This window comes from Drosophila guanche, unplaced genomic scaffold (genome assembly GCF_900245975.1).
Source record: "Drosophila guanche unplaced genomic scaffold, DGUA_6, whole genome shotgun sequence".
Taxonomy (NCBI): domain Eukaryota; kingdom Metazoa; phylum Arthropoda; class Insecta; order Diptera; family Drosophilidae; genus Drosophila; species Drosophila guanche.
Genome location: NW_022995744.1, coordinates 2,413,017 through 2,966,159, shown reverse-complemented (window position 1 = coordinate 2,966,159; position 553,143 = coordinate 2,413,017). Strand labels below are relative to the sequence as shown.

General features: G+C 44.6%; 59 protein-coding genes and 1 long non-coding RNA gene across 104 annotated transcripts in view; 31 read left to right on the top strand and 29 right to left on the bottom strand.

The window, feature by feature from the left end:
• Positions 1-18,658, top strand: part of LOC117579943 (calcium-transporting ATPase type 2C member 1) — a 47,583-nt gene extending 28,925 nt beyond the window's left edge. For 2 of the 5 annotated variants that reach the window (XM_034266099.1, XM_034266100.1), the window contains exons 2-4: positions 9,501-11,214; positions 17,513-17,828; positions 17,896-18,658. In XM_034266099.1, the coding sequence (XP_034121990.1) occupies positions 9,501-11,214; positions 17,513-17,828; positions 17,896-18,595 (2,730 nt within the window). In that variant the 3' untranslated portion in view covers positions 18,596-18,658. Of the gene's footprint in view, positions 1-5,824; positions 5,963-6,858; positions 7,155-7,376; positions 7,439-9,500; positions 11,215-17,512; positions 17,829-17,895 lie in introns of those variants that run through there. The other 3 variants (XM_034266103.1, XM_034266102.1, XM_034266101.1) reach the window with 3 other exon arrangements.
• A 6,327-nt stretch (positions 18,659-24,985) lies between these two features.
• Positions 24,986-31,586, bottom strand: LOC117579947 (LIM homeobox transcription factor 1-beta). Its single transcript, XM_034266106.1, has 3 exons — positions 30,650-31,586; positions 25,901-26,779; positions 24,986-25,841 (listed from the first exon to the last, which is right to left on the bottom strand). The coding sequence occupies exons 1-3, from the start codon at positions 31,341-31,343 to the stop codon at positions 25,588-25,590; spliced, it is 1,827 nt and encodes a 608-aa protein (XP_034121997.1). The 5' UTR covers positions 31,344-31,586; the 3' UTR covers positions 24,986-25,587.
• A 23,417-nt stretch (positions 31,587-55,003) lies between these two features.
• Positions 55,004-55,660, bottom strand: LOC117580422. The gene is given in 3 exon segments (XM_034266974.1): positions 55,004-55,059; positions 55,485-55,593; positions 55,595-55,660. Coding segments are annotated over 3 exon segments (231 nt in total).
• A 14,136-nt stretch (positions 55,661-69,796) lies between these two features.
• Positions 69,797-76,462, top strand: LOC117580056 (LIM homeobox transcription factor 1-beta). The gene is made up of 6 exons (XM_034266295.1): positions 69,797-70,088; positions 74,483-75,212; positions 75,319-75,533; positions 75,590-75,777; positions 75,842-76,109; positions 76,180-76,462. Exons 1-6 carry the CDS (start codon positions 69,962-69,964, stop codon positions 76,383-76,385), a joined length of 1,734 nt encoding a protein of 577 aa, XP_034122186.1. The 5' UTR covers positions 69,797-69,961; the 3' UTR covers positions 76,386-76,462.
• Positions 76,463-91,714: 15,252 nt separating this feature from the next.
• On the bottom strand, positions 91,715-95,597 carry LOC117579650 (inositol polyphosphate 5-phosphatase E). The gene is made up of 5 exons (XM_034265631.1): positions 95,460-95,597; positions 94,969-95,016; positions 93,094-94,877; positions 92,105-93,019; positions 91,715-92,040 (listed from the first exon to the last, which is right to left on the bottom strand). The coding sequence occupies exons 3-5, from the start codon at positions 94,365-94,367 to the stop codon at positions 91,932-91,934; spliced, it is 2,298 nt and encodes a 765-aa protein (XP_034121522.1). The 5' UTR covers positions 94,368-94,877; positions 94,969-95,016; positions 95,460-95,597; the 3' UTR covers positions 91,715-91,931.
• Positions 95,598-96,312: 715 nt separating this feature from the next.
• On the top strand, positions 96,313-100,799 carry LOC117579111 (spermine synthase). 2 transcript variants are annotated; one of them, XM_034264838.1, is made up of 4 exons: positions 96,313-96,670; positions 97,698-97,809; positions 99,135-99,257; positions 99,319-100,799. In XM_034264838.1, the coding sequence occupies exons 1-4, from the start codon at positions 96,386-96,388 to the stop codon at positions 99,900-99,902; spliced, it is 1,104 nt and encodes a 367-aa protein (XP_034120729.1). In that variant the 5' UTR covers positions 96,313-96,385; the 3' UTR covers positions 99,903-100,799. The 2 variants fall into 2 exon arrangements, with proteins under 2 accessions (XP_034120729.1, XP_034120727.1); XM_034264836.1 differs by lacking the exon at positions 97,698-97,809 and adding an exon at positions 98,592-98,709 and having other exon boundaries at positions 96,314-96,670.
• Positions 100,800-101,024: 225 nt separating this feature from the next.
• LOC117579112 (delta-aminolevulinic acid dehydratase) lies at positions 101,025-102,413 on the top strand. The gene has a single exon (XM_034264839.1). It carries the CDS (start codon positions 101,234-101,236, stop codon positions 102,215-102,217), a length of 984 nt encoding a protein of 327 aa, XP_034120730.1. The 5' UTR covers positions 101,025-101,233; the 3' UTR covers positions 102,218-102,413.
• A 196-nt stretch (positions 102,414-102,609) lies between these two features.
• Positions 102,610-104,754, bottom strand: LOC117579110. The gene is made up of 2 exons (XM_034264835.1): positions 104,614-104,754; positions 102,610-104,542 (listed from the first exon to the last, which is right to left on the bottom strand). Exons 1-2 carry the CDS (start codon positions 104,632-104,634, stop codon positions 102,998-103,000), a joined length of 1,566 nt encoding a protein of 521 aa, XP_034120726.1. The 5' UTR covers positions 104,635-104,754; the 3' UTR covers positions 102,610-102,997.
• Positions 104,755-107,820: 3,066 nt separating this feature from the next.
• LOC117580143 (palmitoyltransferase app) lies at positions 107,821-171,225 on the top strand. Of its 4 annotated transcripts, XM_034266447.1 has the most exons (12): positions 107,851-107,953; positions 109,123-109,427; positions 138,733-138,766; positions 156,098-157,466; positions 160,963-161,123; positions 161,852-162,036; positions 163,550-163,661; positions 163,732-163,886; positions 163,953-164,074; positions 164,125-164,326; positions 164,675-164,843; positions 169,716-171,225. In XM_034266447.1, exons 4-12 carry the CDS (start codon positions 157,276-157,278, stop codon positions 170,621-170,623), a joined length of 2,205 nt encoding a protein of 734 aa, XP_034122338.1. In that variant the 5' UTR covers positions 107,851-107,953; positions 109,123-109,427; positions 138,733-138,766; positions 156,098-157,275; the 3' UTR covers positions 170,624-171,225. The 4 variants fall into 4 exon arrangements, with proteins under 4 accessions (XP_034122336.1, XP_034122335.1, XP_034122337.1 ...); XM_034266445.1 differs by lacking the exon at positions 169,716-171,225 and having other exon boundaries at positions 107,821-107,953; positions 109,176-109,427; positions 164,675-166,676; XM_034266444.1 differs by lacking the exon at positions 169,716-171,225 and having other exon boundaries at positions 107,838-107,953; positions 164,675-166,676.
• A 3,286-nt stretch (positions 171,226-174,511) lies between these two features.
• On the top strand, positions 174,512-176,252 carry LOC117580144 (tRNA-splicing endonuclease subunit Sen54). Of its 5 annotated transcripts, XM_034266450.1 has the most exons (5): positions 174,516-174,779; positions 174,832-174,947; positions 175,000-175,187; positions 175,242-176,068; positions 176,162-176,252. In XM_034266450.1, the coding sequence occupies exons 1-4, from the start codon at positions 174,595-174,597 to the stop codon at positions 176,028-176,030; spliced, it is 1,278 nt and encodes a 425-aa protein (XP_034122341.1). In that variant the 5' UTR covers positions 174,516-174,594; the 3' UTR covers positions 176,031-176,068; positions 176,162-176,252. The 5 variants fall into 5 exon arrangements, with proteins under 5 accessions (XP_034122344.1, XP_034122341.1, XP_034122340.1 ...); XM_034266453.1 differs by lacking the exon at positions 176,162-176,252 and having other exon boundaries at positions 174,512-174,779; positions 175,000-175,183; positions 175,242-175,322; XM_034266449.1 differs by having other exon boundaries at positions 175,242-176,241.
• Positions 176,166-177,227, top strand: LOC117580149 (adenylate kinase isoenzyme 1-like). The gene is made up of 4 exons (XM_034266459.1): positions 176,166-176,254; positions 176,325-176,444; positions 176,505-176,647; positions 176,710-177,227. The coding sequence occupies exons 1-4, from the start codon at positions 176,252-176,254 to the stop codon at positions 176,954-176,956; spliced, it is 513 nt and encodes a 170-aa protein (XP_034122350.1). The 5' UTR covers positions 176,166-176,251; the 3' UTR covers positions 176,957-177,227.
• Positions 177,038-180,502, top strand: LOC117580147 (adenylate kinase isoenzyme 1). Of its 2 annotated transcripts, XM_034266456.1 has the most exons (5): positions 177,038-177,366; positions 179,237-179,320; positions 179,554-179,676; positions 179,747-180,124; positions 180,183-180,502. In XM_034266456.1, the coding sequence occupies exons 1-5, from the start codon at positions 177,364-177,366 to the stop codon at positions 180,279-180,281; spliced, it is 687 nt and encodes a 228-aa protein (XP_034122347.1). In that variant the 5' UTR covers positions 177,038-177,363; the 3' UTR covers positions 180,282-180,502. The 2 variants fall into 2 exon arrangements, with proteins under 2 accessions (XP_034122347.1, XP_034122348.1); XM_034266457.1 differs by lacking the exon at positions 179,237-179,320 and having other exon boundaries at positions 177,047-177,366.
• Positions 180,503-181,823: 1,321 nt separating this feature from the next.
• On the bottom strand, positions 181,824-183,221 carry LOC117580145 (brachyurin). Its single transcript, XM_034266454.1, has one exon. It carries the CDS (start codon positions 183,069-183,071, stop codon positions 182,139-182,141), a length of 933 nt encoding a protein of 310 aa, XP_034122345.1. The 5' UTR covers positions 183,072-183,221; the 3' UTR covers positions 181,824-182,138.
• Positions 183,222-188,522: 5,301 nt separating this feature from the next.
• Positions 188,523-189,543, top strand: LOC117580146 (THO complex subunit 6). Its single transcript, XM_034266455.1, has 2 exons — positions 188,523-188,697; positions 188,751-189,543. The coding sequence occupies exons 1-2, from the start codon at positions 188,585-188,587 to the stop codon at positions 189,541-189,543; spliced, it is 906 nt and encodes a 301-aa protein (XP_034122346.1). The 5' UTR covers positions 188,523-188,584.
• A 278-nt stretch (positions 189,544-189,821) lies between these two features.
• On the bottom strand, positions 189,822-191,511 carry LOC117580415 (esterase-5A). The gene is made up of 2 exons (XM_034266963.1): positions 190,084-191,511; positions 189,822-190,027 (listed from the first exon to the last, which is right to left on the bottom strand). The coding sequence occupies exons 1-2, from the start codon at positions 191,480-191,482 to the stop codon at positions 189,822-189,824; spliced, it is 1,605 nt and encodes a 534-aa protein (XP_034122854.1). The 5' UTR covers positions 191,483-191,511.
• A 1,426-nt stretch (positions 191,512-192,937) lies between these two features.
• LOC117580414 (esterase-5B-like) lies at positions 192,938-195,188 on the bottom strand. Its single transcript, XM_034266962.1, has 3 exons — positions 195,135-195,188; positions 193,316-194,417; positions 192,938-193,252 (listed from the first exon to the last, which is right to left on the bottom strand). Exons 1-3 carry the CDS (start codon positions 195,186-195,188, stop codon positions 193,023-193,025), a joined length of 1,386 nt encoding a protein of 461 aa, XP_034122853.1. The 3' UTR covers positions 192,938-193,022.
• A 236-nt stretch (positions 195,189-195,424) lies between these two features.
• LOC117580413 (esterase-5C) lies at positions 195,425-197,122 on the bottom strand. The gene is made up of 2 exons (XM_034266961.1): positions 195,724-197,122; positions 195,425-195,666 (listed from the first exon to the last, which is right to left on the bottom strand). The coding sequence occupies exons 1-2, from the start codon at positions 197,111-197,113 to the stop codon at positions 195,425-195,427; spliced, it is 1,632 nt and encodes a 543-aa protein (XP_034122852.1). The 5' UTR covers positions 197,114-197,122.
• Positions 197,123-198,211: 1,089 nt separating this feature from the next.
• On the bottom strand, positions 198,212-199,565 carry LOC117579827 (inositol oxygenase). The gene is made up of 4 exons (XM_034265921.1): positions 199,451-199,565; positions 199,208-199,382; positions 198,572-199,148; positions 198,212-198,507 (listed from the first exon to the last, which is right to left on the bottom strand). The coding sequence occupies exons 1-4, from the start codon at positions 199,466-199,468 to the stop codon at positions 198,399-198,401; spliced, it is 879 nt and encodes a 292-aa protein (XP_034121812.1). The 5' UTR covers positions 199,469-199,565; the 3' UTR covers positions 198,212-198,398.
• Positions 199,566-202,238: 2,673 nt separating this feature from the next.
• Positions 202,239-226,808, bottom strand: LOC117580331. The gene is made up of 3 exons (XR_004573560.1): positions 226,799-226,808; positions 223,936-223,943; positions 202,239-202,376 (listed from the first exon to the last, which is right to left on the bottom strand). It is a non-coding gene; the product is annotated as an uncharacterized LOC117580331 (long non-coding RNA).
• LOC117580328 (carbonic anhydrase 2) lies at positions 202,246-205,448 on the bottom strand. Its single transcript, XM_034266826.1, has 4 exons — positions 205,082-205,448; positions 203,299-203,774; positions 203,010-203,237; positions 202,246-202,945 (listed from the first exon to the last, which is right to left on the bottom strand). Exons 1-4 carry the CDS (start codon positions 205,137-205,139, stop codon positions 202,694-202,696), a joined length of 1,014 nt encoding a protein of 337 aa, XP_034122717.1. The 5' UTR covers positions 205,140-205,448; the 3' UTR covers positions 202,246-202,693.
• On the top strand, positions 220,356-223,671 carry LOC117580327 (opsin, ultraviolet-sensitive). The gene is made up of 3 exons (XM_034266825.1): positions 220,356-220,920; positions 221,001-221,317; positions 221,373-223,671. Exons 1-3 carry the CDS (start codon positions 220,664-220,666, stop codon positions 222,248-222,250), a joined length of 1,452 nt encoding a protein of 483 aa, XP_034122716.1. The 5' UTR covers positions 220,356-220,663; the 3' UTR covers positions 222,251-223,671.
• On the top strand, positions 224,557-230,251 carry LOC117580330. The gene is made up of 3 exons (XM_034266828.1): positions 224,557-226,145; positions 227,709-228,291; positions 229,023-230,251. Exons 2-3 carry the CDS (start codon positions 227,857-227,859, stop codon positions 229,380-229,382), a joined length of 795 nt encoding a protein of 264 aa, XP_034122719.1. The 5' UTR covers positions 224,557-226,145; positions 227,709-227,856; the 3' UTR covers positions 229,383-230,251.
• A 738-nt stretch (positions 230,252-230,989) lies between these two features.
• LOC117580326 (neurexin-4) lies at positions 230,990-240,181 on the bottom strand. 3 transcript variants are annotated; one of them, XM_034266821.1, is made up of 12 exons: positions 239,788-240,181; positions 238,038-238,154; positions 235,672-235,868; positions 234,921-235,062; positions 233,673-234,851; positions 233,478-233,603; positions 233,207-233,410; positions 232,203-233,132; positions 231,964-232,143; positions 231,548-231,892; positions 231,341-231,478; positions 230,990-231,273 (listed from the first exon to the last, which is right to left on the bottom strand). In XM_034266821.1, the coding sequence occupies exons 1-12, from the start codon at positions 239,876-239,878 to the stop codon at positions 231,083-231,085; spliced, it is 3,840 nt and encodes a 1,279-aa protein (XP_034122712.1). In that variant the 5' UTR covers positions 239,879-240,181; the 3' UTR covers positions 230,990-231,082. The 3 variants fall into 3 exon arrangements, with proteins under 3 accessions (XP_034122712.1, XP_034122713.1, XP_034122714.1); XM_034266822.1 differs by lacking the exon at positions 235,672-235,868 and adding an exon at positions 235,197-235,393; XM_034266823.1 differs by lacking the exons at positions 238,038-238,154; positions 239,788-240,181 and adding an exon at positions 235,197-235,393 and having other exon boundaries at positions 235,672-235,789.
• Positions 236,749-237,861, bottom strand: LOC117580329 (L-aminoadipate-semialdehyde dehydrogenase-phosphopantetheinyl transferase). Its single transcript, XM_034266827.1, has one exon. The coding sequence runs from the start codon at positions 237,706-237,708 to the stop codon at positions 236,800-236,802; it is 909 nt and encodes a 302-aa protein (XP_034122718.1). The 5' UTR covers positions 237,709-237,861; the 3' UTR covers positions 236,749-236,799.
• Positions 240,182-242,823: 2,642 nt separating the features above from the next.
• LOC117579167 (eukaryotic translation initiation factor 3 subunit L) lies at positions 242,824-244,931 on the top strand. The gene is made up of 4 exons (XM_034264928.1): positions 242,824-242,981; positions 243,115-243,593; positions 243,653-244,625; positions 244,687-244,931. Exons 1-4 carry the CDS (start codon positions 242,943-242,945, stop codon positions 244,819-244,821), a joined length of 1,626 nt encoding a protein of 541 aa, XP_034120819.1. The 5' UTR covers positions 242,824-242,942; the 3' UTR covers positions 244,822-244,931.
• Positions 244,932-245,559: 628 nt separating this feature from the next.
• LOC117579168 (rho GTPase-activating protein 68F) lies at positions 245,560-249,419 on the bottom strand. 2 transcript variants are annotated; one of them, XM_034264930.1, is made up of 6 exons: positions 249,374-249,419; positions 248,351-248,490; positions 247,403-247,528; positions 247,290-247,325; positions 247,036-247,231; positions 245,560-246,963 (listed from the first exon to the last, which is right to left on the bottom strand). In XM_034264930.1, the coding sequence occupies exons 2-6, from the start codon at positions 248,385-248,387 to the stop codon at positions 245,931-245,933; spliced, it is 1,428 nt and encodes a 475-aa protein (XP_034120821.1). In that variant the 5' UTR covers positions 248,388-248,490; positions 249,374-249,419; the 3' UTR covers positions 245,560-245,930. The 2 variants fall into 2 exon arrangements, with proteins under 2 accessions (XP_034120821.1, XP_034120822.1); XM_034264931.1 differs by lacking the exon at positions 249,374-249,419 and adding an exon at positions 247,609-247,651 and having other exon boundaries at positions 248,351-248,484.
• Positions 249,420-250,056: 637 nt separating this feature from the next.
• Positions 250,057-251,026, top strand: LOC117579171 (NADH dehydrogenase [ubiquinone] 1 beta subcomplex subunit 5, mitochondrial). Its single transcript, XM_034264934.1, has 4 exons — positions 250,057-250,214; positions 250,308-250,537; positions 250,601-250,707; positions 250,772-251,026. Exons 1-4 carry the CDS (start codon positions 250,130-250,132, stop codon positions 250,908-250,910), a joined length of 561 nt encoding a protein of 186 aa, XP_034120825.1. The 5' UTR covers positions 250,057-250,129; the 3' UTR covers positions 250,911-251,026.
• On the bottom strand, positions 251,009-251,629 carry LOC117579172 (autophagy protein 12-like). The gene is made up of 3 exons (XM_034264935.1): positions 251,480-251,629; positions 251,282-251,418; positions 251,009-251,214 (listed from the first exon to the last, which is right to left on the bottom strand). Exons 1-3 carry the CDS (start codon positions 251,547-251,549, stop codon positions 251,092-251,094), a joined length of 330 nt encoding a protein of 109 aa, XP_034120826.1. The 5' UTR covers positions 251,550-251,629; the 3' UTR covers positions 251,009-251,091.
• A 230-nt stretch (positions 251,630-251,859) lies between these two features.
• LOC117579169 (protein KRI1 homolog) lies at positions 251,860-254,978 on the top strand. Its single transcript, XM_034264932.1, has 5 exons — positions 251,860-251,912; positions 252,093-252,244; positions 252,304-253,805; positions 253,869-254,035; positions 254,093-254,978. The coding sequence occupies exons 2-5, from the start codon at positions 252,127-252,129 to the stop codon at positions 254,865-254,867; spliced, it is 2,562 nt and encodes an 853-aa protein (XP_034120823.1). The 5' UTR covers positions 251,860-251,912; positions 252,093-252,126; the 3' UTR covers positions 254,868-254,978.
• LOC117579170 (differentially expressed in FDCP 8 homolog) lies at positions 254,883-256,578 on the bottom strand. Its single transcript, XM_034264933.1, has 2 exons — positions 255,770-256,578; positions 254,883-255,704 (listed from the first exon to the last, which is right to left on the bottom strand). The coding sequence occupies exons 1-2, from the start codon at positions 256,491-256,493 to the stop codon at positions 254,983-254,985; spliced, it is 1,446 nt and encodes a 481-aa protein (XP_034120824.1). The 5' UTR covers positions 256,494-256,578; the 3' UTR covers positions 254,883-254,982.
• A 7,825-nt stretch (positions 256,579-264,403) lies between these two features.
• Positions 264,404-316,728, top strand: LOC117579432 (collagen alpha-1(XVIII) chain). Of its 6 annotated transcripts, none has more exons than XM_034265314.1 (25): positions 264,404-264,525; positions 264,821-265,080; positions 277,300-277,409; positions 278,077-278,615; positions 299,197-299,292; positions 299,912-299,947; positions 300,044-300,112; positions 300,496-300,562; positions 300,649-300,794; positions 300,888-301,025; positions 302,957-303,103; positions 305,702-305,815; positions 308,329-308,580; positions 309,640-309,717; positions 309,794-310,037; positions 310,222-310,299; positions 310,904-311,058; positions 311,150-311,242; positions 313,348-313,470; positions 314,015-314,041; positions 314,698-314,712; positions 315,055-315,185; positions 315,719-315,898; positions 315,957-316,187; positions 316,290-316,728. In XM_034265314.1, the coding sequence occupies exons 3-25, from the start codon at positions 277,319-277,321 to the stop codon at positions 316,381-316,383; spliced, it is 3,144 nt and encodes a 1,047-aa protein (XP_034121205.1). In that variant the 5' UTR covers positions 264,404-264,525; positions 264,821-265,080; positions 277,300-277,318; the 3' UTR covers positions 316,384-316,728. The 6 variants fall into 6 exon arrangements, with proteins under 6 accessions (XP_034121205.1, XP_034121206.1, XP_034121207.1 ...); XM_034265315.1 differs by having other exon boundaries at positions 264,410-264,525; positions 264,826-265,080; XM_034265316.1 differs by lacking the exons at positions 264,404-264,525; positions 264,821-265,080; positions 277,300-277,409; ... (2 more) ...; positions 299,912-299,947; positions 300,044-300,112 and adding exons at positions 279,208-280,544; positions 285,342-285,640 and having other exon boundaries at positions 316,290-316,726.
• A 6,992-nt stretch (positions 316,729-323,720) lies between these two features.
• On the bottom strand, positions 323,721-340,446 carry LOC117579625 (GTP-binding protein Rhes). Its single transcript, XM_034265578.1, has 6 exons — positions 340,115-340,446; positions 327,301-327,395; positions 326,483-327,229; positions 326,174-326,367; positions 325,299-325,482; positions 323,721-325,230 (listed from the first exon to the last, which is right to left on the bottom strand). Exons 3-6 carry the CDS (start codon positions 327,049-327,051, stop codon positions 324,822-324,824), a joined length of 1,356 nt encoding a protein of 451 aa, XP_034121469.1. The 5' UTR covers positions 327,052-327,229; positions 327,301-327,395; positions 340,115-340,446; the 3' UTR covers positions 323,721-324,821.
• On the top strand, positions 329,526-330,786 carry LOC117579627. 2 transcript variants are annotated; one of them, XM_034265582.1, is made up of 3 exons: positions 329,526-329,917; positions 330,294-330,488; positions 330,560-330,786. In XM_034265582.1, exons 1-3 carry the CDS (start codon positions 329,575-329,577, stop codon positions 330,778-330,780), a joined length of 759 nt encoding a protein of 252 aa, XP_034121473.1. In that variant the 5' UTR covers positions 329,526-329,574; the 3' UTR covers positions 330,781-330,786. The 2 variants fall into 2 exon arrangements, with proteins under 2 accessions (XP_034121473.1, XP_034121472.1); XM_034265581.1 differs by having other exon boundaries at positions 330,557-330,786.
• LOC117579626 lies at positions 330,819-331,887 on the bottom strand. The gene is made up of 5 exons (XM_034265579.1): positions 331,695-331,887; positions 331,495-331,639; positions 331,313-331,438; positions 331,097-331,246; positions 330,819-331,034 (listed from the first exon to the last, which is right to left on the bottom strand). The coding sequence occupies exons 1-5, from the start codon at positions 331,862-331,864 to the stop codon at positions 330,834-330,836; spliced, it is 792 nt and encodes a 263-aa protein (XP_034121470.1). The 5' UTR covers positions 331,865-331,887; the 3' UTR covers positions 330,819-330,833.
• Positions 340,447-349,440: 8,994 nt separating the features above from the next.
• LOC117579456 (pupal cuticle protein Edg-78E) lies at positions 349,441-350,092 on the bottom strand. The gene is made up of 2 exons (XM_034265343.1): positions 350,008-350,092; positions 349,441-349,936 (listed from the first exon to the last, which is right to left on the bottom strand). The coding sequence occupies exons 1-2, from the start codon at positions 350,017-350,019 to the stop codon at positions 349,565-349,567; spliced, it is 384 nt and encodes a 127-aa protein (XP_034121234.1). The 5' UTR covers positions 350,020-350,092; the 3' UTR covers positions 349,441-349,564.
• A 917-nt stretch (positions 350,093-351,009) lies between these two features.
• Positions 351,010-352,000, bottom strand: LOC117579463 (pupal cuticle protein Edg-78E). Its single transcript, XM_034265351.1, has 2 exons — positions 351,938-352,000; positions 351,010-351,864 (listed from the first exon to the last, which is right to left on the bottom strand). The coding sequence occupies exons 1-2, from the start codon at positions 351,947-351,949 to the stop codon at positions 351,313-351,315; spliced, it is 564 nt and encodes a 187-aa protein (XP_034121242.1). The 5' UTR covers positions 351,950-352,000; the 3' UTR covers positions 351,010-351,312.
• Positions 352,001-356,364: 4,364 nt separating this feature from the next.
• On the top strand, positions 356,365-356,981 carry LOC117579473 (pupal cuticle protein Edg-78E). Its single transcript, XM_034265364.1, has 2 exons — positions 356,365-356,431; positions 356,495-356,981. Exons 1-2 carry the CDS (start codon positions 356,420-356,422, stop codon positions 356,876-356,878), a joined length of 396 nt encoding a protein of 131 aa, XP_034121255.1. The 5' UTR covers positions 356,365-356,419; the 3' UTR covers positions 356,879-356,981.
• A 1,795-nt stretch (positions 356,982-358,776) lies between these two features.
• LOC117579040 (FH2 domain-containing protein 1) lies at positions 358,777-388,669 on the top strand. Of its 2 annotated transcripts, XM_034264735.1 has the most exons (12): positions 358,777-359,417; positions 374,748-375,133; positions 375,189-375,363; positions 379,043-379,076; positions 381,255-381,458; positions 381,822-381,969; positions 382,132-383,132; positions 383,192-383,542; positions 383,616-383,995; positions 384,068-384,623; positions 385,884-386,017; positions 386,086-388,669. In XM_034264735.1, exons 2-12 carry the CDS (start codon positions 374,951-374,953, stop codon positions 388,053-388,055), a joined length of 5,136 nt encoding a protein of 1,711 aa, XP_034120626.1. In that variant the 5' UTR covers positions 358,777-359,417; positions 374,748-374,950; the 3' UTR covers positions 388,056-388,669. The 2 variants fall into 2 exon arrangements, with proteins under 2 accessions (XP_034120626.1, XP_034120625.1); XM_034264734.1 differs by lacking the exon at positions 381,255-381,458 and having other exon boundaries at positions 358,778-359,417.
• On the bottom strand, positions 388,512-390,810 carry LOC117579041 (protein male-specific lethal-3). 2 transcript variants are annotated; one of them, XM_034264736.1, is made up of 6 exons: positions 390,614-390,810; positions 390,295-390,473; positions 389,657-390,229; positions 389,087-389,586; positions 388,940-389,024; positions 388,512-388,873 (listed from the first exon to the last, which is right to left on the bottom strand). In XM_034264736.1, exons 1-6 carry the CDS (start codon positions 390,713-390,715, stop codon positions 388,759-388,761), a joined length of 1,554 nt encoding a protein of 517 aa, XP_034120627.1. In that variant the 5' UTR covers positions 390,716-390,810; the 3' UTR covers positions 388,512-388,758. The 2 variants fall into 2 exon arrangements, with proteins under 2 accessions (XP_034120627.1, XP_034120628.1); XM_034264737.1 differs by having other exon boundaries at positions 389,657-390,226.
• Positions 390,811-391,276: 466 nt separating this feature from the next.
• LOC117579901 (Bardet-Biedl syndrome 1 protein homolog) lies at positions 391,277-393,673 on the top strand. Its single transcript, XM_034266036.1, has 4 exons — positions 391,277-391,813; positions 391,872-392,107; positions 392,166-393,000; positions 393,060-393,673. Exons 1-4 carry the CDS (start codon positions 391,537-391,539, stop codon positions 393,527-393,529), a joined length of 1,818 nt encoding a protein of 605 aa, XP_034121927.1. The 5' UTR covers positions 391,277-391,536; the 3' UTR covers positions 393,530-393,673.
• On the bottom strand, positions 393,559-393,928 carry LOC117579902 (acyl-CoA-binding protein). Its single transcript, XM_034266037.1, has one exon. The coding sequence runs from the start codon at positions 393,882-393,884 to the stop codon at positions 393,630-393,632; it is 255 nt and encodes an 84-aa protein (XP_034121928.1). The 5' UTR covers positions 393,885-393,928; the 3' UTR covers positions 393,559-393,629.
• Positions 393,929-394,531: 603 nt separating this feature from the next.
• On the top strand, positions 394,532-395,136 carry LOC117579903 (acyl-CoA-binding protein). The gene is made up of 2 exons (XM_034266038.1): positions 394,532-394,675; positions 394,746-395,136. Exons 1-2 carry the CDS (start codon positions 394,667-394,669, stop codon positions 394,983-394,985), a joined length of 249 nt encoding a protein of 82 aa, XP_034121929.1. The 5' UTR covers positions 394,532-394,666; the 3' UTR covers positions 394,986-395,136.
• Positions 395,137-397,567: 2,431 nt separating this feature from the next.
• On the top strand, positions 397,568-398,137 carry LOC117579779 (acyl-CoA-binding protein-like). Its single transcript, XM_034265838.1, has 3 exons — positions 397,568-397,634; positions 397,705-397,744; positions 397,816-398,137. The coding sequence occupies exons 2-3, from the start codon at positions 397,736-397,738 to the stop codon at positions 398,059-398,061; spliced, it is 255 nt and encodes an 84-aa protein (XP_034121729.1). The 5' UTR covers positions 397,568-397,634; positions 397,705-397,735; the 3' UTR covers positions 398,062-398,137.
• Positions 398,138-398,526: 389 nt separating this feature from the next.
• On the top strand, positions 398,527-399,767 carry LOC117579778 (acyl-CoA-binding protein homolog). The gene is made up of 3 exons (XM_034265837.1): positions 398,527-398,619; positions 399,211-399,242; positions 399,390-399,767. The coding sequence occupies exons 2-3, from the start codon at positions 399,228-399,230 to the stop codon at positions 399,636-399,638; spliced, it is 264 nt and encodes an 87-aa protein (XP_034121728.1). The 5' UTR covers positions 398,527-398,619; positions 399,211-399,227; the 3' UTR covers positions 399,639-399,767.
• Positions 399,768-403,546: 3,779 nt separating this feature from the next.
• LOC117580584 (protein melted) lies at positions 403,547-411,888 on the top strand. 3 transcript variants are annotated; one of them, XM_034267191.1, is made up of 9 exons: positions 403,547-403,661; positions 407,887-408,092; positions 408,166-408,417; positions 408,486-410,051; positions 410,127-410,364; positions 410,462-410,631; positions 410,712-410,840; positions 410,906-411,187; positions 411,261-411,888. In XM_034267191.1, exons 2-9 carry the CDS (start codon positions 407,988-407,990, stop codon positions 411,516-411,518), a joined length of 3,000 nt encoding a protein of 999 aa, XP_034123082.1. In that variant the 5' UTR covers positions 403,547-403,661; positions 407,887-407,987; the 3' UTR covers positions 411,519-411,888. The 3 variants fall into 3 exon arrangements, with proteins under 3 accessions (XP_034123082.1, XP_034123084.1, XP_034123081.1); XM_034267193.1 differs by having other exon boundaries at positions 407,884-408,092; positions 410,480-410,631; XM_034267190.1 differs by having other exon boundaries at positions 407,884-408,092.
• LOC117580582 lies at positions 411,796-425,228 on the bottom strand. Of its 3 annotated transcripts, none has more exons than XM_034267187.1 (7): positions 424,395-425,228; positions 414,705-416,671; positions 414,023-414,642; positions 413,755-413,955; positions 413,525-413,696; positions 412,838-413,062; positions 411,796-412,767 (listed from the first exon to the last, which is right to left on the bottom strand). In XM_034267187.1, the coding sequence occupies exons 2-7, from the start codon at positions 416,652-416,654 to the stop codon at positions 412,525-412,527; spliced, it is 3,411 nt and encodes a 1,136-aa protein (XP_034123078.1). In that variant the 5' UTR covers positions 416,655-416,671; positions 424,395-425,228; the 3' UTR covers positions 411,796-412,524. The 3 variants fall into 3 exon arrangements, with proteins under 3 accessions (XP_034123078.1, XP_034123079.1, XP_034123080.1); XM_034267188.1 differs by having other exon boundaries at positions 412,853-413,062; XM_034267189.1 differs by lacking the exons at positions 411,796-412,767; positions 412,838-413,062 and adding an exon at positions 413,085-413,182 and having other exon boundaries at positions 424,395-425,227.
• Positions 425,229-427,944: 2,716 nt separating this feature from the next.
• LOC117579207 (RNA-binding motif protein, X-linked 2) lies at positions 427,945-428,602 on the top strand. The gene has a single exon (XM_034264976.1). The coding sequence runs from the start codon at positions 428,003-428,005 to the stop codon at positions 428,549-428,551; it is 549 nt and encodes a 182-aa protein (XP_034120867.1). The 5' UTR covers positions 427,945-428,002; the 3' UTR covers positions 428,552-428,602.
• An 874-nt stretch (positions 428,603-429,476) lies between these two features.
• On the bottom strand, positions 429,477-457,326 carry LOC117579146 (Down syndrome cell adhesion molecule-like protein Dscam2). Of its 16 annotated transcripts, none has more exons than XM_034264892.1 (22): positions 456,632-457,326; positions 452,023-452,355; positions 451,763-451,924; positions 451,079-451,225; positions 450,811-450,928; positions 449,064-449,512; positions 448,835-448,979; positions 444,627-444,778; positions 442,650-442,922; positions 441,750-442,037; positions 437,799-437,918; positions 437,564-437,737; positions 437,338-437,488; positions 436,998-437,278; positions 436,449-436,937; positions 435,076-436,392; positions 434,717-435,004; positions 434,514-434,663; positions 434,181-434,437; positions 433,662-433,788; positions 432,903-432,993; positions 431,120-431,868 (listed from the first exon to the last, which is right to left on the bottom strand). In XM_034264892.1, the coding sequence occupies exons 1-22, from the start codon at positions 456,678-456,680 to the stop codon at positions 431,460-431,462; spliced, it is 5,970 nt and encodes a 1,989-aa protein (XP_034120783.1). In that variant the 5' UTR covers positions 456,681-457,326; the 3' UTR covers positions 431,120-431,459. The 16 variants fall into 16 exon arrangements, with proteins under 16 accessions (XP_034120792.1, XP_034120783.1, XP_034120784.1 ...); XM_034264893.1 differs by having other exon boundaries at positions 434,277-434,437; positions 436,449-436,934; XM_034264894.1 differs by lacking the exon at positions 441,750-442,037 and adding an exon at positions 440,939-441,223 and having other exon boundaries at positions 434,277-434,437; positions 436,449-436,934.
• Positions 457,327-508,811: 51,485 nt separating this feature from the next.
• On the top strand, positions 508,812-509,625 carry LOC117579414. Its single transcript, XM_034265293.1, has 2 exons — positions 508,812-509,372; positions 509,428-509,625. The coding sequence occupies exons 1-2, from the start codon at positions 508,849-508,851 to the stop codon at positions 509,567-509,569; spliced, it is 666 nt and encodes a 221-aa protein (XP_034121184.1). The 5' UTR covers positions 508,812-508,848; the 3' UTR covers positions 509,570-509,625.
• A 4,017-nt stretch (positions 509,626-513,642) lies between these two features.
• Positions 513,643-515,396, top strand: LOC117579519 (folliculin). The gene is made up of 4 exons (XM_034265426.1): positions 513,643-513,663; positions 513,748-514,933; positions 515,005-515,107; positions 515,173-515,396. The coding sequence occupies exons 2-4, from the start codon at positions 513,754-513,756 to the stop codon at positions 515,291-515,293; spliced, it is 1,404 nt and encodes a 467-aa protein (XP_034121317.1). The 5' UTR covers positions 513,643-513,663; positions 513,748-513,753; the 3' UTR covers positions 515,294-515,396.
• On the bottom strand, positions 515,346-516,313 carry LOC117579520 (60S ribosomal protein L18). The gene is made up of 3 exons (XM_034265427.1): positions 516,238-516,313; positions 516,012-516,098; positions 515,346-515,942 (listed from the first exon to the last, which is right to left on the bottom strand). The coding sequence occupies exons 1-3, from the start codon at positions 516,238-516,240 to the stop codon at positions 515,466-515,468; spliced, it is 567 nt and encodes a 188-aa protein (XP_034121318.1). The 5' UTR covers positions 516,241-516,313; the 3' UTR covers positions 515,346-515,465.
• A 573-nt stretch (positions 516,314-516,886) lies between these two features.
• On the top strand, positions 516,887-517,773 carry LOC117579732 (39S ribosomal protein L50, mitochondrial). Its single transcript, XM_034265730.1, has 3 exons — positions 516,887-517,034; positions 517,095-517,204; positions 517,265-517,773. Exons 1-3 carry the CDS (start codon positions 517,005-517,007, stop codon positions 517,698-517,700), a joined length of 576 nt encoding a protein of 191 aa, XP_034121621.1. The 5' UTR covers positions 516,887-517,004; the 3' UTR covers positions 517,701-517,773.
• Positions 517,719-519,006, bottom strand: LOC117579731. The gene is made up of 2 exons (XM_034265728.1): positions 518,525-519,006; positions 517,719-518,460 (listed from the first exon to the last, which is right to left on the bottom strand). The coding sequence occupies exons 1-2, from the start codon at positions 518,947-518,949 to the stop codon at positions 517,761-517,763; spliced, it is 1,125 nt and encodes a 374-aa protein (XP_034121619.1). The 5' UTR covers positions 518,950-519,006; the 3' UTR covers positions 517,719-517,760.
• A 173-nt stretch (positions 519,007-519,179) lies between these two features.
• LOC117580412 (meiotic recombination protein P22) lies at positions 519,180-520,564 on the top strand. Its single transcript, XM_034266960.1, has 2 exons — positions 519,180-519,613; positions 519,911-520,564. Exons 1-2 carry the CDS (start codon positions 519,196-519,198, stop codon positions 520,495-520,497), a joined length of 1,005 nt encoding a protein of 334 aa, XP_034122851.1. The 5' UTR covers positions 519,180-519,195; the 3' UTR covers positions 520,498-520,564.
• Positions 520,565-520,714: 150 nt separating this feature from the next.
• On the bottom strand, positions 520,715-524,359 carry LOC117579317 (cell division cycle protein 27 homolog). Its single transcript, XM_034265130.1, has 4 exons — positions 524,168-524,359; positions 523,954-524,024; positions 523,766-523,841; positions 520,715-523,669 (listed from the first exon to the last, which is right to left on the bottom strand). Exons 2-4 carry the CDS (start codon positions 523,975-523,977, stop codon positions 520,986-520,988), a joined length of 2,784 nt encoding a protein of 927 aa, XP_034121021.1. The 5' UTR covers positions 523,978-524,024; positions 524,168-524,359; the 3' UTR covers positions 520,715-520,985.
• A 3,771-nt stretch (positions 524,360-528,130) lies between these two features.
• On the bottom strand, positions 528,131-529,166 carry LOC117579709 (mediator of RNA polymerase II transcription subunit 4). The gene is made up of 2 exons (XM_034265702.1): positions 528,855-529,166; positions 528,131-528,774 (listed from the first exon to the last, which is right to left on the bottom strand). Exons 1-2 carry the CDS (start codon positions 529,089-529,091, stop codon positions 528,241-528,243), a joined length of 771 nt encoding a protein of 256 aa, XP_034121593.1. The 5' UTR covers positions 529,092-529,166; the 3' UTR covers positions 528,131-528,240.
• A 173-nt stretch (positions 529,167-529,339) lies between these two features.
• The window catches only part of LOC117579702 (protein KIAA0100), a 26,469-nt gene continuing 2,665 nt past the window's right edge, over positions 529,340-553,143 (top strand). Inside the window, exons 1-11 of one of the 2 annotated variants that reach the window (XR_004573510.1) lie at positions 529,340-529,499; positions 529,569-529,695; positions 529,762-530,295; positions 530,361-530,639; positions 530,706-530,849; positions 530,918-533,004; positions 533,069-533,549; positions 533,616-534,654; positions 534,708-536,815; positions 536,894-537,047; positions 547,701-547,705. Coding sequence is in view for 1 of the 2 variants with exons in the window: in XM_034265693.1 (XP_034121584.1) it covers positions 529,447-529,499; positions 529,569-529,695; positions 529,762-530,295; positions 530,361-530,639; positions 530,706-530,849; positions 530,918-533,004; positions 533,069-533,549; positions 533,616-534,654; positions 534,708-536,815; positions 536,894-536,956 (6,915 nt within the window). In the remaining variant the exon portion in view is untranslated. Of the gene's footprint in view, positions 529,500-529,568; positions 529,696-529,761; positions 530,296-530,360; positions 530,640-530,705; positions 530,850-530,917; positions 533,005-533,068; positions 533,550-533,615; positions 534,655-534,707; positions 536,816-536,893; positions 537,183-547,700; positions 547,706-553,143 lie in introns of those variants that run through there. The other variant, XM_034265693.1, reaches the window with a different exon arrangement.
• LOC117579704 (trafficking protein particle complex subunit 11) overlaps positions 541,394-553,143 on the bottom strand; it is a 17,905-nt gene continuing 6,155 nt past the window's right edge. The window contains exons 7-10 of the mRNA XM_034265694.1: positions 542,708-543,222; positions 541,864-542,634; positions 541,608-541,802; positions 541,394-541,528 (exon numbers count right to left, since the gene is read on the bottom strand). Coding sequence (XP_034121585.1) covers positions 541,499-541,528; positions 541,608-541,802; positions 541,864-542,634; positions 542,708-543,222 — 1,511 coding nt within the window. The 3' untranslated portion in view covers positions 541,394-541,498. The remainder of the gene's footprint in view (positions 541,529-541,607; positions 541,803-541,863; positions 542,635-542,707; positions 543,223-553,143) is intronic.
• Positions 545,850-546,674, top strand: LOC117579706 (trypsin alpha). The gene has a single exon (XM_034265699.1). It carries the CDS (start codon positions 545,886-545,888, stop codon positions 546,672-546,674), a length of 789 nt encoding a protein of 262 aa, XP_034121590.1. The 5' UTR covers positions 545,850-545,885.
• Positions 550,917-551,855, top strand: LOC117579707 (trypsin alpha-3). Its single transcript, XM_034265700.1, has one exon. It carries the CDS (start codon positions 551,009-551,011, stop codon positions 551,792-551,794), a length of 786 nt encoding a protein of 261 aa, XP_034121591.1. The 5' UTR covers positions 550,917-551,008; the 3' UTR covers positions 551,795-551,855.

The following is a 553,143-nucleotide window of genomic DNA, read 5'->3' as shown; positions in this document are numbered from 1 at the left end:
ACAACAAGAAAAAGCACAAACACACAACTAACCGACGCACAAATTAATACGATTTTAATTTTAAACAAAGTAATAGGCATGCACTCGCGTATTAAGATAGTTAAGAGAAGCGGCAAGCTATTAAATAATTATAGAAGAATTATTTCGAAATAAAACCCGGTGTTTATTCAAAATATAAAGGAAAATACGGAGCGCAAAACAAAAACACGTCTGGTCACTACAAAAGAGAACGAACGAACGCTTGCTTTAACCTTTCAACATTGCGACGTCAACTCGAGTTACATTTAATAGTGCAGAAAATGTTAAAGATCCCACGGCCAGGCCACAGCCAGCCTGCACTCAAAGCCTGGGGCATAAACAACGCGTCCAGGGGAAGCCATTAGGGTAAGCAGCTTACAAGCCATAAACTAGGCTCTCAAGTGGCAAGAGGAATGTGGGGGCAGGGGCGCCCACTGAACACTGAATACTGTTGTCATTCGGCTCGGCAAATTCCTAAAGTTCTTAAAGACATTTGATTATTACCGATTTCCGTTGATAGTCTGGCGTTATTGGCTTCCAGATCGAATATGACCTTGGTTTTTGTGCCTTGTGTGATGATGTGTATCCAAGCTCTGGCTGGGGAAGGTTATTCGGTTTAAATTTAAGTACAATTACCTACGATGTATGAACTCTCCCTCGCTAGGGCTTCTGTTAGAAGGCTTGAAGACAAGAACTCCCAGAAGAACTTTTCAGGTTCCCTTAATGGAAGTGCAGCCAAGCCTTTGGCGAATTTCTGTGATGAAAATCGTGTTTGATTGGCGGCGGAATCGATGGCAAGTCATTAATGGAACCTTTGGGTAGAAGTCCTTTTAGCAAGCTGGCAGATTCTGAATTTTTTGGAGCTCCCTCTTTTTAAGAGGAATGTCATACCTCATTTGCATATTTTGATGGTTTGACATCTTTAACGAGACTATTTGCTCATCATTAGCGGCTCCGCTTGTGCCTCGTTCTATAGTATTGAATGGCGAATAAAAATTCACGATTTTTTCGCACCTCTTCATTCTCTTTCCCCCAACTCCTACTCCTCTGACGCTGTGAGTGCCCTCTTGAGCTAGTCAATTCCTTTCTCTTCCCCTCTACACATCCGGCCAGCTCGTTAGTATTTTCCTTTTCCGTGGTAGTTGGTTTTTCCAGCTCTGGCTTCAGTTTCAGCTCCATGAGACATTTGCTACGCAAACATAATAATGCTCTCCACAGGCCCCTCCACGCGGGCTAACGGCAAGAATAATGGCTGCACTTGCTCTCCATTTTTGATGGCTGTGGAGACCACCCGACATGCCCGTTAAGTAACGCAGTATTTACGTGGCACGAAAACGCCCTGAAACCCAGCTCCGCCAGCTTTGCATCGCCATCTGCGTCGTCTGCCCCAGCTTGAGCGATGGCATTTGGATGATGAATGCGTCTCGTCTAGTGGTCAGAATTATATTTGTAGCTCTACACTCGAGCGAGGGGGATGCGAAAGCCACAGTTTAGCCAACCATAGCAATAGCATGCGAAATAATAGCTGCGTTGTACCCTACTCAATTGCCTAAAATGTTTAAAAATAATGGTTGGCCATTTTTTCAGTCCGTTGACCATAAATTGGACAAAACGTGACTGATTTAAGCGAACGAGTCAGATCTCGAGCTATTTTTTTGGGCTTCCGAAAGGTAGATTATTCATATAATGAAACCGATTCCACCTGGCCAATCTGTAAAGACGGTTCCACCTACCTATCCGGAAACTTTGTTTAATCACATCATTGGTGTATACTTGACTCCAATTTTTGTGAATAATTTTTAACCGGGCTAAAGGTTTATTATATGGTTTTAGATGCTTTGCAGCTGAATCGTTCCTCAATTGTTATTCAAATCACGTTATCTGAGGTGCTGTGTCCTGATACCTAGTGGTTGTACGGGCGTAAAGACAATCGGAGCAGTGTCCAAGCAACAGATTGCGGGGGGAACGGCTGACTGGTCACAACTGGGCACCATGCAAACCGAACCGCACTAATGCGACAGATTCGAAATTGAATGAAGCTTCTAAGCAGCCAGTCCTGGTCGAAAGCCCCAAATCGTTGCCTGTCACTCGTTCGGCTGTGCAAAGGGGCAACCAAGTGTGATTTTTGGGATAACAGAACGAATTTCAGCAATTCCTGTCCAGCAAAACGGACCCTAGACTCTGCACCCTGCTGCCTGACCCTGGCCCAGCAGCAAATAAACAATTGGAATTTGAGTACTCGCCTGATTGCAATTACTGTGCTAGAAAATGCATGACAATTGTCGATGCGCATTGACAGAGGACCGACCCCACGAAACAGGATGCAGGACAGACGCGCTATGTGGCCATGTGGGCTTAGCGTTGGCGTCAGCTTAAAGCTTCAATTGCTTTAATGGAGAGCTTATTCATCCTGCTCAGATCATTATGGCCATGAAATATTCATGCCAATTTGACGCCATTCACACCGCAAGATGTGCCTACGTCTGCAAAGTGTCGCAGATTCAAAGTGGCGGCACTTCGAATCGAAACAGTTGCACGAGGTAGCGGAAGTGAGCAGAACGGGGAAGTGCCTTGGCCCAAATCGAACGCTAATTTCGAATTTCTTGAACGACCTGAAAACTTGTTAAGTTTCATATTCTTTGCTGACCCGAAATATACTGAGAACGTAAGCGTCTTACGTAAACTTTCCATTAAGGTTTTCTCTACTATTAAGCACAATTCTGCCAGCACAATCTGCTCCCATCCCTGCGATGACCAGGTAATTGATGCCGGAAATTGTTGCAGCTATCTTTTGAAAGCATCCTTTTTTGGCTGCAACTGTTCATTCCAAGAAAACAGCGTAAATTAATAATAACTCGAAGTGAATGCCAATTGTTTTTGTGCGGTGCAAGTGCCACCCACGGCACTGTGTACACGGCATTGTTGCCTCTAGAGAGCCACAAATGCGGAGGGGAGGGTACTGTCAAGACAATAGATGTCAGGGTGGCGTCATTAGTCAACGTTGTTTTCCACCAAAGTACAAACGCTGAAAGCGAAACCAAAGCGGAAAAGGTTCGCCGCCAAAAGCTTACCCGAAACACAGACGCTCAGACAACAAGGCACCAATGTAGCAGGCGACTAGAAGGCAGAGAAGAGTAAGAGCTGCCAACGTTGAAGGTGAAGTAAAAGACTTGATTAGCGTAATTAAAATTTTCTTAAACGATTTTCGCGCTCAACGAAGTCCGTCACAGCCGCAAAGACTCCTTTCACTTGGCCTGGCCCATGTCTTGTGGCATCCATTAGCGAAACTGATTCTTTCTTTGGCTGATTCGTATATTGTTACAACCCTCCTCCAGTCGCCTTTAGATAATCTCATGGTTACGTAATCGTGAACTTAGTCACGAGATTTAGTCTGAGGCGATTAAAAAACGACAAGAAACGAATGCGAGCTTTGGGGGCTTCAAACCCAAAGCAAATCGTTTCTGAATCAGCTATCGGCATTTGTAAACGGAGGCTATACAATGTATAGTATACAATATAGTATACAGTATATAAATAAAAACGAGAAGGGACGTGTGAGACGCATCTTACGCGTCACAACTTGTATACCCGGCACTCAGTACTACATCTGCACCTTTTCGGTTATTTGTCAAATTCTACAGTTTTTGTCAAATTCTACATTTTTTCTTCATCTGTCATCTACATCAACAACACTTCTCACACCAACACGCTCCTTAAGCTCGCCGCCCTTCCCTAGACGCACACACTGCAGACTCGCGGCAGAGGCAGAGGCAGCGCTCGCACACAAAAAAAACAAATATAAGCTGCGGTACGGGGTGGGTTAAAAGTCGGAAGAGTCAGGAAGCAGAAGCAGAGTGTGAATGAGAGAATGTGAAAAGAACAACAAAAGCTGCGGGACAGGGTGGGTTTAGCCACTGGAAATTAATTTCTTTATTGTGGAATTTCTTCATTCTTAATCCAATCGGATCCCAATTTGGTGATCTGATAGATATGGCCATTGTATACGCAATGGAGTTTTTAGTTCTCTTTTATCTTCAAAACTGTAGATTTGGGTTTTCGCCCTTTTGCGGGGGCGGGGCTCATTTTTGAAATACACTGGTTTCAGTGTGAGCATACAGCAGTCCGAATCCAACATTTGGTGGCTCTAGCTCTTATAGTCTCTGAGAACTAGCCGAAAAACAAGACGGACAGACGGACAGACAGACACGACTCTATCGACTCGGCTATTGATGCTGATCAAGAATATAAGTACTTTATTAGGTCGGAAATGTTTCCTTCTGTGCTTTACATACAACCGCTCTTCACACAAATACAATATACCCTATGTACTCTTCGAGTACAGGGTATAAAAAAATTGTTTTAGATTCAGAATCTATATATTTCATTTACCAGATTTTTCCCAACTCTGCCTTGAAAACATCTAATCATAATCACAATTCCCTCAACTACTAGTTAATAATTGTTAACGATCATTTGTGTTGTTCGGTAATGTTCCCAAACATATCTAAGGGGTGATAATGGAGAGTCGAATAGGGAAAATCTCACACATTTTTACCGCACATACTATGCGCCTCCGATTAGACTGAACTCGGCTCATTTGCATATGCTAATTGAAGATCAGCGATTGGCGATACAATGAACAACAGCACTTTCCCAAAAATAATGGAGGGCCAATTAAAGATTCGTTACGATCGCCGAAGATCGGGATAGATAGTTGTGCAGCAATGTAATTGAGTAATTAGTGGTGGCGAAACAATTGTAAATGAAATAAGTCCACACCGAGCCCCTACTTTTGGGTGTGTTACAAACATATATGTATATGTACATGCATTCATTCATAGGCATGTGCATTATCTTCTGAACTTGACCCATACACACACCCGCATGCACAAAATGCAAGGAAGGTAATTCAATATAAAGGCACGTCCGTCTCTCCTCCAGTGCAGCCAACTCTTCGAGTCATATTAACTAGCTTAAAAAAATAGTGGTAGCTTAAAAGAACGCTGGAGTAGACATTGAATGCGGTGTCTTGCATCCGGGCATGACTCGGTTTTTGCTTATACTTATATCCTTAGGCATTCTCACCTGACACTCGCGATCGATTCATAAATTGTAAAATATTTCATCAATGACAGTGTCAAACTAGATTCAGTTAAGACTTCTTTTGAATTATCGATCTTGTTTTTACCATTCAAATGGAAAAAATGGTACAAAGTCTTTCATCGGAAAGCAAATAAATACTTAAAATTGTCAGATATTTTTAAAAAGTTAAAATTACGTCAATATGCTTGAAAAAGAGCTAAAAATAGCTCCCGCTAGCCGCTATATTACAATTAATCCCACGTTCGGCCATTTAAAAACGCTAGATCGAGTGGGAAAATAGCTAAATTGGCAACACTGCTCTCCTCTCTGTATTTGTTACTCTCTTGCTCTGAGAACCAAAGAAGCTTTTGCGCGCAACAGCACATTTTGTGCTGTCCAATACCCCTCTCTCTGACAGTCAGTGCTGCCACACAAGAATTGTTTTGATACTTTTTGTGCAGCATAAAAAATAAATGAACATGCAAAGCTAAAAGAAGCTAAACAAATTAACAAAACATGCTTTATGTATAAAACATAAACATTTTTTAAAAATTGTACGAGTACTTGCACTTGACAAAATTTCAGATATAGCCCTAAATAAGCTTAAATAGCACCACTGATGTCTCTCACTGTTGACTGTTGATCGGAATTTCGCTCTCTGCCGCTGTACACGTTGCCACCGATCAACATTCGTCATTGTTTTCTGTTTTCTGCCCGCTTGTACAGAACAAATTATTGAGGAATTAATAAGGAAAAGTAATCAAAAGAACAATAAAGTAAAAAGTCTGTGTAAAGTCAGGCCCATGTGATATCATACAATTGAATCTCCTACCCGTTCCGCTTCGAAAATAACAATTGTCGCGTGAGTTTGAAAGAAAGTGCTGGCAGCGCGTCTCTCTCTGTCTCACGGGAACTGTTTTTGTTACTATGTATTTGTTGTTGTTGCTGCTGTGCCGTGATTGTCGATTCTCGCAGTTTCATTTATCTTTGCCTCTGTTTTTCTACCTGTGTACAGCCAGCCGTCTGCGATTGAGTTTCTGTCCGTCTCCATCTCCAATTGTCTTTTATCGCTGCGCGCCTACCACACATTCGCAATTCAAACATCAATTCATTTGCCCAACAACCTTACAAGTTTTTGTCGAGAAGTATTTGTTTAGTCGAGTTCTAGGTGGCACCGACGCTACACCGGGAAATTCTCAAGTCTCAAGCATCTCTTACAGTTAGATATCGAACTAATATAACGATCGGAGACCTTATTCAAACGTACATACCAAGTGAAAGTGTGCCAGTGCTAGTGCCAGTGCCTTTTGCAAAAAAAAATAGATCAGCAACGAAAGCAAACCAATAAATCAACTGCAGCAGGCCGCCACTGCTCTTTCTTGCTGTCTGCCAAATATCGGGTTTCTAACAAGAAGAAAAAAACTTGATTCGAATTACCCAGAAATTCACCGTCTGAAATTCCGTCTGGACCAGTTTGGAAGGAAGCATTCTTGCTGGCGAATTTTCTATTCAACTTTTGTTCAAAGAAGTGCCGGTCGAATTATCAAAAGCTTAATTCATCTGTCAATGACCCACGTCGCCTGATTGCGACTCGATATTTTCCTTATCAATGCCTGATTTGATCTGTCACCTTTCGTTGTTTGGTTTGCTTTTGTTGCGACTGATGACACTCTGTGATAACTGTTTGTGGAAATTAGATAAGGAACTGTCTTTTCTCTCTTTCTCAGTCACTCTTGAAGAATAAGTTCGATTGGCGCTACTATTTTTCCAGTGCACGTATAAAGAGATAGTCACCTCGTATTTTAAAACCAGATACATTTTAATATTCATGTTAGCGTTCCGTGCGTGATCAAAAAGATAATAGTACTAGCCACTAAATTTAATCGCCAACGCAGGCCGAATCGATTGGTATTCCGTTAGACATCCACTAAATGTAGAGTGAGAGAGGGTCCGAACGGACGGCATCTATCCCCTCCTCTCACGCTAATGATAAGAGCTCGCCCCAGAGTCGTCATTTCTGTTCTACCAAAATGATAGTCATCAATGCCTTTGACGTAAGTGGTTTCCACACAGAAATTCCCCTACCTACCTCATATTCATATCTCATATGTTTGTATGTTGTTTGGTTCCTCTTTTTTTATTTTTTCTATGGTTTGTAACTGGTTGTGGATCTTAACTTTAAGTGATTGTCAAACGATTGTACCTCAGTGGTCATGTCTTGTGGTGAAGGCCATGTTCTGTCCGCTATTTACAAGTTCCCCCTCTACTACTTGCAGAAAAGCACTGGAAGATGCTCAGGGCTAGGCGCGCTATTAGTATATACATTGATGATGAGCAGGTACACCCACACAGTATTCCACACAGATACTTATTGTACTTTGGGCTCATTCGCTTATCTGGGCTGTGGCACGTGCCGCTCTGCGGTTTATGCATCTACGAATAATTGAAGTTTCCTCGAATACTTTTGAAATGCAAATCTGAGTCGAGTTTGGAATTTATGGCCCAAGACCTGAGAGACCTGGTTGCAAATCGCTTGATTCTGTTGTATAATTATTATGAACCACAAAGCCCTGTTCCCTGGATCTATCCGGTTTCCGAGGAAGGGACTGCCACTGCCTGGTACCCTCCAGTCGCTGTCATGCTGATGAGCGATTAGCCCAAGAAGAAAATACATATGAATATTAGTGGGAACCTCCCGGAGAAGCCATTGTGTCTGGAGCTTCCCTCTCATTAGCTTCTCAGTGGCGGAGTTTGTCAGCCATTCGGAATGGGAGTTGTTTTAGTGTGCCAAGAACATTGCCCCAACACCCAATTTTACTAATTCTTGTTCGCCCATTCTACGAACAGAATGTTTGCGAAAGAGGCACCGCATTCAAGTGCACAATTTCAGCTTAAACGCTTTACAAAGCCCAAACTATTTACCTTTCAAAAAGTGACAACTGTGAACCAGTTTTTGTAGTCGGCATTTGAATACACATAGGGCCAAAAAGAGACTATTACAGCCGCTAGGGCACCAAAGTTCAATGTGGGCCAATAAAAACAAGAAAAGTTTGCATACCATTCGTACACACACATGGGTAAACGTCTGTCGAGGCAAATGGAAATGGCTATTGTGGCTCATGCGACGCTTCTCGTTGCGAATAGGGAATAGAATGTGGCCTCGGGCCGCGTAGCGTATATGGCATGGCTAAATTCGTTCACAGCCAGCTGGAGGGTGGAATATTTGACGTGTCACTTGACTTGTTGATGAGTTTTCGGGTTTGGGTCCCAAAGCTGTGGGTTGCGGATTGGCAGCAGAGTTTGGGGAGGGCTACTCAGCGACTCATGGATGTAATTGCCGGAATACCAGTTTGTTCCATTTCACTTAACCCCAATCGACACAGACGAACAACTACATACAAAAGCCACAAAAATTAAATAATTATCTGTATATTATAAAATGTTCGCATATTATTTGTGAGCCCATGCCAAGCTACAGAAAATTACAGTTTTTATGCTTAAATGATGCATGAAGTTGAACAAAAACTAAAAAACAATTTATCCATCTACCACCCACCCGCCTCATGGCCCCACTGACCATTGCCCACTGCTCACTGGCCCCAAAAACTGCAAACAGAATTCGTTTAATTAAAATGCACACCATAAAGCCAGAAGATGGATGATGATTCCCTTCAGGGGAATCCCCTCGCTCGGAAGGAGCTCATTAATGGAGCTGGCGAGTGGAAAAGTTTGTGAGAGATGGGACCACAGAGGTGGAACTGCAAGAAAACAGTTCATATTTTAAAGTCTGATTAAAATCGGAGATTCATTCTAGGGAGTCCTGTAACGTGACCGGAAATTTACGCTTTAATTTTCCTGGAGGGGAGTAGTCCCCTCAAAAAGACGAAAAATAAATTAAAACACGAAAACGTCGCCAGAGGCAGTGCCCGAAAGTCACGTCATGCAATCCCTCCCACAGTCGGGACATGGACACGACATAGGCAGGATGAGAGCAGGATGTAACAAGAGATGACAATTCTAGGAGAGTGGAGTTCGTTGGAGTCCATGTGTGGGAGTTGGAGTGTGGACTGTATTGTGTCTGCTGTCTGGCTTTGTGTGATGCCCGATGCTGCCATGAATGATGACAAACTTGTTGACGACTGCAAATTAGCTTCAAGTGGTCAGGGGCGAGGAGTGGAGTGAAGTGAAAAGCGAAGGGCATTCAATTTGTGGCCAGGACGAAATGGGGAAAAGGGGAACAAGAGTCGAGGAGATTGGCTGGCAGTAATGTTTGTGAAGAGTTGGTCAGGAGGCAGTACTTGCTTTACACTGAGGAAAATCCTCTAAATTTCCAAGCTTTTTCTATATATGATTTCCTATATTCTTTTCCGGATATTAATTCACTTATTTCTCACTCGCAGACGGGTTTAACCCTCACGCCCGAGATGCTGCTCTCCACCTCGGAGTCATCGACGCACAGCGCCTCCGAGGTTGCCGGTCGACTGCAGGTCGACGTGCGGACCGGTCTCAAATGGACAGAGGCCAAGTACCGGGCCAAGATCATTGGCCATAATGAGCTGCTGCTGATCGAGGAGGAGCCCACCTGGAAGAAGTACATCGAGCAGTTTAGGAACCCTCTCATCCTGCTGCTGCTCGGCTCCGCTTTGGTCTCGGTGATCATGAAACAGTTCGACGATGCCGTCAGCATAACCATTGCCATATTAATCGTGGTCACTGTGGCCTTCATACAGGAGTATCGCTCCGAGAAGAGTCTGGAGGAGCTGAAGAAACTGGTGCCCCCCGAGTGTCACTGTCTGCGCGAGGGACGCCTCGACACGTTCCTGGCCCGCGAACTGGTGCCCGGCGATGTGGTGCATCTAAACGTGGGCGACCGTGTGCCCGCCGATGTGCGTCTGTTCGAGGCGGTGGATCTCTCCATAGACGAGAGCAGCTTCACTGGCGAAACAGAGCCAGCCCGGAAGATCACCGACGTCCTGCTGAACAACACGAATGTCAAGGACCACAGCAACATGAAGAACATTGCCTTCATGGGCACACTGGTTAGGTGTGGCAACGGCAAGGGCATCGTGGTCAGCACCGGGGAGCGCAGCGAGTTCGGGGAGGTCTTCAAGATGATGCAGGCAGAGGAGGCCCCAAAAACGCCGCTCCAGAAGTCGATGGACATCCTGGGCGCACAGCTGAGCTTCTACTCGTTCCTCATTATCGGCGTCATCATGCTGCTGGGCTGGCTTCAGGGCAAGCCGCTCTCGGAGATGTTCAACATCAGCGTCTCGCTGGCAGTGGCTGCCATACCCGAAGGCTTGCCCATCGTCGTGACCGTCACGCTGGCTCTGGGCGTTATGCGGATGGCCAAGCGCAACGCGATCGTTAAGAAGCTGCCCACCGTCGAGACCCTGGGCTGTGTAAATGTCATTTGCTCGGACAAGACGGGCACTTTGACCAAGAATGAGATGACGGCCACGATCATCATCACCTCCGACGGCTACATGGCGGACGTGACTGGCGCCGGGTACAACGATCAAGGCGAGATACATATCCGGCACTGCAACAACGTGGAAATGGCCAAGACCAACATCACGAATCTCCTCGAGATAGGAGCTGTCTGCAACAATGCTTATATACAGAATGGCACGCTCCTGGGCCAGCCAACGGAGGGTGCTCTGGTGGCGGTGGCCATGAAGAACGGCATGTACGCCACGGCTGAGAACTACGTCCGCATCCAGGAGTATCCGTTCAGCTCCGAGCAGAAGATGATGGCCGTCAAGTGCATCCACAAGTACAACAACAACAAGGAGGAGTTCTTCTTCGCCAAGGGGGCGCTGGAGACCCTCCTTCCGCAGTGCACCAAGTACCAATTCGGCACGCAGACCGTGCCACTAACCAAGCAGAACGAGGCGGAGTTTCTGGCCGAGGCATACGAGATTGGACGCAAGGGCCTTAGAGTGCTGGCCCTGGCCAAGGGTCGGTCCATGCAGGATCTGATCTACTGTGGCCTGGTGGGCATCACCGATCCACCACGTCCCCTGGTGAGGGAATCCATTGAGCTGCTCATGCAAAGCGGTGTCCGGGTAAAGATGGTTACAGGCGATGCCCAGGAAACGGCCTTGGCCATTGGTGAGTAGATTAATTATGCACATAGTAGTATTAGTATTCTGAAGGGATATTCCTGTCAACATTTCATCTGATACAAGTGGAAACTTAATCTTAAATCATATTCGCTCTCTTGAAAACCCACAAACATCCACTCTCTTGGATGATTACCTTAGCTCAAAACTCAATTATAAACTCTTTAAGCAGACAAAGACACACCGGACTCCTCTTCTGCACCCTTTTCTAGCCACAAATTGTTGGCTTTAACTAAAGTGCTGAGCCGTCCGAAACTATGCAAATAAATTTGTCCATGGCACGTAATTAAAAGTGGCAAGGCTCGCACGGCACAAGCCCTGGTCTGGCTTAGCCGCAAATTATGTATGTTTGCCATGGAGATATTCCACTGCGGATGCATGAACTCTGAACTGGCTGTGCCACAAGTGGGACATGCGAGCGGTATACCTAGCGCCAGACCGAGGCAGAGACCGAGATCGAGACCTCTCCTTTGGCAGCAGAAGTCAAAGAAGTGCTCTTCGGGACCACACAATGAAACGCAACGTCCTGCTGGACAGCCTAAAAGTATGCAAACAGAATTAATTAACCATAGAGCCATTGGTCAGGGGTGGAGAGGAGAGGGGCCTGGGTTGTGGCATCTGGGGAGCAGTTTACAAGTTTTCAAACACAAAACTTGGGCTCAAGGAGTTTTTCTTCCGGCGAAGCCTCTTCTCTTTACTGTACGATGCCGTATGCGTGTGTGTATTTCGAGGACTGCACTTGGCCGTGGAGTTTCCTCAAGTTGGAAACTCTCCAAGTGGAGCTGAAGTTGAGGTTGCGTGAAATTGTTCCCAGTGTGGACTCGAGAGAAACTTACCTATTAATGGAAAATGCATCGGGGAGGCCAGGCCAGGAAACGGAAGGCAGGGCAGGGGAATATAAATTTAAATTCGACAGTGAAGTACCTGCAGAACAGATACAAAAAGCAAGCGCAGTAAATTGGAAAAGATGGCGCTCACAAAGCACAACGGCAGAGACCACGAAAAGCGGCAAGCCGAAAATGGAAGCTGCTCCTGCTCAGGTAACCAGCTCCTTTGGGCCTCCATGCAGCCCCACATCTAATATCCTGAAAAGCACAGCACGAGCATAGACAGAGCAGAAGAGGGCACAGAACAGCACAGCAGCCACATCTACATCGTTGTGAGTCGTAGAAATAATTAACTGTTGCCCCACCTCTCACGAGCCGGAGGGTCCTCATCCCTCTTCTTGTCATCAACATCATCATCGTCCTCATCGTCATCTACATCCTCGTACATCTTTCTCATCAGTGGCGCATCTGCTGCGGACATGATTTCATCATCTGCATGGACTGCGGGACTCGAAGTTCCACTAGATGAAACAACTTTTCTATTCAGTTTGGTGGTTTTGCTCCTTCTGCTCCTTTCTCGTTTTTACATCTTTGTGAAATTTGATTTAAAATATTTAATTTTCAGTTTGCCCTTGCATATTGATTGAACTCCATTCCACTCTCCTTCTATCCTTCTCTCTGTCTGCCCGTCTCTACACTTTGCTTTGTTATTTCAGTCGACAATCCGCTTATGGGCTACCTAATTGGCCGGGATACCACCCATTCGAGGCACCATTCATTCCACGTGCAAGTTGTGCCCGTGCCCCACGGGCTATTGTATATACAGTTGCGCAGCACTTTGGGGTGCCAATTGCATCGGCTAATCCCAGACAATTTGTACGTTTGATGGCGCATGGAAACGAAGATGGATGGACTGCGGAACTGCTGCTGCTGCTGCTGCTTCTGCTGTTGCTGTAGGAAGGCATAATTGAGTCGATGTATTTCATTTTCAATTTGCTAGGCAATGCTTAAGCCAAGAGCTGTGGCTGCTGGTAATTGAGTTTGTGGCTCGTTTAAAGTGGCTCAGGTCCAGGGGACTCTCCTTTCTTGCCACCCCTTGCCAGATCGATTAGAGTTTAATTTGGATTTGATTACTTGAGATGGGAAACAATTGTTGGTCACGTTTCCAGATCAAATCTGCGGCTTACACTTTCCCCATGGCTTCCCTAGGCCTACGGCTCAGCCATCTTAATCAACTCTGTTTGGGGATGTCGATGTCCCTCAAACATGACACACATCCAATTAGCGGAGTGCACTCTCAAATGCACTCCGGAATCCTATGCTAAACTCGGCACAACTGACAATCGGTATCCACCCGGTGCGATTGCGGTGTGTGGGGTTTGGGGCGTGGGGAACGGGAACCTACATCCTCTGCATTTTGATTGCAAGAACGGGAGATAATCATACTCCTAGCGCACTAGAGTACACAGCCGTTTGAAGGGTTGAAGAGTAATAAACAGGGCCAGGCAAGAGCAAGGAGCAGCATCTTGCTATTCGAATAATGCTGTTCCTGAAGCTGAAGCTGCTGCTGTTGCTCCCGACAGCTGCTGATACAAATGCAAATGTCACTCACTGGCAGGCAGGGCACAACTTTCCATTTCCCTCCACTTTTGCCCCACGGCCCTACCCATGTGGAGCCTTCAATTACCAAATGAGACCTTGTAGTTCCCAGCTTTGTTTTGCTTTACTTAGCTTTTTCACTTTTGTTCGCTGCTTTGTTTTTTCCGCCATTGTGCACAATTTAGCTTTGATTTTTCCCCGTTTTGCCATGCTCTTTCTTGCCGGATGGTTTCGGTTTACAAAGTGGCAGCTCAAGTGGTAAGCAAAATTCTTGCTGCACGGTTTTAGGCTCTGCTAGACAGTTTCATAAACTTGGCAGCGCTTTCAGTGCAACAACTTTTGCTTTCATGAGCACACAAGACTCCTTTTCTGTCTAATCCGATTTCGGCTTGCGGTCTGCTTGGTGATGATTTTTATAAGCTGCTGCAAGTTTGGTGTGGTTCCATTTTCGGGGCTCTGTTTATCAGGCCAAAGCAAAGTTTCTCCGAGAATCTTGTTTGCCTCTTCCTTGGGTTTTGCCGAGTAGTTTCCAGACTTTTTTATTACTAACTTTTTTGTTGGGTCTTAGCGACAGCTGTTCGTTTACTCTGGGAAGAGAACTCTGGTCCCCAAAAAATAAATATATTTCGAGACTAATGATCTTTTAAATCATTTTTAATGACCAGTTATAGACGAGTGTGTACTCTCCCAATGAAGGAAGTTTCGTTGCCAAATCAGTATTTTTTATTATTTCTGAACACCTTCGAATCCATTCATCTGGAAGAGCCAAGAACCTTTCCACCTGTTGGGAGAGTAACAGCTATCAAATGCCACCCACTGCGCGTCCGTCCGTCGCATCCACTGCGCGTGTCAAAGTCAATGCGGGAAGAGAATTGTTCAATCAGCATGCAATGTTGATGCTGCTGCAGAGAGGTGGGGTAAGGGAGAAAAACTCTGTAAAAGCAGTAAAAAACACGAGTTGCAATTATGCCGTTTGTTTCATTTTTAGACCCATTATTCCAAAAGGCAGCAGGGGTATATTGTGTCAGAGAAAATGCATGTGTAAACAGATTTACAGATTTACAGAAAAATGCAATTAATTAATATTGCATTTAAAAATACAGTTTAAATGCAATTTAAACGTACATATGTGTGTATGTATATTTTTATTATATATATTTTTATAATACATTTGTATTCGTGCCCACCGCTTGATTTAAAACTACGCTTGTATTTGATTAAACATACATTAGCACATTATCCATTCATCTAAACAAATTCTTCAAAGTATCAGTTTATAACTCAAACTGAGGGAGTCGCTTGAATATTTTGGATCAGCGGTGGGCACATCATTGGTCCCAACTGCTACCATTGCTCCGAGATTTATTCTTCGACTGCCGACGGATATGGGCTTATTTTTGTTGTTGTTTTGTTTATTGGTCCAAATTGAACGGATAAGTAGAGGGTATCTCATGGTGAGGACATGCATGCAGTTCTCTTGTTTTATTTATGTTTTTATCGCTTCTGCAAACTGCGAGAATGGCGACAAATCGAATTGTTTTTGCATTGCTTATGAAGGTTTTCTGGCATGCCGGACGAGCGGCTGTCATCAGCAGAAATTGAAACTAAAATCGAAATCGCAGTTTTCCCCTGCGTAGACAGGTCAGTATGATGGATGATATCCTTGTAGCATGCTGATAGCGGCCTGAACCCTCCCTCTCTTGTCTCTATGGTTTTTTCGCGTGAAAATTAAAATCAGATGATTAGTTTTTGCGGTCAATGGCGGACAGATACGGAGGTTGAAGGCGGAATTCCTGTATGGTGCCTGACTGATGATGAATTTTAAAATAAAATTGAAACCGAAAAACATGTGAATCTCTGACACACTGAGGAGCGATCTCTGAGTATCTCCGTTTCATTTTGGCCACGCAGAGAATCATAACCGAGAACCACAAAACTGCAGCTTGGCCAAGATAATGGCCCTCATTGAAGTTTGCATTCATTTTAATTTTGCGCCAAGGCGACCGCCGTCTAGCGTCTATCGTCTGGGCCATTAAGCCAGCAGACCAAGCCAAAATAGAGCAGCAAAGCAAAAGAAAAATTAAACTGAAACATTCCCATGGAGATCTCCGGGAGAGAGATAGAGATGCCGCTGCTGCTGGCCACCTCTGTCATTTCCTGCAGCAGGAAGCCGAGACGCAGGATACTCGGATGGCGAAGGAGATGGCGATGCAGCCTTTAATTGTCTGAGAGCTGAAAGAGCACCCAGACGAGAAGAAGGAGCATAGGTAGAGACAGCAAGAGAAGCAGGAGATGATGGGCAGCAGCGTTCTGAATGCGTTTTAATTACGTTTTGCTGTTGCTCATTTCGCCGCGCATCTCTCCATTGTTCCGTCCCGTGGCTGTTGTTCCTGCTGTTTGTTATAATATACTTCAGCGCACTCTAGCTAAAAATGTTATACAAACAGAGCCCACGGATGGAGTAGGATGGTTGGCAGGATGGCAGATGACAGAGTCAGTCCCCCCGCCACGAGGAAACACAAATTCGAGGGCGCCATAATGAAAAATGGCGTCGCAGCTCTATGGAAAAGTGTACCCTCTGTGTCTCCGCCAGCTGCCGCGATTCCTCTTTTGCGAACTTCATAAATGCGCTCAAGTACACAAACAACGAGAAGGGACGTTTGAGGCGCTTCGTACGCGTCACAACTTTTTACCTTTATTTGTCAAATTTTACATATTTTCTTCATCTGTCATCTATATCTACAACACTTCTCACACCAAAACGCTCCTTTAGCTCGCCCCCTTCCTTAGACCCACACACTGCAAACTCGCTGCAGAGGCAGAGGCCTCTGACTACATGAAGCTGAGTGTGAAAGAGAATGTGAAAAAAAACAACAAAAGCTGCGGGACGGTTTAGCCACTGCAAATTGATTTCTTCATTATGGCTGTAATAATGATCCAATCGGATCCCAATTTGGTGATCTAATAGATATGGGCATTCCCTACGGAATGGCGTTTTTAGTTTTCTTGTATCCTCAAAACTGTAGGTTTGGAAGGTTTTCGCCCTTTTGCGGGGGCGGAAGAGGGCGCGGCTCATTTTTGAAATACACTTGTGTGTGAGCATACAGAAGTCGGGATGCAACATTTGGTGGCTCTAGCTCTTATAGTCTCTGAGTACCATGCGCTCATCAGGAGGGACAGACAGACATGGCTCAATCGACTCGGCTATTGAAGCTGATCAAGAATATATATTTTTTATGGGGTCGGAAACGTTTCCTTTTGTGTGTTACATACTTTTTACACAAATACAATATACCCTATTTACTCTTCGAGTACCGGGTATATAAAAACAAAATCGAGAAATGGGAAATGGGGAAACGATGCCTGAGGCGAGGCATTGGGAGCCATTCCCTCTGGAGTTTTTCAAGTTTATTGCTTGGCTTACAATTAAATTTTCCAAGAGGGAACCTGCCTGCCAACAGCCAACACACCCGACAAATGAACAATTGTTTTTGCATTGGCTCCACGGATTACAGCCAAAGTCGACGGCATCAAGCTGTGTGCCGGCACACACGCGCCAAGAGGCAGCTCCACTTGCCTGTTGCTTTGCACAGTTCATCGCCAATTGCTTGGAAAATGCAATGAAAGACGATTTACTCGACTGCCCTGAAACAACAGAGCAAGCGGAGCAACCCTGGTGCCATAGCAGGTGAGGGATTACAAGGGCTTAGAAGTGGACTCAAGGATGAGGGAGTAATTGCCAAGATAGAAGGTCCCACACCATGCAATTAAATGTACTATACATCCAGGCAGCTGCAACCTGTAATCGCATACAGAGCCCACACGAGTATTTCTTAGCGTCTTTTCTTTTTTTATTTGCAGCCAACCTCATAGGCATCGACACCATCCACCACCAGACGCTGTCCGGACAGGAGATGGATCAGCTGAACGAACACCAGCTGGACAAAGTGGCCAACAATGTGAGCGTCTTCTACCGTGTCTCGCCGCGCCACAAGCTGGAGATAGTCAAGTCGCTGCAGCGCACCGGGAACATTGTGGGCATGACTGGCGACGGTGTGAACGACGGCGTGGCCCTAAAGAAGGCAGACATTGGCATTGCCATGGGCAAGAATGGCACGGATGTGTGCAAGGAGGCGGCCGATATGATACTTGTCAACGACGATTTCCACACCATCATGTGAGTAGATGCTGCAGCCATTGTAGCAGTCAGCTTCTAACCGATTTTTCTTTCATTTTCCATGCAGAGCTGCCATCGAAGAGGGCAAGGGCATCTTCTACAACATTCGGAACTTTGTGCGCTTTCAGCTGAGCACCTCAATCGCTGCCCTGGCTTTGATCGCTCTGGCCACGCTGATGGACATTGCCAATCCGTTGAATGCCATGCAGATTCTGTGGATCAACATTATAATGGACGGACCGCCCGCTCAGTCGCTGGGCGTAGAGCCCGTGGACCACGACGTTCTGAAGCAGAAGCCGCGGAACGTGAAGCAGCCGATGATCACCAAGTCGGTGGTGGCGAATGTGCTGCTGAGTGCCAGCATCATAGTGCTGGGTACGCTGTGGGTGTTCCAGCGTGAAATGGCCGACGGGACTTTGGGGAAGACCAAGCGGGACACGACCATGACCTTCACGTGCTTCGTATTCTTTGACATGTTCAACGCCCTGTCGTGCCGATCGCAGACAAAGAGCGTGTTCACCATCGGCCTGACTACCAACCGCATGTTCCTGCTGGCCGTGGCCTTCTCGATCATTGGCCAAATGCTGGTCGTGTACTTTCCACCGCTGCAGATGGTCTTCCAAACGGAGGCCCTGACGCCCTACGACATACTCTTTCTGGTCTCGCTCACCTCCTCCGTGCTAATCGTCTCTGAGATCAAGAAATGGTTCGAGCGTACCATGGAGCGCAAGATGTACAGCACCCGCTCCGAGCTGGACTTCGTATGACAAAACGCAAGCGCTAGAGACGAGTTGCACCCGAAAGCCGAGTAAATTAAATAACAAAAAAAAATTACAAAAAAAGAGCAAAACTATGCCAAAACCAAGTGAGGAGCGTGGTGGACTGGACCGAGGAGCAGCAGCAGGAGAAAGGCACGAGAGAAGCACGAGAGCAGCGAAGTGTGTGTTTAGTTTTACATTTGACTCGACTCGAAAGTTAGCCTATGTTTAGTCAGCAAAGCAAAGTTGGGCGAATGAGCCCCATTCCGGATTCATAGAGTTTCCCATATTTCATATATAAATATATTCGACGTAAGCCTCAAGGTTTCGCGTTAGCTCTATGTAAGTTTTGCATAGATTCTACTACCCCTATTTTACTTTGTTCAGATTTATTGTCTTATTTTATTGTATCGTATTATATTTAGTTCTTAAGTAGACAATTTGTAGAGCTATTTTAGTTTTTTCGCTTCGCGAATTTTGTTCATGGATGTCCAAGTATTTGAAAAAGCCAAACGTCTCTAAAACTCTTTTTAATTTCTCAGCGTACATCGCAACCCATTGGCTCCAGCAGACCTCAGGCCAAGCTAAATTTTCTCATACTTGCCATCCATTTTCATTAAAGCTCCATGTGCTGCTCTAGTTTAAGCTCCTAAGCTGGCGAATCAAGTCATTTCAAAGTGTTTGTTTGATACGAGTAATTCGGTGAAACATTTTTAATGTGATATTATTTTAAGCTCATAGACAACAGCAGCCGGCAAGAGAGCGGATCGCAAATTTAAGTTTTCTTTTAAGTTGGTTTGCTTCTCGGCTCGTGGCCAAATAGTTTCATTTTTACAAAAATAAAAGCAAACTGCAGCAAATCCTCAAGAGATTCTCTGTTCTATAATAACCGACCTGGTCTCTATCCCACAGCCACAGCGAGCCAAGAACGAGAGAAATTCAGCCGAGCAATCGTTTAAGTGTATCAGATCACTCCAACAGATGTAGATGCAATCCACAACCTACTTAATATCCATCCCCTATCCGATTAAAATGTAAAATAAATGTGCAGGAGTCGCAGGAGGCCATAAATAAGACAAGGACGGATCCCAGGCGCAGTGGAGTAAAGAAAATGGTTTTTAGTAATTTTGTTATCTAATTTATTCGGTGTTTGAGAAAACGAGCAACAAATTTGTGTACAACAACAGCAAAACGAGTCTCTGGCGCGCTAGCAGCCAAAACAATTTAATCAGCGATTCCAGCCCCCGATCACCATCGAAGGGAGACTGGGGATTGCCAAAACATATACTACACGTACATAAAACAATGATTTTGCATATTACATACGTGTGAGAATATTTGAATCATTTGAATTTGAGAGTCCAAGGTAGACCAAATTTGTTTTATAGATTGCCACTAAACGCAAGCAAATGAAACAAAATAATGCACAGAACAATGAGCAGAATGTGAAGCAAGGCAAAGCCAATTCCTCTCATAGCAGCACCAGAATACTGGAAAGTAACGTATTTATTCAAATATATTCAGATATACTCGTATATTAAATTCAAAAGGTATTCGTAGCAAGTAACCCAATGTACTTACGACCCTTCAGTATCGTACATTGTTTCGTACAAGTTGAACATAACATTGAACAGAAAAGCAATAAGGGAAACAATATGAGAAGTCATAAAAGATCTGCCCCCTCAAATAGACAGTTTCAATGAGAAAATCAAAAAAAGAAAACCAAAATAATAGTCAATTAATACATTTTGAAACCGTATTAAGAGAATATACATACATATATATTGAAGTGAATTTGTAGACAGAAGATCTAAAAGTAATAGTAACTAGAACGTGTAATCTCACTTTTATTGTTGAATTCTCCCAATATCATCGACATTCGATTCATATCATCACCAACTCAGAAGACCCATGACCTCTCGCTTGAGCGAATACTCATCTTTCTAACGATCTGATCTCTCTCTCATTAGAGAGTGAAGATTTCACAGCTTCGCCGATGCATATCACATTTGCACCTAGAACGCAAAGCTTACTCACTGGCAATGGGCTTGGATTGTCTTTGATCCTTGCGGCTCAACTCTGAAAGCTACTTTAGCACTTTTCGTTTTAGGGAAACCAAAGTATTTTTCACTCGTGCTTATAGTGCAATGAGTTAATAAGTTAATGGACCAAGAAAGAAATTATTTACAACAATTGTATCACACACTTCAATATCAGGCTTAAGCTCTCATGATCCACAACGACACAGGCGCACGCTCATATATCAGGCAAGAAAAAACCGAAAAAAAAAGAAAATAATAAAAAAATACAAAAAAAAACAAAAAAAAAAAGAAGTAAAATCTACGATGAAAAATCTTAAAAAGGAAAGAAAATAAAGCGTTTTACAAGGCATTCCTAGAAACAAGCAAAGGCTCATTGTCATAACCCACGCATGAATGCATACCACACATAAACATAAGGTAAACAGGACACGCCCACACACACATGCACACACACTCGCCCACATCTCATCCACAATGGTAACAATAATTAGTAAATTAAGTATATTTGATTAACTAAAGACAGCAACGCGATCACAGCATGCATGACTGTCTGAATAATAAAATAATATGAATACGAATACGATTAAATAGTCCAAACAGGTATCAAGATAATCTCTCTTATGGAAATTAAACCAAAATTATACGAGTATGGATTAGCAAAGATCGTGAATTAGCAGTGGTTGTGGTTTTGCTGGACTATGCTAGAAACAATAATTTATAACGATCGATATTGTCATTACATGTGTATGTATGTATGGACACATGTAAGCACTAATATGTGGTTTTATGTTTAACCACTGAGCGATAAGATGTCATTTGCGCATGTGTAAGCCACCTATTCTATGTGTACGTCTGCGTAAATGTTTAACCGTGCTGGCTGATCTATCGAGCAGTTCATGTGCTATCAAGTCTCAATCTGTTTCCCACGTTTTTCGATCTATTTTAGTCTTTAGTTGGTTCGGCTAGACGGAATGTATAAACTGCTGGAGTGCGAAAAGATTCTCGAATGATTTACTTGATCCAGGCTGAACCTAATAGAAATTAAACTATAACTAACTGTGCTATTAAATGTAAGCGTAAAGAATATAAACATAGACGAATACCAAGCATAGGGCAGACATATATATTTCAGAAATATATGCTACTTCTTCTCACCCACACTAAAACCACACCCGCCCCAGCCCTGGTCAGGTTTATGCTTTATCTCTATATTTATCTTTCTATCCCTATCCTCTCGATGCAACTGAGGCCAGCTCTATACCATTTAAAAGTCAACTAAAGAATTTACATACCCGTAATTTATTTCAATATTTAGTTAAGCGAATACGAGTAGCATTGCGATCTGAAGAATCTTAACAATACTAAATAAAATATACATACAACTAACTGTACTAATAATATATTTAATATTTATCTGCGCGAGAAATATTTACTAAATAAAATAAACTTTATGTAGTACATACAATACCAAACGCGGCGGTGGCCTCTTTGATCTAATATAAATTCGTATCTCGGGGAACCTTCGCATTTGTCGCAGGCTACCAGAACTCCAGAAGAAACCATAGGAGGTAAAGATGAGAAGTTTTCGAAGAGGAGTCTTTGCGACCCGGAAACCCTTCCAGGGTCAAGCTTTTGTGCAAGAAGAGAGCGGCTTGCAGAATTGAATGCCATACTGAAATCAGTGTAAATAACATTCCTCTGCAAACTTACCTTGGTTGTTGATTGTCGCCGTATAAATCTGTACTGAGCTGGAGATATAAGTGATTTGCAGAGATGTTTCTGTTTAGGGTCTTGTAAAAAAGTATTTTGCACCGAAGTAGGTAGTTCCTATAGCATTGAGCAATGAGAACAGCGAAATTTCACCGAGCTATTAAGTAACTGAAAAAATTAGAAGGAGAACCAACTCCTTAAAATTTGTAAGGAGTCTTGATTTTAGGTTATTTACACTGGATAACTCTTTGGTGAAAAAAGGAGGCTTCCCAGATCTAATCGGGGAAGAGAGAGTGGGACACACAAATGAAAAATTGTGTCAAGTACATTGTAAACGAGAAGGGGCGTGTGAGACGCTTCTTACGCGTCACAACTTTTATACCCGGTACTCTACACTTTAATAATATAATAACTTCTTAATCACTGCCACATAAGGCAGAGTGTGAGAGCGAGAAAGAATGAGCAAAAATAAACAAGCACAAGCAAAGCTGCAGGAAGGTGTGGGGGTAGCTACTGTAAACTAATTTCTTCATTCTGGCTATAATAAAGATCCAATCTGATCCCAATTCATTGATCTGATAGATATGGCCATTCCCTACGAAATGGCTTTTCTAGTTTTCTCTTATCTTCAAAATTGTGCACACAGCAGATTTTCGCCCTTTGTCGTGGCGAAGGGGGCGTGTGAGCATACAGTAGTCTGGATGCAAAACTTGGTTGCCCTATCTCTTATGGTGTCTGAGTACTACCTGAGAAACACCTGCAAAGAATTCCGATTACACTTTTCGCACTAGTACATCAATAAGTTAAATAAATTAAATATGTACGACATACGTACACATGTACATATGTACATATGCCATCCGCAACATCAACTGAATTTTGAAATCGACTGGTTTATTTTAATAAAATGAAATGTGTACATAAATCTTTTAAATGTGAACACACACTTTAAGTGAAGTCCATAAACGTTTTATTACGGAAGATTGCATATACAGTATATATACTATGTACCTTTCTGCCTTTCGGCCTTTCTGTTTTCTTCTGCCTTTTCCACGTTCACTCACCCAAGCAGTGCATTATTAAGTCAAATCCTGGACAAGAAATTCTGTTTAAGCTCGAAAAAACTGCTTGCTTTCAGTACTGTAAAATGGTACAAGAGGTATCGTGGCAGAGCAGGCAGCCTTCGACTGGCACTTCAAAATAAACGGTTTGGAGAAGTTCATAGCTGTTAACTTCCGACAGAGGTACATAGATGGCGCTTATGTTAACGCTTTTGAAAACGGTTCGGTTTGAAAACACAGTTCTTTAACAGCGCGTAGATAAAAAATGAGTTGTATGAAATCAAGATAGGGAAATGTATGACAAAAAAGCTCAAATCCAAATAAATACGTTAAAATAGGAGCGGAAACAGTGGTGAGCACTCTGTTATTAAATTTGTTATAAAACTAATCAATTAAATAAATAAATTTGTAATTTCCATACCAAAATATGTACCAGAGTGCTCCAGACAATGCAGTGAAGTTCCACCAAAGAAAATATAAGCATTCTAATATTGTCTTCTAATTCCACCTTGCTTCCCGCATTCACGAAGCGTTGTGTTGCGAGCTTCTGTGGTACTGATAAATGGGATTTCGGTGGGAGCAGCTAAGCTAAGCAGCTTGAAATCCTGCTAAGCTAGTTCACTGATTTGCTGATCGACTGAGGGATTACTCATTCGTTGCACTTACTTATCACAAATAGCTTCAGCTTGGCGCTCATTTTGGGCTCCATTAGGTACCAAATCCATTAGGTATCCGTTGACTCGCGTGCCAATGCGGTCTCCGTCCAGCAGTTGTTTATATTTAAAAATTATTAAATTACAAATTTTTCAGTTTTTAATTTTTATTCCACGTTATTGTGTTTACCGAAACCGGACATTCTTAGTTCCGAAGTTTTTCACGTCTCGACGTGAATGATGGGTTCCGAATGCAATGGACTCTCACTTCACGTCAGAGCATTTCACAGTCCAGTTTTCACAAGACTTGGATTTGCTAAACGCGCAGCGCGTCATGCGGCAGCGCACCTCGGCCGGTTTCTGGGCTCCGCAAGTAACAGGCTTCGACTTGGTGTCGCATGGGCCACTTGATGGTGCAGTCATTGCATATTAACGATCAACGAAAAAATTAAGTTTAGAAAGTACGCAGCAATGGCTTAAGAGTTTACATTTGACTCGAATGTTCATATTGACTTGAACGTCCGGATTCGCCCTCTTTGTCGTCCATTTGGCCACTCAGCGCCTCATTGAGAATCTCGCTCCTCACAGTAACACGAATACTATATGATGGCTTATAAAAAAAGTTATATTAAATAAAAAAACGGTAATAAAATAATTTCTTAGCTCTACGACTGATAGTATAACTGAATTTCAGAGGGTTTTGGTGGTGAAACTTTTCATTATCATGATATAATGTTCTTCCCTGCTTCAGTTCAGCTGCATCCCAAAATTTTATCAAGTTGCAAAATTGTCTGCTCCTAAACAATTACTTTTCTCAGAAAAGTCGGATATGCAAGGGTCTAGTCTTACATCCTTTTCTGTGATAATGCCTGTCCATGGTCTGGACACTCTCTGATTTGTTTGATGTGCCCAGAACATTGAGAAAAGAAATCATACAGGGGGTTCGGTTAAGATGTATATTTTAGGGGAACAGATTAAATTGCACTTGCTAATACAACTATTGACTTTAAATTACATTTAATAACAATTGTCCGGTTTAAAACTATTTACAAACATAAGGTGCACATTGACCGTTTACCTTTCGGGTGTTCTACATATCGTACATATACTTACATACATACAAATGTATTTATGTAGTAATGCAATAACGCGACTGCTTTCACATCCTCAAGACCTGCAACAAAACGTGCTGCCGCCTCCTCTCGCTGTGGTGTGTTACAGACAGAGACCGCGAGAACCTTAAAATTTCATTTAGCTTAAAAAATCACATTTCATTTATCTTGTTCTACAACTCGAACCTAATGCCGCAGCTGCCAGCCGTCTGTCTCCGAAATGCCTGCTATGTGCTCTTTATAAACTAACGGCTGCACTTCTGTGTGGCTGTGGGTGGCTGTGACCTTGGCCATGGGGCTTAAGGGAGGGGCGTACCACACTGCCGAGCAATTGGAGCCTATAACACTAACGCTAATAAATTCGTACGACGGCGAATCCTCGCCACGTTGTTTTTTTGTAGCTGCCTTCACTGATACGCGTGCCTAATGCTCCGAGCTGAAGTACGAGTTCTGCATGAGATATAGCTTGTCGATCGGGTTAATCAGGCTGGTGTTCAGGTTGGCCAACATGTCGTGGGGATTCGAGTGCGAGTGCTGGTTGCCGGATGAGCTGGTGGACTGCAGCTCCAGGTTGTTCAGCGACAGCGAATCTGTGTCGTCGTCCAACTGGTCAAAATTGCTGCCGTCCAGCGACAGGTCCGAGCTGCAAAAGCTGTCGTTCGAGTTTGCCGGGTAATCTGTGAAAGGAATAAAGGCTCTAAATCTGATGTTTAGTCTGGAGGTAAGTTCGGCTTACCGTCCGGAGAGAAGGGCAAGTTGGGATTCAGTGGCTGGCTGGCAAAGGCGTTGTCCAGACCCCCCAGATAGCCCGAGCTATCGCCGCCCATCTCCTGCTTGACACACTTGTCCTCCTTCTCATTGGGCTCCTTGTCATCGGCAGCGCTAGAGTTGCCTGTGCCACGGCCGCCTCCAGATCCGCCCGAGCTGCCACCATTCTGCTTGGCCTTGCGCTGTATCTTCTTCATTTTGGCTCGCTGGTTCTGAAACCACACCTGAACCACTCGCACCGATAGTCCGGTGTCTTTGGCAAGGGCCTCGCGCACCTTGCGGCAGGGCTTGGGCGACTGATCGAAGGAGGCCTTGAACTGCTTCCGCTGCTGCGAAGTGAGAATGGTGCGTGGTCGCTTCGGACCCCGCCGTCCGTCCCGTGGCCGCAGCAGATCCTCCTCGTCCAGTCCCACGAAGCCGCAGTGCTGGGCAGCTGCCGCGGCCAGAAACATCTCCTTTTCCAGGTCGTGGCGGTAGCAGAACAGCTGGCCATCGCGCAGCATGAACTGCTCGCCCTTCTGAAGGGGCAGTCGGCAGGCGTAGCAGACGAAGCAGGGCAGGTGGAAGACGAAGTTGGGGATGGGCCGCATCACCAGCTCCTGCGGCAGGATCGCATGGCAGCAGGAGGCGCACTTGACACCGAACAAGCGGTCGTAGTCCATCTTGCAGTATAGCTTGGAGTTACGCACGTAGCAGGTGTTGTGGAGCTGCATGCCGCAGTAGCAGCAGGCCAGGCACTGCTCGTGCCAGTTGGCCTCGCCCACATTCATCAGATAGCGGTCGTGGATCTTCTGGCCACAGCCCTCGCACAGCTCGAAGTTCTTCTCGCATTTGATGTGGCCCACTTCTGCGAAGAAGCAGAGAGAAAGACGTTAGTGAGTTATAAAATCGATTTGCGTAATCCGCATCTAGCCTCTCCCTATTGGCGTGCGTGGCGTACGAGTATACGTGATGGCAGCACATGTTGCTGCAAAATTATCATGACATGTGCTGCCACAGCACAGCAGAGCACAGCGCTAGGAGCAGCGTCAGGGAGGATGGCAGCATCAGGGACGATGCCGCTGACAATCAAATCGTGTGAAAATGTCTCAGCTCCCTTGTTTTTCTCCTCATTGTTTCGCACTTGGCCTCCAACAGACAGCACCTCTCCTCTCCTCAAAGTGAATCTGGCAATCGTGGGAGGTGTCGGAAGAGACGGCAGAGAGGCAAGCAGAAAGTATCTGTCACCGGGCTGCAACAGCTTGTATTGAAAGGTTGCTGATGCGTAATTGAAACGTAAAGTTTTTCTGCATTGGTGCGAGCTTCAATGATAGGTCCCCAATTATCTGTATACGCCCTCACAATGACTAAATTGGTTCACAATTTTTATTCAATGCGCAACACATACATACATTTAAGAACTGTATTCCTTTTATGTGTTTATGTACATAATTCCCTTATGATTCCTCACCCTGTTCGCCTCGTCTTTCTAACCCACCCACACACTGAGGCAGAACGCGACTAATCTCCATCCATCCCCTTCCCTAGAGCGCGTCGCTCTTGAAACTGTAAACCAGTCATAAAAAGCAGTACCCGAAAACACAGCAAAAGCTGCCTGCAGTAAACATACAAAATATATATGACGACCGCCACGAAAAATGTATGGAGGCATCTGAAAAATGAGCAGCCAGCCAGTCAGAGGGATGGAGGAGTAGAGTGGAGAGTGCTGCTATATTATATGGCTGTGGCTCAGTGGCAGAAAAATGTGCATGATTTATGGTTGGTACAATGGTGGACCCCACACCAGCCATATCTACGATATGTACGTGGTACATGTATGTATATCTATGCAGATATGAGTGTTTTGCTGTGCGTCGGCAGGGGTAAAGCTCGTTTTTATGGGCAAAAACGCTTCCAGAGCTAAGCCAGTGCAGCGTGAAGTGGGCAAAGCACGCCCCAAAGACCATCCGCACCCTGTAACCCTGTAGCCCTCTATTGTGCATTGTGCATACATGAGACCCAATCGCATTGTCGATAACGTATTTTTCAGCTCGAAAAAAGAGAACTACTCTCGGATGCTATAGATGATTCATTGATAAAGCCAGCCCCAGGATGGGGCCATTTTTTTAGAGCTCGGATTTGTGCGGGTCCTCGGCTTTGGCTTTGGCTTTGGTGATGCGATATTGGGTCATGTCGTGCTCTGTCCATTGACGTTTCGTTTGTTTGTAATCTAATCGAGATTTATGGCATTTGCTGCCATTCTTTGATTGTCCTTTTTCAATTTGACTCGATCCTTGCTTTGTTTCAACAATCAAAGGGTTGACTCAAAGGGCCTATTCAAATCAGGGCTTCAGTCAAGAATGTATAACACAGCATGGGTTGAGCTGGGCTGCCAAAACTAGTTGGAAAAGTCAACAGCCAAAGAGGGAAACAGGCAAACAGGCTAGAAACGCAAACAGTGAAAACAAGTGCGGCACACTCATGTCAAATACATAGATTAAACAGCAGATAAATCCAAAAGCAATGCGGCGATGAACGGGAAATATAACCAGCTAATAGACAACAGCGTCGAAAGTGTCCTCGTTCTTATCGGCTATCGGCGATATCAGAGTGCTTATCGATCCCCTCCTCCGCAATGGGGCACTATATGGTGCATTTATTGACACACTGACAGGCAAGCGGAGGTCTATGGAGATAAATTGGGCACCCGGAGCCTCATTTGGGGCGCTTACTACGGCCGAGTCTACGTGCAACGGAGATTTTTGGCAGCTCGACTGGATAGACAGCTCTGACAGCTTTAATTATTGCCACTGGCAGCAATTTAAAGCCCATGCTATACCAGCTGGATCTCAAAACGAAAGTGACATGGAGTTATGCATATGGCGCATATTTCCGCTTCTCCTCACACAAAGCTCTCACCAAAACCTAGAGACAGAGATAGGGATGGAGCCAGAGGCAGAGACGGAGGCGGAGGCAGGGACAGGCAGGAGCAAGTAGAAGCCACCGCAGAAGCCAGATATGTTTGCTGATACGCTCGGTGAAATACCTGACACTGAGTGTGCTCATTTCCGTGGTCTGCCTGCCACTGAGTTTGCCACCCGGCTGCAGCCATTTGGGATTGCCCATGCCCCGTGCACCGCACCGACATTCCGAAACTCCTCCTGGTCTGATAGTTGAATTCTGACTTTCAGACTCCGGTATACTCACACACACACACGCAAAATAGTGCCGTAGTGTGGGTCGGGTCTCCGAAGCAGCTAAGTGATTGCCAACCTGAAAAGGCTGGCAGGACAGGGAGGCCGGGTGGCCAGGAGGCAGTATTCGAGAACGGTTGTGGAGGATGAACCGAAAACTATTTGCTGCCATTTGCCAAATGCAAACATTAATAGAAATTTCATAGGCAAATCTCAAGTTTGTCGGCAAAAGCGCAGCCAAACTCACTCCTACCAGAGCCTTCAGCTGAGGTGTGCAGCAGGGGCGGAGTCTCTCCAAAGTCGTGTGATGCTAAAAAACCCAAACACCATCATCATCCAATCCACTTTGGCTCGGACGAGGTCTGCATATGCATCACACATTGTTTGCACACTTTGCATTTCGGGCGGAATTGCGCAAAAGTTTTCCCAGCAACACTTTCGATGCAGCTAAGCTTAAAAGTGTTGCCTACTTTGGGGCAAGTCTCTGCGTGTGTGCATGTGTGTGGAGGATGCATGCCAGCATATGTGTGTGTGGGTGTGTTTGTGCAAGAGTGCCAGTGTGTGGCATGCCTTAATAGCCTTTTATTGGTTTCCACCGCGCCCCTTCGGACGAGCAGTGTCAGCCAGGTTCATTGTCAGAATTATTTTGTGGTCAATTTGCGTTCATACTTTTGGAAATACTTTCGGCCCGCCACCACTCTGGCATGTCCCTACCATCATAAATTCATAATTCATTGGATGGCACTGCCGCAACTCGCTTTGATAGCAAATTTGAATTTATTGTGACGTTTATTTGCACATCCAGCCAAAGTGCAAACAAATTGAATTCAATGGCAGATCTCGCTCATAGCGAATCATCCATCCATACCCGTGTGACTGCCTCACTACAGTTGCAATTAGTTGTAAAATAAATAGTATTACTTTAGCCCGAGGGCATAGCAAACTATAGAAAATGTTCGCTTTAAATAATTCGTTTATATATATATTATTATATACATATTTATTTAATATATATTTATTTATGAAGTCTTTACCTTCATAGGGAAAAGCAGACTATAATTTTCGAATATACTCCCTCTAACTAACAACAATTATTAGTTATAGCTTCATTGTTTATTTATTAATTCTGCAACTAAATTCAAGCATGGGTGAAAGCCCTTTGCATTCAACTGGTTTTAAACATCAATTAAAGTCAATTTTCTCAGATATTCCACCGAGTCCTCATGAAAATTATAAGGGAAATTGACACACAAATACCTTTAGACCCAAAAACCCAGGACATCTCACGCAAACGCCAAACACAATCTGGTTAGGGGGCCCTGCACAATCCTGATTCTCGGGAAGGTGAGTGGCAGCACCAGAGGGCCGTGCCACGCACTTCCGGCGCAGAGAAAGGTGCCTCGCTTACCTTGCCCAAGAACTCCACTCCGGCCCGCAGGCCGGGCACACGCAACTATGCCAAAAACGAAAAGCGTGAAAACCCCAGAATCGGAACGAGCCGGAAAATGCCTCGACTACCGGTGCAAAATACTTTTGGAACATACCTGTGCGTCCACTACAATCGGCAGACAATTTCGATGCTGCCGCCGGCGCTAACGCCGTTGACGCTCCTCCTGCGGATGCCAGTCCCGATGCCGTCGTCGAGGTCGCAGACGCAGCAGCAGAAACAGCAGAAGCAGACGTGGCTGCTCCGCCTAATGACGAGGAGGCGACTGAGGGAGCTGTTGCTGGTGGCGCTGCCGCAGAAGAAGCAGAAGCAGCAGCAGCAGCAGCTGTTAATGTGTTGCAGGCGGAGTTGTTGCTGTTGTTGGGGCTGTGTCCTGTGGGCGTAGGGCAGCTGTTAATTGGCACTGGCGTCGTCGAGGCTGCGTGTTGCTGTTGGTGTGGATGCTGCTGATGGTGGGGATGGTGTGGGTGTTGCTGTTGCTGATGTTGTTGGTGTTGGTGCTGTGCGGAAATTACGGGGCCCGTTAATGAAGCCGTTGCTGTCGGGCTGTTGTTGCCGGAAATGCTTGTTGGCAAATTGTTGTTGCTAATGTGTACATTGTTGTTATTGTTGTTGTTGTTGTTGTTAATACTCGTGTTGCTGCTTCCGGCCAGACAGGCGGCTGTGGCACTGGTCATGACACTGGGATTCGGACTGTCCAGGAACCGCGCGCCACCGTGATTCTGTTGTAACGAGTACAGGCCGCCACCGACTGGATTCAGATTCGTGGGCATTGGATAGAACTCCAACATCTTATTGACGCCAGCTGACGAATTTACAGTTCGAGTCTCTTGGACAAAAAAATCGCGACCACATACACGTGCACCGACACATAAACACGTAAGCACGTAAGCGTACACTGTTCTCCGTACTCGTACACACCGTACACTTGAAAAGATGTGAAATTTGGTCTCGAAATCTCGAGGAACTTTGGACTGACTAACTCTCGGATATTGAGGTTCCGCTGCAGAGCGAGGAGGCACAACCAGCTGCGTTCGCTGTCAGATTGCGTGTGATCGAACAATCAGCGGAATCAAAGCATTTCACTTTGCCCTTCGCTGCTGCGTCGGCAGTGCCAAAAGTCCCATTCTGAAATGTACCCCACACATACATATACGACGAGCTAGCACTCACTCACCTCACCCTCTCAGCGCTCGCTCTCAGCGGAGATGATGTCGATGTCACTCCACTCTGCGCCTGCGCCTGTTTACAAAAGCAACAGAGCAACAACTGCTGGGAAAGAACCCCACCGCTGCACGTGGCAAGGAGGTGGGAGATGGACAGCGGCACTGCAAGGGTTGCATGAGAGGCAGCACCTCATACCCATTCCCATTTCCAATCCGAGTCCCAACCCCCGTGTCATCGTGTCCGTCCCTGTGCGCATGTCTCAAGTGATTATTAGCCGCTTCGGCCACAGTGCCCGAAGGGAAATTTACTCGAGCGAAATTTCCCTCGCATTCTGCCAGGCCACACCTCAGCGGCCTGCGATTGGTCCTCGTCTTCCCCGCACACTCAACGGCAACCATTTTCTGCGGGTACATACATATCCATCGGATTTCCCTCTCGCCGAGAGAGATTGTTGCTTTTACTGTTGTTGCCTCTTCGTGGCATAAATGCGAGGTGATGACGGGTGGTGCACCCGACGCGACGATGCTGCTGGGGCACAAAGACATACTTGCAACGACACTGGCGGTAACTTTGACGTACTCGGCGCAACGACAGCCAGCGACAATTTCTCGAGTTGTTGCAGCCTTCCCTTTGAGTGGCACGACTGGACCAGAAGGCCAACGCAAGAACGACGGCCTTGTCTTCCTCCCGTTTTTATGCTCTTGCATTTAACTTCTGCGGGTTGGAAAAGTTTGGGGATAAACAGCCAAAGAGCGGGTAACCGGCTATCCGTCACCCTGGACACATTTCAACAGAGAAGCACCTCGAAATTCAAAAGGTTAAACGCTTTTTGACGAGATTGGGTGATGTTTAACGCGGAGAATGTAAAGAAAAACTTTGTCACATCGACAATGTCACCCTGTATACCTGAGAGGCAACCAAAGTACGGATGGCCATTTCCACAGCCCTAAAAAAAAATCCAACTATTCACCCACGCAAATACAAACACAGGCACATACATAGGATACACCCCTTCACAAAGGGAAAGGAAAGCCGAGGAACAAGGAGCAGGCGGAAGCTGAAAAGACAAACCAAACATGGCGCCGTGCACAAAAGTTTGGCGCTACTTCTGAGGCTTGGTTCTTCCTGGCGTCCTGGAGTCTCAGCTGAATTGCTCCGTCCCCCCTTGCTTTGCTTTGCGCTTTCGGCAACTTGATGTTGGCTCTTGGCTTAAGACTAGGCTTTGGCTTCAATGATTCTGCCTTCTCAGCGTGCTGCCCCCTACCCCATCCGCGGCAGCTACAGCTACATGCCGATGCAACTTCTGCCAGGCAAGCTGGATGTGTTTTGGCAGGGCTTAGGATACCTTGCAGGAGTGGGAGGGCGAATCGGCAAACTTGTTGGCATCGAGCAGCACTTGTACACGGAATTGGCATAGCTTGCCTCCGCTGCTCCGCTCGGCTCGCCCTTTACCTTGCCGCTTGACGATTGTTGCTGCTGCTGCCCCTGGTGCCAGTTTGTGCAACTTTGAAAACTTTATTTACCGATTTCGACTTGAACAAAGGCCACTGAAATTGAAGCAACGTGTGCATTTGCTGTGGAATTATAACAAAGCAGCGAAAAAGTATCTGCTGCAAGATTTTTTACACGGTATTCAGAGAGCTAGAGGGTATACTCGTCCAAAATGTAGTTTATTTTGTAGTTTGCACGCTTTCATACGCATTGCATTATGAATTCTGAGAATTTTTGTTTGGTGGGTATTTTGTAGTCAAAACCATCTACTTAAACAAGCTCTAGCTTGTGTTCAGTCTCGTACCAAATGTTTTCCGTCTAACACTAGAAATTTAGTCATCAGCGAAAGAAAGCATAGAGAGAACAATCATTGTATACACATTTCGAGTCGGGAAAATGATAATTTAAGATTCCTGTACGATATTTAAACAATAAAGAAATTGATTGTATTTATAATAATAATAAATAAAACGCTCGCCGCTAATTACTGGGCAAAGTCCGCTTCGAAATGTCAAGCTTTATGGCAGCAATTGACAGCGATTCGGAGGCGTGTGCAGATAGTAATTAGGCCGGAAAGTGCACAGGAGAGGGAGCCAGAAGATAGTGGCAACGGGAGGGTCCTTGTCGATGCGCTGGCCACTGCTGGTGCCAAAGCAAATAGACGAAATTATGGTTTACAGATACCATAAAGATACTGTGAATCGCATCGGTATCTGCTAGATAGCTACGCTGCCCGAATTCAATTAACCTTGGCAACAATCGAATGATACGTTACCCAAAAGCTGCAGCTATCCTCAATCTCATTCCCCATCCACTAATCGGAATAATAATGACAACATCATGGTGCCGATAAGTATTCGACAGACCAAACGGAAAGCGGTAATAAAATCAAATTGACAATGGAAAAAAGGAATGGAAATTGTCATAAAACTCGTCAGGGAAGAGCCAGAGGATTCGGGTAGGAGGGTCGGAAAGGGGTCGCAGTCAACCAAAGGAATAATGTTAGGACACTGGAAACAAATTTAATAAAAGAGCTAAAAACAAACGGGAAAAGGGAAGCCGCTCTAGGGTTGGGATGGGTTTGGTAGGATAGATTCAGATTCTGATTCGGGTTCAATGCATTCATTGTGCAGCCACTCTCTCCCCGCTCTAGGGTTCCATCAATGGGCTTCGGAGACAGAGTAATATTGAATAACCACAACAACAGCAGCAGTAGCAACAAGGGGCACGCTCGGCAGCCTCAGGATAAATAGTTTTTGTATGGCCCTTCAATTATCATTTGAGCATGATAAGCGCTAAAGAGGCATGAAGACCAGGACAGACACCGCACTGGAAAGTGGCTGGCAGGGTACACTCGTGCATAGGAGGTTAGTGGCCAGAAAGAAACCAGTCTAAGTAACCACACAAGACTGCTTGAAAATGTGCCGAAGGAGCCAGGAGGCAAGACGCACATGAGGCGGAAGGCAGAAGGCACTCGGCAGGACCACCAGGCCTCAGGCCTGGTAAGAGATAGGGGTCATTAGATGGAAACATTTTCTCTTCCTGGCACTCGCCTCCACGGCTCTATTGGCGGGCAGTCAACTAGAAATGCCTAGTCTGGGGCTGGTGGTGGTGTCATTGTTTGTTTTGGCAAGGGCCGCAATCAGGACCCAGTCATGCCCAAGATGTAGGCTCCGAAGAAGACTTCTCAGGCACCCACAAATGCAGCTGCAAACAGTGCCGAGAGAAACTCCAGAAAACTGTCAACACGACGCGTGCGGAGAGTCCTCGGCACGGGAGCTCCGTCTACTCTTTCCCCAATAGTGCAGCCCGCCGCCGAATGGAATATGAAGTGCGTAAACAATGGGCATGGAGCGACACGGGAGTCCGCTGCACTGCACCCGCTATAAGCAGCGAGCACACAGCAGGCCCGACCCTGAAGTGGGCTAATTTGACGGTGTCCTGCGTGGCGTGCAACCCCATGTGCATTGAATCCCCTCAGTCCCGTGTCCAGGGCAGAGGAAAAGTGTGAAAGGATTTATGCGCATAATTTCGCAGATGTTTAGATTTTGGTATCTGAGTCCCACACTACACTAAGGAAAATTAACGTAATTTTCACCGCTGCATACCCCTCGTTGCAGAGATGGTTAAGTGAGGCTCAAAGCTAAGTGATAGCCTTTTTCTCCCAGTGTAGTACCAAATTATTTTCTGCCCGGTGTGCTGATCTGTGTCAACAGCCTCCGCCCAGGTCCAGTTCCCAAACGAGTTCCAGTATCGCTGGCAGGCATTGATAGACATGCTGTCTGCCCGCACTCGGAGGTTTGTCGAGTCCGGGGCCTAAGCCCTGAACTGGCGATGGGACTGGGACTCTCCGGCTGAGCCTCAAGTGGAGTTTGTATCTGTGAAGTGGCCCAGCATGTGCTCAATTTAGTTTTGAATATCGACTTTCCTTCACCTCCTTGAAGACCCTGGAATAATATCCATGTTTGTTTAATGTCAATTTTCGTGCTGTTGGTTATTGCCACGGAGCCCGCTCCTCTCATGCCTGGCTCTCTCACTCGTCTTATGGGATGGGAACAGTGACTCCCATGGCTTCTCTCTCTCCGACTCCAACTCAACTTCAGATCTGTCCGTTGCTCTGTCCTGTTTATTATTGGCTGTTGTGGTTTATTTGTCTTTGTATTTTGGTCTTTTTGCAGCTTTCTGGGGTTTGTTTATAATTAGCATTGAATGGGTTTCGTTCCGTCTGAAGAATGATGAAGAAAATGTTTATGCGAATCTCAGCATTTAACTGAGTTTCAAATCGGCTCCAAGTGGCAATTACATATCTTCACTTGGATTTTTCAGCGAAAAAATAAACATAATTTCATCGTGTGAACTTTTTGTTTTGTGGCATCAGATTAACCCCCAATTCCTCGATCCCAGCTATGTCAGATGTTCTATTTAAGCACCACTGCTCTTGCTCTACCATGCTTTGAGCATCACTATGTCCTTTACCAGGGGCTGTGTCAAAATGAAAATGATACTTTGAAGTTTAGGGCGACAACAACGTCAAAGACAAATACAAATATTGGCAATACGCTAAAGTCAAAATCAAATACGTGCAGAGTCCCAGTCGGCCAAACCGAAACCAATATTCATTTGGCGTCCACCGAAGCGGCATTAAATGGTTCTGCCGCCAGTGATGGGGATGTTAGAGATGGGGCCTAGGAGGGGTAGATGCTGGTACACAGGCCAGAAGTGGGTACATGCCCCCATACCACGCGTTCTTGGCGCCGCCCAGCGTAGCTATAAAGTTATATTTTCAAATGGCCAGCAATTGAAGAGCTCACCACTGTGCTTCCTAGCCATTGATAATCATCTTTCCAGCAAACAAGTCCAACATTTTCGGTTCCAGTATTGTTTTTATAACAAAACTGATCAACTTAGTGAGTAAATTAGAAATGTATGATTATTTCAATCAGTTTCTTGTATAGATTCTGTATCGTATTTTTTCCAAGAAACAGTTAGCGGATTTTACCCAATTAATTTTTTGATATTAAATAATTGTGTTGTTATTTGTATTTGTGCTGGAAAGTTGATGCATGTATACCCCCACGCCTTCCGACAGCTTTGTTGATTCTTTGCTCTGGGGCTGTGGCTCTGGGGGAGGGGGGCAAGCTAAAAGGCCGTGTTGGTTTGAGAAGATATATATGTAGATGTAGGTGTAGATAACAGATGTACTAAAATGTAATGTAAAAAATCAGTAGGTTAAAATATATACGTACATACGTATATTCATTCGTACATACACATATACAGACTGAACGAAACGTCACACAAATGTCCCTCCCTCTTCCAATGTTCATACAATGTACATATGTAGTCACCTCTGAAATGAAATACTTACATTTCTGCCTTCTCTAGTCGGCTGTTTTTGCAGCTGTTATTCGTATAATTCGTCCTATTCGTATAATTTTCAATTGAGGCTGTCACTTTTATGACAGGCATATACATATGTATGTACATTTATAGACGAATTTTGGCATTTTCATTATTTATGATAATAAAATGATAAGAAAATACTTAACTTACAGATTTTCTGATCACTTCTGCTATCAGAGTTAAAGAACACTAAACAAGTTAGGTTTTTATGGTTTAGCTATTGTTTTAGTTTATGGTTTTTGTAAATGTTGCATGGTGGCCAGAGCACTGTGCCACGTAGCATCGATGACCCCTAAAATTGTTTTCGTGCTGCTTCTGCTTGACTATTTTTCATTTTCCTAGTCGTGGATCCCGCCGCGCTGCCCATCCCTCTGTGGGGAGAAATTTTCTTTTTGCAAGCCAGAACATTTTCCAATTTCATTTGTGTTGAGAGCGCGGAATGTGAGCGCGAACGGGCTTTGTGCGCATTCATCATTGGCAGGGCGCCATCGTCAGTTGCAGGCTTGCCATCATCATCATCAGCATCGTCACCCCAACTCCATTTCCACACCAATTCCCATCGGCATCATCGTCATGGACAGCCATTTGGGCGTTTGAAAGAGCAACATTTCAGCCATATTTTTCTTGCTTTCAATTTGGCGTATAGCGCTTTGGCCATTTTTCATACGGGGGCTTTGATGCGTAACCCGACAAATACCCATAGACCCGAGTGCACTCTCTCTCCTCTTGGCATTGCTTCGGCTCTGATGCCCCATCGGTGCTTTTTCGCTTCAGATGATTTTTTTCCGTTTGTTGCCAAAACGCAAACGCATAAAACGCGTCCTTTGAGCGATTTGAAGTCAAGTGTAAAGAGAGTTTTTGCAAAAAACGGAGAACAGCAAAGTGAGCGGGCGGCCAGCATCTGCAAAACAAGCAAAGTGTTTTAAGTTTAATTTGGGAAATATTTGAATTTTGCGCATTTCTTGGTTCAATGGTCAGTCATTAGTTGCTCTGTTCCCCCGCAAGCAGACGGAATTGGTGTGAATTTTGCCTTTTGTCAGCGGAGAAGCTATGGCAATGGATGGGTGGGAAAATCAGATTCAGATTCCGATCAACCTTTGCAAATATGTAGTTCGCATCACATCACCTCATGCGGACCCCTCTACAAAGTTCTGAGGGCTAACCACCCCTTTCTATCTTCATTGGCATTGTTTGCTCTCACCCTTGCATCCTTCTTCCTGTCTCGGTTCAGTTCAGCAACTCCTATCGGCCGCACAATCTCTGATTTCGACTTTACTGGGGACGCAAACGTTTCAATATTTACACAAATTGCTTTGGGCCACACAGTCGGTACGGATTGCATCTGTGTCCGCCCAATCGCAATCGTTAACCGTACTTCATGGCCAATCTCCGCTACTAAAAGTTGTCATTTCAATCTGGCTCTGTGTTTGCGCGTTCTTCCCATGGAAACAATTTCGAGGTTTGTTTAGTGTGAAATCAATGACGACAAATACTGAAAGTATTCTCGTATACGTAGTGGTTGTGTGTGTTGTATTTTGGATCAACATTATTGATGAAATCATGAGCCCGAGGGCATTAAAACTATCGCAAAATCTACTTCCAAACATATATTTATCTATAACACTCAAATCCCCATTTCGATAATGTAACTATTCATACAAATATTAAGAGAGAGAGTCCGTGATAGAATATGGACCACGGTGCACAATTTATTCATAGTGTGAATAAACAAATAATGGCGCCCAATATGAGTAACTAACTTTGACCTTAAAATATATTATTATCATTTTTATTATCAACAAATCGTTGGAATTATTCAACCCCAAGTCAACGAGCAGTATATTTTGATGTTTGTTTTGTTTCTTTAGGGAAAGTAGCCAAAACAAAATTTTTAAAGTCTGTTAGTTTCTTGTAACTTTTTTTTTGAGGTAGCGATGCTTTTTTTCACATGACTTAAGTATCTTACATGTGGTTGTAATGAACTTAGCCATTCTCTAAAACTGATGAATGCATCTATAAAGTGTACCCAAACATTTTGTGGTTTTAGCTTACCGTTTGAAAAATATTAAGCTTTGAAATGCAAAAATGTTGATTTGTGTGCGGTATTTTTTACGAAATTATGATTTAAAAAACTCGTGAAAGTCTACAAAATTAAAGTATGTGTCTATTTTTGTATGAATAGGTGCATTAATTGGGAGTCGTTTAAGGTATTGTTCGTCAAAATCCATGTAGAGACGCCCGAGTTAAAATTGTTCAACCAAAAACTTCTTTAAAAAAATGTGTGGCATAGAAACAAATAATTATCCTCAAACCATTTCTAAGCCCCATATCTTTCATTGATAATTTTAAGAAAAAGAAAATATGATTCGAACATTGTTTAGTCTCTCTTTCTCTCCTACCTATGTTCAATCTTATATAGAGTATGCGGCTACCCTACCGTAAGGTTTTGTGGAGCTTTGTAGCTCCAACTACACTTATGCCGAGAGCCGTCGAGGAGTTGGAGAGCCAATGGACAAGTGGCTATAAAAACGGAACCAGCTTGAGGTCAGCATAAAAATGCAAGAGCATAAAAATACTGACCAAGAGTCAATAAACAATAAAAAAACTACCAAGCCAAAAACGTCACTTTTGGCAGTAGTTTCCGATGTCCAAGGATCCGTGTCCGATGTCCTATGTCCGTGTGCAGTTGTGGTAGTTGTTTTTATTATTTCGAGTCAGGAGGATGGCAAGGAGCAAGAAATACAAAAACACATACAGGACTCGCACAGATACTGGCACACACAATGGCCATCTCATACATATTCCGTTTACGTAGCCCGTTCGTTTAACTGTTGTTTTTATGCGCTGCAGACAAATATTTGCTTTCCGACAATAGTCATAAATACCAAAAGCTACATGCTCGGCATACTTAGAAATACACACAGATACACACTACCACTGGCGCATGCACACTACCACACGCACATGAACATGGGCGCCCTGGGCGCAAATAGAAATCGAGAAGAGCAAATAGCGGCCAGGATATGGTTTTTGGCAGCACCAGCAGCCAGGATAGTGGCAAAAGGCGAGTAGGAGAAAAAATGCGATGGCAGCGAAAAATGCGGCTCGGATCGAGGCGTGGAACGCCTAAGAGTGTAACAGAGAGGGAGAGAGGAGAGTGGAGAAGTGTCATAGCAGCTGCAGAGCCAACAAAATGGCTGCGCAAAAAGCGGTAGCAGTCGCCAAAAATATTAGAAGGAAAAAAAAGCCAGCTGCCAAAATGGTGGAACACCAATACGAGTACTGCCCAAACACACACACACACTCGTTTAGATATGTATGTATGTACATATGTATAGTACAAGAATATCCACAAAAACAGCACGATAGTGGTCATGGGGACATGCCAGAATGCTGACCGGAATGACGACTAACAGGAATACGAGAACGCAAGTCTACAGTGAAAGCTCCCCTCAAAAATAAACATTTTAGTTGAATATTATTCGGGATGAGCACATTGATTGAGTTTCTCTAGGTTATTATCTATTAAGTTTCTCCTAAAAATTTAATGTTTTTCGAACACTTGGAATTTATTTCATCAGTCACTATATACAACCGTTTACAAATCGGTGAAAATGGGTGTGTTCCCTGTATATACAAACCCGAATTTTGTAAAAAAGTAGCCAAAGCGATTCAGGCAAACTTCAAAGTTGTGCAAAGTTCTGACCCGCGAATGGGAAACAAGAAGTGGGAAATTGTGCAGAGGCAGAGCTTATCCATGTGAAAAATCTGTGCCGCGTGGCCAAAGCACGCGCTCTCCCGTTGCGTTGCCTTGGTCGATCCCATCCTTGGCCTTTAACATATTACACCTTCTCGCAGGGACGAGTGGCCAGCGGGCGAACAAACAAACAAACAACGAATAAACAGCGCTCACGTGCCTCGTCGGAGATTATCCGCGCATCGCAATTGCAACAGCAACAAACAAACTACCCGCGGAGGACTGCTCGGACCTGACGGTACGGTCGCAGTCCCGTCCCCATCTGAGGACCTGTTTGACTTGCAAAGACTGCTTCGCCTCCCTACGTCCTCTGGCAGTCTTTGCGATGCTAATCTCGGCAAAATGTTACAAAATGTTCAACAATTAAGTAGCGCCACGCGCTGCCACGTTTCAAGTGTGTTTGTGTGCCCATGGGAGTTTTTTATTGACAGATATCGCTTTCAGATATACAGATGTACAGATACGGATACTCGGATATGCGCCCCTCGATGCCGGTTCAATTGAGCGAAGGGCAGGGCACTTGATATGTCGTCTCTTTCTATGCTGATCGCAGCGATAATAAATGCTGAGAGCTAATCAGGAGTTCAAGTTATTCGGCTCTGACATGTGTAGTCGTCGAGGACAAGTGCTCGTTCTTCGAGTGCGAGTATGTGGGAAAGAAATTAAATGGAAAATCCATGAATAAGTAGCAGAATTGTATGTGGTTTAATTAAATAATGAACACTTTAAAGGCTCTACTATGCATCTGAAAAAGGAGAAGAAGAAAGAAGTAGTCGGCGTCTCAATATTCTATGGGACTCCACAAGGTTGTGGACATCTGAAACTTTGAACATCAGAAGGGTTACAACAGGACTGACTTCAAGCAATACTGCTGCAGATGCAGATACTGGAAGTAACCATACAAAAAAGAAAACGGGATAGGCCAAAAACACTGTCGACTTCTAAATCCATTCAGAGAGCCACAAAAGGCCCAACAGCCCGTTTACGAGTGTTAGAAAGAACCCAAACCGTATTCGAGGGCCGTCCGTATCTAGAGATCCGAAGCGGTTATTAAAAAACGGGAAATGTGGCAAAGAGGAACCAAACTACTGTTTCACCAATATGCTGCAGTTGTTGCAAGCGCAGTCGCAGCGCAAAAAAATAAGGAAAGACAGGAAGACAGGGATGAGGGATAAGGATTGGGACGGGCAGGACAAGGAAACGATAAAGGGCCAACCGACAACCGGCCAAAAACGACAGCGACAGCGACAACGACAAAGTGCGGGAAGTTTGCACAAGGACATTGCAGCACACCACATGCATGCACACAAGGATATGAAAGCGCATACACACACTCGAACACAGAAAAAGACCGAGAGAGAGAGAGGGAGAGACACTCAACACACACACACTCGCTCAACCGCATAGCAGGCAAATGACACAAACAACAGGACACGGAGGAGTGTAGAGGTGGAGAGAAGGAGCCTGAAGGAAGCCATTGTGACCAGTGCAAAAAAATCAACATGACATCAGTGTAAAGCAGTGTGTGTGTTGCAGGACAACCAATTGAGGCTCCACTTGTCATGCACGTACGAACATAAAAAGAAACCCACACACGCTCGCATGTTACGGACACGTTCCGGGGAGAGCGTGCGTCCAATGTCAATATGGCTGGATACTTTTCGGCTCTCCATCGGCTGGCCCCAACCGCCACCGATCTATGGCCAGGCCCACTGCAGTGTACGCTCCAGTGCATCCAATGACAAACCAAATATGTTTCGTGGTTTTTACGCAAGAGTCGTTGTCGTTGGCGTTGCTATCAGCCCGATGACACACACACTGGCACTACAATTCCCACTACCACTGGCACTCACACTCCCACTCCCATTTACACTTCGCACAGACACAGTCACAGTCCCGGGCACTCGAAATCAATCAGCCCAGTCAGTGTCCATGTTCATGGCCATGTCCCTGAGAGCCCGTGGCCATCATTCAGTCAATGTATATGTAAATTTGCGCCTTTTTGCGATTCAGTATCAGTATCCGTATCCGACTCGGACTCTCATTCAAAGTTGACTGACTGGGAGTCGTGGTAGCAATGATGAAGTGCAGGCTGGCTTTGCAGGCAGTGTCAGAGTCGGAGCCATTGTTGACATTTCAACGTTTGACCACGGCCCGGCAGGCAAGGACATATTTGCTCGTGCCACGGTCACCACAAAAAGCTGCGTGTAGTGCACATCATAGGCCACGAGCGGGCTGCTGCACTTGGTGCCACTCGGTTCATTCCCACTGCCACTGCAAGTGTTGCAAAGTTAATTACCCGCTGGACTTCAGAATCGGTTGTCAAAGGACAAGCAAAATGGTCAAATGTTTCTGCCGGGTATGGAAATTACGGTTGCAGGATTTCCGTGTGCTCGTGGTCCACACATATTTGATGTACTCCACTCTTAACGACTTCGAAGTCAGTAAGCCGACTCCCAAAACGTTTGATTGTAAATCGAAAAATCTACATCTACAAGTCTTGAGACTCGAATGCCGCTGTATGTTAAGCGATCTACATGAATATAAAATATATTTGGCAGACATGCCTATTAATTGTAAGAGAAACAGAAATTCCATGCATTTCACAAGCCACTTCTGTCGCAAAGCAAAGATACAAACCTTGAATGAAGTTTTAGTCTTAAAAAAATTCAGAGCAACATTTTCCTAACCCCTGCATTAAACAGTCACGGAACACGACTCAACACCGCATGAGTACAGGGGCACAGAACCAGAGCACCACACGATTCTTAATGTTACTCTCATTAAAATTCATAGAAGAGCCTCAGCTCAAAAGGCAGGAGGAGCTCATGAAGGTCTTGCAAAGCCTCTTGGAAAGACGGCAACATAAACAAAGTAGTTCCCCCGGCTCAGAACAGAATAAACATAAGCAAAGGCAAAGCTCAGGCGGAGCCCCGATTAAGTAAATACTGGCTTTCAGGTGAGAGATGGCAGCTTCAAAGGTTTCCCAGGCGCCGTGACATCCTAATGATGATGTCATGAATAAATTAGTTGGCATGTGACTGACTCTGGAGCCGAAAACCAGGAGGAAAACTAAAATCTCGCATAGACCTATGGTTCTCCCTTCTCCGATGTGTTATTTGCCCGCGTGGCAGGGGCGTTTCCAGAGAGTTTGGAAGAAGCGCCGTAAGTTAATGACAAAAATGAAGAGAACCACACGAAGTGGCTTTGCGGTGGCTGTTCGGAACGATGGTACGACCGTCGAAGGGCGTGGCAAGTTTAGCAGCCACCGCAAAGCTAAAAAAATTTCGCTCACGTGTGAAAACCGCCGTCTTCATTTCCATTTTCCGCTGAAGAAATAAAAATTAAGTCAAAAATAATGCAAATTAAATGCGCACCGATGAGTGAATATCACTTTTGGTTGCCTTCGAGTCCTGTTCTATCCAACTGTGCGTACTCCGCGACTGGATTGTCCTTGTCCCTTGCTGCAGGTGGCCGGTTCGTTATCAGCGCTGCAACCACGCCCCTTCAACACCCTATTGCGAAACACGAAAATTAATTAGCTGCGCCTTTTCCTCCGATCAATCATTCAATTTTCTGCGCCATAAAATCCTTCCAACAAAAAGCAACACTTGCTACAATCAACAAGGACGCCACTTGTCCAACGAGCTGCTGGCTGCCACCCTTGTTGCAAGCTCATGCACTCCCCCGCCCCATTTCCTGTGCTATTAAATCAGCCTCGTCATTTATGCGCTGCGCGGCCCGCTTTCGTTCTGCTTTTTACGATGCGGCTTGTTCTTGCAACAGCCAGCGGAGGTTGAACCATGGCTGGGAGGGAGTGCTCAACCGGGTGGTTATGTCAACGAGGATGTGTCTGCGGTTGATAGGGGAATAGGCTTTGTCATTCCAGGCAGTTTGTCAACTGCGCAATAGTACTCGTATGCAATATTGGAAGTGATCACTCGTATGATCCGAGAATGAATGTAGGTGTTAAATGTTAGTTTGCACTTTTCTCCACTTTTGCCTTTGTCTAAATTTGAATATCATAGGGTAATTTTCCTTCGATCCTGTCCCATACAAATCTTCCCGTTTGTTATGGTATAAAATAATATTAAATTTCTTGCGTCCCAGAATAATGGGCATTTTGAACTTTGAATAAGGTATTTATTGGTACTCAATTCGGTAAGAGTCACAACAAATGCGTACTCTCAGATATTCGTAGTATGTACCAGAGTTAGACAGTGCTGTTGGTGTTATTCTCATGGGCTGCTTTCAGCGAAAGGCTTTCGCTCTCAAATTATTTTATATGAAATAATTCGAAATATGTGTGCCCGCAATGAAATTAGCCAAATTAACACCTTGATAAGTCCGGCAAGGCTTAGTCCGGGAAATAATTGAAATATTTGTTGTTCTAATAAAAAGACCCAAGCCCAAGGGAGCCGTTCGGAATGGGACCACAGCAGTGTACCACATTCAACTGAGTTTGAGGCAGAGAACGCCAGAGAAGAGAGAGTGAGAGAGTTGTGGGTGCATGTTAAAAAAGTTGACCTTTTGTGTCTCCTTTTTCCCTCACTCAATTAGGCGTAGACTCCGCGGCCTTCGGCAGAGGCAGACCGGAGCACAGACCGATGCCGAAATCTCCAACCAGCGTTTGAGAGGCAGCAGTCTATTTGAGCAAATACTTGAAGCCATTTAAACAATTTCCATTAACAAATATGCGCACATTGCCCTTCGGCGGTTTTACAAATACATTTTACAAAAAGTATTTGACAAAAATAGGCAACAAAAACCGAAATACATGTATAATCTTTTTCAACGGAAAAGCATGAAATATTTTTTTAAATTATTTTTATGCACTTCATTAAATATTTCAACAATTTGGAAGCCCGAAGCGATTCCAGGAGCAGAAAATGAGCCAGCAGCATCAGCAGCCTGGCGCACTTTAATCAACCGTAAAATGTTGACCTTTTTTTGTCGGGCCCACAACATGTTGTCGAAATTTCCGAGCAGTGGGCATGGACTGTGGTGGGAGGGGGCTGGCTGTGGTGTGGCAGCAGGAGGTGTGGGCGGGGTGTAGACCTTTCTACACTCTGGGCCTGGTTTTGGGCGCGTGTGGTAAGCCTAATGGACCGAGGACCCGGTACGGCATGCACTAATACTTGTAGTAGCTGGCCAAGAAATTGGGATTGGGATTGAGATGGGAAATGAGAGTGGGTTGGAGACTGCGACAGCTTTCCCAGCTTGCATTTTCAAAATTTACATAATTTATGCCTTTCAGAGGAGGGAGTTCGTAACGTATATGCAGCTGGAGCTGGAGAGCCATATCTCACTTTATGACACCCTGGTACGTTCTCTTCTGCGGATGCCTTTCATAATTTCAAACGTAGCAGGTAGTCGAGTGACTTTGAGGATTTGTCCCAGAGATGACAGGGGCCTTTTAAATGAAAAACATTACAATGAAACACTTGATACACGAACTGGGCTGACGTAGTCCAGGGGCAATGTTATGTCAAAGGCCAGGCTGATCGGAATATTTAACCTTATTTATGCGCATATAAATGCAGAAGGCACTCGCTTTTGGATTTCATATTCAGTGGCCATTCGGTGGCACATGCATTACTTATGCATCCATTCGGTCCACAAAAATTCATAAACATTTGTTGTGCAAATTTTCCTGTGGATATTTCTCACGCCTCTGCCTTTGCCTATGTCGTGCCCTCAGAACCTCCCCCTTTGTAACTATCCTCGTCTCTAGCAATTGCCAATAAATTCACATCAAAGGTCTTTATTTGTGTTTGCTTAGCAGCAAGAGAGCCGAAAAGGATGCGCCCACCAAGGCAAAGGTCCAGGACCAAAGACAGCAACGGCCACAGCGGCAGGGCCTGTGCAAATATCATTTTCATTTCAATTGAGCATCTCGGCTTAGGGCATTACTCGGGATTCAGAACAGGCCGTGCTAACCTACGACACGCCCGTCATCGGCTAATCCCGCTGCTGCCTGGCAACTAGAAAATCATTTAGCAAAGACACCAATACGGACACATCCTGCAGGATGAGGCAGCGTAGAGGCACGTGTCAATTGTTTGGTCCTCCGGCGTCGTCACCCGGCAAGCATTGCAATGAACTCAACACTTGAGCTGCCATGGCTGACAAAGTAACTCCCGGCTTTGGTCGAATGACCGCCAATGGATTTTTAAATGCTCCGCACACGCTCCTACGGCCACGTCCTCGGGGAGTGGCTAAAATTAAACGCCCTGCCGCCCCCGGGCCGATGCTCGTATAAATAACTCAATTGTTTTGCTGACATTTTATTTGACACGTGACTTTGACTGGTTAAACACACGACCTTCCCAGCACCCAGCCTCGAGCCCATCCCCGGTCCCAGGTCGCAGCTTAAGGCTTTGTTCTTTTTGTGGTTCATGTGGTCGCCACCGTCGCCATATTCGCGTCGTCGCATCGTAGCATCGTCGCCGGCAGCAATTAATCTGGAAGGTGTCCATTAAGGCGGACACGCGTTCATAGACGGTGGCAGCGTGGGGCATACAGGTACGAATACGGTTGGGGGCGTATATAGCGGCGGGGAATAGCTCTGTAATAGTGTCAATTTAGTATTTATGGCTGCCCCAGACAGTGATTTGTGTACAAGCGAAAGCACCTCCGGCATACTCACGCTTTAGGGGTTGAGTGATAAGTTTTCCTGGCTTTGGGTGTGTGCCGAGCAAATAATTCAGAGATTTTTAAATAGTAGGGCACCCTCGAATGGTAAGGGGTTACAAAACACCCTTTTAGCTGATGTTTAAGCATTATATATAAGTATTATACACTCATTCAAGAGCGATTAGATCGTATAATCATAATTATTAGAGCCAAAATGCGTAAAAGCAAGGAGGAATGTTGTGAGTCGCGGTCAAATGCGTCCCCACTTTTATGCGCGGGACTCCGTCCGTAAATATGTATGTACATATGTACTTTTGTTGGTATATATGTAAAGACATTTTTCACATACATGCATATATGCATGCTAGAATGCATTTAACCTTACGATTTTGTAAAATTTACATTTTCCTTATTTCTAGATACATATTTCATCTACATTTACACCACCTCTCACACCAACAAGCCGTTTTGGTTTTTACAGAGGGAAATCAGAGCAGTCGAGGGGCACAAGTTAAAAGGATATTTCAAAAATTCGCCCCTCCGCCTTCCGCCATAAAAGCGAACGAGGCATCCACAATTTTGAAGATACGTAAAAACCTTAGACGCAGCTCCGTAGAGATTGTTAATATCCATGATGTAGCGATGCGTGATGTACATAGATGTAGATGAAAGATGTAGCAAAAAAATGTTAAGTGAGTAATGTAAACTTGAACAACAATCAAGTTAAAATCAAAACACCTCACCGTTCCTACTCATTGTACACGATACTCGAAGTGTAAATGGGATATATTGTATTTGTGGTCGGCGAATAGTGCGTAACGCACAGAAGGAAACGTTTCCGACCCAATAAAGTCTATGTCTGTTTTCGCCACACCTCCTTCCGCCTCCACAAAGGGCGATTTTCTGCGAGATGAGCAACTTTGAAGATAGGAGAAATTTAAAGACGCAGCTTCGTACAGAATGGTCTGAATCTGATCTATCAGATCTCAGAATAAAGGCGTGTTGGCGTGAGAAGTGAAAATGCAGATGACAGATGTATTTTTAAACCCGGTACTCGAAGAGTAAATAGGGTATATTGTATTAGTGTGAATAACGGTTGTATGTAACGCACAGAAGGAAGCGTTTCAGACCCCATAAAGCATATATATTCTTGATCAGCATCAATAGCCGAGTCGATAGAGCCATGTCTGTCTGTTCGTCTGTCCGTCCTTCCGTCTTGTTTGTTGGCTAGTTCTCAGTGACTATAAGAGCTAAAACCACCAAATTTTGGCTCCGGACTGCTGTATGCTCACACTGAAACCAGTGTATTTCAAAAATTACCCCCCCCCCCCCTTCCTCCGCGCGAAAAGGGTGAAAACCTCCCAAATCTTTGCAGATAAAAGAAAACTAAAAACGCCATTCCGTAGGGAATGGCCATATCTATTAGATCACCAATTGGGATCCGATTGGATCATTTTTATAGCCACAATGGAGAAATTAATTTCCAGTGGCTAAACCCACCCTGTCCCGCAGCTTTTTTTGTTCTTTTTACATTCTCGCATTCACACTCTGCTTCTGCTTCACTCGGCCTCTGCCGACTCCCCCTCTGCCGACTCCCCCTCTGCCGACTCCCCCTCTGCCGACTCACCCTGCCGTGGCCACTGGAGACTTTTAACCCACCCCGTCCCGCAGCTTATATTTGTTTTTTTTTGAGTGCGGGCGCTGCCACTGCCGCTGCCGCGAGTCTGCAGTGTGTGGGTCTAGGGAAGGGCGGCGAGCTAAAGATGTAGATGACAGATGAAGAAAATATGTAAAATTTGACAAATGACCGCTAAGGTGCAGGTGGTGTACTGAGTGCCGGGTATAAAAGTTGTGACGCGTAAGAAACGTCTCACACGTCCCTTCTCGTTTCGTTAATCGCTACATCGAAATTGGTTGGTCGCAGACGATGGGTCCGCATTGACCAGGTACAAATGTTACTAAAATTGTAAACTCAAAAAAGAGTTGTTTGCCGAATAGAATCGATGACAAATGTATAGAAAATTTGAAATGTTAAGTGAAAAATTCGAAAAAATCATATGTAACATTTTTTGTTTAACGCTAAGGTTACAAACATACATACGTACATTTGAATGTACATTTATACTGACTGAGTACCAGGTATAAAAGTTGTGACGCGTACACGTGTCTCACGGCGGAAAATATTGAGTTTACTTGATTATGTCGATACGGTTCATAGTCTTCGAATACAAAACACCTAAGTGATGATAGAGGTAATTAATAGATATTGCCGAATTCTGTCTGGACGTTGACATGCAAGTGACCCATGCGACACCAAGCCAAAGCCCGTTACGCGCGGAACCCAGCAGAACGCAGCCCTCCTCCCGCCCAACCGACATAGGGGCGCTGCCGCATGACGCGCGGCGCGATGAACCGAACCAGTCGCGACCATGCAGCAAAGATAGATGTTAGGCTAATATTCGAGAAAAATTAGAGCGAAACAACACTAAACTAGAGCAACTATAGCTAAGCAAGCAAAAATTAGCAAAAACAAGCAAAAAAATCAGGAACAAGAAAAAACTAAAATGAAACTAACTACGGGAGAGGTAGGCTAGGAGTTGGTTGAGGATATAATGTGGTAGAGGGAATTATAATCCGAGCATAAAACCCTAAAGGGTTCGTGTGAGGCAGAATTCGATCTACAAAGTGGAAGGAACAAAGGAATAAAGTTTCTAGTGGGTCTAATGGGAATCGTAAAGTTTATGCGGCTCAGCAAGTCAGGGCTGTCTAAAACCCCTCTGATCAAGTTGTGCATAAAAATTACACCAAGCATTTTTCTACGATTAACTAAGGATGGAAGGTTTATTAGAAGGAGTCTACTACGTTAGGATGGCATTCTCACAGGTGCATCCCAGTTGAGGCCACGCAGGGCAAAAAGTAAAAAGTTTTTCTGAACTGATTCAATACGGTTTTAATGTATTGTCAGTTGTACTGAGGGCACCATACACATGAGCCGTATTCTAACATCGGACAAAAAAGCGAGATATAGAGCGTCTTCGTTATATAGGGGTCATCAAATTGGTTTGACCACCTCTTTATAAACCCAAGCACACCCATGGCTTTATTTACCATGGTGGAAATGTGTTCAGAAAACATTAACTTGGGGTCTAGTTTAACACCTAGATCATCAACCAATGTAATTCTCTCAAGAGAACTACCACAGAGGGTGTAAGGAGCCATGAAGGGGCTGGAGCGATAAAACGTCATTATATGCACTTCGAGGCATTAAGGTGTAACGTATTTGCACCACACAATGACTAAAAGCTATTGGATCTGATAGCAAGCGAGAGTTAGATTAAATGTCCTTATACTGGACGCAGAGCTTAACATCATCCGCATACATAAGTACTCGAGAATTTGTCAATACAGAAGGCACGTCATTAATAAAGAGTGTGAAAAGTAAGGGGCCTAAATGGCTACCCTGTGGTACTCCAGAATTAACCATAACAGGTAAAGATAAGGAGTTTTTGAAGAGGACTCTTTGAGACCTAGAATACAGGTAGATAGAAATCCATCTCAACAGATTGGGCGGAGACCCTAGAAGGTCAAGCTTTTGTGCAGAAGGAGAATGGTTTACAGAATCGAATGCCTTACTGAAGTCAGTCTAAATAACATCCGTCTGCAAGTTACCTTAGAAGCCTTTAATGGCAAAGGAGGTAAACTCTAAACGATTAGTGGTTGTTGATCGTCGCCGTATAAATCCGTGCTGAGCTGGAGATATAAGTGATTTGCAGAGATGTTGCAAGTGCGGAGTTAACATTTTCTCGAACATTTTAGGAATAGCGGATAATTTAGATATACCTCTATAGTTTTTAGCGTCAGACTTGCTACCTTTCTTATGGAGAGGAATTATAAAGGATTCCTTCCAGATGGGGGGAAAGCTAGAAGAATGGATGGATAGAGTGAATAATTTAAGCAAAGGTCCGCACAGAGACTCGGGACAGTACCTGAGTATACAGCCGGGAACTCCGTCAGGGACCGGTGAAAATACCGGCTTAACTAATTGAAGTTCATGAAGTAAGGAGCTTTCATTAAACACAGGGCAGAAAATGCCATTTGACCTTGGTAAACTATATGGATACACATGACCTGGGTAGCTTTCCTGGGAATAGGTTGTTTGAAAAAAGTTTGCAAAAAGATCGGCGATTACCTACCTGATCATTGTTTGATAGCGAGGATGGACGTGCGGACGTTCTACGCTTACTGTTTACAAAGCTGTAAAACTGTTTAGGGTCCTGTGAAAAACTTATCCTGCATCGAAGGAGGTCGTTCCTATTGCATTTAGCATTAAGAACCGTGCAATTTGACCGAGCTATTAAGTAATTAGAAAGAGAAGAGGGATAGCCAAATTCTTCAGATTTTGTAAAGTCTTGATTTTAGGTGATTTTTGGTGAACCAAGGAGGCTTCGCAGATCTAGTCGGACATGAGAGTGGAACACATGAGTCAGAAACTGTGTCAAGTACATTGTAAAAAATGTTTGTGCCTTCAATAACGTCAGTGCACCAGTACAGAGCGGACCAATCAAAATCCCTAACTAAGTTATTGAGCTTCGTAAACTCGGCTTTACGAGAGCAGCGGACGCGTTCAGAAAGCCTACCCGCACAATCCGATACAGTAGGTCCAATATCTACCGACATTTCGAAAGTAGGATGATAGCAGTCTTCAGGTATAGTGAGCGGAAGTGCTCGTGTTAACAACGCTACGGTCGGATCCGAGACAAAGCACATATCAAGCAATCGACCCAAGGAGTGTTTTTCACATGGTTGACTTGAGACAGGGACTGGTCTAATAAGCCATCAATAAAATCATGTCGTGACATGGGAACAAGGTTATTAGACTCGTTAACCGAAGACCCAACAGTACCTGGCAGGTTGAAATCCCCAAGATATATTATATGGCCTATATATGAAGTCGGTGGAATATACGAGCAAGTGACATAAATAGACTGGCCGGGAAGAATCAGTCTGACACAGAGGATTTCCAGGTCTTGTGAAACCAGGACTATGAAAAGTTCCCACGTGAAGTAAGAGTCTTATGCAATCAGAACCCCTCCTCCACGTCGAGACGAACGATCATTTATATAAATTGTGTACCGATCTGCCAAAACTTCGGAACTAATAATGTCCGGCTTTAACCAGGTTTTGGTAAACACAATAACATGGGATGAAAATTTAAAACTATCCATAAAAAGAGTGCTCAACTTACTACATACATAAGCCGCGAGCATTTTGATAGGCTACAAAGAGGGAAATTAGTTTTTTGACTGCGAGGAATCGCAGTGGGAAGAGTTAGATGGAGCAGAGGAGGAAGGAGCAATGGCCTCACTACTTGGAAGAGTTATGGGGGGACTATTTTTCTTCTTAGCCTTAAACTCTTTCACCACCAGGGGCTCTGGCCAAAATTTGGAAGAGCAAATGGTCTCGAATTGAGTTGGAGATACGCTAATCTTGAAAGAAGCTATCTCCCTGGCATAAAAGAAATTAAACATATCCACCTTTAATGTAGCCTCATGTAGACGCGAGTAAACAAGTAGGGCCTATTTACTTGCTCAGAGGGAAGGGGCAATATTTGTTCACAGTACAGCCAAAGCATTTTCCAGTGAAATATGTAAATGTTGTGGAAAGTTTCCTGTAGGTCTAATGCAAATTTCCTCCGAATAACCGGCAAACAATACAATTCAAATCGAAAAATTTTGCATACGTATGTATGTATGTGTTTGGAGGGATAGCAGATAAATACATACATACGTATATATACATATGTATATTATACTTGGGAGCCGATGCTCGCCTGCAGTGGTATTGCCAGGCAGCAGAAACGGAAGTGTGAAGCACATACACAGTCCACACACACTACAACCGCAGATGAACAAACAGACACCCATACACATGCACACACACATAGAAACACACGCATACTTTGAGGCCGAAAAATGTGCATGACTTGTTTAGTTTGTAAAAGTTGTGTCCGCCCAAGAGCCACCTATTTGCTGCTGGTGCTGCTGCTGTCCCTAGCAACCGAACCCGCAGCTCCTTGTTTGCCTGCCTCCTGGCTTCGGAGACCTTTGACTTTCTTTTAAAACAATTTGGCTTTGTGTGCTATTTTGTCTGTGTGTGTGAGTGAGTGAGTGCGTTCATGTGGTTGCTGACACAAACCAAAATTTAAACAAAAGAAAAGCTGAAAGCATTCGGCGCTGCTCATGAGACAAACCAACTTAGGCTGTTGGCTAACGGAAACCGCACTCGCACACACATGCATATATATACCTTCAACCAATACACTTTAACCATACACTTGCAGGCACACTCACATATACATATACACATACACATACAACCTTTCACTGCTAAGTGACTCTTGTGCTCTGTTGTTCCTTTGAAGCAGCAACGGGTAACGGCACCGGCAACGTTCACAAGAACTGAAGTATATTGTTAACAGGATATATAATACACAAAATAAAGTTTTCAGCCAAAGTTACACAAAAGTATTTTCCAAGTTCTCCTCGCTTCGCATCCTCTCATTCCTTCTTTTGATGCCACCCACATCAGGTTCCAGTCGGATTCGGAGCTAGCATTAGCTGCTGAGCTTGGAGCTGAGGCTGGGCTCCTGAATCACCTTTCGCTCGATTTGTTTGTTTGATTTTCGGTATTGTTTTACTTTTGTTGAATCTACGGCCCCACCAAAACACCGGTCGTCTAGAAGAAGTAAACACAAAGTAAAGGCCGCTGCCTGTGTACCTCGTGTCCAGCAGTTTTCGACGTTTGGTTTGCGGAATGTTCAAATTGTAATCCAACAAACTGGCTCAAACTGGGTTTTGATTCGCTGGGCTAAATCCACAGTCGTAACATATCATTAGAGGTCTAAAGCAATAGCAAATAATTTTTTTCGCATATGGTTGATGGTTTCGTTAAAGGGTGGAAATTAAAACAACAGAATAAAAATATCTGAGCAACACCCTGTAAGAAACTTTCCTAGTAACACTACTCGACAAAATTTCTCTTTTTATTTACGCCTTGAGCCAACCCGATTTTTATACCCGGTACTTGAAGAGTAAATAGGGTATATTGTATTTTTGCGAATACCGGTTGTATGTAACGCACAGAATGAAACGTTTCCGACCCCATTAAGTATGTATATTCTTGATCAGCATCAACAGCCGAGTCGATAGAGCCATGTCTGTCTGTCATCTTGTTTAGCGCCTGGATCTCAGAGACTATAGAAGCTAGAGCCAGTAAATTTTGCCTCCAAACTGCTCATACTGATAAAAGTGTATTTTTTTTTAATGGCAAAGATAATTAAAACCAGATGTAAGATACCTAAGCTATGTAAACAAAAAAACGTTACCTTTAAAAAAATCTTTAAAAAAATTGCAGCTTATTTTTAATTCTTTAAAACAAACTTCTGTCATAGAAAAAAATTGTCATAAAGCGTTTCCGCTTATTGGCTAGTGCAATAGTTCAGAGCTCAGAGACTCTGCAGAACAGGATGATCGTCGAGAAAGGACCCTGTATATCTTTAGCGGCAATAAATATATAGTAGTCATTGAGAGCATAGTCTTCTTTTCATTTCTGATTCGGACCACTCTCAACTCCCAATAATTTGAGTCGCACAGAGGGTAGCCTCCCATGAGACACCGAACGGTGACACATCGAGGGATAGGATACGGATGCCTCCACACCCGCCATTCATCACAGCGTTCCACAGTAAGCAATGAACACAACTCGCCAATGGGTCGGTGCTATGGCAAAAAATAAACTGTAAAGTGGAGACGGGCGACGAGCGACTGGCTGTCAGCTGGCAGGATCTTTACGAGTATAGAAGCATTCGAACGGGGCAAAAATAAATGTTTTCAAATGTTTGACGCGTACTGACAACAAATAAGCACATCCGATGGGTGGAAAGGGGGCTAAGGCCTCACTCGCACACACTGATACATACTCGTAGCCTCATTCCGCTTTTGTCCCTGTGTGCGTGCGTTTAATGTCCGTAATTTACCGTTAAGTAGACAAGTATTAATGGTAAAATACCAACGGAATGCGTGGCAGAAACGCAGCTCAACAAACATACAAAACAGCCCCATAAGAACCGGAGACAAGACGACAGCAGTCAAACATCCAGTCTTGGAAAGCCATGAAAAGGACAAGAAGCAGCGTCTAAAAACAAAATGGCGACGAGGACAACATCCGTTTGAGTTGACGTTGAAGTTACATGTTAACTGTGGCAGTGCCACCTCCCGAAATTCACCCCCACAGTCGAACGGCCCAACACACTACCACACACACCAGCACAAATAAGCAATTGTCATTGTGGCGCGCGCATGTTGCCTCCGCAGAAGAGATGTCAAAAAAAAAAGAAGTGAAGAACGAACACAGAGAAAAAACGGCAGGAAATTCCAAAGAAAACTCAACTTTGGATTGTTGGCATTTCTGTTGTGTGCTTCGAATTCTGAAGATGGCATAGGGGGGAGCAGGCTTTTGGGAATTGTGGATTGGGGAGTGGGTAGTGCGGCAAGCGACTTGGGATAGGCAAAAAGGAAAGGGAGAAATACTTGCGCGTGAAACTAGTAGATAGGGCGAGAGGCGAATGACAGGAAAGCAGGAGCGACAAAACAAACGCGCCATTTTCCTGACGTTTAGCAATTTGACATTTTACGTGATTTCGGACCGAGACATCCCGGTCCCGGTCCCGGTACTCGCTTTTGTGACTTGCCATTTGCCGAAAATTACAAACTGCCAAACTGTGTGCACGCTGCGCTTACGTAATTGAGTTCGAAGGCGGCCATCTCAACCACTGAGCCAAGTCAACTCCAGACCAGGCCCAGACCCACCAACCCAAAGCCTGCAACTAAGACAGAGCGAATGCCTAAGGAGGAGGACAAGGCAAGGACCAAGCAGCAAGCAGTTGAAGTAAAGCCGAAGCCAAACCCGGAGCTGGAGCACATTTTTCACAATTCATTTCATTTAGCCGCGTTCGCTGTGAGGCAACATTATTACAAAAAATATTGCCCAGAATAGGAGAAGAAATGAAAGAAAAAATGGCAGCATAACTTAAGGCGCTTTCACATGAACACACACAAACACAAAGCAAAAAAAAAAACCAAAAAAAAATAAAAATGGAGCGCTTTAAACGCAAAAAAAAAACGAACAAATGCTGCTGGATAATTTCATTTTTTGTTTGCCTTTCGACCCACGCTCTGGCAACATTTCAAAGTCGTCCGAGGACGAGTCCTCGTTGTCGTCGTCATCTCATCCACATCCACGTCGTCATCATCATGGTCGTACTCGTATTGGATGTGACTAGACTAAGATGGATTAAGCCCAAGTAGCGCACCAGCAGCATTCATCTCCTCTGCCAAGAAGAGCACTGCTCGAAAGAGCACTAAACAATTTTTCTTGATTTCTTTTTAGCATTTCGCTTTCTGCTCGTAACCTCCATCAATTCTGCCTCTGTGTTCTGCACACTGCCACTCACTGCCACTGAATTTTGTCTGCGTGTGCGCGTATGTGTCTTTCAGCATTAGAAAATAATATTTTATTCGCTTCACTTGCAATTTTTCTTGTAGTGTTTGCGCTTCACTGCTCCACAACTCCGCTCGCCGTCCCTCACTGGCTGCACATTCGTGTACGTACATGGATGTATGTCCATGAGGGAGTTGCAGAACGAAGCGCCACCATATTGTTGGAGTTGTTGATGTTGAAAAATGTTACATGCCAGAAATTGCTGGTTACCCACATGGAAATTACGTTGCATGTTTCATTGAGGAAGACCAAGGCGACCTCCTTCCAAGAACTCGAAAGGCCATCAGCAGTTTTACAGGACATGCGAACACTTATCGTCTGACGTTCGTCGATACATTCTCTTATTGCTTTTTACTAATGTTTTAAGCTATGATTCTCCGTACATGTTGTTTAAGGTGTAAGTCTACTTTTTGGCGGTTTGGTGAAACATTTACGATACATCCAGTTGGGAACCACCAAACGCTATGTTAAGATTCTGCACCTAGTGAATTTATAACGAAAAATAAATGTAGTTTACAACGAGAAGGAACGTGTGAGATGCTTTTTAAGCGTCACAACTTTTATACCGGGACTCAGTAGTACAATTCTTTAGTCTTTACAATTAAATTTTAAATTTGTTCGACATATTGTATGTATATTATCTACATCTACATAACTTCAACCACATAACTTGTGGACGCGACACAAACGTTCCAACTCGTTCGAATTTTAAATTACAAATTGTTACAAAAAAATTCGGTATTAAAATATTCTTTTAAATCAATGAATATGAATTTATTAAAAAAACCTTTAAGAGAAAAAACCCTGAGAAATATATTAACTTCATATTAAGTGCCAAAACGTCACTGACTTTTTATTCCATTTGGGACTGCAATAGACTTGTTTAAGATTAAAAAGTGAATTGTATTGAACACAGCAGATCGGCCGTGCCGAGGAATATTTGCACCCGGGGAAAATTGCAAAACTGCGCCAGCAAACACTTATTGTAACCACAACCTTTTATTACCGGTACTCGAAGGGTAAAAAGGGTATATTGTATTTGTGGGGAACATTGGATGTATATACCGCACAGAAGGAAACGTTTCCGACCCAATAAAGTATATATATTCTTGATCTGCATCAATGGCCGTGTCGATAGATCCATGTCCGTCTGTCCGTCCTTATCAGCGCCTAGTACTCAGAGACCAGAGATAGGGCAACCAAGTTTTGCATTCAGACTTCTATGTGCTCACACTGTTACAAGTGTATTTAAAAAATTATCCCCTCCCTCTTCCACCCCTACAAGGGGCGAACATCTCCCACAGCCACAGTTTTAAAGATAAAAGAAAACTGAAAACGCCATTTCGTAGGGAAAATTAACTAAATTAACATTAGACTGGATCATATTAGATCCAGGATGGAGAAATTAATTTACAGTGGCTAAACCCTTTTTTTTTTTTTTTTCCCCATTTTCTCATCCACGCTCTGCTTCGCGTGTTGGCGTGAGAAGTGATCTACATTTAAATGGCATATGTAAAAAAACGTAAAATGTAAAATTTGAAAAAATCCACTAAGGTACCGATGTACTCCTGAGTACCGGGTATAAAAGTTGTGACGCGTAAGAAGCGTCTCAAACGTCCCTTCTCGTTTTTTATATCGATATTTCGACAAAACGTATGTTACTCTGAAAAAAACATACCCTGCATCCTTTGTTTACTTTGTTCTTAATTCATTCAGTTGTGTTCAATTTTAATTTGTTTTAACTTCAACTTGGCCCCCCCTTGGCACGATAGTGCAGCAGATGAAACATCTGTTCACATGAAAGTGGACTTCAGACTTCAGACTAATGCATATGCGAAATCACTCATTTTGGGAATAGTTTCGTTCCCATGAAAATACAGGCCCTCAATTCGCAAACGATTTTGTTTAACAGCATAGCTCGGTGGGTTTTATGTATGGTGAGGACTCGCATTTAATTTTCCAACTATTCACTGAAGCAAAAATGCGCAATATGCGTGGAACATGAGCTCCTGCTGCCACCACACACATCCCCGCTCCACACTTCGCGACCACGCATCAAACCATACGTTGCATCACTTTGGCTTCCACCAACCAAAATCAATTTTATTTGAATTTAACAATTTAACCGTAAAACCACAGAAAGCATTTTAAACGCATTTTTAATAGACTCAAATATGTGTTGCATAAAACGCAGATCCCTGGCCCCACAGCACAACGTCCGCCATCCAGATATTGAGGCATGGAACGGCCAATGCCGAGCATCAATCCCGCCGCCGCATGCCGCCATTTTGTTTTGTTTGTTACAAAATTTTCAACATTACAAAGCCATTGGCATCGCGGCAGCAAAAAGCGCGTTAAAATATCGTTTGCTTTGGGAGCTCCTCGTTGCCCCTGTCCCCTGGACCCCCTCTTCTATAGGTTCTTGCATTTTATTTTGCTGATGAAAAATTAGTTTTTCCATGTATGTACATAGATACATCCTGTGTATGACTGTGTGTGTGTTTTTTGAGAGAGTGAGTTGCCTGTTTGCACATTGTCTGCATACTTTCGGCGCTGGCACAAAGTCGCGTGCCCCTTTCTTTTGTTTACCCACGAGTACCCGAATGGCAAAGAGCTTAATAAGCATCGATTGATTCTTCATGGGATAGTTGATGCCATTAAGGTTTTTCCTTAACAACAATGTAGTAAAGCAGATTAATTTTCGGTTTATATTTATGCACAGAAGATAGAGAAAATAAACTGCAATATAGTTTGCAATAGCTTATTTTTGATATAGTATCAAAAATAAACAAAATCAGATTTATTTAACTGATTCCTTTACAATTTGTAGATATGTACATATGTATGTATGTACATATGCATGTAAAAAGTATTATGAATTCAAAAACATCAAACTTTTCAACTACTTTTTTCTGTACCACACTTTCTATGGGTGTAGGAATGAACATCCAAGAGAGTGGAAAACACCCACATTGAACACACATGTTACTCGACCCGAAACCATAACGCCAACTGACCATGAAATGAAAGTGCATAAAGAACTTGTATGGATCTGAGTCTGCTGACAATTGCACGTTGTGTGGTCGAATTAAAAAAAAAAAAAACACAGAATAGAATGTTTCCGCTGAAATGGCCCCAAATGGTTTCAACGTCCAGTCTTTTCATATTGCATAATGGAGGGTTAGTCAGGGCAACCTTTGAAACGGTTCGCAGATAAATGAGAAGTACATCATGGGCAGAAGTTCTTTTTCCCAGATGAGAAGTATGCTTTGGAGGCCGTCTGGTTCTCGACTAGCGATTCCTTGCAGCGATGCGTTAAAGCTGCCACGTGTACAAGCCATGGATGGAGGTGACGAAGTCCCGCCTTCTGCTCTGACAATTTCAACATAAATTTCGTCAATTTTTTCTTCGACAACTACGTTGAGGAGCTGGGGGGACGCGCCATCTGCCGCCATGCAGTTCAATGGAAGCATATTGTCGGTTCAGGGCGCCATGGTGGGGGGCTTGTGCGTCACCTTCACTATTGTATGTACGGAATGAACAGTATGGGTGAGGGAGGCCATGTCCGCGCCACAGGATGCACGGACGGCCATCGAAGCTTTAATTCTTGTCTAAGCCTGGTTCCAGTACAAGGTGCTGCCTCAACGACAGTCATTAGAAATTCAATAGTATCCCAAAGAGCACCCTGTATCACCCCGGCAACGAGTACACTTAATATGTAGCTCAAGCAGCGGCCTCGGCCAGGGGAAGACCCTCGGCTGGCAGGCGCAATCCAAGAAAATGCTACAAGCTTACCCACTGACACTTGGACTTCGGCCCCGGACTTCTGTTCCAATTCCTACGTGCCCCGGACTTTTTCTTCGCTGCTGGCAGCCGGCAGGTGTGTGTGTTGGCCCGTCCTTGCTTTTGTACTCTGCCCCAGATAGAGTGGACGAGGCCAGTCGTCGTCGTCGTTGCCGTCTGACTTCTCTGCTCAGTTGCAGGGAGTCCCAGGCACTGGCGTCACGTGGTCACAACATAAAAACGTGATGAAATTTCACAAAAATAAAATCTCTCACCCATGCGTCTCCGACCGACAAACGACTCCGCCCTCAACCATTGCCCCCAGCCAGTGCCCGCTCGACCTCCTCCGGACCCGTTTCAGTGACAACGTCAACGGCCGGCACTTGGGTGTCGAATTGTGGGCGAGGTCTGTGCTTTTACGACCTGGGCTATTCGATTGCTTGACATGGCTAAATGCGCCTTAGTAGCGTAAATAAGTAGTAAAAAATTTATGGGGTTTGCGTTTTTGGGGCTGGCCCAACAGTTGCCGATCCGAAGGGAAGGGCAATCGGACGATTAATAAAAATCGCTTGCCTCTCTTGAAGCTAACTCTGGTCTTAACTTTGTTTTTTGTTTAAAGCTGCCAGACCGCGACATGATAACAATTGGAAATGTCATATCAGGGGATGACAGGAGAGGGAAGACCAAGAACTTTAATAAAGTAATCTGAAGATCCCTGAACCATCAGATATCCAGTCCCAGCTGCAGTCCCCGTTCCAGTTTCGGTTTCTGCTGGTCATAAGCGGAGCTAATAAAAAGCAAAAGGCAACAAACAAAATAGCAACAAACAGCAACGGACAGCACAGCTGCAGCAGCAGGAGGCAGGAAGTCAGTCGCATCGAGGCGCGGAAAGAGTTCTCTCCTCGAGCCCCGTCCATTTTTATAATCGCATTTTTATGATTAAGACACATTTTATGGGATTTTAACTGCTATTATTTTCGCTTTTAACTGTCACAATAAAGTCAAAGTTAAAGACAGCAAAAGCTGCACACAGAGTTCCTTTGTTTGAGCGCTTCGTTCGCTGCGTTCCCCGAGTCTTTTCTCGTGTCTGTTGTCTGCTTTATGCCTTGAGCGCCTTTACTTTACTCCCCCACAGGCCCGAGCACAGCAGAGTGGAGCAAAGGAATGGTACGACATGGATAAGGCTGGTGGGTGCGATTCATCTAGCTTGGGCAAAATTTCCCATGCAAATTTCAGGAGAGGTTATTTTCCTTGTGCGATTAAGTGCGAGTATTCCTAAGCATACTCAGTCATACATAGGAACCAAGACTAAGAGTCCCCCTTCCGAGTAGTTAATAGGTTTTACTACAGTCTCGTCTCGTGTTCAAAAAATGATACAGATCTGCTGAGTTATTAACATTTTCCTAGTAATAAAGTTGAAGTATGCATACTTGGGAGGACATATTAATTCTGTTTATATGATGAGGTCTTAAAGTCGGAGCCTGCAATTATTGCGTTCATTGTAAGACTGTTTGGTCAGAGCCAAAACGGCCAATAAATATTGTTCTTAAAATTGATGGGCCGCACATCGATGTTGGCTGCTTAACGTAAACGTTTATGGGGGCAGTAAAAGAAAATCTGCAGAACGGACCCCGTCAAAATGCCACGATATGAACTCTTTTTTAATGAGGTGCTAAAAATGCTGTTATTGTTATGACAGACGGGAGGCCATCCGCCTCCTCCGAACGGTGCTGACAGACAGCCCGGAGCTGCTTTTGCGGCAGGACATTAAAGCAAAACTTTCGACAAGGATGCGGCTTCGTCTGGGGAACGCTTAAGCAGCCTTTAAACATCGATTTGTAAATTGTTAAATGATTGCCGGCTAAATGCGCATAGCGAATGCCTACCACCTCCCCACCCAACCATTTGCTCCGTTCTGTTCTGTTCCACCCTTCGGCAAGGGTTGTTAGAGCCGTAGCCGGAGCGCCCCGCCTGTGTCCGTGTCTGTATCCACGTCTGGTTCTGGCCCTCACATCGAATTCCAAGCATATTCTTGCAATGCGCTCACATTTTTTCGAGCATTGGTTAGGGGGTTTGGAAGCTTGATTTTTGATATCGATCCTCCTGACCCATGCAGTGGTGGTACGGATGCAGAAAAGTTAAAGGACGTGGCCACGACTTCTGGGCTCCTTAAGGCATGGCAATGCTTAGACGACTTCACTGGGGGAGAAACAGTGAATGGGAAAGCGGAAACAGAAGCGTTTTGGCGACCCCAAGTGCCACTTCAAGTCGAGGAGCGGAAGCAGCCATTGAATATTCAAGCAGAAAACACTCGGAAGAGGGCGGGCTGGAAAGATGGGCAGCTGTCCTAAGAGGTGGAGCGCCTTGTTTCATTGGCGGTTTCTATGAAACTTTGGCAGCCATTTATAAAAATGTTGTCCATCTGGGGAAATTGGACTTGCCATTTGTCCGGTTCTCGTTCTCCCTCTCCCTCTCTCTGTTCCTTTCCCTATCTCTAGATTCCCCTCTCCGGCTTCTTGACACGCATAACACTTTGCAGCGAGCAGCAGTTGGCAAACAAATTTGAATTTATATTAATTTATTAGCATAGGAAAAGCGCAGCCTCCGGCTAAAAGTGAGCCGAACTCGGGGTCGCCGCAGTTGACACAAAGTGGCGGATGCTAGTACGGTGGAAAGTTTCAAGGGAGAGGGCATCGGTCGCGAACTCGCATATAATGAAAATGAAAAGCATTTCCAGAATTTTCAGTTCAGCAATGAAGTTGCTAATTTGAAATGTAAAATGGTCTGCTAAGCCAAAAGAGCCAACAACTCTCACCGACGGCAAACCAATGTTGGCCTAAAGAGTGGACTGGGCAGCAGGATGGACGGACGTCTCTCAAAGATTTATTAATACGCGCATTTCTCACTCTGGATTTGCATTAAGGCTGTTGGGTCTGCCTCGGTCTCGGGTCAAAGTTGAGGTGCGACTTCATTTCGAGTTTTAAGTGGTGCCCAAAATATGCAGCACTTGTGTGAAATATGCGCCACAAAGCCAAAGTGCCAGCTATGCAAAATTATGCTAATGCCAGGTGTGTGTCGTCGTTGTTGGAGGCGGTGGTGTGGCGGACGAGTGTGGCCAAATGTCACCCATTTTGGCAACAACGTGCAGTTGGGCACTGCCACAACCGTAGGGGGTGTGGATGCGCATGCCACGAACTTTAACACGCCCATTTGCACTTTAAAGCTTTCAGCATGGCATCCCCATCTTATTCCCATTCCCATTCCGAAAGTCGTGGAACCCCAACACCAACACACTCATAAAATGCGCATTAAACACACGCAGCTCGAAGCCGTACCCGGCTTGGCCAAATCCAAAAGGATTTAGTTGCACCACAGGAGGCGGTTGCTCCACGGCTACTGCGCCATCTTTGCATACCCGCCGCCCCCACACACTGCCTCAGCGTCTAACCAACCAGCCACACAACGGCAGCCAGTGTCCTGGGGAGGGGGTTCAACCTTTGCGCCCCAGCTGGTAACATCAATGGCTTTTTCATCCATCAAATATGGCGTCAAGCGTCACGGGGACTGCGAGCGCAAAAAGGCAAGCTATTGTCGTCTAATACCACAGCGACAGCCCGGCATCCCAACGACCTGACGGAGTGACGGCGTGACAGCCTGACGATATGCCAGAAGTAGAAGCTACGGCAGACCACGCCATGCTACAACCAAAGCAAAGCGCCGTGCATCACATCACTTCCGTTGCCTGCTGGCTCCGGGTTGGGTGCGGCTGCCACCGCCGTGGGCTACATAATCTTCCCAGCTTTATGTGTGCTGATGACTTGCTGAGCCTCAAACTGAGTTACGGATCTAGGGTTGGGGATGTTACTGGGAGTGGGACTGGGAGTGGGATTGGGGATGGGGATGCGAATAGAGATGAAGCTGAAGGCAAAGCAGATCGAGTCTGGGTTGCACTGTGTTTGGTTGCTCCGAAAAGTGCTGACTGGGTTTTTGTGCTTGGTCGGATTTTCTGCACCCGGAGTGGGGAGCTTTCCCATGCCATTCCCCTGGCTGTTGGCTCAGCATGTTGCTGGCGTCTAAATACATGAACACACACTCTTGCACTTGCATAAGCATAGACATTCATATAATGCTTGTAATATTTGCGCTTAGCCTTTGGGGGGAGACCACGCCACACCACTCCGACTGGGCCCTGATGTCCTGCTGTCCTGCTGTCCTGCTGGCCTGCCGTCCAGACATTTGCTCCAAATGTCCTTGGGGCCAGTTCAGTTGGCGCGCTTCAGTCGAGTTCAAAATGTTTATTTTGTTGTCCTTAGGATAGTCGTTTGCTCATTTTGTTCTCTGCCATAGCGCTCTGCGAGTATATTCTCCTTCCCGGGTTTTGGGTCCCAGTCCGCACCGCTTGCTGCTGCTCCGCACCGCTTGCTGCTGCTCCGCACCGTCCGCTTGTTTGCAGAAATGTTCTGGTGTGTACGTACCCGTAGTTGGATGCGGATGGAGAGGTCGATGGGGATGTGCATTGCTTTTTTCAGCGTTTCTGTGTGTGTTATTTGCTTTGAACTGTTTGCATTTAGCGCTGTTTGCATTTCTCAGGAATATCTCGCCCGTGCCTCTGGTAAATATCCTTGATCCATTTGCAAACAGTAGCGAATATAAGGCATCTCTTCTCTTGGGCCTGCTGTGGGTGAACCCCTACTTTCATGCTTTAAGGCCAGCCTAAGCTTGAGCACTTGGCTGAGGTCAGGTCAGAATAAAGTTGAGCACATCTCTGCCACAAATCGTTTGGATAGAAATGGAACTCACTTCCACGGACGGACTACAGGTAAAGGGTTGATACATTTTATGTCTTTATGTGAACCTACTTTGTCCTCATTTCTATCTATGATTAATGTTAATCCTATGATCTTCCCTGAAGGAACTTTAATTTCGATGGACTGGTGAGCAGAAATGTAAAAAAGGACGCAATCAGCAAACAGTTTTCAGCTGAAAAGATCTGAATGTCCGTCATAGCTAAATACCTTGTAATATGAAAAGAGAGAGCCACATAAAAGCGCCCACGGGACACAATGCTGACTCTAGCCATGCCATGAATCCTGACGGTGATGCTGATGATGAGGATGAGGATGAGCGCAGCAGCGCAACGCAGCGCAGAGCACAAAACGATGATGCACAAATCCTTTAAGAGCGGATTTGGCATTCCCGCGATGAGACGGTAAGGGACGTTGAGTCCTGGACGAGGACACAAAGACGAACAAACGGTCGAGGACTTGGCTTGGGATGGGGCGAAGAAAGGATGTGCAGAAGACAAAAAATAAAACCAACTGCGGAGCAGAGCGGGGAACAGGCTTTAAAGCATTGCAAAATAGATGCCAACTCAGAGCCCTGTAAGCCGCACGCTGGTTACAGTGGGGGGTAGAGGCGGTAGTAGTCTGATGGCGACGACTCCGAGGCCTGATATGAAAACGCGATCCTTGGGGATGGGCATCGACATAAAGACAGCAGCCAAAGAGGAAGTGTTGTATTTGTAGTGCAACAAACTATTTGTTTTAACCCGCTGTGCAATGCTGTGAGCGAAATGTTCTCCATTCCGTAATCCCTACGTCCGTAATGGTTATTGGAAACGAAACGCAGTCGAAAACTGCCGACAAATATTGACTTGGCCGTTGGAATGGGCGAATGTTTGCGCCTTGGTAAGTCCTCCGCTTCCAACAAACGAGTACGAGGAGACTCCACAAACTCCCCGACCGCCCTCGGTGTCAGCCATGAACTTTTATTACGCCTCGAGGTAAATTGTTTTATTTATTTTTTAGGCCTGTCGCTCGCCACGCAGCAATAACGACAAGGACAACCATGCAGTGGTCCTGTGTCCTGGATGCTTCTTCCCGGTCAACGCATAATTCTGCGTTACTTTGTTTCCACAGACGCCATCCCACATGCCACATGCCCCATGCCCTCTGGCAACACCACCCACAGAGCCCAGAGCAGCCGCAGCCGCGTCGGCATCCCTTTGGGCCAGCCGGCCGTAGAAATCGCAACAATTTGTAATGCCAAATATTTTATTTATTCTGCGATTGCCAGCCGCCTTCTTGGGCCACATAAATAAATACGTACGAGTATTTGTGTAGTTATTTTTTTAGCACTGTCCGCCCGATTGGCTCAACAAGTCGGAGCCGCAGGGGTTCCGGGCCCTGTCCCTGTCCCTGGGGTGGGTTCTGTTTCACACAAATGCAGACAGTGACCGTCCTATTCCCATGTGATTATCGGATTATACTGCAGGCCCAGAAATGTATCACACACGATTATTTATAAATGGAATTCTCTTTTAGTTAGTTTTTATTTTTATGTGAACCTTTTACTAAAGGTTTCGAGCTCTGCATAATTTGTAAATTCTTACAAAAGGAACAGATTTTGAAAATTTCCTTAGTATATGGCTGAAATCTTTTGTCTGTAATCCAAAAAAGTTCAAGCTCCTAGAGCAATTAATGAGGAAAGTTTCACTAACCAAAATAATATTATTTCCCTGTCATTGGGGCTAAAGCAGACCTCAGTTTTGTTCTCGAAAATAACACTATCGGCATTATCTGACCACGCACTTACAACTGCCACTGCCACTGGAACTCCATAAACGCATCGCCACTCTACCATTTCATACATAATGAACTCGTCGCTGAGGCGAGGGTAAATTTGTCTATTATGGTGCATTGATTAGCGCCTCGGCCCCCTATTCACACTTGCGGGAGGCGCGTGCGGCTCTCGGCACACGGCGGGTCGCAGTGGCTCTGTCGCTTCACAAATGCATGCAATGCCACACATGTCGTGTTTAATTAACCCCCAACAATTTCAACTTCCGCTGCCTGCCCCACTGCATGCCACACTGGCTACCCCGACCCGGACTGCCCCACACCGACCAGCCTCAACACGCTTCCATTCATCCATTCACACTCCCACACAGACGCGCCGCGCCCAGGCTGCATCTGCATTCATTCATACGAGAGGAACGCGCATAATTTCTATATGTGGCTGTAGTTTGTGAACCTCTGTGCTCTCTGCCCCACAACGTGCCATGAACAATCTCTTCTGCGCACGGGTTGGGGCACAGCATAGTGACCCAAATTAATCTTAGTCATTAGCAGCGGCACTGGAAGTGGCAGCAACATGGGAGCAAGTGCAAGTGCAAGTGTACAGCGGTATCCAAATTGAAGTCAAGCCTGACAGACGCGACGATGACAACAGTAAGCGGCAACAGGGCGGCCTTCTAAGTCTCCGCCCGGCACCCCTTGAGAGGACTCGCTTAATGGCATGTCTAGGCTCCGCGTAGAAAAAGTGGCAAAAGTTTCGTGACGCCTGCGGGCTGTCAGATGGTGAGAGCGGGACGGGGCAATGTTGCCATGTCTACTGGGGCTTCATTTGGGAACACACAAAATCTAAGATGGGGTAAATGAAAGTGTGCCAACAAAAGGCGGTCCAACCATCAGCAACCTTTAAATAGATTGTGTTACAATTCACAGAAACACATCAATTATTCCGCGTGTTGACCATAAACCTATTAGGTAAATTAGGTGTATGAGAGAAAAAGCTTCAATTTATTATTCTAAAAATGCAGCTAAGACAAATTATATTTAAAGATGTTAATTAACAAAAAGACAACTCTGTCGTATAAGCCAAGATAATTTACACACCTTTCGAAGAAAACTCACATGCGTGTGTATTACTGGTATTGAAAGCAGTTTCAAAATATTTACAAAATCGTTTATTTCTCTGAATGCATGTACACAAGAACATACATCCTTCGCCAGCCTGAATTGTGAATAACAAAAATAGCCGCACATAATTATTATCATTATCAGGAGAAAGGCAACACCAGAGCTGAGAGATATCTGGAGGAAACAGGAGCTGGCAGCTAAATGGTCCTCCCGCGCTAATTGTGAGTAACACGTTCGCGCTTACGAAACTTTCTGGGGAATTTTCTCCGGGAAACACCAGCCAACCATCCAAGCAACCTAGCAGCCCAGAAGCCAACCAAAGAGCCAGCCGTCCGCCCTGGCCAGACAGGTCCTCATCTCGGAGCTAGACATGCAGTCAGCCGGCAAGTGCTTAGACATTAAAGTTTGGCGAGCAGCTCGTTTAATAGACCGAAATTCATTTTGGCAAAGTTTAAAGAGTAGCCGGTAGATGCCGACATTTACGAGCACGAGAATCTGTCATTAACACGACCCGGACACTACCGGAAGGTGCGGTAGGCCAATTAAAGCTGCGACATTGAGGAGAAAACTTTAATTTAAATCGGACCGTAAGACATCGAAAATCAATACATTTAAAATTTACAAGCTACTGCGGAAAAAAAGAGAACAAAATCGTGGCCTGCACACAAAAAAAAACAACATTCCGGCCATAGATTTCCAGTGCTCGAGGAAAGTCTTTGGGGATGTTGTTGCCGAAGTAGGGACAGAGACAGGAACCGAAGCGGGGCAAGGCGAGGCGAGTCGACAAAGCAAGCAAGAAATCGCCGAGCCAAACATCCTTTTGTCAATACAAACTACGTGCAACAAAACAAATAAAAGCTGCCCCGCCAACAACAAAGACAAAAGTCAAAAGTGCAAAAAACAAAGGCAAAACAAGTCAGAAGCGCCCCAAATCTGTGGCGGAGTCTGAGGCAAGGTCAACGCATGCGCCCCCGAGGCTGGGGAAGACTAAATGGCAGTGTCTCTCTCGCTCTCAACCTGCAGGGGTTGGAGCTCAGGAAATGCTTTCCCATTCACATAGGTACACCCCCACAGTCATACCATTTAAAATTGCGCACCCAGTGGCCATTTCTCCTCCAGCTGGAGAGAATTTCCTACCTCGACAGCGGCAGTGGCGGTGGCAGTGGCATCGGCAGCATCGGGCCGTGCATCTGGCAAGAAGAGCAGATGATTTTTAACAAATTTCATTAACATCAGAGGTCCGTAATCATTCAAGCATCGCGTTTCGTAACAGGGCTAGGTCAGAGAACCTCGACGCAGGCCGCTGGAAAGTTCCCAATCGAATAATAGCGACAATCGAATTATTTTGAGACATTAAAACTTCGCAAAATGTGCCAGTAAACAAAGGAAATTCCTGCTGCCTACATCACATCCCATGCTCATCCGAGAGCTTTGCGAAAATTATGTAATTGGCAGCAATTGTGACTTTGAATTTTCCAAACTAAACGAAACACACAAAAACAGAATGATCGATGAGCAGCACCCAATGCAGATTGGCATGTGTAAGTATCAATAGCCGCGGCGAAGTGATTTCTGACAGATGACAAAAAGCCGACGGCTTTTCCAAAACTTGTATATTCCGACGGCACTTTGGAATCTCAGAGGCCATCATCGAAATAATCTGAAGCGAATTTCCATTTCCGTCAAATATTTATACGTTTAATCCTTATTTGGTGATTGTTGATGATTTTATTTGAATTTAGGAATCGTTATCATTTGAATATTTGTTCTGTCTTAGGACAATCATTGGTGTACAGGTCTAAGAACTCAATTTAGTTAATCAGACGAATTTAATTTATGTTCAGTATGCAAAATATTTAATAAACTTAGTCAATAAATATGGTTATCAAAGTATGACATTCAAAGAGTTTGAACAAGGATCCTTTGTAACATCGAAAGTTTTGAAATGTTTCGAGTGTTTTAGCTGCGTAAGCACTGACAATAAAACTCACGGCTAAAGGCTTTTTTGAATCCATTTTATTGCCAAGAAAAGTATCCTCATCCGCCACTGCAATAGCACACATGTTGCCAAATATCCGTCTAAACTGAGACTTCCATTCATGGTGACACCCACAAGTTGAACATCAAGTGCTAAAATCCAACTGTCGAGAAGCTAGGGAAAATTTCAACATATTTTGTAGTGGAAAGCAAATTTGACTTCTGTCAGAGATTAGCCCAAAACAAAGCATTTACGCTGCGATTGCTGGCACAACAAAACTGATCCGTAATTTCATTGTGTGCCCAAATCCGATTAAATAAAACGCTGTCAGTTCCCGGCAGTGCCCATCAGCAACTGACAAACGGCTGAGATAGAGGCTGCGGCAAGGCAGCGGCAGCGGCGACACACAGCATCCTGGCCAGGGTTTCCGCTCGCGGGCTGCTGTCTGTCGACTGGCAACATATGCCGCCAGCCGCCGTAACCGACATTGTAAGTCCCCGTTCCGCACCCGGAATTGAACTTCGGGCACGAACCGTTTCGGGCTAAGCCAAAGCATATTTTATGTATGAAGCGACATAAGGGTGGGCATCCCCTTTGTTGATTCATTTAAATGCCCCGGTTAGCCCGGCGAACTACTGCAACCGATTCAATTCAACGAAATTCACTTATAATTTAGTTACAAGAATCGCGGGGTGGCTGCTCGATGTTCCTATATCCGCCCCTTAGTTCTCAGTGCACATTAGAATCTAATTAGAGCGGGGGTAGACCTATCAATGTCGGATTTGCACTTGTCGTCCTTAATCCGCTGACGCCACGCAAGAACATGTCCGGCAAACATGCCGGAATATATTTTGATCTGCCAAAGGGCATCACAGAGCGCACAAAAGTGTAACAGGTGTGGCCGCTGAGCGGCTTACTCTGCTGCAGTCCTTAGGAGCACCCATTCTTCAAAGTGTCTAAAGTTAATCAAATGCCTGACTGCAGGAGGTTGCAGTTTCCATTGACAGTTGATATGGCGGTTATGTGTTTCTTTGAAGTAATTCCTCTGGATAGTGACAGAAATCGATTATCAGATTTCCAATTTCTCAATATTTGCCATGAAAATGTCTCGAAACAAATCACTTGATAAAAATAAGAAGAACGATGCGGAACGTGTGAGACGCTCCGTACGCGTCCCAACTTTTATATCCGGTACTCGGTTATATGTACATATGTACGTTCAAATGCATTTATGTGTAATCTTTTTTTTCGAATTTAACATTTCTTATATATCCACATAACTTTTCGCCCTTCCCCAGAGCCGCACACTGCATGAGGCAGAGTGTTGGAGCGAGAAAGAATGACAGCAATAAGCAAGTACAAGCCGTTGGAAATGGTGGGGAGAAGCAACTGCAAATGATTTTCTTCATTCTGGCTATAATAATGATCTGAGCCGATCTTAATTTGGGGATCTGATGGATATGGAAACTCCCGCGTTTTCTCCCCTTCGTTTTCTCTTAGCTTCAAAATGTTGAATTTGAGAGATTCACGTTTTGTAGGGGCGGAAGGGGGCGCCAAATTTTTAACTCTGATATACAGGCGCTCATCAAAATGGACGGACTGACGGACAGACCAACAGACATAGACTCGGCTATTGATGCTGATCAAGAATATAAATATGTACATATGTACATATGTACATATATACTTTACAGGATCGGTAAAGTTTCCTTCTGTGAGTTACGCACATTGCTCCGACCACAAATACAATATACTCTATTTACTCTTCGAGTACCGGGTATGTTCCTGAATCGTCACTACTACTTGGTGACCTTATTTATAAAGGCGATATTTTGTGAGAAGCAAAAACAATAATCGTCAGGATCTCCTATTTTAGCATTTAGAAATTCGAGAATCAGAGTGAAAATATCAAACTAACTTTTATAAGTTATTAACAAAATAAATTTCCATTATATTAATGTGCATAATTAATAATGAAAATAAAGATTTTTGAGTTGAACTTAAACCTCCAACTGCCGAATGTCATTATCGTGTATGTAATTGCCCTGTTAGCAGATACCAATCAGAAAATCACTTAATTTGAATTCAGCATCATTGAATTCAGGCAAGGAATTAGCTATATACAAACGAATCTACTACTGCAGTTACTCTCATTCTTTGTTTAATTTATACCCATTCCCAAAATAAATTAGTTTACTTGCCCGCGGTCTAACGGAGAATAATGACGGCAGAATAACTTTTAAATTCCGCGCATAATTGTGGCTCAAATTTGCATACCAGATATGCATAATGTTGCAAAAATTTAATGAAATTGCGCGCACATTTAAATCATTCATTCATTCAAAATGCGCGAATGACATGCTCACATTCACGTGACGGGGGCCACGCGTAGGGGGGCCATGCAATAATAGCACTGAAAAAGAGCGACACACACTTGAACAGACGCACACACACACACACACATGCTGGAAACAAATTACGGTAAAATTTCAGCAATTTGCCATAAATTGAGACAACACGGAACAAAAGGCCAAGCACAACGAGCACCGCAAATGTACAGTCATTTTTTGCGCCATTCCGAACAATTGCACGCACACACACACGAATCCATTACGTATACGCAGAGTTGGCTTTCCCTTTTTATACCCGGTACTCGAAGAGTAAATAGGGTATATTGTATTTGTGCACAAAGTGAATGTATGTAACACACAGAAGGAAACTTTTCCGACCACATAAAGTATATATATTCTTGATCAGCATCAATAGCCGAGTCGACTGAGCCATGTCTGTCTGTCCGTCCGTCTGTCCGTCCGTCTTGTTGATCTCTGCCTGGATCTCAGAGACCATAAAAGCTAGAGCCACCAAATTTTGCATCCAGACTTCTGTATGCTCACACTGTTACACGTATATTTCAAAAATGAGCCACGCCCCTTTCCGCCACCGCAAAAGGGCGAAAACCTCCCAAATCTACAATTAAAAAATAAAATTAAACTAAATACGCCATTCTGTAGGGAATGACCATATCTATCAGATCACCAAATTGGGATCCGATTGGATCATTATTATAGCCACAATGAAGAAATTAATTTCCAGTGGCTAAACCCACCCTGTTCCGCAGCTTTTGTTGTTCTTTTCACATTCTCTCTTCACACTCTGCTTCTGCTTCACACGGCCCCTGACTCTGCCGCCCCTCTGCCTTTGCCTCTGCTGACTTTTAACCCACCCCGTCACGCGGCTTATATTTGTTTTTTGTGCGGGCGCTGTAGTGGTAGTGGAAGTGTAGTAGATGTAGATGGCAGATGAAGAAAATATGTAAAATTTGACAAAACACCGCTAAGGTGCAGATGTAGTACTGAGTGCCGGGTATAAGAGTTGTGACGCGTAAGAAGCGTCTCACACGTCCCTTCTCGTTTTTTTCGTTTTGCACAAAAGGCATAGCATGGGTATGGGACGGGCAGTATTTCGAGTGTAGTCAAACAGGGGGCACACACTCGCTCCTGGAAAAGTCATTTCAATAATTGCAAAACCACAAATTTACTACAACTCGAAATGGTTGGCGAATGGTCACACAACTCCGTCGAACACTGGCACTCGAAAGGGGCCAGCGCAGTGGTGGCCACGGCTATTTTCTGGACAGATGGGAGATGGACACTGGGTGGATCGGATCGAAACGAGTCGAACCGCAAATACAAAATCCAGTTTGGGGCATAGTTTTTGCCACGGACAACTGGCCGCAGTTGTAAATTTGAGGCGCACACTGCCACAAAACGCTCCACACACCAACACCTACATATATGAGTACGCACTCATACACAAACACATACAGTCACTCGTACTCGCACACTCCTCTTGCCGCCACAATGTGCATGCCAAAGGGAAAATAAAAATATCTGAAATGTTTCTCATTTGCATGTTGGGGGCTGCCTGCCCCACGACACGACCACAAAACCAAAATAGTTCCAATGGACATAAAATGTCAACAGCAGCATCTACTGGGAGCCGGCCCAGGACCAGGAACAGGAACAGGAGCTGGGGGAGGATCCGCGCCATGCTCAGGAGCGGGGCAGCCACAGGCTGGGGGTCTCAATCAACTGCTGTTGAACGGAAATGAACGCATGTTAACAACACCAGCATCAGCAGCAGAAACAGCAGCGGCAACAGGAAGAGGTTTGACAGCAGCAACATCCACTACAAGTGGCAAAGCCGGAGCAGCAGCCCACCATGACAAAATGGCGTCAGTCAGCAGAAATGTCAACGGAAGTTGCAACAACCACAACAGCAATAGCAACATAAACAGCGCCATAAACAATGGCCACGCACCACATCAACAGACGATGAGGATGGGCATGGGACCGGGACCACCCCAACTCTGTAACCGCATTACCTTGGGGGAGTGCAGTCTGAATGGGATGGACGGCTTCACGGCCCCCGCACCTCCATCGGCATCAAACACACCGCAAGCGCCTCAACCGCTGCAACAGCACACGGGTATGGGAGGGGACATGGGGGCATTCCCGATGAACAACTGCGCCCACTGCTGCCAGCCCATTTGTGATCGCTACATCATGCGCGTATTGGATAACTCCTTCCATGAGGGCTGCCTTAAGTGCACCGCCTGCTCGCTCCACCTAGTGCACTCGTGCTACTCTCGGGAGGGCAAGCTATACTGCCGCATCGACTACGAGAGGTGAGTGCATGTGCCAGGCGCCATTTTTCCATTTTGCCATTTGGCCATCTTGTCGGAGAACCATGTGACCCCAGCAATGTGTCCATTCCATTTCCATTCCATGCAGACTCTACATCCGCAATCGTTGCCTGGGCTGTGGCCATAAGGTCGCCGCTGATGAGCTAGTGATGCGGTGCCACGAGAATGTCTTCCATCTGAAGTGCTTTGCCTGTGTGGTGTGCGGAGCCCTGCTGAAGAAGGGCGAGCAGTATGTGGTGAAGCAGGGACAACTCTTCTGCCGCTTCGACTACGAAAAGGAGGTGGAGATGCTGCAGGGCTATGGTGAGTCCACGACGCGTTCGAGAACATTTCAAAACGCTAACTCATTATTTGTGCAGATTACTACGGCGACGACCTCTTTCCGCCAAAACTGGATGGTAGACGCGGCCCCAAACGACCACGCACAATCCTCAACACACAGCAGAGACGCTCGTTCAAGGCCTCGTTCGAGGTGTCACCCAAGCCCTGTCGCAAAGTGAGAGAGAATCTGGCCAAGGAGACTGGTTTAAGCCTAAGGATAGTACAGGTACTAAATAAAACATCTGGATTTGTTTTTTTCAAAAATTACTATTGTACTTTAACCTCATTAGGTGTGGTTTCAAAACCAACGCGCCAAGGTCAAGAAGATACAGAAGAAGGCTAAGCAAGAGCCGCCCAGCAAAGGAGCCAGCGACTCCCAGGACTCACAAGAGTCGCACGACAGCAGTCTGGCTACCAAAATCAAGGACGAGGCGCATAGCGACAGCGAGTCACAAATGGAGTCGCCATATTCAAATGCCTCCGAGGGGCTATCCAGGATGCGCTGCATCAAGGAGGAGCAGGAGCAAGTGCCCTTCAACTGCATGGAAACCAACAAGGGTAAGTACTTCATTTAGCCGTGCCTAAGCTGTCCCTGAAGATAACCCCTTCCTGGATGGCCTATCCACAGAGAACTGTAACAAGAACAACGAGCCAATACTGAACACCATTCTGGGGCTGAGCTACGCCACTTTCCAGCAGCTGATGGGACCCTTCACGCAGACGCCCATGATCAACCCGATCGACCGACTCTACAGTATGCAGAGTTCGTACTTCCGGCCCGAGGAGCTGGGTGCCTACGGCGATTGCGGTGTCAAGGAAGCCCTGGAGCACTAGTCCATCCTTAAAGCCCCTCACTCCCAATTTTAAGCCCAAATCAAAATTAGACCTTGTAAAATAAACGAATGTTAATATGCTAGCAATTGAATCCATGCAGCGCCTTTTACACAACACCCCAATGATGGCCACCGCCAGCACTTGCGTAACAACCCCACGCAACCACCCGGCTGCCGTTCGTTGGTCCTGCAGGTGCAGCCTCTGAATCAGTTCCGCTCGGTTGACAGGAGGAACAAAGCATTTGACACAGCAGTCACAGCCACCCCGAAGCAGGGTGCAATGGGCTGTACGGGCGTAAAATGCCGTTTCGTCATGCATTGTTCATAGGGCCCCTGCCCCTGTCCAGGTTTTGCTGACGGCCCTGTTGACGAAGTCGACATGACAGTGTCGCAAAATCGGACCTCTGACAGTCGTCCTTTACTTCCCTATCTTTGTCATTCGCTCCCGTGGTGGAGAAAGCCGATTTTTATTTAAAACTGCATTTCACAATGTATGTTTGAGCTTTATACCTAATACACATGCATGCAAAGTTTTAGGAAAGTACGATGCTAAGCTGGTCCATTGATTGCAAACTATACATTTGTAGTATTTTTCTGTCTTGGAATCAGTCAAATTTGTAGTAATTATTTGTCACTTAATCTATTATATTCAATTTATTTTTGCTTGTCGCTATTCTTATTTGCTTAATTACTAACCCTTTAAGGATTTTTACTGAACTTTAATTGGAGCCCATTAAGCATTTAGTTTCCAAATTCAGTTTTGAGGAACTGCAACACATGTTTACACATTACAGGCCCCCATACCCATACCCACCCACTGATTTCAACCCAGCGCAACTTTATGCAATTTGTCACAATATGTGTCACATTAGCCACAGCAATTGTGCTTAAACGTCACCGTCTCCGCACTACGGCTGTTTTCCTCATCAGCTCTGCTAACCAGATTATACCCCAATCGCGACACCGATACGGCTCTAGGTCTGGCTGTGCCCATGGTTCTAGCAGGGGATGGGCCGGTGGTGGTAGTCGGAGTATTGTAAAAATATTCAAACAAAGGGCTCGGCCTCACCAACATACAAGCACGAGAATAGCTCAGCCACCACCACCGACTGCAGCCGCAGCCCCCGAGGAATCTGCAGACGAGCAGTCGTCCACCCTCTCTGCCACTTTCCGCCCGATGATATGAGCATGATAGAGCATGTAAGTCGTTTCTGATACACGCATTAACAGGGCACGTAAAAAAGAGATCCGAGTCCGCATCATTAATCAAACGCGGACAAGGACAAACAAGTGCACGGTACGGAGCGGAGCGAAGCGGAACGGCTCTGGAAAAAATACACCACGGACAATGCGAGAAAAAGCGTCGCGAGTCCTTTTTGCCCAATGTCCTTCTGTACTTGAGAGCAGCTCTTGGCGCCACATTCGAACGATGCCACCGAGCCCGTGGTAACGACGCGTTCTTTGTGTTCAATGATCTTTTTCCGCTCCGCTCGTAAATGTGTAAATTACGTAATTAATTGACGTTACGGCAGTGGGAAGTGGGTGTATTCAAATACTCGCTCAACACAAAAAACAAAAAAAACAGCAGGAAATTTCCCCCCGGAAGTTTTGGTGTGTTTGCATGTTGAAGAACGCAGCCAGATAAACAAGTGTGGATTTTCCATCCACTCCCATTACTGCTAAAAGATATTTACAACTCAAATATACCATCTAAAATACAAATACAAATACACATTTGTAGATAGATGTAGATGGGGATTAGCCACTCAACTCAATGGCCATCCTAGAACATAAAATCCTCCTCAAAAGTAACATTGAACTTCATTGATCGTAAAATTATTGTCTCGGCTTTATGTGTAATATAATATCAATTTGAGGCGCTCCAAAATATGCTCCAAATCCAAGAATGAATTGTATGGCAGATTCAGCCAAGGAAAGAACGGCTTTCAAAGTCGAATCAGTTTAACAAATCGTTGTCAACATTTTCATTTTTATGCGATATTTCCAGCTCGTAATACAATTCGCCATCACTTTGTGTAAACAATAAAATTAAAAACAAATTTTCTTTCCCCATAAAGGACATCGAAAGAAGGCAAATGCACAATATAAATCGGGAATATAAATGCGCCATTACTTTTATTTGCTTAGGGCGTGTATGTTGACAAAAGGCCTGAAAGGCAAAAGTGTTTGAGCAATTGCCATCAAAATGAATCAATTTTTTAGTGAAAAATTGCCAGATCCTGTGTATGACTCGTGTTGACCTACATACATAAATATGTACATGCATACCTATGTATATAAACAAACCAAGCTAGTTCTAACTTTATATTCAATTGTGAGTGAAATGCGACAAACAATTTTAGTGATACACTAAAACCAAATATGACTTCAATAGGACTTCTCTTAGGTTAATAAATATTCTGTACAACAAGGGAAATAGCTCAGATTCAAATTAAATATCAGAGGAATTTCAGTATCGAGGAAAATTTATATTTCAGTTTTTTCCCAAATCTTTATATGCATGTACGAGAAAGAATGTATGTATGTACATACAAGCTAAAGACTTTACTTCTCATTAGGTAAATCGGAGTCCACGAACATGAGCAACTCACCGCAAAGAGCCACACAAGTTGTCGGACATCAGAGAAAACATCTTGCACAGATGTCACTCACTGTTCCGGCCCTGAGCAAGTAGTTCAAATAAGTCAGTCGTGGCAGTCGGGTTGGTGACTGGATTGGTGGTGCCGCAATCTAAATGCAAATGGACGGCCAATGACTAAATGTGAGCCGCTGGCCCAGAAAACCACAAAGCCATAACCAGGAATCTCTCGCATAATACAGCCGTAGAAGCCAGAAAGTCGAGGGGGGACTGCGGTAAATGAGTGGGCCAAGTCATTCAGAGTAGTTGGAGTCGTTGTGTATACTCGTACGTGCCGTATGCACGCTGTGTGATGGCTAAACTTCTGTTCGAGCTCGACATTTGGCACAAAATTCATAAATGCTAATTTCAACACATTGCGCACACGCTACAAATATGAATATTTACCATAACTACGCAAACAGGCGCACACGCAAATCGACTTCGATTCCCTAGAAGCTGGAGGTGGAGCAAGGGGCGAGTGGAGTGGAGTGGAGTGGAGCTTCAGACCTGCCTCTTGCCTTGATAGACGAGCACTCGGCTTCTGTAGTGACTTTACTGGTTCTGGTTTAATAAAATCCTTTTGCAAAATGAAGCAACTGTGCATTTTAGGCTGGTGCTGCCGCTGCTGCTCCTGCTTCTGCCACTCACAGACACATTTGGTGCTATGTGAAAGCGAGTGTCGATGGGATGCGTATGGGGATACGAGTATAGATGGTTATACGGCAGTGTGCTTCGCAAATATGCGTCAAAATCGCACAGACGCACAGTTTTTGAATACCAAATGGAGACAGGATGGGAATGCACTACGTGCATAGGCATACAATAGTCTATATTTGTCTACTTGATGCCACAGATTGAGATTGGTTTTGTGTCTTTTGCCTTTTGCCTTTTGCCTTCTGCCTTGTGCATTGTGCCTTGTGGGCTGGGCTGTAATTGGCCACTAGACTGCCGTCCTGTCCAGCCACATAGCTGCCATCAGGCACGAACCAGGCAGCCGGAGCCACTTGCATGTTCCCCTTCACAGAGATCCAATTCTTTGGAGGCCACACTCTGCCATTAAATTGAAAATTTCTTTCAATTGTGCTGCCAGCAGACAACAGACTCTGCTACCACATTATTAGTTCAAAACTTGCCCCCATCGGGCGACTAATGAGTTTCTAATAGGCCTGAAAGTGGCATTAAGGCGTGTCGGCCCTTGAACGGTCATCGGATGTCTAATGAAAAAAATTATCTTACTGCACCAGCCACATGGTACAGTAATTGGAGTTTATATGTGGAAAATACACAAAGGATCCATGAACGTTTTGACATCAATTTAGCTGTGAATAAAATACAAATTTAGAGACCAAGACTGAGAACAGTTTAGCTTTGTACATTGGTCTATAGGTAAAAATACCAATTTGTTGGCATTAATCCTAAAAGTAAAGCTAGACTTCTACAAATTTGATCGAATGCTTTTTGGACTAAAATAGAATTAGAATAATAATGTAGTCTTTTGGACCACGCCTTCCTTCCGCCCTAATACTAACTGAAATCCAAAAAAAAAAACATTTTTTAACTTAAAAAAAAAATTTTATTGATTGGTTAATTTTGAATCGCTCCAACATGCGTTTCGTTCAGTACTTGTTTACCTATCCAATTAATTGGATAATTTTCATTTAAATTTCAATAGTTTCGTCTTCAGTTTTCTTCAATAGATTCTAAATTACAATATTTTATTACGTCTACTTCGCGATTTTTGTCGCTCCAGAGCATCTGCAAAATGTAATATTTTCCGAAAAGGAGCAAAAACGGGATAAAAGCATTGAATCTATATCAATTGACTAATAATATGTAACTATAACCTTGGTAAAGTGGTGTGCTTAACAAAAGTAATGTTCCACTGAACACACGTACATTTCTTACTATAAAACTAAAAATACACCCGAAAAAAATATTGGATATTTTAATAACAACACGTAACTATCGAACAAGATTTATTTAAAATTAATCTACACATAATGACCTCCGAATTCCATATTTACATTATTATTTAATAGTTCGTATCGAGCTAATATTCAACCCACTTTCTTCTTTCTTCTTCAGACTGTAAAAATGCGTAAAAAATAAGGCTACTCCGTAAAAATCTTCTAAAACTATTTTATTCCATCTTGATATTCAGGAATCAGAAAATTTAAGTGGCATTCAAATATTTAGCACAAAATTAATTACATTATTGCCAAAATGTTGGGCTTTTTACCCATAGTGCATTGCGGGAATATGATACAGAAGATTTGCTCTATCAATATATCCGATACAGAGAGATTTCAGGTAATAGGCTATTATCGAAATTAGTAAATGTATTCAGTCCCACGTTTATCTTTCTACATATCTATTTCGATTCGAAATCCGTGTGATGGAGCTTGTATTTTGCCTTTGACATTTGGTCTTGCTGGTCCCGCCCCCGAATACAAGAAATTTGAATTGCAAAATTCGGCAGCTGGTGAATCGAACGGAAACTACGTTGGGTGTCCTCAATCTCAGAGCCACCCCTCCCACATCATCAGCATAGCATCGACTTGCCTGTCCTCAGTGGGGTTCATCGTCGCCTGTCTCCGGCAGCCGGAGACTCCTCCATTGACAGGCCAGACACCAAAGGGGCGTAGTTCAAGACAATGAATGTAGCTACAGCTGGATGAAGATTGAGTTTTGAGCAGGCCAGGCCCAGGCTCCGGCCAAGGTGTTACCAAATGCGATTCCGTCTTCTTATACTAAAAGGCAGTAGCCATCTGTAAATGCAAATGAGCAGCAGGCAAGGAGGAGTCGCTTAATATGCAAATTTCGAATACATATTTAAAGGAAATTTGTGGTCCTGCTGCAACATACTCGTAATGTACTCGTAATTTGAGCAAAACCCAAAACCGTGAAGTTTGGCAAAAATAGGAAAATGCATTGCAAATTTTTGCATATGACCGGAATGTTTTTCATTATGCTGCCGATAGGGGCAGCGAACCCAACATCAAATGGATGCCAAAGATGCGATGAGTGTTCTAAGTGGGTGAACGTACACACACTCGAACAACATCAGAAATGTACGTATCTGTGTGCGGGGGTGTACTGAAAGTCGCGAGCATGTATTAAAAATATCTTCTAGATACTTTGGAAGAAGTAGCTCAAAGCAGAAGTTGAGCCCAGCAGCAGTAGCAGCACTATAAGTCAGGCTGGGCTGCAGTGTGCCGAAGGAATAAGATGTTGGCTGCTGCTGTTACTGCAGCCGCTGGAAAAAATGTTTTTATTACATTTCCCGCGCGTATTTTACGCTACTCACGAAATACTTGAAGCCAGCAAAGGCGCCCGGCATAGCAAACCAAGTCAAAATAAATAAAAATCCAGCATCAGAGACAGGAAAAAGGGAGGTATGGCGACCCATGGCCCACTTCTCCTAACCAGGGCACAACATCGACAACGGCAGACACAGCCACGCACAAAGCCGAGCGCATCAAAGCGTATTCACAAGTGGTCGGTCCTTCGCGCTTTGCTGATTCTTCCAAAGCTCAAAGAATATTCAGGCAGCAGTCCCGCGACTTTCTTTTTACCTCCTGAAGGAGTTGTCTAGGAAACTTTTCTGCGAGCTACTCAAGTCACTGCTCAAGTCGCGCCACTGCCGCTAAAAGAAGCCCCGAAGTCACCAAAAAATTACGGCGAAAAAAATTAAACAGAAAATTGAATAAAATGGTAAAAAAAAAGAGACGTAACCAGATACTCGGCAATGTCCTCTTGGATTTTCTGTTTAAGAAAAGCATGGAAAATATGAACTAGCTGCTGAAATTTGCGCTACAGGTGGAGGTCTAACGCATTTCCAATTTCTTTCAACATCAATCAAAAATTCTTCGAAATCAGATTGTAAATTCAATATTTCAAAGACAGTTTATCAGTTGTATGTTGTATGTATGTAAATATGTACACACATAATTTGTTAGAAAAAGCAGGAATGTTAAAATATTTTAAGAAATTATACTCAAAAGATAGAATCAAATTTGTATTAAAGCAAAGTTTTGATCTTAACAAGTAATATTTTTTTAACTTTAATCATTTTTAAGATAAGCATTTTTTTATTTTTAAAGAGTATTTACTTGTGAACTGTTTTAGAAACTAAATTCGTTTGCTCTAGCCCCACTGGAAGCATTGGATCTCTGTCCAATCCATAAGCCAGCAAATACTTGCTAAAACACACAATCTCTCATAGGGAACCGTCCCTGAGCTCCCTAAAAAAGTCCTCAACAGACCTGTCGCCATTTAATAGAATTTTTCGCCAACTTCTAGAGGGTCCCGGTGCCACTCCACCCTTTGCCGTCGATTTTCCACTTTCAACTCGCGAGCTTGGCTCTGGATCTGGCGGTGGCTCTGCGTATTTTTCTCTTTTTTTCTGAATGCAGATTATGTTTTCATTAAATTATGGTAGCTATGGTTACTTTTATACAATCCAAAGCTACTTCAAACACGAGAGTGGTGCGTGCCAAGCCCGTGGCGACCCCACTGCAAGGCGGCAGGATGGCATACCCCAAGACGATGAAAAAAAGTATTCGCACAAAAGAAGGCGTTGTGCGAGGGTTGGGATATGGGGTGTTGGGTGTTGGGTTCTAGGGGTAGTCAAAGAAAATTGTAGTTTATTTTTATTACATTTACTCGTATTCCACGAATCCCATTCTCTCATCAAGCCAGCCTCATCTCCACCTCCAGCCCCCAACATGCATTCACATTCGTTTCCATGCATTTGCATGCGTCGTGATCGTGACATGTGCGAAGAAGTGCGAAACGGAGCGGAAATGGAAGATGGCGTTCCTTGTTCCCTTTCATAGCGGAATGGAATGTTGGTTTTCGCATCATCTTCCAATCGAAAACGCCATAGCTCTGATATTTACAATATATATTTTTAATTTATCAAAGTCTAAGCTAAGTATACTTAGTTGGTGTGTTCCTTCGAATACTGAGATTTCTAGTTATACAAATTAGAGTTAGTGAAGATCAAAGCGATATTACGAAGTAAAACCTAAAGGGTATTAGAAACTCAGATCAGTGCAGGGCTTCCTCTTTCCTTTCTACTTATTTTCCAAATTGACACGACTGCCTCCGTGCATATGTGTGGAGCATGTGTGGAGTCGTCACTACTGCTTCTCCCGAAGTTTCACTAGTGCGGCACGTACATTTATTACTTTTGCCTCCCCTCACTCCACACACAGGCATACACACACCCCAGAAGCGAGTGCGAGCGCAGTCTTTTCTCCTACAGATGCATGCAAAGCGGGTTTCATTTTTATTGCAAAAATGTAACGTGCCGCATGCGAATTGGTTGCTTTGACTGGCGCCTTCCCCTTCTCGGCCCAAAACTCGCTCCGGCAGCCTTTTCGGAACCGCCATCGCTTTTAATGTTCACTTTTCCGTGCCTGTGCCCCACTTGCAAAGAAATATGAAAAATATTCGTAATAGAGTTGTTTGAAATGTACAATAAGCATTCAAGTGGCTTCGCTGAATTCCAGGGCGAGCTGGATCATACGCAGGCAGCGTGGGTGGATGTTGGGCTCCAGCACATACACATTTGAAAGAGCGTAAGTATGAGAACTACCGTTAATGTGGATCCGAAGCCCCCCTGATGTGCGAATGTTGGATACAAGGAAATGGGCGCCATCTCGGATAAATTGTTCAAAAACCAAGCATTTCGAATAGACTATTCGTTTGTATGTAAGATTTTTAAGTACATATATCAATAGCCAATAGCTTAATTGTTCAATAACTAAACTTTCAAGTAAACCAAAATTAAAATATTAAATTTTTAGAGACTTACAATATTTTTTTCACACACAAATGTTTATACGTACTACACATGATTTTTTATCGGTTTATCGCCTGCGGCCGCATAGTTCGCCTCTAGCGTTATGCCACTAACCATAGTATAGTATACTATTTGGTTAGTGGTTATGCGAACTCTGAGAGTATTGGAGAGAAGGCGTATTAAAGCAGGTGACGGAGTAGGAGTCTTCGAGTGTGCAAAGCAATGCCTTGCGGCAGTACCGCGCGCGTTGGGCCCACTCCAGAATACGGCCCGCACTCAAAATTATACAAAACGAGAAGGGACGTGTGAGACGCTTCTTATGCGTCACAACTTTTATAACCGGCACTCAGTACTACATCTGCACCAAGCAACTGACAAGCAAACGAGCACTGAAAATTAGGAAAAGCAACGAGTAACGCTGCCACCGACTAGGCCTCCTTATAGTTACTTCAAACAAATATAAGCTGCGGGACGGGGGGAAAGTCAGCAGAGGCAGAGGGACGACAGAGGCAGAGGCCGAGTGAAGCAGAAGCAGAGTGTGAATGAGAGAATGTGAAGCCACTGCAAATTAATTTCTTCATTCTGGCTATAATAATGATCCAATCGGATCCCTATTTGGTGATCTGATAGATATGGTCATTCCCTACGTATGGCGTATTTAGTTTTCTTTTATCTTCACAATTGTAGATTTGAGAGGTGTTCGCCCTTTTGGGGGGCGGAAGAGGGCATATAGCAGTCTGGATGCAAAATTTGGTGGCTCTAGCGGTTATAGTCTCTGAGAACTAGCCCACAAACAAGACGGACAGACATGGCTCAATCGACTCGTCTATTGATGCTGATCAAGAATATATATATAATTTATGGGGTCGGAAACGTTTCCTTCTGTGCGTTACATACAACCGTTATTCCCCACAAATACAATATACCCTATTTACTCTTCGAGTACCGGGTATAAATATAAAGCAAGAAAAGACTACATTAGAAGGAATAAACGAATGACTTCAAATTCTTATTTCATATGACTTCATTTGGATCCTACTCCGTCACCTGCTTACGCCTTCTCTTCAAAACTCTCAGAGTTCGCACTCTGCGGCCGCAGGCGATAAACCGATAAAAAATCATGTGCATGTATGTACGTATGTACATATGTATGTGAAAAAAATATTGGAAGTCTCTAAAAATGACTTCGTATGACTTCATTAATATTAAAATATTATTATAAATCAAGTACTGTGCTAGCTAAATTCCATCTGGAATTTCGCCATTAATTTCAGAACAATATTGTGATTCACCAAATACATATGTGTGTAAATATGTAAATATACGCACGTATTTGTATATTTTTCCTTCTCTTTAATCTCGTAAGTTGATCCACTGTGCGTAAACACGACACACATCCATGAGCTCTTCTTACTGTAAATGCAGCATTCGCACCACCTCCCGCCCTGTTGCAAATGAAAAAGTTCGGTGTCTGACGGTGCAGAGAAACCATGAGATACGAGTATGCCGTTCATGGGGACGGGGCCATAGGGAAATTTTTAATAATTTCAGCATCTTCAACACTGTGAATAAAAATGGTTGCTTTGATGGCGGCAGCAACGTAACTAACAATAAAACTTTTTAGTGTGAAGCGGCGGGGACAAAAATATGGACACATATGAAGTCATAAAGTCATATTAACACGTACGAATGCGCACAGGATATTAATGTGCACTGCTCGCTGGCTGGCACAGACGCACACATGCATTCCTAGTGGCAGACACAGATCATACCACGCGCATAGACAGTCAGAAGGGCATAGTTTTTATTCGCCGAGTTTTCCGACCTTTAGTGCTAATATAATTGCATATATTGTGGTTAAATTTCAGAAAAGAGAGGAAATGAGCTTCAGATCTGACAGGGCCATCGCTGGGTCTGCCAGCCGACGCAAACTAATTTTATCCACTGCCCAGACCCATTCCAGCTTCATACTAGACTAATAGCAGTCCGAAAAATTCTGCAATCCACAAAAAACTTTATAAATTACAGAAGCTGTGGAAAAAAGTACAATAATAACAGCGCCAAACCATGCCATCCGTTGACCACAGCTCAGAGATTGCAATGAAACAAAACGCACTCGGGATTGTTTCTCGTTTTTTATACCCGGTACTCGAAGAGTAAATAGGATATATTGTATTTGTGGGGAATAACGGTTGTATGTAACGCACAGAAGGAAACGTTTCCGACCCCATAAATTATATATATATTCTTGATCAGCATCAATAGACGAGTCGATTGAGCCATGTCTGTCCGTCCGTCCGTCTGTCCGTCTTGTTTGTCGGCTAGTTCTCAGAGACTATAAGAGCTATAGCCACCAAATTTTGCACCCAGACTGCTATATGCTCACACTGAACCAGTGTATTTTAAAAATGAGCCACGCCCCCTTCCGCCCCCCAAAAGGGCGAACACCTCCCAAATCTACAGTTTTGAAGATAAAAGAAAACTCCATTCAGTAGGGAATAGCCATATGTATCAGATCACCAAATTGGGGTCCGATTGGATCATTATTATAGCCAGAATGAAGAAATTAATTTGCAGTGGCTAAACCCACCCTGTCCCGCAGCTTTTGTTGGTCTTTTTACATTCTCTCATTCACAATCTGCATCACTCGGCCCCTGCCTCTGCCCTCCCCCTGCCGATGCCTCTGCCGATTCCTCTGCCGACTTTTAACCCACCCCGTCGCCCAGCCATTATTTGTTTTTTGTTTGTGTGCGGACGGTGCCTCACCCTCCGCCTCGAGTCTGCAGTGTGTGGGTCTAGGGAAGGGCGGCGAGTTAAAAGAGCGTGTTGGTGTGAGAAGTGTTGTAGATGTAGATGACAGTTGAAGAAAAAATTTAAAATTTGACAAAACACCGCTAAGATGCAGATATAGTACTGAGTACCGGGTATAAAAGTTGTGACGCGTAAGAAGCGTCTCACACGTCCCTTCTCATTTTTATATTCGGTACTCGAAGAGTCAATAGGGTATATTGTATTTTTGGGGAATAACGGTTGTATGTAACGCACAGAATTAATCATTTTCGGCCCCATAAAGTATATATATTCTTGATCAGCATCAATAGCCTAGTTGATTGAGCCATGTCTGTCTGTCCGTCTGTCCGGCCATCCGTCTGTCCGTCTTGTTTGTCGGCTAGTTCTCAGAGACTATAAGAGCTAGAGCCATCAAATTTTGCATCCAGACTGCTATATGCTGCTATATGTATAAATACACTGAAACCAGTGTATTTCAAAAATGAGCCACGCCCCCTTCCGCCACCGCAAAAGGGCGAAAACCTCGCAAATCTAAAATTTTTAAGATACAAGAAAACTAAAAACGCCATTCCGTAGGGAATGGCCATATCTATCAGATCACCAATTTGGGATCCGAATGGATCATTATTATAGCCACAATGAAGAAATTAATTTCCAGTGGCTAAACCCACCCTGTCCCGCAGCTTTTGTTGTTCTTTTCACATTCTCTCATTCACACTCTTCTTCTGTTTCACTCGGCCTCTGCCGACTTTTAACCCACCCCGTCCCGCAGCTTATATTTGTTTTTTTTTTGTGTGCGGGCGCTGCCTCTGCCTCTGCAGCGAGTCTGCAGTGTGTGCGTCTAGGGAAGGGCGGCGAGCTTAAGGAGCGTGTTGGTGTGAGAAGTGTTGTTGATGTAGATGACAGTTTAAGAACAAATTTAAAATTTGACAAAACACCGCTAAGGTGCAGATGTAGTACTGAGTGCCGAATATAAAAGTTGTGACGCTTAAGAAGCGGCTCACACGTCCCTTCTCGTTTTTTAAATGTGCCCGCACAAGAGAGTCGTTCTCAGAAACCGTACAATACAAACGGAATCGAGCCAATCTGGCATGGGATTTCCCTACAGAGTGGAAGGAGGGGGATCCAATCAATGACTTTTTTGTTTGACCAATCCGAAAAGTGATTTTGGTCAAGCGAATTTAACGCTGACCTTTGAGCCCACACAGACGGGCTGAGTTCGGAAAATTTCGCAATTTGGGAACAAACCGAAATAGTCCCGAAATTTTCCAGAAAAGGGACTACTTTTTTAAATACACTTGTAACAGTGTGAGCATACAGAACTCCTAATGCAAAATTTGGTGGCTCTAGCTTTTATGGTCTCTGAAATTCAGGCGCTCAACAAGACGGACAGACAGACGGACAGACAGACATGGCTCAATCGACTCGGCTATTGATGCTGATCAAGAATATATATACTTTATGGGGTCGGAAACGTTTCCTTCTGTGCGTTACATACAACCGTTATTCCCCACAAATACAATATACCCTATTTACTCTTTGAGTACTAAGTATAAAAACCAGGGCCCTTAGGAAAATAAAGTTCGATTTTGTCGAGTAGGTTAGTCAGTGTTTCTTTCTCAGGATCCACCGAAAATTCGATGTAGTCGATTTGCAGGTAACAATATTGATCCTCAAATAATTTTGAATACTTATAAATTCCATTCGAAAATCATTATTTCATACACATCATCAACTTTAATACCAGCCCTCGCAGACAAAAATACTTATACGCATACATAAATTACCACAAATGCCACCAAGCTTTCGCCCCATGTGGGGTGCAGTCAGAGTAGGAGCCGAGACCGCGAGGCCACTTGAATGGTGCACAAGTAGCGGTGGCAGCAGTGGCAGCGGCCGGACTCTGACTCTGCCTGCTACTGCAACATGGCCAGCGCCATAGAATCGCAACCATGGCAATAAATTGCTGCTCGCCCAGGCCCAAAGGCAGCAGCCAACTCAAGTTGAAATTGGTCAAAAGTTTAACATATTTGCGTGTGTGTCCGAATGGCATATTGGGGGATGGTCGCTTTCGGTGCATTTTCAGGAGGGCAACGACAACGATGACTGCCCCATTATGGAATGATGTGGCTCGTGTAGATCCCCAGAGCTGATGAGCTCTCATTTCTGTTTGGGCATTTACTCGAGTAATGGGGATGGAAGGGCGATTCCGGTTTAAACGGTTAATTGAAATTAAAACGAGAAGGGACGTGTGAGACCCGGCACTCAGTACTACATCTGCACCTTAGCGGTGTTTTGTCAAATTTTAAATATTTTCTTCATCTGTCATCTACATCTACAACACTTCTCACACCAACACGCTCCTTAAGCTCGCCCCCCTTCCCTAGACCCACACACTGCATACTCGCGGCAGAGGCAGAGGCCGAAGCAGAGTGTGAATGAGATAATGTGAAAAAACACAAATATAAGCTGCGGGACAGGGTGGGTTTAGGCACTGCAAATTAATTTCTTCATTGTGGCTATAATAATGATCCAATTGGATAATTTGGTAATCTGATAGATATGGTCATTCCCTACTGAATGGCGTTTTTAGATTTCTTTTATCTTCAAAATTGTAGGTTTGGAAGGTTTTCGCCCTTTTGCGGGGGCGGGGCTCATTTTTTAAATACACTTGTAACAGTGTGAGCATACAGAAGTCTGTATGCAAAATTTAGTGCTCTAACTTTTATAGTCTCTGAGATCCAGGCGCTCTTAAGGACGGACGGACGGACGGACAGACAGACATGGCTGAATCGACTCGGCTACTGATGCTGATCAAGAATATATATACTTTATCGGGTCGGAAACGTTTCCTTCTGTGCGTTACATACAACCGTTAGTACTTCGAGTACCGGGTATAAAAACGCCATTCTGTAGGGAATGACCATATCTATCAGCCACAATGAAGAAATTAATTTCCAGTGGCTAAACCCACCCCGTCCCGCAGCTTAAATTTGTTTTTTGCACATTCTCTCATTCACACTCTGCTTCGCGCAGTGTGCGGCCTCTGCGTCTGCCTCGTCTCTGCCATGACTCTGCAGTGTGTTGCGCTAGGGGAGGGTGGCGAGCTAAAGGAGCGTGTTGACGTGAGTAGTGTTGTTGATGTAGATGACAGATGAAGAAAAAATGTAAAATTTGACAAATAACCGATAAGCTGCAGATGTAGTACTGAGTGCCGGATATAAAAGTTGGGACGGTAAGAAGCGTCTCACACGTCCCTTCTCGTTAGTTTTCTTTTATCTTCAAAATTGTTGGTTGGTGAGGTTTTCGCCCTTTTGCGGGGGCGGAAAGGGGCGTGGCTCATTTTTGAAATACACTGGTTTCAGTGTCCGCATACAACAGTCTGGAGACAAAATTTGGTGGCTCTAGCTCTTATAGTCTCTGAGACCTAGCCGACAAACAAGACGTACAGACGGACGGAAAGACAGACATGGCTCTATCGACTAGGCTATTGATGCTGATCAAGAATGTATATACTTTATGGAAACTTTATATGTACTTTATATGAAACGTTTCCTTCTGTGCGTTACATGCAACCGTTATTCCCCACAAATACAATAAACCCTATTTACTCTTCGAGTACCGGGTATAAAGAAAATTATTATTTGTGCTTAAAACGAAATAAAATCTTTATAAGGTTTGCGAACTATAAAAATAATCAGATCACTAGACACGATTCAACATTAACAATCTTAAGAATTAAATAATAATCAAATAAATATTATAACAATAAGGTTTCAAGAATCAACAATTGCGTAGTTCTGATTCTTATTAGAATATGTATGTATATTTAATTCTACTTCAGTTTCAACAATCAAAGTAATTCAAAGTTCTTCGAGTTCTCTTCAATATTTGGACTACTTTCTTGCTAAAACACGTGTAATTTAACTACTCGCTAGGCTTGTGCTTTAGAGTAGAGGTACAGAATTGTTTCTGAGTGTGCATTCATAATAATTTCATAAGGAACGTATTACGATCTAAGGCCTCGAGGCGAAAGGCAAAAGGCGGCGCCTAATTACTAATGCGGAGTTGCATGGCAATTCACGACCGAGTATTTGGTATTAGTCTGCTGCAGGGTAGAGTCCTATCTATCTAGGTAATACAATGGCGACACACAACCGTAGGAAAGCTTTGACTAGCACTGTAGAAATGTCAGCCAGCCTCTAACTGACAGATTCGAGTAAATGACTATTTATGTGGCTGAAAGAAGCTTCTGGAACAGCCACCCCACTTTTAACTCTGACTAGCTAATAGCTACTAATGAGAGTCTACTGTATGGCACAGACGGCCGAGGCTCCCGTATATTGGTTATTCAAGCGACGACGCATTCCCTCTAAGTAAATGTCCCGACTGAACAATCCAGCAGCCAAGGGAATCCTATAATTGAAACGAAATGAAAGTTAATCTATTTATTCGTCTCCGGAAAAACATCACCACTTACGCGTCAGATCCGGCACGGATGAAGGTTTTAAAGAGAGCCCACACCGGCTTATGGTCCGATGTGGTTATGGAAGGCACCGAGTCGTACAACAGGCACTGCACATAGGGCTGCGTCGGCGTGGACACGCCTGGTATTATGGTCTGGCGACGTATGACTAGGCCCTGGACCTGCCTGTACTTGTAGAGTATTCTGTCAGTGTAGGCCGGAGCGCGCTGCTTTGAGGAGGTATCGAAGTTCTGGCTACCCGGGTCGTACTTGTAAGTAGGTGGAAATGTTATATTTGCCTCCATGAAGCCACGGAAGGCCGCACCGTCGGCCAGCACAGAGGAGAGTTGATCCGTATGCATGTAACCGTGTGGCAAGTGCGAGGGCAGCGGGAACTTTGTGTTTTGAATCCACTCCATCAATTTCTCGCGGGGCTCGCCGAGTCGGAAGTTTAGGTCACCGCACCAGAAGACGTTATCAAAATTTTGCGTCACATCCTTATTCTTGTGCCGAAGGTTGGGCAAATTCCGAGGCAAATCCAGAGCGTTAATAATGCGCTTCACATCCGACACCCGCTCCTTCACCTTCTGCTGGTGAGCGGTCAAGTGGGAGGTCACAAAGAGCATGGAAGTACCGAATAAGCAGAAGGATATGGCCACAGCACCCTTGGTGCGAAAGGCAGAGCCGGTGCGCACCGACATAGAGGCATCCTCCGGAGCCGAGCAGTACCAGATGAGATCGCGCCGCATGTAGACAGCCAGATGAAGGGTGCCCAGAGTGGTCGAATGAAAAAGGACATGCGAGGGGCCAAGGGTCTCCTGCAGCGTGACCTCCCACTCAAAGCGATCCGGCGTGGACTCCTGGGTGCCCATGACAACTATGTCCGGCACATGTTCCACGTTGGCCGGCAGCACAAAATCATTTAATTGTCTGAAATTGTCAGCAAAGGAAACGAAACATTCAGTTAGAGTCCGTAATGCGATATTATTAACGTTTCTACTCACTTGGGTGGACTGTGACCGTTCATGTTCCAAGTGCCCACGAAAATGGTGACTTCCTTCTGAGGCAGCACGCGGCCCAGTTCGCTTGGCCCCAGCAAAGAGGAGGAGCCTAGACGCCCGTCCAGGTAGCTCCGTTCGCGCGCCTTATCGGCAGGAATAAGGTTTAGGGCATGTGCAGCCACCAGCGACTGACGCGCGAGGTTGGAGCCGGAGCCCTGTCGCTGCAGCGTCATGTTCTCGTGCGACATGAAGCGGACGCCAGGCTGCTCCTGCATGGTCGCTTCAAATCCATCAGGCTGGCTGGCTATGTTGGGCGAGGACATATGCTGAGGCGTAGTGGCACGCTTAATGTCCGTAGACTCTTCAGTGGTGTGCAGTTGCGGCAGCTCCTTCCCGGGAGGATACAGCTTCAGGCGGAGACGCGAGCGGCAGGCTGAGACTGCAATGGGCCGGATCGGAGAGCGGGGCATGCTTTCACTTCGCCCCACAGCAGTGGGGGACGATGCGCCGGCTGTGGCCGAAGCTACAGCAGCAGCGTTGCTGCATTGAGCAAAGAAGGTCTTGGTGCCGACTGGCGATTCTGGTGCACTGGCGCACTCACTGGACAGACGTGGTCGCTGAAATGAAGTGCCACCCTCGCTAGAGTTCAACGAGACCGAATTGTTATCCACCATACTCAAGCTCAGCGACAGGTTGTCGCGACGAAGCACGCTGTTGAGGGTGCTGTCCGGTATGGAATTGTAGCGCACCGTGACCGGCGGTGTCAGGGGCTTCTTCTCGGCCTTACAGCATAGGCTGAACTGGTGGCTGAATCGGTTATGGTTCGGTGACCGGTGCTTGGGCGACTTGCGCCGCATCACAACGTCCGCACCTCCATCGCTCTGGGAGCCCGCGTCACTGCTGTAACGGTGGGAGTGTCCTTTGCTTTTCGACGACGGCTTGGTACGCCTGTGGAAGCTTATCAGACCGCTGTGCGATTTCTCCAACGGCAGTGTTTGGCTTTTATGGTTGCTATGGCTGTTGCTGCTGCTGCTGACGGCCAAGTGGTTTCGCGCTTGCTCCGCTGTGGCCTTGGCGAAACTCACATCGAAGTGGCCGCATGCGGACACGGGACGTCGTTGAAGGCTTGGCGATTCGGGAGTTATAGGATGAGGTTCCACCTTGCTAGGGCGCTTGGTCAGTAGCCCGAAGAGAGAGCTGCCCGTCTTGTGGCCAGAGCGGGGGCTGCTGGTGGAGCTAGTGATGCGCTCCTCGCTGCCAGCGGTGCTGTGCTGCATGGCGTACGAGTCACCAAATAGTCTAATCAAATCACGTTGTTTGTTGATCTTCCTTACATCACGAGGTTAGCTCAACCTCTTCCGGAGAAAGGCACTTTGCAAAGTAAATTTGTGCTTTGTTAGGTACAATCAGCTCTCTCTGCTGCCCATGTCGCGCGACTATTTTCCGATTTTCATCTAACGTATGGTTGACATTTATGAGATTCTTGGCCTCTGCCCGTAGCTGACTTGTTGTTTTGCTCAGCAGCACGGGTATAATGGCATATAAATAGTAATGGCAGACAGCAGCCAAGTCGTCATCGAATAATGCAGATGCTCTCGTTGTTGGTGTCGCCGTCGTTGCACAGTATTTGCTTTCCCAATGCAAATTATTTGAGCACGTCGATGACGTACACGATCCGAAAATCTGGTACTAGTCGTACTGGTACTGGTACTGCCTAATTGTGCTGCTTGTCCCTCAGCCCTCAGCCCTCAGCCCATTGGCAGCTTTCGTTCCGTTTGTTTGTTCTACTGCAGGGAATTTAATGAATGAATAAATGCAGGGCTAATTAGCTGACGAGGTCTACTAGTCACATGGGCACGTACACACGCACTCACTTACCCAGGATTTGCAGGGAACCTCCTTCACATGGTGGGCAGACAGCGTGATCTGAAAAGATTCAAAAAATCAATACAGCGCAGTCATACATTGTAATAAAAGCCGCGACACTCAAAGGCACCCACGGGGGAGTCACGAGTTGTGGCAGTAGTCGCTCCGGCAATGCCTGGGCGCCAGCACGAAACATGGGGTGGATTGACAGGGGTGGGGTGGTTGGCTGCTGCCGAAACGAAACGGCGACGTAACAACATTGGCATGCTGTGGCTATGGCGCCCACACAGTCATCAGAGAGACACACAAACACACTTCCCACCGCGACATCACTTCATTAGCACACCGCGCAGCTCCTATGCTGATCTCGCGGGTGATTTATAATTAGCACCCCATTGTTGCCGCCAAACGCTCGGCTCGCCTTGGATGGCGCACGATTCTGTGTTGCATTCAAGTTCAGGTTCAGGTTCGAAAATGCGATGCCGCATTGACGAATTTCCTACCTGATGGACAATCGAACGACTCTCTCGCTGAAGAACTAAACTACTCCCTGCTGGTGGCCCAATATTGTTGTTTGTGGAATTCAAAATATTGTGAAAATGCGGCGCTGTTTGTCCATCCGAACAGTGTGGCCTCGGAATTGCCGATAAAATACAGCGCCGGACCCACAGAAATATACCGTCATATACGTTTACATTTTAAAAATATACTGAAAATGTACCGATGAAAGATTTTGATTTTGTCAACACTAAAAACACATTATTTCCTAATAAAACTTTGGCGGGACTTTGACGGGATAGCAGAGATCAGAGGAGAATTATAACCACACAATACAGTAGACTGTACAATTCAATAGGCACATTTCTTGTTATCGTCCTGGTGAACGCACTTGAACAGCGTTTTTGGTGCAAGAATTCATGGAGCGGTTTTTGAGAAATGGATCGTAAAAAAAGGACCACGCTGAAGATGAATACATAAACAAATGTATGCCAAAAATGTATACATAATTCTGAAAATGTGTATACAAAACATATGAAAATGTTAAAAGCACGTCAGTCTAAGATAAGCATTATAAGCAGTTTGGAAAGGAAAACTTTAATATTAAGTAATACAGAGATTTTCCAAAGATACATACTGCTGGTTGCCCAGCAACAAAGTGTCAAATCTGATTCATAAATCGAAAACAATTATAGTTTTAGCGTTGAGAATCATAACTAGCTTGTAAAATTAAGCAGAATATCAAAATTGTGGGAAATGTTATAGGATATACGGTATATTTACGGTGTATTTTGAAAATGAAAAGGTATTCTTCGGTATATTTCGGTAGGTCATTTTGGTATATTTTATCGATATAGCCGCGGTCACACTGGTCGCGGTGCGGTTTCGTCTGAAAAATAGGTATAAATTATAAAGTCAGTGGACCATCACAATGGCAGCCCAGACCATACTGTTCGACTTCACGCTGGATAGCGCCAAAACGGCCGACGAGAAGCAGCGCCAGGAGGTGGCTAAGATACTGCGGAATGAGCTGGAGCACGTCTTCCCCCAGCTGGAACTTGTCTACAGCATGGATTGTATAGAGAACGGGTACTTCTCGGTGCTGCACGAGAACAAGGCCACGATCATCACTTGCCGCATCTTCCAGCACGGCCTGCTGACCGTCAATGTGGAGTACTTCCTGCCCGCTGGGAAGGAGCCCATCATGTCCTTCGATGTATGTAAAGCTATTCTATTACCTCAAGATTATACCGAATAACCCGTAACCCACGCCCTGCCACAAGAGAAAACACGTCGCTTTCCGGCGTTGTGATAAGCTTGAGAAAGAGGTTTGTTCCACCAGCAAGGAAATTGATTTTCCGCATATGTACATTCGAGTGCACGGTTGTGTGTGTGTGCGTGTCTCGCGCCGGCGGCGGGGGCGTGCCAGACCGTTTCCCTTTCGCGTCGTCGGTGTCGGTCGGGCTGTCCAGTCCCCAAACCCTTGGCCTCTGGGTTAGCTTGTCCTTGGCCTTAAGGGGCCGACAATGCGGCTATCCTAGCCCCAATGGCAATGCTACCAAAGCCCAAAGTATTATCTAACACCTCCACCAACCGATTTGTCAGCTTTATATGTGTGTATGTATATGTACATATCATCTGACGACGGGCCTAACGCTAGGCTTCTGTGCTAGATTACCTCACCAGTCGCCCGCTTTCGCTCGCGCGCTCTCTTTCTGGGACCCACGTGGGTTTGCTACGAAATCAAGTTCATTGATTGAAATTCCCCATGCCACAAAAAACAGCGCGAAACATGCATACATACATATGTAGATAGTACGAGGAGACACACATGTATGTGTAGACACACATAAATGTGTATGTATATATGTATGTAGCCCCCTCCTATCTTGATGCCGGTTCTGCGGGTTTCCCAAACAAACATTCTGTGTTTCTTCTTGGTATTTTGCAATTTGCATCTGCTTCTGCATGTGCAGCAGGCCTGCCTTGGTGCATATTTATGGCTCGGTCTGTCTGGTCTGTGGGTTGCTTTGTTGTTTTATTGGCATCCAACTTTCCTTTTTCATAAGTATCCAAGAATTTGTGACTATAAATAGGTTTGCGGCTGGGCTGCCTAAGCGGGAGGCGCTTGTAAAGTTCGCCCCGAAGGTCATTATTTGTGCTGTTTTCATGGGTTTTGATTTATTCATACATTCTTGGGCCTGCATTTGTGTGAGAGGTTTAAATAAAGCATTACTTTGCAGACCATGCGCACCATGGAACTGATTCTGCGACAGAAATTAGATTCCGATCGGTCAAAATACTTGCCACCGATAAAGCGCGGCGGATATATCGACATATACATGACTAGCTCAGGTTGGTCGAATTAGTTTAGTTTTGCCAGTTCGTTCCATTTGCAATAATTATGTATAACCTCATACCTAAAACCACTACTATCCACCCACCCACTACCCACGGACAGTTCGTGAAACTGTCTCGCAAAATTCCGCTGCAGGGCCGTGAGCATCTGTGCAGTAATGAGATAAATGCAATGCACATACCATATACCACATATGTACAACAAACACATCATGAATACAATCGGTTTGCCGACACCACCCACCTGTCCACCTATATGTACATAAATATGTATGTATAGCGTTACATCCTAGTAATAATAGGAATTACTTAGGAAGTTCCTGCATGCTTGTTCCGTCACGCTACTAGTTTCCATTACTACCGACCTCAAAGTCTGCGTGGCCCAGCCTTCTTTGGATTGTTCTTATTCCCTCCTCTGATTGATTTATAATTATTATAATTTTTATATACTTTTTATTTCCATATTCAAACGATCTATTCGATCGCTCATCTTCGCGCCATGAACAACCACATTTCGGGACCACTTGCAAACCAACAACACAACAAAAACAACGAAAAATAAAAACCAAACTGAAAATTCACCAAAATTATGTCTGAATTATAAATTAATGTGTAAAATATTGAAATTATACTTATACGCCCTATGCACACCATGTGTCACCTGCCCTGCCTCGCCTCGCCTCGCTCCTACGTACGCTCGCTCGCTCGTTCTCGATCAACAACTACACCTACACCACCACCAACCACGAAACGATACGAACCACCACCTCCCCCACTAGGGCTTGGTGCATGGCAAAAGCTTGGAAAATGCCTTGGCCGTGAAACTGAAGGCCATTAAGGGACAGAAGCTGCCCGCCCTAAGGCGCGGTGATGTCCCTAGGTATTTTCCATCGTCAGGTAACGTATACTCTTTGGATTTCATATTACAAAAAATAGAGCAAACAATCTACTGATATGTATGTATGTGCATACCACTCAAAGTGTACATATCTCATATGAATGAACGTTGAGCGTATGCGTATGCGTATGCAGCACCGAGCTGATGTTCTGAGAGTTCTAGAGGCACCAAGCATGATAGATTCATTTCAGCCATTTTTCGTTCTTTCGGATTTTCGGTTTCTTTCCGATGGACGACTCTCCTCCTTATTTGGAAGAGATTCTCGTTGTTACTTTGATGTCCTTTCTATGTAATTTTCGGTTTGTTTTGCTTCTGACACTCAGTTGGTTATCAGCATGCCGCTTAGCCATCCAAGCCAAATTAATTCGCCAATACATAAATACATATGTTGACGTATATTCTAATAATGATTAATCTTTCGCAGATGAGCGCATTATTGAGTACGATATCGACAAGCTTGTTTATGAGGCACGCTCGCCTTTCCAAAAGATTCAAATCTTGCACTCAAAGACTCTGGGAAACATGCTACTGTTGGACGAGCTTCAGAGTAAGTACAATTCGATCAACTGGTAGCAGCATGAACATGATATTAAATTACACATTTGCAGATATTGCCGAGTCCGATCTGATCTATACAGAAACCCTGATGGGTCGTGGCATTGAGAACTATGAGGGCAAGGAGATCTGCATTCTAGGTGGTGGGGACGGCGCTCTGCTGTACGAGCTGTTGAAGGAGAACCCCAAGCACGTGGTGATGCTGGAGATAGATGAGCTGGTTATGGAGGCCTGCAACAAATATCTCAACTCGATTTGCGGGGACGTTTTGGAGAAGCGCAAGAGCGACCAGTACGAAATCGTTGTGGGCGACTGTGTGGAGTACTTGAAAAAGTTCATTGCCGAGGACCGCAAGTTTGACTATGTTTTTGGCGACCTCACCGACATACCCATTACAGGGGCACCTGTCGGCGTCGACTGGGACTTTATCAGGACCATTTTCGAGCACTCGTTCCAGGTTCTGAAGCCAGATGGCAAGTTCTTGACCCACGGCAATGGCACCAGTTGCACTGAATCTCTGGAACTGTTCGAGGAACAGCTGGCCCTGCTCAAGCCGAAGGTTAAATACACCACGTCGAAGGCATTCGTTCCTTCATTCATGGAAGAGTGGCTCTTCTATCAAGTGTCTTTCGCTTGACCAGCTAAAAGCGAACGACAAGCCGAGCGACGACTAGGGGGCGGAGAGGACCAGCAACGATTACCAGCAACTACTATAAAGACGGATAATGCCACAATGTGTCTCCGGAATGCTACTTCCAGCACACCATCAACAACAGAAACAGCAACAACAACACCAACACCACACCAGAACGGGCCCAGAACCAGAATGGAGCTTGAAGTAAATGAGCCGCTCATCAAGCTGCACTCGTACACAGTCACTCTGCATGGAGCAGCAAAAGTCAAGCAGGAGCTGCCCAAGCTCCGGCAGCGTCGTCGTCAGCTACGAGTGCACTATCACCATTCTATGGTTTCTTAGTGGAGGCCAATGTCATCGCCACCGCCATCCGTATCGCATCACAGCAAAGCACAGCTCAAGGCAGAACCCCCCAAAACGCACTTCCAATGGCTGTTACTTACAATTGAAAACCAAACCAAATATTTATCCAATTTGTTTACGATTAAGTTAGAAGTTAATTCCGTTCTCGATCACTGATTATTTCAAATGATAAATTTAAGTTGAAAGTAGAAGTTTAAACAACGGGGGCAGGCCACACACCACAATTTTACGTATTCTGTTTGTGTTTAATTAAACTATTTCTAAGCGTGAAATGTATTCGTATTTGTAGTACAAATGTATTTCCTATGCTATGCTATGTATTAATACTCGTAGTGCATGTTGAGTTTTCCGTTTACTGGCAAAAGTGAGAAGGCAGGCCCAGGCTTGCCCCAGCTAGGTACGTGTGCAGAAGGGTGGGAGGAGTGTAGCATTCAACACCATCTTTTAGTGCTGTACAATTAATAATACAACTTATTTCACTTGAATTTTAAATGAAAATACTTGAAAAGTAATAAATAGTCGTACGCAGATTCAGAACAGGCGAGTTTTGCTGTTTAAATAACTTCCAGAACTAGGAGTCAAACCGAAGAATAGAGCTACATAAAACTACATCTCGGGGAAGAAGTAAATTGAAACTATATTCAAATGTGCCGCGAGAAAACGGCTGACGAAGTGGAGCTCATTTCCGATCACACAGTGTCATCGGGTTTCAACTCTGCGCTATTTTTTGGTCATACTCAAGGGAGAGTCCATCAAAACTGTATTTTATTGTTTTTATCAAGTCGTGGTGGTGTGCTATAGAAGCAGTTGGAAACGAAATATCCAAAAAGGGTATTGAAGCGTCCGTACTCACAGTGTGGTCTTTAAGCGACATTGCCATTCAACAGAAGTGGCCTACATCAGCTGATAGTGTTGACAATAAAGTACATACCATATCGTCGAAATTTCCAAGAGAGTGTGTGAAAAAAAATATGGACAGGAAACTGCACAGTGGCATGCACCATCCCACCCTGCGACTGCTGCAGGAGTCGGGCTGTGAGATCTCAGCGCACAACCTGATGTACCCCGTCTTCATTGTGAGCAACGATGACGATGTGCAGCCAATTGCAAGCATGCCGGGGATTTCCAGGTTCGGAGTGAACCGTCTGCGGGAGCATCTGGAGCCGCTGGTCCAGAAGGGGCTGACCTCCGTGCTGATATTCGGCGTGGTAGAGTCCGAACTGAAAGACGAGGAGGCCTCGAATGCGGACTCGGCAGTAAACCCAGTGGTGCGAGCACTGCCCAAGCTGCGGGAGTGGTTTCCCGACCTACTAATTGCTTGCGACGTGTGCATCTGTCCGTATTCGTCGCACGGCCACTGTGGTCTCCTGGGCAAAAACGGCCTGGAGAACGGACCGAGCATAAAGCGGATTGCCGAGATCGCCGTAGCGTATGGACAGGCTGGTGCCCACATAGTGGCTCCCTCGGACATGATGGACAATCGCGTGCGGGCTATTAAGCAGGCCCTTATCGACGCTAGCCTGAACAGTGTCTCGCTACTGGCATATTCAGCCAAGTTTTCTTCCAACTTCTACGGTCCGTTCCGGGAGGCGGCTCAGTCGGCCCCCAAGTTTGGCGACCGTCGGTGCTACCAGCTGCCCAGCGGATCCCGCAGCCTAGCCATGCGCGCAATTCAGCGCGACGTCAGCGAGGGAGCGGACATGCTGATGGTGAAGCCCGGCATGCCATATCTGGACATTCTACGACAGACCAAGGACTCCTGTCCCTACCACACACTGTACGTGTACCAGGTGTCGGGCGAGTACGCCATGCTCTATTACGCCGCCAAGGCAGGAGCCTTCGAGCTGCGAGATGCCGTCCTTGAGTCCATGCGAAGCTTCCGTCGCGCGGGTGCCGATTGCATCATTACCTACTACACCCCGTACCTGCTGGACATCATTGGCCGAACCGCCTAAAAACGTTCAAACCACTATACATCGAAAGTCTCAAAAAGCGTACAATCCATACTACACAGCACGTATATATATTTCAAATAGTTTTCCCCTGGTGTCGTCTTTAGCTTTATGGAACTTTCACTGTGTAATTAATGTGTAATCACCATTACTGGTGTTTCTGTCGTCAGAATAAAACTTCGTATACGTATATACAAAAGTACATGTATGCGTATCTATGTGCTTATCAATAGATCCGATTTGGAAGTCTAATGTGCTCAGTGCCATGTGCGGATGTACTTGTGGGGCGACGCATATGGAATTTCATTGATTTGTGTTGAAATTTCGCAATGTTTCAGCGGGCGAACCGGTGAAACCAGTGGGTCGGCGAAAGTGTCTGATTATCCAGGTACAGATTATGGCATTTAACACTTTAATGTAGGCCAATTTCGATTTCGAGTAGAGATATATGTATATGTATGTAAGTATTTATGTTTGTTTGATGTGGCGAACACTGAACACTTATATGCTAGCCTAGGCCTAGTGGCTCATAAAATTGGTACTTTCAAGTCTTACAAAACGATAAAATCACAAAATCAAATGCAGTAAGTACATGGGGATCATTGGATCGACATAAAACAATTAATTAAAGGGAAAACTATATCTACGTACGATATATACGTATATATGTATGTGTGTATGGGGGAATACTGAGTGCGTTTTTTAGGATTGCTTTGATTGCGATTTATGTGAAATTATGGCTATCGCTGGGATGCTGCCTTGCCTGCCCGACTGACTGCCTGCTTATGGGCTCTCCGTATTGTTGATGTGGCTGTGCTCGAGGATGTCGGTATTCTGCATTGGCTCCAGGTCCGTTTCGGAGATTATCTCGGCCAGCCACTGTTCGATTTGCACCGGATGGAAGGAGTCCTCGTCCCCACTGTTTGCCTCAAGGATTATCTTCAGGTTCTCAAAGTTCTTTAAAACCAGGCGCCTACCCGGCGCTACCTGTGACCCGGACACCGATATCGACTCTGTGACTCTGCTTTGGCTTTGTGTGTTGATGCTGGTGGACATGGAGACATCGTCTTGCCTTGGCGGCTGCACTGTGTTGGATTTGGCGTCGCAGCTAGAATCGGCAGCAGCTGTTTGCACCGACGAGGTCGTTGTGGGCGCCTCCACCTCTGGCTCTGGTACATTGTGATATGGTCGACGCGGCTTCTCCTTCATGCTCCTCTTTATCTCGTTGAGCAGGCGGTTGTAGAAGTCGCAGGTGACATCGTGGGTGTCTACCTCCTGAAAGCGATACTCGTTCCGGAGTGTGGGTGTGGATTGCCCAGAGCCGGAAGCTGCCAGCTGCATCGGCGGCTCTACCGCCGCCGCCTGACTGGCATGCTTCTTAGACTGCTTCTTGGAATGCGAACGAGAGCTAGCGTTGCTCGAATAATTCGAGCTGGAGGCGGTGGTTGTTGGAGTGGACTGCGACTGACTCTGATCCTGCTCGTTGGTGCTGCTGCAGTCGGCAGATTTGACGACCGGGATCTCCGCACTGACGGCCTCTTCGGTGGCGCAGTTGATGGTCAGACTGGCAATGTTGCGCAGGTTGATAGTGCCGTTGCAGTTGTTGATAGTTATTTTTGGTTTGAAGCGCTGCTTGCGCCCCTTGGGCTTGGTGGATGGATCAGTTGGTGGAAGCTCGAGGCAGCTGCTCGTTGACTTGGCCGTCTCTCGGCCCAGACTGGAGACGGCATCGGCTATTGACGACTCCAGCTCATCATCCAGCTCCTCCAGATTGAGCGGCGGCACTGGCACAGGCGCGTGGTGCTCGCGCTTTATCTTTGACTTGCGTATCAGTTCCTTGGCCTCCTTCAGCGTTATGTTAATAATGGAACGCTTGGCGTTGTCTTCTACGACGGCCTTGTTACCCGAGAAGTCCACCACTATGGCCTCGGGCTGCGCCTCGTTTTCCAGCTCATAGTAGGAAATATTGCGGTCCTGCAGGCACTTGTACATCGTCTCGTGGTCGTCCAGCGGCTCGATATAGTCTTCGCTGCGCAGTTCAGTGTTCCGATAGTCTTGCAGCGCCAGCTGCATGTTGCTGTTGTCCAGCAGGAAGTGACCAAAGCTTCGTATGGCTGCCAGCAGCTTCTCCTCCTCCTCTCTATCGCCAGTGATGAAGCGGACCCCACCCTGCTCCTTGTCTGTCTTGTTGTCCACAGGCGACGACTTCAGCTGCTGCTGCTGTTGCTGGGTGTTGGCGATGACCTCCAGCTGTCGCAACAGCAACTTCTCGCGCATATGCAGCGCCGCGCGAACCTCGTTAAACTTCTTTTGCACATTGCCTTTGACCTGAAAACACGAATGGACAAAGGGTGGAAGCAACTGTTATTGTTTTTGCGCAAGCAATCAACTCCACTCACCTCTTCCAGAATCTTGTCCATGGCGACCACTGACCACTGTTTCACGTCCCGGATTTCTCACACACAGATCATTTTCCCTTTTTCACCAGTTTTTTTTTCAAAGTTTGATCGAAGAATTATAAACAGTGTGACCGCCAGTGTGACCTCAGGGCCTCTAAAATATACCGAAATATACTTTTTCATTTTCAAAATATACCGTAAAATATACTGTGGAAATAAAATTGATTTATTTAAATAAAAACGTCTCAAATCCATATTATTTCTTTATTGGAGGTAATTGATTTCCTTTCTTCGTAAAGCTTAAACGACAAAACATTATTTTCCTTTAAATTCACCGTATTCACTATCGTCATCAATTTCCTTTAGCCTAGTACTCAGAACGAAAAAAAGGGGCCGCTAGAAAAATTAGGGATGATATTCGTATGGAGCCTATAAGAAATGTTGTCGCGCACAAGTTACTTTCTAGCGGCAGTACGCCAGGCAGTACCACTAACCAAATGGTATAGTAGGCTTGATTCACACGGACAACACAACACACACCGCAACATGTGCAGAATGTGGGTGGGGGTTGGTGGGCGGACCCTTGGGGTTGGAAAAAATAAAAAATATACCAATAAAAGTTGTTATTGTATTTGAATGCTGTAATTGTTTTAAATGCTGATTTTATACTGCTTTATTCAAAATTTTATGCATATTATGGAAACGATGTCGCTTCTCGACTTCGTTGCTGCCGTATTATCAACATTTGGTTAGTGGCAGTACTCAGATCGACAAACAAAACTGGCCGATTATATCTAAAATGTCAGCCGATAGTATTTTGAGGTATTGATAGTATTTGTGTGGTATTCGTTGGTATGTTTCTAGCAGTTCGACAAATATAGATATGTCTTATATTCCGCGCTGGTACCTAGCAAACAGAGAGTAATGTCTCAATAAAATGGAGCACCGTGCTTCTGAACGAGCTTAAGGCCATCAAACGGCAAAAAAAGGAAACAATTATATTAAGTTAATGAGATTATATTGAATTTAGTTGCCTTTTTAATTTGTTTAACTTTTTTGAACGCCAGTTGCTTCAGTGCCGTGAAGGGGCGAAGGCGGCGATTTGGACTCAAAACTATCAAATTTTTAATAGGAAGGGTGCTTGGAGGCGCAGTTTTAAAACTTTGCCACGGGCGTAAATAATCCTTGGAACGGTCTTGCTGCTCCACCAATCAAAGAAGGCTACAGATGTTATTCCCAGACATATGCAATTTTCTGCGGAATATGCACAGGATATCGTTTCATGGGTTTCCATAAATGTACACATATTTATATGATTTATAGTACTGAAATGTATAGACAAACGACCGTCCTAGTTTCTTTCCTGCAGATGTGGGTTTAATCAAAGTTGTAGGCGCTTATGGATGGAATAAAGACTCTTTGTTGCGATGAAAATTTGGATACCCTATATTATTGAATTTACCTTAAAAATGGAATTTAATAGTCCGATGATATTCATTATATATACCATTATATACCGATACACCGTAAATATACAATGAACTTAATTTCGTGGTCAATATATCCTGAAAAGTATAAAATATACCTTAAATGTACTCCCTGAATATAAACATGACTATTTCAGTTCATTTGAGTGTAGTACGGTCATTTGAGTGTAGTTCAGTTCATTTTAGATCAATTCCGGAAATTTTAACCGAAGTTGAATCGATTTATTTGTTGTATCTCATATCGATAGCTGAAATATCGACAAGGGCGCATTCTCTTAAAAATCAGGAATTCCGTTTAATACTTCGTTTTTATGGAACAAATATTCAATTTTATGTGATCACTGTGCAATTCCATACTGGCGACGGTGGACGGAGATGATTTGCAAGAGCGTATATTTAAGAAAAAAGCAAACTGCTGTTTTAAATTGGAATGGTAAGGTAAGCATCGGACGCCATCACCACGACTCAAAAGCCGATCGCTGCCATGGATCATGGATCGGCTCTATGCGTAATAAAATAAAATAATTTGTATTTTATATTCATTTTATACCCACACAACTAAAAAACACAAATTTAAACGACTGTGTCTTACAACATTTTTTCTTAGTCTAAGAGGATTTTCCGCCGAGCTGGGATACTTATGTATATACATATATCAGATAGAACAAATCGGATTGGATCCTTGAGGTTGATTTTTTCAAGTTGTTTTATAGATTCCGTAAATAATACGTTCATTCATGTCATTCTAAGATTAAGTCCCTATTAATGATTAAAATCAGCTTGGTAAACTGAAATAGGGCATACAAATGCCCTTACTACCGGTTGTCGAGCAACAAGTGGTCCATTCCCACTTACGTTCTATGCTTATTTTGTATTGCCCTTTTCGATTTTTTGGTATTTTGTAATCAATTCAATAAAGGTAGTTCTAAATGCTAGCAAATCTTGTGAAAAATTCATGCATTAATAGGATAAAATTATAATTTCAGGACTGAGAGTCCTAAATAGCTGGCAATATGAAAAAGAATATAAAAATCGTGGAAATTTCCGAACATTTCATGATTGCGTCCTACATTCGAGCAGTGAAGGTAGACTCACTGAGCGCAAAAATGAGTCGGAGAGAGCGTAAAATAGGCTCCTTAGCAAGGTAAGGACGCCAGGTATAAAGGATGAGCTTTTTATAAGGCTCCCACGTTTCTCGCACCTCGTGAATCTCGTACGTAATGCATGAAGCAATTATATAAGGAGGTCTCGACGGGCCCGTTTGTCACTTATTTATGATGCTTGTGAGTGCGAGTGAACGCGTTCAGCTTGTGAGTGTAAGTGAAACAAAACTATCGTGTGATGGTTAACCCTATGATGGCATGGGGCTTAAAGTTCCCCATTGCAAGAAAAAGAGTTGAGGTAATTTTTTTCGATTTGATATTTTGGTGTTTTATTCGATATTTTTTTGCGTATTCTCTTATTCTCAAAAAAATCAAATTTTATTGCTGCAAAAATCGAAACGTTTTTATCAGCGCGCATATGTTTAATACTTGCATCAGCAAGCGAGACGCAATGAAAGAAAGTTTTTAACCGAAAACACCCGAACGCCACCCGACTGGACCTTCTTATATAGTTACTTTATGAAACCCAGGGGTGGAATTTACCTTGCACACTTGGAATTCTTGTGACGTTTTTCCTGTTGTCGACACCTTAATTTTTCCCACAAATATCGCAGCGACAAAGCTCCCTTGCTTGAATTCAAATTCAAATCAAAACAAAATTTTAAACGCGTGCCGTGGGGGTTGCGGACGGATTTTTATGTGATTTTGTTTTCGTTCGTACAGACGGAATATTGAACATTTATGAAAAAGGTAGTGAAACATAGTGACATACGATGGTGGTCAAAATTAAGTCGAACAAAAAATAAGAATTTCTACGTACTCAGCTGAAGTTATCGTCTAGTCGCGTTGCCGCTTTTGCCCCGGGCGGCGCGTCAAGTGCTTGATTCTCATGATTTTGTAATTGTTTTTGAACGCTGCTCTTGCATTTGCATGTTTTTCAATGCTATGTGTTTTGTGTTTTTTGGAAATGGGAAAGAAATGTCGCGTGTCAGAATGAGAGAAAAATGTTTAAATAACAATCGCAGTCGGCGTCGTCGTCGCCGCCTCAGCAGCAGTTTGTTCTTGCTTTCTCGCTCTGGCCAACTAATTTGAACTGCCTACGTGTGTGTGTGCGAGAGTGATGTTGGTGTGAGAGTGTTGTGACTTCTGCTTTTATGTGTGTGTTTGTGCGACTGACTTTGCCAGCGTGTTTTTGCTTTGCTGCTAGAAGAATTGTTTAAACACAACATGCCAGACTGTCGGATTTTTATTTTGTTCAAAAAGACAAACAAAAGACATTGTCCGAGACTCGGAGAGAGAATAATCTAAGCAAAGCAACAAACATTAACAGAGAACAACAAAGCAAAGGCACTCACACACACATAAGAGAGCCAGAGCGAGAGAGTGCGAACTGTAACGACAATGACGCCATAAAAATTAAAAATATACCAGAGACCACCGTCAATAATGCAGTGTTTCTGTGGTTTTCTAAAATTAATATCTTTAACTATTTGTAATTGGATTTCAACTGCACCGTGTCCCCCCGTCACGGTCTTACATGGTAGCGCCGCTGCCTGTCTGTCTGTCTGACTTTGCTTTTTGTCATTGAATGAGTGTGCGAGTGGTGCGAGACTGTGCCTCTGTGTTTGCCTCTGCCCTCTGTGACTTTGCGGCGGCGAGTCGTGACTGGATTCCATTGAATGTACATGTGCTCGCACACACACACAAACACACTGAAACGTAGAGGCTGATTTGCTTATAAAAAACTTACAGTTAGACGATGCTTTTCGCTTTCTTGATTGCGTTTGTTTTGTGTTGTCTTTTTTCGTTTTCCAGTTTTATCGCTGCGAAACCTGTTTGTTGACCAAATCTTTGCCTCGGCTTTAAATATAACAAATTACCTCATTTTACACCTGAAACTTCCCATTTATCCGTTTAAGTGCTCCGACTAAAGCATACTAATTAAAAACCAACTATTACGACTGTGGCTCAGGGATCTTCCAAGAAATGACTGCTAGGTGCTCGTGAACCCGCTCTATAAAACCCAACTCTACAGTTTCGGATCGGTTCTTCTTTTCAGTTTTAAAAATAAATTAAAAAAAGTTGAACAAAAACCGTAAAACTAAAAGTGTGTACCGTTGAATTTAAAATCTTCGACAAATAATTAAATACGTTTCGAATGTCTCTGCTGCCGCATAACAACTCCCTCATCCAATAACTGTCTTGTTACGATCAACAATCAACGGTAAGTAGCATCCGAACATGTCGCTTTTGTCGATCGTAATAGCCTTACCGTGACCCTGGCCTACCCTCGATGTCTTTGCGCAACGCCCTCCACCTGTGTGTCTATTGAGAGTTATGCAAAAGCTTTTTTAAAACTGTCTACACTTGTTAGAATAAGTCTATCCACTAAGATAAGATCCGACACGGGTAAATAGAAACAATTTTAAATTAAAAACAAATTAATATCTTTATTTATGTACATATACACATACATATGTACTTACATGTACAAACTATTAGCTTTTGACGTTTCTGCCTCCTCGAATAAATCGGAATATGGAAAATATAATATTCTTTAAAAAAAAATACAATGAATAGACTCCGTTAAATGTCGTTCATCTTCAATAATATTTATCGTACAAATAAAGGCATAATAATAAGGTACAAATAAGGCATTGTGGTTCTGCCTCGGTCTATAGCCAATATATGTATGTACATATGTATGTATATATGTATGTACATATGTATGTATATATATGAATGTACATACATATCTATCATGTAAACAAACAGTATTTTTACTTTATCCTCTTTCGAAAATTATATTACATATATTTTACATGGAAATTGACAAAAAGATGCACACAATAAAATGAATGAGTCAACTTTCGAGGAGGGAATGCGTCTAAATTATACGCGTTTTTTATAGAAAAAATATTAAAAACACAAAAAATATACTTATGTATAACAAACATTTAAAAAATATATATTTTTAGCTTCTGTCATTTTTATGTTCGCATGTATGTTGTTCCTCTTAGTATTCCACTGAGAAATCGAAAGTGGGCTACTTTGGATTTTTAATTATTCTACTCTTTTTTCATATTCTATAATTGCTAAATAAACCCGCTTTATAGTTCCCCAATTTTATCAGATGAGCTTCCAATTTAAACGAAAAGTTTTCGAACAAGAGAACTGCCCATTTCTGGTGTGGTCCTTTCGACTGACCTTTGATTGCTTGCTCTCGTCATATTTAAATTCAGGTTTACATGTATGTACATTGAATGTGTTACAAAAATATGAATTATTGTCGTTAAATGCATTTTTCTCATCATTATAATAGGAAAGTGCTTGGCAATATTTTTCCTTTTGTTCCTTCCCCATATTTTTATTCATAATTTTGTCGCCTCGCGATTAAACCAAGCTATCATCAAGCAAGGCCTTATGGTGCAGTAGCCACAATGAATTGAGTGGCAATTATTAAATTTACTGAAATTTCAAATTGAAATAATTTCAATGCAATTAATCAGAAACCGAATCAACTGAAACTGAAATCAAAACGCTTTAACAACAGCAGATTTGATTGGATTGTCTCTCAGCTGGATCTGTGCCGTCGGCAGCAGTTGCAGTCGGCCGAGACTCGGATGTCGAATATTGAATTTCGGTGGTGGAGCATCCAACCGAAAACCGGGACCGATTGAATATATATCAATTGATTACACCGCTTTAATTAGTTTCAATTTGCACACAATATCGACTGACTATTGCCTTTTTCCCGTCTGATGCTCTGTTTTCACCCAATTTATTTTCAGTTTGGCAATCAAACCTGGGACTGAATGCACATTGTGTTGTGTTGTGCACATTTGTTTCAAATAAAAAGCAATTTGCCAGAATGTCTGCAAAATAAATTACAAATATTCATGGCTCAGATTTGGAAAACTCTGGACTTGTACAAAGCAAAAACTAAACGTTGATTCTCACACACATTTTGATTCCAAATCTAAACAAAGAAAGCATTCTGGAAATATGAATGTCACGACAACGAGATACCCAGTGGAAACCTTTGTTTCATAGTTTCTGAATGTTGCCTGCTACAAATAAAACATATCCTTTTTCCCTACTAATACAGGGTACAAGCATGGAGAAAACTTTTGGTATTCTCTGGTTCTGGTCTCTGTAATCCGCAGTGAAAATTGTCTGTTTGTTTGTCTGTACGGAATGATGGCCAGTTGCAGGACTTTTGACTTGTGGCCCTATGATATTGTGGCAGCTCTCATTCATGAGAGTTGCACACACACACACACAGTATATGTTCAGATAGCCTCAATTCGAGGCTTTAATATGCTGCAATTAAAGTTAATCACTTTTCACTTGCAATTAGCATGGCAGCTGCGATAAGTTCGTGTCGTGCGTTTATAGCCATTAGTCGGACATAAAAGTCCTCTATTTGCCCCTGTAGCGTACTCATCCCCTTTCCCCATTCACATCCACGAATCCCATTCTCATCCCTGTCGCCGAAACATAAAAATCAAATCAAATTACATTACTAATACGCCGCGTGGTTGGCCACTAGGCCAACAAGAAAAAAACTCCCGCACACGGACACACGGAAACATTTGCATTTATTCTGCAAATTTATTCTGGGTAGAACTCCGCCTCGGGCTCGGGCCTGGACCTACATTCAAGTCCCTGCTTGTTTGTGTGTTTGTTACCTTCATGCGCTTTAGGTATGCGTTGGAGCAGGCTGGTTGGTGACTCATAACAAATTCCCCTTCCGACGACGACGGCTGCCCGGGACGTTTTGGATCTTTTACTGCCTGAATCATGCATTTTTTACCATTCTTGGATTTTTATTGGTCGCTTTTTTGTTGGGTAAGGTTAGGTCCTTTCCTTTCACCCCAAGGCAGAGTGAGCTTTTTGTTGTGGCGTAGATTTGTTTTTATTAGCAGGTCTCGGGCGGGCGTTTGCAAACAGCTTTAGAACAGATCATAATATACATATATTTTGATGTTTTTACAGCACTAGAGGGACATGCTGTTTCTACGCAATGTACGCGAATTTGTAGCAATATACATTATTGGCCAACAAATTTTAAGGATTTGTACCCGTCTTGTACTCCGCTTGATTTTAACAAGAGATAACCTTTAATTTTTATTAAAATAAAAGGTTTATTTGTACTATGTACTATGTACATAAACGTAGAGTTTCCAATTGAATAGTAAAGCTGAATAAAAGTATTTTTGTGCTATTTTTTCATTCCAGGTACTCGAAGAGTAAATGTTCAACATTTTATTTCTGCTCGAAAGTGGATGTTCATATGTAACGCACAGAAGTAAACGTTTCCGACCCCATAAAGTATACATATATATTCTGAACAGCATCAAAATCTGTCTGCCCGCTTGTTTGTCGATTGCACCCGCCCTCATGCGCGTGGCTATATTTTAAAACAAATTTTGATTCACATGAATGTTCACACAACATTTTGGTGACTCTAGCTCTTATAGTCTCAGAGAAGTAGCGTCAAATAAGACGGACAGACAGACATGGCTATATACCCTATTTACTTTTCGAGTACCGGATTTAAAAGATAAATACAAGTACGATCATTTATGAGAGAGTGGGAAAATGCTACATTCTTCGTATGGCTCGATTGTCTGCCGTGCAAGTGCGTGCTTACTTATTTTTCGGAATAGGAGAATAAAGGTGTGTAAAAAGAAAAAAGTGACAGAGTTTTCATTTATTATCAATTAGATATCCACTTCTCATTCTCTGCAATCATTATACCCAGTCTGCATGTCTTAGAAATCTGTATATCAAGATAAGCAATTTTTTTTTCTGTTTCACCTTCGGTATACCATCATTCCGAAACTCGATTGATGTCTACCAATTCACACCAAAAACGAGAAGGGACGTGTGAGACGCTTCTTACGCGTCACAACTTTTATACCCGGCACTCAGTACTACATCTGCACCTTAGCGGTGTTTTGTAAAATTTTAAATTTTTTCTTCAACTGTCATCTCATCTACAACACTTCTTACACCAACACGCTCCTTTAGCTCGCCCCCCTTCCTTAGACCCACACACTGCAGACTCGCGGCAGAGGCAGAGGCCGAAGCAGCATGTGAATGAGATAATGTAAAAAGAAAAAGGTGGATTTAGCCACTGGAAATTCATTTCTTCATTGTGGCTATAATAATGATCCAATAGGATCTCATTTTGGTTATCTAATAGATATGGCCATTCCCTATGGAAGTTAGTTTTCTTTTAACTTCAAAATTGTAGGTTTGGGAGGTTTTCGCACTTTTGGGGGGGCGGGGCTCATTTTTAAAATACACTGGTTTCAGTATGAGCATACAGCAGTCTGGAGTCAAAATTTGGTGGCTCTACCTCTTATAGTCTCTGAGAACTAGCCGACAAACAAGACGGACAGACGGACGGACAGACAGACATGGCTAGACATCGACTCGGCTATTGATGCTGATCAAAAATATATATACTTTATGGGCGGAAACGCTTCCTTCTGTGCGTTGCATACAACAACCGTTATTCCACACAAATACAATATACCCTATTTACTCTTCGAGTACCGGGTATAAAAAACACACAAAGACGTGCATGCAGTGCATTTTTTGTGCAATCCAAAACTAATTCGCCATGATTTATTAACAAATCGGCCTCTCGCATTCTCGTACCCGGTGCTCCATGGCTTTTCCAGGACATAGACAGGACCCTCTGATGCACTCACACACACGTACTCATGCCCCTGAACCAATTGAACTGATTGGAGGGGGGGCACCCACAGAACCCGCTCTACCCACTCGACGAACTATTCATCTAGAGAGCAGGCGGTCCGGACAAGTAATCTCCTTAAAATGCAATTTGTTTTGTTGCAATCAACGATTTTTGATGATGACTACGACTGGCCACCAGAAGCCCCTTCGTCAGGAGAGTCCTGCAAAGGATGCGATGACTACGATGATGATGATGATGTTGATCGAATGCGAGTTGGGTAACAATTTGCAGCGTGGCCAAATAAATTGGTTGTTATTCTGCCCCTACTCCCAGTCGTCGTTCTACCTTACCTTCCACATACTACAAACATACATACCCTCTCGTCTATGATGCCACAGGCATGGCGGCCCTCCAGGCCCTCCTCTAAAAAATGATGGAGATGAAAACAAAATTTGTAGGATGCTTCTGGTTTTTTACGTGCACAACCACTCCACTGCCACCACTTGGCTTAAACTGGTTGCCTGGCTGCCTGGTTGACCCTCTGATGCAAGCCCGTGGCAATGCAGCCCCAAACTAAAGGCTGACGAACGGATGAGATGGATGAATGGGCATCAGGCATCCCTGAGTGCTGGATTGGCGGACTGACCGACTGACCACTGGAATGAATGAATCACAAAATGGGGCGAGGGCTTCAGGAGGAGTGGAACGCCTCCATGGCTTACAGGTGCAGCGCACACACAAGAGCCCTCTCAAAGAATATCCCGGTATTGCACGGTCATTGTGACAGTGGTGCTGCAACCTATACTGACGTTTGTGATTGTCCTGACATAATCTATTGTCCGAAGCAGCCTCTTTAAGGAATTGTTGCCTATAATGTGGGAGCTATATCTGTGCCATATGCACGCAAAGTGGTTGTACTTTTTCTTTTAATTCAAAATGAAATATACGAATTTCGGCGAAATCTGAGGAACGCACAGAAGGAAACATTTCTAACCCTATAAAGTATATTCTTCTTCAGCATCAATAGCCGAGTCGATATACCCATATCTGTCTGTCCGTCCATCCGTCCGTTCGTACGTCCGTCTGTCCGCCTTGATGAGCGCCTGGATATTAGAGTCTATAAGAGCTACCAGATACCAGAAACCAAATTTTGCATCTAGATTGTTGTGAACTCACACAAATCCCCCATTTTGACAATTTTAAAGATAAGAGAAAAGAAAAAATCGCCATTCCGTAGAGAATCAAATCATAATTATAGCCAGAATGAAGCAATTAATTTGCAGTGGCTTCCCCCTACCCCTTCAATCAGCTTTGCTTATTTTTTGCACATTCTGTGGACTCTATGGAATTGTGGCAAGCTAAAAGGGCGTGTTGGTGTGAGAAGAGATGTAGATAAAATATGTATAAACGAGAGGGGACGTGTGAGATGTGGACAGATGTAGAAACAATTTAAAATGTCAAATGTAAAATTCGAAAAAAACCATAAGGTACAGATTTACTGACTGAGTACCGGATATAAAAGTTGTGACGCGTACGTATTGTTTCACAAACGTTTCTAATAGTCTTCGTCTAAATCTGCGATCAACACTCTTTTGATTCCAATGTTCGCTGTGGTGTGGTGGGTGCCTCCGTCTCTTGACCAGATGCATACTTTATTTCTTGTTTTGCCGTAACAGATTTTGTTTACATTTCTTTTGTTTGTTTGCCCCTCAATCCAAAAGGCTTCAAGAGAGGACACGTGTCAGTAGCGTGATTCAATTTGCACAATAATTCACATGTCGATTGCTGGCTTCATCCATCCATCCGTCTATCTATCTCAGATTGATTTTTAGCCAGCCGGGATGTCTGTCTGTTTTGCATTGGAGCACGCCGCGTAAACGCAATGTGTACAGCATGCAACATCTGCATACGTCGATTCTCGATACTCTTTGCATTGGATCTTTATATGCAAACGGATGGATGAATGGAAGTGTTCTTGTGACAGACAGCTGTCTCCCCGTCACAATGAGATGCGCATTTATTTCAAGTCCTCGACAAATGGCAATTGATTAACTCGCTTCCTACTCCCCCGTACGCCGTTCCCCTTCTCCAAGAGTGCTGGCGGGGCGGAGGGCGGAGGAACATCATCAGACCCTGGCGGGTACACCGCACTGCCTATCAGTATTGCTCATAATCACACCCACCTCCACATGCAAACGGGGGGCCGTATCATACATTCCCCGAAATGTCGACCGACCCCCTTCCGCATACGGCCCACGCTTGTTAATCGGGGCTCGTGTTTTTCGCTGTTATTTGAACAATTTGCTGATTAGATTTTCATTACTTAAACCTTTTTTCGCCGTCTTTCTCTCTCCACTGCTTGCTGGATAGGGAGAAAGTTATCTATTCTTAATTGGAATAATTCTTCGTACACTCTTTTTAGTGAAATAGTGATAGATATTTTTTCCCTTTTGCTGGAGTTTTTGCTCCGTTTTTCTTCAGCTATTTTCTTCGCTTGTTTACGTTTCTCTTAACCGCAAGGCACCTACAAAATACCCATAGTATGAAACATTTTCCTGTTGCACTCTAAACATGTTTTCAAGGACATGAAAACTGCCGGAAGAAGAGTCATCGGTGGCTAATCGGAGGGCCTCAGAATTAAGCTGACAAAATGCCATGACGCGGCAAAACGCATGGGCATCGGTCGAGGGATGAACGTTCTTTTCCAACCATTACCCAACGATTAGTCGGTGTTCTAAGGGTTAAATTTGTCCCAGACTGAATCATACATATGTATGTACATACATACAATTTTTGGAAAAATGAAGCACTTCTCTGCAGTCAGGATATAGTAACCAATATTAATTTTGGATTAAATTAAACTTTTATTACATCAAAGGTAGGCTCAAAGGTAGATAAATTGCGTTTACTTAATTTACTTTACTCGTAAATTAGAGTGACAATGTGACAAATGTAAAAATAAAGTTATTTTCACTTACATTGTCACATTAATCTGAAAGTATTTGTTTTAAATATATGTACATCATATAGAACGTCAATATGTATGGGCCGCTTTCAAGTTAAAGTCAAAGTGTGTTTGCAATATGTTTCTGTCTTAATACCGAATATTGCTAAAGAGTACTGTTGATAGTCCCTGCTGCGAAGCATGGGTTTGATCATTTTTTTAAGTGTCTTAAATGTTAAGGTACTAAATTGCAGCCATGCATTCCCATTAGAGAAAGCTAAGACGATTTCTGAATAATTAATTTGAGTTTATATTATGAGGTGCAAGATAAATGGAGACATAACGAGAAGGGACGTGTGAGACGCTTCTTACGCGTCACAACTTTTATACCCGGCACTCAGTACTACATCTGTACCTTAGCGTTTTTTTTTGTCACATTTTTCATGTTTTCTTCATCTGTCATCTGTCATCTACATCTACAACACTTCTCACGCCAACACGCTTCTTTTGCACGCCCCCCTTTCCTAGAGTCACACACTGCAGAGTCATGGCAGAGGTAGAGCAAAGGCAGAGGCAGAGGCCGCACACTGCAGAGTGTGAATGATAGAATGTGCAAACAACAAATATAAGCTGCGGGACGGGGTGGTTTTAGTATCGGCAGGGGCAGAGGCTGCACAATGCAGAAGCAGAGTGTGAATGAGAGAATGTGAAAAAAACAAATATACGCTGCGGGACGGTGTGGGTTTAGCCAAGGCAGAGGCAGAGGAACGGCAGGGGCATAGGCCACACACTGCGCGAAGCAGATTGTGATAGAGAGAATGTGAAAAAAATAAACAAAAAAATCTGCGGGACGGGGTGGGTTTAGCCACTGCAAATTTATTTCTTCATTGTGGCTATAATAATGCTCCAATCGGATCCCAATTTGGTGATCTGTAGATTTGGGAGGTTTTCATTTGGCTCATTTTTGAAATACACTTGTAACAGTGTGAGCATACAGAAACCTGGATGCAAAATTTGGTGGCTCTAGCTGTTATAGTCTCTGAGTACCAGGCGCGCAACAAAACGGACGGACAGACGGACGGACAGACGGACGGACAGACAGACATGGCTCTATCGACTCGGCTATTGATGCTGATCAAGAATATATATACTTTATGGGGTCGGAAACGCTTCCTTCTGTGCGTTACATACAACCGATATTCGCACAAATACAATATACCCTATTTACTCTTCGAGTACTGGGTATAAAAAGCACTTTGCCTACACCAAAAGGGGAATATTTAAGCTTGAGACTAATTAGATTATCTGTGACATCCTGCTGGACAGGACAGCTCATACTTTAAACTTACGTTGCTGCTGGGGCATGCGATAAATCCAATCTAAACTCTAGTGCACTTGATCCACATGCCCCGACCCTTTGGGACTCTGAAGAGGGCATAACATTAAATGTCTATTAGCTGCCATAAACGGGTCGTATGTCTCGCACAAATTATGCAGACTAGGAGCCAGCCACTGCATGCTCCTAATGCTTCTCTTCCTCCGTGGGTGGTATCTAATCACTCTTGGCCAAAACGACATGAGCGATTACGTCAGTACATGGACACGGTGTGGAGTGAGTCGCCGATAAGCAAGACAAATGTGCAGTACGAAAATCTATAAGGCCCCCGAAGCTTTGTGCAACATTTTAAACCATACGTTCGGTGCTGTGGCTATAGGGGAAATTGCTGCCCCGTCAGCACACAGTCTGACACCGCTGCGTATACGCAATATTTTGCAGGATGAACCGAACGCCCAACGCCGTATGCAGCATGCCGCAGCGATTGGGAAAAAGATGGAGCCCGGGACTGTCTGGGTTCTGGTTGCTTTGGTTTATGAAATTTATGTTAGAACTTTTTCCGATGCATATTTTGAAGGCGATGTGTGCGTGCCTGAAATATTTTCAGTTACCCGGTATCGAGCGGCAGTCCGATGCCATGGCCTCCTTTAATGTCGTGACACACTTCCGTGCCACAGAATAAGAGCAAAAGGAGGATGAGGAAGCATCACCTGAACACAGCTGGATGTTACTTAAAAGTTGTCCACAGTATTCTTTGAGAATTGTGATTTTTTGTTGTTTCCCCAGCAGGTAGCAGCAAGAGGAGGCATGTGGCAAGCATCAGGAAGCTAGGAACTTTTGCGCTATGCCAACCATTTGCTGCTGTTTTTTTTTTGCCAACCAACTTGCTCCCTGACAAAAATTTTTGTTCCTGTCGCTTTTTCGAGCTGCTGCTGCTCTTGCTACTGCTTCTGCACTTGGACTGGAATGCACTTGTCCTGCATCATCGTGTGAGCCTTCTCTGGCATTCCGCCCGTACTGCCAGCAGCAGCACCTTTCAGACAGACAGTTTTATACAGACAGATGCCTTGAAGGCTCCACAAATATTTGCGCCCTTCGATTGAGTCATCAAGTCAAACATTTAGCTCTGACTCGGATTCGATTTGGCTTGCTTCGATAGGAGCATATTAGGCATATTGTTCACAAGAGCCATGACCTATTAGCGATATCATTAGATAGGAATAAAGATAGATTATTTTTGCCACTAAAAATGTATACATTTGCATTATCAATTAGAAGCCAGGATAGGATAGGATATTTTAGGTAAATACATATGTACATATGAAAATAAAAACGTATGTATAAAATATAATGTAAACAAAATATATGAATTTTAAAAAATATATATTATTTATAATATACATATATAATTTATAATTATTTGAAGTTATTGTAGATTTTTATACCCGGTACTCGAAGAATAAATGGGTATATGATATATTTTATTTGTGCTCGAAAGTGGATGTACATATGTAACGCACAGAAGGAAACTTTTCCGATCAGCTTCTTTAGCCGAGTCGATAAGACCTGTCTGTCTGTCCGTCCGTCCGGCTGTCCGTCTTGTTTGTCGGCTATTGCTAAGCGACTATAAGAGCTAGAGCCACCGAATGTGATCTCCACACAGATGCAAATGGATTTAAAAAATTACCCAAATACCCAATACAAGTGGCTACTTGTTAATGGAAACTATGTTATAAAAATATCATGCAATATCACAAACCATAGTCTGTGCTTTTTATAAATTCAATAAAATATTTTGCAGTGTGAGATTAAACTTGAGAGTCTCCCAAACAAAATAATTGTGTAGTGCTTAATAGCAAAAATGGTAATGCATTTTCTTCAGAACTCGAAGATTGGAATTCTTATAGGATGTACATATGTAAATGTAATACATAAATAAGTTAGTCTTTCTTGTGTGGATGGCGAATAACGAAGCTCAGCCGCCCCTCAGTAAATGACGAAAAAAATAATCTTCGTGCGATCAGTTGTTTTTTTTTTTCGGCGCAAAATCCTCAGTACTAAAAGAAGAGTTCGATAAGAGAATAAGATAAAATGGGAGTGAATGAGACAAGGCTACATATTTTTATTGCGCTCGTTCGCCGAGTTTGGATGTGTGTTTGTAATAGGGAAAATATTCGAGAACGATGATAAGCAAAATGAATCAATGTACACATGCATTGGCAGATAGGCATTTGTTCCAATACATAATATATGAATACATATTGACATTTATTTTTGCATTCCATCTGCCTTTTGTACCGAGAACAACCCATTCTGTCTTTGATTTACAACTTAACTAGAATCAATTAAAAATATTCTCCTACGACACGAGGTATTTAATAGTCGATGAACGGCAACCTGAAGGTGGGGACTTCACCCTCGCGCTGTGTGACGGCTCATAGTATTCTTTTGTTAGCCTTTCGTCAACGTTGACCACATTTAGTCGCTTTGTAGCAGTCGTAGCAGTCGTTGTGTGGCCCAGGACTTGAGGATCACATCCTGCTGGTGCTGGCGAGAGTTTATAAAGCCCGTGCCACCATTTCATTCCCCTGCCAATCCCCCATCACCATCCTCTCATCGTATCCGTAGTAGTTTTGTGACCATTGTTCACTAATTTTGTCACGTCTGCAGCTTTTGTTGGCATCCCTCTGCCTCTTCCTCTGCCGTACTCTGCCTTTCTATCTTTCACTTACTTTTCTTTTCTTTTCTATTATATTCTTTTCTTCTGTTCTTTTCTATATATCTCATCTATATGTCTCTGTCGTCTGCCATTGGCTTCACGAAGGAGCATCATAGTTGACCTTCCTTCGGTGACCGTTCCCTGCCCCCCGTCGGACTGCTTATTTCTTTTTTGCTTGTTTGTTTGATTAAATCTTTCTCGACGATTTGCCTTTTGCTCTGCACATGTCTCGCTCCTTTTTCCCTCAGCCTTTTCTATGCATTGGACTTGGACTTTAGCTTCGTGCCAATGCCCCAGAATCGGAAAGCAGGAGTGACCAAAAATTAAATGCAAACATGCCGCTGACTCGCATTTAACTGTGTGGCACATGCTGCCACCTGGCAAACACAGGCAGGCCTGGTGGCACACGAAAAGTCTGCGTGACTTGCCTGCGCCGCCTGCATACTTTTTAGCCGGAGGCCTGTTCATCATGGAGGAGGCCTTTCCCGGGTCTGTTTTCCGGTTGATGCCATCGCCAAGACACACTATGCGCTGAAAAATACTTTTCTAGAGCATGTTTTGAATATTCGCGGCATATTTCGACGGAGGTGTGTGGTTGGAAGCTAGGATGCCACAATGCTAGGGCGTCCTCTTAGTCAGCGAGACAGAGAGAGAGTATCCTCTCGTTCACGAAGCTTATCTTTTCAGATTCTCCTCTGCCGACCGACCTCTGATGTCATGCCAGTATTTTGTATTTTGCACAATTTTCCGTTGCGCCCCGCCACTTTCCTTCTTCCTTCTTGGCTTTTTGGCGCTGTCGCGGGTCCTTTACATCTTTTTAATGTTGAAAAGCTTTACCAGCTTCCGTTGACGTTGCTGGCGTTTGGTTGCGTTGCCAGCGGAAGCGGAAGTTTAACTTTTGTTAAAATTTTTAGTGATTCGCAAAGACGCAAACATTTTCCTGGTTTCTGGCATTGGCGTTCTGTGATGTGCTCTGCTGTGCTTTTATTATGTACGTTTTTCTTTCTCTTTGCAGTTTAAACGATCGTTAAGTCTTGCTTTTATATTTAGTTGTCGCCTTGACGCCGTGATCAAAATTGATTAGGTCATTCAACACTATACACATTTTCGAAGTTATTTCAGAGTATTGAATTTCTCGTGAGTTTCCCGTTGTGTGTTTTATTAGGTCTTTCAGGTATCCAAAAGATCTGATATTTATTATTCAACAATCGCAATGAGATGCATAAGCCAAAAGTTAGGTTCGCTTATGAGAAATGTTTACAGTGAATTAATTTAATTGAGGAACGTGAAAGAGTGAAACAAGATTATCAGGCGGTCTCGCCTGTCCTCCAAATGCTCCATCCTCGATACCCTCTGCACCCGTGGTTAATGTCCCGCTACCAGCCTTCCCTTCTCTCTGCGAAGCATTCCGTTTTAGGTCTGGTCTTAAATACCCGCGTAGTTTTCACATAACACAAAACTATCGAAATCGGCAAAACTAACTCTTAATGCCAATGATTTGGACGCTGCCTCTGACCCGTTTACAGCTTTAAAAGTTTGAAACGTGGCAGCGTGCGGCCTTGCCCCATCTCCCCAGTGAACTATGCTGCCACACGGCAAAGTTAGTTCCTGGCAAAAGTTGCGAAAGTCGTGGGCAAACAGCCAAACTAACAAATGGGGCACAGGACTCGCTATTATTATTACTGGTTGGCTGAGGGGATGTCCCCAGATGCGTGCCTCGTCGGCACAGTAAAGGAATGGGAAGTCAGATCCGCGGGGCAGAACCTCTCAACTCTTAAGCTAAAGGCAGCACCAGTTTTGGCATAAGCCCTGCGCGATGATTGCGTGCTGCACGGTCACGGCTTTTAGCGTTGCATGTTGCAGCAGTCACGCCCCCACACAGACCCACACATTACCTAATGCACCCACACACATGGGTATCGGAAATGCATTTTCAGTGGTCGTCAAGAAAGCAGGAGAAAGCCATTTCGCTTTATTTTACGAGCATTTAATCCACCGCTCCACGATTCGTTGGCCGTTTCGCCTTTTTCGCATTTTCCCCGTTTTCAATTCGCAGTAGGTCCTGATATCAGTCCAGACGTTGGGGCAGTGAGAGAAAAACCTTTTAAGCAGATTTTATATACACGATACACGATATTTATACGATGTACGATCCACATTGTATTCGATAACAATGCCTTTTACATTCTTTAGCTTAATAAACTATAGAGATGATTTGTAAAAAGACTATCGCAAAATATTGTATCATATATTTCAACATTTTAAAAATAACATACACACGAAAACACTTTACTCAAAAGTTTAGCTTAAGTAGACTGTATTACCTTGTGAAGTGGTAGGTACATACATATTTCCAATTTGTTAAAATATAAATAAAACTTGAAATCATAGAGAATAACTAATAAATAATAAGATAGGCAATAGATTGTAGAAACACGTTTGCAGAATGAAAGATCTCTCCCACACTATTAATGTCTATTAAGCAGATTAGGTTTGTATAACCAAACAAATCTTGCAACAAATGGTATGCAAGAATACCATTTTATTTAAACTGAGTACCGCGTACTATGTATCTATCGTATATGGCATGTCTTAAGCACTCGCCATCGTATCTTTAGTGGCTTTTGTCTCTTGCACTGTCACTGACACTGCCACTGGCTGATGATATCACGACATCGCAGGGATGGTTGCGTAGTAAAAGCGTTATGGCAAATTGTTTTAAGCTGTGCGAAAATGCCATCAAATTCAGTTGACTATGCAAAACAGAAAGCAGAAAGGGATCGATGGACGGACGGACTTGGGGGCAAGGATGCTCAAGTCCAACCCAAGAATGGAATGGCGATAGAATGAAATGGAACAAAATGGTTTAGGATGGTGGGATGTTGTTATGGCAAGGAAAGGGTCATTTGTTGCTGTGCTCCGGATATTGCATTTTATGGCTAGTGCATGTGTCAGCCCCTATTCTTGGGGGTATTTTCTGCTTCTGCGACTAAACTTAACCTCCCCCAAAGAAGAGTTCTGCCCAAAAAGGGGGCCAGTGGTCAGCAGAAGCAACAGCTTAGAGACCAGAAGTAACAGAAGCACCAGCAGCAATATGCTAAATGTTTCCTGTGTAAACATATGCCAATGTCAGGAACCAACCAGAATTAAATGGTGGAAGCAACACTAATTTCATAGTCATGAAAATTGAGCAGTGGATGTATATAGATGGAGCTGGAAAAGGGTCAGACAGTAGGTACTTGCATCCAAAAAACTATTCAAAGCAAAGCTTTACCCGAGCATGCAGCATTATACGTTATGACATTTCTGTTGTTTGCTTAATTATTGTTTGTTCTGAAATGTCCTTTGGGTGGGGCTTTATAAGGCACATTTTGATTAATTGCCGGTCAAAAAGTCACAGCTGCCTAATTATAATGTCTTTACCTTTTTTAAACGGAAATGACAAAAATATCAAATACAAAATATTATACAAGAGAAAACTAACTCTATTGGAACTTTTATGAGTCTAAAAAATTACAATTTTGAGACAAAAATTTGAAAAATATCATCCCTTTTGCATTTGAATTTTCTTTCTAAATAGTTCCCGAAATTAAAATTCCTACAAACAGTTATGCCGTATAAAAGATAAGAGTTTCATTGGCTGCTGCTGCATAGTGACTGGCAAAGTATATACAAATTCGTTTAACTGACAGTTACACAATTTCATGCTGAGACTGTCAAAGTGGTTCACTCTGTTACCTTCGCTATCCGGGAAATAAATTTCCATCATGTTTTGCGTAACTGTTTCGCTAACTTTCGTCTCATTTGCTTTTTAAATTCCGCTTATTCCAAGATAATTATATTTAATTTCCGCTATCGGGACTGCGCCTTTTGCTGGCCTTCTCGCACCTTTCCGTGCGGCCGCCTTCCGTCGGCGTTGCCACAGCCGCAGCTTCAATTTAAGTTGCACAGAACTCTGAGCGGCCCAAAAGTCGAGGGCCCCTTTGAGGCCTCTCCGTGGTCTGGAGGGCCGGCACTTGTTCGCGCGATCCGCTTTTTATTTTCGCATTGTTTGTGGTTGCTCCACCCGGTGGGGCGCCACCTCCATTTGCGTGTGAACGCGCGCGGCTGCTGACACTTTTCGCTCCCTCTGGCCGTCTCTCTTATCCATTCGCTGCATCACCTTCGCTGCATGCATAATTTAATGCAAATAATGCACTTGTTTCGTTTCGTTTCATTTCACTTCACGTGCTGTTGCCTGTTAAACGTTCCCTTCAGACAGACAGGCGGACGGGCGGACGCACGGGGCATAATGCACAACTTGGTTCCACATTAATGGTAGTTCGTAGTTCCTTGCAGGAGTCGCCCATGCGACCGATTTGAAAATCTATAAGAGGATTTTTCACTGTAGAAGAAAGCAGACCTCTTGATTGCTGAAATCTCAGAGATTTGCACAAGAAATTTTAAAGATGGAAGGGCAAGGAATATGGCTGGAACTAATAAACAATATATAAGGGGAGCCGAAAACAAATCATCAGAGCTTCAGTATATAATCGAACGAAAACGAGAAGGGACGTGTGAGACGCTTCTTAAGCGTCACAACTTTTATACCCGGCACTCAGTAATACATCTGCACCTTAGCGGTTATTTGTCACATTTTACATTTTTTCTTCATCTGTCCTCTACATCAACAACACTGCTCACGCCAACACGCTTCTTTAGCTCGCCACCCTCCCCTAGAGCCACACACTGCAGAGTCAGGGCAGAGACGAGACAGAGGCAGAGGCCGCACACTGCGCGAAGCTGTGTGAATTGAGAGAATGTGCAAAAAACAAATATAAGCTGTGGAACGGGGTGGGTTTAGCCACTGGAAATTAATTTCTTCATTGTGGCTATAATAATGATCCAATCGGTGAGCTGATAGATATGGTCATTCCCTACAGAATGGCGTTTTTATGCCCGGTACTCGAAGAGTAAATAGGGTATTTTGTATTAGTGGGAAATCACTTGTGTATGTTACGCACAGAAGGAAACGTTTCCGACCCGATAAAGTATATATATATTCTTGATCAGAATCAGTAGCCGAGTCGATTGAGCCACGTCTGTCTGTCCGTCCGTCCGTCGGTCCTTATGAGCGCCTGGATCTCAGAGACTATAAAAGCTAGAGCCACCAAATTTTGCATCCAGACTTCTGTATGCTCACACTGTTACAAGTGTATTTCAATTAGCGCCGCACCCTTTCGCCCCCGCAAAAGGGCAAAAACCTCCCCAACCTACAATTTTGAAGATAAAATAAAACTAACGAGAAGGGACGTGTGAGACGCTTCTTACCGTCACAACTTTTAATCTGCAACTTACTACATCTGCAGCTAAGCGGTTATTTGTCAAATTTTACATTTTTCCTTCATCTGTCATCTACATCTACAACACTTCTCACACCAACACGCTCCTTTACCTCTGAAGCCAAAATTTGGTGGCTCTAGCTCTTATAGTCCCTGAGAACTAGCCGACAAACAAGACGGACGCGCGGACAGACGAACAGACAGACATGGCTCTAACGACTCGGCTATTGATGCTGATCAAGAATATATGTATATACTTTATAGGGTCGGAAACGTTTCCTTCTGTGCGTTACATACAACCGTTATTCGCACAAATACAATATACCCTATTTACTCTTCGAATACCGGGTATAATGAGTAGAAACGTGAGTCGCTTCTTAAGCGTCACAATTTTTATACCCGGTACTCAGTAGTACATCTGTACCATAGTGATTTTTTGAAATTTTACATTTTACATATGACATTTTTTCTACATATGTCATCTACATCTACATCACCTCTTACGCCCACACTCTTTTTTAGCTCCTTCCCTACGGAATGGCGTTTTTAGTTTTCTTTTATCTTCAAAATTGTGGATGTAGACATGGCTAAATCGACTCGGTTATTGATTCTGATCAGGAATATATATTTTATGTGGGGACGGAAACGCTTCCTTCTGTGTGTTACATTTTTTCCGCACAAATACAATATACCCTATTTAGATGTATTACTGAGTACTGATTATAAAAGTTGCGACGTAAGAATCGTCTCACACATCCCTTCTCGTTACACCAGGGATCACACATTATAGTTTTTTCTGAGAAATACCTTTAACTGCTTCGAGTTCGCAGTTCTTCTTTTATATATATCGTTTGCTCCCTGCGTATACGAGACTGACTACTCTTATGGTCCTTCCACGTAGTCCGTAGTCCGGACATGGTTATGGGATTCCGTTCGTATGCTCTCGTATACTTGCTTGTAATTTTGTACTGCACTCGCGTTTATTTAGCATATTTCCTTGCTGGCCTTGCATCCTGCCTGGGTCGCGGGGAAAAACTTAATTTCCGCCTGCCGGGCTGCTCCATTTTGAATTCCTTTCGGGCTGCCTGCCTTCCAGCGGCGTACTGTGGCTTGTTATTCTGCACTCTTGCTGCTGCTGATTCTTTTGGCGCCTGCATGGCCCTTGTTTGTTGCCATAGTCTTAACAACTTGTAGAGCGCGCGTTCCCCGGCCCGCTCGTCCCCGCCATGTAGGTTTCCTTTGCTTTCGTTTCCGCACGCGGCAACGCGTCTCATTTCAATTTAATTTCCTCCGAAGCGTCGCTCTCTCACGTAGCACTGGCGTCTGGCATTTGCCATTTTGTGGTTACACTTACACTTTACACTCAGCGGCACCACAGCACAGCTCCATGGCTCCTCAGCTCAGTGGAGCAGAGCAATTTTCATCATCATCTGTCGCCCTTGATGCTGTCTCTGTTGTTGGCTCCTGCCTTGCCTACCTCCCTTCCTCCGTCCGTCCTTCAGTCAGTACTGCACTTTTTTTGTGTCTTATTAAATGAGTGAAATTACTTTTCCCTCCGTTTGAATGCTGCAGCTCTTGAGGCAGCAGCAGCACTTTTCACTCTACTGGAAATTAGGTTGTGAGTTTTCCAAGTGGCGTCATTCAGCCACTGCTGAGACGCTGCCGACGAGTGTCTTGATGTTGTTTGCTTCATGCCAGCGAAAGGCTTGTTAAGTATTTTGTTGTTGAATAATTTATGGACGACTCAGTCACTCATCTCCAGTCCATTGTGCGTTTAAGGGTGTGTTGGAGGCTGGGTGCACGCAAACGTGTGCGCAATTTTCAACAGTTTATCAGGCCATTCTTATAATTGACTTTGGCATTCCATTATCATCAGCAGAAGAGCATCATCATGAACATAGCAGGCGTACTGTCATCATCATCATCGCTCATACGCCAGGTGGTCCAACAATTAAAATCACTTGATACGAAAGTTAATTAAACTGCAATATTTGCATATTTCGTTCATTGTTTTCCCACTTTCCTGGGCCCTGGCTAAGGGAACGCAAACATCTGGCACTGACGAATGCCACCTTCTTGCCGCCGCTGCTGCCACACCATGAGTGAAACAAGCAGTCACGCCTCTTTAAGCTGCGGATTATACTAGAGCTTTTCCATGCTACTTCCACACTTCTTGAAAAATATGCGAGGGCATTCACCGACGCGATTCCAAAAGATCAGAAGACATATTTAATTTCCTTTCGTCAAGGAAACAGTCTGATCTTGAATATTTGTGCCTTTAACGAGATTTCTGTGTGAATAAAAACTTATATGAAACGCAAAATTTTGCAGAGCTTCATTTGATTACATTTCAATTATACTTATGTGTGCTATGTGATTTCCATCAATGAAATTTAGCAAATTATAATATTCTTTGAATCCTACGGATCCTTTATAATGGATTGACAAGATTTTGTAACCCATAAAGACATACACATTAACAAATAATAATAAATTCCAAAATATGATTAGATATAACACGACGCTTCTTTCATTCTTGGAAATACAATGTACCTTTCGAATTATTATTAAGATCAATCAAGAAATAATAACAACGTTCGGTGAAAAACTACCGCGTAACAGTCACAGGAGGAGCAGAAGGCTCCCATGTATGGTTTGGGAAATGGTTTGGGGGACGCGAAAAGTTTATTGCTCAATTTCCCCAAAAACTTTGCAAGCCTGCCCTGCCTCGATCCTGCCTGTGCCCAAGCTGACTGCTCTGGTGCCTGTTTTTTTGTTGTCTGTAGGCGGCAGGCACTGCGGCTAACCAACGCACATTGCGTTAACATGCAGATTTAAGATACTTTTGTAAACTTGATTTTGCCAGTCTAGGAGATGGTTGGTGGCAAGGGGAGAAGGAGATAGGGGAATCCGTTGTTGGCCTACGGCGGTGTAAGTGCAGAATAAGCCAAGATAATGTTTGAACAGTTGGTGCCGCGGCATGTGGGTAGGGAAGAAACCCCCGTGCCAATGACTTTTACGTGTTTTAGCCAGATTTTATTAACGCAACGTTTGCTACCAATAACCAAGTTATATGTACTTCCCGGGGTGGGGGTTAAGAAGCTAACTTTGCGCAGCTCTCGAGTAGAAGAGAAGACTTCGGGTGAGCCAGCCCGCCAGCCAGCCAGCCATAATTTATAACTTTAACCTTGGCCAGGAAATTGCTGCTGCTGCTGCAGGCATGGTGCTGCCTTTGCCCATGCCTTTGGCCAAGGTAGCAAAGGCGGGAAAGACAGGCCCTGGCCAATTTCTGGTGCTGCTGCAGTGTCCGCTGTGATTTACAGCCAAGTGCCTGCAATGACCTGCCCCGTAGTGCCGTGCCATGCCCCCTGTTTCAGTGGGCAGCGCTGCAGCTCCGTTGAAAAAGTTTCCGATGCTGACCGCCGACCGCAACAAGGACATTTATATTTTGCTGCAGGCCAATGTAATTTTTCCTCACCCTGTTCCTACTCGTACTCGGAGAAGCAGCAGCATAATGGGATGATATGTTTTCAAGAATTGTACTTACCTTACGAGCAAAGTGGGCTAGACGACTGTTTCGTTATTTATACAACCTTGTGTTCCACTGAACCCTTGAAACTTAGTGGGTTTCCAATTTTCACGAACACATTGTCCAAAAATATGAAGGCAAAAGGGAAAATGTGTAAGCATCATGTTATCACAATAATTAAGTTATGGAATGCGATAAAGGAAATGGGTTGGATTCTACTTATAATGACTCGCAACTAGAGAAATAATCTATTCAAGTTGATAAGCTATAAGTATCCCATTAAAGATGTGTGTAACATATGTATATGGAACGAATAAATTTGACCTTCTGTTTATTGATTGCCTTGTAATTTATCGTTGACCTGTCTCGAAGCACTTCTCTGTGCGTGTCAGATATGCTGTTAATAAGTCAAGATCTCAGCCAGCACTTGACCATAATCCACTCGACACATATCCACATCTACCTATTATTGCACACTCGAGAGTCGGGTCAGCCATTTGATTAGCCATCGACAAGCAATTCCAATTTCAATGGCCAGTAGCTGGCTAGACCAATTTGCTATGCCCCCGACAATTTGTGACCCAACTGCGGGAACCTCCATGAAGTTGACCACAAACTGCTTTTGCTTTTGCCAGTTTGTTAATTTGCGGACTTAAACTCCAAACCCAAACCCGCAACCAATCCCCGGCTCCTGTCACGAACTCGAGTAGGAGTAAGTTCATTTCTATTTGATACTGCAGAAAATTAAAGAGAAAAATTAAATAACACGCGATTTGCCTCCTTTGTCCCTCGTCCGCTCTTCCCAGAGTGTTTCCCCGAAATCGTATATAGGGTTTATTGTTGATGCATGGAATAGGCCAAAGAAAGCTGTCACTTTGGAATATCTCGGAGTTTAGAGTAGAGGGTATCTTTTAGTCATAGTATTCGACTGGAAGCCATTTTTCCACTTGCCTTAGTTATATTTAGTGAAGCCATTCCGTAGTGACGCCATTCCGTAGTGAGGGACCATATCTATCAGATCACAAAATTGGGATCCGATTGGAACCGATTAGAGCCAGAATGAAGAAATTAATTTCCAGTGGCTAAACCCACCCCGTCCCACAGCTTATATTTATTTTTTGCACATTCTCTCATTCACACTGCCTCGCGCAGTGTGCGGCCGCTGCCTCGTCTCTGTCTCTGCCATGACTCTGCAGTGTTTGGCTTTAGGGAAGGGGGGCTAGCTAAAGCTAGATGACAGATGAAGAAAAACTGTAAAATTTTACAAAAAACCGCTAAGGTACAGATGTAGTACTGAGTGACGGGTATAAAAGTTGTGACGCTTAAGAAGCGTCTCACACGTCCCATCTCGTTTTAGTTTATTTTCTGGCCTGCACTCGGCATCCTTTTCAGCTGCAGATCAGTGCCTCGCCTCGTGCCTTGTTTCAGTCCTTCCAGTCGCTCCAGTCGCTTGTTTGTTCCGGTTGCTGTTTAATTTGTACATCGATATATTGTCCGGTTGTCAGTACACGGTCTCTCTCACACATACAAAAACACAGGCACAGACACACAGAAGCGATTGCACTCTGGGAGTGTGCTGTGTGTGAGGCACTGTGTGTATGTGCCAAATAACCATAAATTGCAGAGTCCGCCCGTGCGGCTATTAGCCTGAAATATCTCTTAACTCTGGAGTCTGCCGAGAGTTGCGTTTACGGCGGAATAGGGGAGAAAGACTTTATCCGGTGGAGACAGGCTAAATGCGATGGCAGTTTGCTAATTAGTCAGCCATTAAAAAATATGTAAGCACAATGAAATGGCAACTTGGCCCGGTTCTGGCTCTGATTCTGATACTGGACCAGGTTCTGGCTCTCGTTCTCTGGCTCTCTGTCCGTCTGTTCCGGTCCCTCCTTTTCTAATTTGCGCAGTGGCCCGACATTAATCAACTTGGTTAAAAGAGAACTCTGTCAATACCCAGGGCTCGTTGGCTTCATCCTCCGTCAATCCTCCATCGTACCCTCCTCCCTCCTTTTTTTATCCATTATGTGCTCCGGCGAACAAAGAAAGTTTTGAATCAATTCAAGTTTTGAAAAGTTAAATCCGCGTACTGAATCTCCCCCAGCTTTGCACTCAATTAAGTGACTTTTGCAAGGGGATGCAGGGCATGGGACGCGACCCAGCTCTCTTCACTGGCGCAAGTTGCAAGTTGCAAGTGCGTGTTGGTGCGGCAGCAACAGCTAAGAAAAACAATTTTGTTTCAAAGGAAAAGTGAAAAATAAAACGAGGGAAAAGAGCTCAACAAAAAGAGTGAAAATATAAAGCAAATCCACTTGAATGGCACCGATGCACGGGGCAAGAGGCACGAAGCAACAACGAACGATGCCAAGTTAGTGCCAACAATTGGAGCAGCAGCTGCCCCGTCAGAAGTTGCCACTCTCTTGGCATTGTCCCCTGCCACCAACACACACATCACGTGAGCTGGCAAAGTTATAGTGGCACGGCTTTGGACCTTCCTTCGACTGCTCCTTCTTGTGCCTTCCGCCTGATTGACTGGCATCGAGTTGACTTAGCACAGCTTCTCCTTCACGTGCTTCTTTATTCGCCAGAATACCCTGCTCAGTGCCCCTTCCTTGAGGACCCTAGGTTCTTCTGCTAGCTGCCTCTTGGCAGTGGTTGCGTAAACTAATTTTCCGTGTCGTCACTCGATTGTTTTGAAAGCCAACTCTGTTGACTCCGACGAGCGGGACATACGGACAGCCTATGCCGACGAGAGGGACCAAACGGACAGCGTGTAACATTTAAAAGCCTGGCCATTAGACACGTTGCAGGTGGTTGCAGGACAAACGCTTTGGGAGCGGCTCTGCCAACTGACATCCAACTGCAGGCGCCTAATGCAGTTTATGTGTAGCACGTCCTGATTTACTCCTGTACGGAAATACAGTCCTGCCGCCTTCTGCCAGTGTGAGTACATACACATGCATGTACGTACGTTTCAGTTCAGCACGAGACACAATTTCAATTTCATTTGTATCGCATGATGGTATACTGAGAGTTATTCCGTGTGAACAATTAGACATAATTAATATTATTTGAGCTGCAAACTATATAAATAAAATAAGCGAACAAAAGTTAGCTTTGACAACACATTTTTGTATAAAGATTAAAAATGGGGAACAGTAAAAAAATGCGTTATTTATTAATAAAATATTTTATACATAAATATTAATGCTTATATATTTTTTTGTTTTTTTTTTTTAACGGAATGTATGATATAAGTTTGCGCTTAGGAGTGTTTCCTATACCTGGTACTCGAAGAGTAAAAATGGTTTACTGTATTTGTAGTCTAAAAATGTAACAGGCAGAAGGAAACATTTCCATTTTTGATCAGGATCAATAGCCGAGTCGAAATAGCTATTTCTGTCTATCCGCCCGTCCGTCTGTCTGTCCGTTCTGATGAGCGCCTAATACTCAGAGACAACCTAGTACATCCAAGTTTTGCATTCATGCTAACACTGCTACAAGAGTTTTTAAAATTTCGACACGCCCCCGTCCGCCCCCAGAAAAGCTAAAAAATCTCCCACAAATAAAATTATGAAGATAAGAGAAAACTAAAACTCAGTTACGTAGGGAATGGCCATATCTATCAGATCCTCGAATTAAGATCGGCTTAGAACATTATTATAGAACTTATAATATTAAATTCTATCGATTTCAATTAATTGTTTAGCTCAAGAAAAGATTTAGCTTATAAAAAGATTTATCTGCCATTCCCTTTGAGTTAAGATAATTTTATGGGATTGACTGTACATATTGTATACAGTATTAATGTTGATTAAGGCACAAAGGAGCACGCAAAGACAAAGCAACCTATACTCGGATTGAATTTAGTTATTAATTATGAGGTGAGCCAGAGGGACAGGGGTCATGCAATGCTATGCGTATCTAACCAAATTCTCGTTTTATCCCACACGATTGTCTATGTATTTTTTAGTCCGGGTAATCCCTTTGTTATATTTTATCTGTTGCCACAAGCCAAAAAGCATATGCCATTTGGCGGCAGTTGGCCGGACTAAAATGTATTATCAATTCCATTCAATTTCTTGAGCTCAATCTCCCATTGACGGCCTGGGGGAGTTCTCATTTCACTGCAAGTATTCCCCATCTTAGCAGAGACTTCCCCCTCCACCTTGTTCCTTTGCGTGTGTCTGTCAGTTCAAACCTCACAAAAGGGAACATTGTCGAGTGTCGAGTATCGGACTTTGGTTATGCTTGTGTGTGGGAGATTATTTGCCACAGACATTTCCGCAATGTACACGACTATTTTGACTTGAGGCATTTACAAAATGATGGACAATGGCACTGAGTTCCGGAGAAATTGCCCAGCGCATGGGTTCGATTCCCTCGGTGTCAGAGTAGAGCCTTAAATAGTTACATCAATTAATTTGCTAGTCACTGTCGGTTGTACGTTGTGTTGTCGTGTGTGCATTATTAATGATTTGTGTGCGTGGCCTTTGCGTGTTCATTTGAGAGGGCAGAATGGGGTGGGACGTTTATGGATCAACTGTTGTGACCTAATTCTAGTGGCAAAGTCCTATTCCCCCTCCACTCGAAACTACTACGAGTATTGAGGGCTTTGCTAATTATACCCGGTACTCGAAGAGTAAAATAGGGTATACTGTATTTGTTCACAAATTATGTACAACACAGAAGGAATCGTTTCCGACCCCATAAGGTATATATATTCTTAATCAGCATCATTAGCCTAGTCGATTGAGCCATATCTGTCTGTCCGTCCGTATGGACGTCTGTCCGCCCGTCTTGTTGAGCGCCTGGACCTCAGAGACTATAAATGCTAGAGTCACCAAATTTTGCATCCAGATGGCTGTACGCTCACACTGTTACAAGTGTATTTAAAAAATGAGCCCCCTTCCGCGCCCGCAAAAGGGCGAAAACCTACAAAAGCTACAAAAATGAAGATAAAAGAAAACTAAAAACGCCATTCCGTAGGGAATGACCATATCTATCAGATCACCGATTGGATCCGATTGGATCATTATTATAGTCACAATGAGGAAATTAATTTGCAGTGGCTAAACCCACCCCGTCCCGCAGCTTATATTTGTTTTTTTTTCACGTTCTCTCATTCACACTCTGCTTCTGCTGTGTGAGGCCACTGCGTCTGCCGCGAGTCTGCAGTGTGTGGGTCTAGGGAAGGGGATCGAGCTAACGGAGCGTGTTGGTGTGAGAAGTGTTTTAGATGTAGATGAAAGATGAAGAAAAAATGTAAAATTTGACAAAACACCGATAAGGTGCAGATGTAGTACTGAGTGCCGGGTATAAAACTTGTGACGCGTAAGAAGCGTCTCACACGTCCATTCTCGTTTTCATTGCCCCTCCGCAGCTGCAGTGAGTGCCTTCCCTTCCCTTTAAATTTTCACGGGCCAAAGTTTAAGTCGAGTCGCACACACACACTGAGACAGACACACAACAGAGAGGAGCGAAGGCAGGCAGCGGCTTTTATCAATTATCAATTAACCTAAATTTCAGCCTTTACGATTTTGGCAGGGCCAAATGACAGTCTCTCTGCCACGTGCCCCTGCCACCTGCCAGGTGAAGTGCATAGGGAACCAGATGAGCGCATTTTTCAAATGAAACCTGACAGACAGGCCAGACAGCACAGCCTCTCTTCTTAGTCTCCGCCCTCTCCTTCTCGCGAGATTGCCTCCGCATCGGATTGTATGATTAGTACTCGTCCTCGTCGGAGTCTTCGTCGTTGTGTTATAAGAGCATTTTGCAAATTGGAAACGTGGTTAGCCGAAATAATGGCGTAGTGCCATAAAGGCCAAGCCGAATGGCCAGAGAGCGAGATAGAGAAAGATTTCTAGCAGTAGGAAAGGACTCTCTTCAGGAACTGTTTGTCGACGACCCTTGACAATAATCACTTTCATTACTGTAAAATGTCAACAGTGTCAACAGCAGGGCGACAATCCTTGAGGCCCCCGCTGCTCCACTCCCACGCTACTGCACTCCCCCACTCGTGCCTGCCCCAACCGAAATTTGATGATGCTGCAGCACTTGCAGCATACACACACTCACACTGTAGCAGCCAAATCTTGAACAAACAAGCGGGGATGAGAGCTGAACGCTTTCAAGGCAAAAAATTCGACAGGAGCAGGAGCAGGAGCAGCAGGAGCTCTCTACTCGACTCGATTCCCAGTTGTAGGTGCACCCCGGGGCGGCATTTTGCAGCTACTTTTGCTGGGATGGCAGGCGTATCCTTTGGCTATGGCCAAAAGTAGCGACATCTAGAAGACGTGCATTTGCTCAAGTGGAAATGAATTGAACTCGGGCAGCAGAGACAGCGACAGAATGGCAGAATGCAATCTCATTCTCTTGTCAACTTAACCTCGCCTCGTCTGGAGGAGCAGGAGGAGGATGCCGTCGCCTCGAGGATGCCATTGACTGCTGCTGTGCCATTTGTTGTCTCTACCATTCCCATTCCCTTGCTGCCTTTGTCCTCCAAGAAGGTGGTGGTGGCACTCACAGTCATTTTGAGACGCCGTTGCACAGTGGATACGCCATACTACTGAATAGATACTCTTGTTGTTTTAAAATATTTCTTATTTATGTCCAAAAATGTTGCCTCACAAACCGGTTCATACAATTATTTTTATCTTTATCTAAAAGATTTCTAAAGAATTTTACCTTCCAGGATCCCAGCTGTGCGACCACGGTTCGTGGCTATCCTTCCATTGCTGCTCGGCGACTAGCTGCTGCTCGATTTTTATTTTAAACAATGGCTTGAGCATTTTTGATTGTCAAATGTTTGCAGAGATAACATTTACCATAGCGGATTTTCACTGAAGTGGGAGATGGCGTCCTGTTGGCTCCTTGGGTGCCGTAAGCGCGACTGAGCTGTCTGCCTGCATCTTACCTCTGGCGCAGGACGGACTAGTGGTTGGGTGGTGGAGCATCAATTCGTAATTATCTTATAAGTGCTTGTATTGTGCTACCACCTCGTCTCTCGTCTCTATCTTCTTGTTTCCTGTGTGTGCGGCTTATAAACAAATGTCTCGTCGAAAGTTTTCTCCAGTCAATTAAATGCCAATTAGAGGAACGGGACGGTACTCCATTGTGTTGCAAACTCCAAAACCAAGGCGGAGGGTCGTCGAGAGAGAGCTCGATGCTCTTCAATTAAAATCCAATTTGCTTGCGGAAGTGCTTAATTACTGATATATTAGTTAAGAGACACCGAGAGCTTTCCCTGTCAGGCGATTCCTGATATCCTGACATCCTGTTATCCTGATATCTGATTCTGTAAGCTGACAAACAATTTCCCAACAATCCGAGAGTTGATCGATAGTTGGCTATTAATTGAATAGCACTCTGTGGCCGGACGAGGCTTAACTTTCTATGTCACATCAGTGTGTGGAGATGACACATTGTCAGCCATTCACTGGATGTAGGCTGCTGCCTACTTCGCGGAGTCAGTTGAAGTCTCTACGTTTGTTGTTCGTTACGTATTGGATGGGATGTCCTGTCCGTAATTTTGCTGCGCATTTTACGCTAATTGAAATCGCAATCGAATTACGTGACTACTGCGGAAAGCCCCTTCCCACTCAGCTACCCTTTTGCCCATTCCCTTGTCCGAAACGTGGGATGGTTTACGAGGCATAAAAGCCAATGAAAATGTAATCACATTTATGCAGTTTTTATACGCCAGCAATGTAAATATTTTCGCAGTAAACATGTGAGGAGAGTGAATGAATAAATGGCGTCGGCTGAATGGCTGAATGGCTGGCGACTGGTGCCACACTGGGTCGGCGGCTTATGACTGCTGCCCATCAACGACAGGCCGTCGGGCATGGATGAGTAACCATGACGTTGCACACATAAAACATCAGATACAAATCCAGCATACAGTAGACAGGACACAAGGCATACTGTCTGTGCAGCTTGCTGCAAGAGCTCGGTTCGGATGTGTCCTGTCCTGCCACATAGCCCCTCTCTCTTTTGCTGTACTCGATTCCATGTCGGGTTCATTGAATTTGCAGTGATTTCTCGCTTTTGCATTAACCAGCGCCAGCCAGGGAAACGGCTACAAAGTGAAATTTCATAGCGAAAATAATAAGACCACAGTATACCCTGTACTCAGATTCATGTACCTACTGTCAGACGATGAAATTCCGTTGCTATTCCGATAATGCTGAAAAAAAAAGCTTCCAAAGGGGGTTGTGTTAGCTCTAATAGTCTGGGAAACACAGCCGTTTATTCGGACATCACCATAATTTTTTGGTCCGTAGCGGAATACGCTGATTGTAAAAGTGTGCAAGCCCAAATAACAATATGGGAATATGTACAAGCATGCATTCATAACTAATATACCCAGATGCACTATATTCTACGACCACAGGGTATGATACGAGAATTTAAGCGTGAAATTTATGAAATCCAAATAAACATCCATAAATACTACATACATATGTACATACATATATATGGATGTTGGTATGTGTATGTTCTGTGTGTCAAGCGGGAGTGCCAGTGCATTGCAGTGTGTGTCCGTTTAGAGGATGCGCATAAATGTATTTTTGATTTAATTGCATTTTCTGTTTGAATTACCATCAACACTCAGTCCACGTCCTTCGATTGCTTCCACCCGCCTTCCAATCCCAACGCTAACGATTACGTAATTTAATAGTTTTTCCATAGGAAAATAATTGGTTTTAGGGTATTATTGACAAATACGGCGGGGCTCCGACTCCCAGCCCAGCTGTTGCATTATTAATATTGGTGAAGAGCGCACCGTTTCCGCATGTCCTGGGCCACGGAATTAATAGCATAACATTTGGGCGGAAACGCGCACGAAATTCTTTGTGAAATATTTCCATGATAAATGATATACTTACTACACTAGTACCCTCCTTCGCTGATGTCACGTTCCGATCATTAATTATTTGGAAACTCTTTCTGCTCTTGTCTCTATTTGCAGTTCAGCGAGCAGACCGCAAGCGGACGAACACAAGGTAAGCCTTATCGACAAACCATTTTTATTTAGGGCTGTTCAGACGTGTCGAATTTCAACAACCTGCAACAGTATCCGATACACGAGACACACTACACACACGGAGTCGGATCTAATCTGTCCCCAGGGCAGGGCCGATTAGTCGAGAAGGAGCACGAGCTGGAGACCTGACCCCCGACCTGACCTGACACAACTATAAGCCAGTGGCAAAGTATAACTTTTACCCGAAAACTGACAACCGCAACGACCAAAAGTGTCGTAAATCCATAAATCCATAACCAAGCGTCAACAACAACAGCAGTAGCAGCAGAAAAAGCATAAGCAAACATTCTGTTGGACGACTCTCGACATGTGACATGGCTCTCGGACTGTAGAGGGCGGGTAGAGTGGCTTTGGAGTGTCGGGAGGCTTTGGCGGCCAATGAACTAAATAACCCACGTATCCTGGTATCCGAAAGCTTACTCGTTCGCTCTCATGTCAACCGGAGTCGCGTCGCAGAAGAGGAGCATATTGACGATGACACTCGAATCTCGTCCCGCGTCTGATAAAGTGAAGTATTTTCCCTCTGCAGTTCGCTCACACAGGCATATGTGAGTGTGTGAGGGGGGAACAAAACACTTTTCAGTACAACAACAACAAAAGCGAGGACTTACATACATCGACAACAATATAGTTTGTGTCGGGGAAGTTTATAGAAGTTTATCGTAGTCGTCGTTGAAAACTCCCCAAATGTCGCCTGAGCTCCAGCCCTCAGCGGTAGCAAAAACAATGGAAGCATAAATTAAAGCCCATTTCCAAAGCCGTAGGTCCATAAAAAATCATAAAAATATATTAAATTTATACGTACTTACACATAAGATCGCCATGAATTCATAAATTCTCAGCGAGCAGCCGGCGTCCCATCTGCAAATCCAGAGGCAGACCGAGAGCCGTGGCCAGAACCACAGCATAACAACGGCATTGACAGTTAAATGAATGACTGTGGGAGGGATGGAGACTCCTCCTGCCACTGCCTTTGCTTGTGCTCCTGTGGCTGGTGGCCCCTGCCTCTGTTCCTCGTTTGGTTTTGCTACGTTTTGTTTACTTGCGTTTAATTTATGCAAATCTGTTAAAGTTTTTCAGTCATCGGAAAAGTTGCCGCTGTCATTGGGACGTTGCATAGTTGTATGCTGCCCCTTAAGTGGGGCACTGGCAGAGGGGAGCAATGTATATTCAATTTGCGTATCGACTGAGGCATAAGTAAATCAGAAATGCTAATGATTGAAGACTGTGTAGACTCTGTCATCTCCGACATATCCGAATACTACAAGATTTCCACATTGTATTTATAGCAGTTGAAATGCTAGGCTTAAAGTTTTTACAGGGTATTCTCATAGTCACCCTTTCAGAACTGCAGTCCAATTCTTGTTTGAACTTCCACTTGGTATAGTTTTGCGGCTGTGTCGCTCTTGCTAATATAATAAATGAAATGGGATTCCCGGACCCGCAATCTATGCATAAATATACATACATACATTTCTATGTGCGTAAAATAGTTTTACCGTTTTTGTAGTCCTTGCTGACGCTGACATTGGGTGACTCGGTGGATGCGGGTCCCCGGTGTGGGGAGGGCTTCGCCGCTCTTTGGGGGCGGGTCTCAGGGCAGTTTTGTGTAATGTTTTCATGCTGTTTTTGAGCTTTGTGGAGTTCTGTTGAATAGCTTCATATTTATGCAAAGTTATGCGACTTAACAGAAAAGTCGTAGCAAGTTTTTCTCTGTTTTTCTTCTCTGGCAGGATGATGGACCGGTGGGCGGACTAGGCTAGGAACAAGATCCAGCCGGCACAGGATATCGTTGAGGATGTAATCAATGCATAGGCCAATGGTTGAACTTGATTTGCATTCTCCGAACTCCGAAATAAAGAGTTTCTTGGGAGACTTTTGCATCGTTATTTATGAGGAGCAGGGTCTGCACTTTTAATTTTCACATGACAATCTGTGGTACAATGTGGTACAAACTCTAATTCTTTCGACTCGAAATATGCCCCACGCTGCGTATAGGCAGAGAGAGAGAGAGAGAGGGACCGGGTCATCCGGCACTCTGGCTAATTCCAAATTATATTAAAAACTTTGGGCAGGGCTCTCTGCTGCTGCTCTTGCTGAAGATTTTTCTTTGCCGCTTGCATTTTCATTATGCGGCGACCAATAAGGCGAGCGAGAGAGAGAGAGAGAGAAGTCCTGCCCAAACGATGAATATGAAAAAATGCTTACAAGCTATGTTATGAATGCTGAGGGTATCTCTATCCCTTGTCCGTCTGCTGCCTGATGCCGCTTGTTGCTCTTTGGGTCGTTCCCCATTTATGAGGGCTTGCCCCGTGTTGAAACTCGCCACTGGGCCTTACTTGCAACGAACTTCATTTGTCGAAGTGCAGCAGCAGCCTCCAGGCATTACTCCCATTCATTTTTCCTTCAACCCCTCGATGCAGGACTCTATTGAGTGACCTCTTAAATTCGTTTAATTTTAGTTAGGTCGAGGCTTAGGCCCGACAGGTCTGCTGGTCTGCTCCAGAATTAATGGCCTGAATGACGGCCTGAAGTGTCCGCCAAAGTCTCCTCTTTTCCATAAGTTGTCCATCGCGTATTTTCCTTAATGAGTTTTGTGCCCGGCCGACAACGGCAGCAGCAGCGGCATCAGGTTCGCTTTCGTATCAAGTGTTCTTCAGATGTAATTATGCGATTTCTGAGCCTGCCCTTGCCCCTGCCCAGTCCCTGTCCCGTGCCGCCCCGCCACTTGCTCCTAGAATATCATCAATTTTTTTATGGACATTTATTTCATAAACTCCTCGCAGCCGTTGCGAGGCAAGGCCGTTTGCGGGGGCCATAAAAAATGCAATTAAATACTTTCGGCTATTAAAGTGCTGCAAAAATATTCAGCACTCTGCGCACCCAATCCCCCAAATAAGGCACATGCAACATGCATCGTGTGATGCCCCCAACTTATCTTGTTTGTCTGTGTGTGTGCTGTGTGGTAGGCTGCAGTGGTTGGTGCTGGTGTGACCTAATAAAAAAAATTATGCCAACCGAAAGAGAAAGCGAAGGCTGAAACGCTGATAGCCGCCGAATGCCAGCGGAAAGGAAACTGGAGTGGTAATAGAGTGGAGATGGGCTTGAGCAGCGGAAAGGAAACGAAAGCGGAAACGCTGGGGCAGCCTTGCACACTTATGGATATCAAGTTGAAAACTTTACCTCCCTGCCTGCCTGCCACTCTCTTCTTTCTGGCGCTGCCCCTGCTGCAAGCTCAGGTTAAATTGAGCAAAATAATGCGGTCAATTTATAACGAGAAAGAGAGATGCATGCAACACCCACAACCCACAGCATCCGACAGTGTCGGGGTAGCTTAAACAAAAGGAAGTGCCCTGGCTGCCACTTTGTCAGTTTTGCTTGTTGTTTGGCCAAGAGAGAGGGGCACACACACTGAAAGAGAGAGAAAGCCGACTCTTGGTTCCGACTGGCTTGCTGGCGGATGCACGGACATCGTCCGTGCCTGCTGCCTGCTCCAGCTGGTGGTGTCATTTGGCTGTCGCTTTGGTGGCACGCAAGTTTGCAAAATTATGGCATCGAGGCAGCCTGTCTGTCCATCCGCCTGTCCGCCCTCCAATCTTCCAATTTATAAGGTTAAAGCAAAATTATAGCAACCTGAACCCCCCGAAAGAACCATGGGACTGCCACGTGGCGCTACGTGACTGCTGTGCAAGCGACCTGCTATTGAAAGTGAAAATGCAAGTGACTTTCTCTGCTTTCTCTACGGCAAATGACCCAATTTATGAACCGCATTCCGGTCAACGAGCCAAAGGCACACGGACACACGTACTTTCGTAGCCAGGACACTGGCTTATGGCTTATATGCGGCGGAAGTCCACACAGGAACCCCCCTCTCCCCTCGTGTACGGACCTTTGCACGAACTCGGATTATTTCGCTTAGTGACATTCGATTTTCACTTTTTAATGAGTTGCCCCGAGTGGTGCTGCGGGTGCTCTGCAGGAATCGGGGAAATTGGAAATTGATGCCAAATTAGAGGAAATTCGATTGGCAATTTACCCCCAAAAAGTGGGTCATGGAACTCTGCAGGGGAGAGCAACGTCACAGGACTTACTGAAAAAGCAAGTGTCAAAGAGCAGGAAAATGCAACAAGGAAACTTAATTAACAGTTTGACTCTTTATAAATTTGATCTTCAGCCATTGTTCAATGAATTTTAGTCTCTGTGTGGCCAAATTGTAGAACTGTGCCAATCTGGCCGATCAAGCAACGCCCACAGTCACAACCGCGCGCCGCCTGGATGGCGGTAGGCTGTGGTCAGCAGAATGAACTCCGCCTCGTTGCCCGTTTCGCTCTCATCAGGATGCAGCAACTTGGACAGCGTGTAAAAGGCCTTCATGATCTCCTCCTGCGAGGCGGATGGCTGCAAGTGCAGAATCTTGTAGGGATCGAGGATGGAACGACTTTAGCCGATCAGGCCCAATCCCATGAGCACCACATACGACAACAAAGATGACCATGGCCAATGATTTGAGGACGCTGAGGGCGTCGTCTTTGCCGGCAGGGGCATGAGGCTGGGATTCAGTTGGGGTTTTGACAACCAACAGCAGATGGTCGCTGGTATTAGAATGAGTATCATGCCCAATAGGGGAACAAATACGGAACTGTGTGTGAGACATCATATGTTTCTGGAAGATAATATGGTAGTAATATCAATTATCATGTAGGAGGGGGCAAAATTTAAAAAAAAACTCTTGTAGCAGTGAGAGCATACAGCCATCTGGATGCAAAATTTGGTGGCTCTAGCTCTGATAGTCTCCGAGAACCAGGCGCTCAACAGACGGACGGACAGACAGACATTAATCGAGAAGAATTCAATTTTATGTTTTATTAAATTTATTTTATTTCGATCATTTAGAAATTTAATTCAATACAAATTAAAAGGCCAGACGATTAATATCGAATATGCCGATTTAATGAATCCGTTCTTACCTTTAGGGGCGGCAGGTGGACTGAAATATGTTCTTTTGCTCATGGGAGATTTTTCCATATTTCGACAAATATGCGAATAGGAGTTAATAGATGTAAGCGAAATTTACCTAAATGAAAGAATTATTTTGTTACGAGTATGCAAAAAATATGTTAAACATAAGTTATCCTCTTTTCTTGGAATCCCTTCTTCTGTTTGCTCTGTATGCTCTGTAGTTGGGATGCGGCTGACGGCCGCAAAGAAAAGCAAAATCACTTGAAAGAGAAACTCTATCGAGGAACACGTTGTAAAGCTCTCAAATTAATTACGCATGAAATTGCAATTAATTGGTTTAAGAAGTTGACCTGGGCAGAAGTTTATCTTAAAGTTTTTCTTGGGCTGGTTCTTGCTGCTCTGCGGCCCCCGAAGCAAAGAGTTAAGTGCTTTGGATAAACAAAAAGCCCGTGCAGGGAAAGGTGGGGCAGGCACCTACAGGAAAAAACAGTAGGAGGAGCACGTAAGAGCGTAAGCAGATAACCAGGGAAAGCTGGGCTGGGCAGTGATGGGCGACAGAGGGGGGTAGATCCCTATGAAAGTAAAAACATCAACAAGGATGAAAAACAAATAGCAAACGAGAAAGACAGAGGTCGCCGATGGATGGTGAGTGGGAGGGAAGGAGGGAGAGGCAGACAAAACAATGGCGCAGGCAACGGCAACGCGGCAATAAAAATGGCGCACAAGTTCAGTGGATGCTACCGGGGTCTTCGAGAGCTTCATGGCTGGTGGCTGCTGCTGCCTCACGTGAGTCCGAGTAGAGGGCCGCCTGAAATGTTTATTTGGGTCTGTCCGTATGTGTGCGTATCTTTCTGTACATGTGTGTTTGTGTGCGTTGTAGGCCATGCTGCAAGGCCCAAAACAATAACAACAACTGCATGAAAAACAACAGCTGCTGATTCTGTCGCTGCTTCTGCTGCTGCTGCTGCTCCTGCTGCTGCTGCAGCTACAACGACTCTGTCACAGTAACCTAGATATCTCCAACAAAATTTCCACCCAAAATGTGCCACTTTCGCTTTGACCCAGAGCTGGAGTCGGAGTGGCACAGCGGCGAGGTTGCTGCAGCGCATCGCCCTGCGTTGTTTGAGGGTCAAAGTGGTGTGGTGTGGCAGTGGCAGTGTCAGGATGAGGAAGAAGAAGAGGAGGAGTGACCATCGTGGGTATAATCCGTATAAGAAATCATGCTTGAAATATTGCACTCGTATGTTGCGGTTAAAGTGCAGGCAGCAGTTGCCGTAGCCATAGCCGGGAGAGGCCGTGCAACCAAGCTGCAACCATGCGTCACACAAATACATGGAGAATCCCCCCAAGAGTATGTCCACAGCATGTGTATGTGTAAATGTGTAAAACATGCAACGCTCTCTTGTCTGGAACTTTCCTCTGTCCCTACCTTTCCCTCTGTCTCCCCTGGAAGGCCTTGCTGCAGGAGTCCTACTGCCTCATACTGCCTGCTGACAAACGGTTTGATTTTAAGCTCAAGTCAACACACTCAAACGGACAGAGGGACGGACGGACATATGGACGGGCATACGTAGTGCTTTAAACATTCGCCCCACCTTGGGGAAATTTTTCAAATGACAGCAATTTATTTAGACGTTATGTGTGCGTGTGTGGCAGTGGCTTGTGGTCAGAAAGGATTGCATCGACCAATGCCAAACCTTTAAGTTTGGCCCAGTTTCCGCACCACTTTTCGACTCTTGCCGCTAACGAAATTTCGATGTCAAAGGCGCGTGCTTATGCATAAATAGTCGCGGTCCTGAGCAGCAAGTGCGCAATGTCCCCTTTGAACCCGCCACCTACTTGGGAGCCCAAATTCGAAATATTTATGCAAAATGCGACCTAATCCAACAAAGAGACTGTTTAGAGGAAGGGTGGGAGACCGAGACTTCCTTTATATTTAGGGCCTGACCTAAACCTTTTCTGATGATGGCCTTATAAACGTGCTAAAAATAAACAAACCCCACCCAGCCATGCCCTTAGGTCGGTTCGGTACGGTTCCATTCTGTCAGTTTTTGTGTCGCCCTTTGCGTGTATTGTGAATATTTCGCAAGAGGCTCGAGACGCGGCCGACTCTTTGAGGTGTAAATATTTCATGTCCTTTGGGAGGATTGAGGCTTGTCGCATGGCTCTTGATGGGGCTTTTCGCAATTAGCGAAGCTTCGACTTTTGCCCCTAAAATGTATTAATCTAATGTGTTGATGATATTTGAAAAGGAGCTATGGAGGGGTTTTTTTTTTGTTCTTTGATTGGAAATGGAGAGCTCTTTTTAGTTTACAATGAAAATTACATGCTTGTTCTATTTAGCGTTTTTTGTGGACCTCCCTATCAACCCCACCCAACCAAAAACCAACAACTTCTTTAATGTAAAAACGGAGTACTTAATGGGAGTAGATTTGAGACATTTCGCCTAAGTATTACCAAAGTGCAAAAGTACCAAAGTTAAGTAGTACAATTGTAACCGATTTGCAGGCATTTATATGGCTCGTAAAGTAAACCTTTGATGAAAGGTCGAAACCTGGGTGCGAAATGCTTTGGGATCAATTTTGATTGTCCATTGCCCTCCATTTCTTCCTCCCTCCTTTCAAGTCCCTGCCAACTAGCTGGATCAATCCTCAATCGTCTCGACGCCAAAATGTCATGTGTTACACCGCAAAATGACCAAAAAGGCAAAAGTTGGGGTCGCCAATTTCACTGCCAGTGACACTCAGCCAATCCGGCACTCCGACTCAGGGAGCACTCTGACTCCGACTCTGCTGCTCCTCAAACCGCATTGTGTGAACAAACGGAATCCCTGTGTCTGTGTCTACCAAGTGCAGCCAGTGGCCACTCTTTGCTCTGCGCCCACATCAGTCGCTTCGCCTGTGACTGTGGGGTCGTCGCCATTCCTGCGCACACAAATGAGTCAACAGATTGTGGCAACCGACATTTGCAGTGGGATCTGCTCGTGGTGGTGTTGCTTCAATTTCATTCACAGAACGGGGGGTGGGCAGGCCAGCGACTCCTGATTGGCTTGAAGCTGAGGGGACGAGACGCGTAGACGCCTTGGAGTATGCAACACAACGCGTTTGGCAGAACTCCAAACGGTTGGGTGGGAATGAGAAGCGGACTTGGTGGTGGTGGTGCAGTCGACCGGAATTTATTGTGTTTGTTGTGCGAAATTAAATAAAAATTGAATTATGTTTATATCCGTGGATGTAGTCCTCGTTGTTATTGTTGGTCCTACAATAATAACGCGCTTTGTTTGCGCGGAGACAGAGAGCGAGGGCCTCCTTGAGAGTGTGTTCCTCTGTCCAATGTCTACCATGATCTCTGTCGTACTCTTTTTGCCGCTCCACTCCCCTTCTCTTTTTCATTTTGCATAATAAATTGCATTTTCCATGCCAGTGGGCCGCATCGTCCTTCTCCAATGAGAGGGACCTCCTCTTTGCTCTGTTTGTTTGGCTGAGTGTATTCTCCCTCTACCGTACTCTGGCGGCGGAAAGTATGCAGAGTTTTGTGTCTGTTTGCCGTGTGCTCTGCTCTTTTTGCATCGTTTGCGCGGCCTGTGGTCTTGCATTAATCTCATTTCATTGCTAACCTTTTCTGGTGCGCCTCCAACCACCAAGTGGAGTGGCAGTGGCAGTGGGAGTAGTGGGGCTTCCAGGTAACAGCTGTTTCCGCTTGCACGCGCTAAATCAATTTGCTGTTTAAGCTCTGCCTGCCACCAGCTGTCGGGGCGCACCTTTTTGGCTTTTCGCATCAGCGTCAGTCAAAGGGAAAATGGCTTCCTACTCCTAGTCCTAGTCCAGTGTCCAACTCGCACATTTTCCCCTTCGTTTTTTACGGGCATGCTGCCGTTAAGTGATTTTCATGAGTTTAACGAAGTGGTTTGCCCCTGTCCCGACACCGCCCCCGCCCCGCCACGCCCTTGCCGGCTTGAAGCAGATCCCGCACAAAGCAATGTAAACCCACAATACCAACAAACAACATGTCGAAAAAAATAAGAGTACGAGTTTTCCTTTTCAAACATTTTCCTTTGACTCATCTGTGCACAGGGAAAAAACCCAGATCCAGTGCTTTTTCTTCTTTTTCTTGATTTTCCTTCTCCCTGTTGTGTACCCATCCCATCTTCCACTGTATATCTCGGGGGGTATGCCTAATATTTTTTGAAACTGTACTTACACATGGAAAAAATCATCTATCTGCAAATATGCATAAATAAAATGTAGATAAGCAGGTAAGACCTCCATCTACATCTTCATCTTCCTTTGTGGAGGAGAATCCCAGAAATGCCAATATATGCATTTCTATTGTAAAAGCCACGTAGATTGGGGTATTCTTTATGCATAATGCTTACGAGTATAATAAAAATAGATAGGATGAAATACTCGATGGAATAAAGGAATTCAGTGCATTTCAAATTGCCTGTTACGATTTGTGTTTACTTGCATTTAAACAGGACATTTTTCAGAAGAAAGGCGTCTAAATAAGAAAAATGAGACATTTTCTCATGCGGTTTTAGAACTCGGATGGCACCCAGAGACCTTATCAACTTTATTTAAGATCTGTATTTCGCAGACAATTATTAAATTTCCTCTTTTGGGTACTTGGCCATCTTATTTCAGTTATCTCTTATCGGTTGTTGAGTCCGTTAATCCAAAGCAGGCTGCTGGACATGCTGTTATGTAATTATCATTACTAGCATTTGAACCACTGACGTTTGTTCGGTTCGGTTGTGGCAGCCAGATGAGAATTTAACGCTCAGCACCCTGGCTTGTGCCATATATAAGTATGTCCCGACATATGTATTTTTTTCCAATTGATCGCATTGATATGGGCTTTATTCTTTAACAACCTGCGGCAACCAAAACACCACCAAAAGCATTGAATTTATGCACTGGCAAACCCAAATATGTAGATATTATTTGAGCCATAAGTTCTTCAATCAAAATAGGGTATACTTCTAGTCGTGCCTCCAAAATTCCACCGAAAACAATAGATTTTTGAGTGTTGCCACTTTGTTGTACAATTTTATTGCGCGAATTTCGCGCAAAAAGCGAGTGAAGCAACAGCAGCCGACTGACGGCAACATCCCCAGCAAATGGAGCTCGCTCCAAAGAGTTGCCCTTTTTTGTGTTGTCTGCTCGGATGCACGCCCCATGCCGCACTCTGCCCCATGCCGCACTCTGCCCCTATGGGGTGGGAACTGTTTGATGTCCCGCACATTTGAGCAATTTCAGCGCTATGTTGTGTTTGTTTATTCCGGGGATATCTCTGTGTGTGTGTTTGTGAGAGTGCGAGAGTGTGCGAGTATCTATGCGAGTGAGAAAGTGCGGCGCGTGTCAAAATTGGTTAAACGTGAGTGGCTTTCACTTGCCACTCGGCAGCTGCCTGTCTGACTGCCCGACCCGCAAAAGTAGATATCGAGGATGAGGAGCTTTGGGTCAGGCGGCTTTACCGTCGACCGTTTAGGAAAATTAGCTGCCTATGTGCTGCTTCTATACTTCTTTCTGGCGCTTTGCCCCTGACTGGTGCTAGGTCATAAATCATGTCAGGGATAGCCGCCGCCACATGAAGCGAACAACCTGACTCCTGACCCGCTCACGGGCTCAATCAAGCAAATGGCAAAACAAATCGGAAGCCCATAAGCAACGTCTAATTTCCTGACATTCCCGTCGTAAGTTACGGCTGATGGTTCAGCTGGGTGGCAGGCTCCACTGCTCTAGTCTTGAGATACAGCAATTTCAAGCTACAATCGGGACAGAAGAGATGAATGCTAATAACCACAAGATGAACGTGTAAGAAGCATTTTAAAATACAAGCAAGGTTTAGTAAGGAAAACGGCACAAATGATAAGATTCGTAGTCGTTTAAACATCCCATTTCCATTGCGAGTATCTCTTTCTAAACGTTGTGAAATATTTCATTACTGGGGGAATATTGTGGCAGCTGCGGTGCCACCCGCAAAATTCAGATGTTGCTGATGTTGAAGCCGGAAAACAAAAGCTGTCAACAACAAGTTGCCGGACAAAAGGCTCCGCTCCTCTGTCCGATGCACATGCTCCATGTTCCGGCTTTGTGTGTGTGTGTGCCGCACGAGGTACCATCAAGCAGCAGGTCCAACAATCCGACAAACTGGCAGCCAGCAAAACGAACAATCGCCCCGGACTTACAAGGGAGAGAAGAACCCTTGACAAATAGCGCCTGATGTTTGGTCACAGTTGGTGGTGGTGAGTCCCCCCATGTTCGTGCCCCCTAAACCGGGGACAGATGTTTCTGTCATTTTGTCCAAGACTGTGTCTGTGTCTGTGGCTGTGTCCGTGTCTGTGTCTGCATCTCTATCTGTGTCTGGCTAAGTGTCTCTGTGTCTGTCTGTGTGAGAGTGCATCAGCGCTCATAAAACTAAATTTCTAAACAATCTGCGTTTGCCGTTGCCGCTGCGCAACTATATTGAAATGTTTGGCAGTTTTTCGTGTCGTACTCAATTTGTGTCAAGCAGAATGGAGGAAAAGGATTGAGAGTAAAGGAAAGGGCCACAGAGTAGCACAGAAGGAGAGTGAGAGTGAGAGAACGAGGGTCACGTCTGTTGCAATTTTGATTTTGGCAATTTTCGGTAGCACACTTTTTGGGGCCCTGCCCAGGCATTGTCCTAGCTCTTGGTCCTCTGTGTTTTAGGAATGTAAAAAATGGCTCTTGATTATAGGAGCAGAGCCAAACTGATATTTTGTGCTGTCATTTTGACCGGTTTTTAGTGGTTCCCTATTCATTGATTTTTAGATTGGAATTCAATTGAGGCATAATTCAAATTTGCCACCAAAGTAGCCCTCAGGGGACTCGGTCCACTGCCTCTGCAGAAGCATTCAAGCGATGCGAAATCGAAGATAAATAAAATCTCCCTCAATAAGCAATAATCCCGGGAAAAATAGCATGGATTCGCACCAAAAACAGATGGGCGTGCCCGAGATAAAGGAGGGGTTTTCTCCTCGATTTTGGTTCGATTCGGGGCTGAATAAACATTTGTACATAATATAAATCGTTTTTCGGTTTGGGTTCTGAGAATCTGTTTAGTGCCGTTCTCTTATCGTGAAAATTTTTCCCATTTATACATCATAAGCAGTTTTTCTTCTAAGCGGCTTCTGTGGGGCGAGGCCTTTTCTGTGTTGAAAGGAATGCGGGTGGAAAATATGGACCAAATAATGTTTTCCATGGCTTGTGCTTTGGGTCCGCCTTAAATTGGTTACTGTAAAGATTTATTTCTATTATTTGGCCATGAATAAAGTGCTTACACTTTGGATAATCAATATTCCGTTTGCAGAGGAATTATTGGAGTCTTTAAAGGGATCATCTGATTGCCGTTTCAGTGATTGCTTTAATAACTTTGTCCCCTCATTTCCATTCATTCATTAATCTTGTGTTCTTAGGGATCAGCATTTCCCCGTGCAGCACACAGCGTTGTTGCATATGAAAAACTTTGAAAATGGCTTGACAAACGACAATTAATTTCATCGTGCCTCTACGTTGCAAGCGAGGGGAAGTAGAACACATTAAAACTAAATGCTGAATCAGTCAGTCCATCAGCAGAAATAGTTCTAGACAGTTTCAACCCACAGAAACCATAAGCAAAGCAAACTCGAAACTGAAACAGAAATGAAAACAGAAATGGAAATGGAAATAGAAACAGAAAACCAAACAACAAAATGAAAGCACACACACAGGCATAGACTGAGGAAGAGTACACAAAGCACTAGCGGATGGCAAATAGACAAACAAGAGATGGCATGTGCCAAATGGACAGGAATTTATAAATTAAAGCAAAACAATGGCCGAAGATTAACAACAGTTACTGCCCCACTCACTCGCACTCGAACAGCGCATAAAGCTCACATTTCAGCGGTTCGGTTTTATTCTCTACTGTTTTGTAATAAAATTCCGGAGAATCGTGGGCCAAATGTCTGATGGCTACGCTGCCGTTCCACAGTCACAGCCACGGCGCTCTTTTGACGGGCGCCTACTCCGAAGTGTGTGAATATGACGGCCGCAAGAGCAAAGGCAAAAGCAAAAACAAACACGTTACGAGTGTGTGTGTGTGCGATTCGGTTTAATGCCATAACGGAAATGGATGCCATGTCGGTTGTTTGAGGAAATGTTCGTCTAGCTGTAACGGCAACAGCAAACGCTGCAAATATGTACATATGTTGGTGCCGTACCGTGCCGCCATATTACTCCGCTTTTAACGGCACCTCTTGGTCTACACTTTGCATGTGTGGGCTATTAGTTTTCCGTGTGTTTGTTTTTCAAAATACTCCAGCATCAAACCTTAGATTGAAGGAAAAGAAGAGCCTTAGTCGGGTAAAGATAAAATAGGACCCAACATGTATTTCCATTTCATAAAATATCAGAAACTTTTTCGTTTGCTTCTAGTAAATCTATGAAAGCTTGTTAGTTGGCCTTAATAACGGAACAATGTAAGCTAATTTTAATAGACAATTATCGGCTAGGGTAACCTGTAAAAATGTAAGAAGCATAGAGCAAAGAATCAAAGTAGTACTAAGCGCAAAATACCATCAGAAAATAAAACGAGAAGGGACGTGTAAGACGCTACTTACGCGTCACAACTTTTATACCCGGTACTCAGTACAACATCAGTATCTTAGTGGTTTTTTTTTTTCAAATTTTTTCTACATCTGTCATCTACATCTACATCTACATAGCTTCTCACGCCAACTCGCCCTTTTATCCCGCACCCCTCCCCAAGAGCCGTCCACTGCAAAGGTACTGCCGAGGCAGAGGCCGCACAGTGCAGAAGCAGAGTGTGGATGAGAGAATGTGCAAAAAATAAGAAAACTGCTGGAAGGGGTGGGCGCAGCCACTGAAAATGAATTCAGCTTGGGCGCAACCACTGAAAATGAATTTCTTCATTCTGGCAATAATAATAATCCAATCGGATCTGATAGATATGATCAATTTTTTTTATCTTCAAACTGTGGATACCGCAGATTTTCGCGATTTGCGCGGGCGGAAGGGGTCGGGGCGAAATTTTAAAATACACTTGTAGCAGTGAGAGCATACAGCCATCTGGATGCAAAATTTGGGGGCTCTAGCTTTTATAGTATCTGAGAACCGGGCGCTCAACAAGACGGACATGGCTAAATCGACTGTTCTATTGATGCTGATCCAGAATATGATCGGGGTCGGAAACGGCGGAGTAACACAACATAAGTGGAAGCAGAGCAGCAGATCGTAGATGGAGTCGAATAAGAGTCAGTGTCCGTAGCCTTGTAACTCTGCAATTCAAACGATTTACTGATGGCCTAACATCGATTACATCCTCCTCCTCGTCCCGTTCCCCATTGTTATTTGCAGACTTCAAATGACAATTGTAGGCTCTCAATGGCTGATATTGTGGCCACAGCGACATCCTCCCTCCCAGTGTTGGGATACTGGACCATCCCGTGGCATCGGTGTCTACGTGTGCGTGTGTGCGAGCATTTCTCGCACTCACTATTCATATGCGGACCGACACATTCATATGAATACTAGGATGTGTCTGTGTCGGCTGCTGCTGGTTTTGTTTGTTTGCTTGTTTGCTGAATGGGTGGGCGTGTTGCGTAAATGAATGATCCTAGTTGAGGCTAAGTCGGGGCCAGGGTGAGGGCAGGACACAGACTCAACATGACTCAAGTCTGGCCACACCACGTCGAGTGGCACGCATGGTTGCGGGTGCACTTGCCATGTGTCGAGTGAGTGTTTGCCACCGCCTCGCCTGAGTGCTGAGTGTGCTCGCCATGCATGCGTATGAGTAACGAGCGCGCAGTTCCACAGCAGCCGCGCCAGTGGAAGCTTCAGAGTCAGCGGTTACGCTGCTAGCAGCAGCATACACAACACTGCTGTTTAAGAGGTTGATGTATTACAAAATACGTATACGCCACGCCACGTCACCACAGCAGCAGCCCACAATTTACAATACCAAGTGTCGGCTAGAGTCGGTCTCTCTCACTTTCACACTCGCTCTTTCTCCCTCCCTCTCTCTCTCTCTCTCTTTCTCTGTCTTTAATTGTGTATGCAACTAATGTATACGCGTTTGTGTGTGTGGGAATATACATACATGTATACCTATTCATTTTTGAAATAAAAAAGGTATGATGGATTGTATTGGCGCAACCCTTAATAAAATATATATATTTACATATATATTCTCAGCATCAGTGAACTGCATTGGGTTTGATCCAAGTGAAGCCAAGTAACTTGTATTAAATGTGTGCTTGATTTGACAACCAAATCGTTTTTAATGACGAGAACATCTGATATATAGAGTTATGGAAGATAGGAAGTAAGCAGCTTATGCTACATTTAGACATATTTATTTATGTACATTATCCACCGATATACCAAAATTCTTTGAAATCCTATACCATTACGGACAGAATAAAAATGTGTCATTTGTGTTGTCATATGTCCCAAGTTCAGGGTATTTTATAGTCGAAAGTGACTCTTCCTTGTTAAATAGCATGTGAACATGTGCCAACTGGGCCCTGTGCTTTTGTCTTGCTTTTTATTATATTAATAAACATTTAATTGGCATATTCTATGGGGCATACGACAGGAGGTTTTCCCCTTTCACTCGTTTCGTTGCCAGTCCTGCAGCAGGCAGACCTTCTCCGGGGCCATAGTGCCCTCGCACCCCGCGATCTCTCTATTGAATTGCCGTAAGTGGCCATTTATTTACATATTTGCGTTGAGTGGCACACTTCAAAGTTGCCTCGTTTGTCGATGATGCTGCTGCTGCTGCTGCTGTTGTTGTCGCTACTTTATGGTTATTATTTTGCCATAGAACCTGCCACTGCCACTGCTGCTGCTGTTGCTACTGCTGATGATGGCACTGGCACTGCCACTGCCACTTTTGTTGATATTGTTACTGGGAACTTTGCGTCATTTCGTGCAATTTACGAGTTTATTGAACAGCCAGAGACTGCCAGAAGGGGCCTCCTCCCTCCCATTCAGGAATGTGTTTGGAGTGTGTCTGCTGTGCCACTTTAATTGCCACTTCTCGGCGCATGTCATCAGCTGTTTGGATTCGTTTGCTGATGATGTTAATATTAATTGCTCGAAGCATTCCAAGCCTTGATGCTAAATGCAGTCAATAGTCTCGCATCCCTGTATATTGGAGCATTCATTGCCTCCTTGCCGCTATAATTGCAACACGATTTGCATAAACATTTCGAGCCGCGGCATCTCCCCAGGAGTCTGGGAGCGGAGCCCTTTAATGGGACGGCATGTGGCTAATTAACGAAAATGGGGAACATGGATGAGGCTATGCTGAGGAGCAGGAGGAGGCTCTACCGGGTTACTGTGTCTCTGTATCCCGTGCCGTGCCGTGCTGTTTGCTAGTTTGTTGCCATCCGACGCTTCTGTTTGCCCACGATAACAGCTTCGTTTTACGAGCACTCTCGCATCCACAGTGCATTGCATGGAAGGATTACAGGATTGCAGGCATACAGGGGTGGGGAATACAGTGCGTATGGTTAACTTGATTACTGCCAATTAGCTGGCGGAAGTCTTCCGAAAAGCTGCGAATTAGCGCATTTCAGCGGCGAATTAATCTATGCGCGTAATCTTTTAGTCGGTTTATAGCACGTTATGAATTATGCATAGACTCTTTTCTAAGCTTCGGAATTCGGGTAATTGGTGAATTTATGCATTTGCCGAATGGATCTGAGGGGTGAGAAATTAACTTCGGCCTTCTTAGAGACCATACCCCTGTTCCCCTAGTGCACATATTCGTTGAATATCATAAGCGAACGGCCACATTCAATCGCCAACGATATGGCTCGTTCTGATTGTGAATTCTACATTAAATACATTTTTCGAATATTTGGACGCAAATATCCATCATAAATGCTTCCTAGTGCATTATCAGAAAGTCTATTATTTCGTTAAAGCTTTCTACACTTTCCTTAGTCATAAAAATACGACTGTGTTTAAAATAAAAATAATAATGCCATGAAATGGGCGCCCCATTGAGTGTGTCTCGAGCGGACTCAATGGCCATGCTACATTCAGCAATTGAGAAGAAAATTCGATAATAACGAATAGCCTTAAGAAATCCTTAGAAACTAACTTTTTTTCTCATGAACCGTTTCCGTTCTTGATTCTGATTGTTCCCTGCCCAAACTTTTTGAAAACCTTCCGTCGATGCCAGGGAACCTCCCACCCGCACAAAAGTTCTTAATCAAAATAACTTAATGATTATATTTGCTTGCAACTGCTCACTCCTTTCTTCTTTCTACTCTCCCTCTCTCTCTTTCTCATTGCAGGACCCAATCCAATCCCATCTGACGGGCAACGCCAACGCCAATTTTAACTACTGTTCGTGGCGCCACCAGCGACTAGCGGATAATTGAATCATAAAGAAATCGTGGGTCGGGGGACTCCAAAAAACGGAGAGGAGCCTCCCAAAAGTGTGCGTGCCCCGAAAGTTCGGCAGCGGGAAATGCCAACAAAGCCGAGCAAATAATTGCTCTACCCAGAACGAGGACGGGGTAACGTTCCCTTCTGTTTCGTTCCCTGCCGTTCACTTCTGTTTTGTTCACTGTCCGGGGCGCAGGGAGAGACATTGCACAGAGGCCGGCTGCAGGGAAATGACTGGCGGCGTGCTTTAATTGAAGCTGGGCGCGGAGGAGTGCGCGGGACGTGCACGCAGCACACGGAATGTGGGCTCGGCAATAAAAGGGAAGCAATTGAAACGCAATGTGGCTGATGCCGTGGACCGTGGACAACGCAACAAAGTGGACGAAATTGCTTTTGGAAGAGCGCGAACGCTTGCAGACACGCAGACAGGCAGAGAAATAGAGAGCTAGACATTAATTAATTAATTCTGATTAAAAATCATATTTTAGTAAAGATTCCTGATTCCCGACACACGATACACAGATACACGGAGAAACGACCAACGACTGAGTAACCTACATACACGCAAGTGAACTATTAGCCAAAAAGAACCAAAAACCAAAAACAGCAAACAGAGAACAGAAAAAGGGAGGAGCCTGTACATTCGCGACCAAGTTAAAGTTTTAGAAGAGAGTTGAAACAGAGGCAAGCATTAGAGTAGCAGATATCTTGTGGCAGGGAACTTATCTTTGCATGCCGTAAGCATTGCAGCAGCCACACATGAACACGCCGCTTTGACCGGAGCCAGCAAGGAGGACGGAGTACGGCATAATTTCGTCAACTGCAGCCAAGCGGTCGTCTGTCAGGAGCAGTGGCACTGGCATCAACATCAGCTGCAAAACATTCCCCACCACCACCTCCAGCTGTGGTTTACCATCATCATCATCAGCAGCAGCAAGGGAAGGAGCAACGGGCAAGGAGCAGCATCAGCAGTAGCAGTAGCGAAGGCATTGTCACATCCAGCATACGACATCTAGAATTCAGGAGAAGCCCAGCACGGGAGAAGGTGTAGGAGGAGGCAGAGACCACCCCTAATCCCGCACCAATGAATCTGCTCTGCTGCTGCTGTTGTAGTAACATGGCACCCAACCAGCGCGTCACACGCAAATGGGAACTGTTTGCCGGACGCAATAAATTCTACTGCGATGGATTGCTAATGTCCGCACCACACACAGGCGTCTTCTACTTGACGTGCATCCTGATAACCGGCACCAGTGCGCTCTTCTTTGCGTTCGAGTGAGTATCCAATGGTTCGCTGATTCCCCATTTGGCCCTCTGTGGCATTTCTCGTTTCTGCATCTATTCTGCATCCTCATCTGTCTGTCTATCTGTCTGTCATTCCGTTCGTGGTAGTTGCATTGTTTGCAAAATGTATACGTTGCTAATTAAGCATTGCGCCTGCCCGGTAACCCTTCCTGCAGATAGGGAAACCGGATCCTGCTTGATTTCCAATTACGCCCACATTAATGGTCTCTCACTGGTCTCAGGACGCTTGGACTATTGCTCTGGCTGGGGGGGTTTCATTTCTCGGCGTATCCAATGGCATGTAATTATTGCTGTGAAGCGTGGCGTATGCGTTATGCTTGGCCTGGCAAAGGGCGATGTCAGCATTCCTCCTCCTCCTGCTGCTCCTGCATACTTTTTCAGTGTCTCTCTCTTTCTGTCGACGGAGCATCTGTTGAATTACGGACTTCGTCAAGGACCGCAGAGGACCACAAATAGTTTCAGCTTTTGATTTGTCAATCTGCCTCCTGGTTTTGTGGCATTCAAATGTGTTTCCTCAATGGCAGCAGCCCACAGAAGTGTGTCGTCTCAATGGGAAAGCGGGGCGAGGTTCTATTTGGTACTGCTCAAATTGTAACTTTTATTTGGAATTCAGTGATGCGGCCCACATTTCTTGAGGCCTGACATTTGATGTGTAAATTACTTCGATTAAATTGCAGTAGAATGCGAAAGGATCCCTCTCAGTTTTCTTTTTAATACATTTTTGAGATATATATTAGATGAGTACTAGTATCTCAAGGCTTCACTCACAATAAAACCCCAATTGAATGCTTTCAAATTGGACAGAATTGAGTGAGTGCGACGCCAAATAATAAGGGAACAATGTTCTTGAATTCTGGCTATTAGTACGATTAAATTAGAGGAGAATGGCACAGTTTCACCGTTTAGCTTTTCGCTGCCAATTTGAAACACACAGGGGAAATATTTCGTAGTATTTACCGAATTGTTGTGTGCCACTTTCTGTATTCTTTCAGTGACCATTTATGTTCGTGCTTATATTCCTTCTGTTCGTTGGAGAACCATAAATAGTGTCAATCGAAGCAACGATTCCCAGACAGAATTCTCAAATCCTCAGTATAGATGAACCTGGACTAAGGAGTCACCTTCCTTCCTTCAGAAATTATAAATAAGATGATTATATTCTAAAGCCCAAAGGATTTGTAAATTAAAGTTGTCGACTGTTCCCATTGGTTTACCTTAGCCGTTCTCCATCACGTTGCTCCAATAATAATAATATGATGCCCGATCTATTGGTTTGTACAGAATAAATATTACGTGCGATTACGTGCAAGAGGCGTGTGGTGCACATGTGGGGAGTGGGGGAGGAACGCTTAGCTTGGATTCAATTTAGTTGCAATGCTCCCGTGTCCGTTTGTGTTTCCTGGGTTTTGGCCAAATAACGCATACGGCACGTAGTACAAATACCAATATAACAGGATGTTACAACGGCTGCAAGCTGCAAGCTGCATGCTGCATCCTGCCCCCGCCCGCTCAGTGACGACAGCGCGATTAGACCAAATTATGCTCAATATTTTCTGCACGAAATCCTCTCAGAACACACATACGAAAGGAGGATCCGCATCTGAGAGGAGTGGGTGAGTGCAGTGCTGAACCGCAAAGAAAGAGATTGGAATACCCCGGCCACAATCTCTCTCTCTCACATCTCTATTTTTTCCCCTGCAATTCAAAATTTATTCGCTGCTAAAAAGTAACCCGCTCTGTGCCTTACCGCACCAAGCCGCTGCGATTTTATTTCCATTGCTTGCTTTGCATTAGCGCACAGTCGAGTGGAAGCGGGACTATGGAGCATGGATGGGCATTACAATATCTGCAATGCCTTTGAGTGCTCGCATAGTTATTCCTGCAGATATTCCCGCGAATCCACATAACATTTTCGCCCCCACCTCCGCATCTATGCACATTTGCAGTAGTCGCAGCATCTCATCCTCTTTCTCATGAACCCGCTCTGGCAGCTGGCGGCAGCCCGGGGATGTGGGCAAACTGAAATTGTGTTTCGCCCGACGCGCTCGCAATGCAAATCGCTAAAAGGTAGCACAATGCCATCCTGCCTCATACATCCTGCCTCCCGCCTACGTGCCTGCTACCCACCCTCCCCTCTTTAGGGCATTGTCAGCGATTTGCCAGCTGAATGCGAGGAAACCATTCTCTGAATGCATTCCTATTTAGCCCGGCTTTGTGGCAGGGGGAATTGCGTTGTCATGACAAATGTATTTAACTATTTTCGGATGGTTCTACTGTCGCTCTGGCTCCGGACTGCATTGAGTGAGTGTCCCCAAAATGATGCTACTGCCCCATCCCAACTGATTCCATTTCGAGAGCCCTGGGACTTGTCACACATAATTGTCACCGTGCTGAGGGTTCGTCCTTTTTGTGGACAGAAGTGAAAGCGGCGACTTTTGCAAATCGTTAGCACGCACTGGGTATTAGGGAACAATACAATGCGTAGGACAGGGTGAGTCTCTTCAGAGACTCGTGCCCCCGTATTTCGGCACATATTTGTAAGGACAACGGGATTTGGGGCATCTCCAAAACACCGGGGACTTTTTGTATGTATCTCTGAGCAGAACAAGATACGCTATAATGCACACCCCGCCTTTGGGACAGTCTCTTAATTCAGACGGGACATGGGAGCCTTGGGAAACAGTTGATGTTGGAGCAAGAACAATTCAATGGACAATTAATTCTAATTCTATAGTTGGTAAGCTAGTTAGTAAGTCTCTTAAATTTCTGTTTAAATTAATAGTATTTGTTTATTTCAAGAGTATATTTTGAGATCTGAATGAAGACTAAGACTAAGAGTAGAAGAATAAGTTGACGAGTCAGTTCAAGGCAACAATTTGGCATGAGATCAAAAGGATGAGAACGATTTAGCGAGAGAGCAGCGTTATGCTCCTGCAGCTCAGGAGTTAGAGATCTGCTTAACGCTACGGTTACTCGATAGATCTAAAAGCCTGACTCGACGCCAGTGTATTTCATTCGTGAACAGAGTCAGCATTCCCGTATACCCCTAAGCTATATTGTATTTGTGATCGAAAGTGGAGGTGCATATGTAACGCACAGAAGGAAACGTTTCCGACCCCAAAAACTATATACATACGAGTATATTCTTGATCAGCATCAATAGCCGAGACGATAGAGCCATGTCAGTCTGTCCGTCTTGTTTGTCGGCTAGTACTTAGAAACTATAAGAGCTAGAGCAACCAAATGTTGCATCTAAAAAGAATGAAAATCTCTCATATCAACAATTTTGAAGTTAAAAGAACACTTTAAACGAAATCCCCGAACTAAGCTCAGATCATTATTATAGCCAGAAAGAAGAAATGCCCCACCGCTTCCAGCAGCTTTGCTTATGCTTGCTTTTGTTGTCATTCGTTTTTATCTACATACTCGTATATGTATCGTACAATAAATCGTTGTTCCTTTACAGCTGCCCGTTCCTGGCGGAGCGCATCAACCCAGTCATTCCCATTGTGGGTGCCGTCCTGTACTTCTTCACGATGAGCTCCCTGCTGCGCACAACCTTCACGGATCCGGGCGTCATACCGCGAGCCTCCAATGATGAGGCAGCCTATATTGAAAAGCAAATTGGTACGTATTCCTGTAGTTGCAGTCCTCCTGTTCGCAGTCAAAGTCGTTGCAAAAGTCCCTCCGAAAGGAAATGTGGCCAAGGTCGGCGGTTACGCCTGTTGCCTGAATACCGCCGCCAGAATCCAGGCGATGTCATGTCCCTCCTTTCAAATAACCCCCGCCCCAACAAACGAACACCATCACAGTCGCACTCACAGTCATACATATATATTTGTTTTCACTTCATTAAGTTTGTGTGTGTGTTGGGTGTTGGGCGGGTGGATGATAGGAGGGCATCGGGGGAAATGTTTGAGCAGTGGCCAGGCCAATGCATTGGTATGCGAGAATCTGCGTGTGTATGTGTGTGTGTTTTTGTGTTTCTGTGTGGCAAGGGGGCACATGAAAAGTAATGAGCGTGCCACGACATAGAAAGGAGGAAAAATAAAGCCCACATGAAAATCATCATCAAAGCGGGCTCTGCCGCTGCCGCTGCCGCCGCTGCGTTGCGCTGCGTTTCTCTCTGCACTAATGAGTCGCTGTTGTTGTTGGCTTTATATAAAATATTTAAAATGAGAAAACTTTTGCTCTCCCTCCCACACCCTCCTTTTGCATGTCAAAAACGCGTTCCCTGTGGACCTCTTGCTGTCGACGCTGATGCTGCATTTCCTCCACACCATTACACGTCTGCGCCGCACATCCGGTTCCGGTTATGCTACTGCTGCTCCTGTTGCTGCTGATGCTCTCTACAGAGGTTCCAAACTCGCTGAACAGCCCCACATACCGACCGCCACCGCGGACCAAGGAGGTGCTCGTGAAGGGCCAGACGGTCAAGCTGAAGTACTGCTTCACCTGCAAGATCTTCCGGCCACCGCGGGCCTCACACTGCAGCCTGTGCGACAACTGTGTGGACCGCTTCGATCATCACTGTCCCTGGGTAAGTCAAGGACCTCGTTAGCACTATAGCCTACCTTTTAATCACGGGCCAACAGTGTCCCTAGTGGCCCGACTGCCTGACATTGAGCCGAGGCCCTCGCATTAGGCTGCTGTGCGCATTCATTGGACGCGCAAATGTGGGACAAAAAAAAAAACAGCCAATGCCTCCTCCCGGCTCCTCCGTCTGTCCGTCCATCCGTCCGTCCGTCCTTATTTCTGTCCGCCCACAGCGAGCGCTGGGCTACAAAGCTCTGTGCCATTGCGGGTCTGACTTTAACCCAATTCCACAGCGCCAACCGCTGAGGTTGCTAATTTTTTAGCAAAAATAATTTCAGCAGAGCGCGCGCATCACGTTTCAAGCTGGAACCTTGTACTCTCTTTCTATATTTCTCTCTCCCTCGTATAAAAAGCTAACCCGGCCACAGGGCCCCTCCGCCTCGTAGTTTTTGTCGCAGGCAGGGCAAAGCGGCTACCCGCAGGCGCCCCAATGATGCAACAAGATGTGCCTGGGCGCGGACCAAGCAAACAGACCACACTCTCACAAACACTAACCCAAGTAGCCGAACAGCACACTCATATTCATAGAGCTGTTTGCATGGGTTGGCGTGTGGCACGCTGATACCCTACACGGAGTGCAATCCATGCGACTGGTATTGCTTTCAGGGCATAAACGAGTATTAATTTACTTAAATGTAACATTGTAAGCGATACAGTTTGGTGTAAACGATCCGAAAACGCTAAAAAAAACTTAATACAATGAAAGTCTCGTCCTCGATAGCTCGTCAAATACTCGCTTGTGAAGCATTTATGAGTTTATATTAACATATTACTCTTTTCAAAGCCCGGTTGCAATAATTTTGCAAACTTGCGCTTGCGGATTGGTTCCGTTTCCAAGTACGTTTACGAACATTTTACGATGGCTAAGTTTTACTGTCGCCGTGTGTATGGTCGTCAGCGTGGTGCTGCTGCCTGTCACCGCTGCACTGCTTGTTTTTGGTCGTTTGGGATAAAGAGAAGATTCTGGATAGTTTTAGTAAAGCAGGAAGTCGGAATTGCTTTTAGTTTATACAAAAAAATTATAAAGGGATGAATAAAAGAGTGTACAGCTCGAAGCCTAGCTCGAAGCAGAGCTCTTCCTTCGTCCGCACCTTTTTATCATTTACTGGCAGGGGCAGAGCGTGTTTTATACCCCCAGAGGAGGACCCTATCATACCGCAGTGGCTGATGCTGATTCTGCTGCTGCGTGCCATCTTGAAGGTCGACTACTGCCTTTTGGGGCTTTGGCAGAAGGCGTTTTCGGGTGGCTCAAAGTACACGATGGGGGTGAGGATAGGGGATGCCTTTTGAAATGAAGGCATTTCTCAGACGATGGCAACAAATTACGAAATTCTGCGGCACACAGGTCTCGTGAAAATGCAATTAACCTTATTATGCCAAGGGCCCGGCTGGGATTGTTAACCAACCGTCTTCATTTTGGTCTTTGCGCCTGTGGTCTTAATGGTCTTTCGTTGCAGGTGGGAAACTGCGTGGGAAAGCGGAACTATCGGTTCTTTTATTTGTTTCTAGTCTCATTGGCATTTTTAGCTGTATTTATATTCTCGTGCTCTGTGACGCATTTAGTTTTATGTGAGTATAGAGTATAGAGTGCTGGAGTCTCCCCAGATCTTTCATTATCCCCATGATCCACCACACACAGTAATGAAAACCGAGCAGGAGGTCTTCGAAGTAATAAAGAAGGCGCCCTTCACTGTGATTGTTGTGTTCATTTGCTTCTTTTCGATATGGTCCGTCATCGGATTGGCGGGATTCCACACCTATCTGACGACTAGCGACCAGACGACCAATGAGGATGTGAGTATGCCAGCGATCCAGGTGATCCAGATCAGACGGACAGTTCTAAGTCATATCTCCCTTCAGCTTAAGGGATCCTTCTCCTCGAAGGGCGGACCGCGCACCCAGAACCCCTACTCACGGGGCAACATCTGCCTCAACTGTTGTCACATCCTATGCGGACCCATGACGCCGTCTATGATTGACAGGTGAGTGATCACACACTCGCTTGAAATCCAAACTAATCGTCTCCCGGCAGGCGCGGCATTGCTACCGACGAGTACATCCAGCAGATGCAGCACCAGTCCAGCCCCCGGCATGCCCTTAGCGATGTGCTGAGCGCTTCTCATATGGTCACCACCGCGCAGCCCATGCTGGGCAGTTCGGGAGGCGGTATAAGCGGGGCTGGTGGCGGCATCAGCATAGGAGGGGCGGATCTAAAGCCCCGCTTCTACGACGAGGTAAGCGACCGCACCAATCCAATCCGATCCGATCCGAGCACCCTCTCACAAAACAATATCTAAATGTCTGGGCACTCTGCTTGCTTGAAATAAATATCCTTATTAAATCTCTCGTACCGATGATCCTTTGTGCACACCATTTTGACGATCTGATCTGTATTTTTCTACTCCTTCTTTTTGTGTTCTATGCAATGTTTCTTTTTGGTAAAAACTACTACTACTCGACCGTCTCACCACTACACACCACCACCACCACCACCACCACCACTACCACTACCTACAACTACAACAACATCAATCAAATCACACTGAAATAACAACAACAAATATATTGACCACCAACTCCAGTCTAATCCCTCCTCCTCGACAATGGACGGATCTGGGGCCGCCGCATCAGCCGCCCTCAACGGCCACGGCCATGGACATGGACACGGACATGGCCATGGCCACGGCAATGGCACCGGCAATGGCAACGGCTTCGAACACCCGCCGCCCAGCTACGACCTGGTCCAGAACGGTAAGTCCCGCAAGCAGCATCAGAGGTGCTCACTGCAAACACTGCTGCCCGCCAGCGCCCAGCACCAGTTCAAAGCCAACAAGCACAAACAACTCAAACACCACCCACAACAACAAGCAAAACCACATCAGCAGCATCAGAAACAGCAACTGGTGGCCGCCGAGCTGCAGATGCACCACGAGGCATTTGCCCGCTCGCACTCGAACCTTCACTCGCCCTCGCTGATGCGCTCGCCGGCCACGTCATCCTCCTACCGGCTGAACCTGAGGCGCTCGCTGCACCTGCCGCTGACGCCGTCGTACGATGATGTGCGAAACTCGCCACTGCCGCTGCTCCACCACCATGTGCACGCCCAACAGACGACTGCCATTGGGAGCGTGTCTGTGGCCACAGCAATGGCTGAGGCAGCGGCGGTGGCAGCCTCTGTGTCGGGAGGCGGTGGCGGTGGCTCATCGTCCTCGACGACGGCACCCACCTCAGGCTCTGCCTCGGCCTCCCTGGCCACGATGCCGCCGCCACTGGCCCCGCGACGACCATCGACGCTGCAGCTTCAGGGCAGTGCAGCGGTGACAGGCAGCAGCACCACGCTGACGACCATACACACAGCGGCACCCCAGCCGCCGGCGCCCAGTGACTTCAAGTACTACTCCCCTCAACGCCACACCGACAACACCTCCAAGTTCAACTACCCGTTTGGAAAATCGGCACGTGGGATGCGCCGCCAGTCGACGCAGTCGGTGGACTCGCAAAAGGTGAACATCGCCGGGTACCAGCCGCTGCCGATGCGGTCCCGCTACAAGCACCAGGAGGTGATGTTCGAGCTTAAGTCGCCGACCAACCGGCTGACCATCCGAGAGTGCGACTTTGGCGGTGGCGGTGAACCCTGCGACGACGATCAGTCGATCAAGGACAGCCAGATCTTCCGTGTTAGTAAACGAAATCTTTATATGAATCACCGGTCGCCGTGGAAGGAGCGCGACCGCTACTCAAACCTCTACGAGTACTCGTTCAACATAGATCTCAACTCGATTATCGAGGATGCCGCGGGCAGCGACTCGTCATAGTACGCAGTTCGCTGCCCCTTTCTTGTCGTTGTCGTTGTCCACCTGCCCCGTGCGGTGCTTGAAGTCGCCCTGGACTTCATTAATTGGTTGTTAGGTGCTGTACATAATAAGCTATGGTCCAGGACCAGGCCCTTGGCCGGCCTCCTACTGCTTCCAGCCCACTGCTAGAGAAAGCTCAGTTTTCTTCTGGCTATTTGGCCATATGCAGGCTGTGCAGGCTTCTTTCTTGGCATTAATTGGCATTCTTCTTTGATGAGAGACGACGAGGGTCTTTAAATTTTGAAGAGGTCTACCCACAGTCAGAATGGGGTACACACATTTGGCTTCCATGACGCGCTTAGATGTTAGGATGAGATTAAAGTCTTCGGTTTGCAGCCCCCTAATCTTGTTTTTGAGTTTCCTCCCGTTGTATGCGTAGACATAGAAGTATGTAAATTGCTAAATTGTATCTTATTATTTTGTTCATGTCCGACCTCCGATATCCGCTGTAGAACCCCCAGCCCCGATCCTGAATGAATTGAAAAGTTGGTTCATAGAAACTTTTACGTTTATGTAGCACCTGTTTCCCTGGCTAATCGAGCCGGTGCTCCTCTGCACTCGCGGTGCAAGGGCGCTCCGGCACCCAGGGGACAGGCAGGAATCTCTCCCATGTATATGTACGTATGTATATCCACCCTGGTCTACGTCCCATCGCCGCCACCTCCAATAGTGTTGCCACCAGCCAACAACGAAAAACCCAAAAAAACCAAACAACCAACCAACATCCCAACCAAGCATGTTCAACTTTAACTTTGTTGGCTTAAAAGATGATTAAGTTTTTGATTTTTGTGTGTTTTGTTTTCGGAATCATGCTAGATTCCTGGCCGAAGGGCCACACCACCAAACGATATCAGTCACTTGGACTTTCGTTGAAGTTTTGAATAATTTTGAACGGTTTCAACCGAACGAGAAGATGAAATAACATTACACCACACCACACTACAGCATAAACAAAAGAAAAACAACGTAAATGCAATTGGAGATTAGAAATTAAAAGTTAGCTAAAGTCTTAATGAGCCAAAATAACTGCCATTTATCGAAGCAACATTTTGTTAGAACTTTGTTCATTTTTACAATGAAAATTAAGCGTAAACTAACGTATCAAATTCAATAAGAATTTGATATATGTACTATGATGATGATGCATCGCTTTTAAGGGAGTAATTTTTAACTACCTTCTAGTAGCTACCGAAAATACAACCCACACATTGTTGCCAACGGGACGAATATCGAAAATCGAATATCAAACATGGAATTATGTATGTACTTAAGCGTTGAATACTCGTATGGGGGAAGGGAGCGGATCATTAGCATTACCAAGTGACTGCAGCAAATAATTAGCAATAGAAAATTTGAAAATTGTGTGTTGAAATCGAAATTGATACGAAATATGTATGTATTTATACCTAGTTGTAATAGTAATTGACATTTGTTGGGGGCAAAAACAGGGACAGGCCGCACGCTCTGCGGGTGTCCTGGCAGGCTCTGCTGCAGGGTTGGGGGTCACGAGGGGAGCGAACGAAAAGGTCGCCTCAGCTTTAAATCTTGAGCATTAACAATATTATGAGTTCCTTTTATAATTAATTGCAAGCATAGTACGACGCATTAGCGAGGTAATTGAAGTTATAGATAGTTATATATACACATGCATACATACATACATAATATATACATATATATATATATATATATATATATATATATATATATATAAAGCAAGAAGCGAGTGTTAAATTATGCAAAAGTAGATTTATATACCTACATATAGTACATATACAATACATTATGTATGGTTAAATGTTGGGCAATAAAACGTATCGATCTGAATGAAATGTTTGCGGATTGGACACACAAACACACACACAAACAACTAGAGTGCGTGCGAAGCAATGCCTTGCGGCAGTACCGCGCGCGTTGGGCGCTCACTCCCAAATACGGCCCGCACTCAAAATTGTACAAAATTATAAAGCAAGAAAAGACCAGATTGAAGGAATATACGAATGAATACAAAAAAAAACACAACTAGCGTATAAGTGCGAATACGGATAGAGAAAGCCTTAAGGTCTGTTCAACGTTACGTTCCTGAACGTCACGACCACACACGATCCACACACACATGCAGACAGACACACTCCACTCCCCAGCAGGGGATATTGGGTGGGAGCTTTTTCGCTGCAGTTCTTCTTGAGTTTTGTTCGCGTCTCTCTATCGCCGTCTCGCTGTATCGCTCTTTCGCAATCCATACCATTTCGTTCCCCTTCCCCTTCCGTTACTTAGTTTTAATTTGAATGGCAAAGCGCGTACTCGTCCATCCACTGAATATAACCTCTTGAATACTCGTACCTACCTACCAATCAACCTACCAATGTTTTCTCCTGATTTATCGCACACTAATGTCAAACTCTTTCTATATCTTTCAACTTGACTGTGGAAATGCAACCAATACAAATTGGTTGCTTGTTGTTGAACAATTTTACAAAAACTAACGATATATAACCAAAAACAAATACTGCAATTGAGCGAAAGTTGTCGAGGGCCGCTTAAGACTAGAGTAAAAATTGCATTTTAAGCCTTTATTGGGTGAGTTCTCTCCTAAAGCAAAGTAAAATATTTCTAAAGAACAAAACAAAGCATTTTATTGTTGTATTGTATGTACAAATATCCGAAATTACAATTAATAACGCTTTAGACATTCATTTTGGAATTAGCTACACCGCATATATCCCATTCATATATTTCAGTTGATTTACCCCCGATCCCTTGCTTATCTTATCCAGTTGCCACTGCAAATACTAGCTAAAGTATATACCCATATTCGGTTCTATACCTACTACATAATCGTACATATATTCTCATGTTAAGTTCAAACCACCCTCATAATCAAACTTTTGACAGACGGAAGGCAACACCACCATCCAGACACACAGACACAAGGAACACACAAACACAAACCCCAAAAGTTGAAATTAATCACAGTATTTAGCAACGTTTTTATTGGCCACCTGGCAACACATCAGTTCTACTGCAAAATCCACCCACTAAATGTATTCACGACATTTTGCAAGCATGCTTTAAATTGATCCAATTCGCACCGAATTTACCATTGAATCTCACTAACTAGCGCATATTTCACATTTATCTTTTGCGACATTATATTTGGTCGTTTATTGGTTAAGAGCTTATCAATCGACGTATATATTCCCAACCAAGTTGATTATCCCTACCACATTCCTGCAACATGCGCGCATCGCACGCCTGCAGACACGGACCATGACAGCGTCTTCGAAGGGAACGGGAGTGGGGATTTAAATTCCCGCCCACTCATTGTAATTACACCACCGCCCGCCCATTCAATTACACATGTACTGTATGTTCATTTTAACAGACAACCCGTTTTAATTTAATTACGAATTACGATTTTAATTGCCGCCTTTTCAGCATTTATGATTATTTGCATTTTTAGTCAGTTTTGTTTTTCCCACAGCCAAAACCACAATACAAAACAACACGACGAATCCAAACACTCCAAACCAAACCAAACCCAGCCAAACCATCAACGCCACACAAATAAAAGACACACAAACCACTTTGCAAAAATGGTCAAAATTGAAATTCGAATTTTAAATTAGTTGGCAACTTTGTTGTAATGAGCATTTGAATAATTTACATGCATTGATTATACGATATAAACATTCGGAAACATTGAAGCTACACTGTTCACTAATCAGCCACACCGTTGTCACCTCTGCCCTCTCTCTCTCGTCCGCAGGTAATTCCAATAGTCTAGCTCAGCTGGTGGACAACGAGATTCCCCTAGCCCAGATGGACATTCCGGCGTACACCCAGCAGACGGCCACCCAGGCGCGCCAGTTCCGACACCGGCACCACAAGCAGCGGCAGCTGTCAAACGGAGCCTCGGTCAGCTACGAGAATAGGCTGGCCACGGCTAGCAGTGAGGACGAGCTGGACGACACAGAGGTTGTGGTCGTCGGTAGTCCGGAGGTAGTGGCGGCAGTGGCAGCCATTGCCACCAATAAAGCGCGGGGCTTGCGTAATCGCAGCGGCAGTTACAGCAATCTCTTTGATGCGGACTTTAAGGCAGCACTGGTCAACTCCTCCCTGGCTGACGGGCATGCAGTGGCGGAGCCCTCTGGTGGCGCGGCAACAGGCTCTACCGATGTATTCAAGCCTTCGGCTGGTGCTGCATTGTTGGCTGTCGCCATGGGCTGTGACCATGCGCTAGCCAGCTCGGTCTCAAAGACGGAGAATATGTACAGCAATGTGCCGCACGTGGCGAATGCCTCTAACGCAGAGCCGCCAGATTCCGCCCTGCATGTCTACTCCAACATCATTGACGAGCGCGCCCAGCAGCATCAGCGAGAGCAGCTGCAGGCCACCACTGTGCTGTCATCGACGCTCTTGAGCGACGACCTCGACCTGGACGATCCAGTGAGTGCCTCCTTTGTGGGCGCTCACTCGCAGCGCAAGTCGATCTGCGACGGGGCGGAGCAGGCCAAGTCAGCGGATCGGCTGCGCATGCTTCACGACACCACGATGATCGACACAGCGCTGGATCTGGACAGCCTCGACGGCTCGAGCATGGGCAACAGCTCGCAGTCATGTCTGGTAAAGTCGAACAAGCCGGCAGCCAGTGGTTCCAATGTGAACATAGTCTGAACCGATCCTTGCCTAGCACCCTTTGCCCTGTACAATAGATATTCAGTTTTTGGGTCTGCAGAGTATTACTAATGTTCATTAAACGAGCCTGACGAGGTTTTCATTTTATCATTTTCCATTTGTGTGTGCTGTGGTGGGTCGAGGGGTAACCAACAAGAGAGATGAGAAGATAAACTATCAGCAGGCAGCTAAAATATTACCTTACCGCGTTACGCATTCGAAACAGATATACATTTATATACATATATACGTACATATGTATATGGTATAACTAAGCATTTACACATATGAATGTATGTATGTACAGCAAAACAAAATGTGGTGAACAATGTTAACAATTCAGTGGCATTAATGAGGAAAACAAAGAGAGACCCCAATACTATATGGGGAGAAACTGTTTATACAATACACGACGCAAACATATAAATCAATTATAAGTACGTACGTAGATAAAGATAAAGATATTTATACATGTATGGTTAGTTATAGAGTACGAGTATCATTTGTAAATTTAAGTTTTTACAGCGACCCAAACGAGTCCGCATCGTTGTTTAGAGTTTAATGATATTTGCGATAGTGGGAAGAAGGCAAACCAAACAGAAAATATCCAACCAGAATACTATCCTGAAATATACGTGAATTTGCAAATAGAACGAGGAGAGGCGGAGGAGAACGAGGAGGAAAAATGTTAACAGCATTAGAGTTAAAAGCAACAATGTGGTGTATTAAATGTTCATAAAGTTACCATTAAGTGTATTTCCAAGGTGTAAAATGTTATATGACAAATTAAATCGAGTTTGAGAGTTCGAAAGCTCCAATGCATGAGTGGGCAAAAATGTTAAGCGTATGTTATGCGAAAATAACAAAACTACAATTATACAAAGAATAAACATTTATAAATAGAGAAAATTAAAAATGTAATTTTATTCGGTCGGAATGGAGCAGTTTTTGGTTCGAATTCGATTGAATGGAAATGACCTTTTTAGTCCGACTTTGAAATTCCATTTCGCCGTTACACTTGGCGCAATTTTAATGGCCCTGCCCTGCCAACTCACTTGAGTTTCGTAAATGCTAAACAACGCACAGTGCTGGCACTTTAGCTACAGGTACATAATATTCAGGCTGAAAGTCTTAGCTTGCTAGAAATTTCAAAAGGAATATAAAAATCGACTAATATATTGGTTTGGTAACGAAATGCATATTCTTATCCGTAGTTACTTTTCCCTACACGGAAGAACACAAATGCTACGCATTAGCACTAAGCAAATAACTCATAGAGTGGTCAAATCGACTTGAAACTGACTGCCTAATCAGTATAGGGGATTGGCTCCCAGTGTCTTCGTGTGTGCGGTGTCACATACATAAATGATGGCAATGCGTGTATATATTCTCGACTTCATATGCGTTTTCATTTTTAGCGCTTGAGACGTTTGGCATTTTTGTGTTGCTTCTGAGCTCACATACCCTTTTTTTCAAACTTGAGACTATATGAAGCAGCTTGCCCCAAAAAAAAACACTTAAATTGTGTATCCTCTCTATGCTCATATATTTATTAAATACATTTAGGACGAAAGGGATAAACGGTTATAAACATCTAAATACATATGTACACAAATAATGGATAACGGCAATTGACTTGCAAAAATTTTTTTTTGGTTTATACTATTTATTTACTACTGATTTTTTCATTATTATCAGGTATTCCTCAGCAAAAGAAAGGAATAAATCTCCAAATATGTTGTAAAGATAGAAGAACTGCCCCCCAAACCATTCCGAGCTTATTATAATATTTCCTTATGTTCCCCTTTTGCAATTTTAAGGAAAACAATATATCGTTTCCTCTTTTGTTGCGCGCGGTGTTTTTCAAACATTTTCAATGACCTCAGTTAACATACATGTGTCTCTCTACATGTTACATACATTTACATACTGTATACAAAGCTTAATTGCTTATAGAAAGGGTGATTTGAATGTTTGAATTTATAAAATATTAGGCCATAAGGTATACAAACCAATAACAGTTAGTATTTAAAATACGCCATATTGATTCTTCAAACGGATTAAATTATTGTTTCAGTGGTGAAAGTCTTTGCAAGCTAGTAAAATTAAATAGAACATCAAAATCGAGGAATATAATTTAAGACAACGGTATATTTTTATAATGAGAAGGTATAATTTATCGATAGTGCCGCAGGAAACTCGGGCTGCGAAAACATCGATAGTGGCCACCAACGATGGTGGAAATAGTGTAGGTGGCCTAGATTACCCTAGAAAAAATAGCTCTAGGTTAAATGAAATAGTTCCTCATCCGTATTATAAACGCAGTATTGACGGCAGTTAAGATATCTTATATAAATAGATACAGAAAACTGTAATTTTCTGTAATTCCTTAAAGGCTCTGAAGAGAAATTAATCAAACTTATACTTAACAGACGAAATCCACCTCGACATGGACAATTCACTCACTAGCAACTTTATTGTGCACTGGAAACCCGGTCACAAGAATATTGCCATTAATGAAAAGACTTATATACTAGCCAAATCAGCCACTAATGTAGGTAAACTATTTATTTTAAATAAAAGTTCAGACGGATTGGAACAATGAGTACAAGGAAATATAAAAAACCAAAGGAATTTATTTTGCGTCAATTTACAATGAAATTCCAGTCAAACCATGGCACTGGGCTCTCGACTGGAGTGCAAACGAGAAGGGACGTGTGAAACGCTCCTTACGCGTCACAACTTTTATCCCCGGAACTCAGTACTACAAGTGCACCTTAGCGGTGTTTTGTCAAATTTTAAAATTTTTCTTCATCTGTCATCTACATCTACAACACTTCTCACACCAACACGCTCCGTTAGCTCGCCGCCCTCCCCTAGACCCAAACACTGCAGACTCGAGGCAGACGCAGAGGCACCGTCCGCACACAAAAAAAAAAAAACAAATATACGCTGCGGGACGGGGTGGGTTAAAACTCGGTAGAGGCACCGGCATGGAGCGGGCAGGGGCAGGGGCCGAGTGAAGCAGAAGCAGAGTGTGAATGAGAGAATGTAAAAAGAACAACAAAAGCTGCTCGGATCGCAATTTGGTGATCTGATAGATATGGTCATTCCCTACGGAATGGCGTTTTTAGTTTTCTTTTAGATTGTAGATTTGGGAGGTTTTCGACCTTTTGCTGGGGCGGAAGGGGGCGTGGCTCATTTTTAAAATACACTCGAACAGTGTGAGCATACAGAAGTCTGCATGCAACATTTGGTGGCTCTAGCTTTTATGGTCTCTGAGATCCAGGCGCTCAACAAGACGGACTGACGGACAGACAGACATGGCTCTATCGACTCGACTATTGATGCTGATCAAGAATATATATACTTTATGGGGTCGGAAACGCTTCCTTCTGTGCGTTACATACAACCGTTATTCCACATAAATACAATATACCCTATTTGCTCTTCGAGTACCGGGTATAAAAAGATAAAGGGTATAAAGATAAATAGACTGTTAATTTTACACAAAATCAAGGGCAGAAACACCAACATTTGCGAAGTTTGCAACGTTCTCGACAATGCGGAACATGAAATCTTGTCCTGCCAACGACATGCTATTATCATAAAAAATAAAAAAAATTGCATCGCTTTAAAGATCTTAAGGAGCTATTGCTTACAAAGGAGCCTCTTTTTTTAGAGAATTGACCAAATTTATTATTAAGGCTAATTTGGAGTTGTGAATCGAAACACATTGGATTTTACTCAGGTCGGGTTAACTCGGTGCCAACGGAAGTCACCTTGAGGAGCAACCTTCTGTTCTTCCTACTTTCTGAGGCAACCTGGTGTTGCAATACACACCTTCACCTACGCATACACACCAATCCATTTCACTACTAAATATTTTGTTAAACTCTTACACACGACCACACTTTGAACTAAGCATCATATTGTTTAAATTATAAGAATATACCAATGCAACACCATGCATGGTCTCATTAACAACCATCGATAGTCAAGAAAATATCGACAGCCCCATCATCGAACTGAAGTACCTGGTCAATGCGGACTCATCGTCGTGCGACCATCCCATTTCGCTGCAGCGATTAAATACCAAAACAAAATACAAAAATATGCAATTTGTTGAAATTAATCCAACAAACACCTATTTAAGGTAAATAATAAGTTAACTCTTAAAAGCGATAACTATATTCTTCGAGTTTCAGTGGCGAGCAACTCATTAAGCACCGCCATTTGGAAATAGAAGCCCCGTCCGGCGGCCTGAAGCGCACACAGAATGAAGGAAGTGCAGCTGAACTCGAGGAAATTACCGCGGCTCTTGGTAAGGTGTAGGATTGATGTGAGTCAATTATATAAAATGTTAATTACTTCAGCGAATCTGCGAGCTCAATTGTCTGTGCCACGCATTGAACGCCTCGGAGGGAGAGCTCTGGCCACTTGGGATAAAGAACAGCAAGCAGCTGAAATACTGCGCAAGGATGGCAAATTTGAGAGCTTCGGATACAGCGTTCAGGGTAAACAATATTTGGAATACTACGAGGCCTTGTTTCTTCTGGAGTTGGTGGGTAAGTCGGTCATTCCGTATCGATTTTTATTGACGTGAAACAAATTTCAGGGTCGCCTGCAGCTGGAGTACCATGGAGTGACTGTTTCAGTGGAGCAGGCCTATGTCTTGCTGCTGGGGGAGCTGGAGAGCGAAAAGTACAGCAATTACTTGGTTTATTCAACAATGTCTCGCGCTGGATACATAGTGGTTAGGCATAAGCGCCATCAGCCAACAGCAGAAGCAGTGACTAGATCAGATTGCATCTGGGCTCTGCTGGATTTGAAGATTGGGAATATACCAATTGCTGGAAATATCAGAGCTTCACCGCTGTATGCTCCTGTAGAGAAAAGCATGGAAGATATGAAACAGCTAATCGTGTGGCCAAATATGGAAGATAACGAAAATAGCTGCGAACCGATCGATTTCAAATTTGACACACGAAAGCGAAAATCAAATACAGCTTCGAAAGGAGATCCTGGCAGCAAGAAGGCATGTCTATCAACAGGCAAGAGCCTGGTAGACCTTTCAAAGACCGAAGCGACTTTTTCAAGATTCGAAAGAGTCTTCAACAAATTTGACATTGTGCAGCTTAAAATCAGCGATTACCCATACGATGATGATTTAACGCTACCTTCTCTCAATATATCATTTGACTTGCATCTTCATAATGAAGGTTTCAAAAAGCGTACGCCGAAAACACCCTCGTTCAACGTAATGATTCTCCCGCCTGATGCGCTGTTTCCCACACACAGTGAGATTGCCCAGTGCCAGCGTCAACAGCGCCATACAGCACCACTGCTCGTCGTGTCCGTTAGCGAATCGAAACAGATACAGGCGTTTCTGTACTATATTAGTTGATGATGTCGGGTTCTGCGGATGTGCTACCTGAATATATTGTACGTCTAATTATTGTTATTTTACATGCGCCTCAAAAATTGCCCATTGTGCCTAACTTAATATAAATACCACTCACTTTATGTTCCACAAAGTGCCGACAGGAGAAGTTCTGACATTCGATGAAAATTATTTTATTTTATATGTACATATAATTTTGGCCTCAACAAAATTTCCGTGCAGAAATGGTAAGCTTATTATTGGGAGGGGATCAGAATTAGTGGGTCACTAATCTGTCTGTAATGTGTGTTATTTCAGAACGCACCAATTGTCTGGATAATGGGCGGCCCGAACAGCGGCAAAGACGTCCAAGTTCAAAAAATTGTGGAGAAATATGGCTTTACGCATATCGATCCTAACGCCATGGTGGACAAAGAGGTGAGACAAACCAGACAATCGCAATTGCAATACTATTTGACACATTTGTACTTTCACCAGATTGAGGCTAAGAGTGCAGATGGCAAAAAGTTCGAGGCAATCCGTAAGGATGGCAAGGAAGTACCTTTGGCCGATATAGTGCCGCTGGTGGAGAAGCAAATTATGGGCCAACGTGGCGGGATCAATGGATTTTTACTCAATGGGTGAAATATGGGAATCCATATAAAAAAAGATCCACCTGAATATTTATACTACATAATTATAGATATCCGCGCAACGAGGCCGAAGCCAAGGTACTGGAAGATCGTCTTGGCCAGCCTACCATGATCATTGCGTTGGATGTCCAAGGAGACACAAACAAAAAAGAGTCCAAGGCAGTGCTACAAAAATATTCCAACATAACGATGCAACTTAATGCCGAACGTGATGCCAATGAAGTATTCGAGGATCTAGTTCCCAATATGGAGACACTGGTGAAGAACCGAGGGCCCCAAATCTCAATCGGACGCTAGATCTTCAAAATTCAAGTTGCTTGAAAATCCCTATAACATATTCATAGACATTCAATTCAAATCGAAACAAATACAACTTTAGTTAAATAGACCACATACAGAAAAAGCACACGGAACACAAAAAGCTCAATTCGAAAGCTCGCGTCAGCGCTCGTCTACGCGTACTGAAACCGTTAGCCGAAAGCCTTTTAATTCAGTCACTCGCAATATACGCTGCATCGAGCGAGGGTGGTGGAAAATCGTCGGGCAAAGATATCGAACAACTTGGCGCTGAGAAAATCAACCACAACAAAGAAGAACGAGGCAGACCAAGAGTGTCAAACAAACATCGGCTCTAACCTAACGAAAATTTCGCTTGTTCAACGAAAATCCCTCAGAAGCGACGCATTCATCTCGTATACATCACAATGGTGAGTGAGAGAATGTGCCAGTGCTAGTTTGACTGTACTCGTATACTCGAAATCCCCGCACATTTGTTTGGGGTTTTATATTGCTTTGCTCTGATTTATTTTTATTTGTATGCCACTTATATCAGTTTCGCTTTTAGTTAAATTTCTCTTTCGGCGTTTTATTTTTCCCCCCACCGTTTGAACGGCGAGAGCGAGATTTAGGGATTGCATAGACGACACGACCTTGAGCCACTTTCACGACACTTGCATTTGTGCACTTGACCTTGCCAATTGTTGCAATTGCCCTAGGCAGCACACTTACTCTGGCACATACTTACATATGTATTTCGGAACACATCGCTTCCGATGCGAAGTGTTTACTTATCACAGCTTAGAAGCTCCATCAGCTGTTCGCCGCTGATCTGGTATAAATAGAGACTCGGCTAATAGCAACGATTACGTGCCTGTGAAATCCCCCTAAATACATACACAAACAACTAACAAATTAGCAACTCAAATGGCCCAGTCGATCGCAGTAAAAAGCCGAAATTTCACATTCCAAACAGAGAATTTTGACGTCAAATTTCGATAAATTTGCATATATTTATGACCAGTTCCCGATACTCAGGAATTTCTGGCGGGGCTTGATTCATTAGCATGTCTCCAGTCCCCAAACCCCAGCATCGTCGCCAGAGCAGTTAAATGTGTTTATTGACGCTACCCGAACTAGACAGTCATGCCGGTTTTGATTCAGTCGCGACGGATGGAATGATTAAATTAATTACAATAAAATCAGCAGCAATCTTGAGATTGAAAGAGCAAAAGTTGGCGTCCCAAAAAATTCCTGCTTGCTGAATAGTTTTGCAGTTCCGTTTGAGAAGCGCGCAAGTGTGGTCTAACTTTAATAAAAGTTTTGATATAATTGGCAGTTTCACGGCGGGAACTTAAACAACTGTTCATACAGTATGTACGTAATGACCAAGTGTGTAAAAGGTCAGTGCCAAAACTTATTTACGATGGACACGGAACGCCCTAGCTGCGGATCCCTGAGAATGACATTGAAAAGTCACTGAACTACTAAAAATATAACGAAATTACGTAAATCCGATTGAGAATCATAAATTTTCACACGCAACCATTAAGATGCGTAGAAAATGTGCCAACAGAAAAGCGAGCAGCTCAGAGTAAAAATGAATATCAAAACAAGGGTGCTATAGAACAACCTGCTCATTATCAAAGCTGCCAAATTGTTGTTCATTTTGTTTGTCTGGTGATTTTCCCCTTTCCCCAAGTTTTCGCTGGGGTGCGACAGTGCGGAACAGGTGAATATCAGCGGGGGATCCGATCCACATCCACAGGCATCGTGTAGAGCACACGCAGATCTCTTGACCACCTACACACGCTATTGAGTCACGAGCCGCCAACAAAATCGACTCAATTGTTTACAGCAATTGAGATTTTCTCGCTGAAATCAAACCATCATAAATACAATTTTTTGGGGCTGGATAGAGGTGCCAATTGCTTTGAATGAGATCTCCGACGTGCCATGGATGGCTGGGAGCGGTGAGCTCTGTGCCAGTTCGGTCTCTCGTACCCTGTGCCTCCTGCTCAAGATCAATGTCATGTGGGAATGTAAAATGTATTAGTTCTCGAACTCGACCGCGTATATAGAGCACATGTGTGTATGCATGTAAAATATGCCTGGTGGTATGTCTGTTCATATGGCTGGGAAGTTTATTGTCGGCAAACATTTGAGGTACATTTTTTGTTGGCAAAGTGCCCAGAATTCGAATAGCTACATATTAACAAATCCAAAACATCCAGATATTGTCCAATAACACTGAAACATTGAGATATCTAACCATCCCCCACAACTGTCTCGATTGTGTAGTTATTTATGTGTCACCAAATGGCAATGAAGAAGGAGGCCCAGGAAAAGCTCAAAGCAGAGGAGCTCCGAAAGGCGCAAGCCGCTGTAAGTAGCCTCAGTCACACGACCTGATCGACGGGCAAAGTAATCTTCTATTAGGTTTATTTGATGTATGGCATGTACATGTACCGTGCGGCCGCTGCTTCAAAACCAACCTCTTAAGACCCCTGCTCCCTAACTGAACTAAGCTTGCATCTAAGTAAACACTAACTAAGCTAATTGTAGATGTTACTCGAGTCTGTGTGTCGGTCCCGTCTAACCTCTGTCCCATATTGCAGTCCGAAATCCCCATCATCTGGATATTGGGCGGTCCTGGCTGCGGCAAAGGCACTCAGTGTGCTAAAATTGTGGAAAAATACGGTTTCACACATCTGAGCAGTGGCGATTTATTGCGCAATGAGGTAATGTTGTTCGAAAAACCTGACATAGTATGATTAATTGCGTCAGTTAATTGTGAATTTCCATTTTCAGGTGGCTTCAGGATCGGACAAGGGTCGCCAGCTTCAGGCCGTCATGAGCAGTGGCGGCTTGGTGTCCAACGACGAGGTCCTTTCGCTTCTGAACGATGCTATCAGCCGTGCCAAGGGTAGCTCAAAGGGCTTTCTCATCGACGGATATCCACGGGAGAAGAACCAGGGCGTTGCCTTTGAGGAGCGCATTGCTCCCGCCGATCTGGCCTTGTACTTCGATTGCTCTGAAGACACTATGCTGAAGCGTATAATGGCGCGTGCCGCTGCAGCAGCTGTAAAAAGAGCCGATGACAATGAACAAACCATAAGGGCGCGTCTGCAGACTTTCAAACTGAACACAAGCGCCATTCTGGAGCTATACGCAGACAAAACCTTGACAGCAAGTTCTAAAGTAAACTTATGTCAACATTTACTAAATAACCTTCGCTTACCCACAGATCAATGCCGAGCGTGATGTTGATGACATCTTCCAAGAGGTTGTCCAGGCCATCGAATGTGTGCTCAAGAAGAAGGCGAAAGCTGCCGTTCAGTGCTAGTAGGAAGCGCTATTATTAAGAAACAGTACCAAAGTTAGCAATACAGCCAAAAATTTATAAGCACTTTTTAACGCTAAACTCGAAGAAATCTCTTAAATTGCCCCAATGAAAGATAAGCACCATATTTACTATTTTTTAAATGAATGTCATGTTATCCCAATAATCTCATGCGAGAAATGGTTGATCGAATGCTCTTAATAAATTTACACATACATTCAAGAGTTAGTTGACAATTTACTTCGATGTGGAAAAATATGGTTTAAAAAGAATTTGCCGTTTTGAATTAGAATTCCTAATTGAAATGTTAGTAAAATTGTTACAATTATAACTTTACACGAATGTTGGTCGCTTTCCGTGAACAAGACTCTGATTAAATATTTATAAGCCTTATCTGAAAGCACCAAGGGCACAGGTTGTTCGAAAGGAAAACATTTCAAACAAATTCGCCTTGAATTCGAGTGTGAGAGCCACGTGCTTAGATGTTAATAATACAAATTAAAAAGTACATCTTCATTTTATCCACTAAACCAGTTTTTGTTTCTAAGCATCGTGGGAGTAAAACGAAGCAAATCTTACACTGTACTGCCAGATTAATTAATTTTAAGAAAAACTATAAAGTACCTCAAAGAACTCGGTCCTTTTTTTTGTTTTTGAATGGGATAGGGAATTTCCCTTTGAAATCTTGGAAGAATCATATATGCCTCAATTTTGCTGGTTTCGCAGACATTGTATTGTATTAGAAGCGCTTCGTCACTCATAAGATAAATGCAAAAGTAGATCGTCGAATAAATGATAAAATTGTACCCGAAAACTGGAGCATGATATTCGAATATGTCGGTTCTGGCAATTATGTGAGCCATGTTTATTTAGGAGTGGGCTATATTTCAATCAAGATAATATCAATTGTTTATAAATTTTCATTTGTTTACTGACGGGAGTTTCCGTCATGAATTCGGTGTCTTAAATGCAAAATAGATCTGACATAATTTTGGCAAATCAATAGTCCCACAACCACCGAGAGAAAAATCGTATCAAGAATCGACAATATTTGTTCTTCAAAACTGGTAGGAGCCGAATCATCTGTGTTTTATCACGGAACTAAATACCATGTGGAGCAGTCGAGCGTCATCATGTGGAGTGGTGCTCCCCTACAAACTGGAGTGGGCCTCGAGTTCGTGTTCTTGGCAATCGAATTGAGCGTTAAGTCAATATAGAAATTTATGTAAACGAAGTGATTGGCGACAGCCAGAGACGGCGCAGAAGCATTGGCAGCATGCCTCATAATTTTTCGTTTCGTGAGTTATGTAAAAGGCGGCAGCAGCATTGAAATAAGAAAGATTCAGAGAGATACCTATAGGTATAAATACATACGTAGAGAGGCGAAACAGTTAACTGCTCAGAAATTATCACATGACGACGACGTAAAAGTTTTTATCGGACGATTATCGTTGGACGCGATCTCCGGATTCGGGAATTCCAATTCCACAAAAATCAGCATGACTAAACAGACAGAAGAGCTAAAGCAGGTTTTTTTTGTTGATATTTTGTTTGTTTTTTGGATTTTTGTTTTTTTATTTTCATATACAATTTCTTAATATTTTGCATCGAATTTGTATGCTTTCCTTTTGTTTGGAGACCCATCGGTAATTTGGGGTTTTGTTTTTCATTTGGAGCCTTACAATTAAAATAAATATAGATGTTTAAATAGTTAAAACTAAGAACAATGTACAAATTTTGATGGAGAAATTAGCTAACTGAAGGAGTATCTAGACATATATCACACGATTAGAGAATTCTTTCAAGGTAAAGCTATAAAGATTCAGTCAAAGGGGGTAGGTACGACTGGACGTACTCATCCTAAATGAGATTGTCATCACTATACGGATGTTGGGGCTGCTGCTGATGTGGGTGCGGGTGCTGCTGCTCCTGATGATGCGTTTGGTGTGGCCGGACATAATGCTGGGTCGAGTGGACCCGCTGTGGTGCAGTAAGACCACCAGTCTTACTCTCAATCCAGTCCAAATAGTTTGTGACTCGAGTGAAGCCTCCGGGAATATTGGTTTCGCAGCCATCGGCTGGGCCAAAGCTGGTAATGCCCACAACGGTTTGTGTGTTCTTGAGCACTAGAGGGCCACCGGAGTCGCCTGTGCACACGGTTTCGTCTTTCAGGCCTTTGGCACACATCACACCAGACGTAACCACATCGTATTCCTGTGCGCACTCCTCATTCGAGATAACTTTAAGCTCGGTGTACTGCATCGAGTCCGAGTTGGACATCTCCACCATGGCGCCCCATCCGCTGGCCACCACGCTCATGCCCGTGTACTGATCATGCCGCTGTCTGCTGGGCAACGAGGCTGCCTGGATACGAGTGGTAAAGGCCACATCCATTGGCAGCTTGACCAGAGCGATGTCATTTGCAGCCGTCTCCGGATTGAATTTCTCGTGCACAATGAATTTGTTTGAACGGATCACCAGTCCTCCCAACTGCTCCGTGTCGTCCACGCTCTTGGTACCCAGGTAAACATCATAGTGGGTAACTCCCATGGTGCAGTGGCCGGCAGTGAGTATCCAGCGCCTGTCCAGCAATGTGCCGCCGCACAGAATGCGCTTGCGCCACAGCTGCTTTCCTATCAGCATCACTTGGTAGGGGAACTTTTCAATCTTTCCGAATTTCGACTGGCCGATTGCATAGCCTGTGCTGGGAGCTGGCTGCCACATGAGGAGCAGGACCAGGCCGAGGCCTAGTACGTGTGTGGGACGGAGGAGGGGCATTGTTCTGGCTGCCATTTCTCTGTTATTTTCTGTTGCACTTGTCACTGATCTTTCTTATAATTCTTTATGGGACCGAAATAATCGAGTTTTGTCACTTGCTTGTTTCAGTTTTGGTTTGTGGATCTGCGCTCTTTGAACGTTCGCTTCAATCTAAATCCGTTCTGACGGAGTCGTGATATTTTATACGTCTTCACTCAGCGAAATAATTTTGCCGGTTTTCTGGTGTCTGGTCCCCGGCTCTCTCATACGTATCTCTGCCTCTGTCGCTGCGAGTCTATACTCGTATTCGCCAAAGCCTCTCTCCGCTCTCTTCTGCTTTGCCAGGGAGACTGACTCTTCTTCGGTAGCTTGTTATTATGACAGACAACAGGTCGTAAAATCTCGTTTAAAGCAAACAAATTGTGTATAAATATGTGTATGTTTATGGGGTATGCATATGTGTGCATGTATCTGATAATACGCCAATGCTAGCCTAGCTGTGAGCGCGCGAAAGAAAAGTTCAAAATGTTGAACTGCAAGCCAGCCTTCCCGTCTGCTGATGGCTGGATGCCTAATAGAAAACGGAAGTGAAATTGGGTTGAGCTGATTTCGTTTATTCCCGAAATATCAGCGTCTGCTCTTTGACCTTTGATGATTTCACCAGTTAGAGATGTGCTAAGGATTAGACGAAATTTGTGTTCTCTGGAGAGCATCAAGTTATGAAATTGAAAGAGAAAATGTGAGCCAATAGACAAACACAGAACAGGTATTCCAGCTGAGCGGAGATCCGAGCTCTGGTCCAGACCCAGCCCCTACCGGAGAAGTGAATTGGGGTGACAAATACGATTTTAATTATGTATAAACAATTTTGGAATTCTGATTAAAAGACTAGTTTTGTTTGTCTTTTTCCTCTGGTCTGTTCTGTTCGATTTGGTTTTGTTCTGTTCAGTTGAAAATGTTTCATTCAAATGAAAAGGTGGAATTTTTTTGAAAGTTGCTTTTGCGCATCTTTATTGCATATTTTTCTTCTTCTATTCACAAACATTTCGGTATGGCGCGGCCTGTAAACAACGGGGACTCCAAGTAGGTTTTTTTCATTCACTGGCGCCATTAGAATTTGTATTAATCAGTTATTCATTTACGCCTCAAAGTCCAAAAATGCTGCTAATTTCCAGCGAAACTTTCGGACGAATTTAAGTCGAACAGCGATGAATCAAGATTCGTTGTCTGTTTATTATAAACATTTTAATATGTAGATTACGTTCCCGATCATAATAACAACAACGCTGACTCAATCAGTGTTTTTTTTTCATCCCATTCTATATCGTTTTATTAAAATTTTCCGAACTAAAAAATACGTAGATCGAAACAGATACATATTTGAAAGAGGAGTTAATTTGGAATTTTGTTGAAAGCACCTAGTGATTGTGATTGTCTAACGCATTATTATACTTATTATTATTATATTGTATTTGTGGGGAATAACGGATGTATGTAACGCACAGAAGGAAACGTTTCCGACCCCAAATAGTATATATATTCTTGATCAGCATTAATAGCCGAGTCTATGTCTCTCTGTCCGTCTGTCCGTCCGTCTTGTTGAGCGCCTGGATCTCAGAGACCATAAAAGCTAGAGCCACCAAATTTTGCATCCCGACTTCTGTATGCTCACACTGTTACAAGTGTATTTAAAAAATGAGCACCGCCCCTAAACCCACCCTGTCGCGCAGCTTTTGTTGCTTGTTTCACATTCTCTCATTCACCGCGTCTCTGCCTCTGCCTCTGCCATGACTCTGCAGTGTGTGGCTCTAAGGAAGGGTGGCGAGCTAAAGCAGCGTGTTGGCGTGAGAAGTGTTGTGATGTAGATGACAGATGAAAAAAAATTTTAAATTTGACAAAAAAAACGCTAAGGTACAGATGTAGTACTGAGTGCAGGGTATAAAAGTTTTGACGCGTAAGAAGCGTCTCACACGTCCCTTTTCGTTTTGATTTACCAATTAGCAGTCGACTTGTAAGAATCTCTGACGAAATGGCTTTGTTTTCGACTGAACTCCGAGCAGGGATGTGCGAAAAGTGGTCGAGGCAGTTTCACATGCTGTACACCTTGATAGAGCATCTCGGACTCGTAGGTCTCAATAAAGAGTCAAATTGATCGGAGTGTTTACATTGCCAATTCTCAGGTGCAACATTTATAAATACTAAGTACTAATAAAATTAATTGGACATAAAGGTGTGAATATTCATTATACACTACTCTGTACGTGGGCTTTTCGCGGGTCCGTCCGTGAAATGCCTGGAGAGCACGTGTCCACCACGAGAATAGCTTCCCGTTCTATGTGTGGTCTCTTTATTATTCAGGCAGGTTGAGCTATCTAATCTTCCAATTAGTTTTCAGCACAACATCAAAGTTTATGGAACAGGTTCACATCCATCAAACATGAAATAGTTCAATAAAACTTAACTTTTCATTTTTTCAAACCAATTTCAGTTTTAATGCCAGAACTGAATGCATATTTCATTTTCTGCGACTGCTACGTTTACTGCTGACTGCTGCAAGAACCGGCAAGATTTATTCGAAATAAAATCTGAATTTCTCGACCGGGAATCCGATATGCAAATAAATGCAAATTAGCTCTCGGGAACACCCGAAAATCGTTGTTTTTGTCGACAAAGTTCAGCGGCTTGGGGCTCTGGCGCCACGAATGTTGCTTACCTTGCACGAGAAAGTAGCTGACCTTGACGGCATTCGGAGTATTCGGAGACTACCCTGCTAGAAAGCGGATCAGCGGCTGCAGAGGGGGCGGGACACCTATCTAATTACGGACGGAGGGAGGGAGCATTGACCAAGCGATGGGGTATCCGAATGGGCATAACAAATCGTTCATTGACGTCAGCCCAAACACCATTTATCTTGCACGGGTCTTACAATTTAATTAATGTTCCAGCGAATGAGCATTTAATATGCAATGGCGTAGAACCAGTAGTCGCCACACAACTTTTCGCCGGCAGTAAAAGTTCCTTTCCTCTACCGTACCCTGCCCCACTTTTGGAGAGTAGCTAAGCTGTAGGCGGGATATCTAAACTCACTTCTTTGACAAACTAGATCCGGTTGGACTTCATTTAATGCTGAAGACTCAACCGAAAACAGAATTGGCTAGACCAAAAAGAAAGAGGAAAGAGAGGCTGGGACGACAAGAAACAAGTTGGCGAAGAAATTTATGTCGATGGGAATTCCCAAAAAAACCCAAATACTGGGCCAAATCGTCGCACACAATAACAAATTCCCATGACGTCGTGTAGCAAACAAACTTTACAGACATTCATCAAAGGCATTTATCATTAGCCAAGAAAGAAAGATGATCGCTTGATCGCCGTTAGCAAAATGCAGAGAAACCTTTTGGCGCCAGTTATCCAGACGGATTCGGATCTTATGTGTATGTACATATGCATGGAATGGAATACTAGTTCCCTGTGCAGCTCCGCCGCCATCATTGGGTTTCCCATAACACGTGCTAAGAGCCTACTCAGCCTACCCATCAACAGTTTAAGAAAGTCGTCAAAACAAACCGTTTAAATGAATTTTCGATGCTGTGAGTCTCATTTCCAATTCGCATAATATATCAAGTTGTCAAATTAAATTTGCATGCCATTAATACTTATTCAGCCAAATGAAGCGCAGCTGAAGCCGCCCCTAAAACTTGATGTGTTTTGCCAACACATATAGAATTGGTGAAGCTGGAAAACCGCATTTCAAGCTCAAACTATGGTGGCAACAGGCAAATTTCTAGGCTTAATGCGAATTTTGGAACTTAGGAATTTTTTTTGTTTAACCATTGAATATGTGAATAATGTTGTCGGGGAAGCCGAGCGGCAGATTGGCGCCGAAATAATTAATTATAAATTTACTGTCTCGACATTAATAACCCATTTGGCATTTGCATATAAATTAGAACATTCGAAAACAACAGCCTCCCTTCCCCTCCCTTCACAACAACAGCTGCAGATAACAAACACGTATAACTAAACCAGTGTGAATGGCATACATATGTACATATACATATGAAGATAAGGCGCGACTACCGCATACCCCTTAATACTCAGTATAGGAGGTAAATGGATAGTACAGCAGTCTAAGCCAATATGCGCAATAGTTTTCTATCCAGTTAAATTTGATAAATTTCTAGATCTTTAAATTATTTGCTCCTCAGGCAAGTAAACAAAGACTTGGCATTGAAAATTGTTTGATCAAAAGAAACCTGATGCTGAAGTTATATACAATAGTGCCAACTACCCTTTTCCTAAAACAAATCATAAGTTGGCAATCATCATAAAGGCTAAGGAAACGTTAAACAAACCGGGCTTTATGCCTACGACTTGACGTCACGTGGGGCTTTCTTCAATCGCATGATTCAGCCCTGCCTACTTCTGCTCACCATCTAAATCGAATTATTACCTGAGCTAAACATAGCTGAAACGTCACTGTTTGTTTGCATAAATTAGTACGCACATTTCTTCAAAAACGAATAACGCATTGTTTGGCCTTAGATTGGACTGTCTTAACCTTCCGAAGGCTCACTGTGACGATGCAAATAACAATATCACGCATGCGGTGCCATCGAACTCAGGTTAAACTTAAGGCGACCATTCCGATGTACTTACAAATTGCGATTTTTGTTTGCACGGTAAGTATTCCAGAATGTAATTAATGTGTACAACCGTAAATAAACAATTACGGCAAGTACAATTATTTGAATGTGTAACTGCCCTCCCATAATTATAAGCATCCTAAATCACACATGTGCATGGAAAATACAATTATTTATATCAGATGCAAATTGTGAAAGCAACAGAGTGATTTTGTCGGTCTTATTTTAATTACCATTCACTGTGTTTCCTTAAATCGAAATAATGAATTGAACTGCTAAACCAGTTCATACATTCAACCAAATATTTCTCCCGTTTGAATATGGTAGAGTTGTTCTCTTTTTGGAGCACGAAATTTGAATATAATCTTGGATATAAAACTATATTTTCTTTCCCAATAAAAGCAGGAACCATTAGCCGATAAGACTTGCATATCGCACAAAAATATCGATATATGGATTCATAAGCCATGTGCATCGATAAGTCAAAAATCGATACATCGCAGCCGGCAAGCAGTATTGCCAATTTAGCTGAATCTAGCGTTTTCAATTGCCATATGCGGGATACACTGTAACATGGTGGATAGAGGGAATTATAGCTATTCCAAGATATTGTTTTTGTTATGTAACTTGTTTTAAAATTCGTCAACTTGCAGTGTTTTCATGCAGCAGACGATATGTTTGAGAAAATTGATAAGTTCTTAAAATTAGTAGATGAAAGCAATACAAATAACGGTCAATAGTCTCTGGTTTATTTAGCTTCCATCAACATTGTCTAGCTATTTCGAGCTGTTTTCAAACTCTAGTTTAGCCTTTTCATGACCCAAAGTCCTGGCAACACTGATGACAAGCCGGCAAAAGCAAAGCAACAAAAAAAAAACAAACATATAACGTTGATTGACAAATATGAAAGAAAAAGATCTTAAACGGGCATACAATAATGTGCTGTCGCAGGTTATATCTTCGTCCCATCAGTACCTGTTTGCTGGCAATCTTTTTGGCGACATATTTGTACTCAGGTAACTTTTGCTTTTAGTGTCCATGGTATACACTATTGACACTATACTTGCAGCCTGAAAGAACTGGACAAAGGCAGGGAGGAGCCCCCAGGCAAACTCAAGATCTTCCCACAAGGCAGTTCTGTTGACATCAATTGCTTGCAGTTTCGTCGGGACTTTCTGATAGTCGGAACCGTGGGTGTTGTCTATGGGCTGCAGTGGAACGAAGATGACGAGGTATTAAGTACTAAACGCTCCTGGGAGGTTAAGATACCGATGCAATCAGATGCCGTGGAAGTTCCGGACGTGAATTCGTTGTGGCTGAGCCCAGACACTGACACCCTGTTCGCTGGTTGTGGAGACGGTATAATTTATCAAATAAGTCTCGAAGATGGGCGAATAGAGCGCGACTATCGCGGGCACACAGATTACGTACACTCTGTGGTTGGCAACTCGAATGGACAAATCTTTTCTGGAGCCGAGGATGGGACAGTACGATTTTGGAGCACCAAGCAACTAGAACAGACGTCAATGATAGAGCCGTACACAAAATCCCAGTTGCTTCGCCCCGATTGGGGAAAATGGATCGGTTCCGTGGCTGTCAATGACGACTGGCTGTTGTGTGGCGGAGGTCCACGAGCATCGATCTTCCACTTGCGGTCCTTGGAGTCCACCTGCGTGTTTGACTTTCCTGGACGTGTGCATGTGTGCGACTTTGTGGATGACAGCGTGTTTATCGGCGGCGAACACAATCACGTGCAGTCATACACCCTGAATGGAATGCTACAGGCCAATATTCCAATAGAGCACACTGCCTGCTATTCTACAGTGTGGCAAACGGCACCGATCAAGTTTATGTCCATCTGACCTAAGTCGTTGTCTGACGTATAGGATTTTCTAAAAGCAAAAGATCTGTCATTTTAGCTGAAAATACCGTTACAAGACCCTTTCCTGCTGTTCCTCCTGCTTCTCCTCCTCGACCTTCGTAAGTGTACACGTCAACGCACAATTATAATTATTATTATTAGATGCCGAGATACTTTTAGTGTTAAATACAGATAAAACTTACGTCACGCTGTAAGAAATGTACCCTAATTTCTTGAGATATGTCTTATTAGTTCAACGAACAAGAGCGTTGGCAGAGCTCAATAACTATCCTCGACGTAAGCTTTACTACCAACATTATTCTGGAAAACGCAGTCTCCATATGTCAGCGAGTCGTTTGGGCTAAGAGCAAAGAACTCCAGCATTTTTATAAAATTGCGTGAAATAATTTTTTCATCTGGGCGACGAATTGCTGGCACGAATGGAACGTTGAATATGAGGAAGACGTCGTCGCCGTGAACCGTACCTGTTGTAAAATGAAACACTTCAAAAGAGTTTTCAAAACTTTGAAATCGAACGTACCAAAGTTTACATCGGTGCGTCTAGAAAGAATCTGACCAACACCAAGTTCAGCCGGATTGTCGTAGACAAAAGCATACACTGGACTCTTTCCGTATTTTCGATGCAAATCCACAGCAACTTGCACGCTGTTTTTAAATAGAACATCAGTAAAAAGTCGTTGCAGATCCAAATAGCTTTCCACATTGAATCGTCGATCTCCCAGATACTCCTGCCTCAGTTTGCGGGAGCAATCGTCCATATCTTTGATCGTCGTCATTGAGTCACGGTAGAACAACAAATACGGAGCCCAATCAAACCACCGATCGTTAAGCTCCTCAATCAACTCCTGACCAGTAGACGACTGTTTTTCAAGAAGAAGAGCGGCGTTGTAACCTCCATCCTCAGTGGTATAGGACAAAGCCCAAGGAATTTGTGCAAACTTCCCGCTCTGAATAATATCGATAGGATGTTGGGTAATAAAGGCTTCTGGTGCATCTGCCGGTTCCACAACAGGCCCGAAAGGCGTAAACGGAACATATGAAAACACGAGGAAGCTACGGACAGCCGAGACTATTTCACTTGCGGACTTGGACTTCAAACATTTCTTGAGTTTCAGAGAGTCGCTTGTCTGTCCACAGCCCACAATGCGTCCCAGCTCAAAGGCACGTCCGCGACCACCTTGCTGAACCACCCATGGGTCCAGTGCATTTCCACTGAATGAGATTGCTGCCTTGGCCACATTTCTGAAATCCTCATGTAGCATCTGCAGATGAACGGATGCACCGCCTGCGGAGTGACCTATCACTAGAATGTTATCTGGTTCACCACCAAAGCTGGCTATGTTCTGCTTGATCCAGAGCAAGGCCAGGCGCTGATCCTTCAGGCCAAAGTTTCCGGACAGATTCGCGTCACCTGTGCTGGCAAAGCCCAAAGGCCCAAGACGGTAGCCTATTGTAACGAGTATGACATTGCCTTCGCTCATAATGTTTTCGTGTCCGTATTGTCTGGGTCCGCCGAACATGAAGGCGCCCCCATGAAAATTGGCCACTACTGGAAAGGTATTCCGACTGCTATTTTTTGGCCTATACACGTTTACGGTCAGACAGTCCTCAACGCCAAGTAGCTTATTGTCTCCATTAATGAACTGATTCCATTGCATGCAGAGTGCTGGTTCTTGGGTTGCATTAAATGCGTCCGACCACTGTTGCTTGTATGGTTGCGGAGCCTCAAATCTGAGGTCTCCAGTAGGGGGCTCAGCGTATGGAATTGACTCAAAACTGTAATAGTGTCCGTTATCGCGTCCGCGTAGTTTGCCATTGGGTATCTCAATTAGCAAGGAATCTATTGAGGATACTGATCCAGCCGGCTCTAACTGTATCCATAGCTGTATTAAGCAGATCAGCCATCTCACCAAGTACATGTTGAATATTCCCTTGAAACAGAACTGCGCAAAACCGAACACTTATACCTGTCTTTATAGTCGCTTTGTGCCTGAACAAATCGCTTAATAGCCAGACTCGTCATTCAAATATTTCGGGGGTGAAATGCATGTATAGTAATCGGCATTTCGCGTATTCTCGTATTTTTATTTATATTCAAGTTATAAAGAAGAGGAAAGGCCTGAAAGCCAACGCGCCGAAGTTCATATACCCTGCAGTGGGAAGTCCATACATCCTTCATTGGGAATTCCAGTAGTAATCACCTGCCTAAAGCTAAATCGGAGTTACATCTAATCTGTTCATATTCCAACGACAGCGTTGAAATCGACAACCCAAGGCCGATAGCGCTTAACTGATCTCATGGGAGCAATATCCGTTGAAACAGTGATACGGTTTCCGTATATTTTTGTTTTTAAACAAATAAATTACGTTTATTCAATTATCGAAAGTCCAATCGAATTAAAAGAACAAGTTACGAAGTGCTTATTGCACAATTAGTTGTCATCAAGTACAATCAATTGCTTGAACAGCGATATCCCGCTCCATTTCCTATCCCATGATAAAATTTATCTCGGAAACCGATCCATTTTACTTGTTGATTTTAGCCGTCCAGTCCGTTGCCCAGTGGCATCGTCTCTTCATGTTATTGTGCACTCATTAGCGACAGCTACTCTATCAATCCAACACCTGAAATAATATCAAGTCGATGGACATTCAAGTGTAGTATCAGGAGCGACTAAAACAAAAACCAAATCAATAAGGCAGTACAATTAATTCCATGCAACTGAAGCGGCCGCTCTGTGACGTCTGCGGAACTGCAGTCCCCTTTGGCTGTTCAATTTCAATTTCAATTTCTTAAGCGACACAACTTTTATACCCGGTACTCAGTTGGTATATGTATCTGTACCTTATTGTTTTTATACCCGGTACTCGAAGAGTAAATAGGGTATATTGTATTTGTGGGGAATAACGGATGTACGTAACGCATAGAAGGAAACGTTTCCGACCCCATAATGTATATATATTCGTGATCAGAATCAATAGCCGGTTCGATAGCGGTTCGATAGTGTCTGTTTGTCCGTCCGTCTTGTTGAGCACCTGGATCTCAGATTCTATAAAAGCTATAAGAGATTAAGGAGCGTGTTGGCGTGAGAAGTGATGTAGATGTAGATGACATAATTAGAAACAATTTAAAATTTGTAAAAATACCACTAAGGTACAGATGTCCTACTGACTACCCGGTTTAAAAGTTTACCTTTTATGTTCTTAAAAAAATGTTCGGTTGTGTAAGAAAGTGTAATGGCCCAAATCTATCACTAAAAGTTGATTTGGTTGTGGAACAAAAAAATATTGATTTTGACGAATAGTGCTACAAGTGCTCAATTCAGCCTCATTTAGTCTCACACTGAATCCCCATATCGAGGTATAGAGAGCAGTTGAAGTTTGCTGGTCATTGGTAATTTATTTGAAAATAAATGTACATATATAATTTTCCAAATGGAACTGCGGAAAGCTCTTCAGTTATAGGTTTCCGCACCCATTTCGAGTTATAGAGAGCAGTTGAATTTTGCTACTGTCTACATTATCCTGAAAAACGCAAGTGTCAAACGCAAGAGTACCATTTTCGCTAAGTATAAAGTCATTCAGCATCTTCAGAAAGTTCCTTGAAATTATTTTCTCATCTGATCGCAACTGAAACTCTCGAGCGCTATTTTCGAAAATTAAGAAATAGTCATCACCATGCACCGTTCCTGTAAAAAATACGTAATTAAAAAGTTATTATCATGTCCAATTAATCTGGACAAAGGAATTACCAAAATGAATGTCAGTGCGCTTTGCCAGTGCTTGGCCGATTCCTGCGTTGGCTGGATTGTCGTAGACAAATCCATAAACTGGACTCTTTCCGTGTTTTCGATAAAGATCCAGTACCTTCTCCGTTTCATTTTTAAACAGAACGTCAGTAAAAAGTCGTTGCAGATCCAAATAGCTTTCCACATTGAATCGTCGATCTCCCAGATACTCCTGCCTCAGTTTGCGTGAGCAATCGTCCATATCTTTGATCGTCGTCATTGAGTCACGGTAGAACAACAAATACGGAGCCCAATCAAACCACCGATCGTTAAGCTCCTCAATCAACTCCTGCCCAGTAGACGACTGTTTTTCAAGAAGAAGAGCGGCGTTGTAACCTCCATCCTCAGTGGTATAGGACAAAGCCCAAGGAATTTGTGCAAACTTCCCGCTCTGAATAATATCGATAGGATGTTGGGTAATAAAGGCTTCTGGTGCATCTGCCGGTTCCACAACAGGCCCGAAAGGCGTAAACGGAACATATGAAAACACGAGGAAGCTACGGACAGCCGAGACTATTTCACTTGCGGACTTGGACTTCAAACATTTCTTGAGTTTCAGAGAGTCGCTTGTCTGTCCACAGCCCACAATGCGTCCCAGCTCAAAGGCACGTCCGCGACCACCTTGCTGAACCACCCATGGGTCCAGTGCATTTCCACTGAATGAGATTGCTGCTTTGGCCACATTTCTGAAATCCTCATGTAGCATCTGCAGATGAACGGATGCACCGCCTGCGGAGTGACCTATCACTAGAATGTTATCTGGTTCACCACCGAAGCTGGCTATGTTCTGCTTGATCCAGAGCAAGGCCAGGCGCTGATCCTTCAGGCCAAAGTTTCCGGACAGATTCGCGTCACCAGTGCTGGCAAAGCCAAGAGGCCCAAGGCGGTAGCTTATCTTCACGAGAATGAGATTTCCATCGCTCATAAACCTATCATGGCCGTCTTCACTGGAGCCGCCGAACATGAAGGCCCCTCCATGTATGAAGGCCGCAACGGGAAAGCTTTTTCGACTGCTATTCTTCGGTTTATAAATGCTAACAGTCAGACAGTCCTCATCGCCAGCAAGCTTCAACAAAGGGAGATGCTTGACCCGGGTAACGTACGTGTTGTGACCGCCAACCCACCGTAGCTTTTACAGGCAGGTGACGACGAACATGCCAACGCCTCGAAGTTTAGACTCAAGAGGTCAGCCCCCGAGTCGTATCCCGTCTCTGAGCATCGATATCATTAACGGCAATAGCGCAGGCGCATCGAACGGTGAACCCTCAAGGTGATTCTCGCCTAGTCGACCTAGTGTCCGCCTGTTCCATTAGGTATCTCTTGGGTTGTCCTTATAGTTGGAACATAAGCATCTCATGTACAACGAGTGAGGCAGCGCTAGACTTTCTTTGATAAAACTCGACACTTTTGACACAGTAGAAAATAACGAACAGTCCGTTAGCCGAATAGCCGCCGAGCGGTGGACGGCTAGGTCGAGATCTCGCTAGCTAATGACGTGCGATATATTATAATGGGGATTTTGCATGCTTGGCGTCTGTAGTGACAAGAATCATTTAGGAACAGTAAATACCCATGTACATACATATGTACATAAGTATGTACATAATTTGTTATATATGTACATATGTACATGTAAAGAACAATAGCCATTCACATTTGCAACAGTCAATCAAATTGATGTGATTGTTCAAATCAATTTTTATCCACGCCTGCGGAGGGTATTATAATTTAATAAAAATATTTAAGAAAAATACACATGCTATGCGAGTATATCTTGATATACCTTTCTCTCCAGAATCCAAATACAGGGTATCTTGTTGTCGAGGCACCTGACCATATCGTAATCACTTGTTTGGTTTACTTATTACCTCAGTCAATTGAACAGCTGAACTAATGTTTTCGAGCGAATGAAAATATCCTCTTTCTGAAGGCAGCCCTTCTTTGTTCCTCTTATTATACCCATTTCAGTTTCACTTTCCCTAGTTTCACTTAAAAAAAATAGTTTTTGTTTAATTCTACCAAATGGCTGCACAACACGCTAATAGGCGCTTTTACTTGTTTTCAATTTATTTATTACAATTGTAGTTGCAGGTTTTTGCAGCCATCTCGGGTTATAGAAAGCAGTTGAGGTTGGATGCAGCCAATATTATCCTGCAAAACGCAGTTTCCATATGTCATAGTTCCGTTCTCGCTGATAACAAAGTCTTTTAACATATTAAGGAAGTTTCGTAAAATTATTTCCTCATCTGGTCGCATCTTAGGGCCTCGTGCAAGGTTTTCGAATATCAGGAAATACTCATCCCCATGGCACGTTCCTGTAAAATAGAAAATCGTCTGAACTCATTGTATTCCACTGTCTATAAGAGTCGTACCAAAATTAACATCAGTGCGTTTGGCTAAGAACTGGCCAACTCCTGTGTTGGCAGGATTGTCGTAGACAAACGCATACACTGGACTCTTTCCGTGTTTGCGATAAAGATCCAATGCCAGTTCCGTGCCATTTTTGAACAGAACGTCAGTAAAAAGCCGTTGCAGGTCCAAATATCTTTCCACACTGAATCGGCGATCTCCCATATACTCCTGCCTCAGTTCACGGGAGTAATCGTCCATATCCTTGATGGTCGACATTGAGTCACGGTAAAACAACAAATACGGCGCCCAGTCAAACCATCGATCATTAAGGTCAACTATCAATTCTCGGCCGTTTGAAGCTTGTTTTTCCAGCAGCACAGCTGCGTTGTAGCAACCATCCTCGGTGTTGTACGACACAGCCCAAGGAACCTGTGCAAACTTTCCGCTCTTAATAATATCGATAGGATGTTGGGTAATGAAGGCTTCTGGTGCATCTGCCGGTTCCACAACAGGACCGAAAGGCGTAAACGGAACATATGAAAACACGAGGAAGCTACTGACAGCCGAGACTATTTCACTTGCGGACTTGGACTTCAAACATTTCTTGAGTGTCACAGAGTCGCTTGCCTGTCCACAGCCGACAATACGGCCGAGTTCAAAGGCCCGCTCTCGTGCACTCCTCTGAATCACCCATGGATCTACAGCATTTCCTCCGAAAGAGATGGCTGCTCTGGCCACCTTGCTAAAGTCTTCAGTTAGCATCTGCAGATGAACGGAAGCACCGCCCGCTGAGTGCCCTATCACTAGAATGTTATCTGGTTCACCACCGAAGCTGGCTATGTTCTGCTTGATCCAGAGCAAGGCCAGGCGCTGATCCTTCAGGCCAAAGTTTCCGGGCAGATTCGCATCACCAGTGCTGGCAAAGCCCAGAGGCCCAAGGCGGTAGCTTATCTTCACGAGAATGAGATTTCCCTCGCGCATCATATTTTCGTGTCCATTTTGTCTGGCTTCGCCGAACATGAATGCGCCTCCGTGCATGTGGGCCACAACGGGAAAGCTGTTCCGGCTGCCATTCTTCGGTTTATAAATGCTAACAGTCAGACAGTCCTCATCGCCAGCCAGCTTGCTGTCTCCAAAGATAAACTGATTCCATTGCATGCACGTCACAGGGGGTTGTGTGGCATTGAAGGTGTCTGTCCACTGCTGCTTGTACGGTTGTGGAGCTTCAAATCTGAGTTCTCCGATGGGGGGCTCAGCGTATGGGAGTGACTCGTAGCTGTAATAGAAAATATTATCGCGTCCGCGTAGCTTTCCATAGTGAAGATCCACGAGCACAGGATCATCACGATCAATGGCACATGTGCTAAACCAAGAAAAACTCAGCAGGATGATCAATCTCGCAGCAAACATATCGCACACTTTGACTGGACAGGAACTAATTTAAGAAGTGGGAGTCGTGTTGGCTTTTATTGTTTGACGGCGCCTCGCCACCTGCTCAACTAATCTCAGGGGAGTTGGCGCACAATCGGTCGCTGCACGCTATGGGATTAGAAATTTCCGTGTTTTCACAGGTTTTTATTGTCCGTGGAATAACCATATTATTATTTTGGTTTGTACCTGTAAAATATACGGCATATAATAGCTCTTGTCGTGAACCTATAAATCTGTATTTGCATACTCTTTCGCTGGATATTATAATACTAGTCACGCTCTCTATAACTATGGTACAACACAATAAATGTATTGCAAAAATGAAGCTATTCTCCGATCTACAATTTGTTGAATGGGGTGCTATGATCTATTAAAAGCTGTTGGGTAACAATACAATTGATGATTCCCGGTTTCCCGCTGAGGCACAAATCGTACATTTTCCTTTATATATAAATTTATAGAAAATATAAAGTTTTTTGTGTCTGATCAAGAAACCTAGAAAGAGAATTAAAGCAGCGAGAAAATTATATATTTCGACGACTTGATTTGTTAAGCGATTTAGATTCTGTTTTACCTAAGTGTTTTCATGTATGTATATAATCTCTGTTATTATTAAATCACATTTAAACAGTGCGTGCTTCATGAATCTTTAACATTTGTGAGTGTCGCTACAACTAAAATTGTTTTACTGAGAGTTTCTCGTATTGAGAAATCGCAGGTTGTTACTTAAACAGTGGAATTTAGTAGCGAATTTGTTGTTATTTATAGCACTATTTAATTTACCAATCAAGATGCTAAATGATGACACCGCCCCTCCATCCATCTCACAATTTGTTACGTACTTTGCTGTTGCTCGAATTTTTACCGAACTCTTATTAGGGATCGTTTTATAAATATAATTACAGTGTACCTTCAATACTGGGTAATTCACTGTATATTGATTGAAATGCAACAGAATTACCACTGCCTTTGATGTATAAAGACGAAGGAGACGTGAGATGGTAAGACCAGCCATATTTTCCAGTCCAGAGAAGAAAGAAGTGGTTTGATATTATTTTATTTTAAACATAAATTTAATAGGATGTATATGTTTATTGTCAAATAAATATTTGGATACTCATACTCATGCATATGGATATGAGTACTCGTACTTCAGATATTCACAACAGCTGTTTCAACTGCAATAGCTATTAAAGGGATTACGTAACTAATGTTATTAAATTACATATTATAGTCAAACCAACAAAGATATACAAGTATTCTTTTAGAATTCCAAGACTCCTGGCAAATATTTGTCGATCAGAGTCTGATAGTAAGGCCACAAAGCCTCGATGTCTGGCACTACCTCGCTTTTGGTGTAAAGATCATAGCGACTGCAACGAATGATTTTCATTGCAGAAAAGACAAGATAAAAGAGAAAAGAGTAGTGCTACTCACTTAAAAATCAGCACCCATTTCTTGGTCTCCGCATCCTTGGGGGCCTCCAGGTGCTTGTAGTCTCCACCATTGTGCCAAGGATAGAACGAATGGAAGCGAATTATGTTGCATGCCACGTCGGGAAGCTTCGTTCTGTTGTGCTTGAGCACACTGTACATGTACTCGTCGTGGCCCCAAGACATGAGCAGGTTGTCCACACCGCAGTTGGGCTTGTAGATGCCATACTCAGTATTGTAGGATGTGTTGGCCCCGTCTGGATTTCCGACAAAGCTCTCGTCCCGATAGACGATGCTGTCTCCCCAACGGCAGCCCACAGCGAATGTGTCACCGACAACAGCCCACTGCGGCTCCCCGTAGAAGGCCATGATCTTTCCCAGATCGTGGATGAGTGCCGTCAGGTGCAACCAGTCGTGCTCCGGAAACTCGGCGCGTGCCCGCTCAGCCGCCTGGAAGGCGTGTATGATGTTGGGTAGATCCAGATCGGGATCGGATTCATCCACCAGATCATTAAGTTTCTCCAGAGCTTCGCGAACCGTCATTTGAATCGTATTGAACTGCAGCCAGTGATTCCGGCGACCTGCAGTGGGGCAGGAAACGATCAAAGATCGGGCTGAGACACACATTAATCCTACTTACCCTGGACGAAGTCCACCGTCTGATTTAGATGCATCTGACGATAGGTCTGACGCACGCGCTCCTTCAGGGGATCTGTGGTGTCCACACTGTAGTCACGGAACTTGGAGGGATTCTTGTCGGCAAACGTGGGCTCTGGCCGCATCAGCTCCGAAGGATCCAGCAAATGGACGTGATTCTGTGAATTACATTTAGCTTCGTTTAGATATATGGACTGCGGTTTCCTTCAAACCGAAAAAGTCTTACCTCCGCCAGGATTCTCATTTTAAAGAGATTTGATTGTTAGAATTTTAGACCAGAAGCTAAACAGTTCCGAACACTTGGACCACCGAAACGCTTTTGAGTCGCTGGCCGGACCGGCCGCACATTTTTATAGGCTGACGCCTACTGGTAATTAAACAGAATTCACAATCAAACCGATTCTATATAGTACTCGATTCTCTCTTCTACTATATTCGAAAATGATTTATAGTACTTTTGTTATTTTGAAAAACGAGAACCGTCTGCTCCCCGCCCGATCCGCCGCGATCCGTTCAGTTCCGTTCTCCTCTCCCATTCAGCTATCAACATTCGTACCTCCGCCTGATGCTTAGCTCGCTCTTGCCCCTGTGGGGGATGCAGGGCTCTTCAGTGATAAGCCACGAGCCTTCCTCGTATTACATTTGGTTTCATAGGCTGTTATCAGACGTCTGAGCCGCCTACGCTCCCACGCCCCTTATCTGGCGGTCCACGAGTCCCCCATGCAACAAATGCATAAAACTGCGAGTTGCACTTGACTGATTACGTCGTGGCATGCCAGATACACAAGGACGACTCATACTCACATACTTATATACATGTGCATGTTCATGTAGCAATGTAGCATGTTCTGTAGGAAGTGCAGGGCCATTGTATTGAATAACGTGATTTAGTGATTAACTGATTGTTAAGGCCGTTGTGAAAGAGCTCATTGAGTGATTTGCTTTACCTATGGAAAAGTATTACATGAGCATTATCCAATCGTTTATCAATTATTTAGGAGTTTTTAATGTAGTTACATGGATCCGATGATGTTTAGGAGACTTCCGCTTATAACTGAGTGCAAGATAGTGATTTGTGTTGTGATGCGTTGTGATGACAGCTTAGAACGATACCAGTCCATGTCTAAGACTGAGACAAATAGGTGAAGTGTCAAGTAAGAAGGCTGAAAAGCAAGCTCCGATAGCTCTCCGACCTTGAACAACCGCCAGGAAAGCAGCATACAAATTGGCAAAAGCCAACGTCCCAGATCCAGCGTACGATCCATGCGGACGTCTAAAAGTAGCAACAACGCCTCGCAATCTGGGTACACAGTCATCAAGCGCAGAAATAATGTGCCATCAAGGGGGGGATTGCCTGAGAAAAGTTATCAGTCGTCTACATGACGTCGATCCGATCCGATCTGTTCCGTTCCGTTCCGATCCCCGGTCTCACACACGCCACAAGTGCCAACTACAACTTGAGATTTCACACTGCCTCTGCCCACGAATGAGCGGACTGATCGTAGCCACTTTGATTGTGCTGGATTTGGATGTGGGTCTCGGCCTGAGATAGAACTGGACATGGGCCTTAGCTTGAGGGGCTTGTTCATGTTTCAACAAGGCGTAGTATCACAGTTCGTCACCATCGCCGTGGCGTCAAAGGTCAAAATGTAACGATCGAGAGTGGTTGGTTGTCAATAAACCTTATCAAATATTATTAGAGGTACCCAAGAATGAACATATACTCGTACATGTTTAGTATGGAGCGCTGGGGGGAAGCTAGAAGGCAATGGAAAAGTTTCATAATATTTGTATTTGACGCCGACCGTGATGCTGATGCAGTCATCAATTAGGTCCGGACGTGCGAGATCTTAAAATGCAATCACGGAATGTACGGAATGCACGGAAGGCATGAAGTCCAAGCTGTCCAAGCTGAACATTTTCATATTTTTATGAACTGCTAGCAGTGAATCGGTTTCCAATTGTGTTAATTGTGTCTGGATATGCCCTTGGTTCATTGACGGCCATTCGGCCAAGTTCTAAGCTAAAAAAGTTAAATTTCTCTTTTACCAACAGTCCATTAATCATGAAGCATGACATTATAATTTAAAAAGCGTCCAAATATAGCCTGGGGGTCATAAGTACTTATAGTTTGGGGGCACAAGGACAAAGTCGCCAGACGCTAAATGGAGCCTAATGACAAACAACGATGATCAATCCGTTTTCCAACTACAGTGAACACCGCCCACAGATGGCTGGGTTTCTGCACAAATTCGATGTGAATCACTTCAATGCAACTTAGCGGTTGCCCACAGTCCCTACTACGGGCCACAAGTCATTTTCATTAATCACTTTCGTGAGCTCGACTTTCGCCAGACAAACTCTTCGGACTTCAAATTCAAAAGTAATATTTTGCTGATAGATTTGTGCACATGTTTGCCATAATTCATTCGATTCCCGGGACAGCTGGGGTCAGCGAGCCAAGCAATAATACTCTCGTCCTCCTGCTCGTGATACATCTGATACGATTAGTTGAATGCGTCAAATATACAAACGTACACTGCTTCTAGGTGAATGTACCGTTTTTTGGACATAAACCAGCTATCGAAAGTTCAATAAGTCTACGTTTACGCACAAGATATACCCGACTTAGGTATTTTTGGTGTTGGCGACTTTTTCAAGTATGCGAAGTTTATTGAGCAGCTTAAAAGTGTGCATCACTTTATTCAATCTCATGTAAAAACTGTGTATAATTTGCATATAAAAGTTTGAAAATATTCCTGACCTGCACAGCTTCCTGTTACTCATGGATTTTCGTTTACTTTGGTTTTGGCCCATTAAGTGTAGCTTCCTGCCAGCTCCCGTTTTTTGGATTGTTATTTGTTTTATATGCGTTAAAGCAGCTTAATTTAGTTTAAGTTACTAAAGTTTGGTAATAATTAACACAAATGAATTACGAGCGAGGTCTGAATCTCATTAGCTTTTAATATAGTAAGTTGAAAATAAAAGATTTAGATTACAGCCATTCAGCAAAGTTATATTTAAATAAAAAATACATTTAATTATTGATTAACGTTTACAAAGTTAAAAGCTTAAGGGTACACAAAAATAAAGCGTTTAAAATCACATGTGCAATACCATATTAATAATAGCATAATAATCGACGGACAGCGCTCCAAGTTACAGTCCCCCGTCAACTATGACGAGTGCTGAATAAATCAAGAATAGATATCGTGCGAGCCGAAGCTTCTGTTCATTTTGGTTGAATGGTTTGTCCGTTTGTCTAGCAGTTCGTCCACTGATAAATACGATGGGTAATACGATGGCTTGACCTGACGGCAGCCAGCGGCTCGAGGAAATTAGTGATTGCCATGTTTGAAGAGCAAACAGAGCAGCGAGCGGGACATGTAAACTACAGCGCTTAATTAGAGCCTAGACACGTACAATACATTTAACAAAAACCTCGCGTTTTCCCGCCGCAGCGCTCCAATTAAAAGCCGCTGAAAGCCGAGGCCTTAAGCAGCGCCGCAAGGCCACATGAGCTTAGTAGGACTGCAGGGGAATAGGACCACCTCCTTTCGCCAGTGTTGGCCGCGTCAACAAAGGGAATAGCGCTCTGGTTGAATATTTTCATCGGCTCAAGCACACTCCTGTACACCTTGCGATCGTTGAGCGGTTGGATGGGTCGGAAATTGTTGTTCAAGTGCTCATCGTTGGCCGTGAGCTGGCGGAAGGCGTTGAGCTGAGGATAAAAAATGGATAATCGTCTTTCATGAGGGGCTTCGGATGGGATTATGATGACTCACCTGCTTCTCAGTTATATCGATCGGCTCCATGAAGTCAATCCAGATGACATCTTCGCTGCACGGCGGAGTTGTCAGCGAGCCCACGTAGGTATAGTAGTTCAGCAGGTCCAATGAAAGGTAACTGTGCAGGGGCATAGGGTTGGTGATATTAACCGACATGCCTTTTCTGCCTATTTTGGCGAGCTGCTCTGTAAACTTCTCGTAACTCTCAGTGCCCTCTCTTCTGACCTAAAAAAATATAAAAGATGTTAAACCTTGAAGGTTCTACACCACCTGATGAGATTCTAACCTGAAAGAAGAATGCCATCACGGCAAGTCCATGATCCTTGCCGAGGGCACTTTCAAAGTCTGGGTACTCCAGATTACGTAGCACCACATGTAGTTCGGCGGGATAGGCGTGGTTATCTATCAGATCCTCACTGCCCACTGTATCGTTCTCGCCCCAGTGGAAGTGAAACTGCTCGAACTGATAGCCGGTATAGGGTGCCTGTTCGGCTAGAGGCCCGCCTCGGACACGCGGCTCCTTGCCATCCTCAAAGCTCATTCTCACCAGCACCGTGTGGCCGTTGTTCATCATGTGGATGGCTTTCGGCGAAACCATGGAGTTGAAAAACTCCAGCGGGGGATACTCCTTTTCCTCTACGTTGACCAAATCAATGTTTATGGGACTCTGCTGTTTGCCACTGCAGCGGTTGTAGTCCTCGCTCCAGTGCTCTGGTCCATGTTTCCCTCCATATCCAAAGTCTTGAGCCAGGCCAGACGACGCTGCAGGGAGAGAGGAGCATACGCAAGCCGAGACTGTTGTTAATCGATCTCCCTCAGGTGTTAATTGCTTTGGCACTCGATTCCGAATCGGTGACATCGTTTGTGTCTGTGCCGGTGCCGACAGTCTGGATTGAGATGCTTTGTTTGATCAAGCTATCTATGAAAGCGACATCTATTTTTGATAGCGGGGAAAGCTAAAAATACCCTTATGTTGGTCCTACCTCTCAAAAGTCTCAACTCAATTCGCACTATACATTTATGAACACATCGATGTGCTCTGGCTATCGTCAGAGTGTATCAGGTGCTCCCAGATCAAACACCGGTCCACACGTAATTGCACGTTTAATTAGCATTAATCGAGCAACAATTATCCATGTAAAGTTTGTTGAGTTTCTCAGCCGAGAAATATTCCATTACTAGGCTAGGGTAAAAACTGACTTGTCTGCGTGTCTGTCTGTCAATTTGTCTAGGGGGAAATGCTTTAAAAAACATGATCTGTCTTATTTACAAATTTGCATATTAATAGCTTAAGATTATTTTTGTACGAGTCTGATATATTAACAACTAATTTGTGGGCTAAAAAAAAATCCTAACAAAATTAGCATAGCTCTGAAACTGAATTATCTGTCATTAGCATTGGTGTGTTTTTAAATGCCAGACAAGTTACAAATTTACGTAAATAATGAACTAATTGATTTTGGCCAGCTGGCTTGTTTAGTATTTTGAACCACAAATTAGCAAAACATTGCGGCGAAATTAAATTAAATAACATAGAATAAGTGGATCACAGCGAAAATTAAACAAGTGCGACCAGGGCAATCGGAAATCATGCGTGATTAATGTGAATGGGGCGGAACCGTCCAGAAAATCAGACGAACATGCTGAAGCTTAAAGATCAGTCAGGTGACCAGACATAAATTAAATTTCGTATCGCAGACATGTCCAGACTTCTGACGATGTGATAGTCATATAATTTTCACCTGGTTGCGTTGAAATATTACGGAGATAATCGTTGGCCACAACTTATACTTGGAAACATAGTAAAATGTTCAATAACTACCCGATAAGCTAATTAATGAATGAGAAACTCATAAACCGATTCGCACCAATTCGCATTTCCCTTATTCATTCATTGATTCATTTATTAGCTAGTCTAGGGACATCACTACTCGGGGTAATATTCAAATATTTTAATAACTCAATTACTAAGAAACTTTCACAGAATCGATATCAGAGTGTTTGTGCTAGATTGATCTGTTTATTTAACGCAATTTAATCGTGTGTTTGTTATCTTCCGGTTTGCTCACCATAGGCCAAGATCAGAGCAAAGCCCATTGCTGTAGTAGTGGGGTTACACCTCCACATAGTTCAGATTCGATTCACTTTTGAGAGACACTTGCCGCCTTATCGGGCTGTCGGACTCACTGAGCACTGCCTTTGTCACCTTGTAAATTACAGTAACTATTTAAGGCCTGCAGCTTTTCGACGGTATTTGTGTCTATTGTCTGTTTGCTGTGCCCGGTTCGTGCTCACCCGCCAAGTGCGGTCACACAACTGTGGTTAGGGTCGGAGCGGTGTCTAAACTTATATCACTTCGCCCGAGCTTGTCTCGTGCTGATTGCTTCTGTTGTCCTCTCTTTCTGCTCGATGTGGCCCAGTGGTACTTCCAATTCCACTTAAATGTATTCCCGAATTGGCTCCGTCGTCGGGAGAGTTCCACTTGGCCATCGACGCACTCAGCGCTGCCCCCCCCCCCCCCCCCCCCCCCCCCCCCCCACCTCCTGGTGGTGGGCAAGTTTCGGTGGGGGTTAATCAAAAGGAAGTCGAAAATTCGAATGGTTTGCCACTACGCGGCTTCACACTGCCCTACTCTGAGACGGAGTATAACTGATAATCAATTCTTGAAATATACATACATGCGTACATACATATATTACTGGAACGGTATAATTTTCGGTGTTTGTTCTTCTTCCACATTTTACACACAGATTTTGCAGCTTCTTCATCATGTGATATCCTGTACACAGGTTGCTTTTAATTCCACCACTAGTTTAACTTAAGATTGAACTTATTTTCTGGTTATGTCTGTCTATGTATATGTCCACTTATCCAAAGCACGAATGCTATTATTCATAGCGCTGTTAATTCTTCCTGCAACATAATTATTGACATAATTAACTATTAGTTGGATATACCCACTCTCAATGCGGGGTACACTAATGTAAGCTCTCAAGCATTGTCATTGTTCCGTTATATTTATTCGTTCTCTTCTGTATATGCTTCTCTTATTGCATTACAGCATTGCCATATTTAAGCAAGCTATTGCCATTGAGTAGGGTATAAGATATAAAATTAAATCGCATTTAATATGCTAAACATATTCTTTTTAATCCTGAAGGTAAACAAATCAATTAGAATGTCAAACTAGAGTGTATTTATACAACCTTTATGGAAAAAAAGTGTGTGCAGCATTCGCTGAGGAGAAACACGAACTTGTTTCTTGGCGAATGACTAATTGTGTGCGTGAGGGGAAGTAAATGTCGAACGTAAAGTTCGATGACGAAGACGAAGGCGATGATGATGACACACTTGGGGACAGCTGGTGGCGAAAGCGAACACTGTAAAGTCGGATGCCAAATGCCAATAGTGCACGAGCGCGACTGTGGGAGACCCTTGAGAGAGAGTGGGGTCTTGAGTGGACTGGGTGGCAAAACCGCAGGTACAGTCCGATCTCTGTGTCCGATCATTGACGGGGTCGTGAGAGCTTATCTCATGTTTATGGAGCTGTACGTGTACTACTATATCTGAGCGATACTTAGGTTGATTGCTTTGCTGTTTATCTTGGCATCACATGTCGCAGCCACAAATCGCAACGCTATTGAAATGTACTATGTATGCTTAATGGAATTACTGTTGCATGGTAATCGGTGCAGTGCAGTGCGGCCTGTTTGCATTGCATTTCCCCCGGGAAATTAAATATTAACAATACAGACTGCCTTTCATTGCAGTTTGAGGTGATCAATAAACCATTTGTATTACCAATTGGACAACAGATAGCATGCCTAATAGTGGCTCCCGTATGGCTTTATGAACATTGTCTATGCAGATTGCTCTGATCTGGGGGAATTTTTCCGCTGACCCACTCACCGGATTGACTCATCTTGAAGCCCGTTTTTGGCAATGGAAACTTTTTCATTTTGCCACTTTCATTGTAGTAAACTCTGACGTACTGGGGCGTGAGCTGGGCGTTTATTAAAACGACCTCCAAGACATGTCAAGCGAGAGCGAGCATAAAGTCTAGTTCCGCGAACAAACACAAACTACAATCTATGTACTACAATCTGGAAAAGTTTCTCAGAGAACACTTACGCGTTTGCCAGCCTTATAATACACGACTCTTTTTGTATTCTTATTTTTTTGCAGGTCTCTAATTACTTTGTTTGGGACAGAGGGATGAGGGACTACGAAGAGTCGGATACCGAGAGAGTAAGTGCTTTTTTCTGGCTTTGAGTTCTTAACTAAAAACAAAATTCATACAAATGTACATATACTACTACTACACTATATATATACGTATATACATATGTATGTATGCACTGTCGGTAGCCTGCGGTGAATGCGTAAATGTTTTATAATTCGGTGACACAAAGTAGAACTTTTAATATCTAACCATAGGAAGACGGCACACGACGAATTTTTGTTCGTAATGGAGGTTAAATATGTTTTTATACCCGGTACTCGAAGAGTAAATAGGGTATATTGTATTTATGTGAATAACGGTTGTATGTAAAGCACAGATATACACATATATTCTTGATCAGCATCAATAGCCGAGTCGATAGAACCATGTCTGTCTGTCCGTCTGTCTGTCCGATCGTCTTGTTTGTCGGCTAGTTCTCAGAGACTATAAGAGCTAGAGCCACCAAATTTTGCCTCCGGACTGCTGTATGCTCACACTGAAACCAGTGTATTTCAAAAATTAGCCCCGCCCCCTTTCGCCTCCGCAAAAGGGCGAAACCTTCCAAACCTTCAGTTTTGAAGATAAAAGAAAACTAAAAACGCAATTCCGTAGGGAATGACCATATCTATCAGATCACCAAATTGGGATCCGATTGTATAATTATTATAGCCAGAATAAAGAAATTAATTTGCAGTGGCTAAACCCACCCTGTCCCGCAGCTTTTGTTGTTCTTTTCACATTCTTTCATTCACACTCTGCTTCTGCTTCACTTGGCCTCTACCTCTGCCGTCCCTCTGCCTCTGCCGACTTTTAACCCACCCCGTCCCGCAGCTTATTTTTGTTTTTTTTTTGTGTGCGGGCGCTTCCTCTGCCGCGAGTGTGGGTCTAGGGAAGGGCGGTGAGCTAAAGGAGCGTGTTGGTGTGAGTAGTGTTGTTTATGTAGATGACAGATGAAGAAAAAATGTAAAATTTGACAAATAACCACTAAGGTGCAGAAGTAGTACTGAGTGCCGGGTATAAAAGTTGTGACGCGTAAGAAGCGTCTCACACGTCCCTTCTCCTTTAATTCCCCTCTGATTGCAAAGCCTTTGCTTTGCCTAGATTTAACCGGACCGAAGCAAACCAAAACCACTTGGATACGAAATAAATGCACAAAAATGAGTAATTTGCCGAAATGTAAAAAGTCGCAGCACAAATAGTTGTTCGGAGCATTAGGAGAAACCGTGATTGCGGATAGATATACATACATTCATAGATACGGATAGCGAGGAATGGGTTGGTGCTGAGTAATCTACAGAGAGAGCCAGTTCTGAACAAAGCTCCCGACAATAATCCCAGCGTCTGTTCACATCTACATACATCCACATCAATAATCATTCTAATAAGACTTGTTGGCATTTGCCATGGGACAGGGGCAGCCTTTATTCATATTTATTTTTAATTAAAGTGCAACTGCCGACGAGCTGCGGCTGCCTTTACTCAATTTACGGCTGAAAGTGGTTCAGGAGAGTGCCCCGACCAGGAAAGGTTGGCAGTTTGTCGTCGTAGCTCAAACTATTTGTTGTCGCGGTCTCCAAAAACCATACTCTACGGCGTTTATGCATTGTGGAAATGTGCGTCAGAAATCACTCTATTATCGGCATTCCGACTTCGCCATGAACATAGAATCACAGAAGTACTTTCAATAATGCAGCGTAACTTGTCCAACTAGTGGCACAGTGGCACGCGCGACTTCAACCCAAATAAGACGGATATAATCACCCATAAACACACACATTTGTATCAATGGTCCATGCCCTGGCATGTCGTCCATTAGAGCATCACAAGTGCTAAGCCAATGACTGTTTCTGGTAGAGCGTACTTCGCTAACCAAGTTGGGGCATCCTTTGCCGCCGACAGATGACATGTGAAACACAGAACAAGCATGTGGATGCGGTGGGCTTTAAGAGCGCAGAGCACTCATCATATCTCTCTCTCTCTCTCTCTGTTGCCACACACTCTCTCTCTCGATGCTTTGCAGCTACCAACTGGCTGCACGACGGAGGATGCCACTGCCTCCGACAAGCAACAATTTTCATTGATAAAAACGCCTGCTGCCGGATCCCGTGGCTCAGTCGTACGCGAGCCTTCAGTCAGTCCGTGCCGAATTCGGGGGAAGTCCTTTTTTGATTCTGACAAGACGGTCTTTTCGGTGGATTTCCGTGTGCAGGACCCTCTGACTTAATTAAAAATTGCATACACGCGGCGTGTCAACAAGTTAATGTTCTGTATAAGCAGCTCACAGCGGCTTACGAAGCCACAAACAAACTGCTTAAGCTCCTTAAAAAATTCACGATTCAGCATTATTTTACCGAATAAACAGTTGAAATTGCAGCAAAGTTTTGCGTCCAATTGGCGCCACTCCACAGTCGAAGTTGCTAAACTTTAGCTCTTCCCGATGATAAATTGTTAAGGAACTTTTTGCGAGTTTTCTTTTTCGGGACCAAGTGGCAATTGAAATGACAATTTTGCAATCAGATAACATTTACTTCCGGGAAAGTTATAGTGCTTCTGCTTTGGTAACGCAAATAAGAATAGAGTAAATAGATTTAGTATCCTCTGCGATACGAAAAGACTGCACATTAAATCCAAAAGGTGAGCAGAGTCCCTGACTTGATTTACTTGAGCACACATCCGCTTCACATCAATCAAATAAATACACTGACAAAAAAAGATGTAAAGAATTTAACGCATAAATAAATCGGTAAATAAAAATAGTTTCAATGTAAAAAGGCGAAACTTTTGTACATTTTTCTCTCATTTACCAGATGAATTTAATCAGAAACATGATTATAATGGTTGTCATGTGTATATAATAGGGATAACATGTTGATTGCGAAATTGAGGTCCTGTCTTGCTGTCAAGGTCAGTATATTAATTCAACGATTTTTTTCAAAAATCGCATTAGGTAGTTTGGAAATGTTGCAATGACGACCCAGAATCCAGTCAAGCCGAGTTTTTAATTCAGGTGACATGAGAGGGACTATCCATGTTGCTTTTATTATCTCTAGATATGCTGCTTGAGACTTGCTTGCCACTACAACAGCAGAATTTCAGATTTCAACTAATTTAATCTCTTTGTTTTCGTTAACGAAACTTTAAGTAAAATCTGTATTAGAATTGGCATTCGTTTTCTGCGTGAAATAAAACTATTTAATATATATTTTGTTCTAACTAATACAAGGAACGGTTCCGGGAAGAATCAACCTGATATTATTGTACATTGTATTACATTCTCCTAAAAAATAAAGTAGTGTCCTTTGAGGTTTCAAAAGTCGAAACTGTCATTAGATTTTCCGCAATGGCAAGGACATCAGCATTTAAGTCGGCGCTTTTAGACGAAATTAAAGTTCAGATGTGTCGCAAATGCAAAATAGGTTTCAGTTTTCCCCAGTGTTGTTGTGTTGACTTTTGTTTTTCCGCTGGCGTCTTTTTTAGCACTTTTTACTTACCGCTTGTTACATTTATGATGAATGGGGCTTCGAGCCCATGTCAAACCATTTGCATTGCAACATTCGATGAGCGGAATCTGGTTCAAGATACACTTCACATTAAGTAGTTTAACAGTCATTTTGTTTTAAGCAGATTACACCGCCCTTCATTCGTAAAAACACGGTAAAGAACGTCTTATTGGACCATTGAGAAGAGCTTAAACGTGTTTGCTTATTGGCCAGAAAAACAATCCAATGTCCGAGGCACACTTGACCATCGCCACGGCGACTAAGCGGATTTCAAAGACATATCCCGATGGACACTGAAACTGAAATATCACAAGAATGAGTCAACAAGCTGTCTGTGCTGGCTCCATCCCAACTGTTTTTCTCCGTCTTTCGGCCCCGTTTGTTCCCAGCCCGGTTGATATCGCCTCCTTTGATTTTCAGACACACCTGAGTGGCCGCCGGTCTTTGTGGCATTTACCAAGTTAACAAGTCGTGGCATCTCGCATCGTCTGACTTATAAGCCCCATGAAGAGCGCCTGTGGTGGTGCTCCTTGAGAATCAACTGGCCTCGAAGGAACCCGGCTGTCCCGGAGTGATGCAGGGCGTCCGTATCAGTTCCTCGTCCATCCCGTGCACCCCCACTCACATGAAACGGCGAGTGCACTTGTGAGCTTTGGCCTGCCACCGGGCGGGTCACAATGCAATCCGTCGTGCTGTCGTGCCTTAAATCCAAACAAAATGAATACTTGGCATGCTCTAATGCGACAACGTTCTCGTTTTCAGCTGCAGAGATCTGTCTCATGGTCCCAGTATCTCTATGTCCAACAGCCTCAGCAGCAGAGCCTGAACCATCACCCGCATCACCATCAAAACTACATTTAGGCCTTTAAGGGTCTGTTGATGATGGTGGCATAGAACTTTCAGTGGCAGCCTTGGGCGGCAAACATTTCATTTAGAACATCTAGGCGGGGTCATGTCGCAGCTACCGAGAGTGATGAGTGGAGAAGGTGGTAAGTGCATACGAGGACTGCAATAAACTACCTATGTATGTACATACGTATGTACACAAGTGAAAACTGTGAAATGAAAACTGGCGCGAGTATAAATCAATACATTCAGGTGGCTTATGGGCTAGCTCACATCGCAAAGCAAAAAATCCCAAAACAAATCGGTGTAGAATTTTTCTTCGACGAAGATATACCTCGTATCAGGGGTCAAAGGTCTCCCGCATGGTGAATTCTTTGTGGGTCCTGCGTACATAGCAACGATACCAAAATGTTTAATATTTTTGTTTGAGAACTCTTTGCCAAATACGGGTTCATCGGACCATGGCAGCCTTCTGATGCTGCATATGATAAATAAGTGAGGCACATTCCATTCCAGACGAGTCCAAAGCTACATATGTGACAGCGTGCGTGGACGAGTGGGAGTGGCAGGGTAGAGACGAATAGCAATGAGTAGCTTTAATTGTTTTTTAAAGTCATATAATGGTTGCGTTGTATTTTCCCCCACAATAAAATTTCTAAGGGTACTTGATCAGCGGCATGAGGAAATGTATTATATTATTATAGTATAACCAAATTCGTGTTTGGCTGTTTGGCAGATGGATCATGGTCTTTACCACGCCAATTTGTCTGGATGTTGCGTCCACGGCAGAGGCAGAATCCCGATTAATGGTGTCCCAAGTCGCGTTTCAGCAAAACGTGTGATTCTTTCAGATGATTTTGTCTTCATTTACAGAAACACTCGATATTTATTTAAGAACTTATTAAAAATAACCTAAAACGAGTAAAAACGTTTGTGAGACGCTTCGTGCGAGTCACATCTTTCATACGCGGTCCTCAGTCAGTATATCTGAACCTTAGTTGATATTTGAATAATCTTACATACATTTTTTCTAAATTTGTCATCTACATCTCATCACTTCTCACACCAACACGCCCTTGAAGCTGGGGCATCCACTGCAAATTAATTTCCCAATTCGGTGAACTGATCTATATGGTCATTCCCGACGAAATGGCGTTTTTATACCCGGTACTCAAAGAGTAAATAGGGTATATTGTATTTGTGTGTATAACGGTTGTATGTAACGCCATTCCGTAGGAATTGGCCATATCTATCAGATTACCTGGGATTCGATCGGATCATTATTATAGCCAGAATGAATACATTAATTTCCAGTGGCTAAACCCACCCTGTCCCACAGCTTTTGTTGTTCTTTTCACATTCTCTCATTCACACTCTGCTTCTGCTTCTGCTTCACTCGGCCCTTGCCTCTGCCGTCCCTCTGCCCATGCCTCTACCGACTTTTAACCCACCCCGTCCCGCAGCTTATATATTTTTTTTTGTTTTGTGCGGGCGCTGCCTCTGCCTCTGGCTCGAGTCTGCAGTATGTGGGTCTAGGGAAGGGCGTCGAGCTAACGGAGCGTGTTGGTGTGAAAAGTGTTGTAGATGTAGATGACAGATGAAGAAAAAAATTAAAATTTGATAAAACACCGCTGAGGTTCAGATGCACTGGTATTGTCCCAATGACCAAATTTGGTGGCCAAAAGCTAATTTTTAAAAGTTAACACCAAGACTCGGTTTTTAACGCTCTGTATTAGAAAAAGAGTGGCCATCAAAGTTGCGTACCAGAAATTTTCATAGATGGCGCCACTTTTTTTATTGCACAGAATGTGCAGGGAAAAAGTACAAATTTTATTGCTGTTTTAAATATCTTATAAATTGGAAAATACGATTAACTGATCCAATTTTTTTATGCATTTTATTTAGTAGGCTTTTTACTACGTGTTCTGTAATGTGAACGATATCTAGTGGTTGGCGATGTCTTCTACATCTAGATGTAGTCCTGAGTGCCGGGTATAAAAGTTGTGACGCGTAAGAAACGTCTCACACGTCACTTCTCGTTAGTTTTCTTTTATCTTCAAAATTGTGGATACAGCAGCTTTTCGCCTATTGCGGGGTGGAAGGAGGCACACACACTTTATTCAGTGTGATATCAAATGAGTCTTCATACAAACTTTGTTGACTCTAGCTTTTATAGTCTCTGAGAACGAAGCGTCACACAAGACATCGGCTATTGATGCTTATCAAGAATATAGGTATATACTTTGTGGGGTCGAAAACTTTTCCAATCAAATACAATAAACCCTATTTACGCTTCGAGTACCGGGTATAAATATTAACATGTGAACAGCCAATGCCATGTTTAGGATTTGCTGGGGAGCGCAATAAGACGGATAGTAGAAATAAAAATACATCAGTCAACACCAGATAAGCAAAGCACCAGATTACAAAGTCCTTTGCTGCTACTACGGCTTAAAATGGTCATCCGTCCTTCTTGGGAAATTGTGGCTTTTCAATGTATCCATTTACATACATGCATTTGTACATATGTATGTGCATATGTATGTATACAAATATATGAGATGACTGTTTTTGATGGGCAAAACACACTCGTTTAGAATGCTCTCAAACAGTTATGGCGCCATCATTTCATGATGAAATAGTGGTTATATGTATATACTTATGTATGTATGTATGTATGTGAAGACATGCATACTAAATCTAAAGGTAATTCATAAAAAGTATTCTTTTGACGAGCTTTGCTCTCCGCTCTTTGATAATTAATTGAATTTATTCGCGAGTTTGTTTATAGAATATAATGTCGAATTTTGCTTTTACATTTTTAGTAAAGTTTTTGCATTATTCTTTGAATTTTTTTTGTTTTGTTTAGAGAGCGCTAACAATACATACATATACCTGAACTACTCGTACATATGTATTTTCCTGTAGGGCCTGGGAACTTGTTCTATAAAACTAATCAAATAATGCACAGAAGACTTTCAGCAGGGCCTGTTTACGTGCTCAAATCGATCTATCTGTGAGCCATGGCAGCAGATAAGGGCAAGAATAGTTTGCCAAGAGCTCTCTAGACTTATATCCACTGCTCAAACTTTATCCCACTAAAAATGTTCTTCAAAAACACGAAAAGTTTTCCTTACACGTATTTATGCATAACTAGTCTCCTTCCAAGTTTCTATAAATATTTACAGTGGGGACACGAATAAATTAGACTTTCATATAAAGCAACGAGATGGGACGTGTGAGACGCTTCTTACGCGTCACAACTTTTATACCCGGCACTCAGTACTACATCTGCACCTTAGCGGTTATATATCCAATTTTAAATTTTTTCCTCATCTGTCATCTACATCTACAACACTTCTCACACCAACACGCTCCTTAAGCTCGCCCCCCTTCCCTAGACCCACACACTGCATAATACAAGACGGACGGACGGACAGACAGACAGACAGACATGGCTCTATCGACTCGGGTTTTGATGCTGATCAAGAATATATATACTTTATGGGGTCGGAAACGTTTCCTTCTGTGCGTTACATACAACCGTTATTCGCACAAATACAATATACCCCATTTACTCTTCTCGTACCGGGTATAAAAACAGGCGGACACCACCCTCTGTAGGTCCGTATTCTGAGTGTCGCTGCTCGGGCGACGGTGATGTCTAAGTTCCTCATTAACGGCATTGATTGGTGCCCATATTGATTGCACTATTCAACACAACTGTTTGTAAATATTGATTTCAAGCATCATAATATTCCAAATGCCTTTAAAATTACAAATATAACATTAAAGTTTAAAAATTTATTAATTTAACTAAAAATATTTAATTAATTATATCAACAAAGTAACAATTGGCTAATTAGTGTAGAATATTAATGTGCATTTATTGAACCACTAATTTCTGTGAGGGTTGTCCCCCTTGATTTAAGAGACGGCGATTATGGTTATGTATCGCTGTATCCATATTTATTGTATGTATGTACATATGTGTATGGGAATCATCAGCCACATGCATACATACATATGTATGTATGTACATACGTTTTTTTTGTTTCTCTTTCTTTATATTTACAATCTGTTTGTTTAAACAATAAGTAAATTGTATAATTAATATTCAATTAACAGAAATAGCAGTTTTCCAATGAGCCCTGCTATTATATATAACATCTTTTCAGTTTGTTGGATTTATCTATCAGGGATATCGAGAATGTGGTATCTTTTCAGTCTTCTTACTGTTAGNTTTTTTTTTTTTTTTTTCTCTTTCTTTATATTTACAATCTGTTTGTTTAAACAATAAGTAAATTGTATAATTAATATTCAATTAACAGAAATAGCAGTTTTCCAATGAGCCCTGCTATTATATATAACATCTTTTCAGTTTGTTGGATTTATCTATCAGGGATATCGAGAATGTGGTATCTTTTCAGTCTTCTTACTGTTAGGCTATTGTCTAATAGACTTAAGGCTACATTATTTTCGTGGTTGTGGAGTCTGTCGATGTATTTCTTACTAGTTTTCTTTATTTCTTCTTTAATTGTTGGAATATTCAGATCTTTGTGGATGTTTGCATTAGATACGTAAAACGGTGCATTGACAATGTGTCGCAAAGTTTTTGATTGGTAGTACATAAGTGAATTGAAAGCTATTATCTTTTATGGTAAAGTGCTTGTTATTATCAATTCAATGAAACCAATTCAAGTGCTTTTTCCTTCTCGATAATTGACTTAAGAAATGTAATAAGAAAGAATAATAAAAATAAACGCAACAGACCTTCTAGTCGTATGGTTTCGGATCGAAAGAAATTGCTTACTTTTAATGGCAATTTAGGCAAATACATACATTTGTATGCACATTATTACATATATGTATATCGCACCCAACCCAACATTTAAAGTATCTAGAGCTGGAAAATGCCCATACCCAAGCACCAAGCTTGAACAAAGTATAATGATGTCTATGCAGCAATGGGCACAATTTAGTAAAGTGATTCCCACTCATCTGCATTGTGCATTATGGCGCTCCAAGCAACCTCTAAATGCTTTTTATCCTGGCAACCATTTCGCCGTCCCCCGACAAGCATTTTCCGCAATTCAATTGTCATGGCAGCTGTTTGCACTGGCGGTAACATCAGCCGAAAGAGCTGCAAAGGAGAAGCCACCACTGTCACCAGAAGAAATTGAAGCTTAATTTAAATAAATTATTGTTGCTTGCTCTTTTGCGACCGCACTCAGCGATTTGCGTCTCTGAAAGTGGCCGGATAATTTGCTCCCCACCCATCCAACATCCGCCATCCACAGGCCACAGTTCTCCGGCAGATGAGAGAAGGGAACATATCAAACCATTTCCACTAGTTATTAAATTTTGAGTGCATATGAAATTGCACAGGAAAAATAAAGTATAAAATGCATTTGCATTCGCCAGCCAAATCCCGCTCCTGGTGCTCCTACCAAATGTACAAATTCAATTGGAGGACCAGTAATACCCATATAAAAGAGCCACCGTGTACCTCAGCCCGCTCCAATGGCCACGCAGAGCCTAACACAGGCAATGGATAACACTTATGTGAAGGCCTGGCCCATTGAGAGGACAGTGCAGATACTTTGAAAGGACTCGACCCGACCCGACACGACTCGACTCGACTCGTCGCTAATCGAGTGAATGTCAAGCGTGCACTAACAAGTCTCGTCAGTTCCCACAAAAGGAAAAAAAAACAGACTAGGGCTGATGGTCTACCTAGTTAGACATGTTGTCGCCTAACAAGGTTGCTCTGGTTGCTCACATGATTTTATTCCTTTGAAGACTTTAGGGGAGGGGCACAGTCTTTGAAGAGGATGAGGCAGGTTCCCTTTCTTTGAAGCTTTTGGGGCAGAGGCTGGGGGCAGCATCAATCACGTTTCATGGACTGCCCGAAGCGATTGTTGTTTGACAATTTGATTAATCTACTTATGATAGCTTCCAAACGCGGATGACAGTCAGTCAGCATCTATTTATACTCGGTACTCGAAGAGTAAATAGGGTATATTGTATTTGTGCGAACAACGGTTATATGTAACGCACAGAAGGAAACGTTTCCGACCCCATAAAGTATATATATTCTTGATCAGCTTCAATAGCCGAGTCGATAGAGCAATGTCTGTCTGTCCGTCCGTCCGTCTTGTTTGTCAGCTAGTTCTCAGAGACTATAAGAGCTAGAGCCACCAAATTTTGGCTCCGGACTGCTGTATGCTCACACTGTTACAAGTGTATTTCAAAAATGAGCCACGCCCCTTCCGCCCCCGCTAAAGGGCGAAAACCTCCCAAACCTACAATTTCGAAGATAAAAGAAACTACGCCATTCCGTAGGGAATGACCATATCTATCAGATCACCACATTGGGATCCAATTGGATCACTATAATAGCCACAATGAAGAAATTCATTTGCAATGGCTACACTCTCTCATTCACACTCTGCTTCTAGCAGTGTGGCCTCTGCTTCTGCCGCGAGTCTGCAGTGTGTGGGTCTAGGGAAGGGCGGCGAGCTTACGGAGCGTGTTCGTGTGAGAAGTGTTATAGATGTAGATGACAGATGAAGAAAAAATGTTAAATTTGACAAAACACCGCTAAGGTGCAGATGTAGTACTGAGTGCCGGGTATAAAAGTTTTTTGAAATACCCAAAGTTGTAAAAGTGCGAAGTTTCTTTCCTAAATCTTCGTGGACCTCATATAATAGGAAAGGAGGGAGCTGCAGTTAGTGCTTGAGACGCACACATTGTTTGGACAATTTCTTGAAAATTGACTGCAGCAGAGTACTACCTTTTGAAATGTGGCACATAGAACATTTAACGAGCAGACGGCCCCAGCTTGGTCACAGATCAAATGAACTGACTGCCGTCCTAAGCTGCTTGATTGCCACATGCTTCCAGACATCACCGCTCAACACACATTGCAACATTTGTGGCGATGGGAACGCATTTGCCGTACCATTGCCACTGCTAGTCGCCACAGAATTTCAATAAATGGTCCAATACGGTTTCATTTCGATTTGCACCAAAATGTATTCCACATTGACCCAGAACAAAGGCCAAAAGTTTTGAGAGCAAAAACCAGAACTGGTGTCCTTTGTGCGCGCAGAGAAAGCGAGAGCTATGACAAATTTCAATTGGCCAATTAGTACCAATTAAATGGCATAAAGGACCAACAGCACGCAGAGCCACAGCCGCATTCAGGCCAATACCTCGCCGTTTACAAAAGCGGAACTATTTTCCAGCGAGATCTTCCACAAGAGGCAGAGCCGTCAAGAGTTGTAAATATAATAATACTCATATAATAAGCAGACGCTGTAGCGGAAGGACCCGGTACATGGTCACTTGTAGTTGTTGTACTCATTGTGCAGTTTCTCTGCTCTGTTGACTGAAAGCTGAAGTTGTTCTTCTCCAGCTGCTGCTTCTGGAAAAACTTTTGTTCACGGAATTTGTCTTTGGCCTCGACTGCGGCTGCCAAGTGCTCTGACTCTGGCTCTGACTCCGCCTCTAGTTCTATTTAGTTTTGGTTCTGGGTGAGACCCCGCGAAGGAGGTTGACTCTGAGATGTTCGTGTTTGAGTTTCAGTTGAAGAGCACTTGCGGCAAAACCTCAAGTTCATGGGGTCTGCTGGTCTCACGTGGCCGGCTTCCAGTTATTTAATAAGCAATTAAGTTGCCCTAATTAACAAGGCTTCCCAGGATTTGCATAATCAGTAATCATCAGGTCAGATGCATACCTGTCTGCCTGCCTGTCCGGACCCTACTCAGCTCAGCCGCATTACTTGGGCTCGATGCAAGTGTTAATTTATTTCGGATACGGATATGTCTTAGACTAACTTGTCCTAACTGTCCCTGGTTGTGTGTTCAGTTTTTGCCAAAACAGTAACGCGTTTAGACCTTTGCGAGACGTTGCGCATGTGCCACATAATTATTGGAATTACGTTGAAAATATTTTTTTCAGATTTCAAGTGTTTTAATATATGAATATATGGATATGAAAAATTAAATTTAAATCCAATTCGTAGCTCGCTTTTTGTGCATTTTGTTGCATAAAAAACATTTAATATGCCGTTTAAGGAAAGTAAATGTTTTCTCATTTAAGTGTGGAATTCTTTTTCACCTCCCTCCAGCAAAACCAACACAATGTTATTGGTTTCACGCTGATTTTAAGAAATTTTTCATCGATGGCCCGGCCCCATCTGCTGCTCTTGCCCTGATTGACCGACAAAAGTTGAAGCAAAGTTTAGGTAAGCAATTGGATCTTTGTGCCCGGAAATCGTTGAAAAGATGAAAAGATGGAAGATGAAAAAAATCATTAATGGGGACTAGGGTGATGGCCGCAGATATAGTTATTTTTTTGCACAACCAAAGCGCTGACAGCATCTAGGATTGTTCTATTTGTATTGACATATAGATTACATTCACTTTAACTCTCCGAATAGTTGACGGATTCGGATTGGGCGTATGGATGACCATATTCATTCCATTTTATTAAAAATAAAATGTTCAGATCTTTTACGCCATTTCCCATTACTTATAACTTTACCGGAATGAAGATAATTCGAGCGACGGGTATCTAATTTTATTTGTCCTAAAGTTTGCTAAGGCCACAGGTTTAACTTTTTAAGAAAAGACAAAGGAAGAGCTGAATCGAAGTCCTAAACCTCTAAAATTTGATTAAATTGATGCTGAAAAAACTAACTACTACCAATCAAACGAAGAGCATCGATTAAGAGAAACTTCGCTTTTATCTGTTCTATTTCAGCCATCCCCTGGCTAAGAGCTAATTGAAACAAGCCCGTCGTGGCTTTGTCTGTATCCTTTCCTGTGCACCTTGAAAATGCTTCGTGACCGCCACATCCGCCATGATGCACCACCAATGAGAACAGCCAGGGAGCTGCAACACGGGGCAGCTTTACCAAATTCGGTAATTGGAGCGCCGACAAGTAAATAAGCGCCATCCCAGCGTCCGAGAGGAGCTCACCTTTGAGGCACATCGGGCACACGCAGCCCTGCACGTACCGGCTCCAGTTTGAATTGGGAGAAACCCGTAAATTTGGCAAAGGAAAACCGTCCGCCATGGTCATGGAGGCCCTCATGTCAGCGCTGCCCACCCTGACAACTGAGGCAGCTGGCAGCAGCCTCTGGCTGACCAGCGCCCTGTCCCTCTCCGAGATGCTGGCCAACAACAGCACCAGCCCCAATGCATCTCTGGTTGCCGCCACTACGAGCTCGGCGGCAGCAGCAACGACGGCATCCACAGCCTCCCCAGCGGAAACTGTGGGAAAGGTCCCAGACAAACCCGAGCTGAATGACAATGTATCCACGGTACTGAGGTAAGCGACTGATTCATCAACTCATTCTTATGAAAAACTTTGAATATTTGCCATGGCAAAAATCCTTTGATTAATTCCAGTTCGTATCCCGGCTATATACACTATCGCGATAAGTACGATCTGAGTTACATTGCCAGAGTGAACCCCTTCTGGCTGCAATTCGAACCGCCGAAATCCAGCACTTTCTACCTCATGGCCGCCCTCTACTGCCTTATCTCGGTGGTGGGGTGCGTGGGAAACGCATTCGTCATCTTCATGTTCACAAACCGCAAATCGCTTCGGACACCGGCCAACATTCTGGTGATGAATCTGGCCATTTGCGACTTTCTGATGCTCGTCAAGTGTCCCATTGCCATCTACAACAACATCAAGGAGGGGCCGGCGCTGGGCGATGCAGGTGAGTGTGACTGCAGGCCGGAGATTGTGCCTCCTTTAACCAACTTTACACTTAGCCTGCCGCATCTACGGGTTTGTGGGAGGTCTCAGTGGCACCTGCGCCATCGGTACTCTCACGGCCATTGCCCTGGACCGGTACAACGTGGTGGTGCATCCGCTTCAGCCCCTGCGCCGCTGCTCGCGACTTCGTTCCTACCTGATTATCTTCCTTATCTGGTCCTATAGCTTCCTGTTCGCCGTGATGCCCGCCTTGGATATCGGGCTGTCCGTTTACGTGCCCGAAGGATTCCTGACCACCTGCAGCTTCGATTACCTGAACAAGGAGACTCCGGCGCGCATCTTCATGGCGCTCTTCTTCGTGGCCGCTTACTGCGTACCGCTAACCACCATCGTGTACTCCTACTTCTACATCCTCAAGGTGGTGTTCACGGCGAGCCGCATCCAATCGAACAAGGACAAGGCCAAGACGGAGCAGAAGCTGGCCTTCATCGTGGCTGCCATCATCGGACTGTGGTTCTTGGCCTGGTCGCCCTACGCCATCGTAGCCATGATGGGGGTGTTCGGCCAGGAGCGCCACATCACGCCGCTCGGCTCCATGATCCCGGCGCTCTTCTGCAAGACAGCCGCCTGCGTCGATCCGTACCTGTATGCCGCCACGCATCCCAGATTCCGTGTCGAGGTCCGCATGCTCTTCTTTGGACGCGGCGTACTAAGGCGGGTCTCCACCACGCGATCCTCCTACATGACGCGCTCCCGGTCCTCGTTCAACCGACGGTTGCGTCCACCCGCCGACGCAGACCACCGGGTGGAGGCCTACCAGATGAACAACAACCTGATGATGGTGCCCGAGGAGACGGAGGAAAACGAGGAAAGTGTCGTTGTGGCTGTTGAGTTGAACAACTCGTACAGCGGCATGGAGCAGAGTAAGTTTTAAAAGGAGACCAAAGTGAGTCGTCACCCATCCTGGAAGATCGGATAGATGGGTTTGTGGCGCAATCAATTAAACATCGAATCCGCGTAATCCTTAGTCATTTGCGAAATTTGTCATGCATACACACACACTAGGGACCCGGCTCGAAAGCGGCATGAGAATCTCTTTGCCGCAAAAGAAGAGCGAAATGCTTTGTTCGGTCACTGCAATGGATTCCATGCCATGCCAGGGATTCGCACAACGCGTCGTCTCGCCCCATAATGAAAGCGAACAGAAAATGAAACGGAAATGGATGGAAATGAAAATGGAACTCTTGGCCATTGTGTTGTGTGTTATGAAATGCTTCTTGGTCAAGGAGGAGAAGCTATTACGATAGCGACAGCAACAGCAACTGAAGAAAGTGATAGCAAACATACTCACTCGTATTTAATGAGCTTACGGAATGTTTTGAGGGAATCCGAGTACAATAGTCGAAGTACAGCATGTGCGATAGGAACTGGTAATTATGTAAGTCTAGGGAATTAGGTGGTAGCCATAAGCAGTGCAGAGCCAACATTAGTACAAAGAGCGATTCGAGTAGGAGTCGCCGCGGCAGTGGCAGGGGCAGCGACAGCAGCAGCGGCCTGAGGGCAAATGCGATGGGAATACGACACATCATTTCAGGGAAAGTCATACATTAAATCCAGATAATTGCGTAGGCCGGACGCACATCTGGACACATCTGCACATTAGCAACTAAGGGCCATTCCGAGAAGGAGTATCGAGGGGGCAAATTATTTTAAAAGGATGTTCAGATTGTTTGCGTGTTGGGTCACTACAATCAGCTTGATTGCGAATAATTTTAATTGCACTGTGATGGCAGCTTAGTTGTGCATTAGGGCTTTCAATTATTCAAAGGAAGCCACAGATAAATTTTCGATTTCGCAAAGTAAATTAATTTAATTGATTCTATGTCTTAATGTCTACTCCTGCGGCCCGATGTACCTTATAGATATAGTAGGATGTATCGTAACCACTCTACCTAAGTAAGCGAACTAAGCGACTTTGATAAAGTCACCGAGTACTTGTACCTGTCACAATGATAGAACATTGAAAGTAAGCAACTTATACATACATATATCGAATTTATACCCCATAAACCTACTAATACTTACTGTCTGTGTATAATTTTGTGTGTAATGAATTGTGTGTGTGTACTTTGTCCATGTATAATGTATTTATGTATGTTTGTAGTGAAACTACAATGGGCCGGAGAACAATGACGGAACAGAAGATGAATAAGTCGCCAAGCATTTTAATTACGAGAATACAAATTTAAGCCATTGTTGTGGAAACCTATGTACTGTTTCCTTCGCCATGGCGGAGAACAATGGGCACGGGTCCAGTAACTCGTACCGTACTGTTGGTTGTAATGGTCCTCAAAACAGAATTGCAGAGAGTACAACGCGAAAGAAAGAAGAGAGAGGAAGAGGGGAAGAGAGAAAGCAAGGGGAAAACAATTTAATTAGCATATTTAAATGCACTTTGACAGCAGTTTTTATGTGTGCAAGCGCTTATATCCAAATTAGTTTGATTCCGTAATTGTTTAATAAACATGTTTTGTAGTTACGGTAATGTTGAAGCAAAGAACTTTTAATAAATGTGTGGAAAATGTTGTAATTAAATAGATTTCATGGGTCCCACGAAACACGCACGGCTTGTCTCATCCAGCGGGAGGTCATCCAACAGGTGCATGGACAGGCAAAGGAAAAAATTGCTGAGTATTGCAGGACCTAATAGTGTAAGTGCACATTTGTAAGTGTGTGTGTGTGTGTGTGTGTAAATAATAAGTAAATCCACATGAGTCCACTGCCTTTTGATTTCGTCTAAACAGCAGCATCATCATCCGCCACGGGGCGTATACTTTATTTTCGCCGAAAGAAGCCGCAAGCATTTCCCTGTATTTTTTTTGAAGAGCGCACACTCACAAGAACCCTAACCAAGGTATAATAAGGTAAGGAAATCCACCAGTTTCGAGGAATTTACACAACAACATCCGCCCAAAGATCCGCAACCACCAAAATCCGTGTAGCTGCTATATGGAGGCTGCTCTTTCAGAGTCCTTACCTTTATTTGAATATTTCTTGGGGATACAAGAGAGAAAGAACGAAAGAGAGAGAGGGAGAGAGAGCGCGTTTCCTCAGCTACAGTGGACTCCATATAAATAGCAAATGTTCTGAGGGCCAGCTCCAACAGCTGAGAGCTTTGCCCAGTATTTCTGCTGATGGGGAAACACGGGGCCAGACACGACGCCGGCGCCGGCTGTGAAGACAGAGCAAAAGCAAAATCTACACGCAGCGTAACAATAATTTCAGTCGTCTTTTCCCGACCAGCCAGCCCGCGGTTGTTGTCCAACAAAAATTTCATCCACACACAAAACGGAATTTGTTTAAACAGATTTATTTATTTTACACATATCGAGAAAAGTGATTGCCGGCTACAGAGGCGTCGGCAACGGCAGAGCATAGGCGAAGGCAGTGCAGCAGCCGTCGAGTGAGTGAGTGAGCGAGGAAAAGTGAAAAGCCGGGCGGAATAAGGGGAAGAGTGTGAGGGACTGCCGGCATCCTCCGAGGAAAGCCAACCCCAATCCCAATTCCAATCTCAATCCCAATGACCAGCCAACTCCCGCGTTTATGCCCGGTCTCGAATCGTTTTATATACACCCGTGCACAGAGTACGGGTGTACGGGTGAACGGGTGCAGTGCCCCCGCGTTTTGCCTAATTTTATTTCGATTTTCCACTTTTTTTCCCTGTTCCCAGCCCTAGAGGCAATTTGCGGGCATACAGCATACAGCCATGACGAAGCAACTGCTGCAACATTCAACGTGCTACACTCCACTCGATGTGTATTCCATGTGTATAGCCTGCCGCCCCGTCGATGCCCATACAAATATTGACTAAACAAACGAAATGTAGGCAATAATATTGCTTGCGATTTATCTCAGTGCACAGCCAGCCGCCCACATCGTTTACAGGGTGGTCGTTGGCCCTCCCCCTCCCTCAGACATGCACACTCGCCTCAGCACAAGTGCCCCATATGTGAATGTTTGTGTATCCACGGAGTCACGAGAGACACGCAAGTCTATGGCATTCGACAGTTAACATTCCACAGTTCATGCCCACTCGTTTATCACCTGCGATTGCCAAGTCTATTAGGGTCGCGAGAAATTTATGCTCATCTTTGGGGCACTTCCGTACTTTCCCTGGCAAGCACTTCTAAGGACTCTCCCTCTCTCTGTCTGCGGGACAAAGTGGCTGTCTGGAACACTGCGGCGAGCAGCGAACAGCGAAAGCAGACAACAGGGCCCGAATGACAATTGAAAGGGGCACAAATGAGCATGCAAAGAACGGCACTCGAGCAGTGCATAGACTAGCCTGGCGGCGGGTGGGATTCCATTCCATTCCTCCATTATCCTGTCGGCGCACTCAAATTACTCATACGACGGGCTGCCTGCGCGACGGAACACAATGCCGTGCACCTCAAGTGACAACTGGAGACGTTTGCACCGTCCTTCACTCTGGCACCCATATCCAGTCGCTACCACCGACACAGCTTGAGGTGTTGTTTGCACACAGCCTTTGAAGTAATTGTTAATCTGTGAATTCGTACATCCCCCTCCATTTCAAAGGGGACAACTATCCGCGGAACGTTGTAAATCCTCAAAGTGTGCCACAAGCAGTGGGATTTAATACAATTTCGTGTACTCAGCACTACATATACTCGCACGTATGAATAAAGGTGAATATCTTTCTAGGCAGCACGCCTTAGGCCCTCAGAGTCTCTATGGAATGTTATTAGATTAAAAAAAAAACCGTCAACTTATTAATTTGTGGAATAAGACTGATTCGAAATGACAGGGTGAGTTAAAACCTTTTTATATGCTGTTTGAAAGTTTTTCTTTCCGCATGAGTAACGTTGACTCAAAGTCTCCCTAAAGACACCAATCGGTTGGTCTCGCACATATTTTAAAGAACATTTTGGAAGGCATACATCCACATATCATTTCCCAGACCCTTATGAATGAAACATTCCATTCGACGAGTGATTGAGTGAGGAAGGGAGTGCTGCGTGGTGCCGCTCTCGTATACGCTATTCGTATTCGCAATTCAAAATTCATACAGCATGCTACAGCGATTTCTCTTTTCTGCTTAGATAAGTTTTCAATACGAGTACCAATGCTGACCAGTATATTTCTGACTTCCCTCGTGAAGTCAACAGTGTTGTTGGCTCTTTGGTTCCGATTCGTTTGGGATTGCTTTGTTTTACTCGGTTCGGCTTGATTTTTTTGGCGTAACAACCAGCAGCCACAGCATCAGAAATGAAAACCCATCGGAATAGTTTTCCCCTGCTGTCAGCTTCCCCTCTCAGGGGCAATGTATTAATTAATTTGGGTAGCAGATACACACCACTCGAACTACACTTTAACATTTGTTTTTCCCTTGTAGAGGGTATTACTAGTTTTACCAGATGTTTGCATCGCAGAGTAGAAACAAAATATGTACTAGATGTACATACAATTTATGTATATCTATAAGAAGAACTTTCAATGGATTTAATTTCTCACGCTTTAAATTTTAAATCACTTAAATCAGCTGAAGGGACAAGAGTATCAACATATCTACATATAAATCAAATCAAACCGTTCCTCCCTTGTGTCCCGGCCATTGTTTTCCCAAATGCAGTTGTTGCTCCCAGTCCGAGTCGGAGTCATTGAGGGGCAGCCTCGGTCCGCACTGATGAATGCTCGCTGTGCTTTTTGGCAGCAATGCCGGGAGCAGAAGGAGGAGGAGGAGGGGTAAAAGGCTGTTGGGTGTCTTGCTTGGAATGCGTGCGTGCGTGTACTTGCCTCTGCCCGTTCCCCTGCCTACGCCCCAATACCATCGGACTGTATATGAATTTATAATTGCAACATTTTTGGGCACACAAATTGGGCATCCTCGCCGTGGATGACATTCACTCGGTCACTCAGCTGCAGTGGCCGCTGCATGTGCAGTGGCATATACGAGTGGATGAGAGTATGGTGAGAAATGCCCTCTCTGGGTTCATTTCAATAAAAACACTCCGATGCGTTGCACACAGCTGAATACGTTTTCTTGTCCACTTTTTCCATTTTGTTTATTTTCATAACTATGCAAAAACCGAAAGAACACGTTGGCCCAAAAAACCAATCGAAATATTTATAAACTCCCGAACACCAATCGCCTCACCCAAAATTAGTGGCACAAAAAATGCATAAATTGTGTAATCATTGAATTAAAAATGGTGCCGAATGGTGATTTGTTTGTATAAAATCTTGGGGTTATTGCCTTATATAAACTCACACAATTAAAATAAAAAAGAGGGGCACATGGATATTCATACACATGCACGAGTCCATATACGAGATGGTGTGTATGTGCAAACTTCGTTTCTTTCCTTCAGGCACAAACAGGATGATGCATCCTGAGAAACTGAGAAACTAGCGCAATAGAAGAGGAGAAGGGAAGCAGAGGACCACGCGCCATCAAGTACCGAATCATTCAACATATCATTTTGTGTAGAACATAGTACGAGTATCAGTATTAGCAGCATGTTGGACATCACTTGGCTACCCACCGCCTGCGGCTCGCTTGCCCCTGCTCTAATACCACCGGCACATATTGCCATTCTTTGGTACTTCTGGGAGAACTACGCCCGGTACGTGGATAGGCACTTCTGCACCTGCTCATGCTGGGACACAGTGTTCAAGGGCCCGTACGAGTCGGGGGTGGCCGCCTACAAGCACATGTACTTCAATGCCACTCCCAACAGCTTCAAGATGTGGATACTGACCGTCTTCGCAGTGATTGCCCTATACGAGTGCATCAAGCGACTCATCGCCCTGATCCTGCAGAGCCGCGTGCGCTACTCGATGCTGTTGCTCTTCCTGCTGTCCATCTTCTCGCACTACTACGCCTGGTGGGCGTACATCAACTACTATAACGATGACTACTACAACCAGTGGAACCACCAGCTCTTCTTCACGGTGAGCACGCAACTTTCAAAGTCAAATATTGCGGAACATGCCGTTGTGCTTTCATACATACATTCATATGTGCCCTGGCCTTAGCTAAATGCCGCACCACCAGCCATCCATAATTTATTGCCAAAGTTCGTTCGATTGCGAACGCTCTAAACTTGGACAATATCCTCGTCCCCTCGTCCCATCCACAATATTGTCCCGAACTAGACGCTGGTGGGCGCTCACGGGGCAGATGATAGCACTGCAAAACAGAGGCCCTGCGACTGCAAGGTAATAAGTTTCAAGTGCAAATCTATCCTCGCAAAAGTAGAAACTCAAAAGTTTGCCCCCTGTTAATGAGCAATTCACGACTCCCGGAATGCGAGCGTAGGGTGAAAAATGAGTGGGTTGACCTAGAAAAAATAATGGAAATGTGTTTTCTACCATCGTTAATCCGATGCGAGATTAGATTTTCTCAATTTAACCGATTTCTCGTTTCATAACAATTATACATAAGTACTATATTTCGTAGTTGAAAGCTTAAAGTAACCCATTTAATTTCCATCTGTACATATATTACATATGTTAACACCACTCCGTCGTTACCTTTAAACGCCTGCGTATATTCACGGTACACCGCTTCGACCTGACTTTTAGAGTAGCTTCTTTTCAAAGAACTTTAACTTCCGAGTCGAAAAATTATTCAAAGTCTACTGTATTTTTATAATGCATTAATATGCTACCCACTTTTACAGATTACCGAACTGTTTTCAACAGTGCTGGTGATGCACCTGGCCAGCACCACGAACGTCGTCACACCGAAGAAGGTCTTCTGCATTGTTGGTATCGCCTTGCTGCACATCCTCGCCAGCAGCTTCGACCAGTTCTTCCTGAACGTAGTGCGAGGTGAGGGCTACGCCCACCAGATAGTCCGGGACATTGGATTCATGGTGCCCGATCTACTGCAGCTCTTCGTACCGGTGTGGCTGCTCCGCCAAACGCGACGCGAGAGCTACTCGACTCGGCCGTTCTATCGGGATCGGAAGCTGCATCGCGACATCGTGGCCATGTTCTGCCTCGTTTCACTGCTCTTTGTTCTCTGCACGGTTTTGTGAGAGCGAATTCTGCTGGACGCCTACGAGGAGACGCACGGCAAGATCGAGCCCGTGCAGGATGCAGCGGTGCAGCTGCTGAACCGATATCGAAAGCTGGCCAGTGGCAATGTCCACAACTAGGGACAGATAGATGGACACGGACACGGACACGGATCGAGGTGGATTGACGAGGACAATATGCAGCACTTGGCAGTAAGTGCAGGGCGCAAACACGTCCCGATTCCTGTAGAATTTTGTATTTTCATTTACCATTTGTGATAGTTTTTTCTGTCGTGAGTTTTGTTTGTTTTTTTTTAAGCAGTGATGAAGCATATCGATAAGCATAATCACCATAATAATCAAGGTACATAATCAATACAGAAATCTTCCATTTAGAAACAATGTTGACCGATGTTGATGTTGAGTTAAATCATAATCCCATAGTTGGCATAGGTTTAAGCGTACAATAAATAGCATAGAGATCCTAGATTCGAGTGTAAGTGTAGCCCCCCCCTCTAGAAACAACGAACATGTGAAGAACATGTGACTGAGTGTGCCACTTGTGCGTATATACCTAGTGTAGTGCCATTGATTATACAAGCGAACAACGATGAATTGTGGATGTGGATACACCCCACCCGATGAATTATTAATCTACCTTAACATGTTATGTGTGTGACTTACGACTGTTGTTCGATAATAATGCTAACAATGTTATACATGTCGATCCATATGGCAACCCAAATATTTCAATACATCTCGTAGATACATAGGCCTCACAACAAAAACCCCAATCGTAGTAATCAAAATTAGTGTTAAACGATATTGTTACAAGGAAATCAAAAAAAAAAAATTTGGAATAGCCTATACATATACACCACACATCTATATATATATATATATTTTAGTATACAAGATTATATTGAATAAACTTTAAGTGACTGAAAATGCAGTAGTTTCCCTAGCATCCGATAAAATGGTAAGTACAAAAAACACCTTTTTAATTGTTTATAGTTATCTTTTACTGAAATTAAAAATTGTAATCTTTCAGTGTCTCGTTTTTTTTTTAATGTATATAATATAGTTCTATAATCTAGGTTTGCAAATTCAAAGTTTAAGACGTTAAAACTGCATTTTCCAAAAATACAATTTGCCTTTCGATTTTTATTTAAAGTAGCAGATTTTGTTTAGCCACAGAACGATTCGATTCACATGTTCTTTTGTGTGTAAATTAGAAGACATATTTAATTATGAATTAGAGAATAATGGAATGTTCATCTTTACATGTATGTATGTATGCATCTCGCCATACGCGTCATACTATCAAAAATTGACTGGTTGCGGTAAACTTAAAATACAAGTTTTTAACTTAATTTCGCAAACAAAAATGTGTTCATAAAATGAACTAAAAAAAATGGACGGTTTTCTGACTATTGAGAGTGTTTTCCAAAAGTGAGAGTGGTGTAAGGGTAAAGGTAAGGTGCCGTTAAACAACCAAAGAATAAAACTTAAATAACCAGCTTCAAAACAAAAACAAAAAATCATATACAAGGCTGGCTGGCAGTGCGTGAAAAAGTCTCAATGATGTTGGTGAGCCTTTTCCGTATATTCCTTTGAGTTTTCATTACGTTTTTTTTAATTTTTTAGTTTTTGTTTTTGGTGAGTCTTCTGCTTGTCTAAGGCGATTTGTAAAATGATTTGTGTGCATTCTTGCGACTGGATTAGATGAAGATCTCTGTTCGCTTTCTGACTTGGTGGCCAGTGGTCGAGTGGAGGACTGCGTCATCGGGATCATCTGCGCCATCGGCTCCATGATCCTCGTGCGTCAAATAGTCGCCCTTGTGTCGGTGCAGATACCGGCCGATCAGGAAGAACATTAGTATCAGCAACAGGAACAGAATCACAAGCAGACCTATCAATTTATACAAGTTAAGCCATGAGTCCGCTGGTAATCTTTGGAAGAAATATCATGCACTTACATGCCAGCAGCACAGAGTTCACCTCGTTGTAGGCCTTGCGCAGCTTTTCCTCATCAACCAGAGGTGGTGGTCGGGTCTCGATTTCGATGGGCGGATGCGTCACAGGCTCAACGCCGCAAAAATCTTCTGTCAGTTGTGCTACAACGAAGAAGGTGGTAATCTGTGTAAATTGTGGGGATAGAAAACACTTATATTCTGACTACTTACTGCCCATTGACCTGACATTTTTCGGCGGATTCTGCTGGAACATCAGCTTGAGCGGATAAATATCATCAAACTGTACACGTGAGACACAGCCGACGAAGCCATCGGTCATGGACTCGTTCTTGCCAATGTACATATACTGGATGTTATTGAACTGGGCATCGGCTGACGCCTTAATGTCGAAGTGGTACTCCACGGGCTCGTAATTGTCCACCTGCAGAACCACTGTGGATCCGCCATTCTTGCGCATGAAGCGCATGTCGTGGTACTGGCCCAACCCAAAGTGCTTCTTTGGGAAGATGATCTCCTGCCGCTCAAAGCCAAAGTCAAAGACGCAGCGCAAGTGACCTGCAAGGGGATTGGCGAGAGGATCATGATTTTAGCTTACACGAAAGAGTTTCAAAGCTTCATCTACGCACCGGAATTAGAAATCTGTATGGTTAAATATTCTCCAGTCAAATTTGAAGAGAATCCCAGTAGGAAGCCTTTGGGAATGGTCGTTGTGAAGCCAACGCGAATATTCTCCGCAATGCTGGAGCGGAAGGAGCCCTCGAACTCGTAACGAATGATCGAGCTAGAACGCAGATTGACACCAATCTCTGCAAGCAAACAATTTCAATTAGATATGTTCAAATGACTGCCTGCTAGAAGCACCCACCATCTGCGCAAATGGGTCCTTTGAATGCGCTCCAACGGCAGTCGCAGCTGTAGCCATCGTAGCGCTCGATACAGGTGCCATTGTTAAGGCAGGGACTCGACTCACAGCGACCAACACAGCCAGAGTTGATGCCGTACAGACCCCGCTTGGAGTGCTCCTTGAGGTCCACCATCTTTCCGTTGAGCAGTAGGGCGCGTATGCAGCCCACATATCCGTCTCGGTACTCTGTGGTGGCTCCTATCACCAAATCGGAGGTCAAATGGAGGGCGCGCACTGGGCCCGGCGGCTCGCGAACCTCCGCCTTTATGGATCCGTCTACCACCAGCCGGGCCTCCTTTCTGTTGCGCTCCACACTCACCGTGTGCCAGTTGTTGTCGTTCAAGTGATAGCTTGTCCCGACATTAACACCTAGTGGGCCGCTGCCTGCCTGGTACTGGAACTGCAGCTTGTTGCCGCCAATCAAGCTCAGTTTGATATAGTCCGTGGGGCCAGTGGCGTGGAAGAGTACCGAGTTCTCTTGCGTGGTGCGGAACTCTAGGTAAATGTCGCCTGAGTGGCCCATGTCGAAGGGTGGCAGGTTAATGGAGGCATCGGCAATACGGAAGGTCACCACATTGCTGAACAGATCATCGCCCTCGCAACGCAGGGGCCCGAGCGTATAGCGGCCCTGTTTCTCGTCCAACGGAGTGCCCGTGTCCCCGAACTTCACCGCTCGCACTGGCAGGAATTCCTTCTCCCGGATGTCGCCACCGTCCTCCATCCACTCCAGCGAATTGGAGTCACAGTTGCACCACTTGGTGGGGTCATGGCACTTCCCCAGTATGCCGCACTCGCACTTACGCGACCCAGGCAACGCGCCAGCCCAGTAGTCCATTGGTTGATTGTGGCGCGAGAGCCACCATGAGAACGGACGGAAGTTTCCAGCCTCAGCTTTGTGTGCGAGGAAGGACGGAAGAACATGATAAATCAGCATCAATTATCGCAATAGCGACAAAGGTACTTACAAGGCGAGTTGAAGAGCCGCGAGGAGCGGCAGGAGTAGCTCAAACGCTGCCAGCAGCTATGAGAGCGATTCAGCAGGGCTTCGATTTGGAGTAGATTGGCATCGTACATAATGGATTGCTCGAAGGAGCCCGGCTCCTGGAAGCCATCCACAGTGGTGGTGTGCTCTTGACTGTGGCTCAGCGTGGTGATGACGCGACCATCCGCTGAAAGAAACCACCGATAGCCAATCCATTAATAGAGCAAACTGGGACTCAACAGTGTACCACTTACAATAGAACTCGCATGTGACGGGGAAGGGCTCCAGTGGACCACTGCCATCCACATCTAGATTGAGGTTCACCCGCTGCTGCACATGTTGGACATTTTTGAGTGCCAGACAGGACAATGGATTGTTTGCTGAAAGAGGGAGATTGAATGAATGTCACGCTGCAGCTGCAGAATCCCAATTGTCTGCATGCCACTTACAAGTATGGCAAACAGCTCCTGCGTAACCCGTGTGGGTGCATTCGCAGAAGAACTCCATCGAATTCTGGTGGCACACACCCTTGTGCTGGCACGGATTCGGGTTGCAGCGATCGATCATTTGGCAGGCATCGACTACCACTTCGTCACCACAGCAAACTTCCTCTCCTTGAACCCAGTCCTGGGGCAGTTTGTAGTTTCCATCCACCGAGATGAGACGCATGCAGCCCACAAAGCCGTTCTTCTCCTTTCCGCCCGCTATGTAGTACAGCGCTCCAGTGGCTATCTGCAGGTTCTTGGTCGTGGTCATCGGCCGCTGGTCAATGTTCAGGATGAGACGATTGCGCTCGATGGAGAGCACAAAGGAGTGCCACTTGCCATCGTTGAACTGATCGTCGTAGTTGTCGAGAATAATGCGGGGTCTGTCCTTGGCCATCAGATCGATCTTGACCTTCCCAAACTCGAGAAAGACCTTGATGTAGCCTCCAGAGTAGAAGTCGTGGTGGAGCATAACACCGCTTTCCTCGTACGTGCGGAAGTAGAACGAAACGTTCAGACGCTGCGAGTTCTCGTATCCCTTGAGCCGCACAAAGGAGCCGCGTGTGGTGAACGTCACCGGATAGATCGGCGGCGAGGGGCATGCAAAAATAGTGTTCACCTTGTGGTAAAGATAGGCCTCGCCCAGCTCGTAGCTGTCCTTCATACCACGAATAAAGTTGGTCGAGTTGAAGTAAATGTTCTCAAAACAGCCAGAGAAGTTCTGCTGGACGATGAGGCCCTCTTGGACATTGGGCACGCCTCCCAGATATAGCTCACGGTTGAGATTGAGTCGACTGAACTCGCCCTTAATGCGCCCGCGAACTATGACGCGATCCACCGAGAAGATTATATCCCGCTGGTTGCGCGAAATTACGACATCATGCCACACATTGTCGTCAAGCAGGCTGCCCACCGACAGAGAGGTCATCAGACCCGATCCCAGGTCCAGGTTCAGGACCATTTTGTTGTCTTTCAGCTGCAGTCCGTAGTAGTCGCCCTGGGTGCCGCGCGAGTACATCATCACGCCGTTGGCGAAAGCCGTCTTGAAGCGGAAGCGAATCGACTCGCGGGTCGAGGCAATGGGATCGCGTCGCAGATCATAGCGCACTAGACCTGTGCCATTGAAGTACAGATTCTCCGAAACTGTAACGGAAACAAGAAGAGAATGGAGATGAATGGGATTGATTTAGTTGTTTAAAGCTCAGGACTTACTGTAGTCGCAGCCGTAGAGCTCCGTGCGCATGGATATGCGATCGTGCCAGCGCGTGGGATTTATCCTCACCCACTGGGCTATGATGGGAACCTCGAACACGTTGTAGTGTATGGAATTGCCATCGGAATTGCCCTTAAACATCTGTAGTTGTATAGAGAACACATATTAATTCTAGACTAAAGTGGCATTTTGGAGTAAGTCTCGTCAAACATCGTCTAAACATTGTTGAGGTTAATTGTTAATTGATTAGTTGGGCCTAGGATTAGTCACCGTACCTGCGGCTCGCTTGTGGGATTCACATACGATCGCCAGAACTCGCCATCGTCCGAGTACTGGACAATGTACTCCGTTACAAACTCATCCGTGTGCATGCGTCCCATGGTGGCGATCTTGCGCACCATGCTTGCCTCTCCCAGATCGAGTGTTAGAAAGTGGTTATAGGTATTTTCAACCGGTGTCCAAGCAGCGTTCCCTGTACCAGCATTAGGTGCACGTTAGTTGCAGTGTTTAAGAGTGAGGAGAATAGGGGAGGATAGTGCTACATTACATGCCACAAAAACATAACCAAAACCAAAAAAAAATACAAGCACAAAAGCAAACAAAAATGTTAATGGATAGCAAATATGATAATCCGAGGAGCGAGGAGTTTCCCCCAGTCACCAGTTAACACCAACCACCATTCCATTATGAGATTAGAGAGTCATTCATTTTTGTTAAGAGAGCGAGAGAGGAACTGCCTCTGGGGCTTACCTTTACATTGCCGCCAGGCTCTTTATAGTCGGCAAATTCTAGATCGGTTATGCCATAGCTTATCGTGTACTCTGTCACGTACTCATTACTATGAGGACGTCCTTGCAGGGCTATGTGCGTGACATTACGCACATTACCCAAGTCAATGATCAAACGCTGATCAAAGTCCGAGTTCTTGGCCGACCACGAAGTGCCAGCTTCAGGTCATGGATTAAGGAGTAGCAGCAGCAATAAAACATAAACGATAAAATTAAAAACGAAAACAAATCAAAATCCACTTAAAGTATACAACAAATGGGACTGCGAAGAGTTTAAAATATACCGCTCGGGGGTATGTTCCCATTAATAAACTATAATTTACGGGGCGAGACCGATTGACAGCTGCAAGTGGTCCCTCCTGCAACCCAAAAGGTCCTTCAAATCAGTCGTAGGAGAGCAAGGGTTCAACCCCTGCCAAAAATGGATATTTGTAATCGTTGAGGGTTGAGTTGGTGCCAACATTAAATGGGCAGGACGTTTGCACATATAATGGGCAAGCATATATAATTGCAACAGCAGTTAGAGACGGATGGCTTTGTTTTAATTGCAAACCGCGCGCCAAATTCTGCCAAGCAGGTGTGACAAAATAGTGTGAGAACGCAGCGAACTGCACACAGAGAAGTATTCGATGCCCATTCCAATTCTTAGAGTACTTCGGTCAATGCCGCATGAAAGTTTCGCTCGTTTAAGCGCTGGTAACCGCAGCAGTCGCCCCGCTCCTAGCATCGATAAAACTTTGAAAGGCATTCCGGGAATGCCAAAAATAAACGAACTACCCCCCTTGCCGGGTCCTGCTTGGCGCATAAATTTACCCACCAAACGAACAAACAAACATCCGATTGGTGTCTGGCTCCTGTCTGAGGCCCATTACGGGTCCCCGAATTTGGGTTTATTGCCTGTGAGGCACATTTCCGGACTGCTTTTTGTTCTATTTTGTTATTCCAATATCAGGCAAACAAACCGAGTAACCGAGAAACGCGGCAGGAGGGGAGGACATGGCAGCACAACAATTGCCAACGAGCAGAGATTAGAAGGATATTTTAGAACATAGATCTAGATTTATTCTATAGATAACACAAATATCCTCAGTTAGCGATCGCTCTTGTGGGGCTTCAGAAGCGCCTCCTTGCAGAAGGCCACCAGGCTGCTGTCCAGCTCGGCAGCGTCTGCACTCTTTGCAAACAGCTCATCGAAGCGCAGCATCTCGAACCTGCTGTGATCCTGGGGCAGGCAGTTGCGGAATGCGATGGCAGCACAGTATTTCTCCTCCAGCAGGTGCTCCTCAAAGTGCCAGTTGTCCATGGGCTTGTCGTTGCAGCGCAGTGTGGTGCCGGTCAGCGGGGAGACGGCCCCCACCAGCGAATGGGTGGTGTCCACAGAGAAGCTGATCTTCTCCAGGTCCACTGTGATGCCTACGCCAAGCTCTTTAACGTAGGCCTCCTTCAGGCACCAGTGACGCATAAATGCCTTCAGTTGGGCGGATTCATTGTGCTGTGGGCGGCCGATATAGCTCCACTCTTGAGCCGAGAACTTGCCCTTCATGAGTCGAAAGAAGTCTGACAGGGACTTGCCACCACCATACTCGATCTTCATGACATCCGTTCCAATGCCAAAGTCCGTCGCCTCCGTATCCGCAGTTTCAGTGCCATCCACTGGCGCACTGGTGGTGATACCAGCCAGCAGCACCAGCTGGCCCTGGTGCGAGACATTGAAGCTGAGTGGTGGCGACTCGCTCTGCCCTCGCACCCAGTAGGGCTTGCCGCGCACGTCGCGAGCAAATTTCACTTGATGGTAGGCAGTGGATGTGCACACGCTCACATATTTACGCATTAATAGCCGACCAATTAGCGACGACAAAAAGTCATCAATGAAGTGGAACTTCATCAGGCGGGTGCGCTCCTCGGGCTGTATCGCTGCCACCGCCTGCGTCAGCTGCGGCAGCGTGGGCGTCCATGTGCCCAGATCGAAGGCCCAGCGGGTGCAAACGTGTCTGCTCATCGGGATGGCAGTTTAGTGTGGATAAGTCAATTGTTTTTACAGAACTATCTAATTGATTGTACCCTCATTTTGGGAGTTTTCTTGGTAGTTTTAGCAAATAAAAAAAAGTTTTCGCTTGATCTGCTGCTTCAGTATGCCCGTAGTGGGAAAGCTTAAATATACCACTTTATGGACTTTTTAAAAATACACTATAAAAATACTGTAAAAGGTAGACGGGGTGTAATCAACAGAACAGCCTAATAAAACTAAATTTCAACGGTAACTAAAGCGTGGAAATCAATCAAACCAAATAGAAGCAAATAATAAATTAACTTGTAAACAAAACTTACCATTTAAGCGCGCCTTCTCTGGCCCGCGCTCCCCTAGCGATGAAGTGGCGGTCAGCACGGCCTTTTCCATGAGCGGCTGATTGCACTCATAGTCGGAGAAGTAGTCGGTAAACGCATCTGAAAGGGAATACTGTTCATTGGTATGTGCATACTCTCTCGCTCGACCCATAAATACAATAAATACATTGTGTTTGAAACTGTCACAGGCGCAAATTAAATTGAGATGCGAACAATATGTTTGGACAGCGGCCAAGAATTTCAAGTACTTTATTTCGGCCTGGTTCCTGGCCTTCTAGCTTTTTATGGTCATCATAAATAAGGCCACAGGAATAATAAACAACGACTAGAGGGTAAATATTTATCGATGCAGCCATGAAAGGAAAACAGATTCCTGTCTCTTCTTTGTACCATAATATTGTGGGGACGACACTCTTTCGGATGCAGATGCAAAGTGCCCACTTAGATGGTGGAACAAGTGAAGAAAGCAGACGGAAATCCTAACACAGACATCAGACAGGACTGCGTTGTTCTGTTGTTGCAGCAACCAACCCCCAGGCAGTAGATGGGTGCAGCTCCTAGGTAAACAAGGCCACGACGGGGAAAAACAACCCTTACAAGGGCCGAGCCATCCCATCCCATCCAGAGTTCATGTACACTTTAAGCCGACTTTGAGCCGTGGAAATCCACAATGATTAGCTATAAAAGCGGGGACACGCACGACAATCTCCGCCCCGAGTAAATAATCAATATTGGGGCAGTGCTACTATGAACTACTTTTCGGCCTTCTCTTGTCCTTCTTCGATGGACATTCCTCGGAATGGTCTAACATAATTGCCCAACGTGTGCTTTTTTATGGGGAATATCTAATCACAATGGAAATTGAAATTCTGGCTAATGTTCTTAATGAAATAAATATGATGCGACCGATGGGAAAAAGCAATTTCCGCCGATCTAGAAACGCAGAGTGCGAATGATGGCGCGGACAGGCCAAGCACAGAAATAACTTATCAACGCTTCGGACGGGACGGGCATGTCTATCCGGCTGGATGTCTGCTCTATACGCTGCTCCCAATATAAGGCGCTGGCGAGGGGGAAATTGGCAATTAATTGCGAGGAAATTGTTTATTTTTAGTCATAAAAATGTTTGCATCTGAACTCTCGAGTTGTTTATTTGTAAGCTCAACAGCTCTATTAACCAGGAGAAAGAGTATTTCCAGACCCCACCAATTTTTTGTTGGTAATTCGCTCTGTTGACATCTGGAGCGATGCCCCCACGCCAACAGCACGTGCCAACACGAGAGGCAGGCAGAAACCAGGAAGCAGGCTGCGTAATCTGTCGCATGCGCAATGAAACCACCGGAAGATGCGTCCTTGCAGTGATGCGGCATCCTTCATTCAACCAAAGGACCCACCGACCGGCAAATTCGAATTGTTCCCATGCACCCAATAAGAAAGAGAATTTTTAGTGCGGCTCAAACGTAACCGAGTTGTTGCTAGTCGGCGGTTTTGTTGTGATCGTGCTCTCGTGCTCTCGCGCTCTCCCTCTCTCTCGCTCTCTTGCGATCGAAAGAGCGAGTTGAAAGAAAAATGGAAGTGACGAAGAGCGAGTCTTCAGCTTAGGGAACACGCCCAAATTTTGGCTTACAAACAACAATTGTTTTTTATGCAACTATCAGGGCGTTTTTTCCAATAAAACTCTACAAAACGAATGAACATTCATTCATGGTTAACAATTATGCACTGGACTAACCTGCTTGTACAGCTCTCAGGCTGCTGTTGGCCAGCAGGAGGAGGAGTAGGCACAATGGAATCGCTTCTGGGGAGGATTTGGGCTGCCTCATTCTGGCTGTGTGGTGGGAATTCACGGCAACCGATTTACAAACACATTTATATCTGTATTCCGTGCTTCACGAATTCACTGCAGCCAAATGCACTGCGCTGGCAGTCCCGACCCCAAACACACGGTGGAGTGGGCTGGGCACTGGAAACGCGTACGCCAACAATTTCTGGCAACGTTGTCTTTTAGATGTTCACAAATTTACTTTTAACAAGACTGTTGCTCTGCGGCTCGGCTCCTACAACTCACGCCCTCTTCGTTCTTTGAATCAGAAATAATTAACGCTGAGATGACACACGAACACACTAACACGTTTACACGAATAAGAATGAATGAGTGAGAAACAGTGAGAGACGATAATCAGTGTTGCAAATGTAGCTATTTTCCGACTGAATCAAGCGTTTTTTATATGATTAATGCGGATGTAAACTATCGGCTAGCGGGAATTACAGCTATTTGCTAAACAAAAAAGGTTAAAATGAATTTAACTTTTCCAAAACATCTGTATTACTTTTTCCATTTGAATAAAAAACAAAAGATCGATAACAATTTATGAAACATTCAAAAATTTTGCTGCTTTTGTGGCTGATGCTAGGACAGCCAAACATAAGTCAATGTCATCTGCCTTTGCATAGACGAATAATATACCGGTTGTTGCATCTCTCTCTGTATCATCATTGTTGATATGGATTTCACCGGGAATATAAATGCTGTCATAATTATGAAGTGCCAGCAGTATATTTAAGAATTTACAGATTTACATTCGGCTGCAAAATACGATTTGTTTGACGTGCTTGATAAGTTATCAAAAATATTATATTAAATCTATAAAAATATCGTTTCACTACTCTAGCGCTCTCTTTATAGGTGACATTTAAATTTGTTTCGCTTTTTCTAGCCTTTTTCAAAGGCTTTCTTTTGAGCCGAAGAGTTAGCAGCACTGCTCCCGACCTGTGTGACCGCGGACTTATCGTATCAATACCACATGGCCCTCAGAAATATACCAAAATAAACCTTCTCATCTTGAATATATACCGTAAACATACCAAATACTGAAGTAATATTGTGACTCTAATAATATATAATAATATAATTTTAACCGATTACTGAATACATTTTCTGCAATAATTAAACTGTTTCTTATGTTTAAACGTTATCGCCAGATATTTCGCTGAACTATTACAACATAATACAATGATTAAAGATTAGTCTGATTAAAGCCACCAGAAACTTTGATTTTCGATTTGAGCTTGATTCTAAGAAATAACATTTAAATATTACCACAATTTGGTATGTTAACCTAACTGGCGTCGCTTGTTAATATTGTTTTTGCCTGACACATATGCAAAACAGGTGCACCCGCACAATTTTTGAAAAACGCTCCAACGCCACAAACCAAACCAAAACCGAAATGGAAAACTTTTTTTAAGCTTTCCTGGTAGAGGGACTACTGGTCCACTCCAAAGATGGAAACAACCGATATCTAGAAAGATGTACATACATACATATGTACAACATAGGTAAAAAAGTGATAAGTAAAATTTAGAGATTTATCATCACATTAATTACAGATATGATTATAGATCGCCAAGAAGCTGCTAGAGAGTCAGGCATGGGATAAAGTGCAGGAGGCCCAACGCCTGTGACCTTGCAGCGGAGGCTCGTGCCCGGTAAGCTTTGCCGAAATCACATCAATTTGTTTCTTAGATTAGGATTTTGACTATTGATAATTTTTTATATTGGTAAAGAAACTGCATGGTTTTTCATGGTTTTTGTAGGTGGATTTCAGAGTATTGACTCTTGTTCGGTAAATCTTTTCAGTATGTAAATACATAAGTAAAATATTACATTTTGGATGACTTATAACATTGAAAATGTTTTAGCTCGCAACAGAGAAAAAAAAAAATCAAATTTTGTATGGATAGAATCAGTTTTAGGGATTGGATATACTCCAATATTATCGAAATATCATCTTTATCGTCTAACTAATCATCTGAAGGAAGGGTTTTCTTTAGGAAGGTAGACGTCAACCACAGGTAGCCATATAGTAGCTCAAGGTAAATTTCAATTGCTGTTATTTAAAAATCGTTATTCGGGAGCCATTTCTCAATTTGTTTTTAAACGGTCAGGGATATTCTCTCCTGTGTCTAAACGGGCAGGGAAATTCGTTCATGCCAGTCGCTCTCCCGGATGAACGGATATATACCATACATGCCAATGATTTGTTTAAATCCTTGTAAATGACGTCATGGCGATGCCGGTTACGATAGGTTTCTTCTCATAGCTCTTATTCTCGCTTATTAAGCAGCCTCTGCTTTTTCTCTGCCTGGAGTATACCCTCCACATGGTATTTCCAGTCACTGTTGGTTGATGCTGTTGTTGGAGAATGCGTTAACAGTTTGTGATGAGTTCTGCATCACCTCCAAGGGTAGCTATTGTCTGTGGCACCAGTTCGTAGTAATGAAGTAGAAAATGGTCTGGTTTGGGGAAAACATTAAAGTGTGCATATTCTTCGAAAAATTTTATACATTTTTTGTACTCTAACTATGCACAAAAACCACCCTATTTGGTCGTGCTGGCGGTGCTGGAGGTGCTGGAGCCCATTGAGATCCACAAGAAATCTGCCTACTCGCACAAACCAGCCTGTCAGATATCGACTTCATATTACGTGGGCTTTGCCTACATGATGATGCGCCGCTATGCCGATGCCATAAGCACCTTCTCCGACTCAAATACACCGTAGGAAGTAGATAGAATGAGACAATATGATACATTTCTTATGGTAGCCATCTCAACAGCTTAATGAAGCATGGTCTTGGCCTTCTAAAAGCCCACAGGAAATCACAGGAAAATATTTAAATTTCAACATTGTCGATAAATATCTATGCCACATTCAGCCTATCGATAGTTTGTCAAATTTGTTTTAAATTAGATAGTAACTTTGGTATATTTTGGAGGGTCTGACGGTAAATTGAATCGGTCACACTCTTTCTTTTCGCCAAATTGTTGGCGTGTTGACAAAAAACCGTTCGTTCTTGTGGATTTTGTGTAGAACAGCAGAATATATAATGTCGAAATACGGTGGTGAAGAGTTTTCCAACAACGGAGTAAGTTCCAGAAGTCTGGCGCGACAACAGTGCAGCGCGCTAAATAGCTTTGGCTCTGGCGATAACATAACCCAACTTTTACCCCAGATAGTATTGTAAAGTGCATTGATTGATGAAAATAATTAATTTGCAGGACTTTTATGATGATTTCGCCCACACCGGCGATCCCGCACTGGACATGGAGTACGAGCGCAATTACTACGCCACCCGTATGCCGGATAATGTCAAGTACTTCTTGATGAACTTTTGCCAGGCCGTCAAGGAGGGAAATCTCTATGACATACAGAATATGTACGAGAACACATTTCCGCAGATTAGTGACCATCACTTTGACAAATCATCTTGGCCAGAGGAGCAGGAGGTCGGGGCACTGGTGGAGAGCGATAAGGTGTTCATGATCCTATACAAGGAGTTGTACTACCGTCACATCCACGCCCGCATTCCTGGTGGCCCAAAGCTGGATCAGCGCATCAACTCGTTTTTCAACTATTGCGACTTCTTTAATCTAATCATTTCGGCGCCGAACCCCGTCATGCTGGAGCTGCCCGACATTTGGCTGTGGGAGCTCGTTGACGAGTTTGTGTATCAGTTCCAGAACTTTGCCCAATACCGGTAAGACATGTTCACTTCGCCCATCCCATTTAATACATGTAAATAAATATTCATTGCAGTGCTCGGCTTACGGACAAATCGCAGGAGGAGATTCAGCAGCTGTGCGTGAACCACAGCAATGTGTGGAGCATTCTATGCATTTTGAATGTCTTGCACTCTCTGGTGGATATCTCCAACATTAAGAAGCAGCTGGAGGCGATTTCCGGGGGCATTGATCCGAATACGGTGTCCGGAGACTTTGGCAAGCTCTCCTTCTATAAGATGCTGGGCTACTTCTCGTTGGTCGGCCTTCTGCGCGTGCACTCCCTGCTGGGTGACTACTACCAGGCCATCAAGGTGCTGGAGCCCATTGAGATCCACAAGAAATCTGCCTACTCGCACATCCCAGCCTGTCAGATATCGACTTCATATTACGTGGGCTTTGCCTACATGATGATGCGCCGCTATGCCGATGCCATACGCACCTTCTCCGACATCTTGCTGTACATCCAGCGCACCAAGCAGTTGTATAGCACGCGTTCCTATCAGAACGATCAGATCAACAAACAGGCCGAGCAGATGTACCACTTGCTGGCCATTTGCCTGGTCCTGCATCCGCAGTGCATCGACGAGTCCATTCAGCAGGTTCTGCGTGAAAAGAACTACCACGACGCCATGTTCAAGATGCAGTGTGGCGACCTGGAGGTCTTTAAGTCTTTCTTTGTGTTTGCGTGCCCACGCTTTGTCAGCCCCTGCCCCCCAGCAGCCGATGCGCCCATGGAGGACTACGTAAAGGACCCTATGGAGCATCAATTGCTGGTGTTTATGGATGAGGTGCGCCAGCAGAAAGATTTGCCCACCACGCGCTCCTATCTGAAGCTCTACACCACATTGCCGCTGGCCAAGCTGGCCTCCTTCATCGACCCCAATGCCAACGACGACGATGTGTCCAAGCTATTGATCCGCCTGCTCTGCTTCAAGCACAAAATGCGTAATTTGGTTTGGAGCAAGGGGCCCAGTGGTCTGGAAGGCACATTTAAGTCCGGCTCTGAGGTAAGTTTGTCAAAAGATCAATCAGTTTGCTCCAATTAATGTTTTAATGCGTTCTTTCCAGCTCGATTTCTACATCGACGACGACATGATTCACATAGCCGACACCAAGGTCTCCCATCGCTATGGCGACTTCTTTGTGCGCAAAATCCTCAAGTTCAACGACCTTAATCGCAAACTGAAGAACATCAACATTTAAACCTAACAGTTCACTATATATTAAAAATTCCAAAACTGGACCGATTCGCTCTGATGATACCAATAAAAGAATGCCAGCGAGTATCCACTTCCGCAGGAAAGGTCCTAATATTTAACGTTTTTATAATCGTTCATTAAGAGTATAGAAGTATATTACAGTCGTGTAGAATGATCAGCATCAATAGGAGAGATATAAGGCGGTTTTACTTCGCGCTTACTTCCGAGGGGGAACCAAATCAAGATTGTTTTAATCTGAATGTGCGAGAATCTCTGGCATCTACAATTTTTGGCAGATGGAGTTTACATATATCTATATTATACGTTAGAATCATTATAGATATAGATAATAGATCATTTTAAAAGAGGGTTAACTGAGTGCTATAATTGAGATTAGAACCTAACTATCAGTCGTGGCTCCTTACCTCTCTTGCTATTAATGATTTCCCAATTTCTCTACAGTAGAATTAAGAGAGAGATAATCGAGATCTGCTTTGCGCGTCTAACCAAAGTAAGAGGACTTTGAATGTCGGATTAGGGTTTTAACATTTGACTTTATTTTTAGTTTTTAACAATACGTTATTATATAAAATTTGTATGTATGACCATAGGGAAATTCAAAAATCTACAAGTATTACGTACTTTGAGTTTTCCACAATTCCACGTACATGGACATTGGTGCACGTAGCATTTCGCATTCATCGACCCTTAGCAGTAGCCTGTATTCGTATTCGTTTTCGTTTTTCTTAGGGCAATGGGAATGTGCGTGTTTATTGTAGGTAAATACAACATCTCAAATTTCTCTCTTGCAAGTTTCTTTGGTAAATCAACGTACTAAGCTTTTCGTGAGAGTTAAATAATTATAATTTGGGGGAGTGTGGTGCAGTTGGGTTGAGTCGGGATGGCTACAAGCAGTTTTCACACATTTACAAACAGTTTAAAAATTGAACTTAGGATTAAGATACACTCTTTATACACCGTACAAGGTATGCCCTCGTGCTAAGCGGACTCTGCCGGCTGTAGGCTGGGGTTTTTCTTAAAACTAACATTAAAATCAAACAATTTACAAATTACGGGTAGCTTGTTTATGGGATCGCCGGGACACGGACACACTCACAGGGCGTGCTGATTGATATCGATCAAATATATATCTTTGTGATTCTGTAGGACAAAGTCGACAAATGCATTGATGGGTGCGATTTCCTCCAGGGAAGTGCTGGTGCTGCGGGACCACAAGAAGTTTGGGCCGAACACGATGGCCAGGTTGGACGAGGTCATCTTGTTGAGATCTTCGCAGTCCATCACGCGCACGAGGAACTCGACAATATACTTGAAAAGCTCATAGTTCTCTTCGGGCAGTTTTTCACGTATTAGTTGGGTAACATTCCGGGAGCGCTCCTCCTTGGGCCATTCCAGGAACTTGGTCACATCCTCGTACAGTTCGAATGTGAGCAGCGGCTCTGAGAGATCGCGCAGGAAACTCTTCAGCAGGCCTGCAATCACATGGACATTCACACACTTGAGGTCCACGTCCTCGCCGCGGTTGACGCGCTCCTTGAGGGCCATGATCTCGGCATGGTTGCCCGATCGCCTGAAGATCCCCTCCGTATCAATCACGCCCGTAATCGACAGAGAGTCCACGCACTTGCGCACTATCGGGGGAATGGAATTGAGGCAGGGACTGTTCACAACAATATGCTTCAGGGGCACCCCAAATTGCATCGTCGGCGCCATTTTGTGCTGCTGCTGCCTGGATGCATTTACGCTGCTTGTTAGATAAGATGAGGGTGCGGCTGACTTCCGGCTGGGGTTCAGCTTGTCGTCAAAATCGCAAATGTTATCGGGCAGCTTCAGCTTGTTCAAGCCAAGAGCCTGGCGCAGCTCATCCAGGCTGGAGATGTAAACTAGCTTCTTGCGGAACTTGTCGCTGATGAAGGGGCTGAAGAAGTTCCAGATGACCCGAATGAACCACGTCGGATGCACCACATACAGAGTCTTCAGGTTTTTACGAAAGTTTCGATCCAGCTCCTTGTACGAGTTCCACAGGAACTGCGCCGACGGTTTGTTGTCCTCCTTAAGCCCTTGGTGGAAATAAACGAGTATGTAGTCGTTCTCCACAAATGGTTCGATCTCCTTGATGACTTGACTGGCATAATAGAAGGTACGATCAGATAATGTCAGATAAGATGTTCAGAGGGCATTGATGTTGCACACATACCGTACGAATCCCTCCAGCTGCGACTTCTCGGGAAACCGCGATGCGTAAATGCCAAAGACGTGCCGACCCTGCTTGTCGGTGCCCAGAAAGTCGCATTTGTTTTTGGGTGCTTGAAATTGCTCCGACTGCTCCCTCAGTTGATCTTCAAAATCGTCCTCCAGAGGGTTCACATCCTCCTCGTGTTCAAGTTCTGGATCTGTAGGGTAGAATCAAAAGAGTCATTCAAGAAACCATTCATTGAGTCCCACACTTACCATCGGCCAGGACAAAATCTCCGACCATAACATCTTCTAGGGAGGGGTGATAAATGAATTGTTTAATTAGCAGCTGTTACTTTAACACAACTTTAGGACACTGAAATGCTTACTCTCTAGAGTAGCCGGGCTCAGGAGCTCTGTGTCATCGAACTCTAGCTTCGGCTCGAAGTCGTGCAGATCCGAGAGACTAGGCTGCGGCTCGTCCGAGTTCTCAACGATCGAATTAATGGCAGGACCTTGTGGGTGCGAGAGAAGTCGTTTATTAATCTCGTAGGTTTCCGTTGCAGTGGACAGATATTCCAAAACGTAGTCTTACAAGTAGTAATGCTTTTCACTTTTCACTTAAGTATTTTGACGGCCTGAGGCAACAAGTTTAGTTCGGATTGAGTTTGAGTAAGTGAATAGACATGGATCAGATCAGAGAAATTTGTAATTGATGAGTTACTTTCGTACATAACTTGGGAATCTTGGGATTAGTAAGGGTTGCGGTACAACAGTTGCCTGTTGTACGTATTGCTTATTGTTTATGTTATGGAACAGAGACAGTCAAAAGAATTATTGTACGTAGAGAGAACTAAGGCTACACATACACGCAGACAAACCTCAAACAAACATTGGCAACAAACACAGCTAGCGACATAACGTACAAAACTCAGGATTCATAATGGAGTATAGTGTGGTATGTAGTTATGTATAGGTACAGTGAGTGAGGTTTTACAGCATTAAATTGGGTTAGTAGCTCAACTTGATACCAAAAACAAAGAATGCAGGGCAGGCGGGGCGGTTTGCGGCATTAAATTAGTTTAGTTGTTAGTTAGATCTTAGACGGGTCTCCCACTTGGCTACGGTTACATTAATAAAACACACAAAACAAGCGGCGCCTCACCACGAAACAATTCCCAAGCATTAAATTACAGATTACAGATATTTTTGATCTTTTGGGGGTTATTGTTTCACAGCGAACTTATTGGCTAAGCGGCTAAGCTAAGCAGAAACAGAAATGAAAGATCGAAATTTGAAATACGCTTCTACACATATCGAAATGGAAGCGCTCTTACCTGGTAATCTAGATGTGAAACGCGAATGGTTGTCCATTGTGAGACGGACAGGTGTACAGAGTGTGGATTTTCGTTGCGATGCAATGACGCAGGACGTCTCAGTCGCGCTATCGAATTGGCATGTAGAAAATACAGCACACCTGGAATATAGTGAGAATAAATTAGCCATAATCGGTCGTGGGCCAACTGTCGTTTCAAGCGCTGCAAGCTGTGTGCTGTACATATTAGTAGGGAGTCTAACGGTGACGTCACATCAAGCCATGTAGTTTCTTGGCTGTCGCGCGCCGTCGCTGTCGCTATCGGCACAGCCGTAGAGGGATGTGGAGATAGAGTGCCGTGCGCTGATTCACATTAATTCATTCATTTCAAACGAGCGATGGATTGCCATCGAACGGCAATGTATTGTTTCTTGTTCTTTTATATGGACACGACAAGAGTTTATGGCGAAATGGTGGTGGGGATTTGCAGGCAGTGTGGGCCTATGGGGCCAAACCGCCTACGCCCCACCGCAGAGTATACATACAGTGCTGGTAGAAATTAAAGGCAGGGCGATGGTCTTATACGAAAGATAACACAGAGAGCGAAGTGGGGCGAAGCTTATCGCTTTGCACAAAATAGGTTTTTTAATTTTAACGAATGAAATCATTGGTATTTAATGCACTTTTCCAGCGTCTGGTTTGGGCTTTTGATCCGCTCCTGCACTGCCGCACATACATACAGGGAATATGTCGTGTTCCTCAACACACACTCGTGAAATCGCCGCACTGATATAAGCAATACTTTTTCCAACGAACTGCGCATTCGTGTTTGTCACCTTTTAACAATATTTACTTCTTTGTAAATGTACTTTTTTTATCAGCAACTCGGTGACGACAGGCGGGTCTCGGCTAGACGGTAGACTACACTATCAATTCTGCCTGGTTGTTTGGCAATGCAAAAACGTACAACGTATTTGCTTTAGTTAAAAGAACTGCAATTTTCCCCTGATCTGCATATGTGAGTCAGAAACGCTTGCAAATTTACCTTTTATCAATTAAAAAAAAACTTCGTTAATTTTTGTATTGCAAAAAGTTGTTTTTGTCGATGAATACATCAGTGTGACCGCGGACCTATCGATAAAATATACCGCATGACCCTCGCAAATATACCAAAATATACCTTTTCATTTTAAATATACTGATGTGTACATGTTTGAAATCTTATTCCTCAATTTCGATGTTCGCTTGCAGGATAGGACCACTAACCAAATGGTATTATACTATTTGGTTAGTGAAGGACGCTCACCCCCAAAAGATAATTTAAACCTATTGATTAATCAATTGTCCACAAGTTTGGAAGGATTTCAGACTTTATTTATTGGATTGATTGCAAAATAATGTGCAAGCTAAAAGGATCAATAACAAAATTATAAAACGCGATGGGCGCATTCACAAGGACAACTTGATCACCGATACATAGTCCATGGCAACGATCCGGGTTTGAGTCTCGACGTTGTAAATACAATCGGCTCAGAAAATTAGGATATATAGGATATTTCCTATATACACGCCCTTGCAAATCATGGTATAGAATTGCAAGTATTCATATGAAATTGGAGAATACATATCTTCCATAAAACGCATATCGCACCATCACTCATAATATATGGTATATCGGTGTTCAATATAGTATTTTTTTTTAAATCGTTGGTATGTTGGGGTATACCTTTTAGAGTCAGACGGTATTTTGGTCACTCTGAAACCAGCTCCAATTTATTAAATTTACAAAAAAATCATTAAAATGGTCGGTTGGAGCCGATTGCTGTCGCCAGCTGCGCAATTCGCCAACTACCGCGCCGTTCTCCAAGCTCCGGCTTGCCGAAATGGTGAGTGTACTACTTAGATCAGTCGGCTTACTGCCGTAAACACATTACTCCACATTACGCAACAAGAACTATAGATCTCTCCCACCTTTGTAGCGCTGCAGCAACAGCTGCGCCGGATGGGTGGTGATCATGGACACCACCACATGACAGTAAAGCCATCGCGCTTCCAATGGGACAAGTTCAAGGATCTGATTCACTTTTACGTAATGCTTGGCGTCGTGCCGATCACAGCGTTGGTGCTCTGCTCGAACATCTTCGTCGGGCCCGCTCAGTTGGCAGAGATACCCGAGGGTTACGTGCCCAAGTACTGGGAGTACGAGAAGGTAGGACACCGTAACAGTCGAAGCATTGCCACAGAACTCGCTAAACTTTCTCCATTCCTACAGCACCCAATCTCCCGGTTTATTTCCCGGTACATTTACAGCTCGCAGCAGCAGGAATACGAAAAAGCCTTGCACAACTTGTTTGAGGAAAACGAAAAGGCTCAAATCCGGTAATATATGCTTTTGACAACTAGCTCTTGTCGTTCTATCGTGACTGGGACCTTGCATTTTCAGAAAACTTGAGGAAGAGGTTCGTCGCAAGATGTCGGAGCGAAATGATTACCAGTCGTACTACTATCGTCCGACGGTAGCCAAGTATCACAGAATATCCAAGGAGGCTGCTGATGAGCTGGAAGCTCTGCGGGGCGATTAGGCCAGTTTCTGGCTGGCTATATCGACATTTGGTCGGACGTCTAGTAAATGAAATGTATAGGCCTCAAGTTGGGGAAATAAAGTGTTGAATTTGCAACATCATTTTACGCACCCTAATTATTATAAACAGTATAATAGTTTAATAAATACTTAAGACTGAGCAAAGTCGAGTGCGTATCGATTTAGCCCCACGCCTGATTCTTGCAGTAGTAGAGCACCAGCTTGCCATTTGTACCGTGGCAGTCGTACAGGTTCTTGATTATCTGATCCGGAGCAGGTGCAAACGTCTGATTGACATAAAGGAACTGGAAAATATAGACAATGGTTGTGTTTATCAAGAAAATAAATGTTTACGCCGGTGGTTGTACATACAATTTGCTCAGTGGCGTCCAGCTTGAGGTATTTGTGTATAAACTTTTGAATCCAGCTGACTGTCTTGTTGGGGTCCACGGTCCAGGTGCGCTTCTTAATGATCGGCACATTACCAGTAGCGTTTAACAAAACACATACTGACCAAAATTAATAGAAACAATTAAACAAACTAAAGTGGATCCGGCGTTGTTTTCTTACTCTTTGCAGCTTCTTTATCGGTGGCGTTGGTAGTTGATGTGCTCGCCAGGTTCTCCTGCGAGTCAGCCATTGGAATAAAATGTTGTTAACAGTTTGCTTTTTTTTGGGAATATGGACTGAAATTGCAAAATAAATAGAATTAATAAATAAAACCTGTGACTAGATATCGATGACAGTATCGATAAAAGCGACTATCACTTTAAGTAGAATAAACAACTTATAAATAAGAATACCTAATATATGACTTAATTTACTCAATTTGGTGAAACATGTTCCCAACGTATGCACTCTCAGATGCATCATAGTTGTTCCATGTGGTAGAGCGACTTGAAAATCACAGTATGTGTTTGTCATCTCTAGCTGATAACGATAATAAAAACATCTGCTACGCCAACGGACAAGAAACACGTGTGGAGTTTATATTTATTAATATTTTACAAATAAAATAAAATCATTCTAAACCTCTACGCCAGGTAAGTATTGGAGCAAAGCTGTAACCAAGTTACATATTACGACGTGGCGATTTCCCCCTTGAAAGGCGGGTGGCCAAATAATTCCCCTCTACCTAAGGGTAGAGCGGTAACTTAAAACCTCAAAAAAAAAAAAATAATATTTTACTTAAAAAACCGCAAAACAAGCGTATAACTATGAGTGGCAGACTATTTGGTGGGTCAGACGACGAGGGCGACGACCTGCAGCTAACGACCAACCAGGACTATGCCAAGACATACAACATTCTGCGCAAGAAGGAACTGCTTCAGAAATGTACATAAGTTACCACTTTCTCCGCTGAACCTTAAGCGTTAACGATTTTATTATTACAGATAAAGATCGCGGCCTGGATGTCTCCGAGTCCGAGTTCGACAGTGACAGCGAATCTTCGGAAGAGGATGAGGTGAATCCCCAGTTTGATCAAGACTTCTTCAAGACACTCTCTTCTCTGAAGAGCAAAGATCCACGAATATACGACAAGGAGACGCGCTTTTTCAACGAGTCCTCCGAAGACGAGGATAACAAAGACGAGCAAACCAAAAGAAAAAGGTCCAACAAAGCCAAACCGGTCACATTGAAGGACTACGAACGGAAGGTTATCCTCGAGCACAATGGCAAGTTCGAGAGCTCCGATGACGAGCAACAGCAGAAAGAGGAGGAGGAGTTTGAGCGGGCGAAGTCACCCACTGCAGTGGAGGAAGAGCGACGCTTGAAGGCAGAGTTCAGCAAGGTAATGAACCAGGAGGACATCGGGGAAGATGAGGAGTTCGGTGGCATATTCAAGAAACGCACCAAGACCAAGGAGCAAGCGGATGCAGAGGAGGCGGATTTCGCCAACTGGCTTGCTGGCCAACAGACAGAGATTGAACAGAATGTCAAAGAGCAGCTGGAACCCCTGAAGGAATACTGGAGCAGCAACAAGCTGACACAGGGCGAGTGCTTCCTCAGGGACTATATTCTCAGCAAGGGGTACGCCAACACAGATGAATCGAAGATACCCACCTACGATGAGATTGTGGGCGACAATGCCCCGCTGTCCGAGGACGAGCAGGAACTGGAGAAGCAGGCCGAGTTTGAGCAAAAGTACAATTTCCGTTTCGAGGAACCAGATGCAGAGTTTATCAAGCGCTATCCCCGCACCGTAGAGCAATCGATTCGTCGGACAGACGACAAGCGGAAGGAGAAGCGCAAGGAGGTGAAGGAGCGAAAGGAGCAGGAGAAGCAGCAAAAAATGAAGGAACTGGATCTGATCAAGGATATGAAGCGCAAGGAAATCGAGGAAAAAATTCGCAAGCTGAAAGCAGTCACTGGCAACGATGAGCTGGGTTTCAGGGACGACGAGCTGGAGGAGGACTTTGACCCTGCTGCACACGATCGTCGCATGCAAGAGTTGTTTGACGATGAGTACTACAACGTTGATGAGGGAGAGGAGAAACCAGAGTGCCCTTCGGACATTGACGAATTGACTCTGGAGGACTGGGACAACTATGACCCCAGGAAACAGAGTTCAAGGGATCATGACGATGACGAACACTGTGAAGATGATGATTTCAACATGGACTGCGACTACGATCCATCAACGTCGAAGCAGCAGCTCCAGCAGGAGCTGATCGATAGCACACGCGGTCGCAAGGGTCGCAAAGGGCGTCGCAATCGTTTCATGGAGATGATTCAGGCGGAGAAGCCAGCCTTTAACCCCGAAGAAGAGAAGACCTACGGCGAGTATATCGACGAGTACTATCAACTGGACTGCGAGGACATAGTCGGGGACCAGCCGTGCCGCTTCAAGTACGTCGAGACCACGCCAAACGACTTCGGCCTGACCATCGAAGAGGTAAGTAGAGATAAGAGGTTTAATTTGGTACCCAGTGTTTACGTTCCAGCGGCATACTTGCAGATCTTGCTCGCCAAGAACAAGGAGCTAAACCAGTGGGCTAGTCTCAAAAAGGCAGTGCAGTTCAGGCCAGAGCATGTGGAGAAGAAGGAGCAACGATTATACAAAATGAAAGCCAAGAACGAAGATCTCAAGCGAAAGATATTTAAGAGTCTGTATGGAGAGGAAGGGTAAGCATCTGGCTTCATTCCTTCAACAATTCAAAGCTTAAAGCGAATCATTTTCAGTTCTGATGATGAGGATCCTCCATCGGAGAAGAGTCCACAAACTGCTGCTGCTGCCCCAGCCGCTGCTCAAATCCCCACTGAGGGTCTGTCCAAATCAAAGAGGAAACGTTTGAAACGCAAGGCAGCAGCAGCTGTTGCAGAGAATCCTGAACAGATTGTACAGGATCGTGATAATGAAGCAAAGCAAATGGAGAGCCAAAGGGAAGATGAGCCTGCCACAAAAAAGAGCAAAGAAGCGGGGGATCAAACACCCAACGGGGTCGAAGAGCAGCAGCCGCAAAACAAGACGAAGAAAAAGAACGCTGTTGGTAAAAATCAAAAGCTCCCCAAATCAGGGGCTAACGCTAAGCCGGCACAGAATCCGCGTCCAACTGAGTTAAAAGCAGACAAGTCAAATGGAAATAACCCATTTAACAGTAAACAAAATCCTATGCCAAACCATGCTCGGGCACAGCCGGCAGTCAGGAAATTCAAAGGCAAACAGATGTTAGCACCTAGTGCATTATCTGATGGCCATGGATCATCGGGGACGAGTCCTCCCCAAGGCAAACAGGAGCAAGCGACAAGAGCATCATCTGGGGCGAATCCATTTAAAAAATCAAACCAGAAGGCGGGGGACAGACCATTCCCAGCAAAGAAGACAAACAACTTTAAGGCGAAATGCAGGACAGACAGCGGACATCCCAGTGGAATAACCGACGATCGCCTGAAGGCCTATGGCATCAATCCCAGAAAGTTCCACAAAAGGGAAAAGTACGGTAAAAAGGATAACTAGGGCCAGGCCAGGAATAGGATTACAATAATAGCACTAGTAATATATTTTGAAGTAGTTACATTTTATGTACATACATAACATATTAACATAATAAAAGACTCGAAACAGGCACAAGCTATGCAAGCGACAACTCCACCACATCCGAATGACCCTCAGTCACATCTTTGGCGTCTTCCATGCTCTTCAGTCGATCGAGCTGCAGCCTTCGCTCCTGGATTCGGACACACTTTGGACATATCATGTTCTTGCGCGTGAGGCATACTCTGTGGTAAATGGAGTTGCATTGTTCACACTTGATGCAACCGTCGTCGAAGGGGAATATGACCTCGTTGTTACTGCAAATCTCACAAATGTACGCCTTGGCCAGGCACATGTCGCAGGACCGAATATGGTCTCCAAATGCCTTGAAGACCCCCTGCAGGAACTCCGTCAATGCACCGGACTCCACTTGAGAGAGGTCACTAAGCGAATAGAAATCATTGGACTGGGCCAAGTGGCGCCTGCCGGCCATCTGCTGCTCTACCAGCTTATGTTCCATGGCCAGCTTGCAGGCAGCCAGATAGTGGCGCATGTGAACGAGATTTTGGCGCAGCTTCTTTACGGCACACAGTTTTTCGACGAACACAAACAGCTTGGGATTGTCCTCCTCCAGGCGTATGAGAGCTCTGTCTAGGAACAATCGAATCTCTTGCAGAGCCGCACGAGACACTCTCCGGGGAGAGAAGTCCCAGTTGTGGATTATGCGGGCAGGCACGAAGCAATTGTCGTTCCAGTTGCACGAGGGGCAGTAGTAGAGGCCACTGTAGTCGCAAAGCCGTGGCTCAATCCAGGAGCTCTCTGAAAAATGTTTGCGAAGTTAAAATAAATTTGTGTCTTTTGTCCAACGTGTTAGAATCACTTACTTAAGTTCAGCAGCGTTCCGCACTCGGCACACTTGTAGTTTTGGGCAGCCAGGCCTATTTCGGGGCATATCTCCGATATGGGGTGCTGTCGTTCCGACACCAGGACGTGGGCACACACCCTCTTGACGTTATCGATGCACTTCTGGTGCACCAAGTACCCACAGTCGCTGCATATGTACGAGGCCTGCACCACACTCCAGATTATCGTTGTGCAGTGGTCGCAGTAGAAGCGTTTGGCTGCGGCCTGAAGCCGATTCTTCCTGCCGTGCGGGTGATGCGGCACAAAGTGGTGACCCACCACGGCCTTGATGGCATTCATGACAACTACATCCGAGGCCAGAGCCTGGGCCTCCTCTAGCTCCTGCAGCGAGTACCGGAGGTCCACTAAATGGCGGACCAGCCAGCGTCTCTCCTCGCTGCACTCTTCACTGAGCAGCACCAGATCGCGACAGTGGGCGATGGCTGCATTCAAGTCCTGGATGTTGGCATCGGACGTGAAAATCAGGCGCCATTGCTCTTTCACCAGCGACGCTGGTATGGGCAGCGCCTTGTATTCCCCCTGTGGGACACTCTCCTCAGACACAGATCCAACTGTTGCAGTGGGCGTGGGCGAACGAGTGGGTCCCTGCGAGTGCAAGTAGCTGGACGCCGTGCTGGCGCTCTCGTTTATAAAGTTCGCCACTGTTCCTGGAATGTTGGTGAGACTGTCGCGCCAGGAGCTCATCTTGGGGCCAAAACAACAAACAACAAACAAACAATGCAGAATTAACAAAGTAGGTGGGCAGGCGTAAAACAGGCTAGTGGTGGAGAACTGTCGATGGCACTATCGGTACTTTCGATGATTGGACACTATCGATGGTGGTCGATAATATCACGTCAGATGCAATTCAGATGCATTGCATCAGAAGGTCCTCCACATGTCCTGGCAAGATGGGCTTCCTCCACCCTTTGTCAAACTGTCCTATTCAATGTACATGCATACATTTACAAATGCCATCTGTCTTTAACCCTTACATAATTGTTTGTTTTATTCGTTTTAAATTTAAAAAAACCAGACGAGCAGCGCCTCCTGTTGCTTTTTACAAGAAATGTTAAATATAAAATTCTCCAATTGGGGGCGCCAAAAAATTGCCCTTTTTCAACGCGGCATCTATGAGTCAAGATCATGATAAACTGCTCCCAGTATTCAGGGACTTTCTGAAAAATGATAATAGATGACGCATAAAGACTGCCACACGGTGCTTACATTCCCATTACATTTTACATCGATATCGATAATTACATTGAGGCTTTCCGCAGAGTGACCGTGCAATTCGTACAATTTATAAACTTAAAACGTCTTTTTGGTCATAAAAGATCTAAGCTGATTTGCAGGAAATCCTGGTTGTGGTTTTGGCGGTGGCGGCTTCGGCAGTAACAAGCAATGGTTCGGTGGAAGGTGGCACCTCAGCAGGAGCTGGAGGAAGGAATGCCGGTGTTGATGTTGGTGCCGGACCCAATGGCGTTAATACCAATGCAAATGTCCAGCTGAATTCACTCGATCCCAGCGTCTTCAGCTGCCTCAAATGGCGCTGTCCACAGCAACTACCACAGCGGACCTAATTCCTCATTTGGTAATTGTTGTTATAGACGAGATACATATAAAATGGTCTAGGAACAATGAAACGACAAATTTGACTCTAGAAAGATTCTGAGTTGGGGGTTTCAATTCAAACCTCGCCTTGTTTTGATTAAACTGAGTGGTCAAATTTGTCAGCAATTGCCGCACCTCACTTTAAAAAACTGTCTGCTGCTGAGCAATGTGTTGATGACGTCAGTCCGGGTGTCTCGTGTATTTATTGTAATGTTATGCAGCTGCCAATATAATTGAAGAATTATATCATTATAATTTAAGTAGACTTTTAATGATGCTTTAGTTGCTTCTTGTACCGATCTACAGGATTATAATTTGCCATGCCATCCCTAAATATTTTTTTTTTTTTCTCTCTCTTTATATTTACAATCTGTTTTTAAACAATAAGTAAATTGTATAATTAATATTCAATTAACAGAAATAGCAGTTTTCCAATGAGCCCTGCTATTATATATAACATCTTTTCAGTTTGTTGGATTTATCTATCAGGGATATCGAGAATGTGGTATCTTTTCAGTCTTCTTACTGTTAGGCTATTGTCTAATAGACTTAAGGCTAAATTATTTTCGTGGTTGTGGAGTCTGTCGATGTATTTCTTACTAGTTTCCTTTATTTCTTCTTTAATGGTTGGAATATTCAGATCTTTGTGGATGTTTGCATTAGATACGTAAAACGGAGCATTGACAATGTGTCGCAAAGTTTTTGATTGGTAACGCTGAAGTATCTCAATATTTGAGTTGCTAGCAGTTCCCCAAAGCTGTATAGCGTAGGTCCAAACAGGCTTCAGGATGGATTTGTAGAGGCGAATTTTGTTTTCCAAAGTGGTTTCTGATTTTCGACTTATCAGCCAGGACATTTTTAGTGTTTTAAGTCTAAGTTGTTGACATTTTGCTTTAATGTGGTTTTTCCATGTTAATCTGCGGTCGAGATGCAAGCCGAGATACTTCACACAGGTACTTTGTGGAATTGGTGAGCCGTTAAGTGTAACATTTGGGCAGTTACCTGGTCTTAATGAAAACGTTATTTGGACGGATTTCAGGGAGTTTATTCTAATTTTCCATCGAAGGAACCAGTCTTCAATTAGGCTTAGCTCACTCTGCAGGAGTTCAGAAGCTTCATTTATAGATGTGCTTGTGGCTAAAACGGCTGTATCATCAGCATATGTTGCAACAGTGCAGTTGTTTGTAACTGGCATGTCGGCCGTATATAGGGTGTAGAGAATTGGTCCCAATACGCTTCCTTGTGGGACGCCTGAGTTGATGAGAAGTAGTGATGAACTATCGGTTTTCTGCTGCACGTAAAAGCATCTTCTAGCCAGATATGATTTGATTAATAAATAGTACGGAGCAGGTAGCCATTTCTTTATCTTGTACAACAAACCTTTGTGCCAGACTCGATCGAACGCTTGTTGAACATCAAGAAANTATTCAGATCTTTGTGGATGTTTGCATTAGATACGTAAAACGGAGCATTGACAATTTGTCGCAAAGTTTTTGATTGGTAACGCTGAAGTATCTCAATATTTGAGTTGCTAGCAGTTCCCCAAAGCTGTATAGCGTAGGTCCAAACAGGCTTCAGTATGGATTTGTAGAGGCGAATTTTGTTTTCCAAAGTGGTTTCTGATTTTCGACTTATCAGCCAGGACATTTTTAGTGTTTTAAGTCTAAGTTGTTGACATTTTGCTTTAATGTGGTTTTTCCATGTTAATCTGCGGTCGAGATGCAAGCCGAGATACTTCACACAGGTACTTTGTGGAATTGGTGAGCCGTTAAGTGTAACATTTGGGCAGTTACCTGGTCTTAATGAAAACGTTATTTGGACGGATTTCAGGGAGTTTATTCTAATTTTCCATCGAAGGAACCAGTCTTCAATTAGGCTTAGCTCACTCTGCAGGAGTTCAGAAGCTTCATTTATAGATGTGCTTGTGGCTAAAACGGCTGTATCATCAGCATATGTTGCAACAGTGCAGTTGTTTGTAACTGGCATGTCGGCCGTATATAGGGTGTAGAGAATTGGTCCCAATACGCTTCCTTGTGGGACGCCTGAGTTGATGAGAAGTAGTGATGAACTATCGGTTTTCTGCTGCACGTAAAAGCATCTTTTAGCCAGATATGATTTCATTAATAAATAGTACGGAGCAGGTAGCCATTTCTTTATCTTGTACAACAAACCTTTGTGCCAGACTCGATCGAACGCTTGTTGAACATCAAGAAATGCAGCAGTGCAGTATTTTTTGTTTTCAAATGCCGAAACTATATCATTAATAACCCTGTGACATTGCTCAGGGGTCCCATGACCCCTCCTGAATCCGAATTGGTATTCAGGAATGATGGAAAGTTCGTCTAAAATTGGTAACATTCTCTTCAATAGTATTTTTTCAAACACTTTCGAGAAAATTGTCAACAGACTAATGGGACGGTATGATGTCAATTCCGTTTCTATTTTGTTTGGTTTTAGGATCATAACGATCTCTGCACATTTCCATTGACTTGGAAAGTGGTCTAGTATCCCTAAATATGTCGCAAACATTTAATAGAGTTCAAGTTTTTTGCCAGATTTTGTGTCTGGACACACAGATGGTTTGATCAGATGAGAGGGATAGTGTTTATCTTTATCTTTATCTTTATCTTTATCAGACAGATTCTACTCGGATTTCAATAAAATAGATACACATGAAAGGAAACAAAAAAAAACGAGAAGGGACGTGTGAAACGCTTCTTACGCGTCACAACTTTTATACCCGGCACTCAGGACTACATCTAGATGTAGAAGACATCGCCAACCACTAGATATCGTTCACATTACAGAACACGTAGTAAAAAGCCTACTAAATAAAATTCTTCAAAAAAATTGGATCAGTTAATCGTATTTTCCAATTTATAAGATATTTAAAACAGCAATACAATTGGTACTTTTTCCCTGCACATTCTGTGCAATAATGACCGCTAGGTTTCTCAGCAGATTTTTCGAAAGTGGCGCCATCTATGAAAATTTCTGGTACGCAACTTGGATGGTCACTCTTTTTCGAATACAGAGCGTTAAAAACCGAGTCTTGGTTTTAACTTTTAAAAATTAGCTTTGGCCACTGTTTCCGCAACTCCTCGCAACCAGTTCGGAATCAAAATCTCGAAATAAAAAGCCAATTGCTGCTGGTTCGACCGAGTCGGAATTCAAATCAATTTAATCTCTTCTTCTTTTCAATTTCGATATTCACCTATTAAATGCATGTTCTTCCTCTTTCTCTATCGTATTCACATATTACATGTATGTTCTATAGCAACAAACTTCTGTGAGTATGTCGTAAATGCAACAATTCAATATCTTAATGCTACAAATTAATTTTACTTATACAAAATACTAATTGCTCCGGGTATAAGCCCTTTGCGCTAATTTGGCGTAAACAGCCACCAAAGCTGGTCATTGGGACAATAGTGCTTCTGCACCTCAGCGGTGTTTTGTCAAATTTTAAATTTTTTCTTCATCTGTCATCTACATCTACAACACTTCTCACACCAACACGCTCGCCGTCCTTCCCTAGACCCACATACTGCAGACTCGCTGCAGAGGCAGAGGCAGCGACCGCACACAAAAAAAACAAATATAAGCTACGGGACGGGGTGGGTTAAAAGTCGGTAGAGGCAGGGGCCGAGTGAAGCAGAAGCAGAGTGTGAATGAGAGAATGTGAAAAGAACAACAAGAGCTGCGGGACAGGGTGGGTTTAGCTACTGCAAATTAATTTCTTCATTCTGGCTATAATAATGATCCGATCGGATCCCAATTTGGTGATCTGATAGATATGGCAATTCCCTACGGAACGGCGTTTTTAGTTTTTTCTTATCTTCAAAATTGTAGACAAACAAGACGGACAGACGGACAGACAGACATGGCTCAATTGACTCGGCTATTGATGCTGATCAAGAATATATATACTCTATGGGGTCGGAAACGTTTCCTTCTGTGCGTTACGCACAACCTTTATTCCCCACAAATAAAATATACCCTATTTACTCTTCGAGTACCGGGTATAAAAATAAATAAAACTTAATTTGCCAATGTAAAAGCAGCAAGAGCTGGTACCACTGCTGGTTAAGGGCCTTTAAAGGAGGCCCAACAGGAGATCGCCCAGCAGCAGGATAACCTTTACGAACCAGGAACCCCAATCCACTCCAGATATGACTACTGCATCGGACCCCTCTCACACTTGGCCCCCTCCACGACGAGCACAAATTGACTCAGATAGGCATATTCCAACCAGTATAAACTTCATATAAAAGCTGTAGAAGTTATCGCCCTAGATGCGACAATGGGCAAATCCACACATAATCCCTTTTCATATAATCTCAATATTCATAGTTTTGTTCTTCCTTAGCCTTCACTTAATCAGTTTAAATCAATATAAAATCTTCAAAATAATACTGCACGCAGTTACGAAATGTATACATAATTAACATGAAATCTTTCGTTAAAACTTGGTGTGGAATTCAAATGATAGAAATATCGTCTCAGAATAGTAAACTCGAGGCGAATCGACTTGTTTCAATGCTAATCAGGGGCTGTCTTTTGCGACTCATTATGGAATTGTTGTGCAATAATTTTAGAGCTGCTATTTGAGATCGATAAACGGTGCTTAGAAAACAGAAATAAACCCGGCTAATCCGGGCATCAAAATCGTAACGTCTCCTCCTCTGGAGAACTGTGAATCAGGTTTATCCAGGGCAATAAAACCAACAAAAGTGTCGCCGGTTGCGAGCCAGTCAAAAGTAAAGGGCTCTCCATGGGCGAAGGCGTCGCCTTTGGGCGATCCACACATCTTCATTCTCGCAGAGCAGTGATCTCTATAATTGAAAAGACAAAGCAGCTCAAATGATATGCAATGTTTCTATTTATTGCTGTTTGCTAAGAAATCTGAAACCCGATCCCTCCCTCTCTCTCTCTCTGCCTTTCTGAATGCTTTTGTTTTTTTTTGGTTTAATTTTTATGCAAATAGTGGCGTACGGAACAAGTTTGCGTTCGCTTTCTGTTGTTAGTTTGCGGCTACTTTGTTTAACGATTTTTCGCGTTTTTTGTTTGCCCCAAAATGTCCAGCTGACATTTCTATCGCTGTGACTCGGCCGAGTGCAACAGGTGTGCATACAAAAAAACGCCACATAACGCAAAGAGATCTATGCATATAATACCAAGACTCGCGAGCGCACAGTGCGTTTACTTGAACTGTCTGTGCTGGCGGCGTGTGAAGCATTGCGGAATGGCCAAAGAATCGTTTGGGACGGTTGCAGGGCCTCTGACCATTAAACAGGTTACATGTTTGGTCGCTGATTCACGGCCACAAAAGCCGTTTAAGCCCCGGCGATACCAACAAACTCCGGCGATAACAACTGTACCACGCGAATGGCTCCATCCTAGACGGAAAAAAAATCACCAGTCTGTCGGCCAGACAAACACACAGCAGACCAAATGAATGCACAGGCATGCGTTGCATAAAGGGTGGGCCGGGAATGGAGAGTGGAGAGTCGATGGGGCACCAAGTGCACATGGGCAACATGAGCGACGATGCTGCTTGAATAAACAATTGGCGGGCTTTGGGGCAGGGCAGCCGGCATGCAAACAGCGAGCAACTCTTGTGGCAGTCAGTGGGGCAGGGAGCAGAGCAGAGTAGTGAGCTCCGGCTGCACACGGAGGCTGAGACCACAGGAGACAATACGTTGAAACAGCAATTGCATTTCGATAATGCCTGGCTCTTTAAAATAAAGTTTGCTGGCAATGGCAATGCCTCCAAAAAGGCACACAAAATTACGCATACGCCGCCTGTGCCGCTACTGCGCTGCTCTTCCGCAGCTTGCGTCGCCGCCGTCGTCAGCGTTGCCGAGTCTCGCTCTTTGACTCTCTCTCTTTCTCTGCCGCTCTCTCACTGTCCAGACAACAACTTGTATGAATGTGTTTTCTATTTTTCCGGCTTTTCTCGCATGCTTCCACTCCTACAGCCGACTCCCACTACCCCTGGGGCAGCAGCACAGCCTTTGGCAGCTCGAATCAACTGCTTTTCAAATTATTTATAGAATTCGGAATGAGGCGGCGTGCGTTAAGTTAGTTGTGCTTCTTCCATCGCATCTGTTCCTGCCCCAGAGCCACCGACTCGAAAATTATGCTTAGTTTTATTGTGTATGAATAATTAAGAGCGACAACCTGCCAGGCCACATGTGTGGGACCAGAGGCACATGTTATTATCGGCGACTCCAGCCTGGTCCCAATTGCTCCTTGTCACTCCCTATTGTTTCTGTGCTACTTTGGAAAGCCTGCAAAGCCAACTGGGAACCAATTTGCTGGGGTGTCTTCACCTCTGTCCGGCCCATTCCTCAAGTGCAGCGAAAGTGTTGCTCGTTTGAAACGTCTCCAGCTGGTTCTATTAATAGCCAAGCGTCCACCAGGTGGATTGGTGCAGTGGTAGTGCTCTTAGAAGAAGAAGCGAGACCTTTTAAATATTCATTCATATATAAGAAAATATCCGGAGTACTCTACCTGCCATCAAGACTAGGAGACGCTTACCATAACCATAGTAACATCAAAATGTTATTTCTCTCCGAAATCTTTTAGCCATAGCACCAGAATAAACAATTTTTCTTCGTGGACTAAATTATAGACATAAATATTTGGAGAATTCTACGAAATAAACGACTGCCAGCAAATTTACATTGTGTAAAAAGAAAAAGAAGAGCAGATCAAAGTGCGCCTTATCAAAGTGATATCGAAGTTCACTTTCAATTCCGCAAAAAAACAATTAAAAGAGCATTTAAACTTTTGTGGCTCTCTTCGGCGATGCCTCAGCAGCAGTAACAGCAACATCAACATCAACATCAATTCAAGCAGCCACCAAAACAGTAGCAGTGTCGCGTCACAGGCGCCAGCCGACTCCACCGACGCCGCCTACAATGGGGTTCGCTGCTTGGCTGTCGTCGTGTCGTCGTCGTTGGCGTCGCTGGAGCAGCGTGAGGCTTTTGCGCCACTGCCAGTCTCAGTTTGTCTGCTGAACGGAACGCAAGCACCGCAGGGTGAAACATACGCGAAATCAGTGCCAGCGGATTCGAAGCGTGCTCCACCAGCGACAACGCGCGAATTCGAGTCTTGTGTGAGTGCTAGTGCCGGTGTGGCTGGAAGGATTTGCCCGATTGGTGTTCCGCGGTTGCTGTGGCGTGTGAGATCCTCAGATTGCTCCATTTTGTGCCCCTTTGTGACGGATTCAGCCTTTGTCCCGCTGCCGGACAATGACAATGGGCTTGAAGTCGGCATTCTGGAAATAGCAATGTCAATGCCACGGCTACCGCAGTGCACCCCTTACTCAGTCTTAGCTTGTATTGATCTTCTTTCCCCAACCCACCAAATTTCGTGTTTTGAATCATTGCTCTGTTGCCCATTTTGTGTAGTGCAGTGAATGTTAACAGCGGAATACGGAATACGCCACACGAGAACGGAATACCCGCTCCAAATACAAAAGAGCTGGGAATAAAGAAAAGTGTCGGAGCATTGTCAAGTGTCCTTCTAGAGCGGAAGCTGCCGCCCGAAACTATGCAGCAGTAGACACGCCGGAAATCGCCCGGGAGTACGTGAAAACATCCATTGTCATTGCCCAAGAGCTAGGAAGAGGCTGAGACAGGCACAGGCCGAGCCTAAACTCCACTCATAGGTAAGTCTCCCCACCAACTGACCAGCAACTATTTTTAGCGATTACCTTTGATGAGAATTGTTTGGCCACGTAAATGCAATCAAATCCAAATGCCATATTGCTCTGAAAGCCCACTTGAAGTCGATTTATTCCCGAAATTTGTATGGTGGAGGAAATGCTGGGGATGTCCATTTTGTATGCGGTAATCGCTGCCCACCCCATCAGACCACAATGCGATAATTGACTCGGCGTTGCTTTTATTTGATTATTAAATAACATTTAGCTGTTCGCGCAGTTTTCCATATCACTTTCATTCATTCATGGCGAAGGCAAACCAAATACGAGTACGAGTATAATGTACTACCCGGCAAACAAAGCAGAAAACAGCGGCAATGAACTGAAAATTAGCTATGCATATTTGTGCAGCTCATTAATAAATACGATACGACTACGACTATGACTTTACATAAAAGCGTAGATATCTATGTATGTACATGTGTACATATGCACATATGTATATCTAAGAGCCAAACACCCAAAGATGCGAAGAAGTCGTTGACGCTGCCGCTGGCTGCTGACGACATCATCGAATTCGACTTGCGAATGCCCTTGATGAATATGAGAGCCAGATGTTGACTCGGAGTGGTGTCAGAATGTAGTACTTGTAATGTTTTGATAAACTCCTCAAATATTCCTCGTACATATTGTATTCAGTCATTCTCGCCTGACTCATTTAACAATCAAAAATATATATTTTTTTTTTGTTGGCCTATTCTAATGATGCCTTAGGACTTCCTGTTGAGGACCGGCTGTAATGTTCCATGTACCACGTTTTCAGCAGCCCCCACCTAATGTTCGTACTGCCTGAGTTTACCGAGTTGTTGCCAAGATTTTACTGGCATTAGGACAGTCCCGGCGACAGCTGCTGACTTTAATGATCTCTCCACGGTATCATTTCGATTGAGCGATCTGCACCGCACTGCAGCGGAAATTGAAGCTGTCTGCGGGGCTGGGCACCAAGTCAACTTCCCGCCTGCGAGTTTGTAGACTTATAAATAATTTTAGGCGGGTCAAAAGCATATTATGTTCATTTAATCTTTGGATATTCGATGTGAGCTTAAAGCTGTTGAAATTCTTTTCCAGCGAATAGATTTGGTGTCTGTGACATGAATACAAATGGCATTTCATTAGATTTAGATTGACATAACTTGAGTTGTGATTACAACTGATTCACTTCAGGTATAGACAGACTGATGGATCTGCTAGAAATTGTAAATTGCAATAAACAATTTTTACATATATTACGCACAGTGACTAAACCTGAATTAACCAACAACATTTGAAAGTTTCCATTTTAACGACTTTAACAATGAAATGTTAGAAATACATTTGACAGATATATATAAATGTATTGCATGCACTGCTCAAACTTTTCTTTTGATAAAAAATATTAATGAAAATATCACTTTTGTCCATTGTCCATATTTTTAATTGAACTTTTAATTAGACTCAGTGTTCTCGAATTGTTAAAAATAATCCCTACTGCAAAAGCTTTCCACTCGATTTTATACCGATTTTCACTCCATAAATAAATGGAAAAGAAAAATGAACGAACACGTTTCAGTAAAGGATTACATAAACTTTATTTAAGTGCACTTTCATAATATCCCCATAATACCTTCGTTCTGTCCCCGAAAATGGTTGGAAGACAGCGCTTGGAATCGGTTTCTTGCTTGCTCCTGCGTTCAGATTGTTGTCGACTCCCAATCGATTTACAAGGAGGAAATACTATTTTAACTGAATTATATTGTAATACATCCACCACTCCCTTTTTCAGCCATTAAATTGACAGAACAAAAAATTGTGTGTGCCACAACAACAACCTTATCAGTTCAAATTTGTTAACCATGAGCCTCACATAAGTATGTAACTGTTGACAGTGTCGAAAGTTCTCCTTTGTTGCCACTGTTGCTGGCACTGTGCTGGCTCTAATTTGTGGCAGCAACAAGCAACTGGCAGAAAAACAAATGTACTTTGATGTAATGCACATAAACATTTGCAATGAGACAATGGGAATGAGACAAAGATTAGTAGCAGCACGCCGCTGTAGGGTGGTAGCGAAGGCAAAGGCGCGAGCCCTGGTGTTGCCATAGGCCCAGCGTATAGGAACCCTATTGGAACACCCGAACATCGAGCAAAATGTGGGCCAATTCAAGAGTCTGCCCCGGTACGTGCCATTGCTATGCCATCAGAAAGGGGCAGGACCGGGAGACGGACGACAGATCTCGTAGAAAAAAACATATTAATCATCTATATGGCAGCGTCAGAGGCAAAGCCAGTGCGGTGCGCCGTAACAGTTTCCAGCAAAATGAGTCATTATAAATAACCATAGTTGTTCGTTAAAAAAGCTAAAAAGGAAAACACAAAGCAACTAAAATCTGTTAGAAATTTGCATGCGAATTGCTTGGGTCCAGGAGACAGACAGGCCCCACCCACACGACGTAGGAGCAATGAAATGAGACTGAGGCAGAACAAAAGGGAGTCGAGTAGCGTGAACTCCGCGTGTATTAATAAGGTCACTGATGAAACACTGAGTGCTAAATATTTAAATTAGCAACAGACCCCGTAATTTTTATTTGTTGCTGGATCGGCGAGCCCTCGAGTCTTACTCTGCATCTTCATGGAAATGATATTCGAAGGACTAAACTCCTAAATCAAGTGCGACGGCTGAAGCAGCAGGGGAAAAGTGGCAAGATAACAAAATAAGCCATTCCAGATTAGGAACGGGTTTGACGAATCGACGAGTAAAGCGCAAAGCGCAAGCGCAGAGTGCCAAAAGGCCAAAAGATTGGCCCGTTGAAAGATGCACAGTTGCATCCCACAGATACATGTTTGAGCAGAGTGAGCAGAGTCCGTCTGACCGTTTACATAAATATTCCATAATGTTGCGCATAATTGTTGGGCAAGATAATCGTAAGCATGAACTATTTGCAGTGGGCGTGTCATGCGGGTTTCGGATTAGCACCAGTCGTGGCCCTAATCAGCATACTGCTGCACATTCCCACGCTAGCCCTTTGGAGGGCTATTTAAGGGCTCCAGTTACACACAAAAATCGCGGAATTCAACTCAGTTTCACCGAATTTTGCGTCGTTTTCGCAATTGTGTTTTAACTGATGCATATGTACATACATTCGGCCTTGGGTTGCAGATTCTTTCGACATTCATTGTCATTGAATTGCACGCACTTTGTGATCGGGGGTCGGAAGGACAATGGCCATTGTCTTCACATTTTTATGGTTTCATAATGTATCCACAATGTAAAACAAAGAGATATAGTACTCGATCTTGTTCACTATACGTACGATGTCGAATCATGATTGAAATTCCACGTCATTTCCCACGACTTGCATCATATTTTCATCACCTCCCAGATCGTTTAGCGCTCTTAATAACAGAGCTGTCTGGCCGGGCGTGAGTGTGCCTTTTAATTGCCCTTGTGTGGCACTCACCGATAGCTATCTGATGCCTAATAATACCATTTAATGTATGCAAAGCGCTGTGCGCCGTCACCTGAGCTGGCGCCTCGGAATAGCTCTTTGACAGGTCTCTGAGATTGGGATTGTTAACAATAATTGGCGGCAATAGCAGCAGCAGCGGCAGTCGCCTTTGAGCGCGTGCGCAGCCAGACTTCCATTTAGTCTCAATCTGAATTGGAACACAAACTGTGGGCTGACTGTGGGTCTTACTGGATTATTTTTGGCTCTTATCTGTGAGCCCCATCCAAAGACAATTAGCCAAATAAGTCGACGCGGGCACTGAGCCCGTGCCAAGTCTTAATTAATTGGCATGCATTGTGTACCACTGCCACTGCCGCTGCTGGTGACTTGAAGTGATGCCAACTTGGCAGCGATTAACCGCCTGGATAGGAGCGACTGGAGGAGAATTGTGCAAGCCCATAGCTCTCAGACTCTCTCAGCTTCTGTGTTAATTGTCATAAATCTGGAATGCGTTTTCATGTTTCGCTCTGGGATTATCGAATCGGTGCGAGTCTGGTTTTCGATTGTGGTTGTCCTCCAGCTGGCGATCTTTTTTCCACAGCTCATTCGCAAATTTATGCAAAATTGGACTCGAAATTCATGAATTCTCATTTACCAGTAATCAATTTGACCGAATGGGAAACGCTTTACATATTATGACTAAATTTGCTGGCTTACCATATTGTTAAAGCTCCATCTAAATAATCGTAGTGGAAGCGCAATTACTGAAATGTATTCTCGATCTGCATCTGCATCGTTAGTAGCAGCCCGGCCGGTAGAAACTAGTTCTCCGACTTATGATGTTTGATGTCGAACACGGCCACTAATTTGAATTTCAAAATCATATATGTATATGGAAAAATATACACAAACATAAACTATATGAAAATTATTGCTAATGGGTATGCCACACGTGAGAAAAGAGATTCGTTTTCATTATTCACTCAAGCCTATCACTCACATAAATATTAGGAACATAGTGGAAATTAATTGAAAATTGTGTTCGAGCTGCCACAGGCATAAAGACGACATTCTATGTAAAAAATGATGTCTTGGGCAGCATCAAATAAGGCCGTAAGGGCTTCTCTATGCTACAAAGTAGAGCAAAGTATTGGCTGCATAAATTTGTAATTTTTATAGAAAAGATAGTCGCAGAAAGTATGTGTTGCGATAAACGGGCGATTGTGTGCAGTTCTGCATATCTCGAAAAACTGACTTACTTAAAAACTGCATGAGGAAAATGTTTATTGAGCTGTTTCAATTAGATCCATTGGAGTGGACCCATTCATCTGTTTGTTCTGTGTCTCCCATTTAATGTTAAATTGCTTGTAAGTGATTTACGCTATCTGCTGCTCCCCGAGGTGCCAATGCATGTAAATAAAGTGGCAGGGCAGCGATGCTTCCACAGATTATTGTGCCACTGAATCCAATGCTTACGGGTGTTAATTGATTTGATGCGCTCGACATCTAGGATCGCCCCCATTTAGATGATCTTTCGACAAGCGAGTTGGAAATTTCAATTAGATCGGACGCCTAATACTATTATTTTTATAATTGTCGAGCTTTGATTTTGCTGTTTGCAGGGATGGAGTGGAGTAAATATTTCTTTGAGCCTTAGTATATTTAGAAATTAGTCCGTGAATGGCACAGCTGTGAAAAGAGTCTTCGTCGTGTGCTTATCATAAATTCACATATAATGGGGTTGCTTACAAAATGTTGTTTGGCTCGTAAAATAGTAGACGAAGACGACATCTCTTTGATAGAGCGGTCCAGCTGTCCACTGGCGACCCAATAAATTCTCTACTGACTGTGGAAACGCTTCGCCTGGGAGATAATCATATGGAATCGCCTTTTATTGTGAGAAATGCGGAATATTCTGGCAGACTATACCATACTCGCATTATATTGTTATATTTATATAAGTAATGCTGTCGCAGCGACAATGAACTAAATACTCGCTGCCTGGCGAGACGTGAACGCACGTAAATATTAATATATTTATTTATTACTGCACTTCATTATCTACGGCAGGGACACGTCACGGCAACGGAGCTGGGGCGGGAGAGCACTTGGCCTGCCATTGGAGATTGTAGCTTGGGGCATTCATGAAATTAATTTCAATTAGTCGGAGGCGAGAGCCTTTGACTAATAGCCACGTATGCGTAATGCTCCATGGGCCTGCTCCTGCTGCTGCTCATGGGGAGTCGTGTGTGTGTGACTTATCGACATCTATCGAAGCATGGTTTCCGCTTCCTGCTGGTGCTGCTTCTGCTACAGCTATTGCTTTTGCTTGAAGTGCCACTCGACAACTTGCTACTTAACCTTTCAAGCAGTATTGCCCCCCACCTCTAGACACACGCATTGATTATTAACACCAGTTGCCCCTTGCGCGCCCAGACACTCTATTTATGCCCCTCGAGGACGTGTCCTAGCAAAGAGATTTGCCCCCGAAGACATCAGCGGCAGTAACATGTCCAAATGAGTATTGAATTTCGCCTGGCCCCCGAACTAATAGATTTTTGTGTTTATCTGGGGACAGGATCACGCTCCTTGATTGCCAATCGACTTCAACCAAATGAGTTTCTCGCCCTTTCGCTAAGCAGACAGCGGCTGTTGGTGCCACCATTCTGAGACCGGTCCATAAATTGTCCTACAACTCCAGGGGCCTGCGGCACCACTGTATCAGTAGGCGCATTACGCACACGCCACCGAATCCGAAACCAAAAATTAGCCGCCTAAAGATGATGAATGCTCGGTGTGTGAGCGCTGTACATACATGTGTACATATGTATGTTTCCCCCATGCAATAGATAATTTCTGTTTTATTTGCATCTGCTGCGAACAGAAATACCATCCCCGTTTTTTCCCCGCTAAAAATCACATTTTATTTGAATAAACAACATATTTATGTACCAAGATGAGCAACATGGACTGGGCTTCTTATGGCTCTTCCGGCCATCGCCTATGCATTTGGCCCTACATCTGTTGCCGCAAGGTCACTCAAGATCCACGACAATTATAACTGGATAGGTGGCCAGCTGTTGCGTTGCCCGTTCAAAACTTGCAACCGAGTCTATTTTTAAATTGGGCTACAACATTTTAGAGTGCCGCTGGAAGTATCGTATCGTTAGCGAATGAAACTTGCAGAAAATTCTTGACTAGATAGGGTATATGGGTGGCGACTTTCTGACTGGTAAGCTCTAAGATATTTCCACGAAAAAAATAAATAATTTCGCTCCCATCATCATCACACATTGCGCGAACTGGTCGCCAGAATTGTATGAACTTTTGCTCCATTTCGAGTAACAATTTTGTAACGCGTGGCTGGCCGACTGCCAGAGGCAGGGCCAGAGCCGGAGCCGTTGGACCTGGAGCTGGACCTGGACAAAGTTGCATGGACCCATAAGGTCTCAGACTACATGTAACGCTATATCTGGCTATGGCCACCCAGGTAACCTTGAATCTCCTGAAACGAGCAAGAGTTCAACCACCTATGTATGTTTGGGCTGGCGTTTGCAACGATCGTTGATCATTTGGCTGCCCCTTTCAACTGGCCAAAATGACCGAAAAAATACACAATCAAAGCCAGGGGAAAGATGAGAGAAGCGAAAGCTATAAATAAATGCAAGGCATTATAATGACAGCAATAAAGAACACGAAGATGACGAGGCACACCCCATTCATCAGTTTCGATGTGGCACGCACAGCCAGAGCTGGATCCCGGGCGTGCCGGTCTGGTCTGGTCTGGTCTGGTCTGGATTGGATTCCACGCATCTCGCTCCCGCTGTCTGTTGCAAATTTCAATGAACTTTTCTCCGCTGCCTGTGCCTTCCTTTTTGGCCTGCGACAACATGTTGCACATGGCTGCCCGTCGGCAGCACTCAGCCGCTATCCGCTAACTCTCGCGGCCCCTTCGAGCTAAGTGCAATATGAGTAGCTTTCGTCGCTTAAAGATTATTTAAATCTATCGCAGGCAGCTGGCTCGCCGACTGACGAAAAGGGAGCAAGTGGCAGATTGTTGCGGTTAATTGCAAAGCCTGCCACATAGCCGCGTACTTTATAGTCATGTGGTTGTGCTGCTTTCCGATTTGGGCAGTTCCATCTTCTATGTGATCCGTGAACGTCATTATCAAGAAATTTAAACCAAGTGCAAAATAACCCAGACACAATTAGCAAAGATTTAAGCACCCACTCTAGTTCTGAAAAGTATTTATTTCAACACAGAATTTACGAAAACAACTCCATACATTTTGAGATTTGTAGATATTTTTCTTTGTTCGGGCTATAAGCATAAATGCTTTCTCAGAATAATAATCCTTTAAATGACGTTGATAAATCATTGTCCATTGTTCGCACAAAGTTGTTTCTAAAAATAAATACGAACCCAAATGTTGGTGAACTTAAGATCAAAGTATGTTGCAACGACCCCCAGATTTATACATATTTATATTTTGATTGGAATTCCACTCAAATGTGTTCGATATTGTTCCCATCACTCGCACTATTAATGTATTTAACTTTTCTTTGTTGGGACTCCCAATATTATTCTTTGAAGATAGCTTGGTTATCAAATTATTTTATTTACGATTCTGCACTTCATCTCAGGTCTTCATTCGACTCCTGGTGTCACCGTCAGCTGGCTATCAAGTTTCACTTCTGTCTCTTGTCGACTCAGAAAAAAAGGCCAGACATCGACTCATTTAGTTTGAGACCTTATGCAACATGTGGTCTCCTCTGTGCCTTCTCTGTGGACCGGACAGAGTCGTTGCCTCAACGATTTGTGTTCGTTGCACTCTCGGATCGTGTGCGGTGTGCAGGCAGATATACATATTTATGCAAAGCCGGCTGTAAAATATTTCCCACCTTAAACGAGGATTGTTCCAATGTTCAGCATATTGATGTTCGTGAACTTATCTGTGTGCGTGTGTGTGTGCCTGTGTTAGCCTTAAAAACAAATAAAGTCAAATTTGGCATGCAAATCCTTTAAATCAAACAAAATGAATTGCAAACGGGGCGGTTCTGAGGCGTACCAAATAAACCAAGGCCAATAAACGCCGACAAGCGACACGCTGGATGATAGCGGACTTTTTGGCCTCCCCTCCCCCCTCCCCACTCCCGACCATCCCATACAATACCATCGCCCGGCCCCTTCCCTCGCAGTCGTACAACAAGTACATCACAAAACAAATTGGAAAACATAAAATCAACAGAGCTAATAGTTCACTTAAGGGGGCAGAACCAGGCAACAAAGAGTACGCCATGAACCAGGCAGCGCCCAACCAAAAGGCTACGAAGCTGAAGCCGAACAGGGGATGCCCTGGAATTCACAAGAAAATAAATTAAGCCCGAAAGATAATTCATGTGGGGGTTAAGTACTCTTACGGAGTAGCTTAAATATCTACATTCGGATTCTGAATGCGTCGTTTGTGTTCAAAAATGATTTGAAGTTCTTTTTAAAAGGGGATTGTTCATTTTGGGAGACATATTTGTTCCCTTATTTCCCATACCTCCAGCTAGGGTACCACGGAGCAGACTGTGAATGTCGCTTTTTCTGCCGCTTTCGCGTTTGCCCACCAAGATGGGTCTTTGGGTCCCGTCCCTGCTTAGTTTGACATACTGGCACACTTCTCTTACCTCCAGCGCTCCCCTTCGCACTCACGACTCTTCATTCGTCGTGTGTGACCGGGAGAGCCCTTTCTTATGCCCCCTAGTCGAATTGAGCCGATTTACTATTGAAAATACAATTTTATTAGAATTTTCCTCACTTTTTGTCTCCTACGGTCTCGGGGTTTCCCTTCATTGACTCTTCATCGCCATTCCTGGTCTGTGCCTCTGATGTTTTTAAATGTGCAACGGTCTGACAACTTTTGAATTTGATGTGCGTATCTTTTTACGACACCAACCACTCAGATCTGCTGCCACGTACGATGCATATAGCCCTATTCGTTGTACATACAGGGAGTATGATTTAACAAAAAAGTGATAGTATTGGCCTGCTCCAGCAGCTGTTGCTGCTGCTGCTTCTGCTAATTTGAATACAATTTTATTGCTTATTGGTTTTGGGAATTGCATATGGCCCGGCGGGGCAAATGGGCGGCAAACTCAAAACGGGAAATCATAATGACTCATAAATTAATAAGTGAAATATATGAAACTTTGATTTCAGGCAGTGCCAGGGCACCCCAGGCCGATTCGGATGAGTATTTTATTTATAATGCTTTGTCTTTCGACACTTTCGCGGGCATTTACATGAGGCACTCGAGTCGCGACCGAACCGTGCCGTCCCATCCCCGGTCCAGGCCACGCCTATGTTTGCCGTTTGGACCCAAATAATCGGCGCTACGTGCGGCCCATTCTAAGCAAACAGCAGAATAATTCTGGGGCTCCCCCAAACATCCCTGAGTTCCTCTAAGTTGCGTGCATATGGATCGGCGAAAGGGGCAGAAGGGGTCGCTCTGACATTGGCCACGCGGTCGCTGCACGTGCTGGCGGCGTTCTGTCTGTGAACTGCATAAACGTTGCCTCATTATGTCAGGAAGCCCATTTTGAAATGACTCAGATGGCCAAAGACGAAGACGCGGGCAGCATCTTTGCCAGAAATGTGTCGAAAATCAAAGTCTTCTTTGGGGATTGTTCAATTTGTATTACTTTTGTCTTGGGCCTAATGATATCATTAAATGTTCCGGGCAGATTGTTGAATCAGATGTTTAGCATACGTACTCGGTATATTGAGCATGATGGAATTGCGAGTACATACATACACATATGTATATCTATGTACGATTCGAGGAAAGATTCGTTCATAGCATTGAGTTGAATTGAGTTGGAAGATTCGGAAAATAATTTGTAATATGTGAAGCAATGACACATACAAATAGTTATGGAATTGTTATTGGCATTGCCAGATTCGTGTGCCATTAAACGCTAGAGAAAAAGTATTAAAAAATCTGTTCTTAACTGTTACTAAAGATGTTAAATCAAAATGTATAATTTTGATTTTTACCATGAACAATTTCAAATCAATATCTCTATTAGGCTAAAGAAGGTAGAGTATTTTAAACAATCAAATGTTTACTGGATTTGTAACAAGCTATCCGATTGATGGACTTTGCAAAATGAATATTAACGCTACTCAGTCAGTACTGTGTACTGTGATATCACAGCACTCTGGAGACAAAATTCGGTGGCTCTAGTCTCTGAGAACTAGCCGACAAACAAGAAGGATATACAGACAGACGGACAGACGTACAGGCAGACAGCACCACATAGACTAGGCTATTGATGCTGTTCAAGAATATCTATCCTTTATTATACTTTATGGGATCGAAAACGTTTCTTTCTTAAAGTTACCTACATCCACAATAGTGCACAAATACAATATACCCTATTTACGCTTCGAGTACCGGGTATAAAAATATAGGCACAGTGCAAAACTTTAATTTAAATAAGTAAGTCGATATATAGTCAATTAATAAATGAAACTGAAGACTGACTTATTTCCAGAGTTCCAGGTGATCCCCCATTTCATTCAGATCTGCTCTCCCATTAAGTGGGAGCTAAGGTTTATAATGTGCCAGCAGAAATGACTGGAAGATCATTAAATTGTGTTCAAACACAGTCAGCTGTGTCTAATGGAGAGATGAAAACACTTTTACTTAATGATCACAATTGAAAGTAATTTGCATACCAGACCATAAAAATACCATTCCAGGCGACGTGAAAGTATTGAGCTTCGAACTCGAAATGTTGTATCTTGTGTGTTCTTCTGGAAACATGCTTGATAAATATTAATTGTCGGCCCCTGTCCAGTGACAATTTGAGGTCAGCGGCATAGTTTCAAAATGCTCATGATCGTATCTGTATCTGCATCTGCTTCTGTTTCGGTTTCTGTGGGGAACCAGAGCTGGCGCCCATTAATTGTGTTAGATTATGCACACATGACAAGTGTAGAGGTCGAATTGAACAACATCGGACTAGCAGCGGAGAGGGAGGCAGAAGTTTGTTAAGAATTTAAATGGGTTTATCAGTTGCCCTTGGTCGCAGGCAATTAAAAAACGAGTTGATTCTCAATTACAATGATTTATTGGGTGGGCCCAATTTTAAGGTTTCAACAAACTTGACAAAAAATTGATCATCATTGATCTCATATATTCAGGCAGCCATAGAGCCGCTGAAAAACAAAGTATAAGCTCAGTAAGTATAAGGTGTGTCTCCCCTGTCTATCTCCCATCCGTTTGTGTCGAAGATCTAGCGACCCGACTCTCCGAATTGGCATTAATCTGGTCCGCCGATCTGTCCCACTGGGATCTCATGGGTGACGCAGAGGTCCGCCCGCTCGACTCTGCCAATTTGTGAGCGAAAGACGACCACAAAGTTGTGTGGCTTCGAAATGGGCGGGCATGGACAAGGGTCTCGAGGCTGGCGCTGTGTTCCCGTAATTGTAATATGTAGTCGTCAGTTGTACCTGAGGGATGCCTGCACATAATTTCCCCGTCGAGCCAAGTGCGGCTCTTGTTACTAATAATTGCGGCTTTTGTTACTAATAATTGCGGCTGACAGAGAACGTGTCGCTGTCTGCGGTGAGCTTATTGTGACGCAAAAGTGTTCGCTTGCGTCAACTCCTCGTAGCTATTTATTGCCAAATATTAATGTATTGATTACACATTTCAATATGAGTTAATGCTTTCTCTGTTATTTCTTACAGTGTTGTGGATTTGGTCAAGATGCGTCCTCTACTGTTATTTCTCGGCTTTGCTTGGACGCTTTTAGTTCCTGCCTGGGGCTCCTTTGACCTAATAGGACAGTCCATTAAAGGTAAATACGTCGAAGTATTTTAAAGGAAATATATTAGAATTTCCACATTATGGAATGAAACCATAATTAACTGTTAGCTCTTTCAATAATTTCAATCTTTTAAATAAATATGCGTACATAATATCAATACATAAATACATATAAATACATAATTTACATAATAGGTTCATAGAGGCGACACATTTTAAAGTAAATTTGTAGGCGATTTTCCACATATTATTCGATATGTCCGAATCGATCATAATAACGATTTATAAAAATTTTATATTATGTTTACATGATACATGCACGTTACACAAATTGTTGGCCTGAAAGTATGCTATGCTTTCCTGTACTTTTTTTATTGTGTAATTTTCCAGTAGTTGTGTGTAGCGTTCATGTAGAAACCAAGTAGACCTTTTCTTTTTCGAATTCATTAAATACTAGGGCCAACATGGAATTTTAACATGTAATTAATTCAATAAAAAAACGAAACATAAATTCTTATTTTCATATAGAGATGCAGCTCAAAGTTGTTTCGGTTATTTTTCAAATAATGGAAAAACTGGATGAAATCACATATGTACATGGGTCTTATCCCATACCCGAAAATATTCTTATTTATGCGCCTGTACTCGCAGATAGCTAACATTTTTGTATTTTGCTTACCATCCCCACATCTCTGCAGATGCCCTGGCCGAGTACACGCTGACGGACATCATGAATAACAATCAATTTGCGGGCATCGAGTTCGGAGAGGCGGAGGATGGGTTTCCCGCCTTTCGGTTCCTGCAGACTGCGGACGTAAAGTCCCCCTACCGCATGCTGCTGCCGGAAAAGCTTTACGAGTTCGCCATCCTCATTACTTACCGCCAGAGCTCACTGAAGGGTGGCTACCTATTCAGCGTTGTGAACCCGCTGGACACCGTTGTCCAGCTGGGCGTTCACCTCTCGCCGGTAGTGAAGAACAGCTACAATGTGTCGCTAGTCTACACGCAGACCGACCAGAGCATAGGCCGCAAGTTGGCCAGCTTCAGTGTGGCTCATGTGGCGGACAAGTGGAATTCAATTGCGTTCCAGGTGCTAAGCGAAAGGGTCTCCTTCTACTACGACTGCGAGCTGCGAAACAGCACGCCGGTGACCAGGGAGCCCATAGAATTGGTCTTCGACTCGGCCTCCACGCTCTACATAGGCCAGGCGGGCTCCATAGTTGGTGGAAAGTTCGAGGTAAGTCTGTCGGAAGCCAATTTCATTAGTTTCTTAGCTCTAATCAGATTTCAGTGGAATAATATTTGAAATGCTAGAGCGCACACATCTGTTTAGTTTCCTAAGGGGGGTTGTAGTCAAAATAATTTAAATGGAAACTATTTCTGTGGGGGAATGGGGCATGTGTTCCAATACATGTTTTGAAATGCGTCAAGTGGAGCAATTGTAACGGCTCAAGTGGCAGGCTATCGTCGAAATCCGTGGCACAAGAGCTGCGAGCTTTTCACCACTCTCGCCAATCGGGAGTTCTGAGTGACTGGAGTCACCCTTAAGTGGCGCCATTTGGGCAGCTGGCGGCAAAAGTTGCCAGCCACTCGACGCGACTCAAAGCGCCGCATCACGTATACCCCACGGTGGCCATAGTCTCACTCAAGGTATTCGCTCGTGCGCTCTTTCTCTCTCTGGCTCTCTCGGAGCATTCAGCGGTGGTTGGCAGCCGAATTCAGCAGCCGAGTGCCGGGGTTCACGAGGCATGGCACGAGGTCGTTTGTGTTGTCTGTGGCACGAACAGATTGCTGTGATTTGATGGGCCTCCTTGGGCGGCGGGTACGTTTACCTTTCAGTTGCGTTCGCGTTTCCAAACCGTTCAGATGGGCAGGCGGCAGCGTCTAAGATGCATTTTTTGTTGCTGAAGCCGCACTGTGCTGTAAACCCGTGCGGTCGGTGCTCGTCCTCGTCCTTACTGTCGTCGCTGTCGCTGTCGGTGGTTCCATCGTCGTCGTCGTCGTCATTGTCGGACGTCGTGAGTGCGGTGGCAGCTGGTGCTACTACGGCTCCTCCTGCTCCTAATCCGGCTCCACAACTGCACATAAAGCCCTGAGCGGGCCTAGCCGCAAAAAAGAAAGTGATTTATACGCCTAAATGAAATATGCCTCCTGAGTGAGCCGGAACCCCGAGAACCGAGTCAATTAAAGTTCAATTATGCGTCCAAAACTGAAGGACAGGCCGCGCAAGCGTTTGAAAATGCGACCGTTGAACTTCCACTGACTGACCGACCATCGACCAACTGCCATACAAGTGTGTTCCCCAGCATAATCCCAGCAATCGATCATATCAGAGCCACCATATCAAAGCGATTCCCTTGCAGGACTTATCAACTCTAGGGAAAAACCAGATACTATATATCGTAATGCTAGGGATAAGTAGCAAAGCCAATACAAATATTTTCAATTAGTGAGGAATGTGCGCGGTAGTCTCATTGTTGCAATTGTTATACTCTGTTGTACGTTTCTAGTTGTCCGCCTCCGCCGAGTCGTCGACGTCGTCTTTGTTTCGTTGTCGTTGTCATTGTCGTTGTGTCGTTGCTGAAGTTGCGGTAGCCGGTTGTAAAAGTTTCGTTTCACAGTTTTGGGGCACAGTGAGCGACGTGAACCCGGAGCAAGTCATCAAGAATTAAACTCTGCCTCACAGCAAATCAGTGTTCAAACTCCTCCACCGCCTGGCTAGCCCCTACTTTGCCACTGACTGTGGCATGAAGCTTGTTCGATTGGAAATCAATCAATTGCACAATGCAAGGCAAAGTGCATATAGTGTGAAAAAGTAAATTAATTGCACACAGCAGGACCTCAAACTTAAGAAATAGTCTGAACAACTGAGTGAAAAAAAGCAAAAAAAAAAATTCGAAAGAGAAGAAAACTTGAAAAAAAATAACATGTTCTGTCATTTGTAATTACAAACGACCATCACAGAGAAAAAAACGATAAGCCACACATAATTCAAAGTTACAATAACTTGTAAAATAAAACTCATACCTTAACGCGCGTGCATAAAGTATTTGTAATTAAATTATCTGTGATTTTTGTCAACATATTCAATACTATATCCCATTCGCGTCAGCGTGCATATCCCAGTAATTTAAAGTGAAGTCCACCCAATGCGTTCGGCTTAAAGGTAAATATGGAATCCAGCCGGAATAAGGGCCGCAATATGCGCCACTCACTAGCACACAAATGGTTTTGGAATGTCGCCCATCAAATTGAACATGGTTCGCGCATAAATTATGACAAGCGAGGTCCGGGCCAGGCCTGAACGGAACAGAACAGAGCAGGCCAGGAAAGCAGTCAGCCAGTCAGCCAGTGAGGCAGGCAGGCAGGCAGTCAGGGAGGAGTGGCATAAAGCCTCATGGATTGGCTGTGTGCCTTCTCGTTGGCGCGCCTAAATCAATGGCAAACTCATTAAAGCGCCAGCGAGAACTGTTTTTGGCCCCCGACGCGTCACTAACCACAGACATAGCCGTACTCCGGCCACCCGACTCTCTGCTTCGTGCATATGCATATTAAAGCAGCACGGCGTATACGTAATATATATACGTAAATATATTATGGTGGGAGGCAGAGCGCCCGCCCTTTGTCTTTGCCTTCTGCCTTCTCCGCATATGGCCAAAAGGCAAGGAAAATACGTTTTATTTATTAAATAAAAACGCTGCCAAGAAGGCGCTCCGACCCACTCCGGCTTTCATATTAATGGGCGTCCTTGGAGCCGCAGCAGGTTGATCAAACAAAAGACAAAGTTTGGCGGAAGCGAGAGTTAACCCTTCGAAGACTAGACTGGGAGGGACAACATACTCGTATAGGGTCTGGGATTTTGACAGCGTCCACTTTAAGTTTCTCGAGCATTTCACTTGCACTTAATCGTGCCACAGGACACAAATTATGAGATAACAAGCTGCAGTCCAGCGTACATATACGAATGTGAACTTCTTGCCTTGTTTTCACTTTTGCCCAAACTACGAGCATCATAAATATTCATGTGTGTGCATAGTTAATATGCATTTAAATATCACAGTCTGATTGTTTTGCTATTGTTTGCAACACTGGCTCCGCCACCTCGCCCTGCGAGACGGAAGGCATGTACTTCGCTGTCGGTATTACTCGTATGTACTTGTTTGTAATTTCGAATTGTGAATTTATCAATTTACCATCGTAATGCAATATTAGGACCATTATGCATATACAATTTAAAATGCCATTTGAAATGTGTATTTACATATTTGGTTTGGTAACCCTGACTAGCTGAGTCTCCTCTCTACAGAATCCCTTTCAATCGGCGTTATTGTGTGTCACGATTGTGTTGTAAATTAGTTTTTGAGCCAGTCCTCTACCCAAACAAGTTTCCCCCCAGAATATCCGTTTGCAATATGCGATTGAATACTCAAACAATATGTGAATCTGACCTCTGGACGAAAAAACTGCAATTGTTTTCTAAAATATTAATATTTAATTCACGTCACATTGGTTTATTAGCAGTGCTAGTCTGGTGATAGACCCACTGAGTAACTTTTTGTTAACCTTGGATAGCACTGGAAATCTACTGAAACGATACAAGTTGTGAGCTAATATTAATCAATTTCGAAATTTGTTTATTTCTCCGAGATTTTCCATTTATCTTCGTTGTCACAATGGAGAAAGTGGTTGAAAATGTACTTGTCAATAGATAACTATTTCGCTCTAAGTTATTCTCGGGAACACGTACAATGTGTCACATAACGCACATGTTACGCATGTACAATAGATATGAGGTCGATTTCTATAAACTTAAATATTATTTTGATTTTTGATTATCGGAAACGACTATAAGTTTGGTATCTCAGCAGATATTATTTCCCTTTTCGCATCATTAGTTCACGTATTAACAAATGCAAATATGGGACATAAACTGTGGAATTCTAATTAGTTCTATTTATTTCTGCTTGAAGAACGGCCATGAATTGTTGTACACACGGCTACATATAGGTGAACTCGTGCTCCATACATACCCTTTTGTATTTATGTCCGTAAATGGATTATTTATTACGTCTAGAGCTGCAGGTCGTTAAAGTCGTACATATTCGGGTTCCTTTTTTATGAACCTGAAGGGGCCACGGGTTTTAGGGGCCCACATAAAACCCATAAGAAAATGCGAACTGAACAGAAATGTCTTCGATGAGTACAAAAGTAGAGGGTCTGATGAAAAACTATGATTATTTTGTAATTTTATTACCATCCCTAGGCAGCAAGCCATCCGAACCAATAGGGCGGAACCAATAAACATAAATTATGCAAATTTTTGACTTTAATTAGACAACCCAATAGCATCGCCTGCTTAACAACGCCCCATTTTGGTTCCTGTTCCAATATTCCATTATTCGGGCTGTTATTAATTAAGGCAAAGACTTCATGAGCGCGTTTTAATCATTGAGAACACGCGTCCCCGTTCCCATCGGCAGGAGCAGTTCTACAAACATATACCATATAGGTACACCATATACGATGGCAGTGACTGGGATGAGACACGTTCTGGAGGAGGAGCTGTCAGGCAGTTGCTGCTTATCGATCAAACGCTCAAAAAAGTCACAGGCCTGAGGTTAGACAGAAGACATTTCTTCCAGGGACACTTTGGCCGGGCTCCAACTTCGTATTAAGGATACATATGTGACATATGTATGCCAGAAGCAGCCCCAGCCCCAGCACCCCAACGACGTCCTCCGCAACCTTGCCACAGATAGCTGCAGACAAAGACTCACAGAGAAAGGGAAATTTGTGCGGAAAACGGTGCTTATTAAAAATTACATGTCAAACGGAAGCGTAGCAAAGGAAACCCACACACAGAGAACCAGAACAGAACCCACATGAGATGAGTTGACATAAAATATTCTTCTCGGCTTTGGGTTTGGGTTTTGCGCTTGGGTTGAGGTTGGGTCTTGAATTCCGGTTCAGCGGCAGGTGTGGGGCGCTTAACCCTTTTTAAACATTTTGCCCATTATCTTCATTAGGCGCTAATGTCCGAAAAGGTTTGGGCATAACTATTCCCCTTTTTTTGGTCACTTTTACGGTCACATTTTACTTTTCGGCTACCATGACAACTTCAAAAGTCGTTACTCATTTTTGTGTACTTAATTTGGAGAAGATACCAAATTTGTTATCGCACTCGACGGTCCTAGCGCCATTTTTTGTGCCACAAGTTTGCCCCTTTTCATTAAGAACAAGAAGTGGAATAAGAAGAAGGTAATTTCATTAAAAAACTTGAGCCGTGTCAAACTTTAAGCTTAAACAGCGCTCGTGTGCCGCAGTCCCTGCCTTAGACCCAATGTAGGTCTCAGTCTCTGACGCGACCTTAGCACCAGCACTCGGCTGAGAAGCCTGCAGTCGCAAAATTTTAATGCTGCGTGAAGAATACCACGAGGTGGCAGGAGGAGGAGGAGGAGGAAGCGAAGCAAGAGTATAAGGAGGCTTAGCTGCAAATGGAAGCAGGGCCAAGAGCAAGAGCGGCCCGAAGCCGCTTGACTTGGCAGAAAAAAGTTTCCTTTAGCTTACGCTTTTGGGAGCGTAAAAAAAGTTTGTGCTACACCGCCGACTCGTTGACTCAATAACTGGTTGTCCGCCCCGCCACAGAAGAAGGCCCAAACCTGGGCCTGAGCCGGGGCGTGCCCCGACCGGGTGTTAAAGACTCAAGGTAGGGCCGTGAGCTCGTGAGGTAGTGGACGCTGCTGGTACTCGTGGCGTAGCTCTAGACTGACACGATTATCGTAATTATGCGCTGGCTGTAGCATACTTTTTTGAGCCACGTAATGCGTTGTTTTGCTATGACAACGAGAGTGTGAGAGTGACAGAGTGTGAGTGCGAGTTGGAATGTTTTGTGTACGAGGATGTAAAGCCAACTTTCGCCGCAATTATGTAGGTTGAAAAGTTGCAGCTCAGTTTTTATTTAGCTTTTACTTTTACCCGTTCCTCGGGGCGCTGCTGCCTCAAGGACACGCTCACATAAACCTCTGGAAAACACTCGGCTTATGGCCGAGACCGAGCCCTAGGTTTATTGCGGTTCCCAAAAAAATATGGGCCAAGACGTCTCGAGAGCATGTGACCAATTTGTACGGCTGCCGTTACTCCTCGTTCCTGCTGAATTGCGTTCATCGTTCCTTGCTTTTGACGTTGCTATAATTCAATATTTCTCCCAAATAAACTTGTTGGCAGCTTAACTTTTCATAAAGTTTGCTTCTCCTGACATCCCTCAGCTGTTGCGTGTGTCGGTAAGGGCATTTCGGACCACCATCCACACTTCTTCAAAATTAAACTTGTGGAAATTCCCCTTTGTGGAACGCTACTTTGCAGGGTGTCAGGGAGCCTATGCGATTGTCGTCTTTTCTCGCATTCGGTTATGTTTTTCAACCGCCGCCACCCTCTGCGCCGCAAATCAGTGAGAAAATGCTGACAAGCGTCGGGAAAAAAGAGAAGCAGAATTAAATAAAACGTATTACATTTGTAGCGTTTACAGGAAGCGAGTGAGGGGTGTGGGGACAGGTTTGAGTCCCCCTTCGAGTGCCTGTTAAGGGGGCGTACTGTAGGCGCCCTTTGTGTGCGAACGTGTACATGTGTGCTGGTGGCATGTGGCATGTGTACAAAAACGCTTTGTGGCAAGGCAAGCACCTTCCTTCCTGGGGGCCATCGTCTTGTGGGTGAGCCACAAAGCCATTAGGCATCGGTGGCAACCACATCGATATCGAACACAGCATCAGAGCTAAAAGCTGAAATGAAAGTATCCCCGAGAAAAAGTCCAGACCAGGCCAAGTGACCGGGTCAAATACATTCGCCGACAAACCAAATCAAAGCAAACCAAACCATTTGTGTGGCAGTTGTGGCAATTGTGGCAACAGCAGCCCGATTCCCCACACCGTCAACTAATTAATATTCCAATTTATGCATTTTCTTTCAGGCAATTCGATTCGATTCGTCGCTATTCCGTTCGGTTCTTCGATTTCTCGTTTATTCGCGCCGGTTCCGCATTTGTGCCCCAAGTGCTTCTTGCTACGCGGGTCCTGCTCCTGAGAAATAGTGAGAGGAGAGGTGTAAATATCGTACAAAATGGCAATGGTCATATCGACGCGTGCGAAACTCGTGATTACCGCGCTGATTCTGTTCTTCCTCCTTGGCATCGTACTCGTCACGGGCTCCACGAAGGGATGGTTCAATCCCAACCGCTACAACGGCGAGCGGGTGGCAGCTAGGATACAGGTAACTGAGTTGAACCCTTTCCTGTTTCGCCGAAACGGCTAACGGTTTGAGTTGTCCTTGAACTAATGGCATTTCAACTAATTAAAAAGAACTGGCCAATTAATTATAGTTATAATCAACACGTGTCCGGGTCCGTCTCCGGCTCCATCTACGCTCTGACCACTTTACGAATCTAAACACTGTGAACTGTGTAGTGTGTGTGTAATGCTAAGTGCTCAACATCCTGTCCCTTCAAATGCAAACAAATGTCACCGCTCGGCGGTCTTGGACGGGGATGACTCTGCCGTTCCTGATGGGACTAGAACCGGGAGAAGGAGAGGGGACTGGAACTGCGACTGGTACTGGTACTGCGAATGGGGCTGGGTGTCGGTGTCTCGCGGCTTATGCGCGTCCAACACGCACATTGCAAACATACCCACAACCAGAACCCACAACTAGTTGGGGAAACTTTTAAACACACTCCCACACATTCCACACCTTGGCAAACATCCTTCCAGTCAGTGCGAGCGAAGAGCAAATAAAGCATAGTCCTACACTACACGGAAACAAATAAAGTTTATTGTGACAAATGTTTCATGACAGGAGACCATTTCGCCCTGGCCGAGCACACCTGTCGCCCAGACAGAAAGGGGATGTGCAACTGCTGCTCACAAATAAAACCCATTGCAATTATTAGGGCACATTATAAGCATTTTGTAGCTGCCGGCAGGTCAAAAGATAAATTGATAAGACTGACACGGGTCCGATCGCCCTTGAACACACATTTTTTCTTGTTACGAGCTTTGGTCAAGTTTGCGGCGATGGCGCACACACAGCGTATACGTATGTACGTTTCCGTTCTCCGCCGCTGGTTTGGTGATGCTTTTTCGGAATGTGCATACAATTAAGAGTTTTGTGTTCTTTTAAGAATTGTTTGATTATGCAGGCGCTTCAGGCGCTTCTGTCTAGAAATTGTTATTTTAAGCTCATCAAATATAGCTGCAAATTATTCGCATTACGAACTTAAAATGGATCAAATTCTCACATCCACATCGAATTGAAAGCGAAGAAAAACTGAACATTATCCTCTTATGTGCATAAACATAAAAGATAAATATTGGAATAATGGAATTTTGCTCTTGCATTCATGAATCTTCACAATGTGCACTTACCCTTTTGAGTACAATTAGATCTAATGATTCCATTCTCGTTGTTAAATATACGTTTTCCTTCCCCAAAGGCCATCCCATCGAGACCAGCCCTCTATTTAGAGCAAACTTTGACTAATACCTGCATAATTGTCGTGCTAATTTTGTCAGCACGCCCCATTAATGGTTCTATTGACACCCGCAGCTAGGGGAGGAGCCCTGGATTTGGCCTTCCCTTTCATATACGTGTAGTATAGTTGCACTGCTTTGACATTATTTACGCTTACTTATGGGTTTGGCTGGCTTCACCTGACGCGTCACCTCCCAGTGGCCCCTGTGCCCATTTTTGGACTCTGAAAACAGTGATTAAACTAATTTTATGCAGCAGCGAAGGCGAATGGAGAACGAAAACGGCAAGCCGCAAAACAGGACGAGGGCGAGGCAATAAAAAACCATTTAAAACATTCAAAGTGTCGCATGCAAAGGAGCGGAGTGAATGTCGACAGCCGTTAACGGGCTGACTTCGATATGGAAACATAGTCGTGGGTTTTACTGCCACTACTACTCGTATTTCCCCACTTATTTCCATCTTTCCCGCTTGCCTGCTGCCAAATGTATGTTTCAAAAGCGTAAAGGGAAAAGGAAAAACAACGCCAGGAGCAAAAGCAGAAACAGAAACCAAAGAAACAAAGTTTAGCAATAAAAATCGAAATAAAAGTGTGAGGGAGAAGTAGTGCCAGGTGGAATGAATGCTGGGTGCGGTGTGATGGGGGTGGGCAAGGCTGTTAATAAAGTAATTTCTGCATGCTGCCCCCATGTCCGCTGTCTCCGTTGGCACGCCAACAGGCGTCGGCGATAGGTTCATTAGCAGTAGCTTCCATTACCAAGGGCCAGGCCCGGTGTGACGAGGTGGCTGTTGTTTTCGCTGTTTCCCTACTTTCTTCTCTTGCCTATCTTAACTACGACATGAAACTGAACGCAGCCCAGTGGCTGGGAACGCGGGAAATGGGAAAACCGAGGAGAGAGCACCCGCAAACTGGCAGCTAGTTGCCTTACAATTGGAAATTTATAAAAATTACAGGTGGATTGACAGGCAATTTGTCGATGTTTAATACGATGTGCTTATCCGGTGCCGTTGCGCTGTCAATGGCAGTCGCCTCCTGTTGGCAGTTGGCTTATTGACTGATTCCCTCTAACTCCTGTGGCTTAGACGTGTGGTTACCAACCCCAAGAGCAAGGTCTATTAGGTTTCATTAGGGCCTAATTACCCAAAAGCGAAATTAGTCGATGCCAATTATAGTTAATGCATTTGCCGTGTGGCAAGCTCCCGATCAACTCGATGAGAGTCTTTTGGACATTTATGACCAGCCAAGAATTGTGTTAGTTGTCGTCGATTCTTGTTTATTGGCTGGGTAATTCCGCTTAATGATGTTCACCTCCGAGACAGAAAAAGGGACCTCTGTCTAAAGAATATACCATTAAAATCAGGATTAATAGTTAAACCTAATACGCCCATATAATAAGATTGTAAGGTCGTCCTTATTATACATCCACATGCAGATGTAACGTAAGTGTAACCTACAACTCCAACCCATGGACATTTCTGCAGGATTGTAACAAAGTAGCCCAGCATTACCATTAAATGCACTCACTCGCCCTCTCGATTGAGCAACAAAGAACTACAGGAAGCGCATTCCTTTAGATTTTGTCCAACATTTTTAGTCATACTGGTACAAATATACGTGTAAGCAAGCAATTTTCCCGCTGCACCGTGGCTGGTAATAAATAATGAAAGTATCCGAATGCCAGAGAAGCAGCAGAAGAGCGGGGGAGGGGAGAGCTGGAAGCTAGGGACGAAAGTAACGAGTTAACCCAGAAGTGCAGTGTGGAAACAGTGAAGAATATGGATAGTTTTGCAGCCGCTCAGGATCTAAGTTGCAAGCAGTACTAGTGAGATTTTCTTGGAATGACTAAAACTTCTTGCTTAATAAATGGAGATATAATATTACATTTGCTTTCGTCCAAGTGTTGAAAAGCGGAAATAAATATGTATCTCGAGTTTTTATCCGACTGTGATAAAAAATATAATAAATTTAGAATAAATAGAAGGTAATAATATTAACATTATTTTATGTTAATAAACTTCTAAAATCCAAAAATAAGTACAAAATTTCAATAAAAAAGTGACATAATACTTCGGTATAAAAATATGTATGGTTTTAATATATATAATACGATTATTGGTTGTGAAAGACTAGGTAAATCCCATACCACCATAACTTGGAATGAAAAAAATCTTTTCCATATTCATGAGTGTCGTGCTTAGGAGCTTTGCATCAGAAAATTCCAAATATAATTTCACATATCTGATGGCTACAAATTCCACCAGGCAAGACATTAAATATTGAGCAGCTCTCCATTCATTTGATTTATGAAAACGTATAATACCCTTGCTATCCAGCAGGAGCGAAGCCAAGCTTTCGCATGCCATCGGTAAAAACATTATGTGCTCGCCATTCATACTCTCACTCGTATTCCTATTTGCGAGGGCTGGGACTACTCGTAAGCATATGAGGAACTAGCTTCCGTTACGTTTATGATAATATTTTATTAAAGCGCAGCATGGCACTCTAAATGTTAGTTTCGCTGGCAAATGGTAAATGGCAAAAGTAAGGCGGGGTGCTCCCTGTACGCACCCACGTAGATGCCCTATCGAAGTCGGAGTCGATGTCGACACGCCCCACCAAGCGTCCATAATAAATTTTGTTTTCCCGCAACACAAGTTTGGGGACGGATCGCCTCTTTTGTTTGCGGTGACTGTGGCCCAGGGCCCGATCCCCACCGCCACTCCGATGTCGATGGTATAGATAGGGGATGGCACAGTACCGGCTACGAGCTTTGGGGTGGAAACTTTTGCATGACTTTTGCGATACTGACAGTGTGATAGGCACAACAAAGTTTTGGCAGATTCACCGAGCAGGTTGCTCACTCTCAAACTTGTTGCATTGACAGCATGAAGCGCAAGTTGCACCGTGCCTCATGATGAAACATCCCTCCCCATTAACTGCATATCAGCGATAAGCAGCATGTTAATGTTGACTGCGTGACGCGAACTTTCTGGTGCGAGGGCAGCAGTATGAAACATTCTACTTTTGCAAGGATTCTTCTGGGCTGCTGTGTTGCCGCCCCTGTGGCTTCTGAAGCAAATTGGATAGAGCCTTTGTTCGAGCCGAACTGCAGTTGGCAAGCGTGTTGACAACGCTACGCATGGTGCAGCTGGAAGTGAATGTCTCTGGGAAAGGGTGAAGGGAAGCGTGCTCCACCAGCCCCTGGCCACTATATAAATAGCACTGATTTGTGCTAACAAATACGGTGGCGGTGGCAGTCGACGTCGACCGACTTCTCTGCCCGTACGAGTACGAGTATTTGCTATCTGAGACTTGCTGGCAGCCCAAAAGTTAAGCCAACCAACCATACAACCCATTTGTTTATTATGAAAATACGGGCCGGGATGACTCGGAGCTCGGCAGAGACCATCGAGAGAGAGAGAGAGTGCCTTGTCTTGGTCCTCGGTTGCGCTGGTCCTGGTCCTGTACCTGGGTGGGCACATACTCGCACTCTGCTGCCCACAAAAACCTTAAACTGATGACACACTTCACATGGAGGTTTCTGCCTCTGGCGCTTTTTTTCCGTTACCGTGTGCCCGTTGCTGGTTGTTCGGCGCAGGGTTTCGGTGCTGCATTTCCGCTTGAATGGCGTCTGTGCTCGGAGCAACTAACAGCCCATTGACAAGGGGCAACTCAGGCACCCAGCCGCCCCCCGCCCCCAGCACTCGGGCTCAGTGGAGGAGTAAGTGTGTCACCACACACGACCACGTAACTGAAAGGCATACTTACCGTTTTAAAACTGTGCGCTCTGTACATGGCACACTAGTACGAGTATATTGACTTTGAAGCATGAAAAGCTTTCCCAGATACTCCATTGCACTGGGGGCTAACTCTTTATTACTGCTGCCTGAGTCCCCGTGGCTGTTATGTGTGTCTGAGCCTGTCTGAGAGTACAATAGAAGCTACGGCGGTGGGCGGCAATGGCTTGGGAATAAGCGACAAGACGACTTCCTGGATCGGTCGGTTGTTGGGGGTGGATGGGCTGGGGCCTTGGCTTCAACCTCGGCATCGACCTCACCTTCCGCCTCTGCCACGAATAGGGAGATAAAGTTGTGCAGGAACTCCTTAAGGCTTCGCGTACTGCAGCTGGATGAAGCTCCGCTCATCAAAGAACTTCAGTTTTACGCAATCGGAGCTGTCCTTGGAACGACTGGTCTGCTCGTAGCAGCCCTGACGTTTATCGAGCATCTTCCGATCTTCCGGTTCCGATCCTGTGTTTAACTTCGACTTTTTATACGTTGAGTGGAATTTTAGGAAGGTTGGCTCAAGGTCAGCGGGCAGACCTGGGTGTAGGGTCTGAGTGTAGACCAGCAAACCCTGAAAATGTATCGGCTGGATAATGGCATCTCGACTGGTGCTTATATCGTTTACTCTCGCTCATATCTGTGATGGCATGGGCCTGCGGGAAGATAGTGTAGTCCGTCCACCAGTCGTTGAAGTAACCACCGAGTTCGTCTCGGCCGACGGGCAACATCGATCTTCCGGATCAGGGCTGTGCGGGGAGCCATCAGCTCTTGAATGCGGTCACACACCTGCGAGACGCCAGAGGGGCAGTAGCTTGAGTTCTCCCATTGCTCCGAGGAAAAACTTTGGATTTTTGTAGTCTTCATTGTGACTCAAATCAAATTATTGATATCTAATTGCACGTTTTTTATACCCGGTACTCGAAGAGTAAATAGGGTATATTGTATTTGTGCGAATAACGGTTGTATGTAAAGATAAAAGAAAACTAAAAACGCCATTCCGTAGGGAAGGACCATATATATCAGATCACCAAATTGGGATCCGATTGGATCATTATTATAGGCACAATAAAGAAATTAATTTGCAGTGGCTAAACCCACCCTGTCCCGCAGCTTTTGTTGTTCTTTTCAAATTCTCTCATTCACACTTTTCTTCTGCTTCACTCGGCCTCTGCCTCTGCCCTCCCCCTGCCGCTGCATCTACCGACTTTTAACCCGCCCCGTTCCGCAGCTTATCTTTTGTTTTGCTTTTGCCTCTGCCTCTGCCGCGAGTCTGCAGTGTGTGGGTCTAGGGAAGGGCGGCGAGCTAAAGGAGCGTGTTGGTGTGAGTAGTGTTGATGATGTAGATGACAGATGAAGAAAAAATGAAGAATTTGACAAATAACCGCTAAGGTGCAGATGTAGTACTAAGTGCCAGGTATAAAAGTTGTGACGCGTAAGAAGCTTCTCAAACGTCCCTTCTCGTTTAAGTCACATTTTGTGATTTACTTTCCGAAATAAATATAGGAAGGAGGTAACTTGACTCTGATTATACTTTCATATTTAAAATTCACTGCTGACTTTGCTGCATCCTCAGCAGGCGAAGCCTCCGGCGAATGGCTTTATTTGGCACTCGCAGCGTTGCCCATCTGTTTTTTGTTTGGGTTCCTTTGGGCTTATGCAAACATACAACTAGTTGGTTTATTGAGGGGGTTACTCGTTTCGAATAAGTGAAATTGGCAAGAGATGTTCCAGTTGCTGTTCGTGCCTAGCACTCGGAGTAAAAAATTAGAGGATACTATTATCAAAGTATTTTATATAAAACTGATTAACTGCTCCAAATGTCTTATAGTTATAAAATATACCAACCCACAATATGAAGTTTAGTTTTTTTTATTAATAATTACTGTTATTTATCAGCTCAGAAAAGTAAATACGAATATCAATTAAATCTTTGGGTGTTTTTTTTTAAATTAGCTGTGTATATTTTATTCATCTTTATTGCACCCCGTGGGCACAACATTTGAGTGCTTCTCATGAGGTCTTTGTACGTAAATAGCAGGTGCACAAACATATTTTCGACTCAGGTTTATACATTTTTGCGATGTGTATTTTCTAAACATATCTCTTATGCCCATAAATAAACTGTTCCTTTTCTATTGGGCTTGGATGTAGTATCTATGTACACGGCAGTGGGTCTATGAGTTTTGTAGATTTTTTGATGGTGCTCGAAATAAAGTACGGAGTATATGAGGCTTAACAATGTTTATTCCAACGATACACAGAAAGGAAAGTACTCTTGATGAGGTATCCAATGATAATTTGATACAATTTTAGGAAAGGAAATTAAGTGAATTCTTCCCATTTACAGAACTTATAACCGCATGCCCTGAAACCTCATAAGGACAGCTTTTCCCAGAAGAGCTTCCTTGGCAGAGCTCATAATGCCCTCTTGATGTGTACAAGTATACTTGAACACTATAATGTGCATATACATACATATATATATTTGTATTGCATATATGTATACTTATGTATGTATTTTCAAATGTTTCCCCAGCTTGTCACATAGGCACTCGTGACAGTCGGAGCGTCAGACGGAGGGACAGGCAGCTTTGCAAAAATGTTGGCGCAGGAACTTTTCGAGATTTGTGTCAGCTCGTTTGAGAATTAGTCGTAGGTTTTTAGCAAAATTAAAAAAAATCTGTCACTATGCGGTTGGCATTTGCCGTCTCATTGTTTTTTTGGTCCCCTGACTCCTCCTCTTTCTCCTCCTCCACCCTATTCCATATTCCCTGTCCATCTCCTTCTTATTCTCCGCTCCAGATTCACATCCAGTTTATGTTTCCATTTCCGTTTCCGTTCCTCTGCCTCTATTTACACAGTCACTTCTGGCCGCTGCACACGGACAGTGGGGATACAGTGGGGATATGTTTATGTGTATGTGCCTCGGGTTTTCTCTGTTGGTTTGCCTGCTCCCTGCGCTTTGATGCGACTTTGTCTTAAATTATTTATGTGCCGCAAAATGTGCAAAGTAATTTATTCTGATTATATGCAAAACAAAACTGGGAAAACTGCTAAAAAACACACCTGAGAAAATGAAAATGGGCATCAAATAAAATGCGAAACGGCCGCCAAGTGTCAAAAAAGAGCGAGAAAGTCAAGTGTACATAGAATTAAGATCTGGACTTGGCCGCTGCTGCCCTCGCCAGCCCTTCAGATACCCACAGAGAAACGACAGTAAAAATGTAATGTAGCTACATATGTATAATTTAGCTTTAAAATCGGGTCTGAGAGCAAGCCGGAAAGCTTGACGCATTTAAGCGGAAATAAAATAAAATTACAAAAAGTGCGCAACTTTTTGAGGTAGCGATTGTTATCCTCGTTTCTGTTTGCTGTTGCTTTGGAGTTTCCTTTGGTTGAGGGCTGACCGGCTGTCAGAACGTGATTTAGAAACTGTGCCATGACCCACAGGCCACCTTCTGGCCAAGCTCCGAACCCCGGACTACCTTTTACAGGTCGAGTTGCGAGCGTGATATCTCCGACTGTGGCATTTGTTTGTTGTCGGCTGTCGTCCGGCTGTCGTTGGCGGCTATAAGACTGAATTTATATTCGGCCTTTTCAGTATTCTCCCATTCAATTCAATGTGTATGGCATCGAATTCGGCAATAGAGATAAGTTACAATGAATTGAGATTCAAATTGTTTGATGAGCTGCTTAACATTTCTGTGGCCCGAAAATCTAACCATATTAAAATTGAGCTCTAAGATGGAGACATAGGAGAGAAACAGGCGCCAAGCTTTCATAACTCTTAAATGTAGTTCAGACACAATCACGATTCCTTACACACATTCATGGAAACATGCTGAAAATGTCAAAACGTCGCTTACATATTTAATGCCTCTAACGGACTTAATCAACATTACAAAGTAATTAGAGTTAATTCTTTTGTACTTGAACGCACGCCAGCGTCAGGCAGACACTCGCACAGCCGCCCAAACCCGCATACCCCAAGTCATACCAGAGACACCTGAAACTTGTTGTGCAGGTCGTACGGCACAAGCAAGGCTCACGGCATTCGCTTGGGGCTCGGCAAAAGGTGCTTACGCATGTTGGCAGCGACAGCGAGGACGATATCACTGACGATGACGATGACACGATGATATTTGTAAACTGTTGCGCGACAATTTCCATGGTTAATTATCTATTAACTTGGGCATAACTTTTGTACAGATATTCGTGTGGAGCGGTTATGAAATGGAGCTGGCTGGAGCTGTTAGCTAACAAATGGCCGCACATGCAAATGCCAGAGAGGAGGCTCCAACTCTGTCGGGAGCAGACCAAAATATATACATCCGTTTCCGCTGTTGTTCTCGTCGCAGTTGCTTTCATTGTCGTTACATAAAAGGTAAAGCGCAGTGCGGAGCGGCGGTCGTAAACAGGCGGCGCAATGATACCCTGCCCTCAGGAGTGGCATGGAAGACACAAAATGCATTGGAGCTGTCAACTTATTTAGATTTGATTTTAGATAACTAAAAACCTATGGCTGACGATTGTCTTGTCTCCTGGTCTGCCACATAACAGTCACCAAAATCAATGCAACTTTCTCGATCTTATAATGGGTTAGAGTATAGGAGCAGCATCAGCCGAACCCAGTTTTTGGTAATGTTAATGCTTAAAGCTTTCCTCTGTTTTGATGCCTCTGCATGCCATAAACTTAACTTATTAAATATTTGTGCTTAATTAAAAATGTAATTCTTACAACGCGGCAACACTAAGCAAGGAGTCAAACGGAATTAAGACTACTTAACATTCTCAAAGCCAGAGTTCAAAGCGGCGTTAGGCTTAGAAGTTAAGAGGATGACTAACAGAACAGTGGTGGGTCGCTTTAATCCATCTCGAAAGTAGATAAACTCAACTATTAACTTATATTATTTCTAGCAGGCATGAGAGTCGAAAAAGTGGGTAGTGCGTTCTGAAAGCCGATCAGGAAAATACTGGCATATACATTTGTACATCTGGTTTCAGATGTAGGCTCTTCTGAGAACAGGGTGCTTCGCCAGTTGCAGAACTGTTTTTGCGTCTTTTTTCACATAATTCATTTGAATCCATTTTCGGTTAATTTATAAGAGACCACAATCGATCTCTATTATTGACACATTTTTGACAAATTGCCAAATAGCCGCAGTGCTGCTTGGGCACAGTGCCGTATTGTGGCCAACAATTGGAGAGTCCTTTTTCTTTTTCTTATTCCGTTTCAGTTTTGTGGATATCTGAAACGTGTCTGGCATTTCAAAACCTGCTAACACAAAGGGTTCCCTCCGTCCGGCCCACCTTTCTGACTTGCCAAATGAAAAAGGGTCAACGATTTGCGTATTATTTGCTTTATTTTCAATACTCTTACGCATACGCAGCCCGACCCTTGTCAAGTGCAAAAGGTCTGGTCTGGAGGCTCATTGCTAGGCAATGAATGCCTGCCTCAATTCTACGCAAATATTGCCGCAATTGCTGGCGATAGTCCCATAGTCCTTTCTGGCTCTCTCTCGCTTTAGTGGCATGTTGTGTCCTTGCTCCGCTTCTTTCGCATTTCAGTTCATTTCTAGCCTTAATTATGTGCGGCACTGAGCAAACAACAAATGCATAGGCGCCTGGCCACACATGCATGCCCCTGCCATGCACAGCACATGCAGCTCTCAGTTAATTGCTCATGCCACTCGGAGCTCTGCGCCACTTGACCGACCTGCCACTGCAGGGCTGCCTGCGCCTCATGCCCCTTCCTTCTGGGTCTCAGTTGGTCTTAGGCCAACTAGGTCTGACACTATTTAAACTAAACGCTCACCTAAACTTAAAATCATATTCAGCCCAGAGAAAAGAGAATGTTGTTGCCATGGTGCCCTGCGGCCGGAATTTCGTTATTTAACAGCCAAGCAACGGCCTTTGTCTGCGCTTGACCCTCTGTCACAATCCGCAGTTATGTTTCTCCCTCTGCAAGTCCCTAGTCCCTATTTACTTGTGCCTTTTCGTTGGTCCGACTGGGTCTTCCACTTCCACTGTCTCTGGCTCTGTTGCTATTGCACAATGCTGTGGAAAAGGCTAGCTTTGATGTCCTCTTATCAGTTCATCGCCCTGGATTCTGTCGTGCTCGAAAATCAGTCGAAAAGGGTTCTCTCATTGCTGCCGAGGTTAAGTCCTTTCAGAGATGAAGAGATAGTTTCCTTTTGCCAGGTTCACATGGAAATAAGGGATAGCTAGTAATGGAAAAACTTGCGCAGTGAAATCTCTCGTAGGGTGGAGAGAGATACCTAAATAGTACCTAATTTGTACTTTATGTACTTTTATGTACCTTTATGTACTATTTAATCAATTAATTAACATTTGATCGGCTCAATTTTTTTAACAAAATGTGATGAATACAATTTAATTTGGTATATTCAGTAGAGTCTCTAATATAAGTACGGATGAATTAATAGGGTAATAGGCTAATATCTTGCTGTGCATTCCAAAAATGACCTTCTAGGATTTGAGGTTGAACCCTCTGCCTGAATGTGGTTTCAATGTTGGCAAGAGGAATTTCTCATGAAAATGGTTGGAAATGTGCATTCCTGGAGCTCTTTTTGCAATGGTTACTGCTGTCGATTTACTAGGGGCGAACAATGCAGGTAATAATGAGAGCCCGGGCCAACGGCAGGGACAGCTACCGCGACGGAGACTCATGCCACCCAAAAATGCCATTTCCTGCTACTTAATTTCCGTTTCAAGTGAATTTCCTTGCTGCTAATTTTGTTGCCCACACACACAATAATAAGTACACACTGACTTGGGCAGCAAAACACGTACTGAAATGGAAACTGGGCCACACGGATGCGGACACGGACACGGACATTGCTTTCAGGCGCTGCCTCTTCGTCCAGTGATTTTCGCCGGTTTGCCATTTGCTTAGCGGATAGTTTTCTTTGCCTGAAAACAAAGCAGAGCCCGAAACAAAGCGAAAACTTTAATATCCGTGCTCAATGGCACAACAGCAACAAGCTATACGGCGGACAATGCTCACTTCAATGTCTATTGATGGGCCACGTGTGTGTCTTGCCCACACCTTCCTATCTGCCTCTCTTTTACTCTGCCTATGTCTATCTACATACATACATACGAGTATATCTCTCTCTTGCTTTCTGTGTGTCTGTGGTTTCGTTTATGCGCAGAACTGAACACAGTTCACGTGCCATGGATTTGGATGGGCAACTGGAGCTGCTTCCCCAAATAGGATTTAAATCAAAAATTCAGTTGCAATGCAATCGAAATAATTATATTTAATTAAAAGCGAATCTTCTGCTTGTTCCGTGTTGTTCTGTTTATCAAAGTGATTCCCATCTGTTTCGTATACGTATTTTTATAATTTCAACCTTGAAGTGCGCATAAACAGAAGCATTTTGGGATAGGATTGTGTTTCTGCCTCCGCTTGGGCGCATGTTAAGCCATTGTGAGCCTTGCCAGCACGCTTTTAACCCGAAATTCAACGAGTTAGCGTCTTAGACAAAACTTTTTTAACTGAGCAGCAGCATAAAAGCTCCTCGGCCATTACTATCATTCACAGAAGTAGCAGCAGCACCAGCAACAACAATAAGTGACTGCTATTATGGTGGCTTATTCGGGTCTGGGCCTGGATCCCGATCCAAGTCCCGGGCCTGGTCCTGGCCCTGGTTCTGCTTCTGTGTCTGTGTGTTTGCTGCCATTTTTATTTGCAGGGCAAGGGTTTACGGAAAATGTGCATTGAGCGTTTGTTTCTCTATCTCTGGGAAGTGAGTTTGGGGGTCCAGAGTCTGCTTTTGTGCGCATTGTTTGTGGCTCATTGTCTTGCCACTGGTTGCAGTTTATACTCGGTTCTCTGTACTCCTTGTCCTTGTTCTTATCCCATACATTTCGTGTGTATGCTTGCTGCATGCAGCATTTAGTATCTGTGGTTAGCATTCCGACTGCTGCTGGTCTCTGTTCAGGTTCAGACCGACCTAAAGGAGCAGGGATGTTTGCCCAGCACCGTTCCGGGAAGCTGGCTACCTACCGATCCAGAGCTACCGAGCTAATGTGAAATATGCATGCTTAATTGTAATTCTAAATCAGAAACCACGGCACATTAGTCGCCCCATGCCCGGTCGGTGGCAGTCACTGTTGCAAATTAACATCAATAATAAATTTCGATTTGCAGCAATTACGATGGGTCTCTTGGTAATGGGATGGTGGCCATGGGAGTTGCCTTATCAACGATAAACATAGTGGTGAACGATGCAGTTGGTATCGGCCACAGCCCCTCCCATTTATTCTTAAACATAAGCGTATACATATGTACATACATATGTACATAAATATATATATTTAAGAGGCAGCCACATTGATTGATTTATTATGTATTTATGGGCGTATCTGTGGGGAGTGGGTGGATGTGTGCTGCTCGATGGGAAAGCGTTTCGAAAATTATTCCGCTCGCATTATATTCCATTGAAGTGCGAATACTGTTGTTAAATTTTTATACGAACATTTCCACGCAGGGCTATTTAGAAAAAATTAATGTTTACGGTAATCCCGATGCCATAAACGTCACATGTATGCCACCCCCAAAGGCCACGGCGGCCCCAACCGCAGCGGTAAGTCATGCTTTACCCCCGGCTCTAAAGCCACATAATCAACCGAATGAAATGATTTGGATTTAAATTAATTAATGATTAGCCAGGCAAATCATCTTATCATATCTGATAAATTACATTAAAATTGCATTATGTCTGCAGCAGTGAGAGAGATTTGCATTGGATTTGGGCATATTTATCGAGAGTACTACAAACAATGTGTAATCATATACACTTCTATGGCAGGTCCATTATGCGGACTAAACTCAAAATTGTGTATTACACAGAGTGTCAGTCAGAATATTGAAATTGGAGTAGTTCAAACAATGCATCCCTCCGAAAACAATTGTGTTATGGTATTATCATCATTAGCAGACAAACACCATAAATTAGACATAATAGCATATTTCATTTCTCTTTTACTTTTAAAAATAGTATAAGGGCTTAGAATTGAGGGAACGTAAATGAAGTAGCTCAATGCTTTGCATTCTCCCATTCTTTCATCCTTTTATTCATTTTTTTTAAGAGTAAATCAATATCGCGTTTCCCCCTTAGATTTTCGTTAAATTTTGTACTTATTGTTTATTATTTTGACTTTATTTTAATTTTATTTATTTAAATTGTTATTTTTATTTTGAAGGATCTAGATTCTTTCTTCGAAGATGGATCTGGAGCGGTATGTTTTCCCCAACGAAAATTTGGTTTTTCCTACCATAGTTTTAACTTTTCTCCCTCCTCACTTTTTTCTTTCTCTTTTCTTTCTGGTCCTAAGGGTGAACCCTTCGAAGAGTCTACGGAACTGAATATTTTAAGCGATGAGTTTTGGTCCTCCGCTGATGAGGTTAGTTTGTGGTGTGTGGCTAAATAAAAGGAATAAAAAAAGAGTTAATTAAAATAGAGCAATTGTCAGTGTAATATTGAATAGAAATGCATTTGCAGTGGCATTATTTTGGTATTGCTATTGACAGTGCTCTTGAACGGGCCATACAACTGGCCAGAATTGGTTAGCGTGGGTCAACACTGTGGTCGACTGTTGACTGCACTTTGCATAATTAAATATTTATATTTAGTTATATGTTAATTTCGCTCTGGCATATTGCCAGGCGCAGCGGTGGAGTCGGGGTGGGGCCAATCGACCGATGCAACAACTACTCATATTTGCACTTACGTCTTAATGAGTTTTCAATAAGCAAACGATATTTGTTTTCCTGTCTCTGTCCACAGGCAACGGACATCTTCGACGCCAGTGGCATGCAGCCCCCAGGACAGACGCAGTACACTCACGAGAGACGTAAGTGCAGGGCCAGATTCCTTCTGGATCCCAATTAGCAGATATGTTAATGCAGCTTGCACACTTCCACGCTTTAATCCTTGCAGCATATCGCGGCATCAAGGGCGAGAAGGGTGAGCGCGGGCCAAAGGGGGACAGTATACGTGGCCCGCCTGGACCCCCGGGTCCCCCTGGGCCCAAAGGCGAAGCGGCTGCCTATCCACCCTTTGTGGAGACAACGAGTGCTGGGGCTGTGAGTATTACGATAATACAATTGGGAAATATTTGCCGTTGGCATGTCCCTGGTAATGTGATCCCAACGAAAATCTCTGTCTCTCTTTTTCAGAAATACACTGGCGAATGTACATGTAATGCGTCTGATATCCTAGAAGCCATCAAGGACAACGAGTCGTTGCGGGAAACGTTGCGCGGTGCGCCCGGTGCGCAGGGCAAGGACGGGATGCCTGGCACCCCTGGTCACACCGTAAGTACAGCCGCAGAGTCTTCACTGTCTGCCATATCCGTGGGCACATCTCTTTTTCATCCCCATCTCCCCGACGGAGTCCGCTCAAAGTCTATGTGTATGTTGGCCAATTTCGAGCTACAACGGGTTGCCTAAAAGCCAATACTTAACATGAATCTAACACATTTTCAATTTCATTACACACAACGTCTAATCTTCAAGAGTAAGAGTGGCTGATGGCTGGCCGGACCCCAGGGGGCTCCTTGTTTTCCTATGTCAAACATCATAATTTGCACTGTGCAGCTGCGTTGGGTGGAGATATGTTTGGTGTTTGGTTGAGTGTGCCTGTTCGTGTAACCGGAAATGGAAAAAACGTTAACGCACACACTCACGCAGAGATAGGGAGAAACACACAAACCTCTCTCTCTAAGAGAACGAGAGAGATGACAAGAAAGCGAGAAAATGAGAAAGCGACAACGTAACGTAACGAAAATTTTTTTATGCGCCAACTCACGCTTAAACACTTATCCACTCTCCGAGTGCTACTCGTTATATTATCTCATCAACTGAGAACGTCTTTGGCAACTATAAGAGATCCGTACGTCCGCACAAAGGGACCTATGGCTGTGTCTATGGTAGCGTGGGAGTATGTCTGAACTACACTTGACTGTACTTTCCATTTACTACATGTGATGTGTACACTTACTTTCGCTCCCACCACCGTACGTACCTCTTTCTCTTTTTCCTATCTGTCTGTGAGTGTGGGTTTGGGTCAAAGGCAAAGTCCACACTGTTACAACAAGATGACTGCCTGGCCTCTGCCTTTGCCTCTGCCCCCAGCAAGAACACTATGCTCCACTCTCCTCTTGAGTCCACTCCACTCACTTAAGTGCTTATCACGCAACAGAGCCAAGGCTTTAGAAGCTAACCGAAAATTTAGAAGTGCATAAAATGTTGAATTCATGTCCATTACTCTGGGAATTATTCAAAAAGTGAAAAGAATCCAAAGACAAAGTGCTTACCCATTTCTTTACAAACTCTACAATCTGAAACGGTCTGTCCTCATTTGGGCCACTCTAGCAACCTGTGGAACGCAGCCTCTTCAATACACTGCAATACATCAAAAGGAAAGCGGTATGCCAGCCATACATTCTACGGCCCATAGCAAGCAGCTAACTGCTAGGGAAATATGCCAATCTATGCCTCTGCGAATATCCCAACCACAGGGAATGTCTCCTAAGCCATCCCATCCCATTCCAGTACTATGCTGACCCACCCATCCAAAGACGTTGTCCCATGTATATTCGAACCCAACCCTGTCCCAAAGGCTTCGCTCGCTGAGAAATATGGCCAGCCGGCGCGCATACCGGAAATTCCTGACAACTTTGTTGCCCTACTGCTAATCCCTTAACTAATAGCAATTAATTTAAAATACGAAGATAAGCAACAGCTACAACACAACATCGGGAACGACAAGAACGACAAGAACGGCAGGAACTGGAGCACGGACCGAGGCACGCAAATGGCTTACAGCGTGACCATTTTGCATAAGATTAAGAACATTCGGAGACACATTTTTTGTGTACCCATCCATGTCGCTATTGGAATGCCTACCAAGTCGCAGGACAAACCGCAGACCAGGAGGGGCGCAGCGCCTGTCGAGGGCCCGCGTAGATTAATGAGCTCGGACTGAATCGCAACGATTATGTAAATCGACCACACAGACAGTAAAAGCCCGATCCCAGCCCCGGCCCATACGAGTTTTTCGAAAAGCTTGTAGTCCCTTTAGAAACTGCAGATGTAGATATGTTGAATTGTAGCACTAAGGACGTAGGATAAGTTATATGCACGCCCACTAATGTGATATATTTTACTGTCGCTGCCGGCGACATTCTCCTTCTCCTTTGCACGCTTCTCTTTTCTTCTGCTCGTTTCCGCTTACGTTTATCCAGGGAGCCACCGGAGTGCCTGGAGCTCGAGGCGCCCGGGGTGCAGAAGGTGCCCAGGGGCAAAAGGGCGAGCCAGGCGTCGATGGTCTGCCAGGAGTCGCCGGTCCGCCGGGGCCAGCAGGCCCGCCTGGTTTGCCCGAGAACTACGATGTAAGTATCCTTCAAGATATGACCTATTTCAAATTCTGTACAGATTGTGAGTACACTAAAATTTTGATTACAATGGGTGTTTCATGCGGAGCTGCAAATTCAGAGTTAATTATACATATATTGAAATTAATAATATAAAGTTATCTTTGTCCTATACTCCGGTAAACGTTGAAATAGCTTAACTCTCAACACATCAGAGTACCAGAGGAAAATCTTAACAAAATAATGATTAAAGTATTAGTGAATTAGTATAAGTTTTTGTATACGAATTTATAATGAATCCAATGAAATACCCACAGACTTTGGCTATGACAAAGTTTTAAGTCTCTGTAAGTTTTTAAACTAGGATTAACAATTATAAGCCAAGAATAATACCGTGGTAATATTGTAAAGTAATAATTGAATATGTGAATCTAAAGAGTTTTAAAATTGTATAAAAATTGCCAGGGTATTCGTATTTCGGTTCACCGAAATTATTATTTACTTTTTGTTCTGACTCAAAATTTCACCTTTAACACTGGGCAAACTGAGGCGCGTTTGATAGTGCAGCTGGTTGGTGTTCAGGTCCAGGCACCCATCAGTCTTCTTTCTGGCCTCCGTCTGTTTTCAATCACGCACATCTTTATGCATTGGTACGGCTCTTGGGTGGGTCTGGGGCGCAGTAAACGTCCGTCGTGTTTTACAAGCCACACAATTTGCCTAAACTAATTTCCTTCCTGGCGAGCGGAGCAACTGTGAAAAATTACCACTCGGATTGGTCGCAGACCTTCTCCATACCGGGCATGGCGTCACGCCAGTCCTTGCGAAGCGAGCAAGGAGCTGCGAGCACGTTCTGGCGCTTTCAGTGTCGTTGTCGCTGGCACCGCTGCCACAAATGGTCTATCTCTGCTAATAATCTTAAAACCGCAAAGGTTATACCACAACAACATCAAAATTTTCTTTTCGAAATACGAAATACGAAATGCCTGAAACATAAGCATCTTGAGCACGCGAGTCAAAGTCAAGCCGAGCCCTAGCCCTTGCCCAAGCCCACGGGCTTCTTTCAGGTACAATTCCGGGGCCCCGCATGTCAATGCCGCTACCAGAGTTCCAGCTTGTGGCAATTACCGTTATCAGCGCACGGCGCGCGGTTCACGCGGTTAAATGCGGTAACACGCACACAGATACTGGCACCCACTCACTCACTCACTCACCCACACAACACTACTGGCATCCTGGCAGCCTGACACCCTGGCCCTAACGCCGTATCGCCGCCATTCTTAACCCTTTCATGCAAGAGTGAAACTTTTCTTTCTGCCGCCTGGCTTTTTCGCCGCACTTCAACGCCGTATGTTGGCCGTATATTCTTCGCCCCACCGTCTATGTGGAGAGAGTGACGAGGAGACTGGGCCGCAATCATTATCGCACTGTTACGTTTATGAAAGTGTCAAGCTACTTGTGGTCGACGGAGCGGCAGTAAAAATCAGACAGTCGGCTCTCGGCTCTCAAATCTCGACTGTCGGTTGGAGTCTGACGGCTCTCCCATTGTTTAATGTCGCAGGGCTTATCATCATTATCATCAGAGCCGGCCTTTGGTGGCGATGCTTAAAAGCTTTTCACTTTCCTCTGCTGTTGCTCGTGTAGGGTGTGGTACTCCTTGCTCCGGGGATAAGCGGTGTCTGAAGGCTCGCCAACAAAGAAACTCGTTTTTTTTTTCAGCCATGGATGAGTATGTGTGTACCAGAATAATGGATCAGAAAATTGAAAAAAATACCAAACTCCATTTGTTTTCAAACACCATATTTGGGGACTTCGTGACTCAAATGCTTTTAAGTTTATTGGAACTTTTTTTGACTGCTGACACGACAATGACAACGTCTCAGACTTTTTTTATATTTTATGTAGAAATCGTATTATATCATACCTATGTTTCTATTTATATGTATCCCAAGTCGTGCCTTGTCCAGTAAAAGGTGCAGTTTTGATGGGCATTCGTTTGTCCCAAGTAAATTGAATTTCATCCTTTTCGCCATCGAAGTGAATTCATCTAATAATACCCTTTAATTTCACGCCCATTGCTCTTTAATCGTATATTTTAAACGTAATTCGTGTCGAAAATTATGTATTCTTATAACAATCAACACATAAATAACAGATAAATTGGAATCCTACCAGGACTTTCAAGGTACAACCATTTTAACAATTCCATTTATGTTCAAACAACTAAAACGACTAAGAAAAAAAACAAATATGTTGTATATATGAGAAAAAAAGGCAGAAGGTCGGCTCATCCGGGTAAGCAATGGCCACAACACTTAATGGACTAGAACCACTTGGCATCATTAGCCCCGCCCCCTAATCTGGGAGAAGATCATTAATCAAATTTCCGCCGCAGATACACCTCCATACGCCGTATCTGTAGGTTGGTGTGTCTGCGGCATGTGCCCCTCATCAAAAGGGGCCGCCTGCTGCTGCTGCTGCTGGTTAAAAAATGTTTGGGGCCAGAATACATGTATCGAAAATAAATTGTACAACAAGCAAATATTTAACAAATTACTATGCCTGCTCTCTCTCCACCACCCCACGAAAACACACACATACACGCACACATACACACAGGAGTCCTTAATGGTCAACTCGATGGGCACATTCCGGGGCACGACGCAGCCTGGACCCAAAGGTGTGTCTGGCGAGAAAGGTGAAGCGGGCCAGAAGGGCGAACGCGGCGATCCGGTAAGTCAGAGGGCATGTCTAATAAATGGCCCAAGTATTTCCCGCCCACTCCTACCTAGTCGCCTACCCAGTATCCCTTGGTGTACGTGTGTGGATGTACGAGCAAACACCTACAAACATATATATAATATATTATAAAGTGTGCAAGCGCCCACACGATTGTTGTTTCAAATATATAATAATTTCTGCCCTATTGACTGCTCAATTGATTTTGAGGCTCCTCAAAAGGCCAGTCAGAGCAGGAGGTCGTTTGCTGTTCCTGGTCAAACGAGCAAATGGTTTGGGAATATTTTCTACTTGTATGTGTCATATTAGAGACTCCGTCCGTCCGTCCCATGGGGTATACTTAAGAAAACGTACTTCGTGTATTTCTTTATGGGTTTGAACCGCCTAACGCAAGTAGTTCTTAAACATTTACGTGAAAAAACCTTATCTTAGAAAAAAATGTTATAAATACTCGTTAGCAAAATGATTAGCCTGATATTTACCCTTAAGAGGCGACAACTCCATAGGTACTTCCCTGATTTCAAGCTAAATTGTTGCCATTTTGATAAACAGTCAAATAAATGTATGTATTTTGGAGCATGGGGCACACGCCTTCCAGCTCGATCCAGCTGGTCATGAGCTTCCCTTTTTTCATATTTATGGCATCGCAGTCATTTGTGCGGTCGTCCAGCAGGAAATGCCCAATTTGGAACATAAATTTCTATCAGCAACCAGTCCCGAAATGCGTCACTTGAGACGCTGCCAATATCTGATGATTCCCGCTCCGGTCGCCGGTTGCCGGTCGCTCCTGCGAAGGCAATTTGTGTGCGTTTATAGCTCATTTGATTTTCAGTAGATACGATCGCATGGGTGCCATGTGGACTAGTTTATATATGGTGTTGGGCACGTCACACACTGGATACTGGAGACTGTCTAAATACAGCTGGAGAGCAGCCAGCAGTGAGCTTGAACCATTTCAATTCTTTTCAGTTCTTGTTGGCATTATTTTTATAATAAGTTTTGGCCATTTGGGGAGCTCATCCTGCTTAGTCGGCGCTTACTTCACTGTCATTACCCTGTATGCCATTTAGCAGCTTAGTTGGGGTGGCTTTGCACCCTCAGATATTGTTGCAGACGTCCTTCTAGGCGGACCCTCGCTCTATCCCTCGTTAGCGTGGGGCGAGCATGCTCGTATTTCTTTTATGTGCAACTTCAAAACTTAAATCTGGTAATAGGGCTCGTATAATGTGTGTTGTTGGTCTGTTTGTCTGGTTTTTACTTGGTGGCCTGTCATACGGTTTCCGGTGTCGCAGATTACTCTTCGAAATCGGATGCAGCACACCTCCTTCCGCTGATCCATCCAATTTGGAGCCTCCCGAGACTTATAAGACCTTTGATACGTGTAATGTATGCATGTATGTACTGCTGTGACAAAAGAGTCTTAAACCATACTTCGGCTCGGGGCAAGGTCTCTCTTAAGTAGTTTCCCCATTGTGGCCACACCCAGAATTAATCGTGCGTAAAATAAAAAGAAATTATGCAAAAAGCTCCTCTTCCTGCTTCGGTGGAAGCACATTATGTAAAAATCGATTCGGATTTTATGAGAAATTTACGCCCAATTTGTAGGGAAGGCTTTTCCCGTTCTCCCTTAGCCATCCCGCTTCGTTATTGCATTACAATTTCGGAAAACTAATATGGGAATTAGCATTTTAAACGTATGAATACACGCACAATTAGGTTCGTTTCATTAAACCTAAAAAAGAGACACAGCCCCCCATTTCCATCGCTCTCTCAAGGTCTTCTAAAGACAGCCTCCGGAGCATTCGCGAGCACTGTGCTAAGGCGAATTACATACAGATACATGTGTGCTTGTATGCGTGGCTTATTAATTATTCATTAGTTGGTATTAAGTTGGCGATACGGAGCAGGGCTTGGGGCATGGTGGAGGGTGGCGGTGGGTCAAACCGAACGGAAACCAGGAGCCTGATCATCCACAAGCTTGAGTCTCCTGCGAGATGTTTCCACAACCCAATGTTGGGGAAGGGAAGGCTCGTGCAAATTTATGGCGAACCATTTAAGGCGCTGATGATGTGGAAGACGACGCTGGGGATGAATCGAGTCGGCGCACCCGCTGGGTAGAGTGAGTGTGGAGGGGGCTGGGGGTGCAAACGTCCACAAAGGCGGAGGAGACGACCCAAAAGGAATATGGTTTTTGTGTTTTCGGGCTTGTCACCGAGCTGTGGTGCATACATTTCCCCAAGCTGTGCGTGTATGGGTGCGGGATTTCGGAATTGATTTGATTTCAAAATGAGTTTGAATTGAATTGTTTCTGTCGTCGACATAACGTTTGGAATTGAGTTTTACGGCCAAATTAGGCGAGGTAGGCTGTACTGTAGCCGAGACCCAGACCCCAGTCCTCGTTCCACTCCCAAACTGATTCCCATTCCCCTTGGGCCACATGTAGCGTATATTTAAGCCCGTAAATCATTTCACACACTTGCTTTCTTTCCGGACCCGCCTTCTATCAGGGTCACAAAGGTACGCACGGGTCCAACGGCGCAAAGGGGGAGCCCGGCGAGCCTGGCACCCCCGGATTGCCCGGGCTCCCTGGACAGGCTGGCCAGCCGGGGGGACTCGAGGGCCTCTCCGCCAACGGAACCAAGGGCGAGAAGGGCGAGAAGGGCGAGAAGGGCATGCGCGGGCGGCGCGGAGGCACCGGCTCCACTGGACCGATTGGGCCGCCTGGGAAACCTGGAGCAGTGGGCGATATTGGACACTCGGTAAGCACTGTACTGGAGAATAGCTACTTGTAACTTTTGCCTGCATATTCATGAGGCTGACCAACTTTCCCATGCTTTCACCCTTTTGGGCCCTTCTGTTGCTGCTGCTGTTGCGGGAAGAGGAAGTTCAGAAACAAGCAGAACGACAATCGGGGCTCCAGAAAAAGAGTGGGACTGAGGCAGATGCAAAAACGAAAGCGACACACAATTTGGCGAAATAAACTCAAACGAAAAGTATTTTAAGTGCATTTTCATCACGGTTATTCAGAACGCGGCAGTCAGTGCACGATTCCGATTGCAGTTTATCCAGAAATTGCGCCATTATTCCGCAATAACAACACCAAGCAATAGCAACAACAGCAGTGGCTGGTACTGGCAATAACAACTACTTTACGTATACTGCCATGGCAGTGGCAACAAAGAGTAACTTTCCTTTTTGGCCGTGTCTGAGTCAGTGAGTCGAGAGGCAGGCGCGCGTGTGCCTCTCTGTGCCAACTGGCATCGCTTACCGCTTCGAATCAGAGTCAAGCAACGTATTTACATGGACTGCAGCTTCGGGGTGCAGTGGCGGGGTGGCCAAGAGAAAACTTTGGCTCCATTGCCGGAACGGGAAAACAAAAGCCTTGCGACTAGAAAATTGTTGCACTCCATATGGCAAAAGTTTGGTCATTTTCGCTGGCCATAGTTCAACTTGTAGTGGTGTGCCGGGCCAGGAGGGGCGTGTGTTCTTACCGTCAGTTGCCCGAGCCACTGCCTTTGCATCTCCTCCTCGTTTGCAACAGACATTACGTTTGTGCGGACGTTGCTGCCAACGATCTTATAATTTCACTCGAACTTTCCCACTTACGGCAAGTCGAATGTGATTTTTGTTTGCTACGTGCTCGCACATATGTATTGCAGAGTAATTTGAAGTCATTTCAATAATTGCACGTATCTAATGACCTAAAAGAATTCAAAGACGCATCAAAGTTTGAGGGACCCTATGGGAATCTTCAAAGTCAAAGGACTGACATCATTCAGAGTCTTTACTTATAATCTCCCGATTTAATCGATTCACAGGGCCGACCTGGCATGACAGGACCAAAGGGTGAGATGGGACCAAAGGGTCCCAAAGGAGATTCTGGCGGCCGCGAAGGGGTAAGTGTTCACAAGCATACTTTTTGGCTTTTGGGGGCAATGGTGATCGATCACCACAATGACATTGTTTTCGTAGCCCAAAGGTGAAAAGGGTGACACTGGCCAGGATGGACGTGATGGACTGCCAGGACCTCCAGGACTACCCGCCTCGAGCGGCGTTGACGGAGACAGCAGTGGAGTCCAGTACATACCAATGGCTGGGCCACCTGGGCCCCCGGGACCCCCTGGCATGCCGGGGCTGTCGATATCAGGCCCCAAGGGAGAGCCTGGCGTCGATTCGCGAAGCTTCTTTGGCGACGCCTCATACTACGGGCGACCAGGTGAGTGGGCCCCGCCCCGAAGGTGTCGGACCAGGTTGTAAATATGTCCAGTGACAGAATAGTGTTATGTAGTTGTGGCTTGATAAATCAAACAATATCTGTACATACATAACTAGCATTCTCCTAGCCCGAATCAAACCAAAAAAAATCAAACCAACTCATTTGTATCGTACTCGTCATCAAGGTGCGCGCTCATCTTTAGACGAACTCAAAGCCCTGCGAGAGCTGCAAGACCTTCGCGATCGACCCGACGGCACAGCCGGTAAACGAACCCCCTAAATCTCAACTCCATCCACAGTAGCTGTAGCCATAGTTTGGCCTTTGAATGCCCGTATCATTTGAATGTACTCGTAGCATGACTTTTCATTCCGACAACACATATCTCAAATTACTCCTGGAATGCCTCAAGACCCACTAGTATTGTACACATATTGCATGGAGCGAGCTGCTTCCCATATTTGCACATCATGATTAACTTATTTAGCTCGTTGATAGAGTACAACATGTAACACTTCGAGCATTTTAACACCGTCATAAGTTCTTCTCCGGAAAACACATGAATCATGAGCCACCTGTGTACAATTTATTTTCTTTACTTTTAGCCTGGAATTTGAATATATCGGTCTTATTTTGCTTGCCTTTTTTAGGTGGAGTTGTTGGAGAAACTGAAAATTACCAAGCCACTCCTTAAATAAGCTTTTTCAAATCGTCGTTATCTTCTTATCTTTTATATTATTTATTTTATTTGAGCTTGGCATAATACTTTTAGATTTCTTAAGTTACGGCAGCTATGTAGCACTCAAAAATATTGAATGTTGTTCAGAGCCCATAAGTGCTGCATTAAAATGCATATTTCATCTTTGTAGAGGCTCCTCGTCAGGCAGGACACTCACATAAGCACGAAGAAGCCTTGGGGCCTGCAGTTGGCGAGGAACCATACTTTTCGGCCTCATCGTCGAACATAAACATGAAGATTGTGCCAGGCGCAGTCACATTCCAGAATATCGATGAAATGACAAAGGTGAGTCGGTCGTATAACCGTCCTTGGATAAATTTGGAATCTATAATTTATTTCTAAACGTTTTAAATACTCGTGCTCCTATCTTCTGCAGAAATCGGCACTCAACCCACCTGGAACCCTGGCCTACATCACCGAGGAGGAGGCGCTTCTTGTGCGCGTCAACAAAGGATGGCAATACATTGCGGTGAGTCCTGGCTTTGGACTGGGATTTGGATCGGCGTTTGGGTTTGGTTTTGGCGACTGGATCAAAGAAGGGAGTTGGATTTGATTTCTGCCTCCTAAGCAAACAGACTAAAAGCGAGCTGAGCACGCTGGCGGGGGTTATTATTTTTAGAGCCGCCTCCGAGCGGCTGAGTGATGTTCCATTATGGCCATATGGCCCCGACCCGAAGACAAAACCGAATAAAATGCATATCAAAATAGAAGAGAAGACCCACAGAACCAGCACCAGCCCCTGTCCCTGTCCCGTTCTTATTTATTTATTTATTTTTCTTTCCTGCCATAAAATAAGGCTTGTTCGGCATTGCCCTTGTATCGACTCGACTCAACTCGACTCGTTTTTTATTTGCACATTAAATGTTGCAAACGTACGGACTGATTGCCCCATGGATTCGCAACCGTCGCACATACATATGTACATATGTATGTACGAGTATGGTATGTGCGTATCCTGGCATGTCGGGGTGCGTGTGGCCCGTTATTCAATTATATTGGCTTGAGCTTGGCTTTTCACTTGTCCCAGTTAACGGATGCAAGAACATCCACAGAATCGAGGGGAGTTGCTGAGGTAATATGGCATGTGGCAGGCAATTGGACGACACACAGGCACACTCCCTCATACAGCAGTTTTTAAACATTTATTGACGAAATATAAAACATGCATCCAGCGATCAGGAGGGACCCGCCTTGAAGTCATAAATTGCCACTGCAGATTAAAAATAATATTAAATTAAAATCGAGGATTTTATTATCGTTTTTTGGATACCCAGGACAGGACCCTACTCCCTTAATTCGCCAGCGCCACCTGCCAATTAAGTTTGCCTGTCGCCAAAGCAGGTCCTGGCCAAGGTTAGAAGCAACTTGCTACCTCTTGCCACTGGCCACTGGCCGCTGGAAACTGGACCTTGATACGCTCAGAATTTTTGAAGGATTCTCAAATTACTCGCAAAATTGCTCGATTTCCCAGAAGCTTGTTAAACGTTAAAGTGGCCATAATTTCTGCTGCTTGCTTCTTTATTGAAATCAAAAATCTGAGAACATAAAATGGAAAATGTAAGAAAAAACTAGTGCCTGCTTTTTTGCACAAAATGTAAAATATTCTGGGAATTGGGTATCAAAAAAAAATATACAACAAAAGGAAAAAAAGAAAACTGCTTAAGATTCGATTTCCGCTTCCGTCAATGCATGGCACAAAAGCCTGCACAGCGGGGCCGAGGCATAGAGCTGGCCCTGGCAAAATGTGCCTGGCATGTGCATAAGGGGACCCCGAATGAAACTGAAATCTCTTGTCTTTGACGGCAACCAGCATTTAAATACTTTTGACAACAAAAACCCCAACACAAGCCCATGAACTGTCAGGGCGCTGGGTACTCACTTACTCATCCTCGTGCTCCTACTCCTTCTTGTAATATGGGAAAATCGACCAGGGACACAACCCCTTTGTTGCCCTACTAACTGGCATTTGCATTTCGGATCCGTCCGGGCCCTACACCCAGTTGTCTACACGAGATACTCGTACTTTCTTGTAGCCGAGGCGGCAGCCTAATTAGATTTCAGTACACGAGTCGACTACTTAAAGTTCAAAATAGTAATTAAAACTTTTGTCAGACGACGTTGACGACGACGAAATCGGTGGCTGCGATAACGCCAAAGCCAGACTTGGACAGAGCCTCGCATTATGGTACAACATTCAGGAGGATGGCAGTCGAAAATTTGACCTTAATTCCGTACAAAAAGCACGCGGAAGCCTGGTGCTGTTTGCTTCATATTTCGCTACACGTAGTGCAAATATTTAAGCAAAAGTTTCAATACAAGAGCGCTGATTTAATCGCATAATAGGGCGACTCTTGGGCTCTTTTCCCCCTTTCCTTGCTGAAATATTAACTATGTACTCTGAAAGGGTTGTCACTGTCTCCATCTGAGCCGATGTCGGTTCCTGTGCGGAGGAATATTTTTGGGGAGCTCTTGTTTTATTAATTACAAATTCGTCAAAAGCTTGATTGTCTGGCTACCTCTTAATTTCGTTTTCACATTTAATTCCCGGTGTCTCTTCCATTTTCTTGCATGCAGCTGGGAACCCTTGTGCCGATCGCTACGCCCGCGCCGCCCACCACGGTGGCGCCTTCGATGCGCTTCGACCTGCAATCGAAGAACCTGCTGAACAGTCCACCTCCGCCGCTCAACACGCCCACGGTGAGTGCCCTCCAATATATGTACCAACAATATATGTATTTATGCATTTATGTATGTACATACTCGTATTTATGTATATTTAACATTCTGTCACATCGGATAATGACATTGATGCAGAGAACAATTGAGTAGTTCTTGAAATGGGATTGTGAAATCAGAGTTTCATCTGTGATTCCCTTTTGAATTGTATATTCCTATTTGTATATCATTGGAGGAAAGAGCGAGAAAAGAAAGTTAATTGTACTCGACATCGCCACGTTCAGATATGAATAATTCATGAATCCGCTCTCCACACTTCACGCGGTTTAAGGCCAAGTAAAAACTTGTACCTATTGATTTGTCTGCATAAATGTCGTTACTCCGCTGAGGTCTCTAACTATAACTTGGATTGAGAAACTTTAACTGACGAGTCCGAACTATCCATGCTTTTTTTATAAGAAAGCCAAACGAATTTTTCCTAAACTCATAAACTCACAATTAGTCGAAGCAGTATTGTTAATAAACCCTACTAAACCTATCTATAATTAATTGTCGTTAAATACAGTTTACCACCGCGCCCGAATACGAAACGGTAATTAAATCCATAACATGGCATACCATACAGTATCGTAGCGTAGAGTGAAAGTAACAAAAAACCAACTCGAAAAACTCGAAATATTGTAAAATTAACGCATCTTCTGCACACACACACGCACACAATCGTTGAATAAATAATTTGATTTTGTTTGCTGGTCAATGAAAATATTTCTAATTAGCGAAATTGCATTTTGAGTTCTGTTGCACACGGAACAATTGGTGTAGTTTGATTTTCTGCTTTTGTCTCTCACACTCTCTCTGTGTTTTTCGCCCAACCACCCATTGGTGGTTTTTGTGTTCTCATTCGACCAATCCAGTGGAGACTGAGACTGTCTTTTATTGGTATTAAAACACGTTTTATATGTACCTGTATGTGATGATTTGCTTTTTAACTAGACGCTTCTTGATTGCATTTTTTGTCATTTATTTTGGGTAATCCTTGAAGCTCTTATGAAAGCACAGATGTTGAGGGCTCAACTCCTCCTCTGTTTTTCTTGGTGATTGAATACGAAACGTTCATTATCATTCATGAATATCTCTATTAAATTGAACATATTTTTGCCCCATTCTCCTCGGCTGCGTCTTCAAACAAAATTAACGGGGACTGCCAACGAAATGCCTTAAAATATGAAATTAAAATCACATTTCTAGTGGTATCCGCGAATGGTGAGTCCTGAATTTCAGTTACGTAAGAATCGACCTTGTGTTCCTGTCTTTATGAGTGTTCCCCCCAATCCAATCCAATCCAATCTAAGGAAGTTTCGGTTTAATTATTTTCTCTATCCCGTGTTCCCATTACCCCCGACCGCTTGCAGGCAATTACTTGAAACATTTTACTATATATTACATCCACTTATTATTTTTCAAAGGCATTTTTTAGCCGGAGACTTTTGTTGTTCAAACAATTTCTGGCTATTAAATTCTGTATTAATTAGATCTTAAATTTCTTGACTTGACATAAATTCCGCATTAATTTCCTGACATATTTTACCATCTTCGTTGGAACAGCTCCGCGTGGCTGCACTGAACGAGCCCTCCGTCGGCGACCTGCAGGGAATACGCGGCGCGGACTTTGCCTGCTACCGGCAGGGAAGACGAGCCGGACTGCTAGGCACTTTCAAGGCGTTCCTCTCCTCCAGGTGAGTAGCGCGTCTTATCGCGAATGTGTCTTATCTTCTTCCAGATTTGTTCGCGTTTTAGCCGTGTTTTCCTGCTTAGTTTTGGCTCTGGCATTAAGCCCCCTCGCAATCCGAGCGCAAAGCCGTGCAACCGTTTTCGGCATGCTTATACGCCACGTCGCTGAGCCGACACTCGGGAAACTCATTAGTTGGCCCATAATCTTGATTTCTGGGTGAGAGCCAAGGGGAACAGGGCTCAAAATATGAACAAAAGCTTCTGAAAACAATTTCGTGCAATTTATTTACACAGCGCCAGCTGAATGGGAAGTACGAGTACTCCGGTAGGCTAGCAGCGGCTAAATATATGAAGGAAAACACGAATAAATAAGCGAATATAGGTGGTGCGGGAAACGCACGTAGCAAAGCACCTGCCTCCCCCCAGATTTCTTTTGATGGCCATTTGTTTGCTCGCATGTAATTGCCGCTCGTATGATGGCCAAAACCTGATCCTTGTAGTACTAGCACATAAATGAAACGCTGAATTTCGCCCACAGGGTACAAAACCTGGACTCCATTGTCCGTCCGGCTGACCGGGACCTGCCCGTGGTGAACACGCGCGGCGATGTGCTCTTCAACTCGTGGAAGGGCATCTTCAACGGGCAGGGCGGATTCTTCTCCCAGGCGCCACGCATCTACAGCTTCAGCGGCAAGAATGTGATGACGGATCCGCTATGGTAAGGCTGCTTTCTATCAATCTATCAAAGAAGTTGCTCACATTCTCTACAACTTCAGGCCCTTGAAGATGGTCTGGCATGGATCGCTACCGAATGGAGAGCGCTCCATGGACACATACTGCGATGCCTGGCATTCGAGTGCCCACGACAAGAGCGGGTACGCCAGCGATCTCGCGGGTCATAAGCTGCTCGAGCAGAAGCGACAGCCCTGCGATGGCAAGTTAATTGTGCTCTGCGTAGAGGCTCTCTCTCAGGATCGGAAGCGGAAGAAGCGGGACGCCAGGGACAGGTAGTTACACGTGTACGCTTTGGCATTATTGATTTGGCATTAACGTTTTATGGCCCACCCAAACTTTGCTCATTATCCCCGTCCCCATCCCCAATCCCCTAGCCACAGTCACAGTCGCGGTCCCAGTCGCAGCCAAAATCAGGAGTTCCGTACAGCAGACGAGTATGCAGCGCATTTGGACGATTTACTGCTGTAAACGGGATGGTCCCATGGAAGAACAATAGCAGAACAAACCATTCTCATACATAAAAGAGGAACCAGATCAAGAACAAGAACAAGGCAAATCACGGACACTGGCACAGACACACCACACCCACATTAAATGTAAACGTAAATCATGGCCATGCATATAATCAGCGAATTCCAAACAGAAACCAAAAAGAGAATACTCAGACGACAGATGGAGAATAGGATGCATATAAGTACATACAAAACAATATATTACCGTACATACATAAATACTTGTCGTAGGTATTACCTAATATAAATACATGTAATTTGAAGTACGATACATACCACACAAACACACATATATCGGAGATATTTATATATATGTATATATATAGATATATATATATATGTATATATGTATATTTACACATACATATATCAAATGTACTTTATGTTCAGGACAAGGCAACAACAATTTTTGTACAAGCAGGAAATCGTATTTGTAGTCTGTAATTTGTAATTTGTAACCTAATGTTAGCCCTAACTTAATAGTGTAATTTTTGTAATTACTTAAGTTCGTTCACAGAGCAAGAGCAGGGCATCTGAATCACTGGATTCACTGGCATCACTACCAAGTCGGAAAAGCCCAGAGGCCTACAGGACCTGGGCATACGCATTACTGGCCAAATTAGTCTCTTACTTAGAGTGCACCCGGGTAACATCAAATACTTCATATCCCATATCCCACATGACTCTGTATATGCGTGTATAAATGTGTATTTTTACCACAAGACTTCTAAATGTGTGTAATTATAAGGAAACGATGAAATTAAGAAACGATACGAAACCGTTTTTAAACTATCGCATGCATCCCACTCTAGCCTGTCTATAAGAACTTACATAGGATATACATACACTTACAATTACTACTACGTATGTTTTATGAACGTTTTGTATGTATGCAGAGTCCTTCGTAGGTCAGAGAGAGATTTTCTACAGTGTAGTGCGCAATTCAAACAAATTCAATACTGATAAAAGTAAATTAAATTATATAGTCACATCCCGGCACACACACACACACGCAAAAGCATGCATATATGCGCAAGTGTGTCATGTGTGTAATATTCGTAATTATTTAAATTCGAATACGGATACTTAACTAAACTCTAAATATAGTTAGTTACATAATTTCTTTTTGCATTTAATCAATGCATTTCCAACTAAAACATTGTAATGTAATTAAATGTAATTGTAACGACAGTTAAGGTATTAATTTAAACAAGAAACAACAAAGGCAGAATACAAACGGACGGATAGGTGGCATGGAGTCAGCCAGAAGACGGCATTATAGTTATATACATATTTAGTGAAATCAAAACTGAAGTGTAGAAGAAACAGGAGAAAACAACCCTCTAGTCGTAAGTCTAAACTATAATAAATTATGATGAAGTGAAAAGAGCATAACATAATATTGATGAAATAACTTAAATAAATAATACGAAATAATAAAAACTAAACTATCGAATACACTGAAATTGGAGAGTAATTGTAATTATTTGGAGAGTATTCAGATTAACAATTTATGAGGTTTAAACTTTCTCTTAAACGCCAAGCGATAAGTAGAAAAAAAATTTGATTGTTGTGTTAACACTCCACAAACAAGAATTGATAAACTGATTTATTGAATGGTAAGGATAAATATATGTATTTCAATGAAATATTAATATTTATAAAAATTGATTTATGTGTATACAAATGTGGAAAGAAGGAAGCAGAACACTTCTGGCATATAAACAAGTCCCCTTGGAGCAATACTCAATTGCAGTCTATATTCATCGAAAAATATTTTATGTGGCGCATACATTTTTCACTAAATAAAAGAATATTACGTATTCAACTACGGGGCGAGAATGCCAAGAAATTACTTTGATCAATATTTTTCATTTAACTTGAAATCAATTTCCATTTCCAAACTTAAATGCCACAGACCGGCAACAAAGCTTTTTATACAGAGGGAAGAAAAACAAAGAAAATGCTGTTCCATTCCCCCAAAATAAACGAGAGTGTATACCACGTGTACCTGCATCCGTAACCACATCGATGTTTGTCTGAGCCGCACGTTTGATAACCAATTTAAATAATTTTTCACTTGAATTAAAGCAAATGATTTCAAAGAAAAAGAGCCACGCGGCCCTCGATACTCTGTGGAGCCATTGATGCTATATGAATTTCAATGGAAAAGCAGCACATAGTTTCGGTTGGTGGAGGGGTAGGTTTCCTGTGTCAGGATTTGGTTGTTGGCACAGCAGTGAAACAGATACCGATGCCAATAAAGATACAAAAACAAATACATATACAAATATTCATCTTCATATACTTATGCACGGGGCCAGGGCAGAGCGCTGAGCCGGAGATGCGACTGTCAGCCCTGCCTGTCAGAAGCCAGCAAATAAGCAAACAAGCCAGGAAGCCGAAGAGTGCCAACAGTTGCGATTGGTCTTGGGATTGGGATGCGTCCGCACTTAGGCACAAAGCAATCTAACCAGATGAGCGGGATGAAATTTTAATTTAATGAATGAATACGAAAATGTTGTATTAGTTGATTAGCTGTGCGGCCAGAGAGTCGTAGAAAGAGAGTCCGTGGTAAGCTCATCCATAGCCGGCGTCCAGGCACCATCGAATAACTGGAATTTTCAATTATAAACCGTGCTGGAGGAAGTCTCCGGGTGGTCTCCGGGCAAGCAAACTTTTAAATTCCGTGTGCGGCTGACAATGTCATTCATCATAACACATTTAGCCGTGAGCTTATTTAATTCCACTTTTGTTCCCAAGCGCATTTACAAGTTTTCCGAGCTTGTTTTCCCCGCTCCACCGTTTCTCCTCCAATTCGATGTGCTTTTTTTATTGAAAGCGGAGCACAAAACAACCGCCCAACAACCAACTTTCTCCCAGCAAGCCACAGAACTTACGCATCCAGCATCCGTAACAAGTTCTACACACACTCGCCCACGAAAACACACACACACGTACTTACATATGTCACGGATAAAAACAATTTATCATTAAGCTTATCAAGACGAGCGGCCTAGCGTCCATTATTCTGCGGACGCAACGCAGAGAATTGTTTTTTGATGATAGCCCCAAGCCCCTTAGCCTCATAGCCCCCATTGCCCCCGCAGACCCTGTACTCGAGGAGCAGGGTAAGCAAAAAAAGCCAATGTCTGAGATATGATTATGGTTCTGTGCGTAGGTGATTTACAATCTATCACAGCTATAGGATTGGGGTTTCGAATTGCCCAGAATTATGAATGGATTCCAATCAAAATAAAATGCTCGCAGGAGTTCAATGTGCTTCATATTACTATGATGAGTGGGAAGAAGAGGAAGCCTGTATAGGCTCCTGGGCCTCTGAGAATAACTGTTCTTGCTGTTCATGCATGCTTTTAGATGGTTTGAAGCTTCCAAAGGATTAGAGTTTATGTGGGAGTATATGCTAAAATAAATTAATCTTACAATTTCATATATCTCTATGCATTGCGTAAATAACTAATGGCTGTCAACAGCCAAACGGCAAGTAAGTTCGGCGGACAAATATCAGGTACATATACGAGTATGGAGAAATAGGGAAAAAGAGAGAGACTTCAGGGCTGGGCCGCTCAACGTGTAACTAAAAACCAACAATTATGCATGCCAAAACCGCAGAAACCAATGCAACGCCCACAGCCCTAGCGACGTCAACACGGCAGCGACAGCGGATCGGAATTTGCATAACTTTGTATGAGACTCTCCAGCGCAGAGCGGCAACGGCGAGCCACAATATCGTTCCTACATGCATGCCGCTCACACACACATACGACTATACACCCATACCGACCCATCCTAGACAATGTCAGTGAGCCGTCAACATTTCAACTTGTCAGTGTGCACAGAGCAGTCAGTGCACAGCCACTGCAGTGCACTATGGGGAATTTGACCACCCTTTTGAGGCAAAAATTAGTAACTTCCACAGCATATAGCATTTTATAAATTTCGTTTTTTTGATGTTAGTGGAGAAAGTGAGAGGAAGGCATTTTGAAAACATGTAAAACAGAAAACGCCTTTTCTTCAGTATAAAATCACATTTTTCTTTTTCTTTTATTTTTAAATTGTTAAAAAAAAAACGAATAAGAACTTTTATACCCGGTACTCAGTCAGTATATCATTTTGTCTGGACGTTGATATGCAATGACTGCACCATCAAGTGGCCCATGCGACACCAAGCCAAAGCCTGTTACCAACCGACCGAGGGGCGCTGCCGCATGACGAGCGGCGCGATTAACCGAACCGGTCGCGAGCATGCAGGAAAGATAGATGTTAGGCTAATATTCGAGGAAAATTAGAGCTAAACACAACTAGACTAGAGCTACTATAGCTAAGCAAGCAAAAATTACCAAAATCAAAAACAAGACAAAACTAATATGAAACGGGAGAGGTACCATTTGTCATCTACATCATTTCTCCCGCCAACACGCCCTTTTAGCTCACCACCCTCCCCGGTGACGCGCATGAGGCAGAGTGTTTGATCGAGAAAAAATGACCAAAAAAAACAATCATAAGCAAAGCTGCTGGACGGGAACGGGAGTGGCCACTGAAAAATAATTTCTTCATTCTTTCTATAATAATAATACAATCCAATCACAATTCGGTGTCGAATAGTTATGGTCAAAGTCTTCAAACATACAAAAAAACTTCTAAAAAAAATTATCATTAAGACTCAATTCTATCAACAATAGGTGGTTTGGTTCGAAACCTGGTGTTATTCTTCTTCTTATATTGGTTAAGAAAATATTATTTGATCGACTTTTAAAAAATGAGTTCTGTTCAGAAAAAGTGGTAAAATTCCCCATAGTGCAGTTGCTGTGTCGCTCACACACAAAAACTCACACTGAAACGGTCGCAGAGAGGGAGAAGAGGCATGCTGAAAGTCGAAGACGTTGCCCCAGGCTGCAACATGGCCTACCTTCAATTTGTCGGTGCTCCGTGCTCTGAGCTCTGTGCCCTGTGCTCCGACATCGCCATCCGATAACCAAGGATGTGGGGCTGGGGTAGGGGTCGGGCACTATGCCACGGGTTTTGTTGCATACTCTGCTGGGTTGCTGGCAACGAACGTATTATTTCAGTTACGTTTTGCGGAAATGCAACTGAAAACTTGCAATTTGTTTGACGTTTTGGTATTTTTTCGTATGAATTTATAATGCCCTCGACTTCAACACCTGTCGTTTGCTGTTTGTTTGTTTTGCTGGGGTTTTGCTTCTTGGTTTCTGCTGATTTATAATGTAGACGGGATCCTACTCCGACTCGACCCTGCCAAGTGCTTTATTGATATATCAGCGGAATCATGATTAGGCAAAAGTCAGGAAATGCTCGCTTAGATATAGGAACTCTCTCTCTCACACATGCGTATTTATGTTATGCCGCCGCAGTAACACAGAAAAGGTAGCAACTTTTAATTGAAAAACTTGGGCACTTACAACTTGCGAGGCAACGAGGCAACGACTCAGCGACTCTCTCTCGCTCTCTTCATCCATTAGATTTTGCAAGCGCAGGTGTGGGCGGGGCGGCATTGCACCAAGCGGCAAGTGACAAGTGGCAATACCAGCATTGTCACCGGCATTACTCAAGTTGTTAGCCATGTTTGCAGACACAATAAGCAAATACGTAAAAGACAAGCGATACTGCTGACTGTTGTTCGCGGGCTGGCTTAGCAGACTTGAAGACGGTATCGTCCTGTTTGTTTCTCCGTTTATTTTTCCGCCAGCCGGTGGATAACTACAAGGCGCTAAGTAAAGTCTGGTAAAGTCAAGGTTTTCCATTTCCGCCAATGCAACGGCATTGGCAATGGCATTGTCAACGGCCGTAACAGCACAATTAAACTATCTGTGACCCTCGCCGTGCGCAAATTAAACTATCGAAACAAATGGTTTAAAATGCTTTACTTTTAATTAGTCGGCGAGGCGGATCGGCAGCGAATGCATAATTCAAATTATGATTTGGCTTTTCGGAACTAATCTGTTTTGGCCGAATCGTAATTGGCAGACGGAAATTTCATATGCAAATTGTATTAGGTGTCAGGGGAGAGCAGTCCAGTGGCCTGCAGTTCTGGGCCAACCATCCAACCACAGCGATTATCGAGTGCATAAGCGAACGGCAGCTAACGGCCCCGAAAGCCACATGGCCTGAGTCCCAGTTCCAGTTCCAGTATATCATACAAGCCTATTAATAGCCCCTGTCTGCGATCAGACAAGCAATTAAAATTGACTGCACTTTTGAGCGGATGCCGGGTCTGTGTCTGGGTTGAGTTTCAGGCCCCTCCTACCACCGCCCTTTCCACGGAGCCTTTTTCACGGAATTTTCATTGTTCAATTGGGAGTAAATGTGTTGTCGTCATCGCCACGTGCACGTGCTTCTGTTCCACTTACTTCCACGGCCAACCGGAAATTGTTTAGGACCTTGCTAGCGTCTGAAAAAGAGAAAATTTTCCCGGAAAATGCCTTGTAATTTGAGACAATGCGTGTCACGATAACTGGACAGGATATAATTGGATGGAGTAGGACAGAAATTTAATATGTTTCTTATGAAATATGAAATGATCTGGTGCATGTACAACAAGGATGCTGGACAAGTAGTTTGGATTGATGCATCCTGCATAAATCACAGTGGAACTTTTACTTGTTTTGTCAACTCCTTAGAGCTTTTGTTATTCGCTTGGAGCGGCGCTTTTACGTACCCAAAAATAAGCTTAAATATACGAGCTTTCAAAATAATAGAGTCCTTGTTCCAACATAAACTTAAAAGCACCTCCCTACAGATAAAAGCTTAAAACTTTGCTTGGTTCGAAACCCAAATAAGCTTTTATCTGGCAATCAAAAACGGATTTGGTATTTTATATTGTATTTAATGTAATTAAATCATTGCAATATAATATACATAATATGTAAATAAATAATGCAACTCCAAAGCATTAAAAAGTTAGCTTCATGCTTATTCGTACAATAAATCATTATAACTTTAGAGAACAATCGTCTGAATATTTCCTGACCTTATACATAGTAATAATTTAATTAATATCCTTGCACTTTGGCCCAACGCGAAAATTGTAAATATTTGCACTTTGTTATAATATAATATATTATAATGTAATATGTATACATATATATTTTGGTTGTTAAGGGTAATAGCCTAAAACATTCTTTAAGTATTAATAACTCGTATGTTAATTCATCTTCTTTTTTGACATTGATATTTATGCCATTGTTATGTTTCTCTTGTATAGCTACATATAAAGTTTGGTCTTTGTTTCATGGCGGGAATGAAACGCATATGTTTTGTTATTCCATTATCGATAATACTTTGATAAATGTTAATCCGCGAAATTTGTTGTTACTTAGGGTACTGGTACATTGAAACTCGAATTTGCTAAACTTCCTCCCGGAGCTGTTCCCGACCGGACGTCCATCCATCCATCGATCCATCCAGTCGAGAACAGATCTGTTAAATTCGGTTTAACGCTAAAAGTGTTTACATTTCAGTGAGTATTTTGCTTTCTGCAGTATAGTTAACTATAGTTGCGGCTAGGATAGCTTTGATCGGTGTACAAGTGTTACAGTAGAGTTTCTGCTAGTTGGTCAAGATTAACTCTCTAGATTCGGTGTGCTTCGGTTATAGTTTTTGGATGATATGCAATTGTCGGTGGAGTATCGAGAATTGTAGAATGTGGAGAGGAGTGTACAAATGACAGAACAGAACAATTTTCAAATATCCCAAAATTGCATCTTCAACACTAACAATAACAATTTAATAATTATTCGATATCAATTCATGTAAATTCAATTGGTTAAATCTAAAATTAAATTGGATAACACTTCGAGTCCCACAATTCCAAATACGTTTTAACATTATTGTCCTCTGCTTTTTTGGTTTTGTGTGCGTCAAGTAAATGTGCAATCAAAACCACCTCCATTACAATAACATTACAATTCAAATCGAAAGTGGTACAATTTATTGTGTAAAGGAAAATGAAAATGAAAATGGAAAAACGGAGCTTCAAGTGCACACGACACGGGCATTCAGGGGTTCACGGGACAAGGGTGCTCGGACAGAAGTGAATGGCATGCAATGTAATGCAGAACGTGAGTCAGTGATTAATTATGCATGGAATAGCTGAATACATACATATGTATAGTATGTATATGTTATACGCTCAGCTTGTTCATAGTACAATAACGAATGTAGCGAGTAAATGCTATATGCATTATTAATTAATAGATCAAACACACAATGCTGACTCTCTAATAGTATTTACACCATAATATCGAAATCACCCAAACGCTGTGTTTATAATTAAATACGGCGCCATGCATGGCCGCAAGTCCGTCCGGATCCCGCTTGGACCCCGCTCTTACTACTATCACACCGCTCTGGTGTCTACATCAGAGCGCAGCGGTTCCAGCGCGAGGTGGTGCGCACGCTCTCGCCCTCGTTGAGGGCCATCGTCTTGGACCGCATCAAGTTCAGGTCCGTGCGGATGCTGGGCCGGCGGGCGTTGGGAGTGACCACTCCGCAGGCGTCACTGAACCGCCGCTTGATCGAGAGGGCGTTCTTCTTGGTCCCGCCCACAGCGGATCCGTGCGGCGGCAGCGGCGAGGGCGCTCCGAAGACGGAGACCAGGCGTCGATGGTGGTTCGGGGTCATCTCCAGGGGAAGGTTGGAAACCATGAACAATGCATAGAAAAGGTCGTCGATGCGATAGTTCTGGCGCGCCGAGCACTCCACAAAGGTGCAGCAGTTGTCCTGTCCAGCGATGTAGCCCATCACCTCGTCCAGTTGCACGGTCCTGTAGGATACCGGAAACATTTGCACTATATGTATCATAGGTATCCTTTAAATATCTGTCAAACTCACTTGAAATCACGATCGCACTTGTTGCCCGCCAGTATCATGGGTATCTTCGGTAGACTCTTCTTCTTGAAGCCCGAGCCGGGGTTGAGGGCCGCCCACTTTGTCTCTAGGATGTTCTCGCGAAGTCGCACAACTTCTTCAAAGGACTCGCGGCTATCCATGCTGAAGACCAGTATGAAGAGATCTCCTGGAAGCGTAACCGAAGCCCATAAAAGGAACATTAATCGTCGTTAGCAAATGCAAATTTATTGCTTATTTACGGTCTCACAACTGTGACCTACGCACTCGCAATTTCCTAGACACTATATAAAGCGCTTCCAACAGCAGAAGCTCATCTCCGCTATGCTAATATATGTATGTGTTTATGAGGTCGGGAAGTGGGCTGGGAGTTGGGGTTGGTTGACTACTGGGACGGGTGAACGAAAGAGGACAAATCAATAGCTGAAAGCCACTGTACATCAATACCCTAAATTCGTAAGAAATAAAGGTTGGATTAAACCAAACAGTTTCGAAGATTATAAGCATCAGTGACCTAAAGTGTGTCTTCTTGCAATTGGGCTGCTAAATGAAAATGGCTTTCGCCTTCTTAAACGACATAATATGTACATCGGATATTGCAAAACCAATCAGATGTCAAAATTATCCTCTCAAAGGGTACACCAACAAACTTTTGCTTGGAAGCATGGCAGATGGGGCTGATTTTGATGAAAATTTATAGGACATTAAATAGCGCCCGTGGAAGGGAGTCGATGACTTAAGCGATGAAACGTGCGTCTCATACGATTGCGGTGAGACCTCACACACGTCCAGATCCATAGACATCATAGACACCCGATTATTGTGGCTTGTGGGTTTAGAGGAGGGAGGGGAGAACTCACCAGTTAGAAATGACAAACGACGCATTGCGGGAAACGGATGATAGCCAGAAGTATCCAAAATGTCCAATTGAAAGACCTCGTTTCGTATGCGATATAATTTGCGATGGAACTCCTCGATGGTCGGCGTGTATGCCTCCTCGAATCGATTGCCCAGGAAACGTGCCACAATCGAAGACTTGCCGGCACGTGATGAGCTGCAAAGCGACAGATTGGAATGAAAATTGGAAATTCGAAATTCGGAATTGAGTTGGAGGTTGAGATTGAGATGAAAGGGGACCCTGGACAGTGGTCCATTCTTATTATACACACCCGAGCATGACCAGTCGGTAGCAGTTCTTGGCTGAGGGGAGGCTATCATCGCATAGCGATAGGCCTGCACCGGGGCCGTAGATGAAATCATCCGCCTGCTCAATGGCATCCAGGTTGGAGTGATGCTCCAGCATGTGTGCCTGGTGCAGCTCGGCCGTGGTCACTATTCGGCTGCTGGTCACGGTTCCGTTACTGCCGCTTGCCGTATCATCCAGAAAGGTGACCACATGAGAGGCACCGCTTCCAGCTCCAGCTCCCGCTCCAGCCTGTGGTGACGTTGCCTCATCGGCGGTGGGTGTGGCTCTGTTTGGTGCTGCGATGGCGTTTGTCTGTTGATTGCTTTTGATCCTGCCACTGCCACTGCCGCTTCTGCTGTTGTTGTTGTAGCGTGCGTTCCCGATGCCGATGCCAAAGCTGTTAGTCGTGGCTGTGGCTGTGGCTGTGGCTGTGGCCGGGCTTGTGGCTGATGAGGATGGGGGTGCTGGCAATGTTCCTGGTTCGCTTATTGCAACATCAACGTAGTTGTTGTTGTTGCTGCGTGCACAAAACCAATTTTTGCAGCGGTACATGTTGACTGTATCATTTCCGCCACTTTAATGGACGTCGTCGGCTCCGTAGGTGGGTTAATTGGCTGCCTCGGTGGTGCGATGGTGCGATGATACGCTTTGCTTGGTTGTTGATTGCCTGTTTTTCAGCAGCTTCCGAAAGTCAGTTGCGGTTGCCACTGCCACTGCCACTGTCGTGCCTCTGTAAAATTTGCATTTTCAATCACTCAACTTTGCCGTCAACAGGCTGACATTTGCATATGTTGTACGTACTAGCCCTGAACGATTTATGCTGCTTTAATGCTGTAACTTAGCCCTTAGACCGCCCTGAGCTGGTTACAATGCATTAGCCACGCCTGCTCCTTCAGCTGCAAAAAGAGAGAAGGATGTAAAACGTAGAAATGCATTCAGCTCGTAAATATAAAAAGTTACGCCAGCTGCTTAAAAGGATGAAAAATGGATACATGGGGAAGAGTGAAGAACAGGGGAGCCAAACATTTCGGAGGCCATTAAGCACGGTAATTGCCTCAGGCCCATTCCAGGCGAATAAACCACATAAAATGCAAGGAAGGCAGGAAAAGTGCAGCAGTTGAAGCATTATCGACTAGGACATACCCGGCAGTCGGAAACCAAAACGGAATCATATGAAAATCTGGTCCCAAAAGAGGGCTAATGCCTAATCTCAAAAGAGCAATTTTCTAGAATTTTCTCATGGGAAAGGAAATGAAAAGCGTGAACAAAATATGTTTGGGAATCTCCTCTATAAATATTTCCCTCCGTTTTGACTCGAATGTATCTTGGCCTAAGGGTAGGCTCGGTAGAAAATCTTCTTTCATTTAGTTTAAATTCAATCTTAAATCCACTGAACAAGTTCTCCCTCCAACATATTTTTGCATATTCTCTTATTTATTATCTTATTAAAAATCCCAAATAGATACACTTGGATCATTAAAAGGATTGCTTCTTCTACCCGAGCCCCTTGTCGACCGATAATGGGCATCTTGCCGCAAATCTAATTAACTTTGTTTCAGCATGCTACGTGCTCCGTATACATCAGCCGGAACGGCAACATTGGCTTAACTCATGCATATCGCATGCAGCACAGCAGCCCGAGAGTGGAGCGGAGCGGAGGGAGGAACCCCGACAGTACGGCAATCAGGACGGAGACCGGAAAGTGCAGTTACCGCCGTTTCGGTGCTCGACACTCGCCATAATCGAGTGACCCAAGTGCTCGTACTCGTGTTCAGATTTCCGCTCATTTTCTTCATTTTCGTACACTCTCTTTTCGCGTTTAAGTGCCAGCTCACAGAAGGAATTGGAGTGGAAAATTTGATAGAAAAGAATTTACCGCATATTATTACGCACACAATGGGGGGCATCGGCGTCGCACATGAGCATAAGGCGACCGCCACCCATTCGGAGCCGAGTACAGGGTCCGAGCAAAAATCCGAGCACTGAGCATTTTGGTAACTGGGAATAAAGACCGGTTATCGCAACTACTGGTAGTTTTTCCATAATTGAATTTGGCTTTTTGTGCTTTCATTCGCCTCCGCTCAGTGTGGGAAAGCGCACAAATTACTTTTCGCCTTCGCAAGAATGGCAACTGAAAAGCCTTGACTTGAGACAATGGCGACATTTTCTGATAAAAGTGGCATGGGAAGTGGGTGCCGTGTGAATACGGGAATGCCACAATGAGAACATGGAATAATCAACTAAATGATGTCGGACTTTTGTTATTTGTTGTGCACCTATTACAGCGTAGGCTTTAGACATATATTTAAATGGCACCTCAAAAGACATATAATCTAAAAACATTCAATTTAAACGTGTTCTTACTATTATTAAGTTCACAAAAATGTTTCACAGTGCCACCGAGCTGTGATTAGATTATGACATTTTTTGACGAAAAACAAGCGGATATTGGAACTAAGGTTTCTTTGCTATTGACAGATTATGGCACTTATGGTGTAAGTTTGTCGTATGACAAGTGACACTTCACGCAGAGTCCATACACGTCCGTTGCAGTGCTACTCTGCTTACCCTGCACAGCCGCCTACCCCTGGACAAAACTATGCTCGTAAAAGTGCCTGCTGTTGCCGTTGCCTGCACTTTCATTCCGATTTCGCTCGCTATGAAAGTTTTCACAATATTTCATATTTGTTTACAATAAGCGCACATAAATGCGCAAGGTTGTCCCACGCCCACACTGGATTCCCCATTTGCGGCTGGGCTGCCATAAGTTGGCATGTGGCAAGCGGAACGAGATGCAATCGACACCTAATCTGGAGGGTACATCTGGAGAGACGCTGAGTGGCAGGGAGAAATCCGACAAGTTCAGTGAGAATCGTAATGAAATGGCTGTGGGACAGCGGGTCAGAGAACGGAGAACCGCAGCCAACGAGCATCAATTACCCGTGAACATTGAGTGATAATCGAAGTGGGGTTATCTCGTCCACCACCCGCGGCGAGCACAGAGAGCACGCCATCTCAGTCGCGATTCGGACAGCCCTCGGGTAGGACTGTTTTAAACTGGGTTAGACGTGGGGAATGGCAATGGGAATGGATCGAACTTCAAGTAGCAGTGTGGCAGAACTTGGCGCAGGAGACGTCGAGGGGGCCAAAGTGGCAGACCATCAAGAATACGCCGAAGTCCTGTCCGTTGCCAGCCGCCGTCGCAAGCGGAGGTGGAATATTCGCTCGTGGAGCACCCTGGATCTCTTGAGTGTGGCGGCTGTCGTCGTCGCCCTGCTGCTCATCTTAGGCGCCATTTACATGCACTTAAAACAGAGGCCCCATCTGGGGCGCTTGCACATCACTCGGAAGGAGAAGGGAAATGAGCTGGTGGACACAGAGGCATTGCCCATATCTCTGGATGTTGCAGCGGGCGTGGGTAAGTGGCGAGTGCTCCAAGCGCTCTTAATGAATTCTCGAACACTTTTCCTTATCAGATACTTTTGTGCGACGCTAGCAGCTGATCTCTCCGCTCAGAAATTATTGTGGCACTAGGAAAACAAATATTATTAATAAGTTTTTGCAGGTCAGACTATAGTCTGACTTCAGTAAAAGCCACAGCGGCAAATCTTGGAGCACATTCTGGTAGCTATTTCTTCCCGTTTTGAGAAATAAAGGCCAAAACCATGCTCATATATTCATTAGCTGACTGCCTTTAGTTACTGCTACCAAATCCAGCCAAGAGTATGTGGAGTCAATCGGTTTAATTAACTTGACTAATAGTTTCGCTTACTTCTAAACTGTGCATTTTTCAGCTGCACAGAGCATAACTACATTCCGGCCTTTGACTGTGGAGCCGAGCGAGGACTGCCTGCCATGCATCGCTGTCGCCGCCACGGACAATCAGCCAGTAACATGCGGGGGGAAGCCATGTGGCATCTATCGCATCTCGTGGCTGTACTGGATGGACGCTCAGGGGACTAGTGACCCGGACAACCCACTTACGCAGGGTAATGCAGACTCTCGTTTAACAAACTGCCGCAGACCACGCTCTAACCCGATGCTTTTCTGTTCCCAGCAGGCTACGAGGGATGCGTGCCCGTTGCCAGATGTGCCGAGGGGCTTGTCCGGAGTTATGTGAGGCGATTCGGCTATGACTGCGATGGAGACGGGCTGATTGGGTGTCGTGATCACGTAATGTTGCACCTGAACGGACCCACGGGTTGCCGCATGGGAAAGCCCCTTCCTGCTCTGGCCGAGCTTCGAATGAATAAGTGTTTAGCCAAAAAAGACCTTCAGTAGAATTGGCTTCACAAGTGTATTTATTAACGTGAATGGCGGGTGGGTGGAAGCATTCAGTTGTTTAGATGAGACCAGTTCAAGGGGTTCCATGTGCTCATTGTTGGTACATGGTCCATCTGTGGTCGCCAGTAAAGGGTTAGCATGAACAGAGCCCCGAATTCGTAGAACAAAAGAAGAGCCGCGTACTTGTCATCGGCGAGCTCGGCCTCGGTGATTCTGCCTCCCATGATGCACTGCACATGATACATTAGGAACTGCAAAAGACTCGTAAGTGTTCGTATGCAAGGGACAGGCGGAAGAATGACATATTTCTTACGGTCACCACCATAACGGCAAATAGGGTAGAGAATATGTAAAAAGACCAGTCCAGGCCGATGACTTGAAACAGCACAATGCAATACACGCTCAGCACAAAGACACTCATAAACAGAATTAAAAAGAAGATGCCACCCTCTGTAAGGTCACACTGCGTGAGAGGGAATGCGTCATAGCCCGGTTGCCATGGTTAAGAATGCCGCAACCTTTCTCTCACCGGCATAATGGCTGCCAGGAGCGTGAAAATGACGACTACCAGTGTGACGATCAGAAAGCCAGCCAGCAGGAACAGAAGATCCGTGCGGACGATTAGCAACGCCATTGGCTGGGCAAGAAACTCCACCTAGAGAAGAGACCCAGACAATTCGCTAGTATGTGCCCATGAAGCCAAGTACTCACAATAACCAGAGTCGTCAGCCAGTTCAAGAAGCACAGGCTCCTCATCTGTCGGCTCAGCGAGAATAGCAGAAATAGGAAAGTGCCCACCACAAATGCCAAAAGGAGGGCTGTAGAATGGTTGCGCACCAGCCAAACGGTCCAGGTGCTGTCAAGGGAATGGGAGCATTACAAACATGTAGATTTGTAATAGTTCACCTTACTCCAGTGCTGTTATCATGAGGACCCAGTGAAACAGACCTATCATCACAAAAAGCACAAACTGTAGGTAAACCTTGACAACGAATCGGCGGCGATGCTGAGGGTTGTTCGGTCGGAAGGGCCAAACGTGTTTTCCCGTTTGAAACATGGCGACCAATAAATTTATTAACATAAAATGCCAGAGCTACTGGCGCACGTCGAGACGAGTATGAGCAGAAACAAAATGAACGCTGCCCAGATTCCATTTCCGATTCCTCCCGGCGCTAATTGCACATCAAAATGGGCCCCCAGAAAGCGAAAAGTTTGCTCAGCAAATTGGAACACACAATGCTCTCGACTCGACGTACATAATTGAACTGAACAAAAGTTTATAATCTGGAAGCATCGCCCAAAAATTGAACAACAAGTCTCAAGTGTGTAATAATTAAAAGTTTTCGCAAATGTAGCAGACAAACAATGAGAGCATAGGACCAAAGTTTTCACAAGTTTTAAATCATTTAGTAGCAGAACGGACCAGGTCTGTGTCGGACTAATTGCTGCCATGTCACATTAATTTGTAGAAAACTTGTCACTGCATCTGGCCTACAGTGTGTACGCGCACTTCATTTCAATACAACTTAGTCTGACTGGCGTTATGTTATTATACCCGGTACTCGAAGAGTAATTAGATTATTAGATTTGTGGTCGAACCAATGATCGTAACGCACAGAAGGAAACATTTCCGACCGTATAAAGTAAATATATATTTTTGATCAGAATCAATCCATATTTAGCACAGCCGGTCAGTCCGTCCTACTGTCATTTAGTCGTTTGAATATGATACGAGAAAATGGTAATGGGCAATTTGCGTTTTCGTGTAAGAAATGGTGTAGATGACAGATTTAAAAGAAATGTAAGATATAAAATTCGAAAAAGTCATAAGGTTACATACATACATACATACTACGTACATATGAAAGTATACACTGACTGAACCCGTCTCACAACGTTCCTTCTCGTTTCGTATGTGGCGATTACAGCGAAAGATGGAAAAATAAATTGCCACCAATTAATCCTCTTCGCTTGTTTTCCGATATTAAACAAATGTGAAGACTCGAGAACCCTAATCGCCCATGACTTTGGTGGAGAGTAAACAAACGAAGTGGAATGGGGCATATTAAAAATGTACACTACATACATTTTTAGTGCATCTGTTCAATGACCTGCAAGCGTTCATAATCACAGCGGAGTGTCAATTTGAAACGCTTCAAGACGACATCACCGATGATTCAGGAAAAATTTTTTTTTTTTAATATTAAACTATTTAATAAAATAAGAGATACGTGTTTTAATTTCGTCTAAATTGTTAATTTGTATCGGTCAGAGATATCAATGGACAACATTTATCAGAAACTCAGGTTATACTATTGTTACTAACTCTCTCTGAAATCTGAGCTTGAATTGGTTGCCGCGAAAACCACTTCCACATTTGTCCCGTTTGAATGGCATTGATTTCAGCATAACGCTTTAGGTAATTCGTTGTTAGGAAAATTCGTTTAGAAAATAAGTACTGCTTGCCCATTTGAAGTCAGAGAAATTCCCATATGCATGCCAGCAAGAAAAAACACGCCCACTTTTATTTAGTTGCGAACAGAAAGGCTTCCTAAACGCAGCTTGGGTTGAGCTTAGTTTGTACTCACTTTTAACTCTGATATAAAGAGTACAGGGTATCAATTATAGACTAGTTCCATGAAAGTGTTTTCTAGGGTGTCTTAAGGTCGTACTTTCGCACTCGCAATCACTGGCTAGGCGGGGAGCCCTAATCATTCTATTGCATGCCTAGTGTATATAACGTTATTCAATCAAATGTGCAAATAGCGCATAATGCAAACAGAAATAGTCCAAATGAGCAGACAAAATGGGGACAGCGGGATAGAGACAGTCGGATAAGCCGTGACTCAGTCTTTGCGCACTTTGCGTTCATTATGGTTCTTCGCTGGCTGGGGCTGACATGCAAGGCGTACATATTTTATTTATTGGAGATATCGAGCGCATCAGATAAACATTGCTTGATTGTTTGTGTGATTGGTGGGCTGAACGTCTGAGTTGAGGGCGGAAGTTGCCACTGCCAAGGACAAAGAGTTTCATTTAAAAACAATTATGTATTCTGTTGAGCAGCTCGGACAGCATCAACCAACGCAGATGCTCGTTGATACTCGCATTTTTTCTTTTCACTGCACCGTGTCAAAGGTGTCGGCTCAGGTGTGGCACCGGGTGGGCAGGGGTAGCTCGAAATTGATTGCTTTATTGCATCAGACAAGTAGGGTGGCGAGGAAAAGGGAGCTGTGCAACATTAATGGAACGCAGTGCAAGTTTTGATAAGAATTTTTTGTGCACACGAAAAGTTTTGTCTGGGAACTTTTTCAGCTGGATTTCGGACTAGTTAAGCTCTGCCCGGTGTCGTCTGTCGTCTATCGTATGTATGTCTCTGTTTCTACCTCTGTCCGGGTCTCTGTATACTCTCCGCCTGCCTATCCTAGTGTGCTTCATGAGTATCCAGATCAGGGAGACTGCTCTACCTCCTCAGCATGTTTGCATTGCCAATGATGCCAGACAGCGGGGCGGAGGTAAAGTCAAATGAAAATGTCAAAAAGAGCAGCATACTTGGCTGCCTTGCTAACAGCATTTACTAAATTAAATTTACATGCCAGAGTCAGAGTTAGCTTCAGTGCCTGGAAAACGGAAAATAAAGACGAAGGAAAAGGCATTGGGAAAGGGTTCAGTTTTGAAAGGGTTCTCTGTTCTCCATTGCCTCGAGTCCCCCAGCAATCAAAAGTATGCCACATAATTAAGTGTACATCAGAGATTAGCCACCGCATTCAACAGAATCGAGGGCGGGCCCTGTCCCGCAGGGCCACTGTCCTCGCAGTTCATGGCAGGCAAACGCAGACACTGGGACTGGCACTGGGACTGAGCTCCCTTTGTGCGCATACTTAAATAGACATTGGCAGCGACATGACCTACAACTGTTCCAGCAAATCGCTTTAATGTCTCTGTTATGGCTGCCGGCTAAAAGCCGAGGCGCTTCATTAATTTTATTGCCGACCTAGCGCTCCGCCTTGGCTCAGCCTTTTCTCAGCTTTCGTTGTCTCTGCTTTGAAGTTTCTTTGGTTGCGGAAAAAGTTTTGATTGTCTAGCCACACACTCACATGCCACAAACACGCTCCGCATGCCACAGCCTCTTGTGAGTACGAAGCCATGCGTGTGTGTCTGCCCACTCAAGTGGTTAAACGTAAAAGTTTTTTAATTAGAGTTGTTTGTGGACAGCGCATTGTGCAAACAATTCTCTTTCGATCATCTTGGGCGAATAGTTCCGCAGGAATAATGCACCCTCACCCGCGGCCGACCAGCAGGCATTTCACGGCGGAGGAGCGAAGCAGCCATTAAAGCTCGCGAGCCAAATAAAATTCATGAGCCTTTGTAATAAAAGTGTCACAGCGATGCAGGATACAAAAGACAGACAACAACCAAGCGGACACTGATGGAGCCTGATGTAGGTGGCTGCTACAGGGGCAGAGAAGCCCTCCCCAGCTGTCAGCGCCATCGCCATCGCCATCTCCATCGCCAGCGCTGACAATGACAATGGCTCACCCTCCAGATAGGGCGCATAAATTTGGATGGCAGCTTTTGTGAGTGGGTCCAAGGCACAAACGAAATTCAAATTCAAATTTTCCCAGCCGTTTGCATTTATTTAATTTTACTATTATCAGAATAAAAAGGCTTTGCGCTTGATTAGAGCTCGTCGCTCGCCTAAATGTGTTTTCACAAATTAAATGAAAATCAAATGACGCCTACCCGGCGTAAACCTCCATTGGCACGACATGCAAATCTAATTTGAGTTTGCCCCACACAAACAGCTCCTCATCTTTTTATATTAATGAAAATGAAAATGTTCTGTGTCCTGTGTCCTGTGTTCTAGGGGTGTCCAAACACCACACACCATCAGCCCCAACACTTTCCGGCACCGCCATTTGCACGCTTCCCCAGGCCGTCAAATATCCACAGGATGTGTCTGTTGTTTCGCTCTCGCCCGTCTGTCAATGCGATTTTGTCAACGCAATCACCCGGAGCAGCATCGAAGCACCGCCAAAATATTGTACATTTTCCTGTTATTTTTTTGCCAATTTTGTGGTTGATGCTCTTTTGCTTGCGCCCACCCGCTCACTTTCCAAATATTCAGGCTCAAACATTCGCCACTCAATATACCGTTGGCATTATACAATAGGAGGATGGCCGACCATATCGCTGCTTTGCGTATCAATGAAGAAATCGCCTTTATTGCCATTTTTCAATGTGCACCACGTGGCGTTTTCGCATTATGGCGCAGAGCTGTTTACAGTGGGAAGAGTCTTTATCGTTTCGCACATCAAGTCTAACCAGATTGCTCCTTAGCACATATTGCGGATAACGCAATCTTTGTTTTACATATTTATTCGAAAACAATAAAATGAAGAAAGAAAATCATTCACATCAATCCAGTGGTCAAACCTCAAGCAATTTCAGCACCTCTGTGCTACGATTTGAAATAGGATAGATGTTTGTAATATGATTTTTATTAGAAACAAGAATTTGAATGAAAGAACATACATATGTAATCATCCTTTGGGAGCTTTGCGTGAAGTCGTGCATATAGTCAAAGTCTTATGAGTCAAAGCGATGTGCTGCGATCATGTACGAACACCATATGGTTGTGTTGAATTTATTATCAGGGTATTTTCATATCTGATCATTTACTCAAAAGCTGAACCTTTATCCACTGTGCGCCATTAGAGACAAACAATGTTGTTGCCTCTCGCACACGACCAAAGCCAGAGCCAGAGCCATGAGCCATGTCCAGGCTACTGCTCTGCTGTCACTTTTTCATATTTTGGTCAGTTCACATTCATGTTGTATACATTAATTATGGCTATTTACTCTGGAATGACCATTTCAGCGCTGGCCACTCTCAATTATGTGCACGAAATTGCTTATTATTGGATGCATAAACACACGCATGAGAGTGTATATTTGTCCACATAAAAAGTATACGCAGGGGAGTGAAGACGGGTATAAGGCCGAAAGCAGCAGGTTAAATGACCGCATTTATTCCAGGTCTAAAAGCCCAGCCAACAACAGTGGAAACGGAAACAACATTTTGGTAAACAAAAATACATCTTGTTTACACAGCGAGCAGTCCTACGAGTAGTCCAATGGTTGTGGCTTTCATACCCTTACCGAAGGTTATTACAAAATATGCGACATGTTTCCAACGACCAGAAGAGAGATATACCACGGTAAAACGCACGACAACAAGTTAGATTGATGTAGATCGGTTAAAGAAAAAGTTGTCAGGGAGTTCTTGGCAAACATGTATGTACATATATGAATCCTAAGTTAGATACGAAAAGACTATCAAACAAAACTATAGAGCAGCTTATACAGCTTGTCGAAATCCAAGGGTATATCAAATTCTCAGCAAAGGAGCTGTCCTTCTTTTTGTTTTTTTACTTTTGTGCTACTTTGGCAGTTGTTGTCATTTCTATATGGTCCAGAATGATGGATGTTATTATAATGTCGACGAGTCGGCTTAGCAGGCGCCCGACATCCTGAGTGGTCACACTCACACAGCAGCACCTGTCCCAAAACTTGCAACAACCGAGCCGGAGTGGGTCGACCGTGCCCCCAATCCCGGAGAACAGTCCGTGGTCAATTCATAAGCTGCTTAAAAATTATAACAATTTAATATGAACTAAGGCCAGCTGCTGGGACACTGCTCTTTTCACGAGCTACTGCTGCGAGTGTTTACCCACTAAAAGTATTTTTTAAATCTTCCTTCCCCTGGTAATTATACTAATTGGTAGCCCGTTGTGGTGGGGCCAACTCTAGCTGGACTCGGAGCATAATGCGATAATTTATATTCCACGCTGGGGAGTCCTTTGTGGCAGATGCTAGATGAGTTGTGGCGGACAGTCGCTAAAACCCTCGCAAAAGGCGTACATGAAATTTATAAAACAACGACAGGGATAGGGATAATCTTGGTACTAAAGCATTGATCAAGCATGGATATTATATAATTACGTATGTTGAATCGAATCTGAAACACTGGATGCTTTGGGAAATATAACAAACTGTGCGCAACCATTTTTCGATAGGCAATCCCGGCACGTCCTTGGCCTCGTGGTACCATATTTTCGACACTCGCATCAGGCTAAACACAAAAGAAACGCTACACGCGAGACACTTGTTGCTATTGTCAGGCCCATTTACAGACATATCGTCCTCGCAAAACTCACTTCACGGTCGAAGTTATTCGGAAGCATTCGGCTTCCATCTGGCGCTTTAAAGAGAACCCTCTAAAATCATTGAGCCGGCTACATAAATTCCATAAAAAAGGCGACGCATCCGCAACCACTTTTAGAATGTTGCCATCTCAAATGGTTTACTGCGCCAACACATGCCGACCCACCGGGATTCGGGAATGGCGGTGTCAGATCTGAAACATCCTGTTTTAATGGATTTTCCGAAGTGATAGATTGCTTGATTTTAGAGGGAATGGATGTAGAATCAATGTGATATATGATGTGTACTCTTATTATTTGATTTAATCGGATAACAGTGAGCAACGTACAGCTTAAAGAGTTGAAGAAGATTTCATAGCTATCCGTTAACCTATTTCCCTTTCTATCAATATAAGCTAAATTACAATGAAAGCCCCAAATCAGAATCAGATAAAGCCATCAAAATACTCCAGCATTTATCATTCTGCGATTTGTCTTTAATGTGACTGGGAAAATCCTGCGATGTGCCAGCTTTATAACTATACAGAAAGGGAACAGGGTGACTACATATGCCCGCTTCAGTGCTCATAAGGTCCAAGGTCCAAGTCAGGAGAGTAAAGGCATTGGGACAGCTGTATCTGTGGGTCTGTGAAAAGGCAGGCCATAAATTCGTTCCAGTAAACATTTTTGAATTGTTGAAAAGATTTGTAGGAAAAGAAGGCACGAAACACATAGCATAAACATAAAGAATGTGTATGGGTCTGTATTTATAAAGCTGCTCCAAAGTTTGGGCAAAGTGCTAAAAGATGTGTGAAAGGCTGCAAAAGGCTGCGACGGAAGTGAAGGCTGTCTCAGAGTAAAAGGTTAAGCCAGCTCCTCAAATTACTTTCGGGCGTGGGCGCAGCTGTTGATGGTTCCTGGATCTAACCTACCAAATTTCTTCTAATTTGGATTTGCTTGATGGGGTGCGGTGGCGGCATTCGTGATTTGTGAGATGTTTAAGGCGGTGAGGGGCACTGGCACTGCGACGGCCCTAGGGCTGTTCTTCGACTACAAAGCATGCTTCGCTTTTAGTCCTCAATTAGCAGAGAGAGTTACGTTTAGTGCTCCTTCTGGGGAGCTCCTTCTATCCTACTGCTTGAACTTCTCGCTCTCTAATTCATTAATGGCTAATGTCATATGCTGCCTGCCGTCAAATGACATTGAAAAGTTGCCTAGGATGTACATCTAAACGCTAGTGCCAGTGCCAGTGCCAGTACCAGCTACAGTGCCTCTGCCTGTTTCTGCGTCAAGTTCGTGTGAGAGTCAGTGTGTTCTGCCTAATGGCCCGACTGCCTTTTCTCACTTGTTCGGCTGTAGAAGAGTGTGCTTGCAAAAATGAAAACAATTTAGATAAGAAATATGCAAAGAATGTAAAATGCTGCGTCCTCGTGTGGGTTCTGTTTGCTTTCATATAAATATTTCTCCTGTGCATGTAAAATTCCCTCAGTTTACCGTTTGTCGTGCAACAACTTAATCAGCAAAGATTTACGACTAACTTGGCAGCAGCTCGGGGCATTACTTAGCATACAGCAGGCACAGGAAGAGCAACAGCAACAGCAACTGGAACAACATAAGGAACAGCGGTAAACAGCAACAAGAGCTGCAACATCAGCAAGACTCATGACAGCCGTTTAAAATTCAAGTAGCAACTATAAAAGAACAGCCATTCCAGGGGATGTGGATGAGCGGAAGACAAAAGCCGAAACAGTAATGCACTCGAGTGCTGGACCATAAAGTATTCGGACTGCTGCCTAGCAGGATAAAACTCCCAGCAGCCTTTCATGGGGCGGGCAGTCGGACAGCTGGAGTACCACAGTCTTGAAAGTAAATGTATAGCTCCGTCCCGCAGGTGTACGAAGGCGGGGCCCAGCTGCCAAACTGCCAACCTGCCAGCCCGTCAGCAAAGCAAATACACAACAGCCATAAAATCAAATAAAACGAAATAAAATGAAATAGTCCCCAAATTACATTAGAGAAAATAACAAAATCTATTGGCGCCTCGATAACAATGTCCTCCCACATTGGTTTCTTTCTGAGAGGGTGAGGTTTTCCGAGATACACGGGCAGGACAAATTCTAGCTCACCTGTAAGAACATCAACGAAATTTGTTGTCCTTTGCAATTATTATGTGTTCTTTTATCACTTTGCTTTGTGGTGCGCTCACTTCCGCTGCTTACACTGCTGGAAATACCTGCAAGTAAATAGTCGCACGAGCACATGGACACCGGGACAGGGAATCCGGGTGTACAGACGCGAACAAGCACGAGACAGCGGAGTGTCGTTGTCCTATAGGATTTTCCGCGTAGTGTGTTTCGCGTAAAGTAACACACTTTATGAATGAATAGAATGATGACAAATTTGTCAAATGTTTTCCCGTTTGTTACTTGGATCGCTTGCCGCCCAACCGTCCAGCTCGGAAGCCGACGAATGTTTATCCTGAACCTCAGCCAGCACATTACTCTTGCAGCACACGAACTCCTGAGACCTGCGCAATGAGCACTCCCTAACAGTGACCTAACAGGGCCAGAGAGAGTTTCTGATGTGGACTCTGCGTAGGGATTGGCCTGGCTATGTAGGTTGACAAGAAGTTAAATAAACAAAACAAAAGTCAAGCTGTATCATAAATATAATGAAAAGTTTGCGCCGGCAACAAGCGTGGTGTTCCCTTTCCCACATTGCCATAGCAGGATACTTTATACTTCATCCAACTTGAATGTCAACACCAGCCCGCTCTCAAGTCTTACACTCATTCACACGCTGACTCGCTCGCTGGCTCACTCACTCACACTCGTGTGTACACATAATTAAGAAATCGTGCTTACTCTCAAGGCACTTTGATTCAAATGCCGGAGGAAGTCGGAGGAATTTTGAAATGTCTTTGGCATGGCAAATAAGCTGTTGACTTTGCAATCATTTCAGCATGTTCATCAAGTCATTTATTGAGTGGGAGAGACTGATTAGGTCGTTGCGCTCTTGCTGTCCTGCTTACCTGGACGATGCTCGACCGACTGCAATTACGAGTATGAGAATAAAGCAGAGCAGAACCATTCAATGCCCTGAATGGTTAATTGCTTCCGTCCCGAGCCGAGCTTAACTGCAGCAACGGAGCCCGCAACGCCACCATCAGACAACGGTTGTCTGTATTCTGCGGTATGTCCTCACGGATCACCATGGTCCCAATGACCACTTTTGGTGGCCAAAACCGATTTTTAAAAGTTAAAACCAAAACGCGGTTTTTGGCGCTCTGTATTAAAAAAAGATTGACCATTAAAGCCGCGTACTAGACATTTTCATAGATGGTGCCACCTTCGAAAAATCTGCTGTGAAACCTAGCGGTCATTATTGCACAGCATGTGCAGTGAAAAAGTACCAATTTTATTGCTGTTTCAAAATATCTCATAAATTGAAAGATACGATTAACTCATCCAGTTTTTTGAATGCATTTTATTTAGTATGGATTTTACGACGTGTTTTGTAATCTGAACGGTATCTAGTAGTTGGCGATGTCTTCGTAATTGTATGTCAAAATGAGGCCTTCAACAGCCTTTTTAATAGAGTGCCACCTAGTCCCACCTTAAAACCTATTCTGTGTCGTAGACCAATAAATGATTGTTAAAATGTCTATAGTCAGAAAAGCCACATTTGACCACAACTCTTACAATTTGCAGTTATGAGAAATTTCAATGTTTTTTTGCCGTTTGGAACACAATGAAGAAGAAAACTGTGAAGTAGGGTACCATTTTGCATTGCATTTAAGCCACAGTATTAGTCACTAGCTATTTTGGAGGGCTAGAGTGTAGCCATTGTAATATTGTTTTATAATGGAAACTCCTATGGAGAATGCTTTGTGGGACAAAGAATTCGATTATCTTGGATTTTTAAGCTGTTTTGGTGCTACGACTTTTTATTATAGAATCTTGCACTGCCATACATATTCCCATCCTTTTCTTGCTACTAACATTTTGAGAACAAAAAAATAAAAACCGATTTTCCCTTAAAAAAAGGAGCTGCCACGACCATTTTTTCAAAAAACCTTCTTTTTCCTATTCGTAAGACTAAATACAAAAATCTTGGTTCGTTCGCGAGTTATTATTTAAGGACAACTAAAGTGGTAATTGGGACCATAGTGCGGCTCTCCATTCACTATTGAGGGTGAGTGCGTGCTTTGAGTTGTGTGAGTCCCCCCCGCTGTGTGGCAATTGCCTCTGCCGCTCAGGTGAGGAAATTAAAAGTTAACTGCCTAAAGAGAGATTAGGCTGAGTGTGCTCATCTCATCAGCATGTGCTCAGATGAGACAAAACACGCCATCATTACGATTCGTAAATACCCTCGAAAAGGAATATGCTTTCAGTGAACAAATAGAATGTCTTATATCCACTATAAGTTGGAAATTCTCTAAATGCATTAAGAGGAAGTAGAACGAGAAGGGACGTGTGAGACGCTTCTTACGCAAGACAACAACTCTTACAACTTTTATACCCGGCAGTCAGTACTACATCTGTACCTTAGCGGTTATTTGTCAAATTTTACATTTTTTCTTTATCTGTCAACTACATCTACAACACTTCTCACGCCAAAACGCTCCTTTAGGTCGCACCCTTCCCTAGATCCAAATGCTGCAGAGTCCTGGCAGAGGCAGAGACGAGGCAGAGGCAGCTGCCGCACACTGCGCGAAGCAGAGTGTGAATGAGAGAGTGTGCAAAAAACAAATATAAGCTGCGGGACGGGGTGGTATAGCCACTGCAAATGAATTTCTTCATTCTGGCTATAATAATGGTCCAATCAGATACCAATCTTCAAAGTTATAGACTTCGAAAGTTTTCGCCCTTTTCCGGGGGCGGGGCTCAGTTTTGAAATACACTTGTAACATGTGAGCATACAGAAGTCTGGATGCAAATTTTGGTGACTCTAGCTTTTACAGTCTCTGATATCCAGGCGCTCATAAGGACGGACGGGCGTATAGACAGACATGGCTCAATCGACTCGGCGATTGATGCTGATCAAGAATATATATACTTTATGGGGTCGGAAACGCTTCCTTCTGTGCGTTACATACAACCGTTATTCCCCACAAATACAATATACCCTATTTACTCTACTAGTACCGGGTATAAAAAGTGAGTGAGTTTCGTTTAAAAGTCGCAAATAGCAGACAACGGGAAGTTATGGGGTCACTTATAGGCATTTTTCTGCACCTGGAGTCGGCATTTATGAAATTGCTCGAGCTACTGAGAGCTTCGATGGTAAAATAAAAATTATATTAAACTATTTTGTTTTTAAAACAAGAATATTTATTAAGTTGAACAATATTTGTCCTTGCTCAAAGTGTAATTACAGCAGAGTCGATGCAAAAGTATCTGCAGAATGTGCGGAGGCATCTCTGGAATTGTCAGCTAACTGGCTCGGAGCGCTGTATGTCTGTCAGTCAGGCACGCTTCGCTGGGCAGGCGGATAGCGAGGACAAGCTTATCACAGTTGCTGCCGCGTGCTTGAGGAATCAGATTTGCTTCCAATAAGTAAGAAATAACCAGCCGAGTGTTGTCCTGGGTGAAGTGGAAATGGTATACCTGGACGCCCATAGAGTCAAGTATCAAGCGTGTTGTCAGTCTCGGAGTGTGTGTGGAGCCAGAGGCACGACATCGTATTGCAAGTCAGTCAATGAATGCGATTGTTGTGTTCTGTGTAAAGTGTTGAATGGGCTCACACAGAAGGACTGACAGGCAGAGATGTTCACAAGACTACCGTTACCGAGAGTGGCATTCAATTGCCGAGCAGAATAGACAAGTGAATCAACAGCCGTGCGAGCAAATAAACAGGGGAGAACTCGTACAGAGTAACGACCACAAGCCCGACTTGATAGGATCACTTGACAAGTCAATGAAACGCGCCCTGAATGAAAGACCCACACAAAACTGCAGTTCCTCTCTTTGTTGAGAGATGACAATGGCAAACCAAAGCGATCCGCTTGCATATTCACTTGATTCACAGGATGGAACGGAGTGCATGTGGGTGTCCCAGCCCAGTTCCCTGGACAGAGACAGGAACAGGCGTAGATAGGACAGGCCCATGTTATGTCCGTAAAACGTTTTGTAATCCCATTAATGGGCCCTGCAACAGTTAATGGGCAAGTGTATTCATAATCCCCCGCCAATTTCGAATTCATTAAAAGCCAATAAAAGTGAAAATTATAACGCAGGTTCGCTCTGCCCTTCCTGAACAGGTGAATCGAGGGGGAGGAGCCCACTTCATTAATGGCATGGCAGAAGACTGCGTGGGAAGCGCAACTCTGAAAGCGAGTAATGAAAGCTAATGAAATAACAATTAATTGAAAAAAGAATGAACGTGCATACTAAGAGCCGGGCATCATCAGCCAGGCCAATGGAATAGTCGACGCTGGAGCTACACCGAGGGCCAAACACAATTTGTTTTAATTAATTGTAGCCACAACCGCAGCTGGCCTACGTTCAAGCTGGTTCGGCCTAGCAGCTTCCCCTATTTAGACGAATTACCAGCAGTTCAGCAAGGGCTTTGGCAGGAACTTAATGTCTGACTTGGCAGCCAAATCCCTGAGTAGGACAAGGAGGGAAGGAGCGAAGGAGCCCGAAGGCTCGGGCTCCAATCAAGCGTGAAATGATTGGCAGACCTCTCTCTGGACGGAGGAGCTGCAGCCCATCAAATATTCACATATGTCGCAGAGCCAAACTATTAGCGTATGGCTATCGATTAAATTTTGCCAGAATGCCCGGTGCCCTCAGCCGGCAGTCCACCAGAGCGTGACAACCACACGATTTGTGGACGTACAAGTAAATGGTACCATAACCAATATTTCTGGCAGCTACTTTCCATTTCGAGGCTCAAGTCTCGGGCCCTGAGATATGGTTTGACATTTAAATATGCGAAGGGGTACAGCAGAGCATAATCGATTGGTGTTTTGTCGCTGTGCCCCAACAGTAATGTGCAGTACGAGGCATCAGCCAGTCGACTCCTCCCAGACTCGACACACTGCCGAAAAGTGTCTTGCGGCAACAGAAAGTTGAACAGAAAAGTTTGGCAAGCTAAGTTGCGCTTATGCTTATGTTTGGGCGAGTATGTAAATGCTGCCGGGAGGCACTGTATCAGTGTCATTGAGGGGTTGAGTGTCTATCTGTCAGTGGGTGTGTGCGTGTGTTTGTGTTAGTGTGTGAACCACAACATGTGTCGTCGGGCGTGAACAAAAGTGCTAAGAAAATTACATTTTACCCACATGTACGGAAGGTTGGGAGGAGGGTAGGCAGGGATAGGAGAGGCCGAATGGGATGCCTCAAGCAGCGACCCGGCCTAATGCCTTAATACACTTAAATTTTCTGTAAATCAGAGGGCTTTCAACTAATTTCCAGGTAGTAACCAGCAACCACAAAGCCTCCGGCAATCGACTTAGCCAAGTCTTAAGAATCACAAGTTACTTGATCCACAGCCCCGTAAACAGCCCAACACACAAGCCTCAGCTTTAGCAGAGTTCTCTTACGTACTCGTAAGGTTACACTGCGTTAGTGTTTTTTTAATGGAAATTTTAAAAAGTAAGCCACCAAGCGTATCCTCTGCCACATGTGTGCGAGCACTTGTACATATGGATATGAATGGATGCGGTTCCCCGTTCCCAGCTCCCAGCTCCCTGTTCCGAGTACCCAGCTTCAGTTACAGTACCCACACCAAGTTTCTTCCCTGTCTCGTGGGTGCCTTGGCTCACTCTCACTCCATGGCAGGTCCTTATGCAAAATTTACATCAACAACAATCGCACTAAACTTTTTTCGCCATATTCCCGTACCCGTAGCTGTATATGTTACACTTTTGTGCCATTTTCATCATAGAAAGAATGCAAAGCAAAAGCGGAGTAAAAATGCGCCAATATACGAGTATAGGCACGGCTCGTAGCGGAAAAAATGCAATTTGTGTGTGCACTTTTTAACGTAGTTTCTACGAGCTCACTCACCCGAGTCCTGGGTGTAAGGATACGAATTCTACCAAACAAATATTTACGTACGGAATTGGGGCAGCCGGAGTCGGCTGTAGAGCCTAGCAGAAGTCCGAAACGACCGGAGTGTAGCGCCACGGGGACACAACTGAGGTGCCGAGCCTGAAGTGGTTCCATTAAACGGAGTCCTCAGAGAGGATTTGCCTGTTAGCTAACAGAGGGTACATGTAGCTGTTAGCTAACAGGGGGTTAATGTTACAAAGAGGTCTAATAATATATTAATGAAACCTAAATTACAGCGATGTGTTTTCAAGAATCATAATTCATGCATAGTCAATTATTCTTGGAGCTTTTATTCTAGTTTTGGAAGTAATTACTTTTCAATTAAAGACACATTTTCAATGCTGTAAAATGAATGAAATTACAAAAAAAAAAAATTAATAAAGGCCGACCGCAATCAAATTGTCACAATTGATGAGAGAAATATTTCTCAGTTATCAAGTGTTCGCCCGAGTGCCCCGACAAATGTGTTCCAATTAATTGGAACTTTAAACAAATGACCACGAAGAACCAACCCCATGGAAAAAGAGGCTCAGCGGAAGAATGAGGGTCGAGGCCGCTCTTCAGGTTGGGGCAGGGCTGGGCAATGGGTCTCTTTAATTGTATGAGTACTTCATCGCATGTCAAATGCATATTTTACCATTAAGCTCCGCAGCTGATGTCCTTGCGCTGGGCGGGTTCTTATTGTTGGCCGCTACTTGGCGCAGTTTTCGAAAACGGATTCCGGAAACCCGGAAGACCCGATGCGGATGGAAGTGCACGGGGAGTGTCTATTGAGAAGTGGACGTGGACAGGCAAACCCACGAAGCGCGGTGCCATCTTCACGTTCACATGTTGATGGGCCCGCACTCTGGCACACAGCTTTTTGTCGCCACTCCACTCTAGAATTTGATGTTTTTTCACGCTAGTTGGCCCCCAGCACCCCCTTGATGTCCCCTCTTTCGTCTTGACTATTGATTTTTACTTGGGAATAAATTGGTTTCGTTTGTCCGTTCTGTGTAGTTGTTGGCATTGGCATTGACATTGGCACGCCCCACACCATTATCTCGAAATCCAGTGCTGGCGAGATATCCCACTCTTTGTGTTTGTCCAAAAGTTTTCCTTTGCAATTATTGTTTGAAATAATTTTTCATTTTGTCGACTGTGCACTGCCCCTCCTTTAACTCTGACACACCATCCGACTGACCATCGCAAATGGCCGGAACGGAACTATTGTTATTAATACCGTCAGCGAGCGTCTTTCCCCATTCACGTCTTTCCTCTTTCTTTGGAAAGAGGAGTGCGAAAAAAATTGCACACTGAATGAAAAGTGAGCCGGACGAAAAGGCTATTAAAGTCTAGGGCCCCAGAAGTATTTTTAAAGAAATTTCACTTCCAGGCAAACATTATTAATAAAATCGTACGAGCAGTGCTTAGGCAGTGCACGTTCTCAGTTTTGTCTTAATTGAAATGGTAGTCGCTCCGGATAGTGCCACTTGTCTGGGGCCACTCAGGATCCGCTCCTTGTCACTTTCGAGCACTCGCTCGCATATTTTGGCATATACTTACGTGACACATGCCGTGACCATGTTCCGAGGCCCGCAAACAAAGTAATTTTTTCCCACTTTCCCACTTTGTTCGCCGGTGGTTCGGGGCGGCTTAAGTATGGACATGTAGCTATTGGACCCGTTCCCGGCAAATAGAAAGGTAGCCCGAACACTACGTAAATATATTTACATTCTATCTGTCCACCCTGGGCGTGGGGAGTGAGACTCGGGATTGGGGCCACGCAGGGAGCTGAATGCGCTACAGTTGGTTGAATTATGGGCAAATAAACGACGAGCGGAGAAGCTAATTTTGTGCATAGTTTATACGCTCTATAAAAATAAATTGCAGGGGTACTGAGCTTAGGGTTATTGCCCCATTTATTTGATGCTGTTATATATGGCTCTTATCCTGGAGAAGGGCACAGGGCTATCGAGACATGTTCTTGAAAGGCTTTGTGGATTTTGTGTGGTGGGATTCCAGCCGATTTGGTATTAAATAAGGCACAAAATGAGGTCGCCATTGGTTTTCACAGAAGAAAGGGTTTCAGTTCAGCTATTTTTTATTTGTACACAAGTCAAAATCCCTGCAAAATCATAATACTCCTCTCCAAAGGGTGTGCAAAAAGGGAGCCCGTTTTACAACGCATTTAAAATTAGATTTTAAACAAAATGATAAATAAAAGTTTTTGATTACACAGCAGCATTGTGTTGTCGTCAGCAACCCGAAGCCTGAAGCACCTGTGTTAAGTGGCGAGCGCAGAGGCTACAAGGATCCACTGTACCCACACCACAGTCCGGGAATCACAGCCCGTACGGAAGAACGAGGTTTTCTGTGGCAATGAAAATTTACATTAATTTTGGTAGAGACCAATATGAAAGCCCAAAATGGAGGAATATGTGTTGTACCCGTATCTTCAATAGCACCTTCCACATTGCTCCAACTATCTCTCCGTATCTCCGAAATCATTTTAATTAACTACTCATGTTCGGAGATGAGCGTACCTAATTGATATGGGGAGGACTGGGAGCAGTCTACATCCTGAGTGGCCCCGAATCCACGCACACTTCAATGGAGCTTTGTGCGTATTAGATGGAAGTTCTTTGTCAGGGTCTTCTGCCGAGTGTGTGTGGTGCCTCTAAATGTCTTAATGAATTTCCATTTCCAGCAGGCTCTCATGGAATTCCCGGCAAGGAAATCACAGTAGAAGGAGATATTAACATGCCTCATGTCAAACGGTAATGGGAAGCCAGCTACGCTACCATATTTTGTCCCCTGCACACTGCAACCATCCTCTAATTCTAGGTCTTCAGATTGGTAGGGCTTGCGTTTGGTTATACATATGTACATCCATGGGTATATGTTCTCTATGGGTACTTTCGTTTGCCTTTGAGCTCGGAAAATTGTGTGAATGTGCGGTGACAGCTGAGCAGAGAGTGGCGGAAATCTCAGCTCATCCGCTGTAAACATAAATGTTGGTTTATTTCCGACACGGGGGAAGAAGATTGATTGCGAAGGCGCTGATGCTTGTCAGAAACAAGTGTTCTACCGCTGCTTCATATGTCTTCAGAATTCCAGTGTATAAGTTCAACTCCATCGGATGTCTATCTGAAACGCACCTCAATCGTACAACTCTGATCAAATTTTTGTAATATTGAAAAAGAAATTCGGACTAGAGTTGAGCCACTGTACCAGCGTGCTTGGCTTCATTGGCATCCAAAGTAGTGCTCATATAAAATATTCAATATCAACCACAAGCCACACAGTGATGGGCTTTGTCTGCTGTCTTGGGCTTTTATAAGCCCACTAATTAGGTTTCGCCTCGACGCGAATTGGATTGGCTGCGAATCATGGAAATTAACACCAGCTGATGCTTATCGTGGCAGCTTACGCTCGTATAAACGTTGGTTTACTTTGATGGAATGGGATATGTGGCGGGGTGAATAGGTTATCCGGGAGACACTTAGGCAAACTTAAGACTACGGAGAGAGACCAGATCTAGATCTGCTGGGCACGAACAGCGCGATCGGCTAGCTCCTCGGGCGTGGGATGCTCCTGAATGAAGCGGATGGACTGTAGGATGGCCTCTGGGATAGGTGGAGGGGTGGGCAGCAGCTCCGACTGAGGGCGGAAGCCGTTCTCGTCGGCCTCATAGGTAACCTGGACGGGAATACCTTCGGGCGAGATGTAGGAGTATGAGCCGCGGGCTCCCACTCCGCCCAGGCCCTGTTCTCCAAAGGCAATGCCACTGGCCTGCTCCACACTGTAGCCGTATGTTCCATCCGTGTCCGCGTTGGACAGGAACTTCGTAATAGTATCATCGTTGATGGGGGCGGCCAGGGCGCATCCCACAAGTGCGGCAAGGAGCAGCTGTTGGCGAGGAAGCAAGGAAGTCAATTAAATCGTTCCCCATTCGGATGCAGTCTCTGTTATCCACTTACGAGCTTGTACATGGTGCTGCTGGGCTGGGGACTCTGACGTTACTACTGTGCCACTCGACCGTCCGTTTACTATTTATAACGCTCGGATAGACGAAGCAACTCCCCTGTCATTGCCCCTGTAGTCTCCAAATCCGAGCATTTAAATAAGCCGAGCTGCAGACTCTAACCCATATTTTAGCAATCAAACAGCTTTCGGCAACACGCTTTCATTCATTAATGGAAGCCCCGCGGGAAGGTATTGCGAATACTGTACACTCTTTGTGCGTTTAACCATTGAAAAGTATCAAACATAATACAATTATTGCAGACAGAATTACAAAGTTTGTTTCTAGTAAGGGAGCTTTTCTAGCCCTTTGGTTTCTATTAAAATTAAACAATTATATCTATAAGCGACATATAATCATAAGCAAGCTGGGTCGGTATCTTAGCTTCCGGATAAGTGGCATGCCCTGATATACACCGTAAGGGTAAGATGGAGCAGATGAAACAACCTAAATGCATCAAAACCAAACTTAAAATCAAATCTTTTGAACGGAAAAAAACAACAATCCGTATCGATATTATCGACAACAAGCGGAGACATTAACAATAGCAATAGCAACAATTTCTTAATTTAATCAACACAAAAACAAAATTTAAATTGCAACATTTCTCGAAGCAGTATGAGATGCGCAGCGCCATGATTTGCATAATACTGATTTGATATACAATACAATGGGAGTAACAAAGAAAAGCGCGCATTTATGAACTTTAAGTTTAATTTCCCTTACATTTTGTTTGGAGCGAAGCCCACTTAAAGGGCAACCTCAAAGAGAGACTCGAACCGAGATGCATGCTGGTTGGCAGCTGGGACCCGAGCAACTGGAAGCTAAGGGCTCGGCCATATGCTTTGGTAGACGATGGCACTGGAGCTGGATCTGATGCTGTAGTAGAGGCATTCATAGTATAAACAACAATATTAAATTGTATTTTTCTTTTATTACATTATTATTATCTCTGGCAATAAATGTCAACGTCAGCCGAGCCGACAATGGACACGCAGCCAAGCGGCCCAGGAGCATGTTGATGTTGATGTGGATGTATGTGAGGGGTCTATTCTACGAGCATGTACATTTATACAATGTGTGTGAGTGTGTGTGTGAGTGGGGAGAGAGGATGTAGTTCAGCTGGTGTTCACTCTGGTACTGAGGATGGTGCTGGTGTTGGTATTGGCTGCTGGTGCTGTTTTCTGGATGCTTTGACTATGCAAACAGACATGACATGACAGTGTCACACACTCTCCCACTAGCTGGGGGCGGGAATAACTTAAACCTTCCTCTCATAGGGTAGACCAGAGGCTGCTGCTGGCGCAGAGGCCGGAGCGAGCAGAGAGCCCACTGGCAGCTGCTGTGACTGTCCCTGTCCCTGTTGCAGATATTGTTTGCCCTGCTCTGCACCATGACCATGGCCGTGACCGTGGTGGTCGTGCTGGTCGTGGTGCTCGTACTCCTCGTTCTCCTCTGGGTGGTTGCGGATCCACTCCAGCGACTTGAGAATGGCCTCCGGGATGGGTGGCGGTGTAGGCAGATGCTCACCCTGAGGCTGGAAGCCATTCTCGTCGGCCGTGTATGTCAGCTGGATAAGCTGGCCCTCGGGGCTGTAGTACTGGGAGGAGCCGGAGGCGTAGTAGCCGCCTACTCCCTGCTCCTGCTGCGCAATGCCGTTGGTCGTCTCGAACTGGTAGTTGTAGCTGCCGTCCTCCTGCTTCAGCTCGTTGACAAAGCTGCGGATCTCAGCGTGGGCATCTGCCGAGTCCGAGGGAAGCGCCAGCACTCCGGCCATTAGAACGGATGCGGCAGCAACAAGTACAGCAACGTGCTGCAAGAGGTTATAAGTGGAGAATGATGATGGTTTAGGTGTGCTCCGGGCAAAGGATGTTTCCTTGACTTACGATCTTTGACATTTTCGCCTGGCTTAGGTTGAGATTTGGTTTATGGTCTATTGCTGTTTTAACCCTAAGAGCTGAGCTGTGTTTGATGCCTCAGTGCCCTCGACATGCCACTTATATAGCCTGGAAATCTTAAATCTGAAATCTGATTGGATATGCAACGAAAGTGAGGAAAGTGAGTGTGTGCACCCATTAGATATGATGTGCTGATGATGATGATGATGGGGTTCCATCAACACATCACCCTGCCATACACTCTATCGCCACATTTGGAGTTTGTAGCCGAAAGCCAGCAACGGTTGCAACGCCAATTATCTCTGCTCGGATCGGCTCTAGGTGGATGGGCTCGGGCAATCAACAACCATTTCCATTAATGCCTCGCCGAGTGAAAACGAAACCTCAACAACGAAACTCTGACCTGTCCAGATGAACCGTCCTCTGGTCCACTGCGGTTCAAGAAACTCTTTCGACTGCTCTCCGCTGCAGGCTCTTGAGTAATTAAGTGTTTGAGTTAATTCATTAATTATCTATGAATAACTACGCCGCTTCTGCATGTATCAGTATCTGTTTCTGGCACATATAACACAAGCTGCGGGGTATACGCAATTTGTAATGCGTTCCGCGATTCCCATAAATGTATTATGCTGCAGAGCGTGGCACAATATGAGAAGGTCGAGATAAGTGGCCGCAATAATGAGATATGGACTCCCCACCCATTCTGTGAGTGGGTTAGTGCGTCAGGCGTGAAATGTCTGCTGGAACATACACATAACTTCACTCAATGAATTGCTTGCTAATTTACAACCGACTGCAGAGAGATGCTAATCGACGGGGAGTCGAGCCCAGTCCAGTCCCGCCCGCAGCTTCACTTCACTCAAATTCGAGTTCATTGAACAGGTACAGACAAATCACATTTCAATTTCAGTTTAAGTTCGTGGAAATTCCATGCGAATTCGGCCACTCTGATATGTAGGTCAGAAAATCCTATTTTGGGAAAAAGGAGTTACGCGGGGACCAAGCCAGGGAGACTACTTCGCTGCAAGCTACTTTCAAAATAAGAAACCGACTTTACTGCTTCTTTTAAATAGAATAAAATATAATAGCCTCGAATGAATGTATCTGTCATAATGTTATTCGATCAGCCAGCAATAAAACTTGAGTTTTTGATCTTAGACTAAATGCAAATCCGAATGATGCGCCCATTAAACATAATTTGTCAAAACGCTGCTTTGAATTCCTCAAAGCTTTGCTTGCGTTGCCCACGAGTGAAATCAATTATCTTTAACACGTCTTCGCAAATTTGGGCAACCAAATGAATGGCCAAACCATTCCAACTAATCCTGATTGGGCGGAGGGGCAGGACGGTCTTGAAACATGCAAATTGAATCAAGTTTTGATTAAAAATCCATCAGCGGCGAATATTGTTCCAACCAGAAATAATGCGCGTGCACGCGGGAGTACATATATTAAATGATGGAAGCGAAACAATTGAGTTATTCAATAAAGCCCTGTGCTAATTGAAATTGGGACTGCAATTGGCATTGCGGGTGGGTGTTAAAATCCCCGGATAGATAGACGACGACTTGCGGCACCGAACCGAATCGAAATGAAAGTTGCAACTACTGGTACAGGCAATTATTGAAAGCACATTTCGTCTCAATCAATCGAAGGTCGTTGCCGAAAGATTTTCGAAAGTCGTTGACTTTGTTTCGTCGGCTATCAATAAAAACCCCCAAGGGACCGACCTTCCACGCCCAACGCCAACGCCAACGCCAAACGCCGAGATTAAGCACCAAGCGCAAGCCCAAAGCGCTCTGGCGTTGGACCAGAGATCTGAAACTGTTACATCGGGAGCTGCCTAGATGGGAATACGAGATGAGACGTGTTTGTATGAGACGAAATGCCTAAAACTAATGAATGGAGCTGCATAAATAGCCCATAAAGGTGGCCAGCAAGTCTGCGGTCGCCGTTGAATGGAAATCAACTTTTTTGTCAGCGGAAAAAGTGCGAGTTGCCTCTCAATATGTTGACAATATTTTAATTCATTTGCTAAATGTCTAAACTAAAACTCAAATGCCAATACAGCTACCCTGCCCCAATCTGTGGCGGCTGTGAAGCTCGTCTCTGCCTGGTGGTCGTATAATAAATACTTTTCAAGACCTGAAGCAGATTCGCCTGGCTGACCTTCATCGGGACTTAACTGGACTGGAAGGCAATTGTCGCTACCACCGAATGTGGGTCAATTAATGTAGAGCAGGTGATGTCCAAAGATTCGGCTCGTCGCTTCCTTTTCAGCGCACTCTTCAGCATTTACTCTTTTTCGCTGTCGCAGTTCCTAGTCCCACAGGTTAATGCGCGTAAATATGGAGTGATGCCCTAATGGATGCAAGAGGCGGATGGCCTGAGGAAGGTCGAGCGGCAGAGTCAGAGAAAGAGGCAGAGACAGAGTCAGTCGGTTTACTAAGTACAGCGGAAGCGGCTTAAGGCGCAAGGAAATGCCATCGAAACGCAACAACTTTTGCTTTCATTTAAAGCCGCCCAAGCGGCAGGCACCGGACAATTGTGCCGGGCGACTCAAAAAAAAAGAAACCGAATTGCCGCACAGCCGGTTTCGAGCATAAAAGCCAAAAGCAACACCGAAAGGGCCAACAAAAACAGAGAGCAGAAAAAAACAGATAATTCCGATGCTCCTGCTGCTGCTGATGCTGCTGATGTCGATGCCGCCAGCACATTCACTTTTCTCCAGGCCCTGTCCCTGTCCCAGTCCCAATGCCAGTTTCATTTCCAGTCTCAACTTCAATCTGAGTATGAGTCTTAGTCCGTCCAGAGGCGGTTTGTTGCCAACCAACCCATGTATTTGTAAAATGCGAACACAAATCTTATAAGCGAAACAGCATGCGCTGTCGATGATTTTGTGTCTGCTTTTTGGGGGCACTACTTAGTGATGGGGAAACGCCATCGAGGCTGACTAGGCACACACGTCCACGTGTAGGCCAACGTCCACAGAAAAGACGAAGCAGGACCTTTAATGTGAGCTTAAGAAGGCAATTTGATCTGATGCATAACAAATGGATCATTCATTTCACAAAACTCTGAGCTTAATTGAGTTTATTGTGCTTAATGGAGTGAGGAAATGTTACCTTGTAATAAGAATAAGATTAGTCTTCAATAAAGAAGACAACATACACACACAACATTTGTGAACCAAACTTTACTATGATTGTAAGTTTGGTCAAAGAAGGAGTCAAGCTGACGGTTATTCAAACCTCCTTCGAAACTGGTACTCTTATACTAAAATGTATGTTAAGGATTTAAGGGGTTTTAAGAGCACATCGCAGAAAGAGGCAGACAAAGGATAGGTTTTCAGATAAAACCTTTATGGCTTTAAGTGCATATTTGTTACCTCTGATTCGTGCTATTATTGAGTGATAAGCTACGTGAGCCACGTGAAGCACGCCCACGATGCCACATCCCGATTATTCCTATCAAAACTTAATACAAACTTGGCCCCAAACTTCCCTCGCCGGAAACACTGCCTCACTTTCGGACATCAGCCAATGCTCCAATGCCGGCCATGGCAAGGTCGTTCGTCTGCTGCAAAGTTGTGGTTGTGGCGAGGAAGGTTATGGCTGAGGGGACCTCTGGCTGCGCTTCTTCTTCGTGGCTTCCCTTATTCAGATTTGGGGTGCCGGGGCCCTGGATGATTTTGTAATAAATGAATGAGTTGACCTAGCATGTGAGAATCTTAATCGATTTACGCGATTCCACAAACGATTTATTATAAAGTTTCGCATATGATTTTACAAAAATGTTTTGTGGGTTTCCGTTTCCATACAGCATTATAAATGATCGGTTCCTGAAACTAGACAGATGGGACATTTCTTTAAGGACTAAACCTTATTCAATCTCCTGGCTACTTTCAAAAAATTGTCTGCTTACGCACGAAAGCATTTTAAATCTGCCAGTAGGGGCAAGACCAATGTCGAAATGCAGTATTTGGCCAATTGCACTATAAATCGTGCTAAATACTCCACAAACGCCAACTATTCAATACTCAATATTCGAGGAGGTGCTAATGAAAAGTTATCCCCTACACAGCACAGCCGCATACACAGAACTCGGAATTGATTAACCGGCCAAAAATTGACAGCAGCTGAGACCAAAGGAAGCAACGAAATTTATGATCGCTCTGCCGAAAACCAATCACCAAAAAAAATATGTAGCGACGGAAGAGAAGAGTCGGACCTGGGCTGGGTCTTGGTGTTGGTAGGGTCGGGTTTGGTTGTGAGGGCAGTTCATGTTCAATGCTGAAAATTATAAAAGTTGTTGTTGCCGTGCGTCGCCGAGTTGAGGTGCGCTGTGGAATGAAATGATTGGCGTGCCAAAATGCTATAAATGCGCCGCCAGACCAATTCAGTCACATTCATTCTCGTTGCGAGTTCCAAGTGACAACAAGTCGGCCAGTCCAATCCCACCACATCCAAAATGAACAAGTTCGTAAGTGGAGTGCCCTAGTGGAGGAGTTTCGGGTGCCATTCTTACCACCTCTTTTCCAATCAGCTCATCTTAGCAGTCGCCTCTCTTGCCATTGCCTGCGTCCAAGCACGTCCGGATGCATATGACGCTGCAGCCGAGACCCGGGAGTACAAGAGCGACTTGAAGGAGGACGGTACTTACAGCTACCAGTACCAGACCTCCAACGGCATTGCCGGCCAGGAGTCGGGAGTGGGCGGATACTATGCCAGCGGCTCTACAGCGTACTACGCCCCCGACGGCCAGCTAGTCCAGCTGACGTACACTGCCGATGAGAACGGCTACCACCCCGTCGGTGCCCATCTGCCCACGCCGCCACCAATCCCCGCTGCCATCCTCAAGTCCCTGGAATACATTCGCACGCATCCCCACCAGGAGCAGCGTCAGGGTCAGGGTCAGGGACGGTTCTAAGTGTCGGTTGGAACGGAGAGTGCGAGCGAGAAATTGTTGTACTATGTACTTTATTCGAGTTAGTTCTAGGCCATTTGAAAATAAATATCGCTACAGATACAAAACACTTTCAAAAAAAATGTTACTCATTGTAATCACACTGTGCAACATCGACTGGAGAAATAATTAAATAGATAGCTTATATTTTGAATTTGAAAAAATAGCGCCAAGTCCTTTAGGAGCGATTTCGGCAGAGTTGAATGTTGTATATCGATAGGAAAAGAAAAGGCGCCTACGTATGTAAACGTAATTCAAATAAATGAATGAGAGCTGATAAAATACCACACAACATGCCACATATGTACATACATAAAAATAGATTTTGAGTAAGAATTTGCTTCCTTGTGAAAACTCGATCCGAATATAAAGATCGGGGTGTACGATTAATATGTGTGCCTACTAAATACATATGTACATATGATAGAGCTGTTTCGGAAGACACAAAACTTTCCTCGTCAGCGACCTTTAGCTTTTCAATTAATGAAAATATAATTGAGCTTTTTCACATATTTATGTAGCCGAGGAAGACACTCAGCAACAAGTACCTTTACCACGTGGGATAAAATATTAATGTTGCTCATGCATTACCACAAAGTGCATTACGTTGGCGTTTGGATTTATTCCTTTCACTTTAGCCACTGTAATGCGCTTTATTACCCTATCCTCCCCACCCACGATGCTATGGTACTTGAATTTAAATTAATTGTGATTTGAAATTTAACGACATAATGGTCGGCCCGGAACTGAGCCGGGTCGGCTCAGATCAGCTGGAGGTTGCTATTCACAACGATTTCCAGATTTATTTATTGTTTAGTTTTTTTCAGTGTGACCATGAGCGTTACCTAAATGTAAATATCGAGGAAAATTCGGTATATTTGGTTATATTAGGTATAATTTGGTATATTTGTTGAAAATACATACTACTATCTACATATGTTTTTTTATTTACTTTACATGATATAATTACATACTATTTACTTAGCAGATGACTCTACCACTTTACTTAATACATATTAAGAGCCTTAGCGTGAAGATATTAATGAATTGTATAAGCCTTACTTAAACTTATTTACGATAAGCTTTCACCGGGAAAAATGCAAGCAGTGGTCTTTACTATTATGAGTATACTTGGAATACTCGATTACATTTGCGTGTAACAGCACATTTTTGCACTATTCTGAACATGATTGAATTTCAAATATAGTGCTGTAATCGTTTTTAGGCGGCCTGGCACTCGTAAGTTAGGAGTTTTTTTGTGTCTTATTAAGAGCCTAACCTAACTTAACCTGGTAAACGAACACGGTACTTCTTATAGCATCAAAAGGTTTTTTATTTACTTTGATAGCAGACGCGCGGCAGTGAAATGGCTATAACACTGATTACTTAACATGCTTTTCTTAACATGCCAGTGGATTCACTTTTCTTGGATTACATGCTCAAGAAAAACAATTTAATTTATGTTTATTGGAAACTATTCAGCTTAACTATAAACAAAGTAGAAAAACACTTTTAGCTTAATTTAAAATGCATTCAACGCACATTAAAGCAAAAGTGATCTTTTACATTCAAATAACATGCTACTGGATACACTTGACTGCTACAATTGACTTGCGAAATGTAATCTCTTAAATATAATTTCCTTTCTTCCATAGTTCCATATTTTCTTTATTCTTTACATATTTTGAAAACATGGTGGAGTTTAACTTTTTAGGAATATAAGTAAATATTTTAACGATTTTAAAATGCATTAAACAGCAAAAGAAACCGCGGATTTGGAACAGCTGATCAGTTAACATGCTACTGGAATCCACTGCTGGAACTGGTTGAGGGATCAGTCCGAAATTTAACAGCGCAAGCTTGCCGTTACTTAAGTTAATTTCGAGCGCTCAAACGCAACGGTTATACGCCAGGCATTCGGTTAGGTCGGTGGGACAGTGAGAAATACGAGCAGTTAATAAACAAAGTGGATGTGCAGCGGTGTACTCGGCCAGTACTCCGCTTTTACATTTCTCGGTTTTTGTTGTTGTGGCAGTACTCTCGTTGGTATTACCTGAATTTTTGGGCTCTTTGGCGGCTGCGCGGCCTCAAGTTCTGTGCGCAGTCGTAATCGTAGTTGTCGGCACGGTTGCATTTTCAATAAACGCGTTTGCTATTGGCACGCCGCGTGGGCGCCATGTGCATGTGCATGTCTATGCAGGTCCGCGTCCGTGTCGGTGCCTCGTGTGTGCATTAGCTAATGTATTTGTATTGCTAATTAAACAACAACCACACAGAAGCAGTAGCAGCATTAAGCAGCAGCAGCAGAAGTAGTAGAATCAGCAGCAAGAGCGACTGCATCGCAATAACAACATCAACTAGAAACGATAACTCCGACAAAAGCGAAACAAAGTGCCAGATAGTGGTGATAACCGAAAACCATTTTTCATTCACAAATTGGATCAGCGCGATATCCACAACAGGTGTTGGCCAGCAGGTTTCCCAATCAACTTAATTTCATATGGTAAGTTTTACATTTGTTTAACGATATCTTGAGCCCGGTGCTGTTATCAGGTGTCCGTTGTCCACTTACCACCGTCCGACCACCGACCTACTAAGCACCTATTTTGTTTCCCTATTAACGGCGATCAGCCTCGAGCAGCTGAGACAATATTTATCAGCTTTCGAGGCACTGGGCTTTCCAGGGAGAAAAGCGATCAAAACAAAACTAGATCAATTACGCGATAGCTACGATAGGTATGATAAGACGAGACTCTTCATGACGCCTGTGGCCTGTTGACTTCATGTCAAATTTTCTGTAAGCGAAATAAGTTACACTAGTTAAAATCATTATTTTCATGGTGCTTTTGTTCAATCTTTCAAATCGTTCCAAGTCATTTACTTACAAAACTGATTCAATAAAGTGGTGCCCTTAGTATCTCAGTAGTATTTGAACATCCGAAGTAATCGCAAGACAAATAAACAATGAACTGTCTTAAATAGTTTGAGTAGACCCAGTTAGGTCCATGCTTTATCTGTGAGTGCCTGTGATATTGAAATCGTAACTGTGTTAAAGTTTGCCGTTTGCAGTCGGGTTTTTATTTCGATCCTCATGCCCGTAGGGGAACTAGAAGCAATATATTTCTGATCTTTGCCGATACAAATTAGAATCTTAACGACGAGGAGGCGAGACCGAGACCGAGACCGAAACCAAGAACAAGTGGGGCTGCTACCTGCTACCTGCTTTGCCGATTCCGAGAAGTGCTTATGCTCATGATATGCCCCAATCTGGGTGCCCACCCCTAAGGGGCGAGAGAAATCTCCGCCAACTCTTCAAAGCGAAGCGGCTTAATTCCAATTGATTTCAGTTTCTTTTTTCTTTTTATTCTGACGTTTCTGCTTCTTATTTTTTGTTTTGGCAAACAATTTGAAGTGTCAATTTGTGTTTATAAAACTAAAATTATTTATCAAGCACAGGCCATCGCATGTGGGCAGCGCAAACAGTTAAAAGAAAGAAATAAAATGCAAGCGCACACATTCGCATAGATCTCCCAGTACGAACGCGTGGATATACATCTCACCAGCACTGTTGGCTGGCTGGCTGCAAAGTCAATTGCCAAATATGGCGGACTTGTTTGTGTGTGGTTTAATGTCACACTCGCACACACACACACACACTCGTATCTAAACACCACTCGTGGATGGCGATGGAGGGAGATAAGTATAACTCTATGCTTGTCAATACCTGAGCATTGAAAAAGGAAATACAACTACTTGTTTCACCAAAAACGCGGATAAATAGTCACCCAACGCGACGATTCGCTGCAAAGCCTTTCCTTTGGCTCTTTCCATAAATATTGAAATTTGCATGCGTCCAAATAAATTTATTTTCTAATTGTTATCTAAGCTGGCTGCCCTATAAGGCGCTCGGCCCAATCATGGGATGAGTGCGCAGGGCCACCCAACACAGATTACAAAAGAGCTAAAGCGGCACCGCGTTCGCCGCGTCAGCATTAGCAGGAAACTCACTCTGACTAATCGGGGAACTTGACTAATTGAGGTGCTCACTCCATCAGAACAGCATCTGGAAAATATTCCGCAACATCTTCAATCAAATGCATTCCTAAGTAAACTGCTAAAATCCAGACTGTTTCTTTTTTTAAACAAAAAAATTAATTATTATACCTTTCAGACCTGTAAAATCTGCACGTTATTTTAACTCATTTGATTACTGTAATAGTGAATGAATACCCTATTAAACCTGTTCAAGTTTTGGATTACATACAATTGAAATTTCGAAAGTTAAATGTTTTCCCTAACAAGAATATGATCTAAATTCTACGTTTGTTAAATCTTTAATGTAGCTCCATTCCTTAGGGCCCCACTTCCACCTTATGCAATACTGCCTTTTTCAATTATTTTACGTCACCAAGCCAAATCGAGAATACTAATAAAGATCGCAGCTCTCGAAGCGGCTCCGTAGCGTAACACGCTGAACAACCTACGATTGGAACGGCAGACAGCGTTCTTTGCATTGGCGGGACAGCTGCTGCTGCTGCTGTTGCTGCCGCGTGGAAACCAACCGAGCAACAACCAAGTGCAGCCAACACCAATCCGAAGTAGTGGCTCAACCTGAGGCAGCAGCAACCGCTTATTTAATATGCAAATGTGCGCATAAAAGCAATTCATTGCAGGGAGCTCAAGGGGGGAGTGGAATCGAGAGCCGCGATATTTGTTAAACAATAAATAAATGGCAAAACGTATCTTCATACGATATTTTATGTGTGTGTGTGTGTGAGAATAATTACTATTCAGCAGCTAAAGGGAGGATGCGCAGCCGCAGCCGTCAGTTGGCAACCGTATCGCGTTTTTTCATTATTTTTAATTTCAAATTCAGTTCTTTGAGCCAACCCACGCCCACGAAGCACCAATGATTTGATGTAGAAATAGGCGATAATTACGAGAGCACAACGCGCCGTATGAGTAATTTTCAGCTCGCAATTAGAAGCAGGCGCCGACGTCGACGTGCTGAAATGTTCAAATTGCAAGAATTAATCGCGAAGAAAAAACACAAACCTGCAGCCGCAAAAAAAGAAACTAACAAAACCGCAAAGAGTAATAACAAATGCGGCCAGCAAGCAGCAAGAGCATACACAAACAGAGAATAGGGGGTATGCACGTGGATCGACTCTAATGATACCCTCAAAGATCGATCAACTATTTGGCAAAGCTGTAAGCTACGAAGATACACATACTATAACCAAAGATGTTTAAAGAAGCTGTTATTATCATTTATTTATACAATATACTAAACTGTATGCATGGTAGAGTGTTGCAAAAGTTTGGTCAAATTTATAACACCCACTTCAAGGGGTATCAAACGAAAAACGACCAAGAAAAGAACTCAAGCAACTTGACAAATGCTGCGTGGGCGTCTGTATTGTTGCTATTGTGAGCCCACGTTTAAAATTAATAATAAAGTACACCGTACAACATCATCACCAGCAACAGCAACAGAAACAGAAACCACAACGAAAGAGTTGAATATTGAAAAAGTGCTGGCAGAACCTCCGCTAAGAGTTCGGATGGAGCTGGAACTGCTGCTGGTGTAGCATACGAAACAGAACAAATAAAACTTAAATATGTAATAACTTTTAAACAGCGTGAATTACAGGAGGAGGCAAGAGATGGGCAGAGGCGGCTCCTCCGGTTAATGCGCTCATCAAATAGCCATAAATCAGCTCATTTAAATTTTTCAAGCGTGTTAGCTACAGGCAGGCCGAAGCTTTTGGAGGCGTTGGGTTCGAATTGAATGGAGGAAGGTGCACGTTTGTACACATATGTTGATGCAGCACTTTAAGAGACTGAGAATGTGAAAAGTCATGTAAGCCAGGAACCCTGGAAACCCTGAATATTCGTTTAACCATTTGGCACTCCAAATTTCAACAAAAAGAAATCGCCACAAAGCGAAATTTGCCTGAGACAGTTGTGTTCCCTATATGGAAGTTCTCTCGCCTGTCCATTCAAAAGGAAATCAGAAATCAAAGCAAATGGATCGTACATATGCGTAATACAAAAGCTAGTCGCCAGTCGTCGCCACTTAACTTCTTCTTAATACTGACCCATCCAAAAGCCAACCCACACAAGGCGCCCAAACACACATAAATTACCCAAACAAAGGCGGGTAGGAAATAACTAACAAAGTCCAAGTTGGCCAGAAGTAGCAGCGGCCTCTGCCTCTGCGTCTGTCTCTGTCTCTGTCTCTGTCCATCTGGGATTCGAGTTGTTGTTATGTCCATTTAAGCCTTGCCAATTTTGGCAACTTGTCGACCACTTGGCACTTCAGCCTCCGCCAATGCCCAAGTCTCAGCTGTAGCTTGATCGACGAGAGATGAGTGCTCCGAGCTGCCAGACCGCCCATACCATTTGTTTCCCATATTAATTTATCATTTATAAACGATTATTGTTATATAAATTAAATTGCGAGCCCAAAACATATTAAACTAATAATAGGAAGCGTTTTTCACGCTTCGAATCGCTTGCCATTGGGCTCGCATCGCCCAAGCTCCCCACTGCTGGGAACTGTGTAATTATTTGTATTTCGCTTTGTGGAGAGCCGACAAGAAAACCGAAGAACTCACAGAACATATACTCGGAGATATGGATTATGGGCCGAGCAAACAGTTTTGCACTTCCGCCCCTCACAGATTAGCTGGCCCACATTGTGTTTTGGCGTTTCGGGGAGCCCAACTTTCCAACCATCCATCCATTAGCCAGGCTTGCCAATTTCTAGGGCATCTTCAGCCACAGACCCCATTACCCGGGTCGGCCCTCTCAATAGGTGAAATTTTTCAAATACGACTATACGCCCGCCTAATATGCCTGCCATTGCTGTATTTTGCATAATTTATCCATATACAAAGCCGGTATCGTATATTTGCATTCTTCGTCGCCCCAAGAGAGCGCAGATTCACAAAATAAAAGGCAAATAATGCTTCAATAAAGTGTCAAGCGAGCGAACACTGAAGGTTGAGCAAACAGCACTCGGACGGGGAGACAGAAATTCACAATTAAATGTTATTACCGTCCCGCATAAGCAAACAAATCACATTAATCGTCAGAGAACTCTGAGCATTATCATAGCGCAGTTTCTTATGGGGTTAGATAACGCCTCCTGGGCTAGGAAAGGGTTCTTCTAATAGATAGTCACAAATCACAAAGATCAACCCATATTTAATCATCAGTTATCGTCTATTATTCGTACTGTTTGCTCCACAAGTTACATAACAAGCCCCGTTGACGGAATGATAGGCACCCTATTGAATGACCAATTAGCGAAGGTCTACTACACCTTATTATGCTATGCCTGGAATGGCTAATTTGTATCCATTTTAATGGCTAGCTCTGAACATTTATTGTGCACACACTCGGGGATATTGGATATTCATTTGATTCGCTGCAGAAGGAGTTAACAGTAGCACATGTCCGAGAAGTCCTCTCTCAAGGTCGTTTGAAATTCTTGGAAGACCCGAGTTAGCTCGAATTCCCCTGCATTTATTAAATTTCGTTAATTTATGAGCAACAGCAGATTGAAAGCGGAAATTCTCGCCGAATCGGTGGCATAAGTTTGAGCCATTTGTTTACAGAGTAAATCTCTCTCTTTCTGTCTGAATCTCGAGTGCGGGGGACTGGCAAGTGCTGCCCTGGGGACCGGACCGCTCCGCACCGCAACGATTTGTGGTGCTTTACGAGCAAAGTGTTTGCGACGGCGCCTTTGGGTTTGGTTTGTTTGTCTGATCTGCGGTTGCCGTTGCCGTTGCGGTTTATGGGGCCGCCTCGAAATTCTATTAAGGCCCAAAATCTGTTATTGATTTGCATCTACTTATATTCGCAAGCGAGCAAGCGAGTGGATTTCAGAGCTCTTATGTTTGGCATTTGCGGGAACTTGTTTCACCTACATTGTTTTCGTTTCCGCAGCTGCGTGTGCGGCTGTAGTGTCTGTGTATCTTTGTATCTGGCTGCGACTGCGGCTGCGGCTTTGGCTTTTCTTTCCCCTATACACTGAGCGAATTTTGCGTGCGCCGCTCGGCGGAAAGGTAAACAGCCCATGGGTCCAAGGTACAGCTGCAGAGCCCCGTTTGAACTTTTTCCACCAACAGTGGAGCCAAAGCACTAACAGATTTTGTAGAGCCCATCAAAAAGCCGCCGAGCCCCATTACCAATCAATCGATCAACGCGATTGTCGCCAAATGGGGGGCGGACCTTAGACCCTGACATGTCTCTGACTCTGACCACAGCGCACTGCCCCTGTAACGGGAATTACAATAATTTATGCGGCTACCCCGATCGAATTACAACAACTTGAAGCAATAACTAATAAGGCTCTCTCGCCTCGGTTAAGTGCGTAAACTGTGTTTCTGACTCTGCTCGGCCATAAATCGCCGGGTGGCAGACAAGGTAGAATGGCAAAGCCATTTCCAATCCGTTCTGTTCCATTGCGAGAGGTGATCGCGCGTGCCTGGCCTGGTATAACACTTTTGAGGGAGTTTGCAAGTAAGCAAAATGCCGCTGCGCGAATACTCTCCAAAATCAGAAGAAATACTCTTGGGTGGATATATGTAGTCTCGGCAAAGTTTACGATAAATCTTACGCTACACAGTTATTTTAATGATGGAAGACAATAGAGTCCCAGCGAGGCATTTATGGGTCACCATGTCTCTTTAAGGGCGGGTGAATTCACAGCTGACGCTTGTCCAGTTGCAATGCCCGGCACGTATGCGGATTTCCGTGCCCAATCTCAAAATCAATCTCAGTTCCCATACCCATAACCATAACCATATCGATGCCAGTCTCCCCAAAAGTAATTAAACACGCTGAATGGGCGTGCAATGGCTCTGGCTCCGACTTTGTGGTCTTGGTAGAGTGTGGGGGAAAGACCCTAGCTCGAGGGCAACTCATTTTAACGTCGCCTATCAGCAGAGCCATCGATCGTATGTGCTTTGTCAAATTGAAATTATGCACAGCTGATCCTCCAGACAGACAGACAGATGGATGGATGGATGGATGGATGGATGGATGGGGAGAGAGCGATCTTTCGCTTATGTAATTGGAAAAGCGCCATGCGATCGGATTGGATCGGATTGTATAGGATTGGAGCAGAGTGCTGGGGGATGCCAGGGAATTGGGAGAGCAGTCGTCAGACGTCAAGCGAATGCTGACAATTGCAGACAGCTAATAACTTGGACGAGCACTGAGCGATGGGCGATGAGAAATGGCCAAATTGCTGATCGGTGATCGTCGATCGTCGGTTGCCTTGTCTCTCTCCGAGAGACATGCAAACACTTCCTCGAGAGCGAAAGATCCCTGCTAGTCATGTAACAGATTAAAAATAATTTGCACAAATAAATCAAAGTCATAAAAAGCATGGAGCACGGAGCGACGGCGGCAATAGCTCTGCGGATGGGAGTTGAAGTTCAGCACCCGATGCCGATCTCCTCTCACCGCTTCCCGCCGATCGCACAAGGTGTTGCAATGTCTAATGCCTAATGTTGTGGCTGATGTTGCTATTGCTATCGCATAAAAGAATTTAATGAAATTTAATGAAAAGTTACACGATCGCAGACACGACTCAACACCGATCATCCACAGTGCACAGCACACAACAGAGTCCATAGTCCGCTGCAGTCGTACTTTGTTGCAATTGCCGTTTGCCTTTTGTCTGTGGCATGAATACGAATTTGTCTTTAGGACATTTTCGCAATTAATTGAATTATCGTCATCGTTGCAGTTGCTGTTGCTGCCGCTGTCGTCGTGAATGGCACAGGCATCCAGAGATCGATCGACCGATCGTCCGATGGAGCGGCAATCAAATTTGAGTGTCCGTGCAATCACCGAATCAGGGGCTCACTTGGCAGGTCGGTACCTCGCCTTGCCTCGCCATGCCGCGCCGCCATATGCGCACCACGTATTTTTGCATTTTGGTGGCAACCTGCAAGAATATGGCATTAGCATTGCTCACCACCGATCTATGGGGTGTGGCAGCCACACATACACGAAGATAGCGAGAGAGAGAGACAGAGAGACAGAGAGAGAGAGAGAGAGAGAGAGAGAGAGGTGGGAGTAGAGGGCGACGCGACTGCGAATCACTTGCCACAACCACAATGCGCGCTATGCTAAGGTTAAAGCAACCCGACAAGCTATTAAAATCAGCCACGCTCCATTAGAGCCAGCGCCGACTGCGCTGTCAGCGTCATTTACGGCTAATTAAACAAATTATTGCATGTCTGTGTGGAGCGCGTTGCAAGTGGCAAGGCAGAGGCTGAGCCAGCGGCAAACTGAGTTGGGAATACGCTGTGTGGCCCATGCCACGAATCTCACAATGAAATCTTAATTGTAAGACAATAGTCAGCCAGATAAAACATTTACTATTTATAAATAGCCCAAAGCGAGCAAAAAGCCAAGAAGACAATGCAAAGAGTGGAGGTAATGCTGAATGGCATCAGGTTACAACTTGGTTACAAGTTCACGAGGCAACAATGATGTCGAAAACGTAATCCACAAGTCGAATTACTGATGCACTGCCCTAATAGAATATATTTATTAATTGGCATATTACAAGGAATAGAATTCTTATGTTGAATGCCACATCGGGTATGCCTTCTACTGCTTCTGCCGTTCGCTACACGACAACAAAGCCAAACGAGCGGCACTGTAGGCGATGCGCCTGCCTGGAGCTCTGCCTTTCCCACCCCTTGCTCTGTGTGGCCACAACTCAATCTGTCTCGGTCTGTGCCCCAAAAAACCAACATTGACCAACTAATTCGCCAGTCACGTGGTGTGGCCTGCGCCTGTGCCATACAAGAAATGGGAGCAAAATGCGTTGCGCTAGTTTTCTATTTATTATTACGGGTATGAGTATGTATTTATTTGGATGTCGAGTGCAATGTAGTTCAAGTTCGAGTTGGCGCAGCTGGGGATTTTGTTTGGGGGATTGCGCAAGCGCCACGCGTCCACTGAAAGGTAAAAGTAATGCTGATGCCAGAGATGGGGAGATCTTGGCTAACGCCTGGGCTGGCCTTTAATCTTTGTCTGAGTCCGTCTGCCTGTCAGACTAGCGCTTTTCACGCTTGTCACTGGATACCTTTTTTCCCGGGCAGCACTTAATTTATGCATTTTTTATGGGCTTTGTTTGGCTTCGTTGTTCTAACGAGAAACAAGTGCAGCAGCTGGCAGAGTGAGGCGCGATCTGCAAATGTTGAACTTACATAAATGGCAACTGGTTGCCTAGTTGCTTACCAAGTTGGGCTAGTATATGCCCGTAAATATATATTGTAGTTAGTGTCGACTGTGACGACAATACAGTTGAGTCGAACTCTCTCTGTGACTCACTGACGCTATTGTAGGCGAGACCAAGACTGAGATCGCCCAATGACAAACCGATTTTAAAACACACACGATAAGCCTGCCGCCAAACAAATCCCACAAGCTAAATATAGTTTCCAGATACATCGATAAGCATGTATGATGAGCGGGTACGAGAACACCATGCGGAAATACGAGTTCGTTCAGATGCCGCAGACCACAAACAGAGCCAAGAAAGCCAAATGTTTGCGAAGGACAAATACTCTTAGTAAAAACCACGCAAAAGATTGTGGCAAGAATCGCACCCACTAAAAGCTGCTCCCCAAAAAGCCAAGAAGCTGACTAATCACATAATCGTGGACCCAGAGAGTAGAGTAAAGGAGAGGATAGGTGAGGGGATGGGGATGGGGGCTGCCGCAAGACTCAACTTATTTTGCTGAATGAAGTGAAGAAAACAATTCGCGTTCCATGCTCCATGCTCCATGCTCCACGCTCCATGCAGGAGCCCACACACAGAAATCCAAAACTGAATATCAGAGAAGCAGAAAACTTGAAATGCGGCAATGGCAACTCAAACCACAAGTCAATGTCAACTCGGTGGCAGCTTCACAGCAGAGCAGAGCAGAGCAGACCAGAGCATAACTGAGGGGCAGCATCTGTGCAGCACTGCCAAACTCTTTTCAAATGATTCACTTCTATGTAGGTTTCCGAGCCACAATATGGGGCTGCCGTCGTGGTCGCTGTCACCGCCGCCGCCGCACTTCTTTTGTGCGCTTTATGGCCATTGTCTGGGGTTTTGTGTCGATTTGAACTTTTGTATTTTGACAATTCAAAGTTAAGGTCAACAAGGGATTTGAAATGCTGCAGTCGGACAGCGAAGTGGAGTGCGAAGTGCTGTTTGTCGGTGGTGCATTGAACCTTTTGGCCAAACCAATCTCAGCATAATTAGCGTTCATTGTGCGACCCGTTTGTGGATTGTCGATTGTCGATTGGCCCTGAGAGTCGGCGGCTGTTTGGCTCGCTTCGGCATGGCATGCCAGCAATTTCGGCGCACTCAAGTGGCCATTGACCACTGTTCGGTGTGTGTGTGTGTGTGTTTGTGCCACCTGTAAATTCGGCCAAGTATGTCGCATGTCCGGGCTGTCATAAGTGCAAGAGCCTGAACATATTTATGCACTTTACCAGAATTTCAAGCACCTGGAACACAGCACCAGATGCATGTGAACAGATCGCTTTAGAGCAGTCAAACCATTACAATCCATGGCCGACTGCGAGCCACCGTCAATAAATAACAAAATAAAACTTTCGCTTTTCCATTGTGTAAATAAGCGTGAAAATCGCCCATTAGCGCCTCATATTTTATAGGCTTACCAACGCCCAGGGACCAGTGACCAGTAACCAGTGACCGGATTCCAGACACAAACTCCCCAACCTGTTCAGAGTTTCACACTTTGGACGGTGACGCTTGCGCAAAACGTAGCCATAAAACAATAGAAAATTTTCCAATGAAGCGGCTTTTGACACATTCTTTGATGGGTTTTCATAAGGTTCCAAGTGCACATCGACTATCATTGCCAGTTGAGTCCATTTAACCCGCACGAACGCCTCTGTGACCATTCATAAATTCTCATCAATGACAAACACACATCACTGGGGGAATTCCCCTCGGGCTCCGGACTCACTCCATTCCCCGAAGCGGTGACACTGCCCGCGTTCCCTGTCAAATGTCAACTAGCGCCACGCGGCGCTCCCAATGAGATCCAATAAAGCCAGAGTCACGGATAATCCCCATTCCCTTAAAAAGGGGCCCATCTGTGGTATTCTGATGGACTACCAACTAATAGGCACACCAAGTTTTCCACTGTGAAAATGCATAGTTGCAGTACCACAAATATTTCTTTCCGCAATTAAATTCTTGTAAAGCTTGAATTCACCTGTTTTGTGTATCGAATATTCAGTCCATTAAAAGTGGACCTCAGCTATGGATTATGGAATTTCTAACTAAGTTCCAAAATTCAGGGAATCTCATCTGATGGTGCTCTAACCACCACAACAATCTAGTTTGGAGACCGGCTTGTGTGTTTCTGGTTTAATTTTGCCATGGAACGGCGGCCGCTGTGGTCATCACCGAAATGCACAGCCTACGCATTATTATAACTATTTTTTTTTGTTTTCCGTGGATTCGTGGGCTGCATTTTATTTATTTTTGTAGTCAAACGTTCTTTGTGGACCGAGCAATATACATCGTTAAACTTATTTGCTTTGCTGGTGCTCTTGAATTTGGCTGTTATACGAGAAGACGCCCACGAAAGGCGCTGCTGGCGATGATGATGAGGTTGTCCAGCCAGCTGGTCCCACCACAGCAACACCAAGTTGGCTTTCTGGCGGGCTAATTGTCGAATTAAGTCAACTCAGTGCAAATGAGGCGTACTCTGCCACGCCCTAATTGCTTCATTTGCACAGCCTGCAGTTTTCAGTTTTGAGTTTTCAGCTTGCTGTTGGAGTCGCGACCTTCGGGTGCGGCACTTAAACTTGACATGTAACCGAAAATGTGCATTGAAGTATCCTTAAAATTATTGTATTGCCAAGTAAACTTGTACGGCTGCTTCTACTTGTGAATGCGTAGTGTGGAATCGAGTGGAATCGAACATAAAACACCGACTTAAAGGCTATAAAATGTATCCCAGTTTCAAGTACGCGACATCTCAGCTTGAGTTTTGTATTTTTAGCTTATATTCGTATGAAAATATTGGAAACATATCAAAACGTACAGCGGTCGAACGACAGTGCCACATGGAGCTGTAAAGATGTTTTTACCGATTTTAGAAGTCATAAGGTCAATGCTGAGAGAGCAGCAAGCGCCAAGCTGCAGCCAAGCTCCAACCAAGATCGTGTTTTGATTGGAAGTCAGAGGCGAAGTCGGAGACGGAGACGGAGACGTTGTCGATGTTGTTTCTGTGGATGTTTCTGGCGTCGACGTCGTATGTTGTCTGTTGTCTGTTGTCAAGTGTTATGACTCGTTCTGTCTTCCATTGGATTTGGCGGGTACTACTCGGCTCTGCTCCCCTCCTCCCAACTGGCAACCGCCAACTGACTAGCTGCCCCAAAGCTGAGAGCTGCAACAATGCGACTCTCTGTGCCCCATGGTTCCCATGCCTCCCAGATGGATTCACACAGTTTGTTGCTTTTGTTGATAAGGCGGCTTATAAACAACTCAACAGCGAAAGGGAACTATAAATGAAAATGAAGTCTCTCAAACATTGTAGATTAAGCAGGAATGAAGAGATCAAGATGGCATGGATAATTTATTGGATTAGCTCTCAGTCTGAGTGAGTGGCCATCGTAATGCCCCAAATGATAGATACTGCTGATCCAAGATTCCCCTCCTGCGCAACAACCCACAAAGTAATCTCACTATTATCAGTGGCATTTATTATTGAGTGCCAAACACTTAACACAATAGCTCTTTGTTTAATTTATTTTATATTTTTCCCACTTTATTTTTTGTCTACACATCTGAATGCAAATTCAAATTCAATGCGATGATGACGGCTGCCTGCAGCCAACAGAGCTCAATAAAATTTATGAAAATTGTGCAGTCACAGATACAGATTAAAGTTGTGAACACACCCGCGCAAATCGTTGATAGAAAAGCCAACAAGGTCCCCTTTTTTGGCGGTGGGGGGCTGCAGTTTCATTTGCTGTAATTTGTTCCAGGTGGAACGACCTTGTCACAGATATTTCAGAGCTGCTCTGCTACCGAAACCGATATTCAGCGTCTGACTTGTGTAAATCTTCTCAAGCATCCTCAGCCATGTTGCTTTTCAGATTTCGAGATGTTTGTTCAAGTCTGTCGTGTCTCTCGGAGGGTCCTATCAGCGCTGATAAGCTGCATTCACCTGTTTGGGCCAAGCCTCTCCCAGAAACATGTGTATGCACTTTGCTCAACATTTAATCACGTTTAGGCATTAGACATACGCCCAGCGAGCTGTTGTTGAAAGACGAAAACATAATTTATACAACATTATTATAATGTCGCGAGACATTGAAACTACAACAACGGACCACTGACAGGGGGAGCAGCAGAGGGAGATTTTGAGGCTGAGGGTGAGGTAAACATTGAAAAGTTTTGAAACTCGTGAATTATTACTTGCACTTTAACATGGCTCCGAGCGGGAGGCAATGACGACAAAAATCTGTGTGTGTTTCCACAACAGCGACGCGGCGTCGAGCAATTTGTGGGCATGTGGCTGTGGTTGACATTTTATAGACGGCAACGACAACGACAACGACAACGAGTCGCCAATCTACCACCTGTCGGCTCCAGGGGCCAGTATCCGTACAAAGGGGGTCTCAAATATGAAAAAGCATTTGCGCCTGTCAACGCCCCGTTTTTGTCTGAGATACACTTTAAAATGAATGATTTCCAGCCAAAGCCGGTCGTTCGATATCCATTCTAATTAGGTTCCGCAGCAGTTCTGTTCTCCACCGAGTTCATTAACATTTTGGTGGGAGCGATCCCACACCAGGCCCATTTTTGTCCCCAGTTCGGGCTAACGTCTCACTTTGTGCGGATCTTTCTGGCACTGCTGCTGTTTTTTCCTACCAATATCGACAGTAAATAGCCACAATAATGCGATGTCCAGCCAGATGGAATAGCCGGCCCGCCTAATGGAACCAGTTTACCGATAAGCATTTAATTTATCGTCTTATCATTATCGCATGTGGCTCATACTCGTATGGAGAGCACCGGCTGGTTCGGCCGTTGCGCGGGTGTTGTTCCAAATTGTCTAGAGCGGACTCGGCGCCCATTTGGATTGAGAACACTGCCTCACACGGTTGTTGTGGAATGGTCAAAGAGTTGGACAGGAGATGCCAAAGATAAGATAAGATAAGTTTATTTACGTCCGCTTCTTTGATGAGCATCCCACATAATAATCTGTCCGTCCAACTATCCTTTCGTTTTGATTGATCATGAAGTTTCAAATCAGACAGGGCATTCTACAAATTTTAAAACCCATATGCCAAGTGGTTAAGTTCTCAGCTCTGTTTTGGTCGCACAGTGTAGATTAACCTTCATTTAAATGGGAATGACACAGAATTGCAAAGGGGTCTGTGTTTTGATTGAAAACTTGTTTCTGTCCCGAAGCATCCGCCATCTGAGCTCCACTCCGGCACTTTGCGCTGAATTATCGGATGTATCATGCGAACAGACGACTGACAATAAGGCAAATCGCAAGGATGTCACTTTCTGATGTCTCTCCATTAACTCGATGTCGTCTTATGTGATTATTAGCGCCGCATCGAAACGTCAGGTGCCACAAGCATTCGTTGCCAGTCCCAATCCCAATCCCAATCTCTGCCTCCGCACTCGTACGGGCCTTTGTCTCTTACAATCCAGCGACAACTAATGCCACAGCCATATATCCATAAAAACCAACAGCAACAATGACAATAACATGAGCATTTAGCGCAAAACACAAATTATAATTTCAAATATCGCAAAGTGCCACTTCAGATCAGAGCTCTTAACAAAAATGTTAGGCATTTTATCGGCCTTTTTGTATTTTAATGAAAATTTATATTGTAAACGAGAAGGGAGGTGTGAGACGCTTCTTACGCGTCAAAACTTTTATAGCCGATACTCAGTAATACATCTGTACGTTAGCGGTTTTTTGTAAAATTTTAAATTTGTTCTTCATCTGTCATCTACAACACTTCTAACGCCAACACGCTCCTTTAGCTCGCCCCCCTTCCCAAGAGCCACACACTGCAGAGTCACGGCAGAGGCCGCATAATGCAGAAGCAGAGTGTGAATGAGGGAATGTGCAAAACACAAGGAGAGGGCGGGGATAATTTTTGAAATACATTGGTTTCAGTGTGAGCATATAGCAGTCTGGATGCAAAATTTGTAGGCTCTAGCTCTTATAGTCTCTGAGAACTGTTTACTTAATACTTAACTATATACCCTATTTACTCTTCGAGTAAATGATAGACTTTGTTGGCGATTTAGACGGAGACTAATCGAAAATATTGAGTGTTTTGAGTGCAAGCAAATTAACGAGATCATTTGCTTGTAATTGAGATGCCGATGCCGATTTAGAAGGCGGAACCCGGTGCCCCATAGCCAAAGGTTGGCTTTGATCGTGCCTCCATCTAGTCCGTTGGCCGTCATTGGCAAATAACAAATCGATAAATAATAAAAAACCAAAAAAATTAAAACCGTAAATAAAAATACCTATGAAATCTGTGACACCCTCCGGCCGTTTCCTAAGCCAAATCAATTTATGACAATTTTGGCCCGAGGGCTAAGGGAGCTGATCGTAAATTAATTAAAACGGTATGCAGTGACCGGGAAGGGCGGGGCTTCGGCGGTGGCACATTAAACGGAGGCTTGCCCAGAGCGACAATTGGTGGGCTTCAATGCAATCAAATCTGGGTTTTCATCACTTAACTCAAACTCTAAATCTATTTTTCCGCTCTCCTCTTACAGATTCAGGGCACGAGGAGCGTTCGGCATGACGTGAACTGCTTAGATATTCCATGCAAGAACATAACGAACCCTTTGGAACTAGCCGCCCCATCGATCGTCTCGATTCGATTCGATTCGATTGTCATTGAATAACGTCCGAGCGGGACGTGATCAGTCAAGAGTAGAGCACCGTCTGTCCCCCGAAAGAACCAAACTTTGACATCATGGACTCACGCATCGGCTTGGACTACATTGTAGAGAATCGTGACTACATTGCCAAGCTGGGCGCTGCCCTGGACACGCAGAATGCAACGGTCAAGAAGCAAGTCTTCGAGCTGCTCTCCGCGCTGTGCGCCTACAGCACCGAGGGCTATGTGCGTGCCATCGAAACCCTAGAATTTTACAAGGTAAGCGTTCTGGAAAATGGATCACAGGGAATTTATCTTTTTCCTTTCCATGCAGAATCTCAAGAAGCAACGATACCGCTTCAAGATCGTCATCAACGAGCTGGAGCTGGCGAGTGCCTCCTCATCGCCACCGCTAGACTACCAGGCCGCCCTGCTGGCCTTCATCAACTGTGTCATCATCTCCGCCGCCACCCTGCAGGATCGCATACGCATCCGCAACGAATTTATAGGTATTAATCGATCTACCCATCCCAATTCCAACAAACGTAGAACTCCCTAACGATGAAGATTTAGCCACTAGCCCATCTGCGAATGTCGTACTCCGGCTGTTTCGTCTTCATTTTCGATTTCGATTTCATGGAATTTTATTGATTAATGTGATCCAGTGGCCTTGACCGCATGTGCCATGTTCATGTGACATAGCCACAGAGTCCCACAAATCCCAGCCAGCCACACCAACGGCCCTCGGGGCAAGCCGTTGTCTGAGGTTAGTCGCTTTGGTGGATAATGATAGAGTCGCTCGGTCCGACAAATAGTCACAAATGCCAAATCGCCTTTGTCTCTTCGGGCAATGGCGATTCGCGTAACCTTAGCACGTGTCGTCGATTTAGAGGCGCGTCTTTAAGCCAATAATTACTTTGCGAATTCATTTGAATTGGGTCTTTGAAAATCTGACATTATTTTGGTTCACTTATGGTAGATTGATGTTCATCTATATGTATCTTCCTACATAACATACCTGTTATATTTCCATTTTATGTGCATTGATCATCGAACGAAATTGAGTTAGAATTCGAAGGTTAGTTGCCATTTTTTTTGTTCATTCTTTAATTGCTTCACCACTAGTCTTTCTCTATTTATCATGAGTTTAATACAAGTTTAAGCATAGAAAACAAAACCTCAAACAGCAGACAAATCGGGAAACGTGACGATTGTGTAGATTGTTTGTTTTCCAGACTTATGTTTTCCACTCGTTTCATTGTGGAGATACCAAAATCCAAAGAGTTTACATTCTTTCGGACGTGCTTCAAGATTTTTTCTGTTCAACCCCACCGATTTGTCTCCGGTCCATCCCGTCTGTCAGTAGAAATAAGAGCTAGAGGAGACGACAATGCACAAATGTACTTAATATGTAACAAACCGCCGCCAGCCTCCGGCTGCTGACAAACAAGGGACTCACCCACATCCTGCCAGCTCTTACTATAGGCCCCTTGGCTGCTCAAAGTTCATGAACTGTCCCCGAACCCGAGAATCCCCACGCCTCACAATACTTTGGGAGTCGTCAACCCGCTGACTTTGATTGAGCACGGTTGTGCGTGCGTATTCGTTTCGTCGTCGTTGTCGATGTCGCTGTGGATTTGTCGCGTTCTGCGCAAACGCAGCACCACCAGAACGAGGGGAGCTCTCGGTGTCGGTGGTGCATTGAATGACGGCTTCACAGCCTGATGGCGGGGTGGGGAACTGCCGTTTTATTGTTCTTAATTAAAATAAATTGAGCTGCGCTTTTTCAGCATTACAGGAATATAATAATAAAGCAGAGGAGTTGCAAGACAAATTCGAAATCTCAACGGCAGCCACCAAATGTAAGTCACGCACTGCATTCCACTTCCGTTTGAGAGGCGGCTCCAGCTTCATTGCCAGCTCCACGACCTGCCTGCCATAGCACCAGACCCAATGCCCCACACCCCGCATCCAAGACTCAGTTCGATTCCTGTAAAGGGGACGACTCCGCCGCAGCTGCGTCGGAATTCCTGAGCGACACATTTGACAAGCAACGGCCGCATTTTGTTTGGCAATGAAAATATGTATTCGGTTTCAAGGCTGTTGACTTTGTCTTCACTCTGTGACGATCTGTTCTCTCCTCATCTGTTTTATTTTTGTGTTTTATGTTTCAGTTTCCAGAAACGCCGCACAAATATTTGCATTTTTCCAATTCGAATATCTGTGCTCTGGCCTGCTAATTCCACTTAAGTGCCCAATTACCAGAGTTCTATCTGTCGCTCTGACTGGTCCGTATGCCCGATCCGATCCGTACAGATAGCCATCATATCTGTATCTGCTATATGTCATCTGTCATGCCACAGCCACCGGCTGTGAGGCACTGGTTGGGGTTGCCTGGCATCTGGCTGGACTTATGCCCCACGATTTTCCACTTTGGCACGCAAAAGTTTTCCCATAGCCAGAGCCATAAATTTGTTTGTTCATGGACAAAATTCAATCTCAATTGATTTATAAATCATCAACAGATTTACAATATTGAGTGAAATATTTAAATCATTTGCGAGAACTGATTTCTTGGGCTGAGGCATGGCATGTTATTAAACAATTATATGTAGACTTGGGGCGTGCCCCAATATCAGAGTATAACAGTACCTAGCACCATTCCTTCGGCAGGCTGAACTGATATTTTCTCGATCAGATTCGACTCTAGTTCAGATCTCCACTTCCGAATCCAAAACAAAGGCCGGAACGGGGACAAAGATACTTTAACTCACACTGCCCCTCGCGTACGCATTTTAATTGTGCGCCTTTTATGGTTTTCAATTTCAAACTAATAAAACGACAGCCAGCGAGATAATAAAATGAAATTATGAACGTCAAGGCGCCAAATAAGGCGTCCTAAAGGAGGGGTTCCAAGAGTGAGAGGGAGAGAGAGAGAGTGATAGCGCGGGAGAGGGGGCGATCTGAGGGACACAGCAAAACAGAAGCGGCAACGACTTTCACGAGCTTTTTGTAATTAATTTTTGTATTGTTATTGGTATTATTTGTGTTTACAACATACAGATATTTATGTACGTAGACAGATCTCTCTCTCTCTCTCTCTCTCTCTCTGTTTGTGTGCTAAATAAATTGATTGGTGAGTGCGCAAATAAAGCAAAAAGGCGAAAAAAACGAGCTTGACCGGAAGTGCCCGGGATGCAATGGGCGGCTACGGAAGAGCTGATTCACGTAGAACAAAAAGTATAACTAACTTACTTTAGTACACTATACTTAGTGTGCAAGTCAAAATATAAGGTTTACATTTTGCCTATAGTTTATAATCCGTTTAATCTTTCTTATTTAAATTATCTTATACGAACTAAACTCTCAAACATTGCCATGAAAGCCACTCTCAATCGAACCTTCATTTTGTATTATTAAACATTTCTGAACGAGTCCATTTCTGCCTTAAAATAACCAAACATATATGGAAATAAAGATATCTTCAGCTTATCTACTCAGGGAGAGGGAGAGAAATATTAGGAGACATTCAAGAGAGACTGTCTGATCAGATCTCGCCGATTTTTGCTGGATAAGTATCTCAATGATTACACTACTCGACAAAATCTATTTTTTTTTCCTCAGACTAAACCGACTTTTCTGATAGACTTGCGGCATTCAATTTTTTGAATGAGTTATGTTTTATTCTATGGCAGAACTTTTTCTTAATGATTTATATAACTTAAGTGTCCTGTCATCGCACATTTCTAAGGCTACAATTTCAGAAAAAGTTGGTTTGGTTTGGTTCCTTGAGAGAAAATCGTGTCGGGTGGTGTTATTATAAAAAATAATGTATTCAAATGAGATAACGGAGAGGGACAGTAGGGGGGAAGTAGGGGTAGTTCAAGTCTTACTATGTTTAATAAGACATATATTATATGGGCACCAAATGGGAAAAATGTGTATTGCATTAGTGAATGCAACACAGAAAAGTAACAGAATCGACGCTACGTGCCCTGTCAGCTCACACATTTTGAACTCGAAGACAGGTGTTCAAAAATTACGTTAATCTACCCTAGTGGAGTACAAATTGTTAGGCCCTTGTAAAAATATCCAAAAATTAAACTATTACTGTTGGTCTAAAGATTAATAACTGAATGTCTTTATTCTGTATATCCTCTATTGACCAACTTCTATTATGCTTTGCAGGTCTCAAAGTGTTGCCGCTGCTCAATAACCTAAGGTGAGTTTTTAATTACACATATCATTAGGACGAAGCGTAAAATTTAAAGACAAGACATTGTGGGACACCCACAGTTGGTAGGGACGTCATTGGTATTCAGAGCGGAGGGTGCATATTTGATGGAAAGAGCTCAAGAGCTGGGTGAAACCCTGAAACAATCCCACAATGCATACACTCTACGAGAGCAGTAACAAGCACCAGTCAAACGATTACGAGTTTCACAAACAGTTTAACGATCGGCGTTTGCTTTTATGATTTTTTGCATTTTGTTGTTATTTTCCGAATTTGTCCAAATGCACGCACATTTTAATTTGCATGGGACGATCAAGAAGACAAGATCAAGGTATTCGGCCGAGCAGAGGTGGGGAGATATGTTGTTGCGGCTGAGATGGGTCATTAATGCCCGATGAATAACCACTTTGGACGCTTGTCAAACATCCATCAGCCATGGCAAAGATTGGCAGGCAGACAATCGAGGATGACCACTGGTGGATCGGCGGCTGCGCGCTGATCGTATGCAAATAATTTGAGCTGCTTTCAAGTCTGTCCAACCAATAATTCAATATTTAATTAGTCAACAATAAATCAATTAGTTTTCTGCTGCTTTGCCACCCCGGCACCCTTCGCAAACGGGTTTATTTATGTGTCTTTGGTTGACAAATTTGTCGATTTTGCTGTGCGCTCAAGCTGCTCGGTTTGTTGCTCGGAAATGGGGGAAACACTCATAAATTCAATTAAGTCTTGGAAATGCGAGTAGTAGCTCAGTTCCAAACTGTACGAGGCACTAACAAGAGCTGCCAGCCCCTCTCCACAGATATACCCCTGAACCACATCTGCAGATTCCTCAGCTTGTCAGTCAGATCAGTCGACTAATTGATTGTCCCATGCCATTTGTCTTGGCGGCACTCTTCCATTCTCGAGTGGATGAGGACCATTTGAGCGGCCCCTACGGCTCCTATTGTTATTAAAATTTTAACGCTCTTCGCCCATAAATGAAATGCGTAGATTCTAGCGCTTTTTAATTTTTTTCAAATTTCAAATCGCTTTAAACGTTCCCATTGAGCCGAGGAGGGCTTTGATTTGAGGCCGCTTCTCAAAGGGGGTGAGGTGATGCTGATGCCTCCTCCATAAATAAACAAACATAACTCTCGTTCATTTCGGGCCCCAAAATGTATTGATGTCTTGTCTTTGCGTAGCTTGGAAGCTGTCAAGATGCTCTAAGCGGCTTTTAATTGTTCTCTCTCATAATGAGTGCTCTAATCGAATCGAAACGAATCTGAAAAGGAGCTCAGCAAACCGAGAATAGCATAGCACACCTAAAACGATTTCGTATTGAGTTACCGTAAAAATAAACTAAATGTCTGCTAAAAATAAACTCTAGAATATCCAATTTCTCTGAGCTGCATTTCTCAGAATCTTTTCAGAAGCAGTCAGTAATTGGCTTAGCAATAATCAGACATTGAAATTTAATTTCCAAGTTTTCCCACCAACATTCGGTCACCTTCCTTCTCTGTGCTGCATGCTGGGATTGCATTGAGGCTTCCGGTGTAAGTTTTGTAATTTGGCCGCCCAATTTCCCCAGTTCTCCAGGCCATGCCGTAGAGCCCACCGTCTGTAATAACTTCCGTGACTGCCCAAAATAAGTATCGCTACCAGCGCAACAAAAACAAACAGAGAACAACGTCCACGTGTCCATGTGCGTGCACCCCATGGATGTTCACGAAGTTGCTCGTCAAAATAAAGAGTCGCCCGCCTTTCCACGCGTCACTGGGAACTCCTGCGCGCGCAGCACGTGGCCGGAACAAGAACAACATTCGGCAGAATCGGAGACGGAGACGGAGACGGAGCAGCCGAGATTCGGTTGCTATTTGCGCTCTCTCTGTGTTTCTAGTCGTGCCAGGCAGTCGCGCGGTCCTGCCTCGTCCTCGTCCTCGTCATTGCCTTTCAGGCTTTTTTCTCGTTCAAAGTGCAAAAACATTTCGAAAAGCAATTAAAAGTGACAGACAATTTATGGATATCAATTGTCAAGCCATAAAAGGTGCCATTTGATGCGAGTCGCCGCTACTGCCACCACTGGACAAGGACACATAACAAGGACACCATTTAGTTGCCTCGCAATCTGCCGTTTGGCTAACGATTTTGCACATCACATCGCAACTATGGTTGGGCCTGGCCCAGGCCATTGCCTATAGCTGATTGCCAAGGCTGCTGCAACGTGGAGTCGTCACCCTTGCAATCTTCCTCCCCTTCTCCATCGTCGTCGTCATCCTCCTTGTCCGCCTCGCCGGTGCCATCGCCCTTGCATCTGCAGCGACGGCTCACGTTCTGCGGCTCGCTGTCACGGTACAGCTGCGGCGCCCTGCAACTGGTGCAGAACCTCAAGTGAGTGAATGGGATGGGAGTCGACTGTTGGCTGGGCTTCTTGGCAGCCTCCGGAGGTTACCCAATGTCAGCCAACAACTTGTGGACCCCTCCGGTACGAGTGCTCGTACCTGCTACCCTGACACTTGACTGCCATAAATTGTGCACAGAATTCCGCATATCGTAAATGGCAAATCAATTAGTTCGCAGTCGGAATTGTCATCGGCAGGGAAAACAACTTACAAATTGATTAAATAATGAGCTGGATTTCACAGATAGACACAGTACACACTGACGGGGGACAGACAGACAGACAGACAGAGAGAGATTTTATGGAGCTTAACCCACTAATGACTGCTGTTTGAATTCCGATGGCCATTGCAGAAAGGTTGCACAGAGTGTGGGCGATATCATCGTACAATTGGACGTATTCGTGGAGCAGCAGGAATGCGACGAGGCCCAGAGCCTGCAGGCGCCCGACGGAATCAATCTGAGCTCGCACCTTGATGTCTTCTACGCGATACTGCGACAGGTGAGTGTTGGTCCAAACCAATGACCAGCGTTAGGACTGCGCATTACGTATAGACGAAGTGTAGGCATACACCAAGGTTGTGGCAAGCCAGAATCGAACGTATGTTGAAGGGGCCACTTCAAGGCCAGACTCACTCTTTATTTTAATTTTTGCCGCTTACAGGTGGCGGATACGCCTCAGGAAGGACCCTTCCTCAGTATCCTGCAGCACTTGCTGCGCATCGATTCCAAGGAGCAGCTCAGTGACATCATCTGGGACACCACGGAGCGACTGGTGCACCGGGCCACGCTGCTCGAGAGCCATGAGGATGCTGTGCGCCTGCTGCGCACGCCCAGCAGCCAAAAGTTCTCCTGCCAAAATTGTCGCGGCAGCGATGCCATCAGTCCCACACGGAAACCCTCACAGCCAGTGGTGGCCGCCAAACCACCACCACCTCCGCCACCGCCGGCCCCAGGAAAAGCCAATGCCCTGGTCCCGCCGCCACCTCCTCCACCCATGCTGAATGGTAGTGCTCTGCCTCCGCCGCCACCTCCGCCCTCGATGCAGCTGTCTTCCCGGCCACGCACACCAGACCCCTACGGGGCGGCGGGGCCAGGTGAGCCTCTTGCCGCAGCGGTGCTGCTACCGCAGCAAGACACCCCGGCCCCCAAGGCCAAGATGAAGACCATCAACTGGGGCAAAATTCCGCACAACAAGGTGGTGGGGAAACCGAACATCTGGAGCATCGTGGCCACCAACCACCAGGACAGCCCCATGAAGGACATCGACTGGAATGAGATGGAGGGTCTCTTCTGCCTGCAGTCCACCAGTGCACAGGGCTCGCCCAAGCTGGGTCGCGAGGGCAGCAATCCTTCCTCGTCCTCCAACGGCTGCGACACCCTCGACCGCAAATCCAAGAAGGAGTGCACTGAAATCACCCTGCTGGACGGCAAAAGAAGTCTCAATGTGAACATCTTCCTCAAGCAGTTCCGCACCAGCAACGACGACATCATCCAGCTGATCCGGCAGGGCACCCACGAGGAGATCGGAGCCGAGCGCCTGAGGGGTCTGCTCAAGATCATGCCCGAGGTGGACGAGCTGGACATGCTGAAGGGCTTCAATGGCGACAAGGCCCGTCTGGGCAATGCGGAGAAGTTTCTTCTGCAGCTTCTGGAGGTGCCAAAGTAAGTATCCCTGCCCCATCCTGAATCCTGAATGTTATTTAAACCGTTTTTTTGCACAGCTACAAATTGCGGATTGAGAGCATGCTGCTCAAGGAGGAGTTCGCTGCAAATGTTGCCTACCTGGAGCCCTGCATCAACGCCATGCTCTATGCTGGCGACGACCTGCTGAACAACAAGACGCTGCAGGAGGTTCTCTACATGGTCGTGGTGGCAGGCAACTTTCTCAATTCCGGTGGCTATGCGGGGAATGCCGCTGGCGTGAAGCTGTCCTCGCTGCAGAAGCTCACCGATATCCGGGCAAACAAGCCAGGCATGAATCTCATCCACTTTGTGGCCCTGCAGGCCGAGAAACGTAACCCGGAGCTGCTCAAGTTCACCGGACAGCTGAGCACACTGGAGAATGCCAGCAAGTTAGTGACGGAAATACATAGTTTATATGTACATATGAGAAATGGTTTGTCATGGATCGATCTTTGTTTTCAGAACGACATCTGAGCAGATCAACAATGAAATCAGCACCCTCGATGGCCGCATCAGGAGAATCACTCGGCAAATCGAACAGCCAGCCACGGATACGGACATTAAGCAGCAGATGGCGGAGTTTCTGCAGGCCGCCGAATCGGAGCTGGCTGTGTTGCAGTCGGGCATGAAGCAGGTGGAGGCCATGCGACTGAAGCTGGCCGAGTTCTTCTGCGACGATGTGGCCACATTTCGACTGGAAGAGTGCTTTAAGATATTCCAGAATTTCTGTGATAAGTTCCGGCAGGCGGTCAAGGAAAACGAGAGGCGCCAGCAGCAGGAGCAGCAGGCGACTCTGCGCAGGAAGCAGCGTGAGGACCAATTGGCCAAGAGAGCCAGGCAAAGTAAATGCCGGTCACAATTAACCGCGTCCCTTTCTCTGAAAAAAATACTGACGGATATCATTTATTTCGCAGTGGGTCAGGCTGGGACGCCCGTGTCCGATTCGGATCACTCCTTTCTGGGCGATGCACTGTTTGATCCGCGCGCCAGCCCAGCGCTGAGCAGACGACACCTGGGCTCCGGGGAGATCAGCAACAGTTTCATTCGCCTGGAGCCGGACGGCGCCTCGCCAGACATAACCCCCAACGGCAGCTTGAGGCGTCGCCGCAGTCGCGTGTTGGCCGAGGAGGATGATCTGATGGAGTTTCTGCGCAGCTCCACGGGACCCCACGACGGCCACATCAGTCGCGAGCGAAAGGCAGCCGCCTACGGGAGTCTGGATCGCTCCTGGGCCCGTCGTGCCCGCTCCGGCAGCTCCAGTCGCAGGCGACCCGATCTGCTCAACATTGACTTTGGCCTGGACCGCGAGCGGGCCAGTTCACCGGCTCCCCTGCTCCAACAGCAGCAGGACCGACTGCAATCCCCGTTGGCCAGTGGTACTGTCACGCCCACAACGTCAGCCAATACGCCCACAGGCAATGGGCCACCCATTACGCAGCCACAGGCAGTGCACGAGGATGCGAAACCGAGGTAAGTAACGCCATAAGTGTATCAAGCGTTCGCTTAGTGTTTGGTTCTCAGAATCCTGACTCAAAAATTAGGCTTTAGGCCTGCTGGCGGATATCTCTTGTCTATACTATCAGAAAGTTTCCGTAATTTTCGGTGGGAAAATGTACGGTTTTTGAATAGACTTGTAACTGGGGCTCCAACAGTTTTCAAGGTACTTCAATTGGGTGTATCCGGTACTCAAATAGCTCAGGTATACATGTATTAGTTTTTGGATGGATTTTTCCACGCACCCTACCGGCCCCATACCACAGAGTATGCGTTAGTTGTATGCTGCGACACCAATTCCAGCAGTTACGCATAGAATATATTCTGTACATATCTGCTCATACATATATGTATAAACAAACTAAGTGCCGAGTACGAAAGTCGAGGAAATACCCCTTCAGCAAGCTGTCAACATTGAAAGCTACTCAATCGATTTATTATACCCGGTACTCGAAGAGTTAAAAGGGTATACTGTATTTGTGCACAAAATTGGATGTATGTAAGAAGGAAACATTTTCGATCCCATAAAGTACATATTTTCTTGATCAGCGATTAAGCGATGACTGTCTGTCCGTCCGTCTGTCCATCCGTCCGTCCGTCCGTCCGTCCGTCCGTCCGTCCGTCTTGTTGAGCGCCTGGATCTCAGAGACTATAAAAGCTGAAGCCACCAACTTTTGCATCCAGACTTCTGTATGCTCACCACTGTTACAAGTGTATTTCAAAAATGAGCCGCCCTTTTTCCGCCCCCACAAAGGGCGAAAATCTCCCACAGCCACAATTTTGAAGATACAAGAAAACTACTAACGCCAACATCTATCAGATGACCGAATTGGGATCCAATCACTTCTCACACCAACACGCTCTTTTCTTGGAAGGATTGAGGGTAGCCACTGCAAATTAAATTCGTTATAGATATGACTATTCTCTACGGAACTGGGTTTTGGGTTTTCTCGTACCTTTACGAGTATTGTGATAGTACAGCAGTCTGGATGAAACTCTTGTTTGCTACAGATCTTATGGTATCTGGGAACTAGTCGTAAAGCAAGACAGAAGGACGGACGGACAGACAGACAGACGAACATAGACTCGGCTATCAACGCGGATGATGAATATACTTATATATACATATGTATACTTTATGGGGTCGGAAACGTTTCTTCTGTGTATACCACTTTTACTCTTCGAGTTAAAATACAATCCATTATGAAAACTTTAATCATGTGATGCCATTTCAAGAATATCCCGTGAATGGCGCCAGAAGATCGAAACCTGGCTGCAGTCCAACGAAAGCGATGAGAAGCAGAACGAGGAGTACAAGCGCAAGCGCCGTCTGGTCAACGCCAATCGGCGTTCGCTCGAAAACGATACAGGTGAGTCCATGATCAATGTAGAGGTCCTATATATACATATATCTACCATGATTCCCATTGTCGCGCAGAAAACGAACGAAAACTGGACCCATTGCCGGAGGAAAAGATCATGCCGACAACGACGCCAACGAACATGGCGAACACTAACCCAACTAACAGACAGGACCAGGAGTCTAAATACCAGCGCTTCTACTCCGACTGGAAACCATCGAAGACACTGGAGCAGACGGATGTGGTGGGCCATCTACAGGCCATAGCCGATGCCAGTAGTACGGCGGAGGCGGCACAGCAGTCCAACACCGCCGAGGGACTGCGTCAATACCGCCGGCAGCGATCGCAGGAGCAGAGCCCCGGAGTGCTGCATTCCATAGCCGAGGAGGATCGCCGCAAGTCCCTCCTCCAGAAGCTGGGCGACAGCAGACGACCAGCGGGAATGGACCTGAAGCCGACTGAGGTGCCCAAGAAGGATGAGGCTGAGCAGCTGGCCCCCAAATCACCAAAGCTCAAGCAAGACGACACCTTTGCTAGTCTACTCAATCACCACAAGAGCCACAACGAGACCCAGTGTGGAGCGGGCTCCTCCAAGGAGGTCGACGCCGACAACATCGAGACGCCGCCGGTGAGTCGTCGTGTGATGGCCACGCCCACGACCACTGTGGTGACGGTGAGCATGACGGACAAGCCCAAGGTTGCGCCCAAGGCTGTGCCCGAGGATAAGATCAGCATCGTCGTAGGATCCGCAGATCACGATGCACCCGGCCACTTTGATCGCCATGCACTAGGACGACGCACGCGTCGCTATAAGCGGCCAACGGACTACAGCAGTGGCAACGAGGAGCCCAAGCCGGAGCTGAAACCATCCTCGGGTAAGCAGGAGACACACCAGCCAGAAAAGGCCAAGCAAAAGGAGCGAACGATTACCAAACTGGAGAAGGTGGGTCGCCACATTAGCTCCATCAACCAGGAAGATGTGCGCGAGGCCATACGCAACCTGAAGTCACCAACGGGAACCCCCGAACGTCCCTGGAGTCCACCCCGCGAAATTACGCCCACAAAGCTGAAGATCTCCGGCAGCGGACACCACGAGCTCAACGACGAGGGCTTCGAGGAGACGCAGAGCCTCGTGTCCGACACGCCCTCCCACGGCAAGGGCGAGAGCACCAACTCTTCGTGCAACGAGGCCAACGATGCCCCCAGCCGGACACGCCCGCTCCAGAAGCAGAGGCCCACCACCACCAGCATTACCCAGATGGGCAGCCGGCTTGCCGATCGACTGCAGGTGGCACGACTCAGAGGCACCTCCACATCCGCCTCCAGTGCGTCACAAGCTGCAACCAAGTCACACAACCAAATTCCAGCAACTAGTGTTGGCCAGATCAAGCGCAGCCTCTCCGCCAGTCGACCCATGCGCATGCCCAATGGAAATCCACTGCCCAGTGCCACGCCCATTCGCTCAGTATCCACGGTCCGACGATCGCCCCAGGAGCAGCAGGTCCTCTCCGGCGTGGAACGCAGCAGTTCCCGCAACAGTCTGCGGTCCTCACGGTCCTCCATCAACAGCGGAGCCTCCACCCAAACCGTGGTGAGACGCCTTCCAGCCGTCCAGCGAGCAGGAGCCACTGTCTCCGTGGACTCGTCACCCAGCAAGCGGCCACTGGCTGCTCAAAACACCCGCTCAACGCCCGGACGCGGAGTGCCAGCCAGCCGCAGCAGCAGCAGTGGCTCCAGTGTAGGACCCAGTGTGATTCTAGTGCGCAGCAAATTAAGCGCCACACCCAGAGGCATGACGGTCTCCATAAGTCCATCTCTGGGTGGCAGCACCAGTTTCAAGGAAAACCAAGCGGGGGCTTCCCATTCCCTTCCCCAGTCCCTATCGCAGTCTAGGATTAGTGCTGCCCGCAGTGCAGTGCTCGTGAAGAACGTGTTGAGCCAGCAGGCGGCCAAGACCAATCCGCAGCAGCGCAGCTCAAGTACCAATCGCTCTGTGAGCAGCTTCATGCGTCCCACGGCCAGCAGTGCCACCAAGAGGCAGAAGTGAGGTGGGGTCCGGGTCCATCGTCAAAGTTTACGTCCCAAACAAACGCCATGACAAAGATAAGTTACAAACGCAATTGCATCTACTCTAAGCCGTCCAAGCGAACGACAAAAAGCAACAATCTCGAATTTTCAGGCAGGCTCCATCCTGTCCACAACACAAACACACACACACAGACGCTCACACATCGGACACGACCGATAATTGTTACAATTGCACGTCAGATATTTTGAGGGGTGATTCCCCAGCCCTTAATGATTCCCCAACACATTCCAAAACGTATTCCAACAACAATTGAAAGACCAGTAGACGGAGTTCTGAAATGCTAAAAATACACATCTTTCGAATTCTTAAATATATTTGAGCACAAAAAAAAAAAAAAATACAAATACTAGCATGTAAAACTACTCAACTAAACCTAAGATTAAGTAAACAAAAAAACGGTTTAAACATTTTTTAAACTCGTTTTCCATATTCACATGTAGTTATAGACATTATTCGATTATACATGTGTAGGACAAATTTTTTATAGAAGGGAGTTATTTACAAAGTGTGTACTTGAAGAAACCAAAACTTGCAAATGAAAATGAAAATGACAATTATAAATCCTTAAATAAGAGAGAAATAAGCTTTAAACTGCATAATAAATAAAATACCATAGGCATTAATTTGAACTAAAATGTCACAAAATGGTGAATATTCCATTCTATGCGGTTTGTTGCAGTGACTCGAGCAGGTCCCTTTGCAGCTGCTCCTGGTGTATGGAGGGATGATGCACGTAGTTCTCCTTATCGAACCATTCTTTGTGGTTCTCCAAATAGCTAAACAGCAAAATTAGCAATATAGTTTTTAGTTACGAAAAACACGGTCTCAGATATATGACTTACTTGATGAATGAGTCCAGATGTGGCAGCAGATCTTCTAGCTTTTGATTTGATATGGGCGAGATATTCAAGTACTCGGGCACTTTAACTGCAGATACAAATAATGGATTGAGGTCGAAGAACATCATTTAGGCTACAGCCAAAACTTACTCATCAGTCTTGCTAGATGGGGAGCTCCAAAGACCATAGATTTCTCAGGCATAGATTCCGCTGATAGCAGGCGCCACTTAAAGGTTTCGCGCAGGAACCCGCGCATCTCCATGGGCAGCTTGTAGGCAGCAGTGTACGGAGATGTCCGCTGATCATAGGCATGCGCCGTGTTCTTGCCGCTCGACTTTACTATATAAAGCAGACACCTTTGCAGCTGCTTCTCATACTCTAATCCGTTAACAATGTGGCCTCCGTATCCGTTTGTGGGGCCGGGTCCACTAGCCCCCAACTGGGTGCCGTCCATTGAGATGAGGTCCGTATCGCAATTGGGATTGATAAACTCATACGAGTTGTTCAGCATCATGCTGACGTTCCTTAAGTTGTCGTCAGTGAGATAGTTATATGCATACTCCTTCTCCTCCTTGTAGAGCAGATGATCCTCCACATGGAACTCGAAGTAAATGCGCAGGCCATCGACGACTTCCTTGAGCATGCATACGCTGCAGATGTAGCACAATAATAACCCATTATTTGTCTGAATGATTTTGTGTTACCTCTGCCGATACTCACTTGGACATGACCCGATCATACTCCCGCTCCATGCGGGCATTTCGACTCTGGGTGTTCCTCGCTCTGCTGCTGTCCTGCTTGATTCCAATGGCCAGCTCCACGGCCCGCTGCTTCACAAAGTTCTCAAGGATGCAGATAATAGGCATGCGGGCGGGCATTGCATGCTGCTTTCCCAGTTTTACAACCATGTTGTAGTCGTACTCCATGTACTCCCGCAGCCGCTCGCTGATGCGCAACATCACACGATCCTCCTGGATGACATACCTCTCCAGCTCCGCCGTATCTTTCTTCCCAGCCTTTTTCCCTGTGGAACGACCGCGAGTGTTCTTCATTTTCACCTCCTCGCCGCCAGCACTCTTGTCGGCCTTGCGACCACCACTGTTGTCTCTTGAGCGGTTCCCGGCAGCGAGTACAGTTCCAGTTCCGTTGGTCGGCGGCAGCTCTGGTTCCAGTGGTCCCTGGGTGGTGTCCAAAACTGCTTCCTGATCCTCGACGTTGCCTAACCCACGAGTCAAGCGCTTCTTCTTGCCAGCAGGCGGTGTGGGGGTGCCCTTGTACGAGTATCCCCCACTTCTGAAACAGAATAATGCCGGTAACAACACTTCGCACACAAACACAGAATCCACCTATTGACTTACATCTGTAATTGTGCGGCCTCTGCCAGTTCACGCTGCAGCTTACGATTCTCTTCAGTGTCTTTGAGCAGAAAACTACCACGCACCGCTCGGTCATAGGAGGGCCGCCAGCCCTGAAAGTGGATCTTGTAGTCGTAGTACTTCAGGCCATGTTCATCTTTGTGCTCCACAACATTTAAAACCTACGGAAAATTCAGTTCTATATTCGGTGAAAAATCAGTGGGAAAATCGAACTAAGCGAATGCATCGCCGACTGACGTTTTGTACCGTGGTGTGTGTTCGTGTGTGTATGCGCGTGGGCATGTGTGCTGTGTGTTGTTACCTTGCTGTTGTACAGAACCCTCGCCTTCGATTTATCCGGCTCGTAGCACAGGACCTTTTCGCCCTTGTTGAAAACCTGTACCTCGTCCTCTTTTGCCGTCATTACTTAAGTAAAATAAACCTAAACAAGTCACTTATACTACAAAAATAATGTTAAAAATTAAAACGCTGGAGTCCAGTGTGACCGTTTGAAACTTTTTGCGTCCAGCAGTGTGACCGCCTCGAATTTTTTCTGGATTTTCTGGCACACAGTATGTAAGGCATCCAATTGGAATTTATTGTATTTCAATTTGTTTGAATCTATTTGTGAATTTGGATGGATCCAATTGGAAATTTTCGAGAACGGTACTGAAGTGTACTGAAATAAACCGAAATATACTTGTATTCCGAAATATACCGAATTTCGTATGAATTTCAAATACCGAAAACATGAAGGGCGCCATGCCACGGTTCCGGTTCCGAGGCAATCTCCAGCTTATCAGAGCCGAGCGGGTTCCATACCCATATCATTGAAACATCAGGGTACCTAACAATTGAAATAAAAGTGCCAGAGCATCTAGGGAAGTGATGGGGCGTATAGGAAAGTAATAAAGTTGTAATAAAAAGTATTCAATTTATTTTTGCTGAACAGGTTAGGTAATGTCCTTCGCGAAGGACAGAATCGCGGATAAGAATAGCCGTCATCCATGAACCACTGTGTAGGCGCAGCCTACAACATTGTCCCTGGGGAATTGAACGTGTACGCGTGCGCTGTGACTGGCTATCTATATCGATACAACGATAGGAATTAAATTTCAAATGTGCGGGCGCCGTTGCTAAGGTGCAGAAAACCAAAACAAAAGTCCTGCAGCCAAATATTAAATCATCTGTTCATTTTCACACTACACCCCACAAGGTACTATTTTCATCCGACTGATCAAAACTATGGCTGGTGGCACTCCCAATTGGCTCCATGTGGAAATGGAGGATGAAAATCCGCGCTTGACAACTCTGACCAGCTGTATGACGCTGAGCGACGTCCAGGGCGATGGCTATATCCGACTTCTGGCAGCCGACATTTCGCTGGAGGACGAGGCCCACGAGCCTAGCGCCTCCTTAAAGGTGTTTCGAGGCCTCAAAATGAAGCAGGAGCAGCCCCTGCCTGGCATACCGACAGCCATTGAAAGTCTCTACATCGACGAAACGGAGCCAAAGACCCCCGGTGAGTATTTCATAAAATTCAGAAAGTGGTTCTCATTACCCTTACCTTCCTGCCATAGTCATTGCTGTGGCCATAGCCGAGTCCGTGCTGTTCTACCGCCACCTCAAGGCCTACTTCAAGTACACCATTCCCGCCCTCGATTCGGATGATCTGGAGCTGGAGGTCTGGCGTAAGCTGCCAGTCGTGCAGGCTGACACCCACAACGCTCTGCTGGAGTCGCTCAGGGGCATCGACCATGCCAAACTCTCTAGGAAATCGCAGCGCCTGCTGCAACTCACCGAGGCGGAACGTCCTGTGAGTCTTTCCATGTTATATGATATTTTATTATATTGAATCACGAATTGTCTTTCAGGCATTCATTAGGACGCATAGGGACTCGGCTGTGGGGCGTGTGGGCACCATTGTGATCATGTGCTGCATTAAACGCGTCTCCAGCGATGCCAATCCCCCCTCCCACCTGGTGCTGGCCACGGACACAGGCCACATATTCATACTGGAGCCGCAGGGTTTCAACCTGGTGTACCAGGGCAAGACCTGTAGCCATGAGACGGCCGTGCCCAGCCTACTCTCCGTCCAGGGCACCTATGAAACGGACTTTTGCATTGTGGTGGCCACCCGGAACGGCAGGGTCTATCTGCTGAGAAAGTCCAACAGCGAGGGGCAGGAGATCTTTAAGCTGAGCAACCCGCTGACGGGTCTTCTGCTACTGCCCATCGACCAAACGATACTCGCCTCGACCATGGACAACTGCTACCAGTGCTTTTCGAAGCGGGGCAAGCTGCTCTACCAGGTGCAGCTGGAATCGCTGCCCGTCTGCATCCTGCCACTGACTATGACACATCTGGGCATCACTCTAGTGGCCGTTGCCTTGAGGGGTGGGGCCGTCAAGTTTTTCCTGCAGCGATATCAGGTGGACGAGTTCGTGCTGGAGGAGACGGTGGATGCCATGCTGTACGGGCGCATGGGCATGGAGGATCACGTGCTGACCCTCGTCACGCAGTCAGGACAGATGATTGTCAAGATACTGCGCCGCGTCTCGCGCTTCGAGCCGAGAGCGGAGGCCTTGGCCGGCAGACGCTTGGGGTCCAGTGACAACAAGCTCATCGATGGCTCCTCAATATTGGACAAGCCCAAAAAGAGTTCCATATTTGTGGAGCAGGCGGCACGCGAGAAGCAGCAGGCCAAAGGTGAGCCCGCTGCCTGCCCTGTGATTCTCCTAATCGACGTTTCTTCGTCTTTTTTCCAGCAACCTACGGCAGCTTTCAGGTTGAGCTCTGGCGGCTGCGGCACACTGCGGCCCGTGCAACCATCAACGCCATCAACTCGTCAGAGAGCACAATATCCGGTGACCTGACCCATGCTCCCGTCAAGCTCTCGGCAGAGGTGTGCGGCAGTGGACCTGCCTTTCGCCTCTACCTCACCGTGCAGAACCTTTCGACGTTCAAGATGGCCTCCAATCTGACGGTTCTGCTCCACGCGGATCGTCGCCACTACGCCATACAACAGACCCTGTCCAGATTGCCGAGCGTTCTGCCGGGCATCCCCTTGCGCATTGACTTCGAAGTGGTCACTGTGCTGGATCCAATGGACAAACTGCCACCCTCCAGCCTGACCCTGGACAACTCCCTCGTCCGTGTCATGCTAATGAAGGCTGGCCAGGCCAAACCACTTATAGCTGCCGCCGTGACCATGCCACAGTCGGAGGCACCCTTTTGAGGCGGATCCTCAATGGAACTGTCTACTTTTGTTTCTTTGATTTTTGTGGTAAGATTACGAGTTTATTTTATCCTGTCAGATTAATCCTTAAACATGGCGTTTAGGCGTACTTGGGAGCGTACTTTTGGTACACCTTGATGTAGGCCTCCTTGGCAGCTTCCTTGGAGAGACCTTTCTGAGAGTTCCAGGCCTCGTACATAGCCTTCTTCTTGAGATCCAGAACGCCGGGCTTGTCGATATTCACATCGCCAACGGTTGCCTGCTTGAAGAGGCCGTAGAACTCCAGAAACTCGGAGTCGCTGGGCTTCTTGGCGAAGTTCTTGGCTAATTCGGCGGCTTCCTCAAAACTGACCATGTTGCTTGTTGCTTGGCTGATTGGGTCCTAAAAGGTGATTCCAGGCCCCGCGCATCTGACTTTTATAGCTCGTGTCGGGCGATTGGGATTAGGAATTTAATTAATTCGGATAACCCATTGGCCAAATGTGTATCTTCTATCTTCTGACACTCCCAATCCCAAGACCCCCTTCCCATTGTTTAATTAATATTGTGGGAAACTTTAAAAGCTGATAGGACTATCTTTGCTGAGCTAGCGGCATAATAATTATTATCACTTATATTAAAACTTTCGACTTCGGCATGATCGGTGGCCAGACCGTGACTCACAAGAGCTATAGGTAAAAGTAGAGTGAAGAGCGCTATCCAGATTTCTGGCTATAAATTGTGAGTGTTACCCCCGGCTCTTAGGGCCGTCTAGTCGTATCAATCACTCAGATAACATATATGCATGTACATATGTTCCTGGGGCATACATATACATATGTATGTAGTACCTGATACATGGCTGACTAAATTTTTTTTTGGCAAGTGCAAGAGCATACTTGACAGAAGCTCCGATAAGCCCCTTCCCGGAGCTGACTAATTATATACTTTATTCGGGAAGCGCACTCCACCTACCCCCAAAATACAGTCGTACATAGAGAGCCTTTTATGATAAGCCTAAGTGGGAACTACCATTGCAGCTGGGCCTCCGATAAGATTAGCGAAAAACATGAGCTATGTTTGGCAATATAAAACAGTGTCCATGGCACGATCCTCACAGTTTGTTTTTGTTTCCCACAACCACAACAAATTTACAACATGGTGACCGTAAGTTTCCGCATATGAATATCGACTTAGAGTAGTGCATATTAATGTATGCTTCGTTGTCTTTAAATAGTTTGAGGAGATCGTTGAGAAGGCCAAGTCCTTGAAAAACCCCCCCACCAAGGAGGATTTCCTGGAGTTCTATGGCTATTACAAGCAGGCCACAGTGGGCGACTGCAACATTGAGGAGCCCGAGGATGAGGAGAAGAAGGCTCGCTACAACGCCTGGAAGAGCAAGGCCGGTCTGACCATTGACGATGCCAAGGCATACTACATCGAGGTATACAAGAAGTACGTCGCCCAGTCCGAATAAGCTGTGGGGCTGTAGACCCATTAATTTGTTACCTTTTATACCAAATTTCCCTCTCCCATTGGATGCATCTGAATCACAGTTGAAAACTTATGTATTTATTGTAATGTAATTTTGTAATAAGCCAAACAAACACCCATGCATTTAAATTAGATAATGTGTTTTCATCAGTTAAAAAGTTTCTGCTTACGCGTCTCAAAAAAAACGATCATATGACCCACTCCAGTCGTATCACATGATGGCCATGCCTTATCTCATGGTTCTCATAGAACACTTTCTAGAGTTCTAAGGGGGGGTTCCAATGATTAGCATATATTTTATGTATCTTTATATGGACAACAATCAATTTAATTTTATATGAAAACTGTTGTCAAGTTTTAATGACATTAAATCTCTAGAAACTATCCCCTAATAAATTGGGAATTAAATTCAATTAAAGCAAAGTTGTTTTTCGAACTCGTCGAATGGTCTTTAATCAGCAGCAATTATTTAATTAGACGGTATATTTTATGCACAACGTTCTGGGGAAAAAGTTAATTATACTTTTGGGGCTTTGCAAAGCTTTTGGCAGAATTCATTTATATGTAGAATTCATGTAAGAGTCTGAATTTTGGTTTCTAGGTGGCGCCACATTATCAAATACCAACTCATACCAAATGTTGGTATTAAACCAGTCAACAAATTTCAAAATTGTCCACAAAGGGTTCAAAAAAGTCGGCATTTAAATTGAAAAATATATTTGATATCGATAAGAGAAAAAATCGGTTTTAGTTTGTATTTAATTTGTCATATGCACTATTCAATAAAAACTACTCAGTAATGCGATGCGACACAAAGCCGTTTGTCCTGACATAGAGGCACAACAGGAATATTGTTTAAGCTTGGTCCGGGCACCTCCGGTGTCCTGACATTCTCTTCATGGCGCAAAAGACATACTGCAGGCATACGTAAGGTTCCGCAAGAAGCTTGCTGGCCAACTTGGGATGTTTGTCACCGCTGGTAGCACTACAATACTCGCAGTGTCCTGGGCACTGAAGCTCATAGATATACTCTGGCGGCGCTTCTTCATATCCAGCAGGTGGGTTGCATATAGTTCATCCTCGAAAATGATGGACGTCGACATGGTAATTGGTCTGGTTCGGAGCCATGTTGACGCAGTGCGATGATTCTGCCGATGCCGACGATGATGCCTCGCCCTTGCTAAATTGGTTGCTCCCGGATAAACATGACCCTATCGAGGTGGCTGCAGCCGCGGTGGCACTGGATATCTTGAATGCTTGCGGAAGAATTTCTCTCCCCCCAGCTACCGCCTTAATTGGGCTTATAAATAGTATGATGAACATTTTTTTTATATCAGAAATAGTTAAAATAGTTAATATAGTAGTTAAAATAGTAGAAATATAGTTTGGTTTTTGCACATAACTTAAGTATCTTAGATCTGGTTATGAAGTACTTTCTTTATCTGAAAAGCTCATTGATGCAGCTAGACCCAAACCCTTTGTGCTTTTATTAAGCTTTTAAATGCAAAAATGTTTTTTGACTTTTTTTGGCTTTACAAAATCAGGAAAAGTCGAAAAAAATTATATATTGATATGCATATATCCTCTATATTTTTATGTACAGGTGCATTAATTGGGCTTCGCTAAGGTATTGCTCATCAAAATCTATGGAGAGTCGGCTGAGCTAAAATTGGTAGTGTTATTAGCCACATAAGGTAGTGAGGCTGCCTCTGGAAAAACAAGTGTACGTTTTATAGATTTTCAAAAGACGGACTTGTCAAACTTATCTATCAAAATGTTCTCCAGAATCCTGAGGCGGCCGTTTGCTGACGTTATCGGAATGCGCTTGTTGATGCTGTCGGAGTGCAGAACTGTCGACTGGACATCGAAGTATGTGGTGGGATCGGTGGTTAGGGTGGGATGGAAGGATTCGGCGGAATCGGCGGGATCGACGGAAATTGAATAATTTGACGCCAGTTTGACCAGGGTTCTCGAGCGCTATTGACTGGGGCCAATATAAGGTGTTAATCAACCTTTTTAATCAGAATTATTTCTCGAATAAACCAAATAGGGATGTGATGATAAACGGAACTTTGCCGTAAACGTTGGAATCCATCTTACAGTTCCGGAATGATCAATCATCTCTTAAGCTGTAAAGATGTAAGGGAGGATAATGCCTTTCGTCGCTGACCTAGAAAACGAATGTACGAATGCTTTTACTGTTTGTACATAAAAGTATCACATATATTTAATAGATTTTATAATCTATGAGATTACAGCTTTTATCTGTATGTCAACCCTCGTCACTAATTTATTACCAATTGTATAAACTTCAGTGTGCGGGACGAAAGTTCGCGGGTGTGTCCATCTACGGTGCTCCCTTCGTTTCAGACACTTGGTTAGCCACTTTTCTGGTGTTATAAATGATAAGTGTATCCGGGGGCTATCTTCCATGTCGCTACCTTTAAAAATGTTAGGAGCAAAATTGGCGAAATAAAGATATCAATATCTGCACAGTCGGGTGAGGTAAACTCAGGTCTAATCAGCAGAATGGGTATAAATTTCGCTTGGGCTCTAACTCGAATGTTTGGACCTATAAAAGGCTCGACTGTAAGGCCCCTGAGCACTCATTCGCCTGTCGCCATTTCAAGTGGTAAGCACTCACATCCTTATAGATCTAACAGCCCACCCCTAATGCCAATTACCAATTAAATTACCCGCAGCACTTTTAGCAAGAACCTCAACTCTAACAACATGGTGTCCGTAAGTAAATATATCATAGATACAACCATTTCGATTTGGATATTTCGATACTGATCTCTGTTTGCAAATAGTTCGAAGAAGCCTCTGAACTCGCTAAGAAGTTCACCAAGAAGCCCACCGATGCCGAATTCCTGGAGTTCTACGGTCTCTACAAGCAGGCAACCGTTGGCGATGTAAACATCGACAAACCCGGCGTTCTGGATCTCAAGAAGAAGGCTATGTACGAGGCCTGGAGCTCTCAGAAGGGTCTGTCCAAGGAGGCCGCCAAGGATGCTTACGTCAAGGTGTATGAGAAGTATGCCCCCAAGTACGCCTAAGCCGGTTAACACTTCCCTTGCACTACCACTAACTTTTCAAGCAATAAAGATACCAGAACAGATATGAAAACAGTAATCGTCAGGTGTTGGCCCTGTTAAGCGGCTTTTTATTGGAGCTTTCATGGGGTATTGCTGCTGTAGTACATGCGGTACTTTTGGCCAAAAGTTGCGATAGAAAAGCCGCTCGAACTTCGAACCTAACCCGATGGGTGGCCGTGCTACGTGGCTTTGCTTCGACTCTGCCTTCGTAGGTTTCCCAATGGTAAGTATATCAGTAAATCGCTGCTGTTATCAGTTCGGCTGCACTATCACGATTGCCCAACCAGCCCACTCGAGCAAAGCTGCCTGCAACAGAGAGAAATACACCCGTAAAGCCCACTCAGAAAACAGAAAAGAACATTGACAAAGCTCCAGAGAGTGTCTCGTCTGTCCCTCTCTCTGTGGAAGAAAGCTTTGTGGTTGTGGGGCGATCGTGCGATGTGGAAATACTTATATTGAAAGTCAAATCAAGATTGGAAGTCAGACTGTGTTTAGTTCTGTAACGGCCGAGACCTACAAGTAAGTCGAGTCAAGTGATAATGCCTGGTGCCTGGCTATGCCTACACCGATTAGTTTATGCAGGAAATCTTTAGTACCTACGCGTGACAAATATCGAACTCATTTAGATAGTAAGAACTGTGAGAATTCGGCCACATGCGAATACTTCATGCAGAAACACACATATATATAGATGTACATTGGAGTATGTACATATGTATGTATGAGCGATATGTACTTTTGCCCACGCCCGTATCCATATTTGGATACATTTTGCTTGATTGGACTAAAAAGGTGGCTAACGGTTTCCAAAGTTCCACATTTAATAATTTCATAATTGGCTTAGAGATGAATATGTGTGTCTTCTGCTTGTTGCTGCGTCCGCTTCCGCGCCATAAATACAGGTGAAAGTTGGACTTGTTGGACCCTAGAGCCTAGTCACTATTAGCAGTGCTCGTCGAGACTGTCTGATGCGTGCCAAAGTTCAAAAAACATTTCGGTGACACATGTTCTTGACACATTTTGCTCCAAACTAGTTTGGCGATCACTAATAGTACAATCCCATCGTAACAATAACTGATTTTATTCTTAAAACTTCCACACTTCTTGCAGATCAAATCTATACCAGAATGTCCTTAACCGAGGTAAGTACACACTTCCTCTCTATTTCTGATTGCTGATTGCTGTACCTTGCATTATATTCAATGTACAGCCGATTCAGCATGTCAGATAGGCTTATCACCTTTCCGATTGACAGCTAATCTATATCACACTCTTTATTTTTCTTACAGCAATTCAACGCAGCCGCAGAGAAGGTCAAGAATTTGACAAAGCGCCCCAGCGATGATGAGTTCCTGGAGCTGTACGCCCTTTTCAAGCAGGCGTCCGTTGGCGACAACAACACCAGCAAACCGGGTCTCCTCGACCTGAAGGGCAAGGCCAAGTGGGAGGCCTGGAACAAGCAGAAGGGCAAGTCCACCGAGGCCGCCCAGCAGGAGTATGTCACCTTTGTGGCGGGTCTGGTGGCCAAGTATGCCTAGAGAATCCCAACAGCCCAGGACTATCTACCTATCACCATTGATCTTAACCAGAAAGAGACTTTAACCCTATGCGATAGCTATGTTATTTACTCGTAGAATGCACAATAAACTTTGTATGTAAATTGTGTACCTCCCGGAATATGCCCCCCGAGACAGCATTCACTGTGCTGCATTCATAGGGCAGGTTCGACCTTGCTTCCCTGTTTGCAGAGTACACAAAAGACTGTGCTGCACCTTGTACCGGCTCAAGTAGGCTTTTGTTAGATCTACGACTATGGCTCTCGAACAATATGGAGATGACCTTTGGTCACCCATATATAGAAGGGGAGAGAAAATTGAACTGCATATTTAAAAGGGGCTATTCCAAGAACGTTATAAAATAAAGTTCGACTTTGAGCGATACATCAGTTTCAACATTTCAAGTGCGGCTCCGGCAACATCGAAGCTGGCAACATAAGCAGCTTCACGATGCTTCACTGATGCACAATAAATAGTCCAAAAATAATGTGTACAAAAAATGTGGACTTTATAAAGAAAAGTGAAATGTACTTATTTTTGACTTTTCATATGGTTTTATGTTTGTTTTTTAACTTATTTTAACTTGAAGTGAGCTTTAATCATTACATTGAATTCGTTCACCATGAAAACTTTATCATCGAATCCTGATCCGTTTCCTGTGATTGGCCCCCAGATGCAAGAATTCATGGATCAGATTTCGAGATATTGATCGTGAGCAACCAAGCACGTCTCGACATGATTATCTAAATACATACTTCTAAAAACCATATTTATTAATCAAATTAACCCAAACTCTGATGTACATAATATAATTGTTTTACTCACCACACATAATAATATAAGATTTCTTTTCAACCTAACAGATTTTCAAAAATTACTGAAAAAACGAATTTACAATTTTAATTTTTATACCCGGTACTCAAAGAGTAAATAGGGTATATTGTATTTGTGGGAATAACGGTTGTATGTAACGCACAGAAGGAAAAGTTTCCGACCCCATAAAGTATATATGTTCTTGATCAGCATCAAGCCGACTCAATGGAGCCATGTCTATCTGTCCGTCCTTCCGTCCTTCCGTCCGTCCGTCCGTTCTTATGAGCGCCTGGATCGCAGAGACTATAAAAGCTAGGGCCACCATATGTTGCATCCAGACTTCTGTATGCTCACACTGTTACAAGTGTATTTCAGAAATGAGCCCCGCCCCCTTCCGCCCCCGCAAAAGGGCTAAAAACCTCCCAAGCCTACAATTTTGAAGATAAAAGAAAACCATTCCGTAGGGATCTATCTATCAGATCACTAAATTGGGATCCGATTGGAACATAATTATAGACATAATGAGGAAATTAATTTGCAGTCGCTAAACCCACCATGTCCAGCAGCTTTTGTTGTTTTGTCACATTCTCTCATTCACACTCTGCTTCGTGTAGTGAGTGGCCTCTGACTCTGCAGTGCCTCTGCAGTGCCTCTGCAGACTGTGTCGTCAAGGGAGGGGGGCGAGCTAAAGGAGCGTGTTGGCGTGAGAAGTGATGTTGATGTTGATGAAAGATTTTTTTTTTTTTTTTTTTTTTTTTTTTTTTTTTTTTTTTTTTTTTTTTTTTTTTTTTTTTTTTTTTTCTCTTTCTTCATATTTACAATCTGTTTTTAAACAATAAGTAAATTGTATAATTAATATTCAATTAACAGAAATAGCAGTTTTCCAATGAGCCCTGCTATTAGAAAAAATATAAAATGTAAATTTAAAAATAAAAAAAAAACCGTTAAGGTACTGATTTCTACTGAGTACCGGGTATTAAAGTTGTGACGCGTAAGAGGCGTCTCACACGTCCCTTCTCGTTATATTTAAAAAAAGGAATTGACGGATTAGCAAAAGAATAAATACCCCGCTACTCCGCACAAATACCTACTCTTTTGTGGTTTTTCATATAAGATTCGAAAAAATGTATCCCTACATGTTCAAGAGATTTTTAGCTATGAATCTTTCTAAATACAAATCTAAATGTATGTATGAATGCATGTGTGAAACCCCTTGTACGCTTTTTAGCCGTTTGGTTTCTATATCCATTTAAGTGACCGCTACATATTTTGTATGTGATTTTATCCGGCCATATAACGGTGCTCAAAACGAAGCTGAAGCTCTCAGCATTTTTAGCCAACGTCGGCCAGCCGGCAGGTGCGCGCATTGTCTTATGATCTGCTTGCCGAAAGCGAAAATAATTTGCCTTTGGCTGCCCCTCCTCCATCCAAATATAAAAGAAAAATATAATTCCTTACAAAATTGCTATGCCTCAAATCTATTAGAAAAACGCGGGTTGGATCCTTGAGGAAAAAAGATTGATTTTGTCTAGTAATGTAATAACATAAAGAACACAAACAAATTTCAGTGTTGGCTGGAAACATGAGGCCAAGCACTGCGCAACAGGTGAAGCCGAAGCAGAAGAGATGAGCAACATATGTATACCAACAAAAAGGCTGGCTTTTTGTTTATGAATGAAAGGTGAAAAGCAAAACAGCGATACATTTTGTGTGGGCAAAAAAGTAAATGGGAAAGCTGAGGAGGATCGATGATTTGATACCCTGTATATGTACAAATATACAAATATATACATACATATGTGCTTCGCTTCAATTAATTCTAAACTTAGCAATTGGCTGTGATACGATTATGAGTAGGAACTCAACATTTTATAACATTAACTACTGAGGACCAACGCGGATCAAGGTCGTTACAAGTTTTATTTTACATATGTCTGAATGTACAAAATCATAGCTGCTAAATTTGTTTTTAAAGTTGATCCATGGTTCTCCGAATAAGGTGAATATACATCATAATTATTATAGATGCAAGCCTTTCCAAAATACAAATATTCCACTCGCTACCCATGGTATCAAAGGTATCAACACGTCAGAAGACGGAAAAGGTGGCCAGAAACTCTGAGAGAGAGAGAGAATGAGAGAGAGAGACATAGACAGAGAGAAATAAAGAGCGAGCTGAGAACGGGCGATCATGATATAGTAATATTAGGTATGGCCGTTTCGTTGTCTGAGGGACTTAAGCTCCTGCATTATTCGTTTACCGCTGCCAGACTCAGTGTTCCCTACCCTTCAGACATAGTTTTTGTATGAGCGATCATGCAAACAAGCAAGAGAGAGGCGACCAGAAGAGCAGATATATGGCCAGATCGGAGCGATCGCAGCCAAGTCAGACAATTGGGCTGCTGAGACCTCGCCATTCCCGGTTCTACGTTTGGGCCTTAATGCCGTTTGTTTGGCCAACGCGCACCGTCGAGTCTTTCGTTCGTTCGTTGTCGTCGTCGTCGTCGCGTCGGTGGGTCTGGCCTATACTTCACCTCGCCCCGCTCACCAACAGCTCTATTTCTTTGTACGTGTTTCGTGTATACGGGTACGTGTGCGCCTGTGTACGCGTGTGTGTGTTAACAAAATGTGATTAGCAAAAATACAAAGAAATCAGGCATAGTGGAACGCAGGGCATTTTGGCTTAAACAACGGCAGCGTTGGCGCACTCACACATCAGTCGTTCCATTTCCAATAAAGAACAAATATTTCAATATATACGCGAATATACGTATGTATATATGTATGTATGTATGTATTTACATACATATGTAAATAAAGTGCGGACAAAAAATACATGAAAATTATCATGAAAAGCGCTGCAACAGAGAAAGGCCCTAAAAAATAAGTAACACTAACGACAATACTTAGTTTTTTGCTTTATCGGCAACACCAGCAGCAGTCACAATTAAATTATTATTGAACTACACCCAAAGCGAGAGGGAACGGCAACAAATACAAGCACGGATCTGCGACTGTGCGGCTGACTTGGCCAACAGAAACAGCAACATTTTCTACCTTTTCAACCAGCCACAAAGTGAGCAGGGTGAGAAAGAGAGACTAAGAGAGAGAGAAATAGAGCCACTTCGACCAGCCCAGCAGTTGTTGCACCACTGATATGGCCAGCTGTCTGCCAGCCTCAGATGCAATTCGGTAAGTTTCGGCTATTTACCGTTAAGACTGTAAACGCATCTAAAATTCAAAATGTAAAGCTCAAGTTCATACTCAGGTAGATCTTCTAACAGTGCCCCAAGTTTCATTTGAAACTGCCAAAAATTCGTATTCTTATATATTTATGTGTCTGTGTTTGTGTGTGTGTTTCGGTACGAGTGGGTTCATACGCGAGATCGATCTACATACATACATATGTAAGTACATACATATGTATGAACATAAATTCATGGTTTTCGTGTTCCTGTTATTGTGCTAATTCGTAGTGATTTCTTATTTTGCGGCACTTTTCATTAATAAATTTCACGAGCCGCTCAGTTTTCAACCATTCCCCATCCTCCTATCACCATCCCTCTCCCCTATGTTGGTGCATGTATTCCCTATACGCCTAACTGAATCCATTCCTTGGTTCTCGGATTACCGTGTTGATGTTGTCTTTACTCTTCGCAGTCGCGCTCCAAAATAATCGACAGAGGGGGAAGACGAATAAAATATATGTAAAAATCTACATTTTTATACCCGGTACTCGAAGAGTAAATATGTACATACATATGTGTATGTATTTATGTATTTTGTATTTGTGCACACAGTGGATGTATGTATGTAACCCCCATAAAGTATATATTCTTGATCAGCATCAACAGCCGAGTCTATATAGCCATGTCTGTATGATCGCCTGGATATCTGAGACTATAAAATCTAGAGCCACCGAATGAATATATTAGAAAATATTTCTAGAATTCGTCCCGGCCCCTCCCGCCCCCGCAAAGAGCGAAAATCAGTTTCATCCACAATTTTGAAGATAAGAGAAATCAAAAAATGCAATTCCGTAGGGAAGGACCATATCTACAAGATCACCGAATTGGAATTATATTGGATCATTATTATAGCCAGAAGGAAGCAATTAATTTTCAGTGTTTAAACCCACCCCCTTCCAGCAACTTTTTTTGTTGCACAATTTCTCTCATTTCACACTTTGTTTCAGTGGGTGGCTCTAGGGGGGGGGGGGGGGGGGCGATAAAAGAGCATGTTAGCGTGAGAAGTTATTGAGATGTCGATGTAGATACCAGATGTAGATAAAATGTAAAATGTCAAATGTAAAATTCGAAAAAAAAAAAAAATTTACCGGAGTACCTTAGTACCTGAGTACCGGGTATACAAGTTTTGAAGCATAAGAAGCGTCTCACACGTCCCTTCGCATTTTGTTTGTTTTTAGTTCACGAGGTGAGAGCTGGAAAGAGAAGAGTCCAGAGCCGTGCTTTTGTCAAAAGTGAATTATCTTCTGTGCTACCAGCAGATCTTGAATCGGTAATTCTTGCTATGGGCAGATGAACTAACTCATCGAAATAGATTCTAATCACAATCAGTAATAATTACCCATAGGTTAACGGATACCATAGAACTGCTGTATTGGGCAAAAAAAAAAAGAAATACAAATATAAGTCCCCACATGAACCATTGAATCCTCAATATAGCAACCTCAACAAGAACCAGAAAGCAATCATGGGTCGAAAACCAATTCATGACATTTTCAACCCAGATTTCAGCTCCAGACCAATATATTATCATGCCAATCCACCCAGAATTTTCGGGTACAGTGATGGAGACGGTGAGTGCCTGCACATGCGTAGGGTGGCCCGTTGGTGCTCTGTGTACGAAAAAAGGTAATATCGAAAACGGGTTTCCAGACACAACACAACAGACACAACGGGTTTCATACTCGTACTAGTTGGGTGCTTTGCCGCCAGCCTCTATGACTGCCATCCGCCATATTCACCGCCCAGCCCCCCCCCCCCCCGTGGCAGACTTTGGCTAATAATTGCAGTCGCGCCAGTCGCCAGATCTCGGTTGCCCGGCGCTGGCGATCGAGACACTTGACGCTCTTCTGGCCGTCGGTCTGGAAACGGCCACTGTCCACTGGCCAGATATTTCAGAGCAGCGACTGTTACAAAAGAATGCACAAACAAGAACAAAACACTGGCAATGCACGCAATGCGACTCGGAAAACTGAATGCCAGCGTGCTATCGGAGTACGTATACGACTGGTGTGACGGGTAGGTTAAACTGCAGCGGCTAGGGGGAGCAGAGGCAGGCCTTGTCACCTGGTTGGCCAGAGGAGCCCTGGCTCACGGATAGGGTTACGCATTCTCTGTCTTTCCTCGATCTTTCGATCTCTCGATCAGAGTGGAAATTGAGTCATTCGCACACACAGCGAAACACTGATAATTAAAAGGCTTAAAAGTTGTTTCCATTTTGTTAAAGCCAAACAGACGACAGGTCTGACCCCTGCCATTTGAGGGGCAATGGAAATAAGATCGAAGCAGAGAATTATGGAACCTCCAATCGAGTCTTGCCTTGGGTTTTGGCACAGCCTTTGTTCCCACTCGTGTCTCCAAAATCTTTGAGCTACGAGTCTGCCTCTGTCCCTCCCCTCCTCACAGCCAACCCCACCGTACTTTTGGTTCGTGGTCTGTGATCGTGGTCGTGGTCCGTGCTTCGTGTGTATTAACCTGCCGCACCGGTTTCGGTTTATGTTTTAGCCAACGCCATCATCCATCCATTACTTACGAGTATACCTCGTACTCGTGCATACATACATATGTATGTATCGCTCATGCATACATACATACATATGTATGTACATATGTGTGTTTCTATTTCTCTTTTAATTTTCTCTCGGGGCGCTCAGAGTTTCTGCTGTTGCTGCTGCTGCTGCTGCTGCTGCTGCTGCCTCTTGCTGCGACTTGTTGCTGCTGCTTTATTTATTTTTTAACCAGTTTTTCTGTTTGTTGTTGGTGCTGCAACCTGAGCGCGAATGAGCCATAAATAACAACAACCACAATCCAAAAGAAAACCAAAGAAACCCAAAGAGCTACGTTTCTGGCTCTGTCTCTGTCTCTGTCTCCTTACCCTGCCCCAGTCCCAGTCCCAGTCTCTGTCGCTGTCCCGGTTTCCAGGAAGCAAATGTCTGTCCCATGCCCGAACCAAACTCAAACCCAAGACAAGAAAAGACCGTCTACAATTCGCGTGCATAGCTGCCTGACGGACGACTGGCCTGGCCTGGCCTGCCCTCTCCATAGATTATGCAACTTTTGATTTTTATTTGAAAATTTAATAACTTAGGCGTTGGCGTTGACGCTGACGTTGGCATCGCTTCCTTGATGGCGCGGCTGCAGTACCAGACAAGAAACGACGTTTCTCTCTGTTAGCTCTTCGGCGCCCACTCATTTGGCCACCCAGCAAATTCCACAGTGATCCGTTAAGTCGGGGCTAATCCCTCAGCGGAATTTGGCGCATCTAATCAAAATCCGTATCCGTGTAACAGCTTGGGCTAACGCAATGCACCCAGACCCAAAGCCTGAAGCCTACAGCCCAAAGGTGTCTACGGCTACGGCAAGTTGGCCAACAGCTTGTGCTGCTATCAGAGCAAACAACTGAGCCAAGTGCAAGTGTGGATAAACACAGCGTTCGATGGAAACCCCACGGAACAGAACAGAACAGAACGGAAATATTTGAGTAAAACGAATTCCATCCAGTTCGTGGAATCACATGTTCGAGTCTCGTAGTGCAGTGGCAGAAAGTGCACACTCAGTGCAGATTTTGTACATTCAAATAACAAAAGATCCCTCAGATGTTCCGAGTGGCATTGAATTCGATATTGTGTAGCACAAAGTCGGAGATAGCAATCCGAACGTTCAGTTCGGATATTATGATTATTGAGTGGTCATAAAGATAGGATATCATGATGCTGATATATGTACAACACTGGTTGTATATACTTGTTTTAATAGATGCTATGCGGCGCATCTAAATCCAGATACTACCCTACTAGACAATGCAACAAGTACATACATCTATATTTATACAACTATTGTGTGTGATATGTTTGAACTCTGAAAGTATATCAAAATAGAGAAAGAACAATTTTGGAGGAGCTCGGATGTTTGGCAGTCCCGGCAGGGGTTCAGGGGGACTGCTGTACTTGGACTAGTTCGAGCATTCGCGAGTGCCTACCGATAAGATAAAGAAGTTGTTACCCGTACGCGCCTGAAGTTTGGCAATGAGCCAGCCAGCGCCAGTCAGCGCAAATCAGCCAGTCCACCAGTGCGCCGAAGAGAGACATGACAGTGAAAGAAAAAATACAGAGACAAAAATAAACAAGAAGCATGTCCCTAAATCGATTTCGTTTTTCGTTCACTTTCAGCAGGTGCCACAGATGAGGCACCGCTGGCCACGAAGGCCACTGACTGACCACCAGCCATTCCCGGGAGACTCCACTTCCAGCTGAACTGCAGCGAACCCCGCGAGATGCACGACCTCTTCACGAAAGTGCTCGCCAAGCGCGATCTTTCCCGGGCTGGGGATCTCTTCTCCGTGCCCGATGCGGACATTGTGGACGACATCACAGAGGTGGTAGGTTAATCTGCAGATAGATCATTTATGAGCCCCGATCCCTGACCATACATTCATTTTGCGTTCCTTTCAGCTTTCCGAGATCAGCCCCATTATCTCACATGCGGACTACGTGAAGAACAACAACGACCAGAGCGTGGTGGAGATCTGTGTGACTCGGGTGCTCTCCTGCATCCGGGAGACCCGCAGTGCCGAGCGCTACTGTGCCGCCCTGGTGGATCTGCTGAAGACATGCCTGCTCTGGAACCTGCAACCCTCCAGCGCCACAAAGGAGGAGCCACCGCATGCGAAGATCGCCGCTGACATTATCTCTAGCATATTTCTAGTGAGTGGAGCTCAGATTATAATTGCTCATACATCTCATACTTATCTGCTACAATCGAACCCGAACAGAACTACGATAAGAAAGAATTGATGAAAATTGCGCTGCCCATTGCTGTGCAGTTCCTGCCGAAGGGCAACAAGGAGCTGTCGCGCAACCTGGCCAGCTACCTGTCGCTTTCGGCCATCGATCACGCCATCCTGCTGAGTCCGCATACGGAGTCCGTGATGGAGTCCATCCTCTCCGGAAACTACGGACTACTGCGAGTCCTCTCGCAGGTGTATGAGGTCTCCCCCGAGGTGGTGACACCGCACGCGCCGCTGCTTATGCCGCTGCTGCCCCAATGCGATCCGCAGGAGCGCATGGCCGTGTTCCAGCTCTACCTGTTGATCGTGCAGAAGTCACCCGAGGTGCTGGAGCAGTGCGTGCCGCAACTCTGCGGCTTCCTGCTCGACAGCGACACCTCCAGCCTCACCATGCAGATCCTCCTGAAGCTCTCACAACACGGCCCCCACCTGCTCGTCGACCATTTCGAGCAGCTTCGTCTGGCGGCCAAGACCAATCCCAGCACGGTCACGCTGTGTGCCCAGATCCTCACCAACGCGGGCATCGGCAGCAAGGAGACAGCCCAACAGGCGCTCGACTTTGTACTGGAGCACCTGCCCACCCAGGCGCTGTTGCAGCAGGAGGCCACGCGGCTCTGCTCGGCCTATCCCGTCCTCTTCACGGACAAGGTGCTGGCCTGCGTGCGGCAGAAGAATGCGGCGCTCAGCTCCCAGCAGGATGTGGGCAGTGCATCAGCCAACAAAACCTCCGGCGGCGTCACCATCGTCAGCCTGAACAGCACCAGCTCCAGCCCCAGCCCGCTGCTGAAGCCAGCTCCAGTCGCAGGACCGGTCATCCAAAAGGCGGCACCCACCAGCAGCAGCAACGTCAATGCCACACCCAGTGCGGCTGCACCGTCAGCTCCCATGGCAACATCAACTCCAACGTCAGCCCCGCAGCACGCGGGCTACACGCGACGCGTGAAACTGGGCGACTCCCGGAGTACGGGGCGCCTGCATCCAGCCAGCAACACCCACAGGAGCGTCACGCGACTGAACGTCGCCAGCGGCTCCGTCGGAGGCCTCCACAAGAGCATGACGCGGCTGAGCAACACGCAGATTAACCAACAGCCCGGAGGAAGCTCCAACGGGAACGTTGTGGTGCAGTCGGGGGCCGCGCCCAAGACCCCGGCGACGTTCAGCAACCCGCCAGTGACGCCAGTGCCGCCGCTAAGCAACAACGTGGTCATCACTGGCCACAACAAGCATGGGATTCCAGTGACCTCTGGTGGGGTGACTGTCACCACATCGCCCTCCAAGGTGCGGCCTCATTCCCAGGGGCCCTCTACACTACTCAACTCCAGCACGGTGCTGATGAAGTACAGCACGGATGCCCTTAATCAGTCTGTGGGATCGATCTCTATACCTCCAGCCTTGACGGCAGTAGGGGCGCCGGCGGCGGCTGCATCTATGGCCCCATCACAACAGCCGCAGAATGCCGTATCCGTGCACCATGCCTCGCCAGCACTGCCCACCGCATCCTCCGGCAATGGCAATGCAAAGTCGGTGATGAAGCTGCCCGTGAACGGGAATGTAAGTGGGATTATACAGACTATTTCTAAGGGACTTACTGATAGCTGATGACTATAGTGCCATTGATATTTTCAGAGCGAAGTCATTGTCTCGGGTCCCACCACCAATGTGGCGCCGCGACGCAGCGACAACACCAGCCGCACCCTTCTCAATGCCAACAGTGTGATGGACCAAAGGATGAGCACCTTTGAGCCGTACCAGATAATGCGCGATCCCGTCCAGCAGTTCTGCGAGAAGAACTTCAATTCGATCAAGTCCTACATGGACGAGGTCTCGCAACACTTGCCCCCACCCACCCGATGCAGCATCGAGGGTAAGCTTGTGCTTCTGACTGATCTCTGACTCCCCGCTCAATATCTGATCATCCGCAAACACCACCACACACATCCACACACAAACACATCACACAGTTTCCAATGAATTCGCAGAGCGACGAACGAAGAAGGTGGCCAAGCTGCATTTCGCCTGCCAGATACGAGGACCCCACTGCCTCTACTCGAAGACGTGCTTCACGATGCGCACCCGCAACCCCAAGACCTGGATACACATGATGTTCCTGGACTTTCAAGTGCGGCACTTTGTAAGTAGCAAACCACATTGCAGTACCCTTTGCAGATAGCAATCTTGTCACGACACCACCTTTCCACCATTCCGTTTCAGGTGAAGGAAAAGTGTGTGCTGAGCACACGCGAGTCCGGGATCAGCAATCTCAAGAACATCTGGCAGATACTCAAGTGCGAGAACAGAAGCTTCACGGAGCTGGTCACCAGCCAATTTCCGCAGGTCAAGGTGGGTCCTCGGACATGCCGGCGGAGACTAGCTAATATATATGTAAATCCTTGATGTAATTCCAGGACCGCGAGATACTTGTGAATGAGCTGAGACACTCGGGATTTCTGGATGTGTTCGAGGTGTCCATCACCGACAAATCGAATCCGAATTGCAACGAGCTTGAGTACCAGTGGGGCTGCTTCCTGTGCAATCATCCGGACAAGGCGGTGGGATTTCTTAACGGCAGCAACCAGCCCATGATAGAGGGCCAGCTGAAGGAGAAAAAGGGCAAGTGGCGGCTGTTCAGGCGCTGGCGGACACGATACTTTACGCTCTCCGGGGCCCATCTATCGTGCAAGGGATCGGTAAGCTAACAATAATCCAATCACTATAAGAACGGATAGTAATCCAATCCGAGCTGGTTTCTTTTTTGTTTAGAGCGGTGGAGAGAGCATCGATGTGAACCAGATCCGATCGGTAAAGGTGTCGCGGGGGGCACGCAACATACCCAAGGCGTTCGAGATCTTCACCGCCGACCAGACCCTAATACTCAAGCCCAAGGACGGTAAAAATGCCGAGGAGTGGGTGCAGTGCCTCAGCATCGTGGTGGCCCATTCGCAAGCCCGTGACAACCCCACGGCAAAGACAAATAGCCTGCCGGCCCGCAGCATGGGCAGCAGCAAGCCCTCCTTCTAGGATGGCAGGATGCCAGGGTGCTCCTCAGCGATGAGGAGCCCCCACATTGTGAGATTATTTGTAAATGTAAAGAGCAACCACAACACACACAAAAGACAAGGGGCAGCGGCGACCAGAGGACAGCTGTATCCCCCTCCACGCACTAAATACACCATATATACAATATATATTACTCTATATACAGCATATATGTACATATATGTACTTATATATTATCAATAGACTTATCTAGCAAGTACTTACCATTTCAAGGGATTTCAAAAATTGTGCGAAATTGTTTTTTCATTCATAGTTGATTTTTATACATATGTATTTAGTTTATGCTTATTTATTGTACGTGTATTAAACAAACAGCTTGCTTTCAAAGTCGGTTCGTGGCTTTCACCTTTCCACTCCATTCTAAGCTGGAGCAGATCTATCTACATTCGAAGGGAAGGTTTTTGATGTCTGTATTTCTGATGCACTTCTCAGTGCAAAATGGACTTGTCTGTTGACGTAGGAGGATGGGAGTAATTTTGGGACTTTGTTAAACGTGTAGCCGTCAAATGATCTACAGATTCACCAGAAATCTTTGCTATCGTATATCATGTTGCTGGAAATGCAAACGAACTTAGTTTCCGGCCTAAGCCGATTTTTGCTTGTTCAAATTGAAAATTGGGAACAAGGTTTAATGCATTAACAGCAGGAATACCTATAGTACTTTTAATGGGACGCCAGGACTCGAAAAATCAACTGATTCCTTCGCCAAAAAACGCTACACATGGCACTGCTGAAGCATCTTGTATGGTACAACAATATTTGTTCTCTTAAAATAGTTCAACCTTTGAGGGGGTTAAAATGTTTATAACTTATTTTTTGCTTGGAGTTTGGTGACTCTCATCCACATTACAGACGAGAGCTGGACGCAAACATTTGTATCTATCTACGTGTACATATGTATCTAATATTAAACAACTGGCAATAAGTCTAATAGTTAGTTATAGAATTAACAACAATTTGACACGATTCAAGGCAACTGCAACGATGTGGCCACATCCCCATTGGCATTCTGATCAGGCTCGCTTAGGTCCAACAGCTGCGTCCAGTTTGCGTTTAGCCTGACGATCTCCATGTCCTGACGCAACTGCTGGAGCGGCGGGTGTAGCTCCAAGGGCAAGTCGTCCTCCAGCACTCTTGATACATGCTCTAGTTGGTTGGCGTATATCCTTAGACGTTCCACATTGTTGTTATCCTGCGGCAAATTCGATACCTGTTGAGGGGGAGGAATAAATTATATATGAAATATAACTTTAATTAGATGTGCTCTGAATGAGGCTCACCTGGCTGACACATACCGTTCGCAAATACGCACTAAGGCGTGGATCCTGCAGCTGACCGCCAGCGTGCCACATCTTGAGCAGATTGAGGATACCGGCCACATCGCCATGCTCGGTCTCTTGGCTAAGGGGACAGAGCAGGCGCATGGGCGGAAACTCTGTTGTAGGCGACAGCTTCTTGTAGCTGCTGCAGAGCGTGCTCAGCGTGCAGATGTCTTCGTTAAGGCGCTGGCCGTTGGAGGGATGGGCAGTTGAAGGATTAGCGATTGCAATTAGTTTTGTTTTTTCTGGACTGGGCTCTGGGTTTCATTTTAAACGAAAGAGTGCGCTTTTGAGCTTGATTTGTGACTGTCGTATACCATCGATGTCGTGTGGTGTGGTTGATGGAGAGATGATGGAGTGATGATTGAAAACAAAGTGAAATAAATTATATACAAAGATCTGAACTCGAAGCGAACGCCGAAAACAAGAGATAAATAAGCCAAGTGATTTATTTCGAATTAAGACTACAACTAAACTAAATGATTCAAGTAAAAATTAAAATAAGATCGCGGTAGAGAGATTTATTTGTAACATGGTATGAAAACATAAAGTTATATATCTGCCCATGAACGATAATCGATTTATAGAAATGTCTTCGAAGGATGCACAACAGAAAAGGATCCACTAAATCAAGATCTAGAATCTTACGTCGATCTCGTTGCGATGGCGCTGCATCTCAGCCTTGGCTCCGCTGAGGTCGCTCCCCTTAATCATCAGCTCCTGTGTGGCATCCATGAGTTCGTCCTGCAGCTTCAGGTTGACGTCCTCCAAGTCTTTTAGTTTCTCCAGCATATCCTCCTTGTGCTGTTGTAGTTTGTTCCTATAAAAAGCAAGCAATATGTTAAAACTAAATCAGAGCAGGAATTCTCCCCACTCACTTGTCCACAATTAGTTGCTGGATGCAATTGTCGTTGTCCAGCTGAACAAGTCTCAGGACCTTAAGCAACTTGGTGACCAGCGTGTCCACCTCGATCACCTGGTCCACCACCGCCTGAGCCGTGCTGTACTCCATTAAAGACGGCAGCTCTGCGAGCGAGTCGTGGCAGCTCAACTCCTCCGTGTTGCACTGATCGCGAGGACTGCAAGGAAACCGAACCCATGGTAATTAAATGCAATATTATAATAAGATGCATAGCGACTGCTTACTTCATGGGAAGTGCACTGATCTTGTGTACGTGCAGCTCCATTTGCTGACGATTGGTAATGGCCTGTGACAGCTGCTGCAGCGAGTCGTCGCCTGCATTCTGGTGACTGATCAGCTCTGTGGGCAACTCAATCTGGGAGATCATGCCCGTGCAAGATGAGACCATGTTGTGGGAGTGCGAGTCCGGATGGACCACATCCTCCAGCACATTGTCCATCATTAGCAGGCAGGGTTCCGTCTCAGAGTCCAGCATTTCCGTAGAGTCGGAATCTTCTTCAGGCTGCTCGTGGCCCGTGGTCGCTGTTGCTGTTGCTGTTGCCGAACCGTTGTGAGTTGAACCGCCTCCTCCTCCTTCTCCTGCTGAGCCTGTTCCTATTCCTCCATTGCGTTTTCCCGCCTGACGCAGCGATAGACGCTTGCCAGAGTGTGTGGTGGCCTGGCGAATGGCACCGATGACGGCGGCTATGAAGGATTGGTTGCGCTGCGGCGACAGGGAGCCATCGCTGGCCAGGACGAGCGTGTGTATGGCTTCGCCACCGTTTGCCGGACATAGCGGAAGGTCCAGTCCGTTGGGGCGGATGCCATTGGGGACCTGTTCTGATTCTGCCTGGAACCGGATGTCCTGAAAACAGAAGTTTAAATGGTCAAAAAGGCCATAGGAAGGGAACTTTGGTGTCCACTTACCTCCAAATCTTGCTCGGAAATACTGTAGGAGTAGACTAGCTGCTCCACGAGTCCATCCAGGCGGGAATGCAGTCCGGAGAGGGCCGTGGAGGCGCCTGCTACCGATGCATTCTGCTGGTGGATAAGCTCCCGCGACTTGGCCTCCAGGGCCGTGTATTTGGTCTGCAGCATGCGGTTCTCCTGGCGCCTCTGCTCGTTCAGCCGGACCAGATGCCTGCACTCGTCGCGAAGTACTTTAGCCTCCTCCTCGCGATGGGCCAGATGTGTCCTGGCCGCCTGGTGCTCCGCCTCGAGCTCTCTTAGGGCGTCGCACTGGGCGGCCTTTTCGTGCTGCAGGAAGTCCTGCAGCTCGCTGGACTCCTGCTCGATGGCCGCTTTCTCCTGAATCAACAGATGCTGCGTGGCCAGAGAACGGCGCATTTCCAACTGGAGGGTGCGGCACATGGTGCGCAGCTGGCCAATCTCTTGCTGTCGCTCGAACAGCTCGTGTCCGCTCATCTGTATCTGCGACTCCAGCATCAGAAGGCTGTCGTGGCCGCCGCCATCGTTGCTGTCCTCAGAGGTAGGAGTTCCAGCACTGGCGCTGACCACGCGGGCCAGCTCCAGCATCCCCATGACCCGCTCCGTGTTCAGATGCAGCTCCTGCTGCATGGCCAGCTTCTCCTCCCGCTCTCGCTGCAGCTTCCCGCTCAGCTGGCGCACCTCTTGGCGCAACTGCTCCAGCTCAAAGTCGCGCTGGTCTGGTTCCGCCTGGATGCTTTGGTCCCTCTGTTCCACTGCGTCCAAGGATCGCGTCTGTAGCAGCCCCCCGCCTAGGACCTGCTCCAGGTCCTCGCTGGTCAGCGCCGTCTGCACTGCCGTCTCGTGATAGATCTTTGTCCTACCCTGCACCGTCTGCAGGGGACGCCGCAGGGAGTTCACTTTGGCGGTGGCTGGAGCTAGGCTCCGTCTGCTCGTGGGCACCACCATCACCGAAGACGTCATCCTGGCGTCTCGACTGATCGAGTTGCTCCTGGAGAGCCGTCCGGCCGTCAAATCCTCTACAGACTGCTGTTTGCGGCGGCGCGGAAGGGTGCCACCTGGCGCCGGACTTCCCCTCATCCGACAGACATTCACTTCCGGTGTCACAGACATTCCCCGACGTGCTCCTCCCGCTCCCCTATTGGCTGGCCAGCGACCGTCATCCGAGGGGGTTCCTGGCGTTCGTGCCCGACTGAGCGATGGGGTTCTCTGAACCTGGGCGAGACGCTGCACGGACTGGGCCCGATTGAGGGCGCTGGGTAGAGTATCGGGTTTCTGTGGACGTGCCATCCGCGCGGACGTGGGTGTGGCCGTGGGCGTGGTCGGAAGCCGAAAGGAGGCGGACGAGAGCCGTGCCTTTTCACGGCTGCCAGCTGTAGGTGCGGCCGGGGACGGAGGCGCTGCACTGTTCCTGGGCAAGCTCACCGCTCGCTTCAGGTTGGCCACTCTGCCACGCAGCTGTTCCAGAGGCTGTGCCCTCGGGGTGGCACTCTCTGCATTCTGTTCCGGCTCGAACATTGCAACCTTCTTCTTCACCGCGCTGTTGCTGGTGTTCGTGCGCCTTGGGGGCGACTCCTTCTCGCTGCCAGTCTCGCTGGGAGCCAGATCCACTGTGCCGGTGGAGACCACCTTAAGTTCGCAGCTGTCGTAGATATCCTCCAGGCCATTACTGCTGGTGTAGCCCCCGCTGGTGCTGCTGAGGCCCCGCTGCAGCGTCACCTGGGAGAGGCAGCAGCTGCTGGCCACGTCCAGGCCGCTGTCACTGCCATCGCAGTTGCTGGTTGCTGTGATTCCCTCACTCAGCTCTAGACAGGCCAGTCCAGCCACCAGTTGCTGCTCCTCAAGAGCCGACAAGAGATGCTGTTGCTGTTGCTGTTGCAGTTGCTGTTCCTCCGGTTGCGCAGCCATGTCGAAGAGAGTGGCAGACATCGTCGTTCACTCGCCCACTGAGGAGTAGACAAAGAAGAAGGAGGGAGAGAATGAGTATGAGTATGAGTGTAATTCGTGAGTGATTCACTTGTGTCGACCCACATTTGGATTGCGTATTTTTGGGATTCTGGCATTTCGGTCGCATCCCGCTCCCATTTCCCCTTGCAATGCGAAACACAAACAAGTTGCATGCCACCGACCTTTTGCAAGATGGCAAAAATAGGTATTGCTCGCGTGCCTCCCGTGCACCCGGCATCATCCGGCCACAGATTCGACCAAAATTACGTTTTTCGGTCAAGTTGCACGCTTGCACGCAACATGGATCCGTTTTGCTCTGGCAGATGAAATTAAAAACGGACTGGGCACGACTGCTGTGTGGACCGAAAGGAAAGTGGAAGGCCCCCAAGGCTGTGATTGACTCGAACTAGTTTACAGGCGACAGACAGGCCAAACCCACACGACATGACCCGACACGACACCGCTCCGCGACTCCGCACCGCGACACCTGTCCGAGCCACGAGCACCGAGCACCAAACAACCAACAGAACTGGGACACCACATCGCCTGGGCCCTGTCTGAGTCTGGGGGCATACATAAGTTATGAGGAGTCTCATTGTCTCATGGCCCAAACGCTAGCACAATGAGAGACTAACATGCGAAATACAGTGCCACAAATTTAATTTCTGTGCATAGTGCATTGGATAAATGTGTCCGGAATTTTCTCTGTTGTAAACAGTTGGTTCCCCATTTGGTGACTGTACGGATGTACATATTATTGATTTCGTTATTTTATTTTTCCAGTGTCGTTGTCAACATACATATCGCAGTGGCACATTGACCCAACTGGTTGGGTTGGTTTTGGTTGTGCCCCAGCCGAGACACTTTCGGGGCATCCAATTTCCTATGCCGCATTGTTGTCCCAGAGATTCGCTTGGTATTTTGCACTTTATCACGTCGATAATCCTATCTCTCTAGTTGATAGATACTCATACATGCATGTATGTTTTATTTGGGATAATCATCTTTCATTAAAAGGAACCAGGAATCTTGCTTCGCCTTTGAAAGAGTATAAAATAGTCTCCACTTTCAATGGAGACTCTTCTGCATGCTTGTGGCTTGGGTTGGTCTTTTATTGGACTCCGATTCATTAGTGCCATGTTGTTATGTGATCTCTCAAAGATTCTCAACAAAATGTTGGAGATTTCATCAGGCGCTTTTGTTGTTTGTAGCAGAGAGTGCAAATGGCGAAGAAGCAAATTAATAAAGTTGCTCCAGTTTTCAGATAATTGCAAGATCATTTGTTCATATACCTCGAAGGCGAATAGTCACGGCAGAGTGCCAACCGGTTTGTTGGTCTCTTCCTCCTTTAAAAAACCAGAAAATGGGTTTAAATCCTGAAAAAGACATTTTCTTACGATATGTTAAAGTCCGTTTCAAGCGGCACTGCGGCACTCGAGCCCCACTCGAGTGGAGTTTAAAGATACGTTAAAGAGCAGAGTCTAGGCCCCCGACCCAGATGAAGGCCACTTAAAGGCGCTGAGAAGACGCTAAGGATGCCGCAAAGGGGGGCGCTGAGAACGCGTCGATGGGGAGCTTCTGAGTGCCTGCCTCATGGAGACATTGGCCGCACTAGGGCTTGTAATGGAACGAAGCAAAGGCAAAGCCATAAAAAGACACATGTTTGCAACGGCAACGATTCGAGTAGACACACACAAAGCATCTACTGGATACATATTGGAAGGCAGCCGCAGACAGCGGGTCGTCGGAAATGAAGTTGTCGCCGCCAATATCCACAGAATCGATCAGAATGGCCCTGGCAGTAAAAGATGGTAGTTTCCGAAGCTTGGGTGAAACTCGTTTCATTCCTCTGTCACTTCTATGCAACATCGAGCAAGAGCAAGAGATAGAGAGTACGGGGTGGGAACAGGCAAGTGACGCTGCATGCAAGGCGCCCACACGCAGCGGTTTCTTGCCTTGAAAATAGACCCTCTGGAAACCCTTCAAGGGCCAGTCGTCACGGCACATTAACTCCAATCAATGGACGACGCTCTTGATTGCAAAAGCCTGGAACGTCTCCTCCTCCTCCTCATAGCCTCTAATTCGATTACAGCGCTTGATGGAGCAATAATAGGGCTGCTCTGAACGTGGCAGTGTCGAGGCAATGGCAACTTAATTGCTGCTGCAGCCACAGCAACAATTGCAAAGACGAGTGCAAAAAGCGCGTAAATAGATGGGAAATGGCATAGCGCTTGGCTCCACGCTAATTGCTGCCTTTGAAGTCTTCTGCTCTGGCCGAGACAGTCAACAGTCGCACCGCCACAGCGGAGACATCTCCTCCTGTCATCAGACATAAGCATATTTTCATTGAGCTGAGTAGGGGAGAGGCGGACTATTCCGCGCTCTGGACAAATCAAGAAATACCTGATTTCGATACCTGATCTACGATCAATCCTGAGCAAAGAGCTCTCTCCAGCTTTTGCCAGCTGGAGATGAAAGGACACACAGGCAGGTAGGACCCGACAGGATGGATTCAGAAAACGATTACCAAACCATAAATAAATTATCCTCGCTGGAGAATTCCGCAGATCAACGCTATGCAGACCACTGTCAAGCGCTTTTCTGGGAACTGCGTTCGCAATGTGTTCCTCAATTATGTATTCCCATATACCCGTTTCACAATTCCAGCATGAATCTGCAGATGCAGTGCGTTTCACAAATGTTTCAGTGTTTGTTTTTTACAAATTAATGGAAGACAATTTTTATGAACGTCATGTGCAAGATGAAGAAGTGTATGATTTTCCATAGTAGATATATAATACATATGTGATTCTTAGGTATTACATATATATTTATGTACATATGTGTCTGTGACGATGCCTAAATTGAACAAGTCTGCCCACCGCTGGTTTTATGATCACACACTGTACAGTGTACACCAATAATATCTTGAATACAAAAGGTTTGTTATTGAGTCTCAAAAAATTAAATGTAGTACGAAGGTCAGCTTAGTTGGCAAATAAAGGTTTGATAAAGGCTGTGTGCAGCCTCTGGCGTCTTTTACCCAGTGTGGTTGGATGGATATGTACTGTTTGAAGTACTGATAAGATATGAAAAATATCAATCAAAAATACAATTGAAAATTTGAATTCTGTTGCTGCTGGTTCTCGTGGAGTGAGCGTGAGCATGTGCCAATTGGCTGTCAAGTTGATTTTTTCGAAACGCGCTGTAAACATACGGTTCATAACATATGGATGGATGTTTATGCAATCCCATCGCCCTGGCCATCCGTTTATCAGTGACATATGCTCATAGGGAAGAACGTTCCCTTGCATACATCGCACGGTTTTGCTGGCTGTTGCAGCAGTTGCATTGAAATCAATTTATTCCCATATATGTAAATATGTATGTATGTACAGCGGGGTATTTATAGCAATTTATTTCTGCTTCGGATGGCAGGGGATTAGCAGTATCTACCCCTTTTGGGGTACGAACCCACATCCAGAACTTAAAGTTGTGGATGGCTGATTGTGACGACGACTATTATCAATTTATATGCTATTGAACCGTATGTCGTGGGGGTCTCCCACCCCCTCTGAACAGGTGGACTGCTCGTGGGCCTTGCTCGAGCCCATTGGGATACATATGTAGGTACACTCCACTCCCCGATGTGTTACCGTTTGTTGTTTGTCAAAGCACTTCCTGTTCTGGCGACGATCCACGAAACTCCAATGAAGTGAAACATTTGTGACGCGAATTACAATCGAGCGGCCGCCTGCCACTGGCTGGCCCGCATCTGCAGCCAAGCCCTCAGTGCGAGCCCCTCGCAGACACGGCTACAATGTGTTGCAGTTGCAAGTTGCGCGCACAGTTTATGTCTGTGGGATTGGGGCAGGGAGTGGGTCTCCTAATGCTACTGCGACTGGTACTAGGAGTGGGACTTGGGCGATGAGTTCACTTTTCGTGGGGAACATTCGACTCTTCCGGGTTCTATGCCACATCTCTCTCTCTCTCTCTCTCTCTCTATATAGCTCCCTATCGCTCTCTTTGTTTCCCCTTATTTAATAGTATTGCTGGTGTGTTTTCGTTTTGTGTATGTTGCACCTGCCGACTTATCGCATATTATGCACACAGAACAGAACGGGAAAAAGAATTGTAAGCATGATTCTCTAATTTTTAGCCGATTCCGTTGCTGCCCCTCCCTTTCCCCTTCACAGACTTTCTTCAATTTGTTTTGGGGGCTGCAACTCCTCTGTTTCGTTGATGCCGCATGTTTTGTGAATCGAGGAAGAACGACCCGGCCAGGGGCCCAGGGCGGGGCTGCGATGCCTGTCAAGAACGCGGCTTTTGGGGCATTGCCTTGCCCAATGTACTGAGAGAGTAAGAGAGAGCCAAATTCCCAACTCCTAGTCTTGCAACGGCAAAGAGCGAAGAGAGCGGAAGAAGCGGCCGACTGAATCGCTTTTGAAGTTGCCTCTGTATCGGTGGATCCATGGATTGTTGTTGATTTAACAGTTGATGGTTTTTATACCCGGTACTCGAAGAGTAAATAGGGTATATTGTATTTGTGGGGAATAATGGTTGTATGTAACGCACAGAAGGAAACGTTTCCGACCCCATAAAGTATGTATATTCTTGATCAGCATCAATAGCCGAGTCGAATGAGCCATGTCTGTCTGTCCGTCTGTCCGTCCGTCCTTCTGTCCGTCTTGTTTGTCGGCTATTTCTCAGAGACTATAAGAGCCAGAGCTAGAGCCAAAAAATGTTGGCTCCAGACTACTGTATGTTCACACTGAAACCAAATCTACAATCTAAAAGAAAACTAAAAACGCCATTCCGTACGGAATGACCATATCTATCAGATCACCAGATGGGATCCAATTGGATCATTATTATGGCCACAATGAAGAAATTAATTTGCAGTGGCTAAACCCACCCCGTCCCGCAGCTTATATTTGTTTTTTGCAAGTTGTCTCATTCACACTCTGCTTAGCGCAGACACGTCCCTGCCTCTGCCGCGTCTCTGCCCTGAATCTGCAGTGTGTGGCTCTAGGGGAGGGTGGCGAGCTAAAGGAGCGTGTTGGCGTGAGTAGTGTTGTTGACGAGATGACAGATGAAGAAAAAATGTAAAGCTTGAAAAATAACCGCTAAGGTGCAGATGTAGTACTGAGTGCCGGGTATAAAAGTTGTGACGCGTAAGAATCGTCTCACACGTCCCTTCTCGTTTTTTCTTTTTTGTTGCTTTTGCTGATGTTGCGTAATCTATAAACAATTTCGGCGGCACGCAAAAGTTTCGTTTTGCATTTAAAGGAAAGTCTTGACTCAGTAGAAGATTGGGCAACAGAAGAAGTAATGTAGTTTCAGCCCCAATGAAGGGGAAAATATACAAATACCAAATACCATAAAAATCAGAACTTTTTAGAGTGTAATACCCTGATACATTTTTCTACTCGAGCCATTTGAAAACGTGTGAGACGCTTCGTATGCGTCACAACTTTTATACCCGGTACTCAGTCAGTAACTTAGTGGTTTTTTTTTAATATTAAATTTCAAATTTTTTCTACATCTACATCAGGGCTTGGCACGGCCCTATCTAAAGGGTATAGGACAAGGCCCTGCTGCTGCGCTGTCGCTCACGTACACGCGTATTACAGTGATTCGTACCAATACCAATATAGTGAAATGTTCCGTTTTGCGTGCTTATTTTTTCATTCATCAGAGTTCTTAATAGTTATTTTTGAGCACAAAAGATGAGTCAATGAGAAACCCCGATGACTCTCTTTCCAATTTGCCAAGAAAATAAACACAGTGTGCGACAATTTTGATTTGTTTTTAGAGTTCTTAAGTTGTCGAGGGCGTTGAATCGTTCATTGGCCTGGTCTTATACAGAATCCATACGAACTGGAACAGGCGGGAATGAACCGGAATGAAATGGTGCCTAGCATTTCTCCCTCCATTCGCCCGTCCATACATCCATCCGTCTTCTCTCTTTCCGGAGCTCTTTTGGCTTAATCAACAACTCATTGCGTTGGCAATTACTTCGCCAACTACTGAAATTATTGTTCATATGACAGAGAAAGTCTCTGTGCATCCGAGTCTGGGTACTAGTCTGGGTATGGGCTTGGGTTTTCATGGCAGCTGCTGGCTTCTCTTTAACTGTTTGGGATATCAAGAAAATAGCTTTTTACGACATGCCATAATACACATATTTTTCATACCTGATAGATGATCCACAAGTACGAGTACGAATAGTAGTCTATCTAGAGCCCGACTCTGGTCGAATGTGGTCTCTGGCAAAAACAATGAATGGTGTGGTGTACTTCACGCTTGGCAGCGCTTTTTCAGCGGCGTGCGCCACATGACACTCTCCATTGTAGAGAGATACGCGGCATGTGGTGGGACGGGTCGGGCCACAGACAGTCTTGACCATTGACCAGAGACTCTGAGCACAGTTGTTGGGCATGACTGGAGGCAATCGTAAAGCCAGCCAAAGCGAGAAACCCGAATGGCAGAAAGCGGCAACAAGACTTCAAAGAGCAGCTGCTGCTGCTACTGCTGCTAGATGGAGGTGGCTGGAGACGCCACCGAGTCTCGCCTGAGGACCTCGCTCATTGTCAACTTGTGGGGTGTCTCGAAAACTTTGGCAATGTTCCAGGCCCAAGGCCCAGTCCCCTGACAAGGAGGTTCTACCCTCTCTCTTTGCAGCGCTGTGCGGGCCTGCCTTTTGTCTGACGTAAACCGAGACGCGGCTCATATGCTTTGGTTTCAAAAAGCTTGTAGATCAAACAAGACCTAAATCAGGGCGTTCAACTGACCTTGAATGTGGCACAAAAGAACCCCACCAGACACATAAAGATACATATGTACATACATAATGTGTATATCATATATAACATTTCTACAGAACGAACTGGCTGGACTGCTAAATTTCGCACATTTAAAACTTGTTTATCGCGAATTACGACCATACATACACATGTACATACTGATACAAATTGCGATTGGGCTATCGGTCTCTCTGATAAGAGCGTGGTGTCAGGAGAATTCTTTGAAAATGCAGCCGCTAGATAACATTAAGTACTTGTTGTTGCTCTTGTGAAAATTGGAAAGTGGCTGATGGGATAGGGGCAAACATATGTCACATACACAAAAAGGGGGAAGAGTAGAGCGACTCTCAGCGGAAGCCGCTTTAATTGAAGCTTAATTAGCGGCTTCCTGGAGTCGCTACTCCGCCAACTCCATACCTCCCCAATGAACCACTGCTCCACAAAAGTGTCGCATTATGAAATAGCGGTCGCAACGTCCGCTACCCATAATCATGAATATGCTAAACGCAAACCATCTCTTGGCCAAACCAGTGATTAACTTGGCTGATTGTCAGTTGCACCTCTTCCTGATTGCCTTGTCGCTTCAAAATCGATTATCGACGATGTCAAGCAACTGCTTGCAACACGGGGCATAATGGGACCGCGCGGTACGTGCACAGGATATATATTACGGAAGCTCCGGGGGTCGGGTTGCCCTGACCTTTTAATGTCTGCTAAAAAGCAGAGCTACAGCAGAGCTTAAAACCACGACAAGGCGACGCCAGACAACCGCAGAGAGAGACAGAGAAAGAGACACCTATGACCCGCCCCCCACACCCATAGGGAGCTCCCCTTCCAATCCCACTCCAGCTTGAGCTCCCCTCATCATAGTATTCCATAACAACTTTCTATCCGCGAATATTTTGAGAGTACTCACCCACAGAGCAGCAGAAGAAGCGACAGGGTAGAGTGGAGACGGGAGCTGCGCTGTTTCTCCAGAGGGGATGAATGATGATAATGAAGATGATGGAAATGTCAGAGGGTCTCCCAGAGCATTCTCTTTCGATTCTATGGCCTCTGTCGTTGCCGTGCGGTTGGCTGGCTCCGTTGGTGCAGAATTGGATGGCAAGACGGCAATTTGCGCATTCGCGGACGGAATTTACTCAAATTTTCTGCACTCACACACGCGCAAGCAAGGGAATGATCGTTCCAGTGCACACACACAAACACCAACACGCGCGGCAGCAGCTGCAGCAGCTGGAAAGGACTGGAAGATGGACGAGGGGCCAAGTTCCTGCCTTGGCTTCATGCAGGGCCTATTGTTGTTCGTTTCGTTTACCTAACCTAATGGTTTATTTGTATAGAGTCCTCGCAGGACCCACACACTAACACACCACACACACTCACACTTACTGCAGCAGCAGCAGCAGCATCGGTTCAATGGAAAAATCGATTGAATCAATCTGCAGAACAACAGGCCTCTGTGGCATTTACAAGCGGAGGCTCTGGCATTAAGGAAAATCAAGCCTTGTGTTGCTTTTATTGGGTCTGGGGCCCGGGGCCAGCCTCGCGAATTCGTTCCATAAGCCTTCACAGAGACAACCGAAAACCCGTTCACATTCAGCGGCCGTGCCACAGAAAGACACACACAAGCGCGCGTAGAGATCGTGAATTCAAACGGGAATCCAATGCACATATAAAATATTTATATTATATGCATAAATATAATATGAACAATTGTTAATCGACAGTTAACTTTTGCACACTTTTCGAGAATTTTCAATTTTTATGGCGCGCGCGCAGCAATCATTGTCCATTGTGAATGGTGTGTATTGTGAATGGACACAATGTATTTTCTTGTCAACAGTGTTGGCAATTTAGCTATTTCCCCACTAGGTCTAGCGTTTTTCAATTGCCGGTTGAGGGATGGATTATGATATTGCGGGTTGTGGGAAATATTGATAATAGCTTATCTAGCATCAATGCAAAACAGAGCAATTTGCACATACCAAGACAGCCAAGCACACGTTTTCGTCATCTACAAACGAATTTTTTTGTAATTTGTAGATAGGGACTACTCTGGGTAGATGAATGCTTTCATAATTATATAGTACCAGCATTATTCCTAATATAGGTAGGGAAAATCATTCTCACAGACTAACATTCAGCTGCAAAAGACGATATGTTTGACCTCCTTGATAAGTTGTCAGTACTACATCAAAACAATACAAATTTCGTTCCAGCACCCAAGCGTTTTTCTTAGCTGCCATAACAATTTTCTGACTTTTCTAGCTCTTCTCAAAGGCTGGTTTTTAGCCTTTTTATGACTGCGAGTTGGCACCGCTGCTTGTCAAGTGGTGAGGGACATTTTCTCATGTTGTCAAATGGTAAGGGAAATTCTCTCCTGTGTCAAAACAGTCTCGGAAGTGTTCGCCATGCAATCTCATGCTCCAATGTTAGACGCACTTATGAGTAAAATATACCACATGAAAACGCCTACCAAAAACCCGAGAAATTCAAGTATTTTTTTGGAAAAATATAAAAGTTTGGAAATTAACTCGATTTCGATAATCTGTCACTAACCATACAGAATGGTTAAGGTTCTGTTTAATATAACTAGCTGGAACTACAATTAAATGCGAGTGGGATTATTATTATTGAATGGCTTACAAAATAAGGTTAAAATGTCATCTAAAAAACAAGAAAACAACGCATGCTGCAATTGATCTTTGCAGAAATGTAACTGAGCTCCACCTCTTTGTGGTAATACCCCCTTTACAATCGAGTTACAAGCTGGCTACCACTATCGATGTATTTGCATTATCGGCGGCTTTTTTTAAATGCCAGAAGGTTTCAGTAATTTGTGTTTGGCTGTGTACACATACAACAACTTATACACACAAATATGCTTATCTAAAGTTAAAAAATGAACAACAACAAAGTAAAGAAAACAAAATAGTAAGCTTTATGGCTTTTTTAAGCCATTTATATAATACAAAATCGAAAAAAACGAGAAGGGACGTGTGAGACGCTTCTTACGCATCGAAACTTTTATACCCGGTACTCATTAAAACATCCTGTACCTTACTGGTTTTTTTCAACTTTTTCATTTTAAATTTGTTCTACAATTAGTGCGTCCCCCTTCCCTAGAGCCGCACACTACATGAAACAGAGTGTGGAATGAGAGAATGTGCAAATGTGGGGTAGCCACAGCAAGTTCATTTCTTCATTCTGGCTATAATAATGATCCAATCTGATCCAAATTCGGTGATGGCCATTTCCTCGGAAAGGCATTTATTGTGGCATTGTGGCTGTAGGAGATTTTTCGACTTTTGTGCAGCCGGAAGCAGCCTGGAAAAAAAATTTGGTGGCTCTAGCTTTTATATGTAGTCTCCGAGAACTAGACGACAAACAATACGGACGGACAGACTGACATGGCTATAACGACTCGGCTATTGATGCTGATCAAGAATATGTATACTTTGTGGGGTCGGAAACGTTTCCTTCTGTGTGTTCCATACTTCCACCCTATATTTATTATTCGAGTACCGGGTATAAAAACCCTCAGTCTATCAGAAGAATTTCGTTTGATTCGAAGCGGAAAAAAAGTTCGATTTTGTCGAGTAGTGTTATCGAAGGATGAAACCACAGAAGGAACCGTTTCCGACCCGTTTCCGTTACAAAGGATATATGTATGTATGTACATATGTATGTATGTATGTATAATCTTGAGCATTATAGCATATATCATTAGCCGAGTCGATATAGCCATCTCCCTTCCACCTCCACAAAGGAAGAAAGTCTGCATCCATCTGTGATGCATCTGCTTGCTGGGGAGATCGGGCTTAATCGGAGTGTTGTTATGAGCAGATGTGTAGACATAGATGATGAACTTACATATATACATACATACATACATATGTACAAATAAAACTGTAAACAGAAAAAATAGTTAAAAAATTGAAAAAATCCAATTGTTTTATATGTATGTACATATGTATGTACATAAAATTAGGTTATGTGTTCTAATGTATGTACTTTGGACGCGTCTCACAATGTTCCCCCTCGTTTTTTTCATTCTCGGTTCTACCCATTGCGTTATTCTTCAAAGCAAATAAATGTTATATTTTTGTATTAATTTTTATTTCAATAATAATTGTCATCCATTACGTTTCTGGTGAAATTTTACCACTTTCGAAACACGTGAGATACATACATATATACATATTTATGTACATATGTATGTATTTACATATGTATGTACAGAAGGAACAACCGAAATTCGCATGAGTATGAAATCATTTGATAAAAATAGACTCGATGACGTCAACCAGCGTGACCGGCGAGCGTGCGAAGACTCATGTTTACAGAGAAAAATCCTAGATAAGCTTTGAGCGAAACTAGCTTATAAAACGTTGGACAGCATTGGAGAAGTTATCATTTGTTTGTGTTCGAGCTAACCAGCAGCAGCAAAACCGACGGAAGCGGATATACCAAGGTGTTACTCGTATTATTGTTAAAACAGGGTAGCGTATTATTGTGAAAATGTCGAGACTTGTTGGAGTGGAAGGAAAGCAAACTGCGCCCCATGAATGTATAGATTGCAGCGGTCAACTGCCACATCCAAATCCCGTAGAGGTGGAGGACATGGGTACTCCTGCGCTGGAGAAGCTCATACGAAAGGCTAACATTGCTCAGAAAATGTTGGAGGATGTGCTGAAGCAACTGCAGAAGCAACAAGCCACAGAGGAAACTCGACGGGATGGAAAGCACAGAAGGGAAACAAAGTCGAAGCACCGACCTTCTACAGGAGATAAACGACACAAGGGCCATGATCCTGCCACTCTTTCCTCTTTCAGCTCCAACAGCGATGGCAGTGCCAGTGAAAGCGAGGTGATTGCTGTGGCGGAGGAGAGGACTTCGAGGCCGAGGCACATTCGTGACGATCGCAAGCGGGATCGTTCCCGCTCCCGTGGCCGTTCCCGCGGTCACTCTCGTGGCCGATCCCACGGCCGTTCTCGTTCCAGGTCCTACACAAATCCCCGACGACCTACTGCTTTGCCCTTGGCGTTGCCCGTTCGGATTTCAGTGTGAGTAGCACCTGGTTTGAACAATCTCTTTTGACAATATTATTTGTGGAATCAATACAGTATAATTCAATAAAAATTAATTCTTAAAAAATATATAAATTTTAATCTGTTCTTTCTTTATAAAGACCCTGGTTATGGTGGGGCGAGGGCATTCCTCCCGAATAGATGATAATATGTATCGCTTTCCCACTTACTTTCATTGGCATCACGAAGCATTGATTGCATATAATTGACTCAACATAATCATAGAGTTAAGTGGACCAGTAATCACATTGTGAAGGAGAGTTACTCGTAGTAAAAGTCTTCTTAACTCCGCTCTTGACAGATTCCAGTGTATTCTGTGCTTTCTGAAGTTGTTTCATGCGAGTGCCTATGTCCTCAACCTCTACAGGTGCGTAAAGGGGTAACTTACCGCTACAATTTCGGCATGCAGGGGGTACCATTCCCTCGCCAGTTATCTTACGATCGTCGCAAAAAGGTGACAGCATTTTTGTACTGGTTTCACTCTGATCTGAAGAGAGCATTTTCTCTGGCTAAATCCGATTGCCTTGGATAGTCGAATTATACTGCTTAAAGCCATCACGTATCTTAGGGTTTTTATAGGGAACGGATCAACGCCAACCTTATCGCAAAGTTTGCTCTGTAAATGTTTAGAAATTAGATTTTCAGCAGGAGCAGACACGATGATGCTGATGAGGTCATAATGCTGCTTGTTTTGATGAAAAATTCGGGGTACAATTTGTTTTTAAATATTTCTTATATTTTTTAAATGCTGTTTGTTTTTACATTAATAGTTTTTATTATTTAGTTGTGCTAATTATATGTTTAACATAAAAATTGTTTTCCCTTCTTATATTTGTTTTGTTGTTGCTTCTCGATTTGATTGTGATATATTAAGTAATTTCTCACTTGATTTTAAGACTTTGCTGTTTTTTAATAAATTCGTAAAATTCGATGTGAATGTAATAAACAATTTTCTTGTATCGTATAAATAAATTCATATAAAAAAATGAATAAACATTTGCATCGCTAGTGCGGCATTATAAAGAAAGAGTGCTCAGATCCCTGGATCTCTGCTGTTCTGCAGCAAATGGGACTCGAAAGAATTAATGATCCATAAATTCCCCCAAGCGAACACCTTAATCTGCAGTTTGTTTTGTGGCTTAGTGTCTTACTTATTTATTGTACTTGTGTATTGTATAATTTAAGAGAGCTTTGTCTAAAAACAAATTTTGGCACATGGTTCCGAAAGGGGTGGTCTGATCTGTTCCTTATTTAATTCTGGCTGTTGATGTTGCTGTTGCTGTCGTGGTATATGGATTTTGTATGTATTCGTAGACTAGTTAAAATACAGCTATGTACTCGTATTATGTGGATTATTCGATACAAACTAAGAGTTATGTATATTAATTTGTAGTTTGTTTGTTTGCTCTTAGATTGGCGTTCTGCGCTGCTTCTGATTCTTGATTGAGTGTTTTGCAATATTTCAAAATTTGATTACGATTTTTTGTATTTGATTCTACTTTCCCTCCACATTCTTCTCTTCATTTTAAAAACATTTATCTACAACTCGACGAACGACAGTTTATTGTAATGGAAACACTAATGAGTGGATACTGCGATATTTTGTCATATTATATATGAATACTGCTTCAGCTGGCGACAATCGACATACATACATATGTACATATGTCTGTATGTATGTAAATATGTATACTTCGAGCTACTACATTTAGTTAACATGTTCATTGTGATTTTCTGTTGGTTTCTTTGGAGTAATGCATGCATCATTGTCAGTCCATTTACGTGGTTGCCTTTTTGTTATATACAAAATATATCAATATGTAGATTCGCTAACAACTAGATAGATCGATCCTTCGTTTTGTATATCTATATACATAAATGAGCATTACTTAGACACCCACACCACATACATTTATAATCGTAAATATACAAGACATATAAATTTGTACACAGCATAAATCTGAGTTATGTCCTAGATTCCTCGTTTTTTTTATCGTTTTGCTCGTAGCTCTACAAACTCAAACCTACAAAACCTACTTAGGAGTAGCAGCTATAGCCAAAGTATTTAGTACTACTCGTGTTAGTGAGTGAGTGGGGGAGATTCGCTCTCTACAATACGAGTCTACACACGATGAAAGACAGTTCCGGTACGAGAACAATTTGATACTCCACAATAAGTACCAACATAGTATTCGATAGTTTAGTTTCTTGCAGTTAGTAGTTTGAGTTATAGTCTCGAGTGATACACGCATTAGTTATTAATAGATAGGTATATGTATGTATGTATATGTACTTATAAAACTATGTTAGTATATGTATGTACAATGCACATACATACAACATTTGTGGAAGTTCAACAACTGACCTGGGTTCTGGACACATGCCAACATATACATAAACATATATGTATGTATGTACATATGTACGTACGGGCATGCACAAACGTTAATACTTACATAGAGTATTTGTGGTATTACGATTACGAGTACGAGTACGAGTATGACCTCTATTTACGGGGGAGGAGAGAGATTGCAATGGGATGTGTTTCTGAGTATTCTCGTTTTGGATGGGTGTGCAGAATTTTGATATTGATTGTCCGAAAGTTTTCACCGTGTCATTGTGTGACTGGGGGAGGTTTCGTGGGGTCTTGGATTGGCAAACTGGTTACGGGGTCAACAGGGTGGGGGGAGACTCAGGGTTCGGGGTGTTCAGGCTTCAGGGAGTTCAGGGTTAGTGGGCAAGGTAACAAATGTATTATAAAATGTACAAAAAACGGCCCGGCTGCGGAATGACTCACTTCCCTACTTTGCTTAAATTTGGTTTCTGTTGCCTCGGGGCAGGGCCTCATCCTATATATGCTGATCCTGCGATCAGATCTTGCCAATGTCTCAGACGGATATCGAGTAATCCGATTTTTCGCTAAGCAATTTCTGGCCTGGAGCGGGTGAATGCTGTTGTGGGCGTGGTTGTTGCAATGGCTGCTGTTGCTGTGGTTGCGGCGACTTGGAATGCGCCCTCTTGTGTGGTGGCTGCTGTTGCTGGCGCTGCTGCTGCTGCTGATGCTGGTGCTGTTGCTGCTGCTGTTGGTGCTCCTGCTGCAACTGGGACGTGGTGGAGGAGGGGCGCGACCAGAGCGAGGATCTCTGGCCGAGCTTTAGTTTCTTGATCGTGTCCACATCGCACTCCACTTCTGCCAGCTCGATTCGCTCGCCCAGCCCCTCCTCGGCGTGATGGAAGGCACCAGGGGTGCACTCCGCCTGCAGCTGGAGCGGATGCAGCGTTCGCAGGATGCCAGCCCTGCATGTGGAAGCATGTGAGAGCGTGTGGAAGGGGACAAGACAGACACAAGAGAGAGTCCAGAGTTGGTTCAAGAGTTGGTGCAAGAGCAACCACAGCTCAAGCTTTCAGTTAAGACTTAGTGGTTGTTGATGTTGTGGTGTTGGTGGTGGTGGTCTGTGTCTCGGCCAGATTAATGGGCTCCCTCGGGTCCACACACCTCACCGTAGGCCAAGTCTCATGTCTGATCTATGGGATCCATGTAGGTGCAGGAGATCTCTCCGCTGTCGTAGCCGAAGCCACCACCGCCTCCAACTCCCCCGCCACCTATTCCCATGGCCATGGCCTCCCTGCCAACATATTCACTCCCCCCATTGGCCGTATCCTATTTGGGCAGCGTGGGCGCTGTAAAGAACTTGGACGAGAGCAGGGCCGTCGAGGGGTTCAGGAGCGTGCCGCTCGTGGCGGCCACGCCCTGATGGTGATGGTGGTGCGGTGGCTCATGCGCGGTCATGATGGACTTGTGTGGTATGGGTCGGAACTGTGAGGATGGGGGCATGCAAGTCACAGGCACAACGGATGCTAGGGGACTACCGACAACGCCATCCAGACCCACCAGCTCCTGCCCATTCACATGCATCGACGACGATGGGACGGACTCGAGCTGGTGGAGTTTTGGCGTGATCAAGAGGGGCTGCTGTTGCTTCAAACTACTACTGGTCTGGTTGGGGTTATGGTTCTGGTTCTGATTGTGGGTTTGGCTATTTATCTGCTGTTTGTGGAACTGTTTCTGTTGCTGTGTGCTGATCGATGGCGATTTGACCAATGTGGGTATGTGGCATTGTATGGAGTCTTGTGATTTGAAGGTGCTCGATATGGATTTCAGATTGCCGCCAACGCCGCCAACGCCGCGTGGAGATAGAATTTTGCTCGAGTTTCCGGATGATGTGGCTGTATTTGTGGCAGTGGTGTTTGTGGTGTTGTTGTTGATTTTGTTGCTGTTGTGGTGGCGCGGTGTGGTGTTGGTGGAAAACTGATATTGCTGATGATGATACCTGGAGCGACCGCGACGTGGCAGTGACTTTTGCTCGGACATTGGCGACAGGTCGGAGGATGTGCTTGATTGTGCTCCATGGTAGATGATGCCTGCAAACACAACGATACGATGCACGATGCGGTTCGGTTCGGATCGGATCGGATCGGTTCGGAGCGAGAGGAAGAAAAGAACGGAGGAGAAAAAAAACGAAAATCGATATCGGGCAGATAGAGAGAGTTGTTTGGAAAGGGACGGCACGGCACGGCACGACACAAACAAACAACAAAAACTTATCGCTAACTTAGGTCTAGGCTTAGGGCTAACATAGTCTTGGTGTTGGTCTAATTCGGTTGGTGTTGATTTTGGTGCTGTGTCAGTGGATGTGGCATGTCTGCTGTACGACACACATACTACAGATAAGTTATCGAGATATTGTGATTTGGAAAGTGTTGAATTAGTCTAGAGTCTGCAAAAACAAAGCAACAAAAAAAGAGAGCAGAGCTGGCAGATTACATAATTTCAAAGCCTCCAACATTATGGGTACCCTGAGGGAGAAAACAGGAGCATACTCTCTACACATACTGAATATATTTATATATTTATGTATATGTATTGCAGTTGTGTTCTCTCCCGAAGTACAAATAAGAAAACCAACTAAAATGCTAGTTTAGATGATTTGAATGGAGAGAAGGTCCATTGCCACATCCCATTCAAACCCATCCAATCAGATAGAAATCAATAGAAAATAATTAAAGTAACCCTCACGACATGAACTTACTGTGCTTGATCTTGCCCTCGTGCTGGTTGGAGGACTCGGTGCGACTGGAGGTAAGCTGGTCCTGGTCCGACTCCGATTCCTCGCTCTCCGGCTCGGTCTTGCGCGAATGACGTCTACGGTTCTTGGACTGTACATGGAACAGAGCAAAGGGAATTAGTGGGGTCTGTCTGCGTCGGCCGGTGGCTGAAACTAGCGACTAAGGAAGCGCCTTGGGGATGGAGCGCCTCTCGAAACGAACAAAGGAGAACTGAAGATTGGCAGGTGACAATCACACGATGCAGGGGGCGAGCACTCGCCCCCTTCGTACTCATTGCTTACATTTATGGCATTGCAATTAAGGGATTTGCGGGAATATCGGGGATAAAACAAACAATAGTCGAGCATAACAACATAAAAAGCACGTTACATTATTACTGGGAAACCACTAAATGTCGAACCACTGACAGAGCCAGCGGCACGAGCACAAAGACAGAGAGAGAGACAGAGAGCTAAATCAAGGAAATGATTAAACAAACGCACGATATTATGAAACGGTGAGGTCTGATAATAATTATGAATTGTCTTTGGAGGACGTTGGTTGTGGTGGTGGTGGTGATGGGTGGTTGGTTTTAGTACCGCAGCTGGTGGTGGCGATGAACAGCCCTCGGCCAGAGCCCTCTCGTGGTACATGAACGAGTGCAGCAGCGTGTTGGCCGGTCCGCTGTGGTGCGGCTGGGACATGTTGCCCGCCTCCGACAACTGGAAGGTGGCATACGGCGAGATGTCCTCTGAGGTTTCTGCGAAATACACATGCCGATGGCAATAAGTGACAGCTGATTCCCCGATTGAGTAACAGGACTAGACACTGCATACCTGGAATCTTGTCATTGTTCTGCATGGAAACCTTGTGGATTGTGGCGTAGTAGCGCTCACGCTGCGCCGCCTCGGAATTGGCACGATTCTCCAGCGACTCCTTTTGTATGTGATTGCTTTGCTCTGCGGGCGACGGAGCAGGGGGCAGAACTGAGTCAATTAGGAGCGTCATCCTTCAACCGCCTCCTCCTCCATATACTTACTGTGTCTGTAGCAAATGATGACCATGGCGATGGTGCAGATCATGCCCGAGAGCGCCGCTATGCTGGGTATTAGCAGGTTGATGTTTCCATAGAAGACGGTCGGACCGCGCTGGCCCCTCTGCACGATCTCCGGCGGCGGTGGGTCGCCGTCCTTGGTCAGCGTCACGAACGAGAACTCTGCCTGCGAGGCTCCTGCCACGTTGTGCGCCTCCATTCGCATCTGATAGAGGGTCGACGGCTGCAGATTGGACACTGTCACACGTCGCTGCGGCTTCAAAGCATTAGACACTGGAAGAGGAGTGGAGATTACACATGAGTGTGATCCATGGATCAATCCATCAAGCTGTCTGCGCACTCACCTAGTACCCACTCCGTTTCGGGATCGTCAGTCACGGCGCGGTACTGCAGCACAAAGTACATCAGGGGGCAGCCATTGTCGGGCCACGTGTGGAGACGGATCAGCACCGACGTGGAGTTGGGGGCCAGCAGACTCGTGGAGGCGGGCATGCCCGGCGCCTGTCCCTGGGTGCGTACATGCAGCATGATGCTGGTGGGAGAGGTTCCCACTTTGTTCTGGGCACTCAGGTGAATCTGGTAGGTGCTGCCGCAGACCAATCCTTTGAGCTCGTGGCTAGAGGCGTGCCGCGAGAGCTGCATCTCGTCCGTGTTGCCCGAGCCGCGGCGGTAGAAGAGGGTGTAACCAGTGATGGGGGCGTTGCCGGTGAAGCCGCACTTCCAGTGCATTAGGATGCTGCTGGATGTGGCGCTGGTCACGTACAGGACCGGTGCGGAAGGTGGAACCTGCACCAGGAGCGTGTGGGTGAGGCGGTCCGTGCCAATGCCATTGTCCACCTGACAGCTGTAGTTGCCACTGTCGGCCAACTGGAGGTTGTTGATGATCAAGTCGCCCGAGTCAAGCAGCTGGGAGTTGTGGAGGCCGCCTTGGCGGAGGGGCACATCTGACTTGAACCACTCACGTTTGGGCTTGCCCACCGCCGTGCAGGGCAGCGTTACTGTGGCTCGCCAGGGCCGCACCGCTGGCCCTCCAAAGGAGATGATCCTTGCCGGCACCCGATTGGTGGTTATCTGAGAAACCACCCTTGAGCTCTTGCCCTCACCCACGCGGGTGCTGGCCGTCACCCAGAACTGGTACTCCATGTGGGGGTGCAGGCCCTTCGACTCGTAGAAGTGCTGCTGAGATGGCAGGCTCCGCTTCTCGTTGTTCAGCTCCTCCCGGCCATTGACCACGCGCGTGTATAGACTGTACTTGGTAATGACTCCATTGGGCTCGGTGGGTGGCAGCCAGGAGATGTAGAGCGATTGCGTGGAGCTCACCACCACCTTGATGTCTGCCGGGGCCTCGGGCACATCCTCCTCGCTGTGACAGAATAGGGCCTTGGACACGGACCCGTCGCCCATGCGTGTGTGGGCCAGCACCTGGATGCTGTAGTTCGTGTATTTTCGCAGACCAGTCAGCACCATTGTCAGGGCCGTTGTCTTGCGGGACTCCACCTCGTCCTTGCTGGGCAGAATGTCGTCCATGATGGGCTCGAAGACCAGTTTGTAGCCCTGCAGCAGTCCGTTCGTGTGATATATCGGAGGAGGCTGCCAAGAGACTTGCAGCGACTGTGAGGACAGGGCGGCACAGCGCACATCCTCCGGCGGACGACTGGGCACTAAAGCGGGGAAAGTTTTAGCATCTCTGAAAGAGTGAGGATACCAGAAAACTCACCATCCTCCATGGTCTGGGCTGCGCTTGGTTCGGAGAGGGGTCCGGGACCAACCTGATTGAAGGCCTGCACCACAACGTTATAGCGGGCGAACTTCGCCAGTCCGCTCAATAGAAGCTCCCCGCTGCTCCCATCGCCGTCGCCCGAAACTGAGGTGAAGTTGTAGGCCGTGTTCCCGGAACTGGCCAGCTTGTAGCCCACATTGTAGCCCTGGATGTCGCCGTGTCGGAGCTCTGGCAGTGGTGCCACCCAGCTGATCAGCAGCTCAGTGGAGGACAGGGGTCTGGCGGAGAGATTAAGGGGCGGGCCCGCTGGCCGTTGGGGCTCTGTGCGAACAATCAGCTCCTGGCTGGGTGCACTGCGTCCCGCATTGCCCTCGGCTATGACCCTGAAGGCGTACTTCGTGGCCGGCTTTAGGTTCTCTATCAAAGCGTTAAACGAGGGCGGATCCTTCACCTCCAGCTGTTGCCACTGTTCCACGAACAATGCTGCTGTCAGAAAAACTATACATCTTACAATCTTTGAAAGCAATCCACTTGGTCTCCACTTACGATCGGCCTCGCGGTACTCCACCAGGTACTTGGATACATCTCCCGTGCCCAGGGACTTAGGCTGCCACTTGAGGTTCACTGATCGACTGCTAATCATGGCCGCCTCCAATACACTAGGTGGCTGGGGTGGTTCCTGGACCTGCAGCTGCACCAGCTGCTGATCGTTACCGTACAGATTGCTGGCTCTGCAGAAATATGGCCCACTGTCCGTGGCATCCACTGTGCGTATTTGGAGCTCAGCCGAGACTCCGTCCGGAGTGGCTTCCTGCTTGACGGATATCCTGGAAGCAATTGCTTTACTTAGGCCCCTCCTTACCCTCTTTACGTTGCCTGCACTCACTTGTAGTTGGTCGACGGGTTGAGCGTGTTCTTCCCAGAGCGCATCCACACAATGTTAATCGGCTTGTCGCCGCTCACGGCGCACTGCAGCAGCGCCGTGTCGCCCTTCTTTACAGTGACAGAGCGGGACGTCGAGGAGAAGTACGGAGAGGCTGCACATTTAAGAGAAATATTTCGAAATTGAATCACACTGTGGAGGCAAACCTACCGAGGCGGTTGGTACTTACAGTTCACTTTTAGTTGGATCACCTTCCCGATGCCAGTGCCGATGCCATTGTTTGCTTGGCACAGATAGAATCCCTCCCGATCCTCCTTCACGTGCTGCAGCAGGAGCGAGCCGTTGGCCAAGAGCTTAGTAAAGGGACGCTCCCGAACCTCCTCGTATTCCCCGGATTTGCTGCCTACGAATGGGATGCAAATGGGTGAGCCTTGGACCTTTGGGTGGGTGGGATGTGGTCTCACCTGTGGCCTTTTTCCAGACAATGCTGGGAGTGGGAACTCCCTGGGCCTGGCAGTGCAGCATAATGTGACGATTACGCTCGACATTCGCATCCGCTGGCTCGACAATCCAGCGCGGCGGCACTATGGGGCGTATGTGTAATACAATATAATGGTTAATGGAGTTTAAAATTCGACCAATATTCAAACGAAAACTGCTAGGACATATAGAAGGAGTAAAGGTTCTTAGAGATAGATAGAGACAGAGACAGAATGAGAGAGATAGAGAGAGAGAGAGGGAGGAAAGGTGAAGAGTTCTGGCAAAGTAAAAACGAAAATAATTTTGGTTTACGTTCTTTTGGATTTCCTTGTGCCTAGCACAAATGTAAAAACTTGGTAGCATATAGTAGAGTAGAGTATGTAGTAGAGTAGGAGGAACTTTCAACTAATGTACAAAAGGATAGTTTGCTGGGGTAGTTTGCTTCAAAATCAAATACAAAATCAGTTTTCATATGCAACTTAGTCAAAAATCGAACAATCGAAAAATCGAAAAATCTAAAAATGATAGTAGTCGATGCTTTTGTTTGTTTGTTTGTTGTTCATTATTTAAGAGTATTTTATTGGGGACTTCCAAGGGGAATTTATTGACTGTGATTTGTTGGTGGTGTGCAAGGATTTTTATCTGAATTTTTTATTTTATTAACATTTAAGTCTTGTTATTTTCGCCCACGCTCTGTGCCTCGCTGTTCGTTATTTGTGGGACAACAAATTCGGAAAAACAGTTAAATGTATTCTGGGATATTTGGCTCATAAATTATAAAACAAAGGCATGCCAGAAATGGAAAATGGAAAATATATTTGCATGGAAATTATAGAATTTGCAACATAAATGGAACGTTATGTGGGGGGGGAATGGTGTTTATAGTTGGAACACTAAGCTAACAAAACTCAGGCGAAACACGAAAAAAGCGAAACAATAAAACTGAAACTCCAAATATAATCTATTCGATGGGACACGGCTCTGCCCAGTGAATTGTTTTTCAAAATGTTCCATAAATCATGAGGCCAATGAAAATGTTTACTTAGCAGCTGCATTTAATTGCCACGCTTTTGTTTGTGCAGCGGTAGCAAAATTAAAAATATTAATTAAAATGAAAGCCGGACCAGGATCAAACATAGCGCAATAAACTAAATTAACTGGAGGTTCACAGTCCAGCCTGGCATATATTTAATGAAAGGCATTTCTGGTCATTTAATTTATTTGTTTGTTTTTTTGCAGTTTTTTTTTTTTTTTGGCACGATACAAAGCGGGTTAGATATGATAATATATTTCAAATGCGTGGGAAAATCATTGCACACAACAACAACAGCCTGGGAATTCGAGCACGAGGCAAAAATTATAAAATAAATCGAATATTGGATTTGTCTTCGTCAAAATATACTTAAGGGCTCCCCGGAAAAGCGCTTTTCGGACCAATTTTGGGGTGTGGAAAGCACATAATCGGCAGACGGAAAACCAACTGAAAGCAGGGGCTTAAGAACGGAAAAGAGAGCAAGCAACTCATAGATAAATGGAAATAAAAATTCATTTTTTCACAGCAGCATGCGCATGCAATGCAGTCGTCAATCGTCATCCTATGTACAGTTTGCATGCGGAAACAAAAAGTGCACTAGCTACGGGGTGGGGTGGAACAAACGAAAACACTCATTCTAACTACATTAGCAAATACTGCGAAGCTTTAAATCTTATCTATTTATTTTGTTTTGTTTCATCTCGTTTTGTGGTTCTGGGGGGATCTTTTAGTATCAGCTGTATTAAAAGTATGTATGGATGGGCGGTGTTTTTTTTTTTTCTGCAACAAGATTATGTTTATTCTCTTTGGGTACAGTCACTTGCACTAGCACACACACATACACACACACTCGAAAGAGAGAGAGAGAGAGAGAGAGAGAGAGAGCGAGAGAGAGTTAGCAATTAGAGAGACCAAAGCCGAAAAGAAGCGTAAGCGCGTGTTTTGTGGCATCTTTGGGGGATTTGTAGCTCGTTCATTCTTTTGCAGCATTCGTTTTGTTTCACTCATTCGTTAATTAAGCATAGTACAGCACATCGAGGGATTTGGGGATGGGTGAAATGGGGAGCAAAAATGAGCAGCACAACTGGACATTTTTTCACTTCTACAGTATTTTCTAGATGCAACCGTAGCAGCAGTAGCAGAGACAGAGCGCAAGAGTTCGGCAGCGGCAGCAGCTTCAAAACATCAGCGACGGAGGCGAAGGCAAAAGGCGAATGCGGCAACCAAAAAAAGTGTATAAAGCGAATAAAGCGAATAAAGCAAATGAATCTTAAAGCAGCTTATGTTCCATATTTATGCACGAGTAGTTGTATAAATTATAAATTACAGCTCATCACGAATGCAGTGCGCTCTCCAAACTCCCACAAAGTCAATTTGAAAGGGGGTCTGGCTAGACTCCACAATTATTTTCGGGCGAGAGCTGGGATAGTGCACCTGTCACGGCTGTCGCTCAAGAAGCCGCTCAAATAATATTCAGCAAATTAAAAGATACATTATATAATACTGGATTAAGTGTGTGAGAATTGTATAAGGTTCTTTTTTGTTTTTGTTTTTTTTGTATTTTTGGTTACGAAGCGCATAAGAAGCAGTGCAGTAAAACGGTTTACCTGGTGAGAGACAGTTGTCAAAAAACCCACAGCGTGCCAAAGCGACTTAAGGGTGGATGGACTCTTATGTAGTATGTAGATTAGTTTTGATTTTGGGGTTTTTAAGCGGAAGGCAGGGCTTTCATTTATTTATTATCGGGGTTTCGGTAGTTTTTCTTTTGTGAGACTCAAAAAATCAAAGCACCTTCGGGCTCGCACTCGCACTCGGGCTAGAGCCAGAGCCTGTGCCTGAGCCAAAGCAAGGTAATGGGGCAGCGATCAACTGCTCCAAAAAGCTTATCAAGAGCTTAGTTTATTTAAAAATCAACCAAAAATTATACATATCAACAACGGAAAATAACCATTAAGAAGCTTTCTTGAATACATCAGCAGGAAAGCAAAAAGTTCTTGAGGGGCAAGTGAAGATCGCTTAGTTAATATTAGTGTATTTTGTGTGTATTGGGGTTGGGACAGTTGGTGTTCAGTGAGCAACCTTGTACGCTACCTTTGACCTGCAACAGAGCTGTGTACTTGATCTCGGCCGCCGGATTCTTGGCCACGCACGTGTACTCCCCGGAGTGCGTGGCCGACAGCGACGGAATGCTCAGAAGCGAGCTGTACTGATCTAGCATGGTCACATTGGCCCCCAGCAGATCGGGCAGTGGCTCGCCGTCCTTCAGCCAGATAAGCTTAAGGGGCGCGTCGCCCCGCGATACACCACAGACGGTGCGAGTGCGCATGCCCTCGGCAAGGCCCTCCTGGAAGGCGAAGGGTTCTATGCTCGGCGGCACTGCAAGAGGGAAAGATCATGCGAAACTGGTTAAGAATGGATCTGGATGAGGAGTCCATCACTTCTGAAGACTGCTGAAGACACTCTTGAACGGCTGAGGGCGGTCCATCCCCGATGATCAATGCGTTGATTCCCACGTTGAGAGCCGTTTGCTGTTTCGTTTTTTCGTTTTGTGTGGAAATGGTGAATGAATTGATTCTGTACAGCTAAACCTTCGCAGTTTTGTTAACACATTTTGATTGAAAACTCTACTAAATATGCCACGTATATTATCTCAGATATTTGTACAAACATTCCAAAATCGAAATATCATTTACAGAGGAGAGAGAGAGAGAGTAAGGAGGAATATGCATTGTAACTTGAAACGGGTGGTCTGCTCGTGTGTTTGTGATGAATCAAAGTGCATACGGAAATAACTCAACTACTTGCAACTAAACAGGATTACTGGTATACGGGATAACGGTAGACGGTGGACGGTTGCAGGCTCAGGCTGTGCTGAGAGTGCACCGCCGCCTCATGTGTTTACCATTGACCAGGAGGGCCTGAGAGTTCTCCACCTCGGCCGCCGAGTTCCGCACCACACAGGAGTAGTTGCCGGTGTGGTCGCTGCCCAGGTTCTCGATAACCAGGATGCTGTTGTACTGGTCCACCTGCTTCACGGACATGTGCTGCGTGGGATCGATGGGGCGCCCGTCCTTGCGCCAGTTGATGGTCAGCGGCAGGTCGCCCTTGACCACGGAGCACGTGAGCGAGGCTCGATCCCCCATATTCAGCTGCAGGATGTTCGTTTGGAAAGGACTAAGCTTCGGCGGCACTGCAAGGGATTTGGTCAAGCATTCAGTGAGCACAAACGGAAGCAGAAGGAGTCAAATCAGAGCTCATCACTCCATAGGGCCCAGGCTTGGGTCCAGGGAAAAAAGGTTAGGAATTATGAAAATTTAATCAGCGTCACGCTTCATTAGGACGCGAATTCATTAACATTAACTCTGATGAAAAAAGGGACGGATACGGCTCTCCGAAACGTCTCCCTCTGCTTCGTTTTTAATTTACAAACTTTTAAGCTTAGATTATTGCGCATACTTAATTACATGGGGTGCAAAAAGTATACACACACCAGCACCCCACAGAAGACCGAAACAAAACAAAATTAAGCAGAACCAGAAAAAACCCGAATGGAAAAGGGTTGGCGAAAGGAAAGCCTGAAGCGCCATAGGAAACTACTTAGTTTGCTGTTAATAATTAAAATGCAATTTTCACTTCGTTTCGTTTGGTTTTGCTTTGGCTTGGTTGCCCGCCATCAGAAGATGTCATCGCTGTGAACAGAGCTGTGAAAAAGAAATCAACCTCGACCCGATCTCGGGTCTTATTCTCTGTGTTCTCGTTAGGGAAACACAGGGCTATGTGCCCTGGACGAGTGTGTACTAACCTATGACCGTCACCTCGCCGCTGCGCCGGGCACTGTGGCCCTGCTTGTTCCGGGCCCAGCACGTGTACACTCCAGAGTCGGAGTTCTTCTGCACGGGGCTGATAGTCAGTGAGCCGTCCGGCTGCACACGCTGCCGTATGTCGTCGGGCAGCTCCCGGCCGCCGCGCTCCCAGTGGATCTCCTCGATTGGATACCCAGCCACGGGGCACTTCAGATTCAATGTTTCGCCCGAGACGGCCGTCACCTTTGGAATCAGGCGAATGTACGGTAGACCTGTGACATATATGTAGAAAGAGAGCGAGGACAAAATATAGAGGAAATGGGATGGAATGCAAATGCTTAACAGATTTGAGCGCACGTTGTTTTTTTAATAATGCAGTAAGCAACTACAACTACAGCTTCAACTACAACTGCATTTAGGAAACAACAATGAGCAGGGAGTCGGAGTCGGAGCAACAATGTAATATGCATTATCCTGCATTCCTGCCTGCCCATCCCCTATGCCAAAACACTTTCGGGAAACGTGGAAGGAAATAATGCAGTAAATGTCGGACCTGGCGGCTGTCGAGGGAGTCGGAGTTGGAGTGGTAAAGGGATTGTGGTTCTGGATTCCTTGTGGGTTCTTTATTTTTTTCTGCAGAACATGCATAATTTTCGAGCATGTCATACGTTAGTCCCAGTGTTCCTGTTCCTGTCCCTGTCCCTGTCCCTGTCCGTGCCCATGCTTATGCTCATGTATGCAGATGTGCAGTGCACGGCAGAAGGAGATTTTTGTAATCACCGCCATTACCATGTCGCGCAATCAGCGACATCGCCTGGCTTTAAACTAAATGACGATGGTGGAAGTGGGATTTAATGCCTCTTTCAGGTGCAAAACAATGTTTGAAGGGTATGCGAAAATTTGTATCAGGCTTGCAAGTATGAGAATGCAGGACATTCCGTTTGATTATTTGACTCAAACATTTCTTTTTTGAGTCTTTTCTCAAATATTACAGTCGGCAGAGCCTCGTAAGATTATTGTAATCCTTTTGTTTTTTCTTTCGTCGTTGAGGTGCCATTACAGGTTATTATGTAGCAAGGATTTACTCCACTCCGCCAAAGTTTGTAAGATAATTTTTACTGAAGAGCATTCAGAATTCGCTGCTGTCTTCTTCAGGAGCTTTCTTGACTTTATTTTTTAACTTTTCCACTGCAAAACTTTGTAAACATGGCGCAGTTTTTGCCGCTCCTGTCGTTTTGTGTTTGTGCTCCTCCGCTCCCCGTCTCCGCTCGCACTCGCTCGTGCCTGGCAACGCCATTTTGTTTGCCTGGCGACACAAAAATATTTGATTTCTTGCAAAAACAAGGCAGATGGTGTGCGGGCAGTGCCCATGCACTGCACCCGAAAGCCGAAAGCGGAAAGCGGAGAGAGCGGATAGAGAGAAAAGAGCCATGTTCAACAAAACTGTGCGCCTCGAACAACACTTCACTGCTGCAAAGGCACAAAAGCAAAGATTGGGGGGGCGCTAGGTGGTGAAGGATGATTCTGGGGAAACGTAGGACATGGCAAACGTGCTGTAAAACAAAATCAAGCAAATGTAGGCGAATGCCAGAGAGAAAAGGAGAGCTGGACCCCAGCAGGGAAAACATTGAAGTGCATGTGTAAAGTAGCTGGCCTTGTTTGAAATGCATATAAGAGAAATGCTTGTAGAAATTCCACTAAAAAGTGATGCTTGAATGTCGCAGGAAGTCCACTCGACTTGGATGAGGTATGACCAGGCCAGCCCAATTTTGAATATGTTATAGAACTATTAAGTTTTGTTAAGTTTTTTATAACATCAATTTACTCTTGCCGAGTGATTAATTGCGGCTTCATAAACTGTGTACTTTGATTTTTTCGTAGGCAGAAAGAGATACGCCATCAAGAAGAGTGAAATCTACCGCTAACCAGACATGTATGCAAAAATATAGAGAGCCTTAAGTGAGAGTACAACATACCATATATATTCAGTCGGGCCGCATGCTGCACTCGGCCCGCACGGTTCTCGGCTATGCACGCGTACTCGCCACCATCCTCGACCATGACGTGGCTTATGTTAACATGACTAATTACATCGCCATGCACTGTGATGTATTGTCCGATCATAAATCTGCAACGACAAAAAAAGTGGGGAAACAAAGGCGAGAGAACACATTAATATGGCGTGATTTCAGCGGGCGTACGTGGCGCTAGTGCAGTGTGCGGGTTTTTAGAATTGTTTTCGTGTTGTTCTGCATATTTAAGCGAGCTGGTTTACTTTCACACCCCTTGCGGCTCTTGTTGCTGTGGCCCATGCCACACTGCACCGCACCACTCGTCATCCTCAGGCCCGGGCACATTTGAAATGCAGCCTGACCCAAATCCTTCGTTCGTAGGCATCATTTTGTTTTCGTCGCTATGTTCGGGCCGTAGTGAAGGCTGTCAGGTTGTCAGTCTGTCAGGAGCTGGCCCCGCAGTCGGAGCTTAGCATAGTTGCTATATTGCTGCCAATGTCATGTGCCACACCCATACACACACCGACTCCTATTCTCCACTTAATGCGGCCGTTACGCTTCAACAAAAATAATGAGAAGAAAAAGGATTTCGTGAGACTCCCAAGTTGGCATTAAGTTCTGCTCACTTGCTCGCTCGCTGGTTTGTTTGCCTGGCTCCCGTTTTACTGTTTGCACTGTTTACTGTCTGCCTGCTCTTCGTATTGGCACAGACATTAATTACAGCCAACATTGTTACGCATACGCCATGTGGCATTCGAACAAACGGCTCCCGTGGCGTCTTGTGTGGGCTTCGAATCTAAGCCACCCCGAGGCTCATTAGTTTGCGGCTCAGCGGCAACTTTTCAATTGGCATTACGGTTGGAGTTAGAGTAGCAACTACTCGTATTATACAACTCGCAGCAGCGGAGGGAAAGTAATTACAATTTTAATTAACTTTTTCAGGCTGTGGTGGGGCTTATGAATGCATAAGCCTCGCCAGCGTGCAGCTCGTCGCTTCGATATCGCTTCCAGAAGGCGGCCAAGTCAAACCGAAAAATCTTTTGCAGTTTTATGGAGTGGAGTGGCCAGGCTTGTAAAAACAGCCAAAACTGAAACTGTAGTTAACTGAAAATGAAGCTGTGGCACAGACAGAGAGCGGGACTGCTGCAGCACTTGAGCGCACTGAAACAATGGCGGGGACAAAATTGCAACAAAGTTGCACACATCCGCATCCGCAAGAGAGGGCGAGTTGGAGGGTTCTCACCCTCCAACGGCTTAAACGGCATTGCACAAGTTTAAATGTGTGTGTTCTTGTGTTTTTGTGTGTGTGTGTGTGGTACATAAAACGCTTTGGCTGCAACAATATAAACCTAATAGCTTGGCGAGGCTTTTGTGTGCTGTTTTAGCCTGATTGTTGTGTGAGTCCTTCCCGGTCGTCCTTCCCTCCGCCCATTCGCCCGCCTCTATAGGTGGCTTAATGCCAACCAACTAAAAAGAGAAACAAGGACAAGAATCCCTGGTGCGACTTGGTGGAGACGAGGTGAAAGGTTTTTGCTGGCAAAGTTTCCGAAATTATGAATTTCAATTTACGCGAATGGAGTTTAAACTTGGCCCGGTGAAAAAAGTGTCTGTTCCTGGGCTGGATTTCGACGGTGGTTGGTAAAGGATCCCAATCACTCGAGTTTGCAGGCACAGATTAGGGCATCCTCTATCCTCTGCGAGCATGGAATCGTGTTACGTACAGTGTCTGCTTAAGAGTCTTCTCACTTCGCCCGAAATTACACACAACATTTTCATAGCGCCTGCAGTGGCAGACTAACGCATCACATCACGCACACACGCCTCCATCTTGGAAGCCCCAACGCCCGAAACGGAAGGAAGGAAAGGGCAGCCACCGCCGCAGACAAACTTTTGAAAATGGCGTAAAATGAGCGTTTGAGTGCTGAGTTACCTCGTGCGCGCAATCATTTAATTTCCGCCCAAAGCTCTTCGTCTGGCTCCTCGCAGAGCCTCTCCAACCGTCCTGCCTGCTGCCTGCCTGCCTGTCTGCCTGCCACTGCGATTGCCTTCTGGTGGTGGGTCTGCGAATGTGTACGTCTGAACGTGGGTGTGTGTCTGCATTAAATAAATACACTTACCAAGTTGATATACCTTTAAACCGAATAATGTAACCCACTTAAAACTCGGCAATAACAACGCAAACGAAAAGCAACACAAATTTATGCAGCATTTCGGAGCAGGCAAATTAGGTTGCCAGGCTCGGTAGGATAATGCCTCCTTCAGGCACTGTGTGTCAAAATTGTGTCGCTCAAATAACTTTTAAATTAAAGCCATCGGCGTCAACTCTGCAAAGCTGTATCCCCTCCCACCCACTCCGAAAGCAAATTTTCACACCGACCACAGCACACAAATTTTTGTAATCAATTTTGCCTTGTGGTCAAGCCGTCCTCCGGCACCAACTCTGCCGGATACCAGCCATCCTAAGCTTCCATCCAGCCAGAAGGCCAAGAACAGAGCGCCTCTTGAGTGAAGAAAATTCATGACAAGAGCTTTAAGATGCAGTCTTAAGTGTTTTACATGTATAATTTTTGGAATGCTTTTTATGAGGTCTTAGATTAAAGGATTGAAGACCTGCATAACTATCCTTGTGGGACTTTTAGACTGTGATTGAGCACTGACAGACAATATATTCATGAAAGCTGTGGAATATGCATTCATATTGTAGCCAGACTAAAGAACTCTTGCAGTGACAGTCTTTTTCCAGCACATGCACCAGCGATTTGCAAATAATAATATGTTTCAAGAGGGACCCTAGAATTTTCTCGGAGTCCCTCGCGGCACATTGAAATATGATCGTTTATGCCCGAACGTGATCGATTTCCACCAGAGTGTTTCTCAGATGACTCTCGTCCCACACAGCCACGCTATCCATTATGCCAGCAGAGGGATGGCACTCTCGATAATGGCTCCTGCCCTCGACATATTGCATAAGTTTTAATTAAAATACTGTGCAGACGGGCGACGCAGGACAACAATCAGGGCACGACTGCCATCCCTTTTAGCTTTTGGTTTGGTTTCGGATCGCATCACTAAGCTAGAGCCAAAATCAGTGGCAAATGCAAATACAAATCTGTTGGGGATGCGGGCAGTGCCAACTACTGCTACTGCCACTGCCACCGCCATGGCTCCTGCTTCTGGCGGAACGAGTATTTTTTAATCAACAACAGAAGTCAACAGTTGCCGAGTCAAAACTTTGACTTGCAAATCATTACAGACGTAACTCAAACAATTAGTGGCAGCTGCCAACAAACTGCAAATGAAGTACTGTTCCGGCTACAGTTTGCCGCAAAATAAAAAAAAAAAAAACAGAGTGAGAAAAAGAGATAAAAACCCAATGAAATGCCGATGACAATGTCGGAGAGACCGAATTGGCAATCAATCGATTCGATGTTGAGTTTCACTGATATTTGAGTGTTCCCTAAGCAACAAAACTATTCCGAATTTTTCGAATTCGAGTTGGAATTGATTCGCTTCTGCCCCTATACGATCCCGTCGACTACAGTCGATATGACTCAAATGTCAATGTCATTAGGTCTCACTTAGAGGATTTAATAAAATTGGCAAACGTCCAAATAAAAATGCAATTAAATGCGTATGCTATAGCCAGCTCAATTGGAATCAAAGGCAGACCAGGACTCTCTCTGCCAGGGCTTAATTAACAAATAGAAAGCCTGGCCAAAACCTTGGGCCAGACACAGACACAGTCGCACAGTGGCAGTGGCAGTCCCGAGGTCCCACCAGAAGTGAATGAACGCTGAAGCAGACGAGGACGACGACGACGACGACGACGACGTCACACAACTTCCAGCCACCCACCCACCTTTGTAGGCACGGCAGTAGGCAGCCAGTTTCTATGTATGTATGTGTCTTTTTTTATTTAAAATATGTATGTGTGTGTTTTGAAAGGAAAATGCAAAAAAGAAATGGGGGAAATTCAGAAAATACACACAACGAGTGCAATAAATGCAACCGCAGCCACAGCCGCAGCCGCAGCCGCAGTAGGGAGCCGCAGTTGAGATACATTTTTTTTTTCAGAGAATGCCCGCAGCGCTGCCATTGCCAAGCCCCTTTTATCCCCCCACAGATCCGTCAGAGCCCCTCCCCCGCATCTAGTTTTCAACAAGTTCAATTACCTTCCGTTTGATGGCAGCGGAAATCCGTCCAGTGTCCAGGAAATTTGCGGAGTGGGATTGCCGGCAGCGGAGCACTTTAGGCTCACAGCTGGTCCCGGCTGCAAGGTCTGCTCGATGAAGCTGTACAGGAGCACGGGCGGGGCATCTGTAAGGAGGGGGAATCACATTTATATTGCAGCCATAAGCTAGTCCTCGGATAGTAAGAGTCAGTTTTTCCGACGAGACTTACCCCCCAGCTGCAACTCGGCGGTGGCCTGGAATGTATCGCCCTCGGGTCGTCGCACCACACACTGGTACATGCCCCGATTTTCGCGGCTCACGCGTGACACCATCAGCGTATCCTCGACGCGGCCCGATGAAGGTAGCTGGCGCCCGTCCTTGTACCATAGGATATTCTGCATGCCCACGGGGCTGCCGTTGCTGGTCACCAGGCATCGGAACTCGGCTGTGCCCCCCATGTGCACGCTGAGCACATTCGGCGAGATCTCCACTTGAATGGGCGTGGCCACGGTGAGGCGAAGCTCCGCACTGGCCTCACCGCCCACATTGCTGGCCGTGCACTTGTACACGCCGGAGTCCTCTCCCGTGACGGCCTCAATGGCCAGGATGGGGCCGAGCAGTCGCACCCGGGGCCCACTCAGGACGGGTAGTGGTCCGGCTCCATTGTGGGTATACCAGCTGTGGGATAGAGGAAGAAATTGAAAAGATTTATTCGGTTCAACTATTATAAATGGTTTCCATTAATCGCTGTTTTCAATTGGGAAACCAACAAAATGACTGAAACGAAAGATGCGGTGAAAAAGTAAACGTTGCAATCCTTTCGGCAATCCTTGCACGGCATTGGCTAACTAATGCACATACTGGAAGTGCTTTTAAATAAATGGTAATGGAAATAGCCTCTTTTATAGCATACTTTTCCTCACTGACTTTAATTAATGGAACACCGTTTCGGACTGGCATTTGGAGTTAATTTGTCATGGCTTTTGCTGAAAATTTTTCAACCGAGACTAAGGTTTGAAGTTCAAGGACTTGGGGACTACATTTATGCTCTTCCACAGCTTTTTTAGCATTCACCTCTTTTGTCTAATGTTGCATTAATCGCGTGCTGGCTCATTATTCCCACGCTACTCTTTCCTTTATGTTCTATTAATTATGAAATGACTGCAACTTTGTATCCTCGCACTGCAGTCTATCTATATACATATATCCATCCATCCATCCATCTATCCTGCTGACGTTGTCTGGTCTCGCTTATAGATTCTTTTGTTTCCAGCCGTCAGTCTGACATTGCCCCTCATCCATCTATGTATTTGTGTGAGTCCTCGTACTCCTCTCCAACAGTTTCTACTTTGTTTTACTTGTCTGCTTATCAAAGCGTAATTATGGCTGTGCATTCGCTGGTTTGTCCGCTATTCTGTCCGCCCATCGTACGTTCTCTCATCTGTCCGTTATTACTGCAGATTTACGACTGTGCACACATAGTTACCTATGCCATTGTTGTTGATGTCTGGGCTCAACGTGTCATATACGCAAAACATATACATTTTATATCATACATATTTACGTTCCATCATCAGTTGAGAGAGTTAGTTAACGCTTTTAGCTCACATTTCAATTAGGGCCCTCTCTTTAGACATATTATATGCACTCTTGTTCGTGGAAAACAGCTATCCTACCATCTACTTTTCCCCCCGATAAAAACCAGTCTTCATTTGCTTGGCCGCATACTAAATGCCCTGCCCGCACATTTTATAGATGTATGTGATGCAATTAACGCACACAAGTAGCTGACACTAATAACTAATAGCAGTGTATGTGTGTATGTGCTACAGCCAACGGCAAAGTCAAAGCTGTAGCCGTAGCCTCTCAACGTCAAAAGTTTCACCAGAAATGTGTGCTAAAGCCTTCGTTGAGCGGTGTGTCGTTTGGTCGACTTTGTGTGTGTGTGTCCCATCGATTTCTGCCACCATACACACCTGTATTCGGGAGAAGGACATCCCTGAGCGACGCACAGCAGCACTGCGCCCTCGTCCTGCGACACCTGCACATGAGCCGTGTGCTCCACCACACTCGGCGAAATGATGCCGCGATGAGCTGCGGCGGTAGAGATGATGAAGAGATATGACATTGGTTAGGTATACGAGTAGAAGCTGGGTGGCCACGATATGTGCCGTGATAGTGTGCCTTCGGCTTTTCCGCGGTTCGGTTAGGGGCCCCGAGATGTGCCGGTGCAGGTATACTCACAATTAATACGTAATCGTGTGGGTGAGCTGACGACAACCTGGCGGGTCAGGCGATGCATGCTACGACAGCGGAAGGACTGCGATTCATCGGTCTCCTGTAGATTGTGAATGAGCAGCTCGCCAGTGGGCAGCAAATGGAATTTTCCGTCTGTGGAAAGTTAAGACTTAATTATTGTGCGAATCTCTACTGGATGTCCAAAATCAGTCCGAACTTCAACTATATCCCCTAAACACTCGACCCTTTACCGAATACTTAAGGTATCCTTGAAGGTTAGACAGAAAGCAGTTTTAAAAGGGGAGATTTCCAAGCAAAGAAAGAGTGGATTAAGGCAGGCCAAAAGCTCTTCTCAAATTGCTAAAGGACAATGTTAATTATGCGCCAAAGAACGGGAGAGTGTGGGGGCCAGCAGGTGTAGATGGTTGTGGCAGTTCAGCAGGCAAACATGTGAGGCAAATACTGCAAACAAACAATGCACTTTGTTGGCTTGGGAAGCCGCTGCCACACAGCGACAAGGATGCAGACTCGAGGCGGCTCTAGTCGAGTCGAGTCGAATTGAGCCCCGTTCCGTGTCGTTTTGGTCCGCCTAGTCAGCAGTCAGTAGACAGTAGTCACTGCAGCCAGTGGCAGGGACGCACACGAAGCAGACAGAGAGGAGATGATGCCTCATCCTACCAGGTTACTTACCGCCTTGCAACGAGGGATAGATGTAGATAGCCGGTTCATGAACCCAAGAGACCACTCGTACCAATTCCTTGACAAACGTGGGCACCACACAACGCAAAATGGCGGTGCAACCCCGCGACGCAGATAGGACCTCCACATCCACTTTATAGGCCTGTGCCACGACTGCGGAGCACATGAAAAATACGAGAATATTTAATTTGACTTGGCCATGCCACGGCCCCATAACGCATTTAGCAGCCCGCATCTTACATCCCACTTACCAGCCCTCACTTGCACATCCCGGGACACAATGCGCCCCACGGAGTTGCTGGCGATGCAGCGGTAGATCGTATTGTGTATGTCCTGATGATACGCAGCCGCCGCAAAGGGCATCAGGACCAGGGTGCCGTTTCGTAGGACACGTCGCACGCCGTGGATCTCGGTAACGGCGGTGCCGTCCGCGTGCACCCAATCGATGGTGGGCTGCGGACTCCCCGAGGCGGAGCAGTCGAGCCAACCGCCCGAGGAGTTCGAGAACTCCACTCGCCCCGGCGGCTCCATTACGAATCCAGGACCACGAAGATGTGTCTCAAACGGTTCACTGTAGGTGGCATCTGCAAGATGTAGATATTATTTATGAAAATGAGTTTAGAATTAGGACTGAAAAAATTCACAAAATTATGGAATATATATTCCGGATATTGTGTGGATCTAAGTTAATTAGTTATGATATATACATATGCCTACACTTCATTATTTAATTTTCAGTTAGTGCATTATGACATTTACTATACTTTGAGAGTATTTTACTTGTCTTGAAACTTTTCTTCAGTTTATTTACATTACTCGTTAAACTAACAAAATATTCAGTGACGAAAATCCACAAAGCTATTTTCGTTTTAGTTATATAATGAGTGTGTGCACTGGGGATTAAGTGGGATATCAATCAGCACAGATCTGAGGATCTACTAAGAGGAAGTTTATCATATATTTCAAGCACATATAAATACATTTATTCCATAACTGTGATTTGCTTAAAATTCAGGAGAAAGGCATGAAAACATTTATTGCTACTCATATTAATGTCAGCTTCCATAAAAAATTCAATAATCCGTAAAGAGTGATATTGAAAATGCATAAAAGCTCAAAGTCCTCTGGGGTAAGTTGTGGGTGTGTCCTTTTAACCTTTTTGCTCTTTAATAAGCAAGTCGATTTCGAGGATACCCAAATAGCAAGGCATTGTTGCTTTTGAAAACCATTTCCATTTCATCCTTTCTTGTTCGAGAAAAAACAGATTTTGCCTTATCTTAAATTAGAATAACAATTTCGTCTTTAGCCTGGGACTTGGTCTTCCAGTTACCACTCCCTCCTTCCCATTGTGGAGTTTTAGAACCAAGTACGAGTACATACATAAATACATATGTACATACATATATATCTGTAAATGTATGTATATGTTTCTCAAATTGACATTTCGCTTCATATTCCACATGAATGCGCCTCGGCTGTCTCTCGTCTGCCCCTGCGGCGCTGTACAAATCCTTGCAACTCGTTCAATCTTCAACCACCTTCCCCCTCTGGCATTCTTCCCCTTGCCCACGAGTCATTGTGTCTGCAATTAGAGTTGTTTTTTGTTGTTTTTTTCTCTTTCTTTTCCATTTTTTCCGAGTTTTTGTTGTTTTTTTTTTTTGCCTTTTGTACGGGTTTTTGTTGTGCCTGGCTAGGCGCTTTTTGTTTTATGCTCGACAGCATGGATTTTTATGTAACTGCTTTCTGGTTTCCTCACAGGCTCCGTCTCCTCCTCGTTCCACGTCCAGAATTTTCCCCGCTGATTTCATGGCTACCATATCCCGCTCCTACCAAGATTCCTACTTCAGCAGGCGAGCAGCTCAGCCGCAGCTCCCGAGCAAGGGTCCTGGACGCGGATGAAGATGAGGCCTCTGCCAGGCCATAAACTTATTGCAAGTATGTCTTGAGTATGCCCAGCACTCGTCTCTCATGGTAGAAAGGGTATGTTTTACGAGCATGTGCCTTACAGCAAGTTCTCATGTGTGTGCGTGGGTCTGGTACTGGGTGGTTGGGTTGCTTGAGCTGTTAGGTGGGTGCATGTACATACATATATCCACTTGTAGGGTTTTTTATTCTTTCCTGCGAAAACAAAAAGTCCACACTCTCCTTGTTTCTGTGCGTGTCTTCCGCTCTTCATTTTATGTATGTGTTTGTGTGGGTGTGTTTGTATGTGTGGGCTTTGTCCCAATGCAGATGCCTTTCCTTTGGGCCGTTCGACTTGGTATTCGGCCTTCGCCAATGGCTCCAATGGCGAATTGTAAATTCACTAAACTCCTGCGCTGTATCCGCTTGGTAGAGTATTTAGATATTTCGACAAACCATTCGTTATTCAATAAGATCGAATACATCTCGAATGCTGCTCCAAACATCCCTCGATATTGCATTCAGTAACTGTTTTCTTAAGGTTTCCTTTCCTATTAAAACATATGAAAATTTGCACCTCAACTCGTTAAGTCAACAATTTCGTTTTACAGCCTTCGTTTCGTTTCGGCCAGTGGAAAAGCGCATTAAAATTGTCTCCATTCGAGTCAAATTTCCTTTCCAAATGGTTTTCTCCAGTTCCCTGCGTTTGTACTTGCCACTGGCATTGCAACGGGATGCATCCCCGCATCGGTCTGTCTGCCCCTCGGCTTTGGCTCCCATTTCCGCTCGTTTTGTGTCGAGCATTTCCGCGCCGCACTCCCCCGTTCCACTGCCTCACTACCATTCCCATTCCCAAGCGAATATGCTCTTCTCCGTCCACTTGTGCGAGTCTTGAGGGGTTACGTTGCCGAGCTTCTCAGACATTATTTCTGTGTTCAGCTTTCTTTTCACTCGCTTTTTCTCTCTGTTTGGATTATGCCCTTTTGGCACTTTTCAAAATTATTTCGTGCTCAGATGTGCTTACAGATGTATGTACATATGTGTGATGCAAGCAGTAGACTGCACTGGTTGTTCCAGCCACAGACTGCCGAGGTAATAATTCTAATGGTGCACGATCTGGGCACAAGTTTTGTCTGCCTGCCGCCAGATCCCCAAGAGATGGACTCAAAGGGGCTTTAAGTAACCACCGATATTCCTGGGCGAACGCAATCAGCTCGAAAAATAGAAGACATTCAATTTTATGCGCAAAAACAGGCATGGAGGCGTGACCCGAACACCCAAAAGATATCGACTGACGCTCAATATTGCTTGGGAAACGGGAAAAAGAAAACGGAAAAATAAAAAATTGAAATAAGTTAAGAAGCTTACAGACCAGTGCGAAAACCCACAGAAGAAAATACTAAAACAACAACCAGTCATTAATAATAAGTAGTTGAGAATATCTTCATTTTGTTGATAATTTTTGGGGAGACTTTTGGGAAGCCGACAAAATCTTTTATTTGGCAGAATATATACGGGCCGCCAAGAGTCCATGACAGTCTGAGTGCTGCTTTCCAACAAATACTCCATTTAACAGAATTTAAACTTTTATAATTACTAATAAATGCAAGCGCATCCGCTGGAAGAGCTGCCATCTGGCACGTACATATTTTACTAAAACTTTTCCTTCGCACTTCATTAATCCTCTAGCAAATTAAAGCGTTTGTCACAAAAGGTTAAAAAGACAATCAATCAAAGAGCTCACAAACACGAACAAACTTCTCCATAATTGTTCATAATTTTTTCCATCACAATGGCGACTCTTTCCCTATGTAGAGTGCCATATAAATTCCGTCTAATCGGATTTGCGACGATGCTGTTGCTGCTCCTGCTGATTTGATATAACGTATTATATTTTTTATGTATCTGCATGGAAATTAAATAACAACACCGAGAAACGTGAGCCATCTCTCACTCTGATACTGGGACGCGGACGAGGACGAGGATTGTTGCCCCCAGAGCAAAGTGTGTGAGCGGTTAGACATTGAGCAACAATTTCATTTGCATATTTTTCATTTGCTTCCAAAGCTTCGTGTACCAGCGAGGCTGCACATATACCGATACGAAAACAAGAATACATACAAACTTACATATATGGGAAACATGACATATCTGTGTGGCATTTTAATAATTTTTTTGGATAAAATATTCGAGCTTTGTAACCCATCCACCGAATGCCGGAGCTAGGCAATGAAATTGGAAAATATGAAAAGGTCGATGGGTCGATCGAATGCTCTGCTCCTGACACATTTCATTAGGCAGCCCGACACTAACACACATGCCGAGGCACACAATGGGATACTACTGGAATGACGGAGAGGTTGGAAGGGCTGTTTTCTTGGAGCATAAATTGACGCCTGGTTTTTATCATCGGGCAATTTTATACGAGTATTATGTAGTTAGTTTTGCTGTCACATTTATGGCCCGTCCACAAAGCGGCCAAGTCATTTACACTTAGTTCGTATCATAAATAACGTAGCCGAGCCTCCTTCTCACCACTCACCAAGTCTTCACTCATGTGAACCACCATCAATTCAGGTCTCTATGTGGTACTAAAGATTGCGTCTTGAAGAATAATAAAGTGAGTTATTGCTCCGTTCATAATTTCCGCCAAAAGTTTGACTCCTCCCCCATCGGGCGCCTAATGCCGCCACAAAGCCCTGTAGAAATTCCCGCCCAAATCCCCCAAATCCTTTTGTTTTATTTTCACGAAAAGGCGTAAAACCGAGAACCAAAAAATATGCCGACAGCTGTTGGGACTTGTTACAAAAACACACTACAAAAACAAACGGGTATAACTTAGAGGTGCGTGCCGTGCGGCTTAGGCGGGATACCTGGCCTAAGGGAAAGGGACCGGGACAGCCTGGGCTTTAGAGTGTGGCAAGAGATTGGTTGAGGGACTCCGAATGTGGCACCTACCATGATGGAGCAGCAAACAAATCACGAATAGGCGGCTACTAATCCACATTATTTCCGGATTCTGTTTTGATTTTGGTTTCTATGTTTGGTTTTGATTCTCTCTCTCTCTCTCTCTCTCTCTCTCTCTCTCTCTCTCTCTGGTGCAGGTTTCTGACGATTTCCCTCGCGAGGCAATGAATTTTGTTATTTGGCTTTGGGCTTTACTTTGCAGCAGGTTTACATTTCAGACACTTGACTCCTTGGTCTTCTTTGGCACAACTTTTAAATCTTTTTATTTTTTTTTGAATATGTCGGGTGATGATGATTTGGTGATTTTTTATGTTTTGGAGGATTGCATGGCCGGGACCTTCACTCACTTCACTGCCGGCACAAACTCTATTCGGAGCAAAACATACACGTATAACATAGAGCTCTCCCGTCCAGACAACCTACTGCCAGCAAGAACTCAACTTGACTGCGATGCTTGGACTTTTGAATGAATGCCACCGTGTGGCACGGCACTCTCTTAGTCTAGGGACGGCCCGGCTCTCTTCCGGAGGCTCTCTTCTGAATAAATTCACCTCACTCACGGAACCATTCGTACTCGCACTTCGATATTTCACTTCGCACTCAGTCTCCGTCTTTTTCCGCTTCGTTCGCTTCGAGTTGCATTTCCCCTTTCTGCATCCGCGAGAGCCGTGCGTATCCTTCGAGCCTCGAACAGCAACTGCCGAATGCCAACTCCGATTCCGTTGAGTTGGCTCAGTGGTGGCTCTACGTCGGCGGTGCAAGTGCCAGCTCGACGCATGCGCCCCCCGCCAATTGTTGTCTGAGGTTAGGCAAGTCGTTTCGAGCGCCTACTCGAACAGCTGTGATTACACTGTTCCCCCAGATAACGAACAAACAGTGTGGGGTAGTGGGATAGTAGCTGCCACATGCGTGAGTACCTTGGCTAATGGTTAAATTATTTGGACAGTTCTTATTTTTTTGCATGGATTGCGCCCTTCGAACTATGCGATGACGATCAAGAAATGTACGAAAATGGTTTTATTATCTTGCTATTCGAAATATTGTCAAGTAACTAGATTTAGGATCTGAGATATGGACTTTTAAAAACAATGTTTTATTACGGAAAGACATATGATTGCCCAATGTACATACATACTGTACTGTCTCTGCTTACCACGTATTTTATCTAAGATTGTCAAACTATTTGTCATATTGTCGACTATACCTTTTCCTCTGAGCTGGTAAAATCGTTGTTGTATTGCTGTTGAGATATAAACACAATGAAATGAAGTGTGGTTGCTTCACTTGGGTTATTTATTTCCTTTATAAGGAATTTTAATTAGGGAAACAGACATTCGAGATGCCTGCTAAGCCCCGTGAAATTCATCAGTCCCTAAAAAGTTGGCCGAGCGAAATCCTGTTTCCCATCCTGGGGACACCGTTAATGGACTCGATCTTTATTTGCATAATTTACTTGGCATTATACAAAACAATTTCACACTTAGGACTCTTCCTGCCGTCGCATAAATGTTGTGTGCTCTTTTGGCACTCCTGCTAATGAGCGTCAGGGGAAATTATGGCAAACATAGAAGGGGAAACAGAGCTCTGCCAAAATCATAATACTTGTCCTTAAAGCATGCGGACTGATTCTATCTCAGTCGGCATTGGGGCTGTCGCTGTAACTGGCCAATGTTTTTCTGGTTTTCTGTTGGGATGCGTAAAAAGTGTGAGGTGGTGTGGGTTGTGCAGGGGGATGGGGCATAAAACCGCAACCGCATGCTGCTTTCTGCCTTCTGCCTGCCGCTGACACACATTAGGCACACCAAGGACACCAGCAGCAGCAGCAAACAAAAAAAAAACATCAACAACAATAAAACATAAGCCAGAACCGTGTTTGCTGCCAAATTTATTGCGGACCTGCTCGCCTTTCCCTCAGAGCCACAGCCACCAAGGCAGCAGCAACCAACAAACAAGCAACAGCCAACAATAGCAATATTCATGAGTGTGTTTCTTGTATCAGTGCCAGTGCCTGCAACAGGATGTGTTTTTTTTATCTGTGGAGATTGCTGTGTGTATGCTGTGTGAGGCAGCTGCGTGCATGTCTGCGTCGTTACTAATGACAACGGGACCGCGTTGCGCATCAACGAGCGACACCAAAAAGTCATTGACTCATTGAGTCCCTGTCTCTCTTCCTCTTCCTGTGTACGTGTGTGTGTGTAGTTGTATGGCAAGAGCCCTGTGCTGCAATCACCAACCCCTTTAGCACCCCCCACACACACAGCTGCAGCAGCAACACTCTCTGGCTCATGCATCGTGGGGCTTGTTTGTTTGTCGGTTGGATCGCTGGTTGACTGCGTCCGTCCTTGCCCCGCCGCCTGCCAGTGCGTGCTCCGCCGTACCACACACACGTTGCACAGTGCAAAAACAACATCCACATCAACCGTTATGGCTGCCCACTGTTCATTCTACTTCAATCACACTCCTCTGGCCCCACCCGCCCCATTCCGTCATCATTAGACATTGTCAGGTAGTTGTGTGCCGGCCAGCAGCCGACTACAACAGCTGCCTTGGCCCTTTCGGCCAGGCAACGTATGCCAAAAACTGTGTATGCCAAAAAACCAGGCCATGGCATAGCAGTGACAATATATTTTGCGTAGAATTATGCATAATATAATCGTTTAAATTAGCATTTGAATTACAAACCCTATTCACCAACCACATTCATTTGTTCAATTTATAAAAACTTAAATATATATTTGGATATTATATTTAACCCCAAATTTTGTCATACATGTGTACATACATCATATACTAATGAAATGATCAAATCATCTCCATAAAAATAAATGATATATCCTGAAGTCCTCATTTAAGTCATACTTCCAAATTACATTGCTTTGATTGCTTTTTACATTGCAATTACATTGCCCACTCGAGAACATGCCACGTATAATGTAGGAGCATAACATAATATTCCTAAATATAATAATCAATGACCGTTTGATGCTGATCAAGAAAATATATACTTTGTGGGGTAGGAAACGTTTCCTTCTGTGTGCCACATATGTGGCACGAAAAACACAATATACCCTATTTACTCTTCGAGTACCGGGTATAAATATTATCGAAGCAACCATTTTGAATAGAAAGTTCATAGGAGACAATGTTTTGTTTACAAGCATTAATCGACGTGCAAATTGAATTCAAACGCATTCAGTTTCCAAATGAACATTTGTAATGAACATTAATATGTCGCAAGCTTTGATAGAATATTTTCCATAGCGTACTTTATTTTTCTGCTTCGAACAAAACCGATTTTCTGAGGACCTACGATTTTTTTAATGAATTATATATCCAATTTTTTATTTACTTTCGAAGCGGAAAAATAATTTGCAAATGTTTCAGCCGTAAGCTTTCCCCTATTATTTTAAATGAGGAATTTTATTGTTGATCATTTCTGGCAGTATTATTGACTATTCCTGTTACTCCGAACGATGCAATTTGGAAACATGAGTTGAGTTTTTGAATGGACTTCGGCAAGACGTTTAAATCTGGATCCGTGCCGAGGAGCACGGATCAATGGTTCCGGTGGTGTATTGTACGTATTTATTTTACCTTAGCATGATACGAGTATTTAACCTTATGATTGTTTCAAGTTTTGCATTAATGTATTTATTACATACATAATTACATAATAATGATCCGATCTAATCCTTATTCGTGGACCTGATAGATATGCTCATTCTCTACAGAACTGCGTATTTAGTTTTCTCTTTTAGATTTTCTCTCTTTTGGATGAAGCTGATGATCGCCATTTTGAGTGATATCACACAAAATTTGGTGACTCCAGCTCTTATGGTATCTGAGAACGAGGCATCACACAAGACGGACGGTCAGACGGACAGAATTAGCGATATCGACTCGGCTGTTGATTCATGGTAATGAAACATTGCAATACAAATCAATCAATCGATCCGTTTAGGAGGAGTTCAGTCAAAAACCCCGAGACACGAGGGTCATAGTTTAAAAAAGATTTCTCCCAGTGGAGGGTCCTCTCCTTGCATTGCATTCAGAGCCGTTATTCAGTTGGTCAGTTGTCTTTTGCAGATGTGCATCCATTGTTTGAGTGCATTCAATGGCTCGGTTCATATCCGATGCCGGCCACTGGTCACCGCTCTACACCGCCCCCACCGCCTGGCAAACCAATTCTATAAATCTGCATAACAATTATGATCCTGGTCCTAAGTATTAAAAACAATAACAAAGAAAGGACTGTGCCCCAGACCCAGCCCACGACTACGGCTATTAACCATTTCGGCTCTGCCGGCCGTGTCCTCTGATAATTTCTAAACCAGAAGAGAGGCTATTTTCGGGAGTCGCATCTTTTGATACTCTTTTAGTTTAATCGTGGCTTTGGCATATATGTATATGTATATAAATACTGCAAGGCAGAAAAAACAAGGGTCTGTACAAGTTATTTTTTCAAGTAATAACTCATCCCGTACACTGCCAACATTAGATTATAATCAGAGTACCCTCTGTTACGAGACAACAATACGTTTATGCTGCCAGCTGGACCCAGGATCCAAGAGGACAGTCGGACACAGCCTTATGCACTGAACGATGCTGTTCTTCTTGTTGTTGCAGTTGTTGAACGTGGCATTTATGCGCCTGTTTGCTCAGCGTTTTGTATGTAGGTCAACATTTGCACGCTCTATGACTGACGTCAACATAGAGGAGGCCTGGTCCAGGATCCTGTCTCCCTCTGTTGCTATTCCTCTGGTCCGTTTCCGTTTCCCGTGTTTATGCTGTTGCTACACCTCGCCCGCAGTTGCTGTTGTCGCTGTTATGACAAATCCCCACCCATGCGCTTATGTACGATTCATGTACTCGTACAGCAGCTGACCAAACCAGCTCAGCCCCAATGGAAACCTGCCTCAACATCGTGTGAATAGTGCGTTATATATGACTATTCGTTATGTATGGGGCAGTATGTATCTATATATATAAATGTGTGTGTGTGTGTGTGTGTGTGTGTGTGTTTCATGTCCATGCATATGTACATATGTATATGTGAATGCAGAGGAGAGGCATGCATCACTATTGATTTTCATTTCTGCGCGTTTTACAACACGCTTTGTTGCATTTTATTTGCGCTGTCATTGACAGCAGCCGAACAGCCACCATCTGCACTCCACGTGCCACATTTTTTTTGTACTGTTCTTTTTTTGGGCGTTGTCCACTACATTTTTAATTGGTATACAGATGGGGCATTGGGACGCTGCTGATCCAGATCCGCCTCAAATGTACATATGTATGTATGTGAGTCGCCGGCCTGCCTGATGCACTTGAAAAACGCAATCGTCAACGCACTTTACATGTTTTCAAATTCGCTTCGAGCTTTACTCCCTTTTTTTCACCGCATTTCCTCCCACAATTCCTTTCACGACATGCATGGAAACGTCATTTACCATAATTACAGCCTTGAGGCTGCCGCGTCTTGAGTTTTCATATTTGGATGTATTTTTTACCCTTTACTTCGCCCGTTGATTTTTTATTGATTTTCGTGCGGCACTTGAATTTAGCATTTTTTAATGACTTTTTTTGCCATGTTGTTACTTCATTAGGAGCCCGATATGTTTGCGCAAATGTTTCATTTCTTGTCGAAAAAATATTTTCAAGTGGTCGAGCACTCAAAAAGGGAGAAATAATTAGAGTGCAAATCGGAGGCGGAGGTGGGAGCCAGTCTCGTTGTCAGCATAAAGAGATTTTAATAAACCGATGATAGGGCGGGAGATTCCCAAACAAAGGAAATCGCATACATCATTACAATATTTACCCACTCTTAACCACTCCTCTCCACCGCTCCAAAGACAAAGGAGCTCCCGCTGTCAGTGAGGCGGGGGCATTGGGGAAGCGCATTTGCATGTAACACGTGAGCTTACAAAAGCCAAGTGACATTGTTTGGGGGCATGGCATGGAGGGTCGTGGCACATAAATTAAAGTGAGAGTGTAAATGTGTGGCAAGAGAGGGTTGATGTTTGACACACACATACACAGACAGACATTCACCCCCTGTTCCGTGCAGACAACTTTTTTGCCTCAAACTCTATCTCCTTCTCCTCTTGGTGTTGACAGTCTGCAAACGGATCTGGGGCTGGGGCTGGGGCTGGGGCTGGGGACTGGGGGACGCATTGGCGGACAGGAGATTGATATTCGAAGCGATACGGACGAAGACGATGGCTGCACACGCCTCGACTCACACACAAATTATGAAAAATGCATTTGCAGTCAAACTCGAAGGCTTTGTGTTTTCCCAAAACATTGCACATTTAATAATTAAAAGCTGTTTGCAACATTTACTCAATCGCCAAACTTGATGCAACTGACAGAAGTAAGTGCGCCGATGTATTTTATACCATCATTTGGATGTTTATACCTATTTATTTTGTAATGTCGGCTTGCAAAATGTATAAACTATACCACCAGGCAGCTCGCATTGCTTATACTTTTAACACTTGTCTAGGCAGTAAAAACCAAAACAAATTATTATATTTTTGGTGTAAATGTATATGTAAACGTATGTACATACGTTAGTCCTGTAAATACAAAAAATATACTTAACCTCCTCCACGGGTACCACATAACAGAAATGTATCGAAAATCTATTGCGAGCAATAAAAAAATAGATTGTTTTAGGATCGTTTCTGCCAATAGCGAACGGAAATTGCAATGGCAAACAATTTGCCAAGTAGTTGTTGAATTGATATCATGGAGTAGGCGATAAGTTCAAGGATTGCTGCCCCGAAATGCGTGGCAGAGGGAGGAGACTTCTCTAAAGTTTTCTCCTGAATTTCCGAATTCCTATCCCCGGACCGGAAATTGCGATGAAAGAGACACACATGCCCACGAACACACATATATTTACTTATGTATGTTTGTACATGTACAACATATACAAATGTATGCAGACAAATAAATGTTGTTTAGTTTCCGCTTTAGCTAGAGAGACAATTGAGAAACAGTAACTGCTTCACGGATAAGTTTATTAAAGAAAAGTTTGCTTTATGCCAGTTGGGCATTTTCTAATCTTCAAAGTTTTGTGAAAATTCCCAAAACGAAAAACGATTCCGAATTAAAGTATAGCGGGATGCAAATTCAATGCACAGCAACATAGGTTTGATTTTATGATGATTTTATTAAAATAATTTTCGGAATATTTGGAAATGTTGAAAACGACTTAACGCGACTGTACGCGTAACTTAAAAACGTATTTTCCTTTGTCTAAATGGAATAGTTTTGTCTATTTATCACTAGTCATTATTTGTCCCTGCCCGATTGCAGATTGTTTCATTTCGAGTTAAAAATGTTTAAGATACCATTAAACTGCCGTTAAATACTTGGAATGTCATACTCTCTATTTGATAAAAATACTACACGCATTTATTTAAAATCGTTTTTTCCTATATTCGTTTTAAAATACTCTCTTAAGCTTAAAAGCAGCTTAATGTGAATATTTCCTTCACAGTTAATAATAAAAAGTAAAAAGCAACATGGAAGTGGCAGCGTGCTTCTGTCCTATCATGGCGCAAAGTGGCACAGAAAATACAATAATCACGCACTGAGAGCAATTTTCAATTACCGTCCTCGAGCAGTAGTCGGTGCAGACCATAAGACGCTGGAGCGCCCGAAAATGTCGACCGGACTCTCGCCAAACCACATAAAAAACTAATCAACTTATTTATGAACATAAATTATGAACAATGGGAACGTGCTGAATAGCGTATTTCGCAGAGGAGCCAAGTAAATACTTGGGAGAAAAAATACTTTTCGGATAGACAATGAGCTCCAGCGAAAAATATCCTGAGAAAGCAGTGGAGGCCCGGACTGGAAAGGACCCCTGCTGTTTATAATTTCCTTCTGCACATTTTACGTTTTGCGGCAGAGAGAGCAGTGTGGCCGACGACTGTCATATTTGTTCCGCCCCAAGGTCTGGGATGCACATAACACTGCCCGAATTTACTTTTGGGAAGGTACTCGTGTGCTCCCAAGAAGGGGCAAGATTTTCACACATGTAACAAAGCATTTCTGGCAGCCACGATAATGGGCCATCGGCACTGGCTTGCCTTTTCCCAGTTGCCAAGTTAGTGTCCAGGGTTCAGGCTGAACGCAACCTCTTGACCATAATTTACGCCACTTAAATTACATTTCGGGGCGAGTCCTGGGTCTGGATCTCAAGAACTACTTCAGAAAGGGCATGTGCTGACCATAAACATTCTCCTGCTGTACAACTAAGGGACACAATATACGGACACGGTCATGGACATGTATAAGGCATTCGGTACGGACATTCGACATTGACGACAAGAACGGCGGCGTCGACGGCGACGACTTTTTTATGGGTGCCCCAAAAGCCTTTAATGTAGCTTTCAGGCAAATTTGATGCTTTTATTAAAAGAAGTTTCGGAATTTTTGGATCGTAATACTCGTATTGATGGGCGCTGTGGAGAGGCATTGCTAGCCTTCGGCTTTCGGCACGTTAATTAGCCATAATTACCAGCACAGCTTTTGGCTTTTGTTTGCTGGATTGGTGCCCTGTCACGCCCCTAATTTATGACCGTAATTTTCCTTTGCTGCTTCTCTGAAGCTACGCCACGGCTCTTTGAGCAGCTTAAAGTTGCGCAACTTTAACGCAATCAAAATGGCGTCGACACACGTACACCCACAAAAACACACAGATGCCATATGAATTCAAACTCTGACAGCTCATGCGGGTGCTAAATGGTTCGGAATTGATTAGAAACAGCAAAAGAGAAGCAAGGAGGCAAGAAGCAGCAAAAATGAGCTGAGCCACTGTGCAAATAAATATAAATAAAATATCAAAGCAAGTTCTTATGAGATTTTTATGTGCCAACTCTGGCCCGGCGAAAACTTTACTGGAAAATGGCGAGTAATATCCTTCCCCAACAGATAAACAGGAGCCACCGCCATTCTTGACTCAATGTTGCCACTTGCCAAATAAACTTCCAAACTGTTAGCGCCTCGACGCTTCGGTTAAGAAACGTTAGGATGACAGTTACAGGATCTGACAAAAGATAGGGCAGGGCTTTTTTGTTTTTTTCTTTGAGATGGCTCTTAGTGTTAAAAGCAAAATCGGTAGTGGAAAATGGTCAGCACATAAAAGACAGTAATGATAAATGTAAAAAAATATCGTTTCCAAATAGGATATTATATTGTTTTTATTTTTTTATAAAAATATAATTACTATAATCTGCTAGTGTCTGTAGAATGTTGAAAATAAAGTATTTTTTCTTAATTTTTGTTTTTATCTGTTTTCATGCTGTAAATATTTTCTAACATTTTTCTCAAAATAAACTGAATTCTATAATAGAGTTCTAGAGTTATTTTAACCACAAAATCGTCACTTACTTATTCGAGTAGATGTGACAGTCATTCGTTTTGTTTACAGCTCGTATCAATTGTCACGATATTGGAATCTCCACATGCCACCAGATCCGCATCTCCACTTTACACATTCATGCTACCAATATTTTACTCTTAGAATTCCACAGTCGCCTGAGGGTTTTTATACCCGGTACTCGAAGAGTTAAGAGGGTATATTGTATTTGTGGGGAATAACGGTTGTATGTAACGCACAGAAGGAAACGTTTCCGACCCCATAAATTATATATATTCTTGATCAGCATCAATAGCCAAGTCGATAGAGCCATGTCTGTCTGCCGGTGTGTCCGTCTTGTTTGTCGGCTAGTTCTCAGAGACTATAAGAGCTAGAGCCACCAAATTTTGCATCCAGACTGCTATATGCTTACACTGAAAGCAGTGTATTTCAAAAATTAGCCCCGACCCCTTCCGCCTCCGCCAAAGGGCGAAAACCCCCCAAAGTTTTAAAGATGAAAGAAAACTAAAAACGCCATTCCGTAGGAAAGGGCCATATCTATCAGATCACCAGATTGGGATCCGATCGGATCATTATTATAGCCACAATGGAGAAATTAATTTCCAGTGGCTAAACCCACCCTGTCCCGCAGCTTTTGTTGTTCTTTTTACATTCTCTCATTCACACTCGGCTTCTGCTTCACTCGGCCCCTGCCTCTGCCCTCCCCCCGCCGATTCCTCTTCCGACTTTTAACCCACCCCGTCCCGCAGCTTATATTTGGGGCGCTGCCTCTGGGGGCGAGCTAAAGGAGATGAAGAAAAAATTTAGAATTTGACAAATAACAGCTAAGGTGCTGATGTAGTGCCGGGTGTAAAAGTAGTGACGCGTAAGAAGCGTCTCACACGTCCCTTCTCGTTTTAACATGATGTGACTGCGGCTGCGACTGCGGCGATTGACTGTTATTGCTGATGAAAATTTATTCAATTTATTATATTTTATAGAGACACTTATTTTCTGTTGACACAATGATACGTGGATACCATGCGGAAGATGTATCCCTCTTTTTCTAGCCAGAGGATAGAACCATTTAATGTGTATGTGAGGATGTGCTCGACATGTTAAGGAGTCACTGTGTGTGTATGTGTAATGAATCTATTATTAAATTGATGTTGCTTATGGAAACAGCAAAAACAATAGCGTCAGCATCGCCAGGACAAACAAACAAGAACGTCACCACCATTTAACGCCTTGCAGCACATTTTAGATCTGCATGTTCCACTCCGCCTTGTTCGCTCCTTCTCATCGGGGGCTGCCTTCATCAAGTATTAATCAAATGCAGACAACTCCAAAGGCAGGCACGCCATCACAACCGGCTAGCGCTGCTTTGCTCTGCCAATTGCTCATTGGCTGCTCTCTCTCTCTTAAATTTATGAAGGTTCTTAATGCCAAAGGCCATGAATGTTGTCGCCTCTGTCGCAAAATCCACAACATTGGCATCCTCCAGCGCTGAGTGGCATAATGTGGCACTATTTTGATGCTTTTTCTTGTTGGATTTCTATATTAAACTAGTTATGCAACTAACATGTTGTTTTCGCAAGCTATGCGTCAGTTTCTAGCTCCGACGGAAAAGCTACTTCCACAGAACCAGTGCATTCTGATGGAGTAAGGCCATCCTGGTAGCAGCCAGCATCATGTGGTGCCCGGCTTTGTGAGACCTTAGACCACCTCCTGCTGCTTGTTTTTGCTGGATGCCTGATAATCGCAGCCAGCTTTCTGAGCTCTCATTAGCAAAACGTTCAAAACTCTTTTGGACCGGTTGCTGCCCCAACTTTTGACTTCATTATGTCGCGTTTGTCCCGAGCCCCGGACCCGGACCCAGATCCAGCCCAAAGCTCCGGCCACGCCCTGCCCATCTTAGCGTTGTCGCCGCAAAATTGTGCAACGTTTCCGTTGCTGCTTTTGGCGCACATCCGTTGCCGCCAACGATCTGGTCGTAGTCCTCTCGTCCTCTTCGTCGTCCTCTGGCTGCTCCTCTCTGCTGTGCTTTTCGCCATTTCATTTTATTTTGCACATTTTATTATGACTGCCGCTTGCCAGGCAGCCAGCATTTTTTATTATTATGTCTGCTTATCAGCATGTGGCAAATATACTCGTACTCCAGGACCTCCAGGAACCCATGTCCTGGGGCCATGGACGGGGACAAGCCAAGCGTTGAACTGCGCGTTTAGAGTCGCTCGTTTGGCTCCGCTCGGCTTCACAGTTGGTTGCTGGTTTGAATGATGGCAGCTACGACCCAGCGTAGTCCATCGTGCAAGCCCTCTCTCCGAAACTAATGGAACAGGATGTTACGCCCAGTTGAATATCAGCACTCGATAAAAGCAGCCAGCCGTCAATTTAGTTGCTACGCTAGCTGCAGCAATAGTTTGTAGGAATTATAGGAATGGTTCTGCACTTCGTCCAATTTATCGCTTTAAATTTCCTGCTAAAATATTAAAACTACAACTATCTATCTAAAGCCAACCTTTCCGGTTGATAATTGTTCAATATTTTGCCGTCATCCACCGCATTTTAATATCCGGGCAAAGCCGCGGACTTCCGTGACTTCCATTGTCATTGCAATAAGGGGCAATGTCAGGAGAGGACTAGGCAGCAAAAAAACTGAGGGCACCCGCAGCCGCCAGTAGAGCCTACGGGGGTCTAACCAGAACCGCAAAAACTCGTACATTGGTGTGTGAGTGAAGCTGGTGGGGGGGAGAGGCGATGAGGTGATGAGTGAGAGCAGTCAAACAGCAAATAACAGAAAGCACACAGCAAAACACTCAGCTTGGCCAACAGAGTGGCAGGAGGTCGAGTAGGAGGAGGAGAGGCAGTGGCAGCGGCCGCAAGAGGAGCTGAAGCATCTGAATCGTGGAACCATCATCAGCCAGCGTGCAGGCAGGCAGGCAGGCTAGCAGGGCGGTAAAGTAATTTTAATTAAAACTTATGGAAACGTCTGCGAGTGAGTAAAACACGGTGAAACGAGTTGATAAAGGCACACACACAAACACTGACACAGCTATAATAAGAGTAGCGGCTCACACAAACAGAGCCAAAGGAGTAGGATCGTTGCAGGTACACACGCAGCCAGAGCTCTGCATAGGAACGACTCACATACACATGCGCATGTTGGAGAGAGGCGTAGTCCCCGCCTTAAACGAGGTAATTAAAAAAAACGTGAGCACCTTTATAGCCAGGCTTCAACTCACCCCAACATCCCCTCTCTTTCTCCGTGTGCTTCTCAGTTTATTTTATGCGAGCGCTTTTTGTGTTCCTGTACTTTTCCTTCTTTCCTTTTCTGAATTTACCTTTGTTTTTTTCTGTTTTGTGATTTCTGTTTTTTATCCCCTTCTGCTTTTCTCCTCTTCTCCATCTCTCTCCTTTTTCTGTGGCTTTAATCCGTTGCCGTTATCTGATACTACGTATACAACGTGTGCGTCAGATATTTAATAGAATTTTAACGTTTTTAAGCTTCTCGACCAATAAAATAGAAAACATTTATTTTGAATCAAGTTTTTTTTTTGCTCTGTTTTAACAGATAGTTAAACTGTCAGTTGTGTAGCTATTGCATCTGCTCTTATTTATTCTGCTGCTTCTGTTCCTGTTCGGCCTGCAGCATAAAGCAGCTTACGGCGCTCCTAAAAATATATTTCATGCTGAATATTTGCAGAGAGTAACGACTAGGTGTTTTTACCCTATACTCGTAAGAGTTAAAAGGGTAGATTAGATTTGTGGTCGATGCGATGAGCGTAGCGCAAAGAAGGAAACGTTTTCGACCCTATCGAGTCGATATAGCCATGTCTCTCTCAGAGACTATAAGAGCTAAGGTCACCAAATTTTGTAAAAAGACTTAAGTGATATCCCGCTGAATCAAGCTTGTTTTTAAAATTCGCGTGGACCCCTTCCACTTCCACAAATAACGAAAATCTGTGGCATTCAAAATTTTGAAGTTACTATAAAAGCATATCCATCAGAGTCTCGAGTTAGGGTCAGATTGAACAGAACAGTCTGCTTCGTGCAGTGTGCGACTCTGGCAGAGGAGATCGAGCTAGAACGGCGTCTTGGTGTGAGAAGTAGATGACAGATGTAGCAGAATAAATTATATGTAAAATTATTTATTTTATTATTTTTTTTTTTTTGGTTTTTATTCTCTTCAACTTCTTTATTGGGCGGTCAAATCGATGAAGAAGCACGGAGTTGAACAAAGTCTTAATTTCAGTAGCCGGCTGCCAAGTGCATCCATCAATTACATATGAATGCACAATCTTGCCTGTGTGTGGGTATAATCCTTAGCCATGCCTTAGCATAACTCCCATATACTACCCACTTGCAGATCCAGTCTGTGGCCTTATCTCCATGTTAAGCAAGGCTTTGTCCATACATTATTTTGTACATTATATACCCACTCTTGTGCTTGGTTCGGGCCTGCCTTTAAGCAGCTACCACTTGGAACTCGGCTTGTCGCCCCCACCCTGCAGAGCTCGTTTGCACATCAGTCCACACCACCCTTCCCCACTTCACTCCACTTCCAGTGCAATTTTCTGTAAAATGAAGCCAAAAGCTGTTCAGGCCGGCTGCTTGATTAACCATTCATTGCAGTTTTGTAATGACTCAATGGAAGGACGAGAAACTGGAAACTGGAACTGGGCGCTCGATCCGCTTCGCTGCCTTTCTTGACGCTCACGTTTATTTCATTTGCTGCTGCCCGTTCAGCACTCCTACTCCCTCCGAACGAGGCTTCACCCGCCTGACTGCTTGTGTGTTTGTATTTGGGGCTCTGAAACTGACTCTGACTCTAACTCCGACTACATCTCCGTCTCCGGTTGTGGAGCTGTGCAATTTACGCTCAAGTGGCAAGCAGGGAAAGCTGTGCCAGCTACGGAGCCAAAGCAAAGACTCGCCAAGTGGCAATTCATGCAGAAATTATGTTTAACTTCAGTTTCAAAGCCCCAGAAATGCAATCCTCGACAAACTATTGTTTAAACCTACTGAATTTCTCGTTCTCCTTCAGCCCCACGGATGATAACGTTTTAATTAACATTTAATTTGGGTGGAAAGTTGTGCCTAGGCGTCTTGCCACAAGACACACACAGAGAGAATCCACAAAGAATCCACAAAAAAACAGCAGCCAGCCGTGCAATCCATGCAGGCTGAACTCGAACTTAGTTTTTCTCAACCGCTGACAATCGCAACAAGGCTGCCAGCCAGAGTATTGCGGAGACAGCATATGCATAATAATGTTCACTTTCAGAGGGTGGGAGCTGCGGGGGAAATCCCTGCACATCCAAGCGCGTTTCGAATCCTTGCACGTAGCGGAAGCAATGATCTGGCAAATTTTAGTTTTACTTGTAGTTCTGTGCAAAAGTTTCGCAGAATCTCCCACTAAACAGTGTTAGTTGATGAGGTTTCTGGTTGCAGGGAGGGCTTTGGTGTCCCTGTCCCTGTTGTTGACGTGCTTGGGTGTTGGCTTATGATTGCGCCCTTAGCAACCGTGTCAGATGCTGCTCCTCAGCTTCCCAGCACCAGAGGATGATGCAGCGGATGCAAGGAACTGCAAGTAAGTTTCTCAAATTGCAGAAAATTCAAGGGGTACACTGAGCGTCCTTCTTTGCGGGGGCCAGGAACTGAGCCACCTTTGGGCGACATTCCAGGCGTTGCATATTGTTAGGAGAAAAAGTCTTCAGACTAGTTTGCAACCGTTTTCAATCCATCCCCTATTTGATGTGATAACCAGATTCCAATTACTGCGCAAGTTTTAGCGCCAGAAATCCGCTATCGGAATTATAGTAATGCAGTGATTTGTTGAGTCCTACACAAGCACATCTCACTTTCTCTTTATCTTATTATCTACACATGTCACCTTTTCTTGTAATATACAATTAAAAAAGAGGAGGGACGTATAAGACACTTCGTACGCGTCACAACTTGTGTACCCGGTACTCAGTCAGTATATCTATAGTGGCTGGTTTGGTTTTTTTTAAATTTTACTTTGAACGATTTCTCTACATATCTCATCATGTAGATCATGATCACACTACATCACTTCTCCCACCAATACGTCTTTTTAGCTCTCCACCCTGCCTCAGTGACAGGTAGACTACGTGAGGCAGAGTGGGCGAGTGCGAAAGAATGAGCAACAAAAAACAAGAACAAGCAAAGCTGCTGGATGTGGAGGGGGAAACCAATGCAAATGAATTTCTTCGGACGAAAAGACGGATGGAGGGAGTATATTGGCTATATCGACTCGTCTATTGATGCTGATCAAGAACACTTAATGGGTTCAAAAACTGTTCCTTCTGTGCGTTGCATACATCAACTTTCTATCACAATACAATTTACACTTCAAGTACCAGGTAAAATAAAAGGCATCATTATTCCCGTTTGGTTATTTCTTATTAAATCGAGAGAAAATATCTGTCTAGAGAGCGAGAGAGACAGCGAGAACACCAACTGAAAGTCTATTCAAATCGTGGTAATATTCAACTTACGATTCATTGAATCATCAAATTCTTCTCTCAAGACGAGGTCTATTCATTGGTTGAATTGATACATTATTTTATTTCATATATGCATATTTATTGGGTTTATGCATATTTGCATATAAATTAGGGTCAAGCTATAGGTTAATATGGCACTGAATCAAACAATCACATTGAGAGTTTTTTTGAATAGAATTTGCATTTGAAGTATCAAAACAACAAAAGCTATTTCTGTATTTGCATGAGTCTAAATTAAATAAAATATACTGGTGCGAATTATAATCTTTGCATTTACATTTACAGATTAAAGGATGTACCTATACTCAGTTGTGAGAACCATAAATCACTAAATGTTAAACGATTCCCCATATTCTAGATGGAACCCATCAAGCTTTGCCAGCTCTTTCAACCTTTCCACCTTTCGAAGATTTATCAATCCTGGTAAACTTTGGCTCAAATTTTACCATCTGGCACCCCCCGGAGGGAAAGCCAACGCCTCTGGTTTCTCTCAGTGCATCCCTAACTAAGAAACACAATCTCAAATCACATTCACACAGTCGTAACCTTTGGCACCGCCCACTGCCACGTCACGACCGCAATTTACAGTTCTCTCTCCGTGTGCATGTAGGCAGCACGTGTAAATATGTGTATGTCTGTGCGCTTGTGTATCCGAGTCGGAGTGTAATTTTGCAAGATTTTATATTCATAGCATAATCCTTGGGTCTAAAATGGAAAAGTTTTCTAGCCACAACTTCAGTGGATAGCCAGGGAAAGGCGGCGCTGCAGCGGGTGCCACGGCACGCAGGATGCAATTTTCAATTTGTAGGTAATTTTATTTCATACACCGAAAATCTAAGTCATGTCGAGTTTACCGAAAAACGTTTCACTCTGCCACCTCCGCCTAACCCTTGGCCATGCCACCAGCACGAGACCTCGACCCGACCCGGCAGGAAACTTTCCCTGCAAATGTTGCTACTGTAAGCAATGAGCGAGTGAGTGACAAGACAGCGGAAACTAATGGAGAAGATGGAGTTGCAGCTGTAGCAGCAGATGGAGCAGTATATGGAGTCTTTGCCGGCGGCTGAGGACAAAGTTTTGCTCCTTCCCTTTTATTGTAATTTTCCATTCCGCCCTTTTGCAATCTGCAAAGCGGCGATGAAGCCCGGGCCTTGGAGGAAACTAAATTCATTCATAAAAAGCACAATCACACACACATTCAGACGGCAGGTGGCAGCATCTTCTAGTCCTAGTCCTAGCCAGGTCAAATGGCCTTTACCATGGTAGTGTAGCCTTGCAATAGGGGAAGAAAGTTTAAGGCGATAGCAAATAACAACACAATTACGCCAGGACAACGAAGGCAGAGTTTTGTTAAATGTTAAAATCTCGTAACACACGTTGAAAGCGACAGGGAGAGAGAAGAGAGACGACCTGCAGACAGGGAACCCACAAACGTATGTCTGCTGACATGCCAATTAAACCGACGCCCACACATATAGACATATGTATATGTAGTCACGCACACATATTCGTATACGACTCGAATCCTAACGTAGTCGTATTTCTGACGCACAGTCGCACTCTCGTATTTGTCGCAATTTGCGTCCTTGCCACGGCTTCACTGCCTTTTTGACTTGCCCCGCAGCATTCTCCAGCAACCAGGACCAACAGCAAATCCAACTCTGCCTCCACCAGCATCCCTCCTCAGGTCCTGGGTTATTTAATCAGTTGTAAGATTTGAGCTTCATGCGGAAATATTTAATTTGGATTTTAAATGCGTGACGAGGTGTAATGTGAGACCAGCACCAAGAGCAGCAGCAGCAGGTAGGAGAGCACCGGAGATCCTTGACGGCTACAGAGGAAAATGAGACAAATGTGGAGGCGAAACTTTTTTATGCTCGGAGTTGGAATGTCCTTGCCAGCGCAGGTGCGAGGTCCCGTCGTTCTGTCTTTCTCATGTCCTGAAGCGGGAAACTTTTGAGTGTCAGCTCCGTAATTACTCAGATTTCATTGGGAGCCACGTTGATGTTGAGTCTGATGTAAGTCCTACGCATTGGACTGTATTTATCTCTGTTTATCCTCAAAACACAACACAGTTATTTGAATAAAACGATGGGATATGCAGGGCCGCAGTCAGCCGGAGGTTTGTGAAATTTCAGCTTTTCGGTAAGAACAAAATATAACTTTTTCTTTACGCGTCGAACCAACCCGACTTTATTTTAAAGATTTTCCTTAAGCTTTTTGCTGAGGTTTTTCTTCTTTTTATACATAACTTAAGGATCGGACCAACCCTCTTACCTTGCCTTTTCCGTTAAATACAAACTTAGTTTACAATTTTTATATCGGTTATTCGTACAGTAAATAGGGTATATTGCATTTTTGCTCGAAAATGGATGTAAGCAGGCGTTTTCGATCCCATAAAGTATATATATTATTGATCAGCATCAATAGCCGAGTCGATATAGGCATGTCTCTATGTTTGTCCGTCCGTCTGTGTACTTCAATAATTTTCCCGCCACCCTCCGCCCACAAAAAATGTGAAATCAGCTATATCCAAAAATTTGAAAATAAGAGAAAAGTAAAAACGCAATTCCATAGGGAAAGGGAGAGTCTGCTGAGCTAAAATTGGTTGATCAATTTTTAGTTGCAATTTTTTTTATACCCGGTACTCGAAGAGTAAATTATACCCTATTTGTACCCTTTGTGCACAAAGTATGTTACACACAGAAGGAAACGTTTCCGACCCCATAAAGTATATATATTCTTGATCATCAATAGCCGAGTCGATTGAACCATGTCCGTCTGTCCGTCCGTCTTGTTGAGCGCCTGGATCTCAGAGACCATAAAAGCGAGAGCCACCAAATTTTGCATCTAGACTTCTGAATGCTCACACTGTTACAAGTGAATTTAAAAACTGAGCCGCGCCCCCTTCCGCCCCCGCATAAAGGCGAAAACCTGAAGATAAAAGAAAACTAAAAACGCCATTCCGAAGGGAATGACCATATCTATCAGATCACCATTGGATGATCGGATTGGGATCCGATTGGACCATTACTATAGCCAGAATGAAGAAATTAATATGCAGTGGCTTAACACACCCCTCCCCGCAGGTTATATTTGTTTTTATCACATTGTCTCATTCACACTCTGTTTCTGCTGTGTGCGGCCTATGCCTCTGCCGTCCCTCTGCCTCTGCCGATTTTTAACCCACCCCGTCCCGCAGCTTATATTTGTTTGTTTTGTGCCTCTGCTTCTGCCGTGAGTTTGAAGTGTGTGAGTCTAGGGAAGGGGGCGTAGATGACAGATGAAGAAAAATGTAAAATTTGACTAAACATCGCTATGGTGTAGATGGAGTACTGAGTGCCAGGTATAAAAGTTGTGACGCGTACGAAGCGTCATTCCTTCTTGTTTCGGTTGCCTTCTTGTTGTAAGACTGAACGTTTTCTTGGTGGGTGTTTGCATTTATCCTAATTACGCCCAAGTCTCTCGGATTCCTGTGATTGTTTAGTTCTTCTAGGCAGCCGCTTAGAGGATCAGACACTTCACCTCTTTGCGAGACTCCGAATAACATTCGGCTAGTGTGTTCGTTAATCGTGCTTTGTACCGTGTGGTTAAGAGCATGTTCAACTGTCTCCACTACTTTATCCCAATGTAGACCTTTATCTGGGTCAACTATTTTGCGATCATGGGTCCTAAACTTCTGTTTACTCTCTCTACTTGTCCGTTGGCTTGCGGCAATCCCGTTGTTATCTTTATGTGATTGACATTGTTTTGTTCTAAAAATTCTCCAAATTCTTTGGACGTAAAACAGCTCCCTCTGTTTGAAACAATGCATCTAGGTCTGCTGGTGGCCCCTGTCAGCGTTTCTCTACCGGCACTTCGTTTAGTCGGGCTGCCATGGCTGCCTTGGTCCCGTTTTTTGGTAGTTCTAGGGATCCAAGCCACTCGGGCAGTTGCGCCGCTGAATACTCTCCTGCTCCAACAAAACCGACATCTCTAATGGTAGTCGACGTTGTTTAACCAATGTCAATGAATGATATGAATAGCACAAACAAAATGTTTTGATTTACACGCGGCTTTTTAGTATTAATCCCACTTCTGAATTTGTAGGAGGCTCTTGGCGAATCAATAAATAGGACACACTCGGATTCTCGTTCAATTGTTCTTTATTTTATTATCTCTTTTTGCATACGACTGGCATGATGATTACAATCCAAGTCCCTTTCTTCCCGCAATCCCGATTACCCGCTTATCGATAGTCCTCAGTGATCTACTTAACCTATTGGTATCTCCAATCGATGTATCTGTGTCGTGGACGATACTAACGCGGGCTTATTCAAAGATATAATGCTTACAAAAAAATAACCTGCTACTAATTATGTTCAAAAAGTATGTTCATTTACGTTCAAAAAACGACAAGTCCCCAGTAAATACTTACGATAATATCTACAGCAAAGTCCAGAATTATTTAGAGGTGAACAGTTCAACCTGTTCTTAATTATATGTAGCTGAAGTACTAAAGCGAAATACCTCTTGCAATCGTATGGCTTATAACATGTAAGTTGTTTGATGCATTTGCATTTCAAGCGAGTTAATACCCAGGAATGGCTATAAAAATTGAAGACCCTTGCCCCCATATGAAGCATTCGTGGGAAATTTTTGAAAGCAGATAGTTTCTAAACTCCAGATTTCCACCCTACTACTCATCAACTTCCATCCTAGGTGGAGCCCAGAAGTGCACTCCTAGCGCTGCAATCCTTTGAGGATGTGTGTCAGGAGGTGATGCATCTGGATACATCCTCGGTAACAAGTAAACCCACTTAGCTCAATCGACATGCGACGGCAAACGGTTTAAGTAGCTCAAAAGGCCCTCCAACCCATTCCGCTCCCTTTGCGCTTCTTTTCCTTACGAGTACATATGTACAACGTCCGAGCACATGCATTTAATTTGTTACATAATTACGTAATTAATAAAACGCAGGACACACAGCAGATACACATAGGCGCACACTGGGGCGTGGGCGTATTTAAGGGCGTGTCCAGGACTCACATGGCAGATAGTGTACCTTGAATAAACATTCCAGCGACCGACTCTAGGAGGACGGGGCTTGACGGTGGCGTATGCGCAATATTGGCAATCGGCAAAAGATTTACAGGAAGCCACAGTGAACTTTGACTCAGCACACACTCGAGGCCATCTGCGTGTGCTCGTGTGTGCTTGTGTGGAGGAGCTTGAACAACCAGAGCAACTAGCAAATGCTTTCAGGCGATGCTTATACATTTGATTACAATGTCATTGAGTAATTAATGTGTCCTTGTCAATAAAAATGCCAACAGGCATACGGACGCAATGCTGCTTGTCAGTCTGACAAGCAAAGGGAGCAAGCACCCACAGCTAGGACTATAAGTATGTCAAGAGTATCTACAACATGAAACTAAAATCCTTTTGTTTGTCTTACTTAATTAATCTCATCAGTCAGAGTCAGAGCTCTGACTGATTTTGCTGGGTTTATATCCTTCAGGCGGATGTAACTGAGACTCTGTTGTTTTTGTACAGGTGACTAGACAAGACCCAGGACATTCTGCCCCATACATTTTGCCTCTTGCATTCTGCAACAAGGAGTCAGTCCCCTCCCAAAACACACATATCACCCACTGTGGCATTGTCTTTCTAATTAATGAACATAAAAAGCACGTTTTCGATATTTATTGCGAATACGTCGAATGCGAATCTTGTGCGACAGACGAGAAACCAACGAAAATAGTTGCAAAGACATGGGTCTTGGGTATTGTTTACATTATTATATTATATTATTATTATTACAATTTTGCCTACTTTTTTGCATTAAAATCATCGGTCGTAGGAATAATATCCTTTGGAATACTACTTGAAGTGCCTTCCGAATCCGTGTTAGAAACAGAGACATAGACAAAAAGCAATTTGAAATATAATTAATAGTCCAGCAGGCAGTCGGCCGGAAAAGCAATTACGAGTCAAAACATCATTTTGCGATAGTCAATCTGGCAAACTCGAAAAGCTTACGGACAAATGCGGCGACAGGATATTAGCTGAAAGTCAAGTCGAAATTGGCTTTGGCTGAAACAAAACCTGGTTTAATTTGTTTGATTGATAAGCACACACATATTGCCCGCAGACCCAGACCCAGATGAGGCAAACTCGTGGGCATAGTCAAACTCAAAAGAGATTTGCATTCATTTTGGGATTTTACATAATTTGCCAACGAATAGAGAAACGTCTGCTGGAGATTGCGATTACGTCTGTACATATAAATTAATTCAGCATTTAGTACGCTTTCTCATTGAATAACTATTCCTTTGTCTTTTGTTTGTTGCAACTTGTTGCACAGAAACTTTGCACAGAGCAGCAACCAAATTCGGGCAGCAGCAAAAAGTATTTTGAATAAATAAAAAAGAGACCCAGAAGCAGCCCATAGTCCCAGAGTCCCAGAGTCCTTCAGTGACAACCGCAAAGCGAAATGCTGTGGCTGAAAAGTTATGTCACTGTACCGAACGGTCCCGGCCCTGGAAAACGCGGGAGAATAGTGGACTGCTGCATCTAATAAATGCCACAACTTTGGTCTCTCTTCTTGATTTGTGTTCGCCAGTTTGCCAGTTCGCCATTCGGGGAGAACTTTGTGGGTCTGGGAAGCCTCCTTAGAAATTGCTTAAGAAACTTTCGAGTCGCTTTGCCTCTGTCTAAACAAACGTAAAAACTTTTGCAGCATTGTAAACAATTCCCAATACACAATTCAATGCGCTTCAACACGCTCTAATGTATGCTCCGGCATTGAAGGATCCGTACAGAAGAACGGAACACGGACAGAGAGCCGGGACTTGGCGGCATATATAACTGGGGAAATACGGAAAATTGGGCTGCTGCTTATGATCAAAATACTTTTTCTTTTGTTTTTTTTTTATATTTTTCGTGAGCAATAGAAGCCCACATAGTTGGTCATGTAGTTTATGTTGAGGATAATCCCCACTTGGCTTCCATACGATACGAATTTTCTGTTCTCCGTTCTCATGCCCAGGCGCCAAGCACGCACCCCCACTACTCACCCATTCACAGCGCCATCTGTGGGTTTGTCAGGACCGTATGGCTAAGTCGGGTGGGTGTGGAGTCTAAGGACCAGTCTGTTGTCAATTTGCCTTTGGCATTTCTCTTTGCAAAATATATCCAACAGTTTTTGCATTCACTTATCGCTCAGCTAACACTCGCAGGCTTTCTCTCATGCTCGCTCCGGATCTCGGCGTCAACATCTTTTATAAGATTTTGGGATTGGTCATCATCATTGTGGTCTCATTATTATAATATGCTCATAGATTGGCTAGCCAGGGTACGGGTTCAGTGACCCCTGTATGGGTGCAGCATTGAACCGTTACCTAAATAAATCTTGATTTCCATAACAACAAATAAAACCGAAATCAATTTCCGTTTTTCCTTCATGTGCAAACACAGACCCAATTTCGTGTTTGTGGATTTTGTGGCTGTCGTTTAATATCGGAGCACGCAACGGAAATGGGAATTCAAATACATAGTAATCCGGCTTAATTACGTGTAATTGACAGTCGTTTTACATTCACGTTCCAAGCTCAGAGTCAGAACCCGCACCAAAATCAGGAACCGAATCCAAACGAACAAAACACAAAGGGATGTTATTAGTTTTGGCTCCATCCCCCATTGGTTCGTCGGGTACCATGGGTGAACATGGTACTCGTATCTGTAGGTCTATAGTACGGACTCTACACCAAATCTTGAATTGTGAATTGTGTCTAGCAAAATGAAAGTGTGAAAGATATCCAAATGCAAGTGGCTGTAAACAATGCCATTAAGACATTGGAGTTAATGAAGGATGACTTACGTATAGATACCTTTCTTATGAAGTATATTAATCAGATCAGTCGATTAATCGAAAACATTTTTTCATTTTGCCAAATGAATACCAATACCATAAACTAGCCTCAGTACTTTCAATTCATGGATCATATAAGCGCTAGAGGAGATACCTTACTATAGAATTATACTACAACTTTTCAACATTAACTTAATGTAATGAATTTTTTGCGTGTGAGATAATTTTTTAATCCGCTATAGAAGAAGAAAGTCCAATTAATTTCTCATACACATGCATACTCGTAGTTTGCAATGCTAATTTATTATATATTACTATTTTGCTTGCCAAATCCGATTGCAAAACTTTTTTTCGAATTCAATTAAAATAAAAATCATATTTTGCAAAATAATATTAATTCAAAATCCTGCAATAAACTCGGTACAAACAAATATTCTCAGCCCTGCTCGTAGAAAAGTATCTGACTTTCCCTTGCTTGGCAATTTTAATTGCAAATAGTGCAATTGAAGTGTGCGTATGTGTTTGTAGATTCCCCTTGACGAGTATGCATACTAGGCAACTAGTTCGGTTAGTCCGGTGCCAAGCTACCAAACTCACGTCCCTGGTTCCAGATGGTTTATCCGACAATTCATTTTAGCGGAGCATTTAACACTTAAATACCCTTCGATTACACTACTTTACACGATTTTTCCCCTTCTAGATTAAGTCGGTAGTTGGGGAGAGAGAAGCATGCCATTTTTAAAATCTTGGATTTTTTTAGTTTTTTTTTTTTAGAGGTAGTGCTTCTCTTTTTCACATAACCTAAGTATCTTACATCTGGTTGCAATAAACTTAGCCATTCTCTAAATCTAATGAATGCATCTATAAAGTTTACCCAAATACAATGTGGTTTTAGCTTATCAAAATATTAAAATGTTTATATCGAAATGTTAGCTTAAAAAAACTCGGGAAAGGTCGAAAAAAATCATGTGACCACTATTTTTTATGAATAGGTGCATTAATTGGCCATCGCTAAAATTGTTCAACTAACCCTAAAAACTAAAAAACCGTATTTTTTCAAAAACCGTATTTTTCCAATAAAAACCGACATAGTTTTTTTTTAAATTTTTTTTTTCAGTTTTTTTTTTTAGTCTGAGTAGTGTAATTTGACAAGACATACCAAACCAAAATTGTGTATAAGTACGAATACTTCGCTTTAAAAATATGTTTTTCTTAATATAAAATCTTTTCTCTTTCAGTAAATATCACAATAGGTAAATCAAGACAAATCAAACAAACACAGTTAAATATATTTTTGGGAATCACACGAAAAGAGTACTGCATTTAAGAAGGACAGAAGGACAAAATTATCTAAGCAACACTCTAGTCTTAGTCAAGTTTCCTCTTTAGTTTGGTTCAACGTCTATAAGAGCATCAAATGAATATATTTACATATTTATAGAACAAGAATTCGAGGGGGTGGATATGTATGGGTATGTATGGATAAGTATACAATATAACCCACGGAAAATAGCTATATGGCTACCGCAAATAGCAATTTGAGTTGTCATTCTGTAAATGCTTTTTCCTGGAAGCAGCGACCAGCATGTGTGTCAATAAAAACGTCAGCGACAGCAAAATTGTTGTCCTACTAAATAAATAATAAAATAAAATAAAATATAAGCCCGCGATGCTAGTACGCGTGGTGTGGCCCTGCACTAGTTAGCTTTTAAAATGGCACTTTAAATATTTTATTATTTTCGCATAATTTATGAAAATTTATAATTCCTACTAGAGCTTCAAACTTACAATTGTTTTTATCCCGTTGCGGCATATCTGCACTTGTTTACGTATTTATTGGTCCCACCGCGAAAAAGAAAGCGGAATAAAAACTATAATTAGATAAAGTTTTAGCTCCACTCTGGGGTTCGAGCTTTTAATTATGCTGCTGCTGATGATGATGGCTCTGGCAACCCCTTTGCCACAAACATTTGCCCACCCATCGAGCACCAACCAGTCGCCTCTCAAAAATTGTGGCTCATAAACTGTTTCCATTGTTTAAACTTTCAAGTTGGCGACAATAAACGTTGAAACTTTTAGTTTTATTGCAAAACTTTCGACGAGATTTTTGGTCGAAACAGAATACGAAAAGACCAGAACAAAAATATCCCGAAAGCAGAATACGTAAATGTATAACAATAACCGCACGGTCTTTTGGGTTGTGGGTCACAAAACTTGCCTCCATAAACACTTCACCCGAGCCCTATTCGCAAATCAGCGCAGGGCAATCAACTGGCTGAGTCTCGCCGAGCCATATGCAAAGTGCCTCCGAGCAGGAAAGAGCAGGAAGGAGGACGGGGAACATTTGTGGCCTTAGCACCCGTAAGCTAGTCGAAATTTAAAGGGGAAGCCCTGACAGTGCGACCGACAGGCAGCCCCACGGCAAACGGCGCCCAAGTCAAACTGTGCAAACCTGCACGTACCTGCACTTGATCTATGCGGATATTAAGATATTGAATTACCTTTTTGTTCGTGCAGCTCAGACTAAGAAGGATACGGATACGAGCATAGGAAGAGGGTGATTGACAGGGCTGCGCTGGAGGTGGACACGGACACGGTCTCACTTCCCTCATGGAATTCCAAGGCAAACAGAAGCGGGTGGTATGAAAAAATTTGGATTCCGTAAGCGGTGTCGATAAATCTTAACGTCAATTGAACGTTAATAGTTAAATAATACAGTAGTGGGAAATATGCTGAAAATTATGCTTGAAATTCCGGGCATAGCCATCCTTACCCTAAGCCCATGCCCCTGATCAATGGATTAGGCTGTGAAAATCCATTAAATATGCAACATGCGTACCAAAGCCTGAATCCAAAGGAAGTTGCCAGCGCATTCATCGAGGAAGGGTCTCGAGCCAGTTGTTTGCCTAGAAGTAGTCAATCTACTTATGATTTCTCCAATGACCTGTTTGCACTCTCATCCAATTCAAAACGATTTTCGGGTAAAGTTTCTTGCAAACTACTCGAGAAAGATTTGGTATTTGAGCGGTTTTCACCGAGCGAATAAAAATGGTATGTTTAAATTATAGAATCTACTTCAATTGTGCGGGAAATTCGATTAGATAGCATTTCAGGGAGGAGATTTCTTATGTATCAGCTGCTGTGTAGATTTTGGAATGAATCAGCTCCTTTAAAATACATTTCTTTTGATTTATCCAGCGATAGATTTTCCACTTAATTATTTTTGATGTGTTACACACAAAGTGCACTCACTCGGCTGCAATTCGTACAGCAAGTTAGTTCTGGGCCCTATAGCCGCCAATTTGTTATTTCAATTAGCCCAAAGCCACACCGCATTTGTGGAATGTTGCCAGTAAAGGGTTAGAGGGCTAGAGCCGAGTGAATCTTATTATTTGAGCATTTACATAATTCACAAAACACCCCAAAAAGAGAGAAGGGGAAAAACCGAAAATGCAAATGCCGCAACAGGGGCCAGCCAGCCAAGGAGAAGAGTATCACTCTCAGACTTTGACTAACGGCATTTTGCAACATTCAGAGGCAGAGCGCAGAGGAAGCATCCGAGCTGGAGCTAAAGAACTTGTTGCTGGCAGAACCCAGAGGAGGACTACTGCTGCCGCTATCCTTTTCAAACTTTTCGAAATAAAATTCACTTAGAATGTCGTGGCTGTCGTGTGCGTTGAATCCTGCAGGCATCTGCATACATTTGTAGCTGCTGGGGCAAGGACATGTAGCGACTTGCATGCAAATACAATTTGGCGCTGGCTTGTTAGCAACTGCTCGGGACCTGCCTCTGCTTCTGCCACTGAGTCTGCCTCCGTCTCTGGATCTGCCTTCGCGTCTGTGTATCTGCATCTGTCTCTGACTTGGATATCCCTTCTTGCAAAACAATAAGACGATGCCTGGCTGGGGTGCCTTCCCTTTTCCTTCGTTTTCCATTCTGTTACTTAGGTTTTTCATGGCTGTCACATGGACAGCCATTGGAAATGAGCTTATGCGATGGTTGCGGTTGTGGTTGTGCCTCTGATCCAGCTTTCCTTTCCGTCCGCGTGGCAACTTTAATAAATGCCACAGCTTATCTGACAGCCCTGACAGTCAGGGACTGCCTTCGCTCCTTACCACATCTTGCGGCTCCCAGTGTTATTTGCGTGCGGCTCCTTTTACGAGTCGCTGGGGTGTCATAAGTGTGTAAAATTCATGCCCCTAATGCACAACATTTGTAATACTCGCATGTGCTGGCCAACATCCACCATTATCAATTTTAAATTGCGTTTAGAGCAGGCGCCGAACGGGGAAATACTCTAATAATATCTCGGCAAAGGTTTTCCTTGCCGACTTCTACATTTTGAGATATAATATCTCGCCTAACATTTAGATTTCTGATATATTTAAGCATAAGAATCTGAACCATTTGCGGAGAGTGTTAAATGGATTCTGAAACCCCACACACACACCCCACACCCCCCCCCCCCCCCCCCCCCCCCCCCCACACACACTGCACAAAAAAAGAACTAGATGCCTTTTGCACAAAAATGCAAGCTGTTCCTTTCAAAGTAGAGTAAGAAATTATTAATCAATGCGACCGTACTAGAACATAAAGAAATTTAATTGAAATTCAATTCAGTTGAAAGGCAGATGGGTATGATATACAAAAGGAAGAAATTAGCCAGTCAAGGACTCAGCTTTGTTAAGAACTGGCCTCTTCATTGTGAGTGGGAAGACCGTACGTCAGAGTAGAGCTGGGGACAGAGCCCTATAGCCATACAGCCAGAGGGAAGATTTTGGCACACATTTGGTAAATTGGCCGAGTTCTGGTCTCTGCTTTGTTTGTGTGTGTGTTCGAGTGTGTTTGTGTGCATCTCCACTATGATGCGGTGTTACTGCGCTGGTTGTGCGGTTGCTGAAGTGAGAAATGCCAAAGCAAAAGCCGTAACCACTTTGTAAGTGTCAAAAACATAACAGCAACGAAAATTGGATTGCAGCGGGAGAAAAAGCAAAGGACCAACACTACCCCCGCCAACAGGCAACAGCCGGAAACGGAAACGGGAGCGGTAGCGGTAGCAGCCTGCGACCCCTGAGCGTGGGCCTGCTTTATGACCAATGCGAAATTGCTGCCTCCATGTATACATATGCATGTTGTTGTTGCCTACTGCCGTTGCTGCCATTATGTTGGCTAATACAATACACACAAATAAGCACATGTACAGGGAGCGAACGAGCGAGCGAAATAGAGAGAGATGCAGAGGACGAGTGGCCGAGTCAGAAGCACTCATTCGCAATGTGGTCTCTGGTCATTCATACGCAGAACACAATTGCATACAATCAGTGACAGGGGGATAGGCAAAACGAGGACAAGGCGGAGGGCGAGGCTTGGGCGTTGGCCGAACACTGACCTGCCTCCGAACTGTAAGCCCAGCATCGTACACCCAATGCCACACCGACCCGGAGACAGACAGGCACACATCTCGATACACATTTGGTCTATTGCGCCATCGATTTGTTTTGTCGGTCGATGTTTATATTGTTTTGCTTTTTTGGATGCATGCAAATCTCTTTCATGTGCTTGCCAAAAATTATTGCATAATTGCCGATGCATTTGCAAACAATTTGCCTACAAAAGCTATGGCCATGAAAGGTTGATTGAACTGCATTGCATGAGGAGAAGGAGAAGTAGGTAGGTTTGTGTGGTAAGGATTTTGTGCCTTAGGGGTACACATTTTGTCATTTGACATACTTTATGCCCAACATAAAATGGTCCAGCTGCACGCACTTGGGGAATATAACAATACAATTGACGTTGGTAAGTTTCATCCCGCCTCATGGCGGATCCCGTGAAAGATCCCCCGCCTCTGGGGAGGCGCCACTGAAAAGTGTCAAAACGAACTGAAATTATGAAGAAAAAATAAATTATGCCAATACCATCTTCAATTCCATTCCTTTTCTCTTTAGTAATTGCGAGGAACGTAAGCCGCAGTGGACGTTTTTTAATTACTGCAAATGTGAGCAGACTCAAAATTTAAGCAAACGCCAAAGGGAAAAGAAATTGCCACAAAGGCTTTTGACACTTGTGTCTATGTATTCGCACTCGCTCCTGCAATCGCATTCTCTGCATTCAACAAGCCTTACCACTCAGCCCAAGTGGCATTGAGGGCGAGCAGCTCTGAGCCAGAGCCTGCCCACATATTTTTGCTTAACTGCTCCTCCAGAGAATTTGTGTCCAACTGCAGCAGTCACCCGGAGGACAGAGGCAATGGGCTGTGACATGCATATGCCACACACACGGGACTCACTCACACTCTTCTACAAAGCTGCCACAGCGAGTGTGTATGCATGCCTCAGTAATGTGACGTGATGACAAAAATGTAAGTTTGGGATGCATTACAAAAGCTCAACGAGAAGGGACGTTTGTGTGGCCCTTCGTACGCGTCACAACTTTTATACCCGCTACTCAGTCAGTATATATGTACATACATTCATATTTACATACATTACCAAACATTAACATTACATAACCTTAATGTGATACATATGTACGTACATATTGTCTGGATGTTACGCGCGGAACCCAAAACACAGTTATCTGTTATTCAGATAGCTGGCGGACCAGTTCAATCAGCTAAAGTAATTTCTAGCAGAAAACCTATACACTACTTTCAGCTGCTCTTTGAAACTTTAAAACTAGGATCTAGCCAGCTTTTCACATTTTTAATTATTTCCTTTTGGAAAAAAAACATATAAAACAAAAACCTTCAAAACTTTGCGCTGGCGTGGCGGCGACACTCGAAGAAAAACAACATTTTATGAGGCTGCACCGCAAAAACTAATAACTCTTTTGCACCATGTCCGGTTCCCTCGTCTCTGGACTTGAGAGGCAGGACTTGAGGTTGACCCAAGAGAAGATTGGCCGAGCTGCAGCTCAGCTGCTTTTGTATTTCGTTTTTTTTTTTGTTACTTTATTTTGAGACGCCCCTACGATTTTTGCGAAAAAGTTTTTCATTGGAAACAACAGAGAATAACGAAAAAAAATTACCAAAGGAAATACCAGCAAAGTGCAAATAATGAGAGCCGATTTTTTGCCGCTCTTTCAAAGGGCAAAGTCATTATAAATAAAAGAAGGTTGCCCTTAAGGCCATGATTTCAACAATTTTTCAAACATTACGAGATTTTTTATACCGGGTTCTCGAAGAGTAAAAAGGGTATTTTGTATTTGTGCGAATAACGCTTCTTCTCAGAGACAATGAGAGCTAGCGCCACCAAATTTTGCTTCCAGACTGCTGCATGCTCACACTGAAACCAGTGTATTTGAAAAATTAGCCCCGCCCCCTTCCGCCTTCCATAGCCACAATTTTGAAGATAAAAGAAAACTAAAACCCCATTTTGTAGGGAATGACCATATCTCTCAGATCACCGGGATTCTTTTGGGATCAGATTGGATCATTATTATAGCCAGAATAAAGAAATAAATTTGCAGTAATGATAATGTAGATGACAGATGTAGAAAAAATTTTAAATGTCAAACGTAAAATTCGAAAATAAAACAATAAGAACAGGTACACTGATTGAGTACCAGTTATAAGAGTTGTGACGCGTAAGAAGCGTCTCACACGTCCCTCGTTTTTATTTATTTACAGCAAAGTAATTGCTACACATTATTATTAAAGCAAGCAAATTGAATGAGATTTGTGGATTGTTAAGCAATCGTAAATTTCAATATTTATTTCTAGTATGCTTTCCCTATTCAAACCCTGTGAGTCCAGAAATGTGGACTTTTGCCGCCCTGAACTTGTTGTTGCCAAAACTGGTTGCAAACGTATTAGCACATTCTATGCAACAAACGTGTGTGTGTTTGCCTGTGTGATGCTTCTGATTGTGACATTACACTTGACATTTACTCGAACGGCAACGAACTGTAGTATTTCAACTCTTTATTCGTTACCGCTCCTCTCTCTCTCCCTCATTCTCTCTTCTCTCTCTCTCTCTATCTCTCTTGTAGGCCGCCATTTTGGCATTTTGGCCTTGCGCATGCTCACCATGACGCCGAGAGAGAAAGAAAGAGAGCAAGAAAAAGGCGCGATGTTGAGGCTCTTGAAAGCCACAGAGCCGCAAAAACCAACAGGCAACGTATTATGCCGCAGTGCATGAACCCCACACTCAGCTCCCCGCTCCCAGTCGATGGGAAATCCTTTGCTTAACGATTTCACTCCCCCATCGTGCCACCGCAGGCTCCTCCGACAGTTCTCTACTAAGTGGCACATTTTTATGAGTCTCAACGGGTTCGCGGTCCGAAGTTGATAATTTCTGTTGCTGTTGCTGTTATCATTTTGTATGCGGCGCATTTAATCAATTTAATGCAAAAATATCCCAAGCGTATTTGCTCTCGTTTCCCCCAACCCCCCAGCTTCCGCTGAAAGATTGTTATTTATCACGTTCGCCTTTTATTTAATTATGCAGCACCAGAAGCAGAGCCACAGGAGCAGCACCATAGCTGGTAATTTGCTGATTTATGCATCTCTTGCCTGATGCTGATTATTATTGTGTTGCTTAATTACCATTCCCCAAAGAGAAAACCCAAAAAAGGGAAGATGATTATTAATAAGCGCAGGCACGAAGAGAGTGGCCAAAGAGACCAAAGAGCGAGTAGTCAAGTGGAGCCAATTTGCTGATTTAGTTGAGCTCCGGAGAACCTGAGCTGTTGACACACTTATCAACCCAGCCCGCAGACATCTACATCTAGTCCGTGCAGTGGTGCTGCCTTCCCAGAGCCATCTCCATCTACCCCGTCAACCCATCAAGTATCGCTTGGAACGTGTTCATTTGCAAATTTGTTTTTGTGTGCTCGGTTAAGTGGCAGTTTGATGCGCAATGTGGCTCTTCAAACGCCGCCCCATGTGCAGGACGTCGAAGTCCTTCTCCCACTGGCACACAGTTCCCTCAGCTCAAACCAGCCCCCAGTACGATGTTGTTAATGTTAAGGCACATCAACGTTGACACCAAGAAGTCATTGACTCGACTCGTTGAGTTATGCTTAGATGTTAGGACATCCCCCACCTCTCCCACAGTGCACCGTTCTCCTCGTCGGTTACACAATTTTGTAATGGGCCACAAGCATACGGGCAGAGGGAGCGGAAAGGGAAGAAGGACACTGAGACAGACAGCAGCGCATTCGTGCCTAAAATTATGCTAACATTTTGTCCGTGTGGCGGTTCCTCCGTTTCCCCTTGCAAGGAAGAGGCTCTGCTCTCGTGTCTCTATATGTGCGCTCCTTTGGATGGCGGAAAAGCCGCTTTTTTGTAAACGTTTTGGGAAATGCACGCTCAAAAATATTCTTAAAGTATTCTATGGGATTCTTTCGTAACACATGTTGAACGAACTAGCAAAAAATTTGTTAGTTACTAACCTTTTATAATTTAACGGAGTTTGGGTGGTAGAAACAATGGACTTTTTATGTCCAATTTCTCTCAGTGCATTGCTGCTTTACGTTAACCGATCATACGAGTGGCAGACCACGAAACAGTCGGTAACAAACCCCCAGACCCTGGGCTCTCCGAAAGCTCACTTCTCAGCAGCTTTACGCCATGGCCAAGTTCCGTTTTGCACAAGCCCCGATCCCTTACATCTCACTGCCACTCCACTCTACTCCTCTCGACTTCACCCATTCCCTTAACCATGGGACGAAGCACCCATGGCGACTTTATATACTACGCACGTTGCTTAATGCGGCATTTTGCGACAAGTGTTGCTGAAACGTCGCTGTGGCATCGTCATCAGCACGCACATACACAAAGACGTATCCCACACATACACACATATACACATCCACAGCAATTGTACGAAAATTGCGTTGAGGGGGCTAGTGGGAGTTGGTTTGGGCTTTCGTGTGGGTGTGCCAGGGGCAGATAAGAGGCAAGGTTTCATTCATACACTCAAGCAAGAAAAACCGCATTTCACATGAAAGAAAGGAAGCAGTAGACGCCACCGCCTTGAGGATGGTACAGTGACAGCTTTAAGTGTACGCCATGTTATACATTCGCTCTGTCACCAAATTAGGCAGTAATCAAAATACACACACACACAGCAACCCACATTGGAGGGGTTGCTGGTTGTGGACAGCCTACTTTTCACTTTTCAGGCGATCATTTTAGAAACAGTTTTGCGCCAGTAGCCGGAGTGGTTGTCGTTTTTTGTATCCCTCGGGTACAGTAAAGCCCACTAACCTGTTGACCTTAATATTTTCTAATCTGGCTGCCACACATGACTGCGCTGGGAGAGGCATCCTTCCTTTGGTTTCTCTGGACTTCAACTTTAGGTAAGCTGAAAACGAAGAAAAGGGAAGAAAAATCGTTCATGGCATGCCCATTACTTGCTTGCTGAGTATTTTCCCTTTTTGAATTTTCCATACCCCATCTGGCACCACACGGACACTTGTCCGCTTCTGTGCGATAAGCCAGGGATAAATGTTTGGTATACATCACGCAATTGCCATCGACCATTCCGATGCGTTGCGTTGGGTTTCCTTAATTAACAACATGGCAACTTCGTTGCTGACAATTAAATCAATTTAATTATTTGTGCGTGCATAATTGAAATTGCATTTCCTCGTGTAGAGGCGTGCGGGATGCTTGGTGGGGAATACGGGTTGCAGGGCCCGAAAGCAACCGCAAAACACTTGAAAATCAATCGATAGAGCGGCCAACGCCCAATACAAAAAAGTGTCGAAAAAACTGCAACTGCAACAGCAGCAACAGCAACAACAGCCACATCAGATGCAGCGGCAATTTGTTGAGAGTTCTATATACAATAAATAAATTGGAGCAGGCGTAAATACAAAATGCACAGCATATACATAAGTATACGTTGCACACACATACACTCTGGCGATAGAGGTGGCAATGCAAAATGTATGCAACATCCACTGTGCGTGTGCATTGTAAAACAAGATAAAGCAACAAAATCAACAGCAAAGGAACCAAAAAGAGAAGCGACACAGAGCACAGAAATGATGTTTGCAGTGTCGCCCCATAAAACACAGGGCTGGATCGGGCATATACGTAAGTATACATATGAATAAATATGTACATACATATGTACATATGTGTTTGATATATCCATGGGTGTGTGACCAAAGAATGCAGTAAGAGGTCAGACAGAGGCTTTAAGTGCCATAACAAATGGGTAAAGTAAGACAGAAAGAAGGGAGACCTAGATGGAGAGGCAGAGGCTAAGTTTGTCGGTGAGGGGAGAAAAGTACTTTTGCTATGCATAACAGAGATAAATGGCATATCACAAGAATTGAAGCAGATATATGTATGTACGAGTACCACTACGCATGCTGAAGCATTAGAAAGTAATAGATTGAGAATTCAGCTCCATCATACGCAGGCTAAATATTTGATGGCATTCACATTTACTTGCCACCTATTAAGAGTCCAGCACACAATGCTTTAACAAATATCGTTTATCTGGGTTAACGAAGGAGAGGAGTACTAAGACTAAGGAGTACTAAGACTACAATGGCAGCTCTTTAACCTCACAAGCATAATTTAATAAGCTCACAAAGCACAATCCCTATGTGATAGGAAAGTTAGCTGATCAAAGTCCAGGCCTTAACTCAACAAAATTAAAACCAAATCTGATAATATAAAGATTTAATAATACAAAACCCATTAATCAGACAGAATACTTTCAAAAATGATTGAATTCTGCTACCAGAAACTCCTGAAAACCTATCAGACTTGAAAAAACATGAACAACTTTGAAGAACAAGGACTTCGCTATCAATACATAATGCGATTTAAAGGCTTCAATGCGTGACCCACTTTCGGACGTGCAACCAAACCCGTAACTGGTGCCTCATCGGCTGTGGTCCAGCCCTGGTACTGCACGTAAATTAATAAATGTTTTGCAATTTTTTATTACTTTTTCGCTTATTTGTGTGTGCTTTTTTTTGTTATTGCTGATTCTGTTGCATATGAGTAATGCAACACGACAGGAGAAGAGCGCGAGGAAAGGCGCGGCTCACAATGGGCCACGCTACGTATACGCAATACACACATACAGGATGATAAGTTGGGGAACATCGGTAGACAGACGGAGAGCGGAGACTGGACAGGGTCCAGTGTGTATGCGTATTTGTCTGTGCATCATACGTCGTATGTTTGCTTTTTAGTGTGAGTGTTGGTGTGTGTCTGTGTAGGGGTGGCCGGGGGGAAAGCGGATTCCGTGTGCAGAATGCGAATGCAAATGGAAGCAGGCAGGCGTCGAAAACATAAAAACGGGAGAGGCTCAGGAATGGGAATGAAAATGGGAATGGAAACGAGACTGAGAATGGGAATGGGGACAGGAATGACCCACAATGAACATGGACGGGCAGCCGCCTGCACATGGAATGCACATGCCTATAAATATAGCACACACACACTATCAGAGAGAGAGAGAGAGAGAGAGAGAGAGAGAGAAATGCAAACATGGGCCTACTATATGCAGCTGTCGAAGGTACCTTGGTTAACATATACCAAGGTATCTACATACCTACATATGTATATACATGGTATGGGGAAGTATCGTAGTAAAATGCCTTAGCAGGTGACGGCTCTAGCCGTGGGGACGCGCGAGACAGACTCCAATAGTACGGAGAGTGCTTGTACTTTACAACATTTTTCAGCTGAAAGCTGCGCTTTGAACAATCAAGCGGCAGGACAATGAAAACAAACCCAGAAAACGAAGCGAAAAGCTGGAAGCAGTTGTCGAGAGCGTAAATGAAAGAGGGAAATGGGGAAATGAGAACTGGATACAGGATTGCGGACGGGAATTCGGACTAAAAACTGGATGTACATATGTATGTGTAGGCAGATCAAAAGCAAATTGAAGCAAAACAGCAAATGCAACACATGAAGTAAAATAAAACCAAAAGCAAAAACCAGAAACCAGAAAAGCATTTCCATTGCGTACGAATGGGTATGCAATGCGATGTGTGTGTGGTCCAGAGTTAATCGGTTGCAGGCTCTTCCGTATTCAGGTCATCATTATTGATTCGACGATGTGTTGCCGCTTGTGCGTATAGAGACATGAATTTTGCGTACGCACTCGGCAAACACACACACGAGTATGGTCATGCACATGCAAATACACATTTTGGCCATTATGTAGTTGCACGCACACGGACACGCATTGCGAAATTGCCACATACTCTCTCTCTCCCTCTCGCTTCCGTTATATATTTTGGAGGCCTACTGCAGCCGGGCGCTATTAACTGTGACCAAAACAGTCGCTGGAAAGGGGGTTGAACAGGGGACCGAACAGGGGCTGGGAAGGACCCTAATCAGGCTGGCATTATGTAAAGTCAGTCAGCCAGCAGGCCACTGGGCAATGCGGTAGCCACGCAACCCAATTCAAAGCGTTCCATAATGCAGATGCATAACTGAGAAATCGGAGTGCCGAAAGATTCCTCTAGATTTCCGAATGACCCTCAGATAGTTCTGATACAATTTTCAAATTTTTAGCTTTCACAAAGTCTGAATAAATATAAATACGTACATATATATAAATGCAGATAAATCTAAGGCGAATCTCAATCTCTTACCGAAACTCCATTATTAATAAGTTTTAATATGTGGTTGAAGAACCTCAGTGATTCTAAGCGACAACTACAATTGCAATTTAAATTGTTGTTCATTTAATTTCAACTGAGGGTAAAATCTGCCGTCGGCGCTGTCTGTCTGTTGTAACGAGTCGACACCGCTGCTTCGTACGAGGGGAAGCCTGCTCTGACAGCGACTGTAATATCAAAAATTAAAATGATATCCATTCTGGCTCAGCCATTTTCACTGTCGCATTTCAACACCGAGCAACGAGCACCAAACACCGCACCACGAATCCGCAGTCCGTTTGGCAATTTGCTGACTACCATTAAATCCGAGTCAAGGATGATGTTGCCTAGGCTAGCACAAACTCGTTTAGTTTTCATTTTCTCCCACAGAAAAAAAATTAAAGAAAATAAACGAGTAGTAACGTTTGCGAGACGCTTTGTACGCGTCAAAACTTTTATATGTAAATATGCAACAAGAAGCTGCAGTACTAGGCGCTCATAAGAACGTACAGACGTACAGACAGACAGATATAGACTCGGCTATTGATACTTATCAAGAATATATATACTGTTTGGGGATCGGAAACGTCTCCTTCTGTGCGTTACGCACATTGCTCCGACCACAAATACAACATACCCTATTTAATCTTCGAGTACCGGGTATAAAAATTGCGTTTGCCTGGCAATTTCTGCCATTTTCACATCTGCCGTGGCATAACCTTTCCCAAAACCTCATTCAATTTCTTTTACATTTATTAGAATTTGCGAACAGTCTACTTTACCATTTCCCTACTCATTCAAAAATCGCTGGCAGGCCCCTATGTGTAAACAGCAGCATCGGCACTCTCCTGCTTGGCATCCTCATCCTCGTCTTCGTCCTGGCTGTCTGGTCCTGTCTGTACATCCGGCCGGAGCAAACGTCTTATGTTTAGGTGTCGTAAAAATGCCTTTTGCCAACAAGTCGTTGGCGACAACGACGCACAAAACGCCAGTGCCACAGTGGATGAGGCAGTAGAATAGGTACATAAATAGTTCAGATGTTGAACAGAGAAAAATACAGGAAATGTAGCTAAACCTGAGTGTTGGATAAATTTTAAGTTGCATTTTTGAAGTCTCGAGCTGCTTCTCTTACAACTCATGTATGATATATGTATGTATGTATGTACATACAATTTACAAATTTATAATCACCAAAAAACCGATGGCCGAATAGGTGATTAGAATACATGATTGCATGTAAACCATTAAAAATTGTGCAATTAATATAAGAAGAGGTCCTCCTACGCTATTCCTCCGAACGTAGATAAATATGTAAAGTTTTCTAGTTTCACTTTTTTGCCTCGCTAGCCCACCGTGCTATTTGGGTTACACCTTTGGCATCTCGTTGTTTATGCTTTCCCTCTGTTTCTTGTGGAATTATTTTGTACACACTTTTCGTGTTTCCCCCTGTTTTTATAACGCTAATTTTCGTGCCGCTGCTGTTTTTGCTGTTACTGCTGTTGTGGGTGCTTGATGATGATGTTGTTGCTGCCGTTGCAAGCCAAACAGGTCTGGGGCTGGAGTATTTCGTTCGTTACCTTACCCTGATTAGAGACGCTGTTGATAAAACATCTTTTGTTTTGAGGCTTGTCTTTGTTATGCATTAGGCGGTGATTATCTCATCACATTCGCAACACCCCGTTAAAGCACCCACCATCAAAACGCAGAAATGTTTATCCACATCCACGTAACCGCTCAAAGTATGCAACGGTTTCTGAAGCATTTCTACTTCACTCTAAAACTTCACTTCCTTCAAAAAGTAAGCAAAACAAGGAAGGGTTCTGCTCTTTTTGTCGATGGAATAGATCGCATTCGTATTGAGGCATGGACACGTGTGTTCCATCCTTCACTCAATTTTTGGGCAAAGAAAACAAATATTTCGATTGATCCATGGAAAAGCGTTAAATTCAATAAGAATACGCGTATGAACGCATTTATATGTCACGTTGGAAAATCCCGTCAGTGCAGGGACTGCGTAAAAACTAAAATTCAATTCGAATCTCGAGATGTGCCTTAGTCTGATTGACTCCTTGAAATTCCAGAGAGCAGAAATCAAATATGCGCCCACAAGTAAACTTAACAGTGGGTAGAAGACAAAGTAGAGCTGCAGAGAATCCACGTTCCAGCCAAGAAAAGCGGAAAAAGCTAAAAGGAAATCGCGACCAACGTACACCGGCAGCATAGGAATGAAGGCACCGCAGGACATACATACAGGAGAATGTTGAATGGAGAATACGACTCAAGTTATTTTTGCCTTGAAATCTCTAAGGAACCTCAGTCTGCCAGGAACTATGTAGGTGGGGACGGAACCCTAGACCACGTTCGCCTCATCTCCTGTTGGATGTTGGATGGCTGCTCAAGTAGCTTCAAGTTAGGAATTCATTGTTAGTTATGCGATTTCAGTGCTTGTTTTCTTTGCGACTTGTCTGCGACGTCGCAGGACTACTACACCGAGGCAAACTAAACGTCTTTCATTGGATTTTGGCATGCCAGGCATTACGGATGGAATGGAATCACGACATCAGGACATGGCTTGGCCACCTCCGTTAGCGTCTCCCAGTCCCACTCCCACTGCCACTGGCACTGTGCCTTCCATTGCACGGCGGCAAGACAAAGTCAAAGTGTTCGACATTATTTGAAATTCATGAATGGCATCCTATCCTTCGAATGCCACAGAGTTCACCGCCATCTCAGAGTCCTTTTACGAGTGCGAGACGTGCTTCCCGGGACCTTCTTTGTTTTTTATGCGTGTGTGTGTGTGTTTTGTCTGACAAATACGAGTAAATTCAAGTAACAGGAGCTGATAATGGCTTATTACCAGGACAACAGCAACCCATCCCCTTCCTAAATCATCGTACATCCTCCTACAATCCTTGGCTGTGGCGTAGTGAGTTCTTCATGGTAATTGAACACGCACGCTAATTAAGACCCAAATAGTTTAGTTCGTTTTCTTACACATTGGATTTGTGTCTTCTGATTTGCTTTCTTTCGCCTTGGCCTTGTCTTTCCTTTGCTTTCCATTAAAACCAATTATTCCGCCAATTAACTGTTCAAGTTTACGATAATTATGTACCACAGCGCAATATTTTCTTTCCAGGAATCCGATCGAATGTTTCTTAAAAGGATAAATATAGCTCATACTTCAAGTCCGCCCACAAATATAATAATAATAGTCTTTTAAATGTTAGCCAAAGAGTGACAGATTGATGAGATTATGCTAAGTTAAGTTGAGTTGAGACGTTCGCTAACGGGAGAAGAATTCCCCCAACACTTATAGATTCCCATTTTGCTAATAGTTCAATCCAACTTTACTCTTCTTTTTTAAACCATTTTTAAATACTTAAATGCTTGTAATACTGGAAAAAACTTCGTAACATGTATGATGTTCGACCAAAAAATCAATTTTAGCAATATTGCTCATTCAATTGAATAGGAATCCGAATATCCACTTTCTTTTTGGTACGTTCTTTCCCTTAGGTAACCATAATGGGCTGCGTCTGTGGACATGTTATCTTGGTAAAATTTCATCCCAAAAATGATCGTTGCATGTAAGCAACACGAATGATAACACTGCTACTAAACGCTGACAATGGTAATCTAAATCGTATTTGATCTCCCTCTTTATACATAGTTGTTGTTGGAACAAAGATCACTATTTTCTAATTATTATTTTTTTTCGCTTCGCGCACGGAGCGTCGCACACGTCCCTCCTCGTGTAAAAGTTCATAATTTAATCAATTTATGATACCTTTTCACTGCCTTCAATTCCGTAAAGGTGTCTTCATGTAGGTACTTACATACATATGAACATATGCACTTTACTCCGGAAATATCTTCATAATTTGAAAGAAAGGGGACAAATAAAATTTTCTTTCCTCTTTACCTTTTTCTCTATTCTCTATTGTTCTCTCTCTCTCTCTCTCTCTCTCTCTCTCTTTCTCTCTCTCTCTCTCTCTCTCTCTGTTCTTATTTGACTTTTTCAGACTGTGTTGCAATGCTTTTTCATTCCTGGCCTTCGCACGCCACTCAGTTCAAGCGGAAACAGCTCGCAACCATCATGGCTACCTCACCAACGCCTCTCTCCTACTTCCGCTTTCTCTTTCCCGCTTTCTCTACTCTATATGTATAATATTAACTATACGTATGTGTGTGTATGGGTGTCTTCTTCTTCAGATGTGTGTGTTATTACTGTAGCAGCAACATCATCCTCATCGCCAGTCAACATCAGCTCTAGCATCGTGTTTGTGTCGAGACGACGCCACCGCCAGCTTGTTTGCATACAAATTAAACTCGTCATTTATGTTAGCTCTCTCTCTCTCTCTCTCTCTCTGTCCCTCTCTCTCTCTCTCTCTTTATCCACTTGGCTCTCTTACTCTTTCCTTCTCTCCCTTCGCATCTCTGTCCCTTTCGTTGCGCCCACTCAATAGCGCGCTCCGTTGCCCACTGTAGATTAATTTATCATCTCGCTTTACAAGCATTCTATGAGTTTAATGAACTTTTAACAAGCAACCTTCCACACCCAATTCTCCACTGTACCCCTTTACAATCCACTTTGCAACTCCACCCAGCGTGCTCTCCCCTGCGTAGTGCTAGTTTTTTTCCTGCATATCCAATTAGTTTTTGCATTTTTTCCAGCTTTTATTAGCGCAATACAAATATTTGTATGCTATTCAACCATATGGAACCTAGAGAATGGTTTAAGGAGAATTAAGGAGTGAACCCCTGATTTCGAGCAAGAATGAACACCAAAACACATTATGTAAATTGATCAATGTGTCACAGATACTCGTGGGTGAAGAAGTGACATAAAGCCATTTTCTCGTAATATAATCAGAAGCCCATCTCTACCACTGTGATATGATATCTTTTAAGGAATTTTATTCCATTGTCGAAATGAGCAAATGTTTTGGAAGAGCTCTCTGGCTCATCTAACTTTCAAAACATAATTAAAGTTTTAGTCAGGCCAGGAGTCCCTGTGGCGAAGCCAGCAGCACAGGCACGGGTAAGGCTTCCCGTCTAAAGGTTGACTAATGCGCACAGCTTTCACGCGCCGGAGAGGTAATTAAAATGCTAATAAACACTCGTTAACTACATAATAACCTCCGCACGATGGAAGGCCCGACTAATGCTACTTATCTGCAATTTTACACCCGTCCCTTCTCGCCTGTGTCCTTCTCGAGCCTCGCACAAAACACAACACGCTACGTGTAGCGGTAGCGTTAGCGGTGTCGAAATGTTACTCAATTTATGTCTCAAATATTCGCACACCCACTCACAAATTGGCACACTCGCACCCACACTCGCAGACCGGCAGCCCTACGCATACACTTGAAAGAGCTGCTCTGGGGAAGAGTTGCTCGGATATTCTGCACTATGTAGCTCTCGTATTAGTGGTAAGGCCCTTGGCATTTCTTGTTATGCACCCAACGTTGCCTCTGAAATATGAATGCAAGAGAGATTTAAATAAATTAACTAACACACATTAAGGAGGATAGGGGACACAGACACATTTACTATTTGAAACTTTTTGTGCACAAATTGGAGTCGTAGTTCATGTCGCAGTCATCCTTATGACGAAGGTGGATTCGCATTACACATTTACACACCAGGAGCTCTAGGAGCAAGGGTACGTTCCTCATTTGTACATCTTAAGAGTCTGTACTTATAATTATAGCCAAAAACCATTTTAGAACTTTTATATAATATCCATATTTAATGTGATTTCCTCAATCATTTTCCCATGTACGTACGGAAGTTATATTTTCGTACCTCGGTATGCCTTTTTAACTTTGGCTTCAAATTTCTTTACCGGAAGAAACTTAGAACTTTTTAGTTTCATTGATGATACAATTTATAATCTTATGGTTAAAACTAACAACAAACACTAGCGGAAAAACGTTGGGTACGACGTAATGATTAGTCCTTAACGTTTCCCATCTGATAACAAACATTCGCTTCATCCTTCTCCCGATATGGCTTCTCTCCTACCATTAACTAAGAGTATTTAATTTATTTACTATAAATTAACCCCTCAATGGGTAGAGAATTTAACGTCCTTTCCTGTTGATTTAGCAATAGATTAATTACTCGAACCTTTTTTAAGTTTTTAGATAAATTAATTCGCTCTCGCTAAAATCATGCATCCCAGAATACGCTGACCTGCACAGCGCGGTAGCGTAGCCGTATGGCAAACACAACACAACTTTTAATTAAACATATTCGAGTGTTTTTTGTGATTATGCTCCCTGGAAGCAGGCAGCCATGTTATGTTACGTGTTAAGCCCGTGTTCTCAAATTACCAGTCAGCCTTACACCAGTCAGCCCCGTGGGTGTTGTGGCTCCTGCTCTTACTGCGGCTGCTGCTGCTTTTTGAGGGACTTCGGGCTCTGTTACACGTCAAATTGGTTTGGCCTTGGCCCAAGTCATAGGACCAGCATGGGCGGCATATTATAAATTATGACATAGAGTCTAATAAACTGGGGGACAGACCAGCACGGCAACAAATTTCAAGATTAAAGTTCGGCCTGCCCCAAAGTGTCAAAGCGTATTGAATGTGTGTGTGTATGTGTGTATGTATGTGTGTGTGTATGTGTGTGTTTGTGTGGTGTGACCCCGATAGGCATCCCTACAGTCGAAGAGAGCGAGAAGAATTCATTATTCAAGCCTATTGTGAGGCATTAAAAATGTAACAAGGAAAATACGTATACCAAGGACAGGGAGTTGCAAGCTAAGTTTCAGCTATTACCCTAGCTGCTGCTGATGCCACTAGTTCTACGACTGGGATGCTGTGAAGAATGGGCAAGAAAATGCGGCCGGTTAGGAAATTTGCATAAAACAAGTGGACGAGTGAGAGAGTTTGGCCCATAAACAGGGTCGAAACAACGACAAGGAAGCCGACAGTCGATGCCAACAGGTTAACCATCCTGCCGCCACGCGTGCCCCCCTTGCCCCGCTTGGCCACCATCCTGTGTAGCCATTATGACTTACAACAAAGCCCAGGTTGCCGGCAAAAACACAGAGAAACGAATTTACATAAATAAGAAAAAAACATATTTAACCTCCGCCCCTGTTCCGGGGTCACAGTTCATGCCCAGGCCAAGTCAGGACTCTAGCCTTTACCTCAAACGATACTTTTTGCGTTCTTTTCTTTTTTCCTGGTTTTATTTTCCTCTTTTTCTGTCTTAGTGCCGCGCATAATTTAGGGGAACGCATTAAGGGAACCTTGGGAGCTGCCTGCCCTCCACAGGGTGTCCTGCTGTACTCCTTCTCGTGCAACGGAAAAGGATCACAAGGCTGTCTATCTCGGACGGATTTAGCTTTTTGCTAGATTTGCCCTGTGCTCTGACGCTTGCCAGAGTATGTGTGAGAAAACTGTTTGTGAAGATGCGGCGGAAAATATTTGGAAATAAATGCAAAGCGGCAAGTAAGCGGTCGAATAGCGACAGAATAGCGACAGCAACGGGATGTGCCAAAAAAACTGGGCAAAAAATATCGAAGTCCAGGAAGAAATTTCAAAGTCAGGCAGAGGGAAGTCATAGTCACAGAAGAAAGTGCTGTGACTGTCGCTAGAGTGGATTAATTTCGAAGGGGTATTTATGTTAGAGCGATGTAAAGTTCAATAGAGTTTCGAGTTTGAATATAAACTCTATGGAGACCTTAACAACGATTACTATTCTCACATGTTTAAAACTTTAGAGTTCAATTAAAACTATTATTGCTTTTCTAAACATATCTACTAACAGTCGAGATAATTCATTGAATAAGTCAACTTGCAAGCTTTATTGAAGAACAAATCAGTTATACAGCATACACTTATTTACCTGAAAATAGTTTACAATTTTGAGTGATTGCCATTTTAAGCTATTTTATGTGAACATCTCAGAAAATCACACTAAATTCTCAATAGCACCAATAAAGCTCTATTTCGACAGGGGAGCCCGCACTGGATTTATATAAATAGACGCGATCTTTATCACTTTCAACAGCGTCTTGCGGCAACATCTAATACTACGACTCTGCCACACCAATCAATATGCCCCATACACCGCAGTTCATCGTGTCATACCACAAGTTTCGGATCTCCGGGCGGCGTTCAAATAACAAGCCAAACCCTGTGATAATGTTGCTGCGGTGCGCAAAACAGCGACAACGACAGCGGCAGCAAGAACAACGGCAACGGCAACCGAAACAGAAACGAGAGAAACCGCAACGGCAGCAGGAACAGACAGATGCGTCGCCAAGCCCAGGATAGGGACTGGAGGACTGAGGAAGCAATAATTTAATTCTGCATTGCAAATGCAAACAAATTTCGCCAAGCCGCAGATGCAAAACAAAAAAAAAGAGGACGAAGAGAGAAACTTAACCGCAGAACGCGACAAAAACGCCAAGGAGGAACGGAGCGTGGAATGGAGACCCGGATAACGCGACAAGGAGCTGCGGAAGAAGCAGAAGTGAGTAAGTGTTTATTTTATAGCCTGAAATGGAGTTCTGCCGGATACCCAATCCCACGTAACCGGCAAACGGTTTGCCCCCCGTCCGCACTTTCCGGCTCCTCTTCGGCTCTCTGCTCTGTTGTTATTGGGGAATTATTACGCGATATCGGGATGTGGGGAATAGTGGCGGCCACTGGTAACAGAAGTTGCCAATGTTGGCGACTAATAGCAGTGGGTCCGGGTAGAGAAGCACTGGAGAGAATATCCCTTTGCCAAGCGCGTTGTTTTCCTTTCCTACCCACTTTTTCCTCTCCTCGATTTATACATTTGCGCATAAAAAGCAAGTGTAAAAGTTTTGCATATTCATGGAGCTTTAAATGTCGTCGCCAACCACGGCCACGGCTACGTCTGAAGTGCAACACCAGCAGCAGTAGCAGCCACAAAAGGCAAAAAGCAATGCTCCAACGGAGCAGACCAACAACACATCATGAACCGGGTGTTGGGTTAGATACCCTACAATGCAAGCACAACTATGTAACATATCTAAATATGATAAAAAAGGACTATACACTTATTCTGGTAAATTTTGTTATGGTTTGAAAATATTAAAATAATTAGAGAATTGGTAGCCCCGACCGGTACCATAGTACATTCCATTTTTATTTTGTCCTTAGATACTTATAGAAACTGTATTTATTGGGCCATGTTTGCATGCAAGCGCACTAGTAGTTTATACATGTTTTGGAATTGGGAAGTCCAATCCAGACCCAGCCTAGGACAACTCTTGAGCACATCAAAAGGGTGTATAATGCCATGTTTTTCTAGGGTATAACGCAGTTTTGGCTTCCTCCCTGTCCTCCAGATTGTCTTCAACTTTTTATGCTGTTGCATGCCGCAGTTTCAGTCCAAAGGACAGTTGCAGGAGCAAAGAAAAAATCGCAGGCGATAGAGAGAGAGAGAGAGATTCAACAAAAAAAAGTAATAACATCAACCATAAAAGTAGCTACATCATCGGTTGGCAGATGCAAGCAAAACCGTAAGGATAGTTAGACGAAGAGACAAACAGACTGACAGACAGAAAGACAGATGTATAGACAACCGACTGCCGCAGACATATTGTGTCTGGGTTAACTTTGTTGGCAACAAAAGGCAACACCAACAAGATGGGGAAAAGTGTCTCGGGTCTCAGCTCTCGCCTTGCCTTTCCGATGCGTGATAAAAACCACGCGATGAAGCGCATGTGAAAACAATGAGATTATTGGCTGAATTTATGTGAGCTCTATGAACTGTAACGCCCAACACCCTACAACGTGGCACCTCCTGGCACCCTGGCTATCTTCTTCTCCTCTCAAAAACAATCTTTCTCTTGTAATTGTCGACATGTCAGCACATTAAACGGCCATAAAACGGCAAGCGAAACGGGAATCGGGAAAATCAAAGGCAACTTGTTCGCATCAGAAGAGAACTTTTCTAATTTATAGCCATTTGCGAGTTTCCGAGGATGCAACAGTTAAGCACCACTGGCCCCTGAACATCTATCCTGGCCACATTTACATGGGCCGCGCTCACCTGCGAATGGCTCGCCCCTCTTGTCCACTGGTCCACTGGTCGGCACCAGTATGGCATGCTCGGGTCATGTCGGGTCGGGTCTGGTTCCGTGCTTCTCCAATTTATCATGACACTAATGAGCATGAAATGGGACAAGGTTTATTAAATTTCCCTTTTAAAATGTGCACATGCCGGGGTATCTTGTGAGGAAGGAGCTTTGGGTAGAAAAGGGAAATAGGGCTGTGCAGAAGTCAGTGATGAACCAGTTCGGGTTGAGGAAGAGAAATTTAAGAAGTAAAACGGACAGCTAACACCACAGATTTTGAAATATTAATTAAATAATATTAATTAATTATTTTTAAATTAATTTAAAGACGGTTAAATACAATTAATGGAATGGAATCCATTTACAACAAAAATCCAAAAACATGATACATTCACGCCATGTAAAATCCCACTTAGTGATCGCTGCTCGACTTTACTGATGTGGCTGTTTTTACACCCAGTACTAGGGTATATAAACCCATAAAGTATAGATATTCTTGATCAGAATCAACAGTTATGAAGATAAAAGATACCTAAAGTCTCCATTCCGTAGAGAATGACCACATCTATCAGATCACCTAATTGGGATCAGATTGGATCATTATTATTGCCAGATTAAAGCAATTAATTACCAGTGGCTAAAAACCAACCCCGTCCCGCACCTTTTTTTATTTTTCGCACAATCTCGCATTCACACTCTGCTTCGTGTAGTGTGCGGCTATAGGAGAGGGGACGAGCTAAAAGAGCGTATTGGCGCGAGAAGTGATGTAGATGTAGATGAAAGATACAGAAAAAAATAAAAATGTAAAATTTGAAAGAAACCGTTAAGGTTTACTACTGAGTCCGGGTATAAAAGTTGTGACTCGTAAGAAGCGTCTCACACGTCCCTTCTGGTTTTTTTTTATTGTAGATGGATTGCTTCACCTCTAATTAAAATGTTTAGCTAAGTGCAGATCGAAGAGCGGTGCAGCCGCCTAGACAGCTTGATTTTCGCTACGTTTAAAATATTTCTCGCCTTCTCTTAGTAATTATACCCGGTACTCGAAGAGTAAATAGGGTGGGTATATTGTATTTGTGCACAAAGTATGTAACACACAGAAGGAAACGTTTCCGACCGCATAAAGTATATATATTCTTGATCAACATCAATAGCCGAGTCGATTGAGCCATGTCTGTCTGTCCGTCCGTCTGTCCGTCCGTCTTGTGGAGCGCCTGAATCTCAGAGACCATAAAAGCTAGAGCCACCAAATTTTGCATCCAGACTTCTGTATGCTCACACTATTACAAATGTATTTAAAAAATGAGTCACGCCCCCTTCCGCCCCCGCAAAAGGTCGAAAACCTCCCAAATCTACAGTTTTGAAGATACAAGAAAATTCAAAACGACATTCCGTAGGGGAATGGCCATATCTATCAGATCACCAAATTGGGATCCGATTGGATCATTATTATAGCCACAATAAGAAATTAATTTGCAGTGGCTAAACCCACCCTGTTCCGCAGCTTTTGTTGTTCCTTTCACATTCTCTCATTCACACTCTGCTTCTGCTTCACTCGGCCCATGCCTTTGCCGTCCATCTGCCTCTGCCGACTTTTAACCCACCCCGTCACGCAGCTAATATTTTTTTTTTTTGCGGGCGCTGCCTCTGCCTCTGCCGCGAGTCTGCAGTGTGTGGGTCTAGGGAAGAAGAGAGAGCTAAAGGAGCGTGTTGGTGTGAGAATTGTTGTAGATGTAGATGACAGATGAAGAAATAATTTAAAATATGACAAAACACCGCTAAGGTGCAGATGTAGTACTGAGTGCCGGGTATAAAAGTTGTGACGCGTAAGAAGCGTCTCACAAGTCCCTTCTCGTTTTCGTTTCATCTTCCTCATGTTCTGAAAAAGAGGTAAGAAAATAGGTGAGTGTGAGGATTAAACTTTACAGAACTGTGCGTCTGCTGCTCTGGCATTCGTTGCTGCTCGTCTTCTTCTCCCTGTGTACAGCGTTGTACCCACTGTGGTCTTAATTCCAAATATAACAGAATGTTCGTATGCATAGGTAGTACGCATAGATTATAATGAATACCAATAAAGGTCAATAAGGGTCCTCAATTGCAGTTATCAAATGCGCCGCAATGTTCATTCCTAGCAATGAACTGAATGAAAGAATCGCAAAAACTATTTTCTCCCCATCAGCACCCCAAACAGCACCGCAACGAGACCATCAGCAGCAGCTACATGAATGTGGCGCCAAAGGCACATCCTTCACATTCTCGCCACACCCACACCCCCCCTCTGTCATCATCATCCAGCTAAGTCCGAGCAGCTGCTGCCCGGCCGGCAAACGAAATGAAAAATGTCCTCAAGTGCGAAAATGAATCTGCCACATGTTGCAATTTATTATGCCAACATAATAAATATTATATAGAGTTAGTGTGAGAAATTGAGGAAGAACCTCGATCCGTGGAGCAGTTTTTCGGTGGTCGGATGAGTCCATTGGGCGGCACAATTTCTTTTCGCCTTTCCTGTTTCCCTGTGACGTTTGCAAAAACGATTTTAAGGGTGGTCTTTCCCACTTCAGTGATTGTTTTTGCTGCCTCCTTCGCTTTTCCTAATTGTGGTCAAGGAAAATAAAGTTCTGTCTGTGCCAAATTGGCCAAAAGGAGGCAAAGCACGAATGTGGCAGGGCACAAGAAAGAGCAAAAAAACAATCTGTGTTTATCCGTATATCTGGGAATTTGAGTACAATGATGAATCGGACGACAGAACTCAGGTAAAAAAATTAAATTTATATGTAATAACTTACAATTTAGTGCAACATAATGCAGATAAAGTGCAGTTTGCAGTGGCCCTACCTGAATGCAAAAGAACATGCAAAAAGAAAACATAGCACACTTTGATATTCAGATTTAATAAAATTAAATTGTGCGGAGCGATATGCGTACAGAAGGTACGCCCAAATGCTTAAACAGCTTAAACCTTTAATATACCCCTAAGTTTAAATTAGTAATAAATCTACTTAAATATGTTAAAAGCAGCCTGCTGTCCTGCTAGCTTGCCAACACAAAGCGCAACAACTTGTTTTTTCACCAATCGTTCCTCAGAGACTATCAATTTTTTATAGTGGTGCGGTCTAGCGGTCAGACATATAATCGCCTATTCATGAAATAGTCCAATGAATTAGGCGAGTGCATCAAATTAATCATGAATACGAGTACTTGTATATGAATTGGAAAACCCTGCATTTCGTTGAACCCCCATTGCACTTTTACATGAATGTGCATGAGTATGTACAATTTTCGTTTATAGGATATTTGGGAGCTCACCAACACAATACAAATACGCAAATGGAATTATGGAATACAATTATCAAAGAATGAGGAGCTTTGCAGTCGATCTAAAAATATCAAAAACATTCAACAGCTATGACTGACAAATAATGTATGTATGTATATATGTACAAACATACACACACATACTTATGTACATATGCATATCGGTACTTCATATTAATATAATATGACAAGCATCCGACAAGTGTGAATGAGGGTACGCACGTTTTCTGATCCAAAATCTGTTTGTTTGTTGGGCTGCTCACTTCAGAGTAGATAACACTATGAATGTGGCCTAGACATTGGCTATTTTCTCACCTCGCCACCCACCACCACTGCTATTTTTTCTGCACGCGTTTTCTATAAATCATTTAAATTGTCAACGCAAATGTATTTCTTATGGGGTATGTACGACTCCCCTACACAGCGGAAACTTCCAGGGACAGGTGGGGGAGGCCAATGTGCTTTTGTCAGGCATGTCAGGCCGTGTGTCTTGGTGCATGAGACAGCCCAAGTAACGGACTATGTGTTCCCGTTACAACGGTCGTGGGTCTCCTCGTCTTTGGCTTTGCGGTTGGCAACTCTGCCATTTGCCATTTTTCGATTTGTTGCTGCTGTTAGTTAAGCAAATTTATGTCCCTGCTGTCGCATCGCTGTTGCCGATTCTATTGCTGTTGCTGTTGCCCCAGCCATTGCCGTTTGCTGTTTGCTTTTCATTTCCGGCCACGTCGACAAATCACAGAACAACCCAAAAAAGGATATTATCTGCACCAAAACTGTTTGCCTCAGTCTGGGCTTCCTTTATTTGTCTAAATAATTTGCAAAACATTTTTATACCCCGTTATCGTCGAATATGTATAGGGTATAACTTATGTAGTGTCTCATGCAATTTTTATCCATAGTCTGATCGGCTGACCTTCAATTATTTCGTACTCTAATTAGGCACAGACATCGTCCAATACTCCCAACGGGAATTTTGTACAGTACCTGTGTACGTATGTATCTGCATAGTGGGTATCTCATAGTCGAAAGACCGATCAAAACGTGACTACTTACTTATTTTGTGGATTTTGTGTGGGTTATTTGTGTTTGTGAGTTTTGCCACCTTTCTAATGGTTTTATAAGTGGGGCTCTTTCTGTACTTCGGTGACCCGTAATCTTGATCTTGGCTGCTCGGTTCACTTCATTTGGTCCGGGTCCAAATCGGTCATTGTGGTTCAGTCAATTCTCGACTCACGTGTGCAAATAGAAAAGAAGAACCGCCCAGTCATACATATGTACATACGCATCAGTCCAATTTATTCCGAATGCCTATCACCAACTAAATGTCAGTCACATTCGTGATGCTAATTGACTGCACAAATGTTTGCGACACTGAAATTTCCACTCGTCATTTAACGCTGATGATGGCTCACTTAGAGTGATTTCAGATCTCGGCCTTGTTATGCCCGGAGTGCAGTTAGTCTTGGTAAGCTCTCCCATGTACAATGTGCCGACTGGGTGTGCTCCTTACGGGTCTGTTCTTGATTGCTCTGCCGGCCCTTGGCCTTACCACCACCTACCGTAATGTCACCGAGTTCCTTGGGCACCGCCAGAAACGTTATCTGATCTATCAGAACAGCGGATCGATGAAGTTTAGCATCGGACCATCCCTGCCAATACCCTTGGGGGATCATGTCACGTTTCGCTCCTGTGTACTCTCCTTCACGCTCCAGGGAGGCACCTATTCGCTCCCCACCTCTCCCATCTGGCCTTGGGACAAGTGGGAGGGAACTTTCGCCCGATCCCTGACACAGATGAGGCGGAACATCGAGAGGCTGGCCGCCAGTGGAGACATACGGTATGCAGACGATGCCAGACTGCTGGTCTATACCGCTCTGGAGGATTACATGAGCAGACGGAATGAGGACATGGTCATGGGGAGGCAATGCCTGCTTCGCTCCATATGCGAAAATGCTCAAATCCACCACCACATTGGGGTGTTCTCCGAAATCTTGAACATTGTCCTGAGGTAAACGCTTAAATTGACTAAATTAGTCTATGCCACTAACCAATGATTACTTTAGTCCTGGCAAGGCGGATCTGGATAAATCGTACCACGATGCCTATGTCGCCGGCAAGGCAGGCGCCGATTGCCTCGCACTCTACAGGTCCTGCCCACGCGGCGCCAACTTTCTGGACAATCTACTGATTGTGGAGCATGATTGATTTACTGCTGGCGCTTCTCGTGATCGCAGTGGGTGCCGCCGCAATAAAATTTTGAACTAAATCAAAGTACGTGTCTAATGGGTCTCGTCCTGTGTCGGGATGTGCTTGTTGCATAATTTGGGGCGGAAATGCACGTATGCATGTCTGCGGGGCAGGAAACTGTGTCGTCAGAGGATGGCTCAAAGATGAGAATGCGTGGGTGTGGTTGTATGTGGACCCATGCATGCACAATGCAAGTTTATGCGTCATATCTCAGTTGATACGGACTGCTATGGTTGAGAGACTCCTGCAACCATCAAAATATGGTTGTTTGGTAGTTTTATTGAACGACTCTAGAAGCACCAGAAAAAGAGACATGTATTATCGGATAAGCTTACAGCTTGTGCACTTCCAGTCTCGGCATCGTGATATTGAGCACCGCATGAACATGGCAGCCATAGACACAGTTACCTATTCCGATGCACCATCACAAGTTCAAACACCGCAAAGATGAACAGGCTGCCCGGCCCCCACTACCGCCTTCCGCTCTGCTAACAATGCTAGCTGCACTTTGCATGGTTCCTTCATCCCAAGCTCTCTCTCTCCATTGCTCTCCTCCTGCTCTCGTCGGTCGCGATGGTTGTCATAATCGCATTTGAATTAGCTGTGCACACAAAACGCTTATGTGGAGAGCCCGAACAGGGTGATGTACGCAAGGTGTATTCGAGTCTTTTCGAGTCACATTTGATTCTTAACTACATCCTATATCTGGAGTAAGCTCTCTGGAAATGTCTTTCTTTTTATTAATAGAATTTCTATAATTATAGCTAAAATTCTATTAAAAATAAAAACTGCTACACCCTGTATGGAGGAGCGTCTTCAAGCCTAATGTACCACTTAAGACGCATTTATTGTCTTTCGTACCCGCCGCCGTCAATGTTGCTGTTGTTGTTGCGGCATTTTGGCTTGGCTGAATTTTCTATTTAATTGACGCCATTGTTGACAAAATGGCGGTCGTGTGTTGACTTTGGCTGCAGGCTGCAGTTCAAAGCTAAAGTTTGAGCAGCAGGCGCTGCCACAAGCCATTAATGTTAAGCGATTTTTCAACCAGTGGAGGAGTAGGGTCAGGTTTCTACTCCAATCCCGAGAAGATACATACTCGCTCATCCGCAAAAGAGAGTTCTGCGTGAAGTAGACGTGGCTCAAATCGAATCGCTCCTGCAGCGATCGCGCATGAATTTATCCCAGGGATAGAGCGGTTCTGAGGGCAACGTATATCCGCAAAGTTAAGCGTCCAGAAGTAGAGCAAGCCACGCCAGGTGACCGGGTCCTCCAGTTGAGTGGCCATCACAGGTCCGACTACCAGGCGTATGGTTCTGATGGCGTTTCTGTCGGGTTTGGAGGTATTCCGTAAGATTGTGGGTGCCCGTAGGCACCAGAACGTCGTAGATGGCGCCAGACAGGGGAAGTAAGCAGCCATAAAGAATCACCCAAATCATTTGCATAATCGTCGTTGTGCATCAGGCACGAAACTTTTCAAGAATAACTTCCACTTGAGAATGCTATCCAGCGCTGGCCGGTTAACCGATTTCAATACTTCTTTACCCTTCCAATTAGCACGGAACACGAATTGGGTTATAAAGACTTCCAAAATATGGGTCTGAGCCACACCCACACCAACACCCACATGCAAAATAATTAATAAATTAACTTTTGTATTTTTTTGGGAATTATTTATGCAAACATATTCTCAATTCGTGCCTTGAACTATAATAGCTTCAAATTTCCCGGAAAAATGCGGGCGTTTTACAGCACAAAGTTTAAATAAGCTCACCTCGCAAAAATACCGATAATTTGGGTGTGTCTATATATATACTATTCTTGAGAAAAGTTCTTTCACAAATTATTCGTAATATACAAAGTACGAGATAAATGGTTCAATTCTAACTCCTCGAACGAGTATACTCGTACCCGGTACTCGAAGTGTAAATAGGGTATATTGTAATTGTGCTAATAACGGTTGTATGTAACGCACAGAAGGAAGCGTTTCCGACCCCATAAAGTATATATATTCTTGATCAGCATCAATAGCCGATTGACCCATGTCTGTCTGTCTGTGATCTATCAGATCACCAAATTGGGATCCGATTGAATCATTTTTATAGCCACAATGAAGAAATTTATTTGCAGTGGCTAAACCCCGTCCCGCAGCTTATATTTGTTTTTTTTCACGTTCTCTCATTCACACTCTGCTTCTGATGTGTGCGGCCACTGCCTCTGCCACGAGTCTGCAGTGTGTTGGTCTAGGAAAGGGGGGCGAGCTAAAGGAGCGTGTTGGCGTGAGCAGTGTTGTAGATGTAGATGACAGATGAAGAAAAAATTTAAAATTTGACAAAACACCGCTAAGGTGTAGTTGTAGTACTGAGTGCCGGGTATAAAAGTTGTAACACGTAAGAAGCGTCTCACACGTCCCTTCTCGTTTAATATACATTTTATTACCATTTCAGACAAAAATTGATTAATTGAATAATTGTATACTTTTAGTGCTGAGTGTACTAACTAACTCGTAATATTAAATAGAATATCAATTAAAGAATTGCGAAACACATGAAAAGCAAGAAATTATTATTTCCGAAGATTATCGTAAATCAATCCGATCATATACATGGAAGGCTTAACCCATTGTCGACCATTGTGTATTTCCATTTGCGCATGTTACATTTCCATGTTACATACATTTACATACTGAAGAAAAAGCTCCCGTGCATTTAGATGGGGTGATTTGAATGTTTGAATTTGTAAAATATTAGGTCATAAGGTATACAAACCAATAACAATTAATTTAAAATACGTCAAATTGATTCTTCAAACTGATTAAATTATTGTTTCAGTGGTGAAAGTCTTTGCAAGCTAGTAAAATCAAATAGAACATCAAAATCGAGGAATATAATTTAAGACTACGGTATATTTTTATAATGAGAAGGTACAATTTGATATACTTTATCGATAGTGCCGCAGGAAACTCGGGCTGGGAAAACATCGATAGTGGCCACCATCGATGGTGGAAATAGTGTGGTATCCTAGATAGCTATAGTTCAAATGAAATAGTTCCTCATCCGTATTATAAACGAAGTATTGACGGCAGTTAAGATATCTAATATAAAAAGATACAGTAAAACTGTAATTCTCTGCGATAGTCAAGGCGCCTTAAAGGGCTCTGAAGAGAAATTAATCAAATTCATACTTAACAGACGAAATCCACCTCAACATGGAAATTCCCTCACGAGCAACTTGATTGTGCACTGGATACCCGGTCACAAGAACATTGCCATTATTGAAAAGACTGATATACTAGCCAAATCAGCCAGTAATGTAGGCAAACTATTATATTTGCCCCTAACATTCGATGAAGTAATAAGAAAAGTTAAAATAAAAGTTCAGACGGATTGGAACAATGAGTACAATTGCGTTAATTTACAATGAAATTCCAGTCAAACCATGGCACTGGGCTCTCGACTGGAGTGCAAAAAACATAAAGGTCATAAATAGACTGTTAATAAATCGAACCTATGATAATGTTTTTTTTACACAAAATCAAAGCCCGAAACACCAAAATTTTCGAAGTTGTAAAGTTCTCGACAATGCGGAACATGAAATCTTCTCCTGCCAACAACATGATATTATCAGGAAAAATAATAAAACTTTTTCATAGCTTTAATGATCTTAAGGAGCTATTTCTCGCAAAGGAGCATCTTTTTTTTAGAGAATTGGCCAAATGTATTGATGAGGCTAATTTGGAGTTTTTAATCGAAACACACTGGATTTTATTCAGGTCGGGTTAACTCGGTGCCAATGGAAGTCACCTTGAGGAGTAACCATCTGTTCTTCCTACTTCCTGAGGCAACCTTTTGTTGCAATACACACCTACACCTACGCATACACATCAATCCATATCACTACTATATATTTTGTTAAACTCTTACACACTACCACACTTTAACCTAAGCATCATAATGTTTAAAATATAAGAATATACAAATGCAACACCATGCATGGTCTCATTAACAACCATCGATAGTCAAGAAAATTTCGACCTGGTCAATGCGGACTCATCGGTGCGACCATCCAATTTCGCGGCAGCGATTAAATACCAAAAAAAAAAAATAAATAAATAAATAAAATAATTATATTAATTACAGGCTCCGATGAACGCCGTTATTGCGCTCTGCCACTTCTGCGAGGCTCACGGACCCTGCGCAATTTTCTGCACCCAGACGCTGAGGGACACCAAGATTGAGGAGCTGCCGCTCGAGCAGAATCAATCGCAATCGCAGAAGACATGCTCCGCCTGCAACTACTCGATGGGACGTAACAACAGTGGGATATACAGCAAGGACACAGAGAGCGGGGCCACATTTGTGAGCACGCGAGTGGCCGTGCTGACAGAGGTGGCCACCTTGGTAAAACAAGCGGCGGTGCTGAGCCTCAGCAATGGGATAGACTCCAACAAGGATGGAGAGTTTGTGTTCTTTGGCGACTCGACGCGAGGCCACATTCTTAGCCACAAGTTCCGAGTGGGTGATATGCAGGCGCGGGGCTACTTTCAGCTCTACTCGATCATAGTCCTCATGAAGGACAAGTACTTCCTGCTGAACACGAAGCCGTTTCTGGCCGAGCATCTAAAGAAGGTCTCGTCCGAACTGCAGGCGGGTGCAAACAAAACCAAGGAGGCCGAGGAGCGGCGTCAGAGCGAGCGACAGAGACGACTCTCCGGAGTACCGTTTCTGATGCATTCGTCTCGCTCTCTGCTGGAACTCACGGGCGAGGAGAACGTATTTGCCCAGCTGCACTCGCACTTTTCCTGGCTCTTGCTGGCCGGCTCGCGTTTTCTCACCGAGCACGTCACCTTCGGAAATCTCCCTTGGCTGCCGCATCAAAGCAGCGGTCGGCCGCCCGCCCAACGCCTTACCTACAACAGCTCCACCCTGCCCATGATACAGAAATACGAAGAGAGCATTGACGACCCCGACCAAGAGGAGTTTTTCTCGCTGCGCCACATCAAGAAGGTGGTCCGCAAGGAGGAGTTCGCAACAGTGTGCTACTGCGCTCTGACGGGCGTGAAAATCATAGTCCGCGGCGCACCCGAGCGCACCTTCCGCTTCATGGTGTGCTTGAAGAAGCTTCTGCCCGAGCCGATGCACAATCTCATGCGCATCGATGCACAACACCAGCACTCCATCAGCTCCGAGTATAAGATTATATCGGTGTCCAACGACATTGCCGTTCCCATAGCCAGCGCCTCCGTGTTTCGCATTGATTTTCTGGACAAACAAGTCAACGGACACGAAGTATCCGTCAAGTGGCCGGGAGAGTTACCCAGAAAACGTAAGCACTGGCACATATTATCCGTTTGGGCTAGTTGTATGTAAAATGTATGTAAATATATTTCCCCGCAGTTCCCGATCTCATGGTCAAGCTGCTGAAGGCGGTGGAGGAGAAGAACTTCACAGAACTGGTGCTCAACAAACAGACAAAGGTGCTCATCGAGGAGTGGAAAAAGTAAGATTTAAATGCTTGAAAATCCGAACTAGCATTCTTAAATGCCTTCTTTTCCCCTGCTCCAGCAAAGCCACCTGCCTGAATCACGCCAAGTCCAGCAGTGTGCAGGTCAAACTGAAGAAGGTGTTGGGAGTCCAACCACAGGACCAGCCTCTGATCAACTATTGGAGCACTCACTTGCACTAGGAGCAGGTTTATTACTTGTACATAGCGTGAGAATATTCTTTTCACTTTTTGGAATAAAAATTCTTTATTGCCGCATCGAGTGCGACGGCTAGTTTCCTCCAAACTGACAATGCAATATCTTAACCAAAAAGTGACGACGGCCGATGACGGTCCAAGTCCAGGATGTTGTTGTTTACTTCTTGTAACCGCAGCTGGAACGACGACCACGAGCACGCTCGAACTTGCGTCCCTTAGAGCGGACATAGGGCCGCGTGTGCGAGCCGGGCACACCAGGAGCCTTGCCGAAGTGCTTGCAGGCGGTACGAGCTGTGCGCTTGCCCTGCAGCAGCAAGGTGTTCTTGCCGGTGGGCGACTTCAGGGCCAACTGGTCGAAGGTGAGGACCTCGCCTCCAGCCTTCAGGATGCGCTCCCTAGCTGTCTGGGTAACGTGCAGGGCGCACAGCGTCAGCTTAGGAACCACCAACAGACGGGCATCGTCGGTGACTGTGCCCACAACAACAACAGTGGACTCTGGCTGGTTGGCGGCCTTGAAGAAGCGAGCGATGCGCTGCAGAGATAGTGGTGGCCGATTGATCTTGCTCATAAACAAACGCTTCAGGATGATGCGGTTGAACTTCTTGTTCGTACGGCGCTGGAGGAAGCGGTACAGCTGGGGAATGATAGATATGTAAATTAGTAACCCGTTACTCATTCAATTTTAGCCAGCAATTCATCTTACCTTGACGAGCAATCGCAGGTAAACATCCTGAGATTTCGGCTCGGTTCTACGAACCTTGCGATCGTATTTGTGGTTGATATCAATACCCTGAAAAGGAAATATTATTATAAGCAGCTGCGCACTTGTCCATTCATCCCATTTTCCAGTTCACAAGCAATCACTTGCAACCACTCGTGAGATGTTTATAAATTTATTTTCCAGTTTTCGATTATACTGCGTTGCTTACCATTTCGCGACCGGAAAAAGAAAGAAAGGGCAGTGTGCCCGTAGGCACAGTTTGGCAGCGGAATTATCGATAAGATATGCAGGCCGACCCTCACAAATATACCGAAATATACCTATACATTTCCAAAATACACCCAGCCCAGTACTCAAATACACAAAATATTTGTGCGACAGAAAGTGCCGTATATTTTGCTCTGTGCCGAGTATGACCAAAGTGGTCCAAGGTGCATGCTCTCTGGGTACACTGTTTTGTGTTTGTTTACAAAATGCAAGCCGTTAAAAATGTTGTATGAAAGCATGAGGAGTGTGTTATTTCAGAGTAGATATGGAGCTTGGAGGAAAACAATGCATAGAAAAAGCCCCGCAGTGTTGGATAATGGCGTTTCGGCGGGATCGCAATGCAATAAACATGTGATTTATCTTTTTATAAATTGATAAAAAGATTACCAAGAATAAGAGTAATAAATTATAATTTCCATATAATCCGTTGTCGCCAAAAGATACAAAATGTCTTTCTTTCGCTTAGCGATGGAAGTATTTAGTCGGCTAAGTTTTCTGCTATATTTTTTGCTGATCTGAGTTCTCAACTGCAAAATAGTTTCCAAAAAATATTTTGTTGAACAAAAAACAGGGTTGATTTCTTATCGTTTGTATGTGAAAATCATCCCTGATTCTGTGGCAAGAACATTTCGCGTGTCTGAGAACTAGGCCTTATCCGAAAAGAAATACCATCACTAAAGGCCACGAAAAATACCATTGTCGTGGAAAATGGCTGCAATTTTACGTAAAGGCAAAAATGTGAGTACCAATCATTTTAATAATTCATAAATACAGCTTTATACACATGGTGCCTCTTAGCTTGTGGGGACTCTGCACAAATGTTACGCCACTGGGGCCAGGGTGAAAAAATCGGAGCCCGTCAAAGGCAAGACACTGGCAGCTGTTGGTGAATCAATTGCCGCAAAGGGGTAAATATTTTCAGTATGTTATGCATTCTTGTTATAATTATATTATCCACTTTATCATAGGTTTCTGCGGCCTCACAAGCCCTATGCTCCCCCTAGCAATGCAGCGGAACGTGTGCGCTCTGTGGCCGGCTCGCTGCAGTTGCCCAGTGACAACCGAAGGCTGGACAATCTGTCCGAGAAGTTTGCATTTCTATCAGCATGCTTTCAAGAACTGCAGCACGGAGTTCCAAACTCCCAGGTACATGAACTCATCACCGTTGCCGATGTGATTGCATTTTACCAGACTCCTGTGGATACGATTTCGCCTTTGGATGCTCTCAAGCGCACAGACCTTCCAGAGAATTTGCACATACAGTACGAGTATTTGCGTTTCAATCCGGACACCGATACAAAATTCAATGGAAAGACAGCGTTCCCGAAGAGCTCCACGCTGGTAACGGGTCTAAAGTATCGTGGAAAGTACCAGGGGCACGAAGCCAAGCGGTCTTGGCCTTAGATCTTTTGTTAGAGCTCGTTAATCCGTTCCGTTTATATTTTATTATTAAACTTTGAGAACTTATAGAAATTCGGCTACAGCGTCTAATAAAGTGTCGCTGTTGAAAATAGTCTCCATTGCTGTTATTACACGCTCGTCCCGCAGGAGCTCCATGAGCCGTTTGTCCTCCTTAACGGCCTCCAGGTTGGGATACATTAACTCAACGTCCGTTTCGGTCACCGCAGGTCTGTTCATAATACTACGAATTTTCTTCTGCGCCTCAATATCTGGATCGGGCTCCTGAAGCTTGACAGCGGCGTTGACCTCGCCCACTTCCCTCTTCAGCTGTTCCTGGCGCTCCACTTCGACATATTTGATTATGCATTCGTATTGCAAGGCCGTCAGCGGCCGATTGTCTGCAAGCATTTCGATCAGTTGCTGCATCTGGTCAGGATGTCGTCTTTGGTGGTGGGGCCTCGCAACTGGCATGGATGTCGTGTTTACTGCATCACGCTGGGCCTTCAGCCTAAAGTCTGTGGCGATTAGGGTGACGGCATCCTCGAGCGGCATGTTGCGATGCTCGGCAGGGACTCCATACAATATGTTAACTGTTATGCTATTGAGAGATTCGTGCTGGGGCGTTACTAGCACGGCGTAAAGGCAGCCGCGAGATGAAATGTTGGCCAAAACCTTGCCCAACATGACTTCCGCATTGGGAAACAGAACATCCACTCGCATACCAATACTCCTCAGACGGTGCTCAATGTATTCCGCATATTTTCTGTATAAATAATAAAATGTAATTATATGTTGATTAAATCTTGCCGAAGTTACTAAAAACTTACGTATTATCCCGATTTACGACTATGATCTCGCAATCATTTATGACTGGCTCTCCGGCTGCTGCAGCCGCTGCGGACATCACAATGCCTCCTTGGACTGTCACAGGAATGTGGGGCATCTGTGTGTTTTTTGGATTTCCGTTTGCATTCACCCCCTTTGGGCTTCTGTTGTTCGCGTTGCGTACTCTTAATATTTTTGTCTTGAATGTGGACTTGTTCAGGGCTGTCGCACATTTGTTGGCCACCTCCTCTGACTCCAACTGTACGAATCCAAAATTTTTCTGTACCACCGATCCCAGGACTTGGCCGTAAGGAATGCATATGCTGGCCAGCTCCTCGCGCGTGCATACCGGCAGATTTCCGACAAATATACGATTTTTCACTAAAGCTGGATCTGTTATTATATTATAGTTATCGGATTCATTCATTTTTATTCTATTTCGATACAAAAAAAAAAAACCGAATCAAAATTATTTAGGACCAGCCAGTGTGACCGCGGGCGTGTCGATTAAATATACCCGTTGAAACTCATAAATATACCGAAATATCGAGGATTCGATATAGCGATATAGCGGGTCCTATCAAACAATGGGCTAACGTTTTTTTGCGTTGGTCGAAAATTAACGGAAGTTTTAGGATACATTTTAATTGTTGTTAAAAGTAATTTTTTAAGAATGGATCATCTGACCCCATCGCCTGGTCGGAGTGTAGCAGCTTACGCATCACAGGTTGTATCCGAATCGCAAGTAGAACTGCGCAGATCGCAACGATTGGTGGAAAAGGAAAGTCGTTTGAAAACAAAAGCAGAATTCCTAACCAAATCTGGTTCCCCGCAACTGTTCGAAGAAACAGATGAGGATTGGAGTCAGCCGCTACTTTGTCAGCAGAAGCCTCTGCCTCAAACTGTGCACCAGGAACAAGTAGCAGCCAAAAGACGAGTGAGTTCCTCGTTTGTAGAGGAGGCTGTTTCCGCAAAGCGTCGGAGGGGCCGACCTCCGGCACAAGTAAAAACCAAAAATCCCGACAATAGCATTAGATACTGCAATGAACAACAGAGGAACCAATCAGATGTGGCTAAGTCAACTTCATGGAGTGAGCTAGGAGAGTATCGAGAGCAGTGCCCTGCTATTTTAAATCAAAACTCACTCCAGCTATTTGGAGAAACAGCTGCACAGTGTAGTCAGCTTCATTACACTCAAGTTGTGCCCTCGAAGCAACCAATTCGACCTTTGCTTTCTTCGAGTGAGAACATCCCTTCAAGACAGTTAAAGGTCCAGACTGCAGCTCATGACAAAACAAAACAATCCTCTACATTTTTCGAACAGAATCAGCCTAAAGCTGCATCTCCTATTGAAGACAAAGGTTTGTCAAATTGTTAACTGCATAAAGACTCTTCCACTATTCCACAAAAAGTTCTTCCTTTAAGGCAGTCTCACGGGGGATCCTTAACCCAAAGCAAACCTAAGCAATTATCCTCTTTTCACAAGACGGCGCATCAGAAGCAGTCTTCATCGAAGCTGCCGCCTAAGTATCCAGCACATTTTTTACACCAGCTGCCACCACTGGGAGCGGGAGGCGGAGACAGGAGCTACATGCACATACGACCCAAAGCGGCTAAAGCCGTCCAACTGCGTGAAATGTGCCCCACGCCAGAGTTCACTACCGTAGCAGGGCCCCAGAAAGCAACCTTTGTCGACCGTTCGCTCTCGCCACCCAATCCGTGGTCGGAGAGCTCTGACACGCTGTCCCTGAGCGACTCCATTGGCGATATATTTGGAACCAAGAACATCAGCTGCATTCTGAACATTGAGTGCCCGCGCCAGTATATCCTCCTCGAGGATCACCTGCCGGCCATGGCAATGATGCTGAATGTCGAGTTGGTGCGCCTTCGGGCAGTCCTTGACCTGACACAGCGCCTCACGCACGAGCAGATACTGAATTGGCCACTGAAACTGGAGAAGCCTACCAAGGATTGATTTTTACTTTATTTTTAAGTGTTTAGTTTTTCGATAATTCGGTATATTCTTTTCTTTTGAGGAGGCACAGGAGTGGGGACGACAGGACAGGAAAGGTCCGAGTCAGCAATGGAAATAGCGCCCTCGGGCCACATAGAAGTATCGGGAAGCTTTTGTAGCAATTTCTTTCTGTATTCTTTTAATTGGTATTTAATATGTATGGTTTTTCTTTTTTGTGTTTTTTATGTTGTTATGTTTGCCTTAGACTTTCAGAGTGCACAATTTTGTTTAAACCTTTTACGTTTTTGTTTTGTTTGTTGTATATTTTAAGTTACTAATTCTAAACGATATCTAGACTTTATATATACTTCAATAATTGGTTTTCCTTCCCATTCTTCTACTTTTACGACAATCGACAGCAGCAATCGTGGCTATACTTTGTTTTTTTTTTTTTAACGTAAATGTATGTACAACCATCATCAGCATCGCAACAGGAGTCACAGACCCATTTAATAGTCACTGTCGTAGCTGACATCCTGCTGAGCCTGCGTCGAGTCATCAGATCGCTCGGATGTGGGCTCGAGATCGACATCGAGGGCAGTCGTGTTGGCCGTACAGCAGCTGGGGTGGGCCATCGAGTCGAAGGCATCTTTGATTTGATTGTTGGCCCCCTTAGGATCGAGATCTGTGGCCCAGCTGAAGTGCATTAGGGCCAGGTCCATGTTGCCCAGAGTCTTGTGTATTTTTCCAATGAGATAGAACACCACAGATTCCTTTGGCACAATCTCCTTGAGCTCCTCCAGCTCGCGCAAAGCCTCCTGGTACTTGCCCAGCGAGTGGTATATCGAGCCCCGATGGAATCGCGCCAGCGGATTCTTCGGATCAAGCGTGGCAGCCGTGTTGAGGGTCTGGAGCGACAGGTCCTTCTTCTTCATGTAGAACTGAATCGTCCCGATATGCACCAGGATCACAGAGTTCTGGGGATTGATCTTCAAGGCCTTCATGTAATGGATCTCGGCCAGTTCGTACTTCTCCTGCTTGGAGTAGATGGTGCCAATGCCGAACCATGCATTGTAGTGCCTGGGATCCCGAACGACGGCCGCTCGGAAGTAGTCCATGGCCTTGTCGAACTCCTCGGTGAGCACCAGCTCGTGGCCCAGCAGGGTGTAGCTGTATACGAAGTCGGGATCCACCTGGACGGCGCGCTTGAAGAACTTAATGGCCGTCTCGTGCTCCTTGTGCAGGGAGAAACAGTTGCCAGACACACACCAGGTCACTGGACTGCTCTTGTTCTGGCTGATCAGGTCCTGGGCCAGCGAGGAAAGCTCTACCTCCTTCTGCAAATGCCATAGGGATGTCGAGTATATCTCCATGTAGTCTAGACGACATGGCTCCGCCTTGTGTATGCCCTCGAAGAGCACCACCGCCGCTTCGTAGTCCCTCATCTCGTATCTGCACACGCCAATCAGGGACTGCACCCAACTGGAATTCAAATGATGCTTTGGTATCGTCTCTAGCTGCTTAATGGCAGCCTTGCACTGAAATGTCGAGAGCAGCTTGTAGGCCTCGGCCAGATCGCGCAGCAGCGACATGAGACCGTCAGCCGACTGCTTCTTCAGACTCAGCAGCTGATGGGCCATGGTCTGGGCATTGTTTAGGCTGTTGTTGAGCAGCACCTTGGCCTCCTCGGCAGCACTGCGGTTATTGTTGTTGTTGCCCGCCGACGTAATGGTCTCGACCTTCTCCTTGCGCGCCTGCTTCTCGCTCAGCTTGTCCGACAAGTGGCTGGCCTTCTCCTCAATCAGCTCGTTGTTCAGGCAGATCTTCGTCATGCGGGACTTGGTTTTCCTGGGCGGCGACCGTGGCTGCACAAACTTATTGTTGCCTATGTTCGGCGACTTGTTGTTCTCCTTCACAGAGTAGGCGGAGTTGCTGAACAGACGCGAGCTGCGGCGCACAGCTGCGTTGGGATTGGGCGGTACATTAAGATTATTGCCATTGCCCACATTATTGTTGGGCGTTCGCGGCGTTATATTGCCTGTTTGGGTGAAGACGGCGGGCTTGTTGCTGTTACTGCTGCTGTCCTTGCGGCTTATCAGTCCCCCCACGTGCGTCTTTAGCTTCTTGCCCATCATCTTGGGCTCCTGATTAACCTCGACCAGCATTTGGGGCACGGGGGAATATGTGATATTCATGACAGGTGTAATGGTTCCGTTGCCGCTGCCACCGCCTCCGACGAAGGAACCATCGCTTCCAGTGCAGGGACTTGACAAGGGCCATACGCCAAAGCTGGGAGTGGTGGGCGAGATTGTGGATAGGTATTTGAATTGTTTACGAAACGGAGTCCCACTGCTGACATCGTACAATTGACTCTGCTGCTGCTGTTGACCCGTCTCTTGAGGACAGCCCATGGGCGTATCTTCCAACATCGCCAGCATGCTGGAGTTCTGGGCCGCAACTCCGCCTCCGCCACGTAGAATGATCATGGAGCTGTTGAGATTGTTGTTGATGTTGTTATTGTTGATGGGCGTCATCAGGTTGCTGCTGTTGTTTATCCCAAGCTGATGCTGGTTCTGATTCTGTGGTTGTTGCTGTGACTGCTGCTGCTGATGATGATCCACCGGTGTGGTCCAAACGTAATTGGAGCTATTGCTTATGTTTGTGAGTAGATTCTCCAGAGCCGTTTGCTGTACCTGCTGATGCTGTTGCTGTTCATTGCCAAATAGCACCATGGAAGTAGCATTGGCACTGCTACCTTGGCAGGTGTTGAACACATCCGGGCTCTGGATTTGGAATATGGACGCTGTGTCGATGTCTTGACCCAGCAGGCACAGATCCGCGAAGGCGTGCCACATGAAGGGGTTCAGCTTCAGGGCCCGCCTCAGGGCAGTTACGGCAAGCTTGTTGCGCTCGGTCTTTATGCAAATTTGGGCTATTAGCTGGTAGGCAAAGCAGGCCAGTTCCCCAAAGTCACGCTGCAGCTCTTCAAAGTTTTTCGCGTCCGCAAAGCCAGTGGTTATCAGAGCGTTCTCGGCCTCGGCAAACTTCTTCAGCTCATAGGCGCACTTGGCCTGGAGGAAGCGGCACTGGGCCGATCGGCGTCCCTTTTCCTTGAGCAGCCAATAGGCCTGGTGCACGAGATTGGAGCGAAAGTAGCTGGTGGCCAGTAGAAATATCGTCTCGTCGCATTCCACTGCAAGAAAAATAGAGCGAATAAAGCATTAGAAACCGCCACACGAAGACACACACGCCAAGGCCGCCAGCACTAGCAAGCAGCAGCAGTACAAACCTTCAGAGCACAGGCGCTCCGCCAAAAAGACAGCATCTTTGTGGTCGTAGTAGTTCATGCAATGCCATATGGCTGCCTGCATGATTGATGAAAAGGGGCAGGTAAAGAGAGGGAGAGAGAGAACGAGGGTTTAAAATCAATGTTTTTCTGCCTTTCTTTTGTGCTTGTGTTTTTTGCTATTGATTTACCTGAACAGGCTCCTGAATCATCATGTTTGGTTTTGTTTTGGGAAAAGTTATTTGGATTAGGGAAAGGGTCGCGTAAATTCTAGTAATCCGGTTTCTAATCTTGTTCTACAATAATTCAGTACAGACGTGCAGTGTATAAATCCAAACAACTATCATAATCATGATGCACACACGTTGCAAATTTTCCAAGAATATAAGGGACAAGAAAATGTGTTGTGTGTAACTTGAGTGCAGGGTGCCACAGTGGTGGCTCCCTGACCACTATAATATATTGCAATTGGTTTGAGTTTTAGTCGTCTCTGCTGCTTCTTCGCTTCTTCCAATATACTCGGGGCACACACACAGCACACTCCGGATTGACTGGGGTCAATTTTCGACAATCTTTTCAAGGCCTTTGCGCACGAGTTAAATTAGCAATATGCACCAACATTAAACTATACTTTGGCCACATCTTAGTTAGATAAAACACGCTGCACCTCCATTTTAAAAGCAAAAAAAAACGTCAGCGTCAAGTAAAAGTAGCGACCAGTGTGACCGCGGAATTATCAATCAAATATACCGACAGACCTTCGGAAATATATCGAAATATACCCTTTCATTTTCAAAATATACTGTAAATATACCGTAAATCTTAAATTATTTTCCTCGACTTTGATCTTATGTTTAATACTACCAGCTGGTTAGGACTCTCAGCTTAAAAATGTAATTTTACTCGAATCATCATTCAATTCTCCACAAGACTGGCTGATTTTCATTACATTATTGGATTGTTTCCAAAATAAGGATATAACTATAAAGGTCAACCAAATGGAATGGTGCTTTATTTGACAATTTGCTGCTGGCCAACCGATAGTATGGTATAGTATGGGCACTTGTGTAACCTATTTTCTATAATAAATATTAAAATTTAATTTTACCAGCTGCTTTCAAACACTAACTATGACTTTGTCTTAACAGCAACACAGATTGAATTGTTTTTGCATTGATTGGAACTAGAGGTGGACTAAGGACTAAGATGTTCAAAACGCTGAAGAAGATACAGAAAATACGGATCCAGACCAAAACATAGAAAATAATTAAGCTTGATAGCAGCGCCACCGAAGCTTACTTCGATTCCTCCCTTTTCCCTGCAATTTCTTCGTGCAGCACTGTCCCTACAACTTGGCCAGAAGAGTACGTGGATTTTACTCAATAGTTTTTAGCAACACCACCCATCAAAGGACAACATTAATAGTCTCAGGAAGAAAAAAAATGTCAAAAATAAACTGCTCATGACATCACGCAACTCGAAAGGTTTAGCCAAAAACATTTTAAGGTTCTTTCCAATGGACTCCATAAACTGGGCTAAGAAGTTGTACAACAATTATAGAAGAAGTGCAGCATTTAAGAGAAAAAAGAAAAATGGAGCAGCATGGATTTTCTGTAGCGTTATACATAGTCCATGATTCCATGAGAGTCACGATAACAAATATATAAATAAAATAGGTGAAAATACAAAATAAGTTAAACTGTAAATTCCATTGCTGAGGGAAAATTCTCTCCATCCCTCCAAAGTTGCCAAATGTTGGATAATGCTGCTCCCATTACAAATTCACATGTTTCGAAAACCCGTAACGTTTGAAAAACGAGAGTGTAGCCATACGTTTGGTCTTTCTTTCTAGCTCCGAGAGCCAGTTGACAAAGTGAATGGACGCGCAATCGGCCCGCGTCACCTTAATAGTTCATTCACCATTAGTCACTATCGATAGACTATCGATCATCAGCTATTTTCCTACATATGATAACACTACCCGACAAAATTGAACTTTATATATGGATTGATAGAATGCTTGTAGTGAATTTTGATATGAACACATCTATAAAGTATCCCCAAACACTTTGTGGTTTTAGCTTACCGTCTGGCAAATATTGATCACACAAGTTCATCAGCGATCCACTATCCATTTCTTGTGATCGTCCTGGTGACGATCATGAAGTTATTTTATAAGGACAAAAAACAAAAAGTCAAGGTTATAGGGTTAAAAAAAATCGAAAAAATTCCTGCGCACACAACCTTTTGCATCAACAAGTGAGCTGAACCTTTATAGGCCGAACAAATCCAAACGCCGACCCAATCAGCACTTGATAAGCGTTTTCAGCCTGATATCTCGATATATCGGAATGAGATCCGAAAAAAGGTATTTTTTGGTTTTGATGGTATATTTTTCTGAGGATCACACTAAATTTGTAATGGTGGATTTAACAGATTTGAAAGCAGTGAAGCGGCTGTGCGAAATCTGCACTGTAACTTGACAAACTGTACTTTGCAATCGGCCATTTTGTTCAAAGTTCTGGACGAGAACTAGGTTCATGTGGATGAAGATAGTAGGTCCATTATAGCTTTACGACCACTTGCTGAAGCCGTTATAAAGCTGAATATGCAGATTGGTCTGCAGAAAGTAGACGAATTGGTAGCAAAGCACGCATCGAACTTTAACAATGAATATACTAGTGTATCACTAGCTGTCAAAGCGGTACCTCCTGAGAGAGAGAGACGATAAAGATGCAAAGACTGCCAAAATCGGGGATGCAACGCCAGCCAGGCCCTGAAACGACCAACGCATCAAACGCCAAGTCTGAGAACTTACGAATGCCAAGACAGGAAGTCGACTCTGCTCAAGATCAGTCTAACACTGATCCAGAGTCGAGCAAGGTACATAGTTAATCGATATTGATGAGGACACGAACGAACCGAAGAAGCAGATGTTACTGAAAACCTTATGGCGCAACAAGACCATTAGCCTTTTCCAAATATTAATAAATGGTTTGGCAAAGAAGCTGTCAAAAGAAGGGCAGAAGGGACGTGTGAGACGCTTCTTAACCGTCTCAATTTTTATACCCGGCACTCAGTACTAAAACTGTACCTTAGAGGTTTTTATCAAACTTTTCCTTCTTTTACCCGGTACTCGAAAAGTAAATAGGGTATATTGTATTTGTGCGAATAACGGTTGTATGTAACGCACAGAAGGAAACGTTTCCGACCCCATAAAGTAAATACATATATTCTTGATCAGCATCAATAGCCGAGTCGATAGAGCCATGTCTGTCTGTCCGTCCGTCCTTATGAGCGCCTGGATCTCATAGACTATAAAAGCTAGAGCAACCAAATTATGCATCCAGACTTCTGTATGCTCACACTGTTACAAGCTATTACAAGCCCCCTCAAAAGGGCGAAACCCTCCCAAAACTACAATTTTGAAGATAAAGGAAAACTAAAAACGCCATTCCGTAGGGAATAGCCATATCTGAATGGGGATCAGATACGATCATTATTATAGCCAGAATGAAGAAATTAATTTGCATTGGCTAAACGCACCCCGTCCCGCAGCTTATATTTTTTTTTTTTTTCACATTCTCTCATTCACACTCTGCTTCTGCAGTGTGCGGCCTCTGCCTCTCGCGTTCCTCTGCCTCTGCCGGGATTCTGCAGTGTGTGGGTCTAGGAAAGGGGGGCGAGCTAAAGGAGCGTGTTGGTGTGAGAAGTGTTGTAGATGAAGATGACAGATGAAGAAAGAATGTTAAATTTGACAAAAAAAACACTAAGGTACAGATGTAGTTCTGAGCATCTCACACGCCCCTTCTGGCACAAAAATCTCCTAAATTCTCTTAACCATTACAGGCATTTAGGTAAGATAGGTAATTTAGGTAGGTAGGTAGTAGTAGTAGATAGGAAGTTAAATAATTCATTAATTTTCTTCTTTCCGCAGCACATAGACAGCCCAAAAGGTATACGGGTAAGCAGATGTAGCTATCGAGAACAGAGTGCGTTGTAGTATCAAATAGAGTTCCGTGTCGAACTAAAAAATTGAAACTAACTATGTTATATAAACACTTATATTAATAATGATCATATAGTAGAATCGAATCCAGTACAATACATTTACGATCGGAATCGGCGAGTAATCTCTATACCTTCTCATTTATTTCCGTGTTTAAATGTATATCCAACCGATCTTAACACCTCTCCTACACCACATACTCTCTACCCTCACATCAACCCAGCCTGAGGTATAGGGTGTGGATGGGGTCTTGGGGGTGTGGAAAAGCAGTCATTGAGGACCCCTCCTACATTGCAGCACCGACTAATTCTGGCTTGGGGGTTCTGGTAGCTGGAACAGCAGTCTGCCAGTCGGGTAAATTTTCTTTAAACCTGCAATCTTTACTGGTTTTATTGAATACCTACTAACTAGTTTTATGCTATATAATATAAGAAATTATAATAAGTTATCTGCTGCCCTTTCTGCACACCTATTGTGAGTCGCTCGAGCTTGAGCTGGAACTGTCGGTGGACATTACTTCGACATCATCTTGAGCACGTGTCTCCAGCGCTACCGAATTGCCAGAAGCCCCCATTGTCATGTGCAATTCCCCAAGATTCCAGTTGAATTGGTTTTGGAAGGCGTTCGGAACTTCGCCAGCTCCTCCGCTGCCGGCTCCACCAGGGCCAGATAATCCGCGATGAACATCTGGTGTGAGTCCGCTGTTCTGATGTGGTACCGGACCGCCATTTAGGTTTTGATCTGACTTGCCAAGTAAGCCATTCCGCATCTCAATATCAGTAGGATACGGGCGACGCAGGTCTCCGATGCACCACGTGAGGGGAGCGCTAACTGCGTTCGCAGAGCTGATGCGATGGGCGTATTTGATGAGCTCCTCTGAAGAGACTGGTCGCTTGTTGGCCTGGTTAATGCTGGCCAGTTTTTGACGCGCTTGGAAAATAGCTGTGGAGAGTATAAGTTCGGCATCCTTAAGCGACTTCTGCAGCTTTTGTATTTCCCGGTCCTGTTCAAGTGGAGCAGAGGAAAACAGGGAACTCATCAGGCACCGCACGCTAATAATCTTTAAATATCGGTTGGACTTACGTGCACCTCCACCTTGGCACGCAACTTGTCCATGGCATCCTCCACTTTGGCCTGCTCCTCGGCCAACTCGAGCATTTTGCGAAACTCCTCGTCTTTGGCCACTAACAAATCAAGCAAGTCACCGAGCTCCGTGCTGGATATCTTTTGGTGCGCCTGCTCGATCAGTTCCTTTGCGATCATTTCAATGTCGTCGATTTGCAGAAGCAGACGCTCCTTGGTACTTAAGTGGAACGACATTTATACGCCCGCTCTTTAGATTTTCTGCAATTTTGCTAAATTTGTTTACTTTTGACTGGCTAGAGATGATATCAATAGATCGATATACATTCATTGTGATTCCACCAGTCACCAAAACCAGGCCAAAACCAACGAGTATATTTTACTCGTTCTCACTGCTTCCTTTTCCAATCAGACCATCTCTTTCTTTTATTGCAAAACATTGACAGAAAAACATCGATACCATCGATAGTGTTATCTCTTACCGACCAGCTGTATCATGTTTGATAAATAAATAAATTTGATAAATAAATCTATAACTGGACTACTCCACTTCAAAATTATATTGTGGCACTATGGTTGTTGAGCCATAAGCATGATGTTTCGTCTGCTAATATTCTGCTTTTTAATTTTTGTACTGGTCTATTGGTAAGTGAAACGTCGCGCCACCAGCCCTGACCGACCCGACCCATTTTTACACACTTTTCTGTTGATTAGGATATTGCCAGCGGGCATTAGCTGGTATTTGGTTAAGCGATTTCGGGTCAGAGTACGAATCGGGCGCATTACGTTTCCCTACTTGTCACTCAAGAATGTTAACATCCAGAAGAGTGGATTCGGTGTGGTAAGTCGATTTCGATCAATGATTCACACCTCCATACATTTGTAGTATTAATGATACCGTCTTTAGCAAATCGAGGAGGTATGTCTTCGCAGCAGTTTCTTCACAACCGAGGTGACCAAGCTCCTGTCCATCTACATCCGTGACATACGCATCAACAAGGACATACCGAGACGCCACTATGAGGGCAGCGTTGATTTCGTTGAGACCCTCAAGGCGAATAGGGATAAGGAGGGCGCGGCCAAGGGCGTGCCTGATTTTCGAGAGTCCAAGGTTCCAGCCAGTATCATAACCTTTGCCCAGTTCATGGCCGTGCACATAAACAACATTTCGGTGGTTCTGATGAACAATGATTTTGACCCGGGCTGGTTCATTCATGCCACAGCAAAGGAGCTGCATCTAGATGGCAGCATTGTCCAGAACGCCCGAGTTTTGCTCGTCAATGCGGCTCTGAGCGAAGCGCAAGCCAAAATGCTAAGGCATTGCAGTTCCCGTCGCCAGTCGCTGGAGAATCTCAACAACATTCGGCCGTGTCTGGGCGAGGTGAGCTTTGACGTGACCCTGGATGCTTCACTCTTTGCCCAAGGACCACTATCCATGGATGTAAGTAGACGGTAGACCTTTAGGTATTGCTTAGCTTTCGTCTATATGAGAAATGTCCTCGACAGACGCTGAGTCTGGTCATCAACAATGCCAAATCCGTGATACACGGAGGACTTTATGACTTCCTCAGTGAAGCCAAGGAAAGGACAACACCTGGCCAGCCGTCCAAGCGCCTGCAGGACGCCTTCAAGTCGTCTAAGAGCTCCGCCTACGACAATGACAACTACGAGAAGCTGGCCCCGATTATACCAAAGAACTTTAATTTTAGCATCAAAGCGGCCACCTTTTCGGCAGTCAAAGAGAACTCGCAAAACGATTTCAGCGCCAAACTGCAGTTGTTTCACGTAAGCAGTGCAAAACCCAAAATCATTAGCATTTGAGATTGGCGTTATATTTCTTATTTATTGCAGATTACGGGAAAATTCAACTCGAATGTGAGGGACGCGAAGACATTGCTGCCATCTATGCTGGCCAAGCTGGTGTTCAAGCACTTGGACATTGATACCAAATATGAGAAGCTTCTGTTCGTCGAGCAGTTCACCATAGACTCTGTGGCAAGTACACTGTGGCAATTGAAGAGTGTACAAAATCTGTAAATTAACCATCTCTGTTTGCTTTTTAGCTGGAGGAAGATATCCTCAATCTGTATGTGAAGCTAAAGACATTCCAAATTATCTACAACCACAGCGAGATCTATGACTTTGTGAACAACAATTTCCTTGCCCGCCAGCGTTCCAGCAATCAGCAGCAGGTGCATCCCCTGCAGCTAATGCACAAGCAAAAGTCCCTTCCCCATCATCTGTACCTGGACAAGGCAGCGGAAAGTTGCCTGAGAGAGAAGCAGCGCCGCGAGGGCGAGAGCAGTGGCGTTCTCGAGTGGATTATGCAGCGAATTGTTGTCAAAGGCTGTGCTGAGCTGTTCAATGTGTCGCTGCTAATGAAGCTGGAGGACGAGCACATAGCCATGAGCGTCAGCCACACGCGGTTCCTGCTGGAACAGATCGAGGAGAAGCGCAGCTCCTTCTATGGCAATAAGTTTCTGAATTTGCTCCTGAACCAACGTCAATGGAGCATGGAGCTGATGGTGGAGACGCTGTGGTCCAATCTGGGCAACTCAATTAACGACACGAACAACTTGAAGAAGACCCACTCGCCGGGTTCCCCGTTCTTTCTGGGCGTGAGCCTCGTCAAGCTTTGTTCGTATGCAAACACCACCAAACTGGACATTTCGGTTCACACCTTTCGCACGGAGTACAGCATGCAGCTGGCGGAGTTTGTGGTCAAATCTGTGGAATGCCTGCGCCAGTACAGGGGAATGGAGCCAGGGAAATCCCCCGAACAGCAGCCCCAGGGAATTCGTGAGAATTTGTCTCATTCCGAGCCATCATCTACCTCGTTGCGAGTCTCTGTCAAGATCAAGGACATTACCGCCTATTTTGTGAACCATCACAATGTATACGTGCTTGTCAGTTTCTCGGAAATCAACCTGACGCGGTCGCAACTCTTCACCACGCTGAAACTGGAGGAATTCCAGATGGCCATAATGCGCTCCATGACCGCTTCTTCGTTGTGCCTCACAGACTTCTCGGATGTATTTGCCACCTGCAAGATGATCCGTCTGGAGCATGAACAAGTAGCCGGCACGCTGGGCAATCTGTCCATTTATATACCAGGCAACACTGAGGCCATGTGGAACTCGAATCTGCACATGCACTTGCTCACCTTGGTGCGGGACATGAAGGATCTAAAGGCGGAACTAGCCTTGCCAGCGACTGCCTCACAGACTCCGCCGACTTCGCAGTTACCTCAGGGCGGACTTGTGATTGAGTTATCCGCAGAGCGTAGCACTATCTTCGAGCTGAAGCTGTCTGAGCGTCATTCGGTGCAGTTCTTTGTGGAGGGTCTCTTCTTCAGCCACAAGGAGCGGCACATCATCTATGCGGAGAATGTTTTTGTCAAGATCGACGATCAGCACATCTTCACGGTGAAGGAACTGGACATGCAGTCGTTGCCTCGCGTAGAAGCCTTAACTCACGAGCGTCTCAACTTTCCTGGCTTTCAGCTGGCCTCTAACAGGGTGTGGGTCACGACCATTGGCTCGTTTAAGGCCATATTTCCGTATGACCACGACTTTTACAATGCCATCAACAGCGAGTGCGTGTCCCATTTCAAGTGGCTCAAACTGGTGCATAACTACAAGAAAAAACCCTTCACCGTGGACTCACCGCTGCCGAGTGATTTGGTGATCAAGATCAAAGAGTTCTTGCTGGAGATCAGCGACGATCCGTTCGAGGTGAAGCTGCGCGACAACTACGTCCTGTTGGTCGACGAGTACCTGGAGAGCCTCAAGCGCAAGTCGCTGTTCGATAAAAAGATTGCCGAGCTATGCTCTGAGAGGCTGCTCGTTCCCGCTGGCACCATCGAAAGCCTCTATGCGAACCTGGTAAAAAAGAACTCTGAAATTTATATCCAGCGCTCGAAGAAGATCCGGGAGAGTGGTCCCGTGCGCACCCGCCTGCTGGCCTGGATAATGACAGACGTGGAGATCATGGCCATGGCAGACACCTCCATACATGGCTACGACAATGTAACACGCACCATGCGCGAAATCGACCACGAGAGCCCCTGGCCAGAGGAGGGACTGGAGTTCAGCACGCTCTGGTGTCGTGGCGTTAACATAAGCTGCTCAGAATGGAAGTTCATGCTGAGGTAAGAGTCAATCAAATCTTTCCATTCATATTTCTTCTGATATTCATCTTCTTCTGACTCGCAGGGACTTTCCGCAGCCAATGTTCTACGTCAAGAGCATGCGTCTCTACGGAAATTTGTGTGGAGCCGAGCAAATGGGTTCGAAGCGGGCCAAACGCGATGTCCATATTGAGGTGGGAGATCCCTTTGGGACGAATGTGATTCAACGCAGCATGCCCTCGCTGAAGTTCTATCACGACTTTGACTGCGAGCTGGAGAGCTGCAGCTATGCCTTCGGGGCCTGCTGGGAGCCCGTGATGGCGCAGTGCAATCTGAGCTTTGAGAAGATCTCGGCTCCCTCGAAGGACCCCTCTCCACCGTTGCCGTTCTGGGATAAGTTGCGCCTTCTGCTGCACGGTCGCTTGACTTTGATTGCCAAGCAATTTACCATTCTGCTGCATGCCTCGCTAGATCCCTACAACACAACGGAGGAAATGGAGCTGACTTGGAACAATTGTGGCATAGTCTTGACGAATGCAAAGATTATGTTCAAGGGAGAACTGAATGTGAGTGGCTACTACTGACTAGTTTCTCTCTAGTTTCTCTAGTTTCAAATGCCAATATTATTACAGGTCACGGTACGAACAGCCTCCCGTTATGACGATTGCCGCCTGCTTCATTTCCCCAACCTAAAGCTGACGGTGAAGCTGAACTGGGTCTGCCTGGCCAATCCGAATGACCACCATGCTGTGATGCCCTGTGCCCCGGACAAGTTGCCCGAGTACTCGAGCAACCAGGTGCACGATTCGTTCCGTGCCTTTCGATCGCTGAATCTAAACATCTGGATATCGTTTGAGACCAAGCCAAAGGCCGGCGATGATGTGGAGATCGATATTCCGAGTCTGGTGCTTTACGGCAGCACCCTGCGTTGGTTCGAGAGCCTCCAGCTAATTCTTTCCGGCGTGACACGGCCCACGCGACGCGGTCCTGTGTTCAACAATGTCAGACCGAAGAAAAAGCCACTGAGTCGCCACTACAAGAAGGCCAATCTGCAGATGTGTCTGCATAAATTTCAGGTGCTCTACTGGATGTCCCATGCCCTGCACAAGGGCTTCCAGTTGAACGGCAGACGGGTCTCATTCAGCTCCGAATACTGCCTGACACTGAACCCCATTGACGATGGTCTGATCCACAGACCGCGTGCGGACTGGTCCACGGTCTACATGAATTGCGAACTGAACGATGCGGAGATCTGGCTGAAGAGCATTGTAACCGAGAAGATGGACAGCAGCTCAGAGAACCTGGCCACTGCTGCGGACGCCTTCAAAATAGTTCGCTTCTACTTCCTGAGCGTGGCGAAGGTGTCGTATGGACGCGAGGCCCTGATGCCCATCACGGCTACCACTTCGGATGAAGATGTGAAGGCAAAGTCTACGACACCCACCCACAAGCTGGTTGTGTACGACCTAAAGGGCGCTTGGACCAAGAGTAATCGGGACGTGGCCTTTGCACTGTTCGACTCCTTCATGAAGTCGCAGAAGCTGAAGAACAATCTCTCTACCGAAGCGGTAAAGAGCTACCGAAAGGAGGGCGGAAACTCGGCCATGATGAAGCACAAACGAAGCGACAGCACTATCACGCTGTCCAACACGAGCGCCGAGGTACTGCCAAGTGAGTAGTAGTTCGGCTAGATATTGGAGCCCGCTGACCGATCTACATTTCAGTTGCCAATGCAAATACATCGCTGAAGAAGCCACCAGCCCAGATCCATGCCACGGCTATGCTTCAGCAACTTATTGCTGAGGCAGACCACAAGTTCAACGTTTACAGTGACGATCACAGCACGCAGTCCAGGGAACTGCAACTGCAGGGGCTGCAGGCGTGCGCCTCGCAGGACGTGATACACGAGAACTGGTCAATTAGCTTGGTCAACTCCCAGGTGCTGCTGAAGGGCTGCGAGACCTCAGGCTATGTGATCATCAGCGCCGCCAAGGCGGAGATACTGCAGCGAGAGCATCGGCCTGTCTGGCGGGATCGATCGCTGATCTCTAAGACCACGTGGAAGGGCCTGCTGGAGTGCATGCAGTACTATGCGACAGTCAGTGCGGGAGACAACAACTCCCTGCTAGAAAAGGAGATTATGTGGCTGACGGTGGACAACATACAGGACAAGGACGAAACCGTGATCAACAATTTGCCGGAGGATATCTCCCATTTGGTGGGCAGCGGTCGTAGCGTGGGCGGAGTGGTCTCCGAAACAGTCGGTGCCTTCCTGAGCGACAATTCAGGCGAGGCTCAGCCCGTGCAGCTGCAAAGGATCGTGTCCAAGTGCAAATGCGAGTTCTTCTACGTGAGCTATGGAGATGCCATCGACCCCAACAGCATCACAGAGGTGCCGCCGCCACCATCGGAGGAGCTGTTGTCGCCCTGGGAGAAACAGGACGATCCTGTGGACGCGTTTACTTTGATGCATCACGACCTGGATGTCTGCACCAACTCGCTGCAGTATGCCATGATCCTGGATATTGTCAACAATCTGCTGTTGTACGTGGAGCCGCAGCGCAAGCAGGCAGCCGAAAAGCTGACCAGAATGCGCTTCCAGCTGCAGCTGCACTCCACGGAGGACCAGAAGCGGCCCATTCAGCAAAAGCAGACGGTGATCAGGAGTTTGCTGATGAAGATCCGCTCGCTGGAGAAGGACATACACATGATCAGCAAGGAGCGCATCGAGGAGGGTGACACCCTGGAGCTCCGACTGGACTTTGACCGCGTCCAGCAGCAGATACGCGAGAGCAAAGAGGAGCTCAACACGTACAGTGAGGACCTCGACATGATGCTGCTGTGCTACAAGGAGACGCAGCTATCGCAGCTCAGCAAGATCTCGAATGTGCGGGCCGACGAGTCCGTGACCATGGTGCGCGCCAACGAAATCTGCTTCAAGCGCGCCCAGTGGCGGCTCACAGAGACCGATGGTCAGATTGGCATAGCCGATCTGGTGCTGAGTGCATTTCTCTACACGAAGAAGTCGAAGAGCGACGATTCGGTGGAGCACCTGCTCGAGCTTGGAAACATACGCATGGAGAACCTCTTGCCCCGTGAGATTTATCGGGATGTTTTGCTGGCTACTGAAATACAGAAGGACATGCCCGTAGACACCCACAAGCGGGTGCTACGAATCTTCTGCCGGGAGAAGGCTCCCGTCGGCGGCATCTCTGTGAAGGAGCACTTTGAGATTAACGTGGCGCCGATTACCATAGCCATCACTAAGAAGTTCTACAGCACGATGCTGAAGTTCTGCTTCCCAGATCGCGATGCGTCCGAAACGGAGGTCATCGATGAACTAGACGACAACGCCTCCACAAGTTCGGCATCCACAACGAATTTACAAACAAAGTCTTCGTCGTCGTCTGCGTCCTCGAAGCGCTCGGGAAAGAGCAAGAAGAGCGTCAAGGATTCCGAGTTCTATGTGAAAATAGAGAAGGACGACGTGGAGAAGATGAAGGAGCGCGCCGAGAAGAACAAACTCTTCATCTACATCAAGATACCTGAGGTGCCGGTCCGTGTCAGCTACAAGGGAAATAAAGAGAAGAATCTGGAGGACATCACAGACTATTCCCTGGTGATACCCACTCTCGAGTACCATAATGTGACCTGGACCTGGCTGGACCTCTTGCTGGCGATGAAGTCAGTCAGCAGACGTGTGATCTTTTCGCAGGCCATCAAACAGAAGCTGCACATCCACCAACGTCAGCCGATTCTATCGGCCGGCGAGCGGGCCACCCCGCAGGAGGCCGAGGACAAGGCTAAAATGCTATTTGGCAATCGCCTGCTGGTAAGTCCATATATTCCTCCTTGTCAAATAAAGAACGATCCAATGATTTATCTTCTCTATCCATTTCCTTCTATACAGAACGAGAGCCGAAATCAAAAGAAGAGCGGCGGCGTCTTTAAATTTTCATCAAGCGGAAAGTAATGCCAAGGAATTTGACACCCGGTGTAGTTCCTATATCGTTGGAATATAGTTGAAATTTATTGTAATGTACGTTCAAAGGATGTACTGAAAAATCAATCCAACCATAGAACAAGAATGTCGAGTGCGTCTTGGCCCATTAACAGATTAAAATATACATTATACATTACAGTCACGCTCTCAGACATACACAGACACTCAAGTATTATGCTATGTAAATCTATGAATATTTGTGCCTATTTATGTGTTTGCTGGGTAGCCATTTAAACCATCGTCCTCTGAAAAACCCTAAAATCTTTGACTTTCTTTTGAATATCTGGATATCTGGAATGGTTTCCACAAAATCGTAAGCCCCTCACTTCATTAAAAACCTAAAACGTTCTTACGCGTCACAACTTTTACCTTAGCGCACCTTAGCGGTTGTTTGTCAAATTTTACATTTTTTCCTCATCTGTCATCTACATCTACAACACTTCTCACGCCGGCACGCTCCGTTAGCTCGCACCCCCTTCCGTAAACCCACACACTGCAAACTCACGGCAGAGGCAGAGGCAGCGCCCCCACACAAAAAAAAAAGGAGAAGGGACGTGTGAGACGCTTCTTACGCGTCACAACTTTTATAACCGGGACTCAGGACTAAATCTGCACCTTAGCAGTGTTTTGTCAAATTTTAAATTTTTTCTTCATCTGTCATCTACATCTACAACACTCCTCACACCAACACGCTCGCCTCCCTTCCCTAGACCCACATACTGCAGACTCGCGGAAGAGGCAGAGGCAGCGCCCTCACACAAAAAAAAACAAATATAAGCTGCGGGACGGGGTGGGTTAAAAGTCGGAAGAGTCAGCGCCAGGGGGAGGGCAGAGGCAGGGACCGAGTGAAGCAGAAGCAGAGTGTGAATGAGAGAATGTAAAAAGAGCAACAAAAGCTGCGGGACAGGGTGGGTTTAGCCACTGGAAATTAATTTCTCCATTGTGGCTATAATAATGATCCCATCGGATCCCAATCTGATCTGATTGATATGGCCATTTCCTACGGAATGTTTTTCTTAGTTTTCTTTTATCTTTGAAATTGTAGATTTGGGAGGTTTTCGCCCTTTTGCGGGGGCGGAAGGGGGCGTGGCTAATTTTTGAAATACACTGCTTTCAGTGTAAGCATATAGCAGTCTGGATGCAATATTTGGTGGCTCTAGCTCTTATAGTCTCTGAGAACTAGCCGACAAACAAGACGGACAGACAGACATGGCTCTATCGACTCGGCTATTGATGCTGATCAAGAATATATATACTTTATGGAGTCGGAAACGTTTCCTTATGTGCGTTACATACAACCGTTATTCGCACAAATACAATGTACCCTATTTACTCTTCAAGTACCTGGTATCTTCCGAAGGAATATTACCGACAAATACAAATCTATGCATATAAAAGAAAGTCGTATTTTGTTCAATACGTATAACTCGAGAACGGCTGGACCGATTGCCATGGTTTTTGATTTGTTGGATTTGTTTCCGTCGCGAGTAACAGAATATATCTTAAAAAGAACCTATGGCCTGTTTGTTGCGGCCTTAAAGCCAAAACTTTATTTTTTTCTGAAGACATCATGTGTGTATTCAGAAATTTGTCTAAAAAGTTCATTTGTTCATTTGTTGTTCATTTGTATTTGTTTAATCATATTTAATATTTGTAAATCACGCGCTATCAAGTTGGTAGATATGTGAACTGCAATGAAGCAATTTGGCGTATATTTTCATTCCCTATTCACGAACGTCATCCCACTGTTTTACATTTGGTGGTGCATCTAGAGAACGGTCAGAGGGTATATTTCACAGCGTCGAATGATGCTCAACGTGCCGAAACACCTCCAGCGACAACACTGACCAGTTTCTTTGCGATTTGTCAAAGCGATCCGAATGTTTCTATTTGTGGTTGTTGCTGGTACATCTTCGAGGGCCAACATAATTTGAATCACTGCGAACTGTTAATGGTATCGTGTGCCCCACATTTCGTGCAGCATGTCAAGAGCTAAATTTGCTTGAAAACGATACTAATTGGGACACGACAATCGCTGAAGCAATTATTTCTGCATCTCAAAGTCAGATACGCACATTATTTGCTATCATTATTTTAACATGCTTCCCATCGAACCCACTTGACCTGTGGAACAAATACAAAGATAACATGTCCGAAGATATTTTACATCGAATTCGCGTCAGCTCAAGAAATTACGATCTTGAGGTGAATGAGGAGATCCATAACCAGACTTTGCTCTTGATCGAAGATATGTGTTACCTCATGTGCGGCAGTTTGTTAGTTATGTTAGGAATGCCAGCGCCAGATCGCGGAATGAATGACGCATTTAATAGAGAATTGGAACGTGAACATGAATATGATCCACATGAACTAATCCAATCAGTTCAAACGAATGTACCTCTGTTGAATCCTAAGCAGAAGGGAGTCTATGATACACTGATTAATGCAATTGATGATGGAAATGGCGGCTTTTTTTTTTTGGATGCCCCCGGTGGAACTGGGAAGACATTCCTCATGTCATTGATTTTGGCCACTTAAAATTGCCATTAAACCTTCAAACTACTGAACAACCGACATGTAACATTTCGAAAAACTCCGCAATGGCCAAAGTTTTAGTAGCATTAAAAATCATTAGCACTAGACCGAACATTAAAAGATCTGCGCAATGATTCGAGATGTTTTGGTGGTGCAATGATTTTATTATCTGGCGATTTCCGACAAACACTACCAGTCATTCCAAGATCTACTGCTGCAGACGAAATAAACGCTTGCCTAAAAGCATCAAATCTGTGGCGATATGTAAAGAAACTTCAACTGTCTGTAAATATGAGAGTTGCATTGTTGAACGATATATCTGCTGATGATTTCTCGAAGCAATTGCTGACTATCGGTAATGGCCGTGTTCCTGTTGATAAATCGAGCGGTTTGATTTCATTTCCTCAAAATTTGTGAAATTTCGTATCATCAAAAGACGAGCTTATCAACAACGTATTCCCGGATATCATTGCTAACCAAAAACATACTAAATGGTTAAGTGAGCTAGCAATTTTGGCCGCTAAAAATACCACCTCAATCTTATAATTCAAAATCAAATCGTAGGTACTCTATATTCATTCAAATCTATCGACTGTGTAACAAACGAAGAAGAAGCCACTAATTATCCAACTGAATTTTTAAACTCCTTGGATGTACCTGGTTCACCACCGCACAATTTAAAACTTAAAGTTGGCTCGGTAGTCATCATGCTTAGAAATTTAAACCAACCAAAACTGTGCAATGGAACGCGTTTGGTGATAAGAAAAGTAACGAGCAATGTGATTCGCTCGTCGATACTTAAAGGAAAATTTAAAGATGAGAAAGTTCTTATTCTAAGGATTTCGATGATCCCAACGGATATACCCTTTGAGTTTAAACGAATTCAATTCCCGATTCGTCTTGCCTTCGCCATGACGATCAACAAATCACAGGGCCAATCCTTGACTATTTGTGGCTTCAATCTAGAAAATGAATGTTTTTCTCATGGTCAATTGTACGTGGCATGCTCACGTGTCGGCAAACCATCCGCTTTATTTCTTCTTGCGCCTGACCAAAAAACAAAGAATGTCATTTACCACAAAGTGCTTGAATGAAAATCCTATTACCATCGCATTGGATCATTGCTACCTATAGAAGATGCACAGCATAAATTCTTGCAATATGGGCAATATGGAAAAACAACTTGACAGGCGTCAAGGGATCAACACAGCTACGAAGAGCGCAATTCTCCAAGATCTACAGCAAATTGTTCATGAACATCATGCATTGGTCAGGCTGTTCAAGATTGCTTTAAAGCGCATGCCAAGTGATTGCAATTCGGTCAAGTCAATTAAATACATTTGCAAATATGTCACGAACATTGGAAACATCCAATACCAACGATGAAATCACGCGCTATCAAGTTGGTACTTTTTTGTTTCTATCTATATAAACATATTATTTTGTATCATTGTTTTACGTTCATCAAAGCCTAAATTAGTTCAGCTAAAAAGTAACACGACATTCATTGACTGTTAGGCGGTGCGAAGTTCGCCGGGTCAGCTAGTATCAATATAAAGATAAAGTCTTGTCGATTATAATGTCTGACCTGTCTACAGCAATCAGATCTGGTGTGCATACTTTTAGGATGTCCAATTTTCAGATACAGCTGCTATTTCCATTCCTGCTTTCATTTCATAGGATATCTAGGAATTGGTTGCGTATTTAACTTAAGCTTTAAATACTTAATATATCTGTCAATGTAATTCATTATTTCATATGTATCAATCAAGCACTGTTTCCCCCGGCCAACAGAACAATGAGGTAGCTGAAGAAATGTTTATACCTTTTTAGAGCCCCTGTAGAGGCCGACGGTGTAAATGGTCCACTCAATAGAGGATTAGGTGTAGTTTAATTGTATAGATACTCGTAGCAATGATATTTTAAACTTTAAAACTTAAAGCTACCTGCATCGCTCTTCAGCTCATCACTGTGCCCCTACTTGGTGGTCTGTTGCTTTAGTGGCGGCTGTGGGGAGATTGGTGGAGAGACGGGCAAGCATTAGAACAGAAGAAGACCAGCCATCGAGCAGGCTATGAAAACTTACCAGAACAAAGACACGCTTGGGGAGCGCCCGCAGCACCAGTTCGTCGAGCAAGGCATTGTGAATGTCGTTCTTCTGAGGATCCGCCTTGCTGTTGTACTCCAGGCTGAGGACGGGCAGCTCTTGCCATCCCACCTGAAGGGGATACAGATTGTAGACCAGCTCCTTCTCATCATAGGCCATTATGGAGATGTCCAGCTGGGAAAGATACTCAAACAATCTAGGATCAATTCAAACATTTTCTGTAGATGTTCCTCACCTGCTTGTGACCGGAACAAATAAAGTTGTCCGCCTTGCTGATGCTCAGCGTGGCGATGAGGTGGAGCACATGAGTCGTGGGATTCTTAATCACCACCTTGAAGGCCATTGGCATTTTCACGAACATCTTCTCTTCGATGGTGCAGTGGATGTTCAGCGGCGGCTCTGCTATGTCGAGACCACTGATAATGAACTTGGACTCGTTCTCCTCCTTGGCATTGGCTCTGCGCCATCGTATACAAAATACACCGAAAACAGGGGCTGGTGACGGGTTCTCCTCCAGTGTATAGATGCCCTTGATAAAGCCCCTGCAATGGCCAGTTCCCTGCACCGCTTCCAGCGCTTTGTTGTAAACAACGCGAGTGGTCCTGACACCCTCCATTGTAGGGTCTGTAGGCGCGCCATCCTCGGCAAACTTCGCGTCTTCCGAATGCAAGGAGCTGCTCATTACGGCCGAGTTGCTATTGATGATGGTCATGGTTGTGGAAATCTTAGCCACCAGGCTCTTGCTCATGTAGGCGCTGATGCCGGCAGGCGGCGTAGGTGCAGAGTTTTCCTCGCTGTGGCTCTTCGGAGGACGCCTAGTGAACTTGCTGGATGACAGATTGCCCTCCAACTTGCCACGCTGATCCAGGTCCCGGGAAGTCGTCCAGTCCTGCGCTTTGGAGTTCGTGCGGAGCACTATCACACTCTCTAGCTGGTCCCCGGCGTTGTACTTGCTGGTATACTTCTTCCGCTTAAAGCTGTAGTTTGATTGCACTAGGTTGTGATCCTGCATGGAGAGTACAAGTGAGTGAAAGAACATCAACTAGAGACGGCTTTTATCTAGCCAAGGATGTACTTACACATATAAAGAAGCTATCCAGTATCTCGATATCATCGACGGCCAGCACCTGCGTGTTGGCCCGCAGCAGAAAGTTTTCTCCGCGATAGACCTGGTTCAGTGGCTTTCGGTTGAGTGTGTAAAAGCGGGCACAGAACTTGAAGTCGCTGTAGCATCTCACAGTCACCGTATCGATGCGCGACTTTCGCAGCCGCGTCTCGTCCAGATACTCGATCTGTACCGGGGATATGGCCGCCAGGCTGAGCGCTATGCTCTTGACATCGTGATCGGGTGTCGACTCTGAGCTGTTGGGCGCCGTGCTGGGTCTGGCTCCAGCCGCCCCACTGCTCCCTTCCCCAGCATTGTCCACATCCAACGTATAGCTTAGCCTTTGCTGCAGCTTGATCTCCGTCTCCGCCATGCTGAAAATGTAGTACGTGGCAGTGTTGCTGCTCTGACTGGACAGCTCTCCCACATCTATTTGGATTTGGGTGTGCAGCTTCTGACGACCCGGAGAGATATCCGTGGTGAGGAATACTAAGAATAAAATAGCAATAAATATATGTATTCTAATAGTGTTCCCTAAGTAACATACAGAGTACCGAACAGTACGGATCACGCAGCATTAAAAGCTTTAATTTATATAGCGTTGCTCAATGCAATGTCCACTGTAGCACAGACTGTACTGTACCAAGCTTTCGTATTTTTAAATCGCGCACCTAATTATTATTATTTAAACATTTTAATGTTTTTTAACTTATTCAAATTTAAACGACGAGGAACGTTGTGACTTTTTATACCCGTTTCTCAACCAGTATGAACATATATACATATGTATATGTATGTTAACCTCGACCTCCTCCGCCAGAGCCACACACTGCACGAGGAATAGTGTGCAAGCGAGAGAGAGTGAGCAGAAATTGGAAGGATGATAAAAGGGGTGTTAGCCACTGCAAATGAATTTCTTTATTCTGGCTATAATAATGATCCAATCTGATCCTTCTTCAGCCATAAACATTCTCTACCGAACTTCGTTTTTTGTTCTCTCGTATCTTCAAATTTTAAATATCAGAGATTCATAGGTTTCTGAATAAACCGATTTTTATACCCGGTACTCGAAGAGTAAAGAGGGTATATTGTATTTGTGCGAATAACGGTTGTATGTAACGCACAGAAGGAAGCGTTTCCGACCCCATAAAGTATATATATTCTTGATCAGCATCAATAGCCGAGTCGATAGAGCCATGTCTGTCTGCCGGTCTGTCCGTCTTGTTTGTCAGCTAGTTCTCAGAGACTATAAGAGCTAGAGCCACCAAATTTTGGCTCCGGACTGCTGTATGCTCACACTGAAACCAGTGTATTTCAAAAATGAGCCACGCCCCCTTCCGCCCCCGAAAAAGGGCGAAAACCCCTCAAATCTACAGTTTTGAAGATACAAGAAAACTAAAAACGCCATTCCGTAGGAAATGGCCATATCTATCAGATCAGATTGGGATCCGATCGGATCATTATTATAGCCACAATGGAGAAATTAATTTCCAGTGGCTAAACCCACCCTTGCCCGCAGCTTTTGTTGCTCTTTTTACATTCTCTCATTCACACTCTGCTTCTGCTTCACTCGGTCCCTGCCTCTGCCCTCCACCTGGCGCTGACTCTTCCGACTTTTAACCCACCCCGTCCCGCAGGTTATATTTGTTTTTTTTTGTGTGAGGGCGCTGCCTCTGCCTCTTCCGCGAGTCTGCAGTATGTGGGTCTAGGGAAGGGCGGCGACCGTGTTGGTGTGAGAAGTGTTGTAGATGTAGATGACAGATGAAGAACAAAGATGCACTATTCCCAATGCCCAGTTTTGGTGGCTGTTTACGCCAAATTAGCGCAAAGGGCTTATGGCCGGGAGCAATTAGTATTTTGTATAAGTAAAATGAATTTGTAGTATTAAGCTATTGACAGAAGCTTGTTGCTATAGAACATTCATGTGATATGTGAATACGATAGAGAAAGAGGAAGAACATGCATTTAATAGGTGAATATCGAAATTGAAAAGAAGAAGAGATTAAATTGATATGAATTTGAACAGCAGCACTTGGCTTTTTATTTCGAGATTTTGATTCTGAACTGGTTGCGAGGAGTTGCGGAAACAGTGGCCAAAAGCTAATTTTTAAAAGTTAAAACCAAGACTAGGTTTTTAACGCTCTGTATTAGAAAAAGAGTGACCATCAAAGTTGCGTATAAGAAATTTTCATAGATGGCGCCACTTTCGAAAAATCTTCTGTGAAACCTAGCACAGAATGTGCAGGGAAAAAGTACCAATTTTATTGCTGTTTTAAATATCTCATAAATTGGAAAATACGATTAACTGATCCAATATTTTTGATGCATTTTGTTTAGTAGGCTTTTTACTTTGTGTTCTGTAATGTGAACGATATCTAGTGGTTGGCGATGTCTTCTACATCTAGATGTAGTCCTGAGTGCCGGGTATAAAAGTTGTGACGCGTAAGAAGCGTCTCACACGTCCCTTCTCGTTTTTTTTTGTATTAATATAAAAAAAACATATTTAATTAATTCTACATATTTCTGTATTTCGTTAAGCTGCTCAGCGTCCTTATACATGGCTTTCGAACACTTTAGAGTTATGTTAGTTCAAATGTACTTTCATTTATTGGTAAAGAGTGAGACACTGTGATGTCTTAAAACTATGTATTTATTCCTTAACTCCCGTCTGGAATCGATAAATTTGTTTAGCTGATTTGAGCACTGAGTAAAAACCATTCTTTAAACCTGATCATAGTTCTGAACTGAAATGAACTGTACACCTACTCGTATACATATATCAAACTGAACTGACTCTAAACATTAATTTACTATTTCGCTTACTAGCTTAGCAGTACTCTTATATGTATTACTCTTATATTACAGACGGGCGCCACTTTAATGCCGTAGCGTTCACTTGTGAAGCAAACAAAAATCAAGAGATGACGGCGACGCATCGACGACGGTTCACTTCCTACTCGACCGACGTTCATTGTTGTGTGCAAACAGGTGTTTTTTGTAAGGTGGGTACGGGGCTGCTGGGTGCTGTTAGTGACTGTTGGGGAAGGTCAGTGCGGCTCCGCTCTATAAATAATTGTAGAGTGGTGCTGGGTGCCCCAGTCGAGTGCAGTTCACATTACAAGCAACACGGAAAGACAAACAGATAAATCGAGATGCGTGCTGATTTCCCGCTTCTGATTCTGCTGGTCTGCGGCACGGGTGTGACGGGAGAACACTTGTTCGAGGCGATCGACCTGCAGCGGAGTCCACGAGTTGTAGGCGGCCACCGCAGCAAGGTGCGGAACCAGCCGCACATGGTGAACATTCGAAGAAATGGAAAATTTGAGTGCGGCGGCTCCCTGGTGACCCCGCACTGTGTGTTGACAGCCGCCCACTGCCTTGTGGACGGGCAGCCGGAGGAGTATGTGGTGCGCGGAGGCGTCACGTTTCTCAGCGACATGAGACATGCGCGCCACGTGAAGCATATCCTGCTGCCCTCGGCCTACAGCCACTTCACCCTGAACCACGATGTGGCGCTGCTGCAGCTTCAGCAGCCCCTCAAGGAGCCGATCGCCAGGCCCATCCGCCTGGCCATCAGGTCGCCACGGATCGGCTCGTTTGTCCGGGTCTCCGGCTGGGGCCTGACGGACGAAGATTCCACGCAACTTCCGAATCAGCTGCACAGCGTCCACGTGCGCGTTATGCCGCGACAGGAGTGCCAACAGCTGTACGGCAGGTACCGGAACATCACTGAGAGCATGTACTGTGCTTCGGTGCCGGGCCATAAAGATGCCTGCTCCGCCGACTCCGGCGGACCTGTGGTCAATGCCAATGGCCATCTGGTGGGTGTTGTCTCCTGGGGCAAGGCGAACCGCTGTGCCCATGTGGACAGTCCCGGGGTGTACTCCGATGTGAGCTTCTTATCCGGCTGGATCACGGATACCATGCGGCGATTCTGCTAGGGTAGACAGGGTAGAAATAGCGACCCTGAATGAGCTGTCACATCGACGTCACGTTTCTTCAAACACCATATCAAGAACAAGAACTATTGATACTCTCCATCCCATTGGGGGGGCAGTATTTGTACAGGTGTCGTGCCGCAGCTTGTTTTCGGCGAAATGCGAAGAGATAAAAGCCGGGGCAAGGTCACCGCCAGAGCAGTTCACATCGAGATGCGTTGCCGTTGGGAGTACCTGATCGTGGCTGTGCTGCTGCTGGCTGTGCTCGCCGAGATGAGCCAGGCGGCCCAGGCCAACCAGTCAAGGAGAAGATTGAGAAACGGAAACGTCCGCAGACTGGCGGCGAACAGGAGTCAAGCTGTGGCCAAGACAAGAGCAGCAGTGAAAAAGGGCACCTCTGTGGCAAAGAAGGGCACCTCTGTGGCAAAGAAGGGCACCTCTGTGGCAAAGAAGGGCACCTCTGTGGCAAAGAAGGGCACCTCTGTGGCAAGGAAGAGCGCCCCGAGAAAGTCAATAGCGAAAGCGACACCCGCCAAGATCCAGTCGAAGATTGTCGGTGGCACCACGACGACCATCAGCACAGCGCCGTATCTAGTGCAGGTGCGTCGCGGAACTGGCCTGTGCGGCGGCTCTTTGGTGTCCACTCTTTGGGTACTTTGCGCCGGACACTGTGTGAAGGGATACAGTGCCTCGCAGTTCCTGGTGCGTGCAGGAACCACCACTCTAGACGGCAGTGATGGCGTGGTGCGGACCGTGGTCTTTACGGCCGTGGCACCCCGTTTCACGTCCACGAAGATGAACATGGATGCCTCATTGCTGAAACTGAACGAAACCATGACGGGCACCAACATTGGTACCATATCGATGGGATCTTTCATCCCCAGAGCGGGCTCCAAGGTGCGCATCGCAGGCTGGGGGCTTACCAGTGAGGGCGGCAGCACTTCCCGTACGCTGCGGGCTACGCAAATCACAGTGGTGAGGCAGCGTGTCTGCAAGCAGGAATACAGCAGCTTGGCCTCCATCACCAAGTACATGTTCTGCGCCCGCGGCAGGAACAAGGATTCATGCAGCGGCGACTCCGGCGGTGCAGTCACCAGAGGTTCAACGCTGCTGGGCATTGTATCATTTGGCTACGGCTGCGCCCGGTCCGGATACCCCGGCGTGTATACAGCTGTGGCCCGAATCCGAACATGGGCCAACAGCATAATGTCGAACAATTGACATCCTAAATCTTGAGAGTCAGCGAACCGACAACCTACAATAACAAGTCTACAAGATAAGGCTGTTGCCCAACCCATAAATAAATCCAATCCAGTTATAAAGAACACCACACTCCACTCCACTCCCACTTTTTGATACCAAATAGGAATTCAGAGACGGCACACGTCACAGATCACATTACTAATAACAGCCTAGAACCAACAACTGGCTTAAACAAAGGCTTTTCGCCTTGAGTTTGTACAGAAGTCCAACTAAATATAGGTAATATTTTTTTGTAGATAAAGTTGTCAGTTAAAGGTCTAGCGAATTCCAAGCTATAACAGCACGAAGTGAGCGATTCTACATCAATATTTGTTTATGGCAAGTGTGCCGGTACTGTTTGTACACTCGCTTTAGATCTTCTCAAAACCAAAAGATGCCATTTTCTAAGCAGATCAAATCAGATGTTATTCTTCCTGACATACATATATGTACATATAAAATAATCTAATTCAAACGAGAAGAGACGTGTGAGACGCTTCTTACGCGTCACAACTTTTATACCCGCTACCGAATTGTGTACCTTACCGAATTTTTTTCCCATTTTACATTTTTTCTTCATCTGTCATCTCATCTATCACACTTCTCACGCTAACATCCTCCTTTAGCTCGCCCCTCCCCTAGAGCCCCACACTGCAAAGGCACGGCAGAGGCAGAGGCCGCACACTGTTTAAGCAGAGTGTGAATGAGCTAATGTGCAAAAAATATATATAAGGTGCGGGACGGGGTGGGTTTAGCCACTGTAAATTCATTTCTTCATTCTGGGTTTAATAATGATCCAATCTGATCCCAATTACGGATGGTCCCATGGTATCCTATGGCGCTCATAAGGACGGACAGACGGACGGACAGACAGACATGGCTCAAACGACACGGCTATTGATGCTGATCAAGAATATATATACTTTATGGGGTCGGAAACGTTTCCTTCTTCTTACATATAACCGTTATTCCCCACAAATACAATATACCCGAATATTTTTAACAAAGTCTCCGTCTATCTAGAACGCCTCTACAGTGGTGAATGCACTTTTGAAAACTATAAATATTCGTGTATGCTTGCAATATAAATTTTAAGTATCATTTAAGTATGGATCATGTGTTTTAATATAAAATCTAACAAATGTAATTCTTTTTTCGTAACCATTATCAAAATAGGTTAGTCTAACAGGAGTTTTGTCTAAACAATTAAATGGCTTTGCTGGGTTTTCCCTATTTAATTTGAAGTACGCAATATTAAGATACATACAAGGAACTTTTCGTCATTCATTCATAATGCTGGCTCTAATAAATATCCTTTCGTCTACAACTTCACAATTATAGTCATGAATTGTGGATGGAAACTTGTTCGCCTTAACTCAACTCAAGCACACAAACTTGATGTGCATTATGATAGTAGAAGACTTTACGAACATAAGGTTTATATACCACTAAATCCCTAAAGATCCTTTGATTTGGATAGACCGACTGGATAGATAATATCGCCAAGTGCTTGTTTCTGTGTGTATGATNTTTCGCCTTGAGTTTGTACAGAAGTCCAACTAAATATAGGTAATATTTTTTTGTAGATAAAGTTGTCAGTTAAAGGTCTAGCGAATTCCAAGCTATAACAGCACGAAGTGAGCGATTCTACATCAATATTTGTTTATGGCAAGTGTGCCGGTACTGTTTGTACACTCGCTTTAGATCTTCTCAAAACCAAAAGATGCCATTTTCTAAGCAGATCAAATCAGATGTTATTCTTCCTGACATACATATATGTACATATAAAATAATCTAATTCAAACGAGAAGAGACGTGTGAGACGCTTCTTACGCGTCACAACTTTTATACCCGCTACCGAATTGTGTACCTTACCGAATTTTTTTCCCATTTTACATTTTTTCTTCATCTGTCATCTCATCTATCACACTTCTCACGCTAACATCCTCCTTTAGCTCGCCCCTCCCCTAGAGCCCCACACTGCAAAGGCACGGCAGAGGCAGAGGCCGCACACTGTTTAAGCAGAGTGTGAATGAGCTAATGTGCAAAAAATATATATAAGGTGCGGGACGGGGTGGGTTTAGCCACTGTAAATTCATTTCTTCATTCTGGGTTTAATAATGATCCAATCTGATCCCAATTACGGATGGTCCCATGGTATCCTATGGCGCTCATAAGGACGGACAGACGGACGGACAGACAGACATGGCTCAAACGACACGGCTATTGATGCTGATCAAGAATATATATACTTTATGGGGTCGGAAACGTTTCCTTCTTCTTACATATAACCGTTATTCCCCACAAATACAATATACCCGAATATTTTTAACAAAGTCTCCGTCTATCTAGAACGCCTCTACAGTGGTGAATGCACTTTTGAAAACTATAAATATTCGTGTATGCTTGCAATATAAATTTTAAGTATCATTTAAGTATGGATCATGTGTTTTAATATAAAATCTAACAAATGTAATTCTTTTTTCGTAACCATTATCAAAATAGGTTAGTCTAACAGGAGTTTTGTCTAAACAATTAAATGGCTTTGCTGGGTTTTCCCTATTTAATTTGAAGTACGCAATATTAAGATACATACAAGGAACTTTTCGTCATTCATTCATAATGCTGGCTCTAATAAATATCCTTTCGTCTACAACTTCACAATTATAGTCATGAATTGTGGATGGAAACTTGTTCGCCTTAACTCAACTCAAGCACACAAACTTGATGTGCATTATGATAGTAGAAGACTTTACGAACATAAGGTTTATATACCACTAAATCCCTAAAGATCCTTTGATTTGGATAGACCGACTGGATAGATAATATCGCCAAGTGCTTGTTTCTGTGTGTATGATAGTTCTGTTAAGTAATATTTATGGGTCACAAATATTTAGAGTAGCTGAATCGTTCAAATACAGAATATTGTTCTAACTTCCGCGCGCGCACTCTTCCGAACTCTTCCTGCTCGAATCGTAAATTGTTGCTCGAACATTTGTGCAAATGTTGATCCCGCGATTCGTCAGATTTGAATTGGTTGCTGTGATATAAAAGCCAATTTTCCCGCATCGCCAAGTGTTAGTTGGCTATCCGCAATGTTTATCCGCTGCCTGGTTTCCATGATGCTTCAGTTGCTTCCCATCCTTGGAGTCCTAACATTGCAGGGAGTTTCCGCTGGCGGTGCTGACAGTATCCAACCCCGCATTATTGGGGGGCAGGTATCGAGCATCAAGGAAGAAAAGTATCTGGTGCAAGTCACAACGTCCACAGAGATGTGCGGGGGCTCGCTGATTAAACCCAGGTGGGTGATCACGGCGGCCCACTGCGTGTACAGAAAGAACAAGGACGAACTGAAGATTTACGGTGGAGCGTCGAACCAGGCGGGTCCCTATGCCACCATCCGTCTGGTGGACTTTGTGGCCATTCGTCCGGACTTTAGCATGAAGACCCTCCACATGGACGTGGCCGCCCTGCGGCTGCAGTCGGCGATGGTGGGCGCCAACATCGAAACCATTGCACTGGCCTCGCAGCCCGTGCCACCTCGAGCGATAGTGAAGGTGTCCGGCTGGGGCTCCATCAGTGCGACCTCCTCGGACACAACCCTACGAGTGCACAGTGTTCTCCTGCCCGTGTGGTCCAGGTCCTCCTGTTTGGCCGCCTTCAAAGGCATCCATGGTATCACCCGCTCCATGATGTGCGCCTCGAAGCCATATAAGCGCGACTCCTGCGATGGCGACTCCGGCGGTCCGCTGGTCTTCAAGGGCCAACTGGCTGGCATTGTGTCGTTCGGCTACGGCTGCGCCTCGGCTCTGCCCGGCGTCTACACCAGCGTGCCCACAATCCGGGAGTGGTTCCTATACGTCGTGAAGCTGCATTCCTGAGCATTCTTATGCTCACAGTATTCCTTATAGCCAATAAACTTATTTAGCTTTTATCAAACTCCATCGACACTCAATTTACTGGGGAATGCGGTAGCCGAGCGTTGACACCGCATAAAAGCTGCGACTCGATGATCCGAAAATGAAAATGTTCAGACTAGTGGCCTGTTTGGCGCTTTTTGGCCAGCTCCATGGGCTCTCCTTGCCGCATCTGGTCAAAATCTTCGGCGGCAACGAGGCTCCCATCCAGGGGTATCCTTTCCTGGTGAACCTGCGGCGAGACGGTCGCTTCATTTGCGGCGGCTTTCTGGCTACGCCCAGCTGCGTGATCACGGCAGCCCATTGCCTGCAGGGGCGTCACCGCCAGCTCTACGACTTGACTGTGTCCACACAGCAGCAGTGCCTAGGCGATAGGTCGGTGTCCGACGATGTGCGCCACAGCTGGTTCTCCTTGGTTTCGCCCCACTACCGCCCGTCGCACGGTGTAGACTCGGATGTGGCCATGATCAGGCTGAGGCAACCTTTCAACATTCCCATTGAGAGTCTGCCCCAGATTGACTTCAACGCACTGCCACAAAAAGCGAATCTCACAGTCTTAGGCTGGGGTATGACAAGCAATTATGGACACCACTGGAACCAATGTCTACAGGCGGCACACGTGGGGCTGGTTCCGCAGAACGTGTGCCGCGTCGCCATGAGGCACCCCATCACCAGCAACATGCTCTGCGCTATTGGGGAGAAAGACAAGGACGCCTGCCAGGGTGACTCCGGGGGACCCCTCCTACAGTCAGGCCGTGTGAGAGACGTGTGAGACGCTTCTTACGCGTCACAACTTTTATACCCGCTACCGAATTGTGTACCTTACCGAATTTTTTTCCCATTTTACATTTTTTCTTCATCTGTCATCTCATCTATCACACTTCTCACGCTAACATCCTCCTTTAGCTCGCCCCTCCCCTAGAGCCCCACACTGCAAAGGCACGGCAGAGGCAGAGGCCGCACACTGTTTAAGCAGAGTGTGAATGAGCTAATGTGCAAAAAATATATATAAGGTGCGGGACGGGGTGGGTTTAGCCACTGTAAATTCATTTCTTCATTCTGGGTTTAATAATGATCCAATCTGATCCCAATTACGGATGGTCCCATGGTATCCTATGGCGCTCATAAGGACGGACAGACGGACGGACAGACAGACATGGCTCAAACGACACGGCTATTGATGCTGATCAAGAATATATATACTTTATGGGGTCGGAAACGTTTCCTTCTTCTTACATATAACCGTTATTCCCCACAAATACAATATACCCGAATATTTTTAACAAAGTCTCCGTCTATCTAGAACGCCTCTA

What these genes read in the sequence shown, in the direction of transcription:
- LOC117579947 (XM_034266106.1), bottom strand. Translation starts at nt 31,343, where the DNA reads ATGTTGGAGTTCTATCCAATGCCCACGAATCTGAATCCAGTCGGTGGC. An exon ending in CGATTGTAGTGGACGCACAG is followed by an intron (nt 26,780 to 30,649) that starts GTATGTTCCAAA and finishes GCTTCTTCGCAG; the next exon opens with AAGTGGGCCACATCAAATGC. An exon ending in CTTGCCCTTCTCTCCGGACG is followed by an intron (nt 25,842 to 25,900) that starts GTAAGCCGAACT and finishes TTCCTTTCACAG; the next exon opens with ATTACCCGGCAAACTCGAAC.
- LOC117580056 (XM_034266295.1), top strand. Translation starts at nt 69,962, where the DNA reads ATGCTCATCCGAGAGCTTTGCGAAAATTATGTAATTGGCAGCAATTGT. An exon ending in TGCCGCATCGACTACGAGAG is followed by an intron (nt 75,213 to 75,318) that starts GTGAGTGCATGT and finishes CATTCCATGCAG; the next exon opens with ACTCTACATCCGCAATCGTT. An exon ending in GGAGATGCTGCAGGGCTATG is followed by an intron (nt 75,534 to 75,589) that starts GTGAGTCCACGA and finishes TTATTTGTGCAG; the next exon opens with ATTACTACGGCGACGACCTC.
- LOC117579650 (XM_034265631.1), bottom strand. Translation starts at nt 94,367, where the DNA reads ATGCAGCACAGCACCGCTGGCAGCGAGGAGCGCATCACTAGCTCCACC. An exon ending in AACGGTCACAGTCCACCCAA is followed by an intron (nt 93,020 to 93,093) that starts GTGAGTAGAAAC and finishes TGACAATTTCAG; the next exon opens with ACAATTAAATGATTTTGTGC. An exon ending in ATCCGTGCCGGATCTGACGC is followed by an intron (nt 92,041 to 92,104) that starts GTAAGTGGTGAT and finishes TTTCAATTATAG; the next exon opens with GATTCCCTTGGCTGCTGGAT.
- LOC117579111 (XM_034264836.1), top strand. Translation starts at nt 96,386, where the DNA reads ATGGCAGCCCAGACCATACTGTTCGACTTCACGCTGGATAGCGCCAAA. An exon ending in TAGGTATTTTCCATCGTCAG is followed by an intron (nt 98,710 to 99,134) that starts GTAACGTATACT and finishes AATCTTTCGCAG; the next exon opens with ATGAGCGCATTATTGAGTAC. An exon ending in ACTGTTGGACGAGCTTCAGA is followed by an intron (nt 99,258 to 99,318) that starts GTAAGTACAATT and finishes ACACATTTGCAG; the next exon opens with ATATTGCCGAGTCCGATCTG.
- LOC117579112 (XM_034264839.1), top strand. Translation starts at nt 101,234, where the DNA reads ATGGACAGGAAACTGCACAGTGGCATGCACCATCCCACCCTGCGACTG.
- LOC117579110 (XM_034264835.1), bottom strand. Translation starts at nt 104,634, where the DNA reads ATGGACAAGATTCTGGAAGAG. An exon ending in TGGACAAGATTCTGGAAGAG is followed by an intron (nt 104,543 to 104,613) that starts GTGAGTGGAGTT and finishes TCGTGTTTTCAG; the next exon opens with GTCAAAGGCAATGTGCAAAA.
- LOC117580143 (XM_034266445.1), top strand. Translation starts at nt 157,276, where the DNA reads ATGAATCTGCTCTGCTGCTGCTGTTGTAGTAACATGGCACCCAACCAG. An exon ending in TGTGACGCATTTAGTTTTAT is followed by an intron (nt 163,662 to 163,731) that starts GTGAGTATAGAG and finishes CACCACACACAG; the next exon opens with TAATGAAAACCGAGCAGGAG. An exon ending in ACGCCGTCTATGATTGACAG is followed by an intron (nt 164,075 to 164,124) that starts GTGAGTGATCAC and finishes GTCTCCCGGCAG; the next exon opens with GCGCGGCATTGCTACCGACG.
- LOC117580144 (XM_034266450.1), top strand. Translation starts at nt 174,595, where the DNA reads ATGGTCTCATTAACAACCATCGATAGTCAAGAAAATATCGACAGCCCC. An exon ending in GGAAATTACCGCGGCTCTTG is followed by an intron (nt 174,948 to 174,999) that starts GTAAGGTGTAGG and finishes TAATTACTTCAG; the next exon opens with CGAATCTGCGAGCTCAATTG. An exon ending in CCTTGTTTCTTCTGGAGTTG is followed by an intron (nt 175,188 to 175,241) that starts GTGGGTAAGTCG and finishes AACAAATTTCAG; the next exon opens with GGTCGCCTGCAGCTGGAGTA.
- LOC117580149 (XM_034266459.1), top strand. An exon ending in ACGCCATGGTGGACAAAGAG is followed by an intron (nt 176,445 to 176,504) that starts GTGAGACAAACC and finishes TACTTTCACCAG; the next exon opens with ATTGAGGCTAAGAGTGCAGA. An exon ending in AATGGATTTTTACTCAATGG is followed by an intron (nt 176,648 to 176,709) that starts GTGAAATATGGG and finishes ACATAATTATAG; the next exon opens with ATATCCGCGCAACGAGGCCG.
- LOC117580147 (XM_034266456.1), top strand. An exon ending in TCCGAAAGGCGCAAGCCGCT is followed by an intron (nt 179,321 to 179,553) that starts GTAAGTAGCCTC and finishes CCCATATTGCAG; the next exon opens with TCCGAAATCCCCATCATCTG. An exon ending in GCGATTTATTGCGCAATGAG is followed by an intron (nt 179,677 to 179,746) that starts GTAATGTTGTTC and finishes TTCCATTTTCAG; the next exon opens with GTGGCTTCAGGATCGGACAA.
- LOC117580145 (XM_034266454.1), bottom strand. Translation starts at nt 183,071, where the DNA reads ATGGCAGCCAGAACAATGCCCCTCCTCCGTCCCACACACGTACTAGGC.
- LOC117580146 (XM_034266455.1), top strand. Translation starts at nt 188,585, where the DNA reads ATGAAAGAAAAAGATCTTAAACGGGCATACAATAATGTGCTGTCGCAG. An exon ending in GGCGACATATTTGTACTCAG is followed by an intron (nt 188,698 to 188,750) that starts GTAACTTTTGCT and finishes CTATACTTGCAG; the next exon opens with CCTGAAAGAACTGGACAAAG.
- LOC117580415 (XM_034266963.1), bottom strand. Translation starts at nt 191,482, where the DNA reads ATGTACTTGGTGAGATGGCTGATCTGCTTAATACAGCTATGGATACAG. An exon ending in ACGCACCGATGTAAACTTTG is followed by an intron (nt 190,028 to 190,083) that starts GTACGTTCGATT and finishes ATTTTACAACAG; the next exon opens with GTACGGTTCACGGCGACGAC.
- LOC117580414 (XM_034266962.1), bottom strand. Translation starts at nt 195,188, where the DNA reads ATGGTCAGGTGCCTCGACAACAAGATACCCTGTATTTGGATTCTGGAG. An exon ending in TTTGGATTCTGGAGAGAAAG is followed by an intron (nt 194,418 to 195,134) that starts GTATATCAAGAT and finishes CCTTTGTTGAAG; the next exon opens with CTTGCTGGCGATGAGGACTG. An exon ending in GCGCACTGACATTCATTTTG is followed by an intron (nt 193,253 to 193,315) that starts GTAATTCCTTTG and finishes TATTTTTTACAG; the next exon opens with GAACGGTGCATGGTGATGAC.
- LOC117580413 (XM_034266961.1), bottom strand. Translation starts at nt 197,113, where the DNA reads ATGTTTGCTGCGAGATTGATCATCCTGCTGAGTTTTTCTTGGTTTAGC. An exon ending in ACGCACTGATGTTAATTTTG is followed by an intron (nt 195,667 to 195,723) that starts GTACGACTCTTA and finishes TCTATTTTACAG; the next exon opens with GAACGTGCCATGGGGATGAG.
- LOC117579827 (XM_034265921.1), bottom strand. An exon ending in GACGGTGGACTTCGTCCAGG is followed by an intron (nt 199,149 to 199,207) that starts GTAAGTAGGATT and finishes GCCCCACTGCAG; the next exon opens with GTCGCCGGAATCACTGGCTG. An exon ending in AAATGGGTGCTGATTTTTAA is followed by an intron (nt 198,508 to 198,571) that starts GTGAGTAGCACT and finishes CATTCGTTGCAG; the next exon opens with TCGCTATGATCTTTACACCA.
- LOC117580328 (XM_034266826.1), bottom strand. Translation starts at nt 205,139, where the DNA reads ATGTGGAGGTGTAACCCCACTACTACAGCAATGGGCTTTGCTCTGATC. An exon ending in TGCTCTGATCTTGGCCTATG is followed by an intron (nt 203,775 to 205,081) that starts GTGAGCAAACCG and finishes CTCTCCCTGCAG; the next exon opens with CGTCGTCTGGCCTGGCTCAA. An exon ending in TGATGGCATTCTTCTTTCAG is followed by an intron (nt 203,238 to 203,298) that starts GTTAGAATCTCA and finishes ATATTTTTTTAG; the next exon opens with GTCAGAAGAGAGGGCACTGA.
- LOC117580327 (XM_034266825.1), top strand. Translation starts at nt 220,664, where the DNA reads ATGGTCATGGAGGCCCTCATGTCAGCGCTGCCCACCCTGACAACTGAG. An exon ending in AATGTATCCACGGTACTGAG is followed by an intron (nt 220,921 to 221,000) that starts GTAAGCGACTGA and finishes GATTAATTCCAG; the next exon opens with TTCGTATCCCGGCTATATAC. An exon ending in GCCGGCGCTGGGCGATGCAG is followed by an intron (nt 221,318 to 221,372) that starts GTGAGTGTGACT and finishes CTTTACACTTAG; the next exon opens with CCTGCCGCATCTACGGGTTT.
- LOC117580330 (XM_034266828.1), top strand. Translation starts at nt 227,857, where the DNA reads ATGTTGGACATCACTTGGCTACCCACCGCCTGCGGCTCGCTTGCCCCT. An exon ending in ACCACCAGCTCTTCTTCACG is followed by an intron (nt 228,292 to 229,022) that starts GTGAGCACGCAA and finishes CCACTTTTACAG; the next exon opens with ATTACCGAACTGTTTTCAAC.
- LOC117580329 (XM_034266827.1), bottom strand. Translation starts at nt 237,708, where the DNA reads ATGAGCAGACACGTTTGCACCCGCTGGGCCTTCGATCTGGGCACATGG.
- LOC117580326 (XM_034266821.1), bottom strand. Translation starts at nt 239,878, where the DNA reads ATGAGGCAGCCCAAATCCTCCCCAGAAGCGATTCCATTGTGCCTACTC. An exon ending in AGGAGCTGTTTGCCATACTT is followed by an intron (nt 233,604 to 233,672) that starts GTAAGTGGCATG and finishes TCCCTCTTTCAG; the next exon opens with CAAACAATCCATTGTCCTGT. An exon ending in AAATGTCAGGTCAATGGGCA is followed by an intron (nt 231,479 to 231,547) that starts GTAAGTAGTCAG and finishes TCTTCGTTGTAG; the next exon opens with CACAACTGACAGAAGATTTT.
- LOC117579167 (XM_034264928.1), top strand. Translation starts at nt 242,943, where the DNA reads ATGTCGAAATACGGTGGTGAAGAGTTTTCCAACAACGGA. An exon ending in AAGAGTTTTCCAACAACGGA is followed by an intron (nt 242,982 to 243,114) that starts GTAAGTTCCAGA and finishes ATTAATTTGCAG; the next exon opens with GACTTTTATGATGATTTCGC. An exon ending in CATTTAAGTCCGGCTCTGAG is followed by an intron (nt 244,626 to 244,686) that starts GTAAGTTTGTCA and finishes CGTTCTTTCCAG; the next exon opens with CTCGATTTCTACATCGACGA.
- LOC117579168 (XM_034264930.1), bottom strand. Translation starts at nt 248,387, where the DNA reads ATGGACAACCATTCGCGTTTCACATCTAGATTACCAG. An exon ending in TTTCACATCTAGATTACCAG is followed by an intron (nt 247,529 to 248,350) that starts GTAAGAGCGCTT and finishes CGCACCCACAAG; the next exon opens with GTCCTGCCATTAATTCGATC. An exon ending in CAGCTGGAGGGATTCGTACG is followed by an intron (nt 246,964 to 247,035) that starts GTATGTGTGCAA and finishes CTATTATGCCAG; the next exon opens with TCAAGTCATCAAGGAGATCG.
- LOC117579171 (XM_034264934.1), top strand. Translation starts at nt 250,130, where the DNA reads ATGGTCGGTTGGAGCCGATTGCTGTCGCCAGCTGCGCAATTCGCCAAC. An exon ending in AGCTCCGGCTTGCCGAAATG is followed by an intron (nt 250,215 to 250,307) that starts GTGAGTGTACTA and finishes CCACCTTTGTAG; the next exon opens with CGCTGCAGCAACAGCTGCGC. An exon ending in AACGAAAAGGCTCAAATCCG is followed by an intron (nt 250,708 to 250,771) that starts GTAATATATGCT and finishes TTGCATTTTCAG; the next exon opens with AAAACTTGAGGAAGAGGTTC.
- LOC117579172 (XM_034264935.1), bottom strand. Translation starts at nt 251,549, where the DNA reads ATGGCTGACTCGCAGGAGAACCTGGCGAGCACATCAACTACCAACGCC. An exon ending in CGATAAAGAAGCTGCAAAGA is followed by an intron (nt 251,419 to 251,479) that starts GTAAGAAAACAA and finishes AATTTTGGTCAG; the next exon opens with TATGTGTTTTGTTAAACGCT. An exon ending in TGGACGCCACTGAGCAAATT is followed by an intron (nt 251,215 to 251,281) that starts GTATGTACAACC and finishes TATATTTTCCAG; the next exon opens with TTCCTTTATGTCAATCAGAC.
- LOC117579169 (XM_034264932.1), top strand. Translation starts at nt 252,127, where the DNA reads ATGAGTGGCAGACTATTTGGTGGGTCAGACGACGAGGGCGACGACCTG. An exon ending in GAAGGAACTGCTTCAGAAAT is followed by an intron (nt 252,245 to 252,303) that starts GTACATAAGTTA and finishes TTATTATTACAG; the next exon opens with ATAAAGATCGCGGCCTGGAT. An exon ending in AGTCTGTATGGAGAGGAAGG is followed by an intron (nt 254,036 to 254,092) that starts GTAAGCATCTGG and finishes AATCATTTTCAG; the next exon opens with TTCTGATGATGAGGATCCTC.
- LOC117579170 (XM_034264933.1), bottom strand. Translation starts at nt 256,493, where the DNA reads ATGAGCTCCTGGCGCGACAGTCTCACCAACATTCCAGGAACAGTGGCG. An exon ending in CGGAACGCTGCTGAACTTAA is followed by an intron (nt 255,705 to 255,769) that starts GTAAGTGATTCT and finishes AACATTTTTCAG; the next exon opens with AGAGCTCCTGGATTGAGCCA.
- LOC117579432 (XM_034265314.1), top strand. Translation starts at nt 277,319, where the DNA reads ATGCGTCCTCTACTGTTATTTCTCGGCTTTGCTTGGACGCTTTTAGTT. An exon ending in TTTGGTCCTCCGCTGATGAG is followed by an intron (nt 300,113 to 300,495) that starts GTTAGTTTGTGG and finishes CTCTGTCCACAG; the next exon opens with GCAACGGACATCTTCGACGC. An exon ending in GTGATGACGGATCCGCTATG is followed by an intron (nt 315,899 to 315,956) that starts GTAAGGCTGCTT and finishes CTACAACTTCAG; the next exon opens with GCCCTTGAAGATGGTCTGGC.
- LOC117579625 (XM_034265578.1), bottom strand. Translation starts at nt 327,051, where the DNA reads ATGTACCGCTGCAAAAATTGGTTTTGTGCACGCAGCAACAACAACAAC. An exon ending in TCGTTTGTCATTTCTAACTG is followed by an intron (nt 325,483 to 326,173) that starts GTGAGTTCTCCC and finishes TTACGCTTCCAG; the next exon opens with GAGATCTCTTCATACTGGTC. An exon ending in AAGTGCGATCGTGATTTCAA is followed by an intron (nt 325,231 to 325,298) that starts GTGAGTTTGACA and finishes GGTATCCTACAG; the next exon opens with GACCGTGCAACTGGACGAGG.
- LOC117579627 (XM_034265581.1), top strand. Translation starts at nt 329,575, where the DNA reads ATGGCAATGGGAATGGATCGAACTTCAAGTAGCAGTGTGGCAGAACTT. An exon ending in GGATGTTGCAGCGGGCGTGG is followed by an intron (nt 329,918 to 330,293) that starts GTAAGTGGCGAG and finishes TGCATTTTTCAG; the next exon opens with CTGCACAGAGCATAACTACA. An exon ending in GGACAACCCACTTACGCAGG is followed by an intron (nt 330,489 to 330,556) that starts GTAATGCAGACT and finishes TTCTGTTCCCAG; the next exon opens with CAGGCTACGAGGGATGCGTG.
- LOC117579626 (XM_034265579.1), bottom strand. Translation starts at nt 331,864, where the DNA reads ATGTTAATAAATTTATTGGTCGCCATGTTTCAAACGGGAAAACACGTT. An exon ending in GGCTGACGACTCTGGTTATT is followed by an intron (nt 331,439 to 331,494) that starts GTGAGTACTTGG and finishes TCTCTTCTCTAG; the next exon opens with GTGGAGTTTCTTGCCCAGCC. An exon ending in TTGCCGTTATGGTGGTGACC is followed by an intron (nt 331,035 to 331,096) that starts GTAAGAAATATG and finishes AGTCTTTTGCAG; the next exon opens with TTCCTAATGTATCATGTGCA.
- LOC117579040 (XM_034264735.1), top strand. Translation starts at nt 374,951, where the DNA reads ATGGACTCACGCATCGGCTTGGACTACATTGTAGAGAATCGTGACTAC. An exon ending in CATCCGCAACGAATTTATAG is followed by an intron (nt 375,364 to 379,042) that starts GTATTAATCGAT and finishes TATGCTTTGCAG; the next exon opens with GTCTCAAAGTGTTGCCGCTG. An exon ending in TCTACGCGATACTGCGACAG is followed by an intron (nt 381,970 to 382,131) that starts GTGAGTGTTGGT and finishes TGCCGCTTACAG; the next exon opens with GTGGCGGATACGCCTCAGGA.
- LOC117579041 (XM_034264736.1), bottom strand. Translation starts at nt 390,715, where the DNA reads ATGACGGCAAAAGAGGACGAGGTACAGGTTTTCAACAAGGGCGAAAAG. An exon ending in GGGTTCTGTACAACAGCAAG is followed by an intron (nt 390,474 to 390,613) that starts GTAACAACACAC and finishes AATTTTCCGTAG; the next exon opens with GTTTTAAATGTTGTGGAGCA. An exon ending in GAGGCCGCACAATTACAGAT is followed by an intron (nt 390,230 to 390,294) that starts GTAAGTCAATAG and finishes ATTCTGTTTCAG; the next exon opens with AAGTGGGGGATACTCGTACA.
- LOC117579901 (XM_034266036.1), top strand. Translation starts at nt 391,537, where the DNA reads ATGGCTGGTGGCACTCCCAATTGGCTCCATGTGGAAATGGAGGATGAA. An exon ending in TCACCGAGGCGGAACGTCCT is followed by an intron (nt 392,108 to 392,165) that starts GTGAGTCTTTCC and finishes ATTGTCTTTCAG; the next exon opens with GCATTCATTAGGACGCATAG. An exon ending in CGAGAAGCAGCAGGCCAAAG is followed by an intron (nt 393,001 to 393,059) that starts GTGAGCCCGCTG and finishes TCTTTTTTCCAG; the next exon opens with CAACCTACGGCAGCTTTCAG.
- LOC117579902 (XM_034266037.1), bottom strand. Translation starts at nt 393,884, where the DNA reads ATGGTCAGTTTTGAGGAAGCCGCCGAATTAGCCAAGAACTTCGCCAAG.
- LOC117580584 (XM_034267191.1), top strand. Translation starts at nt 407,988, where the DNA reads ATGCACGACCTCTTCACGAAAGTGCTCGCCAAGCGCGATCTTTCCCGG. An exon ending in TTATCTCTAGCATATTTCTA is followed by an intron (nt 408,418 to 408,485) that starts GTGAGTGGAGCT and finishes GAACCCGAACAG; the next exon opens with AACTACGATAAGAAAGAATT. An exon ending in ATCTATCGTGCAAGGGATCG is followed by an intron (nt 411,188 to 411,260) that starts GTAAGCTAACAA and finishes TTTTTTGTTTAG; the next exon opens with AGCGGTGGAGAGAGCATCGA.
- LOC117580582 (XM_034267187.1), bottom strand. Translation starts at nt 416,654, where the DNA reads ATGTCTGCCACTCTCTTCGACATGGCTGCGCAACCGGAGGAACAGCAA. An exon ending in CAGCAACTAATTGTGGACAA is followed by an intron (nt 413,697 to 413,754) that starts GTGAGTGGGGAG and finishes TGCTTTTTATAG; the next exon opens with GAACAAACTACAACAGCACA. An exon ending in GAACGGTATGTGTCAGCCAG is followed by an intron (nt 412,768 to 412,837) that starts GTGAGCCTCATT and finishes CCCCCTCAACAG; the next exon opens with GTATCGAATTTGCCGCAGGA.
- LOC117579207 (XM_034264976.1), top strand. Translation starts at nt 428,003, where the DNA reads ATGTCGAGACTTGTTGGAGTGGAAGGAAAGCAAACTGCGCCCCATGAA.
- LOC117579146 (XM_034264886.1), bottom strand. Translation starts at nt 456,680, where the DNA reads ATGTGGATTAGTAGCCGCCTATTCGTGATTTGTTTGCTGCTCCATCAT. An exon ending in GGATGTGCAAGTGAGGGCTG is followed by an intron (nt 451,925 to 452,022) that starts GTAAGTGGGATG and finishes TGTGCTCCGCAG; the next exon opens with TCGTGGCACAGGCCTATAAA. An exon ending in AGCCCAGACCATGGAGGATG is followed by an intron (nt 436,393 to 436,448) that starts GTGAGTTTTCTG and finishes TCCCCGCTTTAG; the next exon opens with TGCCCAGTCGTCCGCCGGAG.
- LOC117579414 (XM_034265293.1), top strand. Translation starts at nt 508,849, where the DNA reads ATGTGCCGACTGGGTGTGCTCCTTACGGGTCTGTTCTTGATTGCTCTG. An exon ending in ATCTTGAACATTGTCCTGAG is followed by an intron (nt 509,373 to 509,427) that starts GTAAACGCTTAA and finishes TGATTACTTTAG; the next exon opens with TCCTGGCAAGGCGGATCTGG.
- LOC117579519 (XM_034265426.1), top strand. Translation starts at nt 513,754, where the DNA reads ATGAACGCCGTTATTGCGCTCTGCCACTTCTGCGAGGCTCACGGACCC. An exon ending in GGGAGAGTTACCCAGAAAAC is followed by an intron (nt 514,934 to 515,004) that starts GTAAGCACTGGC and finishes ATTTCCCCGCAG; the next exon opens with TTCCCGATCTCATGGTCAAG. An exon ending in CTCATCGAGGAGTGGAAAAA is followed by an intron (nt 515,108 to 515,172) that starts GTAAGATTTAAA and finishes CCCCTGCTCCAG; the next exon opens with CAAAGCCACCTGCCTGAATC.
- LOC117579520 (XM_034265427.1), bottom strand. An exon ending in ACCTGCGATTGCTCGTCAAG is followed by an intron (nt 515,943 to 516,011) that starts GTAAGATGAATT and finishes ATCATTCCCCAG; the next exon opens with CTGTACCGCTTCCTCCAGCG.
- LOC117579732 (XM_034265730.1), top strand. Translation starts at nt 517,005, where the DNA reads ATGGCTGCAATTTTACGTAAAGGCAAAAAT. An exon ending in TTTTACGTAAAGGCAAAAAT is followed by an intron (nt 517,035 to 517,094) that starts GTGAGTACCAAT and finishes GGTGCCTCTTAG; the next exon opens with CTTGTGGGGACTCTGCACAA. An exon ending in GAATCAATTGCCGCAAAGGG is followed by an intron (nt 517,205 to 517,264) that starts GTAAATATTTTC and finishes ACTTTATCATAG; the next exon opens with GTTTCTGCGGCCTCACAAGC.
- LOC117579731 (XM_034265728.1), bottom strand. Translation starts at nt 518,949, where the DNA reads ATGAATGAATCCGATAACTATAATATAATAACAGATCCAGCTTTAGTG. An exon ending in GTCGTAAATCGGGATAATAC is followed by an intron (nt 518,461 to 518,524) that starts GTAAGTTTTTAG and finishes TTATTTATACAG; the next exon opens with AAAATATGCGGAATACATTG.
- LOC117580412 (XM_034266960.1), top strand. Translation starts at nt 519,196, where the DNA reads ATGGATCATCTGACCCCATCGCCTGGTCGGAGTGTAGCAGCTTACGCA. An exon ending in GGCTAAGTCAACTTCATGGA is followed by an intron (nt 519,614 to 519,910) that starts GTGAGCTAGGAG and finishes AACTGCATAAAG; the next exon opens with ACTCTTCCACTATTCCACAA.
- LOC117579317 (XM_034265130.1), bottom strand. Translation starts at nt 523,977, where the DNA reads ATGATGATTCAGGAGCCTGTTCAG. An exon ending in TGATTCAGGAGCCTGTTCAG is followed by an intron (nt 523,842 to 523,953) that starts GTAAATCAATAG and finishes TCAATCATGCAG; the next exon opens with GCAGCCATATGGCATTGCAT. An exon ending in GGAGCGCCTGTGCTCTGAAG is followed by an intron (nt 523,670 to 523,765) that starts GTTTGTACTGCT and finishes TTTTTCTTGCAG; the next exon opens with TGGAATGCGACGAGACGATA.
- LOC117579709 (XM_034265702.1), bottom strand. Translation starts at nt 529,091, where the DNA reads ATGTCGTTCCACTTAAGTACCAAGGAGCGTCTGCTTCTGCAAATCGAC. An exon ending in GTGCCAAGGTGGAGGTGCAC is followed by an intron (nt 528,775 to 528,854) that starts GTAAGTCCAACC and finishes CCACTTGAACAG; the next exon opens with GACCGGGAAATACAAAAGCT.
- LOC117579706 (XM_034265699.1), top strand. Translation starts at nt 545,886, where the DNA reads ATGCGTGCTGATTTCCCGCTTCTGATTCTGCTGGTCTGCGGCACGGGT.
- LOC117579707 (XM_034265700.1), top strand. Translation starts at nt 551,009, where the DNA reads ATGTTTATCCGCTGCCTGGTTTCCATGATGCTTCAGTTGCTTCCCATC.